Genomic DNA, 542,550 nt, shown 5'->3' with positions numbered 1-542,550 from the left:
AAAAGAGGGCAGGTGGGTAGGGAGATCTGGTGAGGGGGCAAGAAAGAGGGTCCCAGCCGGCTGCACCGTGGTTAAATCGCCTGCGGCCACACCCACCCTGCCGACTGATGGGCTGGGGCTGTCCCACAGAGGGCAGAACCCCAGCAATTATGACGCGGCCAGCCGTGATGCAGGGAAGAGGTATCGTCCCTTAGGCCGGTAAACTGTGAGACCCAGCTACCTGACCGCAACGCCGCCCACCAGGTGAAAGGTGGGCAGACTTCTGCTTGCATGTTCTCCAGTTCTGTTTACTCTTCAGTCTGGGCTCCCTTTCCCTAGCCACCTGACTCTCTTCCTGGTGCTGACCACAGCCCTGACATCTAGATTTTTCAGGATCTCCAGCCCTCTTGGGTGCTATGACAGTAGTGTGTGCAAAAGCGTCAGCCTCGGCTGCTGGTTTAAACAGTCCCTCACATTTCAATTGTTGGCCTTCTCTGATCCGTTGCTTAAGCTGATTGCAAAATACACCTTAAGAGGAAGACAAAATAGCAAGACATGAATGCAATTGCACATGTAAAAAAAATAACATCTTTATTCCCATAGAAATATATCTATTCCCATATATCTTTCCAAGAAAAACACCTATATCTTAGGGAAAATGTACTTATTTACTTGTTCACTTGTTTGTTTTTATCACACCCTATATCAAAGGTAGAGTGGAAGACTGATGTCTAAAAATAGAGTGAAAATGTAAAGTAAATCAAGGGGGGAATCCTGCTGTACAACAAATTTTCTTGTTTAATTCAGATTTTGGACAAAGTTCACCTTCACTGACTACAAAAAGAGCAGACTTTTTTCTTTTTGCAATGTCTCTTGCATTGCGTTGTGCATCTGTTTACACTGCTCCAGTAATGTAAGTTGTTTTTCCTGTTATGGAAGAAGGGTCAATCCATCATAACTGCTAAGCATGTTACATGCGCATTCTGTCTCGGGGGGGGGGGGGGGGGACCTCACAGAGCCTTGAGATTCTTGCATGAGTCTCATTTCCACTGAAATTCATCTCAAAATAAACTTGCTAATTTAAAAGAATCCACAGCATTTTTCTTACTTTATGCAAGTCCAGTCTCTTAAACTTTGATATACACTTTAGATCACACACTTCATGAAAAATGTTACATGTGCTTGGATAATATAACTCACTTTGGATCAAAAAGCTCAGGATCTGTGCCTGTGCAATGATAACATACAAAAAACTGCAAATCACTCCCTTCATAGGGTGGTGCTCTAGTCCAAGTGCAAGCTGAATTATCTTGTACACACGGACTGTAGATCATGTTTTATCTCCTGCATGTTAGCATAAGGACTGGGCTGCAACCTGTACTACAGTCTATAGCATTTATTTTCCAAACGACTGGATTATTTGAAATTATTCAAGAAATAACTCAGAAGCATCAGTGATAACTTGATGGTGCCTATATGCCAGTCAAAATAATGAGGGACGTTGTTTCCTTGTTTGTTCTCTGATAGAAAGTAATTTTATTTGCCGTGAAGGCTGTACCTTTCCAAAAGAGCAAACACCCAGCTGCCTAAAGGTGTATTCCTTTGTATTCATCTGTCAGAATAATTGTTTTGATGCATAACCTCAAAGGGGCCGGTTGTTGCTTTTAACCCAGGGATGAGCAGGTATTCATTTTGCTACAGCTGACAACGTAACTTTCAGTGTGTGTGCTTATGCCATGACATAATGTATAATGTCAGTGGGTGTCGAAAGATTCAGTCCATCGTATTCAGAGAAGAACCTTGGTTCACACTCCAGTTAAGGACTTAAGTGACTCTTTACTGCCCATTTTGCAGTCCTTGCAGTAGCTCAGTTCCTGCAAGTATGCCAACTACGGGTCTTTAGCCAGCACTGTGCCAGGCTAACACATTTCATTTGAACTAAAAGGAATTTGGCAATCACCTGTGAGAGAGCCGCAAAGGAGTACAAAATAAATATTTATTTTCAGTATTGGGGCTCGACTGTAACTCAGTGATGGTGGCACATAATTTGCAGAACTTCCTATGCAGAACTTCTTATGATCATTCCCCAGTACAGTGGTGCCCCGCAAGATGAAATTAATTCGTTCCGCAAGTTTTGCCGTCTATTTCGTCTTGCGAATTATTATTTAGACAAAGGAAACAAAGTCGCGAGACGTTTTCGTCTTGCGAAGCAAGCCCATAGGGAAATTCGTCTTGCGAGGCAACTCGAAAACGGAAAAACCTTTCGTCTAGCGAGTTTTTTGTCTTGCGAGGCATTCGTCTTGCGAGGTACCACTGTATCTCCAGTTAAAAGAAAGGACCATGTAGCATGTAATATGAAATAACAGCCTTCACGCAAAACCCTGGAAGGAATCTCCCAGTTAGAGCAGACAATGTTGACTAGATGGGCAGTCTCCTGGTATAATTCCACCAATTATAATACTATCAAATTATAATGCTTGATATGGGTAGTATGTGGGTCCAGCCATTGGGCAGCTTCCCTCCAACATGAGTAACTTCAGTTTCCATATGGGCAAGTCCATCCAGTTACAATTCCACCAATTATAATCCCACCCACTTTAAAATTGGATGTCCTTTATCCCACCTTTTCAGCAAGGTCTCAAGGTGGCTAACAAGAAGAGCATACCCAATAAAACAAGCAAACGCACACTAGCAACATGCTATAAAACAACTAGAAGCAACAGTTTGGAAACAAATAAATACAGAGCTGGTGTAGTTCAGATTTAGAAGAGGAGAATACAGATAATCTAAAAGCAATTAAATGCCTCAAGATGCTTGAGAGAATAAGGTGGTCATTGCCTGCACATAACAGGTAGTAATGACACATGAAGGTATCTCAGGAGGGTGTCCACAGCATGGCAAACTCTCTTACCTTTTAGCCTGTGACTCAGCATAATCATATTGTTTGTATGCTTAACGCACCACAAGTTTAGAAGGAAGACAGGGAGCGAATGAATTCCAGGGCCTATTGATGGTGAATCCAAGTGTGGAAATGTTTGTCTTAGAAGAATAACAACAGGGAAATGGTGTAGGGGTGGGGTGGGGAAGGACTTCTGTTCAAGGACCGCTTTTGTTTTCCTTCATTTCAGATTTCAATACTCAGAAATGTGTGTGGGCTGCAGCCCAGCTATAGCTGCAGACGACTTGCTGTATATAGCTGATGAGTGTTGGCGTACACTTGAATAAGTTTGTTAGCCAACCAGTTCATTAGGACCATCAGGATACGAAGGTGCATTCTGATTCCTATGTTGAATTGACTACATGTGTGAAGATCTGCATCTGTTTGCAGATCCTCTTGGCTGACTTAAGGACAGTCCATAGCTGTTCTCTTAGGTCTTGTCAGGTACCTGTTTTAGCTGTTCTTGTCTCCCCTTGAAATATGTGGCATAGATAATTTGCCTTCTGGTATGTTCTACTAAACATGATATACTCTTTCTTGCAAAAAAAAAAAAAAACCCAAACAAACAGAAACTGTCCCAGAGGAAAGGGGGGGAACTATTGGCGCACTACACTACCAATTTTGGAAGTATTAAATGCTGGAGTTCTTCAGCAGTAGTCACCATTTCCCTTTGAGGAGTGTGTGTGCAAGTCACCACTTGGATGAAAATTGTGATGCCAGAATAATTATTCCCTAAGGTGTCTGTCTGTCTGTCTGTCTATCTATCTATCTATCTATCTATCTATCTATCTATCTATCTATCTATCTATCTATCATCTGTCTATCATCTGTCTATCTATCTATCTACTCTGAATTCTGTCTACTCCTAATAGTTTGCCTGCTCCCTATCTGTACAGATTTGCTGTTGGTATCCATCTGTCTTGGGAGACCATGGAGGAGTGCATCTTTGGGGTTGAAGTCAACCTGTTGGAAGATAGTCCTGCCTAAATGCATCTCCCCGACCCCTGACCTCTCCTAAACAATTCCCGAACAACTTAGTGAGCTCCTGGCAATAAGATAGTTTAATAGATTTGGTGCAGACATCTCCCTCTGCTTGCAGAAGAGTCCCAAAGATGGGACTCTGTTGTGCGCTGAAGGGTGAGGTGTTGATTTTTCGCAATCCTCTCTGCCACATGCACCATCTCCTCCCATTCTGTTCCATAGGGTTATTCAACCCTCCAGAGCAGATTTAGGGGAACGGCCATAGGGATGGGGTGAGACAGGCGTGCAGGGGGAAAGGAATGAGCTGTACATTTTCCTCCTCCCCCTTTCTACCTTTGGGTAGCATTCAACTGAAGATATGTCTGTATCCACCCTTTTGATTTTTGCCATAGGAACATAGGAAACTGCCTCATACTGAATCAGTCTGTGGCTTTACACGAATGAGCAAATGTGTGGGTTCCCAAAGAAGGGATTGTGGCCACTTTCCCCCTCCCCAGTCATCCTGCTGGTGCTGCGCTGTGCCAAACAGGACTCTGTACAAGCTCTGGCAATCAGCTCCAACGTGCTGGGTATGGCATGGCTGCACCCATACAAAGAATGTAAGCAAAAATATGTCACCAGGTATTATTGGATTGTCAGACTTGGACTGTGGGGGAGATAAGGATCTGGCACCCTGGCCAGATGAAGTTCTTATCCTCTGATCCAGACAAACTACAAGCTCCAACCAAGGCATGTCCATGGCTTAGTGCAGCAGAACAACCAGGAAGGAGCAAAGCAGCCACAATCTCCTCTCTGGGAGCCTTAAAGGAGGACTGGCCCCGTGTGTCTTGCTGCATTTCTCAGTAGGAGTGCTTTATTGCAGAATGCTTTTTGGCAGCACAACTGGAGCTGAAGCAGGTTTGCAGCACTTTTGCAGCACTCAAGTAGTTCAAGTTGCAGCATCTCAAGGAACATTAAATATATCATTGCATTTAACATGCCTGCTTTTTCCTTTCTATAATGTGGGGTGGAGGTGATCAGAATTGGAACTGTTGTGTTCACGAGGGGAGTCGTTGGAAGCAGCCTTCCTGGTACTAGCAGCAGCTTGTGGTTTTATCACAACTTCAATGGGAAACTCCTTCTCGCATTGTGTGGTTCCAATCACACACGCACCCTAACACATTAAATACAACCACAAATTTTATGCCAGGAATGGGTTAAGCTGAAAAACAAATAATACGTTTCGTTATTTTAATTTACAACAATCAACATTTTTGGCCAGGATCTTCCAGATAGTTTAAACAAATGAATAAGTTACCTGTTGAGCACAGAAGGAACTAGTTTATTTATACTATTCTCAAAACAGAATAGTGTACTGTAGATAGTTGCAAAATTTATTCAGCTTGCAGAATTCAGTGTTTCACTCTTCTGCGAAATTTTGAATTGTAATACAGCAAACTGTAAAAACCCTCAGACATAAATATGAAGCTAAAGATATGATTGTTTTAAAATAACAGCAATAACTTAGCATTTGCATCATACATTAAGAGTATTCAAGGCTCACGTACATTCTCTCAGTAATTCTCCCAGCATCCCCGCAAGGCAGATCGGTATCATTCCCCACATTGCAAAAAAACTTGTCTAAGACTACAGTTACCAGGCGAGTTAATGGCAGAGGTGAAATCTGAATGGAAGATTTTCTGATTCACAGCTCAGCCTCTTAGCCACTACACCAGTTTACAGATTAACTACTTTCGCCAAAGTTGAAAAGCACATTAAACATTCATGGAGCCTTTGATAACCATACCTATTTATAGAGCTGAAACTGACTTTACAGGTTTATCACCAGAGGCATTCAACTTTCAACCTTTTTTTGCCATGAGAATAAGTCAGTCGTCATATGTCCTGGAGGAGGCTAGTTAGAACATCTGGTTCTGCATCTCCTTGTCTTTATTAAGGCACCTTTCGGCAAGGGCACGCTTCTGAATTAATCTGTTTCTTGTGCAGTACAGGGAAGTTCTGTGAAACATGGGTGGCACTTGAATCTTGCAACAGAGATGTTCATTTGTATTTGAAATGGCTAAAGATCCTTATCAGCACTGTGAATAGCTTGTCAAGTCTAATGTGTCCCAATGAATGTCATGTTGGCAGGACATGTGTTACCACAGTCACGCATAAGAGTTAGCTGGGGAGTGGTTTAAAAAAACACAACCTGACGTATGAGCTGGTTTTGTTTAGTAGTCTGTGTGATTAAGACTGTACAGCATTCCAAATTTACTCTAGTAAACCTTCACAGGGGAGCATTCCATTGGAAAAGAATTCAGTGGTGAATCTGTCATGCAGACAGACTGGATTTTTTTCTTCCAGTATTTAGTACTGTGAGATCCAAGAAATTATGGAATCTGCCATTTTCACAGCTGCTGCATGCTGACTTGTCCTCTCCATCAAATTATCCAGTATGACTCCTGCATTTCATATATGGCCAGTCACTACAAACCTCTTTAGTATAAATGTGAAATTAGGATTCCCATCCCCCTAATGTGCAACACTTTCCACTTGTTTACATGGTATTAGATAATCAGAATGACAAAAAAAACGCAATTGCCATTTTATTGTTCATCAGATTTGAAGAAATCCTTGTGAAGCTCCTTGCCATCTCTTTTTGCTTTAACGACCCCGAACAATTTGGTATCATCAGCAAACTTGGCTACCTCTTTACCCCATCTCTAGATTGGGGGGGGGGGGGGAGATTTCCAACTGGTGGGCCAGATCCTTAGGTTTCCCCCAACCCCCATGGGTCATTCTCACAGGTGCACATTGGGGGACATAAGCTGACATATTTTTCTTTGTGCAGTTTGAAATCAAACCTTGTGGGCAAAGGCACAGGGCTTTGCAAGTGCCAACAGTCGGCTGACTCTTGGTGCTTGCAGAGCACTGTGCCTTTGCAGGCATTGACAGTCATGGTGGGCTTGTAAAGATACAGAGCTTTGCAGATCCACTTTGGTCAGGGAGTTGGTTCTTTACCTGCCCAACACCAGAGAAATGCTCAGCTTGGCTAAAATGGCCAAATGGGGAGACCTCAGAGGTTCCCCACTGCTGCTGTAGATAAATCGCTTAGCAAGTTTAAAGGAGCAGCTTACAATAGAAAAGTGGATATGGGTTTGCTTAATATTTGTGCATGCTCATTTATGTGTATAGAATCATATTTAGAAATAATTATTATAATTTAAATAGAAATGCAATACATCTACTGAGGAAGGCTGTGACCGGGTGATTTGCATACCTGCTTAACTTTTATTCAGGTGCTAATTGTTGATGAGCAACTTCAAGCCCAACACTTTTCTTGGGGTTGTCTTTAAACCACACTTGGACCCAATAGCCCTTCAACTATTACTATTACAATTTATTGCCTGCCCTTCACTCTGTGGCCCCAGGGTGGGTTACAACAATTAAAACACATCATTAATGTTAAAACACAGTATTACATGATATTAAAGACACCTTAAAACAACTTAAAATTACAAATATAGTGAACCCCCCTCAAAAAAAAAGGACCTCAAGTGCCCAAAGCCAGAGCAAACAAGTGCGACTTCAGCAATTGAGGAGTATCTTCTGTAAAGGAGGCTACATGGCCATCCTATTTAAGACATAACATGTTTGAGAATGAGTGTGCTTGAGTCTTGGATGCAAACACACACACCGCCTCAGGTACAACAGGAAGATGAAAGGATTCACTTCTTGGTTTACACTAACTGCAGTTTTCTGTTGCACCCAAGCTGGGACTGTGGTTAAAATTTGTACTTATGGTTTTATTTAGTCATTGTGGTGCAAGACAAAGAATCCAGTCCTCAACTCCATAGTGACGCCGCTCACCCTGAGCTCCTCCACGTCTTTCCCCAGCTACAGCCCGTGGCTCTACGGGGGGCCTCAGGAGTCAAATGTTGTTGAGCCCTTTGCTCTTGAATTCTAAGTGAGCGGCAAGTATGCAGGGATGGTGGCGCTTCTATGCTCTCCAAGGACATATCTGCTGGCAGTTCTTCCCCTCCCTCCTCCTAACACAGGGGTCTGTAACCCGCAGCTCCGGAGCCGCATGTGGCTCTTTTACACCTTTGCCGCGGCTCCGGGGCGGATACTAGTGAGGGGAGGAGGCGCATTGTGCGCCCCGACACTCCCCACTGTGGCGGGCGCTGTACTGGCTGTGACATTGCATGGGGGCGGTGCATGCGTTAGTCACGCACCGTCCCGACGTCACCTTCCCGCCCGCTGTCAGATCGCCGCTCCGAAGATATATTTGTTTTAAATGTCGCAATGGTTTTGCGGCTCCCAGTTTTTTTTCCTTCGGAAACGGGTCCAAGTGGCTCTTTTTGTCTTAAAGGTTGCAGACCCCTGTCCTAACACCTCATAACTTGGCAGCTCATCATTCTGCTGTAATTCAATCCCGTCTCCCTCTTCTCTTGAAACTACTGGAGAAGGGGAGGGTGATTCCCCTCCCCTTCCTTGGGAAGCAGAGGAGAGGGAGGGGGCGATTCCCAGCCCTCCTCTTCAATCTAGTCCCTGACATTGGCCAAGATAGGGGTGTTATATGTGTGCATTGGACTGGTACTGGAAGCTGAAGACAGAGGCGTGATTTGCTCTCTGCTGACCCAGAGCTGTAGCTTGGGGTTTCCCTGGAACTGTAATGAAGAAGCAAGATCTATTGGGGGTGTTAATGCTGTGAGCCCCCCACCCCGTCCTATGCTTAGGTTGTGTATATGTGTAATATATATCCTATATATTACCCATATATCAAAAAAACCCCACAGTCTCCATTAACCTTCATTCCAAGGAAACTGAACCCTGGGTAAGTTCTGGAACACCCTGGAGTCTCTTGGAAATTGGGGTGCACAGAACAATACTAAGAAATGATAAAATAATAAACCCCTGTGCATTATTGTAACTTCATTTTTTTTAAAAAAAAATGTTCACATCAAAAAAATCACTTATAATTTTATTGGATTTTTTTTTGTACAAACACTTTAAAGAACATTTCCACATTGGCATATTCAATGATGTGTTCATTCACAATCTTTAAAAAATAATGCAAGAATTTTTAGTTATTTTTTTTAAAAAAGCTCGGTTCAGATACAAATTAGTAAGGATTTGTGTATGAATCAGAAACACCAAAGACATGTAGTGTAAATTACATTATCCTCTTTGTGTTGGAAACTAGTTACATTGCAGTATCAAATGATGACCATCTGGATTATGAAGATGTATGTGTTGTTGACGGTGAGAATGGATTGTATTGACCCAGACAGGACCCATGACAGGGCAATGCTGGGGAAAGAGGTTCTGATAGGAACAGGCTTCTCAACAGCTACGGGTCACTAGGAATGGGGAACAGCCTCCATGTCACCGGTGCCTCAAGGTCACCTCTTTCCTTCGTTGCATGTAAGTGAATAATCACCATTTCACCCCTGTGTTGGATAAAGTGCTATACTTGGGGACACCATTGTGGCAAAAACCCATCTGGAAAATACTTTTTAGAATACTTCAAGCTTGTTCATTGCAATATTCAAGCTAGAGTATTAAATCGTGTTTGTTTTATGTACATATATGTTTTCCTGGTGTGCTGGTCCCATGAAATAATTGTCAGTCTATGTTGAAATGGTATATTCTATGAAACCATATTTAATCATTTAATGTAGAGGTTATTGAGAGTCCCAACCTAGATATGCAAACCATATTTTCTTTGGATCCACACAACGTTGCTTCTTTCACAGAAGAATTTGTGGAGCTTAAAACACTGAAATTTAAACATGGAGATTGATCCTCTAATATTAACATGTTGCACAGCCTATAAGTTAAGCACAACTGGGCCCTGAACACAACTTCTAATGGTTTTGGAATATTCACGGGGAAAACTAACCAAGCATATAGATGCATTATAAATGACTTGAATTTTAAAATTTTGAACAATTTAATGTTTTAAATTCCTGAACAATCTATTCCTCTCTCAAAAACCTTTGTGAAAACTAAGCAAGATACAGTAATAGTATTAATAAATTTCATGACTATCTATTGTTACGCAGATCTGTTGAAATTATTTAGAAGTGCACACGTTACACTACTGGTGCTAGAAATCAACCCTTCAAACAATATTGGAAGAAGAAAACATGTTTTATGAAAAAAACGAGGAGCCTCATTCACAGTTGTATCCTAAATATAATTGGTTTCATTTTTTACTCCCATAAATATCTTCTTGCTGTACCTCGCTGGGATTTTAGAAGAGCATTATTGTGTACAACCACAATAATCCCAGGTGAGGCACAGGCAATATCTTCGTATCTTAAATTTCCTAGCCCTGGCTGTCTTGGCTGCTGAGCTACCTTTGAAATTCAGAGCAAATGTGCTATTTGGGATGTGCATTAAAAGAGCAGGCTAAGGCTGCAATCATCACCCCACTTGCCTAGGAGTACTCTGTTGGATTTAATAGGACTTACTTCTGAATAGATGTGGTTAGGATTGCTCTGTTAGGTCTCGTGTAACTAGTTCACATTAGCTAAATCCTATGTCAGCTCAACCTTGGAAGCAATCTAATAGAAACAGAAGAGAGTGAAATAGTTCACATCTTGAAATGGTTAGGAATCAAGAAATAAAAAGTTCCCCAAAGCAAATAAATGTCATGCAACATAAAAATGGTTATTTGGGGCATGAGCCACTGTGTGTAGTTCATACAGAGCTACAGGTTCTCTTTCCCCAAAGGGAAATGCTCTATCCCAAATGGTCTACAGCTGCTGCTGGTAGTAGCAGTCCATGGCATCAGACATATTTCCTAGTCTGGTACCTGAGATCCTTTAATTGGAGAGCTATGAACTGAACTGGGATCTTGTGTGTGCTTAGGATGAGTGAACCTGTCAATTTCTATTTCTCTCAGTTTCTCATTTTCCAGCCTTAAATTCAGTTCTCTACATTTCCACATCAGCCTGTGACTTTTAAATAAAAAATACTCTCAAAAATTCACCAGCATTTTAGTGCCAATTTCTCCTAATATACACATTTTTGTATGCTGTCTTCCCTAATATACACATTTTTGCAAGGCACTTCCCCCTAAAACACTGCATTTTAGCACGTCATTTTCACTAATAGGTGCATTTATCTGCATACACATTACGTGGCTGGAGAAGAGAATCGCAAAATTCAGAGTTGTGTGAACTGCATTGCAAAATTTGGAGAAGTGAGAATTTAGAAAGATGGCTGTGCTTTAGTCAGCATATTGTTTCACTAGGTACAATTTTGCAAGTTTTGCTTTTAAATGTGAACTGAACGGAATTTCTCCCTCTGCCCCCACGCGTATGCATTTTACCACTGAACTGTGCCACAACCCTAGGTATTGCTTTCCCTACTAACAGAAGAGAACAAAGAAGCCTCTTCTTGGTGTTCAGAATGCAGACTGTTTCTCAGAGCTACTGAAATGTGACCTGTATGTGTTTGATTTCATAGCGCAGCTCCTTATCTATGGCAGACTGTCTTGGGATTATAAATCACAAGACTTATAAATGGAGCCCAAATTGTAAATTGAGAACCAGGCCCTGTATATTTTACAATAAATATTTTAAACAGTACTAGTGATCTTTCCATCAAAACCCAGTGCCTGGTAGTGGCTGGGATCCAAAAAGATGCAACATGTGAAGCCAGTGGCTTGAGCATGTTCAGTGGGGTTTTTCAGATTTCAGCATCAAATGTCTATGGCATGTTACAAGCACATGGCCCTGGATAGTGGGGGAGCTCTTCAACAAGCATATAGGAAACTGAGTCAGGCCACTGGTCTACCTGGCTCAACATCGTCAACACCAGCCTTCCTCAACCTTGGGCCCCCAGATGTTCTTGAGCCACAACTCCCATCCTCTATGATCACTGGCCATGCTGGCTAGGAATGAGTTGCAGTCCAACAACAACTGGGGACCCAAGGTTGAGAAAGGCTAGACTACACTAACTGGCAATGACTCCAGGGTTTTAGACAGGGCAGAGGGTATCCTTAACGCTACCTTGAGATGCTGGGGATTAAACCTTGGACCCTTTGCTTGCAAAACAGATGCTCCATCACTGAGCCACTGTCTTTCCCTTCAGTTCTTTTGGCCATGTGTGACTACATGATTCTTCCCAAAGTTTTAAGGCAGAAAAGAACCCAGGCTGAAAAGAAGGAATCTTTTCTATGGGGGGGGGGGAGCAAGATGAATGAGGGACAGTTTCTATAGAGACACATAACAGGGTCAGAACTGATGATTCCACAGACATTTTTGAGAAGGCGGCTGGTGGTTCCCTGATTCCACAAGTGTTAGCAGAAGAAAAAAGAGAGAGCAGAACAGCAAAAGCCAGCATTTCCCACGGTTTCTCTGGTTATTCTGCTAAACAGCATTGCCAGGATAAAGGGGGAGAACTTCACAGTTTCTTAAGCTTATAATCACACTGTATAAAAAGTTTTGGAAAGCAAGACAAAAGATTCTTAACAGCACATGATCATTGCAGGAAAAACGCCTATGGAATCCATTGGCAATGTAATGCTCAGGTGGTTTCAAACCATGAGGAGGAGGTCTGGCCCATCATTGTAATATGAGCCATTATGGCAACTTTTATTGCTGATTTCATGTTGAGTTATTAGACGCACTGACTCCTGAGAAGAAAGTTCTGGCAGAAAAGGGATAATGCCCTTTCAGCTGGGTGTGTGTGTGTGTGTGTGTGTGTATGTGTGTGTGTGTGTGTGTGTGTGTGTGTTTTACAAAATAAAGCAATGAAACTCTTGGTTTAGAAGGGATACTGCGATACATATATCCTCAGCCGAATGACGGAGCTTCCTCTGAAGTTGATGACAGTGTTAACAGTAATCATCTCCAGGTCCAAGAGAATGTCTCGTGGCCCCTTCAGAGGACGGGTCATCACTAGAGTGGCACTGATAGGTCCAGTTTGCTGTGTGGAAGACACAAAGAGAGCTTGAGGTTTTAAATAGTATTCAAAATAATAATAATAATAATAATAATAATAATAATAATAATAATAATAAAGAATCTGCCATGCAAGATCCTGTCGCACTTACACGCATGTAGAATTCTCTTCCCTCATTTCCTGATTTTATCTGGAAGATGTAATAAGCACCAGGGTAGCGGGACGTTGCTTGCATTTGAAATATATCAGACGGCACAGTGCGCCCTGAAACATCCATGTCTCTGTACAAAATGGTAAATGGCTGGTCTCTGCAACCAGGATTTTCAGCTGGGCACATACAGTGACTGGAAGAAGAGAAATTGTTACTATTAGTAGTAGTATTGCCACCAAAAACAACGGAGAGTCATGCAGTACTCTGAAAATTAACACATTTATAATGGCATATGTTTTCCTGAATGAGTTATTCACTCTACTAATTATTATTGCTGCTATGTCTGACATTGAGCAAATTTCCAAAGAGAATTTGTTTTGTGTTGCTTAGCAAGAAAGGATATCTAGTATCTGAATGCATAGCACAACCTCTGCATCCTCAACCTATAACCTGGTTTATAATCTACACCCTGCTCTGTTACAAGCGTTTATCAACAAATTTGTGAAGTCAATCACCTGTTAGATTAACTAGTTTATAACAGTTAAATCAATCCGTTTATTGACCGATAGTCCACAGTTTACAAGACCTAAATTAATAAGCACATCCCATTTATACTTGGGTTCTTAAACCTTAAATGCATTGTTTTGAATCAAGAGAGGCACACAAACAATGTACCATCAACATCCTCTATGGAATAGCACTGAATGACAGCTGAACTTTGAAGACCTTTGAATGACTAATAAGACCTGCTCTTATTTCTTCATAAGCATACAGTATTTCTAGCTTAACTAGAAATACAGTTGAGTCTTTTGCCATCTGGTGGCCTGACAAGGAATTTTATATTTTGTGCCTGTTACTGTTAAAAGAAGCTAAGAAGCAGTTCTTATAACATCATCTTGGGGGCAGACAAGGCAATACATTGGCTCTCTTAAGGTCTGTTACCTTAAGTGCAGGCTTTGCCCACACAAATTGCAAGCAAGGGGGCCTGATGCAGAATGGGACCAATGTTGCCTTTTCCCTGCTCATTGCATCTATCATCTGATGAGTGGGAAGGCGCAATCTGCATCTCCATCAGGGGCTAGGTAGGAATGATGGACTCGGAGTGCAGATAGAAAAAGGAATAATGCGGGATCAAGGAGAAGCAGAACCTATTGCTGCTGAAAACTCTTGTGTGTAAAGCACGCTGTGACTAAAACAAGCTGGGAAAGGGACATCAGTTTTAGAACATCTGCTTTGCATGCAGAAGGTGCCAGATTAAATCCCTGGCATCTCCAGATATGGCTGGGAGACCCCAAAGAGCGGCTATCAGTAATTCAGAAGCAGCTCACTGGCTGGGGTGAAGATGCTCTGCTAGATTCCTGGCAGGTTGCTTGCTGTTGCTTGCTGGGAGGTGGCTGGTGTGGTGCAGATTCACTTGTAGGAGCACTGGAAGCCATGCCAAGTTCCCTGTCACCTCACCTGTCCAGGTAAACAACCATGACCCACCTGTGTGAGAAAGCTAGTGCAGTGGCTGCACTCAACAAAGCACTTCTGCAGCAATGCCGACCTAGCTGGACCTATGGCCTGACTCTGCCTAAAAGGCAGTTCCATATGTTTCTATGTAGAAGGGAGCGGACTTGAAGTGAGTGATGAGATATGTAGACTGAATAAAGAATGCCATGAGGTCAGGGAAGGTCTACAACTCATTTCATCCTCACAAGGATTCTGCATATTGTATGTACTATTATATATAGGCCGTTAAGAGTTAGATTTTTATTTAAGCTAAGGGCCAGATACACAGCAATAGACCTGGGTTTGCCACTGAGTATGCACTCAAGAATGAGCCACAGGTAGTTCTAGCTTCTTGATGAGCATAGCCATGTGAAACCCATTTTTCCAGTTTTCTGTCAGTTACATTCTCACTTCATGCACACACCTAAAGAGGAATCAGAGAAAGATTCCTAAAATCTGAATTGTGTAATGCAAAGCTAGCTGCAGAAAGTCCAAACAGCACATGCCTCTTGAAGAAGATAAATATCCTCCTATTTCTATGAAGATATTACTCACTTTTCACTGATCAGGATATAAGGCTCCTCACACCTTATTGGGTCTAGGCATTTGAATCCTCCTTGGACATTAAAACACGTTTGTTGCAAGGTACAAGTGTGGTTCCCAACGTCACATTCGTTAACATCTAAAATGAAAAATAAAATAAAATGAATATTGGTATATTTTAATAAGTGTTTTAACCCCATAGCACTTGTGGCACAGAATACTATTTAACTAAAACACATCTCAAAGAGTCTTGCAAGATGCTACCTATGTATAATGTCCAGTAGGATGTACTGTAGTGTTTAGAGTGCTTTCAGGGACTGAATCTCCACCCACAAAGCTCACTGAGTGACTTTAGTCATACTTTCTCAGTCTAATCTATCTCACAGGGTTATTCTGAGTGTGTGTGTGTGTGTGTGTGTGTGTGTGTGTGTGTGTGTGTATGGATCAACCCAAATATTTTGACATGTCTGAATGTACCCAAAGAAGAGGAGGACAAAGGAACAGCAAATGAATATTGGCTCAGCTTCTTGCAAATGTGAGATCATACAATTCACTGCGGATCATGTCAAAACTCTCAAACTCTAAACACAGGGCAACAAAGCAAGCACGTAATTAAAATTCATTGTGATGTCTCCTCAAGGAGTTATAGAATTATGAGATAAAGCTATGTTGGGTGGTGTGTGATCTAGCAAAAATTGAAGGGAATTAGGGGGTTTGACCAGGAGGTTTCATTATGGCCCCCAATTACCTTTTCTCCTTTAAGTGGGGCAACAGTGACCTAGCCATGTAATTCAACTGGCCATACTCCATGTTTGTTTCCCCACCAATGTAATCAGTGTGCTGAAGGAGAATGTTGATGTGAGCTAAGGCACTGTGATGACTGGTACATACTTGATAAGGCTTCTTCATAACTGCTTCATTCTGTGTTATCAAAGAAGCATATACGCAACTGTGTTGGAGAATTATTTTAGCATGAACCAGGATGTACCTGTGGGACCCAGCAACATCCTCTCTGACTGATGCTGCACTTTCCATTACATTATTTACACTGACTGACCTTTCACCATCTGGGCCTGTAACTCAGGCACAGTCGATTGTCTGGAGGACTTACCGTAAGCTAACTGCATTTCTGCACAGGTTGAGAATAAAACTTGCTGAGCTTAACTCTTGCTATGTTGGATCCAGTGCAAACAACACTTTCCAATTATGCTTGGTAGAGGGGTGAATGCTATATACACCCAGAAGAGCTGGTTGCTTGGTAAGGTATTTTAATGAGTTCACTGCTGTCCACAATTCGGTAGTAAACAAGCATGTTTAGTATGGAGTCAACTCTCTCTATTAAGGTCATTGGGAGATTTGACGTTTTCTTCACAGTTGGAGCAGAAAAAAAGGAATAGCATGGGACCTGTTATGTAATCCTTAACTGCACTGGAGAATGCTTGCTTAGGCCAAGAACCTTGTGAACTGTAATCACACCACACACATAGTTATGTGTTCAGCAGCATTGCACAATAGCTCCCAACATGCATTTCTAATTGCTTAGACCTTCTGTTCATCCTTTGCTTCATTAACTATTATTTCGAGAAAAAGGTTAATGTTTTTTCTTGTGTTTGTTTTTTAATTTAAAAAAAACCAGCTGGCAAAATGTTCTTACCCTGGCATCGGATATCATCCAGAAGAACGTAGCCAGCAGGGCAGAAGCAGTAGTAACTACCTGGCTGGTTGACACATTCATGCTGACAAAGAAATTCCGAGAAGCTGCATTCATCCATATCTGTAAATTTGGAATTATGAAGAGTTAGCAGTTCATTAGTGATAGGTTCAGACCATTACTTGCCAATATGAGTAAGTGGTTCAACCTATGTTTCTCAACCCATTTTCTATAACACTAGTTTTATGGTGCTTACTGACCCTCTTAAGTTGCCCTTGAGTTTCATTGGAGGCCGCAACCATGGACCATCTCATGACCTGAATTCCACCTAAACAAACAGAGGGCAGCCCATCTCCCATCACCCTCACATCATATTCCCTGCCATATATCACTTCCTGAACCAGTCCTGTGTGGCAAGCCAAGCTGACTTTATCCACCATGTAGCTTATGAGACAAAGGAGCTCTCCACCTATGTACCATTTATGCTTTGTATGCCCACCCCTGCCACTCTGGGCCCACATTGGGAAGCTGCCTATCTAAAACTGTCCTTTCCTAGATAAGGTATTCTGATGCTACCCTGCCCCTTGTAATGCTGCTGGATTGTGTAAATCGTGTTATATAATCTACAGCCATTAACCAATTTTAGAATCACTACAGATGTGCCAGACTAGGCCAGCAAAGGGTTTCACAATACTAGGATGACTAAGCAAACTTCCAAAACGTTGATTGAAACCAGATTTTATTTGGTATATTTGGGGAGATGTGCACGAACTTTAGATTCAGAAGAAGCCCACAGGATTAAAGCAATTCCAACGCTGAGCCAAAGTGAAGAAAAGCCAAGCTGATTTATTCCCTTTTGACACTAATGGGAGAGGAGGTCAAAGGAATCTATGGGCAACACCAGCACTATTTTTGTACAGGACCTTGTAATTTTAGGTGCAATAACAACACCAAACAAAATAATATTTGGGGATTTGGGTTTGACAACTAGGCAATCTAATCCCAGAACTGGCATGCTGTATCTCTTAGGGAAATCATTGGGTTTTGGGTTTTTTCCTTCCTGTGATGTCTGCAAATAACAAATGCAGGCAGATGGTGAAAAAAGGAGCATGTCTAGTAGCAATATGCCAAATTAAGAACTGATCCTCAGAAGTACCAAAATTAAGTGTTTAGCATGGAGCGTACTAATTCTTTAGCAAGTACATCATGATATTGAAAAAGCTCTACTGTAGGCAGAAATACCAGCTCAAATGCTGTGTCTGGAGTACTGTTTTCCCTTTAAAATGAAATCTTGCCCAGATGAATGACCTAAGGCAGAGGAGGCCATGGTGGCAGGTGAGGTGGATGGCAGAGAGGCCACCAGGAAGTGAAGCCAGAGCAAATAACAGGCAGATCCGACTTAAGTCTAGATTTGCCCCATCCTGCTCCCTACAAGAGGCAACCTTGGACTAAGGGGGAAGATGTTGACAGGCAGTGCCACCGCCTGGGTTAGGTGTAAGTAAGAAGGCAGGCAGGTGGGAACTGGATGGGGACAGAGTGAGGTCAGGGGGCAGTGCCCCATTCTTCCTATTGAACCAGTCTCCACTGAAGGAAGGGGAACCTTTTTCAGCCCAGCAGCTGGATCCATTCTAGGCATGGCCTAGGCAGAGGGAGTGTGACTTGGGGAGAGTTTTGAGGGCCAGTTGGTGAGGCCTGGAGGGCCACACTTAGCCCCCTGGGCCTGAGTTTCCTCACCCCTAGCCAAAGAGGTCCCCTGTCTGCACAAACGGAGGGTGGTCTTCAGCTAGATTTAACTCATAGCAGGCCCACTGAAATGAATGAACATTACTAAGCTAGGTACATTAATTTCAATAGGTCTACTCTGAGTCAGACCCACCCCGAGTGTACTTTTTACTGTAAGCCAGGCAGCGTTGCATCTACTTATGGTAAATTGGGGGGGGGGGAGCATTTTTTGGAGATGTGTTTTTCCCAGAGCTTGACTCATTTAACTAGGCACAGGAGACCATTTCAGAACACAAACAGGCTTAACTAATCATTTTCAAATTAAACCAAGTGTATAATAAGTGTTCCATAACTGAAACAAGTATGAAAGCACAAGAAACAGCCGTATAATCCTTGTTGCAGTCATATGCTTAAATTCATTGACTTCAGTGATTTAAGGTCACTGCCAACACAGTTGGGGCAAGAATATGTGTACTGTAAATGCTTCTTTAGTTCCCCTGCAGGAGGCCAAGCAAGTTGTAGTCTAAAGGTTCTACAGTTAAGAGGCACTGATTCAACAAAATACATATACCTACACAATCCTGAGCACTTGAGAGCTTGCTCCATTGAAACTAATGGAAATAACTGCTCAGAGTCCTACATTTTGTGGGATTAGATGTTCCTGTTAATCCTTCCTAGTTTCATCACTCTAACTTTCCATGTATACTTGAAGGAGCATCTCCACTTCCCATCGCCCAACCTGGATATGGAGGTCCTGCTCCGAGGGACTTCTGGTGTTTCCCTCATTGTAAGAAGTGAAGTTACTGGGAACCAGGCAGAAGGCCTTGTCAGTAGTTGTGCCCTCCCTGTGGAACACCCTCCCATCAGATATCACACAGATAAACAATCATATGACTTTCCATAGACATCTGAACGCAGCCCTGTTTCAGGAAGCTTTTAATGTTTGATGTTTTGTTGTGTACCTTTATATTTTGTCGGAAGCCACCCAGAGTGGCTGAGGCACCCCAGTCAGATGGGCGGGGTACAATTTGTTGTTGCTGCTGCTGTTATTAAAACAATGTAAGTACATGTGGAAAAAATGTTCTTTCCCCTAAAAGCCAAGATAATAATGCCCACAATTTTTACTTACCAGTACAACTAATACCATCAGCCTCTAATTCATAGCCAGGGTCACAGCGGCAAATGAATGAGCCATAGGTGTTGACACAGTTTTGCACACAAGGATTGTTGGTTGTACATTCATTCACATCTGTGGGAAAGCGGTATCAATCACTTTTTTCAAGGCTCTAGTTTATTTAAGGCTTACAGCAATGAGAAAGAACTTCTTAAAATTAAAACCTACTGAGATGATTTTTGGCTACAAAAGAGAGAGAAAAGTAATTGGAGTATCTTCTTCCCTTGAGGCAGGGATGGGGACTTCCAGATGTTGTTGGACTACAACTCCCATTAGCCACAACCACCATAGCTTGTGGTCAGGAATGGTGGCAGCTGTAGTACAATTACATGTGAAGGTCCATAAATTCCTCATCCCTGCCATGACATTGGACACACAGCCCACAGAAAAAATAAATAAAACATAGCTGATCTTTTGTCTCTGAGAGATGTTCTAAAGGTCATTTCTGGGAGATGTACAAATCACCACTTTAGAGAGAAAGCGGTGACAGATGTGTGAGTCAGTTGCTCATTCTCTTTGTGGAACTACTTTATGGCAAGTAAGAATTACTCCTAGTTTGCCCAAACTGTTTCTGTACATGAGACCAGAGGGAGCTACTCTGACAAGGGAACCACTATACTCAATGGGCAACATGGAGTAATACACATTGGACGCTGACATGCAAACAAAGCTACAGTGCTTGAAAAGTTCGGTTTACCACTGTGACATCTTGAAAAGATTCTGCATAGTCTGTTTGGGTTCAGACCAATATGGCAAACAAAACTGAAGTGTATCCTGCAGGTGCTTCCTTGTTTATCTACAAGTTTTAAGACTCTGACTGCTTCAATCATAACAAAACCTGGCCAAAAGCAGCAGGATGAAACAAGGGGGAAAGGGCAATGGATGAAGGCGTGTCTGTGACTGTAACAAACTGTAGCCTTAACTCTTAAGATTACTTTTTATGGGCATATTGCTAGGAGATTTCCCCCACCCCACACTCAGGACCAGAGAGCTTTGATGATTTGGCAGCTGAAGGAGAACAAGGACTTTCATAAAAGAACCACCATGCATTAAACTTCATAAATATGTTTAAGGCTGTGGGTAAATTGATATTTTGCTTAGTGATCTGCATTGGCTGCCTGTTGCTGCACCCAAGCCAAACTCAAGGAAACCCTAAGCAGCATGGGACGAGGCTACATAGCAGAATATCCCCCCTGCTGAAAGCCACATTGGACTTTGTGTCCCTCATAGGAGACTCTGCTGGCCATAACATAGCCAGTGGATTTTCATCTGAAAACACCATGGAAACGGGCCTTTTCAATTGTTATACCAACCCTCTGGAATACCCTCCCAAAGAAATTCGGTAAGCTCTATCAGTTGAATGTTTTGCTTAAAAAGTACTGTGCTCTCTGGTCTTCTCTCTCTCATGCACAAACACTACCTTGACATGATCTTCCGTCTTCATTCAAGATAAATCCTGGATTGCATGTACAGGAGTAGGAGCCTGGTACATTGGCACATAGCTGCTGACAGTAACCATAGCGACATTCATCTATGTCTGCAAAGAAAAATGTGAACAACAAACGAGACTATTAGTTGCACCTGTCACACAGTAAAATTTATAACTGCATGCACCCCGAACAACCATTTGCTAAGAGATCTCATTATTTCAGTGTGAGCAAAGGCTGTATTGTTCAGGCCCATTACTTTGCACACAAAATCTTCTTTCATTGAACCCTGTAATCTCCCTTTGCCATTGGTCTGTCCATGCCTGCCTTGAGTCCACAGATGCTGTTGGATTACAACACCCATCATCCCTGACCATTGGCTAAACTGGCTGGAGATGATATAGTCCAACATCTGGGGTCTGAGTTTGAAGAACTGAGGATTATGCAACTCATTGAAGGCCAACTCATACCAACACTCTCCTCATGATGCTTCTTGCTTTTAGTCCAGATCACTGCATGCACGCACAGTAGTCAGAAACCCTGTATACCAGAAGCACAAACCATGTTTTTAATAAACCATCATAAACCTTCTAATGGTGGGCTGAGCAAGCAAAATCTCTTGCATGGAACAATCTGTACAAAAAAACGAGGCACTCGATTACATGAACTAGCACATTGGTTCTAATCTAAGCCTGTTCAACAGGGACTATGTTTGCTAATAGCTTCTAGCAGACTAGTGTGTTGTTGGAGATCAGTACAATTAATAAACATGGCAGCTGTAATATAGAAATAAAGCTGCTCACTGTTCATACACCGTCAAAAAATCTTTGGTCTTAATTTGTATTTCTCAAGCTCGTAATGTTCCAGTGTGGTATTAGAAAGAAGCAGAGCAGAAAATATCACACTGTGAGCACGTCTGCAAAAATTATGTTGCAACAGAGGAAGCTCGACAACTGAGCAGCGACTTTCCCCCAGCTGTAAAAAAAACAAAAAAAGTTACATTTAAAAGAACGCTGCACTGACTTGCATGGTAATCAAAATCTTTGCTGGTGTGAAAGCAGCAGCAGCACTGAGGCTTCTTCACCACCTCTGGACTCTGAGAATGGGCCAAAAGTGTCCTCCTTCAGAGATAGCATTCAGAACAAAGTGGTCAGGAGAACAGCTGCAAGTCTACAGGTTTGCTGTGCTGGCTAAAAACACTTTTTAATAATAATGATGATGATGATGATGATGATGATGATGATGATGATGATGATAATAATAATAGGAAGAAGCTTAAACAAATCTTAGTTTAAAAGGCATTTCCAAATCTTCAGTATGATAATTTCTTACCTGCCCTTCTCCGTGAGGTCCTAGGATGGGTTACAACAATTTAAAAATGCAATATTAAAATGTAGTGGGTAAAATGTTGGGATTTAGACTGGATAGACCAAGATTCCAAGGCCAGGAAATGAAAATGGCAAAATAAAGGCAAGTTTTATTACCATGCATGTAGGAAAAGGCCAATGACCAGATGGAACCTTACTCTAGTATCTCTAAAGAAAGAATGTGTTCAATTTCAGAAAATATTTTTGTGAGTTGAAGGAACACAAATTCATAATGGCTGATAGCATGTGTTTTACATTTGGTTCACTTATTGAAAAGATGTCATACTGGAGCCCAAGGAATAGGAAGAAACATCAAAATGATGGTTTCTCAAACACCTTGTGCATCTGGCCAGCCCAAATGATATACTCACTTATGCTTTAGAGATATGATTGACTCATAGCAAACCCAATACTTTGTTTGGATGCAAGACACTATTTGCTATGTAGGTAAAGGTAAAGGACCCTGGACGGTTAAGTCCAGTCAAAGGTGACTATGGGGTGCAGCACTCATCTCACTTTCAGGCCGAGGTAGCCGGCATTTGTCCACAGATAGCTTTCCGGGTCATGTGACCAGCATAACTAAACCGCTACTGGCGCACGGAGGACCATGAGAGAAACCAGAGCACACAGAAACGCCATTTACCTTCCTGCCACAGTGGTACCTATTTATCTACTTGCACTGGTATGCTTTCGAACTGCTAGGTTGGCAGAGGCTGGGACAGAGCAGCGGAAGCTCACCCCATTGCACAGATTCGAACTGCCGGCTTTCCGATTGGCAAGCCCAAGAGGCTCAGTGTTTCAGACCATAGCGCCACCCAAGTCCCTTTGCTGAAATGTGTAGAGGTGTCTTGCATTCAAATGTTGCATTGGGTCAGACATGACTGCTTAACACCTCATAGGACACTCTCTCTGAGACCTGCCATCCCTTTGAATAACAGCATCCTTAGTCCCCTTTATTTACGTGGTCTAGACATACATTTCCCCCCAATCCATCATGCAGAAATCACAAACTGTTTTGCTTTGTTTTAAAGACACTTCCTCCCAAAGTATTACATACCTAAACACTGGCCTTCTAAAAGCCAGTATCCTTCTGTGCAGGAGCAAGTATATCCTCCCTCAGTGTTGATGCAGATTTGGGTGGGGTTGCACTGGTGTGATTCAGATGCACATTCATCAACATCTGCAATTCAGAGAATAATCAAGCATTACATGATTATTCAGATACAAAAGCATTTGTCACAACTGCAGAGTCCCATTCCTATAATCAAATATATAAAAGACCCATCTGAGAAAGCAAGGAAGAAGAATGCCAAATACATTTGGAGCAGTTTTAACCACAGTCTCTGAGGCACTGAAGAAAATTCAGTATTGTACTCTCCATGCCAAGGTACTGAGTGCAGGAGAATCATTGACAGTTCGTGAGAAACATGTCCACCCAACAGATGCTCTGTCTCTTATAGGGCTGATTCAATGACAAAAGTTATTTCCAGTTTCTTTGATATCATGCTACATCTACTAGTTGCTTTCCTGGTAAATAACATTTCTGAACACAGACCAATTGGGAATTTGTAACCCGTAATAAAAACGCCTTCTTCAATCAGACCTTTCGTTTGCCTGATCTCCAGAGCACTAGGGCTGTATTCCTAAGCATACTTGCAGCATGATGTAGCAGGTTTCTTAGAAGTAAGTCCTCAGAGTTCAATGGGACTGACAGCACTGTCTTACACATGCCTACAAACAATTCCCATTGTGTTCAGTGGAGTTTACATCTGGGTAACTGCATTAAGTTGAAACCTAAGGATGCTTCCAGACTGTTCTTTGGTGGGTGGGATGGTACACTAGAAAATTCAGGTTTGGCAATTAGAGTGGATTTGGCACAATAAACTGCCTCCCCTTCATTTGATACAAACACCATACAGAATAAATGCTCAATAAGATTACAATTAGGCATGGGGGAGAAATTTGATTCTGCTTACATTTAAGGGCAAATCCACTGAATTTTCAGAAGCTATACATGAATTGAAATGAAACCATCCTGCAAAATTCACACTTGACTTCCGAGTTTAGCAACACAGTTCTTCAACCAAGTAACACGTACAAAAACGCATACATTGGGGAAATGCGCACAAAATGCAAAAATGAGTGAAAATAACTTCAAAAAAATGCATGAAATGAGAGAAAATTGATTGCAAAAAAATTGTATATTAGGCAAAATTGCATCCTATGGGTAGAATTCAATGTTGCACTGTGATGAACAATCCATTAGTGCAAGGATTTCTGATAGTCAGATGGAACCACCTCCCCTCCTACTACTTTATGCTGTTTGGGGGCTTCTTCTGACCCTCCAGAGCCAATTGGGAGGGGCACCTGGGCAGGGGAGAGGAAGAAAGGTCCTATTGTGCCAGTAAGATTCATTGTGCTGGCTTCCACAAGCCTAACTATTTTTTGAATGTCATTCAAAGATGTATCTATTAGGAGATATTTGCATTATAATGGTGACAAATTTTCTTGAGGTCTTAAGGTTTTGCAAACTGATGTGGAAATGTGGAGAACTCAACCTAAGACTGGAAAAACGAGAAACCAAAATCGACACATTCATCCAGCCTTAATTTCACATCCTATACACCCGTTGGGGTCAAAACACGTTACTTCAAATGCCCTGCCTTTCTTCTCCCTTTTAAAACTAAAGGTAGCTTTGCAAGTCCTGATCTGGATTAGGACTGCAGTGCAGAAGGGGGTGGGTTAACACATTTCCTTTTGTTGCTTCCCTGCTGAAAATCCACCCCCCCCCCCCCGCAGTTTGCAGCAAATGGCAGTGCATAGCAAACTTTCTGTGGAGGGTGAATCTTCCCTGGGGAAATTAATGTCACTGTCCTCCTTGGTGCAGGGACATGTTCTTTCCCCCCTTTTTTCTTGCTCATGTTACTCCTTTAGATTCTCTAATCTTACCTAAATGGCTGACTGCTCCCATGTAAACCTGCCCATTCACATCTATAATCTTTGGACATCCTTCTCTGAGTGCCCCTGCAAGGTTAGGACAACAGGCAGGCAAGGGGTTCCACAAATAAGGCACCATTTAATTCAGCCAAGCTTGAAGTGACAGACTGCTGGGGTTCCACGTGCAAACACTTATGTGTAACTCAAGATCTATACATACAAGTGCTCCAAGGACATTCTTTGGCACCTTTTTGTTCCTTGGAAAATTGCAAACAAGAGCAAATGGAACGGAGGGCATTGTGCAAACATCACTTCCCCACTCTCTTGCACATTACGTTATATAAATATGGGAATAAACTGCTTAGTTGTGTGCAACTCACTGATTTCCTGCCAGGTCCTTTTGTTGTGAACATCACTGAAATATATGGCAGAAACAATGCTTAACAAGTCTCTACTGCTTTTCACCTCCATTGTTGTTTAAAAGGACTAATGAATGGGCTATGGTGAAGTGCCAATGGTGCTGCACTCATAAGAACTGGTGAGCCAATTTCATCGTTGGCGGTATGTAAGTCCTGCACAGGTAAGTTTCTTTTCCTTCTCCAGTATCACTTTAGAATCAGGCCTTACAGAATAGATCTTGAGTTACATGTAAATGTTTGCATGTGGGACCCCAGCAGTGAATCTATGATCAGGAATAAGGGCTGCCAGAATCCAGTGAAGACGGTATAATCTCCTTTCGGAACTCACCCCACCCCCCACCAAAGAACAAAAAGTTGACATCCTGATTTGGTCTCTGGTAAAAAATCCTTGAAGATGGACATTTTATGTCGCCCCTTGATAACTTTGTTTTTGCTAAGAAGATTGTCTTCTAAATTTCTGCCTACATATCTTTGGCTACAACTGGAATCAACTGGTGGGTTTTTATGTGTGTGTGTTTTTGCAGGTGCTAAATTCATTCTCTTTTACATAGCCAGCCTTTCTGATATACTAAAATTGTCATCCCGCTTGCCTTTAAAATATTAACCTGTGTCTTCCAATACTGTGCCTCATTTTAGCATGCAAATAGACATGATCCTGTCAGAGTTACGGTATACACTTGGAAGTCACACTGATTTCAGTTACAGAATTAAGCACATTAATATACAGTATGCAGTGTTTTTTCCCTTTAAAAATGTTTAGGGGTACTCTCATTTTGACTCAAGAAAATCACCATTTTATAGTTCAAATTGGGAAAAATAAATACAGTGGTACCTCGGGTTACATATGCTTCAGGTTACATACGCTTCAGGTTACACACTCCGTTAACCCAGAAATAGTGCTTCAGGTTAAGAACTTTGCTTCAGGATAAGAACAGAAATCGGGCGCCGGCGGTGCAGCGGCAGCAGGAGGCCCCATTAGCTAAAGTGGTGCTTCAGGTTAAGAACAGTTTCAGGTTAAGAACGGACCTCCAGAATGAATTAAGTACTTAACCCGAGGTACCACTGTACAGTAAATGGACAAAAGTACAAAGTTTCACAAAATGTTTAGGGGTGCGCATACCCCTGTGTCCCCCCAGAAAATAAAGGACTGAATATATGCATATCAATCTGTTGAACCTAATAGTTTGGACACTGAAATTTGCCTTTAAACAGGTGTTGAGAGAGTTGGTCTTGAATGGTTCCCAACCTATCAGGCTGTCCTTGAAAAAATAACACTGCCCAAACACAGCATTGATTTGCATTTTGGCTGTGGTTTGTACTTTAGGAATGTAGCATTGTTAAGCGCTCCTTCTTACCAAATGCAATTATCTTGAGAGGAAGGAGGGGGGACTAAGAGAAAGTGTGTTATTTCACTGCAGAAAAATCTACAAGAAAGAACTTTATTTTGTCAGTGTCCCAAAATATAGTGGCAAAGGGGTTTCGAGAGAACTTCATATCAGATACGAGATTCTGAATCTTTTTTAGAATCATCATTTTAAAGTAATATGAGCTACTTTTTCTTTTTCACCAAACATTATAAATTAAATAGGCAGATGAGAACAAAACTTTAAAAACTGCCTCCTTAATGGGGGATTAAACTGATTTGTGGGTAATATTAACCTAATCATGCATATTAGGAAGACTGTTGATTTTTTCCCCATTAGTAAGCTTTCCCAGGGGCATCTGGCAAACCACTGGATTGCTAGATAGATAGATTGCTAGACTGGATAGGTCCTTGGTTTGACCCAGCAAGGCTCTTATCATCATTATGTTCTATACATGTTGCTATACTTCTTTGGGAAACTTGGAGAAATGAGAAGAGGGGAACTGAGCTAGTAGATTTTGCCAAATAGTGATTAGTTTACATTCCCACTAATGCGTGAACTTCTTGACGGTACAGTTGAACTGAGTCATTAAAGCTTTCGCTCCAAGGCTTTTCGGAAGGCCAGCAAAATATTGGATGCAGCTGAGGGCGCTTCAAAATTGTTTCCACTGCTCTTAAAATCTTGCACCTCTCTTCACCCTTATGATGATGCTTTTTAAGGTTGCATTGCTCTGCCTATCCATTATTCAGAGTTAAACCTTCAGATCACTGAAGCTTGTTTCAGAGGAATGAACTGTGTCAATGAAGCAAAGAAAACCACACTGAGCATTTCACAACTGCTGGCCCAGTTGTACCCCTGTCTGGACAGGGATAACATATTTCTCTTGTCTATGCTTTGGAAACCTCTAGGTTAGATTATTGCAACATGTTATACGTAGGGCTACCTCTGAAGACAGTTCAGACACTTCAGTGGGTGTTGGCTGGCATGGGGGAATTTCCACAACTTCTCTACAATTTCACCACATCATCTCCATGACATTGTCACACTGGCCATGATTGGTGGATACTGGCTGTGTTGCTACATGCTACCATGTTATTATTGCTGTAGTGTAGCATATGGCATGCATTGTGCTGGTGCATCAGAGTGCTGGTGCACCCTTAAAAAAACCCCCTTTAAAATCCTTAAACACTCAAGGGTACTCTAACCAACCACAGAAAAATGCACACATTTTTTTAAAAAAGGGAGCTGCTTGAATTTATGTTCCTAATATGTTTCCATGATACCTTTACTACAAGGGATTGTACATAAAGCTCCCTTCATGAGGAATCTGTTCTATGAAGTGGGGGTTTCAGTGACCTTAAGTAAACCAGTCTATCAAACTTATTGATAAACATATCATCAAAACACATTAACAACAATCCTAGCACCAGTTTCTCTCTCTTTTTTTAAAGGTGCCACATCCCCATTATAATGTTTGTCCCTTTCTGCATCTTTTCCAGATCTGCAATATTCTTTTTGAGAAGATACGCTTCTGAATATCAGCTGCTGGAAACTGCAGGTTGGGAGAGTGCTCTTGTGTCGGATCCTGCTTGCAGGTTTCCCACAGGCATCTGTGAAAACAGGATGCTGAGCTAGATGAGCCATGAACCTGATCCATCAGGCTCTTCTTCTGATAAACTCACTCAGATTGTAAGCTCTTGGCTCACAGTCTATCTATCATCTATCCATATATATTTCTATCTATCTATCTATCTATCTATCTATCTATCTATCTATCTATCTATCATCTATCTATCTATCTATCTATCTATCTATCTATCATCTTTCATCTATCTATCATCTATCTATCTATCTATCTATCTATCTATCTATCTATCTATCTATCATCTATCTATCTATCTATCTATCATCTATCTATCATCTATCTATCATCTATCTATCTATCTATCATCTATCTATCTATCTATCTATCTATCTATCTATCTATCATCTATCTATCTCTATCTATCATCTATCTATATCTATCTATCTATCTATCTATCTATCTATCTATCTATCTATCTATCATCTATCTATCATCTATCTATCTATCTATCTATCTATCTATCTATCTATCTATCTATCCTATAGATCATCATCATCTATCAATCTTTGAGCACCTAATACACTTTTACCACTTAATATTAAATGATAGAATTTTAGCCTTTGGCATCTGGCTAACACAAGATCCTCAGACATTGTCAGTAACTCTGGCCTAGCCTGAAAACAATGGGAATTGTTGTTGTTGTTGTTGTTGTTGTTATAGAATTGGGAAGAGCTTTGTTTGAAAGGGTAAATTTCTCACTGATGTCTGTAATCCACCAATTTTGCCACCTCCCTCTGGGGAAGTCTTGATGGGCTCTGAGAAAAAAGAAGACTGCCTATTCTTGCCTGGCCAAGGCATTGTGATCTTTGGCCTTGTGGAAGCTAGATGACTTATCCAGGAGAAAATAAATTGCTTTTAAAATTTCATTCAATTTTGGGGTCTGTTCGTCAGCCAGATGTGCTCCTAGTGAAATCTCCATAAAGCTAAGGTAATTCTTCTCTAAGCAATGTGGCTTTGGGGCTTCTTTTTAAACAAATAAGTTGTAGTGGATGAAAGCCAGTCCTGGAGAAAAAAATCTTTGAGAATTATTGGCTTAAAGAATGTAACAGCTGTGTCCTCATTACCATTAATGCACCAAAGCGATGCAGTATTCCTTTCTAACTTACACATCACAAAGCCTTCTTATTCTTTTTTTTTTTGGCATGTTCCAAGTAGTATTGCCAACTGGAAATGCATTTAATCCCAGCTCAAATAATGTTTTAAACTCCAATTTAGCATTTATTCCCCAGTGCCTTCTGAGCTGAACATTGTGATCAGGGAGAGAGACCTGTAAGTGGGAGTGGCAAGAAGGACAGTGATATAGATCAGGGTGCTCTCAGTGGTGGCACCCTGTTTACTGAACTCCCACACACCCAGTGAAATCAGTCAGCCTCCCATTTTGGCCACGTTCAAGTGGAATGTTAAGATTTACATATTTGTCCCTGTCTTTGGGGCATAATTATGCATGAGGTTTCTGCATTGAAGGGATTAATTGCTGTTCCTTTCAGTCTGATCGATGTTTATAATGTGTTTATGGGTCTTTGGACCGCAATAAATATTTATTATTATAATGTGTCAATGTTTCATTGTGTTATCTTACATTTTTAGCTGCTCCAAGATCCCTTTGGGATGAAGGGTGGGATTTAAAAAAATTGAACAAAAGTTTTTTTTTGGGGGGGGGAAACACTGGGAAATGTGTCAGCTTGAAACTCTTAACCACTATATGCCAAGTAGGATATAAAAATAAATGAAAAAAATATGTAAGAGAGCCCAATGGCATGTGATGTTGAGTTGCTTGTCCCTGGTGTTGTTGCTTTTACTTTGATGAAATGCACGGAGGCTGCAAAGTAAAGAGAAAAACCAGCATGTGTGCAAAAGAGGGGGTTCTGAACCCTTTCCATTAGAGTAGCCAGGGCCTCTTTTCAGTGGGAACTCACCAGAACTGAGTTCTGGCACCTCTCAGGTGGGAGCCATTGCCATTATAAGAGAACAAGGGAGATGTTAATGTTGAGTTCTGGCACCTCTTTTTCTAGAAAAATAGCACCGAGAGTAGCCATGTTAACCTTTTGCTGAGAGAGTGCAAAATACCATGTGGCGGCAGCATGGGCTTCAACTGATTTCGGGGTTTGCCAATGCTGACAGTCAGATGATCGGCAGCACTCCCAAAGGCACAGAGCTTTGCAGGTGCCATTTTCTTCCTCTGATCATTCTCACCTCTCTCTTCAGCAATTTTCAGATTGCAAGTTCCTCAGGGAAGATGGGAGCAATCCAGCTTCTTGGTAACGGCCTAAGTATGTTAAGGTAACAAAGGAAGTGGCTCTGTGCCAGAGAGCAGATAGGGGCCCTCCCCTCTCCTTCAACTGGCTGGTTGTTAGAAAGACTAAAGTCAGAGATGAATGCTAGAGAGAGAGCTGGGCTTGAGGCAGGCTGCAGGCAGAAGCCTGAAAGGGAGAAAATGCTTGATTTCTGTTTGAATCCAAGGCTGTGGCTATAGGATAAGCAAGACCTTCTTGGGGTACAGTGGTACCTCGGGTTAAGTACTTAATTTGTTCCGGAGGTCCGTACTTAACCTGAAACTGTTCTTAACCTGAAGCACCACTTTAGCTAATGGGGCCTCCTGCTGCCGCCGCGCCGCCGGAGCACGATTTCTGTTCTCATCCCGAAGCAAAGTTCTTAACCTGAAGCACTATTTCTGGGTTAGCGGAGTGTGTAACCTGAAGCATATGTAACCTGAAGCGTATGTAACCCAAGGTACCACTGTATTAATACTGTGAGCCCCTCTATCATAGGCTCAGGTTGTATGTATGTGTAAATAAACCATATATTCCGAACACACCAAAGTCTCCACTGTCCCTTATTCCAAGCAAACCAAAAACCCTGTGTAAGCGCCCGTAACCCCTGCAATCTCACACTGCTCAGAGATTGAGGTGATGTGCAGCAATATTGATATGAGTGAACAACGACAAAATCCTTTGACCTTCATGGGTTAATCATACAGAATGTTCTGAAGCAAGAGAGAAAATGCAATTAGGCTTTGGGTCACAGCTAATCCACATAATGATGGGAAATGTAGCCAGGGGGAAATGTCAAGCTGCCTTCGGGTGAGTCAGAAAACAACTTTTTGCACAAACAATTTCAACACTAATATGATCCCATCAACAAGTACTTCAGAGTCAATAAAGCATCAAATACTTGACCGTCAAACATGGGGAGAGGAGGGCAGATCTCATCGATGTGTGTACATGCCAGTTACAAATGATCACACTGGAGGGAGATTCCTAAGGAAGGTTTACTAAACTCTTTTAGAAGCTCAGCCTCCCATTTTCAGAACTTGCACCACTGTCAGTCTTCTATGGATTCTTCTTCACAGCTCATATGGAAAACACATTTGATCCATCATCATCTGTCATTAATCATCAAAGCTTTGGAGTAAATTATAAAACAAAGATCTTGGATATTAGCTATAAATGTACTCATTTATTTATAACACATGCATATTGCCCCCCACCCCTTCAGCTAAAACCATAGCGGTTCACCGCATGAAAGTTAAGATATAAAACACAATATAGAAGCATAAGAGCCTGCTGGATCAGACCAGTGGCCCATCTAGTCCAGCATCCTGTTCCCACAGTGGCCAACCAGAAGCATAAAAGCAGGACCTGAGTTCAGCAGCATCTTCCCTACTTGTGATTTGCAGCAACTGGACCCACATCTGCATAGTAGCTGTGGACAACTGTGTCCTGAGTCATCCAACATAGGATGTCCTTGAGTTCTGGTTTTATGAGAGAGAGAAGAACAGTGCATAGTTATCAACTATGAACTTGTTCCCACAGGGGGCAGTGGTGGCCACCAGTCTGGTTGGCTTTAAAAGAGGACGAGACAATTTCATGGAGGACAATGCTATGATGACTATGTTCTACCTCCACTATCAGAGGCAGTGTGCTGGGAACTGCAGGTGGAAACAGGGCTGTTGCACTCATGTCCTGCTTGCCGACTTCCCACAGGCATCTGGCTGGCTCCAAGAGAACAGGATGCTGGATTGGATTAGCCTTTACCCTGATCCACCATGCTCTCCTTATGTTCTTCTTTTGTGCAAAGAGGTTCAATCACAGGCATCTCCAAGAAGGGCTGGGAAAGAGCCTCTGTTTCAAACCCCGAAGAGCCGCTGCTATGCTGAGCTAGACAGGCCAATAGTCTGAGTCAGTACAAGGCAGCTTCCTATGGCTCTAATATAGGATAAAACAGCTAAAAGCATCTACAATATCACAACAATACACAATGCAGTAATAACAAAACCAATAATCTCTTTTAGCAAACAATCCAGCACAAAGACTAAAACAGACCACTAAAAACACCGATCCACCCCCTCAATTAAAACCAATCTGGGAGGGGGGAAAAACGTTTTCAAGGCATAACAAGGGTAGGATCTAGACACATACAAAAACCGTTCTGAAAATGCTTTTTTAAAAAGCCTTTTAAAAAAATAGATTGAATTTTCCATAAGGGTCACCATCGTCATCTTGTGCCAAATTGTATATTACACTTAAAAGACAATTAAAACGTTTTATTTGAGGCTATATAGTTGAGTCCAAGGATGGCACCAATTGTATTTCCTGAGGGAGGTCCACCATTTTGAAGCAACCACTTAAACATAACCCCATTCTAAAGGGCATTACTTTTACCAGTTGCAGAGAAGTCCTCCATTCACAAACTTCAAGGAGTCCATCACAAACTTCAAGGATCAAGGAGTTTCACAAAGCTGACCACACACGAAAAGGACATGATCCTAACCCCCATAATTGAAATTGTTCTTCTTCCTGTGTGATACTATAGGTTTTGGCACAGTGACCTGTGGGATTTCATGAGGGGATTTAGCTTATGAGCCACCCAGCTCATAAATCCATTTGGGGTAAGTAAACTACCAAGAAATCAGCCACCCCAACCAAGGAAATCTTTTTGCCTCAATAGACCAGTACCAGTCAGCTGATGATATGGCATGACCCCTGTAATGCTTCATTGGTCTGACCAAGAAAGAGACTGGTTATTATCCTCAGAAGGCAAGATTGCCAACTGGCAGTTCTGTCTAGTCTGGTTAGTTCAACTTCAGACGCTGTCTAAGAGAAGCCGCTGCTTCTTCTGGATCAGTTAAAAACAAAAACCAAACCGATATTGCTGGGTGTCATCAGCATAGTAATAGCACCACATTCCAAATGTTCAAATGATCTTTCTCAGCTGTTTTGATACAGATGTTGAATGCCGGGAGAATAAAATGAACACCTGTGGCACTCTGCAAGACAAAGCCCTTGGGGGGGGGGGCGCTGGTTTAAAATTCCTCAGCCCAATTCTCCAAGAATGCCTGGAAAGGACAAAGTGCAGCCCGTCAATGCTAGTCCCATTGCTCCTACCATTTCCTGAAGATGACCCAGAAAAAAGTCGTGATCTATTATACTGTAGCAGAAGCAGCAGAGGTGTCCAAAACAAATCAATCAACAGAGAAGTAGTTCTTCTACCCACCACCACATGCAGATAACTCACCAAGCCCTTTAAAAGCATATTCAGGATACAAATACAAGTCACATTAGTGAGAGTTAAGTGTTGGATTTTTTAATGTGTGTTTGTGTGTTCTTTGTCATGTCAGAGGACTGTTCTTACCCTTCTAGCTTGCACTACCACATTCCTCATCAGTGATGTGCATGAAGCGTTAGCTGGAGGTGGGGAGACAGGTTGCTTCTTTTTACAGCTGTTCACTTCAGTTCTAAAATATAATGGCCCATTGAGCCTTGCAGCTGGGGCTTGCATGGCTAGGTCCATCTGTGCAGGAGTCACTTTGCTATTTACTGGACGGTGCCTGAACACATTGCATTTTCAACCTACAGTACTGCATATTCTTAACACAATCCAACAAACTGTGTTTACTACAAGGCATGCTTCGCAAAAACACTTTTCTAATCCAGCCAACAGCATGTGTAAAACTGGATTTTATGCACATATCAGTGCAGTTACACAATCAATGATGCTCATACTAAACTCTGATGAGCACATCCTAAACCGACTGTGTACTTGCTTCCTTCAAACTTGTGGTCCAGCTGAAAGGTGGGCTGGAATTGATAAAATAATTTTTGTATCATCTTGGAATGCCTGAACATGCCCAGCCATTCTTATCACGCTGTCAAAGGATGGTAAATGGGACACAGGTCAATAGTTGGTCCAATAGTAGTCTGTCACAGTAGACTTGATTTGGTTCAGCGACTGCACTCAGGGCACTCCTGTTTGGTCCATGATTTCCAGGCACGGGTCAGACAGGTTCTTCTTTTGTCCCAACACTTTCCCTGGGAACTCCCACAATTTACTGCTGAATCTGAGCAAATATCAATTGAGTTTTCTGCAGGTTGATGTTTGTCCTGATTAAGCAGTAAACAGAGGGTTTTCCTGGGGGAAGCAGTGGGGCAAAAGAAAAAAACCTCTCGGACCTATGGCTAGAAGTAACGAATCAAATGAAAGAAATAACCAGAAGACATCTGGAGCAGAGCATCTGACGCCTGGCCAATGAACTAGTGTTTCTAGAAATGTTACTTGACTTCTTTCCAAGATGGGGAAGAGTGGCAGCAAAGGAAAATGGACAAGTCAATCCTAATCTAGTTTGAGGACCAGCCTAGCCAAAATATGTTACAAGGGGGGGGGGGGATCCTAGGACAGGGAAAATTTGACAACCATTCCATATATCTGCATGCACAAGCAAAACATGAGTGTGAGATTATATATATATATATATATATATATATATATATATATATATATAGTTGAAATTCAATGCAAACCATAAAATCCAGTTTTCTTGCTTAGCCAAGCTATCAAAAGTCATCTCTAATGAAAATGACATAAAGCATCTAATACTTAGACTGTGAGGATACTCCAGGAAAGTATGAATTAGGAGACAAGAGGCATTTTGACTGTTGACTCCTATATGAAGTGCTGATGGACCTTCTATTAAGAATCACTATTCTTATGTAGCTCCAGTTTGTCTTCTCACAAGGTTCTGTAAAATTCACTGAATAAACCAGTATTTCACACATTACATAGTGAGAACCTGGGTTTGCTGCTGAGCGTGGCAAGAAATCGAAGGCAATCCTGACTCTCTAATAGGCAGCATTTATGCTTCTGAAATGCAGAACTAATAATTTATCTGTTCTAGCGACAAGACACAGAGAACAGCATCAACCTCAAACTTGTCTCTGCCTATGGAGTCTGGCAGTGCACTCAAATTATCTGGCCAATGTGCAAATGTTGAAGAGCCAATTCATATTTTCTATATATTTTGGCCAAACATCTTGATTATGGCATAGAACTGCAGCCAGTTTTAGGTTTGGAACCAAACCGAAGAGAAACAAACAAAGCTGAACCAAGAAATATAAGGCAAGAGCCAAGAATAGCAATCAATTTTATGTGTCAGTGTGAACGCTGCCATCTCTAGACGCTACACAGGACCTGCAGGCAACACAGTTTTCCAGAAATCTGAGGGCTGCTTTGACATTTAAACAGCACTATGGAACCCAGTTGAAACATGTTCCACATTGATGGCTGCTCCGGGCTGCAGTTCTAATGGTAGAGTGGCTTGTCACACGGATCCCCTACATAATACAGTACAGTGAGATGCTGTGACACTACCAGACATGAACATGCTATATTTTATACTTGCCAGACTGAACAACTGCAACACCATAACAGTTTCCTCCGCATGAACAAAATACAATGGTACCTCAGGTTAAGAACTTAATTCGTTCTGGAGGTCTGTTCTTAACCTAAAACTGTTCTTAACCTGAGGTACCACTTTAGCTAATGGGGCCTCCCGCTGCCGCTGCACGATTTCTGTTCTCATCCTGAAGCAAAGTTCTTAACCCAAGGTACTATTTCTGGGTTAGCGGAGTCTGTAACCTGAAGCATCTGTAACCTGAGGTACCACTGTAAAGGATTTTGGCCTGGGAAGAAAAAGCGCTTAGCATGAGATGCTAAGGAGGAGAACCAGGCCTCATATAAGGGCTTAACTGGTGAAGAAACTGAAGCACAGGCTTCTCTTTAAATATCTTTAGATTGCAAGCCTGAGGGCAGGAACCGTCTTATTACTGATCATTGCAAGCTGCTCTGGGAGTCATTTCAGCTGAAGAACAGGGTAAATAAGTAAATAAGTAAATAAAGATAATTCCAGCACAGCTTGTTCATGTGACCACAAGAGTGGGTTGCTTCAATTGTTCTGATCACCAGAGAACATGGCTATAATTAAATTGAAGAAAGAGAGAAAACTCAGATTTATCCCAACAAGACAAACTCAGGTGGGGAAGTTGTGACTCTCTAGACTCTAACTCCCATCAGCCCCAGCCAACATCGCCTTTGGTAAGCGATGATGGGAGCAGCAACTTGTGGAAGGCCCCCACTCCACCCCTCTCCACTTTACATCATGGCTAGGAGGAAGACAGAATTGTGCGCTCGTGTTCTTCAAACCTGTGTGCATAATAAAGCATTTCAGTACTTTCTTGAATGTCCATCCATATGCTCTGTAAGCTAATGATTATTTAGGATTGTGCAAATACACTGCTACATGTAATAATAATAACAACTTTATTATTTGTACCCCGCCCATCTGACTGGGTTGCCCCAGCCACTCTGGGCACCACTTTTTCTACCAGTGAAAAGTGCAAAAATCTGTGAGAAAATGGCCATTACCCTAATGTACAACTACCCATGTTTCCCAAGGCAATAAGTACATGTGCAGATGCCCTCTGTGGAATAGAGAGATCCCCCCCCCCAATCATTTAGTGACTTGTAAAGAAAATTTGCTAATGGGCCAAGATCATTTGTTCATTCCTTGCATTCTTTTACCCAGCATGTAAAATGGTTCCCATGCTATGTTAAATTACTATCAGAACAGACTGAACTAACAGACACATGCTGAATTTAATGGACTTGGCAATGCTGAAATTAGGAGAAAAAGAAAAGCTTGAACAGAAGGAAAGCAAGGAGAGTGAACAGTGTGGAGAATAAGCAACTAATAAAGAAAGCTGGTCAGACACAGTGATGAGCTATGTTTTAGTGTTATATGAATTTCTCTTGGTTTTGTGGGTTCCACCCTCCCTTCTGGCACAAATGCAAGCAGAAGACTGAAAGCTTTGGCTTTCAATTCTAACTAACCATGTTTACTCATTATATCTGCACCCAGACAAACTGTAATTTGTCTTAACTATGGTTTAGCAAAACATGCTGTGCGCACACACACACACACACACACACGAGCCCAAGTGTTGTAACTACATCCAGCAAACCAGATCAATGATATGTACTGTACTGTACAGTACCAGACAGATTCAGATATCTGAAATCAAATCTCCACATAGCCACGTCTCTGTCTAATATAACTCTCAGGGTTCTTAAGAAGTTAATATGAGTGAGAGAGACACTCTGTATACTCCCTGACCTCCCTGAAGGAAGGTCTGGATAAAAAATGCAATAAATAATTCAACTCTGCAAACCGAAACAGTGTGAGCAAAATCTTCCAAACTGGCCCTGGTCCATACAATCCATGGCCTCTCTGGCCAATACTCTTGATAGCTATTTTCTTACTAGACCCACTGCTTGAGAGGATATGGGACACAGTTTTGCCTCATGGAATTTAGAAGTCCCTTTGTTCACGTAGTCAGGCCCTGCCTGTCTTCCAATTGTAGTATGGATTTTGCCTGGCAGGAGGAGGCTGGGAGCCAATTGTATCAAGACAAGCGCATGGAAACATGAAAGCATGAAAGCTGCTCACTCCTTCGTTGTTTTCATGACCAAACAGCTGTCCGCACAAACCAAAACTGGACTTCAAAGTATTTTATCTGGTTCCTAGGTAAAACTGTTACCCACAATTTATGTGGTAAGGAGAATAAATTTATTTTCAAAAGTTATGAGAGATGTATCAAGATATCCCATACTGAAACAGATCACCTCTTTTTGGGGTTTTCATTTTTTATTTTTACATACACTGGCTGAAGAGAGACAATATGAAGCCACGTACACACACACACACACACACACACACACACACACACACTTGTGCTGCTGCTTTATGTATGCCCCTAAAAGTCAAGGGATTTCTACCAATCTCTTCTTTTAAAAAAAACAAAAACTTTTTAAGAGCAAAAAGACCTCTACAGAACAAAGAATAGCTAAAATATTAACAATCATATTAACAATTCAATTATTTGTTTTATTCCCACATTTTTTGGAAACAAAATATTGCAAACCTATTCTAAGAAACATAGGATGAGCACAGATAAACAAGCAAACAACAAAAATAATTTCATCATAACTTATTCCAAGAGACACCAGCCAAAACAGATTTACAAACCTATTCCAAGGAACAGGAGCCAAAGAGGGAGAGGGAAGGAAATAATATTGTTTTAATATGACCTTGGGGGGATATCTATATATTTATTTATATTATCTCTAGCACCACTTTTCTGCCTATATCGTTATTCCAATATAAAGTAAAATCTTTCCATCTACTTGATATGTTTTCCCCCTAGCCATTGAAACATCCCAATTTTATTTTATTTGTACTCTGAAATAAATAGCAATATATATATAAAAAAACATATGAAGATTAAAAGTTTTGGCCTGCTAATTTACTGGAGAGCTTCATAATGCCAAAAATGGAATTGAAAAATAAAAGATTTTTTGCCTGGGAAAAGACATAAGGAGAATGCACTTAATATGAGATGCAGAATGCTGATAAGGATGAGTTTCAGTCTCCTGTTTCTACAACTTTTCCATCTCCCTAAATTTAAAACTGTACTCCTGCTCCATTTCTTATTTTCCATTTCCCTGCACTCAGACCTTCCCAAAGGAAATAACAATAGAAGGGTTATAGCTGCTACCTTTTTACATATGGGGAAATAGTTGCATGGCAGACAGATGTTCACCAGGTGAAACATTTTCCATCAGTGCTGTTTCATGCCAGGAGATACTAGACCAGTTCCATTTCTGTCTCACGTGGAATTCTGAAAGGCACAGAACTCTTCTTCCCGAAATGTGGCAAGTATAGGAACTTAATAAGTTGCCTTATACCAAATTAGGCTATTGATCCATTTAGCTCAGCACTGTTTACACTGACCAGCAGGGCTTCTCCAGGGTTTCAAACAGGATATTCCCAGCAATATCTGAAGATGCTAGAGAATAAACCAGGGATCTCCTTCATGCAAAAGCAGATGTTTTACCACTGAGCTACAGCCCTTCCCCAGCAATGCATACCTTAGAATCCCCCACTGCTGGGAGATGAAACAACCACAGCATCATCTGCTCATTAATATCTAATGACCACTGATGGCTGGGGGCTACTAGCTATATGTCATATCCAACCTGCTTTGCGGGGAAGGGCAGTGAAGAAAAGAGTTTTTTTTTTTTTTTAATGTACTCAGCAATAGATAACCAAGTCATAGAATCACAGAATTGTAGAGTCAGAAGAGACCCTGAGGACCATCTAGTTCAACCCTTTACAATGCAGGAATATGCATCTATAATAATAATAATAATAATAATAATAATAATAATAATAATAATAATTTATTATTTATACCCCACCCATCTGGCTGAGTTTCCCCAGCCACTCTGGGCAGCTCCCAATCAAGTGCTAAAAACAGTACAGCATTAAATATTAAAAACTTCCCTGAAGTTTCCCTTAAGATGTCTTCTGAATGTCAGGTAGTTGTTTATCTCTTTGACATCTGATGGGAGGGCGCCACTACCGAGAAGGCCCTCTGCCTGGTTCCCTGTAGCCTCACTTCTCACAATGAGGGAACCGCCAGAAGGCCCTTGGAGCTGGACCTCAGTGTCTGGGCTGAACGATGGGGGTGGAGACGCTCCTTTAGGTATACTGGGCCGAGGCCATTTAGGGCTTTAAAGGTCAGCACCAACACTTTGAATCGTGCTTGGAAACAGACTGGGAGCCAATGCAGATTTCTCAGAACCGGTGTTATGTGGTCCCGGCGGCCACTCCCAGTCACCAGTCTAGCTGCCGCATTCTGGATTAATTGCAGTTTCCGGGTCACCTTCATAGGTAGCCCCACATAGAGTGCGTTGCAGTAGTCCAAGCTGTCCCATATGGAGGTTGAACCTGCAACCTTGGGGTTATCAGCTATCCAAATGCATCTCCCTAGCAAGCAGAGGGGCCTCGTGGGCTCCCAGGGTATGTTGCTGCTTTTGGAAACTGATGCAGCTTTGAAACTAGACTGTTTCTCTGGGTGCACATACATGCATCTCTAGGCTCATGCTATGATTTTGCAAATAGAAAAGTATTACAAAAATACAGCCATCTCTGCTGACAAGGAAGCAAATCCCATAGAAGGCTACTGTCTGAACTTCCTACCAGCTGAGGAAGAGGAGAGCATGGGATTTTCTCTTTGTTTCCTTTTATCACTGTTCCTAGGTTTCCCCTTCTGTTACAAATGATTCCCCCCCCCCTTTCCTTACCCATTTCCATGTTTTCATATCTTTGCTTTTTCATGCAGCCACTCTGCATTAAACATTCTAGCAGGAAAGCTGCTGCTTCTTTTTTTGAAAAGTCTACCCATTGCGTTTCTTTCTAACAATTCTGAACGAGGATTACGAAAATCATTGTGAAGCAGGAAATGGCAGGGGTGGGGTGAAGGGAAATTGGAAGCGACTTTCAGCTTAGCTTATGAATGTGTAATGAAAGAACGTGAGGCTTTGCTTCAGTCACGGTGTGCCAAGGAGGGATACTGAACAAAAGGGTCATTATTATGGCTGAGCATTCTAAGAGCTTACAAGAAAAACAGTCAGAAATGGAATAAGTTAAAAGGGGTCACAGCCAGATCAAAAACGTTGGCCTAGATTTAGTGCTTTATGCTTTGCTTCAGGAATGCAATTTACTCCCACCTGGATCCAAGCAGCTTCATAGCAGTTGTGTCTATGGTGGTATTCCCCCGTACACGTAGATATGTCTAGCTTGCTTGCTTGGGCTGCAATGCCCTAATCCATGTTGTTTAAGCATTTTTTTAAATCCTCCACTCATGTTTCAAATATGTCAAACATGCAAATGGCAGAGCTCCTCTTGGTAACATGATTCATGTCAATTCAGCACTTGTATAAACCATGTGAGTTACTCCAAAGTATGGGGCATACGGGGTGTATGGGGAGAGGCACTATCATGCTCCTTCTGGGGTAATTCGGCCACCACTGGTCCCCACCCTGCACTCAGCTCTCGTTTGTTGCTCCTAGAAGCTGCCAGTATGTGACAGTGCCCCACCCTGGGCAGCAGCTTTGACCGGTCGGCTAAACCAGGTGAGGGTAGCCGATAGGTCATAAACCCTTGGTGAGTCTTGTCTATCTCCTGCATGTGAAGACAAGTTCTGGCAGATTGAGCGAACAAGACCAATAGTGGGTCCCATGATCAAGAAGGCAGTTTCTGCATGTGTTGTTGAAGGAAATGAAGGGCAGATGGGGCTCAGGAACCTGATAAGGTAGCCCATCTAGGAGTTGGGTCATTTCCACAGAATGGAAGATGGCAGGATCCCCAAGGATGTGCTCTATGGAGAGCTGGATTCAGGCACCAGGCCCATTGGCAGACCAACTCTAAGATGTCTGCAAACGAGACATGATGGCTGGCAACATCAACCCCGCTGTGTGGGAATCCCATGCAGATGACCATAGTGCCTGGAGACAGACAGAGAGGTTGTGTATCCACAGCAGTGACCGGAAGAGGAATAACCTCTGGAATGAGCTCAAAGAGAAGAAACGGCATGGTGCACCTGCATCAGCACAACTGGACGCCTTCATCTGCCCTAGCTGCAGTAAAACATGTCTCTTCCATATTGGTCTCTACAGCCACAACAGGTGCTGTAACTCTCCAATGGTTTGACTTCACTCCTTCATTGTCTCCTGAGATAGACAGATGCCAACAACTTCAAAATTGCTGCTGCTGCTAGATTAGATACACCATTTGCCTCCTCTAGCAAGGCAATAATTTAATTCTTAAATGCATATAGTGGTCTCTCTAAGCCAGTACTGGAACCGCAATGCGGGAATCACAGCTAAATTGTTGAAGACCCCCTTCAGTTCTTTCGCACTAAGAAACCAGAAGTTCAGTGTGTAGCAATCACACTAGACTCCTATAATCACAGGAAAAGAAAGAAAGCTTTCCAGTCCACAACCCTAAGGCATGCCAGAAACGTCTGCCAAATGTAGGAATACTTAGAACAATCTTGATGGCTTCAGCAAATTGGGCAAATCATAATCTACAGTGGAAGAGACACACGCCCTTGGTCACTAGCCAATCTGATAAGTGAAAACCCCTTCTCAGTCTCAAATATGCAATTTAGCTGGAGAACTAAATGTGAAGAAATGCCTACCCTACAAGCCTGCAGCCATGGCCATTTCAGATGACCCCCAGAATAAATGGATTTCAAGATGCAGAGTTGGGAATAACCACTGCCTGGATCTCAGGGAGTCCTTGCTGTGAATACTGAACAGTACTGGGGCAGATGGACTGATGCTGAGACTCAGGATAAGGCAGTTTCATATGTCTGTGAGTGCAGAGGAGGGATAGAGGAGAAATTTGGTACAGTGAACATTTTAATGTGGACTTTTCTAATTCACAGTTGCCAATAGAATATACGGACCAAAATGCACCTATCCTTCAGAATTCACACTTCCACGAATTTTGTAATGCAGTTTCTCCAATCACTGTGTACAAAAAACAAAAACAAAACAACAACACGCTGACAAACATAAAATTTGCAAACCAATGTAGAAATGTTACAAATTGAATTTAAAATTTGCAAACCAATGTAAAAATGTTACAAATTGAACTTAAAATAAAAAAGAGAAACTGAGAGAAAGCCAGATTGACTGGTTTTGTCAACCCCTAGTTCTTAGTAAATGAAGAACCTTCACAATGCAGGAAGAAAGTAGGGTTCCCAGGTCCTATCCTGGAGACTTTGCTTATCACTTTAAGAGTTCAGAGCCAACGAGGGAGTATGTGTTGGGGGTAGTGAACTCTTGCCCTTCTGCTCCAACGGTCCTCTTGACTACCTTTATTTGCCACATTCAGTGGGATGTAAGCTGGAGAGAATGGTGAGTGAATGAACCATATGGAATAGCAGGGCAGGAAGTGGGCGACTGCATCCTTGCTCACTCTCTCAACCATTTAAATCAATGGACAGTCTTCCCACTTAGCTACATTCCCACACTGAATGCGCTAAGTGCTTTTGTGGATATTCATTGTATGAAGGAGTGAATATAATGTACCACATGGTACGTCAATGTTAACATGCAATGTACTAGACACTAGCCCATAAAATGTTTTAATAAAAATGAGTTTTTGAAAGCCCTCCAAAGATATCATATTAAATTAGATACCTCATATGAGCTGAAGAAGGGGAAAAAATCTCACCATCAATTACTATGAAATGATGGAACATAAATAGAACAGACAAGCCATAATGTCTGTTGTGTGTTTCATCTGACAATCTAGATCCGTCTTCACCAACCTGCTGCCCCACTCCAGATGTTTTGAAGAGCAACTGTCATCATCCCCAACCAGCAGAGCTGATGGGAACAGTAAACCAAAACATCTGGAGGGCATCAGGTTGGCAAAGGCAGCAGACAAATATGTTTGGACCATTGTACATAGAGGATGATGATGGACTGAATTACTGAAAGTAGCTGGCATGAGACAAAAACAGAGTTTCCAAAAAAGCAGCGCAGCCAAGCTTTTGGTCTCACTCTGCTCCCCTGGAATCCTATTAGTTTTACAACTTTTGATTCCATGTATACTAATGGGATGACCCCAGTGTGACGTCCTTATCCAAACAGACTGAACTTCACCAGGAATTACTTTTAACTTAAACCTTATGGGTTGAAGCTTGGACAAAATAAGGAAGCATCCTGTTGGGAAAAGACCACCATACTGGTATATTATCATGACCTGTGCCGGCATTGCAAGTGGATGTAAAGATGATCAGAGCTGTATTTGTTGTTGTTCTAGTCCCTGGGAACAGCTGCTACTGCCAAGCACACAGCTGCTTAGCTATAACAAGAGATGGTGCGTAACATGGATCATAACAGAAATGTTGTATATTCATCACTTAGACTTTTCAGGCTATGAGTGATCACCAAAGAAGAAGAAGAAGAAGCACTAGAAACCTACACACCTAATATTTGGGGTAGGGTTTTTTAATATAAAAAAATAGCTTCACTGTCATCAATTTGACCGTAAAAGGCTTGAGCGTTGGCAAAATAAATGAGGCCTCCATTAGGTTATACATTGAAGAAGGATGGTCTTCTCATTATCTGCCACTCTGAATATCTTCTCAACCGCACATACACTGAGGATTTGGGCCTCTTAAAAAACAAAACAGACTAGCTTCTGACTTAATACATGGACTTTTACATCAGTATATTCTTAGCTCACGTTTTTAGGCGCTACCCTAGTCTCTGGATTGTAAATCCTTTTAATTGATTTACCTTTTATGCTAAAGGGTGGGTAAGAAATCTAATAAATAATAACAGTGATTGATAAATAAAAAGAAAAACTGAGATAAAAAGATTAACTGTAATGAACTAGCATAAATACATTTGGTAGGTATATAAACACAGAGACAGATAAATGATAATTAAAAGCTCTCTCCTTATTCCATTTGGACTTTTATTTTATTTTTTGCTTTTGAAGTAGATGTATAGTTTTTTTTAAATAATTGCCATTAGGTTTCATAAAAATATTTTTATATAAGCAGTGTATTTATGTCAGTTTGTAACAGTTAATTTTCTTATCTCTATATTTTTTATTATCATATCTTCAATTTGTCAGGATTTAATCTCTTTTTTGCCCTGATAGATAGATAGATAAAATGTGAATAAACTGGGATAAAACTGGTGCAATAATAAAAATAGCAGGACAAATATTTCAGATTATTATAATAACACAGCCATCCATTAAAATAAAAAATAAATATTATGCAGGGATCTATAAGACATTTTGCTACTTACCCACACACTGGTTGCCTTCGCTCATTTGGTAACCAAACCGGCAAATGACTGGAGTTCGTGCAGCAGTTGGATAATTGGGAGCAGGAGCTGGGGCTGGAGGTGGTGGAGGATATGCATTAGGGTAAGGATTCAGATATGGCGATCGATAAACGGGATTTGTTCGTGGTATACAGAGATAGCCACCATTCTGGTTAACGCACACCATATCTCCTCTACAGGCCTCGACAATAGTCCGACATTCATCAACATCTGAAAGGATGCAGAAGGGAAAAAACAATGTATCTCTCTGCCAGTGAAAGGTTTATTTAGCAAATCAATCATTTGCTATTTAGATCAGTCAACAATTAATGTTTGTACATTTAATCAATTCATCATTTATATACATTGCGTGGACAGGCGGAGCCCCCCAAACCCTGGGCAGCCCCCGTGTGGAATAATGACTCAAGACAACGTGCTATGGAATTAAAATTGGCCACAACTTTATTATGTTTCGGATGTGGGTAGACCTTGGCTCAGGCATTGGGCGTTTATCCCTCCCAGTCCCCTGTCTGGGGAACATCAGGGTTATCCAGTGTGTGTGTGTGGGGGGGATGGGCTGGCTCTGGAGAACATATGTTCAAGCAGAGAGAGCCCACCCCCGTTACGGCGCCGTCGCAGGGGAGTGCAGTGACAACCTCTAGGCGTACAGCCAAAGCCTCCCCTCAAAACAACCCCTTTAACGGGGAACCCTGGCATCGCCACCACAAAGAGAAGGGGGCGTGGGTCATCCCCATTTAGGGAAGATAGACTAAAGGATTCCGCCCAAGGCCTGATACCGCCAAAGTTGTGATGTTTTGCTACAGGAAAGCCAAACGTGCCAATGCAGGAGAATTCCTTTCCGGCCCTTCAACAGTGACCTTGATGTAGCAGCGCCCGTGTACCTGTGGAGAAAAGGTTAACCTGCCAAAGAAGTCTTAACTGAGGGTGGGAAAAGCTCTGGAGCCAACTGTTGATTCCCAGGTAAGATCATCCCCCTATTGTGTGGGCAGGGAGGTTCCTCCCCCTACCTGGCCTGATCACCTTGGCAACGCCTCCCCAGGAGGGATTGGGCAACTGGCCGAGGTAGGCGGAGACCTCCAGGTATCCCACCTGGGGAAGGCGAAACCAAGCCTGTGCTAATGGTGCTGCATAGGGTCCAGGGGGATGCGCATGACCACTCAAAGGGCACCCCCATTTCATGTGGGGAGCGGTCATTTATAAACATTTCAATATAAGTGCCTTTTTTGTTACAGAAGTGCAGGAAAACTCAATAATAGTTTTTTTTTAATTAAGCCACTGCTAACTTTGGGGGGGGGGGGAGAAAGGCATTTTTAATACTTTCCCCCTATTACAGGAGAGAAATATGATGCTGCTAGACACTAGCAGAACATCAGCCACATCCACTGTGTGCTCAGCCCAGGAGTGACCCTAGAAACCTCCAGGACTATGTTGGTGACAACGCCCACATGCCACCCACACAGAGGGAGCCAATGGTTTTGTGAGAGTGACATCACACGCACCCAGCACCTTCATATACCCACCACAGGCAATATTATACCATAGTGCCTCCCATCTCATCAGCTGCAGAGGCAGAGCTTGCAACAGCCCCACCACGGCCAGTCCTCAGGCATTCCTCTAGAACTCCATTAGGCTCCACAAAAAGGTAGAAGGAACCTTCACTTCGCTGCCAATACATGGGGCTCTGCACAGTCCTCCTGTGTTCAAAGGTTCAAGACCAACCATAAGTGGGAAGAACCTTTTGTGTGGACAGGCGGAGTCCCCCCAACTCCAGGCGACTCCCGAGAGTAATAATGACTCAAGACAACGTGCTATGGGATTCAAATTGGCCGCAACTTTATTAAGTTTCAGATGTAGGGAGACCTTGGCTCAGGCATTGGGCGTTTATCCTTCCCAGTCCCCAGCCGGGGATCTGGGAGACATCAGGGTTATCCAGAATGTGTGGGGATTGGGCTGGCTCTGGAGAACATATGTTCAAGCAGAGAGCCTGCCCAAAATTTCGCCTCCATTGCAGGGGAGAGCAATGACAACCTCTCGGCGTATGGCCAATGCCTCCCCTCAATACCCCTTTAAAGGGGAACCCTGGGATCACCACCACAAGGGTGGTTCACCGCTTCACGCCCCCTCCCCCCATTTAGGAAGATAAAGGATTCCGCCCAAGGCCTGAAAGTTGTGACGTTTTGCTACGGGGAAGGCAAAACCTGCCAATGCAGGAAAATTCCTTTCTGGCCCTTCAACAGCGACCCTGACATAGCAGTGCCTATGGAGAAGTGCCTCTGTGGAGAAGAGGTTAACCTGCAAAAGAAGACTTTACTGAGGGAGGGGAGGGTGGGAGAAGCTCTGGAGCTGACTGCCGCTTTGCAGGTAAGATTCACCTTCTGTTGTGTGGGCAGGATGGTCCCTCCCCTTACCTGGCCAATCCCCTGGCAACGCCTCCTCAGGCGGGATTGGGCGACTGGCTGAGGTAGGCAGAGACCTCCAGGTACCCAGCCTGGGGAGGGCGAAGCCAGCCCAAACTACCAGGAGTTGCACTGGGATCCGGGGGGGCTGTGTGCGACCACGCAAAAGGAGCCCCCATTTGATGTGGAGAGTGGTCATTGTTAAGCAGCCATGGGGCAGGGCAGGTCACAAGAAGGGCAGCCACCGCACCATACTGACAGCAACAGCAACAGCATCCATTGGCTAACTGCATGAGGTATGGAGCTGGCAAGCAGGAGATGGGAGTTCAAGCTGCACCAGGGGGAAGAGGATATGTGTCCTCACAAGCTATCAGAATGCCATTCCCCCTCACCGCCCCAAAACCTCTCATGTTCTCATGCATGAGCCCACACTAAAAACACCACAGATGTCAGGGACTGATTGGCTGCAGAGGAATGGTGGGAGGAACCAGGTGGGAAGATGGCTCAGAGCCCAGGAAGTGCTAGTGGTCAGAGGGAGAAGACTGGGAAGAGAAGGTGTCAGAAGCTGAGGAGGTAACATGGTTTGGTGAGCTCGGAGTCTGTGGCAAAGAGAAGCCCAAAATCAGAGGCAGAAGCTGAAGCAGTAGAGTGGAACGACAGAGGCCAAGAGCAGAAATGAGTCAGGCTAGTGAAGAGTCATGTGTGGCTCCCCCTCCTGCTGCAACAGGTTCCTCTCCTCCCTGGTCTCCCAGAACCAGGAGAGGCATGAACAGGGCAGAGGAGATGCTATCATCATGCAAGCACAGTCTCAAATTGCTTGGGGGAAACCCTGGAGAGGAGAGGACTTAGGCAGCTGTGGGGAGGATGTGGGAACCTTCAGTCTCAGCAACTGCTTCATGGGGGCAAGACCTACCAGAGACGAGTCGCTATGCGTTCATTAGACCTGGCACTCTTTTTCAGACTGTGATTTTGCTAATAAAGAGTTAACTCCAACTTGTGATTTACTGCTGGCTCACGGCTAACAACAGAGCAGTTCCACAGCAGTGGAGAATAGAACATTATGGGGATAGCTGCCCAGAAGAGGGGGCTGCAGAGGGTAATGGGCTAAATGCCTCCCCATATGTTCTCAAATGGGAGCCTCCACTGGATCTCAGTCCTGGAAGGGTCCCTTCTCTTCACTAAAGGGCACTCTGGAGACAACTCAACATACATACATACATACATACATACATACATACATACATACATTTCATTAACTAAAACAATAGAAGGCTCATTGATATTACCTTGGTCTTGCCATGTCATGCAGATTGATAATGGTTTGTGCACAAGGTGAAGCAGTAATGCAATTTCCCAGATCCCCATTTTTAACATCCCGTCACACAGCTGCTAAGAACCATCTAATGGTGCAATAAAATGTAGACTCGCATTGGCAAGATCAACACAGGCCAACAGGGAGGTCTGACATAAACTAGACTACTCAAAAAGCCTCATCTAACCCACATCATTTTATCTTATCCTACTCTTACGTTTCTAGTGAAAATGTAAAAGATCCCATTCTTATTGCCTTCTCTACTATGGTTTCATTGCTAATTGCAAACTCCTGTAGCCCTTTTCCACTAACACATTTGTAAAAGAACATTGGGATACAAATTTCAGGCTTGTGGTTCCCCACCACCACCCCCGACACTGATGGTTTGATTTGGCAGCTGTGAAACTTGGCTCTGAATCTGGAACTGCAAGCTTCTTTTACACTCTTGCTTGCATAAACATGGTTACAGGATATTAAACTCTGAGGATTTGTTTCAGATCTCCTCTTAGCTCTCACCATTTGAAAGTTATTTCATGTGTCGTAATGAATTGACTTCAGACAGATACAAACTAATTAATAAGATTAGACTGCAGGCACCATTTTGGAGACCCTCTTCCTGTTTTGTCTCCTCTGCCAGAGAGCTAACAAATGAATGAATTTTGGGGAGGGTTCAGTGGGAGAGCATCTATTTTGCATGCAAAAGGTCCCTAGTCCAATCTCCGCCATCTCTCGCTAGAGTTGGGAAGGCTCCCTGTCTGAAAACTGCTGCCAATCAGTGTGGACAATATGGACCAGTGATTTGACTAAGTATATAACAGTTTCCTATGTTCCTAACTAAAGCTTTGGTGGTCATACTAAATACCACCAAATGAATACATGGATTCAACTGGCAAGTATGGATTTGAACCTAGATTATACGTTCAAAATCCAGCAGCCTACCTATTGTCAACACGTATTAATGACATCATCCCTAACTATAGCCATTTAGAATCATAAAGTTTGTAGTGACTCTGAGGATCATTTAGTTTTGTTGTTGTTTAGTCATTTAGTCGTGTCCGACTCTTCGTGACCCCATGGACCAGAGCACGCCAGGCACCTCTGTCCTCCACTACCTCCTGCAGTTTGGTCAAACTCATGCTGGTAACCTCGAAAACACTATCCAACCATCTCGTCCTCTGTCACCCCCTTCTCCTTGTGCCCTCCATCTTTCCCAGCATCAGTGTCTTCTCCAGGGAGTCTTCTCTTCTCATGAGGTGGCCAAAGTACTGGAGCCTCAGCTTCACGATCTGTCCTTCCAGTGAGCACTCAGGGCTGATTTCCTTAAGAATGGATGCATTTGATCTTCTTGCAGTCCATGGGACTCTCAAGAGTCTTCTCCAGCACCATAATTCAAAAGCATCAATTCTTCGGCGATCAGCCTTCTTTATGGTCCAGCTCTCACTTCCATACATCACTGCTGGGAAGACCATGGCTTTAATTTCGTGGCTGCTCATTTAGTTTAACCCCCTGCTAATGCAGGAAATCTGATGTTAAAGTATCCCTGATAGGTGGCTTTCCAGCCTCTGCTTAAACGCCTCTAACAAAGGAAAACAGGTCATGCCACCAATAAGTTATTCCTAACATTTAGTTGAAATCCCTTTGTAATTTAACCCATTGGTTTGGGTCCTACCCTCTGGAGGAACACAAAGTAGCAGATGCAGTTAACACCCTGAAACAGACATACTGAAGGACAGAACCATAACCAATATGCTACGATCAGACAAAGGCACTGTACATAATGAGTAGTCGAGTCCTAGTTCAAAGGAATTGATGCAATAAAATCCTACCTAAGCACTGGCCCGAGGTACGGTCCATCTCAAACCCATTTGAGCATTGTTGCTAAAAAGAGAAAAGAAAAGGACACTCAGTCAATGGAAACCTGGATAAACACAGATCAGAATGAATTAGGATTCTCCCTTCCACACTTCGGTGCTGAGTTGCAAAATTTGCAGCAGACACACAAATTCAGGTACCACTATAAGAAAGGTGAATGAAAGAACCCACAAGTGCCAACATGAAACTCCTAGTTGGCTGTGGTCCTAAACCCAAAGCATTCTACCACTAGAGAATATGCACAATAGAGATAAAATCACAGTTCCATTCTTTTGGGTCAGGGCTAGATTTGCTCTTGTCATTAAATGTGCAATTATTAAACTAAGGGCTCATCCACACTGCCATGTGGCCTGCCGCTTTCCCCCAAGAAAACCCATAGCTGAACAGTGAATTGAACCAAATGGCAATCAGGTTTTGCGTGGGTTGCCATTTGTCCCCATTCAGTGGTAAAGTGTGTGTTTTCTCCAGGAAAGCTGCGGGAAAAGAAAAGAAAAAATAAATAAATGCACAGGACAAGTGAAATGTGGAAGAGCACTAAATGTAAAACTACTGCAAAATTATCACACCATATCCTTAAAGGACACTCAAAGCATACCCACCCATAATCCTCAGAGCTGTAGTTTACCCCTCACAGAACTACAATTCCCAGCACCCATAACAAACAACAGTTGAAGTTTCTTGCACAGGGGGGGGGGGGAGGGCAGTGCTTTAAAGGTATAGTACATACACAGTCGTATTTTATACCTATGTCCCCCACCTCACCCCATTGCACAAGCTGGATTTTGAAGTTTTCAATATTCTGATATCCTTTTCAAAGAGAGAAAGAGAAAAGGAAGGAAAAAAACACAACAACAAATTTAAATACGTTTTTTAAGGTTTCTTTTTTTAAAAGAAGAAGAGGCTAAAAATGAGTTTGGTAAAAACTACTGTAGTTCAAAAGACCAGGTGGCTCAACTAAATCATTGGCTTTAGTTTCTCCAAATTCCATCATGCATCTTCTGGCAGACCATTAGAGGATCTTGCTGGGTGAATATGAGGTCTTCAGGAAACTACCCTCTCTCCCATCACTTTCCCACATTGTTCCAATGTTTGCCACTAGCACCGTTCAACTCTCTATAAATACAGCAATCTGCCATTTAGGATGCAAGCTTGTTTAAAGCACATGAAACTTAATAATTCCATTGTCTGGAAGCATAAATGCATTCGTTTCGTGGAAGGGACTTGCAAGGATACATAGCCAATCTATCAAAAAAAATAAAAATTGCAGCGTTTTTATTTACTGTACATCTCTCTTTTGTTGACTACAGTGGTACCTCAGGTTACATACGCTTCAGGTTACATATGCTTCAGGTTACAGACGCCGCTAACCCAGAAATAGTGCTTCAGGTTAAGAACTTTGCTTCAGGATGAGAACAGAAATTGTGCTCCGGCGGCACGGCAGCAGCAAGAGGCCCCATTAGCTAAAGTGGTGCTTCAGGTTAAGAACAGTTTCAGGTTAAGAACAGACCTCCAGAACGAATTAAGTACTTAACCCGAGGTACCACTGTATAGCCAGGGGAGCCATTTAGAAAGGATGGGAGAAGTCGCCCACCTAGAATCATAGAATCATAGAATCATAGAGTTGGAAGAGACCACAAGGGCCATCGAGTCCAACCCCCTGCCAAGCAGGAAACACCATCAGAGCACTCCTGACATATGGTTGTCAAGCCTCTGCTTAAAGACCTCCAAAGAAGGAGACTCCACCACACTCCTTGGCAGCAAATTCCACTGTCGAACAGCTCTTACTGTCAGGAAGTTCTTCCTAATGTTTAGGTGGAATCTTCTTTCTTGTAGTTTGGATCCATTGCTCCATGTCCACTTCTCTGGAGCAGCAGAAAACAACCTTTCTCCCTCCTCCATGTGACATCCTTTTATATATTTGAACATGGCTATCATATCACCCCTTAACCTCCTCTTCTCCAGGCTAAACATGCTCAGCTCCCTTAGCCGTTCCTCATAAGGCATCGTTTCCAGGCCTTTGACCATTTTGGTTGCCCTCCTCTGGACACGTTCCAGTTTGTCACTGTCCTTCTTGAACTGTGGTGCCCAGAACTGGACACAGTACTCCAGGTGAGGTCTGACCAGAGCAGAATACAGTGGCACTATTACTTCCCTTGATCTAGATGCTATACTTCTATTGATGAGGCCCAGAATTGCATTGGCTTTTTTAGCTGCCGCGTCGCACTGTTGGCTCATGTCAACCTTTCCCTTGTTTTTCAGACATAATGTAATGTAAATATTCTTTAGTAATGTTTGTCTCTTCAGTAATGGAGCAGGATAAAACAAAGCAAAAATGATGCACTTAACCCAACCTAGGTGGTGGTGCTTTTCTTGCAATTTAAACATGACTGTTCTCTAGAAACAGGCCTTTGAACTTTACTCTGCATCTTTCCCCTTCATTTTTAAATATCCCAAATGCCTGAAGAAGTATTCCCCCCCCCAAAAAAAACCTATAACATTGAACTCTCAACTTATCCCTCGGCTTTATGGCAAGGTACAGAAGTTCTATGAGATACCTGTCATCTATATCTATGGATATAAACCTTATAGAAGACACTCAGGGAATGTGAGTGGGGTCAGGAGAATTAGGTGCATTTTATTCTTATCCTTAAAGTGAGCCTTGCTTCCTCATGGCCTCACAACTGAAGATAAACCCTCAGGTTTCCTCTTCCCTACGGGCTTCAGGTGGGCTGCTTGCCATTCTTAGTTAACAAAACACTGCACAAACATTAATGCATTCATCAGTTCATTAGTGTGCTTGTACTATTAGTGCTCCCCACTAGTAAAACCAATTGTTTTTAATTGCAGGATTTCTCTGAGAAATAGAGAGGGGAGTTATTGATGGCGGCCATATATCAGCACCAGCTTCTACTTCAGACTTGCAAGGGTTTTTAGAGCTTAACCTTGGGGGGGGGGGGGCTAAGCTTGATGATGGAATACTTTGAGGTTGTTTCATAGAATTGTAGAGCTGGAAGGGAAGCCAGGGGGTCATTTAGTCCAACCCCCTGAAATGCAGGAATGCTTTAGCTGAAAGCATCCATGACAGGTGGCCATCCAACCTCTGCTTAAAAACCTCCACGGAAGGAGAGTTTCCAGAGTGGACTCGCTGCTCTAAACTTGTTGGGTGTGTCTTCACCCTTAAGGGAAAGAGGAAAGGGAACGTCAGCAGATACACATGTTATGAGCCCCTTATTTACATCCTGGAGAGGCTGGGCCACTTGGGATGAGCAGGGGGAGGAGTTCAAAATGGTGCCTGACAATGATTCTGGGGAGGGAACCTGGTTAGGACAGACTGTGGCCTGGCCCCTGACTCCCATCTGTGCATTGTGGGGAGGAGTCTACAGGTGAGGAATCTCAGCAGGTTGCCACCTAGCTCATAAGTACCAGCCTCAACTACTCTGCCACCAGCACTGCCCCTGGTGCCGCCAGAGCTTCAGCCTGCATCAGCCTCTACTGATATGCCCCCGCACACTGAGGAGGTGGCTGATGCCCAGTCTGATTTTTAGGTGGCCCTGCTGCCTCCTCTGTCACCTAGGGCACAGAGATGCTAGCACTGGCACAGACAGACAACTCAAGTACAGTTCCTCAGGTGTTTGCTTGCTCAGTCCAGAGCTGCATCCCGCTTGCTATGCTAAAGCCATGCATGCCCTGCTCCTTTAAAACAGTGGTCCTTGCTTCCAGAACATACTGGTCTGAGTAATGAAATCTATAGTAGGATCCGAGTCCAAGTCCCACATCCAGGACGGTTTGATCCAACCCACACCTTCTCAAGGTGCCGGAATGGATGAAGGTGCTGGGGGGCAGGAGCAGCTGCGATCATCGGTGTCTACTGAGCCCTCCAAGCCTTTGCCCAGGAGATTGCCACCCTGAGAGGGCAGCTTGTGTAAGCAGCTCAGCCAGCTGCCTCACCAGTCAAGACTCATCTGCCCACTGGTCAAGTTCCAAGGAAACTGGGAGCAGTTCATAGCATGATCCATTCATGTGTGTGAGGGCAGCCGAGCGGAAGATTCCCACCAAATACTCAGCTGACAGAGGTGTGTTCTGCAAAAAAGAGCAGTACCAGCTCCCGTCTCACTGTCCTATTATGGTACCATTGAAGCACTGGGAGAATTCATTGATACCAACCTCAAGTGAGGATCCATCCTGTCTTCCATGTCTCCTGCTGGAGCCCCGATCCTGTTCGAAGAAGAAATCAGGAGTAACAACTGCTGTGCGCTAAACAGGATTACCATCCCTAATCACTACCTCTGTTCACTGATCAAAGGCCATGCACCATCAATATCTTCACTAAGCTGGATCATAGAGTGGGCTACAAACTAGTAAGAATCCAAGAAGGGGATGAATGGAAGACTGCTTTACAAACCCAATATGGACATTATGAATACACTGTCATCCCATTCGCCTTCTGCAATGCCCCTGCTATCTTCTAACACCTCATGAGCGACATATTCAGATACTTTCTTGACAGGTTCGTGGTGGTGTAACCAGACAAAATCCTTATCTGCTTGGAGTCACCCCAGCTCCAGTGGTTAACAACAGGAAAATCTCCATGTCAAGCTGGAAAAGTGCAAGTTTGACCCCTCCAGCATCAACTTCCTTGGATACCTGTATCTCCCACCAAGAGGTAGAGATGGACCCATACCAAACACATGGCATGCTAACCTGGCAGTCCCCCAAAGCCAAACAAAAACTTGCAAAGCTTCCTTGGCTTTGCTAATGATTACTGGAGGTTTGAAAACCACCACCGCACTCACAGACTGTCTTAAGGGAAAGAAGTCATTTCAGTGGACAGCAGACACACAAAAAGCCTTTGAACACCTAAAGGAACCTTTTGTTTCTGAACTGATCATATTCTACTCAGATCTGTCCCATACCTTTGCTGTGGAACCTGATGCCTCTGATGTGGCTACCAGGGTGATTCTGCTGCAGGCTGAAGAGATGGGAGGAGGAGCTTGCCCCTACATGTACTACTCCCCAAAATTAACCCTGCCCAAACAGAACCACACCATCTGCTGCAGTAACAGCAAAGACACTTTCAAGGTGTGGCAACACACTATAGAGATCCAGATGGACCACCACATCTTAGGGATTGCCTGGCCACTAAATCAACGACAGTTCCACAGGTCACAGTTTTTCACCTGGTTCCATTTCAAGATCACCAACATACTCAGCACTTAAAATTGATGAGAGGATGCCTTCTCCTGCAAGCCGGAATACAACAGCACCAGAGCAGAGTGAGAGCCTGAACTGAACCCTTCATCCAGAGCAATTGATAGTGGACAGCTCCTGCCAACCTAGCAGTTTGAAAGCATGCCAAAAATTGCAAGTAGATAAATAGGTACCGCTCTGGCAGGAAGGTAAATGGTGTTTCCGTGCGCTGCTCTGGTTTTGCCAGAAGTGGCTTAGTCATGCTGGCTACATGACCCAGAAAAACTGTCTGCGGACAAACATTGGCTCCCTCGGCCAGTAAAGTGAGATGAGCGCCTCAACCCCAGAGTCATTCGCGACTGGACTTAACTGTCAGGGGTCCTTTACCTTTTTAAAGGAGCAACAAAGGTTCCTTTGTTGAGGAACAACAACAGCTTCAGACAGCATAAAATCCTGCACACAGTCACTCGTGAATTCTGGTGGCCAAAAATAAACCACCATGTAGAAAAATATGTGCAATAATGTACAAAAATTGTGTGACACTTGCTAGTGGGCTGGCCTGCCTCTTGTAACTACCCTCTACATCCATTGGACCATGGGAAATGGTTTCTATGGACTTCATCACTGAACTCAGCACCACATTACAATTTTAGTGGTGGTCGACACCTTTAGCAAGACGGCTCATTTTGCTCCCTTGCACTGGACTCCCAAATTTGTATACAACTGCATCTAGAACTCCGCTCAATAGACTCCATTCCTCACCAGCTATGGATTCCACCCATGCACCTTTCACTCATACTTTATTGGCTGCTTCAGCTACTGACTTTGTCCAAGAACTGCAAGCTATAGAATAGCTGCTACAAGAACTGGAAGGAGCCATGGCCACTTACATGAAAGCTGCTGATGTGCACTAACCACCTGGAAAAGACCACCTGAGCATGAAGCCGCAAGCTAGAAGGCCTCAGATTTGGGTCCTGTGTCGCTGAAGCACAAATCAACCTAGTCATATTCTGGTTACTTCTCTGGCTCTCCATGAAACTCCACCCTTATTATCCCTGCCCCCTCCACCACACCCATACCAATCTGACAGCAGCCCACCACCCCCAGTGAACATCAAGTGGGAAGAATAACTTGAAGTGCGACACATCTTAGACTTTAGATAGCACCACGGCTGCCTGCAATACCTGATCCACTAGAAGGGCTATGTCCCTGACAATTGGTCCTGGGAAGTTGATGTTCAGGCCCCTGAACTGACTGCTTTCCACATAAGCCCAAATCCGAAGGCTGAGAAGGGGTGAAGGGGGATGATGTCATCATCCCCATGGTGACATCATGGAGAGGCTGGGCTCACTGGGGTGAACAATGTGAGGAGTTCAATATGATGCCTGACGATGATCTTGGAGAGGAACCTGGTAGGGCCAGATCGCAGCCAGGCCCTGAGTGCCATCTGTGTAGTCCAGGGGAGAAGTCCATGGGTTAGGAATCCAATGCCATGGAGGGACCCAGTGTATTTCTGAGCTAATGTCATGCCTACTCTGCTCCTTTGCAACAGGAATACAAGAGGCGTCTCTACGGTTGGATCAACATCTTAGGTTGCCAAGCCATGCACCAGTGACCCTTGCCTTGCTTCCATCACATACTGAACTGAGCAATAAAGTCTATAGTAGAAAATGAAATCCAAGCCCCACATCCAGGACAGTTTGATCCAACCCACACCTTCTCAAGGTGCTGGAATGGATGAAGGTGCTGGGGGGGGGGGAGGCAGCTGCGATCATCGGTGTCCACTAAGCCCTCTAAGCCTTTGCCCAGGAGATTGCAACCCTGAGAGGACAGCTTGTGCAAGCAGCTCAGCCAGCTGCCCCACCAGTCAAGACTCTTCAGCCTGCCTGCCAAGTTCCAAGGAAACTGGGTTCACAGCGTTCATGGGCCAGTGTGATCCATGAATGCGTGTGAGAATTTCCTGACAATGCAATGAAGGTTGTGTTCATCAACACCCTGCTTGATGAGGATAACAAGGGGTGTGTTAAGTGTTGGCCCAGCATGTTGGCTTGCCTAGCTGTGCCATGCACATGTGGTTTTTTGTGGGGTTTTTTGAGGGACTATCAAGAGGACAGTGCTCTGTTGCTGCCCTAGGGACCTTTAGGAGATGGGCAGCATATAAATTTAATAATACTGGAAGACATCATATATACATTTACGAGCACAATTCAAAGTGTTGGTGTTGACCTTTAAAGCCCTAAACGGCCTCGGCCCAGTATACCTGAAGGAGCGTCTTCACCTCCATTGTTCTGCCCGGACGCTGAGGTCCAGCACCGAGGGCCTTCTGGCGGTTCCCTCACTGCGAGAAGCAAAGCTACATGGAACCAGGCAGAGGGCCTTCTTGGTAGTGGCACCCGCCCTGTGGAACGCCCTCCCACCAGATATCAAAGAGATAAACAACTACCTGACATTCAGAAGACATCTTAAGGCAGCCCTGTTGAGGGAAGTTTTTAATGTGTGACATTTTAATGTTTATTTTGAATCTTTGTTGGAAGCCGCCCAGAGTGGGCGGGGTACAAATTAATAATAATAATAATAATAATAATAATAATAATAATAATAATAATTAATGTCCAAGGCTGATAATGTACCGTACATTTAAAGCACATGGTTTCCCCCAAATAATCCTAGGAACTCTAGTTTACCCCTCACAGAGCTACATTTCCCAGCATCCTTAAGAAACTACAGTTCCCAGAATTTATTGTGAGAATGTCATATGCAAGATTAAAATCCATAAAATGGGCCACAGGCGCTTTCAAATTGCCTATCAGCAGTTTCTATCAGGACAGAAAAGTGAGCAGGCAATGTAGGTCACAGTCTTCCCCACCATGGTCACAGAATCACAGAGCTGTAGAGTTGGAAGGGACCATGTGGGTCATCTAGTCCAGCCCTCTGCAATGCAGGCATCTTTCACCCAATGTGGGGCTTGAACCCACGACCCTGGGATTCTGAGTCTCATGCTTTACCAACTGAGCTGCAGACATATGCACATCAGATGCATTTCTAATTAAACTGCAGCAATTATTTCTAAATTGTCGTCTTATACATATATAGTAGCATGTGGAATGTTTATGAAAACATGTGTCCTATTTTATCCTAATTTTTTGGCTATGTGTAAATGTCCACCATAGGTAGGTGAAGCAACTAGTGAGCAAATTATTTAAATTGAAAGGCAACAGCTATAATTTATTTAACAGGAAGGAGGGAAGAGGTGAGGGATGAAAAGGAACAGCTCAGGCAAGTATATGATTTTTAAAACGTTTCTAAGCAACGGAATAAAAGCAAAGTCCAGCTTTCAAGTCGGCCAGGTGAGCATTCAGAATCTCACAAACTTATTGCTGGCTTTAGGGCTAGGCCTCAGATTCTGTCACACACCTTGGCCTTGGAGCTTCTATGTGATGGCAAAAGGCATAAACTGTTGCTACTGTTTCTGCCAATATGGATCCTTTATTCCCTCTCTGTAATCTCCTCAGTCTCTCTGTCCTGTTCTCCTCAGAATCTCCATCTCTACCCCCATCTCCTCAGTTTCATATTGCAGTTCCTCAGAGCCAAAAAGAGAGAGACTGTGCTCCTAGCATCCCAGAGACAGCTATGCTACCAGGGTTCTATTATTATTATTATTATTATTATTATTATTATTATTATTATTATTATTATTATTATCCTGCAGTTCTCTGAGATGAGCCCAGGGCAGCAAACAACAAAGCGGCAAAACAATACAGTTGAAAATAAGCAACAGAAAGTCCCCTTGCTATTATCCCCCCTGTGCCTCCCCAAACTATTCTGGGGACCAACCTCCAACACTGCCAAACTATTTGTGGTTGGGGGCACATAGGCAGATGAGAGGGAAGGGGACTTCTGTCATACAAGTGGATCTCCTTGTGCTAACAGGCCAATGTCACTGACTGGAGACAAACCATCGCACATAAAAAAAATTTTAAAATATTATTAACAGCTAAAAAAAATTTTAAGACCATCTTAAAAATAAATAAATAAAAGCGGTCACATATTATTGTTTGTCATTCTCATCAAATGGTAGGCCTCTGGGCCTGGACCTTCTTTCATTTTTTAAAAAAACAACAAACTCTCTACTGTTTGGGTTTCACTGCACACCTTAGAATTCTGGCCTAAAGTGTGTTTTCCTATATATTTTAAAGCTAAAATAAACAATGGCCATTTGCTTCTGCCTTCTGTATTCTAGGGACAATAGTTTTATCAATAATCTCTCTGTCAACATATGTCTCTTGTCACAGCTCATGTTGCAGGGAATTCTGTCCTAAAGATGCGCCTGTAGGAAATACATTTGCCGCCATCTGGCAAAGGCGGAAAAGAGCAGCTGAAACTCCCTTGTCTACAAAACTGTTTAGGTGCCAGAATCCTGCCCTCTTTTTCACCTGATCACCATATCTGGTAGAGATATGTATTACTTCTGCCCTAACTACATTGCGTATTAGGTGATTGGCTTTGGGGCACGATTTTGATGAATCTGTTATGAACCTGGTTAGGATTTGGGTAGGCTGACATAAGGAACTGAATTACACCAGATCAAACTATTGGTCTATCAAATCCAAGATTTTGTACTTGAAGGGTGGGGAACTTGTGGCCCTCCAGATGTTGATGGATTACAGCTCTCACAATCCCTCAACAGTGACCATGTTGGCTGGGGATGATGGGAGTTGGAGTCCAACAGCCTGTAGAGGGCCACAGTCTGCCACCACTGGTCTACTCTGGCTGGCAGCAGCTCTCCATGGTCTCAGAAAGAGTGAGGCCTATCCCATGAGCCACTACCTGAGCCTTTAACCTGGAGATGTGTTCAATCACTGATCTATAAGGGTGTGGAGAAGATGTTGAGCTGAAGACAAGTTCTGCATAGCAATGCTGGGTTCTTACTAGTTTTTACATGGCTTTTACATGTTTTTTCTAAGTCAGTTTACCATAACTTCTACTTATTGATGCAACTATTGATTTTTGTTCTTACAAAGGCCATATAACACTATTATTATTATTATTATTATTATTATTATTATTATTATTATCCGCACCACCACCAAGTTGAATGAGAGAATAAGTCTAATGCAAATATCAGGCTCTGGTTCTGTCTTCACCCAAGCCAGCAGTGTAACACAAATCCAATATTACACTGTGTCCTGGTCTTCCTCTTTGGCAGTCCACGGTCATGAAATCTCTTTGTATAAAACGTTGAAATGTTTATGACATATCTTACCTGCGTCTTCCCACGACTTAAGAGGCAGGCAGCCACCATGAAAATGGTAATTATCCTGCAATAGGAACACAAACCTCATCATTATGCAGGACAGTGATATGTGTAACCCACCTGCTTTCTGATATGACCCCAGTGCACTTAGCCACCATTGCATCCAGAGGAGATCACTTTGTTGACTTTAATATGTGGCAAGCCAGCCCTGCTGTATTTGAGGCTGCTCTCCGCTGAGCGAGACTCTGGGCTTTTGCCTACAAGGGTCTGTCCTGACCATAATGTGCACTTCCTCTGAGGGCAAGTAATGCTGTCTTTCTCTGCATCAGGTGTGATTGCACAACACAGCAAAATTGCCACTCTGGCTAAATTACCCACTCCCAACAGAAGAATAGCAGAGCAGGGCAATGAAACATTCACTGAGTCAAGTAATACACAGCCGCCTATGAAAGAAGCATTCAGGAGGAGCCTGTGGCCTATTGAACAGTTCTTTAAAATAGAGTTGCTGGATCTTTAAGGGTCATCTTCTGGTTGTTCGGTCTAGGCAGAAACTGTGGGAAAACTGTGGCCCTCCAAGACATTGTTGGACTCCAGCTCCCATCAGCCCCAGATAGCATGGGATGATGGGGAATGTACTACAAAACCATCCACAGGGGCTACAGGTTGCCCATCTGTAGAGGATTTGAGCTGTGTGATCCTGCAGCTAGCAGGGAGTTGCTGTCCTCTGTTGTTTTGTATTTTTGGTCTTCCATTACATTTAGTGAGACCTTATGCTGCCTTTCATGTTAAGTCTATACTTAAAAGAACCCCTAATTTTATAGCACACTTTCAGATGGCACACAGTTTGAAAATCGCCGGCTTAATATCTGTCCTGTGTTTAGGTGCTGGATGCCAACTCTTCAAAGGTACAGCTCATCATTACAATTGATCATTAGGGTGCTGGGAATTGTAACTCTATGAGGGCTCTCCTAACATTTCTCAACACTCTTAACAAGCTGCAGTCCAAAGGATTCTTTGGAAGAAGCCATGACTTTTAAAGTGGTATTAGAGTGCTGACTATTTTTGAATACTTAAAATACAGCCGTCCCTATGCCTTGGAAATCAAATGTTTAAAATGTGAACATTATTATTTCTGTAGATTTGCTGTCATATAATCTTTCAGTCTCTCAACATAAAGTTTCTTGAACTTTAGTTCATACCGTATTTGTGTGATCTACTTTCCAGGAAAGCAACTTGATTACATTAGCTGACATAATCCATCATAATTTTTAGTACAAGCCCCATTGAAATTTGATGTATGAGAGAGCATGGTAGTTTAATGGAGCTTGTGCAAAACAACTTTTTGGTTGATTGCACCTTTATTAATATATAGCTTCTATGTCTATTTAACTGTTTGTGGGGGATTTGATTTAAAACATTTTCTAGGAAGGCCAATGCTTCAAAGAAAACTTTCCTCATTGCCGCTCCCAGAGTTTTCAACTCCCAAAGCACAAGTGGATGCTAACAGCATATTTTGTTCTCTCTGCCTATTACAGAGGAGGCAAACAATGCTGTTTTTAATTCTGACAGCAACTTCTTAAGCCCTTCAGAACACGATTCAGAAACAAAGCACACAAAAAACCAAGCAAATCCCTCCACTGGTAATCCTGTGCAGGCAGATGTTTGCTTGCTTGGCAGGCCTTTCAGTCATAGAAAACTAGAATTGTTCTCCAGAGACACTGCCTAGTGCTATGTCATCTGTCATTCAATGCTGAACTTTGTCTATGGAGCTCCTGGAAGCTTTCCAGTGAGGTAGTCCAACTTCAAAAATGTACACCCAAGTGCAGATTCATTCTGTAGCACAAGGAGAAGGACACCAAGCTGTTGCTCATATTACAAAGCAGCAAACCTGGGCTTGCCAATGAGAGTGTACAAGTAACTGGGCAATCCTGGATCCCTGATGAATATACCAGTATATGGCACACCTGTTTGTGACCACATGTTGGTTACATCCACACATTAGAACAAGCACACTTGCAAATATAACATAGGAAGATGACTGCTGGGTCAGACACAAGTTCCATCTAGCCCAGTTTGCCACCATGGCCAACCAGATGCACCCATGGAACCAGCGCATGAAGGCAAAATTCCTCCTTTGCTGGTGCAACTGGTATTCAGAGTTAGACCTTTCTTGCTTAAATGGCCCTGAAGGAGCTCTGTTCCTCTGTACTGAAAGTGCAACACATAAAGCTCTGCTCATCAACACTTTTGAGGGTGGAGGAGGAAAGAGGTTTCAGAGTCACCAGTCAACAGCAAGATTAAGGATTTGGCTTAATTCCTAGCTGCATGTAACTGACCTTGTGCATATTATTCACCTCTTGCCTTCCTCTTCCTCCCTCTGTCATTTTTCCCCATTCAAAATTTACATTGCAAGCTCCTTGGGGTAGAGACCTGACTTTTTTTGTTTGGCCTCCTCTGTAAAGCACCATTTACAGGGAGAGTGATATAATCTTCTTCATCAACAACAAATCCCCGAATTTCTGTATATCTCTTCAGTGTCATGTTTCCAGGTTTACTTTATTTACAATCCCTATCACTTCTTCCAGACAGCTATTCTCAAGAGATCTGTCACATTTATCAGCTGGAGAGGCTGGCTTAGCCACCAGATGCAATAGCAGTTAAATAATAGTGAACGATGAAATCAATTTTTTTTTACACATGTTTGCACAGGGGGGAAACCCCCTTTAAGATCCACACTTTCTATGAGTTACTGCAGCTATCAAGGGCAAAAAGAGAAAAGAGTGCAAAGGAAATTGGTAGATGCTACGTATACATCATGCTACAGAATAGTCTGTTTCCCTGCTCTCCCTCCTGTTAGTTTACATACAGTTTTAGCAAATGTGATAGGAGAAGAGACATCAGCTATTAAGCAAGGTTTGCATTCAGTAAACACTAAGAGAGGGAGAGAGAGAGAGAGAGTGCATAGGACCTACCTTTTTAATCCTGTCATGTCCAAAACTGAAGAAAAAAGTTGAGCAGGGAAAATAATGTGTGCACAGCTGAATAGCTGAAAAATAGTTTTGCACATTAAACCTTTTGCCAGAACGTTAGTCCTGCCATCATTTATATTCCACAGAATGAAAGACCCAAAATCATAGAGAAGCAGAAAGAGAGAGAGAGAGAGAGAGAGAGAGAGAGAGAGGGAAGGAAGGAAGAGGAGGAGGGAGGGAGGGAAGGAAGGAGGGGAGAAGAGTGAAGGAAGAAGGAGAGATCTGCTCCTCCTTAGACACTGGAGAGAATACAGCAAAAGCACCTGGTTTTGCTTAGTTCTCTTCTGTAATTCAGCATTAAACCAATTGGAGGAGGAATGTTAAAAATGAACACTTCATTTTCTAAGTATGTTAAACAATGCAAATGGGAGGCCTCAGTCTGGGGACAGCTGTTTTAGATTAGAGAGCTCACCAACTGGCTAGACTCCTCACAACACTCCTGAGGAGCCTGCCAGGATTAAAAAAAACCGCTCACAGTTTGAAGAGAAGCCTTTCCCGCTGCAAATGTTACTGAGGAGTGTGCCACGGGAGGAACAGCAGTACTGGCATGGGGCAGATAGAAAGACGTCCTCAAGAACTAATCTTGATTATGTCTCATTATCTTATGCCTTCCTAAACAATTTGTTGCCGACCAAATATACCAAAGAGAGCTTCAACCATCTGATGGGCAAAGAATGAATTCCTTCCTTGAGTTCCTTGGAGGAAAGGTAGAATTAAAATGTAATAGCAAAATATAGTAAATAAATACAAATAAATTCTTCTTCTGATCACTCATAGCTGAATAAGATTGTCTTCCATAAATATGGTTTTAAAAGTGAGTCCGTAAGTGACTGTAGAGGCCAATTCGGGATCCATATGTTCTTCCACAGTGGGGACATTGGTTTCCGGGCGGGAGTTGATCATGGTGTGGATTTGCCAAGTGTGCCTTCCTCTTAGTGTGTTTCTCCCTTGCGTTCTGAGTTTGAGCATCTTCAAAGCCTTGGTAAAGGCTGTTCTCCAATTGGAGCGCTCGCAGGCTAGTGTTTCCTAGTTGTTGGTGTTTATACTACATTTTTAAAGATTTGCCTTGAGAGTCTTTAAACCTCTTTTGTTGACCACCGCCATTACAATTTCCATTTTAAAGTTCAGAATAGAGTAGTTGCTTTGGAAGACAATAATTAGGCATCCGAACAACATGACCAGTCCAACAAAGTTGATATTGAAGAATCATTGCTTCGACACTGGTATCTTTGCTTCTTCCAGTACATTGGCATTCGTTTCCTGTCTCCCCAAGTGATGTGTAAATTTTTTTGGAGACACTGTTGATGGAATCTTTCGAGGAGTTGGACATGACGTTTATAAGTAGTCCATGTTTCACAAGGTATATAGGCAATACTGCACTAGACAGACAGTATATGGCTGCTTTCTATGTATTGTTGCATGCCATCCCAGCCTCTGAGGGGTTCCGGACACTTTCCCAGGATTTGGTTTCCTTGGAATGATATATAGTTATGATATATAGTTTATCTACACAAATATACAACTTGTAGCTAAGATTTGGGGTGGGGGGCTCACAGCATTAACATCCGGACCTAGAAGGTCTTGCCTCTCCCAGAGTCACAGCCTTGGAATCAAGCAAAAATGGCTCTGTCTTTAGCTGCTGCCTGCTTCTAGCACTGCCTATTGCCTTTCTAAGTAGCAGCTTGTTAGAGGGCAAAAGTTCCATTCATTTGCCCAGAGGGTACCGTCTCTTCTCCTTTTAGACTAATGGTGGTCCTTAGGTGGCCATTGTCTCATAAACTTGCCTGACTAGTTTAACTATTAATAAACCTTTACCTGCATTCAAGAAACATGTAAATACTTTAAAAAAACAAAACAGGCTTTGGGCCAATAATTTTATGACATTTCTACATTGTTTTAACTGCTGTCTGCAATATGATATAGTGTTGTTTTAAATCACTATTTGGTGTGGTGTTTTTTTATTGTTTGTCGTAATGTTGGCAATATACCCATATCCTTTTAAAATTCATTATTCCAGAAACTACATGAAGTTCAGAGATAAGTGCAAATTGAATGGATTTTCAGATAAGAGACTATACTGACTCCGCATAAACGGCAAGCCAAGTCCCGTTCGTGTACGCAGTCTGACTGAATAAACTTTAAATGCCTCTAGTCCATCCTATGCTGGTTTATAGCTAATATTAGGTATACAATATCAAATTAATCCACTGTTCCCACACTGGTTGAACTTTGACTGCTAAAATGCAATCTAAATTCTGTTTTGCAGTATTTTTTGTAAGATACAGATTCTCACCACTTTTTTGCTTGCTCTATGATACCTATCTGGGGTGTATGGGATATCAGGGGAGGGGTAGTACCACTGGTGAGCGACACGCTAGGCACCTTCTGGGATTGTTTGTTCACCTTTGACCCCCACCCTGCACGGAGCTCTCACCTGTGGCTCCTAGAAGCATGCGATAGCAGCCACATCTCGGGAAATGGCTTTCAGTGGCCAGCTAAAGCAGGTGAAGTGAACCAATGGTTCTCAAACCCTCTGGAGTTAGAGAGGTTCCCCTGCATGCGATGAAGACAGGCTTCTGCAGATTGCATGGACGAGACCAATAGTGGGTTCCATTGTCAAGAAGGTGGGTTCTGCATGTAATGTAGAGGGAAATGAGGGGCAGATGTGGCTCATCAACCTGCAAAGCTAGCCCATCTAGGAGAAGGAAAACTGATCTGAAAATTCTGCTGACTTGTGGGAGAAGAAAAGGCTAAGGAGCAAACCCTACACAAATCTTCAGTGGATTCAAAAGGACTGGAGCAAATTTATATTTTATATGAAAGAAAATTGTAAACATTTGAAAAGGTTTGTAGAGGATTGTTGAAATGTTTGGTAATGTGAAAATAAGGAGCTGTTTTACATATAAGGAGGTGAACGTCAAAAATAGATATAAGGTAAAAAAGTGGCTATAGAAATGCGAAGAATTGGTAAAGATGTTTGAAAGTCAGAAAGAGGGTGGGAAGGAGGTCGATGCTTTGTGTGAGCAATGTTTTAAGTTATGGATTTGTGTAATGAAATTGTAATGAAATATGGAAAACTCAATAAAAATTATGTTAAAAATCAAAGAAATCTGGAGTGGAGTACCTAAGATGGTTAGGTGGTTCCTTGGCTTGTATGCCTCCTTGTGGCAACTCCTTCAGCTAAGCAGGTGCTTGGACTACAACAGCGTTTTTGCCTTTTGGAGAGTGTATGTGCACCTTGCATAAGCTTGTGCATGAAAGCTGCTAGATATTAAATCTGGGAAGAGAACAGATACATAGTGTCTCTAATCTATATATGCATAAATGCACAGCCATTGAGCCTAAGGTTGGAATCTTAAAACGATCTATCTGGGCCCCACTGAACTTAATGGGGCTTACATCTGAGTAGAAAGGAAAAAAAGATTGTGTTGTCGAGGCACCAAGTAGTGCACAGACTATAATTTCTTATGCTACAACTCGTGAGCTTTATTTTGGTATAGATATCATAGGACAGGAATGCACTTCCGCTTTTACCACAGCTGCAACAGGGTGAGCTCTGACTGCAGTAAGCAGGTCGGGGCGTACACCGGTACTGCGAGGGGCAATGTTTGGCTAAACGACCCCTGAAAAGGCTTGGAAGGAAGCTCAAGTCAAAGGAACTTCGGTAGTGTCTTTTTGGAGTCCCGGCACCCCTCGCCAAAAGAAAAAAACGGCTGAGGTGGGGGGGGAATCCAGGCATAGAGAAGAACATCAAACAGACCGGTGAAAAGCCTCACATCACTGAAGCAGCGACAAGATGGTAAAATCTCTATTTCTATATTAAAGTAAACGTAAAGTGGTAGCAGCAGCAATAAAACCTAAAAGGAAATAAGACAAGGGGGGAAAGGGGAACTCGGGGGGGGGGGGATCCCTCACAGAGCGAGTAAACCCAAAACAAGATAAAGAGTAAAAATAGCGGAGGAGAAGTAATGCTACCACAAAAGTAAAGAGAAGACAGAAGAACAGAAAAAAATATGGAGAGAGTGTTAAGAAATCACTCAGATTGCAATTAAACTATTTGAAAAGCACACTATCTGAAACGGACTTACTACAAAGTGCAAAGCGGTGCAGGCTGCCTGTTGTTGGAGCTGGGCGGAGTAAAGCAGCTGCTTTGAAACTGAATGTCCTTGAAGGAAAGATAAGGACAAAGGAATAAGGAATGCTGTGGGGGAAAGGAGGGGAATTTAACAGATAAGATAAGATGGCATTGAGGGTCTGAAGACGCTGAGTAATCATCAAGAAGGAGGAAGGAGGAAGAAGGAGGAAGTGACGAAGACAAAATAGTGAAAGAGAGGATTAAAGGAGGGCAGAAGCTGGCAAGCTGAGTAAATAAGAAGCAGTGACACCCAGTGGACAAAGTAGGAAAAGCCGTAATAAAGGAAAATTGAAACAATAGAAGGACATCTGGTGGTTGAAATAGAGAACGTAAAATGTCTCGTGCAATTAAAAAACAGACGACTGGAACTGGAAGTCAACAGCAACAATTAAGAAGAAACTCAGGCCTTGAAGACATGGATTTGAGGGAGATTATTAGTTTGAAATTGGACATGGGAGGATTGAGAAGAGAGTTGGAAGAAAAAATCAATACAATTGATGGAAAATTAGAAAAATTAGAAAACACAATGAAAAAAAAAGAAAAAGAAAATGAAGAAATAAAGGAAAAATTAACAGAAGTCTTAGAAGGAATGAAGGAGACAGACAAGAAAGTACAAGAAATTAAGAATAAAAATCAACAAATGGAAGAGATGGTGAAGAACATTAGCAAAGAACAAAGGAACAAAGAAAAGAAATGGACAAATCAAAAAAGGAGATGGAGGAACAAAAAGCAATCCAGGAAGCTACTGGGGATGCGCTAGCAATGATACACATGCAGATTAAAGAGAAGACCATGAGATTCAGAAATGTTCCAGAAGAGGAGAAGGAGGATATTTGGAAGAAGATGACTGAAACCTTAGCAAAGTGGCTAAGGAAACAGGAAAAACAGGAAACAAACAGGAAAAAGACATAATAGAACAGACAGAGAAAATCTTCAGAGTGAACTCAAGGAAAGCAAAAATGAACAAATGGCCAGCACACTGCATCATTGTATTCACATCGAATTGGATGAAAGATAAGATCCTCCAAGCAAAGAGTAAGAACAAATTAACCATAGATGGAAAGGAAATAATAATTTTACGGGAGGTCCCACCCAGGCTGATAAAAAAGAGACAGCAATTCCAATTTCTAACAAAAGCACTAAAGGCCAAATCAATATCCTTCAGATGGGAATACCCAGTGGGGATTTCCTTCAACTTCAAAGGAAAAAGAAGACGATTTGAGACATTTGAGGAAGCAGACATGTTTTGGAGGAAGTAATGAGGCGAATTAGGAGGAGGGAAAAGTGAAGTAAGAAATGAGGAAGGAAGGAAGGGAGAGCTATCGGATGAGGCGGAAGAAGAAGAAAGAGCTCAGCAAAGGGTGGAAGAATAAAGAACTACGCCAGTAGTAAATAATCAGACCAATAACTATTACAAAACCCTTCTCCTTTACCACTGCAGATAATTTAAACTTTTTTCCACTAACTTTATAATTTTTTAACTAATAAAGAATGAAATTTAAATTGTTATCTTGAAACGTAAATGGTTTAAATAATAGGAGGAAGAGGCAGAAAATAGAATGTATCTTACAGAGGCAGAAGTGGGACCTTGCTTGTTTACAAGAAACCCACATCAATACTAAGCATAAAAGATTATTGGTAAAACCAAAGTTAGGGGAAGAATTCATTGCATCTGATGTAAGAAAAAAGAGGGGGGTTGTAATGTATGTTAAAAACAAATATGAACCAGAATTGTTATATGAAGATAAAGAGGGGAGGATTGTAATAGTCAAAATATCACTAGAGGGGGAACCAATTGTGGTAGCGGGAATGTATGGATCAAATAAAAGAAAATCAGAATTCTATGTTAAAGTAAGATCATTATTAATGGAATATATAGATATGAGAATTATTGTGTTAGGGGATTTAAATGGAGTAATGGAACCAGAACTGGATAGACCGCAGAAGAAGAGGGGGGGGAATGAAGGGAAGCTGCCAAAAAGCTTTGTGGAAATGGTAAAGATTTTTGATTTAGTGGATATATGGAGATATAAATATCCTGTCGAAAAGGAGTTCACATATTTCTCAGAACCCAAAAATTCGTATAGTCGAATCGACAGTATATGGAAAACTAAGGATATGACAATTGAAGCAGAGATATTACCAAAATACCAAAGAATATTACCAAAATATTACCAAAAACACTTACAGATCACAATCCAGTATCATTAACTCTTAAAGGAAAAGAGGAGAAAGGGGGGGAAGGTGGAGAATGAATGTTTTCTTATTAAAAAACCAAAAAGTAATACAAGGAGCCAGAAAGTTGATAAAGGAATATTTTGAAAATAATTGGAGGAAAGGGACAGATGTTAAAACAGTGTGGGATGCTGGGAAGGCAGTTGTTAGGGGATATTTCATACAACAAAACTCAATAGCATATAAGAATAAAGAAAAAAAGAAAAGGGAGCTTTTAGAAGAAATTAAAAGGAAGGAAAAATTGGCCTATGCAAGCAAAAATAAAGAGAGATTAAATTACTGTGAGTAGAATATAATAAAATTATAGAACAGGAGGTAGAACAACAAATCAAATTTTGGAAATATAAAAATTTTGAATGGGCAAATAAACCAGGCAAGATCCTTGCCTGGCAATTAAAGAAACAAAGAAATGAAAAATTAATAAATAAAATAAAAGTAGAAGAGAGGAGAATAAGGGATATGACAGAAATTAAAAAAGAATTTGAAAAATATTACAAAAAATTATATCAAAAAGATGAAGTGCCAATAGAAGAAATAGAGGAATATATAAAGAAAAATAAATTAATAGAGATAGCAGAAGAAGACCATAAATTATTAAATGAACCAATATCAACCGTAGAAATTAAGGAATCAATTCAAAAATTAAAAATAGGGAAATCCCCAGGTCCAGATGGCATACCAGCAGAATACTACAAAGAAATGTTAAATGAATTAATCGGCCCACTAAAAGAAGTAATAGAGGAAGCAGTAGAGAAGGGGAATATTCCAGACTCTTGGACTCAAGCGTATATAATGCTCCTGCCAAAACAAGGTACGGATTTGGAATCCGTCTCAAATTATAGACCCATTTCATTGTTAAATTTGGATTATAAAATTTATGCAGGATTATTGGCTAACAGGTTGAAAAAAATTATAGGAAAAATAGTACATAAAAATCAGGCTGGATTTGTGGAAAGTAGACAAATAAAGGATTATATTAGAAATATAATAGACATAATGGAATATCTACAAGTAAGAAGAGATAAACAAGCAGCCCTGATTTCAATCGATGCGGAGAAGGCTTTCGATAAAATCTCATGGGAATTTCTGAAAAAACTATTAAAAGAATTGTGTCTAGGTGAAAAATTCCAAAAAGGTATAAATGCAATATATAACCAACAGAAAGCAAAAATTATTATTAATGGAGTTTGGAGAAGAAATCAACGTCTTTAAAGGTACAAGACAAGGATGCCCCCTATCCCCAATGTTATTTATAATAGTATTAGAAGTTCTATTAAAGAAAATAAGGCAGGACAACCAAATAAGAGGAATAGCAGTTGGTTGAAAAAGATACAAGTTAAGAGACTTTGCAGATGATGTTATGATCACAACAGAAAATCCCCTACAATGTACACCTAGAATATTGGAATGCATAAACGAATATGGCAGATTAGCATGATTCAAATTAAACTATGGGAAAACCAAAATATTAGTGAAAAATATGGAAGAAAAAGATAAAGTGAAATTACAAGAAATTACAGGATTGGAAATTAAAAAGAAAATAAGGTATCTTGGAATAAATTTAACAACAAACACTAGAGATTTAAGTAATGAGAACTATGGGAAAACATGGAATGAAATAAAAAATGATTTGCAAGTATGGGGAAAATTAAATCTTTCCTTACTAGGGAAAATATCGGTGATAAAGATGAACATATTACCAAGGATGATGTTTTTATTTCAAAGTATCCCAATACTAGGAGATAAATGTTTTAATAATTGGAAAAGAGATTTGGCTAAATTCGTATGGTCAGGGGAAAAGCCAAGAATAAAACACAAAATAATGATAGATAAGAAGGAGAGAGGAGGATTTGGTCTCCCTGACATGGAGTTATATCATGATGCGGTGGGTCTGACCTGGCTAAAAGAATGGATCAAATTAGATGACTCGGATGTATTGGATTTAGAATTGGAATTAAAGGATTATACAGAAATTAAAGCTCATATTAGTGATTGGTTCCAATATATTCAAATTAAGTATAGATTAGCGAAAGACAAAAAGTTAGGATTTGAAAATGAAATATCAAAATTCGATAAATACTTAATACAAGAAAAATAAAAAAATATATCTAAATTGTATAATCTGATCTTAGAGTAGGAAACAAAGGATGAATTGGTTAAAGCATCAATGATTAAATGGGCGCAAGATATCGGGGAAAATATTATGTTTGAACAATGGGGAAAATTGTGGAAAGAAGATATGAAATTCACTATGTGTTATATATTGAAAGAAAATTACCTCAAAATACAACATAGATGGTATTTAACACCTGAAAGAATAGCAAAAATGAATAAAAATTGTAGCGATGTCTGCTGGCGATGCAACACTGGAAAAGCTACTATGATACATATATGGTGGAATTGTTTAAACATCAAACAATTTTGGGAAACAATATATAACGAAATGAAAAAAATGTTCAGATATTCATTTAGGAAAACACCAGAAGGTTTTCTATTGGGAATAGAACCAGGAAGCCTAAAGGAAGAAGACAAGACCTTATATTTATACGCAACAGTAGCCGCAAAGCTATTGATTGCGAACAATTGGAAAAGTGGTATTGTACTGACAAAAATAGAGTGGCTAGCCAAATTATTGGAGTACTACAATACAGTGGTGCCTCGCAAGACGAAATTAATTCGTTCCGCGAGTTTTGTCGCCTTGCGATTTTTTTCGTCTTGCGAAGCACGGTGTCGGGAAAGTTTTGGAAAAGCTTCAAAAATCACCAAAGTCTTTAAAAACCTCAAAAAAGGCTACCACACCGCGTGCTATGAGTTGCTCCTCGAAGTCAAGTCGCAACTGTATTAACGGTGTTAAGAAAAAGGAAACAAACTTGCAGGATGTTTCCGTCTTGCGAAGCAAGCCCATAGGGAAAATCGTCTTGCGAAGCAGCTCAAAAAACAAAAAACCCTTTCGTCTAGCGAGTTTTTTGTCTTGCGAGGCATTCGTCTTGCGAGGTACCACTGTATATCCAAAACAATAGGAGAAATTGGAAGGATCTCAAAAGAGAAGACAGATAGGGACTGGAAGGTGTTTGAAGGATACTTGCAAAATCATTATCGAAAAATCAGAACTCCTATTAGAATAAACAAGTTCTGTTTCAAATACTGAAATACTAAATAAGATGGATAACAATGTGTAATAGAAAAAGAAGTATGAAATTAGGTTAAAGGTGTGTGAAAGAAAGTAATAGAAGAAGAAATTGCAATTGAGTAGATTGGAAATCCAACACCAAGGTGGGGTGAGGGGTGGTGGATGGTGATGGGGAAAGCAATTATTTGTGGGATTGAATGTAAGTATGTTTGAACACTTTTAAGGATTGTATGAAATGTATGTTTGTATGCTTGTATATTTGTAATATATGTGTATTAATGAATTATCTTAACAATAAAAACTTGTTGTTAAAAAAAAAAAGGAATGCTTTTTGTACCAGAAGCCTTCTGCTTTTAAATCAGGGGAGCTACTGCAGAGTAGATGAATGCAACATGCAGCAGATGGACAGGTACAATCATCAGTGTGGGAACAGGGGTGTTGAAAGGAATTCATATTTTTATCTGTGAAAGGTTGGGATGATATGCAATTCACAACCACCCTTTGTTCCTCTTGAGCCCTCCAGTCCAGAACTGTGTTGCTGAAGAGGTTTTATTACACTAAAGAGCACCTGGTATTTAACAATTTGGGTGGATGAAAATCTTAACACTGTTCGACTTCATAGCCTTTGTTGAAGCCACCTTCTTCATTTTCATGATTTTTCAAATAGGTATTTTTAAAAAATAATTCCTTTGCAAACTACATTATAATGCAACAAGAGGATGCCTGCTTTGAACAAGGCAAATATAATTCTGTATCTGTTGGTCAACAGTTTTGTCCCAAACTCATCTTCTATTCCAACCCCTTTATCTTTCCCTCCTGCTATCAAGTATCAAGTACCTCTTTCCCTGACCCTTTAGTTTATCACTAAACATGCATATTATTTAATAAAATTCACAAAGTGACTAGAATAAGACCAGCCCTTTTACCATTCTGCCAGAGGTTTATAGCCTTTGTGCACTCCTTCAGTTGAAAGGAATGAAAAGGGATCATGACACATTTTTAATATTTTAGGTAGGAGAGAAATAGGAGTCTGCAAACTTTCTCCACAGAATGAACTTGAATAATCTTATCTGCAGTATTAGAGCCTTGAAACAATTTTGCATTCATGTGCATTTTTAGAATGCTGCTGCCTGGCACATAACTTGGTACACCCCTAGATTTGAGGGTCTTTCTCTCCATCCTTCAAACACAGCAGCTTTGTGAACTGGTACCTGCATAAGCCATTGAGTAATGAAACTGAACAATGACTTGTGGATGGAAGACTAGCTCCAGCAATCACTATGTAAACACAATGAAGTGAAGAGAAAAAGTGTTCCCCGAACTTCCACTTAGAACAGAATTAATTTGCAACAGTACCAGGGAAATACTTTTCACAAGCAATTGCAACCTAGTTTATACAGTTTATCAATGCCAGTGGCAAAATAAAAGGTAAAGGTAAAGGTACCCCTGCCTGTATGGGCCAGTCTTGACAGACTCTAGGGTTGTGCGCCCATCTCACTCAAGAGGCCGGGGGCCAGCGCTGTCCGGAGACACTTCTGGGTCACGTGGCCAGCGTGACATCGCTGCTCTGGCGAGCCAGAGCCGCACACGGAATGCCGTTTACCTTCCCGCTAGTAAGCGGTCCCTATTTATCTACTTGCACCCAGGGGTGCTTTCGAACTGCTAGGTTGGCAGGCGCTGGGACCGAACAACGGGAGCGCACCCCGCTGTGGGGATTCGAACCGCCGACCTTTCTATCGGCAAGCCCTAGGCGCTGAGGCTTTTACCCACAGCGCCACCCGCGTCCCAGTGGCAAAATAGAATGTGCAATTACTTACGCTGCACTACTTCATCTGCATGGCATGCATGAGACAAACATCTTTAAGGACTTTGTAGTAAGTTACTAAACTCACGTTCTGATTAGCCTAATTCACTAAGGCCATTTCGAACTAAGTGTGTGTGGCTTTACCTTTAAATTATCGTTTATACAACATGTAGACCAACAAATTGCAAAATTCAGCTCATGCTGATGTAGTCCTAGATATGATATTACCATATCTTCAAGATGATCAATCTGATATTAACAGTTGGGGTGCTTTTACTGACATTTTTACTGTATAAGGCTGTGTTACCTTTCAGTTTTTGCCAAGTCTGCAGATACTTAATGCAAAAATCTACCATTCATTGGTAACAGTTACTACAATATTCACCCATTGATCTTGAAATGAGGCCACATCAAAGTTGGCTCAGATATACAACCCGATCCAACTCCTGTTGTTCATAATTATTTGCAGTTACTTGTGGCAAACTATGGATGTGCCTAATGCACACACAGTTGACAGGTGTGAAAAAGTGTCTGCATACTGATTCAAATGTGTATCCAACTGACACCCATGACCATGTATCCACATGCAATAAGTTATTGATCTGTACTGCTTCACTCTTAATCAGATGTACATTTCTGATATGCACCCACATTCTAGCACAAATAGCCATGTGCACAAGACAAAAATATTTTATCCAACTACTTGAGCCAAGGCAGTTGCATGGTTTTCAGGTTTTCTTCAGGCAAGAATAAAAGAAGTTTTCTTTACAAAATTTCACTTATTGGAAGTGTTCTAATAGGACAGGGTATAATGCACTCTGTGCCGGAGCGGGGAGAGGAATGGGGTGGAGGCATCTAAATCCTATGTCAAGGAACAGTGGTTTTTCCAACCTGCATAAATTATGAAACTTCCATTATAATACATTCTGATTCGTTTAATAATTGAGAAGAAAAATCCCACATTCTCATCACATTCTGAGCTATTGTCTGGTTTTGTAATGATGACAAAAAACTTAAGAAATAAAAAGGAAAGCTGACATTACCAAAATGTTGAATTTTGTGCCCAATTCAGTACACTGAACTGCATGAACATGAAATCACACAACCATGGCAAGAAGTACTGACATACAAATGCAAAATCCACCGTGATGTGAAACTTCCTCTGTTCTTATGTCTGCTTAGTTTCATTTGTTGCATCATTAACAGTAAGCAATTTTAAGAACTGTATGCTAAAGCAACCACACAGATATAAAACGTATGCGACAGAAAGAAGGCACACAACACATATTTTAAGTTTTCTTTATAGTCCATTGAAAAAATTATAGCCATTCTATAAAGCTGGTTTTTCAAGGAAAGTAATGTTTCAAGTGGCCTATAAACTCAACATTAAGATGTGTGAAGAAACCATTTGGAGGTTTATAGATTAAAAGTTCATACACTTCCGATCTCTAACCTATGTTTGCCTTATTTGCAAAAACCCCAATCTACAAAAACAGAGTCAATGAAGAATGTTGGGGATATGAAATGTCAAAATGTAACACTTCATTATGAATATAAAGTCATGAAACCTTGCCAGAGATTCACCTATATGGATTTAGAATGCTATCAATAAATATAAACAAAAGGCTTTGTGATTCATTGATTTGGCAGCTTCCAGGCAACTACATATCCGTGATTCAGTCTATACTTACAAGTCAACCTCAGGGCAAAAACTAAGATACACAGGAGAAAAGGCTGTGAGTTCTAATATAGAACTTACACAAAATACCTTTCAATACCAATTATATTATTAACAATGGCAGAAAACTCAAGTTTTATAGGGAAAAAAATGACACTTCAAACAGATGTTGTGTCTCAACTTATTTTTCCAAGGTGGCAGGAACCCCTTTCATTACATGTGTCAATACACTGACACACTCAGTATAAACTGTGCAAGACTGTGCAGCAAAATTTACAGAATTCTACTAGTTCTTACGTAGACCTATTTACACATATTTGGAATAAGCATCTTCCTTTTAAGCTTTATACATACGTTCATACTTGGAATCTTCAATCAATTCTGTAAGTATAAGCAAGCATTTCTTAAATATACATTTTGAACCATTAAAGTATTGCATATTTCAACCACACACACCATGAATATACATAGGGAATATCAGGTTGCTTATTAGTGGTTAGTCACTAAATGTTGATATGCAACAAAAAATAAAGGGAAAATGTCCACAAACTCCTTATTGCTGGTTAGTTTTGAGTTTTCATTGTTCCTAGGAGTTAAGAAACTCCAACTGAGGTGTTACCCATTAATAACATTTATGGGGTGTGAATGTTCTTGCACACAAAACAAAAACCCGCAACTATGAAGTCTCAGAGAACTTTAACGGAAGCAACTTCTTTCACAGATACCAGCCCATCCTCCATATTCAAATAAATTGGCTTTGGATTATGCTGAATTTTTGGTCAACACAATTATGATCCTGTTATCTCCAGCATTCCTAAAAAATTGACTTGGTCAGCTGATGCCATTTATTTTGGAAACCTCCTACTTGTACTTTATCCTTTCAGAGGATCGTGTTGCAGTACAACCCATTCTGGCTCAAGGGAGGATACTTGACCACATGAACACATTCTAGATCAATACAACACTGGATAATTCAAAGCAAGTTTCCTCCCGCTTTATGAAGGGAAGGCTTTTCCAGACTGAAATGCCACGACTGGGCTCAGTATCTGAACATCAGTTCAAGGACTGGGAACATATGGCCCCAGGCTCCCTCAAAACAAACAGCAGATTGCATTTGTTTCCCCATCATTCCAGGCTCCAGAAGGCGTTGGCTGGAATCAGTGAAGTGATACTTAAATGGACCAGATGCAGCCTGGATGCTGTCTGCATCCTGACACTGAGCTGGATTCCTAATGTGCTTGCAGCCCTTTCTAGAGAAGTTGTGTCCTTTTTATATAAAGGCACTCTATGTAACACCTCATTTGTCAAAGAAAGAAACGGCATACATGGTTGGAAAGCCTTGAACTGATTTGTTAAGTTCTCCAATGCTAACCTGTTATTTCACATGTAGATCAGCTTTTTCAATTTGAAAATTAACTCGGCAAACTAATATAGGAAGGGCCATTTTTCTTGTGATGGTTACAACATCCAAATATTGCTGGATTAGTTCCAAACTTCGCTTTTTAAGGGGCAAAGAGAAAGATACACAAAGCAACTTACAAGCAATTGAAAATGAACAAACAAACAACTTTTTACAAAAGGCCTCTTTGCGGTATATTATATAAACTCAGGGTTTTTTCCTTTCTCCTTAAAGTGCTTCTATCACTGCCATCCTTGGACCCAGAATTCTCTATTGCTTTAGCAGGTCTTTTAGTACTGCCCCAGCACTAGCATCAGGCGCTACTGGCAAAGGTGTGAAAGTAGGCAAAGCATCAGAAATGGGTTTCATAAGCAGATGTCCTGATCCGCCAGTTCCAAGATTCGTTGGGGTGATGAGAGGGACTGCTGCTGACCGGGGTGCAAGGAAAGGATTTGCATCTGGTCTTCTGGTGGTTCCTGAGCCTGTTGGATCTGACAGAAAGTGCAGTAGTAAAATTATTATTATTAGTAGTAGTAGTAGTATTTTAAAAATCATTCTTACAGGAAAGTCATGGCCTAACAAGTGTCGTTCTTAGAAAAACACCCTAACATAATGAGACCGTACCCCCATCCATCTACAGGTGCAGGTCATCCACCTGAGTGACCAAGGCAGTGTTCCAATCCCAAAAGTAGATCTGAGAAAACCTAATGCGTTGTTTCCCCCTTCCCTCTTTCCAGGGCCCTCTCACCACAGCCTCTTTCAAAGCCAGGAGTACCACTTCTTTCCCCAAGGGGAGCCGATTACTGCCGCCACTCAACAAGCTATTAGTTACAGCCAAAGGCTATCATCGTTCCTTTGCACTTTGAACACCGCAGACACACCCTCGTGAAAATCACGCAAATAGTAAGCGCAATGGTCTCTGGAAAAGCAACCCCCACCAAAAGATAAATAAATTATCAGTTGTGTAGTGAATAATCAGATAAGCGTGGCAAGATTCTGAACACACAAAGATTTCCACCTGGAGAATTCACAACGCAGTTGCAAGACCATTTTGTGTGAATGAGACCTTGTAAAGATTTAACTACAAGCCTGTGAACAGAAATGTAGTTTTTCTTCTAAAAGAAGAAGAAAAAAGTCTGTCAGGAGTTAACGTCAAGGTCACGGATAAATCTTTTGCTCACTGAGTGAAACCTTGAAAGAATGTATTTATGTCTGATAACCTATTCTTAATATATAAAAGAAATCTTAAAAACCCAAACAATTCAGGGATATAGAATGGGTGTCTGGTTCTATAGGACAATAATCCTGTTCCTGTGTGGACAAAGTCCCTGTGAACATTTCGTCCAGACAAGAAAACTGGGTGACTGCCAAACAAAATATGGCACCTTCAAGCAACGAGGACAAAAGGCATATAAAACATAAATTTATTTAAAAATGTAAACTTTCAAAGATAAGCTTTCAGACTGGAAATTCTCCAGCTTTACTGCAACAATCTGAAACCAAACATTCACAATGACTAAAGTTTAGTTTCAAAGTTATACCAAAAACCATATTCTGCAAGGCCTATTTAACTCATCCACCAGCATTATATAGTATTTATTTGTTGCTACATTGCAACCTGGAAATCCAGGTTAAAATTCATGGCCTTGAAGTAAAAAAATGATAAGAGAACAGTGGCTTTCAGGTCACACAATGGTTATCGCCTTGCTGTCCCCAGCTGTAACTTGGCAAGGAGAAAATTCTTCTAATTTTATTTGTCATCCTCCTTACACTGCGCATCCAAATAAATATAAACTTGGAAAGACAACAATCAACAAGTTATCACTCAGATTCAATGTAACATTTTGTGTATTAGGAATATAAAAATACACTACCTGCAATGTTGCTAGAAGGACTAACAGTGGCTTTGCTGATTCCCGTTGATGCTAAAGGTTTCATGTCATGAACAGAGAGTTTTGGTGGGGGAAGAGTTGGACGGGATTCAGTTTCAAGGAACTTCACAAATAGCTCTGAGAAAGACTGAACGGGTGGAGACAAATTAACCCAATACAAACAACATTTCTGGAAACACATGATATATACCTGGCTCATCTGTTCAAGATGGTGCACAACTATCCTAGTAGCAATATGGTTCTAATTTTAACACAATCGAGTTATTTGACACTGGTTTTAAAATGCAAACACCTTCAAGCCTTCTGCAAGTGTAACAATGACCTAGGTTGACAGCAATTATAATATGGAAGTCCTGCATTTTCTATACAAAAGCAGACAGCAGACAATGGAAAATACTTACACTGTTGAAAATTGAGTGATGGGTTGGTCTCAGAGGTGTGTTGGGGACACTCTTTGATCCAGCACCTCCTCCACCAAACCACCCAGTCACCCATCGAGTAACACCTTTTTGATCTTCTGACAGCAACTAGAGAGCAAATTAAAACAAAAAGAAAAGGTTACAATCCACACCTACTTCTAACACTTAGTATCAAACAGAATCTTTACTTCAATTTTATTAATGAACAAACCAAGCAAAGTTTGTTTATAAAATTTACTTGTGTAAAAATTTCAGCCAGAACAAAAACTATATACACCGAGAAAGCTAGTTTCAACCAGACAATATGGACACGTATGTAAGAATTTAAGCCACACCATCAACATCAACAGATGTAGTCCTTTGGTGAATATTTGCGTGTTTGAATGGATTTTATATTATTAAAATAATGGTAAACATTGTAACGTTTGGAAAATATACAGCTTGTTCCATTCCAGAATGGTAGATGACTGGTTGTCCTTGGGGCCTAGCCCAGCAAAAGAAGAAAGCATGCTAGTGTATTGATATTGCAGGAGAGGAGGAAAATAGCAATGAGACATATCAGAACTACCTGTTCTAATTCTTCCTTTTTTATTCCCAGGATACTTCCCATCAGCCTTAGCACTTCATGACGTTTATTCTTTGGGGTGTGGAAATGTCCAACGAAGAGATTCCTCATCAAGACTCTACCAAAGGGGACACAAAAGCAGTCTAAATATTGCTTGGCATTGCTAGTAACAGAGAAAAGTGAGGGTGGAGCACCTTTTGCACTCCAAAGCTTTGCTTATGGCACACTATCATCCTGATGATTCATCTGTACAAAGACCATGAGGGGAGCCCAGTTGAAAAACCATCTCAGCCCCAGTGACAAAGGAAAAGGTAAAGGCATAAAGCGGACAGGCAAGTTAAACACCTGTGCGAAAAGGTAAGTCAAGTTAAGCATGCGTGTGAGGAAAAGGTAAGTACTGCCCAGATATTTAATTCATTAATCATCAGCTGAAGTTGTAATGAGGCCATCTTGTGCTAGGAGCTAAATCCCAAGGGAATTTATGGGTCAGGAACCTTATGGGATATAGTTCCATAGAAACAGTTTTCACAAACTGCGGTGGCAGGGAATCCTTGTGTGACTGTAGTAAACATCAACCAGAAACGTAGATTAAAACCTATATTTTGGAAAGGGGGTGAAAACTAATATATAGTCCTATGCTGACGCTATGGCACAAGGCTGAACTGAATATCTCTCTTTATTCTCAGGGGTGTACTTAGGGTTGGTTAGGTTGGCCCCCACCAAGGGTGCAGGCCAGGGGTGTCTGTGTGTGTGTGTGTGTGTGTGTGTGTGTGTGTATGCATGCAAAATTCACGTCTCTCAACTCTGGTTCCGAGTGGCTAGGCGCCCACCCACCATCTGTGCCTTCCCAGGTCAATCCTCCGCTGCTCTGGGTGGCTGGACAAGGCATGCAGACTCCTCTGGGTGCCTCGGTGGAGGACGTCGCAACAGCCCTGCAGGCGGCCCTCCCCAGTTAGCCAGGTGTTGCTATTAGAAGTGTGAGTGGAGTGTTCAGAAGGGCTCAGAGGGAAGAAAGATGGAGAGAGCCAGGGAGAGTTGCAGGAGAAAGAAAAAGGGAGGGAGGGAGGGAGGGAAGGGAGGGGGCAGAAGGGAAAGCAGTGAGCAGAGGGAGGCAGGCAGGAACATGGGACTGACGAAGGAAGGAAGGAAGGAAGGAAGGGAGGTAGAGCACAGCAGACCCGACTCCAATGGCCACTGAGGCAATGTGTGAGAGGCAACAAAAAGCAAACTTTTTGAGTTTCTGGTTCATGGTCTCTCCCGGCTTCGGAAGCACTGATACAGCTCCTTGCCAATTGGGGACCTTTTTAAAAATAATCTGAATGATCTTTAATCAATTATTCAGTAATAAGTCAATTGAATGTCACAGCCTTAATAAAAAGGGGGTAACATTAAACTAACTTTTACTCACATTAGACCCATTAAACTTAATGAACTGAGCTTAGTCATGTTCATTAATTTCAGTGAGTCTACTCTAAGTAAAACTTAATTGAATAACCACCCAGCCTGTTTTAAACCATATCAGATGCTGCCACAGCTATTATTTTACTGTGCAAAGCTTGTACTTCTCCAAATAACTTCAAATTAAAAACACTTAAAAATCACTCACTTGTCCACTTTTCCTTCTGTGCTGTTTATGAGGTTCATTAGCTTATTCTGTGCATCTTCTAACATTTCTTGTTTGAGTTCACCTACAGGGGGAAAAACTTTTGCTATAATAATTTTATAAACAAAACTGATGTACTCATTAGGGGTCCTAGCGGAAGAGTTTCTCAAAAATATGTGCTGTGCAAATATGAGTTTAGCTTCCCTTTTATCCATTCTGCTGAAAAATCATGGGTCAAAACTCTATCCTATTTTTCCATCCTAAAATGGCAAAAACTGAGATTTTACAATGGATCGTGTTCCCTAGCTTTTGCTGATACAATAAAAGCAAGGCAAGGATTATAATGATGCCTTTTTGCTTTTTACAGTTTGAAGCAATCTGTCCAAATTTCTACCCAATGAAAAGGATTGTAAATTGGCACAGAGCAAATACTACGTAAGAGTTGTTTCAGAGAAGGGCGATACATGTGGAAAAAGCTTTACTTTTCAATTTGTGTTAAAATACCTGTCACATTACCCTGACATAGGCTGTGTTCGCAAGTCACTTCAAATGATTTTAACTATGGCTTAATGCAAAATGAGCAGTGTGCTGGTACACACTACTCAAAAGCTTCTACTCTGTTGCTCCCTGGCTCTTGGCCATGCTAACAACAAACCAAGGTTTGGGAGTTGTTGCTCACAGGGCAGCATGGCCAGGAATGGGGAAAAGCGAAGCAGGAGTTCTGAACATCAGCATGTTGCTTGTCCATTTTAACCCACAGTTAGACACTCACTGTGATTTAATGCAACATGCGAACTGAGCCACTGAGTGGAAGAAGTCAGGGGCAGCAGGACAAATCTAAAACACATGGCTAAGGACACATTCCATGCAACCTTATTTTATTTATTTCACAAAATTTATACACTGTTCGGTTTTTAGAAAAAAACAACCCTCAAAGCAGTTTACAGAGAGTGTTAAGTTAGATAAATCTGGGCTTAATAAACCAGTATATATTTGAGCTCCACGCACAGCCCCTTTGTTCCTCTATTCATACAAGCAAGGAAATAAGCCAGGAAGCCACAATTAACAATAGCTTCACATTAAGTCCAAACTGGGAACTATGGCTAATGGCGTCTAAACAAGCTAGTGTACAAAACCATGGTTTAAAATTGACTTCTGCAAATTGGTTTAACATAGCTCCCATATCGGACTGCATGAGAAGCTGCGGAGAACTGTAGCTTCCTGCCTAGCTTCCCTCTCACCCAACGGGACTGTGCGTGGGTGCACAGAAATTTTGCATATCCTGGTTGAATAAGCTAGGATTTGATAATCCAAACAGCCATTGTGAGTACATGTTGAATTTTTGTTTAAATAGGTCTGGTGGACATTTACACCTATGATTCAAGATTCACCATTTGAGAAGATAAAAGATTATAAGGATCAACAACCATTTGGCAGTATTTAATAAACTCTTTGGGCAACTATATAAGAATGAAGCTTTAAAATGAACTGAGTGGTGTCCCAACTAACTCACCCCAACAACTTCTGCTTGCGCAATGGAACTCCCCCACCTCCACATGCAACCTGTATCTTCCCCAAACCAGCTCTGGAGGGTTGTGAGAAACCCCAGAACAGTTTTAGGGAGGATGCAGGGGAAGTTCAGTTACACAAGTGGAAATTCTTATGCTGATGGAATGAGTTACTTGGATACTACCCACCGGATGTGCAATTAAAGAATAAAAAAACAGGCAAGGACAATTTTAGCTAATGTTAGGATAGTCAGATGGAAATGAAGTATTCAATCACCCCTCTGTCTTTTCTTTGATATAAATAAAACTACAAAAGTAAAATCAGACTAGGACTGCAGAGATTCAAGTTTAAATCTGTATTTGGCTATGAAGACCTCACTGAATGACCTGGGACCACCTTCTATCTTTCAGCCCAACCTACATCACAGGGATGCTGAGACGATAAAAGGAGGTGGGAGAATCGTGCCCAGGACCTCAAGCTGTTTGGAAGTAAGGATGAATATAAATGAAACAAAAGAAAAAGAAAAAGATGCATTGATAAATTATTGCTTTTATAGATGATATAATACAGTATTCAGTTTGATATTATACATCTACGATTAATTGCTAGGCTGAATCCCCGCCTTAGCTGTGAAATCCAAGCACCTTTTCTCCACTACTGGCTATTTTTGCCATAATATCGGTTTCTGAATATAATATGATGCAGGACAGAATAGAGCCAACATTCAGCATGGGCTTCTGTAGACGAGATATTTACAGTGTTCTCCTGTAATCTGTTAACCATTTATGGAAATTCAAAAACCTGCATCTGGTCTTTCTTATGTTTTTCCATTAATATAATTTGTCCTGCCAAAACAATCCATTTAAAAAGCCTTCAGCAGCTTGGGCCAACAAATCTGTGTCTGGGAATGTATCTGGCCACTGTTCAACAGGACATTATATGTTTTCTTGTATAAATAAGATCTTTTGAATTCAGTCTCCTTTTTTTTTTTTATACTAGCATTCGTCATGTCTGATGGTTGGGGGGAGGGAAGGAGAGCTCCAATCCCATCCCCAACCCAACTCAATACGCACCACCACCCTGAATTCATACTATTAGTGTGCATTAGAGCAGGGGTAGGCAGACTTTAGGCCTGTAAAATATCCTCTCTTGTTTTTAACAGAAACTCAAGATCTAGCAGGCAAAGCCAGGTATAAGAGACACAGAGTTAGAACAGAGTGCCCCCAAGAACATTCTGAGCAAAGAAATTTGTTTTCGGTACCCAGACTGAACTGTGCTCATAGTCCTTCCTTTCACATAAAAGTCTGCTCCTGGTTACCCCAAGTTTTCTTCATGTCAGCATCGCTATTTAAAGAGGGAAATGTGCCTGCTGTTCCCAACTGCTAAACAACTGAGAGTCAGAAATCCTTCCTAATCCATCAAATCACTCAGAAATATACCAAGAGATCCCGATCTGATTTGTTCTCCATCCTTCCTTCTGCAGACATTCTCTCTTGTCTGTATGACTCTCCTTGTGGCACAATTCCCAAAATGTTGACTATTACTGCTAAGCTAGCTACCCGGGAAAAAATTCTTCAACCCTCCCCAATCCTTTCCCCCCTTCATTCCACAAAAGGTAAAGATGGTCTCAACCTGCAACTTCTACCTTGACAGCCATTAAAAAAAGAAAGAATGCTAGAGTGAAAAGTAAGAGATGCAGAATTCTTCTATCCCCAGCCCTCTCATCCATCTGAAGCCACTGCTACAAGCATAGTCCAACCTAGTTCTAGCTCCTGTTCAACTCAAACTGACCAAGAGTGCTAAGAAGGATAGAAGCGTCCAAATAAATAATGCTCTTCCCTTCTGGCAGATGGCAGCTGCTGACAGGCAGATTAGGAAGAGAATTTCCCCTTCCCCTATTGCTGTGCTGTCTTCTTCCATCATCATTGGGGTAGTTTTGCCCCTGCCCAATGCAGTGCTTTACTTTTCTCTGGAAGGAACAAATTTACAAAGAACGAAACATTTACTTATCTGGTATAAGGTCATGGCATACGCTCAAGTATGCCACTGGGTAACCTCAGATTCTTTGCCTCCCTTTAGACTGAAGACCTTTTACTTTCTTATAGAACACAGTAGCACCATGGAGAATCCTCAGTGCTTATCTGCATAACGCTTCCCAGTGTCCTATTTCTCATTCACATTAGGGTAGTGCAAGGTCTGACAAAAGAATGATAAAGATAGGAGATGCTGGGAACTAGTTATTATAAACATAGTTATTCAGCCTCGAAGGTTAATGGGCGACACTCTTCTTGTGGCTTTTGAATTCTAAACTTAAATTAACAGGGGTCTCCTCCTACTATATGGGTACAGAACGGCACCTGGATATTGGACTGATCAAAAGATTTGGTTCATTGCTCAGGCAGATAATCGTTTTGTATGTTTAAAACTTTTAAGTTTATCAGCACAAAAGTGTTTTGGCTTCGCCCGACTCTCCATAATTTAATGACTTGCTTGGAGAAGGGCTTGGTGTATTTTAATTCAAACGATACTTTCAGTTCTTTCGAAAGCTACTCAATCTATTCCTTGCAGATCCCTGCAGTAAGATGGAGTGATGTGTAGTACTAGGCAGCAACATTTACCCTGGGAGACTCTTTGGGTTCCTGTTGGAAGATGCCTCCTGGTATATAGCAAATGGATCATAGGAACTGTTTTGCCAGTATTTGCCCCCAGTTGCTGCAGCGCTAGGGCACAATCTTCATTCCTGCCCTTGTTAACAAATGGCATCATAATGGTATAAAAAAAGCTGCTACCGACAAAGTTATTTCACTGAATATTTGACCAGCCAGCCAATTTAGTTCACTATCTGATTACAGCAAGAAGTTGTGTCTGCCAATTGCAACAGGACATTTCAAAAGGTAAAAAGGGGGAATAAACATGGAGCACTTTGATATTTGGTTGCAGGATGCAGTGTGTGCTTTACGTGACATTATCCTACTTCAGCTATAAAAATCCAGACTGCAGTCACACAGCTGGAATTTAGGGCAATGTTTATATAATCAAGGGGTAAATATAATAGTTTTATTGCAATGTGGTGGCTGATTTGCCATGGCCAAATTTCTTTACACCCTCAATAGATGAGGAAGGTGAAGTCTTTTAGTCTGTTAAAAAAAACAACTTCAAACATAAGAGGAATCCTCTAAGAGCTTTTATATCTTTTGAGATTCCTTGCCTAACTGGGAAGCATGATTTTAAAAAGTCTTTAAAAATTACAGTTACATTTTTCTCCCAGCCCCCCCCCCCCAAACAAAGAACAAAGAAAACAACCAGACAATGCAGCAGAGAGAAGACTGGTGTGACCTGGAGGATATTCTCTCCTGAAGACATTCCAAATTCAGCATCTCAACCATCTCAACACTGATTAAAAATATAAAATTTGGAGCATCTGCAAAGGTCATTAGCCCTGAGCCATCAAGAATAACGTAGACACGGGTGGTGCTGTTGGTTAAACCACAGGGTCTAGGACTTGCCGATCAGAAGGTTGGCGGTTCGAATCCCTGTGATGGGGTGAGCTCCCGTTGCTCGGTCCCTGCTCCTGCCAACCTAGCAGTTTGAAAGCACGTCAAAGTGCAAGTAGATAAATAGGTACCACTCCGGCGGGAGGGTAAATGGTGTTTCCGTGCGCTGCTCTGGTTCACCAGAAGCGGCTTAGTCATGCTGGCCACATGACCCGAAAGCTGTATGCCGACTCCCTTGGCCAATAAACCGAGATGAGCACCGCAACCCCAGAGTCGGTCACGACTGGACCTAATGGTCAGGGGACCCTTTACCTTTAAAACTGAAACGAAGATCAATTGCTTAACACTCTCACCCAGCTTAACAGATACTGTTAGCAGCAGCATTTTTGCACACCCTTGCTCACAGGACTGATGTGATTTGCATGGGGACTACCTTGCGTGAACCAGTCTCCAGAAATGTGCACAAGTGCTGCTACCCTTAGATTGTGCCTTCTTACTCAGAGACATTCAAAAGAGCAAGCCACAGGGACGTGACAGAACTCCAAGCACTATTTTTGCAAATCCGATGGTTAATGGAGCATCACGTTAAAAGAAAAAGGTAACTCCCCATAACATGAAAGCATCAAAGGCCAGAAGGGAGACACAATTATAGATTTGCATGATGAAGGATCCATAGGGTTTGGCAGTATGTTTGGATTGGCTGATTATATTCTCCAGCACCTATTATTAGAAGGGTCTATTAAGGCACGACTAAGTTACAAATAATTTTCCCACAAAAAGAGCCTTAATTATGTTTTGCTAAAAAAGAAGTCCCTATTAATACCATTGGCCTGTCCTATCAAGAAACCATTAATCTTAAACTGGCTTATATTTCATTTCAAATTCTGTCACAAGGCAAAAACAATTACCGCTTTCTTTGTTAAAAAATAAAGAAAAAAGGTTTCTCCTGGCAAATCCTTCTACTGTCTGGCCAAGTTGCGTGTTAAAGAAAATACATTACAAAAACATTTAATCAAAACTTTGGCATTCTTACCGCCCCCCCTCCCCCGGCCAAGGAAGCTTACATTGTAAGCAAACCCAACATGAGATTCTGTAGATTGGATTTATGCGTACAAGGCACAACAGGGAAGGAGGGCACCTTAATTTTACAATTTACATTATTGTTGGCACATGAGTGAATTTGTAAGCAAATCAGAGACTCTTAATGGTTTTTCGAAAAGCGAATTCATGAGCCCTCTCCAGGGAAAAACAGCATTTAACTTCACTGTGGCTCCACACTACTTAGTAACATAGCACACACATACACACGACTAAACAACCAAACAACAACAAAACACACATATATAGCTTATATGCCAAAAGGGCTTCTGTTGTTGTTGTTTAGTTGTGTCCAACTCTTTGTGACCCCATGGACCAGAGCATGCCAGGCACTCCTGTCTTCCACTGCCTCCTGCAGTTTGGTCAAACTCATGTTGGTAGCTTCAAGAGCACTGTCCAACCATCTCATCCTCTGTCGTCCCCTTCTCCTTGTGCCCCCAATCTTTCCCAACATCAGGGTCTTTTCCAGGGAGTCTTCTCTTCTCATGAGGTGGCCAAAGTATTGGAGCCTCAGCTTCACGATCTGTCCTTCCAGTGAGCACTCAGGGCTGATTTCCTTCAGAATGGATAGGTTTGATCTTCTTGCAGTCCATGATTCAAAAGCATCAATTCTTCGGCGATCAGCCTTCTTTATGGTCCAGTTCTCACTTCCATACATCACTACTGGGAAAACCATGGCTTTAACTATACGGACCTTTGTCGGCAAGGTGATGTCTCTGCATTTTAAGATGCTGTCTAGGTTTGTCATTGCTTTTCTCCCAAGAAGCAGGCATCTTTTAATTTCGTGGCTGCTGTCACCATTTGCAGTGATCATGGAGCCCAAGAAAGTAAAATCTCTCACTGCCTCCATTTCTTCCCCTTCTATTTGCCAGGAGATGATGGAACCAGTGGCCATGATCTTAGTTTTTTTGATGTTGAGCTTCAGACCATATTTTGCGCTCTCCTCTTTCACCCTCATTAAAAGATTCTTTAATTCCTCCTCACTTTCTGCCATCAAGGTTGTGTCATCAGCATATCTGAGGTTTTTGATATTTCTTCCGGCAATCTTAATTCTGGCTTGGGATTCATCCAGCCCAGCCTTTCGCATGATGAATTCTGCATATAAGTTAAATAAACAGGGAGACAATATACAGCCTTGTCGTACTCCTTTCCCAATTTTGAACCAATCAGTTGTTCCATATCCAGTTCTAACTGTAGCTTCTTGTCCCACATAGAGATTTCTCAGGAGACAGATGAGGTGATCAGGCACTCCCATTTCTTTAAGAACTTGCCATAGTTTGCTGTGGTCGACACAGTCAAAGGCTTTTGCATAGTCAATGAAGCAGAAGTAGATGTTTTTCTGGAACTCTCTAGCTTTCTCCATAATCCAGCGCATATTTGCAATTTGGTCTCTGGTTCCTCTGCCCCTTCGAAATCCAGCTTGCACTTCTGGGAGTTCTCGGTCCACATACTGCTTAAGCCTTCCTTGTAGAATTTTAAGCATAACCTTGCTAGCGTGTGAAATGAGTGCAATTGTGCGGTAGTTGAAGCATTCTTTGGCACTGCCCTTCTTTGGCAAGGCAGTGAACCATGAAATGGCTTCTACACTAGGCTTTAAGATGTTGAAAACATTTTTGTGCATATTAGCTCAGTAATATTTGCAACTCTGTAAGGTAGGCCATTTATTATTCTCCCCATATATCTCCTATTTCGATTCTGCACATAGTTCGTTCAAAAAAAGGCCCATGATATTCCACTGCTGTTTGGCCAAGACAAGTATGACATCTCTGGATTATAGTCCACTGTTCTTATCAGGGACTGCACATGTTCAAGTGAATGTAGCTAAGGAAATATATAATAATAATTTATTATTTATACCCTGCCCATCCAGGGAAACTGGAAAAATGAGAGCCAAACCAGAGACCGCAAATCAGGTGACGTCGTGGCAGGTCGTCAGTCTCTTTTCTCTGTTCACACACACAACACAGCAGTTGAATACCCCAAGGCAGCAGTTCACCATCCCTTCTCTACAACTGCACATTGCTCCAGTATGCTCATTCTGACAATGGCACTTTTTTCTCTCTGGGAATGTTGGTTCCATTGGGGAACCTTCCACCTTCCAGGCAGGTAACAGTTGAACCACTTACAATTTAGTTAAATGACTGATTTAAAAGTGAGAACTTTGAAATCTCTTAACATGGGGAATATAGGATAATATAGATCCAAAGCTTTCTGTGATTGGAAAGGCACTTCCTTTGTGCAGTGTTCTCCATGCTGCCTACCATTCCAACTCCTGGGGTCTCAATCCCATGTCATTTCAGAGGCACCCTTGGCCGGCACACACAGACTTCCAGGGGGCACAGGAGGCTGCAGTGGAAGAGGACTCAGAAAGCCTGTTGCATGACTGGAATTCCACTGGAGTTTTCCTAGACTGAATCACCAAACTAGCTAAAAGTTCACCCTTGCAATATCGTTGAATTTCTGGCAAACCTTTCTGTTGAGTAGTTCAGAGTAAGATTTATGTTCGGGCGCACACAAAAACGGCTACATTATATGTATATGTATATGTATATGTATATGTATATGTATATGTATATGTATATGTATATAGTAACAGGTAGGTGTTGGTCTGCCATAGTCGAAACAAAATAAAAAAATTCCTTCCAGTAGCACCTTAGAGAGCACCTAAGTTTGTTATTGGTATGAGCTTTCGTGCGCATGCACACTTCTTCAGATAGCTAATATGAAGAAGTGTGCATGAACACGAAAGCTCATACCAATAACAAACATACTTGGTCTCTAAGGTGCTACTGGAAGGATTTTTTTAAATTATGTATCTCTATATGATATAGAGCTGCATTTGGAACTCCAACTGCTGGGTAAACCTACTCAATCTGGCTTCTGTTGTCCCCCAGTCCCCCACTATCTAGTACACCACCAAAATGTGATCTACTTTTGCCTAGCTTGTATTTGTTCTTTCTCCCACTTGCCCAGGAACCTGTGTGTTTTACCTTACGATGGAGAGAGACCCGGTAAGCAGCTGGCTTTAGTATCTCCAGAGATGCAGAATACAAACTGGTGAGGAGGGGGGGGGGGTGAAACCACTTGTCTGCATTTGGCCAAAATCTAAGGGCTGCATCCAATGCTGCTCCAGTGGGGTTCCACTGGTACAACAAGATTGACATTTCCTTTCCTCCCACCCTGAATCTGCTCCAGAGGGTCCCCTAACCCTCTAGAGTTGATTTTGAGGGTGCAAGGGAGGTTGAAGGGGACAAAAGATGAAGAAGCTCCATTGCAAGCAGCACAGTCCAATGCACCGGTGGAGCTGCAGTGTTAATGGAATGTGAGAGAAGGAAGCAGACATTCAAATGAGGCTCTGTTGGGGCTATGCAGGCTTCAGTTTTCACCAAGGCCTCCTGTTTGCAATCTAGTCTGATGAAGAATTTTGGAGGTCTCGAAAGCTTGCACACTGTTTTGTGACATTTTTGTCAGCTTAGTAAAAGGCACTGCCACCAAAATGGATTTTATAATTTTTTCTTATAGGCCAACACAGATATCTTCCGGTTTTGGTGCATTACTACCAAGTTCTGTTACCTTGTTTTTTAAGGTCCTCAATTTGATCCTCTTTAAGATCCAGCTGCTCTGCTAGCCTTGATGCAGATTCTAGTGCTGCGTTTGCTTCCTCCAGGTTTTCCTGTAAGATGAGGTAGATCACCCATATCAACCATATACTGCGATAACTATGCTATCAATACAGCACAACAGTTTAAAATCAGGCTAGCCAAATGAATTAAACACATACATACCAGTATAACTTAGGTCAAAAGTTTCCTTCAAGCATTATATTCCTTGAGCGATGCCACCAAAATGGGTGAATTCTTACCATATGTAATTAATAGAGCTGAACGTAGTTTCTGGCATTTTACTAAGGACTCTGGGTCTTGTATTCTACACCTGCTGAGACGGCCTTAAATAGTTCACTTCACCTCACTGCATGGCAGGGCTGACCCTTGATTTATATAAAACTGTGACTGCAGTTTGATTTACTACAGGTCTACCACCTATTTGCAAACTCTCAAGGCATACACCTTTCCAAAAATCATGTTTCTCACCTATGGGAAAAATTTTGGTTGGTCCTGGCTTGCAGAAAATATTTAACGACATGATCAGGCAGATTCTATTCCTCTCTGAAATCCTTTCCCCCAATATTTCCTCATACCTTTCTATAGCAATAATCTAGTATCTTATTTCTGCTGCCTCCCACCCTTTCCCATCTGTCCGCTGCTGCTGTGGTTGTTTGCCATGCCAGTTAAAAGAAATGAGGCTGCATTATAGAACCATTTCAACATTACCTGCAACGAAACTACTTTATCTTCTAGTTGCTCTACTTTTTTCTTCCATTCTTCAGTCTGCCTTTGGTGTTTCTGTAGCTCGGCTGAATACATAGCTTTCTCTTCTAAAAATAAAATATGTACACTTTTACTTATATATATGTGTGTGTGTGTGTGTGTGTGTGTGTGTGTGTGTTTTAAAAAACAGAAACCTAATTATGAAGAGCAGATATCTGGGAGAATAGCTCATTTTTATCACCAAAATACTATTAAGTATATTTTGTAAATAAGCTAGTATGAATGCACTCTTATTTCTGGAGGAGTTAACTTACCCTGCTGAAACTGCTCTAGCACCATCTGCAGGTTGGCCAGGGACACAGCATACTGTTTCACTTGGTCCTGGGAAATTGTTAGCTGCATGACAGTTTCATCTCTCTGCCTGGTAACAAAGTTCAGCTGTTCTTGCAAGGATTCCACCTGCATGCTAGCCTGGTGGCTTGAAGTAAAATATTTAAAATCAACCAGGTTATTTTAAAAACACACACCAAAAAACCTTAACTTCTGCTGCCCCTGGATCTTTCAGGGGTCTGGATATTTGGCAGTTGTCACCTCAGCTTCAAAATATAAACATGAAATCAGTTCCTGCAGATATTCTTTGCAGGAAGATTTTATACCTTTCTTCTTTCTTTCAAAAAAGGTTTAAAAAAGTTAATCAAATTTTGTTGTTAAACTACTCTCTTCTGGAAGCAATTCTAGTTATATATATGGTATTTCATTCTCCTCAGACTTAAGATAACCCAGGGGAAAAGAGGGATTAAAGTGACATCACTCAACAGAAATGCCAGTTTTTATAGTCAGATATTAAATGAATTATACGAGATACTAAGTTGGGCTCTAAAGAAGAAAGTGTATTGTCATTTAGATGTTTTTTCTTTTTTTGGATTGTTTTGAGTGCATACTTTATGGAAAATACAAATAAAGGTACAAAAATTTTCAAGGGCCAGGGAGAATGGAAGTGCTTCCCCACTTGTATGTTTCTGCCATTTGAATGAGGAAGTTGAGAAGTCCGTAACAGCTCAGCTGCATCAAACCAAAGAGGGACATTAAAGGCTAGCATCCTGCCTCTTTCAGTGGCCAGCTGAGAACTTCCAGGTATGGGGAAAACGGTCCTCTCTTCCTATTGCTCCTCAACAACCGGCAGTCAGATGCAATTCACCTCTTAAGACAGAGGTTCCACTAAGCTGCTTTTCAAATCATCTAGCCAGTGACCATCAGCAAGTACAGTGGTACCTCGGGTTACATACGCTTCAGGTTACATACGCTTCAGGTTACAGACTCCGCTAACCCAGAAATAGTACCTGGGGTTAAGAACTTTGCTTCAGGATGAGAACAGAAATCGTGCTTCGGCGGCACAGCGGCAACGGGAGGCCCCATTAGCTAAAGTGGTGCTTCAGGTTAAGAACAGTTTCAAGTTAAGAAAGGACCTCCGGAACGAATTAAGTTCTTAACCAGAGGTACCACTGTATTCCATAAATGAGATCTGTTGCTTTCTTTGATCCATCCTGATCCATCAGCCAACCACTTTCATTGTCAGACCGCAAGTTCCAGTGTTATGAAGGAAAATCCTCTTTTGCTCTCTATTTTCTTGACACCATTTTATAAAACCTCTTTCATGTTCTCTGTCTAATCTGAAAGCCTCCAGCACTTAAAGCCTTTCTTGTGCTTTACCGCATGTATGGATCAAACAAGGCCCTTCAGCTCCCACCCTAAAGAATAAAACACCTCTCTCTACCATGCGTTAAGGTATGACTTATCCTATTATTGATGCTCCATCTAGTTCAGGGGTTGTCAACCTGGTCCCTACCGCCCACTAGCGGGAGTTTCAGGATTCTAGGTGGGTTCTAGGGCACAAGCTGAATCCTCCTTCCATCGAGCGCTGGTGGGCGGTAAGGAAATTTTACCATCAAGAAAGATGCATTAGTGGGCGGTAGGTATAAAAAGGCTGACTACCCCTGATCTAGTTGAAAATTTCAGGACTTTCACCCAACCCTGGTTCAAATTCCCTTGCAAACCATTCCCCCGCCCCCCTTTCAGGCATTAACCTAATTATAACTTATTCTGGGCAGGTTAAACAAGTGAAACCACCAGCACTCCCTTTTGCCTTTAGAGAAGGCAGGCAGGCAGGCAGAAAGGAGGGAACAATAAGAATGATAAAAATGTACGAGCGGGCCCTGTGTTACAGTTAAAAGTCTGAGCATGATGGCTGTAGTACACTGACACTTTAATTACTTTCTGAAAGAGAACAAAGGAAGAGACACAAGTGCCAGCAGGACTTCTGGACAAAACCATACAAGGGTGTTCTCACATCATCTCAATAAGATGTCTGGACAAAACATTTCAACAAAACTAGCTGCTGACTAGGATTCTGGGTACCGATAAGGCTAAAGGAAGCAAAGTTATTACCTGGCATTCTCCACTGCAGTTGATGAAAACTGCAGCTTTTCTTCCAAAACCTGGACTTTCTTTTTAAGCTTAGATTCCCGATCCTCAGCTGCTAAAGCTTCCCGTGTGGAAGTGTCTTCCCTTTCTAGAAGGTGGTTGCGCAATCTCTCCAATTCTTGATTCAGACGCTGCTCCTTATCACGTAAATGCTGTATCTGTGTAATTAATTGAGGGCACATTGCTTCAGCTTTTCTTATTCACCCTCAGCTACCCACTCTTCCATTCACTCAATTTTCATCCTTCGATGGTGCCACATGTTTCTACGGAGACTTTCCCTGGTGCCCAGAGTCCCCTGCCTCCCCACCCTCAAATAAGCCTGCAAGGAGCATTATATTGCAACCTACAGACCAGGCTGCTGTGTGTACTTGGATTAGGGGTGGGTGTGACATCCCTGAGAGTTTGTTCAGTTTGCAAATATGCCCCCAAGCCCCCAAAGGTTGGCAACTCTTGCATACCTCATTCTGTAGGGCACTAGTCTCCATCTGTTTCTGCTTCAGTGCTAACATGACTTTATCTCTCTCTTGCTGAAAAGCAACAGCCTTCTCCTGCATCGATTTTGCTTCATTTAACAGCTGGTTCAGCTCTCCTGCTTTCCCCTTCCAAAAATAAAAATAAAGAGAGGTTATTGCATTTTAAAGATCTATCTTCTTTTAATGTTAAAGGCGCAGCACTGTGCCAGGGGACTTGAAAGGATATAAATGTGGATGTACAGTAATAAATTTGAGAATTAAACTAAGGCTGGCAACCCCACAAATACTTATCTATGCACAAGCCCCTACTGAACACTGTTGACTTACATCTGAGTACACTTGCATAAGATTGCATTGCAAATCAGATGTTCACTAGAATTTGCATCTTCCTCATTTACAAACTTTACATTCTAAAATATATGGACATTTAAAAACTGATACTGGTCTTTTCCTCAGGAGACATGAACATGTTCCTTAGTTTTCAGCCTCTGCAAAAGTATAGACATTTCTCAAGCGAGAATGTCTAGAAACCTATTGACATCCTTCCTGGAATTCTGCATATGCAATTGGAACCCTGCGCCAGATAACAAAAATAAGCATTGCTTGACTTAATAGCAATCACACCTTTCTCCCATTGACCTTGAACAAAATAAGCAAAAATTCAACTCATCACGTACCTGCTCTTTCTCTTTCAACAGTTTTTCAAACGTAAAAGCCTTCTCCTTCATGGAACTAGACTCAAATTCCTTCTCCTTCAACATCATTGAGAACTGCAGGTTAGTCTCCTGTAGCGCTCTGAACTCGGTTTCTTTCTCCTTGCATTTTGCCACTATTCTATCATTTTCTTCTTTCAATTTACGGATGTCCATTTCTAAAATCAGAGTTCTCTCCTTTAGGTTAGTTATACCTTGCTTCAGCAGTTCATTTTCGTTCTCCTTATTACTAAGGTTTTCACTGAGAGAAAGCAACTGATCACTTTTTGATTTTATTAGCAGGTCTTTTTCCCTAAGTGACTTCTGCAGGACATCACACCTCTCCTTCAAGTGCTTTATCTCAAATTCAGACCCCTCTTGACCCTTTCTTTCCATCTCCGATGATGCAGCCATAGAATCCGACAGCCTCTGATTATTCTCCTGCAGAATTCGTATAGTTGAATCTTTTTCTTCTAGTGCTTTACTCATGCGCTCCAGTTCCTCATTTAGTGGTTTGGAGTCACTAGTAAACATCTGAGAAGCAGCACTGCTGGAAGTCTCCGATGACTGTGAAGCAGTGGTAGACTTTACTGGCAGAGGAGGTGTTACCATATCAAGTTTCCCCAGAATAAAATCCCTGGTGTTGTTCAGCTCTCCTATGCTATGCTGAACTTGTGCTAATTCTTGACTAAATGTTTTCAGCTTTCTCTCATTTTGTTCATAGCCTTGAATCAAGCCATTATACTCTATCTGCAGCTGAGAATTGTTCTCACTATCCATGGAGATCTGTGTTTGAAGCCTTTGCAGTTCTTCTTGGAGATGAGCAGACTCATGTTGCATATTTTGGACAGTGGTCATTACTTGTTTCTTCCACTCTTCCATTTTCTTCACTTGCTGTTTCAAATTATCACGTTCCTGTAAAAGCTCCTCGAACTGATTGCTGTTAATCCCTCCTAATTCATTGCCTCCATCCATGCTGGATGTCTGGAGGACGGTCAATAAAGTTTGGCATTTTTGACTTAAAGCATCAATCTCAATATCTTTCTCTCGAATTATCCGGGACAAGTTCTTAATAGTTTCTCGGGACATATCTTGGCTGCTGTTTTCAAATTCATTGGCTAGTTTTTGATTTTCTTCCTGAAGCTTTTTCAGAGCTGCTTCCTTAGCTGCTACAATGTCCATCATCTTGTGATATTCTGTTCTTAACTGACTGTTTTCCCTAGTCTTTTCACTAAGAACTGCCAGCACTTGCTCCCTTTCCATGGCATAGGCCTGTAATTGCTGCTGAAGGTAAATAATATCCTGCCCATAAGATGGAGCTGAAACCCTTGCATGGAGAGCTTGTATCTCTAAGTTTTTCTCTTGGATGATTTGTGTGAGCTTGCCAACTTCATCTTTGGATAGCTGATCAATTTGTCTACTTAGCAAGACATTCTTTTCATTCAGAAGTTTGATCTCCATTTCTCTCTCCTTGATGCCTTTCACCAGCCTTTCAATTTCAGCTTTAGATAAGTCATGCTTCTCATTTCCATTTTCACCATTAAGTGTCTGCACTTTGGTTTCTTGAAACAGATCAGGAGGATCTGGCTGAATGACTGTTCTCTGATGATGCAACTGGTTTTTAATTTGTTCTATTGTCCGCTGCAAGCTTTTGATTTCCTCATCCTTTTCCAAGCACACCTGTTTGTGTGTGATGCTCATTTGTTCACACTGAAATTTGGACTCCTCAGTCTCCTTTTTATACTCCTGCAGGGAATGCTGAAGTTGGGCCATTTTCTGATTCTGATCCTCAACTGTTATTTTGTTAAGTTTTACCTCGTCTTCAAGATTATTTTTATGCACAGTTAATTGTGTTACTTCTGCTTCAAGTTCAGTGATAATATCTAGGGTTTTGGGCTCAGCCAAAGAGGACGACCTACTCTGCTGGTCTTTCACTCGTTCAATTTCTTCTTTCAAATGATTGTTCTCTTCTTTCATGGTTGAAAGGCTTTTCTCCTTTTCTTCTAAACTTTGTTTTAAAATGTCAAATCTTTTGGAGTTCTTAATATAATCTTCATGCTGCTGCTCTAGTTCAGAAGCCCTGGTTTTAAATTTTTCAACAAACACTTCTTTCTCTTTTATGAGCTCTGTCAGTTGTTTTTGCCCGGCTAAGCTAGTCGTTAACATCTCTTTGGTTTCCTCATGGTCAGCTTCCATCTGTTCAATGCTCCTCTTGAGTTCTGCTATCTCAAAGTCTCTCTCTTGGTTGAGTTTAACTAAGCGTTCGTGTTCAAACTGTAACACGGTGGTATTCATGTTACGTGAATTAGACAGCTCCTCAATGGTTTGCTCATATTTATGAGCCTGTTCCAACAATTGGCTTTCAGTTTGTCTTAGTTCATTTTCTAGCCGCCTTTTTTCTAGTTTCAAAGCTTCCACCGTGGTATCTTTTTCAAAAGCGATCTTACTCTTCTCACTACTAGCTTCCTGTAACTGCTGTTTCAGTTCTTCACAAGTCACCTGAAGCTTTTCCTTTTCCATCTGAAGCTTTGAAATACATTTCTCCAAGTCTGTATTTATTAGTTTATTTTCTGAAATTTGCTCATTCAGCTTTGAAATTTCCGCTTCCCTTTCTTTGGCTGATTGGATGTGAAAACCACTGTTAGATTCTGGACTTCCACTGTTAGATTCTGGACTTATCTTGCTTAACTTATTTTGGAGCACAGAAATTTCTTCTTCTCTTTGTGTTAGATTTTTCTTTAATTCCACTATTTCCTGCTTATTTTTGGAGCTACAGTGCTGGGATGTTTTTAGCTGTTCTTTTAGCTCTTTTATTTTGTTTTCCAGGTGTTGTTTGGTCATGTGCAAATCATTAAGTGCAAATGTACACTGATCCAATTTCTCTCTCTGGCCTTCTAGCTCCTTGCTCATTTCCAGCTTCTCAGCTTCTAGCTTCGATGTTTTTCTTTTTTCAGACTCTGTGTCCATTTTTAGCTGGTTGACAGTATTAGCGGTTTCTGCATTCTGCTTGGCTAGCTGCTCTTTTAAAATAATCATATGCTAAAATAAAAACACAAACAAATGTTAAAAAAGTAGAGAAAGCCCATACATGGTAAACAAACAGACCCGTAAAGCACCCTGAAGAGTGGAAAAATCACCATCACTTCATCATTAGTTTTTCAAAATACTAGAGAAATTATGTTATTGAATTAAGCATTAATGTCAACACCAGTTAGGGTTGTATTCAACTAACTTTTACTCAAGAGTAGATCTGCTGAAATGAATGAGCCTAAGTTAGTCATGACCATTAATTTTAATGGGCCTACTCTGATCATGTTAACAGGAAATGTTAACATTTTGAATATATTCCATCCAACATTCTCTGAAAACCTGCATTGTTTCTCTTCACAACAAAGCAAATTCACTGACGAGTAATACTGATAAAAGTGATTCAGCCAATAGTTTTAGATTTCAGTACAGATAATAAATATCCTTACCCACCCAACCACTTTAGTTTATTCAATATATTACCTGGGTAGCTTCTTGGTTCTGCTTGTCCAATTCTTCTAGTTCTGCTATTAATGTTTCCTTTTCAGCAATACTTTCATTAAATTCATGTTCTTTCCTTTCCAAGTCTTGCCTTAACTGATTTAACTCTAAGTTCTGTCCTTGATTCGATACATATGCATCACTTTCACACGTTGGTTGTAAGCTTTCCAGTTTTGTTTGAAGCCCTTCCTTAATTTAGACAGAAAAAAAGACCCTACATTTAATAGGATAAAATCAATTTGAGAATATTCATGAGTGTCAATCAGTTGGGTTTTTTGTCTTTTTTAAGAGGCTTTGAAATTATTTATGGAAAACACAAAATTCACTTTAATGACTGAAAGTACTAAATTAGCCAAATTAGCTATTCATTTGAAAAGAGAGGGCACCATTTCTGTTATTCCTGTCCAGTTTGTAACAGAAGCTTAGGAAACAACCTCATGCCTGGGCACAAATTTCATATTGCATAAACCACTTTTATAACAGTAAAAGATTTAAGTGTATTTGCAATTCATACACAGCTTTAGGAAATAAACATATTTCTGAATTTATGGAATTGCAAAAATTACAACATTCTGGAAGCATGAGATGCCCCTTTTTAAGGGAAACAAACCTTAAATCAGGGAAGGCATGAACATAAATGCTTACTAACTTGCCTTGTCCGGTCAGTTTATTGTTTGGTAAGGTCTGAAGATACTGTGCTATTATACTCTCTCCATCAGTGTACCATTGAGGACATAGTATACTACTATGTGCTGACAGAGATGGGAGAAACTGCAGCAACCTCCTGGTATTCACATAAATTTGGGTTCACATTTATCTGTTTTTCAGTGGCATTAAAACAGAAGTGAACAACATGGGGCATGTGTGGCTGTTGGAGCACATTCATACTATGCAAGGTTATTTGTAAAACATGAGAATTTAGTAATTTGTTTACCTGATCTGATTTTTTTAGTCTTGTTATTTCATTTTCCGCATCTGTAAAAACAAAAACAAAAATAACAGGTATTATTTTTAGAGGAAGGTATACAAGAATATAAAGGCAACACCTAAGGTTATAACGGTAATTGCAAAGATACAATTTTGGAATTTTACATACTACCAAGTTAAAACAAAAAAAAAGCTAGCATTAAAAATAATTGTGTAATTACTGTTAATTTATTTTCTATCTCTCATCATTTCTGTGACAGCCACTCAGAAATAAGCTAGAAACCAAGGCAGCCAAATGAATTTCAGTATAACAACATACACATCTCTAATACAGTGGTACCTCGGGTTAAGTACTTAATTTGTTCCGGAGGTCCGTACTTAACCTGAAACTGTTGTTAACCTGAAGCACCACTTTAGCTAATGGGGCCTCCTGCTGCTGCCGTGCTGCCGGAGCATGATTTCTGTTCTTATCCTGAAGCAAAGTTCTTAACCTGAAGCACTATTTCTGGGTTAGCGGAGTCTGTAACCTGAAGCGTATGTAACCTGAAGCGTATGTAACCCGAGGTACCACTGTATGTATATTCTTAGAGGCATTCATTTTCATACACTTGGGCCAGGAACCAGACTCCTCAGCTTTCTTTCCCAGGCAGCAGCCTTATTCCAGAAGGTCAAGGGGAATTTTGGAGTAGCATTAAACAAGAAGACACTGCTGGAAGAGAAAATGGCCAAATCCCACCCCCATCCTCACATAAAGAAGCACTTTCTTCATATGTCTCTTTGAAGTGCATTTCAAGATTGTCCTAAAACTACATGCACATGATAATATTAGACACATTACAGTGGCTTCATACCAAGAAGTGCTTGCTGTAGTCGGAGCACTTCTGCTTCCAGTGATTCTACTGCAGACTTAGGGACTTCCACCTGTGCTTTTAAACCAGCCTGTTCTTCGAGAAGAGATGCCTGGAATTTATGGGAATCAGATTTGAGTCTTTCATATTCCTGCATTAGTTGACTCTTCTCCATTTTCACCAATTCAAGTTCTTTCAAGAGACTATTTTTCTCTTCCGCTGCTGCTGACAGTTGTTGACTTAAACTTTTGACTTTATCCTGCAAGTCCTTCAGCTGCGATGCTGTCGATTCAGCCACAATGTTCTGTGGGTCACAGTCAGAAGAAGGGTCAGCAGCTGCACCAACTATAAAGTAGAAAAAAATGCAACTGTAACATCTCCCAGAAATAGGGCATTTTCCCATAGCAGTCACAAGATTGGATCTTATTCTGATCCTGATCTGATTTGAGGATGTATTTTAATTGATCGTCTGATTTTATGTTAATGTATTATACACCTGATGTTAGCCGCTCTGAGCCCAGCTTTGGCTGGGGAGGGCGGGATATAAATAAAATTTATTATTATTATTATTATTATTATTATTATTATTATTATTATTATGTGCCAAAGAAATGTAATAATGGGTTGGGTCCAGAGTCAAAACATGCATAATGGGGCTGACAAAAGTCAACTTGTCTGCCTATCTTTTTTCTGCACATCCTTTATTATTTTATTCACATAATATACATACTTTACAACAAAGAACTCCAAAGGAAACAGACAACTCCAAAATAAAATCATATGTAACAAAACCAATTAATTAAAAATTATTAAAGAGTGGGAATGCGTTAAGGAATACATAAAAAAAGGCGGTGCTGGAGCTTAAAAATTAATATGCAAAAGTTTAAAAGGGCAAGGAGATAGGATAATAATATATTAAGGATGGAATAACAAATAAAGTGAATAACACAACAATAACAAAAATAATAGTAGGTAAAGAAGATCACACACAGGTGGAGGGAAGTACTGGGCTGTGGGTGAGGGAGGTGAAGGGATTAATTGAAATTGTTAAAGATTGGTATAGGATTTAAGAGATTTAAATTTTTATAAAGATTCTATAAGGAAAGCAGAAAGCAGCAAGAAATATCAAGTAAAGGTATCGGAGAGGAGATCAGTGTAAATGAAAACATGAAACTTGTCTGCCTTTCTTTCCCACCCTACCAGGCACCAGAAAATGCTTCCTCAAGGACTGGAGGGGCCATGCAGAAAGAGGTAAGCTGTGGTCTAGGGGGCTTGGGAAAACCTAGTAACCCACTGACCATTAGTGGAACAATTTCAGGGAGCTGCTGTGGAGAGAGGGGGGCAGGGAAGACTCCTTCCATGAGCCCCATTGCATATATGTAACTCTGGATCCAACACAATAATTCTGGAATAGCAGGTATTTTCAACCTGTGAAAAATCAGTTTTTTCCTCCAGAAGATATGTTGTCAAAAATCAATTATAAAAATCAAAGGTTTAATTAACGCTGTTTGGCATTCATAGCTCAATTACAAGTGAGCAGTTATTCTCATTCCTAAAAGATCTATCTCCCACAAGTGCAGAATTGATATTATGTGGCACCTATAGCAGTACCAGCTCTACATATGGAAGCAGTCGAGTTAGTCCCAAGCTGTTGGCTTTATGTATGAATAGTAAAAATTGGCGCTGACGCTGACAGGCAAAGCATAAAACAATGACAAGGTTCTTATTAAATCACTTTTTAAAAGACTGAGAAGCTTCTGCTTTACCAACATGTTAGATCAAGTCCCTAAAGATGGCTGGAACAGGAATTTCCAGGATCTACTTCCAACGCCTTTGGAGCCTGCTAGGTAGAAAGGGTGTGTTCAAAGATGAACTGAACTGTGTCTGTGAAACTAGCCATTATGTGAATTTTGTGGCTGCTGAATGTACAGACTTGGATGTAGGTAACTTTAAAAATGACTTTTTCCTAATACAGATGCTAAAAAGTGTGTGTGTGTAAAAATGGTGTTTAGGTAGTACAGATGCTGAACTTATTCCATCCTGTCATGCGTATACAGTGGTGCCCCGCAAGACGAATGCCTCGCAAGACGGAAAACCCGCTAGACGAAAGGGTTTTCCGTTTTGGAGGTGCTTCGCAAAACGAATTTCCTATGGGCTTGCTTCGCAAGACGAAAATGTCTTGCGAGTTCCTGCAGGGTTTCCCCCCTCCCCCCCCTTTCCCCAAGCCGCTAAGCCGCTTATCAGCTGATCCGCTAAGCCACTTAACAGCTGATCGCTAAGCCGCTAAACAGCTGATCCGCTAAGCCGCTTATCAGCTGATCGCTAAGCCGCTTATCAGCTGATCCGCTAAGCCGCTTAACAGCTGATCCGCTAAGCCGCTTAACAGCTGATCCGCTAAGCCGCTAATCAGCTGATCCGCTAAGCCCGCTAAGGTGCTAATAGTGCTAATCCGCTAATCCGCTAATGGGCTTGCTTCGCAAGACGAAAAAACCGCAAGACGAAGAGAATCGCGGAACGGATTCTTATTGTCTTGCGAGGCACCACTGTATTACTGTATCGTTGGGATCTAGGTTCTAAGACAGTAATCCTAGGCATGCTGATGGAGGAGTAAACCACACTGAACTTTGTGGGACTTACTTCTAAGTAAACATGAATAGAATCAGGTTGCACATTTTTATTTTATCTTACATTCTCTATGGCCAGCATCATGCCCAGCTGCATCCAGAGTTAAATGTCACATTGAATAAATAAGGAGTGTGTGAGAACAAGTTTTCCACCTCTCGGCAAAACTGATCCCTAAACCATCACAGACTTGGTTAGGTATCTAGACAGAAAAGTCAGTGTAGGATACCTAGGAAGCCATCATTATAATTTCTTCTGAATGTTCAATTGGTTTTTACAACCTATTTAAATGCACCAAGGCCAATAACTGTGCAAATTGTCATACACAGTGCAACCATAAAGTATTCTTGAATGCCATACATATTTGGTTCTCTCAAGAGCTAGAATCAATGACAATAGGTTATCAACAATTCATTTAAAAACTCCCATCAAACCAATAAACAAGACCTTTCTGTAATTGATCCTCAAGTTCTTCTATTCGTTCCTCGTATTCACCCAGTTCTTCTCGATGACGTCGGCTTATTTCTGCTAATTTATGACGGTGTGCATCCTGTAATACTGAAAGCTCGTGTTGATGCTCATCTATTTCTTGACTCAAGTTCTGTTTTAGCTCCTAAAATGTGCATTTTAAAGAAAGTTACATCATCTGTCTAAGATATAGGATGCAGATTATGTCTTGTATTTTTAATGTGAGCAATAGTTCATGCAAGACTTCTGAAGACTTGGGGGCATGGTACACATTTTATATCTACGGTATATCTTTATCTATATACACAATATAACAACACAGTTTACTTGTAAGAAACAACACAACATCTTGTTTTAATTCACTCAGATAATTTCTCCAGCACAAACCTATCAGTATTTATAGTCATCCTCACCTTTAATCGTAGTTTGTCCATAGTTAAGGATGTGAATATCTTGTTTTATGTGAATTTTTACAAACTGAAAGAGGATTAACAGAAAATGTAAAGCAAGAGGAGAACTAATTTATTAAAATATAGTCTTACCTTGATAATATTTTGCAGCTTGCCGATTTCATTCTGATCTGTATTATTTGCTCCTTCTGGTTTGGAAAACTAAATAACAAGGAGAAAACTTTTAGTTTTGAAAATGCTGAAAGATGTTCAACTACAATGTATGGGATCCGCAGCAGATTTTGGGAGAATGTGGGAGGCTGCAGATGGAGAATGGGGACCCACTAAATGTTTGAAATGGGAAATCCTATTTGTGTAAGCCCACCCTGTGGAATGCCCTCAGATGTCAGGGAAATAAACAACTACCTCACTTTTAGAAGACATCTGAAGGCAGCCCTGTTTAGGGAAGTTTTTAATGTTTTAATGTCTTGTTGTATTTTTAATATTTTGTTGGAAGCCACCCAGAGTGGCTGGACGGGTATAAATTTATTATTATTATTATTATTATAAATCCCACCAGGCACATGGAGGGCTCCATGGAGTAGGAGAGGGAAGGAAAGTGTCATTTGTACAAGAGGGAGTCCATTGTGCAAGAAGAATGTTACCAACGGATACCACCTACTAAATGTTTGAAAAAATTCATGTAGTAGAAGCAACACAGAAATCAGTCATAAGTTTATTAGATTTTATAATTTCAGAATTGTCTTTAAGTTAGCCATCCATTGATTTAAATGGGTCTAATGCTGGATGGCCACCTGTCATGGATGCTTTAGCTGAGATTCCTGCATTGCAAGGGGTTGAACCAGGTGACCTTTGGGGTCCCTTCCAACTCTACCATTCTATGATTCTATGATAATCAGAGTATGACTGAGCTGAATTAAACCCAGGCATAAGATTAAGAAATAGGGTAATTCTATAATTCAATGTAATCCAGTGAACAGAATGCCAAAAGAATCTACATTCAAATCATGCTTAGTCTATTATTTATCAGCTTAAATGTTAACATCTCTCAGCCAATAATATACCACATATTTCTAAGGAAGAGAGAGATTAGGAAAAAAAGCATTAATATTCAAAAGCAATACATACTAAAACAGCATTATACTTTTGAGAAAATATAGATATTCATATTTATATTTCTTTAAAAAAATGTATCCAATAAATACATATAACTGATCTGCTTTGGATCCCTTTTGTCAAAAGAACAAAGATGCATACGTAGGATTCAAAGTTGAGATACAGTACATCTCTATCCACTTTGACATGTCACAAACATCAAACCACAACACTTGAGAGCTTGAATGAAGCAAGCGTGTGCTTTTCACAGCTTTACAACCCAAGCATTCAAGGCTAAACATAGTTCCACTACAATCTTGCAGACCTTTGCACTCCATAGTTTGTAAGAGAAAGTTGGAAACTGTCACCACGCTTATGCCATTCATGTAATAATATATATTAATAAGGATTACCCAGTTTTAGAAATAAGGAAGTCAGCAATATCTCATTTAATGGAAAAGCCCAGAATAGTTATCTAATTCCTGACAAATCTTCCACCCCAGTAGAGACTGTAGCATGGGCTTTATTACCAGTTAACTCAAAAAGTGTTATAAATTCAGAACACTTGTAACACAGGAAAGTAATCCACCTGTGCAATCTGTTTCCAATGGTCCACTTCCGATTCAAGCCTAGAAACTTCATTTGATAGTCTGTTTATTTCTTGTTGGGACCAGATTACATCTCCGAAGTCCATGTCATCTCCTTGAAAACCAGAAGAACTATGTCTAACCATAGGGACAAAGGAAGCTGATGGAGAGGCAGCAGCTCCTAACTGTGCTGACTGAGCAGCTGACTGCACCTTCCGCAGTTGCTCCTGTAGTGTATTCTGCCTGGCTTTAAGATGGCTGATCTCCACCTAAAAAGACAGGACACAGTTACAAGTAAGATTCAGCACGAAGGAACAAATAATCTCAGAATTTACCTATCACCTGATAAAAGTATTCCCATCTGAGCGGAAGACTTCAGAGATCGTACATGTAATAAAGCAGGAAAGAACTTTCTCATGTAACTCAGTGGTTACAAGTGGTATCAAATTGGTCATCCAAAGTATTTCTTGACCAGCAGCTCTACACTGCGGCTTTCAAGTACAGTCATACCTCGGGTTACGAACGCTGCGGGTTGCGCGTCTTCAGGCTGTGGACTGCGCCGAAGAAGAATAAGAAGAAGAAGAGTTTGGATTTGATATCCCGCCTTTCACTCCCTTTAAGGAGTCTCAAAGCGGCTAACATTCTCCTTTCCCTTCCTCCCCCACAACAAACACTCTGTGAGGTGAGTGAGGCTGAGAGACTTCAAGGAAGTGTGACTGGCCCATGGTCACCCAGCAGCTGCAAGTGGAGGAGTGGAGACGCGAACCCGGTTCCCCAGATTAGCAGACTACCGCTCTTAACCACTACACCACACTGGCACACTGAATTACTTCCGGGTTTTGGCGCTCACACATGTGCAGAAACACAAAATGAAGCACCGAATCGCATCACACACGTGTGCAGACGCAGCGCTGCAGGCTGCGAATGTGCCTCCCGCACGGATCACGTTCACAACCCAAGGTATGACTGTAATTAATTCTGGAATTTTCTACTTGATATACTACGGGTATTGCACAAGCACATTTTTCACACAGATCCTGTTCAGATGCTTATCTGGACGGCAATCTTGTATCTGTGGGGGAGGAACAGAAGGATTCATCCCCATCCATCATGCTCATAACACAATGCATCCATGTGGATGGCTGTAGAATGAAGGGTAATTCTTCTGCCTTAAAAGAGAGAATGGGTGTTTACATATATATCTGCTATTGTGGGAACAGCATTCTTGATTAAGATAGGGGTCTATGCTATGCTACTGTCTCCTGGAAAAGGAAAACCACTCTGGGATTCGGGCAAACGTAAAATGACATTCATAACGTATTTCTGTGTTTTAGTCCTTCATTGAAATTCCACCAACCACACTGAAACAATTCAAGAAGTATATGAAGAGCTGAATCAACAATTATCCCTATTTGTTTAGTGACAAAAATTCGACTGGGTAAGCAAATTGTGGGTAGCCAGTGCAGCTTAACTCAGACAAAAAGCCATTGATATTATATTTCAATAAAAGAAACAGTAGTGCGCACATACACACAAAATCCTTGAATCATCTGTCACCAACCCTTGGGTGAAAACTTATAAATCTAATCAATCAATCAATCAATCAATGTACACACCCTTGTTGAACAACAATTTCTGTGTCACTTTATACCTCTTTCTGCTGTAGCTGATTCCGGTATTCTATGGACTGTTGCTTTATTTGAAGCTCTGCTGCTTCATGCTTTTCTTCCAGATCATTATAAGCCTTCTTCAGCCTCTCATTCTAGAGAAAAACAAGTAAACTGAATCGTCAAAGAAAAGAATGCTAAATCCAATTAAGCCAACATTCTACTGTACTGAAAATATGCCAAGAAGTCCAAGCTTAAGAACAGGTGTTATTTTTTTCAGTGTGCTTTTACAGATTAATTTTTTACCTCTGATCTCAGTGTTCCATGAATATTTTCTACATCCCGCAGACTGGAGCTGGATACAGGAAAGTCTTCTGCAGAACCTGAAAGGAATGGAGAAGGGAATACAAATGAAATCAATTCTCACAACAGTATATGTATGTGGATAGGTTTAGTGGCAATATATTTAAAAGTGTCAATTGAAGGTAGATTATTTAAAAGGATTTCTTAGACTGAACTACTACTACTTCAGTACTGTATTACCCTGAGAGTCAATTAAAATGAATAACACAACATTTTAGAATTCATGTGTGTTGGATTTAAAATGGAAACAAACATATAATGGACCGACCATATTTGGATATTTAACCACTTTAAAAAAAAAAAACAACAACACAGGAAGGTTGACGCCACTATAATTGTTTCTTACCTACATAAATCTCAGAGATTATGTGTAAACCATATTCTCTTCAGAATATTAAATTCTGATCCTCAGAAAAGATTTTGCTTCCCTTATGATATAGTGACTGTTTGTGTATAATCAAACATAATGCAAGTAGGGATAGTGCTGGAATATTTTATTGGTGCATTTAGTAAATACGTTCTCAACCTTTAAACTTCTATGTGACTGGCAGGTAAAAAGATGCTTGAAAACTTACTTAAAAACTTGATATTCAATAAAGTCACTACATGTTTTAAATTCAAATGTATCTTCCAGAAACTGCCTACAAATATTATGTTCTAAAAATTCTAGGCAACTGAAATACTTTGTTTTTTTCACAACACACCCTGTTGGAATAATGGATAATCTCCAGAATCCCACTATTATAGACCTTTAACACAACGGCTGAACTTTGCCTTCTGAGTGTACACAGTGAAAAATGTCTTATGTGACATCACCTTTCTTTTGCAATTGAGTGTATATGCATTTCTAACAACAGAAAAATAGACATAAACATAACGATGTGCAATAGTTATTAGACCAAAATTATTTTTGCTGTCCTCCTTTCTCATATGCCACCTGTTCTCCAAAGCTCTTGACAATTTAAATTGCTTAGTTGTGGAATGAAAAAAGTTGCTAAAATTTTCTAAAACACACTATTCTAATGAAACAAAGCCAACTGGAGATTAAATCAACCAACAAAGAAAACTACACTCAAGTTGCATGTTACTAACCATCACAATATTAAAAATTGGTACAAACCTTTTATGGAAAGCATGTTTGTATTACATGTTTGTAATTCATAATATACCTTCCTACGAAGTTTATATTAGTGGTGTGCTTTCTAAGATTGCCCAGGTATAGCAATATATAAAGAACGAACAATTGAAAACCATATGCTAAAAGGGACAAAGCTCTGCCAGAAATACAGATTTTTTTTGCCAGTGACATATACATTATCCGCACTTGATCCACAAATTCCACCTGTCATTAAAAATGTAATTTGCCTTAGGCAGTTGTCAAGTGTGAACTCAAAACAATGGTAAAACTTAATCGTGGTTTAGGACAGAAAGCCTTCCAGATGATCCACTGTTTCCCCACTACTCCCACAACCCATGCTGGCTGGGATGATGGCAGCTGGAGACCAGAAGTGCCTGGAAGGTTACAGATTCCCCATCCCTGATCTACAGGTAGCCCATTTTACACTTGATGTTTTTAGAAAAGAAACTACCGCAATTTAGATCTTTAAAGCCCATTACACCAGCAAACAGCACAATATCCAAGGCATTTCTTATTGTTTTCTGCCAGGTGTCCCACACTGTTCCTTCCTTTATGATCTCCATGGTTGACTGCTGTTTTGTGATGTTCTTCATGAACAGTCCCAGTTTTAAGAGTTTTCTGAAATATCCTCATTGTATTTTTGACCAATACTGTCCTCCCCTATCACAATAATGCCATTTCTCCCAACCCCCAATATCTAACCTGTTGGGTGCAAGTTCGTGTTTCTGTGGAGGTGCCAAAACAGTGCAACATCATACCAAAAGAACTTCACCAGCTCCCATTCCTGTGTGCTTTCTGGTGAGCAGTCAAGACGTTTCCTTTCAATATACTGTTTTATGAAAATTGATTTTTCTGCTACTTTTTGTCCAAAGTATGCTTTTTAAAAAAAAAAGAAAAGGCACTTTTAACAGTTTGCTTGTTTTGTATTTGTTTTTGTTTCAATTGTTTGTGGCCTTGTGTATTTTTGGATGGGATGGGCAAGATACTTTATTTCAACATTTGTAGCTCCAACTCAAAACAATCCTCCCTGCCCTTTCATAAGCTCTCGATCTGACTCTGCTACCTTGCTTCCACATGAGAAAAGCCCTGATGAATCAGTCCAAAGGCCCATCTAGTCTAGCATCCTGTTCTCACACAGGCCAACCAGATACCCGTGGGAAACCCGAAAGTGGGAACTCAGCATGGCAGCACTCTTCCCCAAATGTGAATCGCAGGAACTGTCATCTAATCTTAACTGTCATTTTTTTTAAAAAAAAAATTATTTGATAAAGTAATGCTAATAAATAAAATAAAAATAAAGATGTGCACTCCACCCCCGAGACCATTCCACTGTAACTACCCAACCTCCCAAAATTTCAACACCACTTGCAATGGTCTGACCCCTTTCCGTTTTAACAGTACAAAACCTACAAACACCTTGCACATCTCCTCGAAATCATTTCTCCTGCACATTCCCCATCTTACCTTAATAAAGGTAAAGGGACCCCTGACCATTAGGTCCAGTTGTGGACGACTCTGGGGTTGCGGCGCTCATCTCACTTTATTGGCCGAGGGAGCCAGCGTACAGCTTCTGGGTCATGTGGCCAGCATGACTAAGCCACTTCTGGCGAACCAGAGCAGCGCACGGAAACACCGTTTACCTTCCCGCCAGAGCGGTACCTATTTATCTACTTGCACTTTGAAGTGCTTTCGAACTGCTAGGCTGGCAGTAATAGCACATGTCAATTTACCATTAATAGCTATATCCTACACCTCTTTATACCATTCTTCCATTTTACACTCACCTTGCCCCTTCCTATTGACAATAACTCGGGCAGCTGTCAACAAATTCGTGAGCAAGTCCTTCCTGGCCTGTGAACCTTCCACCACATGGTAAATCAATTGACAATACTACTTCTGGACTTTCGGTCAGATTTAACCCAGTGATTTCTCCTTAAACACCCTTTACCAAAAGATAAATAAAAATAAAGTACATATTGATACCCTTAACTCTGTCATTCTGCCGTGGATGCTTTAACTGAGAATCCTGCATTGCAGTAGGTCGTACCAGATGACTTTTGGGGGGCCCTTTCCAACTCTACCATTCTAGGATTTTAACTCCACCCTTCCCCATCCCAAGAACACATTTGGAATTTATAGACAACTCCCAGCATCAGAGCTACTCCCCTCCGGTATTCAGGACACTTTTGATTCCCCCCGCTCCGTGTTTTTCCTTTGTCTTCTCTATGCTGAGGACCCCTGAGTGCTGCCACCTTCCCCTCCCTCCCTCCCACCCACCCACTTTCCTTACCTCCCATCTCCTCCGCGCCGCCTTCCAGCAGCATATCCTTGGTGAAGCTGGAGATCTGACCGGTCAGGGTGGACAGGCTGCCTCCCACCTGGCCCACCAGGGACTGCCCCAGTCCCGCTCCCAGGCCGCCCAGCCACGACGCCATCACCGCTGCCGCTCAGCTGTCGATGGGGAAAACAAGGCGCCGCCGCCAAGAGCAGCTGCCGCCGCCGGTTCCCCTCAGCGCCGGTTCCCCACGCCCGCCTGCCTCGGGGAGCAACCCAGAGAAGGGAAGCCAGCTGCTGGGCCTCCCTCAGAGCTCCGGGGCCGCCATGAAGCACCTCGCGCTTCCCCTCCAGCCCGGGCTCCTTTCTTCAGTCAGCCGTGGGGCCTCCAGGTTGGGCTGCCACCTCGACGGCCGCCATGACACCTCCCAGCTGCACCATAGAGCGGCAGCCGCTAGCGCGCCCCTCCGGACGCCCAGGGACGTGGCCCGGAGAGCAAGGCCAGTCGGGATACGGGAGGATAAAGCGGCAGCGCCCTCAAGCCGCGAGTGGGAGAAGCGCAGGCAGCCCGGATTTCGACGAGCTCCAGTCGGTTCGGAGGGTGGCAAGGCAAGGGCGGGAGGCGGGGTAACCGATCCGGGGCACGTTTACTCCGAAAGGTGTGCTGATTCAGTTAAATGAAGTTTATTTCACTCCAACATTCTGTGCCTTAATCTTATTCAGACAATGTTAATGCAAGATTTCTTTCCCAGTCGTGGGCTCAGCATCCAATATTTAGTATTTTTCGAAACAGGGCCATCAGCTGTGTCATCTCAAAGGAGATAAAGGGAAAGGACCCCTGGATGGATAAGTCCAGTGAAAGGAGACTTTGGTGTGTGGCGCTCATCTTGCTTCAGGCCAAGGGAGCCGGCGTTTGTCCACAGACAGCTTTCCGGGTCAGGTAGCCAGCATGACTAAACCACTTCTGGCGCAACAGAACACCGTGACGAAAGTCATAGCGCACAGAAACGCTGTTTACCTTCCCACCGCAGCGGTACCTATTTATCTGCTTGCACTGGTGTGCTTTCAAACTGTAGTGGTACCTCGGGTTGCAGACGCTTCAGGTTACAGACTCTGGTAACCCGGAAATAGTATCTTGGCTTAAGAAATTTGCTTCAGGATGGGATCAGAAATCGTGCAGCGGGAGTTTCAGGTTAAGAACAGACCTCCAGAATGAATTATGTTCTTAACCCGAGGTACCACTGTACTAGGTTGGCAGAAGCTGAGACAGAGCAACAGCAGCTCACCACTGTCGCAAGGATTCAAACTGCGGACCTTCTGATCTGATTGGCAAGCCCAAGAGGCTCTGTGCTTTAGACCACAGCGCCACCTGCTCCCTCTCTCAAAATAGCACTGTCTTCAACAGGGTTGTTGAGGAGCGCTGCACACATTATCAACTTATTTAGTTACAGAAGTTGCATACGCACACCCCAACACACACTCTGCTGACTTAATTCTGGTTTTGAAGATAATGAATGTGCTGGTGGGAATGTGCTGGTGGTGCTTAGCAGGATTAAGAGAAAAGATGGCTGAATCAAAAAGCCTAGTAAAGTTAACGCAGAACCTGGCTAGAATGTGAAGACAAGTATCCAATACATATCAGCTTAACATTAGAAGCTTTGAAAGAAATCCGTTTACCTTCCTGCCAGAACTGGATTCTACATTCCCCTAATATGGAAATTAGGCTATGAAATGAACAGAAGATACATTCAATGTTTTCCAAGCTTTAGGTAGTTCTGACACTGACATTACTGGACAACAGGTTTTGTTCATAAACTGCAGTCCAGACTCATGGAGAGAGTTCACGTAAGATTTTTAAACTAAAGATGAACAAGGCTGAAGGCTTTCCATTAACTTAACCCTTAGGAGCAGCATATCAAGGTCAGGGGCTGCTACCATGCCTTTCAAAAGCATTTTAAAGCTAGTCTTTGGAAGTCTTGTGTTTCAAAATAGCTAAAGGCTACACAAATACATGTACAGCATCCATTTTGTAAGGTGTGTGTAAGTTTGAACCACAGCTGTACTCTATAAATTATGCAACAACAGACCTCCATCTTTGGTGTATTCTAAATGGAAAGGTAGATTTAGAAACCTCTGCCCACCTTCCATAGTTGATGCGGTCCATGTATATTTTGTTCTCGGGATATATGCACTCAAGTAAAAGTATCTTGAAAAAAAGTGGCCTTAAATTCCACCAGATTCAACTTGTTCAAAAGAACACGATTTATTGGAAAAGTACAAAGGAAAAAAAATCATCATTTTTACAGACTGGTATGATTTCATGTTTTATATGAATCCATTCGCATATTTGTTTTCAAGTAATACCTTAAAAGCAAAAACAAAAAATCAACGCAGACAGCTTTATGTAACTAATGGTGCAGAAGTTTTAAAAACAATGATGGTGCATTAAGTTTGGCAAGCTAATTTCCTCCTGTTAATAAATCAAGTAAATTGTGTAGCACAAAACAGTGTTGCCTTAATTTTATGGAAATGGTAAAGCTAGATGCATTCTTAAAAGCAATGCTTACCCTCAGGGCCAAATCCCATTACCCATACTTATGCAATGGTTTTTAGAGAGATCAACAAAACATGAAGCATGCAAGTAAGATAAATGGGATTCAGCTTCTATAACCAGCCAAGCATCTAAAGCTCAATGTTGTAAACAAACATTATCAAAATCCAAGTGTTCTTCTTTGTAATGTATTCCTTTGTCGTACCATATATTTGCATACAGTTATCTATCATTCAGTAGCTAAGGATGACACTTCAAGATGGTGCAATAATATAATTAATTTTGAAAACATTATCAAAAGAAATTAACAATAGGTTTTGCAATATTTTTCTTGGTATACCTGGCAAATGCCTATGGTTTAAGCAGAGTATACAGTCTGAACACTGTAAACATCCCAAGACCATAGCCATAAGATACATATGTAAACATAATATATGCTTAAAGCACCATTTACAAAATAAAAATGTTAAAACAGTTTTTTTGTAATACAGAATGCCAAATGTGGTCATCCTCCCGTAGTACTCTTGTATACCTCAACTAACAGAATAAAAAAAATAGCTCTAAGTTTGCTCCCCCGTTTTCCTCAGTAACAGACACGACGATAGAAAAAAAACTGTAAGGTGCATGAACAAAGGCCATTCATGAAAAGCGGCAAAAATCTTACAGGTAGAGGACATTCATTAACATCTGATAGAACACACACCCACACACATTCATTTATGAATATCCATTCTTGACACATAGGTAACCATGCAGGGTTCATTTCAGAAAGCAGGTGTACAGGTGGCACTGAAGTCATGGCATTAAAATGTTTCCTCATCTTCTTTACTCCTAAAAAAAGAAGCCTGGAATTCTGGGAAGGCCTTAGCTTAGTGGCAGAGTACATGCATTGCATGCAGAAAGTCCCAGGTTTAACCCCAGGTTTCTCCAGTTAAAAGAAACTCAGGAAGCAGGGATGGAAAAGACCTCTGCTTGAGATCTTGAAGAACCCACTGCCAGTCAGAGGGGACGGTACTGGACTAAATAGACCAATGGTTTAACTCAATGTAAGGCAGTTTCTTTTGCTTATCCAGTCTAACACTTGTATAGAAACACAGGAACGGGGAGAAAGGATAAAACGAGGGATCAGAAAAGAATTCCCATGCAACAGAATAGGAATTAAAGTAACCGGTTCTGAAATATGCTCCACAACTTGTTACTTCAGCTATTCAACCAAAGTTCAGGGAATCAGAGTGCTAAAACAGTGCATTGAGGGCAGAACTGCCCAAAATTTAGCAGAAAGAGTATAACAAATGAAAACGTTCCCTTTCCTCCTCCAAAAAAAGGAAAAATATTTACAGTTGAAAAAGATGCTAGATGGGCTTGTTAGTTTGTATCTCTTGCAGTCCTTAAAACAATCAAAATTCAGTTCTGGAACCAGACCTTTTTTTTTTTTTTTGCATCTTTTCTTATACTGGTAAAATAACTTTATTTAATTTTGTCTATTAAAATACTTTGCGTAAGAAGGACTGAGAATACAAGCCAACTTTCCTTTTTTAAAAAACTGTGTAACAGAAATATCTTTCAGAAGTGAAAGGCAAATTATATTTATATAGGCTTAAAATATCAAAAATACAGAGGTGTTTGGAATGCCTTAAGGCATGTACGTGTAAAGGGAAGCCGATGAAGCTGCAGGTGTCACCCAATGCTGGCTAGCATCCCAACAGAAAAGCCTCAGGACTGGACCTCTGTGTAACTGGGTACAGTTGATTTTGCTGTGCAGAAACCCGCATGAATACGCCATCACAACTGAACAGGGCTCCTACCCCATACAACTATTTGAAGGAATCACTAACTTACCCTGAACATCTATGGATCAGGAAGGTGAGTTGAGATTTTAGAACAAACTGATAATCCTTTTGCTCACGTGCAGCAAATCTACAATCTTGATTAGAACTAGTGGCATGGGGAACTAAAATCTTGAGGTGAGAAGACTTTATTTTTATTATATGCAATTGCCTTTTAATTCTGATCCTCAGCCCCATAGGTTTTAGGGCTATATCCTGCTTTGGTACATCAGTGAAATGAACCCTACCTTTATACCACCCGCATAGGATTAATACAGGATTTAGTGTTTCGATAAAATAAAACTAGGATTTTTTGTCATTTCTTTTCTTCTGCATTCAAGCTGTTTCTAACAGTTTCCAAGGACATATTCATAGCTGCCTGAAGCATATCCTCTTCACTCATATCACCTCCTGGCAAAATAGAAGATAAAATGCATTAGGTTCTAAAATACAGTGGTACCTCGGGTTACATACACTTCAGGTTAAAGACGCTTCAGGTTACAGACTCTGCTAACCCAGAAATAGTACCTCGGGTTAAGAACTTTGCTTCAGGATGAGAACAGAAATCGTGCTCCGGCGGCGCAGCAGCAGCAGTGGGAGGCCCCATTAGCTAAAGTGGTGCTTCAGGTTAAGAACTATTTCAGGTTAAGAACGGACCTCCGTAACGAATTAAGTACTTAACCCAAGGTACCACTGTACAGCTATAAAAAGGGGAAATGTATATGTCATTTCTCTTTTTAGATTTTACTGACTTCATTGTACCTTTTCCCTGATAAAATGCTCAGATCTTAATAGCAGTTGAGGTTTTTTTATTTTTCAGCATGCACCCATCTGCTAGAGGGTGGGGGTGGAAGGGTTATCCTGGTTACTAGAGCATGTAACAAGCAGATCAATAACGACTTGCACTTCTCTTGATCCAACAAATACAATATGGAGAATTCCAAGAAAGGAGCCTTTCAAAATAGTGCTCCATATCAGTTTCTTCCCTGTAATGTGGCATGAAGAAAGAAATCAGACTTGCTTGCTCTGGAGATCAAACAGCATGTATGACTGGGGTACTCTGGGCCCTCACTGGCGATAGTATACTGTAAGCAACCCCATTATGTTTTATGGCTGCAAACCCGCCCCCCCCAAAAAAAAGTAAGAGGAGAAACTAGTTATCCAAAGTGCCAACTAGTAATCAATGCATGCCAGAACTGAAGAGCTTGTTAATGTAGTTCTAACAATTTGTATTGTTTTCTTTGTTACACTGGTCTTAAATGATGGCTTCTTTGGGTAACTACAGTCATACCTTGGAAGTCAAATGCCTTGCGAGTCAAACATTTTGGCTCCAGAACGCCGCAAACCCGGAAGTGAGTGTTCCAGTTTGCGAAGGCGGGTTATGCGGGTTCCGAATCGGAAGCCGTGCCTTGGTTTCCGAACGTTTTGGAAGTTGAACGGACTCCCGGGACGGATTCCCTTCGACATCCGTGGTACAACAGTATATATCTCTAAGATTTCAAACAGTTTGAATAGTATTTTGTTTACACATCAATATTGTCTTTTACAGTTTTGATTCTCTCTAGATTGTTCCTGAAGAACTTCAATTCTGAAATGTGTTGAACTACAGCAAATATTCATGGTTGGCACTTCTGACAACTAGTTTCTCCTTTTTGTATTCTTTATAGGTGCACCTGCAGTCACGGCTAATGATGAGTTAGTCATTGCTCTAGATTGCCTCTTGATTGACTGAAACACGAGGCTAGGCAGTTAGTAGAAAATACACAAACATGCACCGTATCATTCATTCACCTGCTAAACTATACAGATAGCCATACCAAATCTTACCAAGTCAAGACTGAAATGATGACCCACCAAGTTAGAAAGAAAGGATTATTATTATTATTATTATTATTATTATTATTATTATTATTATTATACCCCACCCATCTTGGCCACTCTGGGCACCTCCCAGCAGAATAGTAAAAACACGATAAAACATCAAACATTAAAAACTTCCCTAAATAGGGCTGCCTTCAGATGTCTTCTCAAAGTCAGATAATTGTTTTTTCCTTGACATCTGAAAACATGTAGAAAACAGTAGGCAGAACAGTAAGGTAACACATATATGGTAATAGGATAGAAGGAAAGTAATACCTGGATCAGTGACCAGTGTATTTGAATTTGTAACTGGTGCATCATGGAAACCTGGGTTCCGAACTTGCTGATGCAACTGCTGTTGTCTAGAACAGTCAATAATAGTTTTAAAAGTGGAATCTAAATATGCAGTTCTAATTTTGACTAAACAAGTTCAGTGATGTTGTAAAGTAAGGGTAAATATTTATTCACATACATACCAGTTTAAATAACATTCACAGCAAGATCTGCCCTTGGCAATGTTATAAAGGTCTGCTACCCGCGTTGTTCATTGCCTTCCCATCTTGGCTTTAAGAGTTTCATTCAATGCTGCTGTTGCCTGAGTGGAACAGATTTCCCATTCGCAGACCTCTGCTTGTGCAACAGGACATCTTCTTCCCATGCTCCCCCTGTTCCCCCCCTCCAAATCTGCCCCAGGGCTTTGGGGGGACCTTCTGGAACTGCTTGTGTGACATCAGATGCAAACCCTTAGTTTGTTTCATTTTCCTTTTCAGTAATGGAACAGTATTTGTTTTAAGATTGTAAAGTACTGACCTAACAAGAGTGATGAGCTGTAGCAGTGCTTTTTTTGATAGTCAATTATACACATTTTTTAAAAAAATATCTACCCAATTCTAAAATATTTATTAGGCAGGATGGAAAAACCTAGCCCAGTCCTGTGCCACAACCAAGAATAAAATGAATCAAAAGCAACACACTGTTATTTTTGCTGCAGCAAACAAACACAGCTACCCACCTGAATGTTTTTACAAAGTAATCGAGACATCTACAGAATTGAGGAAGCATTTACTAGACAACCACTGATGTGAAAATAGTCTTGAATAAATTAACTGATCATAAATCAATCAAATGTGATGAGGCCCAGGAGAGGGAGTTACAGATACCAGTAAAACACTGGTATTACTTAATGCAATGGCCAAGTAATGAAATACTTCTGGGACTGCTACGAACAAATCCCACTTTGCAGTGTCGACATTACTTTTCAAAATAGGCCTGTCTTCTCCGCCGCAGCTCTTCTGATGTAAGGGATTCAGAGTGGCTTGTTGCAGATGAATGTGGGACGTTTTGTGTGCAAGAATCTGGGAAACCAGTTCTAAGGCCGCCTCCTAAAATTAAAACATGCACATACACCATTACTGGGATAGAGCAGATTAAATTTAAAACGTTTTTAATTTTCTATTCTTCTATTTACAGTTTTTCAGTGGTTTATAATCCAAATTCCTCCTAAAAAAATTAGCAGTATAAAAAAATTAAAACCACCACCAATCACCCACTGAAAGTCTTCAGAGAATAAAAAAGTCTTGCTTGTTGATTAAATTATTTTTAAAAAGATGGTGACAGCTGGGTCTACAGGGAGGGGGCATTTCAGGGGCAGCAAACTAAAAGAACATTTTACCTTGCATACTAAGTTGAATGGCCCTACGGAGATCTGCTTCTTCATCCTCCATATCTATTTCCTGTCTGCTGAGAGCAAGTGCTTTTTGGAAATTCTCTTCATCTTCATCTAACATGCCTGTACCATCGAAGGGAGGATTAACATCTACAGCTGGTTCGAGGTCTGTTTTTTGTACCCTGCAAGGATTACAAAGTTAAAAATGGCTTCATTCTAACATCAATGATTTCAAGTTCTACCACATGTTCAAAGCAGTGGGAAAAACATTTAAGATTTTTTTTTAAAAAATGATTCAAACTTATCAATCCCCCCCCCATAGCACATACAACAGTAGAAAGAGTAGAAAACAACATGAAGAATCTGATGGAGCTACTTTGAACAAAAGCATGCTAAGTATCAAAATAACTCTCAAGCTGCATTCCCAGCTCTAGCCCGGAACGTAACAATAGAGGATAACAGGGAATGGGGTTTTCTTCACGTCAATAATTCTGGAAGAGGCAGGCACTCCCTCCAAGTTAGGCAGTGTTGCCACACACCTATTAAACTGCACCACACTTTGGTTAACCGAGTTAGGTTTTCTCCATCATAGTGGGAGCATTCATTTCTTCATGAGTCACAACTGATGGCATTTATGTAGTCAAAGACAAGTGTTGTTTTGCCATTCTGGAAACCTGCTAAACAGGTAAGCAGAGCTCAAAATGCTTTGCTGACTTAAGATATGGAATATGGTTAGTATGAATCTAATAATTGAGGATGCCTTTCAACAGAGATGTGGCAGGAGGAAAGATGGTGGATACCATCATGGGTGGGCTCTTTGGAACAGCCCTCTTTGCTTGGAATCCTTGGTAGATTTGCATTCAAATGGATAGCTGTAAACCTAGGGAAGCATGCTCTTTAGAGTTTCTATACAAATGAAGTTTCCCCCACCCCCCAGCAGTGCACTATACAGACATAATGTAAAACTTGTAATTCCAAATTTGATATATAGGCAACCCCTGATTTGCGTGGGGTTGTGTTCTGCGTCATAGCACGCTTCCATGAAATTGGGTGTAATTGAAAAAGCCTGCAAACACCCCGTTCTGCCCCCACTACCTACTCTGCCCCCATTCCGCCTTCTTAGGGACATCTTTTATTACGTTTCTGGGTTACTTCTGGGTTTGGTGCGATACATGGTCAGACACATATTGAACACATGTCAATGGGGGGCTGCCTGTACCTTTTATTGTTCTTATACAACCTTCCCACTGATAAGGTGGCAATATATGTCCTACTTAGTATTGTGTGGAGGATAACAGCCACGAAGTTGGAAGAAGTGGCAAGTGAACACTCAGGGACAAGGAAACTAGGAGTTCATCTCTAGCCTACACAAAAGAGTTTTGCAGATAAAAGCAGGCAGAGAGAAAGATGTTTCGAATTACTCTCGCTCCTGCTACAAAAGGGTAGTTGTTATCTCTTACTGTATTTCCTTGCCTACTTTCAGAGTTCAATATTACTCACAGCCAACGCTCAACACTGATTAAAATACAAGTTTTTATTTACCTTACCTCTGATCTCTTGATTGCAGTGCCTCTTCCCCAATCAATTTTGGCCGCTGCATCTGCTGCACCCGAACCATTTGCAGTAACTGGTCAGCCTCACAATCTGGAAGGTCACCCTTTACCACAAATATTGAATAGCCTGAAGAAAGTAAAAGCAAGTAGCCAAAATATGAGAGACCAAAACTTACCAGGAAACATTACAAAGGGGGGGGGGGAGCAGGGGGAATAGGGAAGAGAATAAAACTGTCATTTGCCAGTATTTTGCATTCTGTCTTCCCTTCATTATAACTAGTACACTTAGTGGATGTCATTGTTTTATTCATAAAATTGAGGCAGACAGACTTCTTGCATGAACATCATTGGTTGGCCTTTGAATTTTACTCTTGCTTTCAAATAACAGGGCTCAATATTTCAAAGTTAGCATTACCTTCCTGTTGTAACTGGGCCAGGAAAAGTGCAAGATAAGTATCAGATATTAGTTCTGGACCCGTCAAGAGAGAATTCAAGTTGAACCACTGTAATTTTAGAAAAAAGATTTCAAATAAAAGTAGTTAACATGTGATTTAGTCCATTTATTTTTGTACATGGCAAACACCTGCCTGCTCTATATGTAATTGCTATGAGTACACATAATTTTCAAGCACGAGTGAATGAACTGAGTACTTTTATTGCCTGCTTCATCTGAAATTTCAGTAGGGTTGCCACTATAGCCTTATAAAGATTTGTGGGATTTGTGTACTTCCAAGGTATAACTTATTAGCAATTAATTTAACATTAAATTTCATTGCCACAACTAAACGTTCAACCTAAAACATCCTTTGACTGAACTGATTTAGGGTGCATTTTTACATCTCCAATACTCTTTATGTTCTGGAAACTGTCATGCCTCATTCTTTAAAATGCCCCATCTCCTAGTTTGGGCACAGTTCACCATACATTCTCGAGTTTTGATTACGTCAGCCAAAACGCTCATGCGATCTTGTCAAGGATGCTTTAGCTGAGATTCCTGCACTGCAGGGGTTGAACTAATGACCCTTTGGGGTGTCTTCCAACCCTGCAATTCTATGATTCTATGTAGGATGATTTGGCTGTTCACCTAGATCTCAGAAGAAACGAGCAGCACAACAGGCACCTACCAACTAGAGTAGGAGATGTCAATAGGTGACTTAAAGTGTTCCAGGAGTTCATTTTTGGCAACCCCAACACTGTGTACTGGCACTATTGAACTGATTGCTCCCCTCATTTGTTCATCTTGCCTTTTTTGTCTGACAGACTGAAGACAGGGCCTATATCTAACATTTGTTGGTGTACAGCACCTGCCATCAAATTTTTAACTGATGGGAAACCATTTTATGAAAAGCAGGATACAGTTTTACGTAAATGCCCAACTAAACGTGCAGTCTTTGTTCATTTATTGAAGGCAGTCCAAATATCTCATGCTTCTGCTGAGAAAGACCTGTGTTCATGAACACTCAAGGTATAACAATTTGTAAACGCCCCCCCCCCCGCCAAATTGGATGTTCTCACCACAGAGAACAAATTATGACTGTAACTGCCTCATGGAATGTAGCTGCCACAACTATTTGAAGCATCTTATTTTATATAACTTGTGACGTGGAGGATGAGCAACAGCTCTTCAACATGCCAGATTATCTTATTTTTATTCTCTCTTATTTTTAAGTGGCAAATACTAGCCCCGTCTCCTCACAGGATAAGGTTTGCTTTTTTTAAAAAAGTGGGTTGCTTAATTTATTTATTTTTAAACTCTATCTCATTTAATTTAGTTCTTTGCATGCTGTGCAGCCGCTGTCAAACACTGAAGTGCTCCCCCATTCTCGCTTTCTTAAAGAAATCAACAATACAATCATCTCCCCACTCCTCCCGGTATTGGTAGATGCCGTCATGCAATTGATTTGAAAGGAAGAACTGTGGCCCAAAGGCTGGAATGTTGTTGGGATGCTGCCCTTCATATTATGCACATTTATGCCAAACTACATGGTTGTTCTGTGATGCAACTAAACAGCTGTGAATGTTATTCAACTACAGTCTTAGGCTGTTAAATACGCATTATAATACTTGGCCCTAAAAGCAACATTCTTCTGACACCCAAGCTTGACGTTAATTTTTAAACAAGAAAAAAAATAGAATGTCACCTGTTTTCCTAATTTTCGAACTGTAAACCAGTGTTCCTTATAGTTACAAATAAAAGATCTTTCATTTCTAAAAGAAGAAAAACACAACGTATACAAAGAATTAATAGAGGTTGTATTTTAAAGGGTTGGGGTTTTTTTTTTGCTATCATTGGTGTCACTTTATCATTTTAAGCATTTTATTAAATTCAGCTACAATTTCAATCAGATATTTGATCATTTAAATATTTTGATGGTTCAGAGTATTCGGACAGCACTCTTTTGATGATATTTTTGTATATATAAAGCATATATATTAATAGACACACACCATGATGTCATAAAGCAGATATGATGCCACATACCATTCAAAGTCAGCATTCTGTGATGCCACAGATACTGAGATGTCATGAAGGCTCAGAGGACAAATGGACATGTAAGGCCTCAATAATATGAAAAAGAAAATGCTGAGGGGATAAAACCAGAACTTGATATACTAATTTTCAAAAGGAACTCTGAGGAAAATGATAGGGTTTCTTTTTCTCGCATATTTTTTTTTTTTTTTGGTATAATGGAAGCAGGGAGCTAAAAAGAAATTCTTACATAGGGTCGATCCCGAGCCTCTGATACTCTGGGCTGTTGAAGAGGATTAGTTCTAAACCCCAAACTTTCAAGGCATTGCTTATAACCTGTCAAAAAACAGCACTTTTCATGAGACAAACCAGTCAGTTATAAAATTTAAGCAATGCAACCATTTTAGCCACTATAAAAACAAATATATTGTTTTCACAAAGCTGGGACTGGAAAAAAAATTAAGTTTTATTAAAAGGAAACCACTGGGGTGAGCAAATTCAAAAGTCAACCTTCATGAATCTACATTCAGCAGACCACATATGTAACACATTTAAGGGTGAATAACGAATACACAATTTGACGAGGAAATTCTCAAAAGGCATAACACTCCTGAACTGGTGTTATAAACAACTATACAATTGTCACTTTGTTTTGTTTTGCACTTCAATTATGCCGAATGCCTGAACTGGATGTTGGCAAGCTATTGAGAGGCAATTTGCCTAATTCAGCAAGCTCCATAACTACAAAAGATTTCACTTTGTCCTAGCATGCTCTAAGATACAAAACAAAAACCACCCATGTTCTAAGCAGGTCGGGATATTTGCACAAGAAGTATACTATCCAGAATTACTATTGAGACCTTCCCAAAATACTTTCTGCATGTTTCTGAAGAATGTCAAATACATTTAATTTTACATTTTCAGTTCAAAATACAGTTTTTGGCACACACTTTTTAAAGCTATTTAGGAAAAAGGCAGTTGGGAAATCACAGAGAAAATTCACCTCAGACACCCTGTACAAGAAAAGGAATACTATTTAAAGCAAAGTGGAATTGTAAGTTGCAAGCTGCAATTTTAAGTCTGCCAGTTTCAAGGATTTCTTTCTTCTTCTTCTTTTTAACACTGGTGTTTTCTGTAGCATACGTGTGAAGTGTGGAGATCTCACACAGTCATGTACACGGATCTGAAGCTCCTGGCCCTAGTTATTTACTCAATATTTTCTTGGCACTAGTTACTTACTAAATATATAGTCCATCTTTTAGTCTGAGATACCCATGAAACAGCTTACAATGCAAACAAGAGAAGTGTTTCTTCAATGTGCGTGTGTATTAACACACCTTTCACATTTTGCTTGCCTGATTCAGGAAACATCAGTGTGAACACTAAAATTGTTACAGACAGGCCTTGCACAACATGGAGCTGCAATTATCACTTTCTTGCTGCACCATTCAGAAAAACGAAGAAATGTTTCCATTAAATATAAACCTTAGAGGACCCACGGGCTGATCTATTTCCCAAGAGCACAAATTGAAGGGAATTATCTCACGTGACCAAACAAAATGAAATTGTATAACTGCATATTTCAATTGTGTAATAAAAGAATCATTCACCACTTTAATGCTTTTGCCACTTTGGAAGATATATGTAAACCACAAACCCCAAGTATGTAGAAGACTTCTGATTTAAAGGAAACGTCTATAAAAACTATAGGGCTGCCTACATGTTACTGAAAAATTAGTGGCATATAAAGATCAAAATTATCTGTAGGGTTGCAGCCACAGGGATCTGAACTGTCTCCTAAACAGGCTCAAAAATGTGAACATAGATTGAACTTTCAGTAAAACACAATGCATTTTTAAAATGTAAACATTTTACTTTTTTTAAGAACGGAGACTACAAGGAGAGTGCTTACTTGAATAGAGAAGAAGCCACTGTCATCCATGTTTCCAGAAGGCTGCTGTTCAAAAACAAATGGAAAAGGGGAAAGGGGGGAGGTGATTAATCCATATTACTAGAAAGGCTTCCCGGGGGGAGGGGGGGGCAGAAGCTGAGAATGAGTTATGCCCATTCTTCACAATTTATTCATGCTTAAACATATTTTTAGTAAACCACAAACCACCCCAGGCAAATAAAATAGGTACCCAGGAAATATATTTGGTAGACCAATCCCATTTTAAGCATATTAAATTTGCATAAAACAAGCTGGTGAATTAATGCCAGGTCATCTGAAAAGTTTTAAAGGCTGTTACCTGTAAAAATGTTTGATACTCTTCACTAGAAAGTCCTCCTTCTGCCATCCTTATTCGCTCTTCTTCATCCAGTTGCTGTGCAATAGAAGACAGTTCTACAGGACTGAAATATTCCCCTTGTAGTAAGTTATTCAAGCAATGCTGGGCACACAGGGAGCCTTCTTGCTAACGAATGGAAATGTAAGAAAAGAACGCCACAATGAACATTACAATGTCTTGCCATGGTTTCATTGTTCAAATGCTGGGTTTTTTTAAGGACGTGTTTGTTGAGCTTTCAAAAACAACATTCAAACAAGATAAATAATAAAGACACAAAGGACCATGGTTGTGTGGCGTATGCTATTGCAGTGGGAATAAAATTAACAGAAGGCTCTGTACACTTTTGCAGACATCATAATAAGATAAATTCTAAGAAGGGACATTTGGAAAGTAAGAGTCACATACCAATAAGGTAGTCTCACCACACAGAGGCATATGTCATGGGCGGAAGGGTCTATGAACGTGCTATTTTTATTTATATAGTGTATGAACAGAGACTATACAACATCAGAATGGTATTGCTTTGTGACCCCTTTTAGAACCCCTGTGATGGGTTAATGCTCACACAAGGCCATGCCTCACATTCTCTTAAACCATTCATTTCTTGAGGGACCCCACCTGATGCAGACTTCCAATGTTTGGTGATTTTGAGTCTAGCTGCTAGCTTTGCTAACTCCTTCCAATGGCCAAGAGAGCTAATGTTGGTTCCAGGATTAGAGACTGGTTTTTTTATTGAAGAAAGATCGATGAATATGGGCTGCCAATAAGCACACTGACCCTTTAAATTGCCCTGAGGACAGTAAACACATGTATTCAAATGAGGTTTGGGCCTGAATGCCTTCCCCCCTGTGCAGTACAGACCTCATGAAAGATCTAATTTGGGTTATCTTAAACCAACTATGCTTTACGTTGGAAGGTACTGAGAGGTATTAACTCAAGTTACACCTAAGGAATTGAGAATTCTCCATTAATAATCAGCATCAACTGCTTTAGCTGGAATGTTGTGTTTTTAAAAAGACTTCTGTGTTTTATCACTTTGAGAAATGCTCTCCATCTCTTGACAGTGAAATGGACAGGTCTATAGACACGAAGTTGAACAGACTGTTTTCCAATTTCTTCAAGAGCTTTTAAGTCACTGCCATTTTTATTATAGAAGCATTATGCAGCAACTGAAGTCCATGCAAAGGCACATGTCACAAAAATTGTGCAACAGCAGAAGCACAGTCCCAATCACTTGAGCTTTTCTGAATTGCCTCTTTAGGACTTTCTTCTCTTGGCCAATCAATCCCACATATTTACTGTGCAGCTGCTAGCAAACTAAAAGGTAAAGGTAAACCTGCCCGTACGGGCCAGTCGTGTCCGACTCTGGGGTTGTGCGCCCATCTCGCTTAAGAGGCCGGGGGCAAGCGCTGTCCGGAGACACTTCCGGGTCACGTGGCCAGCGTGACGAAGCTGCTCTGGCGAGCCTGCACCAGGGCAGCACACGGAAACGCCATTTACCTTCCTGCTATAAAGCGGTACCTATTTATCTACTTGCACTTAGGGGTGCTTTCGAACTGCTAGGTGGGCAGGAGCTGGGACCAAACGACGGGAGCTCACCTCGCCATGGGGATTTGAACCGCCGACCATACGATCGGCAAGTCCTAGGTGCTGAGGTTTTACCCACAGCGCCACCCGCATCACTAGGCCACGCATATTGTTGCACATATTGGATTCTGTGTCAAAATATGCACATTAATACAGTTGTGTTACAGTGGTAAACAATAATAAAGTTTACCACTGCTCCAAATGAAGAGAAAATGGACAGGAAAAGCTATTGAAAAAAGTATTTTTAATAATTTGGTCTCCTATTAGGCAGTCTGAGGTACAACTCCATCAAGGGCTACTGCCTAATGTCAGCAGGCATGTGAATAGCAGTTAACATTGTCAGGCACACATCTATTCATAAATATATGGCATTGGAATTTTCTCCCTTCTTCAATGTGGTTGTCACACTTGATTGAACTTCCCAATGCCAATTATGCTAATGGTCACAGGATAGAAAAATATTTAAGTCTTTGGGTCAGCAATCCTTTGAGTCATATTTACAACTGAAGACTGAAGGCTCAGCAACATTACCTCTATCCCCACAAGCAATACTTTCAGCCAGCCCAAATCCATTTGCAGCTCCTTCTTGTCCCGGGCCTCTGCAGGGAAAAACCTGGCATGTGGACCATCAGGTGCCAGAAGGGACTGCTATACAGTGGACGCTCGGGCTGCGAACATGATCCGTGCGGGATGCACGTTTGCAACCCACAGCGATGCCTCTGCGCACGCACGGGTTGCAATTTGGCGCTTCTGCGCATGCATGACCGCCGAAACCCGTTCCAGTACTTCTGGGTTTTGGCGGTCCGTAACCCAAAAAAACGCAACCTGAAGCATCTGTAACCCGAGGTATGACTATACTCAAGTATCCTTCCACCATCTTTTGTCGCATCTTTTAAATGGCTTGCAACTGTTGCAAGCTACTTGACTAAATAGTGGGATATAGTTAAATTAGTTGCTTGCTTTCTAACCCAATCCTCCTCAGCAGGAAACGCAACAGAAGCTTTAACACAATCACTCAAATATTCCAGGGATTGAAACGCTTCAGTCACTTTTGTTGCTCACAACAGAAAACTGAAAAAAAGAAATACAGTGGTACCTCGGTTTAAGGGACGCGGGTGGTGCTGTGGTCTAAACCATTGAGCCTAGGGCTTGCCAATCAGAAGGTCGGCGGTTTGAATCCCCATGACGGGGTGAGCTCCCATTGCTCAGTCCCTGCTCCTGCCAACCTAGCAGTTCAAAAGCATGTCAAAGTGTAAGTAGATAAATAGGTACCACTCCAGTGGGAAAGTAAACAGCGTTTCTGTGGGCTTCTCTGGTTTTGCCAGAAGCAGCTTAGTCATGCTGGCCACATGACCTGGAAAAACTGTCTGCGGACAAACATCGGCTCCCTCGGCCAGTAAAGCGAGATGAGCGCCGCAACCCCAGAGTCGTTTGCAACTGCACTTGTCAGGGGTCCTTTACCTTTTCACCTCGGTTTAAGAACAGCCCTGTTTACGAACTATTCGGTATATGAACTCTGCAAAACTGGAAGTAGTGTTCTTATTAGCCAACTTTACCTCGGTGTACGAACAGAAGCCGAACCGTGGAAGGGCACTGGTGGTGGGAGGCCTCATTAGGGAAAGAGCACCTTGGTTTAAGAATGGCTTTGGTTTAAAAACTGACTTCCAGAACGGATTAAGTTCGTTAACTGAGGTACCACTGTAATCATCATCACCTCCCGTACCAAGACTGCAATCATATGCACATCTACCTGAGAACAAGCATGACTAACCACGGTTGGGCTTAAAGGTAAAGGGACCCCTGACCATTAGGTCCAGTCATGGCTGACTCTGGGGTTGTGGCGCTCATCTCACTTTATTGGCTGAGGGAGCCGGTGTACAGCTTCCGGGTCATGTGGCGAGCATGACTAAGCCACTTCTGGCGAACCAGAGCAGTGCACGGAAACACCGTTTACCTTCCCGCCAGAGCGGTACCTATTTATCTACTTGCACTTTGACATGCTTTCGAACTGCTAGGTTGGCAGGAGCAGGGATCAAGCAACGGGTGCTCACCCCATCGTGGGGATTCAAACCTCCAACCTTCTGATCGGCAAGTCCTAGGCACTGTGGTTTAACCCACAGCGCCACCCGCGTCCCCTATGGTTGGGCTTACTTCAGGATAAACATATATCGGATTGCACTGCAAGTGTAACCATAAACAGAGGCTCTCTAAGAGTTCTAAGCAGCTTGCCACCATGCACAAACTGCTACACAGGCAAACAGAGGGATTTATATAATGAGGACAGAGAACTTCTTGTGGTTCACAGCTGAAGAAGGTATTAAAGAGCCTCTTTCCCCATTTATTCGCCTGCATGGGAGAAAGTGGATAAAAGGCATAATTCTGGGGATGGGAGAACAGTCCTTGGCTCAGGGCTATACTAAGGGACAATCAGGAAGCCAGTGGTGACTTGACTGAATCCTTCGGGCATCAATTGTTCCATCATACTATTGAGTTCAGAATGAAGTAGCAAACACTTCCCAACTTCAAGAAAAGTGTTGATGGCAGAACATTTTCATTCAGCCTGTATATAGGGCTGCTTTGCAAAACAACAATGACAATGTCACATTCCAGCTTAGAAGTTGAGGAAATAGGGTGTGCACAATGTTTTGTCAGAAAGAATGTGTGTAGGATGATGTATCTTTGAGACATATAATTACATTTGTGCCTTTATGCAATCATAACTGATTTAGCTAAAAGGCTTCTATATCCCTGTGTCTTCTTACTTCAGAAAATAGAACATGAGCACTGCATTTAAATTTCTGAAAACATTTCATACAAAGTTTTTTTTTCTTTTCATAGAAGTGGAATCTTTTTTGAAGAACTGTTTATCATTAAAGTGGAGCTCAAGTTTGCTTCTCACGCTGTCAAGCTGGACCAATGCTCTGGAGCTGCTTTTTGGAAGGCATAAGAGACAACAGCTGTAGAAGGGGATACTGAGTAACCTCATTGTGTACAGAAGTGTTTCCCACATATGTTTGCTATAATCTATTAAACTGTACCCAAAACCTTGGAGGGGGAGTTAATTTATAAGAATATTAATAAAGTTTAAGACCTGGAAGGAATATCAAGAGGAATCTAGCCCAGTTTCCACTTAATGGGGTGTCACACAGAGTTTCCACTTAATGGGGTGTCACACTAGAAAAATATATTTCAAAAATACATTTCTTTTAAATGTGTCTCAGTCCTGAAAAAAGTCACAACATTTCAGTTTCAACTACCTTACGAGGTTGTTATAAGTGATCAAATTAGTTAGCCCATGAATGGTACAATTAGCTCCTTGGAGCAAGGACAGGATATGAATGTGGTAAATTATTTCCAGTCAATTAAAGCAACACAATATACTCATTAAGCTAATCAAGTTATGTTATACCAGAAGTGAAATGCAGGAGTGACCAGGATATATCATACTTGCTTATATGTTGATAAGGTGACTGCACCCTGGAGGCAAGCATGTTTGCCTTATCACTAGTAGATATCATGAAAAAATGAAAGATGAAAAAAGTTGTGCCAAAAGCAAAGAAAGTCATGTCATGTGCAACACTATTATCAAATTATTTTTAAAAATCACATGTTTGCAAAATAGCAAGCTGGTCATATGTTTAGGACAGAAAAAAATTATTTAATACTGTACAAGTAAAGTAGCTAAGGCACAGCAAAGATACATTACACAGATGTCAGTGGAGTGGACAATGTTTTGAACTAAGCAACGCCCTTCAAACTAGGATTGTGACTCACCCTTGTCCTTCAAGCCGAACCACCACTTCCCTATTTTGTACTCCCTGCCACTAGCAGCAGGGTTAGTTGCCCCGCACTTGCCCCACCAGGAAGGAATAAAAAGAGAAACACTCCTCTGTGCCACCCAGCTTACACTTATATGAACATGCTTTAATGGGAGATTAGCCGTTTCCAATTATCGTTAGTATCCTGTCAGTAGAAAAAGGTGGAGGACAAGAGTTTACTTCTTTATTTTTTTCAGACTTTTGAGATCACCCTTCCTCTAACAAATACTAGGGTTGGGTACAATATACAAGGGTGATCTCAAAAATCTCTCTCTCTCTAAACATACCCACCTTTCAAGCGATAGGACACAACGATAATATAGAAATATAGAGTGGCTGGGGAAACCCAGCCAGATGGGCAGGGTATAAACATTATTATTATTATTATTATTATTATTATTATTATTATTATTATTATTTCTATTACTAAGAGCAGAGACCATAAAAGCAATTAGGATGGATTCATACACTCCAACATTTTTCCGATGGAAATAGAGACGTCCCATTCCATGATGACAATTTCACTATTTATACCCCACACATCTGACTGGCTTGCCCCAGCCACTCTGGGCAGCTTCCAACATATAGAAAAACATAATTAATATTTTTTTTTAACCCACTTCCCTATACAAGATTGCCTTCAGACGGCTTGGGGGGGGGGGTTGGATAACTCCATACCTCCAACATTTCTCCAATGAAAATAGGGACGCCCTAAGGAAAAGCGGGACATTCGGGGATCAAATCAGAAACCGCGACGGCTTCTGCAAATCCGGGACTGGGTGTCCCTGGAAAATAGGGACCCTTGGAGGGTCTGCGGATTAGGGAACCCTAAAAGACACCTGCTTCTTGGGAGAAAAGCAATGACAAACCTAGACAGCATCTTAAAAAGCAGAGACATCATCTTGCCAACAAAGGTCTGTATAGTTAAAGCTATGGTTTTCCCAGTAGTGATGTATGGAAGTGAGAGCTGGACCATCAAGAAGGCTGATCGCCAAAGAATTGATGCTTTTGAATTATGGTGCTGGAGGAGACTCTTGAGAGTCCCATGGACTGCAAGAAGATCAAACGCATCCATTCTTAAGGAAATCAGCCCTAAGTGCTCACTGGAAGGACAGATCCTGAAGCTGAGGCTCCAGTACTTTGGCCACCTCATGAGAAAAGAAGACTCCCTGGAAAAGACCCTGATGTTGGGAAAGATGGAGGGCACAAGGAGAAGGGGACGACAGAGGACGAGATGGTTGGACAGTGTTCTCGAAGCTACCAGCATGAGTTTGACCAAACTGCGGAAGGCAGTGGAGGGCAGGGGTGCCTGGCGTGCTCTGGCCCATGGGGTCACGAAGAGTCGGACGCGACTAAACGACTAAACAACAACTGCTTAACCTGCACCCCCCCACTAAGTGCCACTGAAGCGTCCCAAAACGAGGGCCCCCTTCGCCCCTCACACAACCGAAGGTCCATAAACTTGTGTCCAGGGGAAGAGGCTTCCCCAGGCGGCTTCCAATGCAGCCCCTGGAGCGGCCAGGCGGACGGCAAGCGCCGAAGCCACGCGGCTTCCCCCCCTCGAGCCTCCCCTCTCTTCGCAGGCAGGCCGCTCCCTCAGGAAAGCCTCTCCCGCTTCCCCCACAGCCCCCGCCCCCCGCCACTCTCGCTCCGCTTACCCTCTCGTGGAAGATGGCCTCCATGTTTATTTGTCTCCCACCACCACCACGGACGCCGCCGCCGCCGCCAGAGGCAGCCTCCACACCACATGACCTCTGCCCAGCCAATCCAAGCTCCGCCCCGTGACCCGCCGCAGCCAATCGCCGTGGCTACCGCTTCCCCCCTCCCCTCGGATAGGCTGGGCTTCGCTCTCCCCCACGCCGCCACCTATCTCTATGAACGCAACAATCGCCCCAAAGAGGCACGCGAGGGGCAGAGAACGCTCGCGGCTACCCCGGGCAGCCTTCACTTCCGGTTCCGATTGAAAGGGGAGGGGGGAACAGAAAAGTGCTGTGGGAGAGAAGCATGTAGAAGAGAGGTTCCCTTTCGACGCCGTGCTTTGAGATAACCCTGACGTGCCCCTCAGGAAATTGATCTTGCTCAGTCGATGGGTCAGCGCCATCATAGTAGAAGTGTGCATGCACACGAAAGCTTATACCCAGAACAAGCTTAGTTGGTCTCTAAGGTGCTACTTGACAATTTTTAAATTTATTTCGATCATAGTACAGAGTAATAGTTCGAGTTCGACTTGGGGGTGGAGAGAGCCTTGAGTTCCTGAGTCTTATCCTTTATATAATTTATTTTTAACCCTAATTAGACTCACGCCAGCTGCTGCCCTTTTCATATCTATCCACTATTTTCCTCCTTCCTTGACAGCTGTACAGCTCCTTTTCGGCTTTTTAAAAACAAAAACCCAGTGATGGGAGTTGTAGTACAGCAAAACCTAGGAGGCAACAGGTTCCCCACACCTTCAGTAGACAGGCTGGAAAAGAAGGGAATAGTACATATCCTTAAAATAAGGGCTCTATTGCAGAGATGTTTGAGAGAAAAGTAACAGGTTGAAGCCTTAGATGCGTGTTTCATAATTGTACCTGCCACTGCTACATCACAGGTTTTGAGCAAGGGCCTATCAAAAGTTTATTTTAAAAAATTGGAGCTCTCTGCAAGTATTAATGAATTATGTATTAATCCATAGAAGTCAGGATCCTTATGAGGATTGATGAGAAGTGATTTGCAGGATGGGGTGGGCACTTTATGGCATATGGTTACATTGTTATTAACTGTACGTTAGCCTCATTGAATAGTTATGTACTTTATTGGTCAATTACAAATTTTCTTTATTGCCTCATGCCATCAGTTCAGGCTGGGTCTATACTGATCCAAAAAACGCTAAGAAAAATACTGTATAGCTCCCAGCGCAATTTTCCATTGACTGCTGTACAGCACCCCCTGGTGTCACATTTTTATAACACATTATAACTCACCAGTATAGATTAGTCCTGTCTTTTTTAAAGATTGTGTGTTATTGCAACAGAGTCCGAGCATTTTAGGTATTTTTATCCTTCAAAAACTGCTGCCATCTTTGCACATGTTGCAAGAAGTTATTTTTGCTGCAGCCCTATAGGGCTTCAAGGACACCGCCATTACGGTGTCAGCTTGGGTCCCCAAGGAGCTATCACAGTACATGAACTGCCCAACTCTTTGCAATGAAACAGGAAAGCAGTGTTCCATTAGTAGAGTGGGTTTTTGTGCTGAACCAATGGTCACAGACACATGACCAAGTGCTTTCCTTTGGCAGTTCCTCCCTCAGTTATATGATGGCCAGGGTATGATTAGTTTCACCCAGCGGTATATTGAGTGAAACCGCCACTGCTCCAGTGTCTCTTTGCCACCAGTGCCCGGCTGCCGTTTGTTTTTCCTTTAGTGCGCAAAGCACTGGTGGCAGGAGGGACTCAGAAGCAGTGACAGGTTCATTCATGATATACCACTGGGTGAAGCCACCATTGTGGTCTGGCACTCATACCGGTCCAGGCAATGTATTGATACATCGCCCAGGCCTAACCAGCTATTTTCAGTGTCAGGTAAAAACTTCTCTTTTTCCAGGCTTTTGATAGATTATGATGATGATGTTTTGCTGTTAGCTTTCTGCTGCTCTTGGGAGAGGAGCAGGAGAGAGGATATTATTTCCTGTATTTTTAATGGACTGCATATGTTTTCGTGTGAACATATCAACATTACAATGTATTTTTATTTATGCTGCAAGTAATTTTGAAACGTCTGTGAAACAAACAACTAACAAGTCAAATAATAATACTCTGAACATGACTTTGTTGGTCATGACCCATTTTTTAAAACTCAAAGTGTCTGTTTAAGCGGAATGTTAAGACATTTTTTGTTTTAATGGAATGAAAAGGGCCCTGTCTGATCTCCCCCGAGAAGGAATTCCACAATTGCAGCATCACCACCAAAAAGGGCCCATATCTAGCATCTACCAACATTGTATGGCCAATGAAGTATGCCCAAGAACAGGGTACAAGCTTGTTCATACACAGAGAGATAGTCCTTCAGGTTTACACTTTAACTGGCTGGAAAGTGCCCATATATTTCTTCATTTCCTCATTTCATTTGATAACACAATCACACACTTCTTATAGATACAAGTTTAATTATCTGGAAGCATTTCTCATTTAATGCATTATCGCCACGTGACTTCTTCTCCAGGTTTCAATTCCCTGTGGTAAGGAAAAAGAGGACCACAGAATTAGGAATGAATTATTCCAGAACATAGCTTATAAATGTAAAATATGTTCTGTTAAGTAATTAGATGCTTTATAACTGATTTGGAAAGCAAGACTTAACTTCTGAACTGTTATGTCCACTACAAAGTCATGAATAAAAACATCATTAAAAACAACAACCTTCAAATCAAATTTATGTAAACGATTTCCCTTTTGCCTTTTATTTAATCAAAGGCATTTAGGTAGTTGTCATTACCCCTCACATCTCCCCAAATTGTGTTCATGACTCATTCCCCTAAGCTCTTTATACAAAACTGACTATCCCATTTTATCTTTGCATGAACCCTATGAAATAATTAGGCTGGGAGACAGAGATTGGCAAAAGGTTACCCAGTGAGCTTTACAGCTGATTGGGGGCTGAACCCTGGCTAACTGAAATAGGGGAGATCCACTGCAATGTAGCACAAGCAACCTGCGAGTTGATATTGTTCAAATGGTTGCACACAAGCTGGTCACAAAGTATAATTTCAGTAACAGTGGTTGTGCAACATTTTTCACAAGCAAAGGTCACCCATTTGTACAATTTGTACCTATTTCTGGGGGTTGGCAATAGTGTCTGCCACTTCTATGTTCTACTGAACATAAGAAGAGCAATCTGGATCAGGCCAATTGCCCATCTAGCCCAGCTTCCTGTTCTCACAGATCCCTGTGAGAAACCTGCAAATGACTCCAGCACAAGAGCACTCTGCCCTCCTGCCGTTTTCACCAATAGGTATTCAGAAGCATTACTGCCTCTGACCCTGGAGGCTGAACACTGCCATCAGGGTTAGTAGCCACTGATAGTACTATCCTCTATGAATTTGTCTAATCTTCTTTTAAAACCATCCAAGTTGGTTGCTCTCACAGCCTACTATGGGAATGGGTTCCACATTCTAGTGTCACAAGAGAAGGAGAAAAACCTTCATCAACTTTCTCCATGCCATGCAATTTTATAAACATATATCATGTTGCCTCTCACTAGCCTCTTCTCTAAACTAGAAAGTCCCAAATGCTGCAACCTTTCCTCCATCCCCTTGATCATGTTCATTCCCCTTTTCTGGACCTCTTCCAACTCTATAATATCCTTTCTTTGGGCAGCAAGGAAGCAGAATGACCCGAAGGAATAGATATGTCCCTCTTTAGCCAGCTCACTGAAGAGAACCTTGGAGTGGTTAAGAACAGCTGCAGTAGCTTGGAAAAGTGGCAGAAAGGATAAAAAAAACACGTTTTGGCCGACTTGTGTAACTACCGTATTGGCCTGAATATAAGCCACACTTTCCCCCCAAATTCCGATTGTGAAAAGTTAAGTGCGGCTTATATTTGTGACCTTAAGGTATCGCTGCTGAAACAGCTGCCCACGAGGGCCCTCGGGGGTGCGGGACAATGGCACCCATCCAGACCAAGCTGCTGTTAAGGAAGGGGGGGGGGGGAGACCGCCAGCAAAGTGGCACGGCTCCCCCTCCCCAGGAACCAGCCCAGGAGCACGCAGCCCGCCCGCCGCTCCCAAGCCTTCCCTGGCGCCGGCTTGGGTAGGTAGTGCTGGGAGGTGGGTGTGCAGTGTGCTCGGAACCGAGCGCCTGCCACCCCCCCATTCAGGGCAATAGTGCCAGGAGGTGGGCTGCACCCACAAATAAGCCTTGAATTTTAAAAGTGTGGCTTATCTCCGGGTGCGTCTTATATTCAGGCCAATATGATATGCCTAAGCATGTGTCTGTTGTCAGCAAGAGAGCGCTACAGGAAAGAGGCAGGCAGGAGGCTTTCTCCTAAATAAACATGCGTACCATCAACCTGAAAGCCTTTTAAGAGCACATCCTCAATAAACCTTCCCTCTATTTGTGCCCCCAAACTTCACACCCTACTTCAACTAGCTGTAATGGGATAGCATGGTTTTTTACATTTACAATTCAAACTCTAATTGCATTAATACTTTTTTCTAACATGTGTGCCAAATTGGGCCACTTTTTTAACACTGTAGTCTCCATCCATTTTCCCGCTTTTGCATGACAACCACTAGCAATTTTAACATCAATGTGAGCACATATTTGCTTGCAAAATAATAATAATAATAATAATAATAATAATAATAATAGTACTAATGGTGTAGCTTTCACTTAAGATCCAAATCCCTATTTTCTTTACATGGGTGTACAATCGTATTTATATGATTGAATATGTTTATATATTTCCTTTCATAATATTAATTTAAAGATTAAGTACAAACATTGATAAATAATACTACAAAAGATTAAAAAGATAAAAGCAGCAGTTAAAAACTTAAAGCAAACAAAAAATTGCTGGTGCTTTGATTGATTTATTTAACAAAATTTGTATATCAATTGTCAACTAAGTGTCTAAGCAGTTACCAAAAATACAATCATACTTTGGGTTAAAGCTGCTTCAAGGTTGCAGTTTTTTAGGTTGCGGACCGCTGAAACCCAGAAGTACCAGAACGGGTTACTTCCGGGTTTTGGCGGTCGCGCATGCACAGAAGCACTAAATCGCTCTTTGCGCATATGCACCGAATTGCAGATGTGGGTTGCGAACGCTGCGGGTTGCGAACATGCATCCCGCATGGATCACGTTCACAACCTGAGCATCCACTGTATATAAAACACACAATAAAATACTTTTAAAAGGCCAATGTTAAAGAAAGTCTAATAAAATAATATAAATAAAAAAACAGTGAAAAATATACATTACAGTGGTACCTCGGGTTAAGAACTTAACTCGTTCTGGAGGTCCGTTCTTAACCTGAAACTGTTCTTAACCTGAAGCACCACTTTAGCTAATGGGGCCTCCCACTGCTGCTACTGCGCCGCCGGAGCACGATTTCTGTTCTCATCCTGAAGCAAAGTTCTTAACCCGAGGTACTATTTATGGGTTAGTGGAGTCTGTAACCTGGTGTCTGTAACCTGAAGCATCTGTAACCCGAGGTACCACTGTATAAGCAAAAATTACAGGCTATATGGCAACTTCACTTGGTTCCAACATTGCTATACTGGACGTGTAAACTGCTGTGGATAGGGCATTCTAAAAGAAGGATGAAAATAAAAACAACCAACCTTCTCTCTTGATGATAACATCTCTCATCTTGGATGAATGAGGTACACAGAGAAAACTACAACAGATTTTTTTTAAGGCTTGGGAGGCTGAGATCAGAATAGGTACTTCTTTTGGTAATTTGGTCCCATGTTATTTAGGCTTTGTGTGGGGCTCTTTTGACTTACTACATATTGACTAGGCCAGTGTTTTTCAACCACTGTTCCGCGGCACACTAGTGTGCCGCGAGATGTTGCCTGGTGTGCCGTGGGAAAAATGGAAAAATTCGAAAGATTTAAAAATAAAGTATTTTATAATTTTTCATATTTCTGTTTACTTACTATTTCATAATAAAGTAATTATAAAATACTTTCTTTGTGTTTATTTGATTACTATTCAAGAGAATTACTTTATATATAGTCAATATAGGCACAGAGTTAATTTTTTTAACATTTTCTAATGGTGGTGTGCCTCGTGATTTTTTTCATGAAACAAATGTGCCTTTGCAAAAAAAAGGTTGAAAAACACTGGACTAGGCCATTCCAGCCAAGGTATAACTGACACTATTTTGAATCATGATTGCAGATTGAACCTTTCAAAACTGCACTGATTTTTTGGTTTCTCAGAATTCCCAAGTAATGCAGGGTACAAGGCTGCTAGAACAGGCCTGTTGTTTCAAAATAGTGTTAATATCCCATCAAATAACATGTCAATATCTCACTTAACTAACCTTTGAAATAACTTGCTTTTGTTTCTGAAGAGTGCCATTTTCTCATCATTCTTCCTGTCCAAGTAACATCCCAACACAAATCCTATGGGGACCAAACTTAAGGCCCAGTGTTCTCGCACAAGATGCAAAATATTCACCATAGTTACTAATAAGAAAGAGAACCAAAAATAAAATAAAATCAACAGATAACGTATGGATGCCTAAAACATTTAAGCCACTTGTAAACAGTTAAACAAAAACATCCTAGAATAAAAAAAAATTAAGGCTGCAGTCCTATTCCAATTTACCTGGGAGTTAGCCTCATTTAACACAATGGGACTTACTTCTAAGTAGTTTGCTTTAATCTCCTACTGCAAATCAGTTTTAACTGAACGTCCACAAATTCTAGTGCTTTAATGGAAAGGGAGCAAAGCTTCTCTTTATGCACTGCATTTTATCATGCATAATTTTAAACATTTCTGTTACAGCTGAAGAAAAGCCTCGCTTGATCACACGGAAGGCCAATTGAATAATCTTGCTCTCAGTGGCCAACCAGCTGCCTTACGGGAAACCTGCAAGCAGGACCTACGTGCCACTTGCACTTACTCGCCCTCCTTGTGGCTTCCAGCCAGAGGCGAAAGAAACTAGGCTTTATTTCACCCAGGTCAAAGGCCCAGTTCGGTACACACACAGGCTGGCAGCCTCAATGGCGTCCCTCTGGAGGCTTCACCCGGGTCAGGAAATAAACAAACAAACCCGGCTAGCCGCCGACCCCGCATAGCTACGGCACTGCTTCCAGCAAGGGGGTATTATTCAGAGGTGAGGCAACCAGGACTGGACACGGCATTTCAAGCCAGGGGGACCCCATAACTTTGTGTAAATGGCAGTCAGTCTCTTCGTAACAAAAACACGGAATCTGCCTTTTGCTGCACCCCGGGGGGTGTCCACACCTTCACCCCTAAGTCTTATCGCTGGTTCCTACTCCGTTGGCGCCACTGTGAAATCCGAGGTTTTCCGTTCCTTACTCCTGGCTTAACACTGACACTTAACAATCGTCCTCCCTTTTTTTGTTTTCTTTTTACACAGTCTGGAGAGACGCGCTGGAAATTCCTTTCTCGTTTTAACAACCCTCCCCCCCCCCTTTTTTTTTTTTTTTGCCACCCCGCTCTTAATACGCCTAAACCTTACCTGGCCTGAAGGCCTACAAGCGCGATACCGACCTGAGGGCCTCAACAGACCAAGGACGCTTAGAGAGCCGCGCACTGAGCCCTCCGATGACCAGAGCCGGAATGAACCATTCGCGGAGCCGAGAGGGGTAGGCGGGCGAAATTTTCTCCGCCGCTCGCAGTGGGATTCCTTCGCTATGGCTTTGAGACTTTTCGAGACTCTGCTTAGAAGAACTCCAAATGAACATCAATGGCGGGAGGGGGCATCTTCATTAATCCAAGTGCTCCTCCTCTGGTTTACCCCCCCCCGTAAACGTCTCTGATAGTACAGCCCGCTCCATGGTTCGCTTTCAGAAGCGGCGGAAGCGGCTCCTCCGCCTCTTTCGGCGCGCTCGCCGGTTGTTTCCTCTCGGGCCAAAATGGCGGCTGAATGGGCTGAGTGTGGCTGAGTAAAGAGTCCCTCGCTTTTCCTCCTCCAGGCTTCCACTAGGTTTTAGGGGGGCCGGGAGTTAACAAGGGGCCGCCGTGCAGGTAAGGTTGCGATGAGTCTGGGGAAGGGAGCAAAGAGGCTTCCCTCCGCTTCCCCCAAAGGTGGCTTCGCATACACTCTTAGGATGAAACATGCGTGATCAGTTCTCAAGCCGTCTCCTGGTGGAGGATTTGAAAGGGCTACCACTGCAGGGCAGGTGGTGGGGTGAAGGTCTCGCTTCTGTGCAGTTTGGGGGGTGATTCCAACGTTACCTTTCTCCTTTCGCATCCAGACCCTTTGCAGGGTGTCTGAGCCAAGTCTCTGAGAGACACGATCTTGCTATACACACATATACGAAGGATCAGCATGCATAAGTGACTTGGTATGTAAAAACAAAATAATTATCAAAAGGTGTCATCACCATATCAGTTAAAAATCCTCTATCTGACAAATCCAAGGAGACCCTTAGCTGGGGTATTTCCTTAATTGATTACATATATATCTTATTCTTCCTTCCTTCCAAAGGAGCCCAGGGCAGAGAAGAGAATAAGCTCCATCTAACCTTTTATTTGTCAGGAAAACTATTGGGAGAGTGGCCTTATTTTCATGACAAGGGTTGGGGAGCAGTTTAACTGGTAGCATTCATAGTAAAAGACAGAATTGTACATCAAGTGGGGCTGATGGGAGTTGTAATCAGTTTTTCGTTAGTTGATTGTATTTATCAATCACCTTATACAGACAGTATAACCAAAAGGAGCCTCAAAGCAGTTCACAAAGATTTATTAGAAGTCCAAAACACCTGGAGAGCACCAGGTTGGGGAAGGCTGACTGAACTAGATGGTTCCTTTGTATTGCCCATCTTCTCAGTTTAGCTTTTGTAGATCTTCTTTGTATTCTTATAACTTAAGACATATTTGATTTTTATTGAATTAGAGGCGACTAACAAATTCTAATAATAATAATAATAATAATAATAATAAATGATAATAGGGCAAGTGAAGTGTGCATGGAGGGAGGACTTGTATATTGCTGTTCTCCTTCTGTGTTCATTTTCAGTTAGTTGCAGTTTATCATTACGTCTGAATCCAAAACTGATAAATCTGAATTATGGTTTTGCAAAACATGCCAATGTCATAAACTACAATTTGAAGATGGCATGTTTCTCTAAATGGGTGTGGAACAACCATTTGTTGTTGCACTACAACTTCCATCATCTTTAGTTCGACATTTCTTATCTTTCCTATTTGTAGGACTTGATGCAGCTAAGAACTCTATGGCCATGTTCACATGTAAGGAAACCCAGACTTTCTTACTTAATGTGAACTTACTGTGAATAAGTAGCATGCTTCTGCACACTACCTGATCATTATGCTTCACACTTCCTCTGGTGTAAGCAATATAAACAGACCAGGAAGCCTTGACTTGCCATAACACCCAACCCAGGGAGTGTGATTTGTCCCCTAATCTACAAACATTATAAGAAGAGCAATGCTGGATCAGACCAGAGGCCTATCTAGTATTCTCTTCTCACAGCCACAAGCGAGACCTGAACACAGCAGCATTCTTCCCACTTGCATTCCACAGCAGCTGGTATTTGGAGACTTACTGCCTCTGACACTGGAGGCATAACATGGGCATCATGACTAGCAGACATTGATTGTCTTATCCTCCATGAATTTGTCTAATCCTCTTTTAAAGCTGGTCAAGTTAATCACCAAGGCAGTAACAAACCATGGCTTAAGCTGGGCTTGAGATCATGGCTTGTTGGAGAGAAGCCACAACCCCTGATCTGGGTGTAATGGGAAACCAATATCAGGTCTGTTTATCTTGTTTGTGCCATGAAAGGAATGAAACAGGAGTAATCGGGCAGCATGCAACTGGTGTTCTGTTTATTCACAGTAAACCATGATCAGTTATAAAGTTTGAATTATCATGTGTGAATGTAGGCAATGGCAAGGTCTTTTCAGCTTTATAACACATTTTATTCTCTTTTGGGAAGGAAAAAATGACTTCAATTATCAAGCTAACCACCCTTTCAGGGGTGCAGGAAGAATCTGCTCTGTGTTATTTACTTCAAGTAGATGAATTTCGCTTTCTGTTGGATTGTGGCTGGGATGAGAATTTTTCTATGGACATCATTGATTCCCTACGGAAGTAAGCTAGAACCTGACTTTAATTAAACTGTTATTCCTTTGCAAGTAAGCTAAAAACCAGATGTAGTTATTGCATGCTTTATATCCTGATATAAGGAGACATCAGTAGTTAACATGTTTAGAGGCATAGAGCCCAGTAACAAGAAGAAGAAGATTAGAGAGAGAGAAGAATTCTCCACCAACTAATCTGTGGGCATGGAACAACTATTCAATGCTTGTGACCTACTATGGTGGCAGGGGTCGGCAACGTGTGGCCCATAGGCCGGATCTGGCCCACAAAGACCGTTTTACCGGCCCATGAGCCGCCCCCAAACTGAGCCGCCCACTTGGTGAGTCCCCCGTGCACTGCGTTAAACCGGCACAGCACAGGGACTCGCCGAGTGGTGCAAGAAATCGCGTCTGCGCTCACGCAGATACCGGAAATTGCTTCTGCGCATGCCTAGACGCCAAAAATTGCTTCTGTGCAGGCACAATTTTCAGTGTCTGGCCATGCGCAGAAGCGATTTCTGGCGCTTCAGACATGGCCAGACGCGATTTCCAGCATCGCGCTGCGCCGGTCTGGCCCACGGATGATTTTTGCGGGAGTGATCCAGCTCATCGCCGGTAAGCCTTGCCGACCCCTGTACTATGGGGCTCCATGCATGTGAAAGCAAAAGCAAATCCTCTGCTCAGAGTTCTGCATTGTGAAAAGTCTCCATGCAGAGCTCTACTCATTGGATTGGGGCACATGTGCAGTACTTCAATGCACAAATAATCCTGTGTGGATCAGTAGAGTGCAGAGTAGATTTTCATCAGCTACAACCTAACTTGCTCAATTTATATTATAATAATTGCCCACCTTGTTTATGTTTGTATTATCATTGCTGTGTATTAACAGCAACTGCAGGCCAGATTGTAGGACCTGTGTTTGCCTGGTCAAACAAGGTGCTTTTTGCCTCTGTTAACTTGCCCATTTGTTCAGATTTGGTTCCAAGGCCTTATCTTAATTTTTGCCACTCAGCTTTTTTAAAATAAAATATTCTAACGTATGAAAACAATGGGATAGGAGGCTTTTGATCCAGTGGAGAATCATAGGGGCAGAAGGGGGAAGGTCATTTTTTGCTGATTTCAATACCCTTTCCCGCTTTTCAGAAGATCGCCCAATTCTGCAGTAAAGATTTTCAGGGGGCAAAGGGAGAAATTGGCAAAACACTGTTCACAGGGTGCTCCTGCCCGCTGTTTGGATTAAGACTATGGCAGATGCAATATTTCATTGATGTCACTAAAACCGCAATTTCTCAAATGATGGAATGGCATTCGATTTTCTCCCTTATTGTTTTTCTTTTAAAGACATGTTCACCAGGTTGATGCAGTACTTCTTTCACATCCTGATCCTTTACACTTGGGCGCACTCCCATATGCAGTCGGAAAGATGGGGTTGAATTGTGCTATTTATGCAACTATTCCTGTCTACAAAATGGGCCAAATGTTCATGTACGATCTCTACCAGGTATAGTTCCTTTGAAACTTATTTTCCCTTCCTTTTTTATATTTTTACAAACATAACTGAAACTCTCACTGAATATGATTGTTATATCTTAAGAATAATTTCATGTTCTTTTGTTTGGTAGTCACGTCACAATACAGAGGACTTCACTTTGTTTACCTTGGATGATGTGGACGCAGCTTTTGATAAAATACAGCAACTAAAATTTTCTCAGATTGTCAATTTGAAAGGTGAAGAAATAAAATTTTAAAGTAATGATCATTGTACTGTCTGTAATTTGCTGTTCATTTTGCTCAAACCCAGATGTTTCTGTCTTTAGAAAAATAAACCTTGAAAATGGTTGTATGGAAATCAAATGAAGAACTTTAGTAAAAATGAATACTCTGTTTTAGCAGATTTAACGTTCTGCTTGCATACTTCTTTTTTATAAATCTTTGTACACTTCTCCAAGGTTAGAAGTTCTAGAGCATTTCATGGGCTTAGTTGCCATAAAAGTATAGTTCACAAATCATTTTCTTTGTCATAGATGTAGGACAGCTTTGTAAAGTTCAAGAGGGCCTTGGGAAATACTGCAGAGTAAAGTTGCTTGTGAAATGCCATTTTAATATGACTAACCTGACAATAATGTGACTATAATTTGACTATAACTGAAATATTAATGCCATACTTTTCACCTGAGATTACGATGTTCTACAAAAAACCTTATTCGTCTGTGTCTGATATGCTGCCCTTTATTCTCTTAGGGAAAGGTCATGGCTTGTCCATCACACCATTACCAGCAGGCCACATGATAGGAGGAACAATTTGGAAGATAGTTAAAGATGGGGAAGAAGAAATTGTTTATGCAGTTGACTTCAACCACAAGAGGGAGATGTATGTACACAATATTGATATTGCCTGCTGCTGGTTAATTTTGCTGCTTGAATGCTTCTGATTTTTAAAGACGATGAGAGAGATCCAGTGCAGTGTGAGTGGGCACCCACTTGTTCTCCCTCTTTCAACCCCCCACTCCCAAAATATTGAAGGACTTTATGGAGCTGATTTTGGGGGTGATGGGCTGCCAGGGTGAGAAAATAAATGGCCTGTTCTGATGCACAGGTGAGTGAACATTGTAGAATTTTGCCCCTACAGCCTTCTTTTTAATGGAGCATTGCAAACAAGGCTACAGAAATTATTAGCCTGCAAACACATTAAGCCCAGGTTCATTATATGTGGATTATTGTTGACCTGAAAGAAGAACCAGCTCATCTTTATTTTGCAAAACATTCCTGTCCCTGTAGATAACTGATGATTTACAGGTCTGAATCAATAACAAGAATTTTTAGTGTCTCCAAGTATGTGGCAAGGATTGCATGGAATTGGGTTATAATCTAAGATCAAGGTTCACTGGAGAAATAAACAACCCCCTTTGAATTACAAGACTCAAAGCTTTAAAAATATTTTGAAATGTAACATGGGTGGGAAAAGCTTGAAGATTCTCTAGATAGCAGCAAATGCCATTTTTAGCTATCTGTTTTAAGACAAATCCTAAACAATCAAAACCACTTTCCTTAAATCCCATTTAAAAATAAACTGCCCTCCTGCATGAGAGAGGAGCAGTCTCTTATATTGAATTTCTTGAAATAAGTTGGTACATCTATCAATAGTACTGTTAAAGTGTTACCTATGTTCTAAGTACAGATGTAAATCCCAAAATTTGTGTATGCAAGTTTGTATGATTCACATGGAGAGTCGTAGATTGGGTTTTATTTATAGGAAGTTGCTATGTTCTAAATTCTCTTTGCGGTTTTTATTAAAATTCTATTTTTATACTTAGGAATGTTCACAGCTGATTTTTTTAAAAAAGAAACTAAGAATAAGGCATATGGAACAGAGTTATTTTTTCTGAGTAAAAATGAGGAAATGGGTAAATTTCTGGGTAACCAGTAAATTGAAAAATTATAACTTAAGAAGTACATTGAGAAGTGTTGAGTGTTGAGATCCTTAAATGAGAATGAGTGCAAATCCCTCAAAATATATAGTCTTACTTTTAAAAATTATGGAATATAGACTATTGCTCAGTTCAAATTGTCATCTTGCTTGTCACTGAAGGCTGACGAGAAGCAAGAAGAAGTACAGAGAGGAGAGGTCCTTCCAATTCTACAGTTATATGATTCCATGTTTTGCAGTCGGATTATAGTAGTTTTGTTCATTTTTAAGGACAGTACTCAGTTAACCCATCCTGTTAGCACAATGATTTCTGCTTGCACAACAGGACAGCCCGCCTCACCCTGCTCCCTGCCTCTGTGCATGTGCTCTCAAATCTATTCCAGAGGCAGAATGTTAATTTAGCATTTCCTTGGATTCTACCCTAAGCAAATAGATTAAAACACTTTGGTATGTCAGTTACATCAATCCTTCCTTATCCTGTTCTCTGCTTCGCTTTTCTGCCCATATTTTCATTAGGTGTCATCCAGCGGTGTCTGTCCGCTAGCGCAATAGACTTCCATTTGTGCAACAGGACTTGCTCTACTTCCATGTGCATCCTTTAAATTTTCTCCAGTGTTGAGGGACCCTCCAGAGCAGATTGATGCAGGGGTGGGAGGGGCTGCAGAAGGAAGGAGGGCAGGTGAAGTCCCATTGCACAATCAGAAAATTACTTGTGCAAAGTTGGATATCACCAAATGTCTATTTTAGATTCCTTGCAGCAACAATTGACAGATTCTGCCGGCAAAACTAGGTTTTAATGTACGCTAAATAAATCATGCTGTATGACATGTGCAGTGGGACCTTGGTTGTCGAACTTAATCTGTTCCAGGCGTCTTTTTGACTCTTGGAACCGTTCGAAAACGTGGCTTCCAGTTGGCTGCAGGAACTTCCTGCACTCAGTCGGAGGTCGTGTCAGACGTTCGGCTTCTGAAAAACATTTGCAAACCAGAACACTCACTTCCGGGTTTGTGGCGTTCGTGAGCCAAGCTGTTCAACACCCAAGGTACCACTGTACTTGTGATTAAAGTGATAGCAAAATTGGTTGTTACAGAAACTATATAGAAATTTTCTGCTACATATGTAATTTTATCATCACCTTTCTTTAACTAAAGCACTGCAATTGTTTGATGTAACTTCTCTTTTAGCCATTTGAATGGATGTTCCCTGGAAATGCTAAGCAGGCCTTCCTTGCTTATCACTGATTCCTTTAATGCTACTTATGTACAGCCACGACGGAAACAAAGAGACGAACAGCTACTAAGTATGTATTTTTCCGCAGCAGCTGGGAAAATTCAGTTTCTAATAGATTTTTAAAACCTAGCTTCCATGTGGTGCTCATAAATATTATAAGAAAAAGGAGAAAAAATAGTCTTGTTCTCTGGATAAGATTGTGAGTTTCAGACACACACATGCACCCCCCCCCCCCCAGTTGAATAGATTTCTAGAAAATTAACAGCTTAAGATGATTATAACTTTAATTTGAAATTGCATATTTTGTGTGTGTGTTCAAAGAAAGCCTTTAATGCACTACATTAAAATCAACTGCTTGTAAGTTCCCTCTTTTTCAGGAATTAAGATTAATCTGGAGACATTCTAGGGACTTCTCTATTGTGGGTCAAGTGTTATATTTTAAATAAATAGATATATATGTTAAATAAATGCATTCAATAAATAAATCATATGGTGAAACCCAAGACTCCCTACAGAGTTCTAGGAAGTGTGTAAAGACATTTCTTTTTTAAAAAAATTCTTGCAGAAAATAATTTAATTTGGAGTATTTAACTATTTTCCTGAATATGGAATTGTGAATATGATTTTTTAAAAAACTTTATCCAATTTTAATGTAACATGATGTGAAATTATATTGTTTTTGAGAAAGCAGTTACCATTATTTAATTAGAATCTGATTTGGAAGCCACGTGTAGATAAAAATATAACTCTTATGCTAATTGGGTTTTCCTCTGACTATTAAAAGGAAATGATTTATATACATATGAATTAGGATTCAAATGCTGCCACAAAACTAATACATTGTTTTCTTTTCTCCAGCAAATGTCTTGGAAACACTGAGAGGTGATGGAAATGTCCTAATAGCTGTGGACACTGCAGGCAGAGTTTTGGAACTTGCCCAACTACTTGATCAAATATGGAGGACAAAAGATGCCGGTTTAGGAGTCTACTCTTTAGCACTTTTAAATAATGTCAGCTACAATGTTGTAGAATTCTCAAAATCTCAGGTTGGTTTTGATAGCAGATTATTAGACTGACTTCTGTAATTATATCAAGGCTTTGCCCATGTCCATAGTATTTTACAGCAACACTGTGTTGCTAACCACCTGAATTGTGCTAATATAGAACAGGCATTTATATTATCCCACATTGGATACCTTAAGATCAAGGAGAAAAACAGATGGTATAAGTGGAAAGTCCTTCTTACACTATGACTTGGGGTAGCCAGTTGTAGTAGAAAGTGCTTAAGGCATGTAGACCAGTACAGTCGTACCATGGAAGTCGAATGGAATCCATCCCGTAAGTCCGTTCGACTTCCAAAATGTTCAGAAACCAAAGCGTGGCTTCTGATTGGCTGCAGGAAGCTCCTGCAGCCAATCAGAAGCCCCGTTGGACGTTCGGCTTCCAAAAATAATTTGCATACCGAAACAGTCACTTCCGGGTTTGTGGCGTTCGGGAGGCAAAACGTTTGAGAACTAAGCTGTTTGAAAACCAAGGTACAACTGTAGTCTGATGCCGTATTAGGTAGTTTCATATGTTTGCAAGTACCATTACGCACCATTTAAGCACTCTTTGCTACATAGGTGTTGCAACTCAGTACAACTTGCTTTTCCCCCCTTCCTACATACAGGTTGAATGGATGAGCGACAAACTGATGAGATGCTTTGAAGATAAGAGGAACAATCCTTTTCAGTTTCGCCATCTCTCTCTCTGTCACGGGCTTGCAGATTTGGCGCGGGTTCCTAGTCCCAAAGTTGTCCTTGCCAGCCAACCAGATCTGGAATGTGGGTTTTCAAGAGATCTCTTTATACAATGGTGCCAGGACCCTAAGAACTCTATAATTTTAACATATAGAACTACTCCTGGCACACTAGCACGTTTCCTAATAGATCATCCCTCCGAAAAAGTTACAGATATAGAGGTAAGAAAATTTGTTCCAGGAGACTGCAGCCATATTGACTGTCTTGGGAATTCTGCTTGCTTATGTTGACCAACTTATGTTCCCTTGCTTATATTACCAAGGGAAAATACTGATGAAAAGAATTCCCCTCTTTATTCATCTGATGAGAAGGAAATACTCTTTCCCCCTCACTTCTTTAAAGAAAATGAGTAAAATAATGTATGGTAAAATAGTGTTTTAGTAAGATCATAAAAATATGTGACAACACTTGGGAACTTTTAGACCTGTTTTGAGCATTATTTTTTTCCATGTGGATACTTAAGACAGTAATGTATGCATGCTCCAGACATATGTTTGGAAATGTGCATAGTTTTCCATTAATTGTTCAGCTATTTTTTTATTACAAAGAAGGCACACTTTTCCATTGTCTTCCAAGACAGATGAATGTTAGTGAATGTGGAAGATTCCTCTCGAAGACCAACTATTAGATTAAACTTTGCATTTTTCAAATATGTGGCATTGCAAATATGATGCCTTCTGGTGTTCTGACATTTCTACTCAAATTTATAATGTTTATTACTCTTTAGGAAATGTGTTGAGAACTCCTGATAAAAGGTTGCCGCTTATATCAGCAAACATACCCCTTATTTGCACATGCTTTTCTTTTAGCTGAGGAAAAGAGTGAAACTGGAAGGGAAGGAACTTGAGGAATACCTGGAGAAAGAAAAACTGAAGAAAGAGGCGGCCAAAAAGTTAGAACAATCCAAAGAGTGAGTACCTGTGGTGGTTGCAAATGACCTTTTGAGCAAATACTCAAATACTGCTACTTTGCCATTTCTACAGCACCAAGGAAAAAACACTTTAAACAATTCTAAGCTTATTTGATGTGACCTCAGTGAAACTTACAGTCATAATGCCTTCCAACAGTATCATAAGTCATCTTGAAACTGACGCTTCTCAAGATAAGTAGCAACTCCTTGTAACAGTTAACTTCAACCATTATGTTCCACAATGCTCTTGTTTTAATGGTATAGAACTATATGGGCCTAATTGTCTGAGCACCCAGTACTGTAGTGTTGTTGTTACTAAGTGGTTGTCAAGCTGGTGTCTCCAGATGACGAGTTCTGGAACCGCTCCGAACTTGGTAAGATTGGGAGAGAAGTATAATATTTTGGTGTTGTTTGCCTTGTGTTTATATGAAACTATTTTCGGCTCACATTCTAGAGCAGATATTGATTCCAGCGATGACAGTGATGCCGAAGAGGACGTTGATCAACCATCTGTTCATAAAACTAAGCATGACCTTATGATGAAAGGTGAAGGCAACCGCAAAGGAAGCTTCTTCAAACAGGCCAAAAAGTCCTACCCTATGTTTCCAGCTCCAGAAGAGAGAATTAAATGGGATGAATATGGAGAGATTATCAAGTACGTGGGAGAGAAGAGATAATATTATAACAAGTGTTAATAATAATGTGTTTAAAATTACATGTGCACCAAGGTAATAGGTGCCCATTTTAAATTTAGGGGAGCCTTTCAGGTGGGAGCCTCACTGAGGCATACCAAGAGGAAAAACAAAGATTATGTGCAGAGTTGAAATTCCAGATATCCCTGACTAGATTCATGACATTTATAATTGTCTGGATGATACCAGTTTTTTCTGTTTAGGTTGCAATCCTGTATATGATTAATTATGTATTTATGTACCTTTGCTTTACTCTAATTGATCTCTTATTTTCTGGGTTCTTAAAAGTTCTTTATTATTTCCTTGTGCTAAAAGTAAGAGAATTTAATGTTTGCCTGGTTCACACTTAACATTAAACCAGGGATGGCAAACCATAGTTAATCTGGTTTAATCCAGGGGTGCCATGTCTGTGGTTCTCCAGATGTTGCTGAACTATAACTCCCATCATCCCTGGCTGTTGGCTATTCTGGCTGGGGCTGATGGAAGTTGGAGTCTTAACAACATCTGAAGGTCCATAGGTTCCACATTACTGTGTACTCTAGTCAAAATTCGCCACTCCACTCCTGACTTGCCGGGCTGGGGGGGGGGGGGAGCAAATCAGAGGCTGGCTTAATGTTATGTGCAAACCAGCACTTGTGGTTTGCTTCCCCCAAACAGAGGGCCATAGCTCAGTGGCAGAGCATCTGCCTTGCAAGCAGGTGCAGTCCCCAGTATTTCCAGGCAGGGTTGGGCGATATTCCTGTCAGAAACCCTAGAGCAGGGGTGTCCAAACTTTTTCAGAGAGGGCCAGATTTGATGAAGTGAGGGCCAACCAAAGTTGTTTACCTTTTTTTAGGATTGAAGTTGTTAATCTTTTTTTAGGATTTTACCCCAGGCTCTGGATTAAACCCCCAAAATGGACTTTGGACATGCCTGCCCTACAAAATCGATCCCATTCAGTGTAGGCAGACGGGATGTGCCAGTGGTCTGATCTAGTGTACAGCAGTTGCCTTTATAGTGGTACCTCAGGTTACAGATGCTTCAGGTTACAGACTCCGCTAACCCAGAAATAGTACCTCAGGTTAAGAACTTTGCTTCAGGATGAGAACAGAAATTGTGCGGCGGCAGCGTGGCAGCAGCAGGAGGCCCCATTAGCTAAAGTGGTGCCTCAGGTTAAGAACGGACCTCCAGAACGAATTAAGTTCTTAACCCGAGGTACCACTGTATTCCCAAGTGCTAGTGGGATCACACAAAAACTACACCGAAGCAGTAAGCCAAGAACAAACCACCCTAGCTTCCGTTCATAGCTTGTTTGGAGAGAAACAAACAGTGAGTGCTGGTTTATGTATAAACCTAAGTTATCTGATTTGTTTCCTCCCTGGCATGGCTAAGTCAAGAGTGGGACTTTGGGGCAGCAGACACTGGCACACTGCTCACTTGCATTCAGCCAGGGATGTGAAACCCACCAACCTCCAGATGTTATCTTATCTTCCTTTTAAAATATGCCACAAAGAATGCATATTTTTCAATATAATTCCAAAATCGGCAAAACCTTCTTTAAAAGGACATTTGTTGAGCCTCTTCCTTAGATTTCTGGATGCGTATCCAGTGGTCCTTTCTTGAGCTTTGATGTTGTTAAATCTGTTTCTCTTAATTTAGAGAACAGCTATTATGTATATTGTCTTCCTTCACCATAGATGTTTCCTTAGCATTCCCCAAATTAAGAATTGACAACAATCCTTTGTTTAGACCGGAGGATTTCCTCGTTCCAGAACTTCAGGCAACAGAAGAAGAAAAGAACAAATTAGAATCTGGACTTACAAATGGAGAGGAACCTATGGACCAGGATTTATCAGATGTTCCGACCAAATGCATTTCAGCAACAGAATCAATGGAAATAAAGTGAGTGTCTTATTGTTAGTTGCAGCTGGAGGGCGCTATTGGCAGATGAGTAGTGATGGTTAGTTGATTGCAGTCTGTCACCTTTTACCAACTGAGACTGCCTGATAACTTGTGCTGGAAAAAATTCCCCATTCCTAATCTTACCAGATCACACCATCTAGATTTTCATGCTCAAAGATTTATGAAAGAAACTGTGTTGATGCCTTATTCTATATTTTTAACAACATAATGTACATATTAAGAAAAGCCCCCTTTGAGGTGAAATGTTGAATCACTCTGTTAAAGTTCAGTAATGGTGCCAACCTAACCCTGTTTAGCAGAATGAATTGTGAAGATTTCCAAACTTTTTCTCAAGGGAATGCTTTGCTTGCATACTATTTGTGTTCTGATTTTGCAGCTACAAAAAAACAACAACTTGTTTTTCTCCTTACATTGCATTTTAGAGCTCGTGTTACATACATAGACTATGAAGGGCGCTCAGATGGGGACTCCATTAAGAAAATAATTAATCAGATGAAGCCGCGACAATTGATCATTGTCCATGGGCCCCCTGAGGCCAGCCAGGATCTTGCAGAATCCTGTAGAGCTTTTGGTGGAAAGGACATTAAAGTATACATGCCTAAATTGCATGAAACCATCGATGCAACCAGTGAGACTCACATATACCAGGTAAGATTGTAGAATTGGGTAAAAAATAAAAATTGGCAACTATCCCCATAAAAACTTGTATTTTTTGTTGTATTGCTAGCTTGTATTTAATTTAATCTTGTGAACTTCCCTGAGATCTTTTGAGGAAGGGCGGTATATAAATCAAATAAATAAAAATAAGAATAACAACTAGCCAACCTGCAGTGGAAGTACTAATTCCTTCTAATCAAGTACCTAATCAGAAATACTGTTCATGCTTGCCTGTGACATGCTGGTTTATTGAGAGAAGATGGTTAACACTTTGTGGGCTAGGAAAGGGTTTTGCATAAACCTGCAAGGCTGCTGTATTCTATTCAAGAATAAGGAAGTGTGTGTGTGTGTGTGTGTGTGTGTGTGTGTGTGTGTGTGTAGCTACATTTCCTTTGGTGAGAACAAAGCTAACACAAGCTTTTCACCTCAAGCAGTTTTTCCCCTTCTCGAAGTCCCCTATATGGTATTTTCTTTGGGAGCCTCTAAGTAGCTGGTTGCTGTTGGTACACAGCTGTCTACCTGACTCCATTATACCGTCTGTCAAAGAGAAAAATAACTACCAAACTTTTAGAAGACATCTGAAGGCAGCCCTGTTTAGGGAAGCTTTTAATGTTTAATAGGTTATTGTATTTTAGTGTTTTGTTGGAAGCCGCCCAGAGTGGCTGGGGAAACCCAGCCAGATGGGCGGGGTATAAATAATAATAATGATGATTATGATTATTAAATTCTTGCCTGTATGCAACAAGAAACACAACTTGTGTATCATCAAGATAACTTGGTGGTGGAAATGATACCGTATTTTTCGCTCCATAAGACACTTTTTTCTTCCTAAAAAGTAAGGGGAAATGGCTGTGCGTCTTATGGAGTGAATGTGTGGTCCCTGGAGCCGAATTGCCCAGGGGAGAAAAGCAGATCATGCTCTTTTTTCCCCCTTTTTTTCTTTTTTTGGGTGGGAAAGAGGGAAGTGGGTGTTGAAACAAAGCCGCTAATCAGCAAGTGATCGGGGAGGGAGATAAGGGACGCTAGCAATAAAGGAGGCTGCCTGGGAGTGGGGAGGTAAAGACAGCAAACTTGGAAGGAGAGGAGACAGGAAGACTAAAGGAATGAGGAGAGAAATTAGAAGAAAAGGAGGAGAAAAAAACTGCTTCAGTTAAGGAAAAGACACTAAGGCAAACAAGAGGGAATGGGGTGTTGAAAGGAAGCAGCTGATTGGTAAGCAATTGGGGAGAGAGATAAGGGAGGCTAGCGATAAAGGAGGCTGCTTGGAAGGGGGGAATCCCATGGATCCTCAGGATTTTTGCATTGGGTCACTCCAAATTCACCATCAGATCACATAGCATGTCCATGGCTACAGCCTGCACCAAAAAAATCACGCACCCACTGTTTTGTTCAGAATATTTTTTTCCTTGTTTTCCTCCTCTAAAAACTAGGTGCATCTTATGGTCAGGTGCGTCTTATGGAGCGAAAAATACGGCAATTAAAGTATGCATGCCTAAATTGCATAAAAGTTTTATGCCCATAACACTAGGAACAAAAACTTTTGGTTTCGTTATGTGATTTACTGCTAGTCTACTTTTCCAAATTTCACCATTAATTTCTATGTTCTTGGAAAGTCTTACTTATTTCCTCCCTGAACTGTTTTGTCCCCCCACACTAATACCATGATTATAAAAGTGCTATGATACGCTGACCATAAAGTTCTCTTCTTCCTGTTGACTTCCTGTTGAGTTCAAGCATGTAACGATACGGAATTTAATGTATATAAAACAGACTCTGTGGTTCATCTGTTTCAGTAATATATTTTATATATTTATTTGTGATTAGGTCAGATTAAAGGACTCGCTGGTCAGTTCCCTTCAGTTTTGTAAAGCCAAAGATGCTGAACTGGCATGGGTAGATGGAGTCCTGGACATGCGGGTATCAAAAGTGGACACGGGGGTGATTTTGGAAGAAGGGGAACTGAGAGATGATGGAGAAGATACAGAGATGCAAGTGGACGCACCCTCGTCGGATTCTAGTGCTGTTGCACAGCAGAAGGCCATCAAGAGTCTTTTTGGAGATGATGACAAAGAAATATGCGAGGAAAGTGAGATCATTCCTACTTTGGAACCCCTGCCACCGAATGAGGTAGAAAAACTAGTTCCTCAGCTAAGCTTTTTTAAAAAATGCTTTTTGTTAGTTTTCTTACTTGATGAACACATACAATAAAGTAACCAAAATAATAAAATGACAAAAAACAACAACAAGAAACATACATACAACCATAAATCCATAAGTTCTTACACATTGACTTATGTCACCGTATTCTTTGTTCCCAATTCATTTTCTTCTCTGACAGACTTCCGTCTTCTTCATAGCGGGTCCGTTTTGTCTGTTTGTTAAACTGCTTCTTTTATCATTTCATCATTTCTACTGTTTTTGACATACTATACTTATAATCAATATTATAGTTTGGGAAAATTAAAGCAAATCCAGGTTTTGACTTGGGGGGGGGGGGCGCTGTTTTTTAAAGTAATCTCTATATATTTTCCATTCCTTTTGGAACTTTTGGTTAGGCTGTCTCCTAATTTTCTCTGTCATTTTTGCCAATTCGAGATATTCAAATAATTTATCCTGCCATTCCTTTTTTGTTGGTACTAATTCACTTTTCCAATTTCTAGCTATTAATATTCTTGCTGCAGTTGTAGCATATAAGCATATTCATAAGAATATGTCATTTGGGATATCTGAATCTAAAATCCCCAAAAGGAAAACTTATGGTTTCTTTATGAAGGTTTGCTTAAACATTTTTTTCAACTCCTCATATATAATATCCCAAAAGGTCTTAATTTTTTTTGCAACCCCACTACATGTGGAAGTGTCCCTTCTGCCTGTTTACACCTCCAGCCAGTATTAGATCTCGTTTTGTACATTTTGGATAGTTTGCTGGGAGTTATATGCCACCTGTAGAATGTCTTCAAAAGATTTTCTTTTAATGTATAACAGGCCATAAATTTCCATTCCTTATTCCATAATCTTTCCCAAGCTGATAGTTGGATAATTTTACCCAGATATTTTGCTCACTTAATCATTACTTCTTTCACCTCCCATTCTAAAAGCAAAGCTTTTATTTACTTCTCTGCAAGTTGGGTGGGATATAAATAGCCCATATAAATATTGCTGTGCATTGTTACCTTGTATGCAGAGGAGATTCTTGATATCCAAACAAGATATACTTAAGAGTTAACTCACTGAGATATATCTATTTCAGTGGGACTACCAAGTATGGTTAAGGGACGTGGGTGACGCTGTGGGTTAAACCACTGAGCCTAGGACTTGCCGATCAGAAGGTCGGCGGTTCGAATCCCCACAATGGGGTGAGCTCCTGTTGTTCAGTCCCAGCTCCTGCCAACCTAGCAGTTCGAAAGCACGTCAAAGTGCAAGTACAGTGGTGCCTCGCAAGACGAAAATAATCCGTTCCGTGAGTCTCTTCGTCTAGCGGTTTTTTCGTCTTGCGAAGCAACCCTATTAGCGGCTTAGCGGATTAGTGCTATTAGCGGTTTAGCGGCTATTAAAGGCTTAGCGGCTAAAAGGCTATTAGCGGCTTAGCGGCTATTAAAGGCTTGGCAGCTTGGCGGCTAAAAGGCTATTAGCGGCTTAGAAAAAGGGGGGGAGCGAAAAAAATCGCAAGCCCATAGGGAAAATCGTCTTGCGAAGCGCATCGAAAAACGGAAAACCCTTTTGTCTAGCGGGTTTTTCGTCTTGCGAGGCATTCGTCTTGCGGGGCACCACTGTAGATAAATAGGTACCGCTCCGGCAGGAAGGTGTTTTAGTGCACGTCTCTGGTTTTGCCAGAAGCGACTTAGTCATGCTGTCCACATGATCCGGAAAAACTGTCTGCGGAAGCGGACAAACACCGGCTCCCTCAGCCTGTAAAGTGAGATGAGCTCCGCAACCCCCAGAGTTGTTTGCAACTGGACTTAATTGTCAGGGGTCCCTTTACCTTTACCAAGAAACTTTGGGTATGACTCATGTTCTTCAGTGTTACATTTCAGGGATTTATTTATTTATTGAGCTCTTATATATGCAGCCTGGGTACTTGATAAATGGCCTTGCCCTTATATATCAGTGCAATCACTGCAGTAATTGGGAGAGGCACTTGTATTCTTATATAGCCCTGAGTTCTGCTCTGGCGACATGGAGGAACAGGACTTTTAGCATAGCAGCCCCAGTGTTATGAAACACACTTCTATTCGACATCAGACAGAAGCTGACACTTTTGGGATTTCAGCAGCTTTTCAATAATTTTTTATTCCACCAGGCCTCCCAGAAGGATAATCCTGGTCTGGTTACTGTTGATTTTGGAACACAATAATGCTCTTGTTTTTAATTTAATTTAATAGGCTTTTATTTGCTTATTAATACATTGTATTATATATTGATTTCTGTTTTGCAGTCAGCTTTGATTCTTTTGTGACTAGGAAGTGACTTTTAAAAAAATGTTCATATTGCAAAGTCAAATAAATTACACAAAACAGTACAGAAGCAGTTTACTTCATGAACATATGATAAACAGCATGGTTGTGTATAAGCTACCTTGCTATTTATCAAAACCAGGAAGGGCCAGCTTGTTCTGTCTATTTTTAAGTGCATTTGCTGTTTTTGTGTTTTTAACTGTTTTTAATTATATTATGTGTAAATCACACAGTTTTTAAGAAGGCGATTAGTAAACTGATGAAGAGAATAATAATGATCATCTTCTCCTTGCACACAGTTGCAAGTCTGAAAGCAGAACTTTAGTCTTCTAATTGTGCCATGAAGTATGGAAAGGACTGTTGCATAGCTGTCAACATTTCCCTTTTTTAAAGGGAAATTCCCTTATTCCGAATAGGATTCCTTGCAAGAAAAGGGAAAAGTTGACAGCTATGCTGTTGGTACAAAGCACTGGTCACTTCTGTGGTGTTTATGGTCTTATGGGAGTTCCATGTATTCCACTGAGGTCTTTGGGGGGACAGATTCCTAGTGGGTTTTGTCCTGTGAACACAACACAGGACACAATTGTTAAATGGGTAGATTGCACATGATCTCATTTGCTTGAGATTAAATCTTACCGCTTATAATATGAAATGATTATGATGCTTGTATTTTCATCTTTCACTCTTCTCCCCCTTCTAAATCTGTCAATTAACTTCTGTTTTGCACCTTCACAAAAGGTTCTTGGACATCAGTCTGTCTTCATGAATGAGCCAAGACTGTCTGATTTTAAGCAAGTTCTCTTGCGAGAAGGAATTCAAGCTGAGTTTGTAGGAGGGGTTCTCGTATGTAACAACTTGGTGGCTGTTCGCAGGGTAAGCGCTCTCTCTCTCTCTCTCTCTCTCTCTGTGTGTGTGTGTGTGTGTGTGTGTGTTTGCTTGCTTTTATGTGCCAATCATAGCAAATCTCTGTACAGTCTCTAAGTAATTGGATGTAACATGTTTTCTTGCAGACTGAAACTGGACGCATTGGATTGGAGGGCTGTCTCTGTGAAGATTTCTATAAAATTAGAGGCCTTTTATATGAACAATATGCCATTGTCTAAAGGAGGACTGTAAATATAATAGATATGGACATTTTATTTTTATGGAATACTTTTGCGGCACACATTTGTAAGGGCCATTTACCAGCCATTACCAAAGGTTTCCAGCAGAGGAACCCAGCATTGGAACAATATTGGATATATTAAAGATAAGGTAGCTGTATAGGTATCCTGTACATTTTGCCAGTTTTATTTTTCAGATTTTTGTTAGAAAATACCTGTCAGATTGTTTCACAACATTTCATTTGCAGATATTCTTATGAGAACTGTTTAAAAAATGAGTTTTATCCAGATTAAGTTAGTTGCACTTAGGTTAAGACATTATGAACTTAACTCCATTCATTTCAATGGGAGCTAGGTATAACTAACTTTTCCTTAATGGGCTGGATCCAGACTATTTAAGAATGTAAAACATTATAAATTAATGTTAGATATCAGTTTTCCTATTTTGCAATTAAAATATTTCCTCCCATCCTTGATTTTTTTGTGAGGGAATTGTACATTTACTGTTTTGGTAAAACCAAATACGATAGACCATTGACAGTTAGTCTGTTTCTTGTTAATAGTTTCCTCCCCAGGATATGAGAAATCACCAAGAAATTAAAAGTATTTCTTGGTTATGCTTTCAGTGTATCTTTCTTCAGTGTTTGGTTAATCAATTCAGCCATTATTGTTACTAACTGGACACTTATGAAAAATTATATGTGCAGAAAGAAAATTACAGTGACCTCAAATGACTGCCACCACTGTTTTGAAAATGTATGCTAGATTTATTGGTGTGGATATATATCTATAAATTTATGCACGCACACACACAAATACATAGAGAGAGAGTTGCTTTTCCACTAACAAAAAGCCTGTTCCATTTACAGAATTGTGTGCTACCACTATAATTAGGTAGAGTTAGGCTGCTACTCAGGAGATGCCATGATCTGTGTGCCAGAGGGCCTGTCCTGCACCCCCAAGCTAGCCTGCTGCCATCAGGTGCAGTAGAGGCTGCTTGCCCTGTTGCCAAGGTTGAAGGAAGTCAAATTGGCTTTTATATGTAGAATGGCTAACAGGAATGTGGGGCTGGGCGCCATCTTGTCTTTTACCACGGGTAGCAAAATGTCTTGAGCTGGCCCTGACCGATTCCAGTGTTGCAAAAGAGAAGTGATTCCAAATCAGGAGCAGTTTTTTTCCATCTGCACAAGACTCTGCAGAAACACTTCTCAATACCTTCTTATGGCCCAACAGAGTTTCTATGTCATAGCCTAAATTTCATTCATTTCGGAAACATTGTGGCACAGTACTTCCACTACTGGTTGGGTGAAAGTTCAAGGATCGGTGCTGATTCATTTTCTGCTTCCACTCATAGTTCTTTGAATCCAAGCTACAGAAGTCTACATTTAATTATGTTCCGGGGTGGGGGATAAATATGTTCCTCTCTCTCTATTTTTGTCACTTTGGATATAGGGTAGCCAGGTTAACATTGGACCAAATGTGTTCTAAAAGATAGATGGGGACATTTTGGTGAGCGAACTTTTTATACCACTGCAGCACTTTAGGCAACATGATAATTGCTGAACCCTTTTCATGTTGTGCAAGAACATACTGGTTTCACTACTTCCATTCTAGTACAGTCACACCTTGGTTTTCGAACAGCTTAGTTCTCAAACGTTTTGGCTCCTGAATGCCGCAGACCCAGAAGTAAGTGTTCCAGTTTGCGAACTATTTTTGGAAGCCGACGTCTGACGGGGCTTCCGTGGCTTCTGATTGGCTGCAGGAGCTTCCTGCAGCCAATCAGAAACCACGTTTTGGTTTCTGAACCTTTTGGAAGTCAAACGGACTTCTGGAACGGATTCTGTTTGACTTCCAAGGTGCTACTTTAGTGTCACATATTAATCCTTTCCAGGAACAATGTTATTTTAGTAGCAGGCAGCCTGAATGAAATATATTTGGTTCTTAAATGTATTTTACCATAGCAGGGGTTACCTACACAGTGCTTTTCAGATGTTGTGCTGCCATCTGCCCCATCCAGCATGGCCAGTGATCATGGTGTGTGTGTGTGTGTGTGTGTGTGTGTGTGTGTGTGTGTGTGTGGAAGTCGTAATCCAAACATTCGGAGGGAACCACATTGGTGACCCCTGCAGTGTAGCATTCCCACCCCCCAACATTCAGATCTGTTATGGCATTTTTATCTAATGCAGGCCGAGGGCCTTCACCTCTGTACAGTTGCAATATTAGATCAGTTTTCATCCACTTTCTGATTGTTGTCTCAATGAAAAGTACTTTTAAAAATATGTAACATGTTGTTTAAGTTGGCAACCAAATTATTAATTAAAAGTTACTGGCGTTACTGAAACTTAATTTTATACCTGAGGGTTTTTTTTTTAAAAAAATGGGATACTAAAATCTATTCCAGATGAATAGATGTTGTATATTTCTATCTTAATCCTTAGGTGGAAACATGAGGGGGGGGGTTAAATATATTGTGCTTTGTTAAATATAAACTCTCCAGTTGTACTTCATTTTCGCTTCTGCTTTTGTCACCAGGATTCAGCCATAGTCCAACCCAGTGACCACACGATGCCATCACAAATCTACCAGCTGTACTTTTTCTATATACAGCTTTCTATACAACCAGGATTTAATAATCTTGGGCCTAATTAACGAAACAAAGCAAATATGGAAGAAAGGTTGAGGCACTTAGTGTACTAACTTGTTTTCATCTCTCTGTGTGGGCATAAATCGTATGATCACATAAGTTCGCTGTGCATTGGGTTGCAGGTTTAAATGATCCCGAAACAAAATGTCATATTCATGAGGAACCCTCTTACAAGATTGGTAAAGATGTAACTGGCCTTCCTTAAAGTTGTCTTTTAAGAGAACCAAAGGCAGAATTGTGTGCTCCCATCCAAAGCAAACTCCCTTCCTTTAACCACAGCCAAGGCTAACTCGTTTCTTTTTAACCAGGTTCATGGTCAGGTTAAATAAATTGATTAGCTTCTAAACTGGTGCCAATATATTCCTTAGCTGCAGTTGTGATGAAATGGGAGGAACTCGCTCCTAGAAAGGGAATTGACCATACAGAAGGAGTGTGTGATATTGTGGCCACCTTCCATAAGAAAATCCTGTCTTCTAGTCTTCACTTGCATTCAAACCATGCGTTCATCAGTATACGCAGATCTCCCATGTGAATGGATTTAATGGTTGGGGCCAGTTTTGTGCATGTAATGGACAGGATATGTAAACATGGAGTTTCGTGTGCAGCCCTTATTATAAAAGCTTATATACAGCTCTTTTGTGAAACGTCACAGCGGTGTATGGGCAGCATAAAAGCATTTTAAAGTAATCTGAAGCAATCTTTAAAATGACTGGTTACTCTTCCCACATTTAGAGTTCATGCACTCCTCAACTCTGTAGGACAATTTATGTATATAAAATATAAAATATAAAAGGATGTCATATAGAGGAGGGAGAAAGGTTGTTTTCTGCTGCTCCAGAGAAACGGACACGGAGCAATGGATCCAAACTACAAGAAAGAAGATTCCACCTAAACATGAGGAAGAACTTCCTGACAGTAAGAGCTGTTCGACAGTGGAATTTGCTGCCAAGGAGTGTGGTGGAGTCTCCTCCTTTGGAGGTCTTTAAGCAGAGGCTTGACAACCATATGTCAGGAGTGCTCTGATGGTGTTTCCTGCTTGGCAGGGGGTTGGACTCGATGGCCCTTGTGGTCTATTCCAACTCTATGATTCTATGATTCTATATTGGTACAGAGATGGCACATAAAATATTGGGCGTTAGCATCCTGCTTGAGACCTGTGGTCCATCTTGTCTGATGTCTCCTGGTGCTGTAGTGCAGAACTGAGGTGGGCATATATAGAGAAAGTAGTGGTGCTGTTACCTTGTACCCGTCCCCAAGGCACTGATTTAGACCCTGTACAGCTTGGGACCAGGGTACTTTAAAGTTGAGCTCACTGTTCTGCAGGAGAAGACAGCTTGCACATAACTATCTTATCAGGAGGTCCATTCCACATGATATCAGAATCAGGACTTTATGTAGTAGGGGTACCTACCCTTTGGAACTCCCTCCCACTGCATATCAGACAGCCACCTTCTCTATTGTCTTTTTGGTACTTGCCAAAGACGTTCCTCTTCAAGTCTTCTAAAACCTTAATCCCAGTTGGTATCTGCCTTGGATTTCAATTGATTTTATGTTGTTTTAAATGGTTTCTATATTTCTATACACAATTGTTACAAGTGTTTTTATCAATGCAACTTTTATGTATGTTATTATATTGTATATCACTTCAGGATACCTCACAGGAAGCAATTCGTGAATGAAAAAAATAAAAAAATAAATTGATTTTAGGTTTAAAAGGCTTGTCAAGCAAGCGGAACCAGTGGGTGCATTTCAAAATAAAGCATTTACAAAGGAAGAAGAGACCGTACTGAATTCTAGAAGCATCCTTTGCAACTGGGACCATAGGATGCCTACTACTTTTGTAGGTAATTGCTGTCTGACCCTTGCTAGTTCATTTGGAAAAGTCAAGCAAAGAGACTTCACTGGTCTCTAAAATAATTCTCACAAGAAGTTCTTTACTGGGCTATTGGAGTTGTCTCTGCAGTTCTTTTCACTCTTTGATAATGGCCTTGTGGAGAAAGTGTGGTATCCAGTGAAGTTAATTTTCCTAGGAACAATGCTTTGAAGGGCAAACTATATATTTTAACATCTTGGTATTTTTTAGAAAATAAGTATCTGCTTCAGCCAGTTAAACTTAACTGTGTACTGTTTTCTGTAAAGTACAAGCAGCTTAAAAAGCACACACTGAGCCTTTAGATGTACAAATAAATGTGTGGAAATTAGAATTTTTCCTGTTAGCAAAGGGAAAATCGCCTTAATGTAATGCCTTCCATTACCTTGTGGCAATCTCACACCGTACTTTGTGTAGGTAGATCTAGGTGTCTAATCCTGCTATTTTCTTCAGCACCATTGAACTCAGTTGGACTTATTTCATGCAGGACTATGAAGTTAACGCAGTGCAGAAAGCATGCTTAAGTTGCAGGTTTCATTATTTTGATGGCAATAACCACTGAGTGAGACCAAATGCCTAACTTATTTTGAAACGGGGAACATTGACTCAAAAGACATTCCAAAAAACGATTGGTTAAAAAATAATAATGTATAAACGTCATCCTCTGTGTAAGAATTTCATGGCTTTTAACTTGGTTAAAGACATCTAAAGGTAAAGGTAAAGGTACCCCTGCCTATATGGGCCAGTCATGTCCGACTCTAGGGTTGTGCGTCCTTCTCACTTAAGAGGCCGGGGGCCAGCACTGTCCAGAGACACTTCTGGGTCACGTGGCCAGTGTGACGAAGCTGCTCTGGCGAGCCAGCACCAGCGCAGCACACGGAAACGCCGTTTACCTTCTTGCTATAAAGCGGTACCTATTTATCTACTTGCACTTAGGGGTGCTTTCGAACTGCTAGGTGGGCAGGAGCTGGGACCGAAAGACGGGAGCTCACCCTGCCGCGGGGATTCGAACCGCCGACCATGCGATCGGCAAGTCCTAGGCACTGAGGTTTTACCCACAGCGCCACCCGCGTCCCCTTAAAGACATCTACCTATGCATAATTGTAGCAAAGAACATTTCACTGCATAACGTTAGTAAAGTATTTCTGTAGGTTCTGTATGGAGATGGAGAAACTCGTGTTTGCCATGAGACGAATGACTCGAAAGCCTTGTCTCTTGTATCATGTGTGACACCCTGCAGAGATTCCAGAAGTAAACATTCTGCCAGTTAAGACCATACTGCTTCATCAAGCATTTTGAGCAGATGTTTATATTTTATTCAAGAATTAGAGGTCTTAATGAAATCTGTACTCATTGATGTTCAGCTCTGCTTTACTTGTACAGTGGTACCTCAGGTTAAGTACTTAAATTCATTCTGGAGGTCCGTTCTCAACCTGAAACTGTTCTTAACCTGAAGACCACTTTAGCTAATGGGGTCTCCCGCTGCTGCTGCACCGCCGGAGCACGATTTCTGAAGCAAAGTTCTTAACCCAAGGTACTATTTCTGGGTTAGCAGAGTCTGTAACCTGAAGTGTATGTAACCTGAAGCGTATGTAACCTGAGGTACCTCTGTATTGCATTTACCAACTGGATTTTATTTTTTAGTTTCCCATAGACTCTTGAAGATATAAATTGAAAATCAGTTATCCCCCCCCCCCCCAATTGCTCTCCACCCATCTTGCAAGGAACTCAGAGCAGCCTATTGGCCTCATAACAATATGTTCTGTCAAAAGCAAACACCCCTCCCTATTGAATTGAGCAGTGCTATTCTAGGGCCAGCTGTTAAGAGGTTTGCAGACCCAAATAGAAGGAAGTGGCAACTCTTCAGCGAGAGCAATTGTCGTAGCAGAGCTGCCTGCGTTGCTAAGTAATTTTGTTCGTAAATGGTCTTGTACTTCTGCCACTTAAATTAATCTATACCGAGACCAGTTCTGCACAGTCTCTCCATCCAAGTGACATGATGACTATTGAGTAGCAACACTTCATCCTTTGATCATCCACTTGTCTCCTTGGATTCAGGTTGTCCAAATAAGCATAACATGAGTGTAGCTTCGGGGAGAGTTTGCTCTTGTGCTTGCGCACAGCTGAGTCTGGCTGTGTGGAAATTGCCTCTAAAGATGGCTAGGGCTGGGCGATGTATCAATACATCACCCAACACCGGTTTGCAGACCACATCGACACCAAGCCTGTGGGCCGAATGCAGTCTTGTTGCATGGGTTGGGTTGGGGTTAATGAGGCCAAAATTTGATGCCTCCCCAGCCCACTTTCTTCTAAAAGCTGAGGAAGCACCAACTAGGCTTTGGGAAGGAGGTGGGAGAACTCTATTTTTTATAATAATTTTTACTAGTTTTCAATTACAATAATCCAATAATAGCCTCATTATATCAATCCCAAATTATAATACAACTCCTAATACGAATCATTCAAATACCAAATTATATAATTTAGGTGGCCCCCCGCCTGCTGGAATTGATGGTTCAATGATTTACTTTGTTTCTGCGTTCCAAAATTTTAATTGATTCAATTACATTCCAGTCATAATAGTAATCCCTTATACAATAGCTGCAATGTTTATAACTTCTATTCTTGTTGACACATTAAATGCTTTATAAGACTACAAGTGAAGATCTAATACTGTATCCTTGTTTCTCCTCTGTGTGGCATTTATTCTGTCCATATTGTTTGTTCCTGGCCTTGTAAAATATTATGCCTATCTTTTCCCGGTTGTTGCTGCTAGCCATGATGTTATTCCAAAAATTTCTCCCTCACTCAGTCCCGTGCTTCTTTGTTTTTGCAACTTTTAACAACCTGTTAATTTCTTTTTTCTTTTTCCTTTCTCCTCGTGTGATGAGGCTGCGTTTTAATATTTTAATGTTTCAATATTTTAATTGTTGTATTTTAATCTTGTTTTTAAGTTGTATTCATTCGACTTGTTTTTATTATTGCTTGTTAGCCGCCCTGAGCCCGGCCTTGGCTGGGGAGGGTGGGGTATAAATAAAAATTATTATTATTATTATTATTAATAATAATAATTGTTAGTTGTTAATTGTTAGAGGTGGGAGAATTCTAGGACCCTGTCAGAGCCCTCACGCCACCTCCCCAAATCCTAGCAGCTTGCTTACCTGGCTTTGGGAAGACAGTGCAAGGGCTGCGGGAGGCAGGGAATCCAGTGTTGCTGAGGGCCGCTGAGAAAGGCCTCAAGGGAGCTGAGGGTGATGGGAGTTGTAGGCCAGAACACCTGGAGCCTACCAGGTTGGAGGAAATTTGCTTACTCTTGTCAGGGTTCCAGATGGGAGTCTTCCCCACTCCTATCTTGAAGTACCAGGGATTGACCCTGAGACCTGCTACTCGCAAAACACATAAAGTTCTCAGTCCCCTTTCAAATGTGTGAACCTCCAAAAAACAGACTCCTGTCACTCTCTGATCAGAACAGCTTCCCATAAGAGAGCATCTCTTGACACAGCTCATGAGCTTTTATCTGTTTTTCACAACCTGGATGTGTTTATAAAACCATTAGTGCAGAGCCCATCTCCCCTTCCTTTCTAGAATTGCCTGACTCCAGCCTCGTTGCAACTAAGCAATTAAATGCACAATAAAGTAGCATTTTGAAAATACATCGTGGGGAGGGGGAGGGGGTTATATAACCGGTCTTTAAAATGATTATTTAGCAGCTGGAATTCAGAGAAGAGAGAAACAGCACCACATGACTGGGCAACGTTGCATATTAATAAACTGGCTCTGCATGGCATCTATTGTGAAGTTGGCTTGAGAGGAATGGAAGCATGTTGTAGCTTAATGCATGCTTGCTTGGGAGCAATTCCTACGAAGTTCAGTGGAATTTACTCCCAAGTCAAGGATGCATGAAATTGCAGCCTTTATTTTGTCTGTTCGGAGATCACCATGCAAGTAAGTGGCTGGTCAGCTGTTCAGTCTGATTGCCAGAATCTCTTGCATTACCCTCTGGATTCAGCAGCTGTGCTTTGCAGGATGCTTGGAGCGGGAGGAGGTGACTGGGCTGCTTTCTCCCTCTGCACTTTGCTGGGTCAAATAAGTTAACGTTGCATAAAAACTGCGGCAATCTGTTTTCCTCGCACGCCAGATAATCCAGCTGCATTAGCCAGACAGTCAGTCTTCCAGCTTCTGCTACTTCCATTCATGTAAGGCCCAAACCCTTTTCTCATATTACTCCTGAGGTAAATTTCAACCAACCTGAGTGAGAACGGGATTTTGCATATAGACCCACAGATTGTTTTACATAATTTCATTTATGATGCTTTGGAGGGCTCTCCCCTCCCCGGCCTTCATAATCCCTACGATTTGACTAATGCACAATATTGCAAATGCATTCCTACCCGGGCCAACAGCCTTTAAATCACTTGTGGATCTCTAAACCTCTTATGCTGATTAAAAGTGTTAAGGTTTTTTGTTTTTTTATGTAACTAGAGCTAAATTTAATTTATGTTGCCGTCAAAGGAATACTCTAATATCGCCTAACATGTTCCCGATTATGCTTCTGTTGGAGTCAGTGGCAAAATCTGCAGCTGTAGCTTGATTGGGCTGTATCTGTGATCTCAGGGCTGCCTGCTTCAAGCTGCAGCATTGTAATTCTGGAAAGCTCAGGAAGGTGGTGACTCAACTGCTCTCCACCCCCCACCCTGTATCATCTGTAAAACTTGTATGCAAACTATGCAAACTGGTGGAGAGTTTACCTTTCATACAAGCATGCAATCATGCATGCAATTATTTTTATTTCTTAAATTTTATATACCACTTGATTGTGGAAAACCTCAAAGCCTTTACAAAAAGAATAAATAGGATTATTAGTAAAACATTAAAAAAAAAAAAAACCAGCAAATAAACCCTAAAACGCACACCAGCATGCTAAGGATCTGGGAAGGCTTATCTAAACAAAAATGTTTTTAACAGGTGCCACAAACAGGTGCCTCATGTCAACAGGCAGGGAGTTTCAAAGTGTAGGGGCCGATTCCCAAAGTAATCAGAAGTCTGATTTCTTACAAGTGCAGAATGGATATTATGTGGCACCATTTCCACAGATGTATTCCGCCCCCCGCCCCCGTTCTGACAATATATACAGTGGTACCTCGGGTTAAGAACTTAATTCGTTCTGGAGGTCCATTCTTAACCTGAAACTGTTCTTAACCTGAGGTACCACTTTAGCTAATGGGGCCTCGTGCTGCCGCCACACGATTTCTGTTCTCATCCTGAAGCAAAGTTCTTAACCTGAGGTACTATTTCTGGGTTAGTGGAGTCTGTAACCTGAAGCATTTGTAACCTGAAGCGTCTGTAACCCGGGGTACCACTGTATTGTGAGAGTATTAGAATTATCAGGTTGTGTTAGAGATCAAAAAACCTCCAAATTATTCATCTTCAGAAGGAAATGGAAAAGGGCAATTCTGAAATGGTAGATTTTGAGAGTTTAACTGCTAGACTGCTAGATAGGCTTGGGGGGTTGTTTGGTAGGATAAACATGATAAATTCCTCAGGAAGGGTCCTGGAAAGTAGCTAGACTTGTTTTGCAGATAGGACAAAGTGGATAGCCATAAAATATTTCATAGAAACTTTTGTTGGAAGAGATTCATAAGTAAAGCCTTTGTTTAAACCTGTAACAGCGTTTATGGCTGATCCTTTGCTAATGAAACCATTACACATTATTGCTCATGAGTGTTTGTTAAATAATGTACAGTTTTGTTCCCAACACGCCTCAGCTTTACACCCAAAACTGGGAGTAAACTACCTTAGGAACCCCAACACCAGGAGTCCTCGATGCAGATTCACAGTGTACATTTACCACTCAGAGAGAATCCCTGAATTCTGTGATGATTTCTAAAGTAGGGGGCCAAAGATATATCTCCTCAGTCTTGGTCCTGTTGCTTTGTTCTCATCTTCACTGAGGAAGGTAGTCACAGTGGCCCAAGCAATATACCTTTGGGTGAGCTTCAGCTGCCATTACTATTCAGCCTCCTGGGGAATCCCTCTAAGCCAGGGTTTCCCAAACTTGGGCCTCCAGCTGTTTTTGGACTACAGTTCCCATCATCCCCAACCACTGGTCCTGCTAGCAAAGGATGATTGGAGTTGAACTCCAAAAAAGCCAAGTTTGCGAACCCCTCCTCTAAGCTTTAAGAGAACCCCGCAGTTCCCTGGAATGCAGTTTGAAAATTAAGACATAGACTGTAGAATGTAAATGTTGAGGCACTGCATTGACATGGAGAATTAACAGCCAGCAAGTGGGCCCTGGTGAAGAATGTGTGTTTAGAAAGCATGGCTTTATTTGAAGATGACACTTCCCACCTCCCACCTCAAGCCCTGTACTATGTAATCAGCAATTATTAATTAAGTAGCTATTGTCCTTGTCACTGGCAATATTTATTATGTTGATGTTGCCTGGGTTGGAAAAGAAGCTACAGCATGTGTTTTTCCTCCCTTGGATGGGTAATTTATATGGAGTGTGAAATTTCTTGGAACACATTCATTTCTAGTTTAATCATGTAACTTAGTGCATGATTAAGCAGGCATGAGACAGCCCTCACCCCAAACAGCACATAATTAGCTCCTTCTCGGTTAGAAATTTCTTTCTTTTTTGTTCTCTGAGTCAACTCCCTAGGAGGAAAAGTGTGGCCTGTAGAACTGCATGGGAGAAATATGGGCACATCTTCAGGTTTTTATTTTATTGACAAAATAAAAACTGACAAATCCCCAGGTCCAGCTGGCATCTACCTGAGAACTCAGATGTGAAATTGCTGACATTCTAACAAAAAGAGGTAACTTGTCCCTGAAATCGGTCTCTGTACCTGAAGACTGGAAAGTGGTCAATGTAATACCTTTTTTTTTTTTTAATGACCCAGAGGGGCTATGGAAATTACAGAGGTTCTTTGAGAGTGTCAACAAGCATATTGATAGAGGTGATCTTGTTGACTTTGTGTACTTTTTTGATAGTGCTCTTACATATGTTTTGATTTCTGAAGATTTATATTTGGGGTAGATGAAGATACATACAGAGAGGCGATGGGTAGAAGAGAGGGACCCTTGTGAGAGAGAGGCCAGAGTGGACTTTCCTCAGGGTGTGAGCTTGTGGACGGGGGCAGCCCTCTTAGGTCAGAGCTGGGAAGATTCAGGATCCTTATGTGCATTTCCCACAATGCACCAGAACAGGGGTTGGGAACCGTTTTCAGCCTAAGGGTGACATTCCCTCCTGGGCAATTGTCAGGCTTCAGAGACCCCCCCCCACCCTTTGGTAGTAGATAAGCAGAACAAAGTGAAAGGTGTCTCTTACCAGTTAGAAATTTTAATGATCACAGCGAGAGAACAAAGAATCCATTCCTCGGAATGAAGGTGCTCCCAATTAAGAGTTCCACCCGCTTCCTCCCTAGTCTCCCCCATCACTTCTGCATCTTGTAACCTGATCTCGCAACCACTGTGCTTTCTGTGCTGCCACCTTATCTGCTCTCCTTAACCTTGGGCTGAGCGGCTGGACACTTTCCAGCAACAGTGAATCTGTTCTCTCTCTTTCTCCCGGTTCTTCTTCTCCTGGCTGTTCCTCACCCAGTGCTTCCCAGCTTCTGCCTTCTGAACTATGTCCCTCTGCAAACCACTGTTCCAAATATATACTACTTCCTTGCTCCTGGGAAGATTCAGGATCCTGATCAGGATCAGGGGGAGGGGGAGGGGAGGCTCCCACCATTCCTCCTCAGTGCAGTCTCAGCACAGTCCCTGACATCAATGTTCTGAGAGCCATTTGCCAGTGGAGGGCAGTACCAAGGCAAAAGTAGGCAGAGAAATGAATATACTGGTAACTTTTCCCTTTGTGCAGTAGGCTAATGTCCATGCACACTCAGCCTAACTACCCCTCTCTATCCTCTGTCCAAGGAAGCAAGAGGCATTATCAGAGTTTGAGGACACCTTCCAGCCAGGCAAAAATCCTCGGGGCCAAAGCAAAGAGAGAGAGAGAGTTTTGGATTTGATATCCCGCTTTATCACTACCCAAAGGAGTCTCAAAGCGGCTAACATTCTCCTTTCCTTTCCTTCCTCCCCCACAACAAACACTCTGTGAGGTGAGTGGGGCTGAGAGACTTCAAAGAAGTGTGACTAGCCCAAGGTCACCCAGCAGCTGCATGTGGAGGAACGCAGACGCGAACCCGGTTCACCAGATTACGAATCTATCACTCTTAACCACTACACCACACTGGCTCTCAAAGTCAGTGAGGGTGTGACCTGCAGCGAATTCTGAGGGCCATACAGAGAGGGCTGGAGGGACACATCTGCGGGCATAAGGTTCCCACGTTGTGGATGGGAGCGTTAAAGGATGACTAGAGATAGCTGCATTGTGCTCCTTGGAATGAGAGAGAAGAAAAAATAATGGAAAGGGAGCCCAGGGCAGGTGGCGTCTGAGGTGGGTTCTGCCAAGGCACTGACTGGCAGCTGCCCAAGGAAGACAAGTGCTGATGCTGAATCTGGCACTGAGTCTCCCCATTGGAAACAACTGAGACACAACATCACCATTTCCATCACCGCATTTCTTAGGCAGAAAGCGAGTTGAGCCGGGAACCCCTGATCTTGACAGAAGTTGTTGATTCTTTCTCAGCCAACTTCAGCTTCTGAGTCATCCTTTGAACGTGAACAGAATTCAGCTGCTGATATTACAGGGTAACTGATAGTATAAACAGACCCTTTCCCACCCCGCTTTAAATATCCTAAATGATGATGTTGCTTCGTTAGGAAACCTCAAGCCTATCCCATTCAAAAATAAAACAAACAGGCTTGAAATATAATTTATGTTGCAAACTACTTGCCACAAAATGTTAGTAAACTGACGATTACATAATTTGCTTTCCAGAAGGGATTAAGCAGGATAAAGCCAGCTCCTAATGATTATTTGTTTTGGATTAACAGGGGAGAAATGCTGGATTAGTGGGAGGTTTGCAAGAATCTGGCTTCTCTTTGCTCATCAGAGGCTCCAAGTGGCAAAAGAGTCACACCTTCAGATCGAAAGCCCAGCCCTCTCTTCACACTTGCTGGCCTGATTGACTGGAAAGTATCACAATAACTTCCGAAGGTTTCATCAGACTCCATGTGCTTTCCAGGAGGAATCTTATGAACTTTCGTGCTCTTTGAAATGAGTCCCTGTTCTGTATTATTTTGGGAAACGTTCTCTGAAATGTTATTTATTTAAAGCATTTTTACCATGCCCTTTTACAGCCCCTCCATACATAATTTTCATACGCTCCAACCTTTCCCTGATGAAAATAAGGATGTCTATTATTATTATTATTATTATTATTATTATTATTATTATTATCCCCACCTACCTGACTGGATTGCCCCAGCCACTCTGGGTGGCTCCCAACACACAACAACAACAACAACAAACATTAAAAATCTTCCCTATACAGGGCTGCCTTCAGGTATCTTCTAAAGGTTGTATACTTACTTATCTCCCTGGCTCAGGTGTTGCATATCTCCATACCCGCCAACATTTCTCCCATGGAGGAAAAGCAAAACATTGCAGGATCAGATTAGAAACCAGGATGGCTTCTGTAAATCTGGGTCTGTTCCTGGAAAATAGGGACACTTGAACAGTCTGCCTTTGCATTGTGCATCAATGATTATTTCTGCTTATGATGCTTGGGCCTTCACGTGTGACCTTGCTTTCAATACTTTTTGGCCTGTAGTAATTTTGGGTTGGTCGCACTGCTTCATTTCCAGTCAGTGCACGTCCTGTAACTTCCTGCTAAAATCCTGCCATTTTTATACCACAGAGATGTTCCAGTTTATTTTTGTTCTGCTTTTATCGGGTGGCCATCTTGCCAGGGATTCTTTAGCTGTGATTCCTGTCTTGCAGAGGGTTGAACTAGATTACTCTTTGTGTCCCTTCCACCTCTGCAGTTCTATGATTCTGTTTTGCTCTATAAATCCTCCGGACAATAATAATAATGTGGCAGCGTTGGGGAAGCATGGCAGCACACCATCAAGCAGAATGAACTCACACCAGTGCACTATTATTGTGCCAGGAGCACGTTGCTGAAGACACCTGCAATAAAACACCAATCCAGAGGGGCTTTAAAAAGCTTCCAGGGCAGTTTAGAGAGAAATGAAAACAAGGAATATGGAGGGTATGCTGCTTTGGCTGCAGAGACCGCTAACTTGTAACTGCTGCCTCCTGTCTTGTTTTTGCTGGGTTAACAGCAACAAAGTGTGTATGGTCTTTTTAACCATCTATAGCAGGGACATAGCTGTCAACGTTTCCCCTTTTTAAAGGGAAATTCTTTTATTCCGAATAGGATTCCTTGCAAGAAAAGGGAAAAGTTGACAGCTATGAGCAGGGGTCAGCAAAATTTTTCAGCAGGGGGCCGGTCCACTGTCCCTCAGACCTTGTGGGGGGCCAGACTATATTTTGAAAAAACAAAAACAAAAAATGAATTCCTATGCCCCACAAATAACCCAGAGGTGCATTTTAAATAAAAGGACACATTCTACTCATGTAAAAACATGCTGATTCCTGGACCTTCCACAGGCCAGATTTAGAAGGTGATTGGGCCGGATCCAGCCCCCGGGCCTTAGTTTGCCTACCCAGGATCTATAGTTTTAAAGAAATACATACTTATGTTTATTATTGTTCTAGTCTTTCTTAAATTCTTGTCCTCATTTCCTTTTTTGGGGTGGTGGTGAGAGAGGGCCTTCATTCTGGAGCAGTCAGTATAAATATACATGTCTGTTATTTATTTATCTATCCATCCCCCCCCCCCATAGCAATGGGCCAGTTGTGGGGAACCTTTGGCCCTCCAGAAGATGCTAAACAACAGCACCCATCAACCTTAGCCATTCATTGGCCATGCCTGCTGGAGCAGATGGGAGTTGTCTTCTAGCAACAGCTAGAGGACCAAATGTTCCCAACACTTGCAATAGGGTTATATGACTAGTCGTTCCACAGCATCTTGCAACCGGCCTCAGCGTCAGGTTGGATGAAAGGGGGTGGAGAATGAAAGCTCCTATGCAGAGCAGGGAAAACTCAAATGCAGCAGCGATCAGAGCGACCATGTGCTGTTAAATGGGCCACAGGGAACAGCACACAGTGGAGCAGAGAGACCTGTGGTCTAAGTTAAGAAAGATGTGCTTTGGCACATTAAATCCAGCTCCTTTAATCTTCCAGCAGTGAGGACAGCAGATTTACATCCCCAAACAAGCTGTGTCTGAAATAGCCAGTGGGACGGAGCTCCCAGCAGGGATTTGCAGTGGCTTTGGCCAGCAGCCCACACTCAAGATATTTTCACCACCAGGGTGCTCCTGGTTAAAGATCACAGCTCCAATATGAAAGGAGAGTTAAGAAATAGAAAGCATCTCCCTCGCCACTGGGATTTACTTCCTACTCTCACACTTGGCTGGGGTTACGAAGGCAGTTCCCTGCCTGTCTTCTTAGCTGTTGATCTATTAGGCCAGAAGACTTAAAGGAAGGTTTGATGAACCATAGGCTGGGGAAATCATGCTGCCTTTCCACATTCTTCTGCTGCAGAGTCTAGTCAGGGATGGGAGAGCAGAAAGCCCCTGGTCAGCGCTTACTGAAGGGGCAAGATGTAGGGATGGGGGAGCAATTTGATTTAGTTCCTATTTAAGATGAATTAGCTGAAATATACTCGGAGTCGAGAGTGGATTTCATGCTCTTTATTCAGCTCATAGTGGTGAGGAGGAATGGAAGTTCCCCCAGAATGTCTGCTTTATATACATTATTTACACAATGGGCCCCACGTGATTGGCTAATTCCGGGATTCACCTGTAGGCCAATCAGGTTGCGGATTCACTTCTACCTGGAGCTGGAGTGGGTGGCTCCTGTGGACCAATCAGACTGCTGGATCCTATTGTTCTAGGACCAATCAGACTGCTGCATTCTGAATCCTATTGTTCTAGGACCAATCAGACTGCTGCATTCTGGATCCTGTTCAACTCAGTACATAACACCCCTCCCCTCTAAGTTCCAGGCCTGCCCGGGAGGTTGCATTCATAGTCCTCAAGGTACGCCGGCTGCCTACATGTGCGTTGCGGCCTGGGGTGTTCCCTGGTCAGGGGTTTGGGTTCTGGCTCGTGTTTTGAGGATGATGGCTGTGATAGCCCTTTTGAAAACAACACACAAAGTATAAAACACAGCCATCCTTAGCAAATCACACTTCTCCAAATTTAGTTCTGAGAACTAAGTAATGTGCAAAAAAAAAAAAAAAAAAATTGCATATGCTAATGTAAAGCATGCATAGAAATGCATATATGAGAAAATACGAAATATGATGGTGCATCATATTAGGGAAAATGCCTTTGCAAAGATGTGTACATTAGTAGGGTTGCCCCCCAGATGTCAGTTCCGCCTTTAAAATCCCAGTAATGTCTGGGAAAATCCGCACATATGCCAGCCCTAGCATTAGGCAAAAGTAGCAATATGGAGAAATAAACTAAAGATTGGAAATATGTGAATCTGAAATTGACAGATTCACCCAACCTTGGGTGCCCCATAGCTGCAGGGTCTTTGAAGTTGCCTATCACTATTTGGCACTGGGCCGTAGGCACAGACCAAGCAGGCATATGGGACACCTGGCCAGTCTCCCCCACTATGGTGAGACATATTTCTATATAACAGAAGAACACAAGAAGACCCTGCTAGGCCAGGCCAATGGCCCACTTAGTCCAGCATCCTGTTCCTACAGGGGCTACCTGGATGCCTGCAGGAAACCCTCTCTCTCTCTCTCTTTCTCTCTCTCTCTCTCTCTCTCTCTCTCTCTCTGCAATACTTTTCACTAGTTTTCAGATAATTTATACAATTGAGTACAGAAGACAATGAAGTGGCAGAAAAACAAGAATAGCTTTGTGTGACACATTGCATCTAATTACACAGAGGGTGTGGTAAGCATATTAACTGCAAACTGGAGGCATGAGTTTCCTTCTCCGTCTTTCATTTTCCTTTCGTCAGGTGCAGGGGTGATTCATCCAAAGTTCAAGAGCGTGTTGTGATCGTAACCAAACATGGGCATAAGCTGGGGATGGAGAACGACCGTGCTCGTTTTTGTGTGCAAAAACAACGAAATGGTACCATACGCTCATTCTGGTCTCATGCTATTCCGAGTGAGCTTCTGAAAGAAGCACTGGCTGCCAAAACTTTGCATACTCCAGATCTACATCCTTAAGGTCCTTCCAATGCCTTGCTGTCATCACTCTGGCTACTAAAAGTAGATGGCTTCATAACGCTTTGCTCCTTATTTCTAATTTTGCTTCTAAACATATAAATTAGCCTCTGCGCATTTTATGCAACCCTCTTTTTCTGGTGCTGTGTAACTGGTCATCCTAAACTAAGGTTGCTAACTGACTAGGAAACATCCTCCCTGACCTTACCTGCAGTTCCTAGTCAGGCATAAAAGCAACAAGCAAGCCTAGATTTCTCTCTTCACCTCCCGTCTCTTAAAACTATACCTTAGCTGAATAAGCAGCTTTTGTTCTGGGCTCTACTGAAAACCTTTTGGCTCCACATCCAGACCCACTAAAAAGTGCTGCACTATCTATGTCAGGTGGCAAAGGAACCAACCCTTACGGCAGGTTGCTAGGAACAGATAAGACAAGGAAAAGTCCTTACCACCCGCTTTTTATTCCATATTTACATAGAATGGTTTGGGAGCGCAGCCTCTTGGAATAACGGCATTGTCCCAAGTAAATCTCCACCCCCTTCTTCATTTGTCAACAGCACCACCACCCCTGTGGTTGCCACTTAGGACCATCACTCTCTCAGCTCTTTGCTCTCCTACTTTAAGGCTTGCTGGGTTCTGGGAGATGGTGGGTCTGAAATGCTTTCTAGTGGTAACATGTCAGCCAGCTGCTCTAGCTCTGCCTCCTCCTCCTCTCCCATTATTTCCCAACTTTCCCCCGATCTCCCTCTGATTTGTGACCTCCCTCAAACCCCTGTTGTAATTCTGAACTGTCTTCTTTTCCTCTGGAAGGGTCAGACTGGGGAGGCAGTCTCCACCATTCCTCCTCTGCCCAGTCCCTGACAATCTATGTCCAGGCCAAGGGTGGGGAACCTGTGGCTCTACAGAAGTTGTGGGACTCTGACTCCCATTAGTCCTAACTAGCATTGCCAATGGTTAGTGACTGGAGTTGTAGTGCAGCCACACCTGATTGTCTGCAGCTTCCCCACCCAACTCAATGAAGAACACTATGTTCTGTCCAGGTTCTGCCCTGAGATGTACTTTCAGTCTGCACCCATACCCTGCCCAGGCATCAGCATTTTCCATTTTAGATGTTGGCAACTTTATTTACAAAGCCAGCTTCTTGGTAAATAACCTCTATGAGCCCTGATGCCTATGCGCTACATCCATTGTAGGAGCCCTTATGCCACTGAACACAGACCCTCCAAGTGTCCCTATTTTCCAGGGGCAGTCCTGGATTCATAGCAGCTGTCCCTGCTTTCCCTTTGGACATTTCTATTTCCATTGGAGAAATGTTGGAGGATATGGTAGGAGCAAATATACCTGAAGAATCGTCTCCACCCACATAATTGAGCCCAGACACTGAGGTCCACCTATGAGGGCCTTCTGGCAGTTCCCTCACTGTGAGAAGCAAAGCTACAGGGAACCAGGCAGAGGGCCTTCTCAGTAGTGGCACCCACCCTCCCATCAGGTGTCAAGGAGATGAGTAGCTCTATAACCTTTAGAAGGTATCTGAAGGCAGCCCTGTTTAATGTTTTGTTATGTTTTTATATATGTCAGAAGCTGCCCAGAGTGGCTGGGGCAAACCAATCAGATGGGCAGGGTACCAATAATTACGGACGTCCCTATTTTCAACAGAGAAATGTTGGAGGGCATAGATCAGTTGCTGAGAATCACAGGTGGAGCAGAGTGCTTATGAAACCAAGTCCTGCTTGTGTTCTTCCTCAAGGCATCTGGTCAACCACTGTGAGAATGGGATGCTGCACTAGTAGGGTCATTGGACTAATCCAAAAGGCTGGTCTTACATTCTATGTCCTTAAGCACATGCTGGAAAGGCAAGCATCACCCAAATGACAGCTTCTTCCAATTTTATACAAATCTATCCAGGCTGGATAATGAAGCTCAGGTGTTGGTTGTAAGTAGGACTCAGATTTTGCCAGCAGATTTTCTGTGCAGCTTAATGGGTCCCATTATTCAGTCTTACCCCTTCCTTCCCTCCTGCAGCACTGGCAAGCCAAGGCAGCCCCTTGAGCATTTTCTTATATTTTCTAATATTCCTAAATCAAATTGTTGCAACATGTGAACTTGTAGTGACTCACGGCCTAGAAGAGATATGGTTTAGTTTCAGGGGGGAAAAGTCTCTCCCTTTTTCTCTCGGCATGGGAGAGAAGGTTAAAGCAAATTTCGAAATCCTCACTGTGCCATCTGTCCCCTTTATTACGGAGCTGGCAGCTTCTGCGTGGTTAATTTGCCATCGGTGCTCGTTTTTTGTTGTTGCTCATCAGAGTTGATTTGCCTTGCTTATGGGGGAGAGCATGACTCTCACGCATTCCTTTGGGATCAGGTCCTCATTCTCTGCAAGCTAGCCATAGTTTCCTTGTAATACTCCATAGAAACACTGTTGTTGTTGTTGTTGTTGTTGTTGTTGTTGTTGTTGTTGTCGCCGCTGCTGCTGTTTTCCTGCCCTTCACTCTAAGGTCCCAGATGTGGGTTACAACCATTCAAACACAACATTAAAAACAGTCTGAAACAACAACCACAGAAATCCAGGCTCTGGAAACCAAGCCTTATGAGGAATGGTTGAAGGAGCTGGGTATGTTTAGTCTGGAAAAGAGGAGACTAAGAGGAGATATGAAAGCCATCTTCAACTGTCTTAAGGACTGCCATGTGGAAGCTTGTTTCCTCCTGCTCTGGAGGTAGGACTCAAACCAATAGCTTCAAGTTACAAGAACGGAGATTCTGACTAAACATCAGGAGGAATCTTCTGACAGTAAGAGCGGTTCGACAGCAGAACAGTCTCCCTCGGGAGGTGGTGGACTTTCCTTTCTTGAAGATTTTCAAGCAGAGGTTGGATGGCCAGCTGTCATGGATGCTTTAGTTGAGAGTCCTGCATTGCAGGGGTTGGGCTGCTACCATCACCCTAGTCTCAGACTCTAGGCTTGCTTTCATGGGCAGCCTCCAAGACTGATGAAGATTCCTTAGGCTGCCCATTTGACATTCCATCAGCTGCACTGCACACGCCAAGTTCGAGGCTACAACAACTTTGGTTTGATGAGTTTCCTAGGAGGTCCCAAGGATGGCAAATAGGACATCCTTCCATTCCTAGTTCTTCTCTGGCTTCTACACCTGCAGCACAATTCCTTCCATAATAATGCCATTGGGAGCTTATGCCCATCTTTTCTTTTAGACTCGGAACAGCAGCTGGTGTCACAGCAGCAATGACTTGACGCTGCGTTTTCCAGGTGTTAACCACTGCACGGTTCAAGCCTGCTGTACCGTGCTTCATCCTGAAGTAAGTCTGAGTAAGCCTCATCCATTGGGACTCACTGTTTTTGCCCGCCAGAAAGCAACTGTTTGCTAGTTTTGCATTGTGTGGGTGGTCTAGGAACAGGTTGCTGTCCAAGCTGTTTGTTGGCGGAGGCTGCTTGTCTATAGCACCGCCCTCATTAACTTCTGCAGAAGACCAAGGTCTGGAAGATGCAAACAGAGCCTTTCCAACCAATTAGCTGTCAACACCACCTACACTCTTATCCAGAGTCAAAAACCAACACATGCCTTCACCCTCTCTTCTTCGAGTTACATAATCTGTTTCTACGGCATTGCACTCACTATAACCAGAAAAGGGCCCGCATCATTCTGAAGCAATTGTTTAGCCAACAGCAATAAATAAAAAAGGGGCAGCGGCTAATGAGTTGGAAGGAGCGCACATCACACAACAGATGAACTGGGAGAGTTGAGTTTACATGATTTTTGTATACGTTAACTGGCATTAAATTGAACGCAGAGAAAAAGAATGCCACGATGCAACTGCACAACTGGACACCTTCACGTGCCCCAGCTGCAACAAAACATGTCTCTCCCCCATCGGTCTCTACAGCCACAGCAGGCGCCGCAACCTTCCCACAGTTTGACTTCACCCCCAAAGGTGCACTCCTCCATTGTCTCTAGAGACAGATGGATGCCAACCAAACCGACATAAAATTTCTTCCTCCTTTCTGTGTCATAATACTATTACCAATACTAAGCATTTGCATAGCACTTCGAAGTTTTCAAAGCTCTTTGTGTACTTTATCTAGTGGCAATCCTTACAACAGCACTGCAAAGGAGGGCTAACACCTGCCCTCCAGATGTTGCTGGAGCACGACTCCCATCATCCCATCATCAACTATTGGATATGCTGTCTGGGGCTGATGGGCACTGGTGTCCAACAGCCTCTGAGGGGCATTACATTGACTAACTTGGCTGTAAAGTGAGTTAGGATTATTATGTGCGCGTGTGTGTGCGCGCACACACACCCCATATTGTAGATGGGGAGACTGAGTGCCTAAGGCCACCTAATGGCACCTAATGGCACCTAATGGTTCATGGCAGAGGCGAGATTTGAACCGAGGACTTCCTGATCAAGCTTAAAGGTACACAGCTTAAAGGCTGTGTACACACCATACATTTAAAGCACACACCTTTCCACAAAGAATCCTGGAAACTGTAGTTTACCCCTTAAAGGTAAAGCACCCCAGATAGTTAAGTCCAGTCGTGAATGACTCTGGGGTTGTGGCACTCATCTCGCTTTACTGGCCAAGGGAGCCGGCGTTTGTCCACACACAGTTTTTCCAGGTCATGTGGCCAGCATGACTAAGCTGCTTCTGGCGAACCAGAGCAGCGCACAGAAATGCTGTTTACCTTCTCGTTTACCTTTATCTACTTGCACTTTGATGTGCTTTTGAACTGCTAGGTTGGCAGGTGCTGGGACTGAGCAACAGGAGCTCACCCCGTCATGGGGATTTGAACCGCTGACTTTCCAATCGGCAAGCCCTGGCTCAGTGGTTTAGACCACAGCGCCACCTGCGTCCCAAGTTTACCCCTTACCGATTTACCATTCTCAGCACCTTTAACAAACTACAGTTTCTTTCTTCGCTTGGCCTCACCCCCACTGCTGTTGACGCTGTGAGAAGGTAGAGAAGGAAACACAGCACAGCAGCAGCAGTGCTGGGGGAAGGACAAAATGGACAAAAACTCTCTCCCCTCATTCTCCACCTCACCCCTGCTAACAGCAGTGACAGGAGGAGTGGGGGAGGCCATCCTGCACTGATTCTTTCAACCCCAGACATTGGAGGTTGAAAGAATTCATGTGGGGTGGCTTAGATCTTTCCCTTTTCACCCTGCTCACCTGCCTCTCTCCACTTCTGGTTCTTCCCTCACTGTCTTTGCTCATCCACTCTCGCTTACCTGCTTAGCCAAACTGTGGCCCAGGCACCCTTCCCTACCCCCTGACCTCAACATTGCTAAAGTCAAAATGGCATCATCAGTGCCAGGTGGGAAGTAGTAGCATAGCATAGCATAGCATAGCATAGCATAGCATAGCATAGCATAGCATAGCATAGCAGGGCAGGTGTGGGGGAGCTGCTTCTCCTGGACTACCCATCACCTATGCTGCTCGTCTGCACCACCTGCCTTCTGTTCTGCTGTCATGCTGCAGTTCATGTGATGACATCCTTCCAATTTTATTATATAGTTAGAAAAGATCTAAAGATCACCATTGCTCAGGGAGTAGAAGGCAGTGCCTGTGTGGCCCATAGCCCTTCTAAAATTGTAGGGATGTTTGAACCAGGGCGCAATCCAACTAGCCAGACCAGTTTTGGAGTTGTTTCTGCAGAATATATGTAGCATTAACCAAGCCATTGGTAGGATACTGTAATTGGGGTTTCTGTTTGAATCAAAGCCCTTCTGTTCCCTTGACGAAATCTGATTTTTAAAATATATGTTGTGTCAAAAGTTCAGGTTGATTGCTTTCCTTTGATGCACATGTCAATGGCCTGGAGTATCTCAATGATTGGTTTCAAAGAAAGCAGCAACAGAACTCCTAAGTAATTTTCAGCTCGAATACTCATTGCAAAAATTGCTTCAAATGGAGAATAAATGGCACCTGTTTTGATCTCCTCTAAATACAATCTTTCATGATCTGTCATATTACCACTGCTGAGGTTTCAATCAAAAGGGGATCTTTGAAAGAGAAAAAAAAGGCTATTTTGGGAGGACAGTTATTTAAGTGTGTAATAGTTTTTGCTGTTAGCTGCTCTGCTTTATGGCTTTGTTGCAAACAGCAATGGCAAAGTTTCAATTCATAATTTGCAAATTCCTTGTAGGAAAAATCTGTAAGCCCAAAGCAGGCAGGAAATTATTATTTTGTTCATTCGGATGTGCCTTGTGCATTTAAGAGTGCAATTTCTCATGCATATTTCCCCATAGTTGCTCCTCTGTGGAGGAACCAGTGGGTAGTTTACCAAAATATCAACTTGCCCTGGTGAATCTGCATTGTCCTATTGAGTAGCAAATAACATTTATGTCACACTTCTGGGCTTGACAGTGCTGCTCTCTCAACCCCCACAACCAAAAGCCACTGTCCTAGTATTTATAGCACACTTTGCCAATGCAACAGTCATGTATTTCCTGCCAAATTGCAGGGACAACTGCTGCACGCAACTCAAGTTCCCTCTGTACCTGAGGTAGGTGTGGCAGAGTAAATGGTCTCCTGTGTTCGCGTGCTCTTCCTCCAAGGATCCCAAAGTCCTCCTACCGCCATTTTATCATCACAACACCTCTGCAAGGCTAAGACAGTGATTCTCTCAAATTCACCCAGTGAGCTTCATAACTGAGTGGGGAGTTGAATGCTGGTCTTTTCAGTCCTAGTCCAATACTCTAACCCAGGGATGGAAGACTCATTTTCAACCTGGTGGGTGTGGCCTGGGGCAAAAGTGGGCAGAGCAATGCACATCAATTTTAATTCCGTGCAGTAGGCTAGTTTCAGCATAGCTCCACCCTGCTCCAACTCCCATCCAGGCAAACAAGAAGCATTATCAGAATTCACAGACTCATTTCAGGCAGGCAATAGGGGTGTGTGTGTTGGGGGGGGGGGGTGGCCTAATGTTCTTTATAAGCCATTTTACAAAGGGAGTCCTTTGAGGACTGAGAGCAAGGGTGCCAACATAAATAAAATATGGGGGGGGGGGCAGATAAGCCCAACCTTCCATAATTGATCGCTTCATGTGGCGAACACACAACTTTGCCCACCAACCGGGGGGGGGGGGGCAACCCCCTCAAAAAGCAATAACATCTGACTTGTGACTGAATAGGTCTCCCTGGTCAAAGCAAACTTGTTCCAGGAAATAAAACATGAGAGCCGTTACCACTCCTTTCTTGCCAACCAGAGGTGCCAGCTTGTGAGTGTAATTGAGGAAATCAGCCCTGAGTGCTCACTGGAAGGACAGATCCTGAAGCTGAGGCTCCAATACTTTGGCCACCTCATGAGAAGAGAAGACTCCCTGGAAAAGACCCTGATGTTGGGAAAGATGGAGGGCACAAGGAGAAGGGGACGACAGAGGACAAGATGGTTGGACAGTGTTCTTGAAGCTACCAGCATGAGTCTGACCAAACTGCAGGAGGCAGTGGAAAACAGGAGTGCCTGGCGTGCTCTGGTCCATAGGGTCACGAAGAGTCAGACACGACTAAACGACTAAACAACAACAAATCACACATGTGACATCACATGTCGAGCCGAACTCGGTGGCAGAGCAGCTTCAATGGCCAGCAGCCCCTGCTCCTCCTTCTCCTCCTGCTGCTACTGGCAGGGGCCTGCTTCAACCCTCCTTCCCTCCCATTCTCCTTCCCTTCCACGGCAGGAGAATGAGCTGAACACTGAAGTCGCGCTGGGCTCTGCATTTGGCCTCCTCTGCCCCCTGATTTTTTTGGGACATTTGGGAATCCTCAAATATTGAGTGCCCCCTAAAGGGCTCAGCCCCCAGGCTCTGGCGCCCCTGTTCCCAACTTACTGTTGTACGCTTGGCAATGATCCATCCAAACCGGAACACTTATAAGTCCCATTGATTTCAGCGAGAGAGTGAAACATGTGCTTCAGGGTCACGAGGCAGCCTTTAGCTCTTCACATCATGACAGGATAAGGGAAATCAATTTTAACACCTCCAAGTTGGAAAACTATCAGGGCTTCTGTTACAGACCTTGTTTGGCTATGGCAAAGCTGTGCCCTTAAATCCCCATAAAAGCGACTATTATATTTCTTAATTGCATGGCCTGTGACTAGGAACCTAGACTGAGTGCTTTCATATCCATGAACTACATCCATTTGTGTTCATAAAAGCTCACATTTATGTACACTAATTTGGCAGATTAGAATGGTGTAACTCATGAAATACCCAGTTTTTCTTCATTTGTGTATTTTGAAAAGTTCATACAATGAGTGCCCAAGAAAGCAGATGTTTATGAATAAAAGAAAAAGTGGCAAATGAAACATAAATAAAAACATTACTAAGGCTTTTCCCTCAAACATTTCCCTGTGAGCATGCTTACTCATGACAAGCCAATTGAAATATCTTCAAATATTGTATGGAATTTTGCTTTTATTCCTCCACTCCTAGCTAAGGATGATGCAAGTGTGAGAGCGGGAAGAGAAAAACTGCAGAATAAAAAGGTCTAAGTGAGACAGAGAGGGCTCAATCAAGTTCTACAGCAGACCCACTAAAATAAGTGGATATACAGTGGTACCTCGGGTTACAGACGCTTCAGGTTACAGACTCTGCTAACCCAGAAATAGTGCTTCAGGTTAAGAACTTTGCTTCAGGATGAGAACAGAAATCGTGCTCCGGCAGCGCGGCAGCAGCAGGAGGCCCCATTAGCTAAAGTGGTGCTTCAGGTTAAGAACAGTTTCAGGTTAAGAACAGACCTCTGGAACGAATTAAGTAGTTAACCCGAGGTACCCCTGTATCTCATTTAGGTCTATTAATTTCAGTGAGTAGAACTTAGTTGGATACAATGCAGAGAAATGAGTTTGGTTTCTGTGTGGTCACACCTACACCATAAATTTAAACCACCAAGAGTCACGACCTTGGGCCAGTAGTTTGTTATGGGTGCTGGGAACTGTAGTTCTCTCCTGGATTTACAGAAGCTGTCCTGGTTTCTGTGTTGATGCTGGAATGTCCTGCTTTTCCTTAAAAGGTAAAGGTAAAGGTACCCCTGCCCATCCGGGCCAGTCTTGACAGACTCTGGGGTTGTGCGCCCATCTCACTCAAGAGGCCGGGGGCCAGCGCTGTCTGCAGACACTTCCGGGTCACGTGGCCAGCGTGACAAAGCTGCATCTGGCGAGCCAGCGCAGCACACGGAACGCCGTTTACCTTCCCGCTGGTAAGCGGTCCCTATTTATCTACTTGCACCCGGGGGTGCTTTCGAACTGCTAGGTTGGCAGGCGCTGGGACCGAACGATGGGAGCGCACCCCGCCACAGGGATTCGAACCGCCGACCATGCAATCGGCAAGTCCTAGGCACTAAGGTTTTACCCACAGCGCCACCCGCGTCCCCTGCTACTGCCACTACTACTACTATTACTACACAAGCAGGGTATGGATCAGGGCTGGTGTGGCCTGGAGAGAAAGGTGTGGTCTGGGGAGCAGCATGGCATAGGGAGAATCCAGAAGGCCACATGGAGATGAAAGAGGGTTCCTCACCCCTGGTTTAAGCTGTGCCTCTGCCTGAACTCCACCTGTATATTTCTAAATGAACTCAAATATTGCAGAACACCTTCATCTTCCAGTGAGTGACCTTCCTCCTAAAGAAACCCAGCCCAGATAAGCACTGCTCTCCTGGAACTGCTCACCACTCAGAAAAGTGGGGTGAGCATAATAATATAACCCTGATTGATGGCACCGAATCCTCAGCTAAACCAGGACTGTTACATCACTATGGAAAGATGTTCAGGCGCAGCCTCAAAGAACACCTCCCTGAAACTGGCGTTTCGTGAGTTAATAAAGATCAAGCAGTTCTCTGGGTCTCTCCCTGTGGTCATGATGAGTGTTGGAATGTGGTGTTCCAGGAGTGGACAATAGGTCGGACTTTGGCGAGATCTATGCTCAATGCCCTGCCCTTGCCATAGAACACATCGCGTGACTGTGGGCCAGTGACTGGCCTCATTTGGTCATTACAAGAATGAGCCACTTGGAGACTTGGACTTGATTCCTCCCTGCCTCCTGCAATGTCGCCACAATAATGAAGTTTTGTTTGAGATTAACCACAGCTTGTTGCATTGTCTGAACCTGGACAAACCAACTTAAAGCTGTCATTTATGGCTTGTTTCAAATAGCCACAGTTAGGATTGTTGTTGTTGTTTAGTCGTTTAGTTGTGTCCGACTCTTCGTGACCCCATGGACCAGAGCACGCCAGGCACTCCTGTCTTCCACTGCCTCCCATAGTTTGGTCAAACTCATGTTGGTAGCTTCGAGAACACTGTCCAACCATCTCGTCCTCTGTCGTCCCCTTCTCCTTGTGCCCTCCATCTTTCCCAACATCAGGGTCTTTTCCAGGGAGTCTTCTCTTCTCCTGAGGTGGCCAAAGTATTGGAGCCTCAGCTTCAGGATCTGTCCTTCCAGTGAGCACTCAGGGCTGATTTCCTTCAGAATGGATAGGTTTGATCTTCTTGCAGTCCATTGGACTCTCAAGAGTCTCCTCCAGCACCATAATTCAAAAGCATCAATTCTAGGATTAACCATGGTTTAAGATTCAGACAATTCACTAAGCTGTGGGTAATTTAAAATGGAAGCAGAAGGTTCTGGTCTCAGGCTCATGCCTTCACCCTTTTTCACTGATGCTCTGGATGCAGGCAGGGAAGAGGGAGAGCATAAGCCCAGGGGTTGCTGACATCCATCAGTCTAGACCATGGGACATTGTCCTGAGATTTTTGGGTGAAGGTTGAGGATAAAATAAATAAAATGGAGCAGTGACACTCTAGAGATCTACCTCTAGTTTCAGGATCCTAGAAACTGGGCTCTGGGCCAGCCCTTATTATTCTGAGATGTGCTAGAAATATTTGTCATTTATTTGCTTTGCTGCTTAGATCCAGGCTTCTATTGTTGTTGTCAACGAGTCAGTTGTCAGCCAAAGACTTTCTACCTGGCAAATTCTTATGAAGCCTGTTGAGGATACAGCTCAGTGCCTCTTGTGCAGCAATTAAGTGAAAAGATAAGGCTGCGCTGCCTGTTTTTGCAAGCACCAGAGTTTTCCCTTAAACATTAAATGATGGGGAGCACTGTAGATTCTCTCTTTTCATGATCCATTATTCTCCGGGATATTTTTATGTTTTTCAACTTTTTCTGTACCTCAGGTGCTACGCTTAACCTTGAAATGTTGCATTATATTTTCCTGTCTTGCCACCTAGGATTTTATTGCTATCTTTTTGGTATATCTGTGATTTTGCAAAATGCCCTTATTTTCAGAGAGAGATGTAAAGCAATCTGATATAGCTTCCTTTCTAGAATAAAGCAAACCTGGGTGCAGCCAGGTAGAAGACTGCCACTTAAAAGCACTGTTCAGAAAACAGATTTTTCTGTTTTCCCCTCTAACATAGGCTGTATTCACAGTTTATTCCATTTTCCTAACATTTAATTTCCTCATTACATTTGAGTTTTCTCACAATCTAAAAGCCAATTTCAGAGATGTACCGGAATATAGTGCAAGCTTCGCATTCATTTCCCTATCATTTGCAAATGGATTTCCCCCGTAGTTTTTATTACACGCCCCCCCCTTTTAACAAACACACCTCCCAGTGGTTATTGTATTCAAAGAAAGTTTACCCTGTCACTTTCTAAGCTGCAAAAATGACAATTTCTTTTCAAAAGTGGATTTGCTCAACTAGGGCAACAGCAGGGAACTTTAATCAGCTTTAACTGTGTAAACCTAAATTTTCTGGTATACATTTGAGTCCCTCCTACAAAAATACTGACAGCCAAAAGGATATCTAGCAACTGTGTTGTACAATTATCTTGGAGACAGGTGACTGTGACAGTTTGTGCCTGTTTTTCTCCTCTGGGACTGCTATCGCAGGTGAACTTTCAAATGACAGCAGGAATCTAAAGAAAATGGCAACTAAGTCTGAAGTCACAATGCACTGGTATGCAAACACGTAGATATTTTCCCATAAGCCTTGTTGCTGTGCAACTTCCATTCATTTCGACGGGCACTACTTTTGTTGGACTGCAAGAAGATCAAACCTCTCCATTCTTAAGGAAATCAGCCCTGAGTGCTCACTGGAAGGACAAATCCTGAAGCTGAGACTCCAATACTTTGGCTACCTCATGAGAAGAGAAGACTTCCTGGAAAAGACCCTGATGTTGGGAAGGATGGAGGGCACAAGGAGAAGGGGATGACAGAGGACGAGATGGCTGGATAGTGTTCTCGAAGCTACCAGCATGAGTTTGACCAAACTGTGGGAGGCAGTGGAAGGCAGGAGTGCCTGGCGTGCTCTGGTCCATGGGGTCACGAAGAGTCGGACATGACTAAACGATTAAACAACAACAACAACAACTTTTGTTGATTATTTTATAAAATGACAGGGCTTGGGGCTGCAAATTCTCCGAAAGTCACATCAGCGGATCCGATTACCCTACCTTTCCATCCTAGATATGTGCATAGTGCCTGTGCATTTGTTCAAAGGCACTTTTCCTTTCTCCGTGACCTATAGCTCAGTTTTAAGTCTTCCCTGATCAGTGCTTCTACCCATCAAAAGCAATGGCTGTTGTGCAGTAGATGTGCTCAGAATGCTGTAAAGCAGTAGGTGGAGCAGGCCTGCTCCCTGTTGCTCCTAAGGGCAGGATTAAAAGCAAATGGGCAGGAATGGCAAAGAAGCGGATTTTGGATAGGCATTAAAAGAGCCTTCCTAATAGTATGAGCTGTTAAGCGGTGGAACAGGGGGTTAGTGGGTTTTCCTTCATTGGAAGCATTTAAGCAGAGGCTGGGTGGTCATCTGCCAGGGATTCTGCAGTTGCATCTTGCATTTACAAATTCTGCATTGAACTGGGGGTTGCTCTAGATTGAATCTAAGGTTCTTCCAGCCTTGTGATTCTACAATTCTAAATGTGCAAAACCCAAATTCTTGCTTACTAAATTTACTTTTAAAAAAATTTAAAATACTTTTCAGGTTTATAAACTAACTTTACAATCATTTTAACATTTCAAAACTTGACTTCCTTTCCCCTCTTTCTGCAGTTCCTTCAATTTATTTTTAATATCTTCTGCATATCCAAATTAACTTAATTTGCTCATTTATTCATCTTCTTTAAATATATACTGTTATGAAACTGCAGGTTATTACAAGAATCCTGCCTATGTTCTTATCTGTTTACAGTTTATCTGTAAATATTCAATAAACCATTTCCATTCTTTTATAAAAAGTTTTTTATCTTGATTTCTTATTTTTCCTTAAGTTCTTATATTTCATAAGTTTTTATATCCATTCTTCCTTTGCTGAGACTTCTTCTTCTTTCCATTTTTGGGCAATTAATGGTCTTGCCGTTGTAGTAGCATACATGAATAAGTTTCTATACAGTTTAGGTAGTTCTGTCCCTATAATTCCCAAATGAAAGGTTTTTGGGGTTTTCCCCCCAAAGGTTATTTTAAACATCCTTTTCATTTCATTATATATCATTTCCCAGTAAGCTCTGACCTTAAGCTTACTAAATTTACTAATATCTTATATTCATTTTGTGCTGTGGAGACACAGAATGGCAAGCTCTCTAGTCATTCATTTCAGTAGAATTGTTGCTTTGAGTCAATTTATGTTGTAAGTGAATAATAATAATAAATTTATATGCCACCCATTTGACAGGGTTACCCCAGCCACTCTGGGTGGCTTCCAATAAATTAAAACACAGTAAGACATCAAACATTCCCTATAAAGGGCTGCCTTCAGATGACTTCTAAAAGTCAGGTAGTTGTTTTATTTCCTTGACATCTGACAGGAGGGCCTGTTAAGAAATCGAGAAAGCCCTCCGCCTGGTTCCCTGTAACATCATTTCTTGCAATGAGGGAACCACCAGAACAAATGCAAATAATAATAATATATTGCAATGTTTCGGAATGTATTTGCATTCAAATTGCATGCCAATGACCTTCTGAGGTATTTGGTAGAAATCTTTTCAGTGTGTGTGTGTGTGTGTGTGTGTGTGTGTGTTGTTGTTGTTGTTGTTGTTGCTGCTGAAGAAGAAGAAAAATGCCCCTTTCTCCCAATGAAGATGACACAGAGGATGTGCACTCTTCAAAAACATCCTCATTACATCTTTAGCAGGGCAACCGGAACCACTTGGTCTCTTGGGCAAGCAGTCTACCTGATTACGCATTGACCCAAAGCACAGTCTCTTGAGTAAATAACAAGGCATTTAGAGCTCTCCTAATTAGATATTTACCACAGAAAAGGGGGCCTCTCAAGTAGCCAGATGCGAATGTGGAGAATTTTAAATCGAGTCTACAAATTGCGGACATGAACAAACAGAAAGGATATTTAAAAAATAGTTTAAAGCCTCGTTCAATTATGCTAACTGACAGAAGAGGAGGAGCAGGGCTGGCCTGAAGAACTGCATTGCAAAATTCAGATAAGTGGGAATTTTGAAGGACGTCTGTTTCAGTTCTCCAAATTGTCCTGAAAAGTGCGAATTGGATCGATTTGGCCTTGAATGTGAATTTATCCCCTATCTCTAGTCCTGACGTCTCAATAAAGAGGCCTGGAGAGCCATATTTGGCCCCCACGGTGCCCTCTATGTCTGCCTTAAGGAATGTGATACAGGAGAACCTATGGAAAGAGGAATTCTTTCAGATATTCTGAAAGGTTGAGAATGTGATTCTTTGGATTGGCAGCATTCTATTTATTTTTTTATTTATTAATTAAAAGTCTGTGTCCTTGTTTTGTTTTGTCAAGCTAGCTTACCATGAAATACCGGCAACACGATAAAAATACTATCGTTCACGGACAATTTAATTTGGGCTTGCTTGCACCTATAACTGAATTGGACTTCAGCATTTTAAAATCAATCAGTTGCATCTATCAGGTTGTGGGGGGGGGGGACTTGCGGTGGGGAGGGGCGGTGGTTACCCTGATTTGAAAACAACTTGCACCTGCTCATGCATTGATTTTGGATGCCTTTATCACTGATAGGAGGGTGTGCGAAGCGGGAGCTTTCCTGACCTCAGCTGTTGCGATGTGTCCTGTCACTGATGTGGCAAAATATACCTTCCCAAGGCAGCTGAGCTGCTCCTTGCCTCCTACGCTGCTCACGGGAGCAGGTGAATTCTGTCAGAGAAGAAAGCAGCTGACAGCCATCCCAAAATAAACATTTCTCCTTCTTATCTGAGGGCCAACATAGCAGCTGTTCTCAGGGCTGTCTTAAGCATATGCGGCACCGGGGTGCAAAGATCCCCAGGTTGCCCAGAGTTGTCGACCTTTTTTTAGGGAGCTGACACCATGCTTATCTCTGCTCAGGAAAAGAAAGCAGAAAACATAGAGGAGCCCAGTGCAACAAACCTGCCCAAGGCACCGGCGACCGAGCGAAGCCAAGCGCCTCATGGCGTAAGCAGTGTGCACTGGACGGGCCTCTCCATGGCCCTACACCAATCCCAGGTGCACAGGAGGGCGGAGTTGGCCGGCCGTCTCAGCGTCTCGCTAGCTCGCTCGCCCCCGAACTCGCGGCGCAGAGCCGCCCGCAGCAGAAGAGCCGGTCGTGGTGCTCCAACCGATAGGTGGGCTCTTCCCCAGACTCCAACTCTCAGGCCCTGGACTCTCGGCCTGGCGCCCTTGAGAGCCCGGCGCCCGGGTGCCCTGCACCCCTAGTGCCTATGGTTAAGACAGCCCTGGCTTTTCTCCATAACATTCCACTCGTGACACCGCACCCTACAGAATATCATAGGGACTGGTGACCCCAAAACAGACATTTCCTGCCATTGCTCCTATGTTATGGGATGTCCTTCCCCCTGCCCTGTGTGAGGCAGCAACCACCAGTTACTTCAGATGCTTTGGAAAGACGTATTCTTTTGCTCAGACTTTCCCTGGACTCTGATTTATGTACCGTATTTGGTCCCCCTGAATTCTTGTCTTATTTGGGTGGGTATGTACGTATTTATTTGTTTCATATCCCACTTTTTCTCTCCAATGAGTTCAGGTCAGGATGGTGTGCATAGTTCTCCCCTCTCCGCATTCAATCCCCACAATAACCTTGTGAGGTAGGCTAGGCTGAGAGAGGCAGCCTAGTGAGTTTTGTGGCCAAGTGGGGATTTAAAACCTGGTCTCCCAGGTCCTAATCCAACAGGCCAACCACAATGCCAAACTGGCTCTCCAATATGCTCTTTTATTGGTTCCCAGGGCTATACCTTTGCTACTTCTTTGTTTTTCTTCTGGTCAGAATGGTTTGCAATTTAAAATGTGATCCGTATCCAAAGGGTTCAAGGCCTCCTCATCTGAAGATGGGAGAGTCAGCAAAATGGCAGCAATAACCGAACAAATGACTCTGAATAATGGGAGGAAGGGAACCCATGCATTTCAAATACATACTGGGTCAAGTCATTTTTCAGTGCTTCGTTACGCAAACCAGTTCCCCTTTTCCCTTTCATTAGATGCTTATGTCCTGCCCATTCCCACACATAAACTCAAGGTGAGGCTATCATTATTTTGTTTATTTATGTCAGTTATCCAAGTTCCCATTAAACAGTCATTACAAACTAGATCAACATACCGGTACTTCTCAAGAGCAAGCTACTTTTGTGACAGCAGCTCCTCACACGCAGGGGCCAAGTTCAAGTTTTTTGGTACTAATATGTTGGGCCCTATACAGCTCAGGACTGGGTTACTTGAGAGACCACCTTATCTGTAATATAAAACAAGTACAGTAAGCCACTGCATTCTTCAGGCATAAGTCCCCAAGCTACCAGAAGCAGGCTCCACAATAACTTGGAGCAGGGCATTCACTGTGGCAGCTCCTCTTCTCTGGAACTGTTGAGGTATGACAAACACCCACTACCTCCCCTTTCCAGAAGCGATTAAAGACCCTTCTGTTTTGGCAATATTTTCTAGCAGCATTAAGAGGTCTCTGCCTTCGCTGTTCATTTTGCGTTGTTTTAAAACCAATTTTTAGTTGCTGTTTTTCTACTGTTTTTGCAGCTATTTGGGCTGATTTTATGGTATGTTTGCAGATTGCCCTGAGACATGCGGAAAAGGTGATTTGTTGATTAATTTAATGGTGTTGGTGATAATAGTAACGATAATACTCTGGGGTCTCAACACCTGCTTGAGGTTCTGCTGTATTCCAACACTGGATCCATTTTGGGAAACGTTAGATTTGAATAATGCAGTTCTAAAAACATATGCAGGCAAACCTCTATAGATATTTTTAGGTCATAGAAATGTCTTATCTTGATATAACTGAAATGATGTTTTTCTGGATGAAGGAGATCTTTTTAGCCAGACTGCTCCATCCTGCTTCCTAGACATGGGATCACGCTGCATTAATAGCAGCGCGAGTTGCCATTGGTGTTGCTTCAGCTTAAACTGACCAATAGGATTGGGGAATTGGAATTCTGAATATTCTGGAGTTATCCTTCATCTCTGAAGTGTTCATAAACTGAGAAGTGTGTTGTGGGTCTTTAGCTGATATTTGCAAAGCGCTTAGAAATCTGTCAAGACATCTGCTCTCAAAGTGTAAAAAAATGTTATTTGCTCAAGCCCTGCACAGGAACATTCTTCCCATTTTTTTACAGGTTACTTTGGCAACGTGGGGGTGTTCCACTTACAGACATCTGGTGTTATTTCATCACAGGTAAAAAAAAAAAAAAAGCATTGCAGCTCTTTCCAAAAAACCTGGGCTAGTTTCCATGGAAGTTCTGAAGTCTTCCTGTACGCTGCATTATAGCTATATAGACAACTATGGAAGCTGGAAACTATTGGAACAATTCAGTGGCCTTCTAAGTTGTGGCTTATTAAACCTTTTAAGAAATCCAGAAAGTGAGTTGTAAAAAATAAAATAAAATGGAAGCCTGGCATTTTCACAGGTACATCACGATGATGGAGACACAACACTGCAGAACTTACCTATCATAAAGCACATACAAGCACTTTGAACTCTACAAACCGTAGTTTATATTTCCTGGCTGGGTTTGCTCTCTGTGAATGTCCTCTCTCTCTGTCTCTGAAACTGGACTCTTGCAGACTTGACTACCACTGCTTAAAACATCCACCTCCCATTCTCTTTTCAAGTGTTGGGATGATCTTATTTCATGGGGGGCAACAACCCAAATGTACAGGTGGGTAGATGTGGGAGAAAGCGTTTGAGCCATTCGAGCATAACAGCAGCCTTCTCACTGCATTGTCTCCCTTTTCCAACTTCATCCCACTCTCTAAGAGTTCCTGGAAATTTTATATATATATATATATATATATTTGCTTTCGTAGATTTTCACGGGTATAGGAATGCAGGTTTTGGTGTCCTCGGGTGTCTTCCCGTGTAAAAGTTGGGGTGTCTAGGCGACGTTTCGACGAGGTCTCACTCGTCATCTTCAGGCTGGTGCTTTCGGCTTCTTGTTACTGGAACAGAGCAGGATCTCAGTGTTTGAGTTCCTATAAATACTGTCGAGGAGGTGTGGTCAGAGAGGCAGTTCCCAGGCTAGTGTGCCTTTTCTTCTTTTGTTCCTTAATTGCTTGAGGGATATCTTGAGTGATTTCTTGAGTGATATCCTGAGTACCACTTAGGTGGGTCATTAGGTATGGATTAGTTGCTAAAGCCTTTGTGTCTTGACCTCTTGAACTTTGTGAAGAGTTTTTCTGAGAAGATGGCTGTACTGCACTTAGTTGTGCTCTGGCTTGGCTTCGTGTATAGTATATGAAATTATACTGTGGATTGTTAATTAGGTCTGTAATCTTAGCATATTGATTGAGTGACACCTTGCTTGCTAGCGGCATATTCAAACACCTTCTCTCCCATTCTCTGGACTTGCTAACAAATGGACTAATTGGTTCCTCAAACAAGTTATAATGAGCCACAAAGAAATGTTACAGCTGGCGATATCCACGAAAACCAGCGCCTGAAGCTTGTGGGGGAAATCATTGTGATGAGAAAATTATGAGGAATTACACAATTACAGCAAATGAGGTGAACTGAAACCCTTTCTGCAAAATAATTTACTTTCTTGGGGAGGGGGAAAGGGGGGGATGAGGTGTTCATTTCCAGATCTTGCAGCCTGCCTTGTATGTGCCGTAGCTCAGGCACAGCAGTTAATAAAAATCAGGTTTGGGAGTGCTGTCGCAGTGTGGGGATGCAGCTGGTTCCATCACACTAGTATTGGAACCACTCCCATACACAGCGCTAACAGAGGCACAGTAGGGCCCTCTAGTACTGCGGTGTTTATCTAATACCTTATATCAGCTACCAGGCCATAGCTGTCAACCGTCCCTTATTTGGCGGGAAAGTCCCTCATCCCAGTGCTGTGTCCCGCTACTGTCCCTTATTGATGATGTCCCTTAAATTTCCCGGTTTTCAAAGGAAGCAGCTCCTCTCCCTCCCTCCCTGCCGGCCAGAGAGGAGGGAGGCTCCAACTGTGTTGCTTGGCTGCGTTGCTCACCCAATAAGGAGTCTAAGAGCTTGCATGCCTTGTGCCGATCAAATCGGCCGTGTTGCCTAGGGACTCGCCTTTGCTCAGCGCTTCCCAGCGGAGAGGTGACGGTGGTTTTCCTTGCTGCATCCCCTTTGCCGGGTTGCTGCGCTGTGGGAACCACCACTTGAGGCTTCGTTTGGCTGCTGGCTGGGCTCTCTGCCTTTGGCTTGGAGGGGCTCAGAAGTTGAAAATACCTGTGCTTGGAAAATCCCTTATTTTGGCTGCTGATTCCTTATTTTTGAGGCTGCTGGTCCCTTATTTTCAAATCTGTAAGTTGACAGCTATGTACCAGGCCATGTTCGATGTTGTGATGTTAACATGTACCGAGAGGCAGTGTGGTGTAGTGGTTAGAGTTGTCGGACTTGGAACAGGGTTCAGTTCCCCACTCAGTGGGTGGCCTTGGACCAGTCACTGTCTCTCAGCTGAAAATCCCTCACAGGGTTGTTGTGGGGACTAACTGGGGAGGGAGAGAACCACAGTTGGCACCTTGAGCTCCTTGAAGGAAAAATTGGGATATAAATGCAACAATAAATAAAAACGAATAAAATGCAAAGCCCCAAACAACTCAAAACTAGGTTACCTGAAAGATTGCCTGCTCCTGTACAGGCAACTCTCCCCCCCCCCCCCCCATTTATGCAGGGGTTGCATTCTGAGGCATCGCGTGGGCCAGTGGGATGTGCGTATGCCCGCCCCATTCTGACCTGCCCCCTTGCGGTTCTAAAAAACGTGTATGTGTTAGCAGTCATGTGTGTGCTGCTCACGTGCAAATGGCGAGTTGCCTGTATAGACATGTAAGATCACTTAGATCAGGCATGTCCAAAGTCCGTAGTCCGTTTCGGGGGCCTAATCTGTCCTGGGGTAAAAGCTCATCAACTTCAATGCTAAAAAAAGCTCAACAACTTTAATTGGCCCTCATGCATGTTTCGTCAAATCTGGCCCTCTTTGAAAAACGTTTGGGCACCTCTGACTTAGATCATTGGGGAAAATTCTTCTTGTGGCACCACACCCAACTGACCTGAAACTCGACATTTTCTGCTGATGCCTCATGTAACTGTATAATTCCCTTCCCTCTACCACTCATGAAGCTGTAACTAACATATATCCTTCAGGCAGTGCTTTTTTCTGAGGGTATGCAGGGGTACGCATACCCCTAAACATTTTGTGAATCTAAGTTTGGCCTCATTGAGGGGCAGTATTTCAATATGAGTAGGAAAATGAGACTATCTATCTATCATTCATATATATATATATATATATATATGCAGGTTTTGGTGTCCTCGGGTGTCTTCCCGTGTAAAAGTTGGGGTGTCTAGGCGACGTTTCGACGAGGTCTCACTCGTCATCTTCAGGTGAGGACACCAAAACCTGCATACCTTCACCCGAGGACACCAAAACCTGCATACCTATACCCGTGAAAATCTACGAAAGCATATATATATATATATATATATATATATATATATATATATATATGAAAAAAGCACTGCCTTCAGGCATCTGAAAAAGACTTATCTTTTGGAATCTCCTGAAATTCTATTTGATTTGATCTAATATGCTTGTGTGTGTGGTTCTCCCCTCCATTTTCATTTTCATTTAGCACTTGAAACAACAGCAATATTTAAAATAAATCCCCTCCACACAATTAATATTCATTCCCCTTCCCCTGCTTCCATGGTGCATTTTATTACATTTTCCCCACTATGTATTCTGATTTCTCCATGTATCTTATTTTCCCTCATATCTCAGTATTTTTTAAACTGCTGAATTTATTCTATTACTGTTAACTTTTTAGTGTGTTTACAATATTTCTCCAAATAATCTATAAAACATTTCCAATCTTCCTCGAATAATTTTTTTATCCTGATTGCTTATTCTATTTGTCAACCTTGCCATTTCCATATATTCTATTAGCTTTGCCTGCCATTCTTCCTTTGTTGGTGTTGTATGGTCCCTCCACTTCTGAGCACATGTGCGTTTTTATATTGCTTCTTTACTTGGTTTTATGTTGTGTTTTGGTTTTAAAGATATATTGCCCTTTTTTTTAAAGACTTAGAGATTTTCAAAAAGCAGTATAGTTGTACCTTGGAAGTCGAACAGAATGTTCGAAAACCAAAGCGTGGCTTCTCATTGGCTGCAGGAAGCTCCTGCAGCCAATTGGAAAGCTGTGAAAGCCCTGTCGGACGTTTGGCTTCCAGAAGAATGTTCAAAAACCAGAACACTCACATCCAGGTTTTGATCGTTCAGGAGCCAAAATGTTCGAGAACTAGGCTGTTCGAAAACCAAGCTATGACTGTATATAAATGCATTTCAATAAATGAACAAACCATTAAGATTCTCCCTAAAGGACTTTGTGTATTTTGATACAATATCTCACCTGAAACACTTCACTTGTTTGAGTGGCCTGTGAAAGAGCAGGCCTATAGAGAGGAATGTTTCATTGAGGCGAACTAAACGAGCAAGGGAGAAACCATTGAGAGGCTGCCAGAACATAAAGACATCTAAATATATTTTTAAGATGGTTTAACAGTATTGAATTCTTCTTCTTCTTCTTCTTCTTCTTCTTCTTCTTCTTCTTCTTCTTCTTCTTCTTCTTCATTCCCATCATCCCTGACCACTGGTTCTGCTAGCTAGGGATGATGGGAGTTGTAGTCCAACAACAGCTGGAGACTCAAGTTTGGGAAACTTAGGTCAGGATTATTTTTATAATGCTGAAGATGCAGTAACTTGCCAAAGATAAACGGACAATGCCATGCAATATTTGTACGGTGGTGCTCCTTTTGATTTACAACATGACATAATTGAACAGAGACGCTGCACGGCAATATCTGCATTTTAGTCATAATTCAGGAGCAGCCAATGTGGTGCTTGCCAGATGTTGTTGGCCACAATTCTTCTCACCCCTGGCCAGTTGTAGTCCATGGCATGGATGCATGCATATACCAGGATTGCCATATATTGAAGAGCAAAAAAAGAAGACACATTTGCAGACTTCTACTTTTAACTATGGATCGCTATGACTGCCCATGAAAAAGAGGACATGTCCTGGGAAAAGAGGACATACGGCAACCCCAGGTGACTCCTCCCTTTCATCCACATTCCTTGCTGATACTGTGGAGGACATGGAAACTTGCAGTGTGGTGATGGGGAGGGGTTGCCTACATGAGAAGTGGAATGGAGATGGCTTGCTACCCAGTCGCAGGTTACAATTTGTCCCTATGGCAACTGCCAGTTGTCATTCATTGGGGTGCATAGCCGCTCCATGCAAAGGCTAACTACACTTTTTTCATACAAATGCACTTAAGAGACCCCATCATCACTGCTGTTATTATTTTTTAAATGAGAAGCCTGCACAGTGTGGGAACACTGCTGATTCTATCGCACTCGTGTTGGAGCCGTTCCCAGACACAGCATTGTCACAGCAGCACCCATTAGGACTGCAGGCGCTTATTATTCTAAGCCCTCATCTTAGGCATCCTTTAAATCATTTGGTGTTTGCAGGGTGGTCCTGCGAGTGGAAGGAGGCACAACAAAGAACCCAAACAAACATGGATGGCATGTAATAACAGCCTCGTAGGGTTGGTGGGATTGTGTTTGTTAGGTTGGAAGAAAAGAGAGGTTTAGACAAATTATTGGAGGAGAAAGCTATCACTGGCCACTAGCCTTCAAGGCTGTGTGCTACCACCACCAACAGGCCCAGTATTCTTCTGAATACCAGTTGTTGGGGAGAGTATTGTTGCACTCATGTCTTGCTTGCAGGTTCCCCATTGACATCTAGTTGGCCACTGTGAGAACAGGATGCTTGACTGTTTGGGTTTGTGTCTGATCCACGATGCCCCTTCTGATCTTTTCATGTTCTTAGGAAGCCTTTGCCGACAAAGGTCCAAATCGTTAGAGCTATGGTTTTCCCAGTAGTGATGTATGGAAGTGAGAGCTGGACCATAAAGAAGGCTGATCACCGAAGAATTGATGCTTTTGAATTATAGTGCTGGAGGAGACTCTTGAGAATCCCATGGACTGCAAGAAGATCAAACCTATCCATTCTGAAGGAAATCAGCCCTGAGTGCTCACTGGAAGGACAGATCCTGAAGCTGAGGCTACAATACTTTGGCCACCTCATGAGAAGAGAAGGCTCCCTGGAAAAGACCCTGATGTTGGGAAAGATGGAGGGCACAAGGAGAAGGGGACGACAGAGGACGAGATGGTTGGATAGTGTTCTTGAAGCTACCAGCATGAGTTTGACCAAACTGTGGGAGGCAGTGGAAGACAGGAGTGCCTGGCGTGCTCTGGTCCATGGGGTCACGAAGAGTTGGACGTGACTAAACGACTGAACAACAACAACAACAACATGGAAGCCTAGGTTTCATCCAATGAGTGTGTGGGTCACTGGGACAACCACAGCTACCTCAGCACTTGCCATCACAGCGGAATTGCTTGCAGATAAAGTAGAGGGTTGCATTTCCCCCCAACAACAAAGTACTGCAATTTGAGCACCATACATGTAAAGCACATTTCCCTCTCCCAAAGAATCCTGTTAAGGCTGTTGGGAATTGTAGCTTGAAGGGAGGTAAACTACAGTTCCTAGGATTCTTTTTGGGAGGAAAAAAAAAGTGCTTTAAATGTGCTGTGTGTATGGAGCAGTGTCAGGGAAATACAGTTTTTCAACCATAGAAGCAGTTCCTCAAGATAAAGGATGCCTGGAACTCTGGGAAAGCTTTGAAATGACTGTGCCGGAATCAACTGAATATGACATTATAAACTGCAATCCTAAACCCACTTAACTGGGAGTGTTTGTTTGTTTGTTTCATAAAATTTATATACCGCTTGATCGTAAAAAAGAGAGAAAAAGGTCAAAGCGGTTTACAAAAAGAGTATGCCACACTGATATCAAGCAGACTTCTGAGCAGACATGCACAGCATTGCACTGCCAGGTTGCAGTCCTATGCATTTGCCATTGAACACAGTGGGAATTATCGCTAATTATACATGCATAGGCTTGCTCTGTATTGCTGCTATCCTAGGCACACGCAGATAGGACTAAGCCTAATTGAACACAGTGGACCTTTCTTAGATCTGCACAGGATGGCAGCACAAGAGACACCTCAGTCATCAAAGTATATTATGGGCTGGATAAACCCATTCATTGTTTCTTTGCCTATAAGCCCCCCAGGGACACCTGGAGGCTAGGAACTCCCTCTTGACTATGTCTCTTAGGAAACTCTTGCATATTGTTTACTGAAGTAGCTACATAGAAGATCACGGACAGGCAAAATGTTGCACAGCTTGTTTTAAAATCTGGGTTGTGGTCACTCAGGACCAAGCAATGCTGTCTCCCATTGTTCATATTTCAGAAGATTACTGCAGAAGAAATTCATCTAATTATTTTTATTCCATTATTTTTCAATCCAAAAAATAAAATAAAACTATGGGTTTTTTGTTTTGTTTTATATTTCATTTAAGAAGAAGAAGAAGAAGAGTTTGGATTTGATATCCTGCCTTTCACTCCCTTTAAGGAGTCTCAAAGCGGCTAACATTCTCCTTTCCCTTCCTCCCCCACAACAAACACTCTGTGAGATGAGCGGGACTGAGAGACTTCAGAGAAGTGTGACTGGCCCAAGGTCACCCAGCAGCTGCATGTGGAGGAGCGGAGACGTGAACCCGGTTTCCTAGATTATGAGACTACCGCTCTTAACCACTACACCACACTGGCTCTCGAAAAAAAAACCTTTCCCTATACCTTTAAAACAAAAACAAAAAACCCTTTCCCTATACCTTTAAAACAAGAAGAGCAACCCTCCAGTTATGTTTTTACATTTATGTAAAACTATGGTTGAGGTGTGCATGTTTGGGAGCTGAGCAGCACAAAAAGAAAAACTCTCCTCCTCTCTCGACTTGCTTGTTTGGGTTTGCACATTCAATGGATGTTCCTAAAGTTTCCTCTGTGAAACTGCAAGTGCTGTGCTAATTAGCAACACACTATATAAACGAGATAGGGACGTGGGTGGCGCTGTGGGTAAAACCTCAGCGCCTAGGACTTGCTGATCGCATGGTCGGCGGTTCGAATCCCTGCGGCGGGGTGAGCTCCCGTCGTTCGGTCCCAGCTCCTGCCCACCTAGCAGTTTGAAAGCACCCTTAAGTGCAAGTAGAGAAATAGGTACCGCTTTCTAGCGGGAAGGTAAACGGCGTTCCGTGTGCTGCTCTGGTGCCGGTTCGCCAGAGCAGCTTCGTCACGCTGGCCACGTGACCCGGAAGTGTCTGCAGACAGCGCTGGCTCCCGGCCTCTTAAGTGAGATGAGCGCACAACCCTAGAGTCTGGCAAGACTGGCCCGTACGGGCAGGGGTACCTTTACCTTTATATAAACGAGAGGCAGCTTACCTGGAAATTGACAGAACTCCCTCTGAGGCTGAGGCTCATGTTGTAAAGCATCTCAGCTGAGTTTCTGCCCCCCCAATAAATAAAATAAATTTGATGGACATTTCAGAAACAGCAATGTTAGCCTAAACACAGAACCCTAAGCACCCATTTAAATTTATTTATCTATTAGATTAACATCATATCTTTTTTTCAAGTAGCTCTTTTATCTCCACAATGACCCTGGAAGGTAGAAATGACCCAAAGTTATCCAGATACTGTACAAGTTTTAACAGCAGCAGCAGCAGCAACAACAAATCATTATCAAGAACCATCACTCTTTTCCCTTCCATATTTGAAACAGAATGCTAAGAAGGAATTAAATTGTCACAGCTGATGCTTTTGTGACAAGCTGATGAGTGATATCATTCACACAGTGTCTTTCATCCTTGTGGGCTCATCCTTGCCCACCTTTATTTTGGAATGTGCTTTTAAACCAAATGGGAATTTATTCCCCCTCCAACTAGTAGTCAGTATTAGTCCAATGTCTTGAAACCCCCTTGGAACTTATATTTTTAGTTCTAGCTCCAGTACCATTTTTAAAAGACAATTTGCTCCAGTAAACATGCTCCTGATTGGCACAGCTGCCTATTTTGCTTTCTCCTCTTTTCTATCCTCTCTCTCCTGCCCCAGGACAGGTTTTATTGGTTCACAGGTGCACAATAAATAAGACTCTTACATTCACTTATCTAAAATCTACCAATCCTTTCAGTAGATAAAATAATAATAGATAACCCTTGTGCCTTCCCCTTTACCTCTCTCTCCTTAACTTTGCTCAGCACCTGTTATATATTCTGAAGACTGGTCAGATAGCTCAGTTGGTTAGAGTGTGGTGCTGATAATGCCAAGGTTGCTGGTTTGATCCCCGTGTGGACAGCTACATTGCAGGGGGTTGGACTAGATGATCCTCAGGGTCCCTTCGAACTCTATAATTCCATGATTCTATGACTGTCACTTTACAAAACACAAAATTCCACACACACCCAACCCCTCCCCAAATCATCCCAATTCAGATACATACACACACTTGAGAAACTGGATGTCTTTTCCTTGCTTCTCACTGTGTGGATAATGTCATTATATAATTTAGACACTAGGTGGCACTGGATTTAGCTATAGCTCAGGGGCACCAGAAGTTTCCAGTTATTATTCTGTTCCTCTGTGTTTGTGTGTGAGAGAGCGAGAGCGAGAGCGATATGAAGTTTTGGCCTAGTTTCCTGACTAGAGCATCCTCTAAGCATTCTATGACAATCCCTGTCACCATCAGCCTTTTCAGAACTGGTCCTTTGAGAGTGTCAGCTGCTTCTTTCCCCATTCCAGCTGTCAACCTAGAAGTCAGAGATGTGCATTGAGGGAAGGTTGGCATGGCAACGGGACTTGCTGGCCGTCTTCTTTGGGACTAGGGCATGAAGCTGGTCCACTGTCTTTAATTTTCGTCTCAAACTAGGCTGCCCATGGAACTAGTTGCTGACCAAGGTTTTATATCAGGGGTCATCAAGCTTTTTTTGTCCAGTGGGCATATTTGGAATTTTGAGACAGTGCTCTGGGTGCCAGAGACCAGTCACAAAATGATCACTGTGAGGACACGGCACAACACAAAATGGCTGCCATATCTAAAAAAGCAGAAAAAGAGACAGGGACACAAAATGGTTTGTGCATGCCTTTCCTCAGACTCCCCATTATTGGGAACCAGCCACCACAGTGTTCACTCACAGAGAGAAGTTCTTTGGGTTTCCAGTCCTAGCATCCAGTGAACATGTTTATCTAGGCATGTTCAGCATAGGGGAGGCTTAGCCGATGGCAAACACAAACGGAAGAAGAAGAGCAAACAGATTTACCTGCCTTGTGAAGTTTTGAAAGGATATTCACTGAGACCTTTCATGGATGCCATAGAGGAGATACTACTGTGCCCGTTGGCATCACATTGATGACCCCTGCTTTATATCTGCAACTTGGGTAATATTGAACCATCACCCTGCTCACCAACTCATGTCTATTCACCTGTAGGGACTGCCGTGTTGCCTGAATGAGAGCTGGTAGAGGATGTCCTCCTACTATGGGATAACTGGAAAGATAAAATGATCACACACGGGGTACCTGTGTGAACGAATATTACAAGAGATCGAAGTGTGGCAGCATGCAGTTCTGAGCAAAAGGCAGTGGACCAATGGAAATTTTCTCCGTTGCGATCGAGAATCACATTCAACCTGCAATCTGGATAAAGAGAGAGAGAACAAAACAAAAACAAAGCATCACTCTCTGCCTTTCCTGTAGGGGAGAATTTCAACTCCCACTGAGCATATTGCTGTGAAACCACTTAGGTAGCAGCGCAGCAACTGATAGGGATGCAGGCACAAAGGCATCCGCCTAGGGATTGCCTCATTCTTTAATGCAATGGCAACAGTCCAAACCAAGAGAAAGAAATAAAAGCTCCGTGCTGCAGTAGGGTTTGCAAAGGGCATTAGGGTTCCTTTTCTAGGCAGCAGAGCTCCCTTCCCTGCAGAACTCTGGCAGGGTCCATGGTGGAGTCCTGCTCATGGCAAGTCGGTTGTCTTACTCATTTTCTGCAAGCAGGAGCTGTGAATTTTTGCATGCTTCTGCCAACCACCTCTAAGTGCACTTTGGGTGATGTGCAGGGTGGATAACATTTGCTCATGGTAGATGAGTCAGAAAATACACTCTCTACGAACTAAATAGACCGGTGGTCTGGTAGTGTGTCTGTGTACAGTCCACACAGCATTTCCTCTGACCCCCCCCCCCTGTAGTTTACCTGGCAGACCAGAATAATCAGAGGCTTTGCCAGGATAGAACAGTCAATATGTCAGAGAGTTCTGCAGCATTCCTATCACAGATTCAGTGACTGACCTAGTTTGAGCAAATGTACTTTTCATACTTTTTATTTACAAAAGCAGAAGTGGGCCATCAAACTAGCACTTCACTGAGGGGACATCTTGGCACCATCTAATCACATAGGTAAAGGTAAAGGTACCCCTGACAGTTAAGTCCAGTCGTGGACGACTCTGGGGTTGCAGCGCTCATCTCGCTTTACTGGCCGAGGGAGCCGATGTTTGTCCACAGACAGTTTTTCCGGGTCATGTGGCCAGCATGACTAAGCCGCTTCTGACGAACCAGAGCAGCGCACAGAAATGCCATTTACCTTCCTGCCAGAGTGGTACCTATTTATCTACTTGCACTTGATGTGCTTTTGAAGTGCTAGGTGGGCAGGAGCTGAGACCGAACAACAGGAGCTCACCCCGGTTGTGGGGATTCGAACCGCTGACCTTCTGATCAGCAAGCCCTGGGCTCAGTGGTTTAGACCACAGCGCCACCCGTGTCCCTAACCACATACTTATTTCTAAATGGGTTAAGATGTGCACGTTACGGAGCGCGTTACTTCCGGGTTTCACCGCTTGCGCATGTGCAGACGCTCAAAATGACATCACGTGCATGTACAGAAGCATCAAAAAGTGACGCGTGCATGCGCAGACGTGCTGTCACTAGTTACGTTTGCTTCTAGATGCGAACGGGGCTCTGGAACGGATCCCGTTCATATCTAGAGGTACCACTGTATATAAAAAATAAAAAATTGTCCAGTGGCACCTTAGAGACCAACTAAGTTTGTTCTTGGTATGAGCTTTCGTGTGCATGCACACTTCTTCAGATACTTAGAACTTTCAGTAAAGGCCAAACTAGATGTGATGTTAAATGTGTCATTAACAACCATGTGTGTGTGTGAGAGAGATTGTGTGTGTGTGTGTGGCACAATGGGTCATTGCATCTGAATTTCTAGTTGTGCTTCCAACACACCAACCAGTTTGGACAAGGCATCTACCATGGTCTCCCTTCCCTAACCGAGTCTACCTCTTAGAATCATAGAATTGTAGCGTGGGAAGGGACCCTGGGGTCATTTAGCCCAAACCCCTGCAGTGCAGGAATCCTGTCCACAGCTGTCCCTGAGTGGGCTGCCAAACCACCAGCCTTCTGGTTAGCAAGCTCCTTCTGAGACTACCAGTTGGTATGGAAGTCTCCCTTCTAATTCCTGCAGAATGGGCAAAGGCAAGAATGGATAGGCACCTTTTAAATGTGACCACTTCCTCTCAAAATGACACGCTCCATTATCAGTGGAGAGTGACAGCTGCCCTACAATTGCTGTCATTTATGCCCAAAGAATAAGACAGACTCTTTTGTTGAACATCCTTTTATGTGCTGAGGATTTCAGAAGGCGGAAAAACACGCACAACCTAATTCATAGTGGATGGAAGAAGTGCCATCTCATACAATGATAAGAAGATGGACACAAAGCACATCCACAAACACAATTAAATAAAGACCCCCCCTCCCTCCTTAAGGATGGTCCAGGACATCTCTGGATATTTTAATGCTGGATAACCGGCTCTCGCACTCAGCCACCTCATCCAGGTTTCCATGGTGACATGGCTCAAACATCACTTCATCCCGAGAAAGGTGGAAATGTGGCTCAGGATTTAGGCACTTCGGTATTTAAACAAAACAAGGAAAAAGACATGCAAAATTAGCCAGGCAAAGGGCAGCCATTTGACCCCCTCAGCCATCCTGTTTGCTGCTTTTATTTAAGATGACACAGGAGTGTGGCATTACTTCTGTGTCCAGCCTGACTTGGACAGGCCAGCCTGAATGCGGTCGTTGCTTGAATGCTGGAAGGCATCTTATTGCTGATACTTTGCAATAAGTGAGACGGGTGTCAGCATCCATGAAAGCAGAGCTTAAAATACATTTGGCACACTTGCAAAAGAGCCGCATGCCAAAGCTGCACACTTAGAAAGGGCGTGCAGGTAGAAAACGCTTCTACTCAATATTGTTCTGTTGCAGTAATTGTCCTCCTTATATCCCCAGATGAAGGCCTAACAAGGCCTTAGCTCTCATGTTTTTTTGAGGCTCTCTGTTTCCAAGCTCAGCGGTGAAGGTCACTGGGTGACTTTGAGCTAATCTCTCTTTTTCTCTCTCTTAGACTTAGGGCTTCTGTTTGTCCCACCGCTTCCGCCTGGGAAAACCTGGTCTTTAGAGCAGAATTGGAACAAATGACTATCATTTCCAGGGATGAACAGAGGGTTTGTCGCTGAAGAGTGGGTTTTCCAGGGGAAAGCAGTGGGCCAAAACTGCTCAGATCCATGCCTAGAAAGTGGGGGACAAGTGAAAACCACTCAAGCCCATGCTGTCTAAGCACAGGACAAGTGGAAATGGGGACAAACCCTTATTTCCTTACAGGCAGGGCTTTTGTTTTCAGCCGGAACTCGCCGGAACTCAGTTCTGCTACCTCTCAGGCAGGTGCCATTGCCTTATAAGAGAACAAGGGAGGTGCTCATGGTGAGTTCAGATAACACTGCTTACAGGGTTGTTGTTGCTGTGAGAACAGGGAGGAAGGGAAATCCATGTATGTGTGGCAGCATGAGTACCTCAGACGAATTACGGTACATAATTCCACCTTCGAAGCCAGGTTGGGTTGCTTTTCTTTATGTTTACAGAAACTGGTGTAGCGAATTATTCATTTTTGGAGATCTGCTTTTTGCTTTGAATTTTTTTTCTTTCTTAATTTTAGATAATTTGATGACATCTATATTGAAGCAGAGGTCTTTTTGGGCATATTTATTAATTATTTATACTTAGTCATAAAAATCATCATCATCATCAGTTGTTAACATGCCACCTAGACCCTTTCCTCCTCAGGGTCATCATAACGTTCACTTGGGCCTACCTGAATGTTTTTCAGGGAGCCCCTGTTTGTGAACCCTCTTTCGTGAAACTGAGCGCACATCTCATAACTTTTTTTATCCCTATAATTTTAGACAGGGTTAACTTTATTGAGCTCCAGGCCCTGCAATAAAAAATACTAGGACATCCTTTGACCTGGAGGGCTTTCTGCCTTTCCCTCTAATCCCTTATTTGCTGGAGTTAGTAAAAGTTACTTTTTAGTGAGCCAGGGCACTCCGCCTATGCTCAAGACACCCACTTCTACATTATTACTTCACATTTCATTAGACTGATCCTTGGCAGTGAAAACTGGTGCAATCTGTGGCTTACAGCCAGAGCTTTTAGTCTGGGCTGGTTTGCTCACGATTTTCTTTGAGTGCCACTACATTCTCATCAAATGAACTGATCTCACTTATCTTCTCAGAGGGAGTTCCCTGGCTGAAAGGTTTATGGCAGCTGTTTGCTAGCAAGTGCAGAGTTTTCTTCCCAAAGATAAGTTGCTGCTGTAAATCTTAGACATGGCAATTGGACGAGGGAGAATTCATTGACTTTTGAACCTGAGAAGTTCATGGGACAAAAGTCTCGTGTTCTCTCCTCTGTCCAAGGAAAGGAAAGAACCACATCAGTGAAGCTGATGTAGATAAATAGGTACCGCTCCGGCGGGAAGGTAAACGGCGTTTCCGTGCACTGCTCTGGTTCGCCAGAAGAGGCTTAGTCATGCTGGCCACATGACTCGGAAGCTGTACGCCGGCTCCCTCGGCCAATAAAGCGAGATGAGCGCCGCAACCCCAGAGTCGGTCACGACTGGACCTAATGGTCAGGGGTCCCTTTACCTTACCTTTCAGGGTCTCAACACACAAGTGACAGAACCAGCCTTTGCAAAATACCGACAGTCTGCAGGCACCCTAAGAGAGCAACCCTGCTTAGTCCTCATGCTTAGTCGCACATGCATAGCCAGTTCCCACAACCCACGCCTAGAGATCAGTGTGAGCAGGTCAGAAGATGTTGCCTCTATGCAGACTTGAATTCTTCAATGTGGGGAAACCTTAATTTTTTTGTATCCAGTTATAACCTGTTCAGAGGGGACAGAGCTCTGTGCTCATCTCAGCTATGTCTGCTTGCAGGGTTGGGATGCCAGGTCCTGTATAAATCTTATCTGGTATGTAGACACATTCACTGACTTGCACTTTGATCACTGACTGCTGATTAATCATGTGGTTTTGAAGTATGAATTATTTTTGCGCCTGGAAGATTAGTATAATTCCAGCTTTAACTGCACTATTGTAGTCATATGATCTGAATGGAGATTACTTCTTATGGTGAGTGGGTTTCCTTTGTTCAGTTGACTCACAAAACATCATTTCCCTTTCAGTTAATCTCCAAAGGGTCGTGCATCCCCAGCAGGTTCTTAAAGCTGCACAACGTTGCATTTAAAGCCAAGAGAAACTTCTCAGTCGAGAAGGAGACCAGAAATTTGCCTGCCTGTGAGTAACCACATGCTTAGTTAGGTCTGATCCTTGTGATTTCCATGAGACCTGACAGCATTAATGATAATCCCTCACATGTTGGGTGAAAGGAAGTGGCTTCTAACAATACTGTACATTAATTGTTTCCCCGTTGTGGCATTTGAAATTAGGGAATGTGCTTTTGCACCATTCATTTGCAGAAGCACAAGATCGTAGCAACGTCTTCCCATCCAATACACTCTGCTGCTCCGTGCAAACCTGCCGTAGCCTGACCAGAAGTAGTAGTTGAGATTATTTTTAATAAGACCAACCTAGTGAAATACAGCATTCTCTTTCTTTTTATAATCACTTACAAGAATACGATTCCTAATTTTTTTGGGGTGGGGTGGGGAGGTCTGTTTCCCACAGTAGAGCTTTATGGTGAGACTTGCCCCTGTCACTTGACATGTTTCCCAATTCATACAGCACAGAGCTACCTGATACCTTCTTTTCTTTCTATGGCTACTGTTGCGCCCTTTTCTCTGTTGGCGATTCAGCATAGGGAGCGATATAGCAAGGATATGGAACCTTTTTGGCTCCGTGGGCTAGATCCTTATTCGGATCGGCCTCACAAGCCAAATTGGACATGTGGGTAGGGCTAGCCAGCTATCAGTCACATGGTGTTAGTATGACTTCACATGATTGACAGGTGAGTGGCTCCACCCAACTCTCAAAATCCCTTGTGCGTGGTGTACGCAAAGGGCTTTTAACCCCTGAACTCCTGTTTGAGTCTTAAAACAGGAGCATGGGATTAGTCTTAAAATCCTTTGCAAACGAGCTCTTTGAAGTACTTCTCTTTTAAACAGGCAGGTGAGCGGCAAGGGGTGGGTGAGAGGAGCTACCATCCACTTAAAGAAACAGCATGGAGATGCTTCAAAGAGTGCTTTTGCAAAGGGCTTTAAATCTTGCTACCTTAGCCATGCAATCCTGTTCCCTCCTAGGAAAAGGGCATACAATCAAGGCAGGATCAGCTGATGGGTAGGTGCAAGCAGTTTGGTGGAAATGGCCAAATTAGATCAAATTAGACCCATGGGTGTTGCAGCTGCCCAGCATGGTCAGAGTATTGGCTCACCATGCCTGTTTGTGATTTTTTTTGTGGGGGGGGGGGCAGGGTTTGCAGGGCAGGATATTTATGGACTTGGTCTTCTGACTGTGGTCATAAAATAAATGAGAATTCCATAGCATTAGATTGGTCATTAAATGTCATGGTAAATCTCCTGTAAACAGCACACAATTGGTTTCATGGTATGCTTAGATCTAAAAGATAAAAGATCGTATGAACTGTTCCAAGTTTTTGTTTTTAGTCCACAAGAACACACTGCTTTTGTAGATAACTTGGGAGTATCTGAGGGCATCTAAACAATTATCTGTGCAGAGGAAATAACCCAAACAGCAACATTTCAGTTAAGGTTCCGCTTCTGTGCTGTAAACTTCCCCCCTTTCTTTGCTTTTGCTTCAGTGAAAAGCATAGGGATCTCCAGAGTATTTTGAATAAACCTTCAGTGAAATACCACTCAATAGTTGGGCTCTTTGTTACCCTTTGCATGTCCTATCAGTTCTGCTTCTGAGGGCATAAATCTACCAAGAACACTTCCTCCTCTGGAGGCCTCACTGTGCTTCCATTCATTTCATATGACGAAGCGTCTCAGCCCCAGCTGACAAAAAGCCAAGGCGAGTTAAGTAGACATGCAAGGAGAGGGTAAGCAATACCCACTTACTTAATTAAAACAGGCCAGAGACTAATAAGGGCACAGTAAAGTCAACGTGTGGCAGGAGCCACATCCTGAAAGCACTTAGGAGCTAAATTCTAAGTGCAGAAAGTCTGCAGGAACTTGTGCTACCCCAGCAGAGAAGTTTGAGGGGCTGCAGAAGACTAGGTTAAAAACTCCAGTTTTGGAAAAGGGGTGAAAAGAATACTCTACTATGCATATGGCTCCACACAACACAGATCTAGCTAGAGGGAGAGTCAGCTTAGTTTTCGAAAAGGTAGGGCTATAGAAAGTGTCTCCCCTCCCCACAAAAGGATCGGTATTCCTAGCAAGAATCAAAGCAATCTATACTGAACAATCTGCAAATATATTAGTAAGTAATGATCTCTCAGAGGAATGTTTAATAAGAAAAGGAACTAGGCAAGGCTGCCCTTTATCCCCGTAGTTGTTTATTTTGACGTTCGAAGTAATGTTACAGAATATAAGAGCACCTCTCCAAACCAGTGCCAGATTACCAAATAGGCAGAGTTGTCACTGGGCTACAGGCCCCATGCCTTTTAGGGACCCCACGACAACAGATCAAAATAATATTGATTTGATCCCGAAAGAAAATTACAATCAAGCTTTCTTAGTTCAATGTTTTCCCACTAGAGCATGCGCACGAGAAACCTCCAGATACAAAGTTTTCAAAAATGTATTAGGAGATAATTTGTGAGGGTGCCCCCCCCCCAAGATTTTGACTGCCTAGGGGCCTCCGTGTTAATCTGGCACTGCTCCAAACTGAGTGAATGAGCAGTAAAATGGCAAATGCAGTTCAATGTAAATAAGGGTGACATGATACACATCTTGGCATAAAATCTTAATTTCACATATACACTCATAGGGTATGAACTGGTGGTAACTGACCAGGAATGAGACCTTGGGGTTGTAGTACATAGGTGGATGAAGATGTTGACCCAGTGTGCAGCAGCTGATTATTGATCTGATTATGATTAATGCAGCCATATGACGAAACCCTTTGCTTCACAAAATGAACTTTGTCCATAAGGAAACTGTTAGGAGATATGAATTTTTAATCTGGATTTGTAAATGTTTCTATGAACGTTGTACACTGGCTTTATAGAAATGTTACTCGATTTGCCTCTACACCTCAGTATTGACAGTTTTATGGCTGGACAAATGTTTGAACAGGGTCAAACATTGGCACTTGAAGAGAGGAGTAACTACAGGAGTTAGGAGTGATTTGCGGGAGGCTTACACACATCGTTGTCGGATTGTAGCTCAGTTAATTTATTAGCTTGTGCACTAAAACACATTGCTCATCTTCTCGTATGAACAGGATGGTGTTAGTGAACTTTGTTAGAAAGCTGTTCAGCTATTCCCTATTCTCATTGTGATCCATACAGTCAGTCATAAGGAATTTCTCGGTAACAGCACATGATCAAATGTGCTGTTATGTGTGTGTGTCCTATTGGTACAAATGGAAGCTATATTTGGGAAGCTATATACAAGCAGAAGCACATCACAGATGCAGGTGGAGGCTCTATAAATTAATGCCTCTCAGATGTAAGCAGAGCAGAAATTACTGCAAAAAAACAACCAACTTGCATTGTTGGATGGGGCCAAGAGGTTGCGGCTTGAGGAGAAAAGGGAGGCCCTCTGATTCCCAGTGTGCAAGAAGAACTCCCAGAAATCTGGAGCCAGCACAGATCCTAGAGTTTCAATAAAGAAATATTGTTATTCCATAGAGAATCCTAGCGAGTGTCTGTGTGTGGGGAAATTCTGGGAAAGCTGAATTTCATTTTTTAAAACTTTTTACTTGCACTTCAAAGAAAGTTAAAGTTAACTCTTTTTTATCTAGCAAAAATGGAAAGTTGATGACCGGAAAATCTAACTAGTTAAAGTTAAAAGCTGGCCAATTCTTTAACTTTTGAGCTAGTTAATTAGCTAGCAAATTTCCAATAACTGGTGCTGAGGAAGAGCATAAAGTTCTTTGGATAGAAACGTCAGCTTTTGCAGATAAATCCACTGGCATATGTAATGCCATATTGTCATAGCTGTCAACTTTTCCCTTTTCTTGCAAGGAATCGTATTCAGAGTAAGGGAATTTCCCTTAAAAAAGGGAAAACGTTGACAGCTATGCATATTGTTTGCAGAATCAGTGATGGATGCAGCCAGGAGCCTGTCTAGTGTAGATAATTTTGGATACCTTTCAGTTAGTGCTACTTAAAGGATGTGGAAAAGATGCTTGAGGCTTTGAGGACTACCACCTGTGTACTGGACTCTTTGCCCATACTGACTATCAGAATCTGCTAGGACCAGGATTACTCAGAAATTATCAGTATTGCTTTGAGAAAAGGAATTATTCCTGCTACACTGAAAAGGTAGTGGGTGAAATTTTGCATCCCCTTGGCTCAGTGCCCTGTGTTGGATAACCTCCCACGCTGCTCTAAATCCAGCATTGTTATCCATGTCACAAGTCTTCCTTGCTGCTGAATGAGGAATGGGCACTCCAGGATAATTAAAAACATTCCAAAGTGTTGTACAATGCATTCATTTTAGAATGAATTAAAGTTGAACCAAATGGGTCCCAGTCATTTTAATTTTTCATTCATTTTGAATGCCTACCAGAATACTGGAATACTGTGTCCAGTTCTGGGCATCACAATTTAAGAAGGATGTCGACAAGTTGGAATGTGTGCACAGGAGGGAGACCAGGATGATCAAGGGTCTGGAAACCAAGCCTTATGAGGAACAGTTGAAGGAACTGGGTATGTTTAGCCTGGAAAAGAGGAGACTGAGAGGAGATATGCTAGCCATCTTCAGGTATCTTAAGAGCTGTCACGTGGAAGAGGGAGCATGCTTGTTTTTCTCCTGCTCTGGAGGGTAGGACTCAAACCAATAGCTTCAAGTTATAAGAAAGGTGATTCTGACTAAACATTTTGGGGGGAAATTCTGACAGTAAAAGCTGTTTGGCAGTGGAACAGACTCCCACAGACTCCCTCCTTTGGAGGTTTTTAAGCAGAGGGTGGATGGCCATCTGCCATGGGTGCTTTAGCTGAGATTCCTGCATTGCAGGGGGTTGGACTAGATGACCCTTGGGGTACCTTCCAACTCTATGATTCTATTCCTTTACATAGTCTGATTCAAACTCTGAATTACCTGGCATGCCCCTCCCAGTCTCAGAATCTGGCAAATCATCCTCTTCTTAAGAGAAGTCTTTGTGAATTGAATGCTAGTGGTTTTAATGAAGTGTGTGTGTGTGTGTGTGTGCGCGCGCGCATGTGCTTTGGTTCCTACAGGATAAAGAACAGTTGAAAAACTGAAACAGAATATAACCACACATGCTCTGCAAATATTTGGGGATATTAGTAAATAGCATAACCAACTTGTTCCATTGTTTTCAGTGGGTCTACTCCAACCATGGCTAAGTCTGGATCCAGTCCCAGGCCACAACCTATTTTGAAAACAGGGTCAACTGAAATAGGTAATTTGCGGCATTATAGTTACAGCACTTCAACTATGACAAACCAACGCTACTCACTCTGAGAGCTGTTTCGGAGTCCTCCCATTCTGATTCCCTCCCATCCCCTTAGTTTCTCCCACAGGTGACTGCCAGCAAATTGCAAGGAGGGTGGGGAATTGTGCTTCGTGATGTCAGCAGCTTTAGTCACACTGCAGAGACAGTATGTGCCAGATGGAAACTACTGCCTTGTTCTCCTGCTTCTGCATCCCTCAAAAACAAAAGCCACACAGCAAGGCATGGCTCCATTCAAATTCTGCACCCCATGGGGAGACTGGCATGATGACGAAGCAGCATGGCAAGAACCCGAAGCCCGAAGAGCAGGTTGCGCAAGAGGAAAGCTGGCAATTCCCCTGCCTTGCAGTTGATGTTCCTGCTCAACTGAGCTTTGGCTGAAACACCCTCTCATGTTAACATTTTTAAAAAACCTGTAATAGTTTGTAGATAATGTTTGGGAGCCAAATTGTTTCATTTGGTGACGAAATAAATAACCCAGGTATCACTTCTCAGCCTTTGGGCTAAGATCGTGTGTGTGTGCAACAATGCAGGTTTCACATTTACATTTACAAATCCAGATTAAAAATTCATATCCCCATACAGTTTCCTTATGGACAAAGGGACTTTAATGCAAACATGAAGCTCTCGTTCATATGGGAACTTCTCATGCAATTCTGTGTTGGGACTGGGTCTGCACACACAAACTCATTGCAGCTTCAGAATTGTGAGTTTGATTGAAAATGTGCACATTTTAAAAACAGAGCCATGGGCATTACTGCATTTTTTAAAAATAGAAGTTCAAATTTAGCACCAAACACATCAGTATATAATGCACTCTTTGCTAACTCCTTGATTCAGTAATTCAGGGTTCCATTATTGTTCTTTTGATTCCCGTGGAAGAAAAGAGAGGAACAAAGTAATTGAAATAAAACAACCTGTTGTCCTATTGTTGAATCTTGTAAGCTCTGGGAGATTTTTCAGCTGAAGAGCTGGGTGAAATACTTCAAAGAAGTAAATACTGGGCATGGTTTTGTCCCTGACAAGAGTGTATACTTTTGAGTTTACCTAGAGTTTTAAATGTTGAAGGAGCAAATTAAGGACCTTGACAGATGCTGGCTATCAGCAACAAAAGGTGGCAAATGTAAACCACCCTGTGATCTTCAAATAAAGGGTGGTATCATCATCATCATCCAAGCCAAAAGAGCCAAAAATTGAATTGGTTGTCATCACAATAATTTGTAGTGCTGTTGAAGGGAGAATTGAGGCAAAATCAAGGACTTTCCAGGACTGAGAAGGAACAAAGGAACAGAATCACAGTCTTGGAAATTAGATTTAAATCTGGAACTTCTGTGAAAATCATGCAAACTTGTTAAGTATGTTTCTCTATGTTCTCCACATATAGCATATACCTAGAACTTTTTAGTAGATTAGAAAGTTCTCTCTCTTTTACAAAAAAAAAAAAAAACAAAAAAACAAAAAAAACCACAGCTCCCACAAAATTGTATTTATTTTTGTTCCTTTTGTTTCCAGACACCTGCACAGGGATTGTAAAAAAAAGAAAAAAGGAAAGAAATATCTCCCAACTGTTGTTGCACGCAAAACAATAAAAAAGGAGCTTGCTCTGGAAGTACCTTTAGAAAGAAGGTATCTTTAGGTAGAAAGGGGGGGGGCTAACATTTGAGAGAAGAAAACATGCCTTGTTTTAAGTTAATTGAACAAGGGGATCATAATAGGAAGGGTAGGTATACTAAGGCCTGGGTGCCGGATCCGGCCCGCAGACGGTCTAGGAATCAACATGTTTTTACATGAGTAGAACGTGTGCTTTTATTTAAAATGCATCTCTGGGTTGTGGGGCCTGCCTGGTGTTTTTACATGAGTAGAATGTGTGCTTTTATTTAAAATGCATCTCTGGGTTATTTGTGGGGCATAGGAATTCGTTCATTTTCCCCCCCAAAATATATTCTGGCCCCCCACAAGGTCTGAGGGACAGTGGACTGGCCCCCTGCTGAAAAAGTTTGCTGACCCCTGATAATAGTATGCTAGCAAGCTTTGTATGAGGCATTTTTTGTGGAGCAAAGTTACCTGAAATGACAAGGGATGGAAATAATATTAATCACCATGAACCTCTACAATGTAGAAAGCCGACTTTCACGCTCAGAAGTCTTACGTTTACTATACGAACACATGATAGATCACTCCTTGAATTTGTTAATTTCAGCACTCAGATCCTGCTTCCTGCCATATTTACGGTGGCCAGTAATTATAGGATTTTAAAATATTAAGCTATCCATAATTTAAAACAGTTCATACAAGCAAAGCTGCCAATTCCAGTTTCCAAGAAAAAGAGGGAGCAGTGCTGTGCCAGGCAAATGAGTGTACTTGGCAGGTGAGTCTAAGAACGAGGTACAGCTTGAACACACACAATCAGTCAGTACACACAGTTCAGAAACAAGTGCTATTAAACAGATACAGCTGGAGCTTTGAAGGATTTGGTGAAGTTGCCAGATGTCACTTTTATGACCTGGCTTTGGATTTGTCCTCCTCCTCCTATCATGATTGTCTCTGGAATAGAGTCGTGTTAGGGTTCAATCGGAGGGAAATCAGGCAATTTATGAATAAGGTGACTATGTTCTAGTTTTTAGAGGACAGTCATCTATTTGAGCAGCTGTCTGGCCCATTTTAAAGATAAATTACCATAAGAAGGGAGAGCAGTGGCTGTGAAGTTGCCCATCAACAGCACTTAGACAGCAGACTGTGTTAGATACCCACTATGGTGAGATGTAAAAGTAAAGGGTAAAGGGACCCCTGACCATTAGGTCCAGTCGCAGACGACTCTGGGGTTGTGGTGCTCATCTTGCTTTAATGGCCGAGGGAGCCGGCGTACAGCTTCCGGCTCATGTGGCCAGCATGACTAAGCCGCTTCTGGCGAACCAGAGCAGTGCACGGAAACGCCATTTACCTTCCCGCCGGAGCGGTACCTATTTATCTACTTGCACTTTGACGTGCTTTTGAACTGCTAGGTTGGCAGGAGCAGGGACCAAGCAATGGGAGCTCACTCCGTTGTGGGGAATCGAACCGCCGACCTTCTGTTCGGCAAGTCCAAGGCTCGGTGGTTTAGCCCACAGCGCCACCTGCGTCCCCATGGTGAGATGTATTTCTATGCAAAAGTAGATCCATGACTTTTTTTCAGGGGGGAACTCAACAGACCTCATTTCCGGCACCTCTTGTGTAGGTGCCATTGCCATTCTTAGAGAAAGAGGGAGGCATTTATGATGAGTTCTGGCACCTCTTTTTCGTTGGTGGTTCGAATCCCCGCAATGGGGTGAGCTCCCGTTGCTCGGTCCCTGCTCCTGCCAACCTAGCAGTTTGAAAGCACGTCAAAGTGCAAGTAGATAAATAGGTACCGCTCTGGCAGGAAGGTAAGCGGCATTTCCGTGCGCTGCTCTGGTTCGCCAGAAGTGGCTTAGTCATGCTGGCCACATGACCCGGAAGCTGCAACAGCTCCCTCGGCCAATAAAGCGAGATGAACGCCGCAACCCCAGAGTCGTCCGCAACTGGACCTAATGGTCAGGGGTCTCTTTACCTTTACCTAAGTATAACATTAATGGACTGAGGCTGAAATACAAACATATAGTTTGCATTACAGTGGTACCTTGGGTTAAGAACTTAATTCGTTCTGGAGGTCCGTTCTTAACCTGAAACTGTTCTTAACCTGGGGTACCACTTTAGCTAATGGGGCCTCCCGCTGCGCAATTTCTGTTCTCATCCTGAAGTAAAGTTCTTAACCTGAAGCACTATTTCTGGGTTAGTGGAGTCTGTAACCTGAAGTGTATGCAGCCTGAAGTGTCTGTAACCAGAGGTATCACTGGAATTTTGTAGCCTTTTAATTTTTTTTTGCAGTGATTAAGCAAACCTTATGAGGAACCATACTGCAGATGCCCCAGGGTAGTATTCAGCTGCCTTTTACTCAAAGCAAACCCACTGAAATGAACATGATGAAGTAAGGGTAAGGCCCATTCATTTCCACAGGTCTACTTGGAGTAAACTTTATTTTTTAATGGAGAAATGTTGGAGGTATGCAGAGACCCAACTTTTGCGTTCAACGAAAGGCACTGTTTGAAAGAGCCCACAGGAGCCAATGTTTCTGATTTCTTCTTCAAATTATGTTTAAATGTCTGAAATAAACATTTTCACCCAAACCAGCAGCTTCGCACAGTCCCCAGTCCACCTCAACCTTTCCATTATTTCGTCCTTTCGAAAAGGCGGGATTCATCCATGGGCATAGCCAGGATTTTTGTTAGCGGGGTGAGGACTTTTGTCAGTGGGCAGAATCGTCTTGACTGGTCAGTTAGTGAAGTATTTCTATTGTTTTACTTGATCTGAGGGGGCAGCTGCTCCCCGCCCCCCTTGGCTACGCCCATGGCTTCATCGCTGAGGGAATTCATTCCACCTTGAGGGAAGGGGAAAGGCGGGGGGGGGGGAGCAACTTGGGTGTGATCTTGAGTGTGACAGGGCTGGGCTCAGCGGCGCAAGCACATGCTCTTGCACGCTTCATCCCCGAAGCCACAGCACTTGCCAAGCGCTAAATAGAGAAGAGATAATTCCTGCACCATTTAGGGGAAAAGATTAATTTGGTCAGTTAATCCCCTCCTGCTCCTCCTTCTCTCCCCCCGCCCACCGCGAAGAACCGAGCGCGGGAAAACGCACAAACAGTTCTGCAGGTGACCGTCAGCGCGAGGCGCAGAGGGGACCCTGTGGTGCCCGGAGAGGAGGCGCATGCGCGTTGGTTGCGCGGGCGAGTGAGTGTATGTGTGTGGGGGGGGTGGCTTTGCGCGCGTTGAGGGAAGCGCTAAGGTGCTTCTGAGGGAGAGAAAGTTGCCCGCGAGCGGGATAAGGAGGAGGACCAGGAGGCGTTGCAAGCCACCCGGCCAGCCCAGGAACTTGCCCCTTGCTGGTGGCTCCTCGCCCGCAGAAAAGGGCAGGGGGAGGAGAGCGCGTGGCTGGTGCGCCCGGGAGCCCAATAACTCCGAGCCGCCAGAGGGATGTGGAGCCTTATGAGGAGGAGGCGGAGGAGAGTCGCCGCTGCCGCCGCCGCCGCTGATGCTTCGCAAGCCGCTGACGAGGGAAGGAAGGGGGCTCTCAAACTTTCCAGCGGGATGCTGCGCGGAGCTGCGCTGCTGCGGTCCTGATCGCTCTCTGTCCTGAAGCGGCGCTTGCCTGGGGTTTTTCAAGGGCACTTTCGGCTCCCACCTCCGCCCCGCCACCGCTGTGGAGGGAAGCTGCTGGATGCTGCTGCTGCTGCAACTGCAACTGCTTCTCCATCGCCGGCGGTGATTTCTTGCCTGGATCTTTTTTTCTTTTTTTTTTTTTTTTTTTTTTTTTTTTTGCCTCTGGCGCCAGGTCTGCCGTGGGGCGACGACGGGCTCCTGAGCCTGAGCAGAGCTCGCGAAGCCACCCCGAACTCCCCACCTGCTGCTGCCGAGGAGGCTTTGCCTTGCTGAGCACCGGCCCCCTCCCCCCTCCCCCCTCCCGCCCCCCGTCCTGTGACTCCCTGTTGATGCGCACCCGGCTCTTGGCCGTGGGGATGGAGCCCTCCGCGGGGACCCCCCGCAAGTGAGCCCCGCTCGCGAAGGCGCGGAGGGGTGGGGGGAGAAGGAGGCTGCCTCCTCTTGACCCGCAGGACCTCCCGACCCTGTGCAGCGAGCCCCGGGGTCGCCATGGGGCTGGAAGTGCAGCCGAGCGGCCCGCCGAAGGCGCCCCTCTTCAAGCTGAGGAAAGTTCGCAAGAGGCGGGAGATGCTCCTGCAGCAGGTCGGCTTCATCTGCGCGATCCTATTCTTCGTCTGGGGCATGTCCACCCTGCTGTCTAAGCTAGGTAGGTGGCTGGCCAGAGGGGATGGGTTGGGAAGGGTGGGTGGGTGGGTGCATCGGAACCAACTCCTAGGGGCCGGGGTCCCTTCCTTTCCCCCAATGAAATATTTGAGAGGGGCAGGCACCCCAAAGTTGATGGGCATTGCCATTCAAATTGTGTCCATGCATCACATCATGTGATCAATTATGTGGGGAGGGGTTTACCTCCCACCCCCCCGTATTTTATTCAAGTTGGTACCCCTGGTGGGTGGGTGGCTAGAGGCTTAGCTGGCAGAAACATAAGGTAGCAGCTGCCTGTGTCCTTTATCTCCCCCTCCCCAAATCTGGCCTGGATGCTTTCCCCGCCAGTGCAACAGATGTTAGGGCACCAGGCATGCATGCACACCTGGGCGATCCTGTGTACCCCCAGACATTTCCCAAGAGTCCTGGGAATTGTAGGTCGACCTTCAAACCACCACACTTCCTGGGATTCTTAGGGGCTTTCAATGTACGGTGTGTATGCAGTGGGATCAAAGCAAAGGGCCATGTTTCCTACAGGAGCAACAAGCTGGATTCACCTGGGAAGCCCGCAAGTGAGATGTGGAGGCAACTGGTAATAGTCAAAAGCAAAAGTGCCTCTGGAAGCTGGTGGTTCTGTACAGGGTCATTCTCAGCGTTATCTTCAGTGAATTTGCCTTCTCCCCCTGCTCTAAAGCCGTTGAAGCTAATGGATGTCACTAGTACATCTTGTGGCAATGAGTACCACAAGTGAATTAGATTATTGTGTGAAGTAGTGCTCCCCCCCCCCCCGACTTTTGTCCTGAATCTTCTGCCAGTAGGAATAGTGAAGTGTCAGGCAGTTCTTAGGTCCTGCTTGCGGTGAAATCCTATGCTATGCTTACTCAGAAGATTCGATGAGATTTACTCCTGAGCAAGTGTGTTTAGGATTGCATCCTTTGCCACCCATGGGATAATGCTTCATGCTTATAGGTTCATAAGGGTGAGATTGCTCCTCAATATTTGAGGAAATGGTTAAGGATTGGCGACCAGCAATACAAGGCAGATTTGTGTACATTTTTTTCATAGAGGAACGAACTTCCATCTAGGAAAAACAACAACAGCATATTCGTATAAACTCATGTACACTCAGTTTTGCAACAGTCCTGTGACTTGTGCATTCAAACTGATTCCATACCTGTGAATTCCAGAGTCAGATCTGGAGATGATGAGTAGATGGAACATTTCTGAAACAGAACATTATATTTCCCTGGGACGTGGGATCCCATTTTAGGAGTGATTTTTTTTATGACTACTAAATATAATGTGCGAATGACTGTGGCTAAGTATTAGTTCGGAAATGTAGGAAGAACAGAACAAACCTGATGAGGAAGAGATCCCATATAGCAGTGCACAACGTCTCAGCAAAAGTAACCTGATGACTTTGTGTCCCATTTATTATACGTTGCATAAAAGCTACAGCCCCAACTGACAACTTTCAGCAGAGAAAGAGAGATTTTGCTGGAAAATGCTGCTGCCGATCTAATGTGCTTCATTCCTGCCTTGCAAGCTGAGTTGATGCAAAAAAAACCCGCTGAAATATTTTCTGTTTGCCTGCTGTGCTGCTTGCTGTAGGCTTAGAGCAGTAATTCCAAAATGGGCAGATTAGAACAAGGGTTGCCAGATCAACATGGGGATGGAGTGGAGGTGGGGGAAGGAACCAAGGAATTTTGCTCTCTGTTCTGTAGAGTTTGACAAAGCAGGGTCAAATCAGAAAGCAGGTGTTTCCGAACTACAGAAATACAATAGCCTCTTAAATAAATGGACATCTCACCACCTTTGCTGTAGCGCTACTCCCTCCCCTTCCCCCACCAATGGGACTCCTGTTCCTTTAATGAGAGAGGCAGTTTGGCAGGTGCGGTGGCTCCTCCCTTTGTTGCCAGAAAAGCAGGCTGTTCCAAACATTAGTCTGCCAGGGCCCAGGTAGTTATTAAAGGAATGACCTGTGAGGCCATGTGTTGGCAGGCCTCCTTAGCTTAGCCGCGGCTGTGCTACTTATCCTGATGCTAACAGCAGGTGCTGGGGAAGTAGAGCATCAAAAGCCACACCAGGAAGTAGACGTGCGTGGCCATTGGGAAAGATAAATATTCCTTCTGTGGCTTCCCCTGTTAAAAGCTGGCACAGCTTCGCGGCCAAGGATGGGGCATCATATACACTCTTAGCTGGAGTAACTGAAGTTAATAGGACTTAATTTCAAGTGAACATGCATAGGATTGTGCTATATCAGGGTGAGCTGTAAACCAGAAAGTCCCCGAATCAAACGAAAAGGCAACTTCTGGATTTTGGGTTCTCTCCCGGGCCATAGATCATTAATAGGTCACCTTAACAAGCAAAGGGCAGAGGGCGCTCAAACAGAAGGCAAACCCAACAGCCCTCTGGCAGGTGGCACATGCAAGTGACCCCACACATTATGGAGGATGCAGAATGACGGCTATGTTGTTCCTACAGTGGTTGGAGGCAACATGCCTGTGAATACCAGTTGCTGGGAATCACAAGGTAGAAGAGCACTGTTGCACGCATCTCCTGTTGCAGGCTTCCCATAGGCATCTGTTTGCCTGCTTTGTGAACAGAGAGTTGGAATAGAGGCGCCTTTGGCCTGATCCATCAGGGCTCCTCTTACGTTCAAGCAAGCGAAGCCACATACCAAATTCTGCTTTTTAAAAAATCACCTTTCAGTTCTCAGTAGCGTAACTGAAAGGCAACATGCACAGTGAATTAAGGATTAGGATTAAGGGTAACATAAAGATGTCCTTCTCTGAAGGTTTTGTCCAGTTTTCTCAGACCTCTTCTCTGCAGATCCATGCCTCCCTTTTGCCAGCTTTAGTTCCCTGAAATCTGCTCTGCCTTGTTGCCTAAAGGAGACAGCTATGGGTTCAAATTTTACCTCTGCCACAAACGCTCAGGATACTTAGAAAGCTGCCTGACAAAATAAGGACTTGTTTGTCATTGTGGTGCAGTATTGCCTACATTGATGAGTAGTGGCTCCCCCAGGGCACCAGGCAAAGGTTTTTCATGTCACATTGCCATCTGATCCTCTTATCTGGAGATGCCAGGGACTGAACTTGGGGACTGCTTGCAGAATAGGTGCTCTACTTGTTGACCTATGGTCCCTTGCTTTCGGTCCTTCCATTATTCTTTCAAGACTATTATTATTATTAATATGGATGTGTGTATGTGATAACACTGATCTACCTTACAGGGTTGTTGCAAGGCTTACTGAGATATGTGCATAAAGCATTTTGGACACCAAAACATGCTATTTGAATGCAATGTATTCTTAGTAGTTCATATATAAGTAACCCTGCACTATGCCATCCCTAGGAAAACAAGGCAGAGACAGGTATCAGTAGGATAAGTATCGAGTTTTTGTAGCTATTTGATCAAAACACTTTGCTAAAACCCCATCTGGCCATGCCCCTAAACTTTAAGTGTGGACAGTAAATAATTCCAGAAATTGTTTGGCTTTTGTTAGTCTCCAGACAAAGGTAATTTCAGTAGCAAGGTACACAACTTCTCGTGGCAATAACTATGGAGTTCCCTACGCATTCTCTTGCTGTTCTACTTTGGAGTACATATGGTTTTGTTAAGAGGGCACTGTTGAGTGGCTTTAGACATTTTCTGATGGGACAAGGAGGAGGTTGGTTAAATGCCTAAAGCTGCACTCCTAACCCCATTTACCTGGGAGTAGCTCAGTTGGGTAAAATGTGAGACTCTTAATCCCAGGGTCGTGGGTTTGAGCCTCACGTTGAGTGAAAGATTCATGTTGAGTGAAAGATTCACGTTGAGTGAAAGAAAGCATTGCAGAATGAGCCTCGTGGTTCCTTCCAACTCTGCAAATCTGTGATTTGACTTGCTTCTAAGTAGGCAGGGTCAAAACAATGGAAAGAAGTTAGAATCAGTCTTCAGTTAATCTAGAATGATAATGAGTCACTAGCGGTTTTACTTACAATTAAGCAGTATATAATTTTTTAATAAATAAATAAAGTGGAACCTGCAAACAAAATGTTGCATTTTGCCTTTGGTCCCTTACAGGAGGGCTCCTGTTCAGTTTTCCAGCAACCAACCATGCTTTCTTCCAGAATATATAAACTGGGAGAGGCTCAAGTTGGCCAGTCAAGAGTTTTCTGTTGGCTTCCAGCTAACTCTTAACATTCTGTGGCTTCTACTGAACACTGAGCATGCTCTGTCCACATTGGGCTTGGGTTTTTTTGGGTATTTCACTCCCCTCCTTTTAAAAAAAAGTGTACTTGTGCAAATGTTAAGATACCTGAAGCAAGGCGATAGCTCCTTCTTGTTTCACAGTGGCTTTGTTTTTGTCCCAGTCTAGTTGGCGGGTTGGGCTCTAAGCAACTGAATACCATGCATGAAAATACTTTAATGAAGGAGGAGGAGTGGAAGGAGCATTCTGTTCTATTGTAATAATATGAGAACTTGAATAAACTATAGGTTGTTGGGGTTTTTTGTTTTTTTAAAGAGAGTATTAGAGGGAGGGAGCACAGATGTTTGTATTCCTCCCCCTCCCTTTCAGGAAGAAAGCAAACCTGCAAATTCTGCACTAGCAAAAACTTCTGAATATCTATAAAGGGCAACCTCATGCAAACACAGGGAGAGTGCTGGTTTAGAGCCTTTAACTCTATGGTCTGTTGGAGCATTTCATATTTTATTGGGTCCACAGTTTCCTTATCGGAAAGAAGGTCACTTGAATGCTACGTTTAATTGTGAATCTTCCTTCTGTACCAGTCGTAATGTAATAAACCTTTGCCCCCTGAGAATCTGCAAGCCCCCAGAAGGATGATGATACAAAAACATATCTAGTACCCAAGGACCAAGCCCATATTGTTGCTGAAGAAAGGGAGAATGAAGGCAGATGTAATATTTTAACAGTGGAAGAGGTGGTTTGATGGAGCTGTCATGGTATTAATAGCAAATGCATTTTTCTAGGCTGTTATAAAAAGGGGGGGAAACCAAAGTTTTTAAGTTTGGTTTTTCTGGTATGGTTTGAATGAGGGAAGCTGAGACTTTTTGGGTAGTGCAGTGTTGGAAGAATGTACTTTTGCACACAGTACGTAGTTAAACTACAGAATTGGCTTCTTGCGGGAGACAGTGATGGCTACCTATTTGGATGGCTTTGGAAGAGGGTTGGAAAAATTCATTAAGGGTTAGGCGACCAGTGGCTACTAGCTGTGATGGATAATATGTTTTTCGCCCACTGTTGGAGGCAGTACTGTACTGAATCCTTTTGAGTACCACTTGCTGGTTGGCCGCTGGACTAGAGGGGCCACTGGCCTGATGCAGCAGACGCGTCTTAATTGTCACCACTACATCTTCCCCACCCAGTCAGTTTTGCTACAGTTTTTGAATTTCTCCCTCCACTCCAGTTTAGGGATAGATGCATTCCACAGAGGAGGGTGTTTTCTTCCGTAGAGGGCCACATTCCCCTTAAGGGTAATCTGTTAGGGGCCATATACATCTTTAAACCCACATCAGCCAGCCCATCTGATCCATGAGGGGAGAGTGAGTTTGAAAGCTAACACACTGCCTTAGCTTGGGAAGCAACTTGCTGATCTTGCTAATGTATACATTTATAAGAAAAGTGGAAAGTCTAGATTCATGTGGCAGGCCAAGAAAACTGCTCCGAGACCACTGTTGTGCCATTTGTCAAGGGGCATATTTCCAAGTCAATTTTCTCTTTCAATTCATTTATTTTCTCTTTCAATCTGATATTACTTGCAACGCAAACTTCTTTTTTATTCACTGTCAGACATTTGCATAGTTATCTAAGATTGGAGCACTAAGTGATCATGATAAGGTTATTGCAGGTAATCTACGCTGGGACAACTCGGTGTGTTTGCAATCTAAATAACTTATATGGTGCATTTAGTTCAAGAATGATAAACTTTAAATCTTATCTGGTATATGAAGCATATCCACTTTACAGTCTGCAAACAATTGGTAACTCTTCTTGGAACCCTTCTCTTTCCTGATCGAATAATTGTTGAAAAGGAATTTCCACACAGTGCTTATTGTGTAAAATGGCCTGTGTTTGAACTGCCTTTCCTGGTTGGAACTGAAAATCCATTTTCTCTCCGTTCAAATGTGTTTTGGTGTGTAGAACTTCCACAGGCCACCATTCATGGAGGACAAGGCTATCCATGCCTTGATGGTTTCACCTGATTCAGAGGCAATATGCTGTGAAAAGAGAATGGACCACGTACGCCTTTCATTTGGTCTTGCAGAGCTCTTAATGCTTGTTCTGTGTGGCTTGGCTTGCTTTTAGTGGGATTGCTGGCCTCAGTTTCATGTCCCCTGACTTGAACATTAGATATATATATAATGTTAGGTTTTTCAGACTTGCATTATAATCAGGATTATTACAGATTTCCTCAGCCAGAGTTCAGTACTCATACCATTATACCAAAATGGCTCTTTTCCCTTAGCACAGCTTGTTCTCCGGTATGCATCAACCCTTATATAATGTGTTGTTTACCAACAGAAGATGCCAAGCTTTGCTTTAGTCACAGAGAACCTTTATCTTAACGCAGCCAGTGGATGTTGCTGGACTACATCTCCCATCTACCCTGAACATTGACCATGCTGTCTGAAAGCTGATGGGAGTTGGAGTCCAGATTGGGGAAGGCTGATCTAGTGAAAATTTAAATGTATTGATATCTAGGGACAGCATTTTTATTTTTATTTTTGCCGGTGCAAATACTGTGTTTGTCTTTTTATACAGGACAAGAATCAACTCTTGTCGACAGAAATATCCTGTCAGAGTTATGGAGGAATAGAAGATTGATGGCATCAAATAATGAGTCACATGAAGAAATGAACTGCACAAAGCCAGGTAAGAAATGGGGAGCTTAAAAGTATATTTCAGTTCTGCTGTGCAAAAACTGCAGTGGTTTGCCAGATCTGAAGGCTGTGCCATGTCAGAAGGTTTTCATGAGCACAAAAGTTGTTGAGAGACACAACTGACACAAGAACATAAGGCGGTGCCTAAGCAGGCAGGAAGGTAATTTTCCCATCACGCAAACAGTGCTCAAGTCCTCATCCACAGTGGTTTTCCTGTAGATACTTATACCTTGTGAATGCATAAGTTATTATTTGTGCCTGGGTGTTGAGACAACAAAGTGCATTGCAGTAAAAATAATTATTATATGTGACTTTGAAAAGTTACCTATCTTCTTCTGGTTTGGTGATGCCTTGATCTGTGTTATAAATGAATATATTTAGCGTAGCCCAGTTTTACTGGTATATACATAATGTTTACAGAGAAAGAGGGAAAAACCAAAACATCGCTTTTATCACTAGCAGAGCTGAAGATAAAAGAGACAAGCAGATACTGACCCGCCACATCTACACCATACATTCAAAGCACTCTTTAACAGGCATAGTTTCCCCCAAAGAATCCTGGAAACTGTAGTATGCTAGGAGCACTGACCTCACGGATCTATAGTTCCCAGTAACTTTAAGAAGCTGCAGTTCCCAGGACTCTCCATGACTGCTAAAAATGGAGTAAGTGTGCTTTAACTGTGCAGTGTGACCCAGGTAGATAAGTGGTAGGCGGTCACATCACATAGTAGTTAGGTTGATAAGTTTGGAGCCTGCAAGTAGCCCTTTCCATACCAAAGGAGCAAGTTATTCAGGCTGTATCCACATTAGCGACTTAAAACACAGCGAGGTTGTTACACTTTGTTGTGTTTCAAGTTGCATTGGCATGTTGCTGTACACACCAGAGAGAGAGAGGATGTCTTCACCTGATGTACATTACGTGTTGGGTGTCCCTGCACCTGCAACCCCCTGGACTCCCATTCATGAAGTTGTCATCCGCACATACGCTTTGGTCTGCGCATGTGCAGCGGTTGTCTGAAATGTACACACCTCAGCTTAACTGTGCAGTTCGTGAGGCTTATGTTTTCAAATCGGACAGGAGGTGGTACGAGGGAAGACACATTAGTTAGCAGTATTTCTTGAGAGACTGCTGAATAGTTATGGAGTGTAGCTGTTGTCATGTGTGCACAACTTCAAGCACCATCGGTGGAAGCACACTGGAGCTGGAGTAAATGGTGTTGTGTATACAGCCTCAGGTTGAGGAGCCAGTGTGAAATTAATAATATTAGCCTTTGGCCAATTAAACAATCTATGGCCTTTTAAATTATTGGGAGGCTATTGTTTTTGTTCAGTATTGTGCTGTGTATTTTTTTTGTTTATATTGAAATGGGCCCCATGGGTCCTCAGGTGAAGGTGGTTTAGAAATTTAATTAATTATAATTAATTATTAAACTTATTAGCATCTTATCACCTAACAGATCTCCAAGCAACTTACACTGAAGAACATAGACAAAAATACCTTGTAAAATAGATTAGCAAAAACAAAAACAAAACCATATATAAGGTTTACATTCCATGTAACGTGCGCACGCACGCACGCGCGCGCGCACACACACACACACACACACACACACACACACAAGCCTTCCCTCCCCCAATAACAGTGATAACAGCCTTGGCAGTACAAAAAACAAATCTATATTCTCGCAGAGAAAAATAAAAGCTCAAACACTGATATTCCTCTCCTTGGCCCAGGAATCCCTAACTTGGAAGAGCCAGCACCAGCTCCCCCCCCCCCCCCCCGCCGCCCAGTGTTCCTGGTTTGTATTTTTTTATTATTTAACTTTCCACCCAGAAGTTCGGTATCAAAACTGGCTGCTGTAAATTAGTATGGTGAGGGTCCTTTTCCAGGGATGATGCCAATGGGTCTCCTCTATTGCAGAGATAGCAGCAGCAAATTCAGAGCAGGGAGATACAGCAAAAGTTCCGTCTGCTCTGCAGTTGTTCTGGCTGCTGCTCCTCCTCCTCTCCTGTCACTGCTGGGAATCCAAAGGTTTATAGGACCAGGTGTCCTCTTGGCTTCTAAGCTTGGAAGGGAACATGTCAACAGCTCCCCCCACCCTGCCCTACCCTTGTTGGTTAAGCTACCATGGTTGCATCAAGGGCAAGGCGCTTGACTTGACCCTTGTTGCCACAGTCTGGTTCAAAACCTCTTGTGCTTTGCAGTCACATTTGCTTGCTCCATTAAACTGTTTAATCACAACCTTTGTGATTATAATTTTAATTCCGATCCAAGTTATACACATTAAAATGTTGACGTTCTAATAAAAACACTAAATTATGTCACACACACACACACACACACACACACACACACACACACACACCATTTTTCAGTGTGGCATTTTTCACACCAGGAAGACCACTTATATCCTAATTTACTTGTGTCAATCAATCAATCAATCAATCAATCAATCAATATGTGTGTGTCTTTTAAGTCCACATCTGTTCACAGACCTGGAAATCCTCTTTCAGTCAATCAGATGGGAATGGGGCTCTCATCTGAGCTTATAATTGCTCTTTCTCATATTCACAAATGAAAAAAAAATAGCCAATTAGAGAAAATAAAAATGTTTTTAGCATCTCTTGCAAAAGCGCTTGGAGACAGTGGTCATGACCGAATCAAAAGTTTCTGTGGATTCTTACTCTGGGGTCACAGAATCCTGTGATTCTTTAATCACACTTCCCACTTTGCCAGCCTCCACAGTACTATTTATTGCAAACGTAGCAATATGCACATGCTCTGATTCAGTCCTAAAGTGCAGAGAGGGTTTTTCTAAGGGTAGGAAGGACCTGCTCTCTGCTCTGAGAAGCCAGTGGACTCTTTCAGCCTTATTTGGCTGTGACCTGTGCTCTGTAACCTCCTTAGTGTACTGGTTGACTTCAGAAAGAACATATGGCTTGCTTTAGCTGGATATTTGAGACATTTCCTCACTGGCTACCCCACACTTACCATTTCCCCCTTTCATAGAATTGTAGAGTGGGAAGGGACAATATGGATCATCTAGTCCAACCCCTTGCAATGCAGGAATCTTTCACCCAACATAAGGCTCAGCGCCCCCCCCCCCATCCCTGAGATTAAGGGCCTCATGCTCTACCAACTGATCTATCCCTCAGGTTAATTCTTTTCTTGGATTCATGATAGAATATGGGCTCAAGGTTTGCAGAATACAATATAGGCTGAAGCCTACATCGTGGCTTATGGTCACCCACTGAGTGAGAACAGAATCCACTCCCAGAAGCTGACAGAATCAATTCCATTAATGCTACCAAGCACAGATTACAACATTGGGATTTTGCCAAGCTTCTATACTTAGATGTCTCCTCAAATAGTATTCACTGTTTTCTTACGCGTGTGCATTTCTAAAGGAGCTTGATGGACAGAAATCTTTTGTTAGCCTTGCTTTCCCAGCGTGAGGTTTCTTTTTTCTATAGAGCTGCTAAATATAAAGGAAAATGGGAACCATGCACCACCCATATGGCAGTGTTTTGTATGCATAAATATGCAATACAAGATCAGATCAAAAGCACACCTAGTCCAGAATCTTGTTTCTGTCATTGTGCAGGCAGATGCTTCAGGGTAGTCAACAAGTGAAACACAAAGTCAGTGGCCTCCGTGGTTTGTCCTCAGCATTTGATATTTATAGGCTTCTTGCCTTTGAACATGTGGGTTTCATTTAGCTTGCGGTTAATAGCTGCTAATGAATTTGTCTAATCCCATTTTAAAGCCACCAGGCCTAACCTATATTGTGGTAGTGAGTTGTGTAAGTTAATTATGAATTACATAAAGAATTATTTCCTTTTGCTGGTCCAGAATTTTACTTTCATTGGGTGTTCAAAGTTTCCCCCTTGCGCAACATAACGCCCTCCTCTCCCTGTGCACCTGTTCTGGGTTTCTCCCAACTTCCCAGAACAGATTTGAGGAAGGTACAGAGCATGTGCAGTGAGGCTAGTGGAGGAGGTTCTGTCGCGCCAGCAAAAATAATTGCACTGACTGAACAAGTTAGTAGGATAGCACCTAATACAAATAGCATAAAATCATTCAGATTGCTTCTGATAAAAAGTGCACTAGTTGTTCTTTTTATTCAGTTATTGGATAGCACACACTTGAGGGAATTTGCTAGAACAGTGCAATATTTATGCACTCACAGCTTGCACTCGTTTATTTTAGCCAACTATTTGGAGAAACTTCCTAATGGTAAGAGCTCTTCCACATTGGAACAGACCATCTTGTGTGTACTCAGTTCTCCTTCACTTTAAACAGAGGCTAGACAACCATGCTAGATTGTAGATCCTCTGTTGAGCATTCGGTTCAAAGGGTTCAAAGGGGAACTTCAATGGAGCCAGAGATAAGATAAACCAGATAGGCAATCTGCTGATAAGCAAGGAGAACCAGGAAATTCTGTAGCAATTGAAAATTATCCACATACAATATTACCTTCTCATTTTTTTGATAGTTCCTTTGGAAAGTAGCAGGTTAGCAAACCGACTGTGATGAGAAGCCTGGTCTTACTTTCAAACCTCAGTTATGTTAATCTAATTGCCATTTAATATTTTTATTGTGGTTGTCTGTAAAGCTAGCTGGCAAAAGCATAGAGTTGTTTGTTTGTTTTTTTAATAAGAACGTCTATCTCACAAGCACCATTGAAATGAGCTATGCAAAATCACGGTAGCGGAAAAGTCCTGCTAGATTGTGCCTGGTGCTAACAACAATCAGGAAAGAAGCACCTGGCTCCACTGTTCATATGCCATCAATGTTTGAAGCACAGATGGTTCTTGTACTCCACCTCCATGCTAGCTCTTCCAGGACAAAGTGACCCAGGCCATTTTCAGTTGCTTTGCGCTCCAAGTGCCTATTCATGAAATCTCAGCTGAGTTGCACGTGCAACACCCAAGGGAGCAGAAGAAGGAGACCTTGGGACTAACTTAGCTCGCATCCATTGCTGGCACTGAAGTGACTAAGCTGTAACTGGCTATTACCTCTCTCACTTGCTAGCATGTAAGATCTTCTTATAGGGTTGTATGAAATCATGAGTTTGTTCTAATCTGTGGGAAAGAGTCCATGAGCAAGAGTTTTAATTATCCTTGTAAGATAAGCAAATAGGATAACATCCCTGCACAAAGATAAAAGAGATCCCACAGGCCTAGTTCTTTCAGAGGTGATAAATCTGTATCTTGGCCGTACAACTTCCTTCTGCAGCCTAGGCTCACGTGATCAAATGCTTCTCTGTACAAAAAAGCAAACAAATCCCCAAAGGTCCATGGAGTGCCTGGGATCCCAGTTCGCACATATTGATTGCTAAGGCAAACCATGGTTTAGTGTGAATGAGCAAATGGGCAGATTCCTATAGTGACAACAGCAGCTGCCATGCTCCTTCCTTACTCCTGCTGCTGCGGTATCCACTACTAAGCTGTGTTTTGGTTTAGTGTTACGTGCAAACTGGGTCAGAGAGTTGTAGAGATATGAAACAAGGAGATACGAGAGAGAGAGAAAGAGAAGGCTACTTGTTTAAAAGGATGGTGGTTAGCATTTCTGTTGAAGAGGGGAGTTGGTGATATTAGGTTAGGATATCAGATAGAACCAATATTTGATGTTCCTTATAAAATATCTATCTGCTTTGCTTTTTTTCTCCATAAAGATATAGTTATTTTGATTCATGAATGTGTTCTCATCTAGGGGATTCTCAGACTATCATATTGGCAGCTTTGATTTTTACATAGTTGAACATATAGAAGGATAGCCCCACTGTTCTCTGTAACATTTCCTTGCTACAAATAATGGCTTGCCTAGAACGAGACAAACTATGAGCCTGAGTTTGTGGAGTAGACAGAAACAATATTAAAGAATATAAAACTGTGCAGAAAAAAACAATGACAGTATAAACAGTACAATGAGAATGATTGGAAGACTCGTTTTGTCAGAAGTCTTTTTTATTTAAGTTTTTATTTAAGTATTAATTAGGAAGATGAAGGGTTTTTTTTATGTACGTAAATTTGCTTTTTCTTCTTTCTTTTTTCTGTATTTTCTTCTTTTATTTTTTCTTAATTGCTTTTTCTTTAATTTCCTTTTGGTAGTATGAGATTGTAAATTCTTTGTGTAAGTGTGTAATTTAAATTAATAAAGATTTATTTATTTTTTTAAAAGAGCCTGAGTTTGGACACAATGCTAAGCCGAACCATGGTTTAGTTCTGGGGTTGTGTGGCAGTAGCAGGACCAGGGGAGGAGTGAAACTATCATGGTAGCCACAAATTCTGTGTTCACGGATAGCCATGATTTGGCTCAGCCTCATGTCTCAACCAGGCCAAAGAAGACAAATAGCACTTATTTAAAGCAGTTGTAATTAAGTGGACTGATTATAAATGGAATATTTTATTTATCTGAACCACAAACCAGCACCATTTTAGGAGGGCACCTAGGGTGGTGTTGTGGTCAATACCACAATTTTCGACTCAAGACACTGGATAGTAGCATTTGAAAAGGCTGTTCTCCACTGTATCTAAATTACCGTACATAAACCATGTGATGGTTCTTGACGTTTCTTAACATACTCCAGAGACAGCAGCTCTAAAACTCTCCAAGGTAACTTGTTCCTTTGTCCAAGAGCTTGAGGGTATCTTGTGGGAAGACTTTTCAAAATGATTAGAAAGCATAAAGTATGAAGTAAAACGTACATCAACTTACATTGTGTTCTCTTCAGCAAATTATTAATGCTTCCGGAATTGCTGCATTGGAACAGAAAACATTTTAAAGTTCATCTAGTAGTACTTTAAATAAATAAAAAACCATTTTAAAAGTAGCCTAGGGCTGTGAGGAGGCATGGAGAGAAACAAAGAACAGGAATCCATCTGTTTGCTAATATTGGTAAAGTAGATAGAAAGGGAATGCAGTGCTAGCATTCTGACATTCAACAGAGTTTGAAAAGAGCTCTGCAACTTTTTAAAATCAAAGGGTTGGATTCAGAGAAATTACCACCCAAAGGGATGGTGGTGTCAGAATGTGAACCCCTCCTTCCTGTGGTCTGCTGCTGAGCCTATGAAAAGCCTTTCTTGCTGAATGGGGTGGCTGTGGCTGTTGGAATTGCAAAACCTGGGACTTCGCTATCAGCAGCATGAGAGAACTGAGAGAGAATTACTGAAGTTTGGGGGACGGCACCTTCCATGAAAGGGAGGTCTGTTCCCAGAAGGTCTCTTTGCTGGGTTTTAGGGGTCTCCCCTTCCCCCACAGCCTCCTGTGCCACAACTCATCCCATTTAACAGGGTCCCTTGATTCTTTGGAGAAGCTTTTTGTGGCGCACCAGGGACTGCTGAGAGAGGAGGGGTCAGGTAGGGATGTGCAAATAGGTCCATTCTGCTTTCTCGCAGTTTCTCATTTTTCCAGTCTTAAATTCAGTTTGCCACATGTTCACAAATGTTTGCAACCCGCCTCCCAAAAATCACCTTATGAAAATTCACCAGCACTTCACTGTGAATTCTCTAAATATATACATTTTTTGCCAAGCAATTTTCTCTAATATAATGCCTTTTTGCATGTTATTCTCACTAATATATGCATTTGTATGCATCTGTGCACAGCATATGCATTTTGGTACACATTACTTGGCTGGAGAACCGCTTTGCAAAATTTGGAGAAGTGTGAATTATGAAGGATGGCTGTGCTTTGGTTTGTGCATTGTTCCAGAAAGTGCAAATTAGTTAAGTTCACCTTTAAAGGCAAAATGAATAAAATTTCTCCTCCATCCCTGGGTCAGGAAAGTCAAACTCCCCCTTCTGTCGACATTTCCACTGGATCCAACACAGTTACTCCTTGTTGTTTTTATACTGTGGGTCCCTTGGTGGCTTATGAAACCCTGTAAAATGCCATGCAGATGGCACTGAATAACAACTGCAGCAACCTATAGGATTTATATGTAAAGGTGAGAAGTACAAGGCTTCCCACCTGTCTGTTCCAGGAAATTGTACCTATCTGTTACATCCTGAATTTAGTCTTCGTGTTACCAGGCAGTGAACATGGAAATTGGGGAAGACTGGGGAAATTGGGGAAGATTCACCTTATTGTCTCTCAGTATGCTTTGTTGAAAGAATGACATTTCTGAATGCATGCCAAAGGCCAGATCCTGCACATGACAGTTTGTGCACACTATTTGCCTTGAGCTGGAGTAGCTGGAAGCTTACACTGTGGGCAGAATTTTTCTGGTCCCCGCCATTTGCAAAGACGCTCTTGAGAATGAGCCCAATGCTGGAGTTTGCCTTGTGCAAATTTCATAGGTTATATTATTCCTAAATTCCTCGGATGACAGGATCTCATCATGACAGTGTGCCTTCGTTTATTTGCCCAGCTGTTGAACAGCCACAGAAACAGATGCGGCTGGGGTTTAGATCAAGATGTCAACTGGCAGGTCTGTCTCCGTGGTTTTGTTGTTGTTTCTGATACTCATTTGTTGCTTTCACTGTAGTCTTCATCTTCTAAAAATGCAGCTAGCAATGCAATGACTGGGCTGCTGCACCTACTTGAACTTGTTTCATCTGTGGCTGGAGTTTTTAGGCACTAGTCTGGATGGAATGTGCTGCACAGGAGGGAGACCAAAATGATCAAAGGTCTGGAAACCAAGCCTTATGAGGAATGGTTGAAGGAGCTGGGTATGTTTAGTCTGGAAAAGAGGAGACTAAGAGGAGATATGAAAGCCATCTTCAAAATATCTAAAGGGCTGTCACGTGGAACGTGGAGCAAACTTGTTTTTTCCTGCTCTGGAGGGTAGGACTCAAACCAATGGATTCGCGTTATAAGAAAGGAGATTGCAAATAAACACCAGGAAACTCTTTCTGACAATAAGAGCTGTTCAACAGTGGAATGGTCTCCATTGGGAGGTTGTTGGACTGTCCTTCCATGGAGGTTTTTAAGAAGAAATTGGATGGCCATCTGTCATTGATGCTTTAGTTAAGATTCTTGCATTTGCAGGGATTGGACCAAAAGACCCTTTGGGCCCCTTCCAACTATACAACCTAATGATTCTATGATCAACAGTTAGCAAGCTACAGAAACCTGTTTCCAGATCAGGGGCGAGGCAGGGAGGTAGCAATCTTGGACTGGCTCCACTGCATGACACATATTGCTTCAACGGGAGCTCAGCTGCATAACAAAGCTCATTCCATAATCAAGAGAAGCTTTCTCCAACCCGATGTCCATCACATGTTGTTGAACTCCAGCTCCCATCAGTCCCTAGCAGTATGGCCAGTTGCTCAGGGATGATGGGAGCTGAAGTCCAAAACAACTAGGTGGCAGCAAAGTGTGGAAGGCAAGATCTAGCAGAAGCTTAGAGGAACATAGGAAGCTGCTTCATACTAGATCTAACTCATCTGTGTATTGTCTACTCTGACTGGCAGCATCTCTCTGAGCCTTCAGGCGGAGGTATTTCATAGCAAATTTACAAAACCTATTTGGCCATTCCAACCTCAGATATGCAGATGACACAACCTTGATGGCAGAAAGTGAGGAGGAATTAAAGAACCTTTTGATGAGGGTGAAAGAGGAGAGCGCAAAATATGGTCTGAAGCTCAACATCAAAAAAACGAAGATCATGGCCACTGGTCCCATCACCTCCTGGCAAATAGAAGGGGAAGAAATGGAGGCAGTGAGAGATTTTACTTTCTTGGGCTCCATGATCACTGCAGATGGTGACAGCAGCCACGAAATTAAAAGACGCCTGCTTCTTGGGAGAAGGGCAATGACAGGCCTAGACAGCATCTTGAGAAGTAGAGACATCACCTTGCCAACAAAGGTCCGTATAGTTAAAGCCATGGTTTTCCCAGTAGTGATGTATGGAAGTGAGAGCTGGACCATAAAGAAGGCTGATCGCCGAAGAATTGATGCTTTTGAATTATGGTGCTGGAGAAGACTCTTGAGAGTCCCATGGACTGCAAGAAGATCAAACGCATCCATTCTTAAGGAAATCAGCCCTGAGTGCTCACTGGAAGGACAGATCGTGAAGCTGAGGCTCCAGTACTTTGGCCACCTCATGAGAAGAGAAGACTCCCTGGAGAAGACCCTGATGTTGGGAAAGATGGAGGGCACAAGGAGAAGGGGGCGACAGAGGACGAGATGGTTGGATAGTGTTTTCGAGGTTACCAGCATGAGTCTGACCAAACTGCGGGAGGTAGTGGAGGACAGAGGTGCCTGGCGTGCTCTGGTCCATGGGGTCACGAAGAGTCGGACACGACTAAACGACTAAACAACAACATTTGGCCATTCTTTTTGGGGGTGTGTGTGTGCACATTAAAATAGTTAGGGAGGCTTTCTATTTGCCTTGTCCAATGCTGATTTCTTCTTTTATTGCTATTTTGGTGCTCTTGCCTGTGACTTCAACAAAGTTCTTCTTAATGTCTGCTGGCTCACAGATGACATTTTCTCCTCTGAATGCTGTGGTCATAGCATCATTCCAGGGCATTCTGAGAAAAACTGAGGACATAGACATGGACATTTGCATCAAATGATGCCATTTCATGTATGGATTGGCCCTCTGTTAATGTGCCGATTGGAACTTCAGCCTCTTAACTTATTTATGATGTCTCATCCTGCCCACTTATATGCACATACCATGGAAATTATCCTACTTGCTAGTAGAGACCTCCGGGTATAAGGTGGTGTATAAGTTGAATACATAATAATAATAATAATAATAATAATAATAATAATAATAATAATAATAGCTGCAGCAGCTATTTACATTTGTCAATATAGTGAATGTTATTTGCCTACACACATATGGTTTTACCCAGAGATGACAGACAGACTGTAGACATTCTCCCAATGAGCTCAGGTAGAGTTGAGCATTCAGAATCTCCTCATATTTCTTTATGAACATATGGAGCTGCCATACTTATGCAGACTAGTTCTTCATCTTCTTTTAAGTTGGAAATGTCAAGGATTGAACTTGGGACCTTTTGCATGCAAAACACCTGCACTATATCTGAGCTATGACCCTTACCTCATATTAATGAGATATGAGCCTGCTTTATACTGAGGGTCTCATCTGAATTGTCTCATTTGAGTGACAGTGGCTCTCCAGGCCTTCAGGTAAAAGTCTTTCTTCGTTCTGTGACCAGGGATCCTTTTCAACTAAAGATGTGACAGACTTAACCTGGGACCTCTTTGTATGTGTCATTGAGCTGTGATTGGTTTCTTTGCTTCAGTAGCGGATGCAACTGAGAGCAGCAACAAACTTTCTCAAAATCCACACACATAATTTGATGTACTTCCATTTCTTATCCAACTTTAGAATCAGAAAGGCTTGCTGTTCTTTTTACTTCAGTGAACTGAAACTAAATTGCAATCATGTTCAGCTTGTTGAAATTGGATTCAAACCTGAAGAAAAGCTGATGCGTTATTGTGGTGCTAATAATAATAATAATAATAATAATAATAATAATAATGTGGTTCATTTCCTAGTACAGTGCATGGTAGAATGGCAGGTTACTGTGCAACATATTTCTAGAGTGTTTCGTTTGCTTTGGAACAAATTATACCATGCACTGTCTTTTAGAAACAAGATTGATCATAACCCTCGGGTAACAGGAAAGAGCCCAGATTGTCTTGAAGTAGGCACAATGCATTTGCATTCAAAGAAATCTTCTGTTCTAGAACAAGAACTAAATATTCCATTACAAAGAGCACCTTCTACCTTGAAATGTCCCAGCTCTGTTAACAAACATTACCTATGTTCATGCCCATCATTAATTTCTTTTGGATCTTGATATATAAAGCTGTGTGCCCTGGTTGTATTTTATACTAGGCTGAATATGAGTTTTCCTAGGTTCTGCTCTGTGCTAAGGTGCAGCATATATTTTCATTTGTAGATCACTCCAAGGTGCTCATGGAACCTTGCTTTCCACCCATTGCCCTAAACTGAGCACCATTGGGAGATAAAACAAATATATATATTTCAGAAATTATGGACAGAACAGCGACATCATCTGCTTTGATTACCATAGCCCTGGCCTGTACAATTTGTGATCCACTAAGCTGAACTCAATCCTACAACCCATCTATGAATACCTGCCAGGTACTTGATGATCCTCCTGTTTTTGCAGTGCCAGGCAGGAAAAAATCAGATTTATCAAGACCTTGGTGAGCTGATTGACAGCTGATTGGTTTTGTGGGTCACAGTTCTTCAGTCCTGCAATTTAAAAAAACCAAAAGAAGAATTCATACAATTTTACTTGTTAGCACAGAATTAAAATCCAGCATCAAGACTATTATATTATGCAATTTATTTTGCTTCCAGCATGTTGTGTAAGAAACTTTTCCTACATTATTCCTCTTTCCTTGTACTTCTCTTTCTCTATCAGATTAACATTGCAGAATGACAAATAGCAAAACAGGAGTGCTCTCTCCTTTCCAGCCGCCCCAATCCCCATGTCTCTTCTAATCAGCATGCTAATGAGCATGATCAACAATCAGTGGGTTGGTGGGGTTTTTTTGGGGGGGAGGGGAGAATGCCCCTTTAGTTCTTTTTAAAAGAATCTTTTTAAACAACTTCTGCAAACCTTTGTGGTTCCTTGAACATGCTGACATTTCCCCGTTGTTTGTTGGTGCTCCCATTTTTTATCCAATCCTCCTAGCACACACCACCTGAGTTCATTATTAGAGGGACTGATCCTGTACTAAATTACCCGGCAGAGAGATTTAACAAGGCCCCACTGGATTCCTTTACGTATTACTGTACTGAAACATGCAGAAGTTATGCAGCTTTTATGCCTGGTTGGAGAAAAACAACAACCCCCCAACCCCCACAGTTGTGGTCATTGTCCCTTAGAGGAACTGCTTTGTAATTTTGGTTGTGTGTTTGTTCCTTTATGCTTATCTTTTGCAGTGTTTACCAATACTAGAGCATAGCTACGGGCTCCCACAGCCAGAAGGGGGAAATTCTCCTCTTCCTCTTTCTCAGTACCACACAGAGTGGTTCTCATGCTTCATTCAACTGTTCCTGGAAACTGGAGTTGAAAAGGCATTATAAATCCAGTTGTGCTCTCATTAATCCATGTTTCAGTTCGGGGGCCAGTCTAGGATTAAGTCTGTCTGAGGCCCTGGGTTGCCTGGGAAGTGCTTACCCAAAGCAACTGTTTTCTGAGAACATCATCACTAAAATAGGAATAGTGGTTAAGCACTAAGGATGCTACACTTTTCAAGCCACCTGGCTACCTCACTTACCTGCCTTGAGCTCTGTGGTGGTGCCTGTGTTTTATCTCCCAACTTGCACATTTCCCTTACCTCAGCTTATCCTTTCTTAGCAGTAGGCGCTGGGAGAAGAGCGATGCTGCTTCTTAAACAGCATTCTGAGCAGGCATAGCAAATTGTCATAATGCTCTTCTTCCTCCGCAAATTGCTTCGGGCAATGGATAATTGTGTGGTGGCTTTAAAATTCACCTTTTCCACGGCTTATTTAGAATCAGCTGGTACTTGTCGTCAGAAACCCATCTTCTTCTTCTGCACCAAGAACGCATTCTGAATTTGTTACTAGGCCCCTCTGGAAGTTCCCGGCATTTTATCAAGTGCCTGGCAGAACTTCCAGCAAGGGGGCATTTGAAACACTGCAAACAGATGGATGCCAAATGCCAAATATTTTGGGAATAACTGTGCTTGAATACTAGAGGCTGGGGAGAAATAATGGAATGGCTGTTTCCCTTACAACTCTAGGATTTGCAAGGCCCAGTGAATACCGTAGCAAGGGCCACACCAACTCCCTCTGTTTGATAGTGGCTGTGTCAGAGTCATGCCAAAGGGCCAAACTCTCCTTGTGTTCTCTCCTTGTTTGCTAACACCCATTTCCTAGTTTGACTCTAAAGTGGCAGGATTTTGCTTTTCGTTTTGACTTAAGTTTGAGGGGTGGGGGTGTTAAGTAGTGGGTAAACATATCAGACGGCCCAGCAGCTCTTGTTTATTCACAGGCCAGAACAGAACTGAACTGAAGGGTTCGGCCAACCTGCTTATATAGAGCTCTACTACAGAGCAACAGTAACAACTTTCTGTAACTATCCAATCACTGAACGTCACTTTCAATTCCTTATTTGCATATGTGGACCTGAGTGAAAACTATCTACAGTATCCCCCTGCTGGCCCAGGGTGAGAACTTCAGTACATAACAGGGGGCAGGGGCGCCATGAGTGTGAAATTAGCCTCTTCCCCACCTTATTTCCTCATGCAGTGCTATTTAAAGCAGTTTCCCCCCCTTAACCCATCTCTTTTCTAGTATCAGCAGGTCTATTGGAAACCTATAAACAACTGAAAGCAGGGAGGTCAGGCAGATTTCCCCACTCCCTGTCTCCTCCTGTCCTCCACTGCCCCCCGCTCCATTTAATCTAAAATGTGTTTTTTTAAAAATAAAAAAATACCCCTCTCATAGCCAAATATATCAAGTTTGGTCCAAAATGAGAAGAGGTATCTATAGTAGTGACTTGGGTTCAGTCCTCCTTTTACATTCATATTAATTATTTAGACAAAGGAACAATTAGAGAATTGGGAAATATGCCAAACTGCCTAAACTCTCCCTCTCGAAAGACACAGCAATTCTTTTTGGAGGGTATTTACAAGGTCATCAGTTTACAATCCATGTCTTTATCGATTTGAATCTGATAACATCTTTTCCTTGTGATAAGGGTCTGAATCGGGTTGATTAAATTGAGGACTTCAAAAAGAAATTACACCGTCATTTGAAATAGGACGGTATCTTGTCATTAAAAGGATTGCCTAGCTTCAAAGCATCAGCGCACATTTTGAAGTCAAAATAAAAGCTGTTATTTAAAATGTAAGAAAAATGGACTGCTTTGCAATGTTGCGGCTTTAGAAGAGAGGGTAGGAATATGAAATATGGGAGAAAAAGTTCATTCTTCAACTGGCACCACTTCATGTGTGGTTTGAACATTATGTTTTCAAACTTAAAGTGAAGGCACTGTGTAAATTCTGAGTTGGCTGCAATAGAAGTGGATATTTGGAATTTGGGTCTTACTTAGTTCCTGTTTCCCCAATAAGCATTGGGAGATAATTTGCCTTTCTGTTGTTGATTTTTTTATTTATTAAAAATATATATTATTATAATGCACAATGAGTTCATTCTTCTTGCCTGCTACTCTGTAATACCACATTGTGATCCATCCACTCACAACAATCTGTTTTGCAATGTGTTACATATGTGATGGAACCTTTGTGGGGTTATTTCACTGGGTGGAAATTGTAAATGGAAAAATAATGAGCCAACCTACCTGTGGCATAATGGCTGTGTGAATCAGCCCAGAGATAATGCAGAGTTCGGTGTATGTGTTTTAAAATAGCAGGAGATTGGTTAAAATAATAAGGGCATAACATCCCTTGGACAAGAAAGGACAGCTCAAACCCCAGTGCTGATGAAGGTAGGAAGAAGGAGAGAGGAGTAAAAGGGTATGCCTACATCTTGTGCCTCTACCTGTTGTCTTCAGAGCCTGGCTGCAAATATGGGCTTGGATCCTGAGTTGCAGGGAGGGGCGTTGCATGTGCAATGGTAGCCCATCATTTTAATGATGGTTCTGTATTATTTTCAAATGTGTTTTTTTAATGTAAGCTGCCCTGCAACAGGGTGGCATATACATACTTTTATTTCTGCATAAATATATACATATTTGGATGCGGGTGGCGCTGTGGGTTAAACCACAGAGCCTAGGACTTGCCGATCAGAAGCTCGGCAGTTCGCATCCCCGCAACGGGGTGAGCTCCCATTGCTCGGTCCCTGCTCCTGCCAACCTAGCAGTTCGAAAGCACGTCAAGTGCAAGTAGATAAATAGGTACCACTCCGGCGGGAAGGTAAACAGCATTTCCGTGCGCTGCTCTGGTTTGCCAGAAGCGGCTTAGTCATGCTGACCACATGACCCGGAAGCTGTACGCCGGCTCCCTCGGCCAATAAAGCGAGATGAGCGTCGCAACCCCAGAGTCGGTCACGACTGGACCTAATGGTCAGGGGTACCTTTACCTTTACCTATATACATAAGGGAAGCAAGGGCCAAGCGTCTTCTTGCGTTTTCTGTGGCTGTGCTGGGCAATGAGCCTTCTCAGCCCTTCTTTGTAAAGGAGAATCACTAGCCAGTCTTTAAAGACACAGCATGGAGGTGGAATGTGCAGGGGGACACCCCCAGAAGCTGTTTTATGTGAAATCCTACGATTGTTCCACTTAGATGAAATCAGTAGTTCGAGTTAGTCATAACTAAGCCATAACTTAGTTGGACTAGGGCCGTCGTATGTAAATGCAGCAATGCTTTCTGTTTTTGGTAAGAGGAAAATGCATAAAGCTTTCTTCAGCGCTCATTTGACTCATCCAATGCAAACCCTTGTCCCTTCAAAATAAAACAAGTTCTCTACATAGAAAGCTGTCAAACCATGATATACCATGTCAAACCATTGTTCCATCTTGGTCATTATTGTCTGCTCCACTCCAGATTCCAGGCAGAGGTCTTTCCCAGTTCCCTGGAAAAAGCAAGGGAGCTGCAAACTTTTTCTACAGGCAAAGGAAAGAGAGTGATACAGTAAACGTGGAGCCCATGTTGTAGAATGAGATTAAATGTGCGGCCCACGTCTAGAATGGCCGAAGGCTATTGCTTTAGCTCATTTTTGACCCTGTTGGCATTAGGAAGTTGTACATCGGCTATTAGTTTGACATATCCATGCAGCGTGTGTGAGCGGTCTATTCACCTTCCCTTTGAATTACTCCTACAGGCTTACATATTATTTATATAAATGGTATATAGCAAATCCAATCTCTTTTCCCTGTGTGCTATTTTGGTTACGTGGTGACTTCATATTTTGAACTAAGACGCTGGATCTTGTTATTATTTAACAGCCACGGACAAAAGCCTCTTGTAATTATAAGATTAGCCGGAGTTACACTGTGTTTTCATTTTGCCTTAAGTCCATGGGTGTGTGAATACATGTGCTCTTTGACCGAAAGCATGATCTGACCTTTTGGCTAGGAATCTGCTGTTAGCCAAAAGGTTTTTCTACTGTTTAAAAGGCTTAAGGAGCAGGGCTGTGGCATTAGGCAGTGTTTACACCCAGTTTCACTGCCAGAGGGTGGAAGTAGGCACAGATGCACACACTCCTTGGAGGGAGGACTGTGTGGATGATTATATCTGAAGAGGAGGTGGCAGAAAAGGACCACCAGAAGCGGGCTGGAGCAACTCCACTGTGAGGAAAGTTTGCAACATTTGGGGATTTTTCACGTAGAAAACCGGCGAGGAATGTGACAGAAGTGTATGGAAATATGTGTGTTGTTGTGGATAAATAGACCTCTTGCTGTCTCATGATAGTAGAATACAGGGCGATCCAGTGAACCTGAACTATGGGAGAGTTGTTGGCATCTGTCTGTCTCAAGAGACAATGGATTGTGCCTCTGGGGGTGAAGTGAAATTGCTGCATTAGTAGCACTGGTGACCTCCTCAAGGTGCAAGGTTGAGCAGTGTGTATGGAGATCTTGGGCTGCTCAAGCGACCAGGACCCCCCCCCCTTGGCCTCTCTGATGTGGTCCAAAGGAAAGCAGAGAAATACATTTGGCACAAGTTTGGCTGCAGGAGTTGCCAGAAAGAGGCATACCAAGTGCCACTCAACCGTCTTAGGGACTCCACTCCGAATTGGGTTAAACCACAGAGCCTAGGACTTGCCGGTCAGATGGTCGGTGGTTCGAATCCCCACGACGGGGTGAGCTCCTGTTGCTCGGTCCCTGCTCCTGCTAACCTAGCAGTTCGAAAGCACCTCAAAGTGCAAGTAGATAAATAGGTACCACTCCGGCAGGAAGGTAAACGGCATTTCCATGCGCTGCTCTGGTATGCCAGAAGTGGCTTAGTCATGCTGGCCACATGACCCAGAATCTGTATGCCGGCTACCTCGGCAAATAAAGCGAGATGAGCACTGCAACCCCAGAGTCGGTCATGACTGGACCTAATGGTCAGGGGTCCCTTTACCCTTTACCTTTACCTACTCCTTAGCCTTTTCTTTTCCTGAAGATGTCCCACAAGGCAGCAGATCAGAGATTTCCTTCTCCTAAATGGGCTACCTTCCCAGGTCAATGACATATTAGTTGCATCTGCTCAATCCTCTGGATGAGGGTTTGAGACTCAACTGCTACTCTCATCTTGTTTAGCTGGCCAGTTGAAGCTGTTTCGCAGGGTGTGGCTGTTGTCGCATGCTGATGGCTAGGTGCCACAGTGAGGAGACAGAGAGAGAGCGCATGTGCACTACACAGCCTGCCCTGCACCTGTGGAGTTAACCTGCTGCCTTCAGGTGGACTAGAGGATGCTGAATCATTGTCAGTGTTGAAGTAAGATTCAAGTGCAAGTCTTCTGGGCTTCTGTATGTGGAATAGTGGTGGGAGAGGAAGGTCTTGTCTTTCCTCTCAGGGAGCAATACGATTGACCTTCTGTATCTCTCCTGAATGGGTTTTGCTGTGTTCTTAGGCTCAGAGAAGAAAGTCAGGCAAATTTGATGAGTGAGGCCAGTCTTTCAATATGATCAGGTATCCTTCTAAAGGCTCTTTGCCAGCCTTTGAGGTACTGCCAGGAACAGACACAAAACAATTGGTACAAAATATCTGAATTGTTGTTCTTGATTTGCATAATTAGCAAACACTCTGTATAATTGAGGGACGCGGGTAGCGCTGTGGGTAAAACCTCAGCGCCTAGGACTTGCTGATCGTCAGGTCGGCGGTTCGAATCCCCGCGGCGGGGTGCGCTCCTGTTGCTCGGTCCCAGCGCCTGCCAACCTAGCAGTTCGAAAGCACCCCCGGGTGCAAGTAGATAAATAGGGACCGCTTACTAGCGGGAAGGTAAACGGCGTTCCGTGTGCTGCGCTGGCTCGCCAGATGCAGCTTCGTCACGCTGGCCACGTGACCCGAAAGTGTCTGCGGACAGCGCTGGCTCCCGGCCTATAGAGTGAGATGAGCGCACAACCCTAGAGTCTGGCAAGACTGGCCCGTACGGGCAGGGGTACCTTTACCTTTACTGTATAATTATTCAAATCAGTCTGTCTGAATTTGGGGGTTTGGGATATGGAATCCCTAATACTCTCTAGTGGACAGGTTTGAATTTGTTCCGTAATGTTCATATTTTGAGAGAGCCGTTAAATTCAAAAGTGGAAATGAAGTGATTCAGCCCAAGAAAAATTGTGAAAAGTGAAGGTTGGTGTTTCGTTATTTATTTATTTATTTTTTAAAAAACAAGCCACTTCATCTTCATTGTTTAATATTTGTAATTACATTTTCAAATTTATCTCTATGAGCGTTAGGAACTTGCTTAAAAAATATATGTAAATATAAAAACTGGATCCATTAATAAGACACAGAACATGACACAGAAAGCTGCATGAGAGAAACATATGATCATCAGTCCCTTTTCTATTGTTAAGGTAAAACTATTTCCACCATTTGGGTGTTTGAAATTAGAGCAGCCACTCTCTAGAATCTAGATTGTTTCTAGATTGTGCGCTAGAGAGTCTAGTTTTCTGGGGAAAATTGGGAAGTTGGACAAGAGAGATTTAATGGAGTCAGAAATACCATAATGGTCCTGGCAAAGCTGCCAAGTACATTCTCCTTTTGTTAGGCAGATTGATCACTAACAGACCATTAGAAGGTGTGGGGCATTTCTTCTTTGGGTTTTGTCATACCAGCTCCAGGCTCTTGTAGTTCAGCAACCCAAGGACTGGACCACTTGGAGATCCACAAGTCTTTGAATTCAGGACAGTCAAAGCTGCTGGTGCCCAGCAACAATATATTCAATTTCAGGGATTTCTTCAGGCTGCTGGTGGTGGTAGCTGACCTCCCACTTTGGTAGAACTGGGACTTTCTCTTCAGCAGAGCCACCGCCACATGTCTGTTTGTGTTGGTTGACTGAGAGGCAATTGCACACCATCCAACATTGCTCTGTAAACAGCAAGATGATATCTGAAAAACAGCATGTCCCTCCACTCCAGTGGGGATGGTGTGATCTAGGTATTTTTTTGAAAGAAGGAAACAAAAGCAGACAGACTGCAATTTATGTTTTGGAGGCTGTGGAGGCTGTGTAAACACCATAAATTTAAAGCACATCACCACCACCCCAGAATTCTGGGAATTGTAGTTTACTTCTCACAGCTACAATTCCCAACACCCTTCACAAGCTACAGTTCTCATGATTCTTTGGGAGGGTGCTATGGGCACAGAGAGTTGAGTTTGGGCTCTGTTAGGATGGTGCCTCACTAGTGGTCTGATGTGAGAGTGGTAAATTTGGGGTGTCCAATGGAGTGTTTAAGCTGCGCCTCCATATAAGCTCAACATGTATATTAGTAAATAAACTGAATATCATAAAATACCAATAAGCCTCCGATGACCTCCTTCAAAAAGAAATCAAACGCCAGTAAGTGCTGAGCAACTTTCTCACCGCTCAAAGTTATGGATGAGTGAAACAGTATTTTCACTTTTCTTTCTCTCCCACCCTCTGTCTTTGGAAAGAGAAATATATGCAATTAATGAAGGAAGATGCTTTTATTTTTCCACTTATTTTGGACTGCCAGGTAACGAAATTCAAAGATGTATAGGGTGTGTTAGAGGGATTATTGAAACAGTTGGAGTAATCATTTTGTAAGCTATCTATGGACTGACCTGATATGTTTGCATTTTTCAGGATTAACGTCAATAAACATTTTGCTAGAGGATGAAGTTTAGAGTATTGTATTCTTCTCTTTTATAGTGCCTACGAAAAGCAAGCTGTTACTTATATTCCCCCAAAAGAACACTCTAATTATATCTGTTACTTGTTAGATTGGAAACAGAAAACAATTACCACGTTTCGCAGAGTGGTTTAACAATCAATCCCTGTATTCAGGGAACTCTGGTAATTGTAGCTCTGTGAAGGAAATAGGGGTCTCCTAACAACTCTCAGCACCTGACGTTTAGAAGACATCTGAAGGCAGCCCTGTTTAGGGAAGTTTTTAATGACTGACATTTTAATGCATTTTTAATCTTTTGTTGGGAGCCGCCCACAGTGGCTGGGAAAACCCAGCCAGATGGGCGGGGTATAAATAAATTATTATTATTATTATTATTATTATTATTATTATTATTATTATTCCCCCCAAGATTTAAAGTGGCAAGATACTGCTTTAAATGTACAGTGCAGATGCGGCCTTAAATGATTGATGTCAATAGTCAGAGTCTACAAACCTCATCCAGTTTTTTCTTTTACATAAAAAAGATTTAATGCAATCTCTCAAGCAAAAGGTCATAATTTTAACCTGAAATCATAAATATAGACATGTTGGCTTGCATCAAAGCTGGATTTCATTGTGGGTCATGTCATTTTTCATAGGCACTCACTATAATTTGAATGTTTAATTTTTTTAATGTTTAAAACGGTCACTGCCTGATTGCTTCAGCATCGAGGGGGTTTTGTGCCATTTTCTTCCCTAAGCCAACTGGAGATCACATAGTGCAGTGGTTCACAATTACCTAAGTACCGCAGACCCCCTGTTTTTCAAAAGCCAAGCCAAGGCCCCCTTTACTTTTGAAAAATTTGATATCTCTATGGTAGTTTTTGTTACGTGAATGGTGCCACAGATCCACTGAGACCCCTTGACATAGTGAGAATGATGTGCTTATGACACAGTATAGCCAATCACATTTGGCTCTATGATGACATCACAGAGATTGTGTGAGGGCAATCTTTTCTGGGTCAACACTCTGAATGACCAGTTTCTCCCCCTTTTTTGCCAAGTAACTCCTGAAAAGGGGGCACTCCTTGACTGTGCTTAATGGTTTTAACAAACAGCACCAACACTCCATTTGGCTCAACCTAGGGAATGCATAAGCCAACTCTGAAATAGAAGCCTAAGTGGAGTTCAATGGGCAAGGAAGTTACCGTACTTTTCCGTGTATAACACGCCCCTGTGTATATCACCCGCCCAATTGCTGAAGCGACAGCCAATCAACAACAGCCCTTGCAGCAGCCACCAATAACAATCTCCAACTCGCGGCAGCAACCTATCCCACAGCCCCACAATGCACTACCCATGTATAAGACGACCCCTAATTTTGAACAAAAATTCTTATACACAGAAAATTACGGTATTTTCTACTATCTGTAGAATGTCTGGCACGTTATTCATTAAATTGTTATCCCACAGTTTCCCCAAGGAGCTCATCGCAGCATTTTAACCTCATTATAACCCTGTAAGGTAGAACAGGTTTAGAGGCCATGGTTTTGCCCCAGGCCACCAAATGAGCTTCATTAACTGCATGGGGCTATTGAATACATAGAAGATCAGCACTGTGTAAGTAGCCATTATTTTATGCTGGCATATCTCAGAATAGATATTTAAGGTATGATTAAGGGAGTTGAAGGTAAATGAGGTTCCTTGCCTTTAACATCTGGCCTCTCCCTCCAAAAAGATTAAGTCTCTTTTTTGCATTGCATTCATTCAGCACAATAAATGGACTTGCCAAGCATATTGTAAGTGTACGGTGCTCAGACTTTATGAAAAGTGAAAAATGTCAGGAATTTTAATCTGCAAGTGGCCACATTAAGTCTTCTGGAGGCTGCACAGCTTTACATAGTTCTCTGTGTAATCCCTCGGTACACTTTGCTATTATTATTGTTTTCTGAAAAGGGGACATCTGACCACCACTAATGTATTGAAGGCAATTAAAAAGGAATATTTTTACTCTTAACGCCATTTTTAATGACTCTGGAAATCAAGGTGAATTCAAACATATGATGTTTGCTTGGTGGCACAAGCAATGTAAAAAGGAAATTTTTGAATAGAATGTATCTGTTTACAAAATCCTTTTCAGCAAAATTAGAGTTTTCAGGATGTTTTTTAAAAAGCTCTCCACTGAAGTCCTATACCACTTACCTGAAAACAAGTGCCGTGGAGTCGACATGTATAGTGTTGTACTCTGAAGTAGTAATCTTAAAAGCAGAACCCAGATACAGTTGGACTACAAATCCCATCATCCCTAACCACTGGCTGTACTGGCTGGGACTGATGGGAGTTGGAGTCCCAACAACATCTGGAGGATACACATTCCCCATCCCTGATCTAATCCCATATATGATGGCAATAGAATTCCCCTGTAGTTTTTGTAAGATTACAAAAGATCCAGAGGGACTGGATCAAAAGGAACAAATTTAGCAGAGTTCTGCTACCAAGTTCGCAAGTTCAGGGCCAGTGCATCGAAATGTCTGTTTGTGTTTCAAAGGGGAAAATATACTTAAATATTTAAAAGTTTGAGGCCTTGTAGTGTTATGATGTTTCAAGCTACCACTTTGTAGCAGTAGTTCTTGTTGACGGCTTCTGAGAGGAGAGAGATACAACATCTCTTTATGATTTTGTTAGGTGGGGCCTCGATCAGGTAAATTCAGTCTGATTGGTCTGGGTGGCAGCAAGTTCTGATTGGCTGGAGGTTCCTGTCAATTGGGGGTTAACTGTCAGTGCGGAAGACGGTTGAGTGGAGCGTGGAAGTTGGTTTGGATGATGCAACAAGCTGGGGTTAAGCAAAAGCTTCCAAATCACCCCCTTACCCTATGGTTGTGCTAGAGGAGAGGAGGAGAGCACAAGATCCTGAGAGTCATGTAAACACTTGTTTGCATCATTCTAAACTGTGGTTTAGCCTGATGTCCAAATGCAGCCATTTGCTACTAGTAGTCATAATGGCAATGCTATTTATAGGATGCCTCTGACTGCCACCTTCTGGCAAACTGTATCATGAGGGGGCAATTGCCCTCCTGTCATGGTTTTCCTATCTGGTTGTCAGCAGAGAAATAGGGTGGTCCTTTGTTCGGATCCAGCAAGGTTCTTCTTATATTCATACCACCAAATCTCTGGCAGGATGAAGTCCTGGTGGTGCATCCACTGAACCCCCAAACCTAAGAATGCTCAGTAGTTCATTCTGTTGTGAATCCTTATTAGAAAGCAACAAAGAAAACATCCTAATAGACATGTAGTACCCCAGCAGGTCTTCCAAGTTGGTTAGCGCTTCATAATGCCAAAATCCCTTAAAAACCAGTTGTAGTATAAAAAGAGGTCAGATCCCACTACTAAACATATGCACATTGTCCCTGCTGGGAACAAAATTTAATTTGTCTCTAAGATGGGAAATTAAGACAAAAAGGAACCCATACTGGATGTTATCATTAACAACTTTATTTTAATTGAGAAAGAATAAAGCCAGGAACATAGGAAGCTGCCTGAGTCAAGCCATTAGTGTTGGAATTGGGGGGTCAAAAGGCCAGCTGGCTCGGCCCCAGCTGGAGCGTCTCCCTTCAGCCTTGCTGCTGCGGAGATCCCTCAACCTCTGCTCCGATGTGATCAGTGACTCAAGCTTGCAGACTTGAGCACACTTTACTCAGCAGTGTGAACTGCACAACAGAAGAGGCTTGAGGCTGTAGACACATACTAAACTACGCATTTATTATACATAAATCAGGACAAAGAAAACATGGCATCTCTCCTTGCTGTTTTCTTGGAGAGAGACAGAAAAGCAAAAGCTGTACAGAGCGGAAGTTCCGCTCACACCACCAATCTGTGCTGGAATGTAAACAGACATGTGACACGCAACAATCCCATGTCTGCAGCAAAGGGTGGAATGGATCAGTCCATCTAGCTTATTCTTTATTGCCTACACTGCCTGACAGTGGTTCTTCAGGTTTTCGGATGGGGGTCTCTCCCACCCCTACCCTGGAGATGCTGGGGATTGAACCTGGGACCTTATGTCTGCAAGGCAAATTCTGCACTGCTGAACTTGCAGGGAGGTAGTTCCTGCTGCAGCCAAATCAGGAAAGTTTATGCTCACTGAGCTGATGCCTATCCTGATGCTAGCATAGGCTGCTGAATTCAATGGGGAGACCATCCATGCCACAACCATACATTTGTACTATGTTGACTGCAGCACCCTCCTGACAAATTTTATGATCACTTCTAAAGATTATTGCCATTTTTTGTTTTGTTTTGCTCAATCTGGATTTGTTGGCATTTTTTTTTTTTTTGGTAACCAAAATGTACTAAAAGCAAACCATTTGGCTAAGCTTTGTAATGTGTCCTTATGTGACTTGGGTCGGCGGGACGGCAGATGTGTTATTTATGCAGCAAAAGTTGGAACTGAAATAAGGCAAAGAAAGAGTCCTAGTATACATTATTTATTAGTCCTGGTGCTTTAGAGATTTTTTTTTAAAAAAAGTATTTTGTTGCCTTGTATTCAGCTGAATCACATCTGACACACCATGGGGGAAAAAATCCCCAAGCAAATTGGTTCTTACAAGGCAGGTTAAAGGTGCTTGTCAGCTTTCTTTATAAAAGTCTTAAAACCAATTAGCTTTTCACAATTCTGAAAAGAGGTTAGAGTTGCTGTTCTTGCTTAATTTGTTACAGAGGTATATAATTTTTCTTTTTTCTTTTAAAAAGCATAATAATGTTTACATGGTTTGCCTGCAGATGGCTCATGATATTTCAAATGTATGCAACATATAGTCTTGCAGATGAGGGGGGCAAGGTAGAAAGAATAAAGGTAAATGCCTTCTAAACCCAAGTATGTCTAAAATGACTGTACATTTCTTCTGTGGAACTCAAGGCAGGGTGTATGTAGTATCCCATCCAGGCACCAACTGGATCAAAGCCTGCTTAGGTTCAGCAGAATGATTGCATGATATGCCTTCACTTTATAGTCTGAAAAGACATAAACAAACTAAAATAAATTTAGATTACCCTTTGTTCATTTTGTGTATACAGTGGTACCTCTAGTTATGTACTTAATTTGTTCCGGAGGTCCGTTCTTAACCTGAAACTGTTCTTAACCTGAAGCACCACTTTAGCTAATGGGGCCTCCCGCTGCTGCCGCGTGATTTCTGTTCTCATCCTGAAGCAAAGTTCTTAACCCGAGGTACTATTTCTGGGTTAGTGGAGTCTGTAACCTGAAGCGTATGTAACCTGAAGCGTATGTAACCCGAGGTACCACTGCACACACACACACACACACACACACACACACATTCTTAGTGTTCCTCCCATTCAAGTGTCAAATAACCCTTCCTTACAAAACTTGGCCACAATCCACCAGGAACTTCTGTTAAAACTACACTGAAATAAATGAGATCTATAGGAGTGTTATAGAAATATACACAGCCCTGGATCAGTATTGAGACCTGTGCTTTTAAACTTGTACATAAACGATCTAGAGTTACGAGCGAGCAGTGAGGTGAAAGCCAGGTTTGCTGATGACACTAAGTTGTTCAGGGTCGTTGAAACAAAAAGAGTCTGTGAACTTGGAAATGACCTCTCCAAACTGAGTGAATGGGCAGTAAAATGGCAAAAGCACTTCAATGTCAACAAGTGTAAAGTGATGCATGTCAGGGCAAAAAAAATCTTAATTTCACATACACACTCAGGGTGTCTGAACTGGTGCTGACTAACCAGGAACGAGACCTTGGGATTATAGTAGTGGCTCGATGAAGACATTGACCCAGTGACGGCTGTGAAAAAGGCAAATTCCATGCCACAGGTTCCCTGTCCACGAATTAGTGTTTGCGATTGAAAAGAAATGGATGATGGAAGAAAAATTATAGTTTTTACTACGATGCAGTGATCTGGATAAAGTAGCTGTAAATGGTGGCTGTTTAATGACATATAAAGTCTGTGAAGTCTGGTACAGTAGAAGGTTAAGGCTATGTCCAATGTGAGCTCCTTGGGGCTTACTTCTAAGTAGACATGCTTTGGCATGACCTAGTTTCAGCTATCATTCTATTTATATGGCATTAGGCTACCAAGATAGCAATTGCATTCTCATTAGTCAAACTTTCTCTTAAAGATAATTTTATAATCCGATGTTAAAATAAAAAGCAATGGAAAAGTAGCTTAGCATTGTATTACTCATCTTAGATGTCACTCTTGAGCTTTTAAATAGACTCTTGCCAGTTCTTCATTGCATTGCAAGTAACAGGGAAAAAAAAAACATTTTAAAAAAATACCATTCCTGAAATGTAAATTTTGATGTGAAATTTCAAAGAAGATCTGAATGATGTGTAGTGGGGCTCTGAAGGGATTATAGAAAAGGACAGAACTGTGTGCTATTTAAAGCCGCAGCATATTACAAAAGGAGATTGTATAATGCGTTACCAGCTAGGGAAAAATCACAATAAAGCAAATGTCCTATGTACCCTTGCTATGTAGGACAACTTTTACCAAGAAAACCATGTGTTTTATCTCATAAAATGTTTTGTATTTTTTTTTGAAGAATTGCTATTCTAAGCATCTGTCTTTATGGTATTGTAATTTATTTCATATCTAGATTTCAAATATTTTTTTTCTCATGGAAAAAATGACAATTCTATGTTTTTTAAATTTTTGTTTGGTACTTTATGGCTAGATGCTGGTCTACAGAAAGCTTTTTAGACCCCAGCACCCCACTTTTTGCCTCACTGCAAAATGGGACTCACTTTTGCTTCTTCCTGGTAAATTTCTAAGGAACCCTAGACCTAGGGCACAGGCTAATTTTACTCTAGAATGTACCCAGAGTGTCTGAATAGGATGTATGGAATGTGTATTTTTCTACAATGAAAAAAAAATATGTGTGGCCTTCCATTCAACTTCCACCTCCTATTAATGGCGTCTAGTCATGGTGGCTGTGTTTAACCTCCACTGCTGGAGGAAGTACCGTATTTTTTCATGTATAAGACGCCCCCCATGTATAAGACAACCCCTATTTTTTTGAACCCAACATTAAGAAAACGAATCCCTAAAATAGAAGTGAAAATCTGGATGATTGGCGATGGCATGTTGTTGATCTTTTGGGGGTGATTGCCCTCAAAGTTTCCAGCATGAGGTGCATGCAGTGCACTGAGGTGCAGAAGCAAAGGCAGCAACTGGGGCACCACACGCTCCCCCTCGGTGGCAGCTGCTGCCTTTGCACTCTGCGCTGGGCCATGCCATAGAGCAAGCTGAGCTGAGGAAGGCGGTGAGCAGGCTGGGGCAGGGTGGGAGTTTGAGAGGGGAAGAGGGGGAAAGGAAAGAAGGGCAAGGAGAAGTAGCTGAGGCAGCTCTCAGCAGCGGCGGTGGCAGCTGCTCTCGATCCGGTGGTTGAGCCAGCAGGGGCTTCAGGAAGCGAGCCAGTCACCAGCATGCAGCCCGGAGAGCGGGAGAGAAAGGGGGAATGGCAGCAGGAGGGACCGCCTCAGCCCGCCCAAGCCAAAATCCCGGACATATGCTTAAAAATTCTGTCAAATTTTTTTTTGACAGATATAATAAGACAAAAACCAAAAAGTGAAGTGAAAAAGGAATGAGAGTGCCTAAATGAATACCTTAAAAGCCAAGGTTCGAGGACAGAAACCTGGCTGAGTCTGGAATAACCTTGTGAAGTGAAAGGATAAGAAAGAGGAATTTATATCTAGATGTTAGGATAGAGATGATCAGGAAAACAGGAAGATACAATGAGAGGTAAAAAATTGGTGGAAGTCAATGTTTGTTTTCCTTTTTAGTATTTATATTATTAATTTATAGGACTGGATTTGGTTTTTTATATGCTTGGTTTTGTGTATTGTTATTTTTCATGTTTTTTTTTGTTGTCATGTGGAAAATACCAATAAAAATTACTATTTTTAAATATATATATATATTTTAAAAATTCCCCCAGGTGCCCATGTTCTGTGTTCAAGACGACCCTCAATTTTTTACTAGTTGTTTTTTTTGCAAAAACCCATGTCTTATACACAGAAAAATACGGTATACCTCTGAATTCCAGTTGCTAGCAGTCGCAGGTAGAGAGAGTGCTGTTGTATTCAGATCCTGCTTTTCAGCTTCCCGTAGGGATCTGTTTGGCCATTATGATGCTGGACAAGATGGGCCATTAGCCTGATCCACCAGGGCTCTTCTTATGGAAACAGCGGCCCTCCAGGTGTTGGTGGGACTCCAGCTCCCATCTTCCCTGACTATTGGCCATGCTGACGGGGGTTAATGGGTCCATCATCTGTAGGACTGCACGTTCCGCTTCCTTGGTGTATAGGTGTATCATACGAAGCGATATTTGGAAAGACAGAAGCCTTGCTTGGATAAATGATCTGTTTGCACGGCAAATGCGAGCAAATCCTGAATTGGAAGCAGCACCTAGGGTTAGCTTTCCAAAGGTTAGGTTCACACTTGGGTGCCTCCCTTTAATTGAATTCCAGCAGAAGATAGGATTCAAAAATGCATTATGACCTTTTAAAAATGTACCTATTCAGCATTTATTAATTCCAAAGCGTGGCTTAAGTGGCCTCATTCTTCAGATAGACATGACCTTGAGTGCTTCACAGAAATAAGGGTTTCAATAAAATAATGAAGGCAACAACAAAAGAGGCAAGAGATCAAGTGGGAACCTGAACCAAATACATGAAATAGCAGTGACAAAGCAATGCTGGGAGCAAAAGCATGCAAAGCTTCTAACGATCCTCTTTGTGCTTTGTAGTAGCATGTAGCAGAATATCCTTTCCCTGTAAAGTAGATGATGGGAGACCTTTCCTTCAAGGTGGGAAACTCAATTTGCCACTCTTTCCCCTATACCTTTTACAGCCACTAAACATTTGTACATCACTACTGGCAAAACCATAGCTTCCCAGTAGTGATGTACAAATGTTTAGTGGTCGTAAAAGGTATAGTGGTTTTCCCAGTCATGATGTATGGAAGTGAGAGCTGGACTATAAAAAAGGCTGATTGCCAAAGAATTGATGCTTTTGAATTATGGAGGAGACTCTTGAGAGTCCCATGGACTGCAAGAAGATCAAACCGATCCATTCTTAAGGAACTCAACCCTGAGTGCTCACTGGAAGGACAGATTGTGAACTGAGGCTCCAATACTTTGGCCACCTCATGAGAAGAGAAGACTCCCTGGAAAAGACCCTGATGTTGGAAAGATTGAGGGCACAAGAAAAGGGCACAGAGGACGAGGTGGTTGGACAGTGTTCTTGAAACTACCAACATCAATTTGATGAAACTCCGGGAGGCAGTGGAAGACAGGAGTGCCTGGCGTGCTCTGGTCCATAGGGTCACAAAGAATCAGACACAACTAAACGACTAAACAACAACAACAAACATTTGTACAAGGGGAGGCACCCTCGTCACACTTAGTGTTAACTTCTCCCACGGCAAGCTGTGGGGACCAAAACAAAAAAGAGAGAGAAGAAAACCTCATTCTGCAACTGTTCATCATGTTTGAAGTAGGGAAATTTCCCATGCTGAACAGTTAAAGTACGGAATGTGCTACCAGAAGATCCACAGAATCATAGGATTGTAGAGTTGGAAGGAACCACAAGGGCCATCTAGACCTTTTGCTCGAGGTGGGGTTTGAACCCACAACCCTGAGATCAAGAGTCTCATGCTCTACCCTCTGGATAGTGATGGCCACCAACTTGAATAGCTTTAGAAAGGGATGAGAGAAAGTCATTGAGGATAACAGCCACTAGTTACAATGGCTTTGTAGCACCTGCAGTGCCAGAGGCAGAGGGGGGCACCTGAATTCCAGTGTCTGGAGGTTTCTTGAGCAGGAAAGTGCTATTTGCCCTTATTTGCTGCTTGTAGGCTTCACTTGTTGGTCTCTGCAAGAGCAGAATGCTTAGGGCCACTAGCCTAATCTGCTAGCAGTGCTTTTTTATGTTATAGAACACTTAATTAGTTAGTGCCTGTGCCATCTCCACTACGCTTTCCCTGGAGCATATACAACTGTTTTAATTATATAAAGGGGAGAGTTGTAAACAGGTAAGATACATGAGGGGAAGGATGAGTATTTGCTACTATCCTGTTCCTCATTGGGAAGCTCAGAAACACTTTTTTGGGGGGGGTCTCCCTCCAGGCGTTGGTGCACACCCACTTGCTTCATGGTACTATGGCTGCATGTGACCCCATACTGTTATTTGCCATAGATTTATGTTCCAGCACTGAAGAAGAAAGCACACAGCTTAACGCTACATTTCATTTTTTGAAAAAGAATGGAAAAAAGGAGACAGCTTGGAAAGAGGAAAGATTCATAAGGGGCTAGGAAAGTATTGCATAAGAGGCGTGGTTTCTGATTTTTAAAAATAAATAATAATAATACTTCTTATCACTTTCTAGCCCTCTCAAAGGAGCTTACAAAAGATCCTTACAATAAAAATCGCATTCAGGCCTGTTATCCGAAACAGAAATAGCATGATGTCCCTGTGGTGTATGGAGATTATTCAGTTAGAGGTACATGCATGCAATAAGTCCCACATCTTATCCTCGGCATTCTCCAGGTAGGTCTGGGAATGTCCTGCGTCTGAACTCTTGGAGAGCTGCTTCTGGTCAGTATTGATAATGCTGAGCTAAATGGACCAATGGTCTTACAGTGAAAGGCAGGCTCCTATGTTCCTATATTGTTCTTTTGTAACCATGTGGGGCAGCTCTCCTAGAATGGCTTGAACAGAAAGGAGAAAAGTCACTATACAATTGTTGATGTGAACACATAGGCAGCTCAATCTGTATAATCCTTTTGGTGCTACAAAGTTCAGATGAAGAAGACATGTGGCTACAGCAGGTGGAAGGGAGAGGCAGAAATACTATTATTATTATTATTATTTTATATTAGCAGGGAGTGCATGACACTGCTCTGGCATTTGCAGAAATAAAAAATTTTGGTGATTTTTTTAATGGACAGTGCAATTTGTGAGTTTCTACCTGTCATGCAAAAAATCAGGCAAAGCCACTCCCAAGCCATGTTTTGGTCAACCAGTTTGATTCAAAGTGGCCCCCAGCATCCAAACATCAATGAAGATGGCCTCCCCCACCTCGGGAAGCCTTGTGCTAAGTTTGACTACAGGCAGAGTCATGCCATGGTCACATTTCAGTCCGCCATCTTAATTCCAAATGGCAGCTGGTCAACAATTACTATAATTTTTCTCAAGGCAAAGAGGTGCATCTTCAGCATATGAGGGTAACTACGTATATAACTATATAATGAAGGTGCTTGACACACGTCTGTGAGCCTTCAGATTGGCTCAGGAAATTTCCCCACAGTCTTTCCTGCCAGGAAAATTCCCAAGACAGATAGAAAGATGTATTCTCTTGTGAAATACATTATCTTCTAAGTGGTTTGCCCTTCTCTCCATCTGTTCTCCATAGGTTTCATTGCCTCTTGAGATACTGTTGTCAAACTCAGCACAAGGGTTCCTTACTGGAGGAGGCGGTCCAGGTTGTTGACTAGTAGTAGGAGGTTTTATCATATAACACCAATCCTGGCACAACTGCATTAGCTGCCATTTAGTTTCCAGGCTCAAATCAATGCACTGGTTTTGACCTATGAAACCTTATGTGTTCAGGACCCCAGTACAGTACCTTAGAGATAGCCTCCACCCACTGGATCCTCCAAGGGAGGTGCAGATGTTGGCAACACAAGACTCAGCCTTCTCTCTCTCTCTCTCTCTCTCTCTCTCTCTCTGTCTCTCTCTCTCTCTCTCTCTCTCAATTTCATCTTATTGATATAATTTTAATATAAGACTTAGCCTTCTCAGTGATGGCTCCCTGACTGTGGAATGTTCTCCCCAGAGAGTTGTACCTGCCACCATAATAGTCATAATCCATACTGAGACCTGGTGGTAGTAATTGATGATGACAACAATGTTAGGGGAGAATGGTGAAGATGGACAGGGCCTAAATTTTTGGCATATGTCAATACATCCAAAACCCCCAATAGTTAAATTAAGTTTGTGGAGAGGGTTTATTTTAGAAGATTAGGATAAAGTGATTTCTCAACGTCTTGGATTGTGATCATAAAAGATGCATCACATGAATTAATGTAGGGCATTATCTTCCCCTTCCCTCCTTTCTTATCCACTTTAGTTCCTCCCTTCCTTTTGTATCAGTTTGTTTAAAAGGTGGGAGGGGGAGTGATGGAAATACTCCTCCAGTTTCCATCAAATAAGATGCCAAACCCCAAATACGGCTTTGAACTACCTCAGGTCACTTCTGGACAACTTGTTTCCTGAGCATTCATCCAGATTTATTTGAACAAAGCTTTCTGGGAGGTAATACAGTGTTGGCTGCTAATTGAGTATTTATTCATTTTGATTTGCTTGTGGGGAGATAATATGATGTCAAGGGACACAGGTGGTGCTGTGATCTAAACCACTGAGCCTCTTGAGCTTGCTGATCACAAGGTCAGCAGTTTGAATCCACATGACGGGGTGAGCTCCCATTGCCCTATTCCAGCTCCGGTCAACCTAGCAGCTCAAAAGCATTCCGGCACAAGTAGATAAATAAGTAGCGCTGTGGCAGGAAGGTAAATGGTGTTTCCATGCACTCTGGCTTCCGTCAGGTGTTTCGTTATGCCAGAAGCGGTTTATTCATGTTGGCCACATGACCTAGAAAGATGTGCAAACGCCGGCTCCCTTGGCCTGAAAGTGTACATGAGCACTGCGGCCCATAGTCGAATTTGGCTGAACTTAACCATCCAAGGGGTCCTTTACCTTTTTTTACCTTTTAATATGATGTCACATCAAGCAATTGCTGTCCCACGATTTTCCAGTGCATTTTCCTGTCACTTTCCTTACCTCAAAAAATCCATTTTGGGGGGAAGCAAGTTTGTTGCACAAGATCACCAAATCCCTGTTCAGCTGTGGAACCTGAATTTGCTAGTATGCAGTTGAATCCCATATGCTAAATAGCGACTGTCTGGAAGTGCCCACAGCAGAAAAAAAATGAAAGCTTTCTGGGTTCTACTGTTTCTTGCATGTTGCAATTTAGCAAAGGAAAATTCATGGGCTGTAATATGAATTCATGCTGTGCACAGAATCATAACAGCTATTTTTGACTGAGGGACAATAGAAATGAGGCTGGCTGTTTCATGCTTCCAGGTGAGCACTGAGAGTTTCATCTCACCTTGTTAATGCCTGTGGGATGGGTACTATGCTGCTCCCACAGCAGGGATTATCCTCTGGTACAGAGGCATGATGCACTGGGAGCCTCTGCTTTTTAAAATGTATAAAGAACCTTTTTTTTTGGCCTGTGTTCTCATACATTGCGGGACTCCAGCAAGTATCTGTGGACCATCTTACTAGGAAATGGGCACTTTAAACTCTAAAGATAGTTCCTCACATATGGATATTGAGGACAAGCTATCCCCTCCATCTTTCTTCTTAAGGAAGAAGTGTAGTGACCCTCAGAAAGCAAATGGCCCAAACTGCAAGTCCTCCTGAATGGCTTGGGTTCAGGATATTTGAAGTATGCCTCCTCCTGTACCAACCTAAGGTGGAGAGCTCCTTCTCTGTATCCCATACAGAAAGAGAGACACGGTTGATGGTGACAGATGATATGGTCTTCTCTGCCTAATCACTGTGAGACAGGTGGGAGCAGAAGGCCTGCTCTGTGAAAGTTCCCAGTGCAGCTGGCAGTTCCAGTACATTGTCATCATTGGTGAAGGCTATCCTAGCTTCATGCTGCAGGATAGAGAGGCACAAGTTGGACGACTTGAGAGTACTGTGCTAGGAACAGCCAACATTCTGACATGTTGGACAGCACTAGGCAAAGCTTTTTGATATTTTAATTTCAGGAAAGTATTTTTTAAAAGCATAAGAGAAAATCGTGTATTTAGAACACAGCTCATGAACCTTAGCAGCGATGATGAATAACAGCTAGCTCCAAATTAGCTTTGCGCTCATGATGGGGCAAGGCTGAGTGAGGCTGGGTTGTATTCATGTTCAGGCTAGAAGGCGTTAAAATCACAGAGCTCGCTGCCACTTTGGAACTTAATTGGGGATCCCAAGAGATCAGCTGGCATCATAAAACATTTGCATCAAGAGTTTTCTCAGAACATTTCACTCTATTAACAAATAATAACACTGTTTTTCCTCAGTGCACCATGCTGATGTGCGACTTGAGCAATACGCCTTAGCTCCACATCAGAAGGCAGAAGCCTTTATTTGAGGCAGTACAGTTCCAGATTGTCACCTTTGGGTCGAAAATTTTGACCTCGCAATCAGTGAGTGTCGGATACCACAGTTTTACATTTGATTAGAACTTGTGGGATTGCAGTTGATTAACAGCAGAGTGGACTTGACTTCCTCAGGGAGATGGTCCATCTCCAGCAAATGCCTTAATCGCCTACAATAAGCCCTAGGGGAAAATGGCCACGGCAAGAAGCCAGATGAATCTGGCAGGTGACACATCCTTGTACTCAGTCACTTAATTAAGTAAACTGAAATTTTAAAATTGGCTGTTCCCAAAAGCACACATTCTCCAGTCATTATTGGCATTTTGGATTGCCTCTGCTCAGGTGTGGGCAGAGGGAGGATCAGCACCTACATGGTAGGTTTCTGGGTGAATTGCAGTAGATTGGCAACACTTTCTCACTCCCAGTTGTCTAACAATAGCAGCAACTGCTAGGCTGCTAGAATTAAGCCAGCCTGAAGGAAATTGATGAGTGGATCTTTGTTTGAAAGGACTGGAAGCACAATTATGGAGTTGGAAACAAATTCTTGGACTTAGTATGCGCCCAGAGGCACCATGTTCTTTAATTGTAAGGGTGTGTCCATATTCCTCCTGAGTCTCTTCTTTTCCCTTGGCTCTGGATGTTATACCTCAGGGCAGAAGCAGCTTGCTAGGTGGAATGGGACTGTTACACTACTTCCTGGCAGGTAGGTCACTGTTGCATACTGGGAGGGAGAGGGCCAAGATGGTGGGGAGGTTGGCATGGTGCAAAAGTACTGGCAAGGAGTGCTGGCTTGGCTCTACTGGTGCCTGTTCAATGTGCCAACCTCCTTTCCAACTTTCCCCTCTCCTGGTGTCAGCGACTGGGCAGAGGAGGAATGGTGGAGACTGCCTCCCCATCTTGACCCTTCCAGTATAGATTTACAGTATAGATTTACAAAAGTGGTTTGCGGAGGGTCACAGCTCAGAGGCACATGAGGGGGAAAGTTGGGAAGGCAGAACTAGAGCAGCAGCTGGCTAACACGGTGTCATTAGAAATCACCACAGACTCTCGATTTCCCAGAACCTGGCAAGCCTTAAAAGTAGGAGAGCAAAGAGCTTAAAGACAGAGGGCACGTAGCAGCACCCGAATGAGGAAGTGGGAAAGACGGGGGTGGAGATTCACTTGGGACAATGCCATTATCCAAGAGGATGGTAAGAAGCTTTCCCTTGTCTTTATACTTCCTGGGCAACCAGCCGGTAGCCGCTGACAGCATCCTGACACCTGGTAAGCAATCAAGTGACCCACCTGCTGAGATGCTAGTATACCACTTAAGCCTTAGAGCTCTAATTAAAAAACAAAGTAGCCTGAAGTCTGCTCACTACTGGCTTACAGGACATTATCAAAAGAAAACAAGTATCTAAATAATTCTAGGTCAGACAATAATTTATAAATCTCAAAGATTACATGCATCTGCCCAGATTCCTCTTGATGTTTGCAAGGTATGGATGATACTTGAAATGTGATAGATAGAGTGCTATGTATTGGGGAAAATTGGGCATCATTCTAGGTACACTAGATGCTTAAAGAGGTAAATGTTTTATTTCCCACACTTACTATTTAGCAAGAGTGTTTAGGCTGGTTCCTCAATCCAATCAAATGAAAACTATATAGAAGAAAAAGAACTGAAATTGCATCATACAAAGAAAAGATTAAAAACCAAAAAGGTATTGTGCGAAAATTGGAAGTGTAATCAGAATGAGCAAAAATAGTGCATTTGACTTAGCAAGTTACATTTAAGGTCTAAGAGGATTTTCCTGAAAACAAACAAACTGGATATTTTTAACTATATGAAATATTAGAAGTAGAAAGTCTGCTTGGCAGTCAGTTGTATCTCTAGATAATGAAGGTCTGGAATATGTACCCATGAGAGAGAGAAAGATATTGCACATTCTTTGCATATGACATCATAAAAGGAAATTTGGGGAAAATGAACACATCTGGACAGTTCTCTCTTCAGGACATGCTTCTGAAAAATGAAACCAAATTGAGAGACCAAAGTTGAGAATGAACTAATAAATGAGAGCAGAGTTATTCCAATAATTGCAGCTAATCATACACCCACCCACCAGCCATTTGTGGGTTGGGGAAGATGAAAAGAAAGCTCCATCCCAAAAAGCAGGTAGAGATCCTGAGTTGTATTCAACTAAGTTTTACTCAGAGTAGATCTGCTGAAATTGATGAATCCAAATTTGCCATGCTTATTAATTTCAGTGGGCCATAACTTCTGGAATGCCCACGGGGCATGATGTAGTCCTTATGGAGTACCCGAACACACTGCAATGTTTTTTGTTTTTTTTTTTAAAAAATCATTCAATAATTGAAAGTGCCTTGGGAAATTGTCACTTTCAGCTTTAGGGGGAATTGTTGACCCAGAAGGGAGACTGGAAGCAACCAGCCACATCATCAACTTGAGAAGCTTGGCTGCTTGACAGCCACTTGAAGATGCTGTGTCCTTAGAGAGTCAAGCTCTCTTTGTCATCGCTACTGCCACCCAGTGGGTGCAATCATATGTGATTAAGTGATCTTGGTGGCTACTGGTGCATTTTCCCAAGTCTTTTTGGCTGTGGCTTCTCCTGGACCAGGATAGCCTTGCTATGGTGATCCACACTTTGGTAACCTCCCATTTAGACTACCGTAGCACAATCTCCGTGAAGTTACCCTTGGAGGTGCAGGCACGAGAGACAAGATTTGTATATTGTATCAGCAACAATATCAGATGTCAGCAGGGTGCCCATAAAGAAGATCACACGTGTCGTTTAACATGGACGCAGTGGAAGTGTCAGGAGAGGGGAAGGAGTTGCATTTTGTCAACAGCCACAGTAATGGTGGCAAACTTATGTAGTTTCTCCAGCAGAGGCAGAAGGGAAGATGACTATCATTTCCACAGCCAGTGCTCCTGAAAATACTAATTGTCCGCAGAGTGACTCGAATATACAAAAAGCACAGTGTACTAATAACTAACTTGTGGAGTTTCAGTAAAGTAAATTAATAACAAAATGAAATTGCCACTGTTCCAAGAAATATGTTCTCACTTTGCAGTTATTTTAGCTGAGCAATCTTTGGCAAAGGATACAGAGTTTGATAAAGTGATCAACTCCAGGTTTTTTTTGGAAATGAAAGGTGGTTAAAAAAAATTATTAACATCATAAATGCAACACTTAATATGTGTGGGACTACCCTGGTGAATGTAAATTTGAATACTGAAGACATCTTTGGCATGTGATGTTGGCGCTTTTCTGTTAGTATAGTTTGCCATACCAAAATAAATATCCCAAGCTCTATAATTGGAAAGATGTATTATTTAAAATGGACATGGTTGAATATATGCCTCACTTCTATTTTAATGAGGTTTAGATTTAGACTCCCTTTAGATGTTATATTATCCAGCAAGACTACTGGTGCCCTTTGGTTGTTCCTTCGCTGGTTTAAAGTCTGGTTTAAAGACAATAGACATCCAGGCTCAACTGGATCCTGTGGAGATAGGTCATCAGGCACGATCCCCCTTCTTCCCTCCATGTGTTTAGCTTGTACCATTTCACCATAGACATGTTTCGCATGGGGCTACCTTTGAAGGTGACTTGAAAACTACAATTAATCCAGAATGCGGCTGCTAGACTGGTGACTGGGAGCAGCCAGCGGGACCATATAACACCGATCCTAAAGGATCTTCACTGGCTCCCAGTATGTTTCCAAGCACAATTCAAAGTGTTGGTGTTGACCTTCAAAGCCCTAAATGGCCTCGGCCTTGTATACCTGAAGGAGAATCTCCGCCTACATTGTTCAGCACAGACACTGAGGTCCAGGTCTGAGGGTCTTCTGGAGGTTCTCTCCCTGCAAGAAGAGAAATTACAGGGAATCGGGGAAATGCCTTTTCAGTAGCCATACCCACACCTTGTGGAATGCCTTTCTGGCAGATGCCAAAGAGTTAAACAGCTATATTTTTTTTCATAAACACCTGAAGGCAGCCCTGTTTCAGAAGGCTTTTCATGTTTGTTTTCCTCCTGTATTTTTCTTGGAAGCCACCCAGAGTGGCTGGGGCATATCAGAAATATGTTGTTGCTGTTGTTGTTGTTGTTGTGGGTGTGTTCATCGTATACTGGGAATGAACTTCCTGCAGTCAGATGCTTCACTGTCCATTAATTAATACTGCCATTATCTTGCCTTTCTCCATTTTCAAAGTCTTCCCTTCAATTAAAAAACCCTTTATGGGAGTTTGCTCATATTCACCCTTGGCACCTCTTCTGGTTCCAGTTCTCTTCCAGAGCCCTGACAGTGTCACAATGAGAGGCTTCCTAAGATTCTGCCTGTCCTTTGCATGCTGTTTCAACATTGCCAGCATGAGTGGAATACATATTACGGCAATTACGCACACTCTTCTTCAGACCTGCCTCCACCTCCCCCACAATAATTTGGCTTCTTTCTTCAATATGAGGACTTGTTACTGTTTAGAGCTGTAGTTTGGCTTGTCCATTTCAGTCTGCAGTAATTTATTTATGAAAGTATTGCTTCATTGGTTCTGACATAACTTTTATAATAGATTCCACCCCCCTGTGATGCTTCTCTGGCATTGTTCATGTTTTGAGATCATATTTTTATTTTTATGTTATGTTATTTTGATTTATTTTACAGGTAGATATACAGTTATAGATAATTGATTATAGATAATTGATTACCGGTACTAGCAGTTTGCTGTTGAGGAAAAGGGAATTTTAAAAATTATCCTTTTGAGCCATGACTTTGACCGATATTTTCAAATAAGCATTTTTATTTTCATTAGCATACTTTAGACACCAGTGTAAATGCAGTTTGAGTAGATCAGAGCTGTGCCTTTGTTGCAGAGCTAATAATTAGCATGTAGATTCTCCTAATGCTTTTGATAACAGGAGGAGCATTTAAAAAAAAGAAAAGAAAAAGAAAATGTGTTTTCAAGGAAGGACAAAATATAGGTTAGTGTATTCAGGTCACAGCACTGACAACTCAAATTGTTATCCAACAATTGCTGTAAGTATATGGCAGGCTATTACATGTACCCTCCTAAATAGTGGTCTCCCCTATTTGTTTGTTCATTAAACAGTAATAAATATTCTGTTCATGTCATGCTAAACAAGTTTTAGGAGGAAATCTACATCCATATGCTAGTCCCTAGGCCATTTCTCGGTCCTGATCCAAGCTCATAGCATCTCCTACTGGGTTTTGAATTTCTTTCCAACTTACTCCAAATGGCAGAACTCCTGTGCATTTTTCCTTTTGTTTCATGGAGGTTCACACAGGAGAGTATTTGACCTCCATATGGTATATTACAAATCCCACTTAACAATTTCATAAATGAAGTCTAGAAATCTGTGAAGCTGGCCAACTGAACTGAACTGAACTGAACTAAGCCCCTTACTGACTCAGTTCATGTGTAACAACTAACCATGGTTTGATGCCCTGGCCTGTTAACTTACTGTGGTTCCTACAAACCACAGTTTCCTGTATTCAGATAAAATAGGAAACTGCTGCTTAGAACAAACCAGGTATGGAAGATTTCATTCTTAAATGCAAAGGGAAGGGAGAGTATGCAAGCTTTAGTGAAGTAATCACTAATGAGCTCAATGGGACTTACACCCAGAGAAGCATGTATAGGATTGCCTCCTTAACTGGAACTTAAATCTGTTGATAACAAAATGCTGAAATGCCAAACAGCTATTGGATATGGAAGATCAAGATAAAGTGTATTTAGCTTTGTAGTTCAGGCTTCAAGTGATTATTGTCTTATACATACTATCTAGGGGCTCGTATACCCTGTCATATATGGATCTATGTTTAATATCAGACTGTCATTTTACAACATAAAGCTGACCTGTTGGTTAAGTGGCCTTAGATTGACATACTACGCAGCTGACTCCAAGATAGTGAAAACTTGACAAGAATCTAGGAATTTGCCTGGAGCCTTGGGTCTGCACAAACTGTTGCCTCAGGTAAACAGGTACTGCTAACTATTTATTGCTTGCAGGCAGTTTTGTTATATGTTAAGCAAGAGGTTATGAAACTTGGAAAGCTGACTCAAGTTACTTTGTAATAATCTTGCATCTATATTTGTAAGAAATGGATATTATTTCCTTAATCTTCCTGTTCATATTCTTCAAGATGAAACTCCCTGCATAAAGTTCACCCAAATTTCCCCATAATCACTTAAATACAAGGTGTTAATGGGTGTGGTGCATTGCTTTGAAATCATTTGCTGATTTTTTTTGGGGGGGGGGAAGGTGTTTTTTCCAGTCCCATTATTAGAACGTCAGAGCAGATTCACAATGCTTCTGTGAATGCCAGTTAAAATATAACATCATGTAGGAGTGGAAGGGCTTGTCATTTTTGGTTCTCTCAGTTTCACATTTTCCTAATCTTAAATTTAGTTCTCTGCATTTCTTCAGGAATCTGCATTTTTTCTACATCTATCTATCTATCTATCTATCTATCTATCATCTATCTATCTATCTATCTATCTATCTATCTATCTATCTAAAAATCCTAATGAAAATTCATCTTCATTTTGGTGCAGATTTCTCCTAATAAACACATTTTTGTATGCAGTTTTTACAAACGTACACATTTTTTGCAAAGCAGTTACCCCCAATATAATGCATTTTTGTGCATTTTGTTATTTTCACAGATGTATTCAATTTTTATTCACACTTTGCCCTGATATATGTGTTTATGAATACATTTTTGGTTGGTTGGAGAACCGCCTCACGAAATTCAGAAAAGTGTGCATTTCAAACAATGGCTGCGCTTCAGTTCAGATACTGTTTGGGAAAGTGCAAATTTGCTAGATTCACCTTTAGATGCAAACTGAATTGAATTCCTCCCCCATCCGTAATCCACAGGAGCTCTTTGCAGTCATCCCTGATCACTGTGGATGCCAACTGGATCGATAGTCTTCCACTTAGAGAAATAACCTCTGTGGCTTCTTCAAGGGTGATCCCATGCCCTGCATCCTGAAGTCTGTCGGATCCTGCAGCTTGGAGCAATGGCACATTCATGTCATATGCACCCAAAGGAATATTTCCAAACGACTTCTGTTATTGGAGTGGAGTAGTTGGAAATCACACCTGATACAGTGATACCAATAAAAATGTATTGACTCCTTCTTACTGTTTCAGCAGCTTGTTGTCTCGGACTCGTTCTTTTTGGATGTAATCTCCTTGGGACTTTCTTGAGATTAGAAGAATCATAATATTTATATAATTATTTATTTTTTAATATTACTATAGAATTTTACAGGTGGGACTTATAACAAAAAAAATGTGTTATGGAGTGCTCCTGTTTAGGTTTCTAGTCAGCCAGCCATATCTTCTTCAGTTACGCTTCATTCTGGTCCCCGTTCCTCCATGGTTTTCCATTTCGCCATCAGCACTCTCTGACCAATGAGCTTGGTTAGATGACCTTGGGTTTTGAGTTTCTTCCTGCCCTTTGAGGTTCCTTGCCCCCCCCTATTATTTGTGCTTGTCCTGAGCTCAGCCCAAGCAGGACAGCTGCCCCATAGTTTAATTCTTTATTGACAAAATATGAACTTACAGTAGCTCCTGAGGTGCACTAAATGCGCGCGTGCACTCTCTCTCTCTCTCTCTCTCTCTCTCTCTCTCTCTCTCTCTCTCTCTCTCTCTCTCTCTCTCTGCTGGAGCAATGGATGGTTGGAGCAATGGGTGGCCACACCTATACCCTCATTTGACAGTGTGAGTGCAAACATCCTGCAACTTCTACATGCAAGTTGTCACTGTGCCTGCCTCTTCAAGCCCCTCCTGTTTCTAGAGGACAGTGGGGGAGAGGACAGAAGGAGTCCTGCTGCCCCCTCCCTTCAGGCACCAACTCTCAGCTCCTGGTGCAATGTGTCCTTCCTGCAGCTCCAGCTCCACTCCCATGTCCTGCACCTCCACCCTTGTCTCTGACTGCTCAGACCCCTCCCCACCCTCCAGTTCTGGCTCCTGTCTCTCAGGAGGCACGGAACCCCTGCCATCTTCCAAGTCTTCTGAGTAATTTTATGTCTTCTTCTGCATGGTTACGTAGACAATATTCAGAAAAGGTGGCCGTGCTGCACTAGGTCTCTTCTTTCCTGAAGTTTATCTATTTGGCACCTTTCTGTCTCTCAGGGACATGTGCCAGGCATTGCTTGCTATGGAAGCAACTGCACATGTGCGGGGGGGGGGGGGATTTCAGTCTCAGTTGCTGTCAAAATTTCGCCCTCAGTTTCCATTCTCTTCTGAGATTTCCAAGTAATTCCCTGTGTTCTTCTGCATGGTTAAATAGGTAATATTTGGAAATGCCCAGTGGACCTCTCCCTTCCTAGACAATATATATTTGACCCCCTTCAGTCTCCCAGGAATGTGATCCTGTGGAAGCAAGCACACTCATATGGAAACAAAATTTAACTCTCAAGCGCCGCTTTCTTTTGAGACTTCCAAATAATCCCCTGTCTCTTTCTGCATGGTTACATAGATAATATTTAGAAATGGTGGCCATTTCCCATTGGATCGCTTCTTTCCTAGAGTGTATATATTTGACCCTCTTCAGTCTCTCAGGAATATGTGCCATGTAGTCTTGCGGAAGCAAGTACACTTATACGGAAAACAAAATTTCACTCTCAATCGTCTGTTGGGAATTTCTGCAATCTTCCCGGGAGCTGCTTTGTCCCGTAGCACAGCAATATAGTGAAAACACAACAAAACACAATAGAAGGAAAGGGTTCTTTTGTTTTTGTTTTAACAGGGCTGGAGCACAAATCAGCTCATAGGTTTTGAATAAACCAGCTGTCTTCATTTCACTCCAACATTCCAGCCATTCCAGCCACAGTGGAGAGTTTCAAAGAACTGTTTCAGGAGTGCTTGTGGGTAACAGGGTTTTGAGGGTGGAGGTAGGGGGTATATAACTGAGAATCTTTTCCAGTACAGTGGTACCTCGGGTTACATACGCTTCAGGTTACATACGCTTCAGGTTACACACTCTGCTAACCCAGAAATAGTACCTCGAGTTAAGAACTTTGCTTCAGGATAAGAACAGAAATCGGGCTCCGGGGGCGCAGCAGCAGCAGGAGGAGGCCCCATTAGCTAAAGTGGTGCTTCAGGTTAAGAACAGTTTCAGGTTAAGAACGGACCTACGGAACGAATTAAGTACTTAACCTGAGGTACCACTGTATACAACTGAGAATCTTTTCACAGTGCTGAGTCACAGAAAGAGTTACGCTCCATTTTGAAAGAAGCGCCGTAAAGTACATTAAACTGGCTCACAAAGGAAAGACGCCTAGAACAGGAAGAAACATGGAGGCTGAGGAGAAAGACACAGCCTTGTCACTAAGAACCAGGTGCCTTCTTTGTAGGTGGGATCAGACACACCTCCCCCCAATGGAGCATGTGTGTGCATTGGGCCAAAGAGTCGCAAGGACTGAGCTTGCCCCACCTCATCTCTAGAAGCTTAGTGGGAGGAGCAGGTCAACTGGTGGGATATCTTTGTAGCTTCCATTCAGTTATGAACCTCTTACCTTGCTCTTATACCTGGGAATTGTGACTTCTGGACTTAGCTTGCTGCTGGGTCTGTACCCCATTAGTCTGAATAAAGATCTCTTCCTTCCTTACAAATAAAAGTCACTGTCATGCTTTTTTAGGAAGGGAGTGTGACATCCTGAAGGGCTTGAACAAAGCGAACATTGAGGTTACATTTTACTGAGCAATCATTTGTTGATTTGTATACAATAAACCACAGAGCCTTGGGCTTGCCAATCAGAAGGTCGGAGGTTCGAATCCCTGCGACGGGGTGAGCTCCATTGCTCGGTCCCAGCTCCTGCCAACCTAGCAGTTCAAAAGCACCTCAAAGTGCAAGTAGATAAATAGGTACCGCTCCGGCGGGAAGGTAAACGGCGTTTCCATGCACTGCTCTGGTTTTGCCAGAAGCAGCTTAGTCATGCTGGGCACATGACTTGTAAAAACTGTCTGTGGACAAACGTCGGCTCCCTCGGCCAGTAAAGCAAGATGAGCGCCACAACCCCAGAGTCGTCCACGACTGGACTTAACTGTCAGGGGTCCTTTACCTTTTTTTTTTTTAATACAACAATGAGCTTTCATCCTGATTTGCTTGCTGGGTGTTTCTGTATCTTCCTGTTAATCATCTGTTAATCATACCACACTTTTCAGTGTATTTTCCTGTCACCTTCCTAACAGCAAAAAAGTAAGGTTTTTAAATTTATGTTTAAAAATAGGTTTTTTTGTGTGTGTGATAGGGCGATAGAGCACTTTAATTTACTTTAATTGCACAAACCTAACTTTCCACGATGTGGTTGAATCCCTCCTGAAAAATATTGACGGTCTGGAGGTGACCCAAGCTACTTTCTCTCCAGCTCAGTGCCTCCATCTGTAAAATAGGGTTAATAGTACTGAACTACCTTTTAAGGGAATTAAACAAAAATCCGAATGAATTAGTGCTGCATTTATTTCGCTAATCTTGACTTTTACACAAAGAATGTTTATAGTCAGAGCAAAAGAGCATTTCTGGAGTCTTGTTTCTTTAAGACACAGTACACCGTCCTTTCAGAATGCAAATATTCGGTGGATTTAATAGTCTGCAGTTCGAGTCCGCCGTTTGCTTTGTAACCTGCCACTCGCCGTGACAAAGATAATCGTATTTGGCAGCCTTCTCTTGGTTGAGCCAGGCAAATTGAATTAATATACTGCAGAGATTAAATGTTTTAGCAATTGCTGTTGCTTGCAGAATTGGGAGAGGGAGAGCAAGCAGGTTTTGGAGCACAAGGAGCTTACTTCCTGTCCTGCCATATGGTGCTCTGCCTGAGAGAGAAGGTTTGATCTTTGGCTTCTCACCACATCAAATTGATTACTAAGAAGAAGTGGGGTGGGGTGGGGACTGCAAGCATGCTAAGTGCTGTTTCATTCCAGGCTCCTTTGCAACCGCTAGTCATTGTCTTAGCAGGGCAGCCCATTAAATCTGTGTGCAGAACGGCTTCTGAAGAACTTGCCCTTTGCAGGCTATTTCAGTGTCGCTCATGAAGTTGTGTGTTGCTTTGAATTAACGGGCCTGTAACTCATCTTGCATCTCTCTTACAAACTCATTGGTTAACAGAAGCAGAGCTCAGGTGTTTTCTGCCCACTGCTAAGAACTGAAAAAGAAAGGGGCGGTTGTTTTGGAAACGACAGTCTGATTAGGTTATTCCAGAGGGGTAACCATGTTAGTCAGTTGCAGAAAAAACAACAGAGTATTGTGTGGTGCCTTTATTCTGGCAGAGCTCATTTTGTCAGATGCAGGAAATCACCCTTTGGCAGAGGGTGGCCTTCAACTATGTTTTTACTCAGAGTAGACCACCGATTGAAATTATTGGCCGTGACTTAATAATGTTTATTGATTTCAGTAGGTTTACATACCCTCCAACATTTCTCCGATGAAAATAGGGGCGTCATATTCAATGATGATGATGATGATTTTATTATAGTTCTTTGTGATAGTTTTTCATGTTAAACTTTTCAATCTCTTTTTTGATGAGATTATGTACTGTATACTTTTTTATTTTTGGTTTATTGACTGTAATGAATTCATAGAATCAATTGATCTTTGGACAGAGATAGTCTGGCCGCAGTGGTGTTTGTTTTGGTCCCCCCAGTTGGATTGCTGCAGTGGGTCATTCATGGCACTGCCCTTGGAGACAAACTGGAAGCTTCAGTTGGGGAAGAATGCAGAGGTCATAGTTATGACTGGAACTGCCAGGTTTATTATACCTGGTACACCAATTTTATAATTGGTGTATCAGTAAGTTTTTAAATGTTTGACGTTTTACTATGTTTTTGTATGCACTGTAAGCCGCCCATAGTGGCTGGGGAAACCTAGCCTGATGGGCAGGGTATAAATACTATTATTATTATTATTATTATTATTATTATTATTATTATTATAGCTCTGCACCAATGCAAAGTGTCCATCATTATCTTTAATAAAGCCACAGATAGTTTGGGATGTAGATTCAAGAAGGAGCATTTCTTCCCATTGCAATGGGCCCAAATCTTCTACTGAGATCCCCTGAGTACTGAATAGTGCTCTATTCAGTAACAAGGGAGAGAGCTTTCTTAGTAGTGGCACCTCACTTATGGAATGCCCTCCCTTAACAGTCTCATATGATACCTGCAAAACATTTTGGCCCCAGGCAAAAACATTTGCATTTACCCAGGCATTCTAATATGTTGTAAATCCTACTTTCATTTTCAAGGATTTTGTCTTCTCTATTATTTATATCATGATATAAATTGGTTGTATGCTGCCCTTAACTCCAAATAGGATTAAGGATGGTATAGACATGTTTTAAATAAATGAAACAGGTGCTTTTTATTCTCCTTAATAGTGGTTGGCAGGAGATACCTTTCCTACTTATGAAGTAGTAATTAAATGCCTACTTGCTGCCACTAAGCTATGTCTTGCCTAGTTATGGAGGTTATCTAAGGTCCCTACTCTCTCTGTCAGCTATGGGACTTTGCAATTATGAGTAAATTAACTGAACAGATCCTAGTAGCAGGAGGACAAATCAACAACAACCCTGCTTCCTTGAATGTTTGTTACTTTGGTTTCATATACTGTACAGTACTAATATAAACAAGCAGACATTTCTCAAGCCACAAACTGATATATTGCAGTTATGGTCCTTTAATATTTGCCAGCTTTTTCACAAATGCAAAGGAATGTTGGAATGGGGTAGGGGAGGAAATGTTTTGTGCAGTGCCAACAATCTAGAAAGACCTAATGACCCACCCATTTAGTAGATATCTCCTTCATCTCTGCATGCTATATTTTGATTGTGCAATGGGGTTTTTTTAAAATAAAAAACAACCAGATCACTTAGAATCATAGAGTTGGAAGGGATCCTGAGGATCATCTAGTCCAACCCCTACAATGCCGGAATGTGCAGCTGCCCCATATGGGGATCAAACCTGAAACCTTGCTATTATCAGCACCATGTTTTAGCCAGCTAAGCTATCCAGGCTTAAAAGGCTTATTAACAGGTTATTGGTGATGATTGAGACATGGAGCCTCCATGTTCATGGGCAGCATATCCCTGGTGATCAAATGCTGGGATGAAAGAACAGGCAATGGATAATTCAATGTTCTGGTTGTCTGCTTCCCAGAAACATCTGCTGTTCCTGTGTGTGTGTGTGTGTGTGTGTGCGCGCGCGCGCATGCATGCACGCACGCTCTTCCTGGATAGTGAGTCTTAAAATGGACCCTCTTCATTTCATGTAAAACAGAAATAAAATGAGCAGGTGAGTACAGGGCTCCTGCACCTTTAATAATAAACTGCACCTGGTGAAATTTCATCTTCTGCACAACTATTAAAGGTGCAGGGGCCCTGTCATCTTTTCCAACCTGAACAGAAATTAACCCCAGGAAACAGGATGCTCTACAAAAACAAGCAAACAAATCCCTCTCTAGGACTGCAGAATCAGCAAGAATTTTCCAACAACTTCCTCCTTATCAACCCAAATTCCTGCCTAAAATAACCCATAGCCCAGCCCGTTATGTATAGCTATTTAAGATCAGGGAGGCTCCTGTAGAAGGACTAATCCCACTTGCAGTAACTGTGTCAGGGAAGTCACAGAATGCCCTGTACAATCAGCATCCTGCTGAGGATTTCTTGCCTCTGTGGGTGAATCATCTGGCGATAAGGTGAAGAAATCACATGCCTGGATGGGTTATAAAACAGCAGTTCCACGTGGCTGGTGAGATGTTCTGTCAGGCTTATGAGATTTTGGAACTTAGTCCATTGGCAGGCTGCCTTCAGCAGTATAGACAGGGCATGTGGGAGCAATGCTCTCCTGCTATACACAAATGTCTGCTGCAATCATTATCTAGTATAACCATCAGGTGTCAGTCACAAATCCACACACCCCTTGGTCCTGCAGAGCCACTCTACATTTGAAAACTAGAGGAGACACACAAAGTGGTCATTTAAGCAATGGGCTTCCATTTAACACTTCTGTGTTGATAACCCAGTTGTCGAGAGTGTTTTTCAAAAAACAAACATATCACATGATCATCTGCTGAGTTGTCCAGGGCTTGTTTAAAAAAAGGAGATCTATCTGTAAATACAGAGACTGATACAGAAATTTTCATGGTGTTTTAACCAGCAGTGTAGTGGCGAATTCAGAAGTGCAGTGTTAGGGCTGGTTCAGCACACAAATTCAAAAGTGAGCAGTAAGGTTGATTCTTTATTCAGAGAGACAAAACACAGCAAGGAACTTGGTGGGCAGAACTAGCCCAAACTCCTTCATGGAGGGGCTGTCTGTGCCTTTTCTTCTGCTGCATGCAATGCCCTCCTCATTCTTCAGGACAGAGGAGGAGGAAACTGTGGAAGTGGCAGATTGCTGGGGATCTGTTGCTGCCTCAGCCTCCTCCTCCTCAGCTGCCTCACTCTCAATTAAACCTATTGCTTGCTCAGCCTCCAACCTGTCTGCCCCCTTTCTTCCTCTGACTTATCTTCTGAATCCCACCACCATTCTCCTGACTTGGAGCCTTCCCACTCTGATGCTTCCCTGGGGGGGGGGGATTCCCTGGCTGTAGCCTCCCACCATTCCCCCTCGTCTAGCCAGTCCCTGATACGCAAGATCCATTCATACAAATCACAGCCACGCCCCTCTCACTGCTATGCTTCTTTATAAGACTTTATAATCCACTAAGATTATACAGTAATCTTATAATTATACAATAAGAGCAATTAAGGATGCATGTGCTACTATTTTTTGTGCGTGTGCATAGGCAAATGATTTGGAGAGCTCCAGTCTCTTCTTTCAGAGCGAATGGCGTTTTCCTTGAAGTTCCATCTTACATAACAGAACTTGGAACACCCTTTGTTTTCAGTGTTCCCAAATGCTTGGCTTTGGAGCATCCAGAACAACAACTGCATGATGTTCTTCCCATGTGCCTTCTCAAGAGTGGCCCAAGGAGCTGTTGGAAACACGCCTGCGAAGGCCCCCAACTTCCCAAGTCTTTGGGGCGTCCTCCCTGGCTGTAAATCTCCCTCAGTCCAGAGAGACCGTTGATAAGCAACCCCTCTCTCCTGAGAGGAGCACACTCGTCTTCTGGCGTATCATTGCAGAAGAAAGACTCAATCAGTAGCTCTAAAACTACTTTACAGTGGTGCCTCGCAAGACGAAATTAATTTGTTCCGCAAGTTTTTTCTTCTTGCGAGTTTTTCGTCTTGCAAAGCACGGTTTCCCATAGGAATGCATTGAAAATCAATCAATGCGTTCCTATGGAGACCGTCCGGGGACAGAGGGGAAGCGCCGCGCGCCTTCCCCTCTGTCCCCGGACCTGTTTTAAAGCAAGGGGCAGAGGGAGAAGATTGCTTCTCCCCGTTGCCTGCCCTGCAATCTCCGGGGACAGAGGGGAAGGCGTGCGCGTCTTCCCCTCTGTCCCCGGACCTGTTTAAAGCAAGGGGCGGCAGAGAGAAGATTGCTTCTCCCCGTTGCCTGCCCCGCAATCTCCGGGGACAGAGGGGAAGGTGCTCTGTCCCCGGACCTGTTTTAAAGCAAGGGAAGGGGCAGCGGGGAGAATCGCTTCTCCCCGTTGCCGCCCCTTGGTTCAAAAGGGGTCCGGGGACAGAGGGGAAGGCGCGCTGCGCTTCCCCGCTATCCCCGGAGCTTGCGGGGCAAGCTTCGTTTTGCGAAGCAAGCCCATAGGGAAATGCGTCTTGCGAAGCGGCTAAGAAAACAAAAAACTCCTTTGTCTAGCGAGTTTTTCGTCTTCCGAGGCGTTCGTCTTGCGGGGTACCACTGTATTTACAGTCTACCGTATTTTTCGTCCCATAGGACGCTCTGTCCCATAGGACGCACCTAGTTTTTTGGGGGGGAAATAAAGGAAAAATGTTTTCCCTTTATTTCCCTCCCAAAACCAGGTCGGGGAACAGCGGTATGGCGGCGCTCCGCCTCCCCACTGTCCCCCGAGCTTGTGGGGCTGGCCGATGTCTGCCCGGTGCGCGGGGCGCTCTGCTTCAGGGCGCCCCGCGCGCCGGGTGGCAGGCTGCTATTCGCAGTCTAGGGAGCCCTGCGGGAACTCTGGCGGGCTCCCCAGGCTTGCTGATAGCTTCCTGAAGCCTGGAGAGCGAGAGGGGTCGGTGCGCACCGACCCCTCTCGCTCTCCAAGCTTCAGCGAAAGCCTGTATTCACCCCATAGGACGCACACAGATTTCCCCTTCATTTTTGGAGGGGGAAAAGTGCGTCCTATAGGGCGAAAAATACGGTATATACAAAGACTCCATCAGCACTTCTGTTCTCTTTCAGCATCTGTACTGAACAGCAACACTTTCAGAAGTGAAACTAACTTCCAACAGTCCTCAGACTTCCTGTCTCATGCTCAGACACTCACATGATGTACACAAAACATAGCACAACAGTACCACTTGCTGGAGCAGCTCGGATAGATAAAAATCCTAACAGGAGCCAGTCCTCAGTGGCTGACTCACCTTTCACTCTGATTGGCTTGAATCAGCACAAAGGGGGAGACGGCTCCTTCTCAGTGGCTGGAAAGCTCCACTTTCATGCTGACTGGGTGGTTCTAGGATGCTAGAGACCTTGCTAAGTCTTGGATCCCCTGCGACGACTGGGCCACCACACCTCTGGTTTTAACAAACGAAAGACTGTGTTTGGAAGAAGTGATCTCCATTCATTATTTCTGGTGCTCGCAGCAGATTATTGGGGAAAAGTTAAAAGAATAGAAAATGAGTTGAAAGAAGAACCTAAAATGGCAATTCACAGGACACATCTTGGATATGCTTACTTGGAAGTTATTTCTACTGTGTCCAGTGGAACCAGCCTGAGACGTTTTGGTGCTGTAGGCAAAATACCCTGATGCCACGCCCCACAGACCCAGGCCTCCTCCTTGCCCAACTGTTGCACCTGTTGTGCCACCAGCCCTGCCAGTGAAACTGCCTTTGGCTGTGCCACACTGCTGCCACAATGCAGTGACAAGGGTGCAGTGGTGCGAGTGAAGCCTGGGGGGTGGGGTGGGGTGGGGGTTGGCAGCAGCTCAGTGGCTGGGGTGGGGAGAAGGTAGGGCAAGGGTCGGATCTACTACCTGAGGCAAATGGCTTCACCTTGTCTCATTGATGAATGGCGCTCACCCTCTGATAAGTTTTAAGGTTGCTGCTTAGTGATGCAGTTCCTAAGCTGCAATCTTACGTACAATTATTATTTTAATAGAATTTTAGCTTGCCAAGTGTATACTCTCTTATAGAGAGTAAGCCCTTTTGAAATTACAGGGACTTCTGAATAAACATGCATTATTATTATTAATATCATGATCATCATCATCATCATTGCAAAGGATTGCACTGCTAGCATGTCGACATGTTATCATGCATATAGTGTTGGACCAGAAATCCTTACTTGGCTTTGCTGTACAGCTTCCTGGAATCTGTTGAGCAAGTAATTAGCATTTAGACTAACCTACCTGTAGTGCAGATAAAATGGGATCACCCCAGGGATATTATCGTGAGCTCCCTGGAGCAAAGGTGGCATGCAAATGAGATAGACAAATAAAATAACATGCATCCCGGGCTTACTTATTTGAGGTCAGGTAGTGGGGATGTAAGAACATAAGAAGAGCCTGCTGGATGAGGCCAATGGCCCATCTTAGTCCTGCATTCTGTTCTCATGATTGCCAACCTCATGCCTGTGTGAAACGTGCAAGCAGGACCTGAAGGCAAGAGCACTTCCCCCTCTTTCCACTTTCCTGTGGTTTCCAGCAACTGGTATTCAGAAGCATTACTGCCTCTGACCGTGGAAGTAGAGCATAGTCATGACAGCTAGCAACTATTGGTTGCCTTATCCTTCATGAATTTGTCTAATCCTCTTTTAAAATTGCTGGTTATCACTGCCTTATGTGGAATGTAGTGTCCCATAGTTTGACTATGTGCTGCGTGAAGAAGTATGTCCTTCAAAATTCAGATTCATTAGATATCCACAAAACCATTAACAGTCCACAAAGTGCACAGAGGAACATTGCAGACTTCCAGATGCACCACCAGTGTCATGGTGTAACTTCCAGTCAATCCCATCACAACACAGCTGCATTGTTTTGGGTTTTTGAAGGTTTCTAATGAAAGACTGGGAGGAGCTGGGAGTAATTTAATTAAGCTGGCTATAATGGACACGTGTTCCTTTTTCTCTCCCTTACATTTTAGGTGCATAAACATTGTCCTGTTGTTTGGTACCAGCTTTGCCAAGCGACACAGTGGGAATTTAGTTGGTTAATCATAAATGGGGACACATTCTGCCTTTTGTACTGAGGTCTGGGAGAGAATGATAAATCCCGAGCGGCAGCGCAGGGGGCAGCTGTATAGGAGGATAATGCACTGCCTGATGCAAGTGATTTGAGGGAGCTGCTTGATTTAGTAACATCCGGTTTACATAATGTGGAGCGATTCTGGCCTCTCGAAAAATTGACAACAACCACTGAAGATTACCGCACGCCAGCAGCCGTTTTGTGGATTATCTGCTTCAACGTCCCAGAAGATTAATAATGTCACTTTCATCCCAGTGTCAATATGCACCATCTCCTGATGAACATGGTGCCAAAAATGCTGCCAATCTCCCTTTCCCTATTTCCCCTCATCTCTGCTGCTCAAAACAAACACACTTGCCCTCCCACACCCCTTGTATATGGCTCTTCCAAGCACAGAAGGAGAGAAGTGAGGGAACTAGTCTGAGAATTAAGTGTTGCCGGTTTGTGACTTTCTCCACCCTTTCATTAGGAGTTGGTGAGAGTCATTTCAGAGGTGACCTCATAGGTGCCCCATTTTTCTTGTCTCCTGAATTCTTCACTGCTCCCCTCTTTTAACATAGGACAGTATTTGGGGCTGTCTTTGAAAATGTTCTGGAAATTTAATATAAGCGCATTGGATCAGTGCTTTGCCATCTTCACTGGTTCTCCATTGCTGGGCCCTACTCATGGTTTTGAACTTTAAGATCCTTCACAGCTTGGGACCAGCTTGGGATGAGGGTGCTCTAAAAGAGAACTGCCTCTCTCCACAGGTGCCTGCCTGGACCTTGAAACCTGGTTAAGACCCACCATAATGGAGGGCACATTCAATTGCAATTCTTGGCTGGAGCTTTCGTTGCACCTTTAAGCAGATAGAGACATATGGCCCTATTGAGAAATGGCAAAAATCCAGCAACAGTCAGGTTGTGACCAATGATGGCCAGCTCACCCTAAGGCTGCACTACTTTGGGATGCAAAATGCGGCTTCATATGATCTATATGTTTTGCATGTGCTTCCTTTGTCCCACAGCCTCCACTTGTAGGTAACATTCTCAAATTATTTTCTGGGCCACTCTCTGTATTGTCAGCTAGTTGCTAGCAAGAATTCTGCATAGCGTTGTCTGATCAGAATTTCAAATATAAAAAGAAGCAGTTAGCACATCATTTCTATGGAATTGCAGCAGAGCCTAATATATTCTTTTCTGTAATAAGCATGTCTTCAATGGTCCATGTGGTTCTGGAGAAAGAATATGCATGTGCATATTCTGTGCTAAAAAATATGGATTCTGCAACTGATATGAATCATACACACTGAGCTTAATTTATTATACTTCACTTTTACTGCTTTGCTTAATTAATTCTGTGTCGGCCATTCTTGGGGGTGGGGGAGGGGGGGAACTATGCTTTGGAATACAGTACTGACTCCCCAACCACTTCAGATCTTATTCAGCCTCTCCCCGCCCCAGCTTCTCAGATTTCAGCAGTGATGGAGGCTAGGAACTTGTGAGATTTTTTTTAAACAAATGTTGAGATTCCCAGGTAAGCTGAAATATGCACTCTGCTAGACTCACAACATTAGGGTTGCCATATTTCAAACAGTGAAAATCCAGATAGAAAAGTCGTTGTAAATTAAGGTGACTCTTCATATAAGAATTGCTAGGCAACTCTGGTTTGATAGCAATGATGAAATATATTGCAGAACCCAAAAACAGCAATAAGCACTCTGTTTCTGTTATATGCCAAATTCTTGTACTCCTTCCCCCTCTCCTTCTTGCTTTATTGGCCGCTGGATTATTTGCATTTGTCTTGAATATTGGCAGAGAGGTTTGTAAAAATACTGCTTTGTCTTTGGGGCTTCAGAAAAGATCGGCACATTATTATTCTTTTATTCTGTGATGATGTTGCGCCATTTGGTGCCCATGGGCATGAAAAGTGCAACTGGGAAGGTTTGTATCTGTATCAAAGCAACATTTTATGTGCTACTCCCAATTGATTGCCTATTGAATTTTGAAGTGATTTATCGGCTATGCTCCTGAACATATTATGAATAATTCAGTCCTTTAATGCAGTTTGCAGCATTAACACAACTTTATTTAGTTCCTTTTGGCTGGGTTTTCAGAAGTTCCTGCTGCTTTTAAAGGAGCCAGGCTTGGGACTTAAAAAAACAAAACAAATATGATTTGCAGTACTTGGCATCATACTCTGAAAAGCAGGTTTGTTGCGCTTCTGCTGTTACAGGTGCACCAGAAATTTAAAATGCAATGGGCCTCCCCCTCCCCCCCCCCCCCCAGATTACTGTATTTGCATGTTCACATCAATATCGCAAACAGACAAAGATTTTAACCACAATTTGAATTGGGTTTGAAAATCATGGTTAAAATTTGAGGGGCCAATTTGTAATGTGAAAAAGGAAACTATCCACTGCAAAAGAATACAAATATTTGCATAAAATTTGCATGTGCTGGTTTATGTGCCTAGATGCATATTTATCAATAATTACCTTAATTTAAATAGAAATACAATTTATCTCACCATAGCGGGGAAGACTTTGGTTAGCTGACTCCTGGGCCTGCTCTGTTGCCTCCAGACTGCCTCTGTTTACACATTACAACTCCCATCATCCCAAGCTAGCAGGACCAGTGGTCAGGGATGATGGGAGTTGCAGTCCAACAACAGCTAGGGATCCAAGTTTGAGAAACACTGCTGTAGAGCAAGGGTGGGGATCCTCCTGGGCCCAAAATGCAGCCCCCCAGGCCTCTCTGTCTGGGCCCCAGGACACACCCTCGCCAGCTCTACTCCTAGCTGTTAAGTTGTGGGCGAACATAGCAGACGACACAGCGATTTCTCCAGAGCAGCTCTTTATTTGTAAGCTGGACAGAACTGAACAGCAAACAGCTCAGCCGGCCTGCTTTTATAGGCCGCCGGCTGTCAACATTGTAGCAACAACAACCCAGGGTTTCCCGCCTAAAATAACTGACGTGGACCTGAGTGAAAACTATCTACAGTATCCCCCTGCTGGCCCAGGGTGAGAACTTCAGTACAGGTGAGAACTTCAGTACATAACACTAGCCCTTCTCAAGGACTTGGCTGGAATGCATCCTTGAATGCTGGTCATGCCTCTTGTTTGCCTGAATGTAGGACTGTGGGTGTCCAAGCACCTAAATGAATGGGATGTGGCCAATGGTACAAATATGAGAGGCACATCCATTGCCCCACACTGGCATGTGGCTCTCAGCTGATTCCCCTTCATAGAATCATAGAGTTGTAGAGCTGGAAGGGGCTACGAGGGGCATATAGTCCATCTCCCTGCAATGCATGAATATTCTGCCCAACAATGGGGCTCTACCAACTGAGCTGGAATGTTCAGTTTGGATTTATTTTTTTTTAAGGTTCCCCATTCATGCTGTAGGGTGACCATAGGAGATAGTCTAAAAAGAGCTATGGGGGAAAGGCTGTAGCTCAGTGATAGCACTTCTGCCTTGCATGCAAAAGGTCCCGGGTTCAATCCCCTGTAGGTCCCCTGTCTGAAACCCTAGAGAGATGCTGTCAATCTGTGTAGACAATGATGAGCTATATGAGCCAATCATCTGACTCAGCTTCCTGGCAGCTTTCTGTGTCCCCAAGAGCAGCTCGTGCTTCTGATTCAGCTCTGTTGAACCAAATACAAGCATTTTTCAGAGTAAAATGGGGGCACATCCAAAACATCCTTTTGCAGCCACTCAAAAATCCTGGGGAATGTGGTAGGAACCGTGGTCTTCAGTCACTTAGAGGCTGCAAGAATAATAATAAAAAAGCAAGCTTTCACTTTAGCCTTGCAAATCAGCCTACAGAAGTTACTATCACACAAATTGAGTATTGGGTATTGTCCGATCTGGTGTTGATGGAAAGGAGATCAAGCACTATGTGTGTGCCTAAATCTGCTTGGTATAAGGGATTCCCTGCAGTCCTGTTGCCTCTCATGTGTGCATTGGCTTAGATATGCTCTCTGCATGCAGATTACTCCGTGGTGTATTGAGGCCAAAATCTCTATTTCAGGAAAATTAATTGGATTGAGATTTATTTATTTGAGGTTTAATATTTGTTCCCCAGAGATGGAATGAAAGTGTTGCCGTCTGCAGTGTACTCAGCTAATCCTAGCCTTTCCTGAATGTTAAGCTTTCTTTATGGCGTCAGTGCTGTTGCCATACAGAATCATAGAACTGTAAAGTTGGAAAGGACTCTGGGGGTCTTCTGGTCCAACCCCTGCAATACAGGAATCTCAGCTAAAGCATCCATGGCAGGTTTGGTTTTCAGACCCTTGATCATCTTGGTCGCCTTCCTCTGCATACGTTCAGCTTGTCAATACCCTTCTGAAATAGTGGCACCCAGAACTGGACACAGTACTCCAGGTGTGGTCTGACCAAGACACAATAGAGGGTGACTATTACTTCCCTTGATCTGGACACTATACTTCTGTTGGTGCAGCCTAGAGAAGCATTAGCTTTCCCCCCCCCCCCCAACTGCATCACACTTTTGACTCAAGTTAAGCTTGTTGTCTGCTAAGACCCTTAGATCCTTTTCACATTTACTATGTTTTTCATGTGTTGGAAGCCGCCCAGAGTGGCTGGGGCAGCCCAGCCAGATGGGCAGGGTATAAATAAAGTAATTACTACTACTACTACTACTATTACTACGGGGACGCGGGTGGCGCTGTGGGTAAAAGCCTCAGCGCCTAGGACTTGCCGATCGCATGGTCGGCGGTTCGAATCCCCGCGGCGGGGTGCGCTCCCGTTGCTCGGTCCCAGCGCCTGCCAACCTAGCAGTTTGAAAGCACCCTCGGGTGCAAGTAGATAAATAGGGACCGCTTACCAGCGGGAAGGTAAACGGCGTTTCATGTGCTGCGCTGGCTCGCCAGATGCAGCTTCGTCACGCTGGCCACGTGACCCGGAAGTGTCTGCGGACAGCGCTGGCTCCCGGCCTATAGAATGAGATGAGCGCACAACCCTAGAGTCTGGCAAGACTAGCCCGTACGGGCAGGGGTACCTTTACCTTTACTTTTACCTTTTACTACTACTACTACTACTACTACTACTACTACTACTGGCAAGCCAAGTGTCTTCCATGTTACATTTGTGCAGCTGGTTTTTCTTTCCTAAGTGCAGAACCTTACATTTGTCCCTGCTGAAATTCATTTTGTTAGTTTGGACCCAGTTCTCCAATCTGTTAAGGTCATATTGAATCCTGGTATTGTTTTCTGTGGCATTCGCTACCCCTTGTGGTTTGGCATTACAGTGGTACCTTGGGTTACATACGCTTCAGGTTACAGACTTTGCTAACTCAGAAATATTACCTCAGGTTAACAATTTTGCTTCAGGATGAGAACAGAAATCGTGCTCCGGAGGCGCAGCAGCAGTAGGAGGCCCCATTAGCTAAAGTGGTGCTTCAGGTTAAGAACAGTTTCAGGTTAAGAACAGACCTCCGGAACAAATTAAGTACTTAATCCGCGGTACCACTGTATCTGCAAATTTGGTGTCATCTGCATCACCCGAATTCCTTCATCCAAGTTATTTATAAAGACATTGAACAGCAACAGGGCCCAGGGCAGAACCCTGAAGCACCCCACTTGTCACTTTCCCCCCAAGATGATGATGAGCCACATCATTTGCATATAATGCTACTCCTCCCCCCTTGTGTTTGTTTGTTTTTGACTCCCTAATTTAATCTTTCCTGTTCTTTCTTTCTTTCTTTCTTTCTTTCTTTCTTTCTTTCTTTCTTTCAGCGATTCATGAATTTCCTGATGATCTATTCACAAATAAGGAAAGGCAGCAAGGAGCAGTATTGCTACATATTCTTGGTGTAAGTATACCTAACTTTTCTCATATATGTTGCTGTTATTGTGCAGATGGTTAGCTTAAGCGCGACACTGATTTATTTCTTAACTCAGGGTGCAGATGTTGTTGGACTATGACCCCAATGATCCCTAACCATTGCCTGTGCTAGCTGGGGCTGGTGGAAGTTGGAGTCCAAAAACATCGCGGGGGGAGGGGACACACTGATTCCCACTCATGCCCTTAATTTATATATGCTTTCCATTTATAGCCCACCTCATCCTGAAGGGTTGGAGAGAGTAAGTTCTTTAATGGAGCTCTGCTTTCAGTTGACAGACTTCCTGGAGACTATGAAAAGCCACACAGCCAGTCAAAACAGAAAATACTTGCTTAGATGGACAAACCGTCTGACCTGATACGATGCAGTAGGAGTGTCCACAGAGCCTCAGCTCCTAAAAAAGCTCAGGGCAGAATATCACATGACACTTAATATGGGCTAGTAGTTGACAGAAATGCTGTAGGATATCTCTTCACCCTGTATCACCGGCTTCTGCTGGTAAGGGCAGGGAAATTCAGTGTGATGATGCCAGGACACTCGCAAGTTTTGCTGCATGTTAGGAAAGCTGAAGGGAAGAACTTGAGACTTGCCTGCTATTTCTAAGCAGCCTCATAATGTGCAGTTCTATCCTGTTTAATTTGCCTTTTAACTTTGGTTATCCTGATGCAAAACATGGAGAGTTCTCCTTTACATCCTCCTTGTGCTTCAGCACCAAATTACATGTTGCGTGCGAATGCATGTCACAGAAGTCTGATGGAGATTATTATTATTGTAAAAGCTGATTGGGAGCAAAGATGCAGGGCTGAGCACATAACCTTCACTTCTCCTCATGTAGTTTTAAATGTATTTTGCAAGCATTCATAGAATCATAGAATTGCAGAGTTGGAAATGAAACCCCCCCCCCCCGGGTCATCTGGTCCCTGCAATGCTGTCCCTGGGTGGGCTTGAACCACCAACCTTCTGATCAACAGCCATGTGCACTGACCCCCAATTCATAGCATTCATTGTAGTTTAGCCCTCAGAAAAAAAGAATAACAGTATATTTCCAGGAAAACCTGTTACAATTGTGGTTCAACATTTTCCTAGTTTTTAAAAGAAAACCTGCAATGTGCCCTGCAGCTGTTGGTTATTGTGAAATATAGATCCTATATTGTTATATATAGATTTCATTGAGGTGGACTACAAAATATCCCATACAGGGAGCAGCAAGACAAAATAAACAAATCACCAAGTGGCAACTTTAGGGAGATGTGGCTGTTTCTTTATGGTGCATTGCAAACTTTCTAGAAAGAAGACCATTGGGCATAACCCAGTTTTCTTCATCTAGGATTGGTAAATGGATCCCTCCAAGCAACCAAGTACACATGCAGCCTGATCATATGCACATTGGTCAGAAATAAGCCAAATTTTTGTCCAGTGAGACTTTCTCCTAGATCAGCCTGCGCAGAATTTGCAACTTTAAGGTGGTTTGTATGCAGCAAGGCAACACAGAGCTCTTGAACATACAGGCCTGCTCACAGACTTCACAGGAAGATGCAGGCCCATATAAATGAATGGTAGGAGAACTCTTGCAGGTGCATTTTCCAGGCTGTGGGATGGGTTGCACTAAGAAGGGGGAAGAGACCTATGGCGCTTCTTAAAACAAGAAGACCAGCCCCAGGCCTTGTGTGTATACTGACACACACAGCACCGTGGCTCCCCATTCTGGATCCCCATTCCTGTCAATGGAAGAGACAGTAATGAGCAAGTGGAACCTTCTCTCTGTAGAACTAAATAATGGAGATGTTGCTTTGGAATCTCAATACCTGCAAAACACCCATGTATTCAATTGACTGTGTGTAGTTCAGGGAAGGGACTTACCTATTTTATTTATTGTTTAGCATCTAACATACATTTCAGGTGCAATTTCTGCTCATTGGATACACCTTCTGTCAGAAGGGGGCAATTTTTGTTGATTCTCCTCCCCTCTGCAGCTTCTTGTGGCCCCCCAAAATCTAATTTTAGAAGACCTTCTAAAACAGTTTGCTGGGAGGGGGTGGATTCTGCAGGGGGTGGAGCAGAATGAGCAGAAATCACCTTCCTGCTCCCTTCCACCAGCCTCTAATGGACTGAAGGTCCTTTTGAAAAAGGAAGGACTCCTCTGTTCACAGAAAGCACGCTTAGAGTCCAGGTCTATAAGATGGCAACAAGTTACAAACCCATTTCTGTTTTGGGTTTCAGGAAGTAGTAATGGCTTGCCTATGATAAAGCCTCCTCTTTTCTCTTCAGCAGTTCTACAAATTTCTGAACTAATTCAATTCAGTATCCATAATCAGGCTCAGTTATATTTACATTTCTGCTTTAAAGTCACCTCTTCAGTGGTTTCACATTTTAAATGCAAATTGTTCTTTTCAATTGTACTGTTTTAAAGAATAAATCTGAATTTCATGTTTGTATTTTGAGGAATCGGGTGATTCAAATGGCGTCTGGCTAAATTGCTATTTTAATAATAAAGGAGATTAGAGGTCTGTCTTGGTGAGGAGAACTGGGAGAGTGTTTTGGCACCCCGTACTGCTGCTGTGACTAGCAGAGGGAGGTATAGGGCCAGGGGTTGATCAGACCAGGTAAGAAGAAGGGGCATAAGAAAGTTGAAGGTCATTTTTCCTTCTGGGCCATCTTCCACACAAAAGGCTTTGGGTTGCCATAACCGAAAGTCCTCATCCCTGGTCCTGTTGCTGCTAAGTGCCAAATCAGCCCATAACAAGAGATCCCTGGCCTACCTTTTGATAGTTGATGAATCTGGCATGTATTACTAAGACCTGGAGAGGTCTCCTCAGAGGCTTTGCCCTTCTGGTTACTTGGTGCAGCAGCCACACAAGTTGGAGGGCCTAGGGTAGGGTCACTGTTGTTCATAGGATTGTAATCTTCTTGACCAGGAAACCCATCCATTTCAGATCCAGTTTCAATGGTTTGTTCTCAGCATTCGGAACTCCAATAGTCCTAGGCATTTTTTGCTACAAGGAATTTCATTAGCGCGAGCAGTTTCTGAGCTCTGGGTGCAGTACCGTGCCTAAGATTTCAGATTAAAACTGCAGAGTGGAAGGAAAGGAGGACCTTTTTCTGCCTCCCCACTTCCAGCTACTCTCTGAAGACTGGAGAAGAGACCCTCTTAAGAATATTAGGGGGGCAGGCAGGGGAAGTATGGCTTTGTATTTTGCAGTCTTCACATGAGAATTAGACCATGTGAAAAATGAATATAATATTTTAGCTGCAGTTCATTCATTTTCAGCTTTGTATTCTTTCTATAAAAAGTGTGCCTAGACATTCCATTGTTGTACCCATAACCTAGGTTTAAGGTGCCATTTAGCTCCTAGCTTTCGTATCTCAGTTTCTAACACTATTTGTTCATAGTGTTGGGGCCATCAGGAGCTCCCTAGTGCAGCTGATGGGTTCACTGCCAGTGCCGGTCAAGAAGCCTCACTTTGTTCATTTGCAGGTGTGGTTTGAATCCAAACTGTTCTTGCAAACAGACTTCAAAGCAGCTCACTGTAACCACCAATCAGCAGTTATTGAAAGCCCTTTTGAATTTTGACCACTCTACTGACCTGTCAGTGTTGACCCAGGGGGTGGGAATTAAGAATCTAGCCTGCTAGCCAAATCCAGCGCTCCACCCCTGAAATAAGGAGATGGAGGACTCAGTAGATGGAGGTCACTGGAGGCAGGAAAGCTAAAGGTAGGGGACCTAGGTGAAAAGTAGCTGAAGGAACAGGAATAGGGAACAAATGTTTATTAGACACCAGCTCCTACCATCACCACTGCTGCCATGAAGACTTGGTACTTGTAATGGGCATTCTTTCTAAGTGAATCAGTTGTCAGTTGAGTTTGGGGTTCATTTGTTTAATTAGGATCAGTACTCAGTACTAAGCGAGTTTCACTTGTGACCAAGTTTTGTAATATATTCTTGTTTTTTTCTCCACCCCACAGGCTCTGTATATGTTCTATGCCTTGGCTATTGTGTGTGATGATTTCTTTGTTCCATCTTTAGAAAAAATATGTGAGGTACGTGAAAGAGTATTTTTGCTCTTTAAAACTTATGCATTCACAGTTGGTAGACTTAAGGGGGAGAAGCTGCATCCCTGCCTGACAAAATGGAACCTACCATATATTATTTCATCCTTCACATCAAACATGGGACTGTTTGTTCTAACCAGGAATTGGGGTGTGTGTGTGATTCAGGTCTCATTTGAAGCTGAATCTACCAAGGTCACACTTCCTGAAACAATATGTGAAGCAAAACATTAATCAAAACTGCATATCATAAAAAATGTGTTTATTATTGGAAAAATGTGAAACTGAGAGAACCAAAATGGACAGATCCTTCCATTCTTAGTTCTAATTGTTTGTGGTCTGCTTCACCCCAGCATCTGAAGGCCATATCAGCCAAGGATGGCATTTTAAGATTTAGCATTGCTGCCAATCACATACTGGAATAATGGGTCCCAAATGTTTCTTTCAGAAACTACATCTGAGCGAAGATGTTGCAGGAGCCACATTTATGGCTGCAGGAAGCTCAACCCCAGAGTTATTTGCATCTGTCATAGGTAAGGAATCTCCTTTGTAGTGTTCATATGCACCAGTTTTCCAAAGGAAAGGGTACTAAGGTGGTTACTACACAGATGTGTGCATGGACCACTGGTATTCAAAATAACTATCCAAATGACGTTCAAGTGGGAGCCTACTTCACACAGTAATCATACACTGTGTCAGGGGTGGGGAACTGGTGAGGGTAGATCCAGAGGCAAATGTGGGTGGAACGATGGGTGCAATTTATGTTTGTACAGTCAGCATGTTTGTACAGACTGGCAGAGGTTCTCCAGGGGTTCAGGCACAAATCTCTCCCAGCCCTACCTGGAGATGGTGGGTATTGAGCCTGGGACCTTCTGCATGCATAGCAGATGCTCTGCCACTAAACTATGGCCCTTCCCAAGGATCATGTCATTTAGTTGTTATTTTTAGCATATCTATTACTAACCCCCTCCTTCATTTCTCTCTTTCTCTCTGTCTAGGTGTGTTTATCACTCATGGTGATGTAGGAGTTGGAACCATTGTTGGTTCAGCCGTTTTCAATATTCTTTGCATTATTGGGGTCTGTGGACTTTTTGCTGGACAGGTTAGTAGGTTTCTTTCATTTTCTTTACCATTACTTCTACGTAGGAGGGTAAGTCAGATAATATAATATGGAGTAAATCTTATTTAAAAATCAAAGGAATTGTGTGATTGTGAACATAATAAGCTCTGTTCATTTGCTGATGATGCCTAAATGAATAAACCTGAAGTAGCTTCACAGTGCCCTGGCTTGTTTAGCCAAAGTGCGGTTTGTTTGTTCATCTGAACCCAGCCCAGCAGGCTAACCATGGTTTGTTTTCTAGTAATAACCCATGTTGTGAAGCCGTGGTTTGTTGTTGGTTTATGAACCATAGCTTATTTAACTATGGTTGGGTGGTATATCCAACCCCAGCAGTCTTGCTTTGGCATGGTTTACATGGACACCTCTGCTCGGGTGTTCACCAAGCTATAGAGCAACAGCACCTGGAAAACAACACAAACTTTGGAGGAACAAGCCATGACTTGTTTGTTCCACTGTAAGATTTATTGTGGTTCGTTGAACAAACTATGGTTAAAATAAACCATGACTTAGTGTTATGTCCAAACCCAGCTGGTGTGTGTGCAAATATAAAGACACTTGTTTATATATATAAAAAAATATTGGCTTGAGGGAGACATATCCTCAGTTCTTGTGATGTAGTGCCATATCTAATGGTTGGATTCATGTCCTGCCTCTTAAGGGAAGCATTTCTTTTGGCCTTAATCATAGAAACAAGACTTAACAAATGTGCTGTAAGTTTTGGGCTTGCTTTAGTTTCTGTTGACCAAAGTGGATCTGATGCTAAACTCAGCACTTATATTTGTGCAAATCTTTTAAAAACATGAAATAAGGGTTGGAGGGGAGCAGCAGGTTTCGGACTATGGCATATACATTTTTTAACTTTTCCCTCCCACATCACAATCCCAGTGAAAATCCCCTCTCTCCAGAGGTGCTTTTCGGCTCTGGAGGGGAATCGGCTCTTCCTCTTTCCAGAGTGCCTCCAACACAGCAGGCTGAGTCACAAAGAACTGTAGAATATTCCCCTGTAGCTTTGTTGACACTGACCTTCCTTGGGAACGTGTGTGTGTGTGTGTGTGTGTGTGTGTGTGTGTGTGTTGCACCTGTTCTTAAAATATTAATGGACATTCATTAAAGTTTACCAAACAAGTAGAAATATTCAACTTTGACTTGGAGAAAAAGCACTGTGTGCTCATTCGAATATAAGGAGAACATTAGGTACTTCTGCTATTCAGATGAATGTTCTTTAGAATACTTCGTAATTACTAAAGAATTACTTCTTTGGAATACTCATCTGAATAGCAGAAGTACCTAATGTTTCTCCTTATATTCAGCTGAGCACACAGCCTTTTCTCTACTTTGCAAACCTGAATATTTCTACTTTCATGGTAAATTGTAATGAACAAGAGGTGCAGTCCAGCCGAAATGAAGCACTTTCCATTGCTTTCGCTGGAAAAGACTTGTGCATATGCTCAATATCCCATGGTTGTTGGTGGGATTTAAAAGTGTGCTTAACTTTGAATTATGCCCACAAAGCATCACACTGTACAACTGTTTTCCCTGTGGGTGTTTAATCAGACGGAATTAAGACCATGTGGTTCAGAATTTTTCTTACGTCAGAGTGAAGCAGTTCTTCCGTAATAGCCCTGAATATCCCACAGCAGCTGTGGGGGACCCTTTGGTCCTCCAGAAGTTGCTGAACTACAACTCCCATCATCCCTGGCCCCTGGCCATGCTTGCTGGGCTTGCTGGGCATTGTAGTTCAGCAACATCTGGAAGGCCAACAGTTTCCCCGTCCTATGGTATGAGGGGTTTCATTCAATGTGGTAGGGTACCCTGGAAGAATACCCATGTGGCTACTGTTTTCTGATGTCTCCCGTGTGGTTCTTAAAACATAAGGACATAGGACCATAGGAAGCTGCCTAATACTGAGTCAGACCATCAGTCCATGTAACTCCCTGTTGCTTACCCCATCTGGTACTGGCTCCGCATGGTCTACCTACTACAGAATTTTGGCAATTTTGGCCCTTTCCCTTGAGATCCAGAACTCCCCTTCTTTGATAGCAAAAGAAGGTAAGAGACCATGCATGTTGTGTTGGGTGGGCAGGATTGCATTGAAATAACCCATAGACCATATTAGCACGGTTCTTACTACATTAACATGGTGCCCTCCAGATGTTGTATGACTACAGTTCCCATCCTCCACAGCCATTATGGCCAATGGTAAAAAATGATGGGAGTTGGCATCAAACAGCATTTGGAGAGGACCAGGTTGGCTATCTTGTCCTAAGTCATATGTGATGAGCAAACAGAGAAATGTGCTTGCATATGTGAACCGGCGCTTTGTTCGTTAGCATTGCTCATGTATAGTAAAGCTACTATACAACCAGGTATTTTCAGAATCAGTCCTTTAAAACCCTAAGATGAAAGTATGGCTAAGGAGTAATTCTGGAGTAACTCTGTCCTCTTTCCAGGTGGTCCGTCTCACCTGGTGGTCTGTGTTCAGGGACTCTGTCTACTATACCATTTCTGTGATCGTGCTTATTGCGGTAAGTTTCCATTTTTGACCTGCTCCTCTATGGAGTTGTGAAGGGCCTGAATTTGAGACGTGCTGTTGCCACCAGAAAGTTCTTGTTTGTTTTAGGATTTCTTATGAAAAATCAGTAGCTGAGGTCACTTATGATGCTTAAAACTAAATTTAAAACTAAATTTAAAAGCTCAAAAAACTACTGAGCTGTAAATGTAGCTGCCGTTCCCACCCTCAACTGGAACTGGAAGTCCTCCCACTTACGATGTTACCTAGGGGAGTGCACTGTTCAAGCCCCATGCAATCCATCAGAGCTGGCTCCATGTTTGAGAGGGCCCTGGGCAAGATGGTCTCTGGTGGCACTTTGATTAACCCAGCTGAGCTTACAGTACCTGGCAGTGGTAGAGGGAACAACGATGCTTCAAGCAGCTCTGGCTGGCTGGGTCTAATTGCCATTCTCACAATGTTCCCAGAGCAGGGAACTGCATTCTGTTGTAGGGGAGAACTGCATGCTGCATGCAAATGCATGAACAAAGTCTTAACTCCCCCCCCCCCAGGTGAAAAACCAATATTAAAAACACATCTCCGGATTCCAACAGGAGTGGGGAAGAAGTTGGGAGGCCAGTTTAGAAATGGTTGAGTAAAGCAACCTGCAGTGTTGCTGCTCAAAACTACAGCCTTCCCAGGGCCGCTTTTCATTTTAAAAATAATACATACGTCAAGTAGAATAGAAACATTGGCACCCGACCCCACCCCCACTCACCATGCCCCCCTCCACCTCTTTCCCCCTTTTCTTCCTAATGTAACACTAAATGTCTCAACAAGTGAAACTGATCTGTAGAAAACGTAACAACAACAACAACAACAACAACAACAACAACAACTTATTACTTATACCCCGACCATCTGGCAGGGTCTCCCCAGCCACTCTGGGCGGCCTCCAACAGGAGATTAAAAATACATTAAAAGATCAGTCATCAGGCTTCGGTCCAGTATACCTGAAGGAGTGTCTCCAGCCCCATCGTTCTGCCTGGACACTGAGGTCCAGTGCCGAGGGCCTGATGGTTCCCTCGCTGCGAGAAGCCAAGTTACAGGGAACCAGGTAGAGGGCCTTCTCGGTAGTGGCACCCGCCCTGTGGAATGCCCTCCCACCAGATGTCAAAGAGAAAAACAACTACCAGACTTTTAGAAGACATCTGAAGGCAGCCCTGTTTAGGGAAGCTTTTAATGTTTAATAGGTTATTGTATTTTAATATTCTGTTGGAAGCCGCCCAGAGTGGCTGGGGAAACCCAGCCAGATGGGCGGGGTATAAATAAATTATTATTATTATTATTAGTCATTTAAAAACTTCCCTAAACAGGGAAACAATAAAGAGACATTGCACATACTTTTGTAAACCAAGAAATCTTTAATAAAAAAGATGTTTTAAAAAATGGGGGGGGGGGAAATGCCAGGGCTTCATGATACACCTGTGTGTAATATTTCATATACCCCAGTGCTGTTAAACCTAAGGCACCATCTGTGAGTCTGGATCTGCATCCGTACAATATAATTGCCACCTTATTTTGCCACAAACACCCAGTATAGATGTGGTGTTGAATTTGGCCTTGACTGCCACAACGGTTATACAGTATCAAACATTTGTATTGGTTGAAAGTCCTTTTCTGCCCAGAAACCATTCTATGCTAGACATTAATATCTGCCTCTGTTAAGCCTTTTCATGTGCTGTGTAATGTACTGGAATTTCTTCAGATTGCCCTAGAGAAATATAATTCTTCTTTTCTCTCTCTCTCCTTTCTCCTCCCTTTTAGTTTATCTATGATGAGAAAATTGTATGGTAAGCTGTGGTTCTTATTTCTTGCACATGGATTGAAGATAGAATGTAACCTTGTCTTAAGTATTTTAGGCCATATGACAAGTGAGAGACCCCTGGCTTGAGCCCATTCTGTCACTGCAATGCCGATGATTGAAATAAGTGAATGGTTAGTCAGGGTGAAGGGGCAGGTGAAGGTCACGTAGCATTAGATAAATGAATAAAGTGATGCTACAGTGTTTCAGGGAAGTCTTTGCTGAAGAAAGGTGTCTCAAGAGAGGGAAATGGTTTGGCAAGCAGAGTGGCAGAGGCTGTTAGACCTAGAGAACGCCAGTTCAGAAGGTAACAACAGAGAAAATGGAGCTGAAAGCAGAAAGGATGGCATGAGAAGAGGCTAAAGAGATGAAAGTCCCAACAAGCCAAAAAAAGTAATTATGAACAAATTGGGATCCGAACTTCCAAATAATGCAGATAATGAGGCGAGGTGCAAAGGGAAAGGGGGAGCAAAGAGCTTTTGCCCATGACAATAGTTAGTTGAGTTAGCTTATTAAATTTATGAATTGCTTCCCGTAACAAAAAGCCCCGAAGAGGCAAATCTGTTTTCATGAACGATGGGAGCCCTGCATGCACAAAAGGCAGGAAATAATTGCTCACAGTGGTATCAGTGGTGCTTTCCCAAGAAAACGATGCTTTGTGGCCTAGTGACAGCACTGCTAATTGCACCTAGTACTTTACTAATTTCCTTCTTTTTATTTCTTTGAGGTGGGAAAGTCTTGTGCTCATCATTATGTATTCGTTCTATATACTTATCATGAAGTAAGTACTTTTCTTTTCTCCCACTGATCTTTAATTGTGTTTGGCTATTGTTAATCTGCATTGTGATTTAATGCATGCCTAATGATTACTCAGATTAACATCACCTTTTCCTTTTATTGCTGTAGCATTCCCCAGGTTGGATAGATTTTTGTCTGGATATATATTGTGTGCAAAAAAGCACAGAGAGTTAGTAGTTTGGCCCTGTGGAGGCTGCCGTGGTATTGAAGGGAGTTGCAACTAAGAAGAAATACTGCTGTGGAAAGTGGGTTTCTTGCCTTCCATTGTCTCCTTAAGCTAACCAAACCCTCCCCTCCAAATCTACTCCAAATGATTGCTGGTAGGGGTGGGGAAGAAATTTGATTCAGTTTGCATTTGAAGGCAAACCTATCCAATTCTGAAACAAATGGAAACTTAAAAACAGCCATCCTTTGACATTTACACTTCTCTGAAATATGCAATGCAGTTTTCCAGCCATCCACTCTGTACAAATATGCACAACAAGCTGCTATGGAAATGTGGAAAACTGAACCTAAGACTGGAAAAATGAGAAGCTGAGAGGAACCAGAACTGATGGATTCACCCATTCTAAGTTAGGGGACCCTCTAGGACAGCATGGGAGGTGGTTTGGTGTGGTGTGTGGACTGCAAGGGGGAAGGGGATTTGGTAAAAATGGCCTCCTGGGCTGTTCCATTGATGAAAGGCATCCTCTAGATCAAAGAACCTTTCATCAGTGGAAGGAGTGGATGGCGCTGTGGTCTAAACCACTGAGCCTCTTGGGATTTCTGATTGGAAGGTCGGTGGTTCGAATCCATGCGACAGGTTGAGCTCCCATTGCTCAGTCCCAGTTCCTGCCAACCTAGGAGTTCGAAAGCATGGCAATGCAAGTAGATAAATAGGTACCGCTGTGGCGGGAAGCTAAACAGCGTTTCCATGCACTCTGGCACTCATCAAGGTGTCCTGTTGCACCAGAAGCGGTTTAGTCCTGCTGGCCACATGACCTGGAAAGTTGTCTGTGGACAAATGCTGGCTCCTTTGGCCTGAAGCGAGATGAGTGCCACACCCCGTAGTTGCCTTTGACTGGACTTAGCCATCCAGGGGTCCTTTCCCTTTTACTTATTTTTACTATTAGATATAACCCAGTATAAGTAAATGCATGACTTGCAGTAGGAGAAAGGTTTGATCTTGAGAAAGATCAAAAGTGTGATGTGTGTGGGAGATGTTCTCTCTCTTTCTTTTGTTGCTGTTCATCTTTTTCATTTCATAGAGCAGAAGTAGACAATGGTCATGTTTGCTTGCCATGTTGAACAATAGTTAATGGTTTGCCATGATCACACATAAAAGGACTCTGTGCTACCCACTTGCATGCAGAGAAAGCAAACCGTTATTCTTGGCTTCACATTACATCTGAACCAGGGATTGTGCCTTGTTTGAGGGAAGGCTCTTAGCCCAGTAGTAGAGTAGCTGCTTTGGATGCAGAAGGTCCCAGGTTCAATTCTGCTGCACCTCCAGTTAGGACTGGAACTAGGAGAGAACCTTGTCTGAAATGTGAGGAGCTGCTATAGGAAGTTAGTAATAGTGGTGTTCATGTAGCAACGCACCATGTATATTACATAGCTTTTATACCTGTGTAATATACACAATTGTTGCATGCATACCTTTTGTTTGTATGTGTACCCATAAAAAACATGAGTCATGATCCAGCTGAAGCATATGTACTTTTAGACCCCATTGCATTTAGCGGGAGATATATAGGCATGCTCTTATTTCTGCACTTAAAAATCAATGCTGTGTAAAATTGATTAATTTTGGCTGGATCACGGCCAAAGTGTATTGCATTCGTCATCCAGTGATGTTCCCTGGGTGGCCTTTGGCAAATAGCTGTGTCTCAACCTACCCTTTTCACAGTGGTAACGCACGCTGGGAAAGTGCCATAGAAAAGATTGCTGGAAGTCAACTATCTGCCATTAGAATGTTAGCATTTTTCTCCCTCTATCCATCTAGGTACAATGTGAAGATGCAGAAGTTCTTTACTATCAAAAGCATGAATGTTGGCAATGGCAACACTGTCAACAGCGAACTGGAAGATGGTAATGAATCTTTTGACATTAGCTGTGATGACCCTTCATTGCCATTGCTGTGGAAAGGTAAGGCTAAGCAGACAGGAGCTGGACAAAAGCTTGATGAGAAATATTTTTCTCTGATAGTGTTTCTCCATACATTGACAACTGGCACCTGCAACAAAATGTTGTGATGGGGAACACTCCTCTTTTCTGCCCCAAGTCATCCAGCCATGCTCTCCTTCATGACAGGGCATTCTGTTCCATTTTTATGTCCTGGTCCTTGCCCAAGAGCCAATCACCATTCTGTGGCAACTGAGTATGCTCAGTTTTCAACTGGGCTGTTTTGATGTGGGTGGTTGTGGGTGTGTGAGAGAGAAACAAAATAAAAAATTCCTTCCAGTAGCACCTTAGATACTTAGTATATGAAGAAGTGTGCATACACACGAAAGCTCATACCAATAGCAAACTTAGTTGGTCTCTAAGGTGCTACTGGAAGGAATTTTTTTATTTTGTTTCAACTATGGCAGACCAACACGGCTACCTACCTGTAACTAGAACTGGAGAGAGAGAGGGGGAGGGCAGTTTTGGCTCCAGGAACAATGGTACTCATGCCTGAACATCAGGGTAAGTTAGGCAGCTCCAACAGTCTCAAGCAGAATTATATAATATTTTCCAGTTCTTTCTTTTTTTCTTTCACTACTCTCTGAGAATTGTAGCTAATGTTAGCCCTACTCAGAGTAGACCCACTGAAATCAATGGACATGACTAATTTAGGTTTATGAATTTTAGTGGGTCTGGTTTGAGTAAAACATAGCTGGATGCAACCCAATCACATCTGACACAGCTAAGCCTTTTCAAAATTACACCAGCGCAAGGGCAAGGAGCCCTTTTCAGCCCGAAGGCCATGCTCAGTTGTAGGGAAGCTTCCAGGGTCCGCATGCCAGTGTTGGGCATGGCCAGAATCAAAAGGGAGTGGAGCAATGGATGCGACTCTTGCAGTTGTATGGTAGGCTACCTGCCAGATATGCAGAACTCAAGACTTCATGCACCCACATATATCAGATATATCTCTTCATCACCCATCTAGCTAGCAGGTCAATTCCAGCCAAGCAAAAGCACTCGAGCATGGCTTGTGAGGGGCATGTACTAGGAAGGGAATGCAGCCTAAGGAGAATTCAGAGATGCTGGGATGGCCACATGGAGCCCCAAAGACTGAGTGGGGGGGAGGGTTATTCACCTTTGCCCTAGCACACGTCTTCACATGATGCTAACACGGATCATAATGTCTGTGCCTGCAGCTTTGCTGTGGTTTATTTATTTATTTAAGATTATTAATAGACTACTCTTCAAGTGAAAGCCTCTCGGAATGGTTCACACCAATTTAAATCAACAATCAAGTCAATAGAAGGTACAATATAACCAGCATGGATCAAGCAGTGACGGAAACAAAAGATAGATTAAAACAAGTAATGCGAGCTGCACAAACTAGGAATACCTGTGTGAATAAAAAAGGTCTTTAGCTGCTGCTGAAAAGAGAGTTTTTGCACCAGGCAATTCTCTCTTTGCACCTGGCAAGCATTCCAAAGTTGGGCCACTGGAAGGGAGAATGCCCTATATCACCCGTCTTGTTGGCATTCTTGCTTTCAGGTTCGGCCACACTTCTAGTGATGCACCTCAAGATTCCCACAGGTGCTTATTGGCTACTCTTGGAATCTCAGGCTTATTTCTTGAATGGAAGCTGGCTCACAGGCATGCTGTTTCTTCCCTGACTGACATGCCCTTGTGGCCACATAGATCATTCATGCAGATACATGCTCCCAGATGTATTATATATAGCACCGCCTTGGGACTTAGGATAGCATTGTTTTTCATGCTGCATTCTGGAGGACCCTGGAGAACATCAGTAATAGGAGACAGTCGTCTCTAAAAGACAGCTTAGCAATGTACAGCTACAGCAGAGCATTTTATGTATTCCAGGAGGCAATGCACAGAGCCTCAAAAAGGTCCAACATGCCTGGCAACGGCTCTCTTGCACCTAAGAACATGCAAAAGACTCGTTTGCAACATGCTGGGGTTCTGGTGCAGGTGTGCAGGGATCCCTTGACAAGTCCATATGAATGGTGGAAAGCCTGGAAACTATTTTAATAAGGCACCAAACAGAAGAACGTTTGTTTCAGCATTAATGTGTGGCCGCTGAGTGAGGAACAGCAGGAAAACTGAAGCATCCACAAGAGTGCTGGATTCCAGTGTGGAGCAAGTGTTCTGGCACTTTGGTATCATGTTGTGTCCTCAGAAGCAATTACTGGCACCCAGCTGTGCAAGATATGCTGCCTTTCACAGGCTTGTCTGTGAAGTTACCAGCAATTCCTGAGTGGGGAAAGTAACAGCCAAGAGACTGGTGCATTAGGTGGTACTACAAAGTGTTTGAATTTTTGAAGCAGACATTGAGAGATGGCTCTCACCATATACAGACAGTCTCAACACTTGTAGGAAGAAAAGTAGGCATTTTTTAAAAAACTGTTTAGAAAAGGAACTGCATCTTTTTCTTTCCTTCTCCCCCACCACCTTCCTTTTCCTGTTTAAACTAATGCTGCATGGAAGACTATATTTCTGACCCTGTTTTTTTGATCCTGAAAGATTTCCATATCATCTATCTATCATCTATCATCTATCTATCTATCTATCTATCTATCTATCTATCTATCTATCTATCATCTATCTATCTATCTATCTATCTATCTATCATCTATCTATCATCTATCTATCTATCTATCTATCTATCATCTATCATCATCTATCTATCATCTGTCTATCTATCTCCTCCTCTTTACGGAAAAGAAAAGCTTCCACACAACAGTTATCGTTAGCTTTTTCTGTAAGGGTTCAAGCAGTGAGAATGCCAAGAGGTCTCTTCTTAGTTTCTGTCTTCCTTGCTTCGGTTTTGCTGTAATTTTTTTTCACTCAAGGGGGAATCTTAATACAGTGTGAGTATCCATCTAGCATTGTCCTTTGTAAGAGCACTGTGCAAACTGAGCCAGAATGAAGCTATTTGCCATGTTAAAGCTGCACAATAGCTTGCCTTCGTTTGACCTCCCCTCTGCACAACTAAGTGCCTCCAGGCAGCCTTTTTGCTGCTAGCTGAAATATGCCACATCTTTCTGTTGCCCTGGCTGCTGAAACATGCCCTACTTGTAGCTTTGAGAACAGCCTCCAGCAAAGCTGCCCAGGTCCTTGGTTAACACCTCTCTTGGGTCAGTGGGGCTCAGATCTCACCTTAATCTTCTCCAGTGTATGAGTGCAAGGGCTGATTATTTTCTAACAAAGAACACCTGCTCTCTACCCAATGCATTCTACATCCTGATGGTGGGAATTCTATTACTTGAGGGTGCAGATAAAAGGGAGGTTCACAGACTGCTGAGCGGCCTTTGAAGCTTGTAACTTTTATTGCTTCCAAGAGCTTCGACTGGAAAAACATAAAAGCTTCTATTACTGGATTCTCATATATAGAGAGCTTTTCACCCAGAGGAAAATCCAATTTCAGAGACAAGCCTTCTACGCAAGAAGAGAAGATTTGTACCTTTGCTGCTAATGCCCATGTTTTGACAGTAATAACATGGTGGCTGGACCCCCTGGTTTTTATTGTGATGGTCCACAGATTGGCTTTGATTTCTAGCTAGTCAATAGAAACCCCATAGTGATTAAATACGTTAGGGCATGGGATTGTGTGGAATAGAGGTCAGCTGCCTCAACAACTTACTCACATTCCAGAAGGTGGCATTTATCTTTTTTCGGCAAAAACAACACAGAGATGTGTGGCACTCTAAAAGATTAACAGACTTGTTGTACCATAGATTCCCCTGGGCTAGAGCCCACTTTGTCTGATACAACTTACCCAAAACAATTGGGGCAGTGGTTCCCAAATTCCAGCACCACCCATGGACCACTTGAAAATTGCTGAGGGTCTTGGCAGACCACTTAATGATGTTTCTGCCCATTGTACCAGTTGTAATTTCTGATATTGTATTACAATCTGAATTCTAAGAAATGAAAGAAACAATAAAAGTACAATAAAATAAAATAAAAAATTACAATAGAGGTACAATAAAAAAATCAATTTGAATATTCAGTGCTATAGATGTACAATCTCCCACCTTCAACCACAAATCTGCAGACACTCTGCAGACCACCTGGATGAAGCTGGTGGACCACCGACGGTCTACAGACCAAAGTTTGGAAATCCCTGGACCAGGTTGCTCAGAAGGAAAAAGGACAGGACTTCTACCTATTTGATAATTATGCAGAAGAGGACATTATATATTTTTGTAGCACTTTTACCAGAAGTAATTCTCTTTTCCCCTGCCCCACTTTACTCTAGAAGGTTGTAGCTACCCATGGCAGATGCTTGCTTCCTCCTGGGGAATGACCTCCTAGAAAGGACTACTTCAGGGTATACAGCAGCTTACCTCTTAGTGGAACAGCCAAGGGGTAAAATGCAATATGTGCTCAACACTCTACTCAACCTTGAAACCTGTGTTGCAGTGCACCGTGGGGCGAATCTACTTGAGACTGCAGCGAGTTGGTGGAAACAATGGCATTGTTCTCCCGGGTCCCAACTCCACCCACAGAGGCAGCACATTTGTTCCCCCAACCTGACTTGGCTATAAATGCTTATGGGTCAGGCCTGGGTCTTTTCTTTAAGCAACGGACAGATTCTTTCCCCCATTCCCATCTACAAAGCTCTTCAAATACATTCCAAGCCTCAACACATCTCATCTTCTTTGCCTGTTCACCAGTCTCTGTGTCTGCCTGTCCTTCAGCTCTCCCTTCCAGGCTTTCCCATCTTCTCCACCTGAGAAGTTCCATCTCATCCTGCTGAGATTTATGCAAGCAGCACCCTGGTTTCCTTGGTACCCATGGCTTGGTGCTGATGTATATCTCAAGGGGCAAAGAGAATCAGTTTGAAGCAACAGAGCCAGAGGACTTGCTACAAGCAGAAGAGCAATGTGCTGTGTTTGCAGTTAAGCTGCAGTTGGTGATGGAGGAGGAATATGATTCAGGTTGCATTTAAATGAAAACTTATTTAATTTGCACTTTCCAAAACAGTACAAGGACTGAAACACAGCCATCTTTCAAATTTCATATATGTCTGAAATTTGCAGGGCACTTCTCCATCCAAGTAATGTACAAAACTGCATTTACTAGGATACAGTGTACATAAAAATACATATATCAGTCAAAATAACATTCAAAAATGCATTATGCTAGTGAAAACTGCTTGGTAAAAATGTGCATATTAGGGGAAACGTTTGTAAAATGTGTGTGTCAGGAGAAATTTGCAATACAATGCTGGTGAGTTTTCATGAGGACTTTTAAGAAAATTGCAAACTGATGTGCAAGGAACTTAAGATTGGAAAAATGAGAAACTGAAACTGAGAGAAGCTAAAATTGACAGATTCGTCCAGCCACAGCCAAGTCTTCCTGGGTCCAGAACCCAGGACCTTGATGCCTCTATACGTAGAGTACAGCCTCCATCCTTGTATATCCTCCCAGGTACTTCAATGCTCATTCCTCAGTCTCACCGGGGCTCCTCAAGCAAGTTCCGTAGCAACTGCATTGATGCTTCCGTGTTGCTTTTAATAATGTGCTTCACCCGAGAGAGGCTTCCTTAGTAAGATTAGCCCTTTAAAAAATGCCATGACTTCTTATTCCACTAAAATCCAGTGATAAGCATCTGTGGCTGTCTCTTGCTCTTGATAATAATCATACTTAATGGCACTTAGTACTCCTGTAGCACTTTTGCCTAAGTGCTCAAGTGCTTCTCATAGATTATTCTCAGTAATGCCTGCAACAATTCCATTAGATAGATAGAGCAATGTTTCCATCCTTATTAAAGGTATTGCGGCTAAAGCTAAGGTAGTGGCATGCCTAAGGCCATCTATGCTAAGTTCACAGCTCAGCTGGCATTTGAACCAGGCCCTTCCAGCTCATATATTCTGGTTTAACCATCTGAGGGGAGACTTTCACACTGGAGGTGAACCTTTGGACCTCTGGGTGTTCAACTGCTGAACTGCAACTCCCATCAGCCCCTACAAGCATGGGCAATGGTGAGGGATGATGGGAGTTGTAGTTCAGACTTATAGGTTTCCCACACTGTCTTTAACCAGCTTCCTGAAGATTAAGAGTACCATACATAAGCTGCAGCCTTCCAGCACCTACAGCAGCCATTGTGCTCGATCCAGACTGAGTGAGTTGTAGTTAATTCCCCACTGAAATTAATGGGGCTTCACGCAGGCATGACTAGTGCTGCCTCCAAGTTTTGGAGGCCCTTGGGCAAGACACCCTCCAGGGGCACTCCTCTATTAGTGAACATAGCTCTTTACTGCAGCAGATTAAGGTTGACCCCGGGATACCTGGCTATGCTGACCCTTGATAGGCATGACTAACTTTTCAATGCAGCTCGGGTTCAGTTAAACCTATGTGCAGCACAAAGATGTAGTTTTTCTCAGTCCGGAGTTGTTCGTGCTAATCCTCAACATGCTGATATCATTCTTGATTAATTCTACATCTTACCTTCTACAAAGTTACTTGATACAGTGGATGCTCGGGTTGCGAATGTGATCCGTGCAGGATGCATGTTCGCAACCCGCAGCGGCGTGTCTGTGCACACGTGGGTTGCGATTTGGCACTTCTGTGCATCCGCAAAGCACGATTTAGCGCTTCTGTGCATGCGCGACCTTCGAAACCCGGAAGCAACCCATTCCGGTACTTTCGGTGGGTCTGTAACCTGAAAAAACACAACTTGAAGTGTCTGTAACCCGAGGTATGACTGTACACATTTGAAAACCCATCCCTTGGTTAGGTTATCCGCACCTTTTGCTTCCTACACATGCCTTGGGTGAATGAAGGAGGTGGTGATCTTGGTATATGCCCACTCACCATGTCATTGGGCAGGTGTAGACACACACACACACACACACACACACACACACACACACAATCGCTGGGACCACCTACATCTGTTTTCAAATGAATACACTGGGGCCCCCAGTTCAGTACAGAATTGTGTGAGCAGGGGGCAGGGACCCGTCATCTGAGCTCAGCCTTGAGAGATGCTTCAGGTACAGTCTGAAACTAAATGTTAGTTTTGACCCCTTCCCCACCTCTCTCACTGGTCTTCATCTGTTTTAGATAACAGGCATGTGATCACCAGGTGTGAGATTTTTCTGAGGGTTCTTCTGTTATTCTTTTGTTTGAGTTGAATGTTTTCCCTGATCTCCAGTGCTTTTGAACTGAAATTCTACACTAATGACTCATTTGTTTATTTCATTTTCCTGTTGACTAAATTTTCCTGTTCCTGCTACTGTAAGTAACCTGCTGTAAATGTATATGCATATATTTATCCAACTTGATAAGTGAGGCAATAAAGAATGGTATTGCCCCTCCATTCTTTCCCTTCCCCATTGTCCACATCCCCTTTTTCTCTGGGGTTAATATTTTACTTCATTGCAATGTGTTTTCTAACACCACATGTCTCCTGTCTGCTAAGCCTTGCTACACTTGCTATGTCCAGCTGGTTGCATTTGTTGTTAATACTTGCATGCATTTATTATGTGTTCCTTTTATTAATTCTCAGGGCTGCATGTCCCCCTGACCCCTCTGGTTTAGTAACAGAGTTAAGGATAGCTTAAAGCTCCCATTTATATATAAATTGTCGCAATTCCTTTGAAACAAGTCTTTGCTAAGCAGCACAGTAACCTGAAAAGCACCTTCTAAAATCATAGCTGAGGCTGAAAGGATTAAATCATTTGGTTGCTAGGGCAATGAACAGGCTACAAACTTGCTCATTCTTTTGAATAGTAATACTCATTTCTGAGGAGCTGTCTTCTCTGACTCAGCAGTGATTGACATTTTAGTGTTATTATTGGGTTGGACCCACTATGTGTGTGCAGCACTACTCCCACACTACTCTCCATGTTGTCCTGCTGACAGAAATGGGGGAGGGGATTTTCAGATATTCCCCTCCTTTCCCCTTGCAGCCCCCTGTGTCCCCTAAAAATCTCTGCTCGAGTGTCGGGGGACAATCTAGGAACAGCATGGGAGTTGGCACTGAGAGCAATGGGCAGAAGGGGTAATTGGTGAATATTGCCTCCTATGAAAGGGCAAGTCTGAATCCAACCTGTTATAATGAGTTATTTATTATGATGGTGCATATTTCAGAAAAGTTATGCACTTTTAAAACCTATTAATTCTGATGGCAGAGAGGTGAGCACATGCTAACTGTTTCTGTTAAGATCAGTGAGATGGAACTTGGGATAGATTGCAACCTTGATTATAAATTTACCATGTGAAATTTAGTAGGTGCTATACAATAAGCTTAAGTTATAACAGACAAATTATTAAGCAGTTGATTAAATTAATCAAGGAGATTTGTGGGTCAAGGTGAAGTGCAAAGGGGAAACCTGCCTGTTTCCACACATACCCAATCTCTTTCTACACAACTGCAGCATAAAATGGCATTGTTGACGTACTACCTAATTTTGCTGATTTACGATTTTTAAGGCTCCAGGTGACATTACGCTTCAGCAACCTATAAAAGCCATTAAGGGGCATGTAAGGGCAGAGGCAGGCACAGAAAAGGAAGCAAATTGTATAGCTAACCATTGGCATTGTGGTCAATAGTGAAGGGAACGCAACAGTATGGCCGAAACTCCGTTGTGATGGTCGATGAGATCATTTGTTCCAGTCCTCCAAAATATCGTTTCCCTGAAGCTGGCTTACGAATAATGATTACAAACAAATTTGGGCCGAGAACCAGGCTACGGATGGCAAGCAGGATTATTATTAATGAGGTGAGTCTGGAAGGGCAGGAATAATTAAAGCGCTTACTCAATCATTTTTTATTTTTCTCAATTCATTTCATCACTGTTATGTATTGTTTGTGCAGCGGTCAATGTATATGGTGGTTTACGGAATAATTTATTTGGAAAGTACTTTGCCCAAAGGCATTCACAATCTACTAAACTTTTACAGCGAGAAGGGAATTGGAAAGAGGAGGGATGGGGGCGAAAAAGGGAACAAGGGAACAAATGCATGTAATTTGTTGTGGTTCCATATTTCATTGTCTGAAATACTCCTTCACACAAGCTGCAGTCCTGAAAGACTTCTTCACACATGGATGTGGTAGCAGCCACCACCTTAGGTAGCTTTTTAAAAGGCATTAGATAAATCTGCAAGGGAAGGATCTATCAGTGAAAATTACCTGCAAAAGTGTAGAGAACCTTTCTGCCCTGAGGCAGTATACTGGGGAGCAGCAATGGGAGACTGCTCTTGCCTTGACAGAAGCATTCAGCTGACCACAGTGTGGAAACAGGATGTTGGACTAGATCAGGGTTCCCCAAACTTGGATCTCCAGCTGTTTTTGGACTACAGTTCCCATCATACCTGACCACTGGTCCTGCTAGCAAGGGATGGTGGGAGTTGTAGTCCCAAAAAGCAGCTGGAAACTCGAGTTTGGGAAACCTTGCACTAGATTAACCCTTTGTCATATCCAGCAGGCCTATTTGTATTTTTGTGTGGTTAAGAATGAAGATGTGTGACAGCTTAAGCAAGCAACGACTTCACTGGATTTGGGCTCTTGTTTCCAGTGATAATGTCTAGGCTCATGGTTTCTGACCATTGGCCACTTGCCAACAACATCTGGAGAACCACTGGCTCCCTACCCCTGGTCTAGGCAAGATGAACAGGAGGGCATTTTAAAGTGCACTTCTAGTGATGGCAAAAATATGGTCCAGATGAAGATAGGCAGCTCATCTGATTTCTTGTTAACCTAGATGCCCTTTTTGTAGCATACAGAAGATCCCATCTCACTGTATTTATTTAAAAAATAGTAGTTCACTTTTCCTCCAAAGGCAGCATACACGATTCTCTCCCCCTCTCACTCATATTTTATCCTCACAACAACCCTGCTAGGGTAGGTTAGGCTGTGTCAGGGCTGCCTCAGGTCCCAGCTCACAAGAGACCAACGCCAAGTCCAGTTTATATACAAAAATGTTTATTGAAGTTCATTGTACACTCCACAGCCGAGGCGCGCAGCCCCACGTCTGTTACGCTTAGACAGCTGAAGTCCCCTCTGAGTCAGTCCCTCCTCTGCACCAGTTTAAGAGGGCTGTGCTGCTCCACCTCTTCCTTTCTTTCCTTTTCCGCAGGGTCTTCCTGCCCCCTGGGGTTTCGCCCCTCCTGGATTCCCCTGACGCGGAATCCCCAGACAGCTCTTCCCCCCTCCTGCGTGCTTTGGGACCTGGCTCCTCCTCCGGGCTCCCTGTGCTTCCGCGCGCCTCCACATTTGAACTTGGCGCGCGTTCGCAACCTCTAACCTTCCTCTTGACAGTTACACTACTCCCTGCACTACTCCCCTCCCCTTCCGGGAGGATGTTTTGCTCCGATCTCCCCTCCCTCTCTGCTTTCGGATTTGCTTCCCCTGTCACTCTGGAATCTCCACCCCCTTCACTGCGCTCTGGCGGGGAAGCCGGTCCCGACTCCCAGCTCCCACTTTGGGTTCCCCCGCTGGTCCCCTGCTCCTGACGAGTCCCCCCTGTGACTCCCCTTGGCCTGACCACAGGCGTCCCCTTCTGGGAATCCTCCGATTCACTTGAAAGACTCATGGAATCCCTCAAGTCATCGTCATCCTCTTCCTCGCTGCCCTGGGATTCTTCCCCCTCGCTCTCTGTCTCCTCCCTCACCTGTGCCTCTGTCCCTGAACCCCTGACAGGCTGAGATAGTGGTTGCAAGGGAGTTTTGAACCTGAGTCTCCTCAGTTCTTGTCTGAGACTTTACACCTTCACTGTAGGCGTATTAAATATTCTTCTCTCTCTATTTTATCAATGTGCTGCCCCTCCAGTTATTGAGATATCTCTCTTTTCTGCATTTCCAATGTTTTTTCAGAGCTCAGGGGAAGGAATAAATTTTATGGTTCTTGATATTATTTATGTTGATGCAAGAGGAAAACTTAAAATTATATAGAAATAACTTTGGCAGCAGCATTTCATATATGTCAACAGGATTTTCAGTCGGAAAGAAAGAATGCCACACATGTGCTGAAAATATGCCAGAGTAAATCTTTGGATCCAACCATAGAGGGCCAGAAATGGCTAACTGATGAATTCTAAAACCAGAATTGCTCAAAGATGACATGGAGGGAGGGAGTACGGTACTTTATGGCAAAATTATATTAAGAAACAAAAACAAGTAAGATTAGGAAACACTCCAGAAATGGTGTATTCACTGGATTTGGTTCACATGTCTTCTAGCGCCAGCGACTAATTCATGCTGCCAATGGCAAGCTGATCCAGAATGGGAAGCATGAGAATATCGAAAATGGGGCCATCCATGTTGATAACCAAGAAGAGGAGCATGAACATATCAACCTGTCTCCTTTTTCACCACCAGGTAAATCTCAATTGTATTACAGAATGAATGGGTGAGCAAGATCGCTTTGCCCCATGGAACCAGCCATGGCATTCAGCTTCCAAACTATCACCACCACCCTCCAGCCAGCCAGTTCCTCTCACTTCCAGATGGGCGGGGTATAAATAATAAATTATTATTATTATTATTATTATTATTATTATTATTATTATTATTATTATTATTCCAGCTCTAAGAACATGAAAAGCTGAACCAGACCATTGGTCCATCTAGCTCAGTATTGTCTACACTGACTAGCAGTGGCTCAGGCCAGGGTTTCACGCAAGGGTCTTTACCAGCCCAACCTGTAGATGCTGGGTATTAAGCAAGGGTCCTTCTGCATCAAAAGCAAGTGCTTTGCCACCGAGACCCAGCTCTTCTCCTTTTCCTTTGATCACCAGGTATGTCGTTTCCCCATTCTGTATCCAGGGCAGCTGTCTACCAGCTCCACCTGGTATGCAGGCTGAGACCCTACCTACCTCTGACTGTCTGGCCAGAGTGGTGCATGCTCTAGTTATCTTCCACTTGGACTACTGCAATGCGCTCTACGTGGGGCTACCTTTGAAGGTGACCCGGAAACTACAACTAATCCAGAATGCGGCAGCTAGACTGGTGACTGGGGGTGGCCACCGAGACCAGATAACACTGGTCTTGAAAGACCTACATTGGCTCCCAGTACGTTTCCGAGCACAATTCAAAGTGATGGTGTTGACCTTTAAAGCCCTAAATGGCCTCTGCCCAGTATACCTGAAGGAGTGTCTCCACCCCCATCGTTCTGCCTAGACACTGAGGTCCAGCGCCGAGGGCCTTCTGGCGGTTCCCTCATTGCGAGAAGCAAAGCTACAGGGAACCAGGCAGAGGGCCTTCTTGGTAGTGGCGCCCGCCCTGTGGAACGCCCTCCCATCAGATGTCAAAGAGATAAACAAGTACCTGACATTCAGAAGACATCTTAAGGCAGCCCTGTTCAGGGAAGTTTTTAATGTATGACATCTTAGTGTATTTTTGGTCTTTGTGGAAGCCGCCCAGAGTGGCTGGGGAAACCCAGCCAGATGGGCAGGGTACAAATAATAAATTATTATATTATTATTATTAATATTCTCCTGCTCTGCTTTGTCTTACTGGTTGGCCCAGCAAAAAGGAGAATAGGTATATTCAAGTTGCCTACTTGGGTTGTCTACCATTTGGAGACTCCAGGGAGCGGTGATCATTAACGTGTGCTCACCCAGGGGCCAGGGATAGTATGCAAGACAAACTTTTCATCTGTACACAAGTGAATCTTGTACACATGTTTGGAATTGTTTGGCTGCAATAAAAGTAGTCTCCAAGTTATGATCTCAGTGAGTGAATATTTGGTCTCCTTAAAGTGAACACGTATTCCTTATCAGCTTTATATTTCCAGAAATATAAATATCATAGATTTGTTTCCATTGCAAGTGGTCTTAGTATTTTGGGTTAGGAAATGTGCACAAAGGGAATATCTGAATCACAAACTGATTTAATAAACAACTCCTCTTCCCAGGCAGCCCAGGAAAGGGCAGTTATGTGAAGATGGCAAAGAGAATTCTCATCTTTCTCAGCAAACTAAAAAAAACACACCCCAGGATTTTTTATAGGAAGCCAAGGCAGCTAAAGTGATATAGAATGCTTGTACGTTTATGTGAAGATATGCCCCAGAGACTGATTGTGGCATATGGATGAGTCTTAGGGGGTACATTCAGACTATTTCCTCCAAATCCATGTTTCCTTCCTCAAGAATTGCAGGCTTCAGTTTCCCCCTCCCCTTTAAATGCTGAAGTTGCAATATTGTACACACATGTCCCCTTCCTTGAAACTCCTTCAGATAAATTAGATGCAATTTGCTGTAGATTAAAAAAAGAGACCTTGAGAGGGGGAGGGTCATCAAATGGTTCAGATCACGGAAGTAGCTACATTTTACATCTACTGTACTGTACTGTACTGGTTTCTGTGGACCAGAACCTACTTCATCAGTCGCCACAGGGTTCTTTGTTTTTTCTGCTGCAACATACCCACCGGGAAATTATTGTAATGGAGTGCCCGCAGCAAATTGTGCCCATTGGGTCAAATATTTATGCCTTCCACTTCCTGACTTTGATCGGACCCAGTTCATCCAGCCCTAAGAATAAATGGCTGCTGTGAAGTGTTATGAAGACACAAAACAAGAACCTTAAGGTTAGAAGAAATTGCTAACAACAGCTTAAAACCAATCTGTGGTTTTTGGCTATTGGTTTAGCTATGCTCCAAACTGTGTTCTACTCTCTGTGTTTCATTGGAAAACTCGTATAGTCTTTGATCTATATTCAATATGTAGCTAGTGAATTACATTGCTCGTATCTTGTTAAGTCACTTTGAAACCTTTTCTTTTTTATATAAATTGACTGGCAAATGTAAATTATAGTCACAATCGTAATGGCTCTTCCCTCCTCTCCCCTTTTGGGATTTGTTTAGCTCCCTGAACATCGTCATCATCATTATTTTACCAGTCGCTGGTAACCAAAGGATGGGAGAGTTCTCTCGTTCTCTTGTGCTCAAATCCTGCTTGCCGGTTTCCCACAGGCATCTGATTGGCCACTGTGGGAACAGTATGCAGGTCTAGATGAGCCATTGGTCTGATCCAGCAGGCTCTCATATATATATAGAAATGCAACCTGCATTTAATAATAATTAAAAAAAGAGTGAAAGAGAAATGAACAAACAGAACTTCTTACATGCTGTAAGGCATAGTAGTTTGAATTAAGAATAGAACTGCTGGTTTAGCTACTAGCTTAATTTTAATTTGTTTATTCAGCTTCTTCTTTTTAAAGAACATCCCTTACAATAGTTGATGTACAGCTGACCGCACTGACCAGCAGCTCTTAGGCTTCAGACTACAAAGGAGCAATGGATCAGTTAAGAATTCAAGGGTTTACATAAGAGCCCTGAAGACCTGTGGCATAAAATCACAAGTTTTTTTTTAGTATCTGTTCTTCTGCTGTTGAATTTTGTTGATATTCTAGGACTTCTGCATGCACAATGAGAATTCCTTTCCCTCTCCTCTCCCCATGTGCCCCCCCAATCTGTTCTCTGTTTTCCACCAACCTTCTGGAAAAAAAATTGGGGTAGGGTAGGGACACATGGAGAGAGAAAAGGTAGAGGAGCTCCTGTTGTACAGGCAGAAGTCCTTGTGTTAACAAGATGACTTTGCAGGATACAACCCTCTATGTCTACCCCCCCCCCCCCGCCTTTGGTCTGTAGCATCTCAAGGCCAAACTAGACAGTCGAATTTCTGTAAATTTTTTTTTTAATGAATAGTCGGTGGAAGGCCAGGGAGAGAAGGAAGATCAGAACGTCGTCATAGAAGGAGGTTTTACCCTTTCTTCACATCAAGCTCATGATCCACAACAACTGTTCCCAAAAAGAGGAAAGGGACGTCACACGCATGCGCGAAAGCGGCAAATCGCGACCCGCGCATGTGGGTTGCGGTCACTTCTGGATGCGAATGGGGCTCCAGAATAGATCCCGTTCGCATCCAGAGGTACCACTGTATTTATTGATAAGTTTAAGCAATGTGGGGATTGCCTTTTAAATTGTCCTAAGTGAAGGTTCTAGGGTAAGCAGTTTTCCTTTCCTAATCTGTGCTACTCATTGTGATCCCAAGAGTAATTTGAAAGGTGCCTTGAACATCACTGGTAATCAGTGACAGAACTATTCCTGCTAGGCAATGTGGTGGAATTGACAGAGCATTCTGGAATTGACAGAGCACGACTGTGTCTTAGTTTGCTTTCACACTAACATTTTCCCTGGCATTGACAGCACTAGTAAATGGCATGGAGGAGCAGAGGCACTTTGTGGCAAGTGAGTCATTGTTTCTTACCAGGAGGGTGAGGGTAGAGGCAGTGGGGAGGGCACCGCATTGACTCCGCTGGTACATTTGCACCGTGCTGCCACCTCATGCCTCCCCCTACAACGAAACTGCAGCAGTGCAGCTAACTGGAGGTCGTGTCTCTCCATCCCACCATGCTACAGATGGCCAATCTTTCTCCACTAACTTTTACGGTGCATTCAAACATTGTCAACCCAGTGCATTATAGTATTTTCTGCTAAGATGTTTTTGTCTTAGCAGATTTTCTGCTAAGATGTTTTTGTCAGTTCTGAGTTCAGATGAATTAAAAAACCCCAGAAAAACCCACAGCTGCAGCACCAACTAGTGCAACAGACAAACTGCTTCATGGGTATGATCTGTTTCGTGGCTTCTTGTGGTTCGAAGCTGAGGGGTTTTCCATTGCACAGGGCTTCCACTGACAGAACCCATTAACTGAATCCTGTCCAATAGGTTAACTGTTTTCTGTACATGCATACTAAAGGCCAAAGTAGACATGGGAAAGAATGTGGTTGATAACGCTAATGTGGAGGGTGGAGCAGGGATCGGGGCCATGTTTTTGTTGGCATCTTGTTTTATTCTGAACAGTTGCTGTAGTACATATGGGCACCAATAAATTGCATGTTGTTATATTTTTTAAAAAATTATCAACGTGCCCACATTTTATGTTTAAGTACCAATATTCAAATTGCTCCTTTTCCCTTTCTCATTTTTCAGAAGGAAAAATGGACAAAGTCAAGTGGATTCTGACCTGGCCGCTGATAATCCTCCTCTTTTTCACCATCCCAAACTGCAGCAAACCACGATGGGAGAATTTTTTCATGCTGACGTTTCTCTTATCCACCCTGTGGATTGCTGTGTTTTCCTACTTTATGGTGTGGCTGGTGAGTGCAAAGACACTTTTTAACATGAAGATTTATTTTGAAATACAGTTCAGAATACAGGTTCCAGGGAGGAATAACACCACATACCAACACAGGCGGTAGGGAATAGATGACGTGATAGAGGCACCATTGGCCATCTATGGGGCAAAAGTGTGTGTGTAATTGTAGGCATCTGTATATTTACTATATAGTTTTGTAGCCTTAATTATATTTTATGGTCATTTGTTTTTTAAAAAACATAGGAAACTGAACTTCCATCTTACCACCACCATTTAATTATTTTAAAACAAGTTTATGCATTACATTTTTATTTTGCATTTCCTCTAAGGAATACACGTACATTGTTCTCACTTGCTAATTTTACCTTCACAACACGTTGGACTTCCGGCACGTTGGACTGAGCTATAGTGGCTAGTCCGAGATCATCCAGGCAGCTTCAGGGTTGAAATGGGGATTTGAGCCTCAGTTTTCCTAGTTCTAGTCTTCTATAGTAGCTCAGGCCCAGGGGCCATATGAGGTCCTCTCAAGTCTCTACCCTGCTCCTGGGACTCTCATCGGGCCAAGCCCCCTCTCCCCAGACCACAACACCTTACTCATCCTGCTCTGTGCCCTCCTCAAAAGGGTTTTTGTCCAGCAGAATGTGTCCTCGAACCATAGCAATGCTTCTTGCTTGTTTGGATGGAGACAGGTGTCTGCGTGTGTCTGTGAGTAAGCCTATGATTGGCTGGAAATTCCCCTAATGGTCAAGGGTAAGAGACACACCCATTGTTCTGCCCACCTTTCACTTGCCCGCCTGCTGCAACCACCACACCACATTGGGGGTCCCATCTGCACTATACAGCTAAAGCACTGTTATGCTTCTTTAAGTTTGGGTGTCGAGAGATGTTAGGAGACCGCTATTCCTCTCACAGAGCTACAATTCTCAGAGTTCCCTGGAGAAGAGGGATTGTTTGTTGAACCCCGTCTGGGACCTGTGGCTCTGTGAACAGGTTTCTCCTAACAACTCTCAGTACCCTTAACAAACCACACAGTTCCCAACATGCTTTGGGGGAAGCCATGACTGTTCACAGTGGTATAATACTACTTTAAATGTATGGTGGCCTGGCTTTCTATGGTTTTCCTGCTGTGTTAGATCAGCAGTGAAGAGTTGTGCCTGTTGGAGGAGAACTATATAGGTATTTATAGGGCTGCATAATTGAACCATCCCAGGCAGCTTATGTACAGACTGCCACTTTGCATGCTTTTTAACGCCTCACACAGGCACTGGGAATGTCTCCTGCACAATTTCTATTAAACGAATGGGAGGTACACAAAGGAACACACCACACAGCTCTCCTCTTGTGGATGATCCCTGTTATCTGCAAGCACCTTTTTGTTGTTGTTCTAGGTGGTTAGGCAGATTATTGCTGCAATTTAGTTCCATTTCTGAAATTCTCATGTTTGTGTGTTTGATTCACTTTAACTCCCACACACTCAAGGAGTTAAAGTATCCTGTGAGTCACAATTCTTTTCGTGAACGCCCAAAAAGAGGCTTCTCTATTGTTTTCAACTCCTGTGTTTTCCTTTGTCGCGTAGGTTACGGTGATTGGTTACACTCTGGGGATTCCTGATGTTATCATGGGCATTACCTTCCTAGCTGCAGGAACCAGTGTGCCAGACTGTATGGCCAGTTTAATAGTAGCAAGACAAGGTATGGTCTGCATCGGTTTCAGGGAAATGGGGCGCGTGTTCTTGACACATTCAAGCAATTCTCTTGTGTGTGATATACACAAATGGGTTTGACCCTGTTTGAAAAGCAATGTGCGGCTAAAATAGGGTTGCAATGGTTAATCACTTAGATTAATCAAATAAATGCTTTTCATTAACTAAATAGGTGCTCTTGATTAATTGGGTAGCAGGTATATGCATACACGTGAGGAAAAGGACAGAATACCTCGTTTAAGATGTTGCTGGACACCTGCAGTTTTGTAGAAGTTAAAAATTACTGGTTCTGTTATGCATATGCATTTTTTAAACCAGTTTTTATAAGGTACCCCCCCTTTCATATAAGATCTCTGCTGCTATGCACGTATTAGATCATCTAGAAAGAAAGGGGGGATTTCATGTCATACTAAAACAAATGTTCGGTCAGTGCAACATTTCTGCTTGCCTGCCAGAATATCCTCCTCTTTCCTCCCCTTGTGTGCTGTTCTTGGGGGGGTTCTCTCAGAAGATGATTCTCCAGATGTTGTTGAGCTGCATCTCCCATCATCCCTATTAACCAATGATGCATGGGGGTGCTGGGAGCTGGAGTTCAACAACATCTGGAGGGCCACAGGTTTCCCATTTCTGATTGGATTTGTACTGGTCAAGGGAAGCAATCAGTGGAGAGCCCTAGAATCCATGCTGAAGTTTTTACTCCAACCTCAGAGTTAATGTGGCATATCTTAAATCAACTTTTTGACCTTTAACTGGGTCTCTTCTGGCAATTATGAAACAAATTTGAATCATCAGTCAAGAAAATAATTACAGGTGAAATAAAAAGTACTAGCTATTAGGATTAAGTGAATGTCACTGTATTATGCTACATGACTAAGGTGCCAAGGGTGTCACATAATCCTCCAAGATATAGTCTTTGCATACCTTAGGACTACAAATATACTATGGTTTTGAACTAGTCCAGATGGCATGGGACTTATTCCCACACTATGAGCCATGAAGACTATTGTTTTCTAAACCTGGTGAGAATTCTCAGAGAGATCCATGGCCAGCACACAAACCTATAGTCCCCAAGGCCACGACAGCTAAGCCCATCTAACCCTTGGTTGATAACGAGAGTTACTGTATCAGTCATTGGGGGGCGGGCGTGTCAAATGTACCAGGAGAAAACCATAAAAATAAAACACGCAAGAATGGTGATAAGCTTATTGTCTAAACATGACTTGTCCTCTCTACTTCTTGCTTGGTTGTAAAGACAGTCGTTGCATGAATCAATGTGCTTGTTTTAATTGTGAATTTTTTCCCTTTTCAGGCTTAGGTGACATGGCAGTTTCCAATACAATTGGCAGCAATGTGTTTGACATTCTGGTGGGCCTCGGAGTGCCATGGGGCTTGCAGACGATGGTGGTTAATTACGGCTCATTTGTACGTATACAAACTTAGACATTCCTCATTAAACGTCTTGTTTCAGAAGCAGATACAGTTGAAAGACGGTTATCTGGGCACTGCTTAGCTGAAATTCCTAGGTGTTCAAATTCGCTGTGTGTTCAGTCCTCCAAAAATTCAGACACACACACACACACACACACACACACACACGAGAGAGAGAGAGAGAGAGAGAGAGAGAGAGAAAGAAAGAAAGAAAGAAAGAAAGAAAGAAAGAGAGAAAACGCTGTACATAGATTCCATAATTTGATTTCTCCAACCCAGATCTTTCTTGACCAAGTAGTTTGATCCCCAGCTATGACACCACTATAATTTGGGGAGTTGGGCCTTGCAAGGCAGGGGTGGAGAACCACTGGCCCTCCAGTTGTTGTTGTTGTACAACTTACATCATTGTCCCTGACAGTTGGCCATGAAGGGCCTTGATTAAGTAGCCCTGCTGGCAGGTGAAAAAATTGGCCACTTTTTCTCACTTCACATGGGCCAGCTGCCCAACTGGAAGTAGTGACTTGATTGTTGTAAACTCCACAGTTACAATACATGTCCAATGAGTTCAGCCACACGTAAAGCAGCAAGACACCCCAGAAGCCTCCCCAATAATACAGAGGCATATATAGTGTCCTTCTGTTTATCATGGGTACCCAGCAATAGGCCGTGGAACGGCCAGTGGGCTGTGCCTGGCCTAAGGCACTGTGTAGCTCAATATTTTGGGTGGTTGTTGAAGCTTCCCCAGCTGCTACTGGTTTCTCATTTATTAGTCTTCAGCTCCTGGTTTGATAGGATTGCTCCCTCTGCTGTTGCCAAAGATATAGCCTTATCCTCTCCTCACTTTTCCCAGTCAAAAGCACAGAGAGATCAGTGGCGGAGTTTGGGCTCTGAAATTTCAGCAGCGCCCTGTGCTATGCTAAAATTTGGCACCCCTCCTTTGCCTCTCACGCTCCATTCTACATCTTTGTTGTGGCACCCCCTGCAGCACTGGTGCCAAGTGTGGCAGAGGCAGTCCTGCTACCCTAAAACCACCTCTGCAGAGATGCATTACACCCCAGGTTCCTGTTGGGAGCTAATTTTTGTTGTGGAAAAAAATGTCTGATCACTGCTTCTCTCTGGTTCTTTAATCAGATCCTTTTCCGCTGATGTCCATAGCACAGTCCCCACTGACTTCAAATGAGCAGAAAATTTCCTCTGTTTATACAGAACTAAACCTCGTTCATTATTTTTGCACGCACCATGTTACATAGAAAACAGCAATTTGCTAGTTAGTGGGTCCTTGAGGTACAGTGGCATAGTTTTCAGCTGCATTTTTCTCCTTCTGATTTTCATAGGTCAAAATAAACAGCAAAGGTCTAGTCTATTCTGTCGTCCTTCTCCTGGGATCTGTAGCTCTTACTGTAAGTGTGTATTGTATTAGTCATTCTCTGCATCCAGTCAGTTTCATGTGGTACAGCTATATAATTTGAATGTGATGCCAGAAGCCAGGTTCTCCAGAGAACTTCACAATTCGTGTATTTTTAGATGCCAAAGCTTCATTGAAATCCATGAAATCTCAAGAGGTATATTTCCTTTATATTTTAGGTAACACTAAAGAAAGCTGAGAATCTCTCCTGACTAGAGCAACATGCTGTCATGTTTCAAGGCTGTCATTCAGTTAAATAAATCCTAATTGATTGATCACATGAATTGTAGTTAGTCAATTAAATTTCCAGACATGTTTTAATTTAAGATAAATAATGGTTCTGAAGTGATGATGATGATGATATACTTCCTTTGGGTTTTATCCAACATTGGGGCTTCATGCAGAATCTGTATCATGGGCTGGGTATTGACCAAGGTCCACACCACAACAGGTGACCCCCCCCAAGCCCTATCTCTCTGCATATCCTCCTCCTCTGCCGCCGCTTTTGTACCCTTTTATGCGAGTGAGCATTGGACAAGATGCTCCCCTTCTGCTCCCACCCTGCTGTTTGTGTACTGCAAAGCTTCACTCAGAAACCCCTGACATTCTCTCATCCGCTACTGGTGTGTGGGGGGTAAAAATCCTCATGACATCAGAATGCATGGATGCCAGTTTCCTTGTGCAGTGATTGAAATACAAATTTAGAAAGGTCCTCCAATACTTGTTTAACTCATGCATCATATTCTTGCAGGTTGGCGGGATCCATATAAACAAATGGAAACTTGACAAGAAACTGGGCATCTACGTGCTCGTCCTTTACGCCGTTTTCTTGTGCTTCTCGATACTGATAGAGTTTAACGTCTTCACTTTTGTCAACTTTCCAATGTGCCGAGAAGATGACTGAAAGAAACCGCCCTCGGATGTCATCTGTATCGTTGTGCTATAAATGACAGGAGACATTTTACATTTCTACCTGCTTCTTATCCAAAATCTCAGTGTCTTTCCTGCTTCATCACCTTACAGGCACTTTTCCTCTACTTGGAAGGAAAGCAGATGCTTCTTTGAATAACAAGCTCAAGGCAACCAAAGCATTTCCCTCTTGCTCCTCTTTGCTGTGGATCTCAAGCAAAACTTGCAAAAGCCCAGTGGTATCCTGTTTCAGGCTCATTTAGGCAGTCAACCATCCATCAACATTCATATGAAGCTTGTTGCGGGCAGGGGGTGGGGGACATACCTTCCTTTGGCTTTCCAAATAAGAGGAAAGAGAAAGGGTCGAGATTTTATCTTGGGTCCTTGGAAGCATCTTGGCCATGGCCTCTAATGGACTTACTATGGCATGCACTGCTAAGGACCTCCTATTTGCCCCCCCCCCTTTCAAGTGCTCTGTTTATAGAGAACTTTCACTGACGCTGAGGAGTCATTGGTGGTGTTCGGTAGTACTTTGTCACCCTGTTTTTACTTTTTTATTTTATTTTTTTAAAGAAAGGTGTGAAAGATACAGCAACAGTAAGAGAAGGAAATGGATAATATACAGCACTACTGATGATGTACTCTGAAAATCTTGGTACCTAAAATGGGGCTGTCCATACTTGAAAATAGCAACAACACATTGTCCTGCAATCAGTGAGGAACAATTGCAAATATCAAGCTTGACTATACATGGAATATTAAGCTTACAAGTCAAAATGTTGTGCCAGCACCAGTAATCCCTAATTTTAGAGGAAAACTGAAAACTTAAATCCTGGGTGCTCAGTCACTAATTGTGAAGGTAATCATCTGAAGAAGAAGAAGAAGAAAGTCAGTCTAATCCACATGCCTTCCAGGTCTTCATAGGTGCACTGTGGATTTGGAGGTCTTTAACATATTCGTAATAGATGTAGCTGCTCTAAAAGTTGTTGCACAACCCCTGGTTTGTTGTTGTTCTGCTGTTGGGGCTCGTCTCCACCGTCCTGAAGGTGGACTGAAATTTCAGCTGCGTCTCTTTAAGTGCCCAGTGGAAATGGCCGTGCAATCGCTTTGCCACATGCTCAAGCCTTTCTTTTTCAAACAGGCTCGTGTTTTAGCAAAAGGTTTTGGGGGGGACTGGGCAGTAGGATCACGGTAAAAGAGCTGTTACCCTGCTTTGAAAAACTGGGACCTGAGCACACAGTGAAATAATTGTGGGGCACTGCATGGTGTGCGCAGGTATACATTATTATTCATGCCCTGCACATTTGAACCCACTTTTGGGCACAGCCTGCGCCTGCTTTGTTAGCACTGTGATCATTATCGGCTAAGATTGGCGAGACTAATTGATGCCCTGTATCTGTTGAGTTAGGCAAGCAGCACCACAGTCCCAGTCCAGTGAAAAAACTGAGAAACATTGGTGGAGGTGTGTGATATCAATTGAGAACCCTTAAATCCAAGCACATGGGCAGTTTCAAGGAGGAAAGCAAGGGTCCCAGCTATTTACCTGCTTGATTGCTTTGCTGCCATCTACTGCTCCGCACTTTGCAGACTAAATTCTCTCTCACCAAGGCCGCATCTGCACCATACCTTTTAAACACTCTTATGCCACTTTAACAGCATGACTTTCCCCCTCCCAATTTTTTTTGGGGGGGGACTGTAGCTTGTTCAGAGTCTTGAGAATTGTGATGCCCCTATTCTTCACAAAGGGTTACAATTCCCACAGTTCCCTGGGCAGTGAGATGCAGTGGCGGAGGAAGGCGGGTGCGGTGGGGGCGGGCCACCCCAGGTGTCACCACTGGGGGGGAGTGACAAAATGTCGGGCGGCACTCACCGCAGGGCCTGCAGTGCTCCCAAGCCATGCATCGCTCCTGGGAGAGACGCGGTGGCTTGGGCACGCGCAGGCTCTGCTCTGCCCAAACTGTCCACCCGCTGCCCCCCCCAGCTGTAGGGCGGCTGAGTGGGAGGAGGCAGGCATACCGTGGTGTGCCCCACCCCTATGGGTGGCTTGCCCCGCCCCTGGGCACGCCGCCCCAGGCACCCAAGAGGCTTCCTCTGCCGCTGGTGAGATGAACTGTTAAACTACCCTGGGAATTGTAGCTCTATGAAGGGAACCTAGGGCTTATAAGAACACCCAGCACCCTTAAAAAAAGAGTTCCCAGAATTCTTTGGGGGAAAGTATGACTGTTTAAAGTAGTACAATAGTGCTTTGAATGTATGCTGCCAATATGGCCCAAGTGCACTCTGAGAATTTATATTAGCTCAATCTGCATCCAAGAGGTGTTTGTTTGTTTGTTTGTTTGTTTGTTTTGCAAATCATGACTGACTTGGCAGTGGAGTTAAGAATCATAGCCCCCTAGAACCACAACCTGGTTTCCATTTCTCACCAGCACAGATCACAAATGAAATAAGTGTAAGGTTGTTGGGTTTTTGTTTTTCATAGGGGAGGATGTGACCAAGAGTAGAATACCTCTTTCAGCCTGTATTTGCTCTTCTTGTATAAGCAAGGAGATGCACACCTCCAGCATGTTGAGGTGCACTGCTTGTACCCGCATCTAGAGCTTGTGTCTAGATGGTGTAAGGGAAACGCAAAAGGCCCCACTTTAGACCTTTAAGGAGAAGCACAAAACACGAAGCGCAAGCCGCTTATACATAGGAATGTCGGAAGCTGCCTTATACTGAGCCAGGCCATTGCTCCATCTAGCTCAGTGTTGTCTACACCAGGCATAGGCAAACTCAGCCCTCCAGATGTTTTGGAACTACAACTCCCATGATCCCTAACTAACAGGACCAGTGATCAGGGATGATGGGAGTTGTAGTCCCAAAAACATATGGAGGGCCGAGTTTGCCTGTGCCTGGTCTACACTGACTGGCAGCAGCTCTCCAGGATTTCAGACAGGGATCTCTCCCAGCTCTTCCCAGAGCTGCCAGGGGGTTTGAACCTGGGGCCTTATGCATGTAAGATAGCAGTGCTCTGCTACTGAGCCACAGCACCTCCTGATTACATCTGGGGTGGTTCACCTTGGCTACATGGAATGCTGAAACGCTGATCCCACCAAGATTCGCCCCCAAAACATTTAATATTTTAATTACCATTCCTTGACTCCAAAATAACGAAAAGTTACGCTGGTAAATGCAGTTTCTACAGAAGCACAAGTTATCTTTATAAATAGCTTTTTTATTTTTTTTAATGTACATTACTAAATAAAATATATTGGATAGCTAAAAGATTTTGTGAATTAAAGGAAAAAAAATTAAATATATTTTTTCATGCTCAGCTATTTGGCAGAATTCCTTCACTAATTGTATCAGTGACAGAATACTATATACAGTACCCCATGGCAGGAGGCAAGCAGGGCTTCTCACAAGGGACTTTTAAACTGCTTGAATTATTACACACAGATCTTTGGTGGTGCCACTAACCCTCCTGCTGTCTATCAGTCTCACTGTTCACAACTCAAGTCTTTTTGCACTGTAAAGGTCCACACAACAACCCCCACCCCCACTAAATAGAATACTCTTTTCCCTTTCACCCATCCATTTTAGCCCATGCTGGCCCAATTCACAATGACCTTAGAGGATCTTCTGGAAAGGAAGGAAAGAAAAAATTATGCATTAAAAGCCTGCCCTCAAATTTCAGTGTACAACTCCATGGGAAAGTAGAATAGTGTGTTCCACATAGAGCCTTTCTGCTCACAGGAAGCATTTTGAAATGCATCAAGATTGCAATGCACATTTAAATCTCCCCCCCCCCCTTCCATTTCCCTCTCTTACAGGCTAGTTCTCCTGGGCGTGTTTCATCACCTGGTGTACATCAGGTGTGAGTGAACCATCAGGGATAGAACTTCCATAATGCTTCTCCTTAGACACAAGATTTCTCAAGGCAATTGAATCTCACAGGGCTGTTTCACACATTACACAGAGGCAAGCCTGGGTTTGCCAAAGTGTTGTACACTCAGCAGAGTCCTGGCCCTCTGCTGAGCGTATGATAGAAAACATATTTGCACACATGTAGCTTGTGTAGTATCCTAAATGTGTTTCCATGCATTCACAGGTGATTTTCAGCGGGTCCCCTAAAAATGTGTGAGCTGGCTCAGCATCCAAGCATTCAGTTATCAGGTTACGTGCATGCATGTCTGAATCAGCCCACATCCATACAAGCGGCAGGAAGAAGCTTAAAGGCCCTGCTAGTGCCGCTTGTGGAAAAGTCTGCTGTAGGCCGTCTCCTGCACGTATGAATCACTCAAATTGCACAGAACTGCTGATCCCTTTCAATGCAAATATGTGCACAGGAAATTCATTATACTGTACTGGGAAGTGTGCTGTAAATATGAATTATTATTTTCAAACAGATCACTTCATTTTTAATTGGTATGAGGAATTCATTGCTCATTTTGAACCTTAGTTTTATGCAAAGGGAGAAACGTACTACTTAATCTTCTTTTGTCTTTCATGATGAATATCAGTATTGACCTAAGCTGGCAAGCGAATCCCAAGAATCAGCTTCAGCTGCCCCTAGTGCATCAGAAAAGTTGAAACAGCCTGTACCCTATACTTGGCACATGAGGGTGTGTGTTTAGAGATGCCATACTCTGCACCATATACCTGGGGGATGTGGGTACAGCCAAATGCTTGTGTGTCCTTTTCTGCCTCTAGAACAGGGTTTCCCAAACTTGGGTCTCCAGCTGTTTTTGGACTACAACTCCCATCATCCCTAGCTAGCAGGACCAGTGGCCAGGGATGATGGGAGTTGTAGTCCAAAAACAGCTGGAGACCCAAATTTGGGAAACTCTGCTCTAGAGCCAACGAACAACCCTTTACATGCTGCTTAAAGTAGCGTCTTGCCGTCCTCTGCCCTTGTGCCCCATCCCAATGGGACCATGGCAAAAAATAAGTGGAAGAGCAACACTGATTCTGCAATGATTGCCACTGGGATGGTGCTCTTGTGCTAGAGCAAGGGAACAAGATGTCCCCGCAAGCTGACAGTATGCTCATGCTGCTGCCTAACTGTGGGCGCTTATCGGATGAGGCTTTTAAGTCTCTGATTGGATTAGCCCGTCCAAAGGATACCAATAGGATAAGGAAGGTTTGCTTATATGTTAGGTAGGCCTGATCTGTATAGGACAACCTTGAAGCATTCAGGTGTCTTTGAGTTATGGCACCAGAGGGAACATCTGTATAATATATAAGCCAGAGTACATGCTAGAAGCACTTTCTTCCTATTCTAGGAATGCCATAATCTAAGGTAAGACCCAGAAGTAAAGGCAAATGATTCAGGAAGAGGCATTATGTTATTGTACTGTTCCCTCATCACCCCAGAAAAGGAATGGTCTATATATGCCTAATAATTTCCTTCCCTTTTGCCCAAGAGACAAAAACTCCAGCCACAGGTCTCATTTCATGGCAGACTGGAAATTGCCTGCACTTTAAAGGAGTCCGGATTTGGATTCCAAAACCCCACAACCCCGAAATCCTGAATTTTGTTCAGTTTGTTATTTTTATTGCTGGTTATTTTTCAACAGAATGATACTTATACTCTCACCCTGATAAAAGATTTATTCTATGTGGTATTTGATTATACTGCATTATGTACACACACACAAATACATGATCTGACAAAAATGCATATTGGATGGCAATGGTTATTTATGTTGAAGAGTCCCATAATGTAGTTAATCCATATGCAAAACCCATAGAATTAAAGCCATGCAAACAAAGTGAGTCTCCTATCTCCCAAGATTTCTTACATTCTTTTTGGAGGGGGAGGGGGGAGGATTTCTTAAGCTGGTCTCAAACTTGTGCCTTGAATTTGCTCCTGAAACAGATTCACTCGTGTGGTCTGAAGAGAATACAACTACTAATGTATTTTGGGGTGCAGGGCAGGGGGAATTCCAAACGTTACTGGAATTCCAGTAATGATGCGTTTAAGCTGTGTTTATCGGGGGAAGCTGAGTAAGTTTTAGATTGACAGTATGAAATGTATTGCACGGCTCCTGAAGTGGAGGAAAGAAAAGGCTCTCTACTCTGATACCAAAGTGGCCAATAGATTAAACATGAAAATATTTCTTTATTTGGGAATGTATGCTGCAAAAAAGAGAGAGAGTACAAGATAGATGAATTTTGCCATAAAGCACTGAATTCCCCAAAAGCTGATACTGTGTTAGTTTTATTATGTTAGCTGCCCTGAGCCCTGCTTCAGCCAGGAAGGGCGGGGTACAAATAAAATATTATTATTATTATTCACAAACCAGCAGTACACAGGTGTCTTATACACTATGAGCCACTGAACTAGCAAATGTATATGACAATTCACACGACTGCTACCCCAGTACACTCCCACAATCCCTGACACTTTGTGAGCAGTCCCAGGAAGTTGCACTGGTACTGTACAGTTTCTCAGTGCAGCTAGCAACTATTAGTAGTAGCAGTGACAATATACAAAATGGTTGTGTGGCAAAAGGAAGGGTATGCTTATCTGTGCAGCATTCAAAAGGCATTTTTAGGCTTCATGTTCTAGAATCTAGGAACATGACTGTAGCTTTGAGTGTTTGTTTCACAGCTCGTCAAAGCACACAGCCCTTCCAGCTTCATTTATTTATTTTGGAGGGCGAGTTATGAACAGGAGGGGGGCGGAAAGGGGCTTGCATATTCTTAGGAAGGAAGGGAAGTGTTGCCCTCACTCTGAATTGGCTTTTATGACATCATAATGTCACCACATTTGATTGGCTCTGTGGCATCATGCAGTGCAGCCCTTAGCTGGCCAGGTCATGCTTCCAAGTAGATGGAGACTAAATAAAATAATATAAAAGACAACAGAGAAGCAGACTGCAGAAACTAGCAGTTGCCCTCAAGCAGCAAATAAGTTGAAAAAGGAGGTGGTTTTGATAACATATTGGTTCCCACTCACCCCAAAAAGTCTCTTTTCATGGGCCAACCTTTTTGATATGCAAGTACTTGAATGTTTAGTTAAATGTTGTGGTTTGAGACCTACTTAGGAAGCTAACTATGATCCTAAACTCTTTATTTAGTAGTAAATCCTATAAATTGAATTGAGATTTACAACACAACCCTATGCATGCTTTATTCTAAAGTAACTTCAATGGGGTTTAATCCCTGGTAAGTGGGCTTAGAACTTCAGCTCAGAATCCATGCCAGCGTACTTAGGATAGCAGCCTGTTACTTGCTTTTGTCACAATTTATATAGCCTTTCTATATCAGACTATATACTGCTCTTTCTCCACTTCTGAACTGATCCATCTTACCCTGTTTTTACTCTGTCTTAAATGAAAAACGAGTCCTGTGCAGGTCTGTGAGTCATACTAAATATTCCATGGGACAGAAGCAAGTCCCATTATCTTCAATAGAGCTTACTTCCTAGCCCAATAAGCACGTTTAGGATTACAGTTGATTAAATATGAAAGTGCTGCTACATTCACTGGGGTGTGAGATGCTTATAGGACTGAGTTCCTCTAAAAGATCTTTGATAGCTAAATGCTTGATAAACCACAGAGGACAGGAAAACTGGATGCAAAGCAGTTCCTTGCTGTACCTTTCTCGGAGACTTGAAAGTGGTTTAAAAGAGGGATCATGGCTTGCAGTGTGTCTTCTGACTTCTGCGCCCAGTAAGCAGGTTTTGCCTCATTTGGGGTTTGTTTTTTGTTCTTTAAAAGTCGTGCAAAACTTGCTTATTTATTTATTTGGGGGTTTATATATCCCGCCTTTCATACTAACCTCAAGGCAGCTAACTCCTCCAAAAATCATACACCATACATTGACCAGCAGTGAAAGTGGGACACAATAAATTTGGGTGTGCAATAAGGGGCGGTAAAGCAGTGCTCTCTCTCAAACCACTTTCAATTCTCTTTCAAAAACTATTGCGTTTCCAGCTTTCTGCAGCTCTCTCAAAAGAGCACGGCAGAGTAGAATGTAGTATGGCTGTTGGGTTTTCGTTTTTTGCAATGTCCCTGATCCTGCAGTGGGAATCTGCACTTCAAACCTTACTAAGAGGGAGCACTACTAACTGAATAAATGCTGCAGGACCAGGGTTTGGTTTTGTGGTTCTGGGTTGTTTGGGTGGTTTTTTTTGTTTTTCTTTTTTAATTGTATGCAAGAGCTAGTTTTGTGTTTATTTTTATGACTTTGTGATGATCCGAACTCTGATGTTGGGTTGCAAGTCAGCCTGGAAGACTGTCTACCTGAGTCTTCCCCTTGGATCAGCATTTTATCCTTCGTGTCATTCACTCTTAATCATCATTGTGCCAAGTTTATTTTCTTTTTATATGATTTCTTACATCCACTGCAGATACAACAAAATAAGTAGCTAGTTTTTCAACAGTGGATTTTTGTTGTTGTTTGGTCAATTTTAAAACATAAAGACACAGGAAAGGGTTCCAAATTATAATTATTTTCCTTAGGTCGTTTTTATACTGAAAAGTGTACAGAAAGTTGCATTCACCTCACCAAATACTGTTGTGAATGTAGAAATTGGCGCTCCAGCTCTCTCTCTTTCAGTTTCCACGACCTTCTGTCCTTTTCCATCTAAAGGCTCTTTCTTATGATTTAAATGTTAAAGATTAGGTTGTTCCAACAGAACTTTTGTTTAGGTCATTGTTAACATTGCCTAAGCGCTGAAGTTAATGCAGGAAATAAAAACTCCAATGTAATTTTAAAGCAAATTATGAATAACGTTTGTACCTGTGTGAAACCAAAGATTTTTGCCATTAAAATTGCAGCACCTTAAAAGTTCAAAATTGTATAGTAGAAGGCCCCTTTGCTCCTTGGTATTCAAACCATCCCAAGCTGTATGATTCCCCCTTTCAGTTAGGGCAAACTAGTGTTTGGTAGGGTTTAGAAATCTGCTCTTCTGTTATCCTACACCAGTAGTTTGCTATTTGTGCCATTTACTTGAACAGAGCAAGCAACTCCTGTCTAATGAACTAGGAAACCATTGCCCTGCAAATAGAGGACCATGTCAAAACCTTCCCTAAAAGGGCTGATTAGATCAGTCTTTAGTGTTTATATCAGGCTTTCTCAACCTAGTACCCTCCTCACGCTTTTGGACCACAACTCCCATCATCACAACTCCAATATCTGAGGGGCACCAGGTTGGAGAAAGACTGGTTTAGATGCTGTCACATTCATGGTTTCTTCTGCAGATACAAAGCAGTGGTTTTCAAACACAATACTATCAGGGAATCCTTTCTGCATTAACTTTTCTGGTAAAAAAAACCACACACAACAAAGTCCAGTGCATTGAGCGTTCTGGGGGTAGGGGAGTGTTTTGATGTGTATATATTGCTGTGTTGTGACTGAATGAAGTGCAACACCCAAGACTCCCATGCAGATGCACATTAAAGGGCAAGAAGGTGGATGTGATGGACAAACCCTTTCAGGAAAACATAGCTGCCGTTTTTGATCTTCCCTGATAATATTCCAAAGGAGCCCATGGTTTCTTGGAGCACTGTCAGAAAACCACTCCCCTAATGAGTAGAACCTGATTCACCACCAAATTTGGCAAGGCCTCTGGGTCATTGGTCTTGCAAAGGACACTTTTATGTGCACTACCTTTCATTTTATTTTTGTACTTTGCATGTTCTCCATGCTGCTGTCCTGAAATTCAAAGCACTTTCTGAAAGAAAATTGATTGTAACCGAGAGCTACTGTCATTTTCCTAACTCCTTTAATGAAAATTGCTAGCATGTTGTTTCTGTCTGTCTGTCTGTTGGCTTGTTTGTTCTGACGCCCACAGAAAGAATGTAGAACTCCTAAGGTCTGTCAACTCAAGATGCTTGAAAGGTGGATAGCTTCTGATATTCAGTAACCTTGAATTGTGGTGAAATCTGAAAGCATCAGAAGCTGACATGGCCAGACAGGCAAGGTCTTCAAATGAGACTATGCCCATCACCAGTCTTTGGATGATATCCAATATTAAGCATACTTGGAGTAAATTCAGTGGTTTCAGTGGCCCTACTCTGACTGAATACACATCACACTCCAGCGCCGGCCCAAGACATTTTGGCGCCTGAGGCAAACCACAAAATGGCTTCCACTCCCTGCCAGGGAAGAAGGGGTGAGCAAGGATCTGCATCAGGAACAAGGGGAGAATAAAAATCTACATTGGGATCTGCTGCCCCTGTGGATCCTGCCACCTGACGCCGGTCATCTCACCTTGCCTCATGGGTGGGCCGGCCCTGTCACACTCACTTTTCATTGCTACAAGATTATGGCCTTTATATTCATCAACTGTATGTGTCCCCCCCCCTTTTTTTTTAAAGCAAAAAGCAAAACCGTATATAGTTCTTCAGAAAACAGCAGTTTTGTTCCAAGTGGCTAAAACTCTTCAGCAAAGCTCTCCCTTTGTTGAGTGAGATGATTCAGGGACATTTCCGAGCACAGAACTAACTGCTGATCCATGTAGTTTTCTTTTCCCCTTCCATGTGCAACAGGTGTGTGCAGTGTGCATCCCACAATGGGGTATGGTGGTACCTCGTCTGAAAAAAAATATGAGATGCTTTTTATAGTGCTGCTCAGAGAATGGAAAGTGACAACTTTGTAAACTGTAAATTACACAGAATCTATTTATCATGTTATTTATTTTTTCAATGACTGTGACCTTATGCACTGTGAATGCTTTTGTGATATGGGGGTTCTTTGTACAGATCTGTATGTCATTATAAAGAAAATTCCAAACGTGATAATTTGTTACATAATATTGGCATGACCTTTGATTATTTTTATCGTGAAAAGGAGGGGGAAAACAATAGTTAATATGAAATGAAGATTTATATTTAAAATAAACCTAGCAGTCAGTATTGTAAGGCACTATATATATATATGTATAACAACACATGTACACTGTCAATAAAATATATAAGGATAACAAGAGAGTGGCAGTGATGTTTTCCCCAGGAAAAGTGTGTCCAGGCATCAGGAATGAACACTCTCCTATTTAGGGCTGCATTCAAGTTGTAACTTGTTCCTTATATGTGCTCTAAATTGTGTTTCTCGGATTCCTACAAAAGCTGGAAATAATTTTGAAGACAGCTGCAAGACTTAAAGGGTTACATGGAAAATATTCCTATATGCAAAGCTGTTTTCAACATGAAGAACAAGAAATTGGCAGCAGCCTTTCCTGCTACTTGCCACCTCACCCTTTTAGCTGGAGGTGTTGCGATTGAACATAGACCTTCTGCATTCAGAGCACATGCTCTACCACTGAGCTGTGCCCCCCTCCCCATTACAATCTAGAGCTGAGGTTCCCAGCGTGGCACTCTTGTGCCATCTCAACACCCTCTGACACCCAGCTTGTTGATGCTGGAGCTGAAAGGAGCCCCAACAGAAATGCAAGGGATCTGGAGAGATGGTCCATAGATTCTTAAACAGGCTGGATTGTATGACATAATAAGCCACTAGGTCAGCTGAGCAAAATATAAATTCAGGACATTCTTCACACAGGTGTGTGTGTGTGTGTCAGAGAAGGGAGAGGGGGAGTGAGAGATCCTGCCTTTTATTTCTGCTTGGGGAAAGGTTAGCATTTGTGTGTACACTGATCATTAAAGGCTCTGTATTGAGAGACAGCCCCATTCCAATGTGCAAAATCACTCAGCCAACAGTTTGACTCAGCAGGCTTCACTGGCCAGTTATGTAATGCGGGTTTGTGCTATAACGGGCTTGTAATCTGCAGATTAACAGCACAGGAGCCCACAACAGCTCATCCAGCGTCCTTATGCAGCCTGCAGATGATATATAGCAGCTCACAGACAGAGGGGGGGGTGGGGAAGTATTACGATTATGCAATCCACACATCAGTTGAGGGCACTTTAGTAAAAGCCAGTCTTGTCCTATCTTTTCCCTTTGGCACTTGTTAAAGTTCATGAACGTTACTGAAACTCGTCATTTGGAAAGAGATTGTGCAAAAATGTTTTTTAAAATAGATATGCTATGCATGGTGGGTAAAAAAATGCCCACCATTGCACTGTGCAAGTGAAGAATTAACTAGTTTTCTCTACTTCTCAAGCTAGTTTACGGATAATCTTAAAACAATTGAAGCAATAAACAGTAGCCCTGAAAAATCACATCAAATTAGAAAATAAAAGCCAATAGACACAGAATAAAAAACAATACAGATGGTATTTAAAGTCAGGGGAGGGGAGATAAAAACAAAAACAAAAAACCTTTGCCGGGTGCCAAAGAGCGGATGCTGTCAGTTCGTTCAAAGTCTGATGAATGTACAAATTGCTTGTGTGTGTTGTACACATTCACCAGGCGACACATATTAAACCCAGCTCACCTGTATGCACACAGATACACGCACGGACACCATTTTAGACCTCATGATTTCAGAGAAAAATTGAGGTAAGTGACAGGCGGCTTGTTAAATTGCGAGAGGCAAGAGAAACTGAATAAAACTCTTGCTAGGTTTTTTTTATTAGCAATAAGACGAGGTGCAGCCCCTCTTCTGAAGCCTGATGGAATCAGTTGGAAGTGTGCAAGGCAAGCAAATCGATGCAAATCTGCCTTGGTTGTGATCCAAACTTGCACGCAACTAGTTTCATGTATACAAAGGGACCGTGTGGTTGCACTTCTTGAACAGCAGCTCCTGCCATTCATGTCATATGTCCAAACCCCTTCTGAAAGTGGGAGGGAAGAGCTGGCTGTGCCATTAAGCTTCATCTGCCCTCCTGAATGTTGCTGAGATGGAAAGCAGAACCAGATCAGAGTCTGGTGATGCAGTCCCCCTGAAATGCCACCAGAGTGCTGGAGCCCCTCTCTGATTGTTAACCAAGTCAGCCACAGAAGGGGAAGGAACAGCATTTCAGGAGGGAGAACAAAAGGAGTTTTTGAGGGAGTTAGGGCTTGATTTAAGGGGAGAGATAGGGAGTAGGATGGGATTTGACTGAGGGAGAACTGGTTCTGAGTTGTTAAACATCCACACTGAGGAAACTATCCATAGCAAGAGGACAGAGCCCCAAAGCTTGGATAGGGGGACCGTGTTGAGGGCCTTGGAAAGGTAGGATGCAGCTGGCACTGTGGTCTAAACTACTGAGCCTCTTGGGCTTGCCAATCAGAAGGTCGGTGGTTTGAATCCGATCAAAGGTGGTGAACTCCTGTTCCTCTGTCCTAGCTTCTGCCAGCCTAGCAGTTGGAAAGCACACCAGTGCAAGCAGATAAATAGGTACCGCTGCGGCGGGAAGGTAAAGAGCGTTTCCATGCGCTCTGACATTGCATACAGCAGAAGCGGTTGAGCCATGCTGGCCACATGACCTGGAAAGCTATCTGTGGACAAATGCCGGTTCCCTTGGCCTGAAGCAAGATGAGTCCCACACCCCATAGTCATCTTTAACTGGACTTAACCATCCAGGGGTCTTTTACCTTTACCTTTTACCTCTGGGAAAGGTATACAGACAGGAGTGTTCTAGGAGGATTGTGACTGAACTGGGAGAGGTTGAACCTGTGGGTTTACAGGCTACCTGGGTCTCAGTATAGCCAGGAGGGGAGAGTTCTTCTAGGTCCAGAAGACTCCTGAATCAGTAGCAAGGGGTGAGGTGATGCCCTGGGTCTGTTATACCATTTGGAATACCTCAGATGTGGGATTGCTTAAAGATTGTGTAACTGAGGGAAAGTGCCCCTCGTGAACAAAGCTATTAATTGGTGAAGGAAGCTGTATGGTCTTAAAAGTATTTAACTGTATTTAACTAAGTAATAGAAACTGAAGTATAACAACTGATTTTGAGTAAAGAGAGGTAAAGAGAAGCTGTGACTGTAACACTGTGTTTAAGCCTGAGTCATCTTATAGTTAGTTAAAGTAAATAAGTTAACTTCTACCTGAAAGACCACATTTCCTGACCCACTTTGTTTCATAATCCCCCCCCTTTTTTTGTTTAATAAGCTTTTCCTGTTTGTTTGAACATTTTCTGCCTGAGACTATAATCATTTAAGTTTTCTCTCACACAAGTCCCCCACTAGACATCCCATGGTAAATTTGTAAAACCTCATGTTCACTGGTGCACATTGAGGTGTGTGCACTACAGTGGTACCTCGGGTTACATACACTTCAGGTTACAGACTCCACTAACCCAGAAATAATACCTTGGGTTAAGAACTTTGCTTCAGGATGAGAACAGAAATCATGCGGCGGCGGCACAGTGGCAACAAGAGGCCCCATTAGCTAAAGTGGTGCTTCAGGTTAAGAAGTTTCAGGTTAAGATCAGACCTCCAGAACGAATTAAGTTCTTAACCCGAGGTACCACTGTATATTGAATAGGGGGCAGTTAGCGGGGTGAGTCCGCCGCATTATTAATTGGTGATAAGCGGTTGGATCTGCTACAATTGCCTCCTGGCTGTCCCCCTAATGCTCATGAAGACATCTACATTAGTTCTTTACATCCAGGCCCTCGTGTATTCAGAGCAGGACAGGGCTTTTCTTGCCACAGAATTCAAATTCTGTTTGTGTGTGTGTGCTGCTCAGTGTCTCATACTCAGGCTGCGGAGGTGGGAGAAATTTGGCTCAGTCCACATTTTAAATCAAGCATACCCAATTTCCACTTCCCCAAACCATACACAAACTGAAACCCAGATATCCTTTGAAATTCACACTTCTTCAAATTTTGTGATGCCCTTTGCCAGTCAAATAACATATACAAAAATGTGTGTCAGAGACTGCCTCCCGGTCCTAGCTCACAGAAGACCAACGCTAGCCAGCAGAACTGTACAAAGTCTTTATTGAAGTTTAGTTCCCATTTTCAAACCCTAGCGTGCGTCTCTACGTCTCGACCCTAGACCAGCGAAGCCTCGTCTGAGTCTCCGCCCCCTGTACACCAGTTTAAGACTCTAGCCTTACTCCACCTTCTACGTTTCTCCTTCCGCCTCTGGGTCCTACTACCCCCCTGGGTGCCTTCCTTCCTGGACGCCTCGGAAGCGGACCCTTCGGACTCCTCCCCCTCTCTTCGGCGGGCTTTGGGACCCGGCTCCCTCTCCGGGCTGCTCATTGCGCCCCCCTCTTGTACATTTGAACTTGGCGCGCGCGCGCTGCCCCTGACCTTCCTTTTGACCGTTTCCTCGCTCTCTGATGCAGGCGTGGCTAACCCTGACTCATGTCCTTCCGCTGACGGAAAGCTGCCTGCTGCCGATGTTTGGGACTCCTCCCCCTTACTGCTCTCCGGTGGGGAAGCTGGTCCCGATTTCCAGCTGCTGCTCTCTGAGTCCCCTCTGGCCCCTCCTTCCTGGGGTGTTCCCTCTGGCAACCCCCTAGCTCTGACCACGGGAGCCCCTTTCTGTGAATCCTCTGATTCGCTGGAGAGACTTAGAGACCTCGGATGGCTATCATCGCTGACCTCTCCCTCGGATTCCTCTCCCTCGGTCTCTAATTCCTCCCTTTCCTGTCCCTCTGCTCCTGAACCCCTGACAATGTGTGTATTGGGGGAAAGGGTGTGTAAAAATGCAAGGGCAACGCGTTGGAGACGAGTCAGGTGACATTGCGATGTGGCCACAGAGATACCAGCGGTGGGGCAATTGTCTGGAGAAGCGTCCCCCCCCCAAAAAAAGTGTTGTTTTCTCCCTAAAAAAAAGCTGAATAACTTTGGCTCCCCCCTAAAAAAAGCACAACAACTTAGGGTTGCAAAAGTGGGAGTTTCTGCACCTCCCCCAGAAAATAAGCACTGGTCTCAGACTGTCTGTAATCCCATGGATGATCTTGAGGCTGCATTCCTTTGAGGGGTCAAACTCTGCAATCAGATCATTTGTGTGCTTTTATGACTTGGAAGAGTTGAGAAAATTTCTGCAGGTTCCAGCTTGCTGGTTCATGCTCGCCATCCTCACCTTCACACTCCCATTCTGAGTTTGATCCAGCCATTTCCTCCAGCTCTTCAGCAGTCAGTACCTGTTGGTCCTCAATTGGCGATTCCATTTCTTCCTGGATGAGCTCAACAAAGCCATCACTGCACTCTAATGAAGGCTGCTGGCCCTTTTCCCCTGCTCACCTACCCCCTTTCCCCCCATATGTGCCATTTTCTTGCCATTTTCTCTCCCCCCCCCCCCAGTGCATGCCATTTTTGCATCTTCTTTTCCCCTTGGTTGTGAGTTACCTGTATTCAGTGGGTCAGGTAAGAGTAGCAGAAGTCAGGCACATGCACGCACACACTAGCTAACAACTACAATTGCTGAGACATTCCCTCCATTGCACCAAGATCCAGCTCCATGACCTGCTGAATGTGAAGGACTTCAGATAACAGAAAGTAAAGGTGGTCTGAGGAAAAAAGCCTACATCAACCAGGCACCCTTCAGGTGTTGTTGGACTCCAATTACCATCAACCTCAGCCAAGGTGGCCAGTGGTGAGAGATGATGGGCATTGCAGTCCAACAATGTCTAAAGGGTGCTAGGTTGAGGAAGGCTGTTTTTGAACCATAACTGAATATTGGTGCCGAAGTTAAAACAGCAGAAGGCTTGACACAGCTGGATTGAGAAATCATAAAGGGCTGGTTGGTTGGTTGGTTAAGGGAGGGAGGGAGGGAGGTCAATACTGTAGCATGAAACATGCATTAGGGAAGCAACCTATGGTGATTTTAATCTGATGCTGCTACAGGTTTCTGTGTGGCTAATGTGGTATAATAATAATAATAATAATAATAATAATAATAATAATAATAATGGCCTTAATTGTATCTGGGTTAGAATAGTCACTGTTTTGTCTTTGTTTAAGCTGCATAATTATTGTCTAGCTTCCTACCAAGGATATGAAAAGCAAAGCAAAGAAAACTCAATCTCAGATGATGAACAAAAATGCAAAATTTGGTGTGAGTGCATAAATCTGCAAATTAATATGCAATATGTATAAATGGAAATATACAACTTTATTCTCTTCACAATCAATCAAATGTTCAAAGTGTCATCATTAGAAGTGTGCCAGGATATAATTGTACCAGAATCTCAGCTGGTATGACCAGCCAATTGCGATAAAAGCCAAGTGGGATATTTACAACTGAAGAAGACCCTTTTGGGGTTGAAATGTGTTTGGTTCGCAATAATATTAATAGTCACGTGACCCCAGGCTTTTTGAAGGGCTATTTAAATTCCAGTTTAAAGATAAAGAACCCTCAGGAGAGAGAGAGATTCAGTGGCCTTCAAGTTCCCCACCCAGAGATAACACAGGGAGAGCAGAAAAGACCTGGCCACAGTCTTCTCTGATGCCATGTATCTTTCTTTCTAAAGGATTTCAAAGCATTGCCACTATTTAATCTATATGTGTAAATTAGCATATGTAAGCATTCTGCAAACCTATCATGGACTCATAGAATTGTAGAGTTGGAAGGGACCATGTGGATCATCTAGTCCAACCCCCTGAAATGCAGGATTTTTGCGCAAACCCACCACCTTGAGATTAAGAGCCTCATGCTCCACCAACTGAGCTCTCCTACTTGCCCTCTTTTCCCCCCCTGGCCATGCATAAGCCATGTACCCTGCCACAGGTAGAGAGCAGGCGTGCTCTGTGATTTTTAACTGGCAACAAGTATATATATTAGGGCACTAATTCATGGAGTAGCAAGCCCAGAAGGACCTATTACTGCAGCGTTGTCAGAAAGTTGCGCCTCTCCCTGGCTTCTCGGGCCTCCATTCTCGCACGTCCTATGTAAACAGCGCGAAGGTTTCCAGACTCCATCTGGTTCCAGTTACTCACTCAAAACACAAATACACATGCCTCAGGAATTTGCAGATGGACACCACTGTACCGCGGCATGAAATGCTTCGCAGAGTTCACGGCCCTCTTTGCCACCGCCTCTCCTCCAGATGTACCTGCGGGGCTGAGGAAAACTGCGTCCCTCAGAGGCGGGCCAGGTACGAAGCCGGCGGTGAGGCGCGAGAGCGCAGGCCCGGCTTCCTAACTCTCTGAGCTAAAGTTCATGACTAAAAATGGGTTTGTAGGGCGGTGAGGGGGGGGTGGGAAGGAAGAAGAAGAAGAAATAAAACACCCTTGACCACCAAGGACAGCCTCTTCCTGAGAGCCCCTGTTCACACAAATACAGGAAGTAGAAAAGTAGCTCAAGGCAGAAACACCACTTGGAAAGGGATTCTCATTTCGGAGCCGCCCGTGTTTGGGAACTACTGTGGTGAAAGCTCGGCTTTCCTTCGCGTCGAATTCACCATCATTTGCATATATATATATTATTTTATTTTGATTTGATTTGCCGGGCGGGGGTGGGGGAGAAGGAGAAGGGCGTGGACGCTTTTTTGTGAGGAAATGCCAAGGTATAACTTTCTTCACAAGGGAGACCTCCAACGGTTCTGAAGCGAGAAGCGCCTCCGCGCGCTTCGCTGGGAGGATGACAACATCGCTGGGGAACCGGGCAGCTGGGTGAGTCCTGAAACTTTTAGCGGCGGTACTTTTTCCCTCCTGAAGTAAAACAGCCGCTCTCTTTCCACTCTCCCTCTTTGAGAAGAAACTTCTCTCCTCCCTTAAATCCGCTTGCAGGCTGCACGGGAAGCTATCAGCTGTGGCGCCACAATCACGATAATTCACAGCCTTTTTCCTTGGGTGAATGCTAATAATTGCCTCTTTGAAACAACAGGAGCTTTTCTTTTCTTTTCGCACGGGGTGCTGAGGGGGGAGAAGGAAATGAAAATACTCTGAGGAGGAGAGGGGAGGGGGGAACGAGCTGTTTCCATGCTGCCTGTCGTGCGTCTCTGGAAACATGGCAAATCTTTTCCATGAATCCTGAGGGGCAACAGACTTCGATTTCTCCCCCAGCTGTGTCACACAGATGTGGCTGAAAAGCAAAGAAGGGGGGGGGGCTTTCCTTCTTTTTGGCTTGCTCTGCTGCTGTCCCTTTGTCATCATCTCAGAACATGCAGATTAAGGCAGGTAATGCTTTATCCATCATGTCAGCTTCATGGTAATAATAATAATAATAATAATAATAATAATAATAATAATAATAATAATTTATTTATACCTCACCCTCCCCAGCCAGAGCCAGGCTCAGGGTGGCTAACACCAGTAAATAAAAAATAAAAACATAATAGGGGAAAAAATTAAAATACAGGTTAAAATGCAATTTAAAATGCAGCCTCATTTTAAAAGTAGCCCATAAATCAAAACCGTAAGGGGAGGGAAACAAAAGGGTCAGACTGAGTCCAAACCAAAGGCCAGGCAGAACAGCTCTGTCTTGCAGGCCCTGCGGAAAGATGTCAAGTCCTGCAAGATAAGCTTCACCTGTTTCTGCATGCCAGGCTGCCAGACATTTTGCTGCCTGAGAGGGACAATATGGTGCCGCCTCCTATTCCATGTGCAAATCCTGACTGGGCTGGCGATCGAACCTTCCTTCTACATTGGCAACAGGACAGCATCTTTTTCTGTAGCTGTAGGAGGAGGGCCTATTGGGGCAAGCACCCCAAAACAAGGAGCTTACTACCCCCCCCACTTGCCCACCCACATTTCCGAACTCCTTTCATTAACACATGCTGTTATTTTTTCTCTCTCATCTATAAAAAAAATACTTTGCCCCTTCTGTGCCTGCCCTGAATTTATTCCCCTGGTGCTGCCACTGCCAGGGTAGACCACACAACACACATCAACACCTCACGACTCCTATCCACCCTTCAGCATCTGCCACCCGAGGCAGCTGCCTTACTCTGCCTAATGGTAGGAACAAGAAAAACTGGCAACCCTAAAGAACAATTCGATACAGCATGATGCTAAGAGACAGAGAAACATGTGTGGTCCAGGAAATATAGACAGATAGAACAATGTAAGAGTTGCTACTCTGCATGCAAACATAGATTTTGATCTCCTGGAATATGTTATGCTCTATTTGAATGAGGGAGAAAGCAGTTACCTATTGGTTAGTAGCACCCACTCAACACACCCAGTCCCCTCCAGAGCAGTTTGGGCATCTCCTTAAAAAATGTATGTGAGTTGTTTTCGCTAGATGAATCATGAATATATATATATGCAAATAAACATACAAGTGCCACATTAAGGAGGAAATGTGGATACATTACAGCATGGGCAAAGCTGAGGCTGGACATGCATGTATCTAGGACAGCTTGGAAGGCCATGCTCACGCCATGGGTGAAGAACCTGCTGTGAGTGCCCTTAAAATCATGGGTAACTTTTTACCTTTCCAGGAAATTTTGGGCAACTCCCTTTGCTTCATTCTGGGGTTTCTAGGGCTGGCCCAGCTGAGTTTCCCTCCATGGGTTTTGCTGTAGTGGCACATAAGCAGTGAAGCCCCTGCTGTTGTGCAGCTTGTTTTTTTGCGCTCCTTGTAAGAGGTGCCCCAGCAGGAAAGGCCTTTACCTGGAATCCTTCCCACATAGTGTGATTCTGCCAAGCCAGCAGCACAGGAAGCCACTGTCTGTGTATGTTTTAAAAGGCAGAGATCCAGGGATTTTTCAATATCCTGAATGAGTTAAGAATAAAAATCCACTTCTCATAAACATGGAGACATCTACTGAATGGTGCCGCATAAAAAAGTGGGGAGGCAGAGAAGAGGCAATGTACATTTCTCGGTGGGCAAGAGAGAGAAATAACAGCATATGGGTTAAAGAGAGAATTGCACGCAGATGAAGGTGATTGACAGTGGGTGAAGGACTCTGCGTGAGAAGCAGGGAAGGGGAGATCTCACAGGGAAAGAGGCTGGGGGAAGAAAGAGGTGCTCCCAGGTGAGAGCTGGGAGGGTTGCACCTTTTTCTGTATGGGATAAAAGTTAAGATATTTGTATTTGTCTATCTCCTCCCTCCCTCCCTCCCTCCCTCCCTCCCTTTTGTGTGTAGATTAGTTTTTTTATTATATTATGAAAAGTCTTATTAAAACTATCAATAACAAAAGAAAAATAACAGCATATGCAAACGACAGGAGGCAAGTGGTGGGGGCAAACTCATTGATTGGGGGGGCACTTGCTCCCTGCCCCACTCTGGTCCTGCCTATAATACAGTCAAGATCTACACCATGCCCTTATTGTGTCCCCATAGCTGCTTCCCAAACCTGGCGCCCTCCAGTTGGGGACTACAGCACCCATCAGTGCCAATCATCAGAGATGATGTGAGTTGCAGGTGAAAACATCCAGAGTGCACTTGATTGAGGAAGGCTGCCGTGCATATAAGCAGAGGTGGCCTTTCCCATTTCGCACGGGAATTGTTGCCTCCTGGCCCCATTCATCACACTCCACTTCTGCCGCCACACACTGGTTCTTGCAGATCTTGGTGGGAGCCAAGATGCTCTTCCAAGTGTTTGCTGCTCATTTGGCTGCTTTGCCTGGAGCAGGAAAGATGAGCAGCAACACCATGAGCCAGAATGCCTCCCTCTCAGTGGCAGAAGTGGTGGGGTGAGTGGAGCAGCGCCTCTTAAACTTCTGCCACCTGAGACAGGCACTGCACCCTGCACCACAGGTGGGCCAGTTCCTGCTTCAAGCAGGAGGTACCTGCAGCAAATGGACTTACTAGCCAATTCCATGCTGTGTGTTGGCAATTTTCCCCCAAAGCCTAGGGCAGTTGGCTTATTGGGAAACAAGATGTGTGAGGGATTATTGGAGGAGGTGGGTGGCTGGACTGATCATACATCCCTTCAAGAAACTGGTTATACCCCTCCAAAAAGTAACTCAGGATGGCTCCATATTCCAGCTTTTCCCACTGCATGTAGATGTGTTTGTAATCATAGCAATCTGTGATCCACATGGCATTTGGATACTTGGGGAGAGTCAGATGCACAAACAGCTCAGTAACCACAGTTATAGCATGCAGAACTGGAGTGAGTAAGGAAGCATGTGTTCTGGAGAAAAAGGGGGAAAAGTGAGTCTCAAAATAGATTTCTTTTTTTATAATCAGATTTTTGAAAGCCAAGCTTGGGGTTTTGTTTTTTTTAGGGATCTTGACTCATGATTTTGTGACCAGGCCATGATTATGACATGACCCCCATGAGATACTGTACAGTCTGAAAGCATTTGATTTATATGATTTGCTTCAATAGGGCTAGGATGCTCGGTTTATTGCTATAAGAGTTATTAAATGAGGAGAAACTGCTTGTGAACAAAGACGGCTTTGGGGTGTCATGTAAGGCAGATTCACACATTGCATTAAATGAGTGTAGAGCCTGTTCTCCTGTATAACAATACTGTAGTTGAGCTGTACAAATCAACAAATGTATACTCTTTCACACAAATATTTTCACAGGCAAGCGCCTACCTGTGTTCAGTGTAACAAGTGGACAAGCCTACCCTGTACATCAGTTTGCATTTATTTCTGTCAAACCCCCTGACAGTGAACCTAAAAGTTGTTCGTTTTTTCCTACTAATGACAATCAAGGGAAGATGATGTCACTGTTCAAAATCTTGGTTAACCGTGTGGAAAAACATGTCATGCCAGCCCTTACAAGGATCTCTTATCTTTTGTACACACCCTGGGTTGCCATTTCCCCTGCAAAGGGGAAATATCCAGATATAGCATGGCTAAGCTCACAGGGGGAAAGCCTGTGCTGACAGAGAAAGAACGGAAACAAATTCTTATGCTTGAGATATCAGGATAAACTGCACTTCCTGGCTTCACTTAGCAACGCAGAACACAAAAGATGAGATTCTTGCAACAGACAATATATTTTTGCAATGAGCAAGAGTCTTTCCCTTATGAAATTTCTTGGTTCCCCTTCTCCAGAAATGTCAGCTCAGCTTGCATGAGGGAGAGGGCAAAAAAGGAAGAAAATATAGCTCCAAGGCCTGCTCTTGAAAATTGAATGGCAAAAAATGAATTCACAGTAGGGCAGTGTACACACCATACATTAAAATGAACCCCTTGAATCCTGGTAACCGTAGTTTACTCACCACACCACAAAGGTAAAATTCCCCAGCACCCTTAACAAACCACAATCCCCAGGATTCTTGGGGTTTGCGGGCTTTGAACATATGGTGTCTACACAGCTTAATATGTTATTGTGTACAAAGAACATTTGTCATGACTGCTTTTTATAGTAGGTTGTATTCAACTAACTGAGAGTCAGAATAGACCCAGTAAACTTATTAAACCGAAGTAAGTCATGTCTGTTCTTTTCAATGGTTCTACTTTGAGTATGACTAACATTGGCGACAACCCAATAACTGTAGCAATGTTATCAATGCAGGTAAAATTGTTACCCCCCCCCACACACTTTTTTTAACGCAAAGGGATAATGCTTAGACCATACGCAGCACCATCCCAAGTATGTTTACTTGGAAGTAAATGAGACTTTGGTGGCTTCCAGACTGTCACTACCTCCGGCTGGGATTCAATAACATATCAGCAAATTCAGGTTGCAGTTATATTGGATTGGGAGGTCTTGCACAACAGCCCCCCCTTCCCCAAAGATCAGACTTTTTGCTTTAAGGAAAGTGGTGGGGAAATCCACTGGGAAGTGTGGATAACACTTGCTTTGATGCAGCAGAAACCTCCCTCAAACAAACTGGAGCAAATGCACATTAAATGGCCAACTTTGTCTAATCTCCCTGCAGATAAATCAGGAAGAATGATCAATAAATTAGTTGTCTGGAAGTGCCCCAAGTCTTAGTAGTGGAGAATCTTCCTTGTATGCAGAAGGTCCCAGGTTCAATTCTCATCTTCTCCAGAAAAGGCTGGGACTATTCCTGCATTGCAGAGGGTTGGACTAAATGACCCTTGGGTCCCTTCAGCTCTACAATTCTATGATACTAAGTATGTTTGTATACCAATAATAACATAGGCGGCAATCCTGCACAAAGATTGAATGAATCTCATTGATTTCAATGGCTTTAAGCAACCTTAGTGTAACGTGTGCAGCACATCTCTCTCTCTCTCTCTCACTCACACACACACACACACACACACACACACAATTTATCCACATGCATGTGATGTTTACACATAACTGCTGGACACAGACAGTGGTTCCATCATAGGGTTGGCAGGTGGTATGATACATTTTTACCTGGGTGTGCAAATTAATTCCACTGTCTCATCTCTGCCCACTGGTCTTTCTTGTCATGCTTCAGACATTTCACCAGAAATGACAGAGGGAAGAGAGTATGTACAGTGTAGGAAAAATTTCCATTTTTTATTATTTCCAATTAAGCCCACACTGCATGTTTGAGGCTATGCACCAGATTCACCACTGTTAATGTTCCAGACCCCGAGGGACAATTTGCCGTTTGTTCTTTGGCTTGTTGTATCTGGAAAGAATCCACATGTTAGCAAATCAAACGTTTTGGTCTCAGTCTGGAGCAATTTTATTTTATTTTGCTTCCCAGACTGTACATGCAGTGTCGGGAATATATTAATGCTGACAGAAACAAAGCTAGCTTCGGGAATTCTGCCAAACATGTTTGTCTAATGTAACATAACATGGGCACGAAAAATGTACAGGGAACTTTTCCACATCTTTCAGCCCAGTGGAGTTGGCCATTGATGCCTCTCTAAAAAAAAAGAAGAGAGTCAGATTTCCCCCAAAGAAATAGCTGCTATGATTTTAAAGAGGAACATAGAAAGTCAACCCCAATTGCCTGTCTAGCTCAGTATTGTCTACACTGGCAGGCGGCAGCTCTCCATGGTTTCAGGCAAGGGAGTCCCTCCCAGCCCTACACGGGGATGCCTGGGATTGAACCTGGGACCTTCTGCTTGCAAAGCTGTGAAAGGATGATGCTCAAGTCAAAAGAAGCAGGATGTCCTTGGTCTAGATCTAACACTCTCAAGACTGCATGATGGGCAACTCACTTTCACCATGGGGCATAGTTTGGTAAGCACCAAACTTGGAAGAATAACATCAGAGCATCAGCATGGAAAACTGGTTCCCCTTTCTAAGCTAAAGCCTGGTTTCAAATGACACAATGGTAGAGCACATACATTGTATGCAGAATGCCCCAGGTTTGATTCCTGGCATCACCTGGTAGGCTATAAAGCCACTGCCAGTCAGTTACTTAGCTGCTTCATAGCCAGTGGTCTGAGTTGGCAGTGTCCCATGTTTCCACGACATGTTACATCCATGTTAAGATCAAGGATTCTAGTTCAATAAATCTTGGTTCAGCCAAAGGTTTTGTGCGTGAATTCAATAAATATAAAACGAGCCCCGCTGGAACAAACCAGAGACCTGTCTAGTCCAGCATCTTGTTCTCACAATGACCTTCTTCTTCTTCTTTGGCGATCACTCCTAGTCAAGTAAGATTGTCTTCCATAAACACGGTTTTAAAAATGAGTCCTTAAGTGATTGTGGAGGCCATTTCTGCATCCACACGACCTTCCACAGTGGAGAGATAGGTTTCCAAGTGGGAGTTGATCACGGTGAGGGTTTGCCAAGTGTGCCTTCCTCTTAATGCGTTTCTCCCTTGCGTCCTGAGTTCGTGCATCTTCAAAACCCATGACACCTCTGGTAAAGGCTGTTCTCCAATTGGAGCACTCGCAGGCCAGTGTTTCCCAGTTGTCTGTGTTTTTTTAGATTTGCCTTGAGAGAGTCTTTGAACCTCTTTTGTTGACCACCAGTATTATGCTTACCATTTTTAAGTTCAGAATAGAGTAGTTGCTTTGGAAGACAATAGTCAGGCATCCGCACAACATGACCAGTCCAACGAAACCAGAGACACACAAGCTGGACCTGAGCGCAACAGCTATCTCCCCACCTCTGATTTACAGCAATTGGTATTCAGAGGCACACTGCCTCCATCATGATCAGTGCCCTCTGACTACCTTATCCCCTATGAGTCTGGAACATATTGCCATTTATAACATGAGAGATAATAGATTCACTCTGTTGCAAGCTAGATGTGAACCAGGCCAGTCAAGTACAAAGGCGTTTCAAAGCAAGCACATTTTGCTAGCTTGTTTCCATTGCATGTGGTTTCTACATAGCTGACATAAGTGGAAGGGAAGTTGTTGTGGTCAAACACAGTGTCTGGCCTGAATTCTAGGTAACTAGCATGCAGCGTTCATCAGCCACTGCTGCCACAGCCGCAAGCACACTTCCTTTGTCCAGCTTCTGTACAGACTGCAAGCTCCTTGTGTTAAATTCGGAGGCATGATAGGTAATGATGTTTTGCTTAAGGGTTTGCACTCATCCTTTGAGTCAATAAGACACATTTGCAGAGAGCTGAAGGTGGCAGCCGCCTCGTTTATTTTGTCCCATGTTCACCTATGATCAAAGACCTTCCCTGGGTTTCGAAAGAACTACAAAAAAACTGTAAGGGGAGACAATAGTGGGATGAGTGTGCACACCAGGCTCCTGGCTCCCTTTGTCATACCATCTTCAGCTCTGATTGGCAGCTTTAGTGTATCTCTTAGCAGAGATAGGGCAAAATCTGGGCGGTCAGGAATCTGGAGCAACCTGCTTGCCAGGACAAACGCAGCCTGGGAAGTAATGGGTCGTGGGTGGACTCAGGAAAATAATCTAATGCAGGGGTAAGGAAACTTCTGAAGCCTGAGGGCCACATTCCATTCTGGGAAACCTTCCAAGGGCCATATACTAATGGTGGATGGAGCCAGATACAAAAGTGAGTTAACAACAACAACACCCTAATGCAAATTTTAACCTTTGTACAGTTGGCTAGTTTCTACACACACTCACTTGCCTCAATCCTGGCAGGCAAGAGGCATTATCAGAATTCAATGACAGGCGGGCACTAAACCAGGACCAGTGAGGAGGGTGGGCTGGAGAGGGTGTGTGTGTGTTATCTGGGGTGAGCTCAGACAGCCAGATAGAAAGGCTTGGAGGGTCATATTTGCAGGTAATCTTGTGTAATATTGTGCCCTGCGCTAGGCCAACATTTGGCACCCCACAAATGGATCTTCTCAGTTATGGATCTCCTCAATTTTGCACCCCATCAGCTCAGTGCCCTTTGCAGAGGTACTGCCTGCACTGCCCTAAATCCGGTGCTGATATTTGGCCCCTGGGACCTCAAGCTTCCCAGTCGTCATCTAGACATAACAGCTTGAAAGAACAGGGGTGTACCTAGGGATTGGCCAAGTTGGCCTCTGCCAAGGGCACAGACCCAGGGGAGAGCCTCTCACTTTAGCTCGGAGTAACTGGGAGCTCGTCTGCCCATCCGCATGCTATTAGAAGTATTCGCCGGCAGAGCAGGAAAGGAAATGAAAAGCAAACTTTTTGAGTTTCTGGTCCATAGGCAGGAAGGTGCTGAAACATATCCTTGCCAAATAATAATAATAATAATAATAATAATAATAATAATAATAATAATAATTTAATTGTACCCCACCCATCTGACTGGGTTGCCGCAGCCACCCTGGGCAACTAGTACTGGCTACCTGATACATTGCAGACTCTGTCACAGTGAATTAACTGTGTACTCTTCCCTTAAATATGGCTCAATCTCAAGGCCACCACTGCCCTCTCTTCCTGGGATAAGCATTGTGCTGCTTTCAGCAGCATCACACCACCACACCCATTTGACTAACTCAGAATCTGGGACCTGGCCCAGCCTCACGCACCACCAGTTTGGCAATAAATCCAAACAATTTCCCATCTGTTAAGTCAGTGCAATGTGGTGAGCAGTTTCTGTTTTCCTTGAGTGCGAGGGACACATTCTTTGGAGATGACTCTTCCAAAGCCCTCTCTAAAGGAAAACAGAAACTGCTCACCACATTGGATTGACTTAACAGATGGGAAGTTGCCTGGGGAGGGGTCATTGCTATACAAATTGCCTAGAAACTGCTCATATAGTAGCAATGTGCTGCAAGTACAGTTTATAGAGCCTTGCAAGTGGTAAACTGCAGTTTGCTCCATGCACTTCTCCTGTGGGACACTGCCTACTTTGCCCGGAGAGGAACTAATATGTATGGATTTCCCCTTTTGCGCTACATTTGATGGTGGTGGGAGGATCCTTCTCACCCACCTGCTTTACTCATTCTCTCGTGCTGCCTGTACTTAGTGAGAAGCAGCATTTATCTCTGTTTAACGAAGTGCTGATCGCTCATTGTCACAAGGGATAATACTCAGGCAGTTGTCCAAAAACATGCGTCCAATGTGAGCAATGCTTTACAAGAGTTTGTTGAAATATATAGAATTCTCTTTGCTTCAGGCAGCCTATAATGATTTGGAAATAAAAATGCAAAGAGCTATGAAAAGGAATGGAGGAGGCAACCCCTGAAGTAGCAATTACTTCAGATAGGTGACACGACAGCTCAGTTAGTAGAGCGTAAGACTCTTAATTTCAGGGTTGTAGGATTGAGCCCCATGTTGAACAAAAAATTCCTGCTTTGCAGGGGGTTGGACTTAGATGACCCTCATGGTCCCTTCCAACTCTACAATTCTATGAGAGCCAGTGTGGTGTAGTGGTTAAGAGCAGTAGACTCGTAATCTGGGGAACCGGGTTCGCTTCCCTGCTCCTCCACATGCAGCTGCTGGGTGACCTTGGGCTAGTCACACTACTCTGAAGTCTCTTATCCCCACTCACCTCACAGAGTGTTTGTTGTGGGGGAGGAAGGGAAAGGAGAATGAGGAGGATGAGTCACACATCCTATTCTGCTTAGGGCCAAGCAACATACTAAAAGCCCTTTGTAATAATGCGCAATGGAAAGTCCTTTTTCAAAAACCCTCCAGTGAATTCAGGGACCATCACTCAGCAATTGTTGGCATCCGCCTGTCTCAGGAGACAATGGTAGAGTGCGCCTTTAGGGGTGAAGTCAGACTGTTGGAGAGTTATAGCACCTGCTGTGGCTGTAGTGACTGATACAGGAAAGAGATGTTTTGTTGCAGCTGGGGCAGACGAAGGCATCTGGTTTTGCTGCTACAGGTGCACCATGGCATTTATTCTGTGTTCCTCCCAGCTGTCACTCTTCCTCTGGTTACTGCTGCAGATACATGACCTGACTGCCTGTCTTCAGGCCCAGCAGCAAAACATATGAACTGTATGCAGAAGGTCCCAGATCTGATTCTTGGCATCTCCATGTTGTACCAGGTCGTGAGAAAGCCCTCTTCCTGAGACAGTGGAGAGTACTGCCAAGCAGAATAGATCAGAGTACAGTAGTCTGACCTGGAATAAGACAGCTTCCTATATGCACAGTACCAAGCATAAATGAGGGCCACTCTGGATGTCCTTTTTATTGTGCATTAATGATGCTTCTTGGTGTCAGGGCAGATATACATTACCCTGCTTTCAATGCTATTTGCACTTTATAAATGGAAAAAAAAAATGTGCCAAACAATTATGCCATTTCTTCCTGCTGAAATCCTGTAACACATTAGCTGATGTTGTTTATCTGCAACTGCCTAATAAAGCCAAGAAATCTTTCAACCTTTTAAATGTTCTGGGCTTTTCCTTTTGCTTAACTTTGTTGCTCCTGATTTGGTTGCACTGTAGTACAATTAGGCCCCTCCAGCTGGTGATAGTGCAGTAACATTGTGGAAGCATAATAAAGCAAAATGATGTGTAGATGGTCCAGTATAAATCCATCACTAATGCACTTTTGTTGCATTATGCTGCAGAATATCCCCCCGCAAAAAAACACACCCCACCAGTCTGGAGAGGCCCTTAGATAAAATGTTGTCGCTTCTGATGCATTGGCCCCCTCCCCCCGCTTCTCTTTGTATTGGCTCCTGATGCAAAACTACCCTCCTTGCCTGCCCGCTTAGCAACCATGTGTTTACTTCAAAAGTTTATACAATTTCTAGCAGTCTCCACCTAATTCTAAAAGAGCAGTAAGTCTGGCCCCATGAGGTGTTACCTCTTGCTCAGATCAATAAGCCTTCACGAGAGGGTATTACGTCTATCAGAAATATTGTTCTGACACAGGCGCTTTTGGCACAAACTAGCCTGCCCTAAATTATGCCTGCCCAGCACTCAGCGTTTTCAGTCTGAAGGTTAATCTGTCATTCTCTTTCTTACATGAGTTACCTGTGACAGCTGATGCCTTTTGCCATCTCAGAGGCACACAGATTGGCAATCACTGCACAGCCACCAACCGTGGCCTGGCTTTAAACAGATGCTGCAAAACCTCACCTCTAAAGTATTATTTTCTTCACGGTATGCTGACCTCATAATAGCATCCCCGTTTCAAATCAAGATGCATTTTCAGAATTTCAGCCATTTGATATTGTGACATTAGTAATTCCAGCGAAAGATAGGATAAAATTTGACTTTCTCTTCTTTTCCAAACACCTCTTTACACAACTCTCTCTTCTCTCTCTGTCAGCATGCTGCAGCTGATGGGAGTTGTAGTTCAAAAGATTTGGATGGCACCTGGTTGGCAAAAGCTGCTCTATAGAGTGTAGCTTTTGAATTGTATTGGCGAGAACCCACTTCCCTCCCCTCTCTCTGTACTTCAGGGGCTTTTCACAGTCTGCATTGAGCTTTTTGTTTCCAGCAGAAACAGGGAACAGGGTGGTGACACAGGCAACAGAGAACTGAAAATAAATATCACCTTATTTGCAAATATCACCTCCTTTGCACAGATTCTCAGGGACTACCCCACTCATTCCTCAGGGGGGAAATAAGTAGTAAGGCATGAGTAGGAGGAGCCATCGTTGCCTCACTTCCCACTGTTAGGGATCGGTTGTGAACGGAGGTGAGTCACAAGCTGAGAATCATGAGACAAGTCAGTGGCTAGAAGAACTAATCAGCCAAGCAGGACCAAAGGGCAAGCCAGGAGTGGGAACCAAAGAGCAAGTCAGGTCTGGAGGACAAATCAGGAAACAGGAAACTAGCCAAGACCTGGGCTGAAGAGCAACAATAATACAGAGACACAACAGAGCTCAGAAATACCTGGTTGCTCAACAAAGCTCAGCTCTTTAGATTACAGTGGTACCTCGGGTTACAGACATTTCAGGTTACAGACGCTTCAGGTTACAGACTCTGCTAACCCAGAAATAGTACCTCGGGTTAAGAACTTTGCTTCAGGATGAGAACAGAAATCGTGCTCTGGCAGTGTGGCGGCAGTAGGAGACCCCATTAGCTAAAGTGGTATCTCAGGTTAAGAACAGTTTCAGGTCAAGAATGGACCTCCAGAATGAATTAAGTTCTTAACCCGAGGTACCACTGTACTGCAGTGCGTTAAAACAGGTCTAGCCCACTGGTCCAGCGGCAGAAGCCCAGAGAAGCGGTGCCGTCAGTGGCACTCGTTTCCAGTGAGATCTTGCCAAAATCTCGTGAGATCTCACAGAACACACAGGATATTGCGAGATCTCATTGGAAGCTGCTTTCAGTGCTTCAGGGGTGCTGCTGCACAACACAAATAACAGGATGCTCCAGCCTTGGCATTAAACATAAGGCTGCCTTTGAAGATGGTTCAAAGCCGGTGCAAATTTCAGTGGCGCGTTTGCTGACTAGGGCAAGATGGTCTGAACATATCACACCAACCCTGGCACAACTGCGTCGGCTACAAATTAGTTTCCAGGCTCAATTCAAATTGCTGATTTTGACCTGTAAAGTATTGTGCATCTCGGGACTACCAGTCACTCAAGGATCACCTCTCATCGTATGAACAACCTGGTTTGGCATCTGAGGTCCTTCTCCATATTCTCCCTCTAACAGAGGTGCAGAGGGTGATGGCATAAGAACAGATCTTCTCAGTGGTGGCTCCCCATTTGTGGAATGTTTCCCCAGGGAGGCACACCTGGCACCATTATTAACTGCTTTATGTGCCAGGCAAAAGCATTTTTAATCATTTGGGCCTTCGGACCTTAATCTGGAGGGTAAAGTATGTTTGTGACCTCTTCTTTTTTGTGGGGTAGGTTGAGTTGGATCTGCCTTTTTGTACATGCTACTGATCAAAATTTTAGGGTTTGGGTTTGTTTTACTTTTGTCCTTATGCTTGTTTTTCTTTTTTTGTTTTGTTTCTGTAAGTTGCTTTGAGCCACTTTTGAGAAAAAAGCAACAAAACTACAACAGCAGCAACTCCTTCCAGTGTGGTGTAGTGGTTAAGAGCGGTAGTCTCGTAATCTGGGGAACCAGGTTCGTGTCTCCGCTCCTCCACATGCAGCTGCTGGGTGACCTTGGGCCAGTCACAGTTCTCTGAAGTCTCTCAGCCCCACTCACTTCACAGAGTGTTTGTTGTGGGGGAGGAAGGGAAAGGAGAATGTTAGCCGCTTTGAGACTCCTTAAAGGGAGTGAAAGGCGGGATATCAAATCCAAACTCTTCTTCTTCTTCATCCTTCCTGGCCAGAAAAGCCAGTGGTATGACTGGATGGTGGAATCAATCCAAATGTTTTTTCCCACTGATAACAGCTGTCACTCAAGCATGCCCGTCGCAGCCTTCATTCTGTGCACACCTACCCCACTTAGCCCTGCACTGAATTCTATCCCATCATTATTTTTTACAAGGATAGCAACCTCAGGCAGGGGTTCCTTTGATTATATCATTCTACAAGCAAGGCCAGCTTGAGGAACCCCTTCAGCCATTTCAGCCATGCGTAAGTGTGTGTTAATCTTCTCCTGAATGAAAACCCCCTCCTTTGTTCTAGGGAGGAGGAGGAGGAGGAGGAGGAGGAGAGGGGCTTATCCTTCCTGGTTCACAGCACACAGCAGTCTCTTGGATCGAGCAAGGTTATAAAAGGTTGTAAACCAGCATGTAATTTGGCTGCTTATTCCTAAGGAAATATGGTTTGGCAGTGGCGTGACTAATTGCACTGATACCCACAAGACCCCAAAGGCAAATTATCATGCCATTTATTCTCGCCTCCAGCTGAGCTGTCTCGTAACTCATGTCAAATAAAGTACAGTGCTTTGATGTAATTACTGTGCCATTAATTAAGCCATATCCCCAGTTACTCTTCTCAAGTCAGGCTGCTTTGCAGAACACTACATAAGCTTAGCCCATCAATAGCCGCGAAGCGGCTCTTTGGTGGTTAGGGAATATGGTAGTTTTCCAGGTAGACTTGTAGCCAAAATTGGAGCATTTGTGGTGATGGTTGCAAGTGGGACTGTTGGTGTGCTGGGGTCTAGCCACCCAAGGCAACCATTATGTTCTGTTCTTAAGCAGCTGCTGTAACTTCCCATTGGCCAAATTTCTAGCAGAAGTGTGAAGTGGCAGATAGGCAAGACAACCTATCTCATGTGTTCAGTGAGCAGGGGAAGGGTTTGTGTATGATTACAGTGGTGCCTCGCAAGACAAAAAGAATCCGTTCCTTGAGTCTCTTCGTCTTGCGGTTTTTTCGTCTTGCGAAGCAAGCCCATTAGCGGAATAGCGGATTAGCGCTATTAGAGGCATAGCGGGCTTAGCGGATCAGCTGATTAGCGGCTTAGCGGATCAGCTGATAAGCGGCTTAGCGGCTTAGCGGATCAGCTGATAAGCGGCTTAGCGATCAGCTGTTAAGCAGCTTAGCGGATCAGCTGTTTAGCGGCTTAGCGGATCAGCTGATAAGCGGCTTAGCGGCTTGGGAAAAGGGGGGGGGAGGAAAAAAACCCTGCAGGAACTCGCAAGACATTTTCGTCTTGCGAAGCAAGCCCACAGGAAATTCGTTTTGTGAAGCACCTCCAAAACGGAAAACCCTTTCGTCTAGCGGGTTTTCCGTCTTGCGAGACATTCGTCTTGCAGGGCACCACTGTATTTTAGATGTTAATAATGCACAGCATTTGTATGCATAAAAGCTGACTCCTTTTGGGGTAAAAACTGTCCAGACCCATAATTATGATTCAAAGCTTTTCTAACCAGAACTTCTTCAAAACAAGTACAAAAGCACCAGTGATACATCCAGAAAGAAGTACAAAGCATATGTGAATTGAAGCATAGGTTCTTCTTCTTAAATATATAACTTAATTACAATCAGAGCTGAAATCAAAGCTCTGTCTCCCCCATAGTCTGTATCCAGCCTGAGGCTATGCAGCTTCTGGAGAGGCATCATTTACAAATCCTTTTCTGACTATGCCTGGGAACGGAAGCAAAGCCAACTCCCTTCAAAATGGAGATTTGCAATGGAATACATTAGTCACATGTTCTAAGGTTAAACACTCATGTGTAAGCTAGCAGACAACATCAATTATCAGCTCATTTAGAAGCTCGAAGAGCTCTTTCTAGCTTAGTTCACTCCAATGGAATTTTCCAGTGTTAAACCCTTAGCAATATACATACAGACATTCTCAACAAGGATTGAATGGTGTCTGGTGCTCACTGGGATTGGTGGGGCAGAATGCAGGGTACCCAAAGGTAGGTTTTGTCCTCCATCCTCCTTCTTGCTGAGATTTACCAGGGGCAAAAGGAGGAAGGGCCAACCCCTGGGACAGGCAGGTGGGACAGATTGAGGCTGGTAAGGCAATGCCCCATTTATTCTAATGGGCCCCCACTGGTGAGACCCCCTCCACTGGCCACACTCTGATATTGCATGTTCAGCATTAATGTGAAGGGGGCCTGTGTATGTATGCCTATGTCACAGAAGTCTTAAAGGACACACTAGTTAGGAAGTCATTTATTTATAGGTCCCAGGGCACGCCAGTTATTTATTTATTTAAAAGCATTTATAATTCACTAAATGTTTTTGATTTTTTTCTAAGCACTGTACTATATATATATGTAAAAATATCATTAACATGAAAACAACAACATAAAACTGGTAAAGCAACAATATTAAAGCTTTTAAAACAAGAATTGAGGGATTTCAAATAAATGAAGACAGGTTTCAATATTATAGGTCAGGGAAAGCCTGGGCAAAAATATGGTCTGCACAAGGCATCTGAAACATTTGGTGGTTGCTGCTTCATGTAAGGTTACAACAATATGATCATAGAGTTATTAGATAACTTTATTATTTCTCTTTTTTTAAATAATAATTTTTATTAAATTTTACAATTTTTTTGTTCGTCACAATAACATTATCCCACCCCCCTCTCCACTACTACTCTCAACCCCCTCTTCTGGTTTATCAGATTTTAACTTCTCCTGCTTGTTTTATTATATCTCAATAAAGCTTTCTTGATTTTTGAATATTATTCTGATCTTATCATTTTTATATTGTAATTATTTTCAAATTACCTCTTTTTATTATTTCTTTGTTAATACATTTTAGTATCTATATTTGTTTTGTTAGTTGTAAGTGTTTAATCAAACCCTGCTAGTGAGTCCACTTCTTTACAATATTTCTATAAGTACAACATAAATGGTTCCCAGTCCTTTTTAAAGTCTCTATTGTCTTTTTCTCTAATTCTTCCTGTTAGTTTCGCCATTTCCACATAGTCCATCAGTTTCTCTTGCCATTCTTCTTTAGTCGCTATCTTGTCGTCTTTCCATTTCTGGGCTAGTAATATCCTAGCCACCTTTGTAGCATACATAAATAACTTCTGTTCCTTTGGCAAGTCTTGACCTATAATGCCTAACAAAAAGGCTTCTGGTCTTTTAACAAAGGTCATTTTAAACATTCATTTAATTTCATTATAAATAATAATAATAATTAATAATAATAATTTATTATTTGTACCCCGCCCATCTGGCTGGGTTTCCCCAGCCACTCTGGGCGGCTTCCAACAAAGATGAAAAATACACAAAAATGTCACATATTAAAAACTTCCCTGAACAGGGCTGCCTTCAGATGTCTTCTGAATGTCAGGTAGTTGTTTATCGCTTTGACATCTGATGGGAGGGTGTTCCACAGGGCGGGCGCCACTACAGAGAAGGCCCTCTGCCTGGTTCCCTGTAACTTGGCCTCTCGCAGTGAGGGAACCGCCAGAAGGCCCTCGGAACTGGACCTCAGTGTCCGGGCAGGACGATGGGGGAGGAGACGCTCCTTCAGATATACTGGACCGAGGCCGTTTAGGGCTTTAAAGGTCAGCACCAACACTTTGAATTGTGCTCGGAAACGTTTTTAAAATTAGTTTACAGTTCCACCACATATGAAAAAAAGGTAATTTCTTTTTCTTTACATTTCCAACATTTGTTAGAACCCGTTCTGTCCATTTTTGCCATTTGCCATAGGTGTGATATACCATCGATACATCATTTTCATATAATTCTCTTTCAGCATTATACAATCAGTAAATTTTAGATTCACTTTCCATAATTTTTCCCAGTCTTCCATTTGTATGTTATGTCCTAAATCTTGCGCCCACTTAATCATTGCACATTTAACCTCTTCGTCTTTGGTTTCCCAATCTAATAATAAGTTATACGTCTTCTTCAACAATTTAGTATTATCGTCTATAGTTTCTCTTTGGAATCTGGATGAAGTGTAACTGAATCCTTTCTTTTTATCTCCTTTAAATACCTCATTTAATTGGCGATATTGCAACCAGTCTTGCACATTGTTATTTCTCTTAAACAGGAACAGAACAGCAGCAGGAAATGCCTGGCCCTACCTAGGTACAACTAAGTCTAGTGCCCCCTACTGACTAACCTGTATAATGGCAGTATCCACACAGTCTGTCCTCACATAGGTCGCCTTCACATTAATTCCGAATGTGTAGCTGCTGACTGGTGCATTGGCACCAAGGGAACACAACTGGTGGATGCAATCACACTCTCCCCCCACACTTGTGAGATTGATTGTGTGTATACACCCACATGGGTAAGAGGGAATGGGAATCCTAAACAATGGAGCTGAAAGAACATTTGCAATGCAACAGGTACACAGTCTGCAATGTTAATATGCTTAGAAGGATGCAAGATCAGGAGAGTGACTATTTCATGACCTGATAACATAATCTTGATCACCTGTAGGGGCAGGGAAACATTCCTGCAATGGGAGCCAAGAAGTGGTCCCAGTGTTTGTCAGTCCTTCCAGTCTGTTCGCACTCATTGGCCAAAGCACCAGGTTGTGGCATTTGCACTGGGCATGGCTTTCCTTCTCACAAAGCAATAGGTTTTTCCATTGTAATTCTTTAAAGAAAGGGGCCACTGACTTGGATAGTCGCTGCTGAAAGTTCAGGGAAGAAAATTATCGAATATAGGGAACCAGGCCTGTATAGTAGTGCTGGTCTCCCCCCACCCCCACCCCACAGATGGCCTTGGTTGTAGGACTGTGTTACCCAGAAATCAATCATAAAAAACCCAACAGAGCTCCCACCTCCCATTGTCCCCTGTTTGATCAAGGGAGAAAGTGCTGCCTGCCAGCTGGTTGGAGCTGTCAGCCTGGGGTGCTATTCAAAGCACAGTGTAGATATAAGCCATTAGATACACACAGAGTAAAATAGAAATGACCCGCTTCTCAACACAAATCCTGTGACAGGGCAGAGAAAACGGGAGCTCAAAGGCTGTCCTATTTTTCTCCTCTCCTTTATTTCTGCAGCTACCTGTGGTGTTTGCCACAGAGTCAGATTAAATAGCTGATTAAGCTTTATCACAGCCCGGCCTCTCGATGTTCTGCCTACTGAGAGCATTGCTGGAGCCAAATGTTGCTTCCACTGGCTCCATTAACCAAAATGACTCAAGACTTGGACATTCAGCGGATGGGAGGGGGGGAGAGATCCACTAGGGACATCAGTTAGATGTAAAACTGTCTTCCCGCTTGCAGCAATTGTGGGCTTTTGTTCCCTTGCAGCAAGGAGTGGCTTTTCTAATAAACTTTTAAAGAGGCACATTAAAAAAATAATGATTGATTGATTGGTGAAGGGAGGAGGCCCAGATTAACAGCTTTGCTGTGCACACCTAAAATAAATATATTTAAAAAACTGACTCTTTTCAAGAGCTTTTCAAAAATGGAATATTTGGCCCATTTTCAAATGGTCCTCTTCTGCTTCCTGTACTGTATAGCTAAATTAACTTTTTTATTATTAAGGGGCATAACTCAACTGTGAAGTATGTATTTTGCTACAGTTTTATCGACTTTGTCTTATAGATTATTCCAATGCTTTTATTGTAATGCATTGTTCTTTTTCTAAGTTTATGCCGTGCTTTATGCATTTACATTCTGTAGGTTGCCTGGAGACTTCTTGTGTGTCTAGAGACTAATAAATTATAATAACAGTAATAGTAATTATAATCTTTTGTATCAGAAGGTCCCAGGTTCAATCCCTGGCGTCTCCAGCTCAGGTGTAGCCAGTGGCGTAGCGTGGGTTGTCAGCACCCGGGGCAAGGCAAGTAATTTGCGCCCCCTAACCCGTGGATTTGCGCCCCCTAACCCGTGGATTTGCGCCCCCTAACCTGTGGATTTGCCCTAACCCCAGATGTTGCGCCCGGTGCGGCCGGCCCCCCCTGCACCCCCCACGCTACGCCACTGGGTGTAGCACATAATGAACTCACCTCTTTCTTTCTTTTATTACCTATTTTGGTTTTATTTTTCCTCAGCCCACCACACCTTGCTTTGTGCAACATCTTGTATAGATTTAGATCATTGTTTGCAGAAGGTCATGGTTCAGAGGCTGCAGAGGGGAGAAGCTGGGAAATATTGAGAGAGCAGCAGGAAGAAGAAGCACCAGGGGAGAGACAGCTAACAGACTCAGTGTCTCTTGAAAGCATTCCTGACCCCTTCACAGGACGAGGCGTGCCTTAAGAGTAGTAGAACAGAAAGCTCAGAGGCAGAAAACACAGGTCATCTGGCGCAGGGATGACGTGGAATAGGAGAGGGGGTGGGACTTTACTCGGAGCAACACCATTATCTAAGAGAGACTGCATTCCTTCATCTTTCTCTGTGAATATTGAATAAACTACTTGGTAAGAACTTTTCTTGTTTGTCTGCTTCTTGGCTGCCACCGTGGGAGGGATAGGATTCCCTGAAGTCTGGCAGGCAGGCACCTTCGCTGTATGTTTTTTGGCCCCTGCTAAAACCATTTTTGTTTAAGCAGGCCTGTCCAGATATTCAGAAGCTGATATGTGTTCTCATCTGTTGATTTAAATTATATTTTGCTTTTTTAAAAAATATCTGTTTTTAACTTTTTTTGTTTACTATTTTAATAGTTATTTTATTTTTTTATAAACCATTTAGAGGTTCTATTTACAATCAAGTGGTATATACATTTTGTTAAATAAATAAAATTAGATAGCTTCTAATTGTTTCTTCCCTTAGATAGATTGTTTCTTCCCTTATGGATCAGTGTGACTACCTTTGCCTTAAAAAGGAACCTTGTTTCTTTTCTCCCCCTCCCCCATCTATAATTGGGAAAACATCTCTGAGTACAATTGTATTTCTCTTCTAAATATATTAGGGTTGTACAAAATTAAAATGCACATTCAAATCCCTAATCCTCTTACCTTGAAATGCAACCGCATCATTATAAAAATTATCCTCCCTATGAATACTCTGAATTAATTCAATAACTGTTCTCAGTCACCACTCTGATCCTAAATAATTAACAATAAAAATGATTCCAAATAATATATTGTGGGGTTTTGCTCCAGTTTTTGCTTCATGTCCTATAACTTTACATTTGCACTTTTGTCTATTGCACAGTTTCCCAAGCTTGAGTCTCTAGCTGTTTTTGGACTACAACTCCCATCATCCCTAGCTAGTGGGACCAATGGTCAGGGATGGTGGGAATTGTAGTCAGCTGGAGACCCAAGTTTAGGAAACCCTGGTCTCTTGATTGGAACCCCATAGGACTGGAATTTTTGCAATAAGGAAAGTGATGGGGAAATGCACCAGGAAGCATGGGATGCCACACATGGGATTTGATACAACATCCTCTCAAACATAGCAGGATGCAAGTTCATTAAGCCAATGTCATCAGATCTTTCTGCAAACAAATCAGGATGGCTGCTCAATAAATATGTCATCTGGAAGCGCCTTGGGATGGGATGAGAAGGCTGTCCCTGAGTCCTTCAGTTCAGGTGGCATTGCTCATTATCGGAGGAGCTAAGCCAAGACTGGCATGCTCCTTCCTTTGTACCTTCAGTAACTCCCTGGTTTAATTTATCACTGAGTTCCTCACAACAGTACCATAGAGGGCTCTTATCCTCGTGCCCTTCTTTTGTGCTTCTCATAGCCAGCCGGTTGGCCTCCATGGGAAGCAGGACTATCCTAATGTTCTGCTTGGGAGAAAGCATCCCAGCATACAAAACTGGATTATACCGAGTTGGATCACTGGCTGATCTGGCTGAATCTTCACTGACTCGGAAAGGGTCCGAAGTATCTTAGGCAAGAGCTTTCCCCCAACCTCCCTGGAGATGCTGGGAATTAAACCTGGGAACATTAGCATGAAAAGCATGAGCCTTGCCACGGAGTTATCGCCCTTATTCCCCCACCATTATTTTCATCTTAGGGACCCCTTGAAAGCTCACTGCAGAGCACCAGAACTCCCTGGACTACAACTTAATAATAACTGTGGGACTGGCTACAAATGGGCCTGGTTCTCAGACACAGAAATGCAAACTACGGCTTCCAGGAACCACACAAGTGTGTGGGCCCCTGGAGAGGAGCTTACAGCCTCTTTGCTTCTCTTTGCCTCTTCTCTCTGGACCTTGTTTTGCCCCTGCATCACGCTGAGCTAAGCCAAAGTTTGGTTTCATCTACCTGACAACCTGTTGTTACCCGAACCCAGGACTCATGGTTAAGCTGTTGCCTTGCTAACTGTAGCCAAATGCAACCCTCTCTGTGAGCCTGCACTTTTATATAGTCCTGGTAAGCTTATCAGGGCCTTGTGAGCCCAGCCACCATGAGGGTTTTGGGTGGAAAAGCAGAGAGAGATGGAGGAGGTTGTTCACCCTTTGCCTTGTCCAGCATTTCTCCACTGCAAATTTCATCCTGCAGGGTTTGAAATGTGAGCTTGCAGCTCAGGAACAGACCAGCACCCCTCTCACCCCACTGCTTTTCTCGTGTTTTTTTTTTTTAAAAAAACACCCCTTTCCCTCCTATTAAAAAAGTAGAAGAGGCCTCAGAGTTCTACTGTTCTGTGCTTGCATGAGCCATCACACAATTTCTCTTGCAATAACAATGCAGAGGTGGAGCTTATAATGTTACTCTTCACAAATTCTGTTCCACCTGCTCCTCACATCTGTGAATAAATCTAAATGTAGGCAGAAAACAGTCTGGATGTTTATTTTTAAAAGTGTTAATGATATTTTCGTAGAGCCTCTATAGGGACTCAGTAACAGATTGGTTAAGTCCTGGCCTGCTGTAACCTGCCCTCTGTATTCTAAAAGTGAGACATCTTCTCAGAATATTGCTTTGTTTGTGGAAGAGTAAATTGCTGAGATGTATGTGTTTTGTGCATGTGTGTACATGCGCAAAATAAATTTCAGCCAATGGAATTCAATATGATAAAATAGAGATCTGATTTATGTTCAGCTCTCTGGGTGAAGGTATTCTGCAGCTTTTCCATAATTAAAGTCCATCATATATTTTATTATTATTTAATTATATGACAGCTATTATTTAACTATTATATTTAATTACTGTTGAATAATATTGACTCTTATCCAATATTAATGCAGTTATATAAACAGTAAACAAACATAGATACATATATAATCAAGCTTCCTAGATTTGTATTAGGAACATCTGTAATGATCAATAAATGTTAACCAAACAGTATAATAACAACAACAACAACAACAACAACAACAACAACAACAACAACAACAACTATTATTATTATTATTTATTATTTATACCCTGCCCAGTTGGCTGGGTTTCCTCAGTCACTGTGGGCAGCTTCCAACAGAATATTAAAATACAATAGTCTATTAAACATTAAAAGCTTTCCTAAACAGGTCTGCTTTCAGATGTTTTACAAACAAAATGTATTACAAACAAGGCTGATATTACATATAATAAAGGAAAGGAGTTAATAGTTCTTGTTTGACATTTCATGTTGCATTTACTGGAACTTCTTTTGTAGCCGTAGTAGTAGGGAAATCAAAAGCTAGAAACCCAAACAGATGAGATGGGTCCTTGTAGGGCAAGGAATGGCTGCACAAGCTTCTTAGGATTCCCAACACATTCAGCGCAGTAATCAAGGGAAGCTGGTTAGTTGGATCTGACATAAGCTGCTGTGCCCTGTGTTTTCTGAGGGTCTTTCAATTCACACTTCTCTGTCCCAGTCAAGTTGCTGCAGCCGCCTCACAGGGGATTTGCTTGTGTCTTCTTGCAGGCCTGTCACAGACACCAGTGAAAAAGTGGAAGATGAGAACCATCTGGGCAAGCCAATTGCCCCAAGAAATTGCTGTCCCCCACCAGGCATCAGCGTCCTTGAGAAGCTCATCAAGACATGCCCGGTTTGGCTTCAGTTGAGCATCAGCCAGGAAAAAGCTGTCCAAATACTCTGCAAGGAGCCCGTAGGGGTATGTCTACACTTTCTCTGAAGAATACTGTTTCGTGGTCCTTGAGGGAGATGACATGCAGGCTTAGATCAGGGGGAGCCAATGTGCTCTACTCCAAATGTTGTTGAACTCCATCAGCCCCAACCAGTATGTCCAATGGACAGGAGTGATGGAATCTGGGATCCAACAACATCTGAAGGGCAACAGATTTCCTGACCCTAAACAAGATTCTGTTTTCTTAGTGTATTTTGCAGCTTTGTTCCTCTTCCCACTGATTTCACTATTTTAGACTGTTATCAGACATTTTGTGGGATAGTGCGTTTTAGCAAGTTTATAACGCATTTCAGCAAGTTTATAATGCATTTCAGCAAGTTATTCTCACTAACACATTCATTTTTATTTGTACTTTCCCTTAATATATGCATTCTGTACACCCTTCTTCTTCTTCTTCTTCTTGAAAAACTGCACCGCAAAATTTGGAAATGTGGGAATTTAGAGGGAAAGCTGCTTTTCAATTTGTGGATTGTTTCAGGAAGTGCTGATTAGGTAGGTTCCCATTAAAATGCAAACAAAACCAAATTTCTCCCCCACCTGTGCTCTGATTATAGTCTAGTGGACTTTCTTTAGCAGCAGAGAAATGTATTTAAATGATAGCCATCTATCCAACCTGGTGTTGTTTGGCTCCAGGACTTGACAGTCAGAAATTATGGACATACGGCAGAGTCCTACTGAAACCATCAACTTTGGTGTGGAGAGTCAGTGAAAGAAAGACTAATTCTATGATTCTATAGCATTAGGAAAGAGACCCATGCATAAAATGTGCATGTGTTAATTTATCACTTAAGATGCATAGGATGACTCTCACAGGCAGAGGTGTCCTAAAAGTAAAGGGTGTGTTCGTTTTTTAGTTTTAAAAGTTACAAAAATGGGGAGGAGATCCAGGACCCAGTGCCCCCAAAACCCAGGCCCATCCCTTAACAGCATTCCTAAACAGAGTCCATTCCAAAAAATAAAAAAGCATATTGTAGAGATGGCAAAGGTGCAGGAAAGCGTAATCGACATGATCAATGGGCTGGGGCAACACCCTATGAAGAAAGATGACAACACTGAGAGCTTTTTAGTTGCACATGACAGCCATTTATAACATGGTACTGTACATAGTGTGGAGAAAACGGATACGGTTCTTTTTCTCAGTCTCTCAAAATACCAGACCCTGGGGTTATACAATGAAGCTGAGCACTGGGAGATTCAAGACAGTGTCTTCACACCGTGCATAGTTAAACTGTGTATTTTTCTGACGTATGATGTAGTAATGGCCACCAACTTTGAAAGAGGATTAGAGAAATTAGTAGAGGATAAGGCTATGAATTGCATTTTACCTACAGGATCAGTAATAGCATGTATCTGAATATCAGTTGTTGAGAGAGGGCTATTGGGCTCAGATCCTTTTTGCAGGCTTCCTATAAGCATCTGGTTGGCTGCTATGGGAACAGAACTTTGGTTTACTCTAGACCTTTGGTCTGGTCCAGCAGGGACCTTTTATGTTCTTAAATAAAAGGTACATAAATCTTGACCCAGTTCTGATATGATGACTACTGAACAGGTCATACTTGAATGACCCCTTTTTGTTGTTGTTGCATGATTTCACACACACTCTTTTCTCTGTTTAGATATTCATGGTTCGGAAAGATGAGAACCTGAAAAATCTGCTTCTCTCAGTTCATTTTCCAGCCCTGGTGGAGGCTTCTGACATTTCAGAATACAGGATTAAAGAAGAAAAATCATGTAAGTTTATTCTTGAGTTTTGAGACTTATCTCTCCACCAAACTATTTTGCACCCTGTCCACAATATACCTGCACCTAGATCTTTTTCAATGCAAATGTGTGTGTCTCTTCATTATGATCTTCATTAAGATTCAGGACAGACAAAAGAAAGTGCTTCTTCACAAAGTGCATAGGAGAACAATGGAATGCACTCCCACAAAAAGTAGGGATGGCCACCAACTTGGATGACTTTAAAGTAGGGATTAGACAGATTTGCTGAACATAAGACTCTCAGTGGCTACTAACCCTGATGGTTATGTTCTACCATCACTGTCCAGAGGCAGCATGATTATGGATACCAGTTGCTGGAAACCACAGATGTCCAGCTGCTGCTTTGAATGCCTCCAGCCAAGGAGAACCCAAGCCTTAGTAAAGAGATTCTCTGTGGTTTTTCCATTCTCTTATCATTGTCTCATAAACACATTTCATATCAGTGTCTTCTCTAAACACTTGTTATCTTCACCAAACATGTTATGGCTCCACCGCCTGCTGGGCTTCCTGTTGATGACCTCCTTGGCCTCGCATTAAATACAAGTGTTCCTCCCCATCCTTTTTATCTACCCAGTTGCCAAGATTCCACATTGGCAGTTTCCTTTGCTTCAGTGAGAGTCCCTTTGGCATTCGAGTTGGAATTATCATTTTGCAAGGCGGCCATACAATGATGTCATCCATTCTTGTTCCTTCACAGTGCTTTGTTTGTGTATTTCTTTTCTTACTGCAGAAAGCTGAAGGGCTTCCTCAAACTGTTGCTGCTGTTGTTAGCAGGTGTAGTAATACTACATTAATGGTGGACAGTAAGTGACCCTCTGGAGGTTGTTGGACTCCAACTCCCATCAGCCCCCGTCAGCATGGCCAGTAATCAAGTCTGATGGGAGTTGGAGTCCAACAGCCTCTGGAGGGGCACAGGTTTCCTGCTCCTGTTCCTTCTTGGCATTCACACGAATTGGATGGCCTTCCTGTCTTCCTTGTCCTCAAGTATCTAGTTTGTGGAGTTATACTGCCCTTGGAGAGTCTAGTTTACCTATCATGGCTAATGTAATGACCTATCCTCAGTGATTTTGTCTGATCCCTTTCCACAGCTGTAGAAGATAATGGCCATCACTATGTCTTGAGGTCATGAATTCCACATTGGAATTGCTTTGCTGGGTCAGACAAATGTCCAAAATAAAATGTTAATGAAAGAGCCAAAGTTTCAATCAGGGACGGTGAGGAAAGGAGCACATCTGGTGTGGGCTGCTTCCATGTGACGCCACAGCCCAGCCAACAAGACATTCCAGACAGGAGCTGGGGTGCATGAGGCCCACACCATTAAGTACAGCACAGCTGCTGGATAAAACACAACATCTGGAAGCTTTAAAGGCATATCTCATCGGGGAGGATATGGAGGAGAGGGATGGCAGACAAGGATGGAAGGAGAGCGAGGAAAGTGCAAGGACGGACTTTACTAAAGGAGGAGGAGGAGGGGAGGAAGGGAACAAAAGAAGGATGTTGCCCTACCTCGGTGATGGCTGAGGGTGGGAAGAGAAAAGGGGAAGAAAGAGGAAAGGGTCTAAGGCTGTTGGCCCAGTGATGAACCAAGTGAAGAGAAAGGAAGAGGAGGAAGGATAGAACATGTGGAAACTGTATATTTACAAATAGAGATGCTTAGATGAAGCAGGCATCTCTGAAGATAAGTGACCACCTGGAGCTCCAAGGATCCTTGTAACCTTAGACAGGGCATCCTTGATAAACTGTATAAAACTACACCAGTTGGATGTTCTCCTTGCTTATATGGGGAGAAGGCATTTTACTTATGTGATTTTTGAAGTGGGATGTGTGCCCCTCCTTAATTACACTACTGGCAGTTTTCCAACGTAGACCTTCTAGTTACATAAGCCACCACCGCATGCCGGCCTTCACAGTTCCTGCTGATAAGGTTATTAAGTGAATTCAGATGCTAATGGCTACCCTGGAGTACCACAGCCTTCAAAATACAATGCCCTGTGCTCCAAGCAGCCTGGCACACAATGGCCCTCTTGCTGATGAAATTTCTCCAGCAGAATGTTCTCAGAAACTCCATTCACAGGGGTAATGAGTTGTGCCAAAGAGAGGTCAAACGCTTTAAACACATATATACTTTTCACAGTAGTTAACCATCTGAACTTCACAGCCTCCCGCATCCCCTCCCTGAAAAATAAAATAAAATAAAATGAGAGTTACGTTTTACCCTGATGCCCCCTGGAGAGCTTGAGCTCATTTTCTGATAAGCAGCATTGCAAGCTGGTGGTGTTTGCCTCGCTGCTGCTGCTTTTGGAAAGGTTAAAAAGAAGCAGCAAGCAACCAGCGTGCATACATTTCTTTGAGTATCTGGCACTGCAAACTGCTCAAGCCGCAGAAGTGCTTGGGGAATATTCATGGGCTTTATGGCATATCATGATTCAGAGAGTGTTAAATTAGCTTGAACAATTGAGGAGCTATGAAACTATCTCGAGTGGCATCCATGCATTATTCATAGGGAAGCTAATGAGGGAATTGAAGGGGATAACTAGGCAGAGGTAGGCAAAAGGCGGCTTTATTCTTTTGACTGAAGAGACCATTTTGCTCCGGCTTAATTCTGCATCAGTTTGGGAACTCCCGGGAGTTCGGTGTTGTTCGTGGCGGGCGTCATTTAGCCCACAGATACTGTGTGCTTTGAAATCTTCCGTTCCACGGCAAAAGATTTAATGAAATGTTGCATAAACTAATTGCAACACAATGCCAGTAATAGAATTGCCCCTTGGGGTTGTTTGTTACATGTGTATTCCGTGCTTCCCTCCTACTGCTTCTCCAAAGAGCTCTGCACCGTTCGTACATACTGTATTTATTTGCCATGTTTTATGTACAGTGGTACCTCGGGTTAGGGACGTGGGTGGCGCTGTGGGTTAAACCACAGAGCCTAGGACTTGCCAATCAGAAGGTCAGCAGTTCGAATCCCTGCGATGGGGTGAGCTCCTGTTGCTCGGTCCCTGCTCCTGCCAACCAAGCAGTTCAAAAGCACATCAAAGTGCAAGTAGATAAATAGGTACCGCTCCAGCGGGAAGATAAATGGCATTTCCATGCGCTGCTCTGGTTCACCAGAAGTGGCTTAGTCACGCTGGCCACATGACCCAGAAGCTGTACGCCGGCTCCCTCGGCCAATAAAGCAAGATGAGCGCCACAACCCCAGAGTCGGTCACGACTGGACCTAATGGTCAGGGGTTCCTTTACCTTTACCTTTGCCTCGGGTTCCGGAGGACCGTTCTTAACCTGAAACTGTTCTTAACCTGAAGCCCCACTTTAGCTAATGGGGCCTCCTGCTGCCGCTGCGCCGCCGGAGTATGATTTCTGTTCTCATCCTGAAGCAAAGTTTTTAACCCGAGGTACTATTTCTGGGTTAGTGGAGTCTGTAACCTGAAGCGTATGTAACCTGAAGCGTCTGTAACCCGAGGTACCACTGTACCTTCTTTCTGCTGATGAGCTCAAGGCACTACACAGTTAAAATAATGGATTATAATTGATGACATATGTGCTATCCCGAGACATCGCCTCCTGCAAGTCAAGGCTCAAGGTACATAGTACCAAAGGCTGACCAAGGTATTTTGGCACCCAAGGCAGGAAACTCCACACGTGCCCCTCTCTGGAAGCAAAAACACAGCAATAATTAAATAATGTAACAATTTGCTACCTTTTCACGGCACCCCAAGCCAGCTGCCTGTAAACAGCAGCCTCACCCAACGAGGGATAGGGCAGGTCTCAAGGAGAAGAAGCAAATTTGGTTGCCTTGGCTACAGATGAGGTATTATTCTTATTTTTTGTGCAGGGGCTGTTCTGTACCACAGTATTAATTTTATTATCACTGTCAAACTGTCAATTACTGGATTCTATGCATTTTAATGATCTGGTCTTTCATGTAGTGTATCGGAAACCGCTTTGTATTCAGTATATAACGAAAAGCGGTATACAAATAAACAAAGAAATAGAGAAATAAAATTTCCAGGAGGGCAGGAGCCAAATAGCAACAGGTCCTAGCCAGGCTAATGGAGGAAGCCTTGCTGCCTCTAACCGTTCCCCTTCACCGCAAGTGGGTGAAATGGGTGCAGATGGAGACAGTTGTGGAGACCCAGAGCTAATTGGTACTGGATCCTGAGCAGATTGATTCCTCAGCCCCAGATCATCAACTTCCCCAACCTACCTCTTCCTTTGATTCAGCTAGATGAAAAGGCTGCTGAAGGAGGCAGTTTTGGTAAAGGAGGAATCAAGTGCCTTTGGTCCCAGCTAGACTAAATGAATGGTTGCAGAGCTAGTTCCAAAGTAGTGTCCTGTCGACATCAATGCTACCTTCTGACCAGTGACAGCAAAGAGTTAAGTAGCATGGAGAAGTGGCAGGAAGACAACATTTGATTTCCAAATTCAATCCCATTCAGTGTACGGAAGATGTCACCACAGACATGCAGGACGATCCTTGGAGCCTCTGGGATGTTGCATTCCGGTCATGGTGACTCATTCTATTTTTAGGTCAAGTATCTCTGTCCGTTCTCCATATTTAGTAACTTTGACCGCAGCACACCAGAGCAAACTCAGGGTCGTGCCTCTGATTTCCTTCCTCATTCAGGGTAAGTTGCCCACCTTGTTGTATCTACTCGTGAATTATCTGTATAAATTTTTTGAAAAAGAAGAGAAATTCTCTCTCATATATTTTTTTCTAAGGATACAATAACATTGGTAGTGCCTGCATGCCAGGGCAATCTGATAGACTTCCTGCAGTTTAAATCATTATTTTTTTTAAAAAAAGGTAACTTTGCTTTAGCAAAGTTAATTGGCTTCAGACTAACTGTACACATGGATTAAACATGGAGAGCAAAGGATTTAGCTGAGCTAAAGCATGATTCCTTCCACTGACCTTGGGATTCTCAAACAAATGTCATTATTAAGGTCAGAACTATTCACTAGTGTAAACAAAGGGAGAGGAGAGCGAAGTTTTATAGCCAGGAAATGTGCCTGTTCAGACTGAAGTAGCTTTCAAAAGAAGCATTCCTGATAATGGTTTGTAGTGGTACAGACTCAAAGCAGTGCTAGTAAAGGTAAAGGGACCCCTGACCATTAGGTCCAGTCGTGGCTGACTCTGGGGTTGCGGCGCTCATCTCCCTTTACTGGCCGAGGGAGCCGGTGTACAGCTTCTGGGTCATGTGGTCAGCATGACTAAGCCGCTTCTGGCGAACCAGAGCAGCGCACGGAAACGCCGTTTACCTTCCCGCCAGAGTGGTACCTATTTATCTACTTGCACTTTGACGTGCTTTCGAACTGCTAGGTTGGCAGGAGCAGGGACCGAGCAACAGGAGCTCACCCCGTCGCAGGGATTCGAACCGCGACCTTCTGATTAGCAAGTCCTAGGCACTGTGGTCAGAACCCACAGCACCACCCGCGTCCCCAAAGCAGTGCTAACGGGGGCCAAATCCTGTATCACAGGCTGGATAGAGTGCTGGACTGCAACTTTGGGTATCTGAGTATCCTCACACCAATTTAAAGGTCACTATTTCTCTGTCTTAGGGTTGCTGGGCACAGGGGCAGTCCTGCCATGAAGCATGGTGAAGGGATTGGGGCAGCTGAAGCCCGGGACTCCATGGTGCATGGCCCACCCCCACCCCCAGAGATGGCCACCAGCATTACTTCAGTTGTGAAGCACACAATTAGCATTTCTCTCCCCCACAGCCATGGCACGCTTACAAACGTGTGGGAACCTTTTTCAGTCCGAGGGGCACATCTCTTCTGGGCAAACTTCTGCAGGCCAGTGTTGGGCAGGGTCAGAAGAACAATGAATTTAAATGTTTCCAGGGCCGGCTCACCCATGAGGCTGGGTGAGGCAGCTTCCTCAGGTGGGGGGAAGCTCAAGAACAGGCCCTTCTGCAGGTGCCCTGCCTTCGCTACAAGAGATGCAGTGCAGGCAGAAGTGCCAAGGAGATCTTGCCCAAAATCTAACGAAACCTTGTCAAAATCCCATGAGGTATGAGATCGCGTGAGATTTCAGCAAGGACTCACAATATCTCACCAGAACCCACGGTCAACATCACCCCTTTGTAGGTGCTGCTGCACATCCCAGGTAAGAGAGGCTTCAGTGGGGCAGGGCAACACATTTTGCCTCAGGCAGTGAAACAGGGTGTTCCACCCCTGAATGTTACCTTTGTGCTGTATGCTACTTTCAGCACACACTTGACACCCCTCTCTATCCTCCACCCAGGCAAGCAAGAGTCATTATTTGAGCTGAAGGACAACTAGCCAGGCAAAAAATCATCAAGGGTGTGTGGGGGTGTGTCATTTGGACTCTTTGTCAGGTAACAAGAAGTTTGGGGGCAGCCCTGGTTGTGAGGATCCACCTGGGGGAAAGCCTGTGTGTACCGCCCCGAGTTCTGTTGTGCGGGAGAGACTGTCCTGTATCAGTTTGTCACCAACTAGTAGTGAAGTCTACATATTTTGCTCTTGGGGGTCGGGCAGGGCCAGCCCAGTAAAATTCGTTGTCTGAAATGAAGAACAGGATTGCACAACCTACAAAGGAATAGGGCTTTCTACCACTTTGTGTTTCGTTTGTGTCGTTGCAAACACCGAGTTGTAATATGGTTGCTTTTTGTTTAAATGAATGTACAGGGGACTATTTTGCTTGCACAGTGGTTCACGAGGGGTGGGTGTCAAAAGTTTAAGGGGAAGTGTTGCTCAGGCAGTTTTGTAAGGCAGGGGTGATGATTCATGGGTGCTTGCGCGTCACCAAGAAAGAGGACTCAAGATTTGTACAAGCTATAAACTGAGAAATGCAATGTATCTCATCAGAGTCAACAAGACTGTGACCCAGAAACTGCAATTAATCCAGAATGCAGCAGCTAGACTGGTGACTGGGAGTGGCCGCCAGGACCACATAACACCGGTTCTGAGAGATCTGCATTGGCTCCCAGTACGTTTCCGAGCACAATTCAAAGTGTTGGTGCTGACCTTTAAAGCCCTAAACGGCCTCGGTCCAGTATACCTGAAGGAGCGTCTCCATCCCCATCGTTCAGCCCGGACACTGAGATCCAGCGCTGAGGGCCTTCTGGCGGCTCCCTCATTGTGAGAAGTAAGGTTACAGGGAACCAGGCAGAGGGCCTTCTTGGTAGTGGCGCCTGCCCTGTGGAACGCCCTCCCAGCAGATGTCAAAGCAATAAACAACTATTTTACTTTTAAAAGTCATCTGAAGGCAGCCCTCTTTAGGGAAGTTTTTAATGTTTGATGCTGTACTGTTTTTAATATTCAGTTGGAAGCCGCCCAGAGTGGCTGGGGAAACCCAGCCAGATGGGCGGGGTATAAATAATAAATTATTATTATTATTATTATTATTATTATTATTATTATTATTATTATTATTATTATTATTATTATTATTATCAGGGGACCCATGTGCCTGTTCAACCTGATGTTTAAGCGCTTTCTGTTGATGGGCGACTTCAAGGCCTCTGCTCTCTTTTTGAGTCATTCTGCAAGCTGTGCTTGGAGCAGACGGCTGTTCAGATAGAGATCCTCTTCAAACAGGGGCCTGTTCCCTGCAAAATAGGACATATCACTACCCTACATTTGGCTAATTATGGACTAATCTGTCCATTTTGGTTTCTCTCAGATTTTCATCCCCCCCCCCCCCCCAATCATAAGTTCAGTTCCTCACATTTCTGCATCAGTTCGCTATTTTATTTAAAGTCTTCATGAAAATTAATCAGCATTTTAGTGTTACTATGGGACGGACAAATCTCCTTTTCAGTTTCTTGAATTTTCTCATTTTCCCAGTTCTCCACATTTCCACATCAGTTTGTGCTTTTTAAAAAACTTCATGAAGACTCATCAGCATTTTAGTTTCAATTTCCCTTAATCTACACATTTTTCTACGCAGTTGTGCATGATATACACATTTTGCAATTTCCCATAATAAACCCAGTTTTTATCACTTTTTTAAAAAAAAAGTCTGTGTGCTGCATCATCATATGATTAAGACAAGTGTGAATTTCAAAGGGAGGAATCCAGTGTAGCACTAACTCCCTCATTGTGTCTGTGCAAGGATTTCTGCTTACACAACTAAATCCCCCCCCCACCTCGCACCCATCCCTAAATCTGTTCTGAGGTTTTCCCCAACCCTCTGAAGCAGATTGGGGGAGGGTGTAGGGCTCATGGAGGAATAAGAGAGGGGTAGAAATTCTACTGCACAAAAAGACATCCTTGCGTCTTGAACAGCGCCGATAGGTTAGCTGCATTTCAGTTCACACATTGTTTTGGGAAGTGCAGATTAGGTCTATGTGTCACATGGAGCTTTGTCCTCCAACATCTCACTGCTGCCCCCCGCACATCACATCGTCAGATACCTGAGTGGCCCCCCACATTATTTCCATTGGTTGGGTTGGCCTGGGGGCTGGGGACCACTTTGTATCCTAGGGTAGTTTGCTTTCTGTAAAAATAAGATATATAATCAGAGTATTTCCAGAATCAGAGAAGAGTCGAGTTTTTTATTCAAAGTATAATAGGGATTTTCCATACTGTCCTGAAAATGTCAGAGTTGATGGGAACTCTGCCCCAGGTTATTTGAAAGAAAACTTGAAGCAGTTCTTGAGGCAGCCAGAAAACACAAAGCAGTTTTCATTTTAAACTTTAATCACTTTCTCTAAGGTGAAACTTCCTGAGGAAAGGAAAGAAAATCTCCCTCTTGTAAGTAGGCACAATTTCCTTCTTTCTGTTCTGTTTTCTTTTGAACAAAAGGCCTTGCCTTGCCTTGTGCCCCAGTAGTGTAGGTGTTTCTCAGAATTCACATGTTATTGATGAGAAAATATGTGGACATCGAAGCAGCGCAGTACCTTTTGGCAGGACCAACTTAACCACCAAAAATAGTGAGCGAGCTTGTGAGTTCTTCAGAATTTTTCTTCAGGTTAGGAGTTAGGTAGAAGAAAAAAATAGCTGGCAGGCTTACCTGAGAGCAACAGGTGGCAGTGAAAACAGGTGTACCTTGCATCAGCATCTCTCTGGGGCCTTGTGGGAGTTAAAATGGTCACTCCTACCACTGAAAAATTATTTACATGGGTGGGCCCAGGGCAGGTAGACCTCAGCAGTAGGCAGTACAGTAGTAGAGTGTGCCTTAGGGCAGAAGCAGTTTGACACATGGGGTGGTGCTGCTACACTAGCTTCCTGGCATGTGGGTCACTGTTGCTTACTGGGGGGAAAGGGGCAGGGTGATGCAAATGCATTGGCCTAGATTGGCTGACCCAGGGGTGCCAGCTATAGGGGTGGAAGGGGCTTCAGCCCCCTCAATATTTGTAGGCAGGGGGTTGAGCTCCCCAATATTGCGGGGGGCACCATTCCACACCGCCTCCAGTGAGCACTGGTGCACTGGGTCGGGGCAGGAGGCATGGAGAGCACTTGTCACCCTCTCTGCTGTGATCACTTCCTCAAAGGGACACCCACACGTCCCAGCAGGCCTGGCCAGCCTGGGGGGCGGGTGTCACGCATGAGATGTCATGCACGCATGACAGCCCCCCCCCCCCCAATGTTGGGCCCAACTTGGCGTGCCTGCTGCCACCTCACCCCTCCTGCTCCTGGTGTGCTATAGGGACCCAGCTAACTGGAAGCTGGCATACAGCTCTGTCCCTCCCAGCAAGCTGCTTCTGCTGAAGGTGCCGTGTGTTGGTGTCAAAGCTGAGAGATTTCCACTAGTCTCCCACCCTCTCAGCTAACTTGAAGGGTGATAGTGATGCAGCAATAAAACTGCTAGCACATTTGCAAAGCTAAGCAGAGTTCAGTATGGTTTCAAATTGGTTGGGGGACTGCATGTTGAAATCTTGCCTTGCAGAGGATTGAACAAGATTTCCCTCTTGGTCCCTTCCAGCTCTATATATCTATGATCCTCCCTCCCTCTCTGCCTCTCTCTCATTGGAACATGCTAGTCCAGGGGTGAAGAACCTTTTTGGCTTAGTGGGCTAGAGCTTTATCTCCCCGCATCCCCATAGGCCAACTTTGAGAAGTGGGCGGGACTACCCAGGTGCCAATCATTCAATGTCAGGATGATATTAGGTGACTGGTAGGCCACCTGATAGGTGGCCAATCCCCCCTACCTGTCAAAGTTGACTCACAGGGATTCCCCTGCCATCTAAGGTTTTACTTCATGCTTTTCATCTTGAGTCTGTGAATTGGTTAACCTTTAAGGTGCCTCAAGACTCTTTTACTTGTTCTTGTTGATGCTAACATTTATATAACCACCCATCAGTAATATCTTCTAGATACTTTTCAGCAGACATTTGCAAACTGCACCCTCCCCCCCCCCCCGCCCCTGCACACACATCAGTGACCTGCACACACATCAGTGATGTGAACAGGAAACAAAAACTGAACTATGCATGCTAATCATTTTCTACTAATAATTAAGCTGATATCCAGGAAAGAGGTTTTAAAACACACACTCAAAAAGTCCCTCCTGTAGTTAGTTAGTTAGTTAATCAATAAATAATATTTTGAGGTGGTCATTTTGCTGCTCCTATTGCATATAATACCTTGCCTTTGTCCAGGACATTAATATTTCTCAGGCTTAAAAAAAGCTTTGAATGGCATTTTTTTACACATATGAAACTAAAAGCACTTTCTAGCCCCTCTTGTACTATTTGCGCTCATCTGCAAATGTTCTTAATGTCAGGTGGAAAGTGGAAGAGAGCTATTTATAAATCCAATCTGCATTCTAGCCAGTGCCTGATTTTTACATTTGCATTGCAAAAGCCACTTTGTGTGTGTGAAAACACCCTGGCGGGGCTCTCATGTAGCTGGTGTGAAGAGAGTCTGTTTTACTTTTTGTTTTGAAACTTACTTTGTGTTCATGAAAGGAAATTTGAATGAACTGACCTTCGCAAGTAAGTTGTAATGTGTTAGAGTGGAGGGCAGGAGGAGAGGGAGAGAATGAAAGAGAGAGGGGAGCAATGGATGCAACCACTATAATGCTTTGCTTGTTATGAGAGAAAACTGGTGCCCTTAGGCAACCAAAATGATTGAGAGACCGCAGCAAGCCCCTCCACTTTGAGAAAGGTTGACTCAGTTGCTGTACCTGATCACCTGTTTATCACCTGTTAGTTCTTTAATTCAGCAGTCATATAAAATGCAGAAGTGAACAGGTTAAATTGTTTGCCAGTATGAAGGTGCATTAAAAGACGCCTGCTTCTTGGGAAATTAAGAGACGCCTGCTTCTTGGGAGGAAAGCAATGACAAACCTAGACAGCATCTTGAAAAGTAGAGACATCACCTTGCCAACAAAGGTCCGTATTGTTAAAGCTATGGTTTTCCCAGTAGTGATGTATGGAAGTGAGAGCTGGACCATCAAGAAGGCTGATCGCCGAAGAATTGATGCTTTTGAATTATGGTGTTGGAGGAGACTCTTGAGAGTCCCATGGACTGCAAGAAGATCAAAGCTCTCCATTCTGAAGGAAATCAGCCCTGAGTGCTCACTGGAAGGACAGATCCTGAAGCTGAGGCTCCAATACTTTGGCCACCTCATGAGAAGAAAAGACTCCCTGGAAAAGACCCTGATGTTGGGAAAGATGGAGGGCACAAGGAGAAGGGGACGACAGAGGACGAGATGGTTGGATAGTGTTCTTAAAGCTACCAGCATGAGTTTGACCAAACTGTGGGAGGCAGTGGAAGACAGGAGTGCCTGGCGTGCTCTGGTCCATGGGGTCACGAAGAGTCGGACACAACTAAACAACTAAACAACAACAACATCAATGATGGTGCATTTTGGGGAAAAGCTTCTCCCATTGATTTCTTCCTCTTATGCAGGTGTACTCAGCATAGATCCTTTACCTATAGAAAGATGGCAATGCTACGCCTACAGCTCGGTGACTCCGCCAACATCTCCCTTCAGAGAAATTCATGAACAGTACATGAAATATGCTGTGGAAAGCTGGTCTCTTGGTGCTAGGTGGCTTGAGAATTAATTGCATAGCAGGAAGCTACTTCCACAAGACCTTTTGTATGTGATACTAGGCTTGTGGAATGGTCATGACACAATACGAAACCGTTTCTAAAATGCTGCCTCTGAACAACTGGGAAAGCAGAACTAAGTTTAGGAGAGTGAAATATTTCTTTAAATAAACTGTTTATCTTTAGTTCCTTCACTGTTCCTTGCTAATTTCGCTGTACCGTATCTTATAAAAATGTATAAAATTTAGATTAACATTTTGCCATGTGAATGAGTGTTTTGCAATGCTTCCTAGTTCAAATATGAAATGTTCACGTGCTCATTCCTTGAGGATTCATCAGCTTCCTGATTTATACAGAAAAGTCCCTGATTTTTTCCTCTCTTGTTTCTCAATCAGTACTGTATTTGGAAGGGTCCTTTCTCGTGTTTGAAGATATCTTCAAACTGATTGCATTCTACTGTGTCAGTAGGTAAGTTGGATTTATGTTTTCCGATTATGGTGTCTCTGTTCACATATGGGAATGTTCAGTGGGGAGATTCTAGGACAACATAGCCCATCAAATTGGGTGATTACTTACGCATCGCCAAAAAGAGAGGACAAAAAGGCCAGCAATCAAAAAGGGCACATTTGCATAACATTTGCATCTCTTAACAGGCATCCTTGCTTTTGGCTGTGGGGACATCTTGAAGACTTACTTATCCCAACAGGTCTACGCAGTTGTTAAAAACTTTTTTGAGGAGTCATTCATTTAATGATTCTGCTTAGGTACTTCTAATGGTGTGTGTGTCTATATATCGTTGCATACCGCCCTGATATTTTGCGAGAGGTTAGCATATAAATCTTTTATAAATAAATGTGTTTTGCAACTGAACAAAACCAGAAAACTGTCACTGCATATTCACTCCCTTGTGTACGTGAATGTGAGAAGGCAAATTATGAAAGAAAGCTTCTCATTTGATGTTGTTGTTACTGGTTATATCTGTACACCACGTTGATAGCATGTTTCGGTGAACACAGAGCTGCTGCCACTCTTCCTCATAATGCTAAATAACATAGAATCATAGAATTGTAGAGTTGGAAGGGTCCCTAAGAGTCATCTAGTACAAACCTCTGCAAATGCAGGAATCTCAACTAAGTTGTGTGATGTCATTGCCCTCTGTTTCCTTGCCCTTATGCGACTTCATTGGCTGCTGCTTGCAAGGGGTGGGAAAACTCTGAGCATAGTGACATCAGTTCCCAAGTCTCTAACTAAACATCAATGGGGAGACATAGTGTGGGCACGAGTTCCTCTTAGTTTGGACAATGTACAATTGCTCAGTGACCAAATTCCAGCAGGGGTATAGGAGGCCCTGATTTTAAAAATATTCAAGGGCATACAGAATGCTTTCAATTGGTGGGGGAGAGGCTGTTTGGCAAATTAATTTTTAACACACTCAGTAAAAGTGACGTCCAAATTTATGTATGGATTTTCAAAAGAACAAAAGAAAGGAGGTAGGGGAAGGAGTGAGGGAAAATTGAGTCCTTCAAATAAGTAAGTGTCTTCTGAAACCAAGTATTCTGGCTAGCCTTGGGAATATCTGTTATAAGTAAAATTGCCTGTTAATGGGAGTTGTTGTTGTCGTCATCTGTTTTTCTCGAATGACAATGGAGTATGCCTCTGGGGGTGAAGTCAAACTGCTGTGTTAGCAGCACTGAAGGGACCTCCCCAAGACACAAGCCTGGGCAGGGTGTATGGAGGTCCTGGGCTGCCCAGATGACAAGGCCTTCCCATTAGCCTTACTGATTGATGTGGTCCAAAGGAAAGCAGAGCCATATGCTTGGCACCAGCTTGGCTGCAGGAGTCGCTGGAAGGAGGTGTACAAGGCACCACCCAACCACCCTAGGGACTCCACCCCGGAATTGTGTAGGGTTTACTCCTTAGCTCTACCTTCTCCTGAAAGTATCCCACAGGGCAGTGGAGGTTTAGGATCAGAGTTTTCCTTCTCCTAGATGGGCTACCTTCCCAGGTTGACAAGCCCCATCTGCCCCTATGAGATTACTTGCTAAAGAAAAGATTGTGTGATTAATGTTAAGACTAAGGATAGGTGAATATTTCAGTTTTGACTTCTCTCAGTTTATCATTTTTCCAGTGCTCAGTTCTCCACATTTACACACCAGTTTGCCAGGTTTTTTTAAGTCCCTCTGAAACTTCACCAGCATTTTAGTGTGGATTTCTCTCCATGTGTACATTTTTGTATGCCATCTTGCCTAATTCAAACATTTTTGCAATGCATTTTTTTCCTAATACAGTATGGGGGCCTTTTTATTGTTTCTTTCATAAATACAGGCATTTTAATGCACATTTTACTTTAAGATGTGCATTTTTGTATACATTACTTGGCTGGAGAACCACACTGCAAGAGTTGGAGAAGTGAAATTTTCAAAAGACGTCTGTGTTTGGGTTCATGAATTAGGAATATCCACCCTTAAATGAAAATTGGACTTAGTTTCTCCCTCATCCCTAGTTAAGGCCAACAGTAGCTGAAGGGGAGAGGAAAGGCCATCATGAGTTCATCTCTTAGCCATCCTGGGATCTGTCAAGGCAGGCAGTTTGCTCAGCACTCGTGCCAGTCATATGAAAGAATGATTTCCTGCGGTGCAGAGAAACTACAAGCCAAGTGAGCTATTTGAAACTCAGCTGTTCCAAGCTGTTTTTAAAAGAATGATAATTGACTTTGGGTTAGCAATAAAAAGAGCCAGACTTCCTCTCCACCCCACCCTCGCCATCTCACAGGACCAGTACTATGAACTCTCCTGTGGGAAGGATCCCAGGAGAGAAATGCAGGTCAGCAAAGGCCACATCAGAGCCTGCTTCAGTTGGATTACCCTCCTGTGCCATTTTACAACCAACTGACCTGCAGGAAATATTCTGATGGCTTGTTCTATGTTGATCTGAGTCTCATTCGCACGACACTCTAAGCCAAATAATTGCTCACTGCAAATGTGTGGGCTCCCAGAGAAGAGCTTGCGGCTGCTTCACTCCTCGTAGGAGGTAAAGAAGCTATTGGTTTCTGCTTTGCCCTGTATTTATCGCATGCAGAGCTGTTTCCATTCTGCTGCAGTTCTTCTTCTACCCAAAACTATGGTATTTGACTTGCTGTGGTAAAAGTACATAACTTCCATAAATAAATTACTGAAGTTACATTGTCATTTTGTCATTTCAATGTCAAGAAGAAACATGGAACATAATCAATTACATGTTCTCTGGATTGATTTCCGTTCTGGACCTGGAGCACATAGGCAAACAGCAAATTCTGCTCCATTTCTGTTTTCCTTGGTATTCTCTGACATCCCTAACTCCTTCCTGGTTGTTTTGCTGCTGTGCCACACTGAGCTAAGCCAAAGTTTGACCTAGCTTGTCGCCCAAACCTAGACTTGTAGTCTAGCTCTCTTGGGCAAACCATGAGCTGTAAGCAAGGCCCTGTGGTTTATGGCTCATGGTTTGTCCAGGAGAGCAATAACAGGAACCCAGGCCTGGCTTATATGTCAAACTGTGGCTGAAGAGCCTTGGGACACAGGTGGACTTTCTTCCCCCATCCCTGCTTGAGGGCCACTTCCCACTCTATGATTCAGAATATAAACTTATTGTAAATGCGTTTCCATTGAAATTATTGCAAATTATTTCAAAGCACTGCATCTGTCTAGAATAAGAAATGAAATAATGCAGAACTAACCAAGCAGCTTTTATTCCCTACCAAGCCACATGCAACTTTGAATATATTTATTTATTTATTTATTCATTTTTTTTTCCACTTCCTAGAGATTTGCTTCCCTCCACGCTAAAGCTGCCACAGGCGATATTGGAAGCCAATAGTGTTACAGATCTAGAAACCATCTCTAGTCTGGAGATAGGTAAGTTGTGTTGGAGACCCCTAGCAACTTCTTACCCCAAACCCTAAATAATGGGTTCATTATTTGGATGTACACCTAAGGCTTCTAGTCCTATGCACAATTCCATCACATGCCAGAATGCTCCCTTGTTTCGCCGAACTCAGCAAGAGGTGGGAGTGTTCCTCAAGGCATTCCTGTTCGTCATCCCTGCTCAAAGGCCTTGTATCTCCTCTTCTCCGCCCTTGGTGAGAGGGAGTGCAAGGTGGCAGAAGCAAAGAGGCTGGTAGGGTGCCGCCTCTTGTATACTTCCCTTGCCTAAGGCAGGTGTTTTGCCCTGCCTCTTCAGTGGGCTGTCTCTGTAGAAGCATAATGCCTCCAACCATGGAGGAAGAGCATAGTCATCATGGCTAGTAGCCACTGATAGTCTTATCCTCCATGAATTTGTCCAGTCCTCTTTTACAGCCATTCAGGTTGGCAGCCATGGGAGTCCCATAGATTCACTATGGTGTGTGTGGAAAAAGTACTTTCTTTTACCTGCCCAGAATCTCCCTGCGCTCATCTTCATTGCATGCCCACGCATTCTAGTCTTTTGTTTTGATCAGGATTGGTGTGATGTGGTTGAGCATACGATATCAGCTGGAAATACTTGGTTCAAATTTAATCTGAGCCGCATTTTTGCAGATAGACTGGCCACAACATCCTAGGAGACTGGCCTGGCCTACAAGATTGTTGTCAGGGTATTGAATTAACATCCAAAATGACATTTGAGCACTTGAAATTATTTCTAGGACACATAGAAGATATACACTGTATTGTGCTTCTTAGGCTCCTTAGTAAAAAAAACCTAATCAATTCAGAGAGGAGGTGATGGCAGGTAGCAAACCAGAGTTTTCTTTTCCAAAAGGAAAGATTTCGTAATCTACAATGCTTATTTCCACTTCCCCCAGAATCATGCCTGACTTAGGAGGAGGAATTCCCCATTTTGTTCTGACACTTCTGAGATATATGCACACAGCCCTAGGCACAAATCCTACCTCTGCAACAGTATTTGTTTAATGCTACTTTATATGCAAATGCTCTTGTACGATAATTTCTAGATCTCTACTTCAGATGGGATTGAGACTTCTTTTGTTTGTCAATCTTTGCCTAGACTTTGGTAGAGGGAGCAAAGTCCATCTTTTGTGGGGGGGCCCCAATATAAAATTACAGACTATTTAAAAAAAAAAGATTTAATCCAAATCAGACATAGGTGTTCAGCAGGGCAGGGAGGGAGATTTGCCAATCTGGAGAAGAGGGTACAGCTGGGTTTGGATGGGGTTCCACTTCCCCGCAAGAACCAGGTTTCTGGTTTGGGGGTCCAGTTGGACTTGGCCCTATCTGTGGAATCACAGAGGGGAGTCTGTGGCTAGAATTGCCCTATGTTTGCTAAGATTAGTATGCCAGCTACAACCCTATTTAGAGAGATCAAACCATGTTGAGGATAGACTACTGTAATGCACTCTACTTGAGGCTGCCTTGGAAGACAGACCGGGAAACCTTTATTGGTACAGAATGCTGTTCTTCATCTGCCAGTGCACATGACAATTGGAACACATATACACCAATACTGTTCACTGGCTGCAGGTGCATTTCTGGGCCCAATTCAAAGCACTGATTTTGACCTTTAAAGGCTTAAATGGTTTTGGACAATGTTAGCCAAATGGCCACCTACACCAATACAGACCTATTAAGATCTGCCTCTGAGATCTGCCTCTGCTCATATCCTCATGGCATGCCAAGTTGATTTGGCTGGCACAAGAGATAGGGACTTTTCTGGCATGGCTCTTGGATTCTGGAACTCCCTCCCCACAGAAGTGTGTGTGGCCTCAACATTGCCAGCGTTTAAATGAATCTTTTTTTTAAAAAAAATAACTCTCTTTTGACTCACATTCTCTTAAAGGTTCTCTCAGAATTGGTTATTTTAGTATACAGTGGTACCTTGGGTTACAGACGTTTCAGGTTACATACACTTCAGGTTACAGACCCCGCTAACCCAGAAATATTACCTCGGGTTAAGAACTTTGCTTCAGGATGAGAACAGAAATTGTGCAGCGGTGGCACAGCGGCAGCAGGAGACCCCATTAGCTAAAGTGGTGCTTCAGGTTAAGAACAGACCTCCAGAACGAATTAAGTTCTTAACCCGAGGTACCACTGTAGATGGTTATGCCGTTAGGGTGCCAATTTATACTGACGTTTGTAAACGGTTTTAAATGGCATAGCTTTTTAAAAGATTGTTAGCAACATTGCCATTTTATGTTAGAATTTATACATCTGCTGTTTTACAGTGTTGTGAACCACTCTGGGTGGTGTATGCATATAGATGGATTTATAAATCGATAAATATCAACAAACGAAATTCAGAATTAGTAAAAGGCATAACACAGGTTGGTTCTGCTATGTAAATAAAACTCATTAACAAATATAATTTGCTTCACCTTCCTGGACATCGCCACAACAAAAGATGTCAATGGTTTCAGTGTCCATTGTACAGTAAAGGTAAAGGTAAAGGACCCCTGGACTGTTAAGTCCAGTCAAAGGCGACAGTGGAGCTGTGGTGCTTATCTCACTTTCAGGCTGAGGGAGCCAGCGTTTGTCTGCAGACAGCTTTCTGGGTCATGTGGCCAGCATGACTAAACCGCTTCTGGTGCAATGGAACACCGTAACGTAAGCCAGAGTGCGTGGAAATGCCGTTTACCTTCCCACCGCAGTGGTACCTATTTATCTATTTGCACTGGCATGCTTTCAAGCTGCTAGGTTGGCAGAAGCTGGGACAGAGCAACGGGAGCTCACTCCATTGTGGGGATTCGAACCGCCAACCTTCTTATCGGCAAGCCCAAGAGGCTCAGTGGTTTTAGACCACAGCGCCAACCCCATAGTCGCCTTTGACTGGACTTAACCGTCCAGGGGTCCTTTACCTTTATTATACTATACAAGATACAGGACTAAATCTAGTAAGTATTTTACAAATCTCCCTTTTTAAAGTTTCCATATACAAGAAATGGGAACCATATCCAAGACATTTTCTCTGAAAATAGAACACAAAGTAGAGCATGCAATTTCCATATTTCGTCAAACCACATTTTTCTCTAGCCTAAATGTTCTATCAATTCAGTAATAGTATACTGAGGAAGACAAAAAACTTATTCAAGGTGACATCTAAATGTTGCTTTTTCATCACTCAAAGCATAGTATTTTGTACTTTGGAAAAAGTGGCGCTTTCCCTTCGATAACACAGGGGTTACTGTTTTGCAAAAGGTAACTCGGTTGATCAATGGCTATATTTCTTTAGCTGGTACACAAACACACTATGTTACTCGTGTGTGTGTGTGTGTGTGTGTGTGTGTGTGTGTGCACGGCTGTGGTTTTACATGACAAACCCTCCAGCTCTTGTGTACAGCAGAAGCTACCCTTCGAGCTCATTCTTACCCCACTCTGACCCAAACTACACACAACATTAGACACATGTCTAAGCAAGCATGTTTAATGTAGCTGCTTTTATTGTACAGTAAGATCTGGTTTGGGCCTCTGACATCAACCATGTTCTCAGTCTGCACAGGGTTTTCTGCTTGGGGAAAAATTCCACCCTATTCCTTGCTGCTATTTGCCACCCCTACCCCTGGGTAATGTTTGCAGTAAACAGCACTTTTGGCAAAACAGCCATTTTCAGGTAATACTATTGATTGTATATGAGGATTCTGCTTGGTTTGACCTTTTTAAAGGCAGCACTGTTTATCCAATACAGAATAATGCATATGTTCAATAAACATTATGCAATACAATTCAGTTAAAGGACTTCAGTCTCTTCCTGCCCTGCACTTGATTATTTTCTTTTAATTCTCATGGTTTTTGGTTGGTTTGTTTTTGCAGGTTTCTGGGACTCCGCTTTAAATCAAAGGCGGGGAGGGCAGTTCCCTCACTCTGTGAAAGGTCTTGCTTTTGCCACAGCTCAAGCGAAAAAGGAGGGGGAAACTACCCAGTGTTTTGCAAGCAGCACGGACAATTGTTCATGTGAAATTGAGCTGTCAATAGGAAATGACAGGCTGTGGTTTGTAAATCCTATTTTTATAGAGGAGAGAAGCAACCAGTTTCCCCCGGATGTTCCTCTTCCTCCTCCTCCTCCTCCTCCTCCTCCTCTAGAGACTTGCAGGAAAGATCCTTCTTTTACTAGCGACACCGTGACAAGGCCTCCAAAGAGGTCTCCCAGCCAGCGCCCGCCACCACCACCGCCACCACCTCCTCTGCCTCTTCATGCTGTGAAGCAGCCTGAAAAGTCTCCCATGACCACTTCTGAAGAGCTTCGGGATCTGGAGAAAAACAAAAAGGAAATGAAAACTGAAGTTAGCAAAAGCAAGGAAGACGATGGGCGGCCCTCTTTGTCTCTCAGCGATTCTTTTACCACAAAGAAATGCATCCCGCCTTCCATTCCGCCAAGGAGGTGCATATCCGAGAGATATTCTGGAAAGGGCTGCTTTGAAAAATCTGAGAAATGTCCAGCAGCAGGTGGAGAACTGGTGGGAAAACGGAGCAGTGGGAATGAAGGTTGCATTTCATGTGCTGTTGAGCCTCCAGAGGTGTTTGAAGAGGTTTCGGAGAAAGATCCAGCATCATGTCAAGGGGGGGAGCCCAACAGCGAGGCCAAGAACCAGCTGGTGGCCGAGCTGCAGAAGAAGCCCTCAGAGAAGTCGGCAGGGCCTCCTATCCCACCCCCAAGAAAGAAAAGGATCTCTCGACAGGAGTCATCCGCCAGCTCTTGCCATTCAAAACCAGTATGTGCTGAAGAGTCAGAATTGCCGGTTCCAAAAGGAAAGGGAAAGCCAGTAAAAAAAAGTTGCTCCAATGCAAAAAGGGAATCAAAATTTGCCCGTCAGCCTCTTAGCTTCTCAGATCTTGAAAGTTCTCATGACTCACTGGACAGCCCAGTAAGCAACGTGGGGGCTCAGACACCAGCCTCTGAGCCAGACTCCTATTCCACCAGCAGCACTGAGGATGAGCTAGAGCTGGTGACCAGCCCGTCGGTGAAGAAGACCCGTTCCATGATATTAGGCAGGGCCAAGAACCGCCTGTCCATGGTCAGCCTGAGCAATGTCTTCACTGCTTTCCTGTCCGCTGACCGAAAGCTCCAGAAGAAGATTGTGGAGCTGGCCCAGGACAAAGACTCTTACTTTGGCCGCTTGGTGCAGGACTATAAAGTATACAGCCTGGAGATGATGGCGAGGCAGAGCTCCAGCACTGAGATGCTGCAAGAGATCCGCTTAATGATGACCCAGCTGAAGAGCTACTTAGTACAAAGCAGGGAGATAAAAACCTTTATGGACCAGGCTGTTCACACAGATGAGCAACTAGGTAAGAGCTTCCGTTTTCTATTCTTCTTTTGAGTGCATGGCTTCCTCAAGAGGCAAATCAAGGTGAAAACATGATGCATAAAAATAACACATTATCAGGAGAACTGGCACAATAAAATAGTTGTATTTGTCAGCCATTGGCATTTGCTGGACCACAGACATCTATGGTTATTTACAGGTTTATTTACTCTTTTTCCCCCATGTCTATTACATTTTTAAAATATAATGGAGTCTAGATGCAGAAACACCGCCAAAGAGCTCTCAGGCTTTTTATTTAGTGATTATGTTTGTAACCCACCCTTCTTCCCACATTCAGACTGGAATGCTTGAGGCTATCCCATTTTATCACTTATCCCCAGGCCATAGAACAAGCTTCAGTGCTTAAAACACCATCCATTGCATCACAACACTAGAAACTATCCCAGCCTTCCTGAACCTGGTACCTTCCAGCTGCTTTGGACTACAACTCCCATCATCCCCAGCTAGCACTGCCATCCAAAACAACTGGAGGGCACCTTCACCATCACCTGCAACATTTCTGTGCCGCACGTGTGTGAAGCTCCTTTCTACATATTCAGCAAAGAAATCAAGCTGGTTGGTGGCAGAGTCAAGGATTGCTCTATCCCCTTTTGCTTCAGTCAGACTGAACGGGCAAAGGTACCAGAGTGGACTGATGCTGCAGGGCAGATGAAATTTGGCCATGGGTACGTTCTATGCTCTCAGCCCAGCCTTAGAGTCAACAGGTTGAGTTGGATCTCTGGTGGAAGGAGAAACTTAATTCACGGCCCTCATATAAGAGCTCTTCTGCGGGATAGCTCAGTCAGTAAAGCGAGACTTAATGTCAGGGTCATGGATTGAAGTCCCACTTTGGGCAAAAAGATTCCTGCATTGCAGGGGGTTGGACTAGATGACCCTCGTGGTCCCTTCCAAGTCTATGATTCTAGGTGTATTTTATGGGTTTCAGTGCTTACTCCTGTGGTCCTGTTCTTCCAGCTATCGCAGATACCCTGGCCAGAATCCAACACAGAGTTGAGTGTGCTTGGGTTATAGGCCCTGCAGAGGTGAAAACAGGACAGGCGTGATGCAATTTGCTGTGCTTTTGCAAGTTTGATGGAAAGGCGTTTCTTTGGGTGTTTTTGTTCACTTGCTGGATGTTAAGCAAGAGTTGGGCAATAGCCTCAGAAGGCCATGAACAAGAGTGACCCGAACTAAAGAATATGCAGTTTCATGCTGCTGGATGTAATCAGTTCCAGCATTGCAGAGAATTGCATTCAGCAGAGCTGTAGAAGACAAAACAACCACCATCTAGCCTTATACGGAAATTTTCAAAAAGTTGCTGCAACTTTCATCAATCCTGGTAGGCCAACTTTCTACACATTGTCAACACTTCTTCCTGGATGTCCTCTCCCCTTTCCAGCTGAACACAGCGAAATTGTGCCTGTCATTTTATTTAAATTCACATTGAGAAATTCCATTTCTTTTATCCTGAGCATGCCAAATTGGGATTATCTTCTGCCTCACTTTCCCCTTCACATCCAGACCCAGTTCCACGGTGTGATTTTTCTCCCCTAACATTTCCAAAATCCATTCTCCCCTCAGCACCTATTGCTAAAAATCCTTTCTTTATCCATGCTGTGAACATATTTCATCCAGATAACAGAAATTCACTCCTCAACAGCCTAGTTCCTTCTTCTCTTCTTCCTTCCCATTTCCCAGCAGTTCCCTTTGCTAGATTCATCTTTGCCTTTGGTCATACATTATGGGTAAAACTTGTTGAAGACATTCATGGATTTTTCCTGTTCCTGTTCCTGTTGTTGTTTGCATGCCATATTGGCTTCTAAGTGATTTACAAGCATATACCGTATTTTTCGCTCTATAGGGCGCACCTGACCATAGGGCGCACCTAGTTTTCAGAGGGGGGAATCAAGGGAAAAAATATGAACCCCCCCCCCAGCTCTGGGAGCAGCGGATAGGCTGCACGCAGCCTGTGCACTTCTCCCAGACCTTCTCCCTGCTTTTGCGGGAGGTGGGGGAATTCCCACATCTCCCGCAAAAGCCCACAGGAGCCGCACACCCTTTAAAGAGCGCGCAGCTTGTGGGGCTGGCGATGGGGGGAAACCCGGTTTTCCCCACCACCAGCCTCAAAACCACGTCGGGGAGCCGAGCAAAGGCATCATGCACCTTCCTGCTGCCCCCCGAGTCTATGGGGCTGGCGGTGGGGGGAAGAGCTGCTTTCCCCCACCGCCAGCCTCACAGCCATGTCGGGGAGTAGCGCGAAGGCGTCGTGCGCCTTCCCGCTGCCCCCCGAGCCTGTGGGGCTGGTGATGGGGGGAAGCGCTGCTTTCCCCCACCACCAGCCTCAAAGACCGGACTCTCCTGGCTTCAGCGAAAGCAAGGCGAAGCCTCCAGAGTGCAGGCTTTGGAGGCTTCGCGTTGCTACTGCTGAAGCCAGGGAGCCTGCATTCGCTCCATAGGACGCACACACATTTCCCCTTAATTTTTGGAGGGGGAAAAGTGTGTCCTATAGAGCGAAAAATACAGTAATCAATTATAAAATTCTTACATAATTAAAATACACAGTAAAACAATTCGATCAAAACATTAAAATAGCCATATTTAAAATATACAATAAAACAAACCTGTCAAAAAGCATAACAATTACACAGTTTAAAAAGCAATTAAAACAGTTGGATCAAGAAGTTCAGGTGAACGTTTGCCTAAACAGGTGTGTTTTCAAAGATCGACGGAATGCCAGTATGTATGACAGTATGGCAGTGGTTTGTTGGGTCAAAACCAAGAGACATTATTATAATTATTTAATTTATTGCCTACCCTTCACCCTAAGGCCCCAGGGTGGGCTACAATTAAAAAACAACAATATAAAAACTTACAGTTAAAAAATAGCAGTTGCTTCCGTTATGTTAGGCCTAGCCAGAGATCTCTATGAACTGGCTAGACTAGACCCCAAAACCATATTTTTATTTGTTAAATTTGTATGCTGCCTTTCCAATAAATGGTGCTCTAAGTAGCAAGTGTATTGAGGCTTATGAGGGTCAAGGTCAGAGCCTCCAAATTTCCAGGGCAAAAGGATGGTCATATTCTTAAGTAAGGAAGCACTTTAGTCAACAACAACAACAATAGTTACAATGTGCTAATTTTATTTCAACACGGAGTTTCTAAGCTCCAGAGATCATTACCTGCCGTCACCAAAACGAAAACTCTCAAATTTGACTATAAATTCCAGAAGGAATTTTCATTAATATGCACAGGGGCAGGGGGAAAGTGATTAAGAACTACTAAGGTTAAATATTTTTGTCAATATTTTCATACCTTTTGGTAGTATGACTGGACAGATAGAACAAAATACATACTGAGGGTAAGTTGCATGAATGTCTATCCAGGCTGGCTTTAAGATGCTCACATATTTCTCACATATTCCTTTTCTATCTTATGTTTCCCCACTCCGCTTCCCAACTCCAGAGGTGATTGTCGAGTCAGCTTTGCACAAGTGTGTCTTGAAGCCTTTAAAAGACGCCATCAATACCTATCTAAGGGAAATCCACAGCAAAGATGGATCCTTCAAGCTTCTGAAAGAAAACCAGCAAGTCATACAAAACACAACGACCACTGACTTGGGAGTCACCACCAGTGTGCCTGAATCCACATTGCTGGAGAAAATCCTGCACAAATTCACAACCATGCACAAGGCCTACTCTCCAGAGAAAAAGATTAGCATCCTACTGAAGTCCTGCAAACTCATCTACGACTCTATGACTCAGGGAAACCAAGGTACTGTACAACCCTCCTAAAACACCTTCTCTTGCTATAGATATATATATTCTGAATTACAGAAAATCCGACTGGATGTAAAATGACACATTCGAAGCACATTTTACCCATCCCGCCCCCCAGGAATTCTGAGCACTGTAGTTTGCCCCTCACGGAGCTACAGTTCCCAGCAACAAACGCAGGGCCCTGAATTTTTTGAAGGGGGAAATGTGCTTCAAATTTACTTTCAAGGTATAATGTGTGCACACAGTATGGCAACTAGTTCTGAACTGTATTGCTAAGCATGTCATAGCTTGTCTGAAGCCACTGCTAAAGCTTCTGGCGGTGTTTGTTAATGGAGACCAAAGCACAAAAGAGATATTTGGTCAGGCCCAGGAAATAGTTTCATTCAGCACAGCAGGGGCAGTTGCAGGAATTAGGGTGGTGGCAGCAGCACCTTCAGAAGCAAGCAATGAAAGCATTCAAGAATATTGCGTGTAAGGAAGGCATTTTGTCAAAACATGTTGGGACCCCAGTTGTGTTGGATTAAGCTGGCCTTCCCCAACCTGGTGCCCTCCAGGCAGTGGCGTAGCGTCGGTTGTCAGCACCCGGGGCAAGGCAAGTAATTTGTGCCCCCTAACCCGTGGGTTTGCGCCCCCTAACCCGTGGATTTGCGCCCCCTAACCCGTGGATTTGCCCTAACCCAAGATGTTGCGCCCGGTGCAGCCGGCCCCCCCTGCACCCCCACGCTACGCCACTGCCTCCAGGTGTTTTGAACTACAACTCCCATCATCCCCATCCAGCAAGGCCAATGGCTGGGGGTGATGCGATTTTTACTCCAAAACAGGGGGAGGACACCAGGCTGGGGGAAGTGTGAATTAAGCGTTTTCCTGCAGTGCTATTCTCTCCTCTGTGGCTGTTATTGGTGACTGTATTTCTGTGGAAAGAGAGACCTTGTGCTCCCTGTTTTGAGCTCTTTTAAAAAATCACAGCAGCCCAGGTAGGGCAGGGAATATCTTTCTTTTTGCAAAGGAATGTAGTAATACTGTACTGACAGAAGACGAATACAATAAGACCGGGAAGAATAGGCCTGCTATATAGCACAGGAAATGCAGCCGTGAAATTAAGGTGATAGGCAGCTGTGTCTCTATGAGTGCCTTTGTGTACATATTCAGCTGAAGACCTTGGAAGCCCAGAGATGATGATGATGTGCTATATACCCCACATTCCCTCCAAGTTGCTCAGTCTGTTTACATGGTTCTCCTTCCCCCTGTTTTATCCTTGCAACAGTCCAGGGATGTAGGTTAGACTGAGTAATGCTGTCTGGCCTAATGCATACCCTCCAACACTTTGAAGTGCAAATCCAGGATGCCATCTTCCCAGATACCGATGTTGGGTTTCGTTAATCAGGCCCAAGCTGCCTTGATCACTGAAAGGCCAATAAATGCCATAGACAGAGGAGATTCCCATAACCACTCATTTATTCAGCTGAGTAAAACAGAGTGGGTGTGCCACACTCACCAGTGTGATGGTGAAGCCGCTCCAAATAGCCTTTGTTTATACTTTTTATAAAAGGCAGTGAGAGATTTTATTTTCTTGGGCTCCATGATCACTGCAGATGGTGACAGCAGTCACGAAATTAAAAGACGCCTGCTCCTTGGGAGAAAGGCGATGGCAAATCTAGACAACATCTTAAAAAGTAGAGACATCACCTTACCAACAAAGGTCCGTATAGTTAAAGCCATGGTTTTCCCAGTAGTGATGTATGGAAGTGAGAGCTGGACCATAAAGAAGGCTGATCGCTGAAGAATTGATGCTTTTGAATTATGGTGCTGAAGGGGACTCTTGAGAATCCCATGGACTGCAAGAAGATCAAACATATCCATTCTTAAGGAAATCAGCCCTGAGTGCTCACTGGAAGGACAGATCGTGAAGTTGAGGCTCCAATACTTTGGCCACCTCATGAGAAGAGAAGACTCCCTGGAAAAGACCCTGATGTTGGGAAAGATGGAGGGCACAAGGAGAAGGGGACGACAGAGGATGAGATGGATGGATAGTGTTCTCGAAGCTACAAACATGAGCCTGACCAAACTGCGGGAGGCAGTGGAAGACAGGAGTGCCTGGCGTGCTCTGGTCCATGGGGTCACGAAGAGTCGGACACGACTAAACGACTAAACAACAACAACATACTTTTTATAGGCATCCCCCATCCCTTTCCTCCTTTCAAGTTTCCTTGCGCTGATCGAAATAGGACACCCTGCCTGGAGACCTTGAAGGGGAGAGCTGCCTGGCAGAGGGAGGTTTTCCTGAAAATCACCTAGCAACGTTATCTGGTCTTCACATATTTGTGGCTCACCCTCCTAAATTCAAAGCAGGCAGTTTTTTACAGAAGCAAAATGGCATCAGTTAGGCCAACCCAGGCATAGGCAAACTCAGCCCTCCAGATGTTTTGGGACTACAAATCCCATCATCCCTAGCTAACAGGACCAGTGGTCAGGGATGATGGGAGTTGTAGTTCCAAAACATCTGGAGGGCCGAGTTTGCCTATGCCTGAGCTAACCAAAAAACAGGGCAAGAACATGCCTCTGTGGCTTTTCCTGAGACCCCACACCATCTTCCCATTTTTTATCACAAGAGCACAGTGGCCATTTGGGTTGCCATGATCTCATGCAATATTGTGCCGCAGCTTCCCCACCACCAAAAAAAGTGGTGTTTTTTTAAGGCACTCCCAAAACACCCAATGCGTGTTTTGGGGTGCCACACAAGATTGTGGCCCCAGAAAATGCATTTTCCCAAGGGAAATCGTGCAAGATAATGGCAGCCAAAATGGCTGCCATTCTCTCATGATAAAAAACCGGAATGTCCCAGTTTTTCCAGGACACTTGCAAAGTATGCTAAGGATGCAGTGAGGTTCATGGCTGAGTCGGGATTTGAGCTCTACATGTCTGCTCAGAGTTCAATGATACTTACACCTAGGTAAGTGTTTGTATAGGATTGCAGCCTGAATTTCTGTAGGGCTAGTGCACTCCCTGGATAGGGTGATGTCCGAATGATTTGCTTAAAGACGCTTGTAAAGTGTTTCGAGATCCATGAATAGGAGTGGTGTGTTGTTTAGTCATTTAGTCGTGTCCGACTCTTCGTGACCCCATGGACCAGTGCACGCCAGGCACTCCTGTCTTCCACTGCCTCCTGCAGTTTGGTCAAACTCATGCTGGTATTTTCTTCTCGTCCTCTGTCGTCCCCTTCTCCTTGTGCCCTCAGTCTTGCCCAACATCAGGGTCTTTTCCAGGGAGTCTTCTCTTCTCATGAGGTGGCCAAAGTATTGGAGCCTCACCTTCACGATCTGTCCTTCCAGTGAGCGCTCAGGGCTGATTAACTTCAGAATGGATAGGTTTGATCTTCTTGCAGTCCATGGGACTCTCAAGAGTCTCCTCCTCCACAAATGATTGATTGATTGATTGCCTCATTGTGCCATGGAACCAAGGGAGAAGCAAACCCATGGGCAGAGCCTTCATTCCTTTATGAAGGTCTGGGCAGGGTTCCAATTCCTTTTAACTCTGCATTCAATTATTTAATACCAATTTTCGTCCAAGCACTGGAGCCCAACCAGAGGCTGATGCTGCAGATAGTTTCCCTAGACTGTAATAGCATGGGGGCTTGTAGCACTGGAGAGGGCTTATTTTTAAGCCTCTTATAGATATTTATGAAACAAATGTTTCATGTCATTGAAAAATAGAAATAAATGGGGAAGCAAGCTGGATTTGGAATAAGGCAATTCTACCGTGAACAAGTGAGACCGTTTCCAATGTCATTGAAGCAGCCGTTGAAGGACCTCTGGCTGTTTCTGAGCTCTGTCGTGTGAGCCAGGGGATGAATGTAAAGGAGACAATTGAGTTTGCACAGAATTTCTCTCTTTCTCTCTTTCTTTCTTCCCTCCCTCCCTCCTTCCCTCCCTCCCTCCATAAAAACAGAAAATATTGAAATCTTGCATGCATTCCAAGCATTTTCCATATAAAATGTTGGTTGATAAACATTTGCTAGGTTTTTCAAAAGAACTGGAGGAATAGAATCATAGAGTTAAAAGGGATCTTGGAGGCCATCTGCTATAATCAAGGCTAGGTGCACAGTCCAGGCTGCAACTACAGGATCCCTGACAGATGTCCAACTTCTGCTTTAAGCGCCTCCAGCAAAGGAGAGCTCAAGACATCCTTATCTGCTTTTGAGAAGCACTTAGTGTTAGGAAGTTTCTCCTGGTGCTCAAGGTGAAATCTGCTTCCCTGCAACTTCTGCCCTGTGGTTCCAGTTCTTCCTCTGGAGGACAAATTTTCAGAGGAAAATGCCAGTCGCTGGGAGCCGCAGGAAGAGAGAGTGCTCCCGCACTCAGATCTTGCTTGCAGGCTTGCCAGAGGCCACTGTGAGGACAAGATGCGGGGCTTGATGGGTCTTTAGCCTCTGGTCTTATGATGCTGGACACAACATTTTTACAACACATCACTAAAATGAACCCATGATTGATCCACCAGTACAGGCAACTCCCCATTTATGCAGGGGCTACATTCCGAGGCACCATACGTTTAAGTGAAAATGTGTAGATTTGAAACACCATTGAAAAAGCCTGCAAACACCTGTTACACCCCTGCCCCCAACCATTTTTGTGACATTTTCGGGTCATTTCCAGGTTCGTCGAGATGTGTGTGTGCACAGTTGCACACATATCGGATGCACCTAAAACAGTCGCTGCCTGTACTAAATATTTGCACGAGTAATAAATAACTTGACATTTTCCTCTCTTACTCTTACTGTTTCCTGAACCTCCCAAAGATGGGAATGACTTGCCAAGCTCACAAATGGAACTGAACCCACATTCTCAAAGCCCAGCTCACATTTGGGACCATTATAGCAGGGGTTCCTAAATGGTGGCCGGCGGTGTTTCTGTGAATTCGCGGTTGAAAACGGGAAACGGCACGTCCATTGCATTCAGTATTCATATTGACGATTTGTACCTGCATTGTATTCTGTTGTATTGCAGTCTGAATTTTGTGGAGCACTACAAAATGCAATGCACAAGAAATAAAAGAAGCAATACAAATACAATTAGAAATCATAATGCATCTTGCACAGTGCATTACAGTTGCTACAGCAGGGCGCAGGGAGCTAAGTGGTCCATCAAGACCCTTAGCAATTTTCAAGCAGTCTGGCGGGGGCGGGGGTGAGTTTGGGAATCAATGTATTATAGATATTGGATGCCACTTAACTAGCCTGCTTACTGAATGTCCTGCATAGGGCTCCATTTTTTTCATGCTCACCCACATTGTCACTTTGTAAGGTTTGTATTTAGCGTGCTGGGCCTTTGTGGATTTCACCCATGAAGCCACTGTGGTATTCGCCAAGCTAGGAATTGCTTCATGCAGTTCCACTGACAAGGGATGGATAAAGTCTTGCTTTTGTCGTTTGGTCATTTGCCTCTTCTATTTCCGTAGCAGAAGAGGATATTTCTTTTTGCAGTTTTCATACGCGAGGCTTAAATTGCCTCTGAAGCTGTCTTTCACTATTTATGCTAATTTCTGATCATAGCTAATGCAGATGTGGAAAAGAGAATGAGAGTTCGTAATGATGTAAATGGGATTTTTTCGCCCACATTGATTTTACAGGCACATTACGAAAACAACAAACCCCCCCCACCCCCCCAGTTGAACTCAGGTGTAAAAATGCTTGTAGAATGCCAGGTGCTGATGAAGATGTCAATCATGGTGGGAGGCAAAAGCATTCAGTCCTTCGGATTACGTGTTCCTCATGTTTACTAGCATAGATACTAAGTCTGCAGTGCATTGTGGAGCAGAAGAATGATGGGCCTGGCTTTTAAGGCTTTTGGGTTCTTTCTCATAGGGAGGACAAGCAACTGCAGAAAAGGGAGAGGTTTCAGAGAGGCATGTGCTGTGTACACCATTTAGGAACAGATTGCCGTATTTTTTGCTCTATAAGATCCACTTTTTCCCTCCTAAAAAGTAAGGGGAAATGTGTGTGCGTCTTATGGAGTGAATGCAGGCTGCGCAGCTATCACAGAAGCCAGAACAGCAAGAGGGATCGCTGCTTTCACTGAGCAGCGATCCCTCTTGCTGTTCTGGCTTCTGAGATTCAGAATATTTTTTTTCTTGTTTTCCTCCTCCAAAAACTAGGTGCGTCTTGCGGTCTGGTGCATCTTATAGAGCAAAAAATACAGTAAGCAGACTTTTGCCGAGTCTACCTAGTTCAGCATTGTCTACCCAGACTGTCAGCAGCTATCCATGGTCCTGCAGCAGAGGTCCTTCACATCACCTGCAACCTGTCCATTTAACTGGAGATGCTTCACAGCAGTTTCCATATGAAACACAAATGGCTTTGGCCTGGTCTGCACACATTGCAACAAAAATGAGGAGGCAGTTGTATGGGCAGTACTATCTGAGACTGTAGTTGAGGGGTGTCACAATTTTAATGCACCTCTTCCTTTAAAGTTCCCTGCAAACACAACATAGTAGCAAAGGGATGGGATGTTTTATTTCTCTCTGTTGTGCTGGTATTCTATTTGCAGGGATATTTTTTGGAAGAGTTTTCAGAACTGTGAACCTCTGGTATGAAATAGGGATGTTGGAAATGGAAGCAGAAATTGTCAGTGTTTGCTTATTCATCCCATGTCTGGAATGGAAATCAGCCCTGCAAATATGGATGCTATTTGCTGTTATTGTTTAAAGCCTGCAAACAATGCATAATTGGTCACTCACAGCAACGCCCGCTCCCTACACATACAATATGCATTGCATTTTCTTTGCCTTGAAATGAATGGTGTGCAACAGTGTAATTAATTGTGCGGACAGAGAGACAGATAATGTAGTTCTTGTCAGAAGCCAAAGTGCAGTGGAATGGAAACACTTCTGAGTGTTGGAGCAGAAATCGATGCCTTCTTACACCCCTAGTCTGAACTGATACCAACTCATCCCCCTCTTCATATTTTGACCATCCTTTATCTGCAAGTTCATTGATCACATGTCATTATATAGTGGTACCTCGGGTTACATACGCTTCAGGTTACATACGCTTCAGGTTACAGACTCCGCTAACCCAGAAATAGTACCTCGGGTTAAGAACTTTGCTTCAGGATGGGAACAGAAATCATGCTCCGGCGGCGCAGCAGCAGCAGGAGGCCCCATTAGCTAAAGTGGTGCTTCAGGTTAAGAACAGTTTCAGGTTAAGAACGGACCTCCAGAACGAATTAAGTTCTTAACCCGAGGTACCACTGTAGATATATTTCAGTTCCAATCTTTATGACAGGAAAACAGCTGCAGATAAGTTCTCATATAGTCACTGAAGAGAGATTTAAATTATTGAAGACACTTAAACTGAAACTACATTGTAGCTCTTCTTCTTCTTCCTTTTATTCTTCTTCCTCCTCCTCCTCCTTCATGGCTAAATTCAGAGTACAGTACCCCATATGTACCTTTTGACTTATTTAGACATCTTGAGTTATTGGAATCATAGAATTGTAGAGTTGGAAGGGACACAAAGGGTCATCTGTTCTGACCCCCCTGCAGTGCCTGACTAGTTGATTTCCAGTTCTCATAGCAATGCATATATTATAACTGTTATCGCCTACCAGCCTTTATAATACATGCAGGGAAGGACAAGGGTGAAATTGCAAAAATTGCAAAGTGATCATTTGGAGAAATATTACCTGTGCTTATTAACAGCTCAGCAAGGGAACACAGCTTAGTAACAACAGCCATATAATGTCAAGCAAAGGTTAGATTTCTTGGGGCAAAACCCACAAAGACTTCTACTCATTAAAATGAGGAAGAGCATGGAAAAGCATTGCAATGGAAAGAGTTAGCTCTTGACTGATCTAGAAGGCCTGCTATACACACATATCAGAATAATATGGAGAAATTCTGGGGTGGCAGATAGGGGACAGTACCATTTCAGACTGCTGGTGAGCTATTATGTGTGCTCCATAGACAATTACCTGTTTAACTATAGTGGCTTTCCTCTTTGACATTCTTAAGCACATCTGTTTGGTCACTGTGAGAGCAGAATGTTGGACTAGATGGACTATTGGCCTGATCCACCAGGCTGCTCTTACGTTCCCTTGTTCAGGTTCCCCTAAACAAAGGAAATTTTCTTAATCTGTGGTGATTATGTGTTTAGAGAATGAAATAAAGATGTATTGCAAGGAAGAAATAAGTTTATTAGGCTTCTAGAATGAATATGGAAAGAGTTGTTCTGTCTAATTTAAGTACAGCTTGACCATCCTTAAGCTTTACATGTTCCCTGCTTCCCCTTGTACAGAGGCTGCAAACAATATCATCCTAATGTAACTGAGCAGATAGGAAAGTTGTATCTGTGACGTTCTGATTTAAGACCTTTCTAGAGTTAATGTAAGAAATTCATAGGTGATTAATGCCTACTTTGGCTGGTAGAATCAACTCTCTACTTTACATCAGGCCCAATCCAGATGGCCACTTAACATTTCACCAAAGAAGAGGAAACGTGTAACCAAAAAAAGAGGACAAGAAAGGATTCAGATCTGCATAAATTTCCATGCACACTTATACATAATTACTATAAAGAGAAATACATCTCATTATAGTAGATAAAACTGACCCGGTAACATGCATACTAGGGTTATAACTTTTTTACAACCTCATGTTGTAGCTTAGTTAGATGAACTTTTGCCTAAAAACAAAGGGATGATTTGTCATTTCCAAAGGTCACCCCAAAATCAGTAAATCAATTTTTGTATTTGCAACTGTACAATGTATTATGTAATGTGCATAGCATATATAATACAGTGTACATATAACACAATGTACATCACTTCTTATTGCTTAGAATAAGACACAGTTGCAGTTTTAGGAAGGTCCAGACAGCTGTAAAATAGTCCCATAAACAGTCCCATAAACTTTTTAAAAGTGCTAATACTTATGAGTAGTATATACAGTGATTACAGCTTTTCATTTAAGGGTGGCCTTTTTTCACAATTCAGAAGAATTATAACCCTTTTCAGTGTTTCTAAGCAAAAGTTCATCCCTTTATGATACAAGGAATTGTTTTTTTGAGGGGGGGGGAATCCAAAAAGGTATAACCATAGTGCATACTGGCTTGGTCTGCTGTCTAGGTGCTGACTGTTGATGGGCAATTTCAGGACCCGCCCTGCTCCCCTCGCTTTATATTTAAACTGGACAGCCCTTTGAATAGAGAACTGTTCTCAGTGAAGTAGAAGTAGAAGAAGAAGAGTTTGGATTTGATATCCTGCTTTATCACTACCCTAAGGAGTCTCAAAGCGGCTAACATTCTCCTTTTCCCTTCCTCCCCCACAACAAACACTCTGTGACGTGAGTGGGGCTGAGAGACTTCAAAGAAGTGTGACTGGCCCAAGGTCACCCAGCAGCTGCATGTGGAGGAGCGGGGAAGCAAACCCGGTTCACCAGATTACGAGTCCACCACTCTTAACCACTACATTATTATTTCTTCCATTTATACACTGCCTTTCATCGATCAAGAACACAGGGCAGTTCACAACAATAAAAGCAATAACACAACCAGCACAAGCATTTTTAAAATGAAAGGTTTAAAGCATGGCAATACAGCAGCAAACAGATCAATACAAGTGACCCCGCACAAAATGTCAGAGCATCCCATAAGCCTGGCTGAATAAATGGCCACTCTAAGCCAGATCTGAAGGAATGCGTTGGCCATATTAACTGCTGATCCTGCCCTTTCATCAGTGCCTACTTCTTGCAGCTAAATTTGGCCCTCCATCCACACCCACCTGAGACTTCCTCAGTACCAGAAACTGCAATACTGTACAAAGGAAACATTTTGCCAAAACACCCACTGAACAATGAAGCCTTTTTAAATGTTTGACAACCTGGCTGTGTATTTTTTGCACAGCAGGAAACATGACTCTCATAACGTACAGAGCCCAGCTAATAACAGCATAAGATTTTGTTTATAAAGAGAGTCTTAGCACTCGAGCTTTCCACCACTTTGTTTTAACTGAACTGGCTTTCCCTTTCTACATATATTCTCTGGTTTACTTAAAGTTTATTTATTTTTTGATGAGGGAACAGAAGAATATTTATATAAGGCTCCAGCTGAGTATAAGCGTCAGCTTCAAATAAAACCCCTGTTGACTTTGCCTGACATATAAGGAAATGTGTTTCATAGGAAATACTTGTAACAAGCCAATGGCCACAAGCTCATGCACAGCTAAGCATGTTTAAGCTTATTGATTTGAATAGACTAAAGTGCCCTTAAACATGGGGTGGAATGTGGCCAGTGAGAATCAAGGGAAGCCTATCTTCTATCACGGCAGCAAATTCACGGTGGGTATAATTTTAAAGGACCTTCAACATTTGGTCTTTTAGAGATGGATGGCTGTAATAGTAGTGCACGGAAGAAAATGATTGTGAACCCTGCAGATAGAAATTGAAGGTTGCTTTTGATGTTATTTTTCTTAATACATAACTCTCAAAATGTTTATAAGGAAATAATACACGCTTTTGGAATGTGCAACGGTGTAGATGAAAAACTGTCACATACACACTGAGATTCCTAAAGCATATCCACCATTCGTGTGTCTCAGATTTGCATCTGACCATTCACACATTACAAAAGATAGATTCAGACTATCCGTTTCTCCTTTCTTGCATTGGCTTACACAGCTGCTCCTGGGCCATTGAAGGGGTCAGTTGCATGACAGAGTTGTTCCAGACCATGCTTTTTTCTTTTTCTTTTTAGCAAGCACTGACTGTAGAAATCCCCTGTGCATCAGACTTTTTCATATACCGTATTTTTCGCTCTATTGGACGCACCGGACCACAGGACGCACCTAGTTTTTAGAGGGGGAAATCAAGGAAAAAAATATTATTCCCCCCCCCCAGCCCCAAAGAGCAACGGACAGGCTGCACGCAGCCTGTCCACTTCTCCCAGACCTTCTCGGGGCTGCGGGGGAAGCCCGGGTTCCCCCCCCCCAGCCCCAAAGAGCAAAGAAGCCAAGACAGCGCGCGGGGTCCATAGCTGCACAACCTCTCCAGCCAGGAGCTAAACCTCTCCAGTGCAGCTAAAGAAGAAGACAAGGCAGCAAGCGCGATCCATCCCGCTCGCTGCCTTGGCTTCTTCTTTAGCCTTGCGCAGCATCTTTAGTCTTGCGCAACGGGATGGATTGTGCATGCTGTCCACCGGGGCTGGACTAGATGACTCCTGGGGTTCCCTTCCAACCCTGCAATTCTATGACCTCGGAAGGTGTTTGGGGTCTCCACCACTGGAGGCTTTTAAGCAGCGGTTGGGGGACCATCTGCCTGGCGTTCTTTAGCTGTGATTCCTACATTGTGAGGGGGCTGGGCTAGATGACCCTCGGGTGGCCCTCCCAACTCTATACAGTCCTACAGTTCTGCGGCAGGAGATCCACAGCCACTTCACACAATGCCCACTCCCAATTTTCATTGGAGAGACATGTGGCTTCACTGTCTAGGTAGGTACCCCCCTACCTGCCACACTTCCCCCACCCCACTTAAGCTGGGGGGGGGGGAATCTGCTTAAGCCTTCAGCAGCGGAGGATCCATGGTCCCCTTCCTTCCCTCCTCCGTAGTTGCTTTGAAGGAGGAAAGTGGGAGAGGAGCTGCTTACACGAGTGTAAGCTGCCCCCCTCCCACTTTCCTGCTTCAAAGCAATCACGGAGGGGGGAATCTGCTGAAGCCTCCAGCAGCGGAGGATCCATGGTCCTCTTCCTTCCCTCCTCCGTAGTTGCTTTGAAGGAGGAAAGTGGGAGAGGAGCTGCTTACACGAGTGTAAGCTGCCCCCCTCCCACTTTCCTGCTTCAACGCAATCACGGAGGGGGGAATCTGCTGAAGCCTCCAGCAGCGGAGGATCCATGGTCCTCTTCCTTCCCTCCTCCGTAGTTGCTTTGAAGGAGGAAAGTGGGAGAGGAGCTGCTTACACGAGTGTAAGCTGCCCCCCTCCCACTTTCCTGCTTCAAAGCAATCACGGAGGGGGGAATCTGCTGAAGCCTCCAGCAGCGGAGGATCCATGGTCCTCTTCCTTCCCTCCTCCGTAGTTGCTTTGAAGGAGGAAAGTGGGAGAGGAGCTGCTTACACGAGTGTAAGCTGCCCCCCTCCCACTTTCCTGCTTCAACGCAATCACGGAGGGGGGAATCTGCTGAAGCCTCCAGCAGCGGAGGATCCATGGTCCTCTTCCTTCCCTCCTCCGTAGTTGCTTTGAAGGAGGAAAGTGGGAGAGGAGCTGCTTACACGAGTGTAAGCTGCCCCCCTCCCACTTTCCTGCTTCAAAGCAATCACGGAGGGGGGAATCTGCTGAAGCCTCCAGCAGCGGAGGATCCATGGTCCTCTTCCTTCCCTCCTCCGTAGTTGTTTTGAAGGAGGAAAGTGGGAGAGGAGCTGCTTACACGAGTGTAAGCTGCCCCCCTCCCACTTTCCTGCTTCAAAGCAATCACGGAGGGGGGAATCTGCTGAAGCCTCCAGCAGCGGAGGATCCATGGTCCTCTTCCTTCCCTCCTCCATAGTTGCTTTGAAGGAGGAAAGTGGGAGAAGAGCTGCTTACACGAGTGTAAGCTGCCCCCCTCCCACTTTCCTGCTTCAAAGCAATCACGGAGGGGGGAATCTGCTGAAGCCTCCAGCAGCGGAGGATCCATGGTCCCCTTCCTTCCCTCCTCCGTAGTTGCTTTGAAGGAGGAAAGTGGGAGAGGAGCTGCTTACACGAGTGTAAGCTGCTCCCCTCCCACATTGCCGCTTCAAAGGGAGCCCGGGAGGAGGGAATCTGCTGCAGCTTCCCCCACCTCCCGCAGAAGCCGCACACTCTTTAAAGGGGCGGTGCGGCTTCTCCTGGGTTTTCTAGGAGGTGGGCGGATTCCCCCACCTCGTAGAAAAGCCTGCAGGAGCCGCACAGCCTTTAAAGAGGGCGCCGCTCTTGGGGGCTTTTCCCCCAGGAGGGAGAAGGGACTGCTACAGCCAGTCAGTCCCTTCTCCCTCCTGGAGAAAAGCCCGCAAGAGCGCACGAAGCTTGTGCGCGGCTCTTGAGAGCTTTTCCCGCCTGCCTCCCCCCTGCATTCGCTCCATAGGACGCACACACATTTTCCCTTGCTTTTTAGGAGGGAAAAACTGCGTCCTATGGTGCGAAAAATACGGTAATGTAGAGGCTCATTGCAGGCAGGTTGAGGATGGTGTGGCTATTTGCTCCATTGGACCAGCCAGCACAGCATTTGGTTGGACACAGGATGGTGGGCTAGATGGCCTTTGGCCTTATCCAACAGGGCTTCCCTCATGCTCTGAAATTCATTCCAAAATACGATTTTCCAAGATACGCTTCTTTCTCGCAGTAATGAAGCCACTGGGAGAGTATGAAAACCTGTACTGCTGGCAAATTCATTTGCACATTTACATCTTCATCAGTCCTGTTTCCTAATCTGTGATTTGGCAGCTATGAAGCACAGCTGCTCTACAAAATCTGTGAGAAGGACTGATTTGCACATTAACCTAGGCTAATGTAGGTTGTGCATGGTGGGGGCCAACTGTTGGGCCCCTGTGCCTTCTCTTCTCTTCTCTTCTTTTACTGCATGTCGGTTTTGAATGTTGAAATCAGCTCTTAGCCTGCTTGGTTGTGTTCTCTGAATAGGCCTCTTCTTGTTTCAGGGAAGCTTTATGGGGCAGATGACTTCCTCCCGGTGCTCATGTACGTACTCGCCCGCAGCGACCTGCCAGAGGTGCTTCTGAATGTGGAGTACATGATGGAACTCATGGACCCTGCACTGCAGCTGGGTGAAGGTATGAAAGACCTCCTTTGTGGCAGAGGGAGGAGAGAGGATGGAGGTTCATAAGGGCACACCACAGGCAGAAATGAGTACAAGCTGCCCAGCAACCATAATTGTAAATGTTTATCCCAACTTTACATCTGCTCTTCAGCTGGTAGCCAATGGCAGGGCCGGCACCAGAGGACATTTGCCAAGGCCACCATGCTAACATTGGTAGCGTTTCTACTTTGCACAGAGTATGCAGAAGGATCAAATGCAGCCTAAGAGACTTATTCTGATTATCAATTAAATCTGTGTACCGCCCGTCATTCGTAGATCTGAGGGTGGTTCACAACATAAAATTACAATGTAAAAAGCACAAAGTAGATAATAAAAATAAGAACAACAGCAAACCAATAATCCCTCCTCCCACATTTAAAAGGATGACAATCAGCCAAAGGCCTGGTTGAAGAGGAACATTTTCTCCTGGTGCCTAAAACTGCATGGTGAAGGCACCAAGTAAGCCTTCCTGGGGAGACCATTGGACAAGCAGGGAGCCACTGCAGAAAAGACCCTTCTCATGTTGGCACCCTCCGGAGTTCTTGTGGAGGAGGCACACAAAGAAGAATGATCTCAGAGGATGATCTCATGGTCCAGGTCTGTTCATATGATCAGTGGTGGTCCTTGAGGTATTACGGTCCTCAGCTGTTTAAAGCTTTATAGGTCAGAACCAGCACTTTGAATTGGACCCAGAAACTAATGGGCAGCCAGTGCATTCAGGCCAGGATTGGCATTATGTGCTAAAACTGCCTTGTCCCAGTGAGCAACCTGGCCACTGAATTCTGCACCAGCTGAAGTTTCCAAACTATCTTCAGAGGCAGCCCTATGTATAATGCATTGTAGACTACTATTTATTCTGGCTCTTCAAGGTTGTGAAGGTCCCACTCAGGGTGCCATCCTAGAGCCACCATGGGCTAATCACCAAGATTCTCCCTTACATTTTTTATTTGTTCATTCTTCATCTCCTGAGATCCAAGGCCATGATCACAAGTGAATCTGGGGGTGCCAGATTCACATGACAGCAGATGGCCCTTGGATGGTGGGTGTGGGAATGCTTTTGGTTTGCACAACAGTTTGATTGTGTGACATAGGTTTTGGGGCTGTTATACCAGAGCCACTTCATACATTGACCTATAGTGGCTTAGAGAGAGCGAGAGAACTACCAATCAGGAAATGAATTTGGGACCTTTTGCATGCACAGCATGTTCTCTGCCACTGAGTGAGCTTTTCCCCTCTCTTCTTTCATGTGACCTTAACACTATGCTCAAAGTTTTGAGGAGGAAGGCATAACTGGGCAGACAAATGGAGAGCAGACAAAAGGAACTACTTCTTCACACACAGTTAAACTATGGAATTCCCTGCCACAAAATGGAGTGATTTCCTTCAACTTGGGTGGCTTTGAAAGGGGATTTGACAAGCGGTTGGAGGATAAGACTCTTGTTGGCTCCTGGCCATAATGGCTTTATATTACCTTCAGAATCAAAGGCAGTATGCTTCTGTATCCCAATTTCTGGGGAGCACAAGTATCAGAGTACCACAACACTCCTGTCCTGCTTGCTGACTTCTCATAGGAGTCTAGTTGGCCACTGGGAGAGTAGGATGCTGGGCTAGATAGACCTTTGGTCTGATCCACCAGGACTCTTCTTGTGTTTCCATTAGGGATATCAAAGGATTCCAATTCGCTCCGCTTTGGGGAGCAAGCCTATCCATTTCGGACCACCAGACCCATGCAAGGACCAGGACATAGATATGTGGAATTTCACATATGATGAACTGATGTATGCTAGGGTCTGGCAACATGCTCAAAAGATAGTCCAAGGACTGCCTTCTTTCTTTTAAAAAGTTTTACAGCTGCTTGGAGCAGCTAGTAACTTCACTGTGTCTTTGTGGTAAAAAAGGCCATTTGAAATGCTCCTAGGAAGACACTGTGCATCATAATGTGCCGTCCCTTCCTGGGGAATCATGCGGAGAAGATGGCTACCTTTTCTTCTGTATGTTGTGTCCCTGGGTAGCCTTACAAGGATGTTATGGATTTTTAAAAAAGATTTTTAAAAAGAAAATCTGCACATAAGTTGGACAGACCAGCCCATTTATTATTACTATTTTGCATATTGGAGAAAGCAACATGGGACAGAAATAGGCCAATTTGCCCATCTATGCCTTCCATCGCAGGCAAAGAAGAGTTGAGCGTATATTTATGATGACAACAAAAACAACAGAGTATAATTAAGGCTAATTACCAAATATATATATATATATACAGTGGTGCCTCGCAAGACAAAAAGAATCCGTTCCGCGATTCTCTTCGTCTAGCAGTTTTTTCGTCTTGCGAAGCAACCCCATTAGCAGCTAAGTGGATTAGCGCTATTAGTGGTTTAGCGGCTTAGCGGCTATTAAAGGATTAGCGGCTAAGCTGCTAAAAGGCTATTAGCGGCTTAGCGGCTTTGAAAAAAGGGGGGGGAGCGGGGGGGAAATGGCAAGACTCACAAGACATTTTCGCAAGCCCATAGGGAAATTCGTCTTGCTAAGCGCCTCCAAAACGGAAAACCCTTTCGTCTAGCGGGTTTTCCGTCTTGCGAGGCATTCGTCTTGCGGGGCACCACTGTATCTGGCTGTTCCTCTAAGGAGCTCCAAATAGGATACGATGGGCTCCTCTGCAATGTGGTATTCCATCTAGATTTGGCCAGATCCCAGGCTTGATTAGCTGTAAAGACAGAACAGCATCAAACACCATCATGCAGCACTTTTGCAGGAGCACCACAGCAGGGTTGGACACCCAGTTTTTTAATTGAGGCAGTTCTGCCCCCACCTCCATGTCCTTCAGGAACTGGTTGCCCCACCAACACATCAGTCTGTATATCTTTGAAGACTAAGGATTCTGGGAGGGCTTTAATTGTCACACCGATTAAAAGTGCTGTATCTTTAGTAACTTGCCACCTGGTCATATGCCCCAGGGATCCCCAAGGACACTTGCGCAAATAAATAGGTCCCTTTGACAGTGTTGCTGCCTAGGTAATAAAAGCCTAGCGATGCCCCCGAAGGGAGCAGAACAACATGCATTTGGAAAGATATTATTGTGAATGGTTGCAGTGCTTATTTTGCATACTTTTGGAGTTTTGCATAGAAAGGCCATAGTTTCAACCTTCCCCAATCAGGTGCCCTCCAGCTGTTTCAGAGTATAATCCCCATCATCCCCGGCCATTGGCCATGCTGGCTGTGGATGATGGGCATCATAGTCTAGGGCTCCAGGTTGTGGGAGGCTGTCACAGATTGCACCTCTTACATTTCATGACCTTTTGGCCTCGTCGTTGATGCCATTAATCGCTCTACACCTCTGTCTCTGTGTGTGCACAGGTAGCGCTCAGATGGTGTGCAATCTACCCTATGAAAGCTCATCACACCTTAAACGCCCCATTGAGTTCAGTGGGGCTTGCTTACATGCGTGGGGCTGTGCTGTAAATCTGCCAGCGTACGCTGTTCTGCTCCAGGTCCTTTGCTGTTGTTGTTTCACTGCAGCAGCCGAACCCAGCTAGCCTTCAGGGAAAACTTAAGTGAGTCTCCAAACACATCGGCTGCTGCGTTTTAAGAGCAAGCCATTCTTCTGAAAATATCGTTCTCCAGTGAAATGTCAGCCAAATTTATTTACAGTGCAATCCTAACCGTGCCCACTCAGAACTTGTAAGTCCCATTGAATTCAGTATATAGAAATTGACATATGCAATGTTTCCGGTGGTGCATTTTCTCTCTCTCTCTCTCGCTACCCTCCATGTGGGCAGGTAGTGGTGGCATTTGTCTTTAATGGGTTCAACCTGGACACAGTTTAGGCAAATACATACATGGGGGAAGTCCCTTTGATTATAACAGGATAGATAATTATGTGCTTAACTTTTTTCCTTTTGGATTCAGTGGGGCTTAATTTGTGATCAGTTATGCATCTTATGATTTAGGGTTTATTTAAATCATTCCCCTCCCCTAAAAGCAGTACAGCAGGCTTTTAAAAGCAGCTGGCAAAATTAGGGCTGCCTGTGATATTTAGTTGTTGCATCAAATTGGTTAGATTGGACAAAAATATTTGAGCTTTTGAGGTGCTCCTAATTTATCAGGCAGTAGATTTAAAAATAAAATAAAGTCATTAATTGTTTTTTAGACAAGTGTTTACAAAAAAAACTTGAGTGGCTAGAGTTCATTCCTCTCTTGCCAAGGAGAAGGGTGCTTCTGCTGAGGAGAATTCTTCTTCAACTCCTAATAATAAAAAACCCAAAAATTATTTCCTTCAGAAATATTGTTTTATTCACCTGCTGCTTTGGCATTATTTCAGCAATCAGTCTATTAATTAAATTGATTAATTTAATCAGCGAAAATGTTCACAATTAATGGACTTGCAGTGCAATCACATGCGTTTCTACTCAGAAGTAGAAACAATAGGACTTACTCCCAGGTAAGTGGGACGTCCAGGTATAGGCTGGTGTATAAATAATAATAATAATAATAATAATAATAATAATAATAATAATAATAATAATAATAGATTGCAGCCTTACTCCGAGGAAACTGTGTACAGGATTGCAATATTTGAGCCTTTTTAGTCAACTGACTAAATACAACTCTAATTATAATTCAGACAAATAGAATTCAAGAAAGATCTGATCCATCTCTCTAGTAGGAATTGCTAGATCTTGGAAGATTCTTATCCAGATTCTGTAAAAAACATAACAGATAATCTGTTGAATTGTGAACAGCTTCTGCAACGGCAAAAGCGCACATACAAACCACACTTCAAGTATGCAAAGAAACTAGCACAATGTTATTAGCAAATGGGTAGATGGGCACTAAATTACTATTTCAAAGGGAAGGGCTCTTAGCAATGGAGAGAAGAAATACTTGGGATGAGGAATTTTGCAAAACATCTGCCAAAGGGGAATGTTTGTACCTCTTGAGTTAGATGGAACTGGAAGGAACCAGAAAGTGGAGTGCTAATTATGTACTACTAATGGCAAGCTGCATGACAAGGTGATGTTCCTTGCACTATTTTGAATAGCAGATTGTGCAAGGATAAACCCAATCTATCTTCCTGCAACTCCGTTGTTGGTTCCAGAATTGTATGTTGCTTGGGTGCCATCTGCTGGCCACTTCCAATGATGGTAATATTTCAATATTTGCGTTTTCAGTCAGTCATTAACCATCATGTCTCCCTTTAAGGATTCAGGTTCCCCTCCTCTTCTGGCATCATGGGCATAGCCAAGGGGCTGCCCCTCCCTAAATCAATAAAAATCTATAAAAAATCATAGCTAACTGAGGGCCTGTCCCCACAACAAAAATCCTGGGTACGTCCATGCCTGGCACATAGCAACATATCTACCTACGCCAGCCAGAATAATTGCTCTTCTTGCTACCTTTATTCTCAATGACTGTCTCATGGATATTAGTGGTGATGGGAGCAGCAGCAGGTGCCTGTAACTTATCCCTGCCCAACTAAGCTTCCTTTGCAGGGACTGGCACAGTCATTCAGCAACGGTGAAATATGCAATGAGGCGGCAAAGCACTTTGTATTTTATAGCAGGTGTATTCTGCAACCTTTTCTTGATGAAATACAATACAATGCTCCCAGTACGTTTCTGAGCACAATTCAAAGTGTTGGTGCTGACCTTTAAAGCCCTAAACGGCCTCAGCCCAGTATACCTGAAGGAGCATCTCCACCCTCATCATTCTGCCCAGACACTGAGGTCCAGCACCAAGGGCCTTCTGGCGGTTCCCTCACTGCGAGAAGCCAAGTTACAGGGAACCAGGCAGAGGGCCTTCTCAGTAGTGGCGCCTGCCCTGTGGAACGCCCTCCCACCAGATGTCATAGATGAAAATAACTACCAAACTTTTAGAAGACATCTAAAGGCAGCCCTGTTTAGGGAAGCTTTTAATGTTTAATAGGTTATTGTATTTTAGTGTTTTGTTGGAAGCCACCCAGAGTGCCTGGGGAAACCCAGCCAGATGGGCGGGGTATAAATAATTTATTATTATTATTATTATTATTATTATTATTATTATTATTATTATTATTATTATTGGAATCATTCTGCTTTATTAGTTGTTCTGAGATGCCTACCACATTAATGCTGTCCGGAAGAAGCACAACAATAGTGGGACAGCCTCCGCTCTTCCCTCCCAGCCCCCCAAACATTTGTGGTTTGGAAAGTTACGGGATTTCAGCAAGAAGTAACAGCATATGCACTGGATGGAAAGGAGCACCCCAAAACATTTGCAACCACTAATAGTATTCAAAGAAGTTGTGAAGTGAGAAGTTAGGTGAAGCTTGTTGACAAAAAGAAAGAAACCAACCATTTGGGGATTGCTGGGAACTGTTTGAATCTCCTCGTGAGAATTGGTGTGATCTCCTCTTATGTACAAACCGATTTGTTCCAAGAGAGAGATATAATTACCCAGAAGACCTTACATCCTTTTGGCAGAAGTCTTTTAATTCCTTTTGCCACCTTTGATCTACAAAGTGTATTCTGCACTGTGCAGAAGAGAACTGCCAGCATCTCTGTAACAGCAGCTCTGCCTCCCCTAAACTGTGGACCAGTTAACAGATTCCAGATGGCATTGTCCCTTGCCATGTTAAGGCTCACTATATTGCTTTTTATAATCTCTTTTAACCTGGCTCCCATTTAGCAATATTTGCTTTGGTTGGTGAGAGGCCCATACCCTGAGGTTGGATAGTCACATGTCAGAAATTATTTTGCATTGCAGGGGTTTGGACTAGATGACCCTTGGGGTCCTTTCTAACTTTACAGTCCTATGATGACATATAACCTCCCCCATCGCATCAAGAACACAGGTAAACTTGAATGCACAATATAAAGGATGTCTAGAGGGGTCCTGTGTTGCATGAAGCAGTACAAAATCAAGACCAAGTGGTTTGGGCTCTTTAACTTTTTTTCTTTGTCTGTTTTTGTTAGGCTCGTACTATTTAATCACTACTTATGGGGCGGTAGAGCTTATCAAGAGCTATGATAAGATCACAGTCACTCGGCAGCTGAGCTCAGAGGTCCAAGATTCCATTCACCGCTGGGAGAGAAGGAGAACGCTTAACAAAGCCCGGGCTTCCCGGTCATCTGTTCAGGTTAGCAGATAAATAAATCAAGGAGAGCAATCTATCTTAACTTCATTATTTATTAACTTACAAATGTAATAAGCAGAGGCCACAAATCAGCTTAAATTGGCATCCTAGCTTACTTCAGCTTGTTGGTTTATTATTTGTAAGCTGCAGTGAGAGCCTGTGGTTTAGGGTGGCACGCATACATTTCAGAGAGAAATAGAAGCTAATTTTAAGTTCAAAGGCAGTTTTCAGCATCTTGTCCTTCAACCACATGGTGGCAGCAAAGCTCCCTTTTGCTACAGGAATAAAATACCATATTGGCTCTCTTCACCAAGGCTGTGTACTCACTATGCCTTTAAAGCACAGCCTTTCCCTCGAGGAATTCTGGGCACTCTCATTTGTTGTAAACAAAGCATACGCCATACCCTATTCCCCGGCCTCAAGGGATTTACAGTCTAAAACTCGGTTGGGAGAGAGTCCCTCAGATACTTGGCATAACATGCCAACTCATAGTCCCCATCTGCACAATACATTTAAAGAGTTGATTGAGAGACCCTTACTCCCCTCACAGAACTACAGTTTCCAAAGTGGCTTAACAGGCAGTCTTTTCTCCCTAGGAAACTCTGAGAATTATAGCTCTGTGAGGGAAATGGGGGCCTCTAGTCGTGCCAACTCTCAGCACCCTAAACAAACTGTAGGTTCTTTAAGGGAAGCCATGATTTAAAAGCATAGCGCAGAATGGGCCTCAGTCGTCCCTTCTCCAGGCTAAAAGTGTCTAATTCCTTAAAACTTTCTACATGACAGCCATTCGGATATTTGACGGTGGCTGTGGTACCTCTTAATCATCTAATCTCCAAGCTAAACAAACCTAACTCTTTCAACTTTTCTTTATAGGACTTGATATCCAGGCCCCTCGCCATCTTCACAGCCTTTATTGCTCATCAATAGTATGTTGTTGATTATGATAGATTCGCAGTATCTATTAGTGATCACTATCTATCAATTGTCATTTTAATATCTATGGATAACATAACCCACGCTCCTTGTTTCCAGGATTTCATCACAATCTCCTTTATGGAGGCTGAGGCAAACACCAGGACGCTGGCCTACCGAACTGACTCAACAACGCACCAGCTGAACCAGCAGTGCGCTGAGAAATTCGAAGTCCCAGAGCCTCAGAACTATGGGCTGTTTGTTCAGGTTGACGACAAGAACCTGCGGCTAGATGATGACGCCCTTCCTCACCGCATCAAATCCCACCTCCTGAGCAAAGAGCCCAAGCCGACTTTCCATTTTATTTATAAGGAGATGGGCGGAGAGGAACCACCGGTTCCCATTATCAAGGACCCAGATGTTTTATAACAGCAAAGCCGTTCTCTTGCAGCAGACTCGTTCAAACAGCCGTGGCATTTTTCATTTCAAAACTTCCTGATCTCCACCAGGTCACAGGAGCACAGCAAAGTGCATCTTCTGAGCGGAATGGTGATGGTCGAAAGCCTATGCAAATCTTCATCTGGGGCATTTCCTCAACAGAATTCATTTTGCACAGTAAATTGAATATTCCAAGCAGCTTTTACTCTTGGAGCGGGGGGGGGGGTGGACTTGAACAATTCAGAACCTTAAAACGTGAGCAAATGATGTAACTTTTGTGACAGCTGCCCTGGTACAAAGTAGGTAGGTTTGTGGTTATGGGCAAATGGCAATATATCAATCCATCCAGTTATCAAATCAACAGTATTATCAGAGAAGATCCGCCAAAGAAAATTCAAATAGTCTTCCTTGTAGTAGTAAAAAAAGATAATAAAGTGAATCTATGTGGCGTCCTTTCCTTTCTCATCCAAGGAAACAAATTTGGGACCAGTTCGCTGTTTCATGCAAACCAAGTATTCATGGTTTGTTTCTCGCCTAACAAATCATGATGATAATAATTATAATTTTATTATTTACACCGCACCCATCTGGCTGGGTTTCCCCAGCCACTCTGGGCTGCTTAAAGCATATCTAAAAACATAATAAAAACATCAGGCCTTAAAAACTTCCCGAAAGAGGGCTGCCTTCAGATGTCTGCTAAAAGTCAGATAGTTGTTTATTTCCTTGACATTTGAAGGGAGGGTGTTTCACAGGAAGGGCACCACTACCGAGAAGGCCCTCTGCCTGGTAAGCCAAACAACAAACCATAAGTGGTATTTCACACCTAATGCCTTGTTTTCCTGATTTGTTTTACCTCTATCCAGGAAATAAGGGGTAGGGGAGGAGCACCATGAAGACTTTTTAATAGCATATACTAGCACAAATCTTTGCATTAAACATATCATAATTTGAGCTATGGTTTAAAGTGACATGTGAACCACTTTTGACAAGAATCCAACATCTCCGCGGCGGGGTGCGCTCCCGTCGTTCGGTCCCAGCGCCTGCCAACCTAGCAGTTCGAAAGCACCCTCGGGTGCAAGTAGATAAATAGGGACCGCTTACTAGCGGGAAGGTAAACACCGTTTCCGTGTGCGGCTCTGGCTCGCCAGAGCAGCGATGTCACGCTGGCCACGTGACCCGGAAGTGTCTCCGGACAGCGCTGGCCCCCGGCCTCTTGAGTGAGATGGGCGCACAACCCCAGAGTCTGTCAAGACTGGCCCATACGGGCAGGGGTACCTTTACCTTTAAGGCAGACCCTGGATATAAAAGTAATGTGCCTACATAAAATTAAGTCTAAATAGACATTTTTAAAAGAGTTCTCCCCCGCCCCCGGGTATTTCTTTCCTACTCTTCCTTGTAACATTTAGTTCAGAAATAGGGAGCATTTGACTCTTCAGAGCTTGCTAAGCTACACTTCCCATCAGCCTTAGCAAGCATGGCCAATGGCCAGAGATGATGGGAATTGTAGTTCAGAAACATCTGGAGGGCCAGAGGTTCTGCACACACAATTTAGTTGGAAAAGAAACGTGTGAAATGATTATGTCCATTGCTCCACTTTGCCTTGCATCATTGGCTGTTGGTGACAGAGCAGCATGTGGTACAGTGATTCTACGTGGCTTTTTCACAAGCAAAAGACACAGAGCTGACACACATGAAGAAACAATGAGGGTTTTTTAATTATTCCACCGAGGACACAAATCAGAATCGAGAATCAGATCACACAGTGTGGTGGAAATGTTTTCGTCTTGAATCCACATCGAAGTCACTTCTCTTTACCTTCCACGAACATCCCACCTAACAGTTTAAGGGCAGGCAGTTTTGCACGGAGCGAGGGAGGCAGAAGTAGAGGAAGAGAAAATTGGAGGGCTGGGGCTGGGGGGGGGGATCTGTGTAACACCATATGCAGCTTTTGAGATGCTACTGGTGCATATTCTGTTGTTGGTCACCTTGTGTGGATAAAATGTGAGGGTCTTTTCGAAGTCTGTACAGCGGCCACAAAAACAAACCTAGGCAGCCTGGATGTAAGTTGTACAGCTCAGTACATATGATGTTTGCAGCATAGCCTTATAATCACACAATGCATACAGTCTTCCGATATTAAAAAATACACCCCCTGAGTGAATAATATTGGCCTCGTACATGTGGCTAATTAATTGTTACTCCCCACCCCTCTGTTCATTTGAGCTGTAGCAACTTCCATGATATGTGTTACACAGTTTTTCTGAGCAGAGAAGTTGTAAGTGGACTGCCAACTGCTGGGTCATATTTTGCATCAGTGATTTGAGTTAGATGTGCAGACATTGTTTCCTGCTGTGCAGGAAACAATGCCCTAGAAGAACAGTGTTGCTGGTCTACCTCTGTGACAATTCTGCAGTGAAAAGTGTGCTGGGGGCGTAACCTATCCCTAGAACTTTAGGTTAGAGTTAAGCTGTCTAAAAGCATTAGAAACAGATTGGCCACCCATTCACCCTGGGAAGCTGCTCCATAATTTTCTAAAGCACACGGTTACGTCCGACCCACTGACTGCTCCCTGTCTGTTGAGGCATGAGCTGTTTAGGAGCTTGAAATCAACCAGTTCTTTAGGAAGTTAGCTACTGTGCTGGACTGTTCTGATGATATCTTGAGGAGAAAGGGCCTTTTCTGTCACTTTATAAAAGGCACATCTTCCAACAACGTGTTTTTTTGTTTCGTATAGAAATATTTCATCTCCACCTTAGATATACAGAAGCAGTTTATCAAAACTGTTGCAATAATGCCTGTTTGTGTGTATTTATTTCCCTGTGTCACTGTATGTATTTTGAGCAATGTCTGGTTCATAATCAAAGACTTTGGAGGGCACAAATGCTCGCCGCAGTAATTTTGCTTGGGTCCTCTGCAACAGCTCAAATAAAGAAAGTCAAAGGTCACTGGGTGGCCTCTCAGCTATCACCCTACCTTTCATACTCAGGGCCTGGAAATGAATCCTCTGACTGTGTTGCCTGTTTAATCTTCTAACAATGCTGTATTGCTGTGTGATTTTATAATATAAAGCCATGCTGTTTAAAAAAGTTGTCATTGCTAACGTTCCTCCAAGAAAAACTGCTCCTGTTCCAAAAGGTTTGACCTTGGCATTAAAATCCCATACAAAAGGCTTCGGTTTTCCTTAGATGTCACTGCAATCCTTTTCTCCCTGGAAAAAAAAATGAGTCCCTGCAGAAGTTAGGGCATCTTCTTTGGCGATCACTCGTAGCTAATTGTCTGCCATTAACACAGTCTTAACGGTGTGTCCATAGGTGACTGTGGAGGCCAATTCTGGATCCACACGTCCTTCCACAGGGGGCACATGGGTTTCCGGGCGGGAGTTGATCATGGTGAGGGTTTGCCAAATATACCTTCCCCTTAGCTCGTTTCTCCTTTTCACCCAGAGTTTGTGCTTCTTCAAAGTCCATGACACCTTTGGTAAGTGGCCCATCTAGTCCAGCATCCTATTTCAATTATATGTCTTTGAGAAACAGGGCACCCTGCCTGTGAAACCCAGAGACTGCATATAGCCATGAAGACTAGCAGCCGTTGACGGACTGAGGGTGGAATTCAGCATTGCACTATGGAGATTGTTCCACCTGGCAAGCAATCCTTGTGCTGTTGGAACAATCTCTGCTCTCCTCCATGTCTTGGTCTGTGAGTTCTCATGACTCTCCAGAGCAGATCTGCAAGAGGATGCCGGCAGGAGTCCTATTCCACAAGCTTCCGCTGGCACAAATATTCAGTTGAATCTGACTCTTCTACACTATAAAACCCCTTTTCAAAGACTTGAGGTGCTGTCTGAAGAAGGACCACTTCCTTCTTGACCCTTCTGTCCTGTCTGCTCCATTTTGCTAGAATTGCACTAGCAGTGGCAAAGAGTACGATCACGTCAAGACTGTCACTGTTTTGTGGTAGGGAATACTAGTGAATTCAGGTTGTGCAATTAGTTGACCTGGTGCTTTTGTGCAACAAATCTGCTTCCACTGAACAAACAAATGTGCTTCAACTTTTTGTGGGAAATGCACGGGGATGTGGCTAATAGGAATTGCTTGATGCAACATCATATGACTTCAATGAGTAAGTGGTATATAAACTGTCAGGAAAGAGGGCATCTAAGTATGTCTTCATTAATTCATACCCAATTCCAAATTTTCCAGTCCCATTTCCTGTTGGCTATGATTCTTCATCCTAGGTTTTTTGTTTTAAGGGAAAAGTCCTTTTTCCATTTTTCCCATTCTTTTTTCAAACCAATCTCCAAAAGCTTAGAGGCTTTTTCTTCTGTGTTCATGTCAGCTTGTACACAAGGCCCTTTCTCTCTCAGCTCTCTCTCTCTGCCATCTCAGATGGTTTCTTAATGTCTCTGTTTATAATTCTATTCATCTCTTCCAACATCACAACCACATCAATTTGTCTGTTTTAGTCCTCCAGAAAGCTTGTGTGGATATCCACGCCATTTCATCATCTGCTGTTTCCCATTTTGCCTGTATTTTCTCATGTTCAGGCCACATCATCTTCCACAGGTCCTATGCATTCTTGAATCTGATGTCTCTCTGATGCATTCTCATTTACCATTCTGTACATCTCAGCCCTTAATTCTGTCAGTTGTTCATCTGGTAGTTGTCACATGGTACCAACCATGGTCAGATAGTTGTTTATTTCCTTGACATCTGATGAGAGGGCATTCCACAAGGCAGGCGACACTACCAAGAAGACCCTCTGCCTGGTTCCCTGTAACCTCACTTCTCGCAGGGAGGGAACTGCCAATAGGCCCTTGGTGCTGGACCTCAGTGTCTGGGCTGAATGATGGGGGTGGAGACACTCCTTCAGGTATACTGAGCCAAGGCCGTTTAGGGATTCAAAGGTCAGCACCAATACTTTGAATTGTGCTCGGAAAGGTTAGCCTTCAGGGCACCATGTCAGCAAAACTTCCCTTCTTTTAATTACTTTCGAGATTGGAAGCAATTACTACTTGGGTAGTCTATCTGCAAATTAACTCTCACCCAGAATGCAAATTGACTACTGTCATAAGAAGAGGCATTAACCAGCAGGCTGAAAAACAAAGCAAAAAGCGTATCCTAATTATCAGATTAGGATACCGACACTCTGGTTTGTTAAAAGTCTAAAAATAAGATACAGCAAGAAATAAAGGTAAAGGTAAAGGTACCGCTGCCCATACGGGCCAGTCTTGCCAGACTCTAGGGTTGTGCGCTCATCTCACTCAAGAGGCTGGGAGCCAGCGCTGTCCGGAGACACTTCTGGGTCACGTGGCCAGTGTGACAAAGCTGCTCTGGCGAGCCAGAGCCGCACATGGAAACGCCGTTTACCTTCCCGCCAGTAAGCGGTCCCTATTTATCTACTTGCACCCGGGGGTGCTTTCGAACTGCTAGGTTGGCAGGCACTGGGACCGAGCAACGGGAGCGCACCCTGCCGCGGGGATTCGAACCACCGACCATGCGATCGGCAAGTCCTAGGCGCTGAGGTTTTACCCGCTGCGCCACCCGCGTCCCTACAGCAAGAAATAACCTCCCTGCAAACAAATAATAATAATAATAATAATAATAATAATAATAATAATAATAATAATTTATTTATACCCCGTCCATCTGGCTGAGTTTCCCCAGCCACTCTGGGTGGCTCCCAATCAAGTGTTAAAAACAATAAAGCACTAAATATTAAAAACTTCCCTCAACAGGGCTGCCTTCAGATGTCTTTTAAAGATAAGATAGCTGCTTATTTCCTTGACATCTGAAGGGAGGGCTTTCCACAGGGCGGGCGCCACTACCGAGAAGGCCCTCTGCCTGGTCCCCTGTAACCTCACTTCTCACAATGAGGGAACCGCCAGAAGGCCCTTGGAGCTGGACCTCAGTGTCTGGGCTGAACGATGGGGGTGGAGACGCTCCTTCAGGTATACAGGATCGAGGCCGTTTAGGGCTTTGAAGGTCAGCACCAAAACTTTGAATTGTGCTCGGAAATGTACTGGGAGCCAATGAAGATCTCTCAAGACCGGTGTTATGTGGTCCCGGCAGCCACTCCCAGTCACCATTCTAGCTGCTGCATTCTGGATTAATTGCAGTTTCTGAGTCACCTTCAAAGGTAGCCCCACATAGAGCGCATTGCAGTAGTCCAAGTGGGAGACAAATCAGAATAAACACTCGATATATAACTAACGACAACTAACATTGCAATTTGGTGCAAATAATTCAGGATGCTTCAACAATAAGCAGGTCATCTGGAAGTGATCTAAGAGAAAGGGTTAGATGAAAAGGGAAGGGTCTAAGGCTATCCCTGCATACTAGCCACGGTGGCTATGAGTAGAAGGCAGCCTCTGAATACTAGTTGTTCTGGAGCCCTAGTGGGAAAAGTTCTGTTTCACTCTGATCCTTTTTTCCAGCTTCCATAGGCATCTGGTTGGCCACTGTGAGAACAGGATACTGGACTAGATGAGCCTTTGGCCTGATCCAGCAGTCAGGCTTTTCTCTTAGGGCAGGAGATGGCGTACCCAACACTGACAGAAAACTGAGTATCGTAGTAAGTTACTATCAGTCCCACAAAAACTCAAAAAACAAGAAAGCACCAATGGCAGGGAAAGAGAGAGAACGAGAAAGAGAAACCTGAAATGAAATTTATTCCAGGCTCAGTACATTTGGAAAGAAACCCTTCCTGGGGCTACATTTTTAGAAGCATGGGGACCCTGTACTAGTGACTTCAGAAGTCATCATGTGCCAAAATGTGTTGGGTGTGGAATGCATTTCATTTCCTTTCAAGCCTCTGGAGTTCCTCTCTCTGCTTACCATCACTCCCCCATCACTGTGGGGTCTTTTCAAAACTGTGTTTCACTTGTTTATTTATATGGGGGTGTATTCAACATAAGCTTAAGGTGCAACAATTTCTGCTTTCCCAACAGTACAAACTCCCCTGCTAGAGCAGATTGGGGGGAGGTGAGGGGGGCGGGTTTAGAGGTGGAAAGTTTTCTTGCACTAGGGGGACTCCTTGCACTGATTTCCACTAGCAAAACGAGCTAGTTGAACACAGCCTTTAGTATCTTATTTATAAAAATATTTGTATACTGCAATTCCATAAAAGCAATAAAAGTAGTTAAAGAGGATTATAATGCCATAAAAACCACACACACACACACACACACACACACACACACACAGAGCTGACTCTTATGGAAATTTTTTCTCTTAATTGCCTGCAAGCAAATAAAGGTTTTCAGCAAACTGTTTGAAAATCAACATGGAAGGCACCTGTAGACTATCTATTGGAAGAGCAGCAGGCCAATAATATTGAAGGTCCAGTTTCATGCTGATGCCAAATGGGCCTCACCAACTACGGGGACAAGCAGTGATGCTCCTACAGTGATCTCAGCGTTGGTGTGCAAGCTGATAGGGCTGCCATTATTTGTATTTCTAGCTCCCTCCACAGAGGCCCTAGAAGTTAAATTTCTGAGTGGTGAGCAGATGCCTCTCTTCTGCAGAGCAGATTAATAGATGGATGGCTTGAATGAACAGATTCCCTGGTCTTCAGGGTAAAACAATGTCTAGTTTGGCTTACCCAAAAGCCACTGTAAAAACCAATAGATCAGAAGATAACACAGTAGTGGGTGAACAGCAATTGAATGAAAGCAGCAGTCAAAACAATTCCAACATAGATTTAAAAAAATATTAAATGAAAACCTGAGCGTTCCATAAACAGGGAGCACCAGGACGCTTGGTAGATAAAAATTTCTAGCATAGTAAGCTAAAACAATGCAGATCCTACTGACTTAAAAATCAGTGCATGTCAGGCTTTTGCAGACTAGATAACACACTGTACGGAAGCCAGAGAAGATTCTTGCACAATGTGTAACATGGGGACAGTGGGGGAGGGCTCAGACCATGATCCTTGGTGTGTGGCCTTGTGAGTATTTCACCTCTGATCTCTTGGAGACTATGCTATCTCCTTATCATACTGCCCCAGACAACCACACCTTTCTATCACAGTTTTTACAAAAGCAAGGGCAGCAGTTTTGTGCTAATGACCACTATGATCATGTGAAAGGAGGGATGACCTGAGTGACTCAGGAGATTCACATGACTTGTGAGTAAAATCTACTCTACATCTGAGAAATTTGCCCTCTGGGACCGTTGCACAATGGGGACAAACATCTGTTTCCTTGCAAAACTCTTGTTTTTGCATGCAAATAAATAAATAACTGAGAAATGCATGTGAGAGAGAGACATAGGGTCATGTGTTCACTTATTCACTGGGTAAGCAGGAACTAAGAATGAGCAAATCTGTCAGTTTTGGTTTTTCTCGGTTTCTCATTTTCCCAGTCTAAAGTCCAGTTCTCCACCTTTCCAGGGAAATCTTTAAAAAACAAACAAACCTGAAGCAGACACATGCATACAAAGGAAGAAAGCAGCGTTCCCTCTTCTGCCCTGCACTCATGCAACCCTACTAGGGCTTTGGACTGGGTAATTTCATTGCCTTTGAGCCTCCCTTCCCCATCCATTAAGGATTGCTGCCCTACAAAACTACAAGTGGGTCCCACAACAAAATTGCAGTGTGTCGTCGGCGTGCAGGCATTACCTGAGCCCACGGTTGTTGTTGTCAGCATCTGCCTCAAGAGTCAATGGAGTGTGCCTCCAAGGGTGAAGTCAAATCTGTGTGTTTGCAGCACTAAACTGGGGCGCAAGCCTGGGCAGTGTGTATGAAGGTCCTGGGATGCTCCGATGACAAGACCATTCCCCCTCTTGGTCTCGCTGATGTGCTCCAAAGGATAGCAGAGCAGATGTTTGGCACCAGCTTGGCTGCAGGAGTTGCCGGATGGAGATGTACGATGTGTCTTAAGGACCCCACTCCAGATTTAAGTAGGGTTTATGCCTTAGCCTTTTCTTCCCCAAAAAATATCCCACAAGATGACAGAGGCTTAGGATCAGAGTTTTCTTCATCCTAGATGGGCTATATTCCCAGGCTGACAAGCCTCATCTGCCAGTCACTTCCCCCTACAGCACGGGCAGAAACTGCCGTCTTGACCATTGGATTCAATATTGGTCTCATCTGTTCAATCCTCCAGAGCCTGCCTTCACCTGCAGGGGAAGTCCCTAACTCACCAAGGGTTTGAGACTCACTGGCTACCCTCACTTGGTTAGCTGGCCAGTCAAAGTCGTTTCCCGGGATGTGGCCACTGTCACATGCTGACAGCTTCTAAGAGCCACTGGTGAAAGCTGAGGAGCACCAGAAGTACTAGGTAAAAGGTAAAGGACCCCTGGATGGTTAAGTCCAGTCAAAGGCGACTATGGAGTGAGGCGCTCAGTTGTGGCGCTCATCTCGCTTCAGGCAGAGGGAGGTGGCATTTGTCCACAGACAACTTTTCAAGTAATGTGGCCAGCATGACTAGACCGCTTCTGACACAATGGACGGAAACCAGAGTGCACAGAAATGCTGTTTACCTTCCCGCCAAGTATTTATCTACTTGCACTGGTGTGCTTTCGAACTGCTAGGTTGGCAGGAGCTGGGACAGAGCAGCGGGAGCTCACTCCGCCGCACGGATTCGAACCGCCAACCTTCTGATCAGTAAGCCCAATAGGCTCAGTGGTTTAGACCACAGCGCCACCTGCATCCCTACCCCAGAAGTACTACCCCTCCCCTAACCCCCCATACAGCCCATGGCTGAGTGGGTTATATATATTAAAAGAAGAAAACTTTCCTCTAAGACAGGAAACCGTACTGCAAACTGGGTCTTAATTCATGTGCATTTTGTAAAAAGATATTTTTTCAATCTGAGTGCAACCAGTCTGCATGCAAATCAAGAAATCTGACTTTCTGCTTTTTGTGGGGTCAGGCCGGGGGGAATTGCTGCTGCTGCAATCCTTCTTGAGAAAATAAAATGTTTGCTTTCTCAAAAACAGGATCTGGCTGTCCACTCATTTTTTTTTTATATATATATATTTGGTATCTGCTCTCCCTTGTTTTTCTCATTCTCCTACACACGCTAATAGGTGATGCAATATCCTCGTGATGGCTGTGAAGCAGAAGATTATGGGACTGAGCCTAGATGACCCTTCCCTTCATGTTCCTAAGCAGCAAAGAAAAGATGAGTACAGCAAGTGTGATAAAAGAGGAATAAGATTACACTGAAGGGCACCCTAAATGTGCTCTCAACCACCCAAAAGGAGCTAAACTCCATGGTAGGAGTGACAAACCTCTGACCCTCCAGATATCGTTTAACTGCACCTCCCATCAACCCCAGGCAGCAAGGCCAATGACCAGTACTTAGCTAGGTGAACATACAGAGACTGGTAGGTTAAAGTGCACTGGGCATGCCATCTTTGAAGGTAGCAGCACATTGAATTATTTCACTGGGATGGAATGGTGCTTCATCAATCACTTCGAGCAGCCAGTGGATTGGGCAGTGCTATTTGCACCATTTAGCATACCCTCTGTCCCCTAAGCTAGCTTGGGTGCAGTGGAGAACGCTGTCTCATCGCCAGTACTAAAGCCTGATTCAAGTGCTTCTCAGCTTCTGTAAGGGCAAACTGAGGAAGCCACCTTGTAGCCTGCCTTAGGGAGCAAAGTAAAAAAAATTCCTTCCAGTAGCACCTTAGAGACCAACTAAGTTTGTTATTGGTATGAGTTTCATGCACACAAAAGCTCATACCAGTAACAAACTTAGTTGGATGCGGGTGGTGCTGTGGGTTAAACCACAGAGCTTAGGACTTGCTGATCAGAAGGTCGGCGGTTTGAATCCCCGCGAAGGGGTGAGCTCCCATTGCTTGGTCCCAGCTCCTGCCAACCTAGCAGCTCGAAAGCACGTCAAAGTGCAAGTAGATAAATAAGTACCACTTGGGCAGGAAGGTAAATGGCGTTTCCATGTGCTGCTTTGGTTCGCCAGAAGCAGCTTAGTCATGCTGGCCACATGACCCAGAAGCTGTACGCTGGCTCCCTCGGCCAATAAAGCGAGATGAGCACCACAACCCCAGAGTCGGTCACGACTGGACCTAATGGTCAGGGGTCCCTTTACTTTAAGGTGCTACTGGAAGGATTTTTTAAATTTTGTTTTAACCACGGCAGACCAACATAGCTACCTACCTGTAATTAGGCAGCAAAGGGTCTTGGCTGGCCCTGTAGAGTGTGCAAGCCAGGCCTTGTGGTGCCCACACAGCTCGGCCCTCCAACACTTCCCTGGCACTGCCCAGGGGCAGTTCTGCTATCAAACTAATGAAGCTTCAGCTTCAGGCCCCTAATCCTAGAGGGGCTTCAGAGAAGACTTTAGACCACATTGCTTAAACATTTTGGGTAGAGAAGACCCAATTTGAGCCACACAACTCAAATGGATTAATTTTGTTTTGTATGTATTCCAACAACCCCAAAGTTTGAGAGTCAGTAGCACAGATATTGTAAAGGTGTCGTGTTGTGGTAAGTTGGCTGTCCTGCTGTGGCTAATATATTTTTACTCCCTTTCTAACAGAGGTCAAGACCTAGAGGAATAATAATGAATTCATGAAAGAAGTTATAGATTTGGGGTCCCCCCCCTCTAGAAATTAATAAATGGTAGGATTTTGATCAATTGGGTATGGATGAAAGTAAAAAAACTAAGATCGTGGCCACTGGTCCCATCACCTCCTGGCTAATAGAAGGGGAAGAAATGGAGGCAGTGAGAGATTTTACTTTCTTGGGCTCCATGATCACTGCAGATGCAGACCCGTATAGTTAAAGCTATGGTTTTCCCAGTAGTGATGTATGGAAGTGAGAGCTGGACCATAAAGAAGGCTGATCGCCGAAGAATTGATGCTTTTGAATTATGGTGCTGGAGGAGACTCTTGAGAGTCCCATGGACTGCAAGAAGATCAAACCTATCCATTCTCAAGGAAATCAGCCCTGAGTGCTCAGTGGAAGGACAGATTGTGAAGCTGAGGCTCCAATACTTGGGCCACCTCATGAGAAGAGAAGACTCCCTGGAAAAGACCCTGATGTTGGGAAAGATGGAGGGCACAAGGAGAAGGGGACGACAGAGGACGAGATGGTTGGACAGTGTTCTCGAAGTTACCAACATGAGTTTGACCAAACTGCGGGAGGCAGTGGAAGACAGAGGTGCCTGGCGTGCTCTGGTCCATGGGGTCATGAAGAGTTGGACACGACTAAATGACTAAACAACAACAAGCTGCAGAACTGTCCCAGACAAGGAATCCCTGGTGGCTGGTCTAGCAAAGAGCAAATATGTTGACATGACAAAGGGATTGATGGGCTATCTGAGAGGAATCCTTTGGTCGGGGCGGGGAGACAGATGTTGCCAAGGTGATGGGGTGTGTGATTGAGGTGATAGGAAAAGAGAGTTTTTGAGCAAGGGTTGCTGGGAAGAAGAAGGGAAAAGAAGGAACTGGGATCCATCTTGGGCAGGCTGGCTGGGAGAGATGCCTTGCACTCTGGGGCTGTATTGCTGTGGGGGACAGGCCCCTATAGAAATGAACATAAAATCTGGACTCCCTCCCTCCATACAGACTGAAGGTGTAAATGGTGAATAAACCATATTTCTTCAAGCTCCGATGGTCTCTGTCATGTCTTTGTAATAATTTTTTATTAACTTTTCTGTCTTACAATTTCAAATAAACATTTTACAAACTTTAAAATATCCAATGACTTCCCTTCTTCTCTTTTCATGGTTCATTTTACAGATCCCTGCATATTTTACTATTACCATTCAAATCAATTTTCCACTTTTTCATCCATCAAAAATTATTTACTGTGTTGGATTTATCTTAATGCTGCCAGCATTTTCAGCTGTACACAGTTATTTTCCATATATTCAATAAATGTTTTCCAATCTTCTTTAAACATATGTTCTCCTTGCTCTTTTATTCTATGTTAAATCTGCAGGTTGTGCATATTCTGTCAACTTAAGTTGCCAATCCTCTTTAGTTGGGACCTCGCTGACTCTCCATTTTGGGGTCTAACGAAACATGGACCGCAGTTGTTGCATACATGAATACCCTTTTCTGACACCTGGGAATTTCAGTCTGGGTTATCCCCAGCAAAAATGACTCTGTTTTGGAGGGGGGGGGAATTAATTTTGAACATTTTTTCAATTCATTATAAATTATTTCCCATTACCCTTTTACCTTTTTACATGTCCACCATGAGGCGTTCCCAAGGTAAAGGAAGGATTGAACTCTGATTAATAAGTATACACACAGAGGTTTGAACCAGCAAGACTCTTGGAAGGGTACATATAATAATCTCTCTCTATGTGTCTCTCTCCACCCCTCGGCCCAGGTCGTTTTATTCACAAAAGAACTTTTACAGAGTGTTCATAAGAACCAATCAGATTTCTTCTGAGCATTTCAACAACCCCCACATGGGGAAAAAGTTAAACTACCAAAACTAATTAACAGAACTACAAAGGAGTACATTTGGCAACCCTGGAGGTGATAAACAAGCAATATACATGATAAGAAGGATGGCCAGGGGGACAGCGATCATTATCACCTTCATGTGAGATTTGTTTCCTGGCCCTAAGATTAACATCCTAAGATCAACATATCAGAAAGCTCCTCCAAAGAAGCTTGCTTACTATCTTTAATGACCCAGGAGCCTGCCTGGCGAAGCAACTGGGCTGAACTGGGCTGTGTACGTGACTTGTCAAGCAGAGAGAAATGGACAGTAGAGGAAATGGCCAGAGATGCAGAGGGTTGTGGGATTTGGTCAGAAATTATTGTCAATGTATCAAACCCAGTCAACACAGTGCATTCATTGTGGACACAATGGCTTGATGCATATTTTATAATTCCTCATAGTGATCCCACCTGACCCCACACTCTGGATATTTGCACTCCTACACACCACATGTGGAAGAATGTTCCCGCCACTTCTTTACACTTCCAGCATGTATCTGATTCTGTCTTATAAATCTTAGCCAACCTACTCAGAGTCAAGTACCACCGATGAATCATTTTCAAATAGTTCTCTTTCAATGACTAGCATGCTGCAAATTTGAGGTCGCTTTTCCAGAGTTTTCCAGAGTTTCTCCCACAGCTTGAGATCTATATTTTGTCCTATATCTATTGCCCAGTGTGTCATTGAAGCTTCAACAAGCTCGTAGTTTGTTTTCCGGGCTCTGTCATGTCTCAATTCTCCAAATGGCCGCAAGACCCTGGGTGAGTGCCTGGAGCCCCACGGACTTTTGCTACCACCCAGCAGAGAGATGGCGAGGCACCCAACTTTTGTAACAGTACTTAAGTGGATACCTAAAGTACAAACTCACGAAAAAAATTGTGGTGATCTGTCATGGAACCACCCCTCTGAAGAAGATAACAGTGGTTACGCAGACCTGGTTGCTGGTTGCAAAGGAGCCCCCATAACAGTTTAAGCTTCAGGGGCCCCCAAATGTAGGTCCATCACTGTGCAGCAACCACTCTCTGCCCTCCTGCATCCACTGCCTTAGGTGATCATCTCACTTTGCCTTGTATGGAGTGTTGCAATGGCCTGCAGACCACCCTGGGATTCCATTCTGGGAGGCAGCAAGGCTCCTGAATGCCAGTTGCTGGAAACCACAGAAGGCTCCTGTGTGCGACTCCTGCTTGCTGGTTTCCCACAGGCAGGTGTTCAGCCACTGTGGGACCAGGATGCTGCACCAGACGAGCCATTGGCCTGATCCTGCAGCCTTTTCTTATGTTCCACGGGGTAAGGCAGATATAGGCAAGTTGTGCCCCTCCCATGTGTTATTGGATTTCAGCTCCCATTATTCCTGACCGTTGGCCATGCTGGCTGTGACTGATGGGACTTGGAGTTCAATAACTCCTGGAGGGCTGCAAGCTCCCCATCCCTGGGCAACAAGGGGGAAGCACATTTGAAATTAAAGATATCTGAAGAAAACGTAAAGTGAGCAGTGGTGCTCCTGGGGTAACTGCTGCATCCAGGAATGGAAGAGATACCGTAGCTTTTAAAAAGGGTACTGATGGCTGTTGTCTTGGAAGGGATATTTTATTGATTACATCAGGAAGGGCTGATGTGAGTTGTCGTCAAAAAGTTCTGGAGGGCAGCAGGTTGTGGAAAGCTAGACTAGGATGAGCTCTCCCAGCAAAAAAAAAAAAACATTTTCTATGTCACAGAAAAATTGATCAGTCAAAAGAGGCAAGTTCTTGCAGAGAATTCCTCTTTGAATACAGTGGTACCTCAGGGTTAAGTACTTAATTCGTTCCGGAGGTCCTTTCTTAATCTGAAACTGTTCTTAACCTGAAGCACCACTTTAGCTAATGGGGCCTCCCACTGCCGCCGCACGATTTCTGTTCTCATCCTGAAGCAAAGTTCTTAACCCGAGGTACTATTTCTGTGTTAGTGGAGTCTGTAACCTGAAGCGTATGTAACCTGAAGCGTATGTAACCTGAGGTACCACTGTATATACAGCCTTGGTGATGATTTCAATAGCGTGAGTTTTCACATAAGTAGCATTTAATCAGCATCCTGGGGCCTAACACTGAGCATTGTGTGGTTAAAAAAACAACAACAGCAGCTGTAAAACATGCATTTCACAGAACATTTGATGTTTGTGTTGGAACAAAATCATACCAGGACATGATATGGTTGAAGTGTGGACAATGGAAGACTTGCAGAACCATTCTGTGGTTAGCGTCAACAAATAAAAATGTTATCCAAGTGGGGTGAAAAGCAATCTGGTTTAAGGGACCTTACAATTTTGGCAGAGTTCAAACTCAAATTCAGTAAATTGTGCTAGCCGAAGGCCATGACGAACCCATACAAACACAGACATTCTAAAATATAAAATGGTTTAATGGTAAAATTCTATGCATAGTAATTTGGAAGCAGGGTCAAACACAGTGGGATTTACTTCTAGGTAGACATAGGATTAGGGACGCGGGTGGCGCTGTGGGTTAAACCACAGAGTCTAGGACCTGCCGATCAGAAGGTCGGAGGTTCAAATCCCCGTGACAGGGTGAGCTCCTGTCGCTCGTAAATAGGTACCGCTCTAGCGGGAAGGTAAACGGCGTTTCCGTGCATTGCTCTGGTTCGCCAGAAGCGGCTTAGTCATGCTGGCCACATGACCCGGAAGCTGTACACCGGCTCCCTCGGCCAATAAAGCGAGATGAGCGCCGCAACCCCAGAGTCGGCCACGACTGGACCTAATGGTCAGGGGTCCCTTTACCTAGACATAGGATTAGGTTGGATGTAATATAAATTCCTCAAACTTTCAATCCTCAGGGGTTGGGGATTATTTGACACCTGCTACTTACTGAGCATGCACTGTTTTTGTTTATGGAGAAGTTATAAGACATTGCATCAATCCCTTTACTGATTACAAAATAAGAATGACTTCTCAGTGAAGCGGATTAGTTGTGCAAGAGCGCCAAACCCACTTTCACTGTGCAACCTTGAACTTGCCAGTCAAGACTCCTGCATTGCAGAGGGTTGGACAGGGTGACCCCCCCCCCCAAGTCCCCTCCAACTCTACAGTTCTTCTATGATTCTTTGAAATCCCACCCACAAAATAGAAAGGGTCTGAAGGCACCCCTACATCTTGTCTTGGAAATATTCCTATACAGAATAGATCTGTGCTGTTGGTTTAACCGGCAGATCTCTCTCTCTCAAAAAAAGGTCTACTACTCTGTGCCAGGATTACAACTGGCAGCAGCTGCAAGACTCCAAGAGACTTGTTGCCCAAGAAGAAATGTCCTAGTCACTCCAGAGAATGCAGTATATTTCTGGGGAAATCTACTACTCGGACACCCATACACCAATATCTCAATAGTAAACATGTCACTACTGCAATTTTTTAAGGCCTGGCATTAGGAACATAGAAACCTGCCTCAGGTCTTAGCAGACAATGTATTGCAGGCACTGGCAGGCAGCAGCTCTCCAGACAGGAGCTTATGCCCGGTCAACCTGGGACCTTCTGGCTGCAAGGCAAGGTGCTCTACTACTGAACTACAGCTCCTGCCACAATACAATTAATCTGCAACCGGCTGGAGTTCAGCATTTGGGCCGTCCGTGTACAAGAGCGTAAAACACAGCTAAGTCATTCTTTTTCTCAATTCAAATCAAAAGCTGGCTTGGGGCAGGGGAATGGATCAAAACGAAGTATTTCCTAGGAGAAGACAGGATGGATATGGACTGTGAATAATATTGGACATACACCACTTTCTGAATCAGTGGTGCAAGCGCTCAGGATGCAGAGTACATGGGAGCATGCGCAACAGTCTAGGTCTCAGTGAATAATGAATGGATTATTCATTCATTGTTTTCAGAAGGCAACAGCAACATTTTACCTGCAGCTTCCTAGCATGGAACATTGGGGCTACAAGCAGCTCCGTAAGCACTTGCAAAAGGTCACATTGAGAGTTGGTGTTTTTGAAATACACAAAGGAACGGTGAGCTAGGAAAGGCAGCAAGGTGGGGGAATAGCTACTTTCAGTGGTTGCTAACTCCCAGTTTGGGGACTCAATTGGGCCTTTTCGCCACATCCCCCCCCAAGACCCCACTGATTTTGGCAGCGGCAACAGGATGAAATTAAGTTGGTGCCATGCTGGGGAGAGCAGAGCAGAGCACCCTGGTAAAAAATGCAAGATGTTCTCTTCTTGATCATCCGATTGATTATGGGATGGGGGGAAACACCTCCTCAGCTCACCCGCACCAACCAGCTGAAGAAGGGGCTGTATGCAAGTGTGGGGATAAAGCCACCCGACTTTTGGCCAGAGCCACCACTGTCATGCAACCCTGCTGTCCAGGGGTGAATGCAGACCATTGGACTAAGCAAAGGGGACACCTGCTCTATGTGGGCTTTTACAATGGGATCCAATGTGGTTATTTGAAAGAGCTTTCCCTGTGCCTCTTTCTAACTTACATCACCAATGTTCCAGGCACTTGGCAAAAAAAGGAGAAAATAAATCCTACTTTCGCTGCATTATAGTACTAGAGTGCCTCAGCAAATGGCAATAATGTAGTTCCACTGGGGAAGCATCAAAGAGGCTAAAGTGAAACCACAAACACACCTGAGGTGCAAGTTGCTGCTTAACAAGCCACCCAATTAAAAGACTGGAGACAAATGTGAGTTTAGAGTGAGGCATAAGCAGCTCAACATGTTTTATTATCCTTCACAGGTCAACACTGCACAATCTCCCACCAAGTTGTGTAAACATACAATTACATAAGAATCAGAAAACAGAACAGACATTCGTCTCCTTCAGTGTGGGGGGCTTTTGCGACCATGGTCTTATCTTCAAACAAAACCCAAGCGCTTTAAATCAAATTATGCAATTAACTCTCACACCCCCCCAGTTTACAGCTGGCCTTTTATTCTTCTTGAGATGTGCAATCTCAGTCAACCCTTGGGTCCTTAAAGCATTAATTTCCAATTATAAAAACAAACAGAAATGCCATATCCACTACAGGCCATTTTTCTGTGTGGAATTCCTTAGTTAATTCTCAAAAAAGGAGGCCACCAAAACCTGAGCAAACGATTAAAAAAAAGAAAACCAGTACAATTCAAAGCAATCCCTTTGTTGTAATTGCCAAAACAGTCTCAGAGTGGAATTCAATAATGCGATTCTGAAGGCGCTGATGAAGTTGTCCCTTCCAGAAGACTTCAGGAGCAGCTTCTGGAGTGAGACACACCCTTGGAAGGGATCCTGTCTCACCCTCCCAAAGGCTTTAAAGTGCAGAACCTGGTGGCTATCCCTCCATGGCTTTTTTCTTTTTATTGACAGAGGACGCACTTGACTGCCTTTGCTTTATGTTAGTTCCTGGCTTTGACGACTACCACATTATTAACTGCTCGTTACTGAATTGCTTTTCGGTTAAAATTCATTGCAGGCTTGATCCATGGCTGATAGTATTCTGCAAGAGAAACGACAAGCATAAAAACAAGGGTTTTCTCACGGCACAAATTTGTTTTGCGAACTAGGGCAGTGTTTCGTAAATTCGGGTCTCCGGCTGTTGTTGGACTGCAACTCCCATGATCCCTAGCTAGCAGGACCAGGGATGATGGGAACTGTAGTCCAAAATGCTGGAGACCCAAGTTTGGGAACAGTGTACTATGGGCTGCATCCCCTGCTTGCATTGCCCGCCAGCCCTGCCTACCTGCCACAGCTCCTTACACTTCACAGAGGTACCTGGTGAGAGAAGGTTGCGCTGCTTTCCCCAGCTTTTCAGATCACTTGCAGAGAGGGGAAGGGGTGTGGGACGGACCTCTCTGCACCTCACACTTCCATCTTCAATAAGCAGCAGCAACCTGACTTCTCCCGTTTGCCACCCACCTGCCTGAGTCGCTTGCCCTGCCTGTCTGCTCACTCACTTCTTCTGACTGCCGCCAGGGGGTGGGAGGACAAAGAGCAGAAGGACTCCCCCGCCCTCGTCCCACTGCCAAGAGAGCTGCAGTTTTGAAGCACAGGCTCTCTTCTCTTGGTGGCAGCGGCAATGTGAACATTTCTCCCTTTCATTCCTCTTCCTCCTTGCCCTTTGGTGACGGGCTGCTTGCTTCACTGGCCCACTTATAATAATAATATTATTATTATTATAATTTATTGCTTCTATCCCGCCCATCTGGCTTGGTTTCCCCAGCCACTCTGGGCGGCTTGGGCATTTCTGGCCTTTGTTCTGTTCCCCCACCCCTGGGTGCCAGCGGCGGAAGCAGCAGCCATGGCCCCTTGCTCCTCCCTTTTGCTTGGGCAGCAGGATAGCTCAGTTGGTTAGAGCAGGGTGCTGAGAATGCCAAGGTTGCAGGTTTGATCCCTGCATGGGACAGCTGCATATTCCTGGCACTGCAGGGGGTCGGGCAAGATGATCCTCTTCCAACTCTACAATTCTATGATTCTCTCACCTTGCACACTCCATTACTAGCACGGCAATGGGCAGGCGCAAATATAGGTCAGTAAGATTAAACAAAGACACACATATCTATCTATGGTTTGCTGGCATGTAAATGCTACAAGCACATTTCATATAACAGTTCTCTCTCCCTGTGTCGATAGTCTATCTATCTTCAGATTACTTATAGAAGGTAGTAAGAATCAGCCCAAATATACAATTGATGTTCTCCTTCTAGAAAATGCACATCACACCTCAAGATCATTGGTACACAGATTTTACCTGTCAATGGGATATCCTGTTTCACAGACGTTGACCAAAGCATACAGTTGTCTCAGAGCATATTCATACTGAAAAACAAACAAGGAGGAGAATTACACCTTTCCCCCACTCAACGCATAATCCTAAGGCAGGCAGCCATTCATCTGAGGGCTGTAGTCCCTTTCAGTGGGGAGAGGGGAGTAATGGCTAGGGGTGAAGCCGAAGTCTGTGGGGGTGAAACCAGAGCAAGAAAAGGGATGGGGCATGGCTTCTCTCCCCCTCCCCTTCATTCCCACCCAGTTTGCTGTCAGGGGAGGTCAGACCACTCTTGCCAGAGGCACGAACTATTCACTCACTGACAGCTCACTCAAAGAAGTAAAGCAACTGATCAGATATAAAATATCCCTCCCAAGACAACCAAGGTATCTTGATGCAAGCTCCTCCCAGAGAGATGCAGCAGTTAGCCCTGTCTACTAATCCATCACCTTACACTTAAGTGTGGCTATACTTTAGCAAAATGGAAAATATGCACACCTTGTGCAAACCAAAATATGGTACAGGTGACTCCCCACTTACACAGTGGTTATGTTCCGCCGCCCCCCTCCATAAGTGGGGCCCCTTGTGGCTCATGGAGAGACCCTCTCCAGAACCCAAAGAGGACGTCCTCTTTTCAGGCTTTGGGAAGGGTCTCCTCACGAGCCAGGAGGGCTCTCCAGGCTGCTCCCCACTTCCGGGTTCCCAAGGCCACGCATGTGTGCACAAGTGGGGAGTTGGCTCTACAAATGTTTTTTAAACTTCTGCTTCCCTCACCAGTGCAGACAGAGGTGGTGAGCAGGGATAGATTAGGCCAAGAGTGTCAGTTTGCATACAGAAAGTATTGATCTGATGTGTAGAGATCTTTCCTATTCTAATTAACTCAAAGAGGGTTCTGAAAGCTTGTGTGTGAAACAAGCAGAAGGTTCATGATGTTTGGGTTATACCTTCAGAGAAGCTGAGTACAGCTGGCTTAAACTGGTTCTCTCATCTCTTTCTGTCAAAATCATGATGACTATAAAAGTAGGGCCAGAAAGAGCCTGAGTTTCTCTCTCTCTCTCTCTCTCTCTCTCTCTCTCTCTCTCTCTCTCTCTCTCTCTCTCCTCCCCCTTCTGGTCTTGTGTTCTGTATATAGTGTTAAGGGTTAGTCTTATTGTAAGTTTCAGTCAAGTCTGCTGTAACTTGATTTCTTATGGACAGTGCCAATCCTAAATATATTGGATTTCTGACCATTATGCTCATTTGCCTTCAGTAGCAGTAAAGCTCTGCTGGATGAAATATAATTGCCTCTGATCTATTTTGGGGGGAATCCTGCAACGTGTTTATGTTTTTTACTCTGCTAATCTACTCTGGATCAATATTGAGTAGAATTCCGTGACAGGGTGTTCTGTGTATTTTGGGAAGGACCGATACATGCGCCTTCCTCGAGGGTGCAGTGCCTGAGCCTTGGCTCCAAGTCTGAAGAGACTTACCACAGGGGAGGCATGCCAGTTGAAGCAATGGCTCTTGAAGTGACGCACTGAGGCCTCGTAACAGTCGTAATTCGTGAGGCTCATCCTCTCCGATAGGAGCTGCTCTGTGTGCTCACTGGAAAGTGTTATGAAGGATATAATCTTGCGCATGGCATTCTGGATTTGCTCTTTAGCCTGTGGAGGAAGAGACAAGAGTAACTCTTTTGTTATTTAGAACACAGCTCCTTGGTGCCCTCTAGGCAACTGCGGCTCTAACAGAAGCCTCCTCTTCTTACACAGCTTTTTGGGGGGAGGGGAAGGGAAGGGTCAAACCAAAGAAGTCTGCTAGCCACAACCACCATGTCCATTTGCCTTTTGAACATCTCATTTCTGGTCACATAACTCAGAGCTGGAAGTTATCACAGAAGTCTCGGCTGAGACATTCTCAATACAAGAACCGAAAGCATCCTAGGCTGAGTTTCACATCTTGCTTGCTCAGGTGACCTCTGGGGGAAATCACAGCACATCCCCACCACTCATGTGGGGGGAAACAAGTCTCTTCCTTTTGTTCGCGCTGGAACAGATGGGTTCCCACAGTCTGCTGTGAAAGCGCCTTTTCTGGGGACTGTGCACGCAAAACATACTGAAAAAGGAAGCTTGGGATGTTCCAGTTTGAAAACAGAAAACCTCCCAGCTAGTTGGCAGCCTGTTGAGGTGCTTCTCAGATCATGAGACAGTATCATGGACAACACAGACAACAAGTATTTCGTACTGCAGCATGCTGACCAACTCTCAAAAACTGCTGCTAGTAGGCAACGCTGAAATCGTCCTCGCTCAAAAGTTCACCACCAAAATTTGCAGAAGAGGTATTTTAAGGAAGCAGCTTTAGCACGTGCAAAGCAGGAGCACTCAAGCAGATCAGCGCTGAGTGTAGCGCTCAGGGGCATATCCTGCCTGTTTGTGTAGAACCAAAGGTGAAGTATTTCAGAAGCTCTGCAAATGCCATCTTGGTAATCAAGAGAACTCCACAATTAACTGGCAGTAGTTGTAACAATCAGCTCATATAAGTTTATATTTTTTATATAGGCTGATCAGCTTCCTTTGATGTTATCTGCGTGCTTGGGGTGCTGGTCTCTGAGCCCAGCAAAGGAAAATATCTGTAAGATTTGGGTATTTGCCACCTATGCCCTTATCTGGTCAAGTGGAGTGATGGGAAGCCCTAGCCCAAGTGACGTATGTTGCTTTGTGTATAAAGAACATATGAATGTTTGCTTGGGCATGGAGAAGCCATCTCCTTGTTGCGGGGTCCATCCCATTTCTGCAAAGGCTTCGAGACCTGACAGGCTGATTTGCTGCAAGTCTACACCTTTCTTTCATAAAGCACTAGAACAGGTCACTCGGATGTTTTCAACATCCTTTTTTTGGTACCCCTGCACCAACCACTGCACAGAGCCTTCCCTCCTTTGGGTTGGTGATTTTCAGAACATTGTTCTATCAAATGAAGTACAACACGAATTAGCGGCATTCGCATGGGTGCAGTGAGCTCCTACTTCCGACCCTGCCACACTGTCGATAATATTGCGCCTCTCTCGGCTCTTACCTCCAGGTGTCTCTTCATCTCTCCTAGAATAGCCTTGGCCTCAACCGCGTCGTTTGTGGCCATCAGTTTGCGCTTCATGATCGCAAGGGGGACGTCGGGGCTGGGGGTGAGGTCATAGTGACTCACGGGGGGCAACGAAATGGGGGCACTGGAGGCGCTTCTTGTGCCCTGGAACTGCGCCACTTTCATGTGAGCGATGGACTGCAAAGAAAAGAAAAAGACAACCTCCACTTTAATGGGATGGACGCATTTTTGGGAAGCAGAGCTGCTTTCAAAAGCTTGCAATTGCTTGAAAACCTGGAGAGGACTGGTCCTCTCTGTCGATTGGTTTGTTCTTCCAGCAGCCCCTGAGACAAGATGGGCAAGTTTCCTAAGGCTACCTGGCGGATTGAAAGCAAGGATCTGAGCTAGGTCCTCTCGCATCTGTCTCCAGGCACTGTTAACGCACCCAATAAAACACCTCAAATGGAGAGGCCATGGAGGAATTATGCTGCGCTTCAAGAGCACCTGTGATTTTTTATAAGCAAGTGATTTACAGAGGCCTGAATGTACAAACTGTATCCAAAGTATCCATATTTGGTGATACACTGGGAGCCAGAGTGGGGTAATGGTTAAGAGTGTTGGACTAGGATCTGGGAGACCCAGGTTCGAATCGCTATTTTGTCATGAAGCTCACTGGGTGACCTCGGGCCAGTTACCGTCACTTAGCCTAACCTACCTCACAGGGTTGTTGTGAGGAGGAAAATCATGTGAGATCCTTGGAAGATAAAGGTGGCATATAACCGTAACAAACAGTAACAATACTCAAGAGTAGACCTATTTGCCTCACGACACTACAATTCCCAAGAGTTCTCTGGAAAGAGGGATTTGACTGTTAAACTGTAGCTGTGAGAGGAATGAAGGTTTCCTACCAACTCTCAGGAGCCTTAACAAACTACATTTCCCAGGATTCTTTGGGGCTAAAGTTGGATGCGACCCTGAGAAGCTACCTTATACCAGGTTAAACTGCTTTGTCTTCTAGCCCAGTATTGTCTACCTACTCTGACTGGCAGAAGCTCTCCAGGGTCCCAGGGCATGTGTTACCCAGGGTGATGCCAGGGACTGAATCTGGGACCTATTGCATGCAAAATGTATGTGCTTTACCACAGGGATACAGGACCCTTCTGCAATTTGAAATTGGCTGAAAACACAGAGGGCTGGGGAAACCAGGAGTCGTCTCAGCTCTGGAAGGAGAGCATGTTGCAAAACTGGAGGGACAAGGGGGAAAGAGGAAGCAGCCATGCCCTGGATAGTTGGTCTTGCAGCATTAAGACATAGGTTAACTGCTGAAGCAGGGCAAGGTTGGGCCTTTAAGCTTCCCAAGTAGGAATTGTGCCTGGGGCCTTGAGCAAACTACAGAGCTCCGTGAGAGGATGAACAGAGGACAGGTGTAAGGAACAAATTGCACAACACAAGCCCTCTAAAGTAGGGTTGCTGTAGGATGGAACAGTACAGAGTGCTGGATTAAGAAATCCTGGGTTTAAATCCTTGCTCAGTTGTGAAGTACAGCAGGAGACCTTGGGCAATCACTTTACCTACTTCACGAGGCTGTTGTGTTAAAGCGGGGGGGGGGGGGTGGAGGGAAGGAAGGAACTATGTACGCAACTCCCCCCCCCTCAACTCTTGGGAGCAGGGTAAGGAAAGTAAGAAACAAAGGTTCTGTTCCCCCATTTGTTTCCGCTTTTTCCAGTTTCAAGATTTAGGATACAGACTGGAAGGTCCAGTTCAAAATAGCTATGATTTGGCGTACAGTCATACCTTGGGTTACAGATGCTTCAGGTTGCGTTTTTTCGGGTTATGGACTGCCGAAACCTGGAAATACTGGAACGGGTTACTTCCGGGTTTCGGCGGTCGTGCATGTGCAGAAGCGCTAAATCGCGCTGCGGGTTGCAAATGTGCATCCTGCAAGGATCATGTTCGCAACCCAAGCGTCCGTCCACTGTATTGTTAGACTGCTTGACTGGAAGCTGGGAGACCTACTTGGCAATGAAGCTCACCGGACGACCTGAGGCTGGATGCAGTCTCTCAGCCTAACCTACCTCACAGGGGTTGTTGTAGTACAGTGGTGCCCCGCAAGACGAACGCCTCGCAAGACGGAAAACCCGCTAGACGAAAGGGTTTTCCGTTTTGGAGGCGCTTCGCAAAACGAATTTCCCTATGGGCTTGCTTCGCAAGACGACAGCCCATAGGGAAATCTCTGGGACAGCGGGGAAGCGCAGCGCGTCTTCCCCACTGTCCTTGGACCTCCTCCGAAGCCGGGCGGCGGGGCGGGAACACCTCCTCCCGCCGCCCGGCTTCGGAATGATGCTCCAAAGCCGGGCGGCGTGCGGAGAGGTCCGCGAAGCCTGTCCAGGACAGCTTTTGAAGACAGCGGGGGGGAGCAAAGACTTTTGCCCCCCGCCCGCCTTCTGAAGGCGGGCGGGGGGCGAAAATCTTTGCTCCCCCCGCCTGCCTTCGAAAGCCGTCCGGGACAGCGGAGAAACGCGCTGCCTTTCTCCGCTCTCCCGGGAAGGCAGGCAGGGGGGAGCAAAGACTTTCGCCCCCCGCCCGCCTTCAGAAGAGGTCCAGGACCTCTTCTGAAGGCTGGCGGGGGGCAAAAGTCTTTGTCCCCCCTGCCTGCCTTCCCAGGGGCTTTTAAATCACCCCGGACAGCGGAGAAGTCCTCCGCTGTCCCGGGGCAATTTTAAAATGCCGCCCGCCAGCATTTTAAGATCGCCCCAGACAGCGGAGAAGTCCTCCGCTGTCTCGGGGTTTTTTAAAATGCTGGGGGTGGGAAGAAAAGCCCTTGTCCCCCCCCCAGCCTTCAGAAGAGGTCGGGGGACAGACTGTCCCCGGACCTGGTCTGAAGGCGGTTTCCATAGGAACGCATTAATTGATTTTCAATGCATTCCTATGGGAAACCGTGCATCGCAAGACGAAAAACTCGCAAGACGAAGAGACTTGCAGAACGAATTTATTTCGTCTTGCGAGGCACCACTGTATTACAGACAGAACCACAGACAAGGGTAAGAAATACAAAGTAAACATTGGTGCAAAACACAACTGTCCGCAATTGCCCATTTGAGACCAAACACTCACCAAGTTTCCATACTGCATCACATGGCTGGTGTTTGTATGCTTCTTTACCAACAGAAACTGCTTGTGCAGAGTTTCTTTCTTCAAATCCTCCTGCAGACAAAAAAAAAAAAAAAAAAGGCATAGAGAAAAAAAGAAAGAAAAGTTGCACATGATTCAGCTATTTACATACCAACGCAATTGAAAAGGTTTTACTTCCCTTTTGGGAAAGAGGGGAGCTAAAAAAATAGTTAGAGACGACAACGAAGCAATTGCTGACGAAGTTCCTAATGTGAATTTGCAATCAGAAAACTTGAAACGGTACTTCAACAGACCACCCATCGTGAATCATTAGTTTTTGAGCAAAACTCCCATCGTGATTCATTCATTCTTAGTCAGTTAGGAAGTCTGCAATGAATGACTGGGCATAGAGAACTATGAAACAAACAGTACTATGGATTTATTCAGTCTGCAAGTTTGAATGCCATTTGATTGTATTTTTGTACAACAGTTTGTGATGCTTTCATGACAGGTTTGTGGAAATAGTTCTTTTTTCAAATTTATACATTTACAAATTTATACATTTCACTGATTTTACAATCATTTTTACATTTCAAAACCTGACTTCCTTCCCACACTTTTAACATTTTCTACATATCCAAATTAACTTAATTTGTTCATTTATTCCTCTTCTTTAAATATATACTGTTATGAAACTGTGGGTTATTATAATAATCCTGTCAATGTTTTTATCTGCTTGGTTTATGGAAATAGTTCTAATAATAGTAATAGTTTTAATAAATACAAGATATCTGTGCCCTTTTCAGACATTTGCAGCCTATATCTGCCCTGCAGTTAGCTAGAAACACAACAGTCCACAATGGCAATGCATACAACCTCTTGTTGAATCTGGTATTTGCTGGACTGCTGTCCCCTGCATAAATCCTCCCACCAATAGTTATCTTAAGCCAGTGATGTCCAAACTTTTTTCAAAGAGGGCCAGATTTGATGAAGTGAAGGGCTGTGGGGGCTGACCAAAGTTTTGGACCTTTTTTTAGGAGTGAAATTGTTGAGCTTAAACCAACCAGTGGGCCAGATTAGGCCCCCGAAACAGACTTTGGACATGCCTGTCAGGCCATCTTAGCCCTTTCCCCAGCATACCTGATGTCTGAAGAGCAGAGGGTACCAACTGGGGGGAGAGGGGGAAGACTTCTTAACTTAGAGCAATTGACTCTTGAATTTGTCTGTTTATCATCTATTGGTGTTGGGATATTGAGAAACGCAAAGGAGCAGTCACTAAACCCTGGCACCTCTGAAGATTCCCAGGAGAGCACTGTGACGTTAACATATGAGAGTGCTGGAGGTGAAATAGTTAAACAAGTTGCCCAATCAGAACCCAGGGGGGTGGAGTCAGTGGGACTATAAAACCAGCTCTGGGAGGGGCGAAGGGAGGAGTTCATTGGGAGTTGGATGGTTGGTAGGAGTGGGAGTGAATTGGGATAGAGTCTGTGGGTAGGTTGATTTAGTGTAGCGAAATAAGCTGAGTCAGGAACAGTTAGGGGCTAGGAAGACAAGTAAATATCTGAGAGGTGGTTTAGTGAGTGAGAGCAGGTAGCGGAAGTTATAGGTCTGGATAGGCAGCCCATGACTGTAATTGACCGATACTGTTTATGAAACCACACGCTTGTTAAACTGCAATAAATAAACAGAAGTTTATGTTCCAATTTAACCCTGACTGGACTCAGTATTGTACCAGGTAGGGCCTGGGTGGTGGCAGTGAGAAATAAAGTGGTGGCACAGGGATCAATAGACAGTGAAATGTCCGGGGACCCTGTGTGATCACCACAAGCACCACCAACATCATGGTGGAGTTGCCCCCAGAGGCTGAGGCAGCAAATTTAAGCTTGCACATGTGTCGAAAGCTTGTGGCTTGTAGACTCAAGATAATGTCATCACTTCTCGGTAACATCTACAACGCCCAGGCCTTTAGACACTGCTAAATCCTCTGTGCAGGATGCAAGTATGTGGATCTAGAGATGTACCTCTTGTGAGTCAGTTCCCTGCTTGAAAGAGGATGTCTCTACTAGTAAGCAGGAAGCCACCTTCCTACTTAGATGTGGCTGGTAATACTGGGGTGCACAATGGAAAGCCTGTACTAGACATGTATCAAGTCAGCTTAGAGAAAACACTCCCGAGAATACACTGCCTTTGGTTCTCCTACTCTAAAAGGGCCCATTGTGGCTCTTGGTGGTAAACAAAACTGCACTAAATAAAGCATTTAAAAAACAAAACAAGATCCGTAATGTCAGATGAAAGAAAAAGCAAGTTACTGGATCTTGGGGACTCACCACATCGGAATCTTCCATCCAATTGACACTGTACCAGTCACCAAGGTAGGTTTGCCTCTTGTCATCAAAATAACACGCGTAAGACGATTCGCTAGGATTAGCAGCAGTCGTGGCATAAACTGCAAGGCAAATGGAGGGGGCACTATTTACTTGCTTCCCCACAGCTGGCACATGGCTGCCGTATGCGCTTGTCTGAGTGGCCTGATCTAAACCCAGCTGAAATTAAGAACTTTGGTTTTAAGCAGATTTTAGACACATTTGCTCCAATCCAGAGCTCTGCACACATTCAAAAGCCTTCCCCTAAAAATGACGAAGAATGGGAAAGCTTTCACACATATAGCTCCACACATGGAACATCCCTTCAGAGGGATGCCAATTATGTGCCAGCTGGAAGGGTTGGCGAGCAAAGCAGCGACTGGGTAGAGGAAAAGTAAAAGCTCTCAATATTTAAACTCCCATCCTCAAGGCCCCCATGTTGTTCTGCTACAACCTCCATAATCCCCACTGGAGTCTCATCTGAGCACCCAAGGTTGGTGTAGATCAGTGCAGTGAACTTCCAGACCCCTCCAAGCTTCGCCAGATGGCAGAGCCACTGCAGTCAAGCCAAGCCTAACCTGTGCTATACCCAATGTCATGCATAGGAAGTCAGGTGTGGGGCAGGCAAGGACCTGACTCCGCTGAAAGGCTTTCCAGGCACCGACAATCAACTGCAAAGCCCTGTGATCTGCTGACTGTCAGCTGATCTCGTGAAGCCCCTTGCAAAGCACTCCAGAAGACCTCACAACTGCAAGACTAAAGATCAGCAGAGCACCTTGAAAGGTGCTTTGCAGGCTGTTCAGTTAACGGTATAGTCTTGATTTCAAACCCTGCAGGCAAAAAAGGGGTCAAGACTGTGATGCCAGACAATTGACAGCTGGGTACTTCTAGCCTCATGCTGAATTTGGCAAACAAGAGGGTGGGAGGAGATCCTACCAGCCAGATCCAATTTCCCACCCCTGGTGTAAAGGTAAAGGTAAAGGGACCCCTGACCATTAGGTCCAGTCGTGGCTGACTCTGGGGTTGCGGCGCTCATCTCCCTTTATGGACTGAGGGAGCTGGCGGGTCATGTGGCCAGCAGGACTAAGCTGCTTCTGGCAAACCAGAGCAGGGCACAGAAACGCCGTTTACCTTCCCGCTGGAGCGGTACCAATTTATCTACTTGCACTTTGTGCTTTTGAACTGCTAGGTTGGCAGGAGCAGGAACCAAGCAATGGGAGTTCACCCCGTCGTGGGGATTCAAACCACCCACCTTCTGATCGGCAAGTCCTAGGCTCTGTGGTTTAAACCACAGCGCACCCGTGTCCCTCACCCCTGGTGTAGATAAGACTTAAAAACCATATTTAACCCAAATTGCAATAATGCTTGCACATTTTCAATACCTCCCAATGAAGACTTTTTGAGTACAATCAGATGATTGGTCTCAAACCAGAACGCTGACTGTTCACTTACCATTTATATCATGAGGTAGATTTTTCATCATTGATCCAGATTCACATGCTTCAATGTAAAACACCATCTGCAATTTATGTTAAGAAATAGTGAGACACACTTCTAGATGTTTGGGTAAAGATCTGGTACCTGCTATTTCTCCCAAGTATCCTTTCCCTTACCCATAAGCTCACTGACGAACGCTACATCTCCATCATATAGCGAAGATACTCTTTAATATTTGATTTGTAGATTATTACTGCTCACCATGCCTCTAGACTAGAGGGGGAGGGAAACTGGCTTATTGTGATGTGCAAACCATACCAAGGTAATTAAATCTCAACTACTATCTGAAACCAGCCAGCTTCATCAAACACAGCGTGTTTCAACAGCTAACCATAGTTAGTTGAATGCAACACTAAGCAGTAGTTAATCTAACTCAGAAGCTTCCAGTCTTCTAGCAAGTACTCGCTAACCTTATCCACATAAAGCTATGCAGAAATTAGCACTACATGCAAACTGGCCCTACCTGTAAGACTTGCGAAAACCAACTTTCACTGAATTGTCCCTAAGTTCAACCCTGGGTTTCTCTAGCATCCTTTCTTGCCTTTTTGAATAGCTGTGCACATAACGCTCTACGTGGGGCTACCTTTGAAGGTGACCCGGAAACTACAACTAATCCAGAATGCGGCAGCTAGACTGGTGACTGGGAGCGGCCGCAGAGACCACATAACATCGGTCTTGAAAGACCTACATTGGCTCCCAGTACGTTTCCGAGCACAATTCAAAGTGTTTGTGCTGACCTTTAAAGCCCTAAACGGCCTCGGTCCAGTATATCTGAAGGAGCGTCTCCACCCCCATCGTTCTGCCCGGACACTGAGGTCCAGCACCGAGGGCCTTCTGGCGGTTCCCTCACTGCGAGAAGCCAAGTTACAGGGAACCAGGCAGAGGGCCTTCTCGGTAGTGGCGCCTTCCCTGTGGAACACCCTCGCACCAGATGTCAAAGAGAACAACAACTACCAGGCTTTTAGAAGACATCTGAAGGCAGCCCTGTTTCGGGAAGCTTTTAATGTTTGATGTATTATAGTATTTTAATATTCTTTTGGAAGCCGCCCAGAGTGGCTGGGGAAGCCCAGCCAGATGGGCGGGGTATAAATAAATTATTATATTATTATTTTTATTATTATTATTATTATTATTATTATTATTATTATTATTATTATAACAGGTATAAAAAAGGCGCCACGTTACTTCAACTCCACATTTACCAGAATTTGTTGGACCTTATACATGTTTCATATTCACTCAGAAGGCGCACCTACCAAGTTCAACAGAACTTACTTCCAGTTAATCAAGCAGAATAAAATAATACTGCCTTAAAAACCAAGTGTTTATTTTCACATTACCCTCCAGTGCAGAATGCATATAAACTGGCTGAACATTACACACAAACCAGATACTCTGAAGGTAGGATGTGCCACAAAATGTTGGGTGGGGTTGTACCATTCTATCCCAGGTCAGGGTCTCCCTGCTGACCTGCCCAGTCTCCCAACTGGGTGGAAGGAGGAATGGAATGAAGTAGTGGGAAGAGGGAAAGATACATGGAAATCAAAGCCTGTAGAAAGAACTATTTCCTTTTCTGGAGAGGCCACTTCCTGGTTCACATAGGTTATTTCCTTTAGGGTGTTTTCCCACCTTAAGGTGTTTTTGAGAACCTGCAAACTTTCGGGTTAACCCATGTTGACTGATACTTCTCTTTCCAGCTCTGTAAGCTCAGAAAATTTGAACTGGGAGAGAGAAAGAGGACACTTCCCATTCCAGTTTCAGAACTGTATTACTCCAGGTATGCTAAGGCAAGAGTCTCTCAATATGCAAGATGATAAAGTCCAATAGTTTTTGGGTTTTGTTTTTTTTAAAAAAAGAAGAAGAAGAAGAAGAAGAGTTTGGATTTGATATCCCGCCTTTCACTCCCTTTAAGGAGTCTCAAAGCGGCTAACATTCTCCTTTCCCTTCCTCCCCCACAACAAACACTCTGTGAGGTGAGTGGGGCTGAGAGACTTCAGAGAAGTGTGACTGGCCCAAGGTCACCCAGCAGCTGCAGGTGGAGGAGCGGAGACACGAACCCAGTTCCCCAGATTACGAGACTACCGCTCTTAACCACTACACCATACTGGAGAGGGGGAAAGCTTAATCATACCATCTTTCCACATACTTCTGTGTTATTGAGTTTAGGACTCTACTACAACATCCTTTCCAGTAACAATTAGCATTTAGAGTGGAAGAGTTCACAAAGCTGAGTCCTATGCAAATTATAATGGCTGTTACTCTTAAAATAAATAAAGGTGGAAAATAGTCATTTTACCTTCTGGTATTTTTTGTGATGGTACATATATGAAATGGTCTTGTTCAATTCTCCTACGTGGAGCTGTAAAAAAGGAAGTACCTGATCATATCCCACTGCTGTCCACTAAAGTAATAAGAAACACATCTAGCATACAATCAGGCATCTGAAGCACTCCAAGTAAGTTATCAGCGATCTTTACAATAACCTTGCAAGGTGGGCTTGCATTGTCGCAATTCCCATATTAACCGAAGGAGGCAGGAAAGCCAAGAATTCAGCCCCTGCTCTACTGAAAACACTCACTGGGTGTCCTGTCAATGCATTCTCATGGCTGTTATATATTACCCAAAGTCCCCAAACAGCTACTTTTCTAGCCTTCAGTGAGTGAGAGAGAAGTCTGATACAATATACTGATACAATGCAGCCAAACTGCAGCTTGAGAAAACAAGTGTTTCTAGGCTTGCGAACTAAATCAGTGCTACTTAAGACAGGGGGGAAATTATTACGTACATCATCAGATGGAAAAGCCAGAAGTCCCGGGGCGCCATGATCAGTGAAATAGACAAATATGTGATCCCGAGGGCCACTGCAGAGAGAGAAAACCTTCTTAATTTCCAATCTTTTACTTAAATTCCAACTTGGTGTTAAAACTATATTGATGAAGAAACAATGGCATTCCATTCTCACGTCTTTCCAATTACCTTCGTAGTACTTTTCCCGATCCTTTATTCTTCACTGCTTCAGCATCACCTCTGAGCACAGCAAGGAAGTTTGCTGGTGTAACATCCTACAGGTTGGAAAGAGATTTGAAGCTGAAATGCAGCCAGCAACATTCCTTTTAAAATAAACAAATAAAAAGTTGACTTCTGCGTGTTGGCTCCTATCCAGCAGAACCATGGCTTTCAAAGAGTGCTCTGGGGAACCCTGCGTATATAAAAAAAAAAAATGCTCGCCAGCAACACACATCCACAGAACCCTGGAACTTTAGACTGGCTCTCAGTTCATGTGGGGAGACGGAGAGTGTTGGGATTTTGAATACGTGCAGCTTCACACAGAGTCTATTAGGAGTTGGCCGACAGCCAAGGCAATGTGAAGGAGTAAAATCTGCCTGGTGATACAGAGGCATGGAGACAGCTCCATGATTGGTCAAGCTCTCACGGGAATAATGATTTATGGCCTACTGACTGGAATGTGTTAGTCAGAGAGTAGGAGTTGGAGGCTTGAGAGTTGTGAGTCGGAGGAGAGAGCTAGTTAAAGATCTGTGTTCTGTTCTGTTCCTGTAAATAGTCCACTGTATATAATAAACACCTATAAGTACAAGTTACTGGTTCCTGCTTTGTCCATCCTGCCTGCAGCCAATTGCTTTCGTGAACTCTGCATATACAGTGCTAGGTCTGGCTAAGGTCCTGCAACAAGTCAGGAAGTTGCAAAACACCAATAGAGAGATCAAGCAGGGTTGAATCATAGACCCTGCACAACTGCACCCCTTATTATAGACAGTGTTTCCTCAGAGTCTCTGTGTACTGGCCCACTACTATGAGTGAGGGCTGCTTTGTAGGGCAGATTATCCCCAGTAGCTGCACTAGGATGTGGGAGTTAACTGGTTGGGCTGGAGTTTTAGGAAATTCAGTGAGTTAAAAAAATTCTTATAGGCTAGTGTTAGCGACAGTGTCTCCTGAGCCTTCAGAAACTGTCATCAAACATCATTAAGACTCCAATATCAGTATCTGTCTATAGTATCCCTTTAATAAACCAACCATCTTAGCTTAAAGTTCATCCTGCCTCTACCACAGGTGTCCATCATACCCCCTAAACCTACTATACATGCTACTAGGATGCTTTGAAAGCATTCTGAGTAAATTGATGGCAGTGTGAAATTAAGGAAATACAGATAGCTAAACTTAATACAAGTGAGGCTGAGATCAGCGAGTATCCCTAACAGACTTGGAAAGCCAATGGTGAATTATGAATTGATCTCTATGCCCATCAGCTGCAGAACAAAGAACCAATTGCCTGGAAGACTTCCAAGACTTCAGGCTGCAATTCAAGGAGGGGGTGATCTGCCATGCAGGAGGGGGTTTGCATGCAGTGGATTTTGTGCTAATGGACCGACACTGTGCTTACAATTAACTAGTCTTGCTTCACTTGAAATATGTGGTTTACATTTAAATTGAAGCAAAGTCTCTAGGTTCTGGACAAAAGCATCCAAACTCAAGTGGCCCACTCTTCAGGTGGGTTAATAAAATCCTATTTCTTTGGGAAACTTGTGATATTCAAAGCTAGCAATGTTCCTAGGTTACCAAGCAAATAAATCTAGTTCTTACCTCTTTTACATAGTCTTTTGGTGTTCCTTTGTACACATCTGTACCATTGGGCCTGTTGATGATGATTCCTTTGGTTGGATTCCTGAAGAGAGGAAGTGGACAGGAAATTTTAAAGGGGCAAAAAGTGAAGTCATTTCTTTTCAAAGTTAAAAAAAGAGAAAACCTCTACAACATGCATTAACAGGCTATTCCTGTCCAGACAGGGACGCCGCTGGGTCCACCAGCTGAAGCTTTTGGAAGGCATTCCTTGCCACCAAACTGTGCTTCATGCAAACAATCCAGGATCAGGGATTTCCCTCTTTCTGTGGAAAACAGGAGACTAAACACTTGAGAAGTGTAGCGGCTGGCCCCCTTCTAACTATGAGTGAAGTCTGCAAATTTTGTGAGATGCTTTTGTTAGGTCTTGTGACAGAGACACTAGATTCATATACAGCAGGGGTAGGGAACCTGTAGCCTTGCAGATGCTGTCAAACTACAACTCCCACCAACTCCTTGGGCCTTCAGGCCATGCGCGCCGGGAGCTGTAGTTCAGCAACAAATGAACCACAGGTCTCCCACTTCTGATACGCAGCAACAGCCCTGCACACAAAGTTCTGCCAAAATTCTGATACTTACTGCTCATTGAAGGCAATGTCGTCATACATCATCACAACGATTTGTTCATCTGGAATGCCATTCCGGTGCACAATTTGGTAAGCATGGCAGGCATCAGCCTGAAAAGACACAGGGCAGTTTTATTTACTGGGTGATTTTTAAATGTGTTACGGGAAACAGAAAAGTTGTAGCCCTTGTCACTGGCCTCCAGTGGAAGTCTCTCTTTTCATGCAAAGAAATCTCCAGTTAAACCCGGGACAATCCACCCCAAAGCCCTCTTTCGTTACAACGCCGATAGGTTTATAAACCAAACCAACCTGTCGCACATTCAACTTGAGCACAATATATGTGCGGTGCCAGGAAATAATTAAATAAAAAATTTAAACAGCGAAAAGGCAGGGAAAGGGCAAAAATGGCCCCAAAAGAGTGGGAAAACTGCAAAAATGGAGAGAAATGAGCAAGGAAAATGCTAGCAATCCCAGAAGCCTTTGCAACTGCAATCCCATGAATTTTTGAACGAGGATTATTTTGAGATGGCAGCTAAACGCAAGGCATCATCATCTTCCTTGGTTGCTGAGAAACCAAAGAAGCAGCAAGTGGTTTAGAGGGTGTTTGCGGGCTTTTTAAGATGGTGTTCGCCCATATGTGATTTCACATATACGCGGAGTACCCAGGAATGTAACACTCATGTAAGTGGGGAGTCACTTGTAGTTAAAATGAGGCAACGGAAAAACAGAGGCAGGTTTGGCACACTCAAGGGAACTACAAGATATGCAAAAATAGGGGGGACCCTAAGAGGGTCCCCCCAGTCTAATGTGGACAGAGATATTCTGTGACTACAGAATATGTAATGTTTGTTGTGGGGAAAACCTGGGGTGGAGAAAAGCCAAGCAGCTATAAAATAAAAGCTGGTTAGAGAAACTCAGCATGCCACAATCAAAGGCCCTGTCCATTTGATAACTTGATATTCTCACAAAAATCACTGCATTGCGGTAAATCCAAATAGGAATGGGGAGAAGGGGAAAAACTATGAACAGTGATGCTTTTACACTACTTGGACAGGAAGATATTGAACAAAATAAATAAGCAATCTGTACAGAAGGGGTGACAAATTGTGCCCCTTCCCCAAATGCTGTTGGACTGTATCTCCTATCGTCTTTAATCACCTGCAATGTGAGCAAGGGCTGATGGGAGTTGTAGTCCAACCACTGAAGCACACCAGGCCCCTCACCCCTGCTATGCAGAAACAAGTCCTGCGTCATGTAGGCTTGCATATATGCCAAGAGAACAACTCTCATGACTTCAGCACGTTCTCACTGTAGGATGCCATCTAGCGCCTGCAAAGGCCTTTTTATTTCCTTGCCCCTTTCTCCAGGACAGCCAAACACAGAGGTTTTAAGTTTCATAATACCACTTTAAGAAATCACTTTCAAAATACTTCAAGCGTTAAGTAAACACTGAAGCCTTTTGCAAAAACCCACCACAATGTTTACCAATAACCTGTTTAAACTAGCAGAGATTCCTCCACCCCCCCAGGCAAGACAGGACTGGATTCAGATTTAGCTATGGTTAAGAGTAGACCTACTGAAAGCAATGAGACTTAACAAATTTAAGTCACGTTGATGTCAGGGGGTCTGCTAACTACAAGTCTAATTCAGTGACATATGGCCAAGTCAGGTAAGTGGATACAGAATCCCAGCCTGAATTTCTGCAAAAAGGAGCTGGGCCATGAAAGGCAACAGACCACAGTTGGGCTGAGGGTCTCTTTTATGATCTGTTTTTGCATCCTTTCCTACAAACGCTGCCATCCAAATCTGCAGCTTTCATCTTAATGAAGACTTGAACACTTCTACACTGAAGCTCAACCATAGACTGCCTAGGAGTATAGGGACCACAGGCTAAGAAACCCTACCCTGGGAAATTCAAACCTGGAGCAAATCAAAGTTACTTAATTGTGCAAGAACCTACATCAGAGACACAGGCTGCTATTATAAGAAGTCTGTGACAAGCTTTCCTCACATGTCGGAATTTCAGTTCATAGTCCTTGCCTAAAGAATTTAGACTTCCTCCTCCTCCCACACAGTGTTGTTCGATCCTCTACCTCTAACCACAACTGCCTCTCCCTGACCTGCTTGCAATTGAGGTTAGAGAGCTGAGTAGGGATTGCACAAGCTTTCCCACGTAGCTGTGTTTGTGCCAGCCTACTTCTGCACTATAGATGGGGAGGGAAGAAGTGTGCTAGACCTCAATGTCTGTGCAAACCTTTCAGGCTTGCAGGATTACGATGGCACAGAGAACCACACCAGCCTACCAACACCACTTCAATAGAAAGAGTCCCCAGAATGCTAGGGTAAGCTTTTCGGACTGCAATATTTAGCAGATTAATCAGCTAGTTTAACAAGCTGGCAAGTAAACCACCTAATGACTTAATCCCAGTCACTCTTATACTCAGCTCATGTGATGAATGTCCACACTTGAGGATTGCACCATCGTTATGTGCTGACTTGCAAGTGTAAATATGACCTTCTAGACAGAATCTTCAAAATCACCAGACCATTCGTCCCCAGTAGACTTTAGTGACACTACTTCTGCCTAGAGATGGGGAACCTGCAGCTTACCTCTTTCTTGCTGGGACTCCAACTCCCATCAGCCCCAGCCAACGTGGCCAATAGTCAGGGATGATGGAGGCTGAAGTCAAACCATTTTTTGAGGGCTCCAGCAGAGGTGGGGAACTGTATCTGGCCAATGGACTGGATCCCATATCTCCTACACCCTTCATGGGCCAGGTGTCACAGACGGGCAGAGCCACCCTCCTGGCAACCACCCAATTTCACAGTGACATCAGGTGACCCATTTTTGCTTGCATACACACTTAGCTGATTGTGCTAGCAAAGTCTGGTGCTAGCAGGGCTTTATAGGTGCTGCTGATCAGAAGTGCCTGCAAACCCCCTATGGCCCTGGTACATCTTTACCCACCTCACATCTGACATCATCTATGACATCAGGTGTAAGGGAAGTGGGCGTGGCTTGGCCCAAATGACCTGGTGGTCCAAGTGCGAAAGCCGGCAGGCCAGAGGTTCACCACCTGTGTGCTATGTAAGAGAAACCAACTGGTGTTCAGACATGCAAGAGCCAGGATAGAGAACCCAACTTTGTTTAATGCAACAACTCCCTTCGCCCAGCCAACTCTTACCTGGTGTCTGTAGTTATACCAGGAATTGGAACCAGCGACAATGACAACCCAATGCTTGCCTCCATCCTCAGGGTCCTCCAGGGGAAAGGTGCTGATTCCGAGGACAAAACTGAGCAGTACTGCTACCTTCAAAGCCATGCTCTTTCTTCCTTCTTCACGAAGTACAGGAACTATGGGACACAAATAAAATGTCAGACTGGGGGAGGAGTGAGGGAGAAGAGCCACAATCCGTTGATGTCCTTTAAATTTTATTGTGCAGAGCCAGTTTTAAGAGACTATAGTTCAAAGTCCAGAGGAAGTGGGACACTGGATGTTCTTTCTGGTGTAGGCAAAAACAGAGGCAGTTTGAGTTCTTACTGGGGCTAGTGTGGTCAGGTAACACAGTTTTAAGAAGGCTTGCTCAGAATTAAGACCCACCCAAGAATTTCCAAGTAAACATGCACTGGGTTGTAAAACCATTCTTGCCAGCAGTTAAAACCAGCAGGAGACGAACTTCCTAGAATTTGGTGTAATTGCATTTCTTTGACCAAGGCGCCATCCTGATGGAGGAAATGGATGGTTCTGTCTGCCTCAGAATTAAGAAAAAGCGGAAGAGAAATGGCACTGCAGATCTTTTAGCAACCAACGCAACAACACTGGTACAGATCATGGCTCTGCGCCTGCCAACACATCCCTCAAGACAATGTCTAGCAGAGGAAGCAAATCTGCAACTTCCTTTTCAAGGCGGGGGAAATGAGGACACACAAATCCAAGATATGGCAGGGAATCCGAACAAGACTTGTTCTCACATATTGTTCACCACATTGTGGCAAATAAAGTGAATGTGATGCTGCCAATCTAGGAAGGTAGTGCGATAAGGATCACGTGTCACAAGATTAGGGCGACATTCATCTAAGTTCTACTCAAAGTAGGCCCACTGAAATGAAATTAGGCACCATTTGCAATATAAGTTTATAGCAGTATCATTACTACTTTTAAACTATCAGGGCTTACCATCAAAGAATCCTGGGAAGTGTAGTTTGTTAAGAGTGCTGAGATATGTTAGGCAAACCCCTATTTCCTTCACAGAGCTACAGTCCAGAGTGGTTTAACAGTCAGTCCCTCTTCCCAGGGAACTCTGGAAACTGCAGCTCTGCAAGGGAAATAGGGGTCTCGTGACAATTCTCAGCGCCCTTAAGTGCAGTTCCCAAGATGCTTTGGGGGAAGTTATGACTGTTCAAAGTGAATGTACAATGCATTAAATGTACAATGCAGATGGGGGTCTTAGTCATCCTTATTGATATCTAAATAGGACTAGCATTACAGTAGATACCACCATTAGTGATTGCAGCAAGATAATGATATTAAGTAGATGCTTCACGATGGCACTGCGGGGGGGGGGGGGTGCTTTTCTATGATGGCCCCAAATTGCAGCGCTCCCTCTGCAAGGTGGTACGTATGTTTGGCCGCTGCAAGCTTTTAAAGTAGATTATTTTAATTTTTAAAAAATCATTCATTTCAGTCTGTCTTCCTCTAAATAAGGCTTACAGTGTTAAGAGAGCCATTTTAAAGATGAATAGCTTTTCTATTCATTCAGGATATTTTGTCACTTTTATTTCCTGTAACTGGCCTGTGTTTCTGAAGTAGTTGATTCCGCAAGGTTTTTCCTGTATTTTTTAAGCTGACTTGTTTGAGTTACATCCCAAAATACGCCCTATAAATGATTTTAGAAATAAATTAAATGCTCTGGGATCATAAGCTCCACCAGGAACAGAAGATTCAAGCATGTAGGTTCACGATTCCCATGTAGGTCTAGATGCCATCATCCAGTTCTCCTGATTCTGGGCTGCAAGGCCTCCTCCAGCAGGCTCACCCCTGTTCTAAATGAAATGGCCTATGAATCTATGTGCACCCTCTTCTTCACACGCTTCCTCTGCTGCTGGTTCTGTCATCCAGTGGCAGTATTTCTTTCAAATCTTTTAGGTAACCAATGCCATCGTTGATTTGCCTAACAAGGAAACCCTTAATTGTAGCAAGGGATTCTGGGATGCTCATGTCTGTGGTTAGCTGCTATCCAGTCCTCCTGTGTGCGTGTGTCTAGCCGCCCCCATCCTAGAAACAGAATGCGCCATGGAATGCATCAAGACACCCACTCACAGCTTCTTCACATTGAACAGGGAGATCAATAGCAGCAGGCAAGCTGTCTTCCATGAAAATTAGTCTGGTGCAACCGATTGAGGAACCCCCGGGGTAAGAACACCACATTGCCCAATTTCTCTTGGATTGCCTTTATCCCTTGTTGGAATAATTGACAGTGGACAACATAATTATCACAATTTAGTTATACAAACACTGTTACAGAAGTAGGGCAGCTCCAAGCTAGAGGAGGAAGGGTGTGTCTTCCCAAAGATGCAATCGTACTCAGGCTCATTGAGAGAGCGACTCACTGGGACTTGCATCTGAATAAAGCCTGTGTAGGATGGGCAAAAGTGACGCGGGTGGCGCTGTGGGTTAAACCACAGAGCCTAGGACTTGCCAATAAGAAGGTTGGCAGTTCAAATCCCCGTGATGGGGTGAGCTCCCGTTGCTCGGTCCCTGCTCCTGCCAACCTAGCGGTTCGAAAGCACATCAAAGTGCAAGTAGATAAATAGGTACCGCTCCGGCGGGAAGGTAAACGGCGTTTCCGTGCGCTGCTCTGATTCGCCAGAAGCGGCTTAGTCATGCTGGCCACATGACCCGGAAGCTGTACGCCGGCTCCCTCGGCCAGTAAAGCAAGATGAACGCCGTTGGCCACGACTGGACCTAATGGTCAGGGGTCCCTTTACCTTTAGGATGGGCAAAGACACTGGTCTGTGGTGAGCATGGAAGGAGACAGGAGGAGCACGGGCCTCTAGGATGATGTGCAGCCTGGCAGGAAACTCTTAGCTCCTTAATCCGAGCTTAGTGAGCACATTCATGTAGCCCAATGGACAAGGTGGCTGCCCACTAGGCCACTGGGACATAGGAATCCTTGCCCATCGCCACACAGTGCAGCTAGGATAAGAATATAGCCAGGCACAGCCTAGTTAGCATTGCTTCCTCCTTCCCTTTGTGGGCAGTTGGTGGTACAAAGGGCAAGATGGTCTTTTCTGGTGTGTGGAGAGGCCTGAGGAGTCTCTGGGACTCAATGGTGTATCATTCTGACAAAGACAAAAGAAGACGGTGGGCAGACAAACTCATCAGGCACATACACCCTGTTATGCTACAAGGAAGCCTGCCTTGAAGTTTACTTCAGTTCAGTACAGTCACTTATTTATATTTAGGTAGACCGTTAATAGTACTTTTGGCAAAGGTTTCTCTTTTTAATATTTAAAGACACTTAGAGAGTCTGTCTAGAGCCAATTAGATCCAACAGATAAATGGCATCAGTTCCATTACTTTACAATAATAGTTTAATAGTGGCTGGGGAAACCCAGCCAGATGGGCAGGGTATAAATAATAAATTTGTAATAATAATAATAATAATAATACTTAAACATTGATATAGTGCCTTAAAGCACTTCACGTGTAGTTTCTAGTTATACTGTAATCCTTACAACAGCCCTGTGGAGTAAAACCAGTGTTGTGCCCCATTTTGTGGATGGAGGACAGAGTCACTTCCTTAAGGCCACCTATTGTGTTCACAGTAGGTGAGTAATTAAAACCAGGAACTTCCTAGCCCATAGTTTAGGCCCCATCTGCACTATAGATTTACGAATCATAGAACTGAAGAGTTGAAGGGAGCCCAAGGGTCATCTAGTCCAACCCCCTGCAATGCAAGAATCTCAACGAAAGCATCCATGGCAGATGACCATCCAAGCTCTGCTTAAAAACCTCCAAGGAAGGAGAGTCCACAACCTCCAGAGGGAGACTGTTCCGCTGCTGAACAGCTCTTCCTGTCAGAAAGTGTTTCCTGATGTTTGGCCAGAATCTCCTTTCTTGTAACCTGAATCCACTGGTTCGAGTCCTACCCTCCGGAGGAGAAAACAAGCTTGCTCCATCTTCCATGTGACAGCCCTTGAGATATTTGAAGATGGGTATCATATCTCCTCTTATCCAAGCTAAACAAACCCAACACTTTCAACCTTGTTCTTCATTAGCCTTGGTTTCCAGACCCTTGATCATCTTGCCTGCCCTCTTCCGCACAAGTTTGAGCTGCAGTATGATACCACTTTAAACATTAATCGCTTCCCCCAAAGAATCCTGGGAACTGCAGCTTGTAAAGGGTGCTGAGAGTTGTTAGGCAACCCCCTATTCCCCTCACAACTCTCAGCACCCTTAAACTATCATTCCCAGGATTCTTTGGTGGAAGCCATGAGAGTTTGAAGTGATATGATACTGCTTTAAATGTGTAGCACATATGAGGCCATAACCAATCAGTTCTCCCAATAACTTGCTACTGCTCATGATATGAAAGTACAGATACTAGGACGTGTTAAACTCTGTGTGGGCACTCGCATGTGTGCAAATGTATGGGGGGGGCATGGACGTAGCCAGGATTTATGTTAGGAGGGGCAGGCTTTTGTTAGGGGGGCAGAACCTGTTTTTTATTGATTTAGAGGCAACAACTGCCCCAGCTACACCCATGGGGGGTGGGGGAAGAAGCCACACAGCACAGCTAGCCTTGCTAAGAAGTGTTATCTGTTTAAGCTGGTTGGCCTGGATACACAATTAAAGCTTACAATAAATTACCTCAGCCAAGTCACGTTATGCCTGAATCATCAGAAAAGAATCACAACAGGAAGAAAAGGTCAATTTGGCTAAAGTTTACATAAGATCTTCTACCTCCTCTTAAAGGATTACACTCTGAACACAGAAAGGTGACAAGAAATCCAAGGCCGTTAACCACATGATGTCGTTCCCCCACCTCGTTTCGAATTAAAAAGTAGAAGTAGACTTCTTGAAGTGTTCCTAAGCTCCCACTTCTTTTTGGAGGGAGAAGAAAGAACTGGATGACAGTCATATCCCTCTGCCCCCTTTATTTCCCATTCTTGGCCTCTACTGGGCTATGAAGACTGGAAAGTGCCATCTCCACAGTTGCCAAACCACCAAGAGGAGAAGATGGCAACCAGGAGTTTGTGGCTTGACTACCAAAGCTAGCCAAAAATTGTGGGACCCCGCCCCCCAATTAAAAAAAAGTCTTTTGCAGCAGCAAAAAGAGCTAAGCACTTCTTTGGACCTTGGTCCTTGTTTTCAGCCAGCATATAGGAATGTGCACAACTGTTAGAAGCAGTGAACACACTATCAAGTAGTTAATCATTTTCCTACCATCTACAAATCTTTGGCACCTGGGTCATTTCAGCAAAGGCGATCAATACAAGGCTGTGGTGCAGCCTTTGCCAACCTCCAGACGTTTGGGATGACAACTCGCATGAGCCCCAGGCAGTACGGTGGTAGTCTAAAATATCTTGTTATTTTGGCAAAGGCTGCTGTTTGCATTTTGAGTTGTTCTTGTGCGGGAAAACTTCCTGCACAGCCATTTCCTTCCCCCCCACCCCCCATCTTATAACACAATATGAAGAGGTTGACGATTTAGCAGTCCGTAAGTCCTAACACAGGGACAGCCAACCTAATGCACTCAAGGTTTTGTTGGACAACAATGCCTATCATTCCTGATCAATTGCCATAAAGGCTGGGGCTAATGGGAGCTGAAGTCCATCTGGAGGTTGTCTACCCTCAGCCTAACTCTCCCTTTTTGAAGCAGTGGGAAGTGATTTTCTGCAGGGCTGGGGAATGTGTCAGAATTAAGAAAGCACATTTTTTCTTCTTCTCATCTTATCAGTGGGGGGGGGACCCCATTTTTCACTTTCATCTCAACCTAATTATACCATACTCATGACTAAATGTTCGTTTTCTCTTTTCTGTGAAACATGGTGCTGACCCAGTCCTTAGACCCGGACAACTTATCTGAGAGGATTGAGGTCAGATTTGAAACGAAGACTAAACTAACCATCCTGTAATGTGGGCACAACTGGTGATAACAGCGACATTATCAGATCCCAGACTTGATCAGAGAACAGCAGCAAAACTAAGCACCCGGCAAATTTTAAATAGAAATCACCAAAAGCCAATCACCTTTGGTTTGAATTCCATTATCTTTCCTTGATAAAGTACAACAGAATTTCAATCAAACATATGGACTGTTAAACATTGCCAAAAAGAAATTTCACTAAAATTTCCCTTTTTTCCCTTTTCTTTTTCATATATCTTTTTTTAAAAAAACCACACACACCAAGATCAGTTGGTTCTGACGAAGCCTCCTGATAAATATTTTATTAAGATAGCATAGGCCATTTTTATTTATTTCACATATGCAGTAGCCCGGCCAGTCTCCCATGCATGGTGTTAAACTGTAATAGAATATACAAGTTACAAGAAAGGATATTCAGACTAAACTTTCGACAAAACAATCAGACAGTAAGAGCTGTTCCACAGTGGAACAGACTCCCAAGAGAGGTGATGGACTCTCCTTCCATGGGAGGTTTCTAAGCAGAGATTGGATGGCCATCTGTCATGGATGCTTTAGCTGAGATTCCTGCATTGCAGGGGGTTGGACGAGATGACCCGTGCGTCCCTTCCAACTCTAGGATTCTATGATAACACACCACATTGTAACAATATTTGGAATCAACGTTAAAAAAAAATCAAAATGAATTTTCAAGTATTTTTAAAAAGAACATTAAAGTTGGTTTCCTTCGTTCTAAACATTACAGTGGTGTTTTCTGCGCTGCCTCTGGAGAAGCCTCTGTGGGTGTCATGGAAGGATTGTATTCTTCCGGCACACACTCAGCCCACACAAGGGGCTGGCTAGGCCTGTTGAACCATGGGAGGCAATTGCATGTTACTGAAGGTTCACCCTACAACAAACACCCGGCACTCCCTTTTGATCATAACAACCAAACAGCCCTGCCACATCAGACCAAAAGCCAATCTAGTCCAACACCCTGTTTCCCACAGTAGCCAGAGTCAGGCGCTTGTCTGCGAAGCCATAGACTTCACAGGGTAAGGTTTGCATTAGATAACAAGCTGTGTTTGGGGGGGGGGGGGTTGACTTGTCACCTCTCATCTCAACCAAGCTTCCCCTTCATACAGCTTCAGAACTATACAAATACTAGAAAAGGATACCACTTCGCTCATGTTGAAACTCCTGAACAGCAGGACAAAATAATGCTTCTTACACCACTACATGCTACACCCTTGGTTAAGCGATTTACAAGAACAGCCAGTTCAGCCAAGTAATTGACAAATGTCGTCACAAACATACAGCCTTCCAAAGCCAGCCTTATGTTTCAGGGTGTGCGCTAACCTCACCGCAACTCAATTTCACGCACACCTCCGAGGAGCAGCGATAGCAGAGGGATTCTCTGAGACGGTGTCTATATTAAGTTCTGCACCACTTGCATGTCACAGGACAATTTGTTCCACCGTTAATTAAAAGAAAGATGGGGAACCTGTGATCCTCCAAATGTTACTGGATTTCCAGCATGGCTGGAGGTTGTGTTAGGTAGTATGTTTGAATGTTGAATATGTAAGTGTATGACTAGAGCCGTGGATCCCAACATGGGGCACATGCCCCACAGGGGGGCAATTTGGAAGTTTCTTTAGACCAAGTTAATGGCCTTTCTCCGTGTGAATAGGAGTTCACTTTTTGAATAATAAGAATTATATGTCACGGGGTGGGGATCAGGATGCTTAGGTGGGGCATGGCAAAAAAAAAGGTTGGGAACCACTGGTCTAGAGACGATGGATAGAACAAACACCGTTAGCTGTACTGCTGGATAAGTATTTAATGGTTATTGTATTTGCATTTGTTTAAAAAAACCAATACAATTTTGGGGGGTTTTTTGAAGTGTGGAGAACTGTACTGCTTAAGAACAATCATCAAAATTGCCTCACTGAACTGGAATAAAGTCCATCTAGTCTCCCTCAGTGACTAGCGAAACCCTGCTGGGAAATTCCCCAGCAGGGACCAGGCACAATGTTAGTAACTATTTCGGTTGTTTGTCTTCAGCAGCCAATAATATGTCTGCACAAAGGGGAGATACCCAGCCTGTAAACAAAAAGCTCCATTTTGTCATCATTGACAAATTTATACAAAACAGGTCACTGGGTGGCTGCTTTGTGGGAAAGTAACTCCTTATGAATTCTCTCAACACAAGGCAGAATTAGTTCCTGCTTTAGTCTTCCCTGAACCTACTGGCAGTTTCACTAGGACACATGGCTTCGACAGTTCAAGCGCACCAACTGCACCAGTACGAAGTGTTAAAAATTGTGGGTCTCTTATACATGGATAGTGCATGGGGGGGGGGGCGAGCGATTGGTGGCAGCTGCGAGCAGGAGATTGAGTGGCAATTGGGCGGGTGACTGATGCCTGCGGCAAGGGCTGCTTGCGATTGGCTGTTGCTGCAGCAATTGGGCGGTCGAGGTGTGCAACTGGCAGCGGCGGTCGGGCGGTTGAGCGTTTTTCAGCAATCCCCCCCCCCCAAGCTTTACAACTCTGGGCAATCGCCCCCCATTTCCTTAATTTGGAGTTCCCAAAAACAGGGGTCTTATACAAGGGAAAATACGGTATACATTACAAGTTCTTCACTGCCTATTACTGGTTCCTGTTTGCAAACAATTTTCAAAAGCAAGCCTGCAGCTAAATATTTACACTTGTGGAATTTTAAATTTATCTCTGTAAACTCTCTTATCAACTATTGCAAAAGGTACAGAGCTGAATACCAAACCAACTCCTCCCCCACTCAGGACTCAACATGACTAGGGTTACAATACCAGAGAAACGTGACTGAGTTCCAGGAAAAGGCATTACCTAAAGTCCTCCCACATCTTAAAATGCAAATAGTATGGCTGGTTGGAAAAGATATACAACCAACTGCCTCACCCCAAAGCACACAGAGGGGTGTAATCAGAGTTCCTCTAGGGTGCTATTCCGCTAAGTTTCACTCAGAGCTCACCAAATGAAATTAATGGACCTAACTTAGAATCATAGAATTGTAATAGCTGTCAACTTTCAGATTTGAAAATAAGGGATCAGCAGCCTCAAAAATAAGGGATCAGCGTAGATATCTAACAATCCGGGATAGCAGCGGGAAATGGTGCTGGAATAAGGGAATTTCCTGCAAAAAAAGGGAAAGTTGACGGCTATGAGAATTGTAGAGTTGGAAGGAACCTCGAGGGTCATCTAGTCCAGCATTGCAGGAAGATGCAGGAAGCCTCTATGCGGAACTGAACCCATGACCTTGCGAGTTATCAAGCACCACACTCTAGCCATGGTCAGATCACTTCCTGGTGCAACTGGACTTTTAATGTTTAACGGACTATTGCATTTTAATATTCTGTTGGAAGCAGACCAGAGTGGCTAGGGAAACCCAGCCAGATGGGTGGGGAATAAATAATGAATTATTATTATTATTTTTTATTATTATTATTATTATTATTATTATTATTATTATTATTATTATTATTATCGGGAGTTAACTAATTTCATTGGGGCTCCTCTGAGCAAAACATTATCAGAAACTTGTTGCTCAGTTGGACTTATGAGTACAAAACTGTAATGCAAGTGATTTGGGGGGGGGGGAGTATATGCACGAGAGCCTCAATCCACGGAAACAAATGGGTTCCAGAGCGCTTGAGTAGGATCAGGTTGCGCATACCTACAGAATCCAATATAACCCCAACAACCTGGGGATGATGCATAGATGTGTGTGGGTTGGGGGTGTGCGCACGTGGCCCACATTGGTAGAAACTCCCGCTGTGCATGTTGTCATTATTATTATTCTGGATTAAATTTGTGCTCCGCCCTTTGATGCGTAGATCTCAGGGCGGCGCACAACAGGAAAACCACAATGTTGTTGCAGCCACCGCAATAGGCGAAGCGGCTGGCGGGCTTGGGGCAAGAGGAGAGACCACCTCGACCTCCGGCAAAGCAAAGCGACGACCCCTGTGGTCTCGCTGACTCGCACCCTCCATTCCGCAGCAAGTGCGGTCCCACTGCCGCCCTCGCCCCCCACAACTGGCAACCCAAATTTAAGGGGAGGGGGACGCATAACGCTTCTATACATTGCTACATAAACGCGCGCGCACCGTTCAGACTTAGGCCCCGGGCCCCGACCTCTTACCAAAAGCTGGAAGGAGAGGGCGGGTCGTCGCCGCTGCTGCTGCCACCCGCTTTCTCGCGCCCACCCCGCACTCTGCAAACACAGGAAACCAAAGCCCAGCGGTGGCGGAGACGGCGGCAGCGGCTGAGGTTCGTGCGGCCGCGGGAGATACTTATAGGCGAGGAGCGGCAGGGGCGGGGCAAGAGCCTGACGGGCAGGCCTGGAGTCCACTGGCTGGGCGGCGAGGGGGTCGGCCCACATCGGACGGGATGGCGATCCCTATGGAACGGGCGGTGCATGTCGGGAATGGGAGGCCTCCGTCGCCGAGCGCCTCTGGGGGCGGGGCTCCCGCTAAGGGGGAAAGCCTCGCTCATAAACACAAGGCAGTCGGCCGGCCCTGCGAGGCAGGCCGCTCCGGGGTCAGCGGGGCTTAGTGCCTCGTGGGCGTGGGGATAAAAAGGGGGCCGCCTTGAACTTCTTGGCGGAAGGGTGGGCTATACCTGTAATAATAACAACTATTATTATTATTATTTGCAGTAATAATGATAATACATCCTAATAATAATGATTTACATCTTATGCCCTGTTAAAATGCGTTTTTTGTGGGGACGGCCCTATTGGGTTGTTTTTGTTTTTATTATGTATTTTGAGGTTTTATATCTTGATTTTATTCTTTGCCTCGCGGGTATATAAACTCAATAAATGATCATGATTTCTGAAATCAGTTTATGAGTCTCGCTCACAACACGATCCCTGTGTATGTTTTTAATACATTGAGTTCCATGGGAAACGGGGGGGGGGGGGGCTTTTATTTTCACAACAACCCTGTGAAGTAGGTTAGGCTGAGAGGAGGTGACTGGCCCAAGATTACCCGCTGGGCTTCATGGCTGAAGTGAGGATTTGAAATCGGGTCTCCCAGGTTCTCCTCAAACATTTTAATCACCAGTCACACGGGTTGGCACAGCCGGCGCCCTATCATTAGACAAGAGTGTGGAGGCTGTTCTCAGGCAACTGGTTTTGTTAGGGAGGGTAGGATTTTGTCTCTCAGCTTGGCTGGCCTTCGGTATTATTATGTACCTTGATTTGAAGGTGAGGGGCCAGTTTGCTGTTCTGCCCCAGAGAACAAAATGTCTTTGGACAGGTCTAGAGGTCATGTGGCTCCACTACACAAAATACTTCGAAAACATTTGAGAAGTTTCAGTGACCTCTGCTGGATGAAAACTGAAATTCCATTTGCTGGAGAAGGAAGTTTCAGCTCAAAACATATTTTTAATTTTTAATCTCTCTTTCGCTCTTGCGCCAACTTTTCTTCGCAGCTTTACTAACCATGGCAATCTCTTTTTGTTTTAGCAACCCTGAACAATTTAGTGTCATCAACATGAATAACTTGGGACCATTCATTTTAATGGGGCTACTCTAAGTAGAACTTAGTCAGATACTACCCAAAAGCATCACTAGCTCAGATGCTACTTCACTTTCACTACAAGCTTATGATATTGTTATGAGTTAGTAGGTACTAGACATTCCTAGTACTCCTGACTCTAGAATTTAATTAAAGCTCAATGTTAAGATTAGGTGCCAGACTCCTGTGTATTAAGTTGTGTGCAATACATTTTTAATCCCCTGGAATTAAAAAGCTAATTAAGGATTAAAAAGCCAATTAAATTAGGGTGAGCTTCATTGTGAGATGACAGTTTATGGAACGAGCCCTTAAGAAGACAACACATCAAAGAGACTGTGTGAGATAGCAAATGGCTGAGGCCTCTCCCTCAACTCAGAGTTAGACAATAAAGCCAGATTTTAGAGAGGTTTAGAGTGAGAAGCAATGTGAGTTAGGGATTATGTGACTGGGTTGCAAAGCAGCAAGCAGAGCATGATGTCTGTTTGAATCCAGGGCTGCAGCTATGGGAGAAGCAAAACTAGGCATAGGCAAACTTGGCTCTCCAGATGTTTTGGGACTACAACTCCCATCATCCCGAGCCAACAGGACCAGTGGTCAGGGTTGATGGGAGTTGTAGTCCCAAAACATCTGGAGGGCCGAGTTTGCCTATGCCTGAGCAAGACCCTCTTGGGATGTTAATCCTTGAACTCCTCCATCGTAGGCTCAGGTTGTATATATGTGTAAATAAACCATATATCATAAAAACAACACAGCCTCCGCTGTGCCTCATTTCCGAAAGGAAACACAAACCCTGTATTTTGCAAGCCACACTGAGCACTCTGCAATGGAATGAAGATCCCAAAATACATGTATACACAATGGGACAGCAGCAGGTGCGTATCTTGTGTTCATGGACACACTTCACTAGAATCAAATGGGCTGGGGTGTAACACTGGACAGCAGACAGGCTATCTGATCATTATTCTTGCCCATGCCCAGCCAATATAGTCCTGTAACCCAACCTGATATTGTACTATAACCAATGAAGTTGTGGCCTGTTTTGTACCCATAACTAAGACCTACATCTGCACCATACATTTAAAGCACTTTTATACAACTTTGAACAGTTTCCCCCAAAGACTCCTGGGAACTGTGGTTTGTGGAGGATCCTGAGATTTGTTGTAAAGACTCATATTCCCTTCCCAAAACTACATTTTGACAGAGTAGCTTGTCAATCTTGCTTCCCAGGGAACCCTGAGAATTTTAACTATGAGGATTCAAGAAAAAGGGCCATGCAGCTCATAGTTAAACTCTGGGATTTGTTACCACAACAATTTTCACCAACTTTTAAAGCTTTAAAGGAGAATTAGGAAACCTCATGGGTGGAGGGAAGTACTGGGCTGTGGGGGAGGGAAGTGAAGGGATTAATTGAAATTGTTAAAGACTGGTATAGGATTTAAGAGATTTAAATTTTTATATTCTATAAGGAAAGCAGAAAGGAGCAAGAAATATCAAGTAAAGGTATCGGAGGGAAGATCAGTGTAAATGAAAACATGAGATTTATGGTTTTGTTACATATGATTTTATTTTGGAGTTGTCTGTTGTAAAGAATGTATATTATGTGAATAAAATAATAAAGGATTTGGAAGTACTGGGGGGGAGGAACCTCATGGAAGATGAGGCTATTAAATACTACTTGTCATACTTGTTCCCATATGATGAAACCATCATCAATATAGTGTTACCACACCTAAAGTGATTGCAAAAAGTGGATTGCAATAAACAAAAATACATTTAATATCAATGTCCTCTGTAGAGATTAGTTTTCTAAGATAATAATGCGTGATCTCAGCTTCAGTCCGTTTTAAAACATGATGGCATCATCATCTGCTCACTATCCACATGAGAAGCAGAGAAGGACACTTTTGTAGCTATCTGCTAGAATTTCACATGTGCAAACACCTGGTGCACAATAAAGGCTTTCCCTTCAGTTACTTCTGAGTAGTAGAGATAATTTCAGGGGTCAGGGATGATGGGAACTCTAGTCCAAAAACAGTTGGGGAAACCCTGATCTGGACAGTCTTGAGCATTTGGAGAAAAGGCAGAAGCTCAAATCAAGCCCGTTAGCATTGGAAGTAGGAGTGGGAAACCCCTTCAGCTATCAGGATCACTCCCATATCTAAAAAACTGGGCGGATTTCCCTCTCCTCAAGGCACTCGCAAAGAGGGAGAAAGCAAAGAAACCTCGGCTACGTTTCAACTCCACGGGCTACTCTATTCATGGCCCTATCTCTAGACACTTCGAACGCCGCCTTTCTACGTAACGGGGGCGCGGCCACCGGGGACGTGCGTGCTCGCGTCACTTCCGCACGGGGTCAGCCGCCTTGCGAAGGGTTGGCCGACGTGGGGCTGACGCCGCTGGGTCCTCGTGCCCGCTGGTTAGTGGCCACGTCTCCCGGAAGATGGATCCGGGGAGCCCTGGCTAGACTGCGGCCTGGGCAGTAGCTGCTGCCGCTGTCGGCTTCTGTCCCGCCTCGCTCCTTTCCTCGGCGTCGAAGGCCCAGCGTGGGCTCCTTGGCTTCGGAGACCTGGGGTAGGCTGCGAGGGTAAGCAGAGGCCTACCTGGGAGCGGGGTTTGGACCCCTAATAATAACAATAACAACAATAGTAATAATAATAATAATGGTCATAATAATTGCAATTAGGTTTTCTACTGTGGTTGTAATTTCGCTGTGTCTTGTGGAGCGGCTAGTACCGCGCGATTGCGATTTTATTTGTTGTTTATGAGTACACCGGCGGTTTATAGTCTTCATTTTCGCCCAAGGTCGCTCACACGCTTCTCCCATTTGATCCCCACAACGGCCCGGCGAGGTAGGTTAGGCTGAGAGGCTGGAAATCAACCCTTGGGCCTAATGGTTGAGTGGGGATTTGAATCCTGGTCTTCCAGCCCGACATCATCATCATTACTATTACTACTATTACTTCTAGCCCGACATCATCATCATTACTATTACTACTACTATTATTAATTTCTTTAAGCCACATTATTATTGTTATTATTATTCATTTGTTTAAAGCCCACCTTTCCCTCTGAAGGCTTTAACCACTATTTTGCACTGGCTCTTCTCTCTCTCCTGCCAATTATTATTATTATTATTATTGGCAGGAGAGAGAGGAGAGCCAGTGTAAAATACCGTAATTATTATTATTATTATTATTATTATTATTATTATTATTAAATTTATATCCTGCTCATCTTGCTGGGTTTCTTCAGCCACTCTGGGCAGCTTACAACATATATAAAAACACAACAAAGCATCAAACATTTTTTAAAAAACCACTTATACAATCAACAAACCAACCAGTAAATCAATAGAAACCAATGATAACAACAAAAACAATAATAAAAATATTAAACAGTTTACAGTTATACCCAAATCAAAATAACCGCCAACCCCAACTAAACATTTAACAAACATCAACCCAACAAAAACAAAACAGGAACCAAAATTAGAACCGTTTAAAACATTTTAGTCAGTTGCCCCAACTCAAGAGTTGTTCAGGAGCCTCTTTTAGAAAGGACACATAGTGGCTTCAAATCAGTGTGAAGGTAAGTAACCTGCTAATTGCGAACTAAGTTGAGATTTAGCAGGTGAACTCCGCCCATAGAGAACTGCAGCAGAGAGATTCTGCCTTCCCCAAAGGGAGATTATTCCAGCTCAGCTGGAAAAGGCACAGGAGCCTGGCCACTCAAAATTTTTTAAAAGGTGGCAACCCTACTGTGGTGGAATTACTGCTGTTGTAGAACTGTTCTTTGCTAAGGAGGTGAGGTGGTTTGCATAGAGAGGAATGTGCGGGTCAAATATAGAAAGAAATAGGAGGTAGGAAGAAGAGGGTTGGGAGCATTGTGGAATTTACTGGCTGCAGTGAGGGCATGGGGCAGAAAATAAGTCTGAGGTAATATCTCTGGGAAAAGATGGAGCCTTTGGCAGAGCAGGATCTGATGAGCAAGATTAAAATTTAAAAGGCAAACAAATAGAATAGGAGAAAAGGAATATTATTGACTGACTGACTGACTGACTGGAGTTTGAGCAAATAACAATGCACATCTCAGTATTTATGCCAACCCCTGGACCCACCCACATGTTGTTTTTATTCTTGAAGCGTGTTCCTCCTGTGTACTAGAAGAAACACCTACACAATTTAATCTACATAGCAGGCAAGGGTTTGCCAAGGTTGTGGCTTTCTAAAAACAAAACAAACAAACAAAAAAACCACTTGTAGAGTGCTATATATTTAAAGATAACTTGGCTGTGGTTTTTCTTTCTTTCCACAAAATGTGTTGCTTTTTCCTCCAGATCTGCAGTAGCAACCATCCCCAGGCCTGGAATACATTTATGCAAAACATCAGTGGAGCAATCACTGGCTGGCAGCTGTTTTCATGATGGTAGAGGTTTAAAAATCTGCTGCCATGATCCAAGGATTTGGTGTTGCCTGCCTGTTTCTGTGATTGTTTTCACGCATTTGCCTCCTTGGATGAACGTCATAGCAAGGGGGAGACTAACCTGGTCCCATCCATTGGGTAGAGGAGCAGCAGTACTTCCCCACACTCTATAAATAATAAATTATTATTATTATTATTATTATTATTATTATTATTATTATTAAACCACTCTGCTGTGACTTTCTAAACTTTGCTTGCTTCCCTCTTTGTTCTCCATCCTTTTCCCTTTTGTATCATATTTATTGGATTGTGAACCTGCCGACAGGGGATCTCTTATGTTTTAATAGCTGTATAACACTTAGAAAGTTTTAGGTTCTTTAAAAGTGTTTCCTAGAGAAATGTAACATTTTTATTGAGGCCAGAATTTCCTCATATGAAGAATAAATTATTGTGTGGATGGACCCTGGATGATGTGTGGTAGCTCAACCAAACAAACTTATTCATATTTTTGACTGATCTTTATTCGTATTTCTGGTCACATTTTCCAGCAGTGGGGTAGATGAACTTGTCTTATATAAATACTTAAACCAGTACTGTTTTTAGCCTCCTTCCTTGGAGAAAACTGTTTGGCATTTGAACTGATGTAATATAGAATTCTATTTGGATTTATTGTAAATAAAAAGGCTGATATGTCCAAATTTGTCTCTGGCACAGCTTCCATTGATTTCAGCATGACTTGTACAGAAGAGCTTCACAGTGAATTTTGTCTTGTTGTGTAAATCTGTCTGCCATTTGCCTGCTTTTAATAATTCTCAAAATCCACATATATACCTGCAAGCACCAAATGTTATGTCATTGCATCCAATACACATGTTTACAGCCAGATCTTCCATAATCTCATAGAAAGTAGTGATTTGTAGAGCAAAAGGAATGCATGGCTGAGCCAAGATGTATCTTTCTTCATCACATAGCTTATGTCCCCATAGTCCAACTCCACCAGAACAGCCAAGGTCGCAAAATTGTATAGTTGGAAGGGCCCATGTCGATCTTCTAGTCTAACCCCTGCAATGCAGGAATTTTTTTGAACCCACAACCCTGAAATTAATAAGAGTCTCATGCTCTACCAACTAAGCTATACTTCTCCCCCACTCATCCCTTTTGCTCACTGAATGGGACATTCTTACTTTCTGTGTGATTGAGTTAGATCTGTGTTGAAACCCATGGATTTTATCCCACAGCCTGTGTCCTGTAGGGCTGCCTTTAAAAGTACTGCTGAGTGAAATGGAGATGCTGTCCAGGCATTGCCCTTCTGCCTGACACTTTCATTGAGGATATAATTTTAAAGAATAAGAGAAATGTTAACTTGGTGATTTGTTGGGTTCCAGCTCCGGTTTATGTGGTGATGGAACAACTTCCTCCACCAAGCTTTACAGAATTGACTTTGCGTGGCAACCTGAAGGAAATGCCAGCTGAATGCTTTAGTTAAAAATAATAATAATCTATGTGTGATCTAAAAATCCCATTGATTGACTCTTTTCTTCTCCCACCAGGGTGGATATTGGATCTTCAAATTCCATATATTTTTTTAACTTTCATTATGTCTTGGTTTGCTGACCTGGCTGGAAAGGCAGAAGACCTTCTCAACAAGGTGGATCAAGGTGCTGCATCTGCTTTGAGCAAGAAAGAGAGTTCTGGCAATGCAAATTACAACAATAGCACCTTGGATGATGTCGGCGAGTTCCCCAAAGTGCACCAGCAGACCCGGGATCAGCAGTATCCAGCATCATCTAAGTCTGGCTTTGTCTCCTCGGCAGCAGATAATATTAAACATCAAAAGGCAACAATCCTGGCAGGAACCGCCAATGTTAAAGCATCGTCCAGGATATCCGTGGAATCTTCCCCTTCCACAGAGGCATCCTCCATGCCCAGACCGTCTTCCCAGTTTGTGAGAAGGAAAAAGTCCGAACCCAACGACGAACTCCTGTTTGACTTTCTCAATAGCTCTGAAAAGGAACCAAATGGGAAAATGGACCTTAAGCGAGAGAAGAGCAGAGCAGCTGCTTCTCAAAATCACTCTCGGACTTCAAGCATCAGCTCCGTGTCGGCAAGTTCGCAGAGTGTCAAAACCGGTGAAGATGCTTCCGTTCGGAGTCAAGGCAATGGTAGTTAAGCATAACTACAGAGGTTAAGGAATATGTTAAAGTCTGGTAGTGGTGAGAGGATTCTGGGCCTTTATTATGATGATTACATGGTGCAAATTCTGATTTCTGTGTTATTAAAGGATTTTATTTTAGGATTTTTCCGCTTGCCACTTTGTGGGGGGGAACCCCCTCAAGGTGGTTTCACAACAAAATTAGTAAAACAAATTAAAAAGATACAGTTCAGCTCATCAAAACTACAACTTAAAATAACTTTTCTACAAGCCATCAATAAAACAGTAGCAGCAGTTAAAACTCTGGATTGGAAATATAGACCAGCATCATTATTCAATAAAAAGGGGTTTTCAACAGTCAAACCCTTTTAAAAACAATAAGTGAGGAAGCCAAACAAACATCCCAGAGGAAAAAGTTTTACGGTGAAGGGGCCACCACTGAAAAGGCCCTGTCTCTTGTGTCTTCTAGCCTGTTAGATCTTACCATTGACCCATGTGAGGGGTCTCCACAATTTACCTTAAGGCCTTGGTAAGATCATATAGGTACATCTGCCTTATACCAAGTCAGACCATTAGTCCATCTAGTTCAGTAGTGTCCACACTGACTGGCAGCTGCTGTCCTTTGTTTTAGGAAGGGGGACATTCTCACCCCTACCCGGAGGTGCCATGGATTGAACCGGGCACCTTCTGCATACAAAGCAAATGCTATATAACTTATCTGCAACCCATCAACCCATCTTCTTGAAGGTGGCAGGTGATCCTTCAAAGAATGTAGTCCCAAGCTATTCAGAGCTTTTAAATTGGGCCTGGAAATGTGCTGACAACCAGAACAGCACCGGTGCTTTATCCTCTGATCGTCTGACTCTGCAAGCTTTATTGTAGTGAACAGGAGCGGTTCCTTTGTGTGCTTCCCATTCATTTCATTACACTGGGGACCTTACTGGGAATTTGCACCCTGTGGGCCTGTTTCTCATTTTAATTCTGAGATCACCACCTCCCCTTTCCTCCTGGTAGGCCCAACCTTCACCATGCATAAGTGTGCACAAATATTCTGCATGCAGTTTTGCACTTCCATTGGGCTTTCATTTTCTCTCCCATGTTGCATTTCCTCCTGCTGAATGCAGGAATCAGGATGCCATGTCCTGGCTTTTGTCTAGTATCTGTTTACTATGCCATTGAAAATAAGGTTAGGTTTTGGGCTTTGTTTGGCTAGCACGTTAGAAAAAAATAGATGGGGCATCCTGTTTCACAGATGTCTCCTACATCATTTTGGATTTTAAAAGATGCCAATGTGCTCCTACGAAGCCATACTGAACAGTCGGTCAGGCTGGTGGGGTGATGAAAATGGTCAATTTTGATGCACATAGTGATCATCAGCCTACACCAGTCCCATGCAACTTTTGGACCACTGAGTCTTGCACACTCCACCAACAGGGCACAATTTTCAGGACAGGGCCATCGAAAACAGCTCCACTCTCCTCAGGTGATTGGAATTGTGTGGGGCTTGGAACACCCAAACAGGGCTATGGAGTAAGGTGGTATCTTTGTATGTGTGGCAGTAATTTTAAAAGAATAAATATCTGGTGTGTCTGACTGCTATGGCAGATAATTGTATTTCATTAGACTACCTGGGAGTCAGTACATAGGAGCCTCTGTGAGGCTTGTTTCTGAGCAGACAGGCATGGGATTACTCTGTTCTGTTCAACGTAGAAAGTAGGTCTGCAAAGAGATGTGCTTGCTTTAAATGTGGCTCTCTGTACAGATACTCTGGATAGTTCCAGTTCTGGACTGGAGACTGATGTGGATGTTAAAAAAGACCCATTGCCAGCTGCAGAAGCAAACCCCAGCCTCGCACCTAACGATGGGAAATCGCACGAGTTGTCCAATCTTCGCCTTGAGAATCAACTTCTGCGGAATGAAGTGCAATCTTTAAATCAAGAAATGGCATCATTAATTCAGCGAGCCAAAGAAACGCAAACAGGTAGAGGATTTACAGCTTTGACATTTCCAGCTATTAGCACCTTTGGAAATAGTTGAGGGTAATACAGCAAATGATTGGGAATTGTGCTAAGATAATTTATGTAAAGCCCTCTGAATACTTGAAACATGCTTTAAAAATTCCAAGTATTATTATTGATATGGGGTTGGATCCAGAGTTCCCATTGGAGGAAATAGCAGGGACATATTATACTGACATATTTTCCCTTCTGAATGTCTTTGCTGGATTCTCCACACTAGTGAGAACCCTGTTTTGTATTTTTACAAGTGTCTTCCGTCCTTAAGTCTTTTTTTTTACACATTTGCATTGTTTTGCTTAATAACATTATTTATTTCAGGTAGTTATAGCCCCCCATTTCCTAACTGTACTTAAGAAATTGATAACACTGGGTTTCGTCCAGGCTTCACCCTCCACAAACAGAAGGGCTACTTCTGTCCATGGATGGCTTTTGATCCAGTGGAAGGATTGTGGTGAAAGAAGCAGGGCAGTTGAGGGAGGCCGCGTTTGTCCCCAGCACCACCCACTGCACTATTTCAAAGGGTTCCCCAGTCTTCCATAGCAGATTTTAGAAGAAGCTCCAAGGGATGCTCTTCTAAAAGGGAGCTGACAAAAGCATCCTCCCTCTTTTGTTGGTGGGAGCAAAGTCTGGATACAAGTCGGTGGTATCCAAGAAACGTGTCCTGTTAGTGCAGGGATTTCCACTGGTGCAATGCAGCTTCCCCTCTCCTTTCTCCACACCCTCCCCAGATCTACTTTGGGGGGCTAGAGAAGGTTCGGAACAGATTGAGGAGGAGGAGAGGGGGAGTTCTGTTGCACAAGTGGAAATCCTTCTGCTGAAGGGGCATGTTGACTTGAAACTGCCCAGTATATCTGAATTGGGACAATGTGGTCAAACACATTGATACTTTCATATTTAGTATCCTAATCACTGGCAAAATCATGTTACACAAACTAACTATTCAAACAACCTTGTGAATCACATTGATGTCTGCTGACTTAAACTTTTGCAGAATTAAACAGTGCCCGAGCAAGAGTTGAAAAGTGGAATGTTGACCATTCAAACAATGACAGGCTCGTTCGGGGACTTCAAGCTCAAGTGGATGATCTGACGGAAGCTGTTGCCGCCAAGGATTCCCAGCTGGCTGTCCTGAAAGTGAGGTTACAGGAAGCCGATCAGCTTCTCAATTCACGTACTAAAGCATTGGAAACAGTGCAGAGTGAAAAATCACGGTACTAATATATTCCTCTTGCCTTATTATTTCTTAACTAGAGCAGGGTTCCCCAAACTTGGGTCTCCAGCTGTTGGACTACAACTCCCATCATTCCTCCTAGCCTGCAGGACCAGTGATCAGGGATGATGGGAATTGTAGTCCAAAAACAGCTGGAGACCCAAGTTTGAGAAACCCAGAATTAGAGAAATCAAGGTCTTTAGGCTTGCTGTCTCTTAATGTATCCTTTTTGCTTATAACATGATTTTTGTATCAATAACCTGATTGTTGGCTTTATCCTTAAAGGCATCAGTCGGATTGCTCTGGCGGTACTTCTTCTGTTCATAAAGGAGAATGCTCATTATATGCTGTGCTGAGGGCCTGATTCATCTGACACATTTAGTGCTGTAGAAGCTGCTGCCACAACTACTACAGTTGCTTCCATGTGGTTTGGCCAGCTTGCATGATTTTGAAACCGAATCTATGACATCTGCAGGTGTGGTTTCGAACCATGGAATCTGCCCAAGCACTCTCTGTCGAGATCTTACTCATGTTCCTTGTGATATGGGAGCCACCCCAGAACAGTGGCTCATTTAAATAGGGCCTAATTTTCACTGGAATGTGCAGCTCCTCTCTGGAGGTGGGGAATGGGCGGCTCCTGAAAGCCCATTGGCTGAAATGCATCAATCCAGGCTCTTTCAGTGTTTCTAAGGGGGTGATGCGAGCTCATTGCACCTCTTGTTTTTCTCAATAACAGCACCATCATTTAGTGTTGCAAGCTGCTTCTTAAGCTCCCTGAGGTATTAAGGCCCAGCTCATTATGTAGTACCGGTGACTGTAACTTAGAAAACAGAACAGATGGGAAATCTGTTTGCATTCTCTGCATTGGGAAGTGTTCCGTTTTAAGGTGGCTCTTCCTCCTTCATTCGGTTTGTAGAAACTGGGCTGAATTCAGACAAATTCGTAGAGGTTAAGGCTCTCAGTCGTTACTAGTGATGGTGGCAATACGTTACCTCTAGTGTCAGAGGTGCCGTGCACTTTTGCCAGGGAACAACAGCAGGAGAGATCTGTTGTCTTGTGTGTGGGTTTCCCAGGTGCATCTGGTTGATTCTCAAGGGAGACCAGAGATTTTTAATCTGATCCTGCAGGAGTCTTGTAAAGTTGAGTTTTTCTTCTCTGGAAAAATGAAAGGAAGCAAAGAACCCAAATGCAGTCACTGTCCTTGTCCAATAACTCATTTTCCTTTGAACAGGCAAACAAACTAGAAAATGTAGTTGGTAGTTTGTTTGCCTTGAGATTAATTTTCCCTTTATAAACTTTGAAAAAACACAGAGAGGGAAAGTATGCAATATAACATTTGGCTCGGTGTCTTGTTTTGTTTTTAATTGAGACTTCTTTTTTGTGAAAGCTAGGCACTAAACTAGAAGAATACTGTGGAGGAAATGTTGAATAGGACTGAGTAGAACGAGAGCAAGGAACCTCTGGCCTGCAGGCCAAGTTTGGCCCAGCTCAGGTCCCGATTTGTTCAGTGAGGCTTTCCCCCTAAACTGCATCCACCTGCTGTCAGATGTGGGGCAGGCAGAGATGCGGCTGGATCATTGTGAAAAATAGGATAATGCAGCATGGCTCATGTCACTGCCCATCAGCTGATGTCTGTTGACTCTAAGCCTGCTAGACCTGCTGTGCAACAGGCTTCCCTGTGGGGAACATGGTTGCGCAGCTCATCCCTTCAGAAAGCAGCTTTGCCCGCCATGTGCTCAGCATTGGCAAGCATAGGGTGGGCAAAGCCCCTTCCACAGTGGTTCCTAAGTGCTTGCACAAGGGCCTCCCATGGGTGGGTAGGATAACCCACCAGTCAATTGTCTGGCACCATAATGGCATCATGTGATTGGCAGGTGAGTTTTCACACTCACCTGTCAAAGTTGGCCTGCTGGATCGGGGACAGATAAGGATCTGGTCCACAACACACACAAAAAAACTTCTACTCCCAAAGTAGAAGTAATTTTACAATACTGTGGAAAAGATGGCATTACTATGGATTGTGTCTTGATATTCTTCACATCTTGTTTCACTAAACCTTTGCTTTCTTCCTCTCCAGAATAATACAGGACAACAGCGAAGGGAATAGCCTGCACAATCAAGCTCTCCAGACTCTTCAAGAGAGATTGCATGATGCAGAGTCTGCGCTCAGACGGGAGCAGGAAGGCTACAAACAAATGCAGGTTAGAACAGCAACCTTGGAAGCTGGTGCTTCACTTCAGTGATTGAGGAACTGCAGTTGACAGAGTGCAGTAAAGTGCCTTCAAATCTTGGCGATGCTTCTCCTCCCTAAGCACCCCTCATGCAGAGTCTGCCCATTTGTCCACCTAGCTCAGTATCGTTGACGCTGACCGGCAGCAGATGTCCTGGCTTTCAGACAGGAGTCCATCTCAGCCCAACTTGTATATAGATTTTATCTCTTAATTATGGATGGTTTGTGTAATAGGTTTTTATTATTTGTAAACTGCCTGGGAGCCTATTGTTACTAAGAGTTATATAGACTTAATAAGAAACAATAATAAATAATGCCTTGCAACTCCAGGGATTGTACCTGGGACCTTTCTGTGTGCTGCCACTGAGCTACAGCCTTTCCATATGTGTATTATAGTTATAATTAGTTGCTATGGAGCAGGATCACCTTTCTTTCTTTCTTTCTTTCTTTCTTTCTTTCTTTCTTTCTTCTCACACCCTCCAGAGCCAGTTTTCAGTCCTCAGGGGAGAGCTGTGGGGGAAAGGGGTAGAATCAATTCCACCAACAATGTCCCTTCCAGTTTTCTCATTTTTTCTCTATGTCTCTTTTTATTGTTTTGAAGTGATAAACATTAATCTTTCCTTCACAGAACGAGTATGTGGCTCGTCTCGGTAAGTTGGAAGCTGAGCGTCAGAACTTGGCTGAAGCAGTTATTGCAGCAGAGAGGAAATCTGCAGAGGAGAAGCGGAGGGCAGATGAATTTCAGCAGCAAGTCAAAATGGCCAAGAGCGGCTTGGAGTCTGCTAGGCAAGAACTGGTAGACTACAAACAAAAGGCTACACGCATACTCCAGGTGAAGCAAATTTATTGGATCAAAATTCATACCTCCCCTCCTTTTTATCTCTTTAAAAATAAAAAATAAAATGTTCATACAAAGTAACCCAAGCCTTATCCGCAAAGATACGTATGCAGTCATGTTTTACTGATAGCTGGGACTGCTAATGAGAACCTTCAGGTATTATTATTATTTACTTACGTACTTACTCATTCCACCTTTTCCCCAGATGAGATTCAAGGCATCTTACAGATTTAGCAGCCTTAAGAGCTGCTAAAAACCTAGAAAAAGCAGTAATTAAAAAACAAATAAACATTGACAAAAATTGAACAATATACATATAGAAAATCTATTTAAACCATACCAATAATTACAATAAAACTAGCATGGCAGCACCCCTTTCATCGAAAGCAGTTGTTTTGCAGCTATGGGGTTGGTTGGGAGGAACACATAACTAGTTACAGAGTTAGTATCCCTCCAAGTAACAGCTGCTGAGGAGGAACCACAGGGAGCTGCCATCACCTTCAAGTCCTGCTGTTGCCAGATTCAAAGTGAGCCCTTCTGGGGTAGTAAATGTAAGGTATTATTTTTTAATGTGTGCGCAATCAAGCATAGACTGTGGTGATTACTTTGCAATTTCATTAACATTACTTCTATATGTTAGGTTGTTTTATGCATGGCTGTAATGTTCATTTTTGTAAAAGAATAAAAATTAAGCAGCTAATATAAATAAGTAAAATTATGTCTTAAATCTCAGTCAAAAGAGAAGTTGATAAACAGCCTGAAAGAAGGGTCTGGCATTGAAGGTCTGGATAGCCAAACCACAAGCATCATGGAGTTGGAGGAACTAAGGCACGAGAACGATATGCAAAGGGAGGAATTGCAAAAACTGCGGGGGCAGATACAGCAACTGAGGACAGAACTGCAGGTATTGTAACATCCATAGCTGCTGCTGCTGCTTCTTGCCCTCTTGCTTACTACATAAAATATCTCAAACCAATTTACATTTTTTGAAAAAGAGTTTAAAACAAACACTGAAAAGAATAAAATGATGGCATTTATCAGAAGTGCTCATCCTGCGGTAAAGGACAAAACCCTACCTCACCTACTAAAAAATGGAACACCACTACAGGCTAGCATGTTGTCATACTATTTGATCCCAGTTAAGAACCAAAATGCCTGGGGAAGGTCTTAACATATTTTCCTGTTGCCTAAAAGTTGGTAGTGTTGGTGCCAGGCGCACTTTTCTGTAGATAGCTAGGGTGGCATCAAGGAACAGACCTGTTCTGCTTTGCACGGGGTCAGAAATGCAGGGTCCAGGTTGGTTAATGTGGCACAAGAATCATGAGCAGAGGAAACTGCCTTGTACCAAATCTTGGCCGTTAGTCTGTCTAGTTTAGTATTGTCTACACTGAGTGCCAGTGGCTCTCCAGGGATTTGGGCAGGCCTTTTTCCAACACTGGTCTAAAGATGCTGGAGGTTTAAATGTTTTTATTGACTGAATAGGGCTTGGGGAAGAGAAAGAGAACTGCCGTGGGGCTCCATTGAGAGGAAAGGCAGGATATAAATTTAATTTAACAACAATGAGAATGGCTGGGGTGTTGCTTTTGAAGCAGGATGTGCCCGATTCAGATCTTCTCTCAGCCTTAAAGCTTGCAGAGTGACCCATGAGCCAAGCCCCCTCAGTCTAACTTAACTCGCAAGGTGGTTATGTGAGAATAAAATAGGATAAGCATACAAAGGGAGGAAAGTGTTAATTACACAAATGTGAGAAATTTCATCTGCACTGCCCCAGTGCTGTCTTCTTGTTCATTAAATTAAACCAACCCTATCTTTGGCCCAATGCTTCAAGGTGGCTGCACTCATTGGCTACAGGTGCTTCCATTTGAGATCTTGCGAGGAGGCAGGGCAGGATGCATAGAGAAAGAGAGCGTGAGAGAATGAGTGTGTGTGTGTGTGTGTGTGTTCATCTGCCTCCTTTCCCTAGGATACAGGACTGGGTACCTCCAGCTACTGGCAGAGAGATTTGAAGCATTGGCCACCATAGATTAAAAGATAGAAGTTCAGAGTACACAGAGCAGTAGACCTGGAAGAGACTTCAAATGACATCTGGTCCACCCCACTGTCAGTGAAGGAACTCCATTACAGTATTGCAGCACTCTGATTAGCGGCTATCTAGCTTCTGCTTAATCTCTTAGGCAAGAAGTTGGCCTTTTCAGTACTCTAATGAAGCACCACCAGCACATGACTCAGGAGACTGCATGTGCAGTTAGCCACACTTCTCCATAGTCTCTGGAGTTGCTCCCAGTGGGACTGCCTTGGCGCACAAGCCAACTGCTGAGGAGGAATAGTGTGTTGCAAGGACCACCCTGCAGTTATCACACGCAACCAGTTGTGGCTGGTGAGGTGATGCTAGTGGGGCACCATCGCGCTCCCAGTTTCCCAGCACAGGGAGTTGCTGGTGCTTACTAAGAGGGGAGAAGCTTGGCTCAGTGTGCTATGAAGATAGGGCCACTTGCTCCTGCTCATAAGCGTTGCCATTTATGAAATTGCATACATAAGTAACATTTCCTTATCATGCAGGATATGGAAACCCAGCAGATAAACGAAGCCGAGTCCACAAGAGAACAGATTCAAGAGTTGCAGGATCAAATTGCAACACAAAAAGCATCCAGGCAAGAAGTGGAAGCTGAACTAGAGAGACAAAAACAGGTAAGTGTTGGAGAGAGGTTATCATTTCGCCATACTTAAATATTTCCTACCACCCAGAAATTGAAAAAACGATTTTGGCTGGTGAACTGCATGTCTTTCTGAGGGAACTGAGGAAGGTGTGATTAACAGGTGCTTATTGAGCCTGCTGAATGAGGTCTGTGGAGCAGGACAGGATTATAACTTTTTATTAAACAGACTTTTAAAATTAAAAATCTTCTAGAATTGCAAGGATTTGAGCCTCTCAAATGTAGGTGGTCATTAAATTCCCTGAGCCCATAAAGACCCCAGCTACCAAACCAAACTCTAGACAAGACGAAGAAGTGCTGTTGGTTTGGGTTCGTTTCTTGGAATCTCGGAGTATGTGTTCAGCCATTTTGGATGGGGTTGCATTCTCCCCTCAAAATCAAATTAAACCACCAGGGAGTGTTCCTAGATCCAGTCTTACTTCCGGAAGGTCAGGGAGGTTGTTGGCTGTGAGTGCCCTTTCCTTGAGAAGCCACAATCTGGCCAGAGTCATTCATGTCCAGGCCACTTCCAGTTTGGATTACTGCAATGTGCTGCCTTTGAAGACTGTTTGGAGCTTCCGTTTGTTTTGCACATATGAAAGTGTAAATTTTGCACATTTACAATAATTGCCTGTTCACTTCCTGGCTCAGAGTGTTCGGTTTGATCTTTAAAAGCCCTAATCTTGGTAGAAATCCAACTGCTTCTATAAAGAGCCAGCGCAGTAGATAAATACAGTTGTGAATGCTACTAAATGATACACTGCAATGGTCCTGCAGGCAGGGACATGGAGTGCTTACCACCACAGCTATGGTGTTCATACATTAATGGAAATCATGGTGTGCTTTTGCACATAATTTTGATGTTATGAACCCTTGACGAGGTCAATGAAGAGCCCTCAAAAAAGGGGCTCTTTATCTAACCTGATTCAAAAGGCCCTGTCAATGCTCACTTGGAAACAGATCGGTTTCCCTGTATCTCATGAATCTTTCTCGTTTGTTTTTTGTTTTCATCATGTGTATTGTGAGATGAAGACAAAGTCATGGGGAGTGAAAAAAGGTTTAATTTGCTTTACCTGGTTGGAACTCTCCATCTTGCAGGATTACTTGTCCTTCCAGAAATTCCATATTAACTAGAGAGTGGCAGGCTGAACTAATGAAAAGGCAAAAGATCTACGTTTGCTCTCGGAAGGCGGCTGCATAATGTTTATTATTATAGTATTATGAAGCCATATGGTGTGCCCTGTTGCAGTTTGATGGACAGTCCGTTTTTAGCCTGTGCTTTGGCTCTGAGGTGGAAACTCTTAAATGAGTATTGGGTGTAATTCGCTTCAGCCTTCTTGCTTGTTATTTCTAAGCAATACTTGGGTTAAATAGTTTGAAAATGAGGATGAAATCTGCCAACAGTGTAGTCCTGCTTTATAGTCATTAAAGAGCACTTACTGTACATGTCAGGTAGGTGCCATCGCTCTTGTCTTTTGGCATCTGTTGAAGACTTTCCTGCTTCAGAATAGAGATCTTTCTTGGTCCGTATTGGATTTGAAAATGATGTTTAATGCGTTTTAATGGCTCTTGTTCATTTGTATGTGCAAACAAATTTGAATTTGGTTTTTATATAAGTAGTGACTTTTAATTGTATGTATATATGCATATGTTCATAAATGAAATAATAATCGCAGTACTGAGCACAAGGGTGTGCAGCCCTTGATCCACTTACTGCATGTGACCGGAGAGACACTTGTTGCTTAAATAATGCCTTTCTAGCCTGCTGAATAAGTCTGGAATATGTAGTGCAAACTCCCTCGTAATCAGGCATGGGGAACCTGTGGTCCTTCAGATATTGAGGGAACCATAGCTCCCATCAGTCCCACCCCAGTCATGTTAACTGCATGCAAGGGGGAATGCCAGTTCACTCAGGCCTGTTTCCATAATAGATGTCCTCTCTGCTGAGCAGGTTGCTCAGCCGTCCAGTCCTTGTGAAGTGACAGGCCTTTCAAATAGACTGGCAAGGGCATCTGCCTTTTTGGGACAAAGGAAACACTTTGGAAATCTAAGAAAGTGTTGTGAGCACCACCAAATTCTTATTTCACAGAAGAAAAACTGGAGGTGCTCAGAATCCCTCTCCTAAACAGGCAAAACTCCTATATACACACACACTCCTAAAGTGCAGGTGGCCACTAAACTCCCACTCACTCTACCTGACAGAGTGTTATATTGCACTTTTGGAACCATACAGAATATGTTTTGGGCAGTATTAATATTCCAAGAGGCAGCCCCACATTTGATGTACTGGGTAGCCTGGGGTGGCCCCTGCCAGTTTGGTGGAGGGGGCTTCTGTCCATACTCTTAAGGGCCAACAATGCCCAAACACTTCTCCACAATCCCCATCCTTAAAACACATTGTTATGGATCTCCCAGGCCCATTTCATTCAAGGTCTTCATCCTGTGTCATACTCGTGCTATTTCACAGTGCCCCGAGTTGTAGTTTCCAAGAAGAGGCATGTTCTGAAAAGGGCCCCTGATCAAGTTCTGCTCATTTGTTTCCATATTCATAACCGGAGGATGTTGCTAACAGGCTTGGGAGTCTGTAGGTGTCTCTGTCACCATGCAGAACTCACATCAGATGAAGCCAGTGTGCAAGGAATGCCAAGAAATGAGGCAGGGGAACATCTAGATGTGAAACGTCAGCTTTTCACCACTAAAGAAACAAAGCGTGTTGGAGCTGTTCCCCCCTTGTACCATTCTTGTGTGATCAACCATTCATCTATATGGCTGGCACTGCATTCCATTGCCCATAATTTTATTCAGCCTTGGATAGCCTAAACATGCTTTTTCTCAACTCTGACGTACCCTTTCAGCTGTGGATGTGGAAACAACAATCCATTGGTAAAAAGCAAAGGGACCTGGTAGTGGCATAAGGAAGCAGAGTTTGCTTAACCATCCCATTTTAACCATCATTGCTGGATACATTTCTTTTCCAGGAGCTACGTTACACTGAAGAAGAACTGTACCGGACAAAGAATACTCTGCAGAGTCGGATATCGGACAGAGAAGAGGAAATTCAGAAGCTGAGAAACCAGGTAACTTGAGTAGACTTTAATTCTTTTCATAAGAAGGGGAGAAACATAGAAGCCCCTTGACCTCCTTGGAGGAAAGGTGCGATGTAAATGTAGCACAACAGAATTATTAGCCAACGTACTGCTGGTAGATGCTGGAAGAAACCAAAAGCTTCCTGTGAAAGCACATAAATGCTTTGGATGTGGGGGGTGCTGGCATCACAGTGGGACTGCTCCAGATTTTGGGTTGGTATTGGGGTTTTTTGTTTTTTAAATCATTTATATTAAATACTGGCATCCTTGTACCTGACATTGCTTGGGACTTCAAGTTGTGCAGTGAGTGATATTGCTCTGTATCCTTGCTTGTGTTCAGGAAATTGATTTAATTCATGCCACTCTTATGTGATCGTCAAGATGTTTTCATCTCCTCTATCCCTTTTCCTCTACCCAGCTGACAAACAAAACACTAGGTAGCAGCAGTCAATCGGAATTGGAGAATCGGCTTCATCAGTTGACGGAGACACTAATTCAGAAACAGACCATGTTGGAGAATCTGAGCACAGAAAAGAACTCCTTAGTCTACCAGCTGGAGCGATTGGAGCAGCAGCTGAAGACTGCCCAAGGTCCTTCAACAAATGGCTCCTCCATTAATATGGTGGGAATTGACGGCGGCGAAGGTAAAAATGGAGGCATGTTGACGACTAACAACCATCTTCACTAAGGATGTGTGCATTGTAAATAAATTCATGTTAGTACATGGATAGACTGGGGAAATACCTGGAAGCTAAGCAGGTTGTGTTGCTTTCCCCCCTCCAGTTAGAATCCAGTGGGACCCACACCAAATGTTGCAGTGGATCTACTCTGAGTATGAGTTGGTCATGTACAGTAGTTTTAAGAGAAGCAAGTCAATGACTGTGTAGGGCTTTTCATTGAACTCTTGTTAAACATTTGATTACAACCAGTTTACATGTTGAAAGTTTAACCTGCCCTTTTGTAGAGGTTAGTGGGCTACAGGAAGACACATGTAGGTGTTTTAATTCCTTTTCAAGCAATTTTGTTGCCAATATACCAGAACTTTTCTGCAACATATTCAAAATAAAACCTTCCCTGTTTTTGAAATGTTTAAGCTTGGAAGGAAGTCCTCCTATAACTTTGATTATTTCTTTTCATTATTCTATCTTGTATATTTTTGCTCAGTCTTTTGAGAAATGATAAATATTCTAACCCCCCCCTCCTATTTAGTTGTGGTCAGGTGCTTAATGATAGTAAAACTACCCAATGCAGTCATTAGCTTGCTTCTCTTAAAATTGCTTTTCACTTTAAAATCAAAGTTTATTTTGATTTGATTTTCTTGTCTTAAAAAAAAAAAATCTTCAAAATAATTATGCATGGTTGGGGGCTATCTTTAGCCCCCCCCCCCCTTTGAACCTACTAGAAATTATAAAAGGTTTTGTGGGACTGGAAGTGTGAGCCAGTCAATTGAGTGTAATTAATCGGTGACTTCATCAATGACATATAAAAATGTGGATTTCAATTACAATTGTCCCCAGTAAGAAATTTCATTACTCGTTACATTCTAATGTTCTTAATGCAATCAGTAAACTCAACAGGACATTCCATCTTATCAAAAGTTATTTTAGCAAGGGAAGTCTTTCATCTAGACAGAGCTGTAGGAGAATTGTCAGAATAAAAAGTATTCCAGCACCCTTCTAAGGCAGTAGTAGCCCACTCCCAACTCAACAGATTTAATCCCATCATCTGGACTAGGGTACCACAGTCCAGGACTTGGAAACAAACAAGGTGTCTGGTGCCAGAGTTAAAAAACAACAACTGGTTTAGTAAAAGGCTACAGATGACTTGAGCAAGTTGGCTCTGCTCAGCTTTCAAAGTACTTTCAAAATGCAGTGCAGCGCAGTTGTAAACCAGTTTACTCTGAAATAAGATGCACTGTTTCCATTGAGGCTTACTTTTGAATAACTGCATCTTTATGATGGCAGCCTTAATTCATCATTTGGCTGCAATCAAGATAGCTAAAACTCCTTAGTCAGTTTACAGTCCAGCTTTTTTGTTTCAACGCCCCTGCAGAAGAGTTGGGCCTGTGTTGTATACTTTCTTCCCCTTCTTAATACATTTAAGTCGTAGCATTTCCCCCAAAATGAATCTCATTTATCTGTCAAAACAAAAAAAATTCCTTCCAGTAGCACCTTAAAGACCAACTAAGTTAGTTCTTGGTATGAGCTTTCGTGTGCATGCACACTTCTTCAGATATGTGTATCTGAAGAAGTGTGCATGCACACGAAAGCTCATACCAAGAACTAACTTAGTTGGTCTTTAAGGTGCTACTGGAAGGAATTTTTTTTGTTTTGACTATGGCAGACCAACACGGCTACCTATCTGTAACTCATTTATCTGTGTACACGAGCTTAAGATGTGCTCCTTCTGCTATCCCAATTGTGTGTACACATATCCTGGGATTTTTATTCCATTGCAGGGCACTCGGTGTGACTTTCAAAATATGAGCTTGCTGTTGAAGTCAAGTAGCATCTAAGCTGGGTCTTTCAAGTGTTGTGTTTGGGTGGTATCCCAATAGGTCCTACTTAAGAGTAGAATCATTGAAATGAGGGGACCTAACTTAGTCATGTTGGTTAATGTCAGTGGGCCTGCTCTTGAGTAGGACTATAGTCCTTTTCACTTTTTGTCACAGTAATGTCAAGCCATATGTGGATTTTCAGTATTACCGACTGGTTGATGAATTCTTTTTTCTGCTACTAATTTTTTTAATTGTTTTTAATCTAGGTGCACGCATGCGAAATGTTCCTGTCCTTTTTAGTGATCTTGATGTTAATGCAGCAGGAATGTATGGCAGAGTCCGCAAGGCTGCCAGCAGTATAGATCAGTTTAGGTGAGGAATTGAAGCCATTGTGATTTTCTGCCTTTTCCTCCCCACCCCACCCGTCTACTTACAGTATCGGCTAGTAATATAAACATAATTCTGAAAAACCAGCAAGGTGAACGAAGGTCCTGAATCTGGTACATGCTCATTTTAGAAGTAAAGAGCCCTCCTTGTTCTCTCATACAAGCCCACTGATCTGCATTCTTCTGCCACCACTGCTCTGGTGGGGCAGGAATCATTCTCATTGTCCCATTTCTCCATACTCTTTGAAACCTCAAAAGGTATTCCGTGTTAATCTTGAAAAGTTACAGGTGTAAACAAATGAAAGTTGTCTCTGTAAACGAACAAGAACCTATAGATCAACCACCTTCTTCTAGGGATTTCAGAATCTATCCCCATCTGTGTGGACATCTTTGTTCTGTTATGTCTCATTTGATGGCTTAGAGCTGGGTTGAGGAACTCCCGCCCAAAGGGTGGATATGAACCACAGCCAAATTTTATCCAGGAAGTTCTCTCCTGCCCATCAGCTATTTAACAGGGAGCATTTGGGATGGAAAGGGTTTGATGTTCTGCAAAGTATGCCATTACAGATCTTTCTTCTGTAAGAATTTCTATTACAAGAAGGTCAAAGAAGAAGGGGAGATGTCTCAGCAGAGAGGTAGACCTTCGTTCTTTGTAAACACGCAAAATGCGTCCATGCATTTTGCTATTGCATGCAAAAAATTTCCAGGATGCAGTTGTTTTTAGAAGTTTGAAGCTTTGATTAGCTCTAAGGACTTGCCGTTCTGCTGTGAATTAATGCTTTCAGCTTCTTTTGTTAGGATTCTGGAGTTATTTTTGCCTGTTGTGCAATCAGGAAAGATAAACTGCTGGAGAGTGGCTCTTTTATTTTTTACAAAGTTTTTAATGGAGAAAATTGAAAGTGACACTTGAGTTGCCAAGATTTAGATATATGTCCATTGCGTGTTATTTTGTGTGGGCCTTACCCCACCTACTACTGGAATACAACCCTCCCCCCCCCCAAGCCTCACCTCTGGATACTGCAACCTATTCTCATGACTGTGGCAGAATGCTTATTTCAAGCCTAATTTCAGCAGGGCATGGGAACCTGCCAGGAACATGTCAGGAGTGGGTGCCCATAGGCTTCGTGTTGCCAGCCCCTGTCTTACCAGGTTGTTGTTGTTTTAAAAATTAACCACTGCTGCATAAATGATTTAAACAGTAGTTCATGGCTGCAAGCTAATAACCATATATTATTCCCTAATGTTGATATTGCATTTGGTTGCAGCATTCGACTTGGAATCTTTCTACGACGGTATCCGATCGCAAGGGTATTTGTGATCATTTATATGGTGAGTCTGTTTCGCCTACTTTGAAAGCACAGCAGTTTTATTCCTTCTTACATAATAAATAATCTTCATCTGACAGGCATTGAGTGGCATGTACAAGAAAAATGGGATGTAATTAACGTTGGCAGTTGAGCATGCTCTGTAAGTAGGTTATGCAAGCTGCATCTTGGAATCATGCAGCGCAATAGATGCTGGCTGTTGCCTTTTTTGAAAAGGTCTTGTGCTTCAGTGCAGCTTTACAGTTGGCTCTTAACTCGTAGTATTAATAGTTTGCTCCCTTGAAGTAGCAATATCCTGTTTCTGGCATTAGTAGTTGCTTTGTTTGACTTAACACTTGCTTTTGGTAGAGCAGCATTTCCGACGTGGAAGCCCTGTGGCGGTGCAAGAGGCTAGGAACTGTCAAAGGTTGAAACAGCCACATGGCAGTCCTGAAGATAAACTTTCATGGGGAGATCTCTTGGGTTGAATGCCTGGGACTGCCTTAAGAGAGGAAACTGAACATCCTGTTCCATACCCTCACCCCAAGCCCATCACAGCAAACAGCCTGCAGGCAGTTTGTTCCTGGAAGCTCAGGACAATGCCCACGTTATGGTCACAACCCTGGAGCTGTCTTGCCGTAGTTGTGCCTCTCTTTGTACCCTATCACTGTTTAGACCTACAACAAACTTTATTTTTTTAAAGAAGATTTTAATAATAAAAATTATACTTTTTATCCTAATTTAAACTAAAAAAATAAATAAATTGTGATTCTGCCGCTGTTGCTGCCAGGATCCTTTCGATTTATCTCACAGCTTCCTTGCAGCTAAAGCATACAGTACCATCCTATAGGTGGAAACCAGAACGGACAGAAATGCCGTTTACCTTCCCACCGCAGCGGTACCTATTTATTTACTTGCACTGCCATGCTTTCAAACTGCTGGGTTGGCAGGAGCTGGGACAGAGCAACAGGAACTCACCCCGTCGTGGGGATTCGAACTGCCAACCTTCTGATTGGCAAGCCCAAGAGGCTCAGTCATTTAGACCACAGCGCCACCCACGTCCCTACTTGGCCCATTTAGCTCAGCATTGTCTCCACTGACTAGCATAGGGGCCCTGCAGAATTTCAGCCAAGGGACATTCCCACCCTACCTGGAGGTGCTGGGAATGCATGCAAACCAGATGTTCTATCACTGTTTTCCTGCTCAATCATCACGGCAGATAAGATATTGGGGGGGGGGGCGGGGCGGGGTATGCCATGATTGTCCCAAAAGAATGCATCTGTTTTGCCTCTACAGGGGTGAATAAATTTCCAGCGCATGTAAAACTCCTGTCCTTTTCCACTAGAGGGAACTTCAGCCTCTGCTTTGTCGTGGTATCTTGCCTTGTTATATAAGCAATCCCTTTTTGAATTTCATCTGTCTCTTTTGGTCTCTCCACTTGTCGTAAAAATGACTTTCTCGAGAGCATATTACTGAGTGTCTGAGATTTTCAATTTTCTGGCTTCACAATAGTGACATACTGCAGGGGGCAGGAAAAACACTTCAGCTGAACACTTATATGTCGTTCCTCCCGTGCCAGTTCCAAATATTAAATGGGCCATGTTAATTTTCCCCCATCTTTTAAAAGTATTCAGACCCAAAAGTCCACTCCCACTTAACAGTAAAATCTTTAGATTAATATCCCAGTTCAGTTAGCATCTGCAGTGTATCAGCGGGGGTTCGGCCTTCCCACAATGTAATCTATAATCTCTTCAGCAGCCATTGTCGCTGCCCACGGGAGACTCTCACAAGGTCACTGTAGTATTTGAAAGGCTTTTCATAACGTGTCTGAAACTGCACTTTACTTTGCCATCGCTCAGAGCCCTTGTCGTGACTAATGCAAGTGTGTTCCTTCTCGGTGCGGTGAAAAAGGGGGAAAAGTCAGAATTCATTTATTTTGTATTGCACCAAAAGCTTTTGCTTTAACCATTTTGGCATCTTGGGTAGGTAGAGAGTCAGTGTGATGCAACAGATAGAGCATTGAGAAGAACTGAGTTCAAATCCTCCGTTGGCCAATAAGCTGACTGGGTTTACTTTGAAGTGGTCTCTCTCTCTCTCAGCCTAGCTTACCTCCAGTATATATACATCTATGGGGCCATTCTATTTTTCCTTCAAAAAGCAGATGAAAGGATAGCATGGAATGGCCCTATGTATGCATAGGTGAACTGCTCAGCAGAAGAGCTGATATACCAGGGGTCACCAAACTTTTTCAGCAGGGGGCCGGACTATATTTTTTTGGGGGGGTGGGCAGGAAGGAAAAAATTCCTTTGCCCCACAAATAACCCAGAGATGCATACTTCTCAAAACATGATTTTATGGTCCTCTACGGCCATACTACCCTGAACACGCCCGATCTCGTCTGATCTCGGAAGCTAAATAACCCAGAGATGCATTTTAGATAAAAAGACACATTCTACTCATGTAAAAACATGCTGATTCCCGGACCGTCCGCGGGCTGGATTTAGAAGACGATTGGCTTCTGGGCCTTAGTTTGCCTACCCATGTGATATACAAATGCAAATGGATCTCTGTGCTTATGGCATTCCCCCCCCCCCCCCGCCGCCGCCAATGCAAGTTCCCCATCTGCACGTGTGAGGTTTTATGGGGAGCACATGTCCCACTGCTGTTTCCTGAGTGGAATTGGATGAATTTCCCCTAACGGTGCAGGGCTTTGCCTCAGGAGTGGGATCCAACATAGTGCAAAGTCTCTCATTCCACCAGATCATTCCTCTCCTCTCGTCTCCCTGCTCACTCCCTAAATCTTTTCTAGGGCTCCCCCCAAAACATCTGGAGCAGATTTGGAAATGGTGTGTGCATGGGGGGTGCCCAGAGAGTCCAATTCTACAAGCTGAAATCCATGTGCTGACGGGATGCGGTAGTTGAATACTGCCCAGGGTGTTTGGGTTTCTCACAGTTCCTAGTGTTGTGCTCTAACTCCTGTTTCTCTCTTGCCAGGCGCTGCTTCACCTCTGGGTCATGATTGTTTTGCTCACCTACACCCCAGAAATGCATCATGATCATCCAAGTGGGAAATAAAACCCGATTCCGGAACAGAAACATACTTAGTTTATGTAACCTTCATTGGCCAAGGAGAAACCCCCCCAACAGCTGACTGCTTGCAAGGGGGAGAAGGGTTTTGGCATTGGAAAACAGGACAGCGGCTGCATTTGTTTCCTTGCTACTTTGGCAAACTTAAATTATTTGGCAGGTGATCTAATTTAAGTATCTTTCACTTCCATGAGACAAAAGCCATATCCCTGGGGGAGAAGGCTATTCAAAGAATTCTAGCCTCTGTTCTGTCTTTCGTCACTCCCTTAGCGTTGCACACACTTACGAAGCCTGTGTAGAGCAACACCATTTTTTGAAAGGTATACATGGATATGGGGCACACTGTCTTTTTGATCCTGCAGGAAATGGGCTCTAATCAGGGAAACTAACTGTAATTAGAAGCTAAAATGAACTTCCATTCATTATTGCACCTTTTAACTTTGTAAATATACATTTAGCTTTTCTTGAATAAGCTCTCTCACAGACCTGACGCCTGCTTCTCAGAATTTACCTTATCTGTAAATAGCTTTAAAGAGAAATAAAGAATATATTGTGCATTGCTTTAACTTTGGTCCTTCAAAATTTTGGAGTGTCATCCATAGTAATGCAGAAAACTGATATTTTTGAACCATATTTTGATAGTCATGTATAGCCGTGTACATATGCAACTGTTAGATTTGAGTGCCTTTTGTTCTTTGCATCTTTGCCATTGCCCATCAGTTGCCTTATTAAATCTTTCCTGTCTTCAAATTTTCATGGTATCAATCTTAGCATCATGCTCATTTAATAGAAAGAAAATATTTATTTATAAATTCAAACACATTCAGAAAATGTGTTGAGGATTGATCATTAAAGGGGTTGGCAGCTGGCAATAAAAGCAACCACCAAGCTTGAGCTATTTTTGACCACTGTTGATTTCATGCAATTTGTATAGCCTCCTATATATATCTGTGGTCTATTGATCTGCCAGTGCAAATTTCCTGTGGTCTTTTGACTTGCTTTCCTATTAAGAGACTTTTCTTCCTTTTGCTTGTGCAGCTGAGAAACACAACAGTGATTAAGGTGAAGGGAATTAGACCTTTTGGGTGTGAGGAAGGGGTATGGGGCAAGCCATCAGGCCCCTTTGGCTTCCACTGGAATTTATTCTCAGACTGTTAGACTGTTCTGATGATAAAATCAAAGGAGCATCGGAAGCAAGAAATATTGTAGCAATGGGTGATTTCACACAGACTGGCTACATATATGTTCCTGTTAAAATTTCTAGATACCCTAAATGACTGCCCTAAAGCAGTGGTCCTAGGCTGCAACTCCTGTAGCCAAGCTGGTGCCAAGCTTTCCTTTGGGCCACATCAGTGAGGCTGAGAGAGGGGTCTTGTCATCTGGACAGCCCAGAACCTCCATACACGCTGCCCAGGCTTGCAACTTGAGGAGGTCACATTGGTGCTTGCTAACACAGCTGTTTTGTTTCACCCCTGGAGGCAAACTCCATTGTCTCTTAAGACAGACTGATGCCAACAAGAACAGTTGGACATGGAACCAACTGTTCCATGGGTGGGTGACCCTGGACTTAAGTGGGTTCACACTCAAGCCCAGTTTCCCCAGATACCCATTGGTGTTTTTCCAGGCAATAGGCATCTGGTGCAAAATGCAATTTTGGTTGAACCAATTGGGAGCAGTGACAATAGGAGGAGTTGAGCCCACTCAGGGAGGGGTTCTTCCTGAGGAAATCATGCCCAAGGTCCTCCAAAAGCTGCAGGCAAGAGTGCTCTCCCTTCCCCTCAACTTAACCCACTACTTAACCCTTCCCCTTAACCCACTACTGTCATCATTCCCTGCCAATCAAATGTTGATTTGTTTTTAGCATCCCTGCATGCGGTACAGCATGGCTCTCTCGTTCTCCAGCTGCTGAACTGCTGCAGGGCATAGCTGTCAACTTACAGATTTCAAAATAAGGGACCTGCGGCCTCACCTGTTCCAGGCACTCCAGTCTTCCTGTCCTCCTGCAGTCTGGTCAAACTCATGCTGGTAGCTTCGAGAACACTGTCCAACCAACTTTGTAACCAGAGGTTCAACTGAATAGAATCTGAATTACATGCACCACAAGGCCTATGCAGCCTCAACTTAAGATGGCTCCCCGGCCTGGCTTTGCACTGCAACGTTTGCAGCAGCATGTGCACAAAATGGCGTCCAGCATTCAAAAACCCCCTCTGCTTGCATTAACTAGCCACACACAAGGCATGCAAGCTGTCGTTCTTAGACTTCTTATTGGGTGAGCAACACAGCGAAGCAACACAGTTGGAGCCTCCCTCCTCCCTGGCCGGCAGGGAGGGAGGGAGAGGAGCTGCTTCCTTTGAAATTTAAGGGACATCCATCAATAAGGGACAGCAGCGGGACATGGCGCTGGAATAAAGGACTGTCCCTTCAAATAAGGGACACTTGACAGCTATGCTGCAGGGTCCGGCTTTGAAGCCACACGAGTGCTACCATCATTTTTCCAGAAAAAAATGGATCAAGGGGATGGAGCAGCTTGCCTATGCAAAAAGGTTGCGGCATTAGTACTTTTTGGTTTAGAGAAAAGGCGACTTAAGAGGTGGCATGATAAAAAAATTACGCATTGCATGGAGAAAGTGAATAAAAGTTTTCCTCCCTCTCATAAGCACCAGAAACATCTAGTGAAGCTGAATGTTGGAAGATTTGGGACAGGTAAAAGAAAGTTATTTTCCACCAAGCAGATAATTAAGACTATGGAGCTTGCTTCCATGAGAGGTAGTGATGGCCACCAACTTGGGTGGCTTCACAAGAGGAATGTACAAATTTCTGGAAGATAAAGCTGTCCAAGTCTGCTTACCATGATGGTTATATTCTACCTCCACCTTTTGCTTCTACCAGCTCCTGGGATTTGCAGGGGGGCCAAGTGCTCTTGTGGGCATCCCATAAGCATCTGATTGGCCACTGGGAGAACAACATGCTGGACAAGATGGGCCATTGGCCTGAGGGCCTTCTGGTGGTTCCCTCACTGCGAGAAGCCAAATTACAGGGAACCAGGCAGAGGGCCTTCTCGGTAGTGGCACCCGCCTTGTGGAAAGCCCTTCCACCAAAGAGAACAACAACTACCAGACTTTTAGAAGACATCTGAAGGCAGCCCTGTTTAGGGAAGCTTTTAATGTTTGATGCATTACTGTATTTTAATATTTTGTTGAAAGCCGCCCAGAGTGGCTGGGGAAGCCCAGCCAGATGGGCATGGTATAAATATATTATTATTATTATTATTATTATTATTATTATTATTATTATTATTATTATTATTATTATTATTATTATTCAGCACCAGGCTATTTTTACGTCCTTGTTTCTTCCTGCAGTAGATCACCTACTGAATTTCTCATGGAAATAGAATTGGCTTAATTAAGCAGTCAGCTGGAGTTTTTAAACCAATTAATCCAATCTAATGTCCACATTTCACTAGAAGTTGATCAGCAGTACCAAACGACATGGGCTCCTCATTTATTAACTCTGAACCTTTTCCAGTAAAGCCTCTAATAAAAAGACCTTCTCATACTTAGCTGCTTATCATGTGGAGTTTATTCTGTGATCTCCTAATAACCTTTTAAGCATTCTTTTTATATTACTCTTGTCTTTCCATTAAATCTGCCTTTTGCTCTGTCTTGGTCAGCTGTTTCATGAGCAGAGCTTCGCTGATGCAGCACAGCTCTGATATTACAGTTTGCCATGCAGCACGGCGATGTTTTTGAACTCCTTGCTCAGCCACTCCAAGGGCTGTGCCTTACGTTAAATCACAGCTTATCTTGGTAACAGATGAGAGGAATGGCCCCTCCAAATGTCCTCTTTATTAAGCATTCGTGATGATTTGTGCTCATGAGGGCATTGGGGTGATTTTACGCAGTTCCTGCTTGTACCTGCAAAAGTTCTGGGGAGAGTGCACTCTCCGGCAATTGATGTGTGTCCCACAGCTTCCTGTTAAAACCCTCTAACTTCATACACCGCAAATGCGGGGTAGGATGGGCGTTGTCTCGCTTTTGTTGTGTTAAAATGAAAGGGTGCCCTTCCAGAAGACAGTGATACGCTAACGCTGAGGAACCATCACAGAACAATGAAGAAAGTGGGATGATGCGCAGATAGGTAAAGGTAAAGGGACCCCTGACCATTAGGTCCAGTCGTGACCGACTCTGGGGTTGCGGCGCTCATCTCGCTTTATTGGCCAAGGGAGCCGGCATACAGCTTCCGGGTCATGTGGCCAGCATGACTAAGCTGCTTCTGGCGAACCAGAGCAGCGCACGGAAACACCGTTTACCTTCCCGCGTGCTTTCGAACTACCTTGACGTGCTTTCGAACTGCTAGGTTGGCAGGAGCAGGGACCGAGCAATGGGAGCTCACCCCGTCACGGGGATTCGAATCGCTGACCTTCTGATCAGCAACTCCTAGGCTCTGTGGTTTAACCCACAGCGCCACCCGCATCCCTAAGCTCCAGTATAAAAACCCACCACTGGCACACTTCTCGTGTCAATGACATGCTGCAGAATGCAAAAATGAAACAAAACACCTGCCTGGAGGGAACCAAAGTAGAATCCTAGTAGAGTTGGGACCGCAAGGGCCATCTAGTCCAAACCCCTGCATTGCAGGACTCTCTTGACCAACCTTCCTCAGAAAAAATCACTGCGAGGAAGGTGGCCATGGGAGTGCCTGTTGAAAGTTTCACATTTTAATTTCCTTTTTCAAGTTTCCCGTCTGGCATTCCAACACAGACCCTCCAAGTGTTCCTATTTTTCAGGGACAGTCAGATGGACGGGTTATAGTTATTGTTATTAAATAGGGTGTCCCTGAGAAATGTTGGAGAGTATGACTTAAGTCTTTTAGTTTTGACTGTTAGTACTGAAGCTGGGTCTGGATTGTGTTGGTGTACCACTCACTTAGCTGCCTATTAGTCTTTCCCTCACCAGACTTAATAGTTGTCTCCCCAGCTGTGGGGGAAATAAATTATCGTTGGCATTAATGGGAGCACTGATTGCAGCAATGGGTGGAAGTAGATTTTCCTTGGGATCACAGCTGGGGAGTGAAGAGTTAACCTCCTCCTTCCTGTACACTGGTCCCTATGAGAATTCCCCCCCTTCTCAGCACATTTACATTTATTTCTTAAGTCCTGGTGTGGTTGCTCATCATGCGATAAAAGTAACAACTCGTTTAGTCCTCAGATGCAACGAGAGACAAATTAATCACACAATTCTGAGTGCTAGAGCTGTTGTAAAAAAGCCTCAGACAAACTTCTCTGTGCTAGATCAGCATGACGGCAATCATGTTAAGTTATGTCCTGGTTTTGATAATACACATTGAAGATATCTACATACCATATGCTAACAAGCTGGGTGAAAATGAGAGATCTTTGCTATGATTTGAGAGCTGCATCAAGTTGTCCTCACCACAGTCAGAAAATGTGACCATATAAATGATACCTTGAGCCATTTATAGTCGACTAACAAGACAGCAATGCAAATATAAGCAGAAAGCCTTCTTGCGGAAGACTTCTTAGCTAAAGTTTAACAAAGTTAAAGGAACTTTAGCAAATGTTTGGTCAAAATAATGTGAAAGAGAGAAGCTTTTACTGAACGATGTTTTCATTTGAATTGTGAGCTGTGTGGCTTTTCAACTACAGTAAGTCTTCAACGGAACAAACGGCTATTTGCTCTAACAGATATCTCACAGCATTTAATCTGGATAACACTCCCAAGTATTTAAATTGTCCGACTATCAGGAGCAGAAGGGGCATTTGAAAACACAAAAAAGTTGGAAACGGTATAGCAATTAGAACTCAAAAGGATCTGGCCAATTAAAGAAGGAGTTCTGATCTTCTGGTTTTCGTGTACTGTCAGGACATGGCGCTTGCTTCCGTGAATGGGGAAGAATTTGTGAAAGTGGCTTTTTTTCCCAGATGAGACTTGTCTGAATCGTACTGTCTCTAATTTTCTTGCCTGTCTTTTGGCTAACCCGAACGGCATCCTCTTCAGTTGTGTTCTGCTGCTCCACCGGCTTTATCATAGTTCTGCCATCACTGACGCTAACTACATTTGTAAGTGGCATGTGAGATTTTACCTGCGAGGATGTGCGGTGGTCAGTGGATGAGGGACTTCTTTGGCTTACAGACTGCTGCCTTTTGACAAGGGACTGTGACCTGACACCCTGGTTTGGGTTCTGAGGCTGTTCCTCAATCTCATCATCTGCAATTGTTTCCTCTTGGGCTTCTCCCTTTTCTTCTTCACCAGCAACTCCACTTTCCTGAGGTTCATTACTTTCATTGTTACCCTCCTCATTAATTTCACTGTTAGGTTTTTCCTCCTGGACATCAGAGACTTCTTCATTTGTGATGCTGCTCTCAAGAGCTTCCTGATCAACCAGGCCTTCAGAATCCCCCATCCTTCCTATTTGTCTCCAAACTACTATTGTCAGTCAGTCCGCTTGGAACAGATGCTCAGCATTTCCTTTTCCTATTAGCTACCTGCAACGTTAGCACGCCTTTCCCTATTTCCTTCTTCCTTCTCTCTGAAAACAATACATCAAGAATAATTGGGAGGTGTTTTCCCTCTTATTTCGGTATGGCCCCACCTTCATGAAGTCTCATCTGAGTTCAAGCTTGTATGGCTGTTGCATAATGGATCCAGATGGGCTGCAGATGTCTTCTTTCCTCTTTTTCCTGAGAGTGAGTTCACATCATGGCATTGATACAAAAGCCATTGCTAGGTTGGGAAAGACTTAGGTGGAGTCTTTCTGTTTTTACTGTAGCTGCTACACTGTTCTAGAACCTCTGACTGATTTCTATGACATCACTGTCTGTTCTACATCTATGCGTTCAGGGATAGGCAGGCTTCTAGATTACACCGTCTCCTTTCCTTTGGTTTTTTTCCACTAGAAACTCTGTTTCTAGTGGAAAACAGATTTGTTTTAAGTTTACAGCGCAAGAGCACATAGCTGGAATATATTAAGGCAAAATTGATTTATGTTTAGTGATCTATGCTCTTGCTTCATAACAAAATGGCATGTTGGATGTGATCAAGAATCACAGTGTTGATAAAAAATGGAACCAAGGAAGGGACTAGGGGGAAGTCATTTGTTTTGTTTTAATTTTGTATTGTTGGTTTTATTTTTTGTTACTTTTGGAAAATTAATAAAATGTTATCAAACAAAAGAAAAAAGAACCACAGTTTCTTGGCAGTATAGCTTAGGCTGGTACACTAGCTATGACACTACCTTGCTTCAGTTTCCCATGCTTTGGCAACTTCCAGTTTGGATTCACTCAATATGAATGCAAAACACACAGTACTGATTTTAGTTCAAAGCAGAATAGAAATGTCATTGCCCCTGAAAAAAGCAACACACTGAAAGATGTTGGGCATAAGGCCTTCCTTTGCAGGAATGGCTTAAATCCAAACCATGCATGGAAAGCATAGAAAGAAAGAATGGGAAGTGCTCTCCCCGATTTTTCCATTAGCTGGGTATGTTTAGCTTGAAAAGAGGAAACTGAGAGGAGATATGATAGCCATCATCAAATATCTCAAGGGCTGTCACATGGAGGAGGGAGCATGCTTGTTTTCTCCTGCTCTGGAGGGTAGAACTCAAACCAATGGCATCATGTTACAGTGGTACCCTGGGTTACAGGTGCTTCAGGTTACAGACTCCGCTAACCCAGAAGTAGTACCTCAGGTTAAGAACTTTACCTCAGGATGAGACAGAAATCGTGTGGTGGTGGCGCGGTGGCAGTGGGAGGCCCCATTAGCTAAAGTGGTACCTCAGATTAAGAACAGTTTCAGGTTAAGAACAGACCTCCAGAACGAATTAAGTTCTTAACCTGAGGTACCACTGTACAAGACAGGAGGTTCCAACTAATATTAGGGAAAACTTTCGGATTGTAAGTCTTCCTCAGGAGATGGTGGACTCTCCTTCATTGGAGGTTTTTAAGCATAGATTGGATGGACATCTGTCATGGATGATTTAGTTGAGTTTCCTGCATTGTAGGGGCTGGACTAGATGATCCTGTGGTCCCTTCCAACTCTATGATTATATGAAGTTCAGTCACTGGGTGCATTGTGGTAATGATTGACAGGTGGAGGGTCTCACCTGTTGACAGATGATTGACAGGTGGAGGGTCTCACCTGTTGAAATGGCCTGCAGGCAGGATCAGCCCAATCAAGAGGCAAGGTGAGGCAGTGACTGCCTCAGGTGGCAGGATCCACTGTGGTGGCGGATCCCAATGTGGATCTTTCTTTCCCCGCTTGTTCCTGTTGTAGACCTTCACCCCTTTTTCTCTAGCGGGGGATGGGGCACCATTTGGGCGTTCCCTACTTGCTGGGGTGGGGAGCATATTAGCCACCCATTTTCTAGACAGGATTGTAAATTATATGTGTGGGTAGGAATTGCATGATGATGATGATGATGATGATGATGATGATTATTATTATTATTATTATATTTATTATTATTAACTTGTACCGTGCTCAGTCACTCTGAGTGGCTTCCAACATAATATAAAACAACATAATGAAACACCAGACATCAACAGCTTCCTGATACAAGGCTACCTTCAGGTGTCTACAGACTTTAGTATAAATGTTTATCTGGTATGTCCCACGGAGGACCTTACGGTCTTCAAACAAAAACACCTTGGAGGTCCCGGGCCACAGAGAGGTTAGGCTGGCCTCAACCAGAGCCAGGGCTTTTTCGGCTGTGGCTCCAATCTGGTGAAACACTCTGTCACAAGAGACTCGGGCCCTGCGGGACTTAACATCCTTCCGCGGGGCCTACAAGACAGAGCTGTTCCACCAGGCCTTTGGCCAAGGCACAGCCTGACCCCCTCCTTTGGTAATTCTTCACAGAACTCTAGCCCAATGCTTGCCATCAATTTGATTTGAACTGATTTTATAATGAATTGATTTTAGAATGTTGTATTATTTTACTGTTGTTAGCCGCTCTGAGCCAGGCTTTGGCTGGGGAGGTTGGGATATAAATAAATTATTATTATTATTATTATTATTATTATTATTATTATTATTATTATTATCTCTTTGACTACTGATGAGAGAGCATTACACAGGGCAGGCCCTCTGCCTGGTTCCCTGTGACTTCACTCCTCACAGTGAAGGAACTGCCAAAAGGCCCTCAGAGCTGGACCTCAGTGTCCGGTCTGAATGATGCAGGTAGAGACACTCCTTCAGGTATACAGGACCAAGGCTGTTGAGGGCTTTTTAAACCTCAATGCCAACATTTTGAATTGTGCTTGGAAATAACAGACAGGTGCCATCCCTGTTGCATTTCCAACACCTGCTGGAGACCTTCCGCTTTCAACAAACCTTTGAGGTGGAGATCTTCCCCAGCATCTGTGTTCCAGATATTCTTGATGTTTTAATTATTTTACTACAGTTGTGTTGCCAACCTGGACTCCTTGGAAGGGGGGTGGGATGTAAATTTAATGATAAAGAAATCTGCACCGTTAACTAGGAGCATTGAATTTATTGAACACTATTGCCAGTTTTAAAATTGACCGGTGGGCAAAGTTGATGAGAAGCACCCCCACCCCCAAGATGCAAAATGAAGGTGAGGGGCCCAAGGTCCAAATCAGAACCACAGAAGGGTTAAACATCCCCTTCTCCAAGGTAGGATTGACTCATGTCTGCAATTTACTTTTAAAGAGCCAATCATGCAGTTGCTGATCACATGATTCATGGCATTTGAAAGAAGAAGATCGTACATAATCATCGGGCTCTGGGATGACCTGCGGAACTACGTTCACTAGTTTCTGCTCTTGTAAGAGGAATTAGCATTTTGTCCAGTGGAGGAAAGACATAGTAACTTGGAGAACAGCACAGATACTCTGCCAGTGTTCTTCAACCCCAAAAGAAACTTGTCTGCATAGTACTGCATTTAACTTCTTTGCCTACATGTCAGCTTAGCCAAATGGCATCCTCCTCAACATTAATTTACTTCCTTTGCTGCAGCTGCTTAGTTGTTTTGCTCTGGAGGTATCTTTGCTCAATTGATTGTTGACTGGACTGCTGAGATTCCTGATCCGCTGGCTGTTGGTGGCTGCTAGGAAACGCTTGCAGCAACTGCTTGATTTCTGGGCCACTTGCCTTTCTGCCTGTAGAATGCAGGTACTCTGAAAGGGTTTTTCCGTCCCAAAAGAAAGTTGTTTGAGTAGCACTGCATCTAAGCTCTTTGCCTGTTCGTGGGCAAATCCAAACGGCACCTTCTTCAGTTTTAGCTTTCTTTGATTGCTGGGGTGGGTAAGCTTTGTTTCTTTCCGGAGACTGGTTCCTGTACTTGTATTCCGCACCTGCACCCGGTGGTTGACTGCCACTCCCGCAATCCTGCCCCACTAAAAATTGGAAGCTCGGGACCAATTTATACAAGGAAGACTCTTCAGGCTCTGAGCCCCCAGGAGGAGCTGTGCCTTCTTTTGCACCTCTCCCATCTCTCTCAGCATCTTTGTTTACCTGCCGTTTGTTACTAGAAGGGCTCAGGACTTCTGCAAGAGGTTTCTTCTCCCAGTGGGGACTTGTCTGGTTAAAGTTGCTATGCAGTTCTTTGCCTGTTCTTGGACTTAACAAAGGTTTGGTATCCTTGGCGCTAGCGTCGTTTGTAGGAGGCACTTGGAGAGTTTTAGAGCTCTGCAAGCAATGGTGGCCAATGGATGGATGGCTTCTAGGGAACCCTTGACTTACTGGCTGCTGGCAGGAGTGCTTTCTGACCGAAGTTGTATTATTACCTGCTTTGCTGCCAGGCAGACCTGGTGTTTCATTGCTCCTTTCCTCGGGAATTTCGCTAGGTGTTCCGCCCTTGACACCAGAAATCTGTTCATTTGTTCCGCTGTTCTGATCAAGCCGGCGTTTGGGATCCATACTCCCCTTTCGTCTCCAGACTACTAACGCCAGTCAGTTCCCTTGGAAAAGATGCAGCAAAGTTTCCTGTTTTCTACTAGCCACCAGAGAAACACTTGGGAAGCCTTCCCCAAATGTCCTCCTTCCTTCTCGTTGAAAACCATAAATCAAGAATACTTGGGAAGGGTTTCTTCTCTTATTTTATTCTGATAACAGGTGTCTCCTCCCTGTTCTTCCCATCTCAGCTCCAGCTTGAAAGAATGTTGTGTAATCCCATAATGATCCAGACGGGTGGTAAGTTTCCTGTTTCTTTTGAGAGCAAGTTCAAATCATGGTGTATTATATATATTAAAGCAATAGCTCTGGGTAGGCTGCAGGTGGATTTCTATGGTATCTTCATGTTTTCACTGGCTCTACCACACTGTTCTAGAACTTCCGGTTGATTTCTATGACATCACTTCCTTTTCTACTCCACCTATGAACTGTAATCCCGAGCCTACCAAAGTTTAGTGTGCAGTGCCAGCACCAATCAGGGGAAGCTGTGTATGATCAAACCATCTACCTACTCAAGGGCTTCAATCTGAGGAACTGGCACTTAGACAAGTCCCTCACAGTATTCTGCATTTGCAAGGGATCATAAGAACATAAGAAGAAGAGCCTGCACGATCAGGCCAATGGCCCATCTAGTCCAGCAATCTGCTCTCACAGTGGCCTACCTGCGGGAAACCCAAATGCAGGATCCGAGCACAAGAGTATTCTTCCCTCCTGCAGTTTCTAACAACAGGTATTCAGAAGCATATTGCCTCTGACCATGGTGGCAGAGCTAATAACCATGGATAACCTTCATTAATTTGATGGCTTTTTCAAAGCCATCTAAGTTGAGGGCCATCACTGCCTCCATAGTTTCACATTTTATTGTATTGTATTGTATTGTATATTGTATTTATTTTATATTTTATTTTATTTTTATTGGACTTGTTCGTCTTGCCCAGGGTAACCCAAAGCGACTTACAACCAACCAAATAGACAAACAACACCCCCAATCGTTTCATTAAAACCAAGACACCTGAGACATTTTCCAGAGCTTGGCGGGGGGTTGAGAGGAAGTTTGCTTATAATTCTTTGGTAGGGTTGAGGGGTAAGGCTTACCTTACTGAAACACAGTAGCTGACAGACCCCTGCCCCTATCTTTATGGTTTAAAAATGCTTCATCAGCATCACCCACTAAATATGAATGCAACCAGGCGAAAAGGAAAAAGGAAGAGGCGGGACATGTGGCTCCTTCCTGTCTTAACCTAGCAGTGACCTCTCCACCCAGCTGCAGCAAGACAAGAGATGAGCAGGGCCTCTTCACTGGCACTGCTAAGAGAACAGCTGCATTTGCTGCTCTTCCTCTCCCTGAACTTTTCCATTCCGACAAGCCATCGTGAGAAGTCCTGTTTAAGATTTAGAGCCCAAATGTTCTTCCCCACCCCTTCTTTTCTGTTTGTGTTGCCTTTTAAATTGTAAACTTGCAGGCAGAGACCGCCCAGTTTCTCCCCACCTGGGGAGCCTGTTTGGCTAAAGAGCAGGTTAGAAACACTTTAATAAATTTGTTGTTGTTGTTGTTGTTGTTGTTGTTGTTGTTATTTTCAATTCAATCTTTATTGGTTTATAAACAGTACATCCAATCCACTTGAAACACCAAAACGCAAAAGCACTACAATTAAATGATTTTGCAGAACTGTGCTGAAAAGCAGGGTGCAACGTTTGGAAAAGCAGAACAAATCCCCCCCCCCCGCTTTAAATGAAAAATAAACAATTAAACAAACTCTAGCTATGAACTGTGTGTGCTAAAGACCCAAATAAGGTAAAGGTAAAGGGACCCCTGACCATTAGGTCCAGTCGTGGCTGACTCTGGGGTTGCGGCGCTCATCTCGCTTTATTGGCCGAGGGAGCGAGCGTACAGCTTCCAGGTCATGTGGCCAGCATGACTAAGCCGCTTCTGGCGAACCAGAGCAGCGCACGGAAACGCCGTTTACCTTCCCGCCAGAGTGGTACCTATTTATCTACTTGCACTTTGACGTGCTATCAAACTGCTAGGTTGGAAGGAGCAGGGACCGAGAAACGGGAGCTCACCCCGTTGCGGGGATTCGAACCGCCGACCTTCTGATCGGCAAGTCCTAGGCTCTGTGGTTTAACCCACCTGCGTCCCTAAAGACCCAAATAGCTTTGCTTTAAAAAAGTGTGTGTTTTTAACTTAGCTTCCTATGTTCCTATTTAACCTTTCTTGTACTTAGTCCAACCATTGGTCCATCTAGCCCAGCACTGTCTACTACACAGACTGGCAGCAGCTCTCCAGACAAGGGTCTTTACCAGCCCTACCTGGAGATGCTGAGGATTAAACTGGAACCTTCTGCATGCAAAACAGATGCTGTTCCGCTGAGCTAAAGCCCTTTCCCCCAGCCTTGCTAGAGTAATTATGAAGCATAAATAAGCCCACAGCTAATGGTCGACAGAGAACGTTTATTAGGCCACTGGCAAAACTACCAGCCATTTTGCAGCTGTTGAAGCTTTAAGATTATTTTAGGCCTGCAGATGGGCTCCCGCCCTTGATAATTAATTATGTTATGCTTTAACTGGCCACTAGGTAAGCGTTGCTTTTCTCCCTAGAGTAAGGTACGTGCCCATTTTATCAACTATATTTTTTCCTGGCGATGGAGGTAATTTGGTTACTGTGTTCCCCCTTGCTTTGTACCCTGTCAACAAGGCCATGTGGCAAAACAAACAAGTCTTTATTAAAGCCATCTATTTGCTAGCAGTCAAGTCGGGGATTATTACGAGGAAATGGATGTTCATCTTTTCCGACTAATACCTTTATCTTTTTTAATTATCGCTGCTAACGAGCTGGCAGCTGACATGGCCTGTTATTGACTGGCTTTCTGTGTAAACTTTCATTCGGGGAAACTGCAACATAATCACAGAGGAAAGGTGGTTGGAAAATTCTATAGACTCAGGCAACGTTTGTGTTTTTCATTCATCTCGTGGGCAAACACAGCCTGGCCCTTTCACACCAAAGCTTTGTTCCCTCCACTTCTTTTACTAGTCAGAAAAGATGACTCAGACCACATCCCTGTGAAGGCAAAGGCAACACATTTGAATTGCTAACTTCCACTGTTGTTCATCACTGTTCCATCAGTTTACATTTGGGGCTCAATTGCTTTGGGAAATACTGAATAATTCCCAGGGTGATTTTTAAATAAGAAAACAATCTAATCTTTTAATTTTATCTCTGTGCTGGAAGAGTATTGTTTTATAAAGGAACATGTTACAGCAGGAATAATTTTATGTTAGTTTGAAAGTACATGAAGATCCTGCGTGACAAACATTGTGTGTGTGTGTGTGTGCGTGCGCACGCGCAGGCTTTGCCATTTCACAGGTAAGCACAACAGAGTTAGCACAATAGAGTTTGCACAACTGCTGCTGCTTCCAGTTACAGTGGTACCTCGGGTTAAGTACTTCATTCGTTCCGGAGGTCCGTTCTTAACCTGAAACTGTTCTTAACCTGAAGCACCACTTTAGCTAATGGGGCCTCCTGCTGCTGCCGCGTCGCTGGAGCCCGATTTCTGTTCTTATCCTGAAGCAAAGTTCTTAACCTGAAGCACTATTTCTGGGTTAGCGGAGTGTGTAACCTGAAGCGTATGTAACCTGAAGCATATGTAACCCGAGGTACCACTGTATTTGGCTGGCCACTGTGGGAAACAGAAGGTTGGACTAAATCAGGGGTCGGCAAGGCTTACCTTGCCTGGGTCAGTTCACTGCCGCGAAGCCCCCTCCGTGGGCTGGATTGTGGGTGCACATGAGCATGCGCACTCGCTATTTCTGGCATCTGCGCAGAGGCACTATTCGGTGTCTGCGCATGCAAAGATGTGATTTCCAGCACCGCAAAAGTGAGTGTGTCCCGTCCCCCCCGTCGCCGCGCTGTGCCGGTTTAGTGCAGCGCTCAGGGACTCGACGAGCAGACAGCTCTGTTCAGGAGCGGCTCAGGGGCCAGTAAAACAACCCCCGTGGGCCGCTTGTGACCCATGGGCCTTAGGTTGCCAACCCCCGGACTAAATGGACCTTTGGCCTGGTCCTGTCAAGCAGAAGTTTCTTATGCTGTTCACAAACCCTCCAAGTGTCCCTATTTTCCAGGTGTCTTGAGAAGCCGTCCTGGTTTCTGATTTGATCCCAGAATGTCCCACTTTTCCTTAGGATGTCCCTATTTTCACTGGAGAAATGTTGGAGGGTATGGAGTTATCCAACTCCTGAGCCGTCGGAAGGCAATCCTGTATAGAGAAGTTTTTTTTTTTTTTTAAATGTTTAATGCTTTATTATGTTTATATAAATGTTGAAAGCTGCCCAGAGTGGCTGGGGCAACCCAGTAAGATGTTTGGGGTATAAATAGTAAAATTATCATTATGGAATGGGACATACCTATTTTCATTGGAGAAATGTTGGAGGGTAAGGTAACCCCTGACCATTAGGTCCAGTCGTGGCCGACTCTGGGGTTGCAGCACTCATCTTGCTTTATTGGCCGAGGGAGCTGGCGTACAGCTTCCGGGTCATGTGGCCAGCATGACTAAGCCGCTTCTGGCGAACCAGAGCAGCGCACGGAAATGCCGTCTACCTTCCTGCTGGAGTGGTACCTATTTATCTACTTGCACTTTGATGTGCTTTCGAACTGCTAGGTTGGCAGGAGCAGGGACCGAACAACAGGAGCTCACCCCTTCGTGGGGATTCGAACCGCCAACCTTCTGATTGGCAAGTCCTAGGCTCTGTGGTTTAGCCCACAGCGCCACCCACGTCCCTATGTCGGTACCTCTATGCAGTTGGCATTTCAGGTAAATGAGCACAGTTCAATTGTCTAGGACACTTTATTGACAAGTAATAATGAATAGCAAAAAATCTTTTCTGCTTTGTTCTCTCTTGCAGAAGTGGTCTCTTTGCTCTCGGCCTCCAATCCTATTTACTGTCTCCCATTAGAAAGCTAACTAAGAGATTAAAAGGAGAGATTACATTAGAGGTACGTTTCAGGGTTAAGAATCCAGTCCAGTTCTATTTTAGCATTATCCTGTCGAGGTCTTGAAGGACTTTGATTATCAGGGAGCTTTGGAAACCAGATTTTCCCAAAACTTCATCCCATACGACATTTAAACATGGCCTTTTACCCAGGTTTGTTCACGTGAGGCCTTAATTGAAGGGTGCACATGTATGGATAGAAACCTCTCACCTTTGTGTGATGGGAAAGGACCGTACAAAGGTTGTACAGAGGTAGGGTTGCCATATTCCAAAGAGCAAGAAAGAGAACACATTTGTAGCTGGGATGGCGAGGGGGGAGGAAGAAAAATAGTAGTAGTAATATGTGTGCAGGTGGATTGAAATATTTAATAATGGTATTAAAACATGACATGCCCTCTAACATTTTGTGAGAAAAATTCGGGGCAACCCTCCACCACCCCCGATCTCTGTCGCTCGCCCCCTCCCTGCCCCTGCTTGCCTGCCTGCTCACCCCCTCCTTCCCTCCCCTCTCTTCACTTTGCTGGCTTCAACCCAGTGGCAGAGGAAGGGGGCGGTTGTGGCCCACCCTGGGCGTCATCACTGGGGGGGGGGGCAGACAAAATTAGTTTTTTTTAAAGGGCTCATGAAACTTTTTAGGAGTGACCTGGTGGTTTAGGCACCTGTAGGTTCCATGCTGCCTGAAACAGCAGCGTGGGACTTGCGTCTGCCTACTGGCTCTCCCTCAGACACCCTACAGCTGAGGGGGAGGTGGTGGAGAGGCTCCAAGCACCGGAGAGTCCCGCCCCACCCCTGGCTGCAGGACACCCCCCACACACACCAGGCACCTGACCAGCTAGCTACGCCACTGCTTCAACCTCCTGCTCATGGGATGCTGCATCTCCAGACGGAAGCAGCATGAGTCCTAGCACAGCCCTGGTAATAATGGTACAAAAATATTAAAAGCTGGACATTTTTCAAAATGGGAAAATCCGGATGTAAGGCAACCCTATACAGAGGTAAGCTGTATTGCCATACATCCACTTGTTGCCTCAGCCCCACCCCGTCATGTGATAGCAGGAAGGTTGCCTGCAAACAGGACTGGATTAACCATGAAGGGTATATCACCCCTGTGAAATTAGCTAAAATGTATAAAGTAAGTAATAAATGTTGGAAATGTAAAGAAAAGGAAGGAACTTTTTATCACATGTGGTGGGAATGTAAAAAAGTGAAAAACTTCTGGGAAATGATGTATAATGAGATGAAAAAGATGTTGAAATATACATTTATTAAGAAACCAGAAGCATTTTTATTTGGCATTGTAGGAGAGGATATTAATAGACAGGATTGTAAGCTGTTTTTATATGCAATGACTGCAGCAAGAATATTACTGGCACAGAAATGGAAGCAAGAAGAATTACCGACGAAAGAAGAATGGTGGATGAAATTAATGGACTATGCAGAATTAGATAAATTAACAGGAAGGATTCAAAACCTGTGGGATCAGAGATTCTTAGAAGACTGGAGTAAATATATGAATTATTTGAAAAGCAACTGTAATGAACAGATTACACTTGTAGGACTGCAAGAAATTCTGTAAGGAGGACTATTTGAAATATTACAAGAAAGATTATGAAGAGAATTATTAGTTAATGATAATTAAGAGTTATAGAGAAATTAAGAAGGTTGTTGACGGAAGTCTAAAATATTGTATAAGATAAGAAGTTATGTTAAATGATTGTTGGAAATGATATGTTAAAAAACCCCAATAAAAATGTATAAAACAAAAACAAAAACCAAGAAGCAAAATTAAGCAGGTGCTTAATGGTCACCAATTGCTCAGCCGAGCACTCATTTTCTCAGTTGGAAAAAACCCTAAGAGAACAACTATGCAAGAAGGCAGGCTAGATGCCTTATCTCTATTAAGTATAGAAGCAGATGTGTTGCGCAAGATTAGTTTTGAGGATCTGATCAAAGACTTCGCAGTTAGAAAAAGCTGGAGAAATATAAAAAAGTGGAAGTATTCAAAAATAAGCATTATTTTTCCATCTTGCTGTCTGCTTTGCTTTGTTTCAAAAATAATAATTTGAGGTTTATTAATTGTTTGGGTTTTGAATTAGATATATATGGGGGCATGAAAATCTTTTAAAATCTTCCTACAAAGGAAAGCAGCCTTCAGGCTGAAAAAGATTGCCCTTTGCTTGTATTAAGTATTCAGGCTCCATCTGCATTTAAAGTGGTATCGTAACAGAAGTACCAAAGAATCCTTGGGGCTGTAGTCTGTGAAAGGTGCAACAGTGGAATCAACTATGCACATAAACTAGCAGCCAGCCTGCCAACACATGCAGTTCTCTGACCAAGTAATGTCATGCAAAAGTATTAAGTGAAAATAAAAATGCATATATGGGTGAAAACATACAGAAATACATTATATTAGGGAACACAGAATTATGAGGGAAAGTACATTAGGAGAAATGTGTACATTAGGACAAATTTGCACTAAGGTGCTGATTAATTTTCATTCGAAAGCTGATGTGAAAATATGGAGAACTGAAGACTAGGGGGAAAAAGAGGAATTGAGAGAAGCTGAAATTGACTGAATTTGCTCATCCCTCTCTTATTATTTTAGAATAGACAAGATTTCCTTAGGCAACCAATTGTTCCAAAAGATCAAAAAAATAAATTGCTCCCAGTGCTTTTTTCTACAATAGCAAAACGTGGTCACAGCCAGTCAGTTCTTTCAAAATTGCCAGCAGCTTAGCACGATTATAATGTATCAGATTTTCCTACCCCATTAATCAAGCAGTAGCCATCTTTAGATCTTTCCAATATTTAGCTGTCAGCCTTTGGGCTCCAGCCAAGAAACAACTGCATGTCAGTTGAAATGTTAGCTGGTCTAAATACAAACAGCACCACACTGTCACCTTTTGCTAGACTGGATCAGTGAGATCCTGAGAGATCCTGAGATGTAGCCGGTCTTGCATGCTTGTAGGATGAAGCCCCCAACTCAGCAAACTCACCACTATTGTTCTGCTCTAGGTGCCCCTACTTGACCAACCTTAAAATCAGCCCCATATAGAATGGATTAGTCCAGTTTGGGGAGGAGGCTGGAGAAACCTATGTGTATATATAGAATAAAAAAATTCCTTCCAGTAGCACCTTAGAGACCAGCTAAGTTTGTTATTGGTATGAACGTTCGTGTGCATGCAGATACACTGAAACAGAAGTCACCAGACCCAGAGCCAGTGTGGTGTAGTGGTTAAGAGCGGTAGTCTCGTAATCTGGGGAACTGGGTTCGCGTCTCCGCTCCTCCACATGCAGCTGCTGGGTGACCTTGGGCCAGTCACACTTCTCTGAAGTCTCTCAGCCCCACTCACCTCACAGAGTGTTTGTTGTGGGGGAGGAAGGGAAAGGAGAATGTTAGCCGCTTTGAGACTCCTTAAAGGAAGTGAAAGGCGGGATATCAAATCCAAACCCCTCTATATATAGTGAGAGGGTGGGGAGGTATTGCTCAGAAGGGTGGTGGGAATGGGTGAGGCGAGTGAGGCTGATACGTGTGGTAAACCTGTTGACGACTGTTAATGACTGCAATTGGTCTTACAGGAAAAAGCAAGGGGTGAGATGGCTAAAAATGTATAGATGTATAGAAACGCTTGAGTTTTGCATGGCTGAAATGTAACCTTAAGAGTCACATCCATTGGTTGTCTCACTTTTGCACCTGGCCCCACTTACTGCTGAGATGCAGCCTCCTAAAAAAAGGGGGGGGGGGATGCAGCCTGGGTAGAGCAGGTGGTCTAAACCATGGAGCCTCTTGGACTTGCTGATTGGAAGGTCGACAGTTCAAATCCACTAGACAGTGGTGAGCTCCCGTTGCTCTGTCCCAGCTTCTGCCAACCCAGCAGTTCGAAAGCACACCAATGCAAGCAGATAAATAGGTATTGCTGTGGTGGGGAAGTAAATGGCGTTTCTGTGCACTCACGGTGTCCCATTGCGCCAGAAGTGGTTTAGAGAGCCAGCGTGGTGTAGTGGCTAAGAGCGGTGGACTCATAATCTGGTGAACGGGGTTTGCGTCTCTGCTCCTCTACATGCAGCTGCTGGGCGACCTTGGCCTAGTCACACTTCTCTAAAGTATCTCAGCCTCACTCACCTCACAGAGTGTTTGTTGTGGGGGAGGAAGGAAAGGAGAATGTTAGCTGCTTTGAGACTCCTTAAGGGGAGTGAAAGGCGGGATATCAAGTCCAAACTACTCCTCCTCCTCCTCCTCTTCTTCTTTTTCTTTTTCTTCTTCTTCTTCTTCGTCATGCTGGCCACATGACCCAGGAAGCTGTCCATGGATAAATGCCGGCTCCTTCAGCCTGAAGCGAGATGAGCGCTGCAACCCCATAGTTGCCTTTGACTGGACTTAACCGTCCAGGGGTCCTTTACCTTTTTCAGTCCTTAAGCTGAATGAGGCTCCCCACCTCTGATTTAGATGTTCATAAAATCATAAAGTTGGAAGGGACCAAGAGGGTCGTCTAGTTCAATCCCCTGCAATGCAGGAACCTTTTTGCCCAAGGGGGTGCTGGAACCTATTGCCCTGAAATGAAGAGCCTCCTGCTCTACCGACTGAGCTATCCTAGCACTCTCTTTGAGCGGATATGGTTCACTGCAGCACCCTATTAGCGCAACTGCCAGGGAGCCAAGGTGACATCCAATGCCCTTTTAAAATGTGTTGGGGAGGTGGGGTAATTGGGGTGGTTTTTTTTTATTACGTATTTTGTGTTTTCATATTGAGACAATTGGACCGTAATAAATAATGTGTGTGTGATATTGTGGTTTTATGTTGTAACCGCCCTGAGACCTGCTTGTATAGGACGGTATACAAATTTAATAAAACATCACCATCGTCACTGAATGTCCTTCCCTAAAACTGGCCCCGTAGCTAAAAGAGAGCTGCAGTGCCTCTCCTCCCAGGCCACTAAGTCAGTGATGCCATGGCCAATAGTATTGAAAGCCCTCTCCTGATAACGTCATCCATCTGAGTACCATGAAACCAGCTGCATTTCCCGCACGTCCAATTCTTGGCTTTGCTTCTGCTTCAGAAGAAATTCATCAGCACACTTGTTTGGCAGATTGCCATCGTGTTGTGTGTTTCATTTACCATTCAGCCTTTGCAAGCTGCTTGCTGCAGGCTTTTAAGTCTTTTGGATCCTTGATTGAACCTTGCTGGGTTTGTAGCCTGTTCAGTGACAGTAACATGCATCCCCTCTAGCAGTGTGCAAATGAGACGTGACCTCTTGCAAGCTGAAACCTAAGCAGGGATGCAAAACATGTTTATTTATTTTTTGATGGAGCTCTCTGGTCTGCTTGTTTTCCAAGAAGCAGAGGATCATGGGAGAATATTAAATGACCAAGATACATGACAGGACAGGGGCAAAGTTTTGTAATGAAAGGTGGTTTCTTTAGAAAACTATCTTCTTCTTTTCCCCCAAGCAGGGTTTTGAACCTTGGGAGCACAGCATGAAGGTAGAGAGGGCAGCTCATTAACATAAGCCTGAGCTCGTTAGCAGCTTACTGCTAATTTGTTCGGATAGCTAGAGAGAGTAAATGCTAGCGACCCTGATACAGCTCTGAAGACTTGACATCCACAGTGTGTCTAAATTACAGCCCTCATTTCTAGGTGCATTCTATGTCACAGCTCGTTTTCACTTCAATATACCCACACACTCACTCTGGAATAAGGCAATGGAGTCTGAGGAATAAGTCTGAGGAACTGAGGCACATAGTGGTGATGAGAGACAAAGTTCTAGGTCTAGTAGACCCCCCTCCAAAAAAATATTAATCACTAGGCATCCACTCAAATAGCTCAAATGTGAAACTGCTGCTCTTCTAACAGAAATATGTAGCTCCTCCCCAAGGTCATCCTTCATACCTGAAGACTAGAAAGTGCCCAAGGTGACACCATTTTTAACAAGGGACACAGGTGGCGGAGGGATGTGAGTGGCGCTGTGGGTTAAACCACAGAGCCTAGGACTAGGACTCAGAAGGTCGGCGGTTTGAATCCCCGTGATGGGGTGAGCTCCCGTTGCTCAGTCCCTGCTCCTGCCAACCTAGCATTTTGAAAGCATGTCAAAAGTGCAAGTAGATAAATAGGTACCGCTCTGGCGGGAAGGTAAACGGCGTTTCCGTGCGCTGCTCTGGTTCGCCAGAAGCGGCTTAGTCATGCTGGCCCCAATGACCCGGAAGCTGTACGCCGGCTCCCTCGGCCAATAAAGTGAGATGAGCGCCGCAACCCCAGAGTCGGCCACGACTGGACCTAATGGTCAGGGGTCCCTTTACCTTTACCTTTACAGCAAATTCCAGTCAGTTAGCTTAACGTCTCTCCCTGGAAAACTGGTTGAAAGTATTGTTAAAGATAAAATCACCAAGCCTATAGAAGAAGTCGTCTTGCTGAAGCAGAATCAGCATGGCTTCTGCAAGGATTAGTCCTGTCTCACTAACCTCTTAGAATATTTTACTGCTGCTACTATTATATCCTGTGCTGCCCACAAAGAAACTTAAAATCTGTATTTCGACAGTGGCTTTGAAGATAGAAAAAATGACAGATTCTTTCCCCATGGGAAATACTCTGCAAGATGCTACAGGGATCTCCCCCCCCCCCCCCATGTTTTTCAACATATATAAGAAGGCACTGTGTGAGATTGTCTGAGGATTTGGGGTTAAGGTATGAGTAGAATAGCACCCAACTTTATTTCTCCTTTTCTTTAGAGCCAAGTATGAGGCTGGAGTCCATGAACTGGGGTTAGCAATGGGTTGAATGAGGATAAACAAGCTTAAACCAAGTCAGTTATTGATGGGAGCAATCCCAATTGGCTTTAGAGTTGCTGGGTTGCCTGTTTTGGAGGGGATTACCCCCACATACACACAAAAAAAGGCTCACGGCTAGGGCGACACTTCTGCATTTTTAGGTGCAGGTGGCATTTGTGGCCAGGAACAGTTGTTGCTGTTCTTTGCCCAGGAAGGGCTGATCAGCAGGTGAATGAGATGGTTGGAGGGGCTCCTCAGTGAAGATGGACAGAATCTGATCTGTTTAATTTATGCACGTGCTCAGTCATAGGTCCCATTTCATCTCACTTCGTGTGGATTTTTGTTTTAAGGATGTGTGAGAATTTTGCATTTAAATTGTATGCATTATTATATGCGTTTTTGAATGCATTTTGCCAAAATAGCTATTTTCTCATGTGCTTTCCCATAAAATACACATTTTATATGCACCTTGCATGGGAAAAAATGTATTTTTGTGCATGTAAGCCAGAGATTTTCAACCTTAATGAATCCATGGTTCCCCTGACCAACTACAAACTTTCTGCAGCACCCCTGTGGGGCTCAGGAGCACTTTTTTTGACAGCCTCTCATCCTTTTTCAAACACCTTCCCTTGTGGAGTGTTCCCTCAGTCTCCTCTCCCCTCTCCTTGGGAGTCCTCCCGGCAGCTGCTGCTGCCACCCCTGGTCTCTGACCTGCCCCTATGAGTCCGCCTCAGCTCCTGGCAACCAGCACCCCCTGGCCAGTCTCAGAGGCACCATTCACCTGTGGAGCTTGTAGCCAGGGCTGCTGCAACAAACACCTGTGCAAGTCTTTGGGCAGCAGAGACGCAAGAGGGCATCAGAGGAGGGAGGGAAGGAAAGAGAGACAGAGGCCAGTGTTGCCCGTGGCACCCCTGACCATCATTCAAAGCACCCCAGGGTGCCACGGCACACTGGTTGTAAACCGCTGATGCAAAACTAGAGAAGTGCACAATCCAATCAAGAGTTCAGCTCCCTTCTGTGAGCAAGTCTGTTACCATTGGATTCAATCGGTCCTTTGCAAAAAGTGGTCCAAACAAATTCCTCCCCCATCTTTCCTCTTCAGTATCAGTACTTGCTCACAGGTGAGAAGATTACCGTGGTTGAGTAGCAACCAGGGGCCAGGAGCTCCTGATGACAGGCTTCCTGCAGAGGTGTCGGCCTCAGCAGTTCCGGGACCATTCAACCCTGGGCACCAATCCTGGGGATCAGGGTATTTCAGGGAATTCTGTCTTCTTCTTATTATCTCTAAGTTCACCCTAAGACCCTTCTTTCCTCTCTCTTCAGGCTCCTCCAATGCTCTGCTTATGATTTCCGATGCAGCCCTGCATGGCTTTTCTAGCTGTCCAGACAAGCAACACTTTCTTTTGCCATTTCAGCCAGAGATCCAAATGAGTTACTTCATTGGCCAATACGCTGATGCAGGAGAAGTGGTGCTGTTGCTGGGAGATGATCTATAATGAAATGAAAAAGGTATTTAAATATACCTTCCTGAAGAAACCAGAGGCCTTTCTCCTGGGCATAGTCGGCCAATTGGTGCCAAAGAAGGATAGAACTTTTTTTATGTATGCAACAACAGCAGCAAGAATACTTATTGCAAAGTATTGGAAGACACAAGATTTACCCACCCTGGAAGAGTGGCAGATGAAGGTGATGGACTATATGGAATTGGGGGAAATGACTGGCAGAATCCGAGACCAGGGAGAAGAGTTGGTGGAAGAAGATTGGAAGAAATTTAAAGACTATTTGCAGAAATACTGTAAAATTAATGAATGTTAAAATGATGTTGGATTAAAAATAAGTGGTATTGGTAATAAGGTTAATAAGAATATGCAAATATGGATTGATAATGGATGAAAATATATAGTTATAATAGGTCAAGATATAAAGATAAATGAAAGAGGGTAAGAATTTGCTGAAATGATTTTGTAAATGGGAATACAAAAAGGGGAGGTGTGAGGAGGTCAAGGAAACAAGTAAATGAGCTTAAAGATATTGAAAAATGGATTTATTTTTTAAAAAATTTCTTAGCTATTTGTTTTTTGTATTTTGTATTCTCTTCTTTTTTCTTCTATGTATTTTTTGGTAATTTCTGTATTTTTCTTGTTATCTTTTTTCTTCTTTTTTCTATGTTTTCTTTTTAGTTTGTTAATTTTTGTTTTAATTGCCTTTATTCTGTAAACCTATGTTTTTTGTAAAACGCTAATAAATATCTTATTAAAAAAAAGAGAAGTGGTGCTGTTGCTAATACATCCTCTTCATTAGGCAAGTCAGTGGAGTCTTCTGTCGTTTTGTTGTAAAGCACAGCTGTAATTAAGCATGCTACACTTTGCGATGGGATTTGTTAGGCAATGAAAGATGGGCTGTGGATCAAGTGAGACAGAGTTTATAGCAAAAGGGATCGTCTTACATTATTGTGGCAGGAGAATCTGTGCAGAATAAGGAGTAAAAGCAGCCAGAGGTTTTGTTAAGTGTAAGGCGAGTCTGCTTGAGCGGGATCTGCAGGGGGTCAGTTAAAAAACCAGTGAAGTTTTTTTTCTTTTCCAGTACAGCGCAGGTGGGGAATCTGTTACCTCCAGGCAGGGCCGTCTTTAGCATATGTGCTGCCGGGGTGCAAAGATCTGCCCAGCGCCCCCAAATTTACTTTAGCCACCCCCAAATTTACTTTTATTGAGCTATTTTGGGGAGGGGGGCAGCCAAAGGGGAATCGCTCACCTGTAGCAATGACACAGCGGAAGAAACTGCTTTTGTTTCCTGACTCGTTGGGAATATTTGACGCTACAGAGTATCAGAACAACGGGGGGGGGGCAGGGACTTTTGCTCAATTACTTTTCACTGCCACCGATCGAGAGGGACGGATATACGGTAGGTATACATTTGGAGCCCCCAGAATTCGGCACCCGGGTGCCCTGCACCCCTTGCACCCCCGGGTAAAGAAGGCCCTGCCTCCATTAGTTGCTGGACTGCAACTAACATCATTCTTGGCTAGTAGCCCTGCTGGCTGAGGCTGATGGGATCTGTAGGTTAACAACACCAGAAGAGGCAACAACAGTCTCCCGCCTTGCAATACAATGGCAGGAAGCAGGTATATGTTCTAGGTCAGCGGCAGTCAGAGCCTAAGAAAGGACAATTGCCACATGATGCTTATTTCATCGGCAGAAAGGTGTCTTGGGTTAGGTCACAGCGGTTCTCAAGCTGTGGGTCCCCAGATGTTGTTGGACTACAACTCCCATCATCCCTGAGCTCTGGCCTTGCTAGCTGGGGTGATGGGAGTTGTGGTTCAACAACATCTGGGGACCCACAGCTTGAGAAAGGCTGGGTTAGAAGGAGATGATTAGATTTCATAGATTTCATAGAATCATAGAAGGGACCCTGAGGATCATCTAGTCCAACCCCCTGCAATGCAGGAATATGCAGCTGTCCCTTACAGGGATCGAACCTGCAACCTTGACATTATCTGCACCACGATCTCACCAACTGAGCTATTTATATGTGGGTCCCCCCCCCCTCGCCGATAAGGGCAGTGTGAAAAGAGGGGATGGTGGCCAGGTTGTCTGCACTCATTTCAATTTCATTCTGGTAAACAGGTTTTTGCACAGGTTTTTGCATTGTTTCAAAAACCTGACTGACCAGATGCATACAACACAGGAAGCAATATAAACCACTTCCAGTTTTCTTTAGGAAATGACTCTGTCTGCAGCCAGACTGCAGTTGTAGACTTTCTATCCATTGGAAACTAGTTGTTAGTATCAGTTCACTATAGATGTAGGTTTCCTTTCACTTCAAAGGGCAAAAGTGCCTTATCCACACAGACCTAAACAAAGCCAGCATCCTCGGTGCATATTTTGCAGAGCTTCTGATTCTATGCAGCAGCTGACAATCCCCTGACACTATTACAAGCAGTGTCATTATGGCTGCCAGCTTTAATTAAATGCACTCCCGTTTCTGTGACAGCCTGAATCCTGTTCCCGCACCAGGTATAATTCAATATGTGGCCGGGTTTCATCAGAAAGGTTCTCTGGATTATTATCAGGGTCGGCCCAAGACTTTCCTGCCTGAGGTGAAGAACAAGATGGGGCCCAGCCCCCACCAATTCTATGTACAGAAGTTAACTAGGCTGTCAGTTGACAGTTTGACATGGAGTGTCTTTCATCTCCATCTCACCTGAGGGCAGCAGATTTGGGCTCCATCTGCACTACATTTAAATACTTCTTATACCACTTCAAGCAGTCCCATCTTTGTGTAAGTGAGAGGGGTGAAGAGACAATAACAAACCCTTCAAGTGTCCCTATTTTCCAGGGACAGTCCTGGATTTACAGAAGCCGTCCCGGTTTCTGATTCGATCCCGGAATGTCCCACTTTTCTTTAGGATGTCCCTGTTTTCATTGCAGAAATGTTGGAAGGTATGGAGTTATGCCACCCGCAAGCCAAGGAGATAAGTAACTATACAACCTTTAGAAGACATCTGAAGGCAGCCCTCTCTTGAGAGCCAGTGTGGTGTAGTGGTTAAGAGCGGTAGACTCGTAATCTGGTGAATCGGGTTCGCGTCTCCGCTCCTCCACATGCAGCTGCTGGGTGACCTTGGGCTAGTCACACTTCTTTGAAGTCTCTCAGCCCCACTCACCTCACAGAGTGTTTGTTGTGGGGGAGGAAGGGAAAGGAGAATGTTAGCCACTTTGAGACTCCTTCGGGTAGTGATAAAGCGGGATATCAAATCCAAACTCTTCTTCTTCTTCTATACGAAAGGGTTTTTTGTTTCTTTAGTGTTTAATTATGTTTTTACATCTGTTGAAAGCCACCCAGAGTGGTGGGGACAACCCAGTCAGATGGGTGGGGTATAAATAATAAAATTATTATTATTATGGAATAGGACATCCCTATTTTCATCGGAGAAATGTTGGAGGGGATGCAACGATGGGTCTTGGGCCTGATACAGCAGGCTTTTATGAGGGGGCTGGAGGAAATGTCTTCTATAGAGGGGGGAAATGTTCTGGGTGAGTCTCTGATCACATGGAGGTAATCTCTATTGCAGATGGAGCTACTGCAGATCGCCTCTGTTTGAGAGAGTTGGACCATCCATCAGTTTCAAGAGAAATCAGTGGAAAGTTCCAAACACTTTTATCTGAGGCATAAAACTGATTGTTCTATTTAAGTCTTGCTCCACAAAGAGGGAGGGAGGGAATGAGAGAGAAGCAAAGGAACGTGCTTTAACAACTTGTAAAAGAGTGATTAAAATAAAATACCAGAGAGATGTGAACTCCTTCTGATAATCCATCTACGTTTTTTGCGCAAATACCCTGCTGTGTGTGAGAAGCTGATTCACGTTCCTCTCAAAATACAGCACAGAGGAGGATAAAGCTGCAACAATATGCCATGATTTGTTTTTAAGTCTGCCTTGGCAGCCATGTCACTGTAGCAGGAGGAGTGAAGTATCTAGGCAACCAGCCAGCCTTGATGATTAGAAATATGGTGCCTGTAGCCTGATTTAATGAAATCTCTCACAAGGAGACCTGACAGGGCTCGTGCCAATGAAAAATCACAAGCGGAAAAAAGAGGAAAAGTGTAAATATGGTACGTTTCTTGAAATATATCTTCACTGGTGTGCCACCCCAAACAAAGTAGGCGTTGTATAGAGAGATGAGGACATAAACAGTCACAGTACATCTGCTTTAGAGTAAAACTGTGAACAGGATCAATACGGCGGTTGCATTGTGTCAAGAATAGTGCTGAAGAACTGCTTCTGGCTGAGTCTTTATATGTGAGATGATTGACTTATGCTGACAGATTCTCCTGCTGCCACGTAATAGAAGACAGACTTGACCAGCTTAAGTATAGCAGGGAGCAGGTAGTGACCCCGACATAGAAAGCTGTCAAACCTACTGGTCCATTTAGCTCAGACTTATGTACTTACTGACAGCGGCACTGCAGTGTTTCAGAGAAGGATGATGCCAGGGACTGAAGCCGGGGTCTTCTAAATGCAAAGCAGGTCTCTTGCTACCGTGCTACGGCCCTCCCGCTTCTCTCAGAGCCATCTCACCTTGTATGGTGACAGAGATGTTTGCCGTATTTATAGTGGGGTGTTCTGCTGCAAATGCAACATATCGGCCTGCAGGGGACTGACTCCCACTGCATGCCCCAAAACTATTTGGAAATATCTGCCTCCCCTTTACACTTTATGTACTCCTTCCAAAGAGTTGCAACCAGGAGGTGCTGCATTTCTGTAGTCGGTTTCTCTTGTTTTATTCCTCTGTTAGTCTCGACACCATTCCATCTGCAGGCCTTGTCTACTTTGGGGGGCCTTTGAGCATATTTGCAAAGTGGAGGAGCTGTTGAGAGGAGGAACCAGGCATCGACCAACGCACAGAGACTCATTCATTCTCATCACCACCATACAGCAGTTAGTTTCGCCCCTCCTTGGTGTGTGATCTTCTTGAAGAGTATTATCAGAGAGACAAGAGTTAACCTTCCCTCCAGGGAAATTGCCCCCACCCGACCAACAATTAGGCTAATGATGATGATGATGATGATGATGATGATAATAATAATAATAATAATAATAATAATAATAATAATAATAATTTATACCCCACCCATCTGGCTGGGTTTTCCCAGCCACTCTGGGCAGCTTCCAACAGAATATTAAAATACAATAGTCTATTAAACATTAAAAGCTTCCCTAAAGAGGGCTGCCTTCAGATGTCTTCTAAAAGTCTAGTAGTTGTTTATCTCTTTGACATCTGGTGGGAAGGCATTCCGCAGGGCGGGTGTCACTACCGAGAAGGCCCTCTGCCTGGTTCCCTGTAGCTTTGCTTCTTGCAGTAAGGGAACCGTCTGAAGATCCTAGGCGCTAGACCTCAGTGTCCGGGCTGAATGATGGGGGTGGAGATGCTCCTTCAGGTATACTGGACCAAGGCTGTTTAGGGCTTTAAAGGCCAGCACCAATACTTTGAATTGTGCTTGGAAACGTACTGGGAGCTTATTGAAAATAAGCCTCCTATTAGAGCCAATAGAAAAATCTCTTTTCCACCAGGCCATTGGTTTTTAATTATCTGTGGCTCCTTTTAGTGGAAGGGGTTTAAAGAAATATATGAAAAATATATGAATTCGTTTTCCTTTTTTCTGTTTTGTTTTATGCTGGTTTTAATGTACCTGCTTCTTACTCATGGATTGAAGTTGCTTTGAGTTGCCACTACTGTTAATTCTGCGCTAGCTGCAACTTCTGAACTAGGAACAAGGATCCCCCCCCATACAGAGCATTACAGTAGTCTAATTGTCAGAGGGACACAGGTGGTGCTGTGGTCTAAACCACTGAGCCTCTTGGGCTTGCCAATTGGAAGATTGGTGGTTCGAATCCCTGCAGTGGGGTGAGCTCCCAATTGCTCTGTCCCAGCTTCTGCCAACCTAGCAGTTCGAAAGCACACCAGTGCAAGTAAATAAATAGGTACCACTGTGGGAGGAAGGTCAACGGCATTTCTGTGCACTCTGGTACCTTTACCTTAGTCTAATTGTGATGTTACTGATGTGTGGACTACCATCCATACTCTGAACTTTGACTGGTGCTCCATAGTCTGGAGCCTGTGCGTGTGGTTCCTCATCATCCCTCCGCTTCATGTCACTTGCCATAAATCAAAACTTGATAGATCTTTTTGGTCAAGCCAGTACAATCTCTACCACATTGTCAATGCTTGTTAAGTAAACATTTCTTGATTTAAGCCCCAGTTCAAACAGCTCTGGTTACTTTGCCAGCTTATTAAAACCCTGCCGTCCCTATGCAACTTTGCACACATAAGTCAATTAGTTCCATGCATGTTCATAAAGCCAGCTTTAATTGGGTGGCCCTGTTTGTTTAGAGTCATCATATCTTGTTTATATGCAACAGCAGGATATTGAAAGCAGATGTGTGGCTGACAAAGGTCTAGCTTAATATTTCTGGGGAGAGAGACAAAAGCAACCCACTGGGAGATAGTCACTGTTGTGCAACTCCCTTAAATTATAGCCAGGAGGGAATTAAGGTACTGCATTAGCGAATAATAAAAATGGATTCGAACTAAATAAGTATGGGGCTCATCATTATCATGGATCATATGTTCCAAAGGAATATCCATGTTTATTTCAAATGAGTTGTCTGAGTCCTTATCATTAGAAAGAAGAGCCATGCTCCATATTTGGTGGGTTTGTAAAATAATCAAAACCTTCTGAAATGATAGACATACTCAGCTTCAAATAATGTTAAATGCATCCTTCCAAAAAAAACACAACAGAATCATTTTTATTGGGTATTACAGGACCAGATATAGCCAGGAGGATAAGGAAAATCTTTCTGTATGCCACCACAGCCGTGAGAGTACTTATAGCAAACATTGGAAGAGTGACCAAATACCCATCAGATCAGAATGGTTACTAAAATTAGTAGAATATGCTGAACTAGATAGTCTCTCAGGAAAAATTAAAGATAAGCAAAAACAGGAGTTCATTGATAACTGGAAACCTCTAAAGAGTTACTTAAAAAATAAGTGTTGCAGTCTGAATTCGGTAGCAGCTTTTGAATAAGCTCTGTAAAGAAAAGTTAAATGGGTTAAAATAGATATATATACCTAGATGCACATTAATATTTTTTATGATATTTTTGCTGATAAATTTAGGTAATAGGTTTATTAGAGTGAAAAGATGTTGAGAAGGACGGGAAGCCAAATTTATGAAAATACATACTTCTTTGTTGGAATTATTATTTTGATGAGTTTGATTTACAGACTATAAAATGTCTTTGGTGTATGGATGTAACTACAGTTAATAAAGCATATAAAAAAAGAAAGAGGAGCCTGCTAATCAGCTCTGAATGGCAAGGAACAGGGAGGAATCATTATGGTCTTAAGACACTTCCACCTTGCTGAAGCTAAGGGCATTGGGCCAATGCTTGGAGGAGATGCTACCTGAGAATCTAATGTACTCCATGTTGAGTTCCATGGAAGAAGGAAGCCAAGGATATAAATGTGCTACATGAGTTATGTTGTTAATCCTCCAGGAACATAGGAACAAGGTCGGAACTTTGGTCCACCTAGCTAGCTCAATACAGTCTACACTGACTGGCAGTGGCTCTACAAGTTTCCAAACAAGAAATATTCCCAGCCTTACCTGAAGAAGCCAGGGATTGAACCTGTGACCTTCTGCAGGCAAAGCAGATGCTCCACCACTGAGCCATGGCCCTAGGAGACCCCTATTCCCTTCACAGAACTACACTTCCCAGGGAAGGAGAACTGACAGACCACTCTGAGAACTGGCATCAGAGTGGGAGAACCAACACATTGGGATGGGGTGTTGGAGAGCACCCAAAAAAGAAGGTTTTTAGATTTGAACATTGCACACAGGTCATGCTTTAGCCACCTCTGGTGTAGAGTAGACAGTACTGAATCAGATTGTCCATTGGCCTAACTTAGTATAAGGCAGCTTCCTGTCTTACTCAAGGTGCTGGTTAATAAGTGTTTATGAGTGCAAGTGTTCCTAGCATACAGAAAGGTGAAGAATTCTGAGATATAGATCATGTTGCAGATTTTCAAATTGCACAGTTTGAAGTGACTGGAAGCATAAGAACTGACTCCTTTTGGAAGTAATCATTGTCCACGCCCATAAAAATATTATTCAAACTTTTACTTGCAGAACTCTTTTAAAAACAGAGCATAAGCATCAAAGATACATCATAAATAGCCATACAGTGTCTTGTCCTGTCAAGCTTAGGCTCAGCGTCTTAGAAAATATGAAATAATCCAAACAGACCTAGAAGCAGAGGTCTGTCTCTTCCTACAGCCTGCTTTCCAGCCTCGATTGGCCTTACTTAGACTGTTTACTCTCCGTTCAGGAGAGCTTCATTTACATCCTCACTCCATGGAGTTTGGGAGGGAAAAGACTAAAAGCAACTCCCTTTCAAAATGGGGATTTGCAACTCAATATCTTCATCACATGATAAAAGGTTCACTCTCAGCACAGAGTAGAAAACAACCAACAGTTGTTCATTAACCCACCAAGGAGCTCAGAGTCCTTTAGAAAACAACATTGGAAAACCCCCAATATTAGCAACCCTTCAGCTATTCATTAATATACAGGCATTTTCATTCCAGGGTCAATTAAATCAATTACACCTAACAGATCATAGAGGCAACAATTATCATATTGCCTGCTGTTTGTGTGAATCAGGCCTTCACGTATAGATCATGCCCTGGTTGTGGACTTCCCAAAGCGTACGGCTGGCCACGTTGGACCCTTTGCCTGACCCAACAAGCCCATGCTGATGTTCTTGTCAGACTGATGCCTGCCTCTCTTGTTGCGTACAGCAGTGGCTTCATGCTGCAATGCCACCTGACATCCCACAGGCAGCTGCGAATACAAATTGAAACTGGTCCAGGAAAACAGCACTGCTTCCTGACGTGTCCTTAGGGCAAGATGCTGGAAGGGAGCTTTTGTGGCTGCCTGAGACAATGCCAACGGCTACTTTATACGCCTGCCCAGCACTTCCTGTAAACTTAATTAATGTGATGGACGCAAGAGCGAAGGATGCAATTAATACAGCAAACAAGCAGGAAGCAGCAGGTATGCTTTGCAACAGCCCTGGCAGTGTAGCATCTCTCAGCAGCTCCTGGCTGCATGCCAGGTCACCTTTTCCGTGACACGGAGCGGCAGCCAGAGTTCTGTATGTTTTGCTTATGTTGCTCTGTAAAGCCCCACGCATTGGCAGAAAGAAACAACTGATGCCAACGTATCGTTCTGCAGAGTATTAATAAAAACAAGTGTTATGTACTGAGTTGAATAGGATCCAGAATGCAGCAGTCTGATTGGTTCTAGAACAATAGGATCCAGAATGCAGCAGTCTGATTGGTCCACAGGAGCCACCCAATCCAGCTCCAGGTGGAAGTGAATCCGCAACCGGATTGGTCTACAGGTGAATCCCGGAATTAGCCAATCACGTGGGGCCCATTGTGTAAATAATGTATATAAAGCAGACATTCTGGGGGAACTTCCATTCCTCCTCACCACTATGAGCTGAATAAAGAGCATGAAATCCACTCTCGACTCCAACTTTCAACAAGGGTGTTGCTTGCTACAATTCGTTCTGTCGAATTGTTGCATCGAAGCTCCCCAAGGAAGCCTGATTAGGCTGGCCTGGCCCAATAACCATTTTGCTCGTTTGATGGCAAAGGGATAGAGGCCATGAAGTTTTCCTCCCGGCTCTGCAGTCCTGACTTTCTCAAGAAGGTCAAGGAGTCCTGATAGGCCCAAGAGTGGACTTACTTTGTTTTTTCTATGGTGGTATATGATGTAAGACAAGGGTTGAGAGCCTTGGGTCAAATGCAGCCCACCAGACCCCTGTTTCTGAGCCTGAGAACTCTCCTCAGGCCACAACCCTCACTGATCCACCTTAGGACTTGGGTTTTGTTGGGGTTTTCTGTTGTTGTTTCTTGCTTGTCTGGCTAGAAGAAAGAGATGGATGCATGAGTGTGTATGGAAACTAGCCTTCTCCCTTCTAGTTGAAGCCAGACAGGTCCCCTCCCTCTTACTAAAGACATTTTTTTTCTTCCAGCAGGCATCTAAACTGGTCTGATTTTAATGTTTTAACCGATATTTACATTTTCTTCATTATATTTTCTGCACACCACTTTGATCCAATTGTAGTCAAGCGGTATATCAATGGTTCCAATAAATAAAAATGAATAAATCCCTACGGCTGCAGGATTGTGGCATTCACTGCCACAAGATGTGCAGGTGAAGCCCACTCGCTTAAATGGCTTTAAAGGAGGAGGAGATTACCAGTGGCTACTAGCCAAGATGGCTATACTCTGCTTCCACAATCTGAATAGCACTTGCTGGAAGCGACAGGAGAGTGCTATTACACTCACGTCCCACTTCCAGACTTCCCATGGGCATCTGGTTGGCTACTCTGAGAACAGGAGACAGGACTAGATGGACCTGATCCAGCAGGACTCTTCTTAGGAGTGACATAGAGCTGAAGCATTCAGTTTTTTAAAAATTGTATATATTTTTATTAAATTTTCATATAAAATCCATCTTCAGTACACCACAAGTTATCATTTTTGTTTGACTGCCCTTATACTGCCCTTGTAAGGTAAAGGTAAAGGTACCCCTGCCCGTACGGGCCAGTCTTGCCAGACTCTAGGGTTGTGCGCTCATCTCACTCTATAGGCCGGGAGCCAGCGCTGTCCGGCGACACTTTCCGGGTCACGTGGCCAGCGTGACAAAGCTGCATCTGGCGAGCCAGCGCAGCACACGGAACGCCGTTTACCTTCCCGCTAGTAAGCGGTCCCTATTTATCTACTTGCACCCAGGAGTGCTTTCGAACTGCTAGGTTGGCAGGCGCTGGGACCGAATGACGGGAGCGCACCCCGCCGCGGGGATTCGAACCGCCGATCTTTCGGTCGGCAAGTCCTAGGCGCTGAGGCTTTTACCCACAGTGCCACCCACGTCCCTTGATAAGATGTCAAATACTGCCCTTGATAAGATGTCAAATCTCTTTACTGCCCATTTATTTCATCCCTTGTCCCGTTTTTCCAAGAGAGAGTTGAGCTAAGCTGAGGCAGTTTGCATTGTTGCGTTCCATTTCCCCCCAAATCATAGAATCGTAGAGCTGGGAGGGAGAAGTCATTTAACCCAACCCCCTATAGTGCAGAAATCTTTTTTTTGCCCAACAAGGGGCTTGAAACTGCAATCCTAAGATTATGGCTCCCCCCCCCAACAACACACATAACTCAATTTCCAGTGTTTTAAGGCCAGTATGGAAAAGGTGGCTTTAAAAAGGCTCTTTTGCTTGTTAGTTTGCATTTGCACGAATGGCCTCAATTGGCAATATCGATTGACTTTATGCAGCTCATTCTGTATAGCTCCAGGAAGGCTGGCCGGTCAGCCTAATGACATCGCTGCACGTTCCCATTTGTCGTTAAACTAGAAGGAACCATTTACTCCTTTATAATAAACACAGTGCAGCACATAACTCTACAGCAACGGGGAGCCATTACATCAGGGGTAGCTGCTGTGGCTACAGTTCCCATCATCCCTGACCATGTGGCTTGCTTGCTGGGGATGATGGGAGTTGGAGTCCAGCCACATCTGGAAGGCAGCAGGTTAGCCAACAGCATTAGATGCTCAGACAGTGCCCAAACATCACAGCTGGAGAATAGCCACATGACCCCCCCTTTCCCATGTGGACAAAGAGGATCCATATAGGCTTTTATGGGAGGCCCATTATCTCCACTCCAGCTCCCCACACTCACCTAGGCTTATTATTCAGCAGCCTATTCACCTGCTGACTTTTAAAGTCCTAAATGGCCTTGGTTCTGTATATCTGAAGGAGTATTTCCACCCACATCATTCAGCTGGGGCACTGAGCTCCAGTTTTGATGCCTTCTGATGGTTCCCTCACTGCCAGATGTGACAGGGAACCAGGCAGGGGATCTTCTCAGTAGTGGCGCCTACCCTGTGAAACACCCTCCCATCAGACGCCAAGGAGATAAGTAACTAGACAAGTTTTAGAAGGCACCTGAAGGCAGCCCTGTATTGGGAAGTTCTTAATGTTTGATGTTTTGTTATGTTTTTAATATATGCTGGAAGTTGCCCAGAGTGGCTGGGGCAACCCAGCCAGATGGGTGGGGTATAAATAAAACAATATTATTATTATTATTATTATTATTATTATTATTATTATTATTATTATTTGCTCCCGCAAGGAGTATAAGTGCACCATAGGCTGGAGATCCAGCAGAGTATACAAATATAATAAAACATCAAATGTTAAAAACAGGGCTGCCTTCAGATGTCTTCTAAAAATTGTGTAGTTTAAAAAGCCATAAATAGTAACCTGCTAAAAATGCTCTATGCTCAGAGTAGCAATCTCAAATAAAGCAAAACAAAACCCAGGGCTGTAATAGTGTGAAACGTTCCCCCCCCCCCACAACACACACAAAAACACTGGTGTTTAATAACCTTGGCTTAATAGTAGCTCAGAGGAAGCATTTATCTGTGTGGCCTTGCAAGAAAGTGGTTTTGATTAATTAAAAGAAGAAGATGATGAGATTGCTAAGTGGATTTAAGTATACTGTAGATGTGTTATCTGATCGCCCTCCCAATGGAACACATTGGTTATAATAAATGCAGAGCAGATGGTTTGCTACAGTGGAAGCAGATATGACGCCTCCCCATATTTCTCTGCCTTCCTCGCCTCTCCTTCCTTAACATTATTTTCTATCCTAAAACACCTATTGCCAGATTGTTATCTGATACAGGAACAGGCAATTGGTGGCCCAGTCTGGTTCCCAAGATTCATTATACCACCACTAGCACTCAGCTTCGCCCCAGTGGCAAGTCTCCCATTGCTTGCTAGAGCTGCGTTTCACTAAGGCAAGGCGCAGGCAAAGAGCTGCTGATTTTCCGTTCCCTCATTTGAACTACTACAAACGCTTTGTATGAATTCTTCCTTTAGTTATGCATTTCTTTATTTAAAATATTTATAAGCTGCCTTTTCGGATCATGCCCATGCAGTATAATTGATGAACGATGTAACAATTACAAGTACAATACCATAGCATAGCATTCAGTATTGTATATATTGATCTGGTTTATCCCTAACGCTAAACCAATCCATCGTTTAGCACAGATATGTGAGCAGCTCCCAGAGAGAGTTTTGCAGCTGCTTTGCTCCTCTGCGGTGAGATAAGCCACGGTTTGGCTTACCGTGTCATCTGAACGCAGGCTCGTGGTTTGACTTGCTCCAGGCAAGCCATATGCTTTAACCAAGGTTTGTTCTTGGGTTTACAGCTCATGGTTTGCCTGGAGGAGACAAACTATGGGTGTGACCACCAACACACACAGTCAAACCATGGTTTAGTGCATAGCAGAAGGATCAGAGGAGAAGCAAAGTGACCGCAATCTCCTCTCTGAAAGCTGCTCACACATCTGTGCTAAACAATGGATTGGCCTGGTGTTATGCGTAAACCAGGTCAAAATATACAATACAGTCAAACACCTCCGTTTTGGAACGTTTTGGCTCCCGAACGCCAAAAACCCAGAAGGAAATGCTCTGGTTTTTGAACATTTTTCGGAAGCCGAACATATGACGTGGCTTCCGCTTGAGTGCAGGAAGCTCCTGCAACCAATCAGAAGCTGTGCCTCAGTTGTCGAACATTTCGGAAGCCGAACAGGCTTCCGGAACTGATTACATTCAACAACCGAGGTTTGACTGTATCTATGCTATGGTGGTTGTGCTTTTTATTTGTCCAAAGTTGTTGAGCTTTTGTAAGTTTTGTCCAAAGTTGTTGAGCTTCTTTGGCAAATTCACAAAAAAAGAAAAGAATTTTTTAAAGCTATTTTAAAGGAAAAACAAGAAAAAACTACTGACATGGGTTGCCATACGTCTGCCTGGACACTGCTTTATTGGTGTCCATCAATTATACTGCATGGACATGATCCAGAAAGGCAACTTGGAAATATTTCAAATACCAAATACATCAAATTGCAGTGCACAGATTAACAACAGCATCCTAGCCCTTTTCTTCTAATTATGAATACTGATCTTTAGCCATGCAGCATTTTTATCGATGAGATCAGGCCATTGCTGCTGCTGGGATCGAGGGGATGTTGCTGGCAGGGTTGATCTGGGATTGGTTTGCCATATGTAGCTCAGATAACGTTGCCGGAGGCTGTTGCAGACCTAATTGTGAATAGGATTGGAATTGGTACATCAAATGCGACTGTAGCTTTGAGGTGCCCAGAATTCTACTCATGAGATTTGGTCAGCCCATCTGAAATATTTGCACAAACTGGGGAATTGTCATCTTCTGCCTCTTTTGGGGTTTACATTTAATTTGTGCATATATTGATGTGCCTAAAAGCAAAACTGCACTCAAAATGTACTGCAGCCAGTGGAGACCTAATTAAGCAACAGCTGCTGCGGAAAATATAGTGACTGCAATTTTTTATCAGAATAGACAAAATAATGAGACAAGCAGGAGACAATTGTGTACAGTGGTACCTCGGGTTAAGTACTTAATTCGTTCCAGAGGTCCGTTCTTAACCTGAAACTGTTCTTAACCTGAAGCACCACTTTAGCTAATGGGGCCTCCTGCTGCTGCTGCAGCGCTGGAGCACGATTTCTGTTCTCATCCTGAAGCAAATTTCTTAAGCCAAGGTACTATTTCTGGGTTAGCGGAGTCTGTAACCTGAAGCGTCTGTAACCTGAAGCATATGTAACCCGAGGTACCATTATATAGGAAATAAGAAATTCAAGAATGAATTGAATTTTTTTAAAAAAAATAACTTTTTTAAAAAAAAAATCTCTGAAGCCTTTCTTTTAGGAATTCTAGGTGCCAAAATCCCAAATAGAGAAGAAGAGATTATTTATGTATGCAACCACAGCGGCACAAATGTTATTGGCCCAGAGATGGAAAGAAGATGAAGTCCCTGCCAGAGAAGAATGGCAGATTAAGTTGATGGATTAGACCAAAATGGCTAAAATGACCAGAAGAATCAGGAAGACCAAAATTTTAATTAAAAAAAACCCCATTGTAAATAGCTAGAATTGTTAGTAGGATTGGAATAATGCTTGTAGTCTAAAGGTGAATTTTGGACATAATGGAGATGTAAAAGATTTGGATTATTATAAAAGATGCGGGAGGAAATGATTAACAACAGGACCCACAAAGGGGAAGAGGGAAGTCCAGGAGATTCTTTGGAATCTCGTTTTTATGTTGTATGTTGGATATGCGATTGTAAAACTTTTATCTGAAAAAACAAATAAATTTATATTTATAAAATTTACAAAAGAGAGAAACACAGGTGTCCTTCAAAACCCACACTTCTCCAAATTTTATGATGCAGTTCTCTAAGCAAAAATGTTTGGAAAATTCATATATTAGGGGGAATTGTGCAGGAAAAAAGAAGAAAGAAGAAGAAGACAGCAGGTGCAGCATGCAGAATTTGTTGCAGAACACGTACACGGCCATATCCTGTCAAGGAAGCGCACCTTTGCTCATCCAAACAGATCCCCTATGCCACTTAGTTAAATTAAACTGTAACGCATATGGCGGATTTAATGGTAATGTTATCTTGCATCAAGGGACTGGAACCCATTGGTTTTTCTAAAGAGAGATATTCAAAGATTTTTCTTCCTTAGCAGGATGAAAGATAACAGCCTCATCAGATATACTGTTGAGCGTTCTTTCTCCCAAGCACTCGATACCATATCCCTTCTGGAGGTCCTTTAACCAACACACACAGCATTTGTGGTAATTAAAGTGAGCTCACCCCACCCCGCTCCAAGGACAATCAAGGCTGCTGTTTATCTCAATATTCCCACTGTGCATCAAGGTCACTGTATTCCCGGCACAATTTTACACTGTAAGATTTAAGGCATCTTGCGGCGTTACTTAGCTCCTTGATCTCATTAGTGAAGCTGCTCTCCGGTTTGGCAAAACAAGCCACTTTCCTATGAGATCAGAGATATAGATTCCACACTCACGGCCAACAAATCAGAAAAATCTGGCTCAGCTTGAGGGTTCGAAAACCCCTCTCTAGCAAATGCGGAAATCTTACAAGGGTTCCTGCCGACAGAGAGAGGCCTTTTAGTGAGTCATGTTTTTGGCATCACAGACATCTGCTTCCATTGAGTAGTACAGGTGTATTATTAATAGACGGTGGCCATGATCCAGAGCACAAACTGCATCATGTGAAAAAGCCCTCAGACCCTACATTAATAATAGCAGGTTACTTAGCAAGACCAGATTGCAGATAAGTAACTGTGTTAATTGTTTTATTACCTATCCCCGCTGTTGTAAAGGGCCACTGTGTTCATTCCGCACACATTGCAGCTCTAATTGAATTGGCACAGACTTCCTTCTTCCATTTTGTTTCCCTTTTACTTGGCTTATTACAGTTCTCCTCATTCCACCCCCCAAAACTCTAGCATGTCTTGAGGGTGACGATGTTCCTGAGCCCTGGTTGGGGCAGATGTATGCTAAGAAAGGTAAAGGATCTCTGGACAGTTAAGTTAAGGTTACCAGATTTTTTTCAATGAATCCAGGGACACTTTTCAACTTCCTACTACAGTAAATAGATGGATTTTGTCACGGGACTGATTTGTAAATCCGGGGACTGTCCCCAGGAAATGGGGACGTCTGGTAACCATAGGTTCAGTCCAGTCAAAGGCGACTTTGGGGTGCAGCGCTCATCTCACTTTTCAGGCCAAGGGAGCTGGCGTTTGTCTGCAGACAGCTTTCTGGGCCATGTGGCCAGCATGACTAAACCACTTCTGGTGCAACGGGACACCATGATGAGTGCCAGAGCGCACGGAAACCCCATTTACCTTCCCGCTGCAGCAATACCTATTTATCTACTTGCACTGGCGTGCTTTTGAACTGCTAGGTTGGCAGAAGCTGGGACAGAGCAATGGGAGCTCACCCCATCACTCTCAGTGGTTTAGACCACAGTGCCACCCACGTCCCTTCATGGTTGTGGACCAGATATGTGGTCATCCCAAAGTCAGGAAAGGACCCTGAATATGTGGACTCCTATCACCCTGTTTTGCTCCTCAGCCAGGACCAGAAACTTTCTACAGCCTTCCTAGCAGCACAGTTTAATAGATATATATCCACCTATATCCATCTGGACCAGGTGGGATTCGTAGCAGGCAGACAAGTTATGGATTCTACCTGCCACTTGCCTCCCATAATCCCTTAGTTCTCATCATTTCCGATGCCTTCAAGGCATCTGGTTTTCTTGAGGGGCCCTATATTCTATCCCCCTGCCGTATGATGTCACCACCATGCTTCATGACGTAAGGACTGCCCTCCCTGAAGTAATTAAGACCACTGATACATGGCTATCTAAGGTATCTAACTGTTGGAGATGCCATAGGGATAATGCTTCTCTAAAACATTTGTTTTTTTGTTGTCCTGTATTGAAAGGTTTTTGGCAGAAGGTAACTGAAACCACCAACAGAAGTGTACGGAACAACCTTACACTTACAGAGCAAAATATCCTCTTGAATTATATACCCAGCATGTGGAACCTTACAGAAGGACAATATGAGTGGACTCTCCGTGCCCTGACCACAGCAAAAAGACTGATAATGATGAATTGGAAGAATTAAAATGCACCTCCCTTCTACGATTGGCTTGAAGATTTATACAAACTTGCAACATATGAACAACTTGCATATAAACGCACACTTGCCATGGACAAATTCAGTGATATTTGGAATCCATTCTTACAAATACTGTAATAGGATAAGATCTGGTGAAGTACAATAACAACCTTGTAAAATATACAATTTTGGGGGTTTTCCCCCTCCCCCCTTCATTTTTCCGTCTGCACAGGTTCTGTTTCTCTTTCTCTCTTTCTCTTTTTTGCTTGCGTCTCACCATGTCTGGGGCACATATAGTTATGTACTTTTCGAACTTCCAATAAAGGTGTTTATTTTTTTAAAAAATAAGTCCACTGATACATTTGGCACAGAATCAGGGGTTTGTATTAATTATAATAAGTCTGAATTCCTCTCTGGTTTTTGGAGCATCAGCCCTTGAGTCCAGTTGGATATACTCTGACCCTGGAGATAAAGATTTGTCTGCAGGCTCTATGTTATTAAGGGATCCAAATACTCAGGAATCTGAGTAAACTATAAAACTGGGACGTGCTTTTCCAGGTAATTATAGAGATCTTACAAAAACAGCATCAAACTCCAATATTCCCTTCTCATAAGGAAACCAACCCTGCAAAAAGAGACCCTGGAACTTACTAGCACTTGGGAAGGTGGGGACATGATAGAGAGGGAAGTGCTGTTCTTTTCCCCTGAAGCATGTGCATGGGAGAGAAATGTGTCTTGTGACTATTGGTGAGATTGCGCGAAGTGCATTTGTATTAAACTCCGATCCAGGGGTAGCCAATGTGGTGTCCTACAGATATTGTGGACTACAACTCCCATCAGCCCAAGCCAGCATGGCCCAAGCCAGGGATGATGAGAGACGTGGTTCCAAACATCTGGATGTAACCACATCTGTTATTCATGCGCTGCAAGTAAAAACAATGCTTACCAAGAGCAGGGCCCCAGAAACCGATCATTTAATTTGGTATTGTCTCCTGGATACTTTGATTATGTAACTTCCAGAAGCCCACAATTTGGAGCCTAATTGTCTGTCTTAAAACCTCATTGGATATTTTGCTCTTGTTATGCGTCCTGGCAAATGAGGATGCTGTCAAATGACATGGTGCAGCAATTGGCAGAAGAATCCATTTGGTTTTATAGAATATTTCCCTGTTGGTGCATCTTCTGCCATCTGTCAGCACCCCTATTTCAGCCATTGTGATCACCAAAATGGATCCAACAGCAACAGCAGCAGCTGTACCCGTTTTCAACCGTTTCAAATAAGAGATCAGACTTTCTGAAAGACAGGCAAATGTGCGCACACCGTCTTTCAGGCTGGCTTCTGTCCCCCCAGAGTGGCTGGCAGAGACCAGGATCTGGGATGCTGTCCAGCATTTAATTAATACAGCAGTGAAAGCATTAGGAAAGGCAACAGAACTTAAAGCCAAGCGCAGCCTGAAAACTCCAGTCACGGAGGCACAACTCCATAAATAGGCTGCATAAATGCTACAGGATGCAATTTCGTCTTCTGCTTCGAGGGCTGTTCACACAATGTGCCTGACGTGGTGCGGGAGCCTTGGCTTGGATCCACAACTGCGATTGCACCTCCCTTCCTCAGTTCCCCTGCAGCGATGCCTGGCATTGGGAAGCCAGGTGAGCAACACCACTGAAATATACTCAGAGTTGAGAGTGGATTCGATGCTCTTTATTCAGCTCATAGTGGTGAGGAGGAATGGAAGTTCCCCCAGAATGTCTCCTTTATATACATTATTTACACAATGGGCCCCGTGTGATTGGCTAATCCCGGGATTCTCCTGTAGGCCAATCAGGTTGCGGGTTCACTTCCACCTGGAGCTGGATTGGGTGGCTCCTGTGGACCAATCAGACTGCTGCATTCTGGATCCTATTGTTCTAGTACCAATCAGACTGCTGCATTTTGGATCCTATTCAACTCAGTGCATAACAACCACCCACATGTACTGCCCCACCAGTCTCATGATATGATATTCATATGCCGGTTGTCTGTGGACCTGCTGTTTTCCTTTCTGTGTAGGAAGAAAGCCCTCATTATGACATAATGAAAATGATCTATAGGTGGTATATGACCCCAGTCAAACTTGCAAAAATTTACCATTTGCCCAATAATAAATGTTGGAAATGTAATGAGACTGAAGGTACTTTCTATCACCTTTGGTGGACCTGCCCGAAGATTAAAGCCTACTGGGAAATGATCTATAACGAAATTAAAAAGGTCCTTAAATGGACATTTTCTAAAAAACCAGAGGCTTTTCTCCTGGGCATGGTGGGCCAATTGGTGCCAAGGAAGGACAGAATTTTTTTCATGTATGCTACCACAGCAGCAAGAATTCTTCTAGCAAAGTATTGGAAGACGCAGCAGCTACCCACTCTGGAAGAATGGCAAGCAAAGGTGATTGACTACATGGGAATGGCGGAGATGACCGGCAGAATCCGTGACCAGGGGAGTGAGACAGTGGAAGAAGATTGGAAGAAATTTAAAATATATCTTAAAAATTGTTGTAACATTGAGGAGTGCTGAGATGTTATGGTGTTAAGAAACAGAGAATTGCAGCTGTAAATCATAAGTTTAAGGAAATTATAATGAAGATGAGTCAATTAATTAAATGGAGGGTTGCTGTGAAAAGGTAAAAATAAGGATGCAGAAAAAGGGAGGTATGGGGAAGTCCGGGAAGTAAGGTGAAGGAAAATAAGTTTATGAAATTATACATGTTTATTTGTTTGTATGTTTTGTTCTGTTTTATTGTTTGTTTTTAATACATGTTTGGAAAATTAATAAAAATTATTTTTTTAAAAAAGAAAGCCCTCTTTGCAGTAGGCCCAGAGCTGCTTCACAACATCAGCAGGCCCACTGCATGGGTCTGTGGTCTGTCTTACGTAAGTTGAAAATAGCCTTGATTCTTTTCTTAGATGTTTTTCAATATTGAGCTTAAAACAAAGCAAGGATAAGCAGAATAAACTGCCCCTTTCTCCCCAGTCTCTCACACCTTCAATTGCAGATCAATGTCCTTGTTCAGGGGGAAAAATTCTCCAGAGATGGATCTCTGTAGCAGGCAGATGCCAAGCTTTTATCACTAAAAAATGATATGAATGGATGCCACCTTTCAATAAAATTGTCCAAGTCCTGGGTGTTATTTAACGCGTTTATATGGTTAGTCAATATCTCCATCAGGTCTGCCATTCAGACCTTTTGCCTCTGCAGCAAAAGATGGCTCAAAACTATTCCAGCTCTGTGCCATATTGGTTTCTGGTTGCATAAGCACATGTAGACACAACCGCACTTAACCAGTTTCATAAAACACAAAATGCATGTTTTCTCTTGCATGTTCTGGAATAAACTTCAGCTACCCCCGCCCCCTGTGCACACCTGCTAATTCTCAGCCATTCCTGGCACACGGATCAACTACCCACATAGTAAATACCATTCAAATGGATGTCAGGCTATGAGCGAATGTACAAAATAGCACCTGATCTTGGTGCAGCAACAGCGTGTCCCTATTCACTGTGAAACAGCTCTGGGACAATCCAGTTTGGGGCAGATCTAGGAACAACTCTGGCCACAAGAAAACATCTCTTCATAGTAAGCAGAGCGGTGCCGCCACACCTCTAAGAAGTCTGGTTCATTCCATATACAGGCAATGGCTCAGAGAGCTACGATTAAAGTGAATGCAGGGATAATGTGGGGTGCTGCTTCCCCCCTTTGTGGGAGATTATCTACAGTGGCATTCCCTAGCCTGCTGCTTTCCAGCTGTTTTGGACTACAACTCCTGTCAGCTGTTGGGCACCCAGTTGTTGGAGGCAGCCCTGCAATAAATGCTGACTAAGTCCCTGCAAGCTGGAGAGGACTTTGAAAGTTATTCCTGCAAATGACAGTTTTAATAAGTTCTTTGCTGGCAAAAGTCATGTTTGACATTTTAATATGTGACCTAAGGGAAGGCCAAGCTTCTCATCCAAAGCAACCGGCACTCCTAATGATCACTGGCTGGTCTTTGTGTAGTTGTGGCTTCCTACATGGGTTTTTCCAGGTCCCCTAGATTGTCCATGAAGTTCTTCCTCTTCTTCCTTTTTACTTAGATTGTGACAATCATCTCCCAAACAATGCAGATTGTGCAACCTTCTCAACATCTAGATCAATATTAAGACGCTTAAGAATACTTGACATTTATTATGGTAGAAAATGTCCCCCTTATTAGTTGGGAAAGCATAACATGTAATGAGTTGCATATCTGCCTGGACTTCCTTCCTCTCGCAGATCATTAAAACAATGTCATTTTCATACCTTACGGGTAAGGGGATGTGATGATAGGAGAGATGTGTACCCCCAGCCTCCAGGTAATAGTTCTTGCACATTATTGAAAAGCAAAATGTTCGCTCAGAACCAAATGGGATGTTATGTAATAAAATTAAAATATTGCTTCCCCCAGTTTATGAGCTTCTTGGTCATTGGCTAAACTGCTGAGATGTAACAGAATGCTCATGAATTTTCTAATTGCCAGGGAGCATTTAGCCAATCACAAATTGTTGATAATGCAGCACAGCATAGGGAAGGGAAGTTTGGTTGGGGGAAAACCTTACACAGGGCCTAGGGGCAGGAGAAGGTGTGTAGTTCTGGTTAGGAAATGTGCAGAGAGGTTAGATCATGGGTAGGCAAACTAAGGCCCGGGGGCTTGATCCGGCCCAATCGTCTTCTAAATGTGGCCCATGGACGGTCCGGGAATCAGCATGTTTTTACATGAGTAGAATGTGTGCTTTTATTTAAAATGCATCTCTGGGTTATTTGTGGGGAATAGGAATTCGTTCATTTTTTCCCTTCAAAATATAGTCCGGCCCCCCACAAGGTCTGAGGAGCAGTCGACCAGCCCCCTGCTGAAAAAGTTTGCTGACCCCTGGGTTAGATGGTATTTAACTCTGAGTAGGTTGGCTAAGATTTACAAGACAGAATCAGATAAGTGCTGGACATGTAAAGATGTGGAAGGAATGTTCTTTCACATGTGATGGATATGCAAAAAGAGTATTGGGAAATGATTTATAATGAACTGAAAAGAAAGTTTAAAATTACTTTCCCAAAAAACCCAGAGTCCTTTCCGCTGGGGATAACCCAGACTGAAACCACCAGGTGTCAGAAAAGGTTATTCGTGTACGCAACAACTGCAGCCCATGTTTTGTTAGCCCCCAAATGGAGAGTGAGTGAGGTCCCAACTAAAGAAGACTGGCAACTCAAGTTGACAGAATATGCACAACTTGCAGATTTAACATATATAATAAGAGGACAAGAAGAACATACATTTAAAGAAGATTGGAAAATATTTATTGAGTATATGGAAAATAACTGTACAGCTGAAAGTGCTGGCAGCATTAAGATAAATCCAACAGAGTAAATAATTTTGATGGCTGTAATAGTGGAAAATTGGTTTGAATGGTTATTGTAAAATATGCAGGGATGTAAGATATGTAAAAAAAGAACCATGGAAAGAGAAGAAAGGAATTCATTAGATATTTTAAAGTTTGTAAAATGTTTATTTGAAATTGTAAGACAGAAAATTAAATAAAAATTATTATATAAAAAAGGAAATGTGCAGAGAGGTAAGAGGGTCTGAATTCAGTTGGTAGAGCATGAGACACTTAATTGCAGGGTCATGGTTTCAAGCCCCACATTGGGCAAAATATTTCTGTATTGCAGGGGGTTAATGGCCCTTATGGTCCCTTCCAACTCTACAATTTTATGATTCTATGATTTCACCTACACTCTGTATATAGTGCTGTATTTGAAGATAGGCTGGCATGAAACTTCAAGTGGTTGTGCAGCTACCAGGGTTTTAAGCGAGGTTTTAGAGGTTACATCATGCAATGCCACTTTTGTATCAACTACACTGCCTACTTATCTATTTCCGGAGATGGTAGGGATTGAAAACCCAGAGTCTTCTGCATGCAAAGCTGATGTTCTGCCACTCTACTTGGGTCCCTTAATAACACAAGAAGAGCCTGCTGGATCAGGTTCATCTAGTCCAGGATCCTGTTCTTGCAGTGGCCAACCAGATGGCTTTGGGAAACCGACAGGCAAGATCTCAGCACAGGAACCCTCTCTCCTCTGGCGGTTTCCAGCAACTGGAATTCAGAAGCCTTGCTGCCTCTGACCATGGAGGCAGAGCATAGACACCATGGCTCTATCCAATGATAGCCTCGCCCTCCATGAATTTATCTAACCCTCTTTTAAAGCCATCCAAGTTGGTGGCCATCACTGCCTCCTGTGGGAATGACTTCCATAGTTTAAGCCATGTGCTGCACGAAGAAGAGCTTTTTTTCTTTTATCTGTCCAACATTCATAATAATAATAATAATAATACAATTTTATTTATACCCCGCCCTTCCCAGTTCAAAAACCAGGCTCAAGGCGGCTAACAACAAATTTAAAACACTTACTTGATGCAACAAAAAACAGCATAAAATACAGTATAAAACGTGAATAACAATAAATTCAGAATTCAAAAATCAATTTGGGGAAAATCCATCCAATAAGCATTAGATAGTCACCAGGGCTAGCTGGCTGAATTAGTCCTACTTGGGCCAGCGAGGAGGCCAGGGGATAATTAGCTGTGGGGTCTCAGAGCGGGTAATCTTCATAAAAAGGGGAGGGGAGGGGAGGAAGGGGAATAAAAGATCAGGCTAAGTTCAAGTTGAAAGCCAGGCCGAATAGCTCTGTCTTACAGGCCCTGTGGAAGGACGTTAAATCCTGAAGGGCCCTAGTCTCATTCCACCAGGTCAGAGCCATCACTGAAAAGGCCCTGGCCCTGGTGGAGGATAATCTGACTTCCTTAGGGCCCGGGACCTCTAAACTGTGATTATTCATGGACCTTAAGATCCTCTGCGGGGCATACCAGGAGAGGTGGTCCCATAAATAAACAGCCATAAACCTTTTTTTCCCCTTTGATGATAACATCATTCAAATATTTTCTGCAGGAACCACAAGAGAAGCTAGATTTGTAATTCTGCAATGTGAGTTAGCACAACACAGTAGCATTTATGAAAGCGTCATTTAAAAATCCAGATACGTACATAGATGATAGATAGATAAGATAGGTTTTAAATACAGTTTTCCAAACCTAGCTTAAAGTGATGTTGACAAGCTATCTATCTGGTTTCATTGAAAAATAAGGTCAATTAAAAACTGCAGATTTTGTTTGCCAGAACACTAAACCACACCAGCTGCTGTAGCAAAATAAGACTTCCCATGCACAGGTCTTAGAAGGTGAATATTCATTGTGGGAAAGGCCAGCATGTTAAATATATGTCGGAACAAGATATTCCAGGTCATCATTCACCAAACAAAGAATCCATTATATCTAATGGACTCCAACCTGGCAAAAGATACACACAGAACACGAGTAATCAGCCTTCACTCCAAGGTTCGCTGGGAAAATCAGTTGTTTGCTTGAAGTGCTATTACACATTGTTCAGCTGAGAGAATTAGTGAATCAGAGGCTCTTCAGCCTTGGCACCAATCCATTTTTGCTAACTGTGAAGCCAGTGCCAAGCTCCAGTGCTCTTCTTGGGGTCTTATTTAGGGGAAAGTAGATCATGCACCTGCAAGCACTTGCTAAAACCTGGTGTCAGCCAATGAAGCCGATGTGCAGTAGATTCTGGACAGTCAAAAGAAAATGCTTCTTTACATGATGCATTCCTTCTGAAGGAAGCATGGTTGGCTTCTGTAGATGGAATGGGGCAAGGGAGAGGTTGTCCTGGGCCAGCCCTGGGGCTATTGCCCTCCTCCTCTGCTTGTGGGCTTCTGATTGGTCTCCAGGTGAAACAGGATGCTGGACTAGAAGGAGCTTTAAAAAAATATGATTTTCATTGATATATATTACAACAATTATTAAATAAAAATTTTAACATTTCAAACTCCAACTCCCTTCCCCGTCTTTCTGTGGTTTCTTTTCATCTTCCTGCATACTCCAAATTATCTCAACATATTCTTTTAGGTATCTGTTCCCATATATATTTTGAAACCACAGGTTTTTACATTAATTCTGCCAATGCCATAATCTGTTTGTTTGTAAATACTCAGTAAATCATTTCCATTCCTTTCTTTAAAAAAAAAAAATAGTTATCTTGATTTCTTATTCTCCCTGGAAGTTTTGCCATTTCTGCACAGTCCATCATCTTCTGTTTCCATTCTTCTCTTGTCAGGATCTCTTCTTCCTTCCATTTTTGGGCAAATAAAATTCTTGCAGCTGTGGTTGGATACATAAATAAATTTCTATACAGTTTAGGTAGTTTTGATCCCATAATTTCCGAAAGAAAAGCTTCTGGTTTTTTAAAAAAATAAATACAGTGTTATCTTAAACATCTTTTTCAGTTCATTACATATCATTTCCCAGTACGCTTTAATCTTGTTACAAGACCACCACATATGGAAAAGGTACCTTATTTCTCTTTATATTTCCAGCACATATTCGATTTGGATTTATACCTTTTTGCCAATCTACTAGGTGTTAGGTAGCATCTATATAACATTTTCATATAGTTTTCTCTTAAACTGTAACATGCTGTAAATTTTACACATTCCATAAATGTTCCCATGCATCCATTTCTGTATGACCAATATCTATTGCCCAGTGTATCAACTGAAGATTTCACTTGTTTGTCCTTTGTCTCCCATTCCAAAAACTTCTTATACATTTTAGACATCACTTTCCCCACCCCCACCCCACTTCATATCCTTCTTAGTCAGATGATGATATTGTAACCATGTTGTTAACATCTCCGATAAATCCTTAATTTTTTTTAATTTTAACTCTCCACCTTCTTCATCTTAATAAATTTATATAAGTTGCCCAAATTCCCATCATATTTTTCTTTTTCACCACTATGACTTCCAAAGGTGAAAGCCATAGTGGTGTTTTGGTCTCCAACAAGTTTTTATATTTATCCCATACTCTATACAATTCTTTCCTAATTATATGGTTTGTAAAACTTTTATGTACTTTCACCTTTTCATACTACAAGTAAACGTGCCAACCAAAAATATTATCATGACCTTCCAGATCTAAAATATGTGAATTCTTCAATAACAACCAGCACAGACAGGATGCTTCATAATATAATGTCATATCCGGCAGGGGAAAACCTCCTCTCTCTTTCACATCTATCAATATTTTATATTTTATTCTCATTTTTATATGGAAATATATTTTTGCCATTTGTTGAAATAATCTGTCTTGCCGATCACCAGTATTGATTGAAACAAAAATAACATCCTTGGTAATATATTCATTTTAATGGTTGACACCCTACCCAATAATGAAAGTTTCATTCTACTCCATATGGACTAGAAGGAGCTTTGATATGATGCAATAAGATTCTTACGTTCTTGTGTTCTTAAACATGCCCTGTGTCTATTGATTTTCCATCTTGTGGAACTAGGCCCAAGAACACTTAGACAGGGCAAATCCGATGAGAGTGAAAATGAAAGAAATTTACTGTCAGAATACGACACTATTTATGTCTCCCTCTCTGTGTATTTTTTGGCAGCGTGTAAGCGAGATGCTTGGCAATTCATGTAATTAATTCCAGGCTGCTGTAAGTGCAGTCGAGGCAAAGGAAAATCAAAGGGATTCACATCACTTTGCTGCTGACCTAAAAAAATGACGATAAAAGTTGAATACCCTTTTGCAGACGGGCGACAGCCTGCTCTTTGAAGCTGTTATATTTGGGGGGGAATATATTATTCTGTTTTGACATGTGAGACATATTTCACTTGCACTATGAAAACAGCCCCATTCTCGGGGAAACACGAGGCTGAGGAAGTATGGGAACGTTATCTGTTCCACTCTTTTGAAGCAGCTGAGCTGGAGTTTATGGGCAGGAAGAGACCAGAGGTCAATCGTAGAACACATCGTTTGCATGCAAGTTTAGCTCTCACACCTGCGGCTGAAGTGTCTCAGGTATCATGAGTGGGAAGGACCCAGTCCTTGGAGTGGGAAGGACCCAGTCCTTGGAGAGATGCAACCAGTCAGAGTAGACAGCTCTGGTACAACACAGTTCTGTCTCAACACATGAAGAGTTTCAGTTGTTTCCATTAGTAACTCAAAGTCAGCTTCCCCGTGATTGGAAACTGGAATCTTTTACAAGGGACAATATGAGTTCTCTTCTACAAGTAACACTGAAATGCCCACTACTTATAAATGTACATCATATTCAGTGCTGTTAGATGGACTTCTAACAACGTAGTAAGCTTTGTTGGAGTAACATGACATGGGAAGGGGTTAATTTCCTTCATGACTGTAAATCACCTCATGGATGAGCTAATCGCAGGTGCAAGGTGAGCCAGTCC

The 542,550-nt window shown here is 43.2% G+C and overlaps 9 protein-coding genes across 30 annotated transcripts; 4 read left to right on the top strand and 5 right to left on the bottom strand.

The window, feature by feature from the left end:
- Positions 1–8,847: 8,847 nt before the first annotated feature.
- FBLN5 (fibulin 5) lies at positions 8,848–66,049 on the bottom strand. 3 transcript variants are annotated; one of them, XM_028717481.2, is made up of 12 exons: positions 64,736–66,049; positions 61,773–61,827; positions 55,487–55,537; positions 51,277–51,328; positions 45,704–45,952; positions 23,383–23,505; positions 20,952–21,068; positions 19,487–19,606; positions 16,639–16,758; positions 14,997–15,123; positions 12,951–13,143; positions 8,848–12,823 (listed from the first exon to the last, which is right to left on the bottom strand). In XM_028717481.2, exons 1-12 carry the CDS (start codon positions 64,828–64,830, stop codon positions 12,662–12,664), a joined length of 1,464 nt encoding a protein of 487 aa, XP_028573314.1. In that variant the 5' UTR covers positions 64,831–66,049; the 3' UTR covers positions 8,848–12,661. The 3 variants fall into 3 exon arrangements, with proteins under 3 accessions (XP_028573314.1, XP_028573323.1, XP_077780777.1); XM_028717490.2 differs by lacking the exon at positions 55,487–55,537 and having other exon boundaries at positions 64,736–66,040; XM_077924651.1 differs by lacking the exons at positions 51,277–51,328; positions 55,487–55,537 and having other exon boundaries at positions 64,736–64,750.
- Positions 66,050–77,381: 11,332 nt separating this feature from the next.
- On the bottom strand, positions 77,382–114,048 carry TRIP11 (thyroid hormone receptor interactor 11). Of its 3 annotated transcripts, XM_028717471.2 has the most exons (20): positions 113,611–114,046; positions 110,126–110,202; positions 109,864–109,974; positions 108,215–108,481; positions 106,663–106,731; positions 106,100–106,265; positions 103,034–103,375; positions 102,190–102,230; positions 101,238–101,444; positions 97,713–100,766; positions 97,021–97,161; positions 96,527–96,720; positions 94,396–94,559; positions 94,085–94,188; positions 93,327–93,426; positions 83,656–83,737; positions 82,053–82,167; positions 81,467–81,592; positions 81,048–81,192; positions 77,382–79,664 (listed from the first exon to the last, which is right to left on the bottom strand). In XM_028717471.2, exons 1-20 carry the CDS (start codon positions 113,753–113,755, stop codon positions 79,444–79,446), a joined length of 5,871 nt encoding a protein of 1,956 aa, XP_028573304.2. In that variant the 5' UTR covers positions 113,756–114,046; the 3' UTR covers positions 77,382–79,443. The 3 variants fall into 3 exon arrangements, with proteins under 3 accessions (XP_028573304.2, XP_077780740.1, XP_077780742.1); XM_077924614.1 differs by lacking the exons at positions 77,382–79,664; positions 81,048–81,192; positions 81,467–81,592; positions 82,053–82,167; positions 83,656–83,737 and adding an exon at positions 84,519–87,357 and having other exon boundaries at positions 113,611–114,047; XM_077924616.1 differs by lacking the exons at positions 77,382–79,664; positions 81,048–81,192; positions 81,467–81,592; ... (1 more) ...; positions 83,656–83,737; positions 94,085–94,188 and adding an exon at positions 84,519–87,357 and having other exon boundaries at positions 113,611–114,048.
- Positions 114,049–115,832: 1,784 nt separating this feature from the next.
- ATXN3 (ataxin 3) lies at positions 115,833–134,991 on the bottom strand. 8 transcript variants are annotated; one of them, XR_013391934.1, is made up of 11 exons: positions 134,872–134,991; positions 127,770–127,930; positions 127,433–127,477; positions 125,771–125,856; positions 125,192–125,258; positions 123,466–123,553; positions 123,045–123,177; positions 121,504–121,679; positions 121,087–121,213; positions 118,500–120,030; positions 115,833–118,382 (listed from the first exon to the last, which is right to left on the bottom strand). XR_013391934.1 is itself a non-coding variant. In XM_028717399.2 (11 exons), the coding sequence occupies exons 1-11, from the start codon at positions 134,960–134,962 to the stop codon at positions 118,288–118,290; spliced, it is 1,152 nt and encodes a 383-aa protein (XP_028573232.2). In that variant the 5' UTR covers positions 134,963–134,990; the 3' UTR covers positions 115,833–118,287. The 8 variants fall into 8 exon arrangements, 7 of the variants coding, with proteins under 7 accessions (XP_028573232.2, XP_028573223.2, XP_028573253.2 ...); XM_028717399.2 differs by lacking the exon at positions 118,500–120,030 and adding an exon at positions 120,108–120,193 and having other exon boundaries at positions 127,433–127,474; positions 134,872–134,990; XM_028717390.2 differs by lacking the exon at positions 118,500–120,030 and adding an exon at positions 120,108–120,193 and having other exon boundaries at positions 134,872–134,989.
- A 2,346-nt stretch (positions 134,992–137,337) lies between these two features.
- Positions 137,338–142,615, bottom strand: NDUFB1 (NADH:ubiquinone oxidoreductase subunit B1). Of its 3 annotated transcripts, none has more exons than XM_028717451.2 (3): positions 142,406–142,615; positions 141,239–141,383; positions 137,338–137,424 (listed from the first exon to the last, which is right to left on the bottom strand). In XM_028717451.2, the coding sequence occupies exons 2-3, from the start codon at positions 141,376–141,378 to the stop codon at positions 137,388–137,390; spliced, it is 177 nt and encodes a 58-aa protein (XP_028573284.1). In that variant the 5' UTR covers positions 141,379–141,383; positions 142,406–142,615; the 3' UTR covers positions 137,338–137,387. The 3 variants fall into 3 exon arrangements, with proteins under 3 accessions (XP_028573284.1, XP_028573292.1, XP_077780769.1); XM_028717459.2 differs by having other exon boundaries at positions 142,438–142,615; XM_077924643.1 differs by having other exon boundaries at positions 142,456–142,615.
- Positions 142,616–142,803: 188 nt separating this feature from the next.
- CPSF2 (cleavage and polyadenylation specific factor 2) lies at positions 142,804–163,513 on the top strand. Of its 4 annotated transcripts, XM_028717370.2 has the most exons (16): positions 142,804–142,914; positions 143,145–143,234; positions 144,852–145,006; positions 146,335–146,494; positions 146,616–146,721; positions 147,235–147,364; positions 149,605–149,720; positions 150,509–150,696; positions 151,320–151,610; positions 152,259–152,359; positions 152,814–153,014; positions 154,780–154,932; positions 155,376–155,601; positions 157,435–157,737; positions 160,803–160,937; positions 161,075–163,513. In XM_028717370.2, exons 3-16 carry the CDS (start codon positions 144,858–144,860, stop codon positions 161,165–161,167), a joined length of 2,352 nt encoding a protein of 783 aa, XP_028573203.1. In that variant the 5' UTR covers positions 142,804–142,914; positions 143,145–143,234; positions 144,852–144,857; the 3' UTR covers positions 161,168–163,513. The 4 variants fall into 4 exon arrangements, with proteins under 4 accessions (XP_028573203.1, XP_028573186.1, XP_028573211.1 ...); XM_028717353.2 differs by lacking the exon at positions 143,145–143,234; XM_028717378.2 differs by lacking the exon at positions 143,145–143,234 and having other exon boundaries at positions 142,804–142,919.
- A 51,627-nt stretch (positions 163,514–215,140) lies between these two features.
- Positions 215,141–463,187, bottom strand: LGMN (legumain). 2 transcript variants are annotated; one of them, XM_077924609.1, is made up of 15 exons: positions 463,031–463,187; positions 452,910–453,079; positions 449,738–449,835; positions 449,123–449,204; positions 447,500–447,585; positions 447,309–447,384; positions 446,820–446,882; positions 444,479–444,545; positions 442,991–443,109; positions 440,667–440,756; positions 437,550–437,750; positions 435,971–436,144; positions 434,487–434,554; positions 433,179–433,235; positions 215,141–215,151 (listed from the first exon to the last, which is right to left on the bottom strand). In XM_077924609.1, the coding sequence occupies exons 2-14, from the start codon at positions 453,045–453,047 to the stop codon at positions 433,196–433,198; spliced, it is 1,302 nt and encodes a 433-aa protein (XP_077780735.1). In that variant the 5' UTR covers positions 453,048–453,079; positions 463,031–463,187; the 3' UTR covers positions 215,141–215,151; positions 433,179–433,195. The 2 variants fall into 2 exon arrangements, with proteins under 2 accessions (XP_077780735.1, XP_028573117.1); XM_028717284.2 differs by lacking the exon at positions 215,141–215,151 and having other exon boundaries at positions 432,448–433,235.
- Positions 222,615–326,501, top strand: SLC24A4 (solute carrier family 24 member 4). Of its 2 annotated transcripts, none has more exons than XM_028717339.2 (17): positions 222,615–223,118; positions 229,884–229,994; positions 289,055–289,131; positions 293,125–293,199; positions 293,657–293,741; positions 294,207–294,310; positions 296,779–296,853; positions 298,644–298,669; positions 299,408–299,461; positions 301,463–301,548; positions 310,201–310,370; positions 312,828–312,966; positions 317,579–317,745; positions 319,321–319,435; positions 320,756–320,868; positions 322,209–322,274; positions 323,031–326,501. In XM_028717339.2, the coding sequence occupies exons 1-17, from the start codon at positions 222,962–222,964 to the stop codon at positions 323,181–323,183; spliced, it is 1,773 nt and encodes a 590-aa protein (XP_028573172.1). In that variant the 5' UTR covers positions 222,615–222,961; the 3' UTR covers positions 323,184–326,501. The 2 variants fall into 2 exon arrangements, with proteins under 2 accessions (XP_028573172.1, XP_028573163.1); XM_028717330.2 differs by having other exon boundaries at positions 301,463–301,605.
- Positions 340,946–417,531, top strand: RIN3 (Ras and Rab interactor 3). 3 transcript variants are annotated; one of them, XM_077924600.1, is made up of 10 exons: positions 340,946–341,571; positions 365,105–365,294; positions 366,944–367,058; positions 379,445–379,517; positions 382,848–382,939; positions 386,825–388,300; positions 391,780–392,088; positions 405,744–405,875; positions 412,852–413,015; positions 413,886–414,038. In XM_077924600.1, the coding sequence occupies exons 1-10, from the start codon at positions 341,540–341,542 to the stop codon at positions 413,937–413,939; spliced, it is 2,637 nt and encodes an 878-aa protein (XP_077780726.1). In that variant the 5' UTR covers positions 340,946–341,539; the 3' UTR covers positions 413,940–414,038. The 3 variants fall into 3 exon arrangements, with proteins under 3 accessions (XP_077780726.1, XP_028573131.2, XP_028573140.2); XM_028717298.2 differs by lacking the exon at positions 413,886–414,038 and adding an exon at positions 414,045–417,531 and having other exon boundaries at positions 340,949–341,571; XM_028717307.2 differs by lacking the exons at positions 340,946–341,571; positions 365,105–365,294; positions 366,944–367,058; positions 413,886–414,038 and adding exons at positions 371,370–371,707; positions 414,045–417,531.
- A 3,589-nt stretch (positions 463,188–466,776) lies between the features above and the next one.
- On the top strand, positions 466,777–490,900 carry GOLGA5 (golgin A5). 2 transcript variants are annotated; one of them, XM_028717267.2, is made up of 13 exons: positions 466,777–466,982; positions 470,384–470,995; positions 472,748–472,966; positions 473,995–474,214; positions 476,291–476,414; positions 477,072–477,275; positions 478,015–478,185; positions 479,841–479,969; positions 482,953–483,051; positions 483,479–483,704; positions 485,824–485,929; positions 487,209–487,272; positions 490,242–490,900. In XM_028717267.2, exons 2-13 carry the CDS (start codon positions 470,431–470,433, stop codon positions 490,320–490,322), a joined length of 2,208 nt encoding a protein of 735 aa, XP_028573100.2. In that variant the 5' UTR covers positions 466,777–466,982; positions 470,384–470,430; the 3' UTR covers positions 490,323–490,900. The 2 variants fall into 2 exon arrangements, with proteins under 2 accessions (XP_028573100.2, XP_028573091.2); XM_028717258.2 differs by having other exon boundaries at positions 466,777–466,995.
- The last annotated feature ends 51,650 nt before the right edge of the window (positions 490,901–542,550 follow it).

The sequence above is a fragment of the Podarcis muralis genome, chromosome 1 (genome assembly GCF_964188315.1).
Source record: "Podarcis muralis chromosome 1, rPodMur119.hap1.1, whole genome shotgun sequence".
Taxonomy (NCBI): domain Eukaryota; kingdom Metazoa; phylum Chordata; class Lepidosauria; order Squamata; family Lacertidae; genus Podarcis; species Podarcis muralis.
The sequence above is the reverse complement of the archived record's forward strand: the minus strand, read 5'-3'. Positions and strand labels throughout refer to the sequence as shown.

Bases quoted from the DNA above. Each gene is read 5' to 3' on its own strand.
- NDUFB1 (XM_028717451.2), bottom strand. From the start codon at position 141,378: ATGGTGAATATTTTGCATCTTGTGCGAGAACACTGGGCCTTAAGTTTG. The intron at 137,425-141,238 runs GTTAGTTAAGTG...TCCTTACCACAG, and splicing joins AAAAGCAAGTTATTTCAAAG to GGAATTGAAACCTGGAGAAG.
- SLC24A4 (XM_028717330.2), top strand. From the start codon at position 222,962: ATGGGGCTGGAAGTGCAGCCGAGCGGCCCGCCGAAGGCGCCCCTCTTC. The intron at 289,132-293,124 runs GTAAGTATACCT...TCCACCCCACAG, and splicing joins TATTGCTACATATTCTTGGT to GCTCTGTATATGTTCTATGC. The intron at 310,371-312,827 runs GTGAGTCTGGAA...CATGTCTTCTAG, and splicing joins GCAGGATTATTATTAATGAG to CGCCAGCGACTAATTCATGC.
- LGMN (XM_077924609.1), bottom strand. From the start codon at position 453,047: ATGGCTTTGAAGGTAGCAGTACTGCTCAGTTTTGTCCTCGGAATCAGC. The intron at 447,385-447,499 runs GTAATTGGAAAG...CTCTCTCTGCAG, and splicing joins TCGGGAAAAGTACTACGAAG to TGGCCCTCGGGATCACATAT. The intron at 433,236-434,486 runs GTAAAATCTGTG...TTTCTCTTGCAG, and splicing joins ACAGGATATCCCATTGACAG to AATACTATCAGCCATGGATC.
- RIN3 (XM_028717298.2), top strand. From the start codon at position 341,540: ATGACAACATCGCTGGGGAACCGGGCAGCTGG. The intron at 379,518-382,847 runs GTAAGTTGGATT...TCCACTTCCTAG, and splicing joins GCATTCTACTGTGTCAGTAG to AGATTTGCTTCCCTCCACGC. The intron at 388,301-391,779 runs GTAAGAGCTTCC...TCCCAACTCCAG, and splicing joins TCACACAGATGAGCAACTAG to AGGTGATTGTCGAGTCAGCT.
- TRIP11 (XM_028717471.2), bottom strand. From the start codon at position 113,755: ATGGCGTCGTGGCTGGGCGGCCTGGGAGCGGGACTGGGGCAGTCCCTG. The intron at 109,975-110,125 runs GTAAAAAATTAA...GTTTTTCTCTAG, and splicing joins ATGGAACACTGAGATCAGAG to AATGAGAGGCTGAAGAAGGC. The intron at 93,427-94,084 runs GTAATGTTGAAA...CTCATCTTACAG, and splicing joins ATAAAGTAGTTTCGTTGCAG to GAAAACCTGGAGGAAGCAAA.
- FBLN5 (XM_028717481.2), bottom strand. From the start codon at position 64,830: ATGTGCAAAACTATTTTTCAGCTATTCAGCTGTGCACACATTATTTTC. The intron at 19,607-20,951 runs GTAGTGTTTGTG...GCTTTCCCACAG, and splicing joins AGACGGAAGATCATGTCAAG to ATGTGAATGAATGTACAACC. The intron at 16,759-19,486 runs GTAAGTAAAAAT...CCAAATTTACAG, and splicing joins TGATGGTATTAGTTGTACTG to ATATGGATGAATGCAGCTTC.
- ATXN3 (XM_028717390.2), bottom strand. From the start codon at position 134,962: ATGTGGTGTGGAGGCTGCCTCTGGCGGCGGCGGCGGCGTCCGTGGTGG. The intron at 123,554-125,191 runs GTGACATTCTAT...CTAAAATTACAG, and splicing joins TTCGAAAATTAGGAAAACAG to TGGTTCAACTTGAATTCTCT. The intron at 123,178-123,465 runs GTAATGCTAACT...TACTTTCTTCAG, and splicing joins GGCCCAGTTACAACAGGAAG to GCTATTCAATATTTGTGGTA.
- CPSF2 (XM_028717353.2), top strand. From the start codon at position 144,858: ATGACTTCAATTATCAAGCTAACCACCCTTTCAGGGGTGCAGGAAGAA. The intron at 153,015-154,779 runs GTACGTGGGAGA...TCCTTTGTTTAG, and splicing joins GAATATGGAGAGATTATCAA to ACCGGAGGATTTCCTCGTTC. The intron at 155,602-157,434 runs GTAAGATTGTAG...ATTTGTGATTAG, and splicing joins GTGAGACTCACATATACCAG to GTCAGATTAAAGGACTCGCT.
- GOLGA5 (XM_028717267.2), top strand. From the start codon at position 470,431: ATGTCTTGGTTTGCTGACCTGGCTGGAAAGGCAGAAGACCTTCTCAAC. The intron at 474,215-476,290 runs GTACTAATATAT...CTTCCTCTCCAG, and splicing joins GTGCAGAGTGAAAAATCACG to AATAATACAGGACAACAGCG. The intron at 478,186-479,840 runs GTATTGTAACAT...CTTATCATGCAG, and splicing joins AACTGAGGACAGAACTGCAG to GATATGGAAACCCAGCAGAT.